We start from the raw sequence: 576,716 nt of genomic DNA, 5'->3' as shown, positions 1-576,716 counted from the left end.
ACTTGTACTTGCTGCAGGGTAAGAAATCATGCAAAGTGAATTACCATGGAGCTTTCAAGCATTTAGTAACCAAGACCTTACAAATTATTTTTCTATAATTTCAAAATAAGCTTGTTAAGTGAGGCCTAATCAGAACTAGTTCAAGACAGGTTATAAACAATAAATGGTTTAATGTTCTGTGGATCTTTATGCCATGCTATTAATTGTAAGTAGTTTCAGGCATGCCTTCAGAAAATTACTTGAAGATTTATATAAAAGATTGATATAGCAATAAATACTCAGCAATGGTTGTGTGTATATGCATAGATTAAGAAAATCTAAAGTGATAAGGTATTTTGTTATTTAACAGATTAAGTAGACAATCAGTGACTATCATTACAATAGTACTTTTGTAGAAAAGCAAACTACAATGTGCCAAGAAAGAAAATAAAACAATTTACTGGTAGGTTTTTCTTTCTCCTTAGAAGTGAGCATCTGTTTCTTCCCACAAATTTCTGGAGAAAAGCATACCATGTACAATAGCATAGGTTTTTTACGTGTTCTTAGATTTAAAAAAACAAACAAAAAAAACTATTGCTGTTATTTTGGAGAAATCAGTTCCTAACTTGTCTTTCAAGCTAGAAAGCAAAATCTACTGGTCATTTCTAGGAAGCTTCAGTGTTGTTTACAAATGAAGCTCTGCTGTTTTGTTTTGTTTTTACAATATCACTGCAGTTTTTGAGCTGTTCCCCTCTTTAAGTTAGGTAATGCTCACAACATGTACTAAAGCTTTTATGTACTCTGAAAACTCTTTGGTTTCATAAATAATTATTAAAAAGTAAAACTATTCAGATTAAATTAAGTACACTTAAAATTGGACTAGTTGACTACTAAACACATTGTTCCTTCACTGTGTGTATGTATTTGGCTCTTAGTACTGTATTAAGCATATTAACATTTACTGTAATTTTACTACTGAGATCAAATCAAAATACCAATTCCTCATACTTGAACTGAGTAGGGATTGAGGGGTTGTGACCTTCTTTATAAGCGTGACTTTGGGTTGGCTGCTTAGCTTTCATGAGAGCATAGTTATGATAGGAGAGAGAAAAAAAGGACTCAGAAGGTGAAACTACTGCAGAAAAAATGGTGTGTGACATGGTAATTAAACAGGAATCATAACATAAAGGCAAGACTGAAGTTATAAAACATAGTTAAAAAAAAATAATAGATATGATGACTGGATACAATGTACAGCCAGGAAAATAGGTGGTGTAAGACTTGAACTGGAAACATAATTAAAAAAAGAGAAATAATAGAAACAAAACAGAGGCAATCTGTATATCCGATAAAACCCTTGAATATTCTTGCTTATTAGGCTATATTTAAAAAAAATTAATAAACCAAGTTTTCAAGCAAACTTTAAATCAAATTTTTGGCAAAAAAAAAATTTGCTTGGCTCTTATGTTTAGTATTTTTTTGGAGCTTGGTAAATGCTGCCATTCTCTCTCACTTCTACAAGATATGGTTCCATCAATTTTTCAGGAGGTGTGCTCCTTGTTAACAATGCAAAACATGTTAGGATTATTCAGTTCAAGTGGATATTCGGAAGAGGTCTTCTAAAACAAACTAACATCTGTACTGGCAAAATGACAGATGGCTCTTATGTGGCATCTTCATGTTTGTATGAAAAGGAGCTGGTGGGACAGAACATTTGGCAGCTTTTGATCTTAATGCAGACTGTAAACTTGTACAACAGGAAATGAATCTGCCCATAGTGATGCTCTGACAAGTGAATGTGTGGGAAACCTGCTTAACTTAACAACTGTTTGAACAAAACTGGTGTGACAATCCCACGCTGATGTTTTATCTTATTTTTTAACATTGGAATGACGCTCATTTGTAATTAAAGCTTTTACTTTCTGCAGCTGTACTCAATAGCTTTTGGAAATCTTACAAGAATTTGTATACGCTTCAATTGTTAAGTTGCAAAATTTAGTCATTGTATCTTTGTGATAAAGGTGGGAACACAAAATAGAGTATCACACAATTTTAATCTGTGTAGCATCTGTTGTTTCTACTTAATACTATTTTTTATACATTTCTACCATTACTCTTCTGTTTATTCTATCTCAGAAAGCAATCTCCAACTATGACTGTTGCTGGCAGATCAATTTAAGATGGGGGCAAAATTACTTCTCAGAACACCCTGCTGATATTACTGTAATAAGGATACAGAATCAGTGGTTACAAACCAGAGAGTGAGAAAATGCAGCAAATCCACAAAAGGTTGTCAAGCCAGTGTGTATCTGAAATAATCCCTCAAAAGCTTTAGCTTTTGCATGCCATTTCAAGAAAATTCAGGTTGCTCTGAGCACTTAAACATATGTTGGTGCATGGTCTATGTGGTGTTGTCTTCTTGGTTGCCATTAAGCATCTTTCAGTGCTAAACATCTAGCAAAACAAAAAGATATGCTTATACTTTAGTGTTTTTATATAAGCACATTATCTGTGACTTTACCTATAATTTTTCTCTATTTTTTCTTTCACTATAGTGCTGGATAAAAATTCTTAAAAACTAAAAACTTTAGTAAAAATGAGAGTGTAGTATGTGTGACAGATTTTTTGAAAATATGACATCCGTTTTGTAAGTTCACAGAGCGTCAAAAAGCTTTGGACCTGGCGAGTAAATATAGATTGTCGAGTTCATTAATAATAATTACTATATATCAGAATGTATTGAAGTGAGGAGCAGAGTACATTAAACATGTAAATATGCTGAAACTGCTAGTGCAGTAGGATTTTCTGTGAAGAAAGTGTACTTTGTCTCAGCTTTACAAATGCTCGTTACGAAATATTCATATCAAAACCAATCCGTGTGCTTTACCTTATCACGATTGTCTTTAACTTACTTAGGTAACAAGATTTTAATATATCTCTAAAAATACATTTAAAAAGTAATTATTCAAACCATTCAATTTCAGGAACCTGTCTCAAGATAATTGAATAATTCACTACTAAATACTTCATCTAACTCTGCTGCTACATAAATCTCCAAATATTTCAATCCCTTTAGGCTCCAGTGCAGTTGGAAATTACTTATTGTACTGTAGCAGAATACATAATTCAATCGCAAATCACCAGTTACTGGGTTTTTCTGTCCATTTGACTTTTCACGTTTTCTATACTTGTAAGCAAAATACCTTGAAACCAAGGAAACTCGAGAAATGTGAGTAACGTTACTTAAAAGTACAGATATGCAATCAATATTAATACTACTTTTAAGTGTTTGAAGCTTTCTCTGCTTAAATATGATCAGATTGCTTGAAAGTAAGATTGAACAACACAGTGAGCCGCAGATTCTAAGTTACCACAACTCTTACCCACTTGGAAAGACGTGAATATGTGGATGAGTTTGAAAATGGTTCTTCAAGCTGCGTCTCTGAGATATTGCAAAGCTAAGGATATTCCTGGAATTAAAAAAAAAAAAAAAAAGGATGTCTCTCAGGAGGAGTACTGACTTCCATACTTTTATCCATTTTGTGCTCACTGTAAGGTAATGCCCAGTTTCTTTGGACGCTGCCGTTAATTTCAGGTTCATGGAGGACTGTATTTTGAGTTATGCTTTTCTATGTTCCTCTCCTTTCTTTGTTCTACTGTGTTTTGTTCCAAAGCACTTCTGGATGAAATGCAATTCAATTATTTTAATGCAATTTGAACACGGTTGTGTAAGCAGAATTTATTAAGTGAAGGAGATTGCACCGAAAGGAGGAGTTTGCCCAGGCTTGATTGAACACGCTCATGTCAAAGTTTGGATAACTAGGATGCTAATCAGAGAAAAATATGCACATTTATTGAACAGGCCTTTGTAAAATCAAATCAGAAGCATTTGCCATGGTAGAACCACTAACTTTCTTACATGACAGACTTATATATCTTGTTTTCAGAGAAGAAACAAACAAACAAAAAAATCACTTATGCAGAGCAGGAAGTGCAGAAATGTTTGGTAATTAGTGACCTGCAAGAGGCTAAACCAAAGTAGAAGAGAAGTTTATTAAATTCCCTTTTTCCACATTTTCCTCAAGAGTCCACAAGACTAAAAATAAGTCTAATTATTCATCAGTCTCTTACAGCATTTCTCATTCCAAAGTCAAGTCACTGAAGAAGTGTTAAGATAGCCCTGCTATCTGTACGCTACAGGAGTACCTTCTTGTCGGAGATGAATATGCTTTAGGAGGCAGAAGCTATGGTGCCAAAAAGAAAGAATTATTTGAAATAGCTACTGCTGGGAATTCTTTGAGAACCAGCGTCAAATGTTTAAAAAGTAAAAATAAAAATCACTGATGGAATCAGGAAAGGCTATAAAGATCCAGACAAAAGCAATATATGTTAATGTTAATGGGATTTCTTCTTAAGGGTGAAGTCAACTTAAGGGAGCCCAGCAATAAATATAGTAGTTCGTGTGCTTGCGTGCTGAAACTTGGGAAATAACCACCATGGCTTTTGTTAGAAATCTGATGATCGTGAGTTGCAAACAAATGCAGGACAGACACTGTAGCATAGACACGAAAAAATAGTATTGTATGCTTGTGTTAACTTAGCTATGTATTGTATCTCCTTATAAGTTGCAAGAGCAAGGTTAGAGGCAGTGAGACTATTAGGAGTGGCTTCTGCAAAATAACACCGATTACTGAGGACCCTAAGTTGTTCTACCAGTCTCTGATCAATTTTTTTACGCTGTTTGTGTTAGGCTGCTGAATAATCTCATTTGAGACCCTGATATGTTGTGAGGATTTATGCTTAGAATTAGGTGGTTGATTTCAATCTGTTAACTGAGCCTAACCTTCCATGCCACAGGAGCAAAAGGGGTAAGAATATAAAATATATATAATGTGAAGGTTAACCTATGGATCTGTTCAAAAATCTTTGCTGCTAAATATAAGATAGCAGGAATGATGGGGAATGTAATATTTGTACACCCATCTTTTTAATAGCTGGACTATTGACCATGATATTTGTTCTTGGTTTTACTGAGTCTTGTTGCGTGACCTTGTGCAAGCTACTTTAAGATTCTGTGTCTCAGCTTCCCCATCTGTCAAATGACACTTGTAAAACAATCTGAGATGCTGTGGTAGATGATGTCATAAGAATTAATAATACTCTGTTCAAAGAGTTAGAGGCATATAAACAGTGACAGTAAATGCTGGGCTGAAATAGCACGTGTGAAAATAGTTCTACGCAGTAGGATAGATAATTAATAGAGTATTTGTGTTTATATATATATATATATATATATATATATATATATGAGATGAAAGGAATTTATTTTATAACTTGAAATGTATGTTTTCAGGTGACTTGAAATTTTAGATTTGTAAAGCCATGTTCACTGAAAGCTTTACTCACTGAAATATTTGTTTTTTTTGGTTGTAATTTCCAGAATGTTGATTGAGCAATTTCACTTACAGTTTTCCACTAAAACTTTATTTTAATATTATAAAAATTAGGTATAGTATAATACGTAAGGAACTCTTCTGTTTCTGTTTTGAGATGCCAGTTTGTCCAAAGAAACACTGTGAAATGACTAACCCGGTGTATTTTTTAAAGTTTCTCATTTTTGTGCTAGAAGAAAAAGTTAATCGAGGAGGAGATTCTATGTCATGTCACAATATTGTTCAAGTGCTTGACTGTTCAGCTTTTCCTAGCTTAGACTCAATTTGAACTAATAAATATTAAGCTGATTTATTATTTTTTTTACCATCACTACACCATGAGACACTTTCCTGGAAAGAAGCTAGTTAACTCAGCCAAGTTATCACTTGATTATAGGACGGTCACAACTTGCTCTTTTGCTTAATGTATGAATTGAATCAGAAGTTCTCTGTGCTGTGTGTTCAGACACTTGAAGCAATATTTTCTCATGCTTACATTTATTGATGACATTCTTTTTATTATTATTATTATACTTCCTCCAATATTTCTGTAATTTTGATGTAAAAATATTTGACAGATGTAATTTCTAATGAAATCCTGAAGGTCACGGACTTCCATGAAAGTTTACTTAATTTCAGTATCCTGTGGATTTCTGTTCTCAGTATATTGTTATAGGCTGGTAATGATTTGTCTTCTGTACTTAACACTCCTAAATTCAAATTCTGATAGATATGTTAAATCTTACTTTAAAAGGGTGTATCAGGAGTTTATATTTCCCTTGAGAATATTTTTATGGAACGCCGTCAGAAATTCCTTGTTGAAATAACTACTGCCAACACTTTGCTTCTGGATGTCTGTTTTCTGTTGGTTTTGACAAAAAGAAGTTTCTCGCTCAGCTGAAAGTTGCTGATATGAAAATTATCATTGAAATAAGTTTGATGACTTCTTAAAGACTTTGTAATTAACCTATTTGTTGATCAGGAACCTACGATGATAACTGGCTATGTTTTGCTAAGTCATTTCCATTCACTACCAAAATAGTGACTAAAGAAGCCACTTTCTAGTAGCAGTAATGGATTAGAGGCACACTCACTGTCAGTTAAAGGTAGTGTTTTTTAAATTGTTTCATGCTAGCAACTTTCTTAAAATGTGATTTTAACTTATTTTTAATGTTTTGTTTCTGCTAATTTGTTGCACTTAGAGCATCTCGAGCTGTAGCTTCGCTTTCTGAAGTAATTTGGAAGTCAATTTCTCTTGTAAGAGAAAATAATTACTATATAGATGAGCATAATATTATTTAGAGTTAGTAGAAATAGAAAAACAGAAAAACAAGTAACTAACTAATTGTGAACCTATATTATTTCTCAGTGTTCAGAAGATAAAGTCACAAGCCTCTCAGCAAAGGCTTTGGATGTTTTCAGATCATTCTCACATAATATTTTGTTCTATTCTGGATATTGCAACCAAAAAGAGAAAAGTTCCTTACATCCTGAAATCATCTCCTCAGATGATTTCTCACAGTTCTGTAGAGTTTTCTACATCTTAATTGGATACATCAATGCCTTAGAAAATGCAAATACCAGCTATTTTTCTCAGTCTATTAGTCTGAAAATTCAAAAGTTCAAGCAGCACTGTAAGTACTCTGTGAAACGTTCTATAATTTAAGAAAACCCTTATGCCTCCTGTATTAATTTCCACCTCTATTTCTCAACATATTAGTGGAAAACTATTAACTTGTGGACTTTCTGATTGCTGTACTGATCAAAAAGGGAGGAGTATTTTTTGAAGTGTCTTTGAAGAATAATGACAGCAGATGAATGATGAAGCAATTGAATAACTTCAAACAGAATTATTTGATGACTGCTCTGAAAGCAGTGCCTCCTATTTTATTATCTTGGCTCACAATTTCAGAGGAGAGTGCTGGTGTGACGGCAGTAGGTTTTGAATCTTCTCACCAGTATTCTGTTGCCGTGCAAAGGATGGCAGCAGAGGGGCAGTCTGATAGAATGGTGCCTGACATGGAAGTGCATATGAAGCAAAGGTGTGAAACTGCATTCCTCCATGCCGGACAAAATGGCACCCATTAACATTCATCAATGCTTGCTGAACATTGATGGATACTTAACAGTGAATGTGAGCACAGTGATGCAGTGGACAGTGCATTTCAGCAGTGGCGATGACAGTGATATGAAAGACCAACTATGTTATGGAAGACCGTGTAGATTTTCATGAGCTCAGCATGCAGACTCTTGTTCACGTCTGGTGAAAATGCATAGCTAATGATGATGACTGTGTTGAGAAACAGTGTTTTGTAGCTGAGAATTTGCTCTCGGATAGTGTTATTGTGCTCTTTGTATCTGTTCTAGTTTCCATGGAAATAGAAAGAAGACATTACGTACAGATGTAATATGATTCTGATCTTTCTATTTATGACTGGTCAGCTTCCTTTTGAGGACTGCATGCTCTGAAGTGTAGCACTGATGTTTGGGTCCAAACTATAGTTGTGGATCTGGATGCACAGTATAAGTGAACTAATTCACAAAGAAAATTTTTGGAAATTTTAACGTTCCTGTTTTGTCTGTAGTGAGTTAAATAGAGATTCAAAGTTAATTTCATGTGTCTAATTTTTAATCTTGAGTTGAATATGTACTTATTCAAGTGTAGCTGAGGTACTATTGTGAATTTATATTATATATTACAATAACAATTGGTGTATGATTTCATAGAATTTAATGTGTGCGTATTTACTACCAAAAATTTGTAAGAGTTTGATGTTTTAACGAAAGCTGTGTTGTTTCCAGAATAAGAATCTAAATAGTAGTTTATGTGCATATGAGATGTTTTTAGTTTGGATCTATGAAACAAGAGTCATTGGTTCTTTCTGCTGTGGTACTGTGGGTTATAGGATTTTTTTCTGGTATTAGAGCTGAATGAATAAGCAGAAAAAAAAACAAAATGTGTTTCACTAGCAGGAAAGCAGTACTATTGAACAGAGAAGTTATTTTTTGTCATTCTGTTACCTATGCTGGTCAGAAATGTTATGGGATGTAACTACAGAGTTGCCTAGCAACAATGAATAAAATATTATTTCTTTTTAGTGTTATCTTTTTCATCAGAGATCTCGTGATGTTTACATGTGAAAAATAGTATTGGATATATTGAAAATAACGAGAGTGAAGTAACTGTTTAGATCAGAGGTGTCCATGACACAGATTTAACAGTTGCCTGCAGATTAATTATTCATGGTTTCAGAGTTTTTTTGTTTGTTTTGTGGGGGAGAGGGTTATTTATTTATGAGTTCTATTTAACAAAATAGAACTTAGCCTTTTTTCTTTCAGTTTTCTTGGGAAATAGTGGCACAAAACTGCTTTCATCTCCTGAATTCTGTAATGACCTTGGTAGTACTGATATGCTAATGTATTCAAATGAGACATTATGTTTCAAAACCCACTAGCGGAGATTAAAAAATGCCAATATACTAAAAATAGAAATATGTTTGGAATGGTGGATATAAATTTAACTATGTTCACTAACCTAGCAGTCAGATTCTGAAAATAAAGGTTTTGTCCAAGGCCAGCAGCTGTAAGGGAATGTTGTTGCCACATAGCTCTCAGCAATACCTGCCCTGATTTCTTTAGTAAAGAAGCACTGGGTAGGCTTTGTTGTAAAACATGAGAAGCCTGGGTCACGTTAGCCCCCATAGGCGGAGCTTTGCGGGAAATGGAAGTCTGTCATCAATGGCAAAGATGGACAGAGCAACAAAGATCAAATTTAGCATTCAAGGCTCTGCTGTCCGTACTTCTGCATAGCATGCAGAACACCTTCTGTGTTTTCCATCATCCATCATAGACGCAAGTTCAGTTGTGTTTAGACGAGGTAGTTCTTTATTATATGTTAACACATGGAATTAACTTTCAATTTCCTAGTATGCACTGTGCAAGACAATGCCACCAATAGCTAAATGCAAGTTGCAGACAAGCACCAGTGCATGAATGAAAAACTCGCTTACATCAAAATGTAAGTAGTCTCTTCAACTTGTGTCAGCTTCTCTAAATCAGCTCATTTATGAAACAGTATAGATAACAGATTTTTGAGTCATTCCTTCTGTAAGCTATCTCTAAATATTCCACTTGTTATGTTTATATATGCCAACTCTTGTACCACTCGCCTCTTGCTTAGGGGCTGATTGTATTCTTATAAATGTTAACAATAAATACTAATGTAACCATAAAGATTGTGAAGATCTCATTATCAAGGTCTTAAACATCTGGATTTCTTACTCATTTGCCCTTTATGTTATTACTATAGATGTTGAGGTTTTTGACTTTTCTTCATAGCAGGCCCTCATGATTTAAAGTCTATGTATAGGATGTAATAAAACTATGCTCTTTGGTAGCTGTGGTGAGGATGAAGATAGGAATTGAAAGAACAATAATTTGGGATATCTTGTTTACATCTTTCACACTTGGAATTTAATACAACTGAAGAGAATCAATTTGGTTTATTCATTCTTAAGGTATTTATTTTAATTTATTATGGATAAACCAAATAGATCTATGTTCTTTGGGATTATCTGCGTGTTAGATAAAAACATTAATTGATTTTTTTCATACAAAGTAATCAGCGGGTGCCCGAACTTGCATCAGAAACCATCTCATTACACAAACAGATCTCATTATCACAAAATATCTTAATCTTTCTTAACAAAATAAACGTATAGGAGATAAGTACTTCTTGAAGAAGTTGTGCTCTCTCCATCACTATCTATGTAGTCTGTCATTCACCAGGAACTGATTGGATCAATCATATTGATATGTCTAAAACTAAAACATATGGGTGTAACTGAGAAACAGGATTATTTGGATGTTTGTTTGTTGTCGTCAGAGATTTTTTTTTCTTCTTGCATATAAACACCAGATGACTGTACAAAAGTATGTACATACTTTTTAATTGCCTCTTGGCTTTGACAAGAAAATAAAGAGGAAAAAAAAATCAGTTTTCTCATTTCTGTTAAATCCATGTTGCCTCAGTACTTTTTAAGTGAAAAGCAGTAGATATTTCAGTGTACATGGTAGGAATCATAATTAATACTCAAATGGCATTATTGTAACTTTTACATCTCCACTTCAGTGCTTATGAGTCCTTCAGAGCCAGTAACCTCCCTGCAGTCTGATAGCTTGTCTTTAACCACTACCTGTTACCACCTTCTTGTTAAATAACACTATCCAGCTCTTTGAATTTTTTACTCCAGCATAACTAACATTTTTGTGCTATCCTGTCTAAGCTGATATTTCGATTCTTAAAATTTTATTCATAAATCACAGTTTTTCAAGAGACTTAATCTAATGCTATATCAATTTTTTGTTAATTTATACAGCATTTGTTACTTATTTCAGTTACCTCCCTGTATTTCACAGGAATAACAGTTTTCACTTGTTTTCACTGTAATGCTTTTATCTGTTTCTTGTGGTTTTTAAATACAACTACGCCAGCTGATTTTTGAAACTATCTGCCTAAACCGTATCTCTGAAGCACAACCTGGGGGCTGAGAAATCACAGTGGATTTACATACTTCATTCCCAAAGCCTCTCATCATTCTCAGATGCAGTATATTATATGAAACAAGATGACTTCAAAATATTTTACGTTCAGACTCTAGAGAGTTTTGTAGCTCTGTCTGTAAGCACCTGCATTTTGTGAAATCAGAAGCTAAGGTAAGTTAGAGATAATTCAGCTACTTTTACACAATACATAACTGCTTCTCCTATTTGCAGTGTAGGTCTGTCTCAGAGAAGATATACTCTAAAATCCTTTTGGAGTTGGTATATGCGGTAGTAGCCCTTGCTACTTTTAAATAAACTTTCAATTCCTGTGCTCTTAGCAGAGGAAGCAAGGAAGTAACTCTATCTTCTTCCCCTGGGCTCTACATTGCCTTGGCAGAAATGTTTGCCTGTCACCCAGAAACATGGCAGAGTATAAACCATTCTGACTGTTAAGCGTGTGTTGCAAAAGTTGTTTTCTCTAGTCTTTAAACACACATTCTTATGTTTCCAAAACAATCTGATTTTTTTTTTTCCAGTAGTATCAGATGTGAATAGCAAAGGAGAAACATTTTTAGATCAAATGGGAAGACTGCACAGAGAGAGAGAGAGAGAGAGAAAGCTGTGTGTGGTAGAAATACTAGAACTGTCAATTATGTGAGTGCTTGACTGGCAGTGGGGCACCAGCCAGTCCAAATGCCTAGGAAGCAAATTCTGCAGTAAACTGAAAAACAACTGGACAGAACTGGAATAAAGTGGGGCCAAAAAATGGCTGTTCAGTTGTTTTCTAATGAACACTTCATTGGTTAGCTTGATTCTGACAACAGAGATGAAGGCACCTTCTTCATCAAAGAGAACTTGGGTTAGCAGAGGTAAACCATCTTCATGTCAAGATTTGACCTTAGGTCTGCTGTTGGCTATGTATGCAAAAGCTAGGTAAAGCTTTTAAGTTCTGTTATGGATCTGAAATTGTCAGATGAGGTGGTAGAGTTACTAATACAAACAGCTTTCCGGAAATGGGAGGAATCCTCATTCAGTGGGAAGCTGCTCTTGTCAAGGCTGTACCTATAAAGCTAATGTTTAATCCTCTTTATAAGACAATTTTTCCTGTTTTTTTTTTTTTTTTTTTTTTTTTTTTTTTTTTTTTTACTTCTACTGAAGGAAGCAAAAGACCTTTTATAACATACTCTAGAGAGCAGACACTCTGTAATAATAATAATAATTATTATAATCTCCTTGCAGATACAAGGTTGATGCATTTTTTTGTAATCCGTTACACGCTGAGTTTTTTTTAATAGTAAGTTCTGTATGTATTTTCTACAGGAAACTACCATACTTTTTACCTCTTTCAGCTATTTTCATCTCTAATTGCATGAGGAATGAGGCACATTAGCCAGTTAGTCTTCACAAGAACATATGTACTAAGTGGGTGAATATAGCATTAAACATTTTAGAGTACTGTGCAACAATACAACACTTAGCTACTCTAAGTTAGATAGGAGCTCACGTTCCTTATGTTGATAAATTGTTTTTTCGGTTATGTTTTAAACCTGCTTTTTCACCTTTTCCAGTTATTACACAAGACAATGTTGTTAAAATGCCTAAAAGGTGTTAAAACCATACAAACCTTATGAGCAAGAAGGATCCTCATTCTCTTGAGTAGTCTCAGCCACCTTAATACAAATGTGATGAAATATTAATGAGGGGAGAGTACACAGGAATGCTGCTTGTAAACACTGCCTGAGCACTAGCAGCCAAAATTTTCAGCTTTATTTCATGTGCACTATTGTAGCATTGATTTTCAGCGGAATTGAAGAAAATATTTTTTTTCTGTGAAAGTGGAAATCTATGGAAGAGGTATGTTACCATTAATGGGGTGTGCTCCTTTGAAAGTGACATCGTTTATGTGTAGCAAACACAGAAATAGAAATTCTGCGAGAAGTACAGGGTGGCGAAGGCAAGGTAAAAGGCTATAGCTTTTCTGTTTGTGCCTCTGTATGTTGTGAGTGTATATACGTATATATATACATTCTGCAGTACACTAGTGACTGATCTCCAGTATTTGTGTTGCAGATCAGTATCTCCTTGAAAATAGGGTTATCTACTGTTAGGGATTTAACTGGGAAGAAATTTTACACTGATAGGAGAAGATGAATGAATTACAGCTTTTAGTTTTCAACTTAAATAATGACAAGTAGGCTCAACTTCTGAGTACGAAATTTTTATTAAGATTTTTATATGCTTAGATGGAGTAATTTTCTATGCTACTTTCAAATAATTATCATAATGTCATAATGCAGAAGATTTGTGCGTACCTGACAGCAGCAGGCTTTTTTGTATGCAGGCAGAATTGTAGTCCTTACAGTCTTGCTCATGGAGTTTGTATGAACAGCTCATATTACCCGAGGAGCAATAGCACGCATTCCGTTCACGAAGTGAGCTCCAAATCCCCAGTGAGTTTCCCTAGGAGAATAAGGCCTGTTAATTCAAGCAGTTTGACTACATGCCAGGAACTTTGATGTGAAATTCTGCCTCTGTGAAAATCCAGTGGGGATCTTGCTATTAACTTCAATAGATGCAGGATCAGGCAGAATATTCCTATGTGAATTTGGTGCCACATTTACTCGTGGAAGCAGTACTATTGTGATATGTATTTCATCCTTTCTCAAAGTGTATCAGAATAAATAAAAATACTGTAAGAAAGCATGACAGTGCTGCTTCACAATTGATATGTTTAAGGCAAGGCAAAATTAGATCTGCATCTGACCTAATGATGAAGGTACAAGAGCAACGTAACTTATTTTTCTTTTTCTTACCTGATTCTGCTTTTTATGTATGTGTTATCAAAATATTCTGTACGGCTATCTGAATTGTAAAGGTCTTGTTAGTCATGTGTAGTTTTCTACTTTCAGTAATAAAAATAATCCTCTGCATCTGTTGCAGTCACTCTGTAATATGCAAAAGGATTGAGAAGTTCCACATTTTCTTGTGTTTGCTCTGCAAAGCTTTATTTGAATGCAACTAATTAAATAATGTCTGCTGCGTTTCCTCTGCAGTGTCTTTGGCATATTGAAAGTTACACAGCGTGCCAAAGAAATACTGTTTTATACAGTATAATTATATACAAGTATCATTGACACTGTCAAGGCTGTAAAATATTTACTTAGCTTGTAAAATACTGAGCATTAAAAATTTGAAACACAAGTCTGAAAAAGAGGAAAAAATATTTAATCTGACAAGAAAGTGTCTTTCAAAAGGATCTAAAGCTTATTTGTTGGGAATAGGGGAGTGCAAATGATTTTTTCTTTTTTAAACACTGCATACTATAAAACAGTTTTGTTTCATTTTATTTAGATAAAGCTTACTTTTTCAAGTAGCATGACAATAACTCTCATTTTAACTGGTTCATAGATAGTCTGTTGTTGTTGTTTTTTGTTTTTGTTTTTTGTTTTCTGTTTTTTGCTGTTTTGTTTTGTTTTTACAAGTAGAATGTGTTTTTTTTTTTTACATCTTCTCTACCAATTCTCCATTGGGTTACAAATATATCAAACTTCATAGCCATGTTGCTTACTGAATCAAAATTGAAATTATGATGTGATATTCCAGAAATTTTCTCTACTAAATTCTTAACAGGCTGGCTTTGCCACTTGCAAAACTGGTTTTGCAGGCTCAATGGGTGTATGAAATTTGATCATAAGTATTAGAGTACTTTTTTTTTTTTTTTTTTTTTTTTTATGTTCAATGTTCTTTAAGCCTTGAATCTTTCTGGTTACTCACTCTCTAAGCGTCTTTTGAGAGAGCACAGGGCCAGAGGGACAAATGATGTAATTCCCAGATAATATCCGTAACAAAGTATTTTCAGTTTTCAAATAAAGGCAGGAAACCATGTTGCTCTGTAACTCACGCCTCCTATTTATTTCCATGGAAGCTACGACAGATACAAAGAGCACAAGAACTCTACTGGAGAGAGTAAATGCTCATAAAACAGGTGTGGTTTTTTTTGTTTGTTTTTTTTTTTTGTTGTTGTTGTTGTTGTTTTTGTTTTTTGTTTTTTTGTTTTGTAGCAGTCATCACCATTAGCTGTGCACTTCCACCAGCCCTGAACGAGAGCTTGCATGCCAAGTTAATAAATAAAAACTGCAAGGCTGTCTGGAACGTGGCTTGTCTTTCATGTCATTGTCATTGTCACCACTGGTGAAGTGTACTACTCACCACTTCACTTTGTTCACATTCAGTGTTTGATCTCTATAAATCAGGTTCAGCAGGTTTTAATGAACATCTGTGGGTGCCATGTTTTTCTGCAGGGAGGATCTGAATTCCACATCTTCACTTCATACACACTTCCATGTCAGGCATCATTCTGTCAGATATCTGTCTTTGCACTGTTATCTGTTCAACAGCAACAAAATATAATGGAAGATTTGTGGGAAGCTTCAGCCTCTACTGCCATACTACCAACATCTGATTCTGATGTTGTAGGCCACACAGTAAAATAGGAGGCAATACTCTTGGAGCAGTCTTCCTATTTTGGTTGATGTTTTCTTTTTTTATTTTTTGCTGTACCAAGTTCTGCTCTTTGATATATATTCTCATAATAGCTGAAATCCATTCCTAGTTCTGTCCATTTATGGGGAGAAGAGGAAGAAACAAACACTGTATTTATATGCAAACTAGCCAAGGGCAGAGCAAAAAAGGAAAAATACCATGCAGCAAAGCAAGTTAACTTCTCTATGGTTATAACCCAGGAAATAAATTAGGCCAGCTTAGGAGTTTCTCTTATTTTGAAACGATGGACCTTTGCACTAGCTAAGAATGTGATGACGTGGCATATGAACTTTAAAATCTGGTGGGATTTTTTTAATGCAATCTGGAGAAAGGAAGCTACCTGATTTTTGGAGGGAATCTGACTACCTAATCCAGAGAGAATTGGCTGTAGCTATTAAAATTCACTTTTAATAGTGTGAACCTCGTTGAAGTAATGTAGTTATTGTCTATTCTCGTGGGAAGCCATAATCCCTTACAGATGAGTTGATATTGGATACCATCTGGCTATCAATGTTTATTTGCAGAAATTTATTTTCCTATCAATCAGGCGACCTTATAACATTTTCATGAGAACTTTGTATGGTTAGGTCAAATTTATCCACAAATTAGATGGATATAAACTGAGTTTAAAGTTAAGTCTGAAGTTTTAGATATTTTTGATAGGCTTTATTGCTACCAGAATATGAGAATCCTTCACATTAACTCATTCCATGCTTAGTGTCAGCACTTCTTTTGCTCAGTCTTTCATAGGTGCTTCTTTAGCAAGCACTACACCTATTTATCGCTCAAACATTGCTGTCTGTGTGATTCAGGAGCTGCCTTCTGAGGGCTTAAATAAAATGTAGGAAGCATTCTTGGTAAAGTTAAGATGTGCTGTGTTGTGCTTGTTTGATGTAGAGACTCTGGAGGCCGTAAGTGTCTTGTCTTTTCCTATGTCACCTGTGCTGCAGTGTACTAAGCTGGAGTCTCCCCTGGGGAGCTGTAAGGGAATCCCCTGAGAAGCTTGAGAGAGTTCAGAGCTGCCTGGTTGAAAATGCTATGGTTTCATAGACAAAGCGAAGAAAACTGTATGCCACACTTTGAAGAGAAACTTCGACTTAGGTGTACTTCAATTATCACCTTTGTGCTCAAGCAGTTGTAGTCCATTAGTACTTTACAGAGTTAATGTATTTCTATTCAGGTTTTAGAAATACAGGTTCTATCATTTGTCTGAGAGGGAGTTTCCCTATTGTGTTTAGCAAGAAAAATGAATGTTCACAGTATGGTTTTATGTGGAAACTCTGTAGATGTGCACATGGAGGAGAGTTTCCTGCTACTAGAAGCAATGTTTTTATTTCTTTGACATTGACTGTATGCTCATTGCACTTTTATCTCTATCCAATGGCCCTCCACCACTATCTAGATTTTAAGGGCTTATTCTTCGTCATTAATTGTTTTCATGCTGAGCTGCTCACTGTTACAGATCTGTAAATAGCCTTTTGCTGCTGCTTGCTGCAAGTGGAGCCAAAAGATGTCACTGTGAGTAGGGTCTGAGTTCTCACACGGCACGTCTGCACAAAAGACGAACAGTTAAGTCTTTTATCCTTCATAATAGTGAGCATGACATGTTTTTCCTTTCTTCAAGTACTATATCACTTTCCTTCCTTAAATGTATTTTAACAGGACAGAGAAGAGGCTGGTGCTTACATGTGCCAATTGTTCAACCCAGGAACTTGGTGGTGAAAAGACCAGAAGTAACAGAACATGTAGTGTTTAGGCTTTCTAAAGTAGTCCATTTAAATTATACAGCATTTTTTGAATTACTAAGTAGGATGTATTAAAAGTGAATTATGTTTGTTGTTTTATTAGAATTCAAGACATCACATCTTCAAATGAATTCATGTGTAGAAATAATTTTCTCAGTATTGCTCCTGAATGAAGACGTTTATTGTGCAGGTTTTATTATTCCATTTCCATGGATGTTCCATTCTAGATTCAAATCAAAGATCATTTAATGGCTTCCAGGAAAGAATGTAGATCTGGAAAGTCATGTAGATCCAGCGTAAAGAACCAATAAGAAGGGATATGGAAGGATAGATTTACTTTTTGAACTTCATTTTAACTTGCAACATGGAATCTAAGTCTAATGGATTGCGAGAATAGTCGTTTTCTTCATGGCCACAAAATGTAGTTTACTTCGTTAAAATTATGGATCTGAAAAAATCGAAATGAATTGTAGAGCTGAGATGGTATCTAGGCTTTATCGTTGGGCTGAAATGTATTATGCTTACTTCTCTGAATTAGTTCCCATTGGAGAAAATAAAATTCTGAAAATAAGATTCTTGTAGATTATTTTTATCCAGATTCTTAAGAATATTTTACGTTTTCATTTAATTTCTGTTTTCAACTTCAAAACATAAAACAGCTCTTGTTATTTTTAACTCAACTTAAAAGTTCTTCTAAAACCTTTTATTTTTCATTTATTTTTCTGTACTTGCACCACAAAATAGAAATAATCATAGTTACACGAAAAAAATGAGTTATTAAAAGACAAAAACAAAAGAAAAATATATTTATGCTTCAGGGAATAAATCAATTCCTAGTTCTATAGTATTAGAGTAAAGCATTTCTGTAGTGGTCACTTGTATGCTTTGGATATCAGATTTAATAACTCAGTTCTTTTATTCATTATAATAACTCCTGCAAATCCACAGGATGATGAAGGAAAGTCTATCAAGTATAAAGGCTGACGAGAATTAATGTGAAAATATCCTTTGTTCTCACAACACTGGACAGGGTTCCTCATTAATAGCAACAGAACTCATCTGCATACACTGAATAGTTTAATTTTATTCTCTACATTTAATTGTTGCACCTGCAGACAGAAGTTAATATGTTGCATGGCATATAAACTTTGCAGAGTAGGAGATTCTCTGTAAATTGCTTTGCTATTGAATCCAATTTTCATCCCTTCTGGTGAGGAAAAAAAATTTTCTCACAAATGGATGGTTATATATTTTGAACACTTCACCTTTACCTCTAAGAAAAACCCTACTGAGGAGCTATTTTCTACTTATTTATTATTTTCTAAACAGTGCTCTTAGTTCTTTCTCAGATACTTCTACGCGTATCAGTGATAAATCAAAATTAGCAAGTGTTGCCAGTAGTGTGAGGGATAACATGAAGATGTCTTCAAACATGGTTGTGCGATATGTCATATCTCAACCTGGAATTCAAAGGAGTTCCACAGAGTGGTTTAAGTTCATGGCTGTGTGACTTCAAATATTCTCATACATGAGCAGCTTTTCCTTTGTTTCACAGGTCGGCCAGCGGGCAGGAAATCTGATTTGCCAATGCTGAGGAAATGGCATTTGACTAGGATTGGAACTGAGGAATATCTAGCTCCTTTGTCTTTTCTGGAAATATTCTTTCTAGCTAAATGTGCATCTCGTAACCATGATGATAATCTTACAGCCCTGAAGAAAAAAAAAATTATCTTACAGAAGAATTTCAGCCTGTAAAAACCTCCTATGTTTTACATGCCAAGGTACGAAGAGACTGGAGAATAAGCACTGGTAGGACCTGTCCTTGCTCAGTCAGTGGTTAAATGACCACAGTGAGTGGTTAAATAATACTGTGCTTTTAGTTATGGCACCCATAGTTACTCAGAGCAACCCCTAGGGAGTAGTTTATGGGACTACTTTTTGGAAACTATCAGGGAAAAGACAGCTGGCTTACGTGTTACTATATTATACATCGCTAAAATTGATTTCTAGATCTGCCTCAGCCATGCCTTGCTATGCCCATTACAGCATATCTCTCTTTAAAGCCCTTTTAAAGATTGTGTTGTAATCATTAGCTGTGGCTAATATCATGCTGTATTCTAAGAGAAGTTTAAGGATATTATTGCAAATTCATTCATCTCTGATTTTTTATTAATATTGTGGCAAAGTGGCTGCACATCACCTTTTTTTTTTTTTTTTTTTTTTTTTTTTTTTTTTGGAATGTTCTTGTGCATACCAAGAGTTAAAGGAATGAGGCTGAGTTAGACCAAAGCACTGAGACAGCAAATCAATTTTGGAAACAACAGACCTGTTTAAAGTGTGATGTTCCACTATTTTGGCTTTCATACAACTGTAGCTTGTTAAAAACAAACTGAAAATGGGTACCGAAGTGTCGTAGAGAAAATCAATATACAGATTATAATGCTATCCGTTATATTAATTTATATGCCCATAATCTAGTGGATTTATAATGTGCCAGTGTGTACAAGGAAGTATACATCAGCTGTTGTTCATGCTGACCAGAGCCTTATCATGTAATATTAATGAACTCAAAATCCCTTTTCCACTTTGAAAACCTTCGTTTTAGGTTTTTAAAGGAGTTTGGGGGCCAAAGCCAAGGTAGAGTAACCTTTTTTAGAATTTCTCCAAGTTGTTTTGATGAGATCTGAATATATAAAATAAAACCTCATTTTTTTCTGCATTAGTTTTGCGTTTTCCCAGTTTGAAACACGATTTTAGTGCATTTTGATTTGATTGTTGTGGAAACAATCACTGTACTCCCACACTGTCGTTAGCAGTACTTTTTTTCCTTTGTGATACCTAGAGAATTGAAATTGCATTCTTTCTTTTAGGTCTCCTGAGCTGAATCAAGTTCACAGTGAAATCAATGGAATTTGGAATAACTCTTTGTGCTCTGGTTATATTCATGGGGGAATTTTTTCACATGAGAATTTTTCCTCTGCTAAAGTAGAGCTGATCTTGGGCTGTAACTATCCCCTCAATATGACTTCAGCCATCTGGGAAACGATGCTTAATTAAAGAATTAACTGTACTTTAATACACAGAAATGTAAATGCATACATCTGAGAGAGAAATGTAGGCCACGCTTTTAGGGTGAAGATAATGAGTGGGGAAAAAAAATCATCTAAGGGAACGAAGGCATAATATTTTAGGACTGAGCAAAAAGGTAAATGAGTCCTAGGTTTAGAACTACTGAATGCAAACATTTATCTTTATCGAAGATGGGCAATAATGGAATGTTTCTAGTTCTGCCTGTTCATAGATAACGTGGCAGATTACAGAAAGAAAAGATTTCTTAAGAAACATAAATAAATTTTAAAATGAGGCCCAATTAATTTGTTTGATTTAACTTAATGGACATTTAATAGTAAACAAATTTGATCTTAGAGGATTTACTGATCTGGAAAGCAGGATAATTACCAACTGGGATAATTGCCAGCCCTTGCATTTCATGTTCAGAAATGATAGCTGAGACTTGATCCGGCATGATCCCAAGAAGAAACCAGCCTGTTGTGAAGTCAATCCTAAATTTTATAGAAGTATGTGGAGGAGTGCATCTGTTTTGTGTTGCTGTCAACTGGGTAATTCATGTTCACTGTGCTTGAACTTATATCCTGTTTGAAAACTCACTTGGAATCTCCAGAATGCCTAATCATTTCAAGATTTCACATCCAATATGGTCAAAATGGCTGTAAGTTTAGAAAAGGGAAAAGGCCACAACCACGCAGCTGAACTTTCAGTACTTACTTGCTGGTAATCTCACCTGTTAGTGCTTTTTTCTTTTTCTTTCTTTTTTTTTTTTTTTTTCTCTCCACATCCTTTCCTCAGGTATTTGCAGCTGTGTGAAAAGGACAGGCCTTTCACAGGATAGCCATGGAAGCCTTAAGTATCCTTTGTGAGCAGGTGCTGCATTTTGGCAGAAATTTAACAGTAGAGGTACCTAGGTACTGCTCCTAAAATGGCTGGGTGAATTCAAGAGTGCTTGGAGGTATGTAAAATTATTACTAGTTTGATGTTAAATCTTGCTATTGGGAATTTATTAAAATTTACTTAAATATGAAAGAACGAAATATGTATCTTCTTCTCTAGATATGTAAATTATGGTGCAGTTGTGGTGAGATATTAGCGTGATGTTGTTGAAGCAAAGCCTGTGCTTTTCCTTGGGAAAGCAAATGAGTGGAGTGTCAGTTATGAATAGCTTTTGGAAAAAAATAAATGGAAATTTTGCTGGAGGACTGGTTGGATGTGGCTCTGGGCAGCCTGGTCAGGTGGTTGGTGACCCTGCACGTAGTAGAGGGGTTGAAACTAGATGGTTATTGTGGTCCTTTTTAACTTAGGCAATTCTATGGTTCTGTGATATTATTCTATGATGCTTTTTATCGAAATAACTACTTTCCAAGAACGATTGAATGCCTGTCTGTTAGACATGAGTTTGGACGCTTTATTTAATTGTAACTGGTTAAAATGTGGCAACTTGGTGAAATGACCTTTTATGGAAACAGTGGTGTTAGACCATTATAATTTAAGTATTAGAAGTAACATTTTATTGCGCTTGTGTTTTCTGCATTATGAAAACATCTGAAGAGGAACAAAGACAGTTTGTTGTTTTAATCTGTATGTTTTTGGATGTAGAAATTTTTCCGTAACATAATTTAAAACATTGTATAAGGTGTAAAATTCTGAGACTTCATTGCTTTACGTTGTAATGGAAGAACAAGTAGAATGTAGAAGGCATTTTATGGAGTTTTGACAAAATAAGAGTTTCTGGGAAATCTGATCTTGGATGCCCAAGATTGCATTTGTTTTCATCTCAAGTAGAAGATATTCGCCTGAATTCCTTTTATAGACCTAGTTAAAATGGGTATTATAATTTTTGTTTAAAGTATTTTGTTATAATGTGTCAATTGTCTGTTTCTGTGTCACAAAGAATATCTATCATCTAGCAGTTACTCTCAAAGCTACATATAAGAGAAAAAGAAAAAAAAAATATGCAGGGGAGTGTAAGAGTTCATCCTTTCCATTTAATCTCATACTTATCAATGCTGTGTTATGTTAATGTCAAAATTCACAGTGGTAAAATACACAGTTGGTATTCCCACTGAAATAGGCAACACGTTTCTTTGGTATTTTCCTGGTATGAAAATTTTCTGTTAAGCTAGATGCAGTATCACCTTAAAACTCGTGCGAGCCGAATTGTGTCACTAGTTCTTTCTGAATATTATGTCAGTTCTCCATGTTGAATATTATTTTGTGCATTTGTGTTGTTCCTTTCTCTCTAAATCAGTGTTTTTGAAACTAGATGTAGCTTTTGAATGGCGGAGGAAGCTTTACTTATCTTGTTATCTGTGAGGCTTCATACTTTATTTAAAGGCTCTGTAGTGATCTGCTATTATTCTTTTCCTTTTTTTTTCCCTTTCTTTCTCCCTCCCCCATTCAAGCATTATTTTTCTCCATCTGTGAAGAGGACTTATTTAAAAACGTCAGTTCCCTACAGTTTTTAGTGTAGCCTGAGAAAAGAACAGTCTTGAAACAAAAAATCATGATTTTATTTGCTTTTTTTTTTCCAGGGTAAATGATTGTTCTGTTATATGGCTTTTAAAATTTCATTTGTTAGTGCATAATGAAGCAGAGTAATGTAGTGAACAAAATCTAGCAGTATAAATTAATTCATGTTCTACTGTGATGTGAGCATGCATTATGCATTTGGATTTTATTCTGCCTGTGGTTATTGTTGTTTGCGTGTGATAATATGAAAGGATTAGTACGTTTTTTTCCTTTATTTCCCTGCATTGTTCACATGCAAAAGATGGTAGCGTAAGTGCATTTGTTCTAAGATTATTTCATGCAGATAGTTATAACAATAGCGCTGGGTAAATAAATAAATATTGATTTAGCTTTAAATTAAAGGAGATTGACAATATGTATATATCAGTATCTTCTTTGTTTTGATAAGTAAAGAGAAAGCTGTATTACTTGGTTATTAAATCTGTAAGATATCCACTTGAGCCTTTATTTTAATGGTTAGTGGAACACTTTTTTTTTTTTTAACAGTACATAAACATAACTTTTCTGTGAGTTTTTGATTACATAAAATATAAAGCTCAGAGCTTAAGCTAAGTTTCTATTAATCTAGTGTATTTGAACCTTTTCTTTTAGATATTAAGGTAACTTCCTGATATCTTCTTCATACTAACATTCCAGTGGATCTTGGTGTCTGTGAGATCTTTACCAATCATTCTCACAAGGGTTTTACTATTAGAAATAGAGTTGAATTCAGCACGTGGGACATAAGGTTCCTAGGATATACTGGAACTTTTATTAAGTTATATTTCAAGAAAAGCAAGAACAAGCCAGAGAAGTTGGTGTATTTTTAAGCACTTTCCCAAAGAAAGTAACTCAATCGTGGTCTTTGTATTATAAGATACGGCACACGAACTCACAAACGTCATTGGTGTTTTTTGTCTGCTCAGAATTTCACCCATCAGTGTGTTATCAGGTGTCAGGCATGCTTTGTCATATAGAATTTGGTTAGTTCACACTGTAGAACTTTTGCTCCTTATTTCACAGCTGAGCTTGACATTCAGGATCTCTTGCTGTGTTGGATTATCTGGAGATAATGAATACTGCTCGTGTATGTGTATATTTTCACCTTAATTTAAAAAGTTTTGACATTCAAAAAATAACACATTAGTCATAGATTTCTAAAAATAAACAAGATTAATCAAAGATAGTTTGCCTTCTCACCTCTTCATTCAAAATATGTTTGCTTGTGATTCTTAGTTTGTAAGAAAAGTAGAATTATCTGTGTGGTGCGAAACCTTACGGACTTTGACTACAGCTGTTGTTATCATTATAGTTTGATAAGTAGTTTAAAATAAGAGTCTACTTCAACTGAAAGGAAAAAATGGTGAAAGAGAAATCATTAATTTATGTTAATAATTTATCTCTTTGATAATCAGACGGTTATTACTGAATGGAGAAGGAAGACTTTTGTCCCTGCTTTCTGCCAGTTCCTACAACAGACTCAGGGTGCAGAACCTTGTTGTGGTAGCTGTAAGTTAGTGGAGAGCTGGCAGAAGTGAGGCTGTGAGAGCTTAGAGAGGAACATTATGCCTGAGATATTACTTTACAGTATCATGTTAGTGGCTGAGAATGAAGTCTTACTAACTTTTACATTACTACAAAGATGAAAGTAGGGTAGTAATGATGGAAAAGTGCCATCGTGGTATAGTACAAAGAGTAGGGGATGTAATGTTGTGATTTCATAAGCACATTCACTTTGCGCATCATGGAGATGCTTTTTCTTGGCCGTGCAGCAAAGTTAACTAGTCAAGACTAAGTACAGTTAATCACCTTGTTCTAATTTTAGTACTGATCTGATTTAAGTATCCTTCATCGTGTCATGTGTAATAATGGAATAGCCATATACTAATGTGGAATGGCTGATCTTAGGAAGCAGTGGAATGTTTCTGCTGGGGAGATCCAGAGGGCACTCTATTAATTCTCTAAGGCAATTGGAAAGATTTTTTTGAATGACATTTCACCTCAAATACATCCTGCTTTCAAGATGAGTGATGCCTATATCATGTAATATTTACATCCATTCAGACTTTCCTTTAATGTATGAGAATTGATCCTTTCTTGAATCTTTGTATGTAATACCATGAGGTAAATGGAGATAAGACACTTAAAATTTAAGAGCCTGGCTGGAAAACAGTCCTTGATTCTTATCTTACAGTGGAATAATGTAAAATATATACAGTCTGTACAGTCATGCAGTGGTATCTATTGTATTAGGTAGATTACTGTATTATCTTTAACTTACACATTAAAGTACTGGATGGATTCTTCAAATTGGCATAGTACTGCTATCTTCATTTATACTAGCTCACACCAGCAAAGAGTAAACTCTAAAAGGAAGAAATGTTTCGGGTATGTCAGGCATATACTTACATGTAAGGCCTAACGTTATTTGTTACACTCCAGTAAGTGTACAACTCCAATTAAGTGCTGGTTTTAAAGTAAATTATGGTGAGCTGCTAAAATCCTTTGACATAAATTAGAAGTTGTTCTTAAAAGAGTGCTTAACTGAAAGATGAGATGCTATTACAGGCTAGAGCTGCTGTTATTAGCTGCTGATCTGATATTAGGGAAATACGTGGAAAGTATCAAGCGGGCAACAAATGCACCAAAATTTGTAGGCAGCAGCTGCAATTTCTGCATAGGAAGGAGGTGCAGCAGGAGGACACACAGATCTAGAAGGTGCTGGGTTACAAGGAACATGTCTTATTTTGGAAGAACAGTAGCATTCTGCTATTAGGCTGCATGAAATTCTCCAGGGTTTTGGAACTTTGTTCTTAACTGGGAGGAAAAAAAAAAAAAGAGAAATGTCTGACAGCTCAATTAAGAGAGCAGCTTTGAAAGTGGTGAGTGCTGAAGCTGGAGGATTAAGTGGTGGCTGAGAAAATAGTGCTTGGCACAGACCAAAGTATCTCTGACATGTCTCTTAATCAAATCTGTATCCCCTCCTTGGCTGTTAATGTAGTGTACTGTTCCTATAATTTCAAATACAAGGGCAAAGGGTCAGAATTTCTCCCGCTACTGGAAGACACAAGGTTACAGCCTCCCCTGTACTGCAAGTTGTCATCACTAGTTGTTTAAGCATAACTTCCAGCTGTTCTTCCTTCTGTGCATCGATGATTTCCTGCAAGGTCTATGAGCGTCATCCTCCCTGATGCAGTAAGCTTCTCACTTTTTCCTCTAACTTTTTACCAGTGACTCAACCTCAGCACCCCTCTCTCAGGTGAGGCTGCAATTGCTCCCCACCTGAGTCATGAGGTGCTCCTTTCAACTTCAGCCACAGCAGAGGCTGTCTGCGTAGAACCGTCTCGGTCATGGCCTCCAGTTAACAGGAAGACTTTCTTCAGGTGGGACATGGGTCATGTTCTGTGGTGTGTTAGCTAAAAGGCATAGCTCCATATAATTCAGTGATGCAGTTTGATGTGCAACACCATCTCTTGAACTGAGGAGACATAATTAGTATCACAGTGTGCAAATTGAATTTACCTCCCCAACATGACAGAGAAGTTATAGAATATCCTACAATGTTTTCATGTATTTCAGTTGGTATTCTTCAATAATTTCAATTAAGGCTGCAAATGAGCTGTGTAAGGAAAGTACAACAACGGAGATTACTGTGTGGTTGAAGTGCAAGTGTGTATGATTTTATAGGTCCTATTTAATGTCAACTGAGATGTATTTTCCAATTGGAATGAGAGAAAGCTATAGTGGAATGTACAGTGACAATTTCGGCTTGAATTTTCTGAAAGATAATCGTTGTGACTGCTCAGCCAAGGTCAATACATAACATTAAAAGTGGATACAATCCCACTTAGCTTTAGAAGTGAAACATACAATAAATTTCTGTCAAAACATTTCTGAATGGCCTTTCTAAAGTACTTTTAGGAATTTATTTGCAATGTTAATTGGAAAAAGTTGAGCTCCGTGATGTTCTCATAAACCTGGGTCAAGAGCCACAATTTAATATTTATGGTAATCTAATGAAAAACAGCAGTACAGAATCAAATGGAAAACACCAAGGCAGAATCATAAAACCTCGGTGATCTCTGACTTGAGATCTAAATTCAGTTTGCAAAGAAGTCTCCCTGATTTGCCTTTAGAAATAAACGTTACTTTCCATCCCTCTCTAATCCACGCAGTTAAATCCTTCCCTTTAGAATAAACAGGGCATAGTAACTGCAAACAGAATTTCTCTTGTACGAAAGGCCAAATTCTCTTCTTGCAAGTAGTTACAATTCCAGGGAAGTCATGAAGCATATCTCAGGAGCACTGCTAGTTAAAGATTAGTTTTAACTAACAAAACCTTAGGAATTTTACATCTAGTTCAATAAATAATAATAATGGACAGAAAGCTAGTGTTAACTTGTTGAGAAACAACTGAAAACTCCAAAATGTTCACGCTACCTAAAGAAAAAATGAGTTTCATAGGGATTCAAAAGGTGTATATTTTACTGGCTTTGGTTATTGTAGAACAGTGGTTATCTATCAGAAAAGGTTACTGGTTATCAGAAAAGGGAGCTATTTACACGATTCACTATGAAGACTCACATTAAAAGCACATTGGTGTGTAGTCATTGCATAGTTCTAATAGTGCATCTCATCACAATGTTCAGTTCCAGTTGCCAAGGGGGAAGAATAGATTAGAGCACACTTCTTTCTTGAAGGATATGTGCTTTAAAAACAGACTTAAATATTTGACATGCCTGCTTGTTCAGGCTGCAGACACTTTATGGTGTTTAACAGTGGCATGTACTGCATGTGGAAGCTTTGCTGGGGTTGCATTATTATACATATTTTTTTAACATAAAATAGGGATTTTTCTTGGAAAATTGAAATAAATTTTTTCTTTATTAAATGTTTCCAAGCATTTTAATTAAAAGAAACAGTAATTTGATTAATTTAGAAAATTGTGGGTTACATAACATCAAAATATGAGCTGGAACCAAAAGTGAAAGGCTGTTTGTACCATTATTTTTCGGTTTGGAGTTTAGACAAATTCAGGAGACGTTTTCATAAAATCTATTGTTTAACAGCAACAACAAAAAAAAGATGGTAACAACTGTAGAAAAGTACAGCAAACAAGGTGATGGACAAAACATTCAGTTACGGAACACCTGCATAAAGTTGTATTGAAGGAAGCCTGTATGTTTTGCAGTTAAGCAGCCTAAAGAAAAAGTGAAACCTAAGTGAGGATCTCACTGGCATTTAAGAGAATATCTGCATAGTAGGAGGTTAACTATGATGGCAGCTGAAACTTTGAATTTGGTCTTTGCTTGTTGTAGATAAAAGGTGAATAATGAAGAAATGTTGATTAACTATTTCCCCAGCTGCTCTCTAAGGGGATAACCAATGCCGGTGAAAAACAAACTTCCTGTGAGAAAAGATAACATTCGGAGAGTGTTTAGCTCGTGGCAAAACAAGCAATTAAAGAATTGGCTGGGAAAGTGCTGGGGTTAAGAGTGATAACTACCTCAGTAGCCAGAGGGATAGGAAAAGTGCTTCAGTGTCTTAAGGGAGGGCGTGATATGGCTTAATTGGCCCATTATGATCTCTTCTTCCTTGAACTGGAACCACACAGTGCTCTTCAAAGTTTTCCAGCTGTCACAATTACTGTTCTGGACAAAGTGAAATCCAAGGAGAAAGTGAAAGAAAGATGATGGAAACTAAATTTTGTAATATTGGGGAAAATCATAGATCTTTTATACTGGTGTTTGAATGGAATGTAGTAAAATGCAGTAGAACCAGTAATCAGACAGAGACAAGGAAATTCACAGGAGAGCTGTGATTTAATTAAGGAATGAGGCTGGATTCCCTAACCAAGAGATCAAGTCTAACAAATCTGATTGAATTTTTTTTCAAGCACGGTATTAAAGCATGCACATCATGTCAAAGTTTCTCTTATGGAAAATGCCTGTTTAATTTGGATGTGCATGAATTACCCTATAATTGTGTACAAGTGCTTGATTTTTTGTGTGCGTATTATAAAAGAGTAGACTACAAGAAAATTATTTTCTATTTAATTTACAGTAGCATGTAAGTCTAGAGAATTACCTTGCACTAGATCATTCCTCACACAAGTGAACTCAAATTGCAGTTCCTTCTCAATGGTTACTCTCAGTGAAGGGTACCTGTGGGTTAAAAAAAAAAAAAAAAAAAGCCATCAGAGACACCCTTACAGACCCTACAGTTTTCTGTCCAGTTCTGTTACTGTGGTGAATGGTCCCTACTCTAGAGGTCTTGAGTCTCCCTTTAATGGGGATTTCCATAATAAGAGCAAACTTAGCTTCACATCAAAGGTACAATGTCTTTGTTCATCTTCTCTTACAGGATGCATGAATAAAGTGTGTGTAAATGCTGTTTCTCTGGTATGGTGCCCTGGAGGCACCTCTGTAGCTCCTCTGTTCTGCTGGTGCTGTGGGGTCCCTCTTGTATGGCTCAGTGTACTCTCAAAAATTGTGGCTGATGGTGAAATACACACTTAATTCAGATCCACTATTCTTTGTCTCTGGTTTACAACTGCAGTTACCATTCAAATTTTAGCCTTCATAATTTATTGCTGAAAAGAGGAAGAAAAAAAAACAACTTTATGTCTATGTCTTCCCAACATCAGTCTGGCTCCTAACAGCAGAAAAATTATGGGTATAGTTCATTCACTGTAATGAAGTATTAATAACATCAAGTTTGGTATAATTTATTGTTCTTATTATTTTATATGAATTCATTTAATTCATTATTATGATGTTAAAGTATTTAAATAGAACAGTTTAAATTTGAGTAATTACTGCATTTAAGTATGATGTAATCAGATAAATATTTGTACAAACATTTTATCTGGGGAGGTGATGGGGAGAGAGAGTGAGTGGGGGAGGAATATACAGATACTAGAAGCAATGAGTGCTGGAAAAGTGGTCCAAAACCAGCTGGTTTGAATTCTAGCCATTTAATTATGGATTTTCTTCCAAAACAAGTTTATTCAAAACAAGGCAAAATCAAATCAAGAAACATGTAAAAATGTGACGTTTTGCCTGGAATTTGGGAGATATGCATTATGATTTTTCCTCTTTAATGGACTTGTTTAGACTTCTGTCATCTTTCCTAGTCTTTTCCCAGTTAAATGAAAATGGAAGTGTCTCTGGCAGAGACTACTGTGGAATTTGTGTTTATTTATGTAAACTGTTTTAATTAAGGCAATAAGAAATTACAGAAATATCAAGGAATTAATTCTGTCTGAAATACAAATGGATTTGAGCAGACATCAAAGAAAACCAAATTGAAATGTTAGTAAAAGTGTTTTTTATTTAGTAATGATATTTTATTTGTGTTAGGCTCTACAATAACACCTTGGAAAATAGAGTACCTGGAGGAAATAAGATTTGCACAAACACAGTTTTGAAGAGGGTTGTTTATTCAGAAAAGGGAAACTATGTAAATAACAGCACATGCTATAAGTTCTATTTGAAATTAATGAATTTTGTGAATGTATTTCATATCTATTGGTGTCTCCAACCAGTGTGGCTGTCCAGAGAGCAGGCTATAGAGTTGGAACAGTTCTAGAATCCCCCATCATGGCTTCCTTTCAGATCCAGCCATGACTGACTGGGTTTCAGTCCAGAAATGTGCCTTTCTGTGGAGTTAGCTGCTCTCTGCCAGCTGATATCTGGCCTGCTGTGATCTGCACAGAGATGGCAGAAGTTCAGAGTGCTGTATTTCTAATATGCTTCATGTGACTCATGCTTGAATTTCAATAATATCAATTAATATTAAATACCATAGAGAAGGATGCCTGTATGAGTGTATGAAACCAAATACACAGCTTGTTTTCTAAGTGGATGACCACTTTGTTTTCCTCTTTATGATCAAAACATGTCAGAATCTAGTCAGTATCTTTTGCTAGAATAGCCATATGTTTTTTTTCTGCAGTCATGTCAGGACCCATATGCTTGGTGGAGTTGGTTTTCTTTGCATGCACCGGAATTTTTTTATGACATTGTCTCTTTATTTGTCTGCAAATAACTTCTTCTTGGAGCTGACATGTGTGCAAATAAGCAATTATTTTCTAATTAAATATACGCTAAACTTGATGGGAAATGGTTTAACCTTTTTTTTTTATTTATTATTTTAAGTACATTTAAAAGAAACCAAATGAATTATTCGCTAGTTGAACATTTTTAGATTTATGAAGCTATGTCTTGCAGAGATATTTTTGTGCTTAACAGCTTGTGTACTGATTTAAAAAAAAAAAAAAAATCCATCAGGCAGCCATTGATGAGCCAGAAGATTGTGACATAAAACTGAATTTAGTAAAAAGTTCAAACAGGTAACTGAAATTTTGGACATCCAGTTCATTCAGCTGTTACAAAACAGTTTACCAAATACATGGAAATTTCATTTCTTAGAAAATTGTTCTAATACATAATTGCTCTGATAGTGTCACTTATTTTCTGATTTATGAATGTATAAAGCTAAAATTATGCATAATACCTGCTTACTGGTAATACTGTAGCTTTCCCAACAACTGCAGACAAACTTCTAGAAATGTACCTAAGCAAACTTTGCCACAGCAGTAGAAAAAGTCTGGAATTCTGCAGTTTCAATTGTGGACTGACAACGCCAATGTACAACTGGTAAAAGTATAGAGATAGAAGAGTAGTAGTAAATAGAAGTAAATCAAGTTTATCTAGTTTTATGTGGAACACCATCAAATTTATCTGCTTCTGCTTGCTACTGCAAGGAGACCAAATAAGTCAATTTGTCTGCTTGCTGAATTAAATAGCACATTACAGAATGCAAACTATGAAAATGAAAGAACGCATACGATGTTACCTCACTTGAGAGTTGGGGTCTGAGAAAGGCATTGCCAAATTTATTCTGATACGCTTTTCTTTTCTGATATATTCTTGATTGGTTTGTTTTTTATTAATCTTTTTTTTTTTTTTTTTAAGATAAATTGCCCTAAAACTAACTAACTAACTAAGCTAAATCCAATATTAGACTATTTAGATACCCGTTTCTGATTGGTGATTTTTAACCAGTCTTGTCATTAGTGTTATCATTTGTTTGTCTCTGCTAAGATGTCAGTCTTATGAGCCCTGCTTTCTTGTTGTATCCCAGAATGGCTTATGCTGAAATTTGAATGCGGGATTGGAAACAAGTAAACTGGTGGCCTTTGAATACATTCTTGTATTTTCACTTCCTTAAGAATATCCTTTACAGCAATGAATTTCAACTTAGCAGTTGAAAATTTGTAGTCTTGGATTTCTTTGCAGGATAGTTCTGATTTTCCAAATGCTTTAAATTCAATTTGTTAAGAAGTCACATCTGTTGTAGGCTTTTTCATGTTCCTTATAGGAAAATGGAATCCATTTACAGGAAAATCAATCTTGTGATTTCAAGACTAAAGTGATTTAGGGAAAATGCTGTTGAAAAGGGGTGCACTGGTCAATGAATCAACGTGATGATGCTGAACTGATTAGGAGTATGAAAAAGAATCAATCATATTAATCTTGATCAAGGAATTCATGAAGTCTAAGGATTTTTAATTACTACCTCTCAGGGGATTGATATAAAATAAGCATTAGCTGTTTATAATTGTCACAAGTATTCAATATCACCATTGTTATTGGAGTATTTTCCGCTTAAACATATGCTCATTGAGACTGATATTGTTAATTAACAGTGAGTTTTATTTGGGCAATTGAATTATAAAACGCAAGACTATTTTTGTCTCAGTTGTTTTTCCCTTCATTTTCTTTGTCTCTTTAAAACTTCATCCTTAAAACAGTAATGTTTTCTCAAGGCCAGGGATCAGAGTGAACTGTATTAACTGAAAGGAAAAAAGGCCTGTGTGTGAAACCAGGAAATTCTGATGAGAGATCTTTCTGTGATGCAAATGAAGTAAATATCTCTGAGCTAGCAGTCATACTCTGGAAAGGCTTTTAACAGCCATAGGGTACTTTTCCCACACCTTTGTTGTAATTATTCAACGGTATTATTCATCTAGTATGCTTCAGTAGATGCCTTCTTGGCATTCTTAGCAACTACACAGGTTACTTCTGGAACAACAAATATAAACTCACTCCAGGCTGTTGACAAACTTGGAAGTAAGGCTATGCAAATAGTTGACTGTCAGTTTGGCACACTAATAATACCTATAATAATAAAAATATTGGTTCCAGTTAACAAAAAAGCTTATGCACTTCATGCCAAAACAGCAGTTTGGGAATTAAATGGATCATTCTGTATAAAAGGAAAAGTGGGATGTTGTTATGTACTCAAAAGTAAGCTGAAATAAATAACGTGTTGTTCTCAAGAAGGAAGAGAAGAGGAAGTCTGGGAGTAGCATTTAATTTTAAATAGTCATACACTTGATGCAAAGCGGCATATAGGATACTGGCTTCAATGCTCATCTCTCAAAAGAGCGTCTTGCTACTTAGCTATGGTTTCAGCTACTCCTGAGCATTCTTCTGTGGATTCTCTTGCAGATATTGGACATAACTTCCAAATTTTTTTTTCTGGAAGCTGTTATGTTCCTGATGTTACATGTGAATGCCTTAATGAATAAATCCCTTTTCTTGCTTGATTTCTGACGGGAGAGCAGTAGAGGCACAACGAAGACAGACTCAAAACCCTGCAGGAGGAGGATGGAACTGATGTCAAGGTCACTTTCTGCAGTGCTTTTTTAGTTTTGTTTTTGATTTTTTTTTTTTGTTTTGCCTACTGATTGATGATGAAGTTTCAAAACCAAACGGATCTACCAGTTTTGTTTCCATTTTTTCCTTTTGATAAAAACCTGTCAGATTCATAATCTTTCCCAGAAGTTGATTAAAAACTGCCCAGATTTGCTTCTAATTCATTGCTTACTTATCTTCATTGGGAACTACCTACGCAAGTAATGCTTCTAAGTGGTAGTACTGGTAGAGTTTATAGCTAAATAACTATTTGCCAGGCACTAAGATAATTTAGCAGCTGTGATGTAAGAAATCTTTCATCATGGAGTTGTTATCACATTCAGTACATAATAATTATAGCCAGTGTCTTTTATGATCTGTGAAGTAAACTACTGAGAATAGCAATAAAAATAATGATAGAAAAGGCAACATCAAAAAACCCTGTCCTTTACACTGCTTTGCACTTCACATGTTCACCAGAAAGGCTAGTGAAATATTGCTAGTTCTAGCAGTTTGTAATTGTCAGATGACAGGAATGTTTGTTTTTTGGTCTTGTATCATGACATAGACAAAATGTCACGTTATCATGTTTAATACAGGGAAAATGCTTACTAGTTTACGTGTCTAAAAATGCAGATCTATATGGATCTATATATACTATAAGAAAAAAAAATTATGAAACTTTTTATTTAGAATCAAATATCATTTTTACTATAAGTAATGTTAAAGAAGATTAACAATATCTGTTAACTAATGAAATGCATTATTTTGAATTATCAGGATTAAGATAATAGGAAGAGATTGTTAGATTTTGCCATTCCCTACTGCCCTTAAAGACCTAGGGTTGGTAGCTAGTGTTGTCTGTTACAAGGGAAGATTATTTTATCATTTAATGAATAGATCTTCAATTTGCTAAGAGTGCTTTAGTTGATGTGGATGTCTCGGTCTAATTTCTCAAGTCCGGCTTTTAAAGGTGAATGGAATTGGCAACAGGATGGGTGTGTGGGGAGAAATGTTTTTTAGCCATACCAGAGGATGTAGAAATGAAGTCAGGACCCTTTTGATAATGCTTATGGACTTTGACTGTTAACCAGACATGAGATCATACCTTCAAGACACTGTCAGCAAACCCATCAAAAGTAATGGGATCACCTGGAATGAATTCAAGAACCAAGTATGGATCTGAAACACTCTTAGGAGATGGATTTGCCAGACAGCCTCTCAAGGGATTTTTGTGAGGAGTGGAAAGCTTGAAAGTAACTTTCAAAATGCTTTTTCTTTTCATTAATGAGACTTAAGGTACCTTTTGCACTAGTTACAATTCTGTTAATGTATTAAGACTCATCCTAGTCAGCTATTTATTAGTGGTTGCTCTAATGAATGTTGTGTTAGCTAAAATGAACACAGTAGGAAGTGAGGTGAAATAAAGCAGTCACTGATGTCTACTAGCAAACCTATTAGAAAGTACAGAACCTGGTGCCAAAAAACTTAAGATGAAGCTTGTAATGATTTATAGAGTTTAACGCATGAAGTACGTAACGTGAATATAGCACAGCAATCTAGGTTAAAAATCCCTAGTACAGATGGGGATTAGTACTTCAACAATAAAGATTTTCTTTTTTATTTTGTTTACATCAGAGAACATTGAACTGCATTAAGAGCTGTCGTTGACTCTGCTCCAAGGGCTGGGAGATATCCAGTTGACAGTCTGCATAAGCATAATTATACGAATTGGTACTATTGCATTGCTGTACAAAAATGGATTGGATAAAAGCAATGGTTGTGGCCTAGGGTTTTTCCAAACCTTTGTCATTATTGTACAGAAATACAAGTAGTTTTTGACTAGAGAGAGAGAGAGGCTCTTTAGATCAGTTCTTCTAACAGCATTATATGTTAACTGCATTTTTTACTTAAACAATACTTGGTTTCAGTCTCCAGTATGCTTTGTGTGAAAAATCTCTAACTGAAAAGAGTAACCTTTCTGAAGTGTGTTCTAAATACACTAATTAGATTCTTTCCTCTTCCCATATTTTTCCCTTAGCAATTCTAATGCTAAACTGTCCCTGTCTTCTTGGCCTTTACTATTTTTATGGTCTGTATTGAAGCCAAACATAATGATACATTTAGAATTTTAATGGGATATACACAAAATAAACTGCAGTTTAAACTTCACAGGAAGCAGTGCTCACTGCTTATACCTAATTAGGTGTCATTTCTTGTTTTGCATCGAGTTCCTCTTTACTTGTGTAACTGTGATAAAAATAATAGCAAGATCCTTTCTAACTTTGGTTTTCCACCTTTATAAATGGAAACAGAATCGCAGGTTATGTCAGGGAGGTTGTGGCTGTTCGTGGAAATACTGGATTAGTGACTAAATTTTTGGTGACTTGAGGGCTGTTGAATCTCTCATGCAAAAGCAGAAGGAACTTAAGATTGAAAATATGGCTTCAGAGAAATTTATTTCATACAACAGCTGCAGTTCTCTGTCACTTCAGAACATCCTGTTTGCTGCAGGTCAGCTTCCAAGTCTTACAAGGCAGTATTATTTACCACAGCTGTGTATCAACCACATCCTTCATAGCATCATGTGCATTTCAATGATATGTGAAGTGATAGAAAAAAAAATTAATTGAACTTGTGAAGACCAGTGTACTAATCTCTGTGGTTACAGCAGGGTACGTGTATCATGGAGATAGACAAGAATTAGTTCCTAAACTAATTATAAATTAATAGAGCAACCTTAGAGGTTAAATTTTTCTGCAGTGGGTATTTACTAAATATGCTTTATTAAATAGGTTAAGTGTTTCAATACATTTATTTACATAATTGTTCATACTGTGTGAAGAGTTTTTGAAAATTGGAGTTCTTTGTTTGAAATCCTTCACAAAATGACAAAAAGCTGTAGTTGTTTTATGCTGTTTATTTCCCTTCCCATCTTCCTCCAGCCCTCCCCAACCCCAGCTTCTGTTTGAAACTGTAAGCCTTGCAGCCTCCAAGACCCAAATAATGTCTGTCTCTACTCATAAATATCTACACCTGAAATTAATGCATTGAAAGTAGATATCTGTATTAGTTAATAAGTAATATTTTCATCAGAAATTTGAGATTAAGAAATTTAGTTAAAAGGGTTCTGAATCTGTGACTAAACGTGTTTCTTTTTGTAGTGTCAACATTTGCACTAATAGATGGGAAGACAAGGCTTAATTCTCCTTCCTTAAAATATGCAACTTTTGAATTTCTTAATTCTATCACATTGTGGGAAGAATGCTGTGTATCAGATCTACCATCTGGTTTATTACAGAGTAAGACCAAGCATCTTCTAAAATACCTGGAATATAGAGAGTATTAATTTTGAAAGATACTTTTCCCCAGGATATTCCTTGTTCCTGCCCGAGCCAGTCTCAAGCAAATTATGTTTCCTACAGGCTGGAAGTGACAGCTGTCTCTGGCAGAGTCTCTCTCCTCAAGGGCAGGTGGCTGCTGTGACTGCCCCACCATCTATGCTGGGCTGTAGGGTGTTTCCTAGTGCCAGCATGGGGGGGATGTCTTTGGAGAAACTTCATGAGGATTTAGGGGTTGATATTCTATTCCACATGAAGTGTCTTGGCATAAAATGGAAAGTAGTCTATACTATGCAACATATAGTACAGACTACTCTGAATGCTACATAGTTCCTTACTCTAGGCGACAGTAGAAAGAGGAACTGTCTGTATGTGAAATACGCAGTATTTAATAAACACTGAAATGCTTTTAGCTTTGAAAGAGACTGAAAGTGTTTCACATCTGTTCTTGCTTAACTAATTCAAAATTAAAACATAGAATTGATTTTAAATTATGTCAGTCATTCTGGTAGGAGCTTAACATTAGCATTATACAGAAGAAAATTATCCCAGGAAGTGTTTGTTGACACAGTCCATTTCAGATTGTAAATCTGAATTATAAATTCAGAATACTGTAATTATTTATTAGATGCTTTTAATATAAAATTTAATCCCTATTGCTATCCAGTACCCTTTTTGCACTTTATTCAGCCTAATGCATAACCATGTAATTGACCTGATATACCAGCAAGCTTTTAAAATCAAGATTACTGTAATAGTCCAAGAATCATGTGACTTCCAAATCTAGAATTGTATTATATTTCTTTTCCCCAAAGACTTTTGGCAAGGTATTGAAGTAATTATTTTCTGGCCATACATGTTGTTTACTGAATTGCTTTTGAACGAACTATTCAGATAATAATTTCATGTTCCCCATGGCCCAATTTGAACGTGGTGCTTGGTAAATAAGTAAGAGTTTATGTCAAAAACTAATTAATTTCTGGTCTTTATTTTCTTGTGTGTAATGTAAATATAAATTTTAAACTCACTTCAGAAAAGTTTGATTCATATCTTTCAGCTATCTTTACTTAATTATTTACCTGCTTCTGGTGTTAACAAACCTTACAAAATGTGTTTGTAAAACACTGTTAGCTAGGTGTAAAAGTACACTCGTCATAACAGTTGTTCCTCAGCAGCGTACTGGGCCTGAAGGTTCTGAACAGCTGTTAAAGTTCTCTTTGTTTCTATTGTATTGTCTAAGCACTGAGTATTTCTAAGAGTTTGATCATTCAAGTGTTGCATTTTGGAAATGAAGGTTTTCAGGTGCAAATTGATTTGGATCAACTGCAGTGTTGAAAATCTGCTATGAAGAATGGGAGGCCTCTAAAAGGTTATGGTGAGAAAAATATTTTATGACAATGCTGAGGCCCGTGAACAAAGCTAAATCCAGAGGGAGTAAACAATAGCAACTTGCACTTGTTCCTAATGAAATGAAAACACAGAGGTAAAGATGTTGGCTGCCTGGAAGTAAGAGCTTCTTCCTTTTGTTGCTGCAATTAAGACTTTGATAGCAGCTTTCCAGAAGAAAAAATCTTTGTGTTTTCCAAAACAATAAAAGTAGGCTGGGTAAATACAGACTAACCCAGATAACTGAGAGTTTAGCTATTGTGACAAATATGTTAATTATCAGCATAAGGAAGAGCAAAGCAATAATACCCCTTTATTGTCTCATAGCTGTGGGATCTGGGAAAGCTGCTTCAAGCAGTGGGAAGCTGCAGGCTACTTACTGGATCCAGGACCCAGGTCAAAAAATTTCAAACTTAATTATTAGGAATAGATTAAGTGGTATATTTTTCTGTAGTCTTATTCTGAAGCTAGTGCTAAGGATAACATTTAAGTGCCATGATAATTACAAACCTAACACCACTATTTTTTTCCTCTATTGAAGATACCAAATCCATATTTGTGTGAATCAATGAATCAGTGTGAGAATAAGTCTTATTAATGTTTGTTTTCTTTATATGCCCATTTCCTCTGTTCTTCTTAACTTCATCTTTCTCAAGAGGCACCATAACTGGCAGTCAGGGATGTATACGGAACATCAGTAGAAAAACAGCACTAAAAGAACTACACACTGAAGTCGGCAAATAATGACGAACAATAGTAGCAGTTTCATCTAAGGGAAGAGACCATGCCACAGTGTACCAATGTAAATGGGAACTATTTGAGAACTGTTGGTGATAGCTGGATGGTTGGACTGCATAATCTTGTAGGTCTTTTCCAACCTTGGTGTTTCTGTGATTCTGTGAAATCTCTGCAAAAAGTTACTAGGTTGTACTTTTTTCATAGTTCAGTTGATTTTAGTAGAGAATCCCACGATAATTCTAATTTTTTTCTAAATTTGGCTATTTTCCTTTTCCCCACTGATGTGATGGAATTCCAAGGTGTGTGTTTTAGGAAATAAGTTTTGTATTTGAACTGGTGGAGAGACTCAAATGGTCACATGGAAAATCACAAGCTAGGTGGAAGGCTCGCAAATAAGAAATGGTGATAAACAGTTGTACTCTAAGGAAACTTCTTCCTAGTAAGAGCAACCAGGGCATGGCACGCTGCAAAGGGATCAGCACTGGTGTGCAGATCACTGTTCTTGTTTTGTAGGACCATTTGTGTTTGGCCAGCAACTGAACAGCAAGCAGATCTTGGACAAAGTCCTTGCCGTTGGCTTTAATAATTGAAGCTTATTAAAGCTTTTTCCTTTCACCTAGTATCCTCTTTTCTGATGCCTTCTCTAAAACTGCTTTGTTGTCCTACCTTTTACTTCTTCCCACTTCCCTTCCTACTACTTTTTATTACACGCAGATTGGCAGCAGTTCCTATTGTGTTTCCAATCTTGTGAATTTACTACAAGCAAACATAGCTATTGGGGATTGAAATATTTTTAGAGCAAATTACAGTGCAGTATCAGGTGGTATTTTCTCGTATTGTAACATTAAGTAATACCAGGTTGGAAGGTGAGCTAGTGTGCTTAAAATACAGCAACATTATTCCTATTTGACAGCTACTATCTTTAAGTTTGATTTTAGGATGAACTTACTCACATGGGATTTTTTGAAGGAAAGCTGTAGAAAATCTTTTTGGTCAGGGAATGCCTCTTTCTATGCTTCTTGCTTTGTTTGTTTCTTTTCCAAAAGAAAACAATTATTTTAAAATTGCTAAGTATTTTCCTCATTAAAATAAAAATCTGATTATGTGCATATGAATGTATGCATTAAGCCAAGCATTTTATTTAAGATATAATATACTTTTGGAAGAATTGCAGATAATCAGTTCCTCAGCTGCAGGACTGGCAAGTCATTGTATTGACTGCATTATGAGCAAGAAAGGATAAGTCCTTGATGATTAATTCAGTGTCTCACTTCACAGATGTATTTGCAGGATTATGCATAAAGGCATAAATAGTATGTGAAGTCCAGCATATAGCAATATTTCTTTGCTTGGAACACCTAATTCCCCTGAGCACACAGACCCGTTTGCTGGCATTCTAGCACCAGTCAGATTTAAAAGGCTGGAGAGAAACTGCTGCTGGATTTGGGAACATCCACTTGTCACACATACACAGCTGTGTTGAGATTCTTACACAGCACACTCTCTCACTCTCAGCAGGACTTCTCATGTCTGTTGTTGGCTCTTCTGGCCACACGCTATCAGCCTCCCTCTTACTGGATGACTTGCATATGCTCTTGTTTCTGAAGTCCTTAGTATAGGCGTAATTTGAGCAATTTCAAGTGTTTCAATGTCGGTATTAGTGCTATGACTAACATAAGTGTTATCAAGCTCTAAGTGCAGAAATATGATATTCTCCGAATTTTTTCAGAGTCATGAGACATTTGTATGTATTTTTACCTTCCCTCAGTTCAGCCTTATTTTATTTTGGCTCTCACCCTTCCTTCTGAAATCTGTTTCCCTGCTTCTTGCTTAATCTTTTGTGGACTACTTCATGTTTTGCCCAGGCAAAGGCATGTAATTAAAAGTGTGTGGTTTCATTTTGTTATCTCATCTTTAACAGAAGCATCTATTATATTGTGTGTACTGTGACTACTATTAGAAGCATTTACGTGAGCTGTAAAATTGCATGGCTTTTTAGATGGATAATACATGTTTTCTTTCTCAACACACTTGTTTGTATTAGATGAGTGTTAAATTTAGGACAATGGTTTAGGAAATGCAGAGTGTGTGAGGATAGTTTAAAAGTCTTGGCTCTAAATGTTTAGAACTGTTGGTTGATGAAGGCAGTGAAGGCTTTCCAAATGTGGGCAGCCAATGTGAGAACTCTTTTTAGCAGAATATTCCAAGAAAATAAAACATTGAGGAAAGGCCAGGGAATTGTGCCTAACTTGCAGAAAGCATAGGTGGAACTGAAAGTAAAAGGATTTGTGTGATGAAAAGAATTTCTACACAAAGATTTATATATCAGGAAGGCAGTTTTTAATTTGACACAGCCAGAGATAAGAAGACTTTTCAAGAGGTTATTCATCCCTTTTTATATCATGCTACAGAATCATAAGAAGAGAACATGTCTGTGTTCTGGACAGAACGTTGATCCTACTGACAGGATAATTATATGTTGTATAACAATTAAGGATTATACTTTTCTTTTTTTTTTTTCAGCATGAAAATAATATACCTTATTTAGTGTGGTATTCCAGTACCTAAAGGGGGCCTATGAGCGAGATGGAGAGGGACCATAGTGACAGGACATGGAGTAGTGGCTTTAAATTATAAGAGGGTAGATTTAGATAAGGAAGAAATTATTTCCTCAGAGGACAACAAGGCACTGGAGCACGTTGCCCAGAGAAACTGTGGATGTCCCATCTTCGGAAGCATTAAAAACCAGGCAGGATGAGCCTTTGGGCAACCAGAGGTGGCAGGAGATGTTTCTGCAAATGGCAGGATGTTGGCACTGGGGGATCTTCAAAGTCACTTCCAACTCAAACCATTCAGTGAGGGCTGCTCCAAAAGTAATGCCTCCTATTTTACTATGTTGGCCCCCAGTATCGGAGATGGATGTTGTTAATGTGGCAGTAGAGGCTTAACTTTCCCACTAATTAATATACCATTACATTTCATTGCCGCGTGACAGATGGCAGCAGAGGGGCAGTGTGATAAAAGGTGTCTGCCATGGAGGTGTGTATGAACCAAAGGCATGGCATTGAATTGCTTTGTGCAGAAAAAATGGCACCCACTGACATTCATGCTTGCTGAATTTTTATGGGGACCAAACAGTGGACATGAGCACAGTGAGGCAGTGGGCAGTGCATTTCTGCTGGTGAGAAGCCATGTTCTAGATTGCCATTTTTATCAGCATGTCGTACCGATTCTTGCTTATTGCTGGTGAAAATTGCATGGCTGATGATGGTGGCTGTGTTGAAAAATAGTGTGTTTTAGCTGAGAATTTGCTCTATTAAATAGCATTAGTGTGCTTTTTGTATCTTGTAGCTTCCGTAAAGCAGATAGAAGGCATTATTTTCCAAGTTACTGATATATGATTTGTCCATTCATAATGTCAGAACCAAAACAGCAAGGTAGCACTTGAGCAGTTACTCTAGCATCAATTTCTGTTGACAGTCTTCATGTTAAAAAGTAATAAAGGAAATGTAAGTATTCCCACATACATCATATACGCTTTTTTGACCAGTAGAAAATATTACATAAATCCAACACAAAAGCCTTTCAATCCTAGCTTACTGTTGATTTATTGTTGCTTTAACTTCACAAGCAAATTACACACTTGCATCCTAGCTGCGTGATCTTTTACACATAGCAAATTAGATGATTATAAGCTTCCTCATACGATTGTTATCTTCACTTACTGTCATTCAGATTAATGAAGAATAATACAACTTTTTGCTGACTTGGATGGACTATTGCAAGTGCTGAAATATTCACTGCTGTGATTTAGGAAATTCAAATCATATTTGCACACATGTATAGTAAGAATGAGAGTAATTATGTGAAATGTTTGAAGACCTGTAGCTTTTCTTTATGATACTGCTACACATGAGAATTGTGTGCTGCACTTAGAACAGGCAGCTCAAGTTGATGCTAGGGATCGTTTACACTGCAGTGGGAGTGCAGCAAGGACTTCAAGGAATGAAAAAGCTATTTCCTCCTACCTTAAGGTATCTTTACATTGTTTTGTACAGTTATATTTTCAGACTTCAGACTTTTATTTTCCTCCCACCACGTTTCATCTCTAGATGTTACTCTTTGTTTCTTAGCTTTTTCCTTTTTTTTCACCTTCAGTTAGGAGATGACAAAATGAATGGAAGTATTTATTAATTATTTCTAGTCATGTCAAAAAAGAATAATATGAGTTGTGATCAAATCATGGCAATTTTTGAGTAAATACTGTATATCATGTTTTAAATGTGCATCTTTTGTCCATTAGATATAAATCATGGAGATTTAAGCATAGTAACTATTTTTAAATACTCTAAGGTCCTTGGCCTTTAGTAATTGCCCTAATAGCATCTTGGACTAGACACATTAAAACAAATGTATGCACAGTACCAAACAAAACACAAACACATTATTCCTCTTTCTGTAGATGATAAGCAGATCTTTAAATGACTCGTGATTTAGACGGTTTTGGGGATTAGAAGAGTCAAGAAGCTGGGAACTGAGAGAAAATTTAGGTGTGAATGGCTAAGAGATTTGCAGAACAATCCATAATTTCCCCTGGTTGGAGTACTTGGCTGCGTAATCTCTATGAGATTGATTTGAATTTCAGTCTTTTCTCACTAAAAAAAAAAAAAAAAAACACCAAAAAACCAGAATACTATTTTAAGAATTTTTCTCTGGGTATCACTGCCAAAGAGCAGCTAGGCTATTGAATAGGACTTGTTTCTATATTTCTGATGCATTTATTAATTTTTACAAAATAATCATCAAGCTCTTCTGTCATAGATCGTATACTTGTTTTGGTGGATGTTTTTACCAAGTGAGTTTTTCAATGTCTAAGTTTAACTGTCAATGGTAGTATGATTGCCCACCACCCTATTTTATCACACAGATGGTCCCACCTGATGATCCTGTTGCCCTTTTCCATTATTGCTGTGATCACGTCCTATTACTGTTTCAAATTATAATAAATAATAATAATAATAATAAATAAATAAAACGGGACAAAAAATGGAAAGAAGTTTCCTTATGATTTTTCATCAGTTTTACTTTTTTTCTCCATTTGGCCACAATAGTTCATGAAAATATTCCAACAGGAATGCGTGTTGATTATCGTACTGTATGGCTTTGATATAGTGGCTGTTGTGTGGTAACCTATGCATAGTTTAAATCTGCTTTCCTCAAATCTCTGAGATTGAAATTCTATTTTATTCAACTATTAGCATATATATCTACTGTTCCTTCTTCCTTTATTCAAAGTGATGCAACAGAAGGCTTGTTTCCAGAAGAAATATTATTTCACCTCCTCTTCTAGCATAATTTGTTGAACACAGGCTAGAAACAGAAAGTTTAAGAAGAAAATTGCTAGTGTAGTATCTTGTTGAAGTATCTTCTTCAACTGCAGGGTGGCACATTTTCAAAGGCACTTCTAAAAACAGCTTTTCACAAGATCAGCCTACTAAAGTAGGAAATGACAGTTATGCACAAATAGTAGTTCCCACTTTAAAGCACGCTCCTCTGTATTAAGAACTGGAATTATTTTTAATTAGAATATGTTTTTTAAAAGATCTGTTTAATTATTAGCATAATAGCTAATAGCACTTAATAACATTTAGGATTGCACTTAAGACTAAGAGCTAATGATAGAAATATCTGATTTGGTAAAGGAACTTTACTATTTCTATCTCCCACAGTGTATTGTTCTTAAATCCTAGTAGTGAGGAAATACTGAATGGTGTCTAAAACTGAGGGCATTTTAACGATGCCTGCTCTTTCTGTTTTGTCTGAAGGATTTCCAGCACATGAAGAGGTATAAGGAACTGTAAGACAGACGTAATCAAAGAACATTCCCTTTTGAAGTCTTAATTCGGTAAGTCATCTGATTTCAGTGTGAGTGAACTTAGGAAAGACTGAGGTTTGGATTATGCATTGAATCACGTGAAAAGATTTTAATAAGTAGGCATCACAAAGAAGAGTGCAGCAGTTGGTAAAGATACAGTCTTCCTTTGTATTTGAACGTGCATAACCCTTACTGTAACTACAGAAATGTGGGTGTGAATAGATTTATTATCCATCAAATCAATTGGTCTTTAGGTCCCTCTCATTGTCTCAAGTTCTTCAATATACATAGCAGCCTATGTATGCAGGTACTCCCTGTCCTGCTCAATTACATGAACGAAGTCAATACAGCTTGTCCAGCCTGCAACTGTACTGTATCTTCTGAAAAAAACCTTTTATTGGCACTTTTTATTTTTACTTGGATCTACTAACTGTTTCCATAATCTTGAATTGCCATGAAATAGGGTGGTAATCTTATTGAATGTCACATGCTTTCTCTATTTATTTAAATTATAAACTCTTTGGCATCCTTATTTTTTTCCAAGTAATACTACTTCTCGTTTGGAAGTAGTGAAGTAGTTTGTAAGTAGCAAAGTAGAGTGGGTTCAGTTCTCAGTTCCTGCACAGCAGTATCTGATTGAGATATTTTCAACGGGGATTTTTCACTAAACAAAGTACAGCTTCCAGCATTGTTTAACAAAGTCCTCTTTCTTCATCAATGCTACATTGTTTACTGAAAACTTAATTAGGATTTTTAGAGAAAAATTATGTAATTTGGTTATGACTGTCACAAAAGACCCACAACTTGAAAATGATTCTCATAAGTAATGAGGACGCTAACCTCACCTTCGAGCTTCTTGAAATTCATGGGTGTTGATTATCTTTAATCTTAAGTTAACATCATTCGAATGCTGTACTTAACAGCAGTGCCCTGTCATCTTTCAAATGTGTTATGAGTCAGTGGAAATTTCTCCTTGTTTTGGAAATTACAGTTTCTCATGCTGATGAGCGTCATTTAGCAATGATATCAAGTTAATGAAAAAGATTTTTGTCCTGAATTCAGGACCTTAAGCCAAATTAGTTTTTCACTTCTAGAGCAGAATCTAAGTTAAACATGTAGATAGCGCTTTGCCTCACCATCTCAGTTAGAGATTTAAGAGTTAGTTGTCCCTAACTGAACCCTATAACAGAGGCATGGTTTAACTCATTAGTTCTGCTGAGACATATGCTCCAATACATATTTTCTGTATTGGACACAGAAAATGGAATTTTACCTCCTATTTGATTTGGACATTCTATTTTAAGACTGTGTGTTGCTAGTGAGTTGTTTAGACGTAGTCAGAAACTGTGTAAATAACTCTTTGGCAAAGATATGTGTTGTCCCCAGATCCCTCAATGTCATCTTCGTTGCCAAATATGCATCTGTTTGTTGCTGAATTTCCCCTTTCTATTTTCTTCATTATATTATTCGTCTTCTATCAAAGACGTGCAGAATGGGCTAACAAAAAATGGTGATCTGATTGGATATGTCTTAACGAAGATATGGTAGGGTAAAAACTGTCATTTCAAAATTACAAAAATATTTTCATTTTAACTGTGGTCTCCTCTACAAGCTGAATAATCTGTTGGGTTTTTTTGTTTGTTTGTTTGTGTATTTGTTAGCAAAAGTCAGGTGCTCTATCTTGCATTTTGCTTACTGGATTATTAGATTAATCCGAGTTATTCATCTCTCTCTTTCTCTCTCTGTTTTTACTTCCTATGCCAATTTGTACAGCAAGAGTATTTTTAATGCTTTTGAATACGTTTTGGTGCATTTTAGCTGGTTATGCTTGTTTGCATGTTTGACCAGGAGAATCAGCAATACAATCGCTGCAATCAGTCCTCTGTAGGTGGCACTAGCAGACATGACAAACACCGCTAGCTCGCTGTTAAGTCGAGTGAAGCTGATATAGCGTTGCAGTTTCACTGCAATGGCATATGGCAGACAGTGTGCATTTCAGGTAGGCGAGCACTGACCTGTGTCTGTCTCACCACAGTCTTCAACATCTTCAGAATGCCAATTAAAATTGTTCTGGAAGTGGTGATAGCTGTTTGTTCAGCAGTAGGCATTTGCACAGCTGCATTATTATCTTCACTGTTAGATAACTGTCTAATTTGTTTTCTGTTTGTGTTCTGTAATATTCCAATTTTCTGATTAAATTTGGCTCTCTAGTTGTACTCACATAATGCCTTTATCTTTTACCTTTTCATCTATTCAGAACTTCCTTCTTGAGAATATCAGATTCCATGCAGGGGAAGGGGAAAGAAACTCTTCAAAATGACAGTGAGGATAAGCCAGTTCAATGTCAGCTCAGAGAACAAACCTGACGCATTTTTTCCTCTTTATGTTCTGTGGTCCTTCTTGACTTAAAGCCACAGAGAGGATTCTGTTTCAAAAATTTGGTCTGTCGCTACCTTTTTAGGTTGATATTGTCACACAGTTCTGTAGCAACAGCTAATCAACTGAAAGGCTGAGTAAATATTTCTCAAATACTACGTTGTAGTTCTTTTTCTCTAATTGTTATTGCTGCTTTAAAAAAAAAAAAATTGATATCACCTTTACTGGGTACAAGAGTTTACGACGCCAGCCTGAATCTGTGTAATCTGACTGTGCCCTTCCAAAAGGGAAACCATGTCAAACATTAAGTGCGTAGGTTCGTTAGGTGGTGTTGATTGGGGCAGCAACTGTAAAAACGTGAAGGTGGCTCACTGGCTGACCAGTTGGCCAAGTAGCTGTTTAAGGGGATGCTGAAATAATTCCCTTAACAAGATTGTTAAACCCACTTTGATTGTAAAGGATGACTATTGCATTTTACCTCCCTGAGGCCTTAACATGCTGAAGCAGGCAAGCTGTGCAGGTTTTCAGGAGGATACAGACTCCTAAAAATAAATTAATCATGCATTTTTTTTTTTTCTTCTGACAGGAACTAAAGTTGATAAACATTTTTGTGCACGATGTTGTCTTCTCTAATGTAATTTGACCGTAATTTTTACTTCTCATCAGATTATGTAAATAACGTTCAGAAATATGATATGTTGTCATTACAGGCTAGATAGTTTCTGCCAGTCATGTGCTCAGGAAGAAAGATAATCCCTCCGGAGTATGAGGCTAATGTTGGAGCAAAGTTTAGATGTCTTATTTTCATTGTGACCTTGGTATCTGAGGTAGTTAGGACCAGATCTTAAAATACTTAAAGCTCTCTAGTGGAAAACCATTCTAAAAACTCCTATGCAAAACCTGCTTTTATTAGTCTGTGTGTTTAGAGATGCAATTACTTTTAAAACTATGCCTTCATCTTTTTTTTCATGTACTTGTGTATTTTGCTCTTCTTGGGGACAATGTATTTTCATTCCGAGAAGTCTGGAAATGGATTTCTCATGAAAAAGTCTATTGACAAACCAAGTTTCTTGGTTTCAATTATCAGTGTTAGTCACTGGATTAAAAAAATGATTCTGCTTGTCTTCGCAGGAATCATCACCAAGTAGGGAAGTAGGGCAAGGCTGAGGAGGAATTGGGCACAGCAAGGTGCAGGGACAGTGACTGCCTCAGCAAATGGCTACGATCCTAGTTTTCCCCATACTGGCAGTGTCCAGCCTGGCTTTTGGAAGTACCCTCCCTGGTCCCATCATTCATGTCAGTAGCAGTTAATATCTCATGTTAGCTCACAAGGGATGTTGCTGAAAAGCCAGGGCTCTTTATTTTCAAGGCTGGCAGTTTTTTGGATCAGCTCCCATCTGGCTTACTGTTGGTTCACAGTACAAAGACTGTTTTGCCAGGAATGATCAATGATCTCCTGTGGGTTATCAATTGTGGTCATTGTTCCATCTTGATCATAGTTGATTTGTCATCATCCAGAGACTATGTGGACCACAAGGTATGTTGTCATAAATGATTTTCAGCAATTCCCTGTATCTGACATTTATATTCTCTTAATATGTTCTAGTGCTATTCCCGTGCTGTTCAGATATGAACACATAGGCAGCTGTTCTGTCATTCCCTTCACAATTTTTATTTTTTTATATGTTTGTTTTCATTTTAGTATTAACCCTGAACAATGTGAAAATAATGAAGTGAAGGAGGAATAACATTAACTTATTCCAACATCAGGTTTTCTACTTCTGCAAGGCAATACTTATGTTTTGTTGTGTCTGATGTTTTTTTGTCTGTGATAGAATACAAGATGGCTACTGTAATACTGACTTGTTATAGCAGGGTGATGTCTTCTGCATTATGTAGGCCGCTGCTGTACCTCAACTTCATTACCAGAACCTTTTCTCTCAGCGATCCTGGCGTACGTAAGACTAATCCTACTTGCATCTTCATGTTTACGTAGCAGGTACACTTGTATCAGGTGATGGATGCTTTTTTTGCCAGCTACTAGTGTAATTTCTTGAGCTTACAATTGTGAAATGCAATCTTTTATACTAGAATCTCTCAATTGAAAAGGCTTGGTATAGTTTGCAGGAGACCTGAAGAGTCATTTCCTTACTCCCTTTATACAAATGTGAAGTGTTTGTACTACGAATTATAATAAAGACAAGAATGGAAGAACAAAGTAGGTAAGTTATTTCTATACTTCTTACTCCTTACAATTTTCTTACATTGTACAAAGGATTGTAGTTAGAATAATGACAGCAGGCTGCTACGGTAAAGCTGAAGAATACTTCTGTTTAAGTGAGGTCCAAGACCCTCAATGAAGTTGGTGTTCAGTGCTCTGAAAGTGAGCTATAAGTATATACCTCAAGTAAATGTTTAATTGAGTGATAGTTAAGGGTCATTACTAACTTTGAGACTGTAGACTTAAGTATTTCAGATGACTGGCCAAATAGTGCTATTGTTTATTTCCCTTGAAACTATTAACATTTAATTCCATGTATTTTAGGACTGGGTTAATATCACTGCAAAGGATTTATGCTTAGGGCTGGATCATGTTGAGTCCAAATGAACGATCATTATTAAGAAAATGAGCTGCAGCTCCCTCTGTCAGGACTACGTCAAGCACAAGAGCAGTATAGTACAATACAACAATGGCAATAAGAAGCTTTCCTTGAGGTAACATCAGAATTGCATCCTTCCACCATTTTGTTTGTGTAGATGGTTAAGCGTAGCTCTGATAACAGAGCTTGCTTGTGGAGCAGTATTAGTGATAGGAAAGCTCATGTGCATCATCTGCCTTATGGCAGTTTGCCACACAAACACTACTTAAGCTGCTGTTCTTCGGAGCTCTTTTGGAGGTGCTCCTTAATGGCAGCAGCCTTACTTCCTTTCTCTATATGTGGTAGTGGGATAATAATGATCTCTACAATATGACTGCATTTTGATATTATACTTACTATTTCCCTATAATTTGAGGTTTTATTCCTCGAAACAGAATTAATGATGTAGGAACCATTAAGGTAGTAATGTTAGAAATAATATTTCTGGAAGTATGCAGAGAGTTCTTAACAGGCCCATTTTGAGTGTGGAAAGAAAGGACCTTCCTATGTGTCTGCTGTCTTGACGTGGGCCATGTGATGGGTGCATGTCTAGCACCAACAGATGTTGAAGAGAGGGATTCTGCAACCTGCCATAAATTCATGTTTACTAGAAGGCTGAATCAAGATGGCTTTCTTATTGTAAAAACACAAAGAAAACAAGGCAACAAAAAAAAGAAAGATCTAAAACAAGTTGGTAAGTTTGATACAAATAAAGTTTCCAGGATTCCATTTCGTTTTGGAGTAAGCTTAGCTCTAAGGCATAGTAAAGAAATATTGAATTTAAGTTTGATACCAATTGGAGTAATAAGATTGCTGGCTCCTGCGGGTTGTTTGGTCAGCAAATTGATCCTGGCTATGCTGCAAAGTTAGCTCACCTTAAGGTAGAGCTAGAGGGCTAGTACCTGCTTGTATGTAATGCTCTAGTGAACAGCAATGGAAAAGAAGCAGTAAAAATACTTGGCATTTGAACGCCATTTTGAAGTTGCACAGGTAGAGCTGTCGTCATTCTGAGTGTGCCATTGGAGGCAGCATGCTCAGTGTCTGTGCAAATACCATGGGAGCTGAGATTACTAAACAAGGGGTTAAAATGCTGCGCTAGGCATCTCTAACAGTGGGCAGTGAAGTGTTTTGTATGTTAATAGTCTTGTTTGGAGCTCTTCTGACAAAAAGAAAAAAAAAAAAGAAAGAAAAAAGGGGTAGAAGAGGATGAGAAAGGAAGAAAGCAGATGGTTCAGTGTACATGATAGTGAACACTATGAACAGACACACGAAGTCAGATATTAAAAAATATATAAAAAATACCAAAGTTAGGCTCTCTTAGATCTTTGGGCAGCCAACAAATTGACTTTTTCTTTTACCTCTGAAGTGCTGCTTACCCAGCAATTTCCATTAACTTCACTTAAAGCTGTGCAAAGTCACCAGGGCCCCATTGGCCCTGTGCTCAATGTGAACTCAGGTCCCTTGTCAGCAGTTTCAGTCAGCGTGGAACTGGCATACTTCAGTCAAGCCAGAATCAGGTAAATCCAACAACCCTTATTCATCTGTAGTTGCTTTCTTATATTTACTTTTCATTTGCCTACCTTAAAGTGTTAGAGGGGTGCAACTGAATCATAATAAAAAATTTGCAAAAGTACACCAGAATAAAGTAAACAAGTCATACAAATGTAGTAGAAAAAGAAGTGAGTAAGGAGAACTGAGAAAAGAATAAATCTTCAATGAATTCAGAGTGAAAAGGGTTTTCGCTAAGAATCTAAAGCAAGAAGATGAGCTGAGATGGCCAGCTGATTACGTGGGCAAGTTAGTGCTTAGTGTGATAAATGTTGTTTATGTACACACCAGCAGGATGTAAACTGCAATGGTTTTTTCTTCACTTAACATTTAGGAGTGGAGCTTTTGAATGATTGCTGATCTTAATGTACTGAGATTAATAGGGTTAATTTTTCTCAACCCACACCATTCATTAGGCCTCAATTAAAGAATAGCAATCTGTAACCTATCCAAGGATTAGAACAAGCTCCTTGGCAGTACCAAAAATTGTCTATCAGCAGCAGTAGATTTTCTTTAAATATTCACTAACAGTAGCAGTATATTCTAAGTGATTTGCATAAATAATGCTAAGATTATAAACACTATCTAATAATGCTATCTAATAGTTTTAAATAAGCATGCTTTTTTTTTTTCCTGTATACACCACTGGAAGCATGTGAGATCTCATGTGTGACTTCTTGCATATAATCTTTGTTCCTAATGGAACGTTTTCAACATGGCATTGAATTTCAGTTCTTAATAAAAATTACAGAATTCTTCATCTAATGTTAATCTGATCTTAACCTAGATCTTCTTGAAGAATCTCTCTGGTCTTTTTCTAGTGTTAGTTCCTTTATATTTCTTTTCTGACTCTACAGAGACTGAGTTAAGGGGATCATTCTGTCCAAATAACTCTAATATCTCATATTTGTATTTGGCAATACTTCCAAGTAGCTGTTTAATCTTAGCTGTATACTAGAATCTTATTTCTATTTGGAATAAACTATAGCTGGCTGTGTGACGCTTTTACTATGATTTATCATAGTGCATTTGGAGTTCTTATAAGAGCTTCCAATAAACTTTTTTTGTAACGTAAAATTAGCTTTCAAATAATCTCCTTTGCAACCAGTGTTAGCAGAATGAGTGTTCTGATACTTTATTTCCAGTGATTACAAATGATAGTCTAATATATGCTGTTGTTTTCTATTCAATTTCCTTGAATAGATGTTTGCATTTTTATGCAGGCATTTTTTATGAAGGCAAAACAGTAAAAAAAAAAAAAAATAAAAAAAAAAAGTTTTTTTTAAAAAAGTAAATAAAAATATTATAATATTGGAAAAACAACTGTATAGTAGGTCTTCAAAAATAATAAATTACTGATGTGTTCTTGGCAAAGCAGCATTTAGGTGAATTTGTAGGCAAAATTTGATGTGAAATGTTTGTGAAATTCCACAGGTATTACATAGGTTTATAATTGTATTGCATACTGTAGAAAGAATATACATAGAGAGCTTAGGGCCATTGTTTCTACACAACTATTTATCTTTATACAAATACTTATTTGTGGTGCATTGCTTTATTTTGTTGTATAAAAACATCACATGCTTGTCTGGTATTTGTCCATCATTCTTAGGTTTAAGTATAAAATGTAGAGTGTTGTCTACTTTCAGGTGTAAAACTTATATTACTGGATTAGTAAAAGTGACTGCTTACCTCTGTTTGGGATTATTGAATTCAGTCAAGTAAAGATTTTGAGAGCTTTTGCTCTGTCAAGTTTGGACAGTACTGTTGAAAAGCATAAATATATTCAAGACTGACCTCCAATTGTCTCTTTTCCTTTTTTTCCCCCTAGGTTTGTGTATGTTTTTGTGCTGGTTTTGTAAATGCCATGCTGATGCATAACTAGAATGTTTGAAATTTGAAACGTTTGGAATTTAGCGTATGTATGTAGGATGACAAAAGGTTACCTGAAAAATTGGTATACGGCTCAGCAGAGAAGTTATGACTCTTACTTGATTCCTTGGTTTGATTTTTGATTGTTTTTGCTTTAACATGAGATTACATTGATTTATAAGAACTTTTTTCCTTGTAGTTGTGCTCACTGAATTATCCGAACAAATAATAGTGTTCCTGACAGTACTGTGCTACTGGGAACTCAGCTGTTAGTAAAACATGCAATAAAGCTGCCTTCCAGCGTAGTCTGCCAGGGCTCAGTAGAAGATAAAAATCTACTCCTGAATTTGTGTCTCAACACAAACGTTCAAAATGGCAGAATGGCAGACTATTTTGAGAAAAATGGCTGAATCTTCTAAGTTATATATTCATTCTCTAAAATGAATTTTGATATAGTCTAAGTAGAAACCAGATTCTGTAGATTGAAACCAGATATACAACAACAACAACAACAACACCACACACACACACACACACACACACACACACACACACACACACACACACACCCCCTACGGTGTAAATACAGACACCTTGAACAGAACTTCTTGTCTTCCTGCTTCCTCTCTTTTATTTCTCCAGTTAGGCTTTTACTGATTATCAGATTTGTCTGTGGTAGTTGTTTTTGTGTTTTGGTTTTAAGCTTGTGCAGGAAACTCACTTACACATGTGTGTTTTTTTGCTTTTTGTTTTTTTTGTTTTTTTTAGAGAGATGAGGCCTTGTAATAGCTCATGTATTTCCTTTGGGAAAATAGAATCTACATGTCGTCTTTTCTACAAGTTATAATTGCTAAAACAGCTTGAAACTTGGATCTCTGAAATATCTGTGAGTAATGCTTGTATGATATTAAGAAGGCTCATTAATTAATTACTCTAATAAGCTGAAGGTGATTCATTAAATCTCTAGTTAATGCATTTTGTAAATACTGTGATTATACATGTGACTTCATTATTATAAAATGATTTGTTCCCCTGATATACTCTTCTAAGTGAGAAGTAGTTGCACAGCTGATCTTTTCAAGAGGAAAAGGTGAAATTAATGAATGAATCAGTCAGTCTTTCACCCTTCATTAACACTGAATTCATTTCTTAAAGAAATGAAAGATTGTCTTGAGTCGTTTAAAATGTGAATTACATTCCAAATGCGAGTAAGTCGTCATCTATTTAGAGAACAACAGATTAACAATGAAGTTTAAAAATGTATATACCCTTCACAAATGGCTAATGGTGCTGAATGGCAAGAATCTATCTTGACTCTGTAGTAAATACTGAAAACATGCACAGGTTAGTAAACTTGGTTATAACAAGGTAACAAGTGAAATAAAATGAAGTAAGTGAAATGCTGTCTTTGAAGTGAACGTTTTCTGTGTTACTAATGTGTAAATAGGGTATGGCATTTTTAATGAATTCATGGGACTAGAATTTCAACATTTCAGAAGGCAGTGGTAAATGAAGAAATGATGATCGTAGTTCTGACTGCAAAGTACTGGAAAATAAGGGTTCTCACCTGCATTCATAATAGATGTAGGAAGCATGCTTTTCCTTCAGAAAATATTTTTTAATATATTAAAATGTCTGAATAAATACTAGTCATCTCATACAGTAATCTTATAAATAGGATCAGATCACTGGTATGGCAGAGGGTCGTCTTATGTTCCTTTAAATGGCGACTGGTGACTCACTAGGTCATCCTTCTTTTGAATCAATTTTAAACCAGTGTTTCATAAAGTGCTAGTAGGATGCGTAGTGTGGGAAGTGCTCTTTCAGATGGGACCATATGTGGCCGTGGAAGTTTCCCCCATTCTCTCTTCAATAGTAAGATTCTGATGTTTGGAGTTCTGTTTAGCCGTGCTGAATTTCATTCCTCCTACTGCATCTAAAAATGACTCCTGTAGTTTTCATTTTCCTTGACTTGAACAAAACCAAGAACTTCAGTGTTTTATCATGTGAGGCCCTGAACTGAATTACATTCTTAATGAAACTGAAATCCACAATTTGGTCAACTACGATCTTCTATTTCTTTAAGAATATCAGAGGATGCTATTTTGAATTGTTCTTATTTTTTATTATTCTTATTGTATTATTATGTAGCTTATTATCACATGGGCTACATACTTTGCTGGCTTTTAGGGTTGTGGTTTTGTGTACGTATCAGATGGAAACGTGAGGAAGAGATCTTCTGCTAGAGTCAGTAGAGGAAGATGTTAGAGAAGATCAATAACAGTATGCAACAGTTCTGCAAAACCAAGGAGAAATCCTGAAATGTGAATTTCTGGGTGACATGATTGATTACAGTATTGCTTTCTGCTGAAAGCTTTGTAAGGCTGTGCCCTGTTTGCTCTTGTGTGTGAAATAGTGGGCCCTCAGTCCATGACTTGGGGTCCATTTGGTTATAGTTACAAAAAGATACCAGGTGTAAAGGAAGAAATCTAGCTTATATATGTATAATATATATACATATATAATACATATACATAGCTTATATATAAGGCAGTGCTTTCATTATGTAGGAATTACAACTTGTACTCGGTGATCCTCATGGGTTCCTTCCAACTCAGGATATTCTATGATTTTATTTTAAATGATAACAGGCTGTTTAAAAGGATATACATTTTTTACCCTGTAAGTTCTGTTGCTTTGATCAGATGGGGATTTTTCGATAGAAAGATGTTTCTATCTGTGTAATTTATGATTTTTTGTGTGAAAGAGAACATGAGGAATATACCGATATTCAGGTTTGTTTTTTAATTGGATCAAGTATGCCTATACAATTCCCCTAAGGCATCTGAGCAGATAAAAATGCTGTGTGTAAAGCCACACTCACCTGGTAAAAATTCAGCTATTCTGTGTAGCATTTCTTTTCAGTTCAACACCATCTGGCAGCTGCAAAGAGCTGAAAGAATAAAGAAAAAAAAGCCAGTTGTATCTGCAGGTAACATTCTTGCTACTTCACAACAACATCCAGAAACTCCTAGCCTAAATATTTTTCATGGCTAGCTTATTGACAATGGGTAGAATACATATAACATCTTTCACATTTGAATAATTCTGAGATCCTTGATTAGATAATGTAATCATGACAGTGAATAAATATGTCAGTCCTCTTTCTGAAGTGATTCAAATGTTAAAGTGATTAAAGAAAAGGTGCTAAGAAGGTGAAGTCTCTGGTGTGTTTTGTCTATATGCAGGCACTGAAAAAGTGAGCAGGCAGCTTTAGGGAAAAGACTTGGAAGAGGAATAAAACACTCAGAAAACCTGAATTTTTTCAGGAATATTTTAGGATCACATGTGGTTGGTTTTATGCTACTCCATCTGCTTCTGTATTAGAATAGCTAAAATAAGACGGGGAGAAAAACATCTTTAAATATTTATTGATCTTTTCAATTAAGTTTTTAATGGTTTGTAGATTGACCAATTTTTCTGAAAATTTTTATACTTCAATTATGCAAGCTCATGAGTTTACAGGTAAACATTTTGAATGGGAATTTGGAATATTGAATATATGAAATGGTGAAAATAATTACCAAAAAAAAAAGAAAAAAGAGAAAAGAATGTCATAGTTTTCTATATGGAGTTAAGTTGTTTGATTTTTATTTATTTATTTTTTCTTTCCTTTGCTTCAGGTTCAGTTGCTTAGTGCAGTAGTTGAGGTGATTGAGAGCATTGTGACAGAAGGTGAAGGAGACCTGGGAAAATATTAGGAGTATAGTGGGATGGGGGAAATGAAACTAGACTTCTAATAGCTGTGCTGTTTCCAGGTATGTAATAGAGGAGAACACGTGAAGGGAGCAATGTACAGGAGGTGAATCCAGGCAGCTTATGAATTTCTGTTCCAAACAAGACATACTTAACTCTGGGCTGATTAAAACAGACACCATTATTCCAGGTTATTGTGCAAAACAAGAAACTCTTATTAGGCCTTAAGTTTTTCATATTTCTGTCCTTAAAGCCTAGGAGTTGCAACATACACAGTGCAAGTGCTCTGCAAGATCTGTTCTGTAATCCAGCTCCACAAAGACACAGAACTATCAAGACTACACCAGGAGACAGGGCCTGCATGTTTTGGTGCACAGTACCAGGGTGCTGTCTGAGTCTCCTTCAGATCTTGTTTGGGATGTGGCTGTAGAAGCAGGCGTGAGAGTAAGATGGTGTTCTTGGAAATGCATTTGTCAACTGAAGGTCCTCAAATGGGGGCACTTGACAACTCTGGGAGCCTGAGAGTGACTTAAGCAGATGCAAGTGCTCACCCTGTGTTGTGTATATCCTCGTTCCAGGTATGAGGCTGTTCCAAACATAATGCCTCATATTTTATTATATTAGTCCACAATGTCACAGGCAGACACTGGTGGTATAGGAATAGTGGTTGAACCTCCCTTGCAATATTCTGTTGTATTTGGTTGTTGTGCAACAGATGACGGCAGAGAGACAGCCTGACAAAATGGCATCTAACATGGAAGTGCAGATGAAGCAAAAGTGTGTCATTGAATTCTTCCATGCTGAAAAAAATTTTACCCATTGACATTCAGTAACACTTACTGAACATTGATGGAGACCAAACAGTGGATGTGAGCACACTGAGGTGGTGGGTAGATGGGTTGGTGGTGTTTTTCAGCAGCGGTGACACGAAGACAAGCCATGTTCCATATGGTCTTATAGATTTTTATGAGCATGGCATGCAGTCACTTGTTCACTGCTGATGAAAATGCGTAGTTAATTGTGGTGACAATGTTGGGAAATAGTGTTTTGAAGCTGAGAATTTGTTCTATCAAATAGTGTTATTTTTCTCTTTATATTTATTGTTGTTTCCGTGGAAATAAATAGGAGACGTAACTTTTGGAGTGACCTGTGTAGTTTTCACCCCGGGGCTTCTTAACTAATAATGGGAAATTGGAGCAGTATAAACGTTGACAGAGAGACAGGGAATTGCCGGTGGTGTTAGAATTTTCTGCTAAGGCTCCGAGAGCTACATATAAGCAAAGATCATTAGGAAGACTTCCTAAGCAATGGATATTGCTCACTCTTACTACAATGATAATGCTTAATACCTTAATTTCTATTACTCTTACAATATTTTTCATGTTACGAAAAGACAAGAATGGCAACATTTGTCAAGGCTGGGGTATAGGAATTAAATTTTATTTGTAGAAGTATTATTTGACTGGAGAGCAGGAAGGAAGAAAGAACTGTATATATTTGCTGGTTAATTGTACCAATAAATGGACAGTAGAAGCTGGATGTGAACTTCGTGTCATCAGTGATCAGTGCCCAGGTGTGTGCTTTTATGCTGAATTAAACACAGTACTGGGAATGACTTTTTTTTTCCCAAGTCAACAATGCAGAGCCCTTCTTGAAGGGTGACTCATGGAGCAGCAGTAGGATACCCGATGTGCCTTGAACTCGTACAGTCTAGTTTACTTTACAGTATTTTGTTCACACGGTCATATTTATAATAATGTATTTTTCAGACTATCAGCGTCATGTCAGCTCACGAGAAGATGGAGTTTTAGATTAGTTATATAATTTAAATGATAACAATGTGGAATTCCTATGTGGTGGGTTCTTTTTTTTCCCCACGCCAGACATAAATGCCTAAAAAAACCTGTGCCTATAAATCTGTGGACAGAAGAGTGTTCCCTCCTTTTCTTTCTCCCTCTCTGTAAACATTAACATTCATTCTGTTGACTGTCAATAATTACTTGTGAGATTACAATTATTTCAGAGTGGATTTGCTTCTACTTTCAATGGGCATGCTTTCACTTTTGCACACACATTCTCTCTTGCTTTTTTCCCTTTCCTGTTCTGTCTGCCATAATATTATAGTTACTATAGTTTTTCTGAAAAGTAGTGGTTGGTGCTTGTAAGTAGTGGGATGACATTTTAAGCATAAGGGCTTAAAGCTGTGTAGTCTTTAATTCCTCTTTTTCACGCAGTTACAATAAATTCTCCCTTCCTCCCTCTCTCTCTGAAATTTAGATTACTTGGTTATGAATTATAGTTGATGCTGACCTAAAGCATTTAAGTGGATCGTAGTCTGATTTTCAGACTCCAATCTACAATTGTATGTATAAAAGTGCTGCCTGTATGTCTTAGCGCAGGCTCATAGTTGTACACAGACAAGAAAGACAACTGGGAACAAATGAGTACACAATATTTTACAAACCTTTGCCAATTAGCTGCTTGATCTGTCAGAGTGTCAGCATAGGATGTACTTCTCAGTAGCTGAGGGAACTAAATTGACAAAGATCAGTGTAAAGTAGCTTTTAAACTTGCCTGTTAAGTTCATTATAAAATCACTGTTGCAATTGATCTGTTTCACTTTAATTTATAACCTTGTGTGTCAACACACGCTGCTCTGAGGTATAACGGCCTCTTTGTGGCTGCTAATGGACCATGCCAAAGGCTAGCTTAATCATAGCGTTGCACGCTGCTTGTTGCCTAAATTTATTGTGTCATCCCAGCAGAGAGCAGGCCATACATGTAACTTCTTTGAAACGACTTCTAAGTTTCTAGATCACTGTGCAAAATGTCATGTAGGTATTTTCTTCTTTGTTTTACCTTTTATAAACAAAGCGGTTTTACGATGGCGTGGTTCTTTTAAGGATGTTTCCATCTCTGTCATTTGAATTTGATACTATCAGATCTTTGAAACGCGTATTTTTGTATGCAACAGTAGCTAGGGAAAATGTCCAATGAAATGAAATCATAATTGTGAATGTTCTCATAAATGTAACGTTATTCAGCAAGAAGAAAATAAAAGCAAAGTGTCAGGACACATTGTATCTTTTAATTGTATGCCCATCTTTGCCTAATGCGGTTTTATTACTCTGCCTTAATTGAAATGAAATGTTTATAACAGACATTTAACTAGAATTCAATGATTAAATAGACAAATTTAATTCCGCTGTTGTTTTTCTTAGGTAATCAATGTGATTTAATGACAGTCTAATTGAGTACTTTAATTTTGTGAAAAGAAAACTAAAAGAAAATTCACTTTTAAAATTAGAAGTAATAATGGAGGTACAGGATGATTCCTGGGGATTAATGACTCTCTGAGAAAGCTGAAGGCTCAAGGATTAGTTGTGGGCTTTTAACCTCAGGTGGTCATTAATTCTTCAAGTAATGCTCCATGCCCTGATCATTATTAGAATTCAATAGTGATGGAGTAGTGAATTTTAGCAATTAAAACTTCAGCTATGTTTTTTAAATGCAGGTTTTTTTTGTCTCACTTTATTATCTTCACACAAAGTAGAGCATGAATCAAATCATCAATAGTATCCAGTCAAACCCTTAGTGTTTCTGATAATTTGCATGCTTTGCAATTTGAGGTCATGTTATGTCCTCAGTGTGCTATGTGATTGCAGCTGATGAGCCGTGCATTGTTGTCCTATTAGCTGTGCCCCACACACATCTAACTATTAGGCTGGATGTGCACTCTACTAGGGAGACTTGAACTTGCACAGATGCTTGTTTTTGTCAATAATGATCATAGAATCATAGAATCACCAAGGTTGGAAAAGACCTAAAAGATCATCCAGTCCAACCGTTCACCTATTACCAATAGCTCCCACTAAACCACGTCCCTCAACACAACATCCAGTCTTTCTTTGAACACCCCCAGGGTCGACGACTCCACCACCTCCCTGGGCAGTCCATTCCAGTGCCTGACCACCCTTTCTGAAAAGTAATACTTCCTAATGTCCAGCTTGAATCTCCCCTGCAGTAGCTTGAAACCATTCCCTCTGGTCCTATCACTAATGACACGAGAGAAGAGGCCGACCCCCAGCTCACTACAGCCTCCCTTCAGGAAGTTATAGAGAGCAATGAGGTCTCCCCTGAGCCTCCTCTTCTCCAGGCTGAACATTCCCAGCTCCTTCAGCCTCTCCTCATATGGCCTGTGTTCCAGATCCAGGCCATATGAGGAGAGGTGCCACTGGTTTGACTGGCATCAAAATGACAGGGTAAGTAACGTGCTCTTGTCTTCAGCATCCTGAATGTTGATTTTGTAATCCTCCTGGGATTAACTTGCAGCTAGACTTTCCTGGATGAAGGAAGAGCAGCTGACGTCATCTTCCTGGACTCATGCAAAACATTTGATTCTGTCTCGCATGACGTCCTGTCACCAAATTGGAGAAAAATGGATTTGATGGATGAACCACTCTCTGAATAAGGAATTGGCTGAATGGTTGCACTCAGAGAGTTGTGGTTGATGACTCAGTGCTCAAATGGAGTCCAGTGCCAAGTGGCATTCCTCAGGGATTGGTGTTGGAGCAGTGCTGTTTAACATCTTTGTAGGCAAAACAGTGGGATCGAGTGCGCTCTCAGCAAATTTGCAGATGACACCCAGGTGAGTGGTACTGTTGACACACAGAGGGAAGGGTTGTCATCCTGAGGGATGTGGATAGGGTTGCAAGGTGGGCCCGTGCAAAGCTCATGAGATTCAACAAAGTTGTGTGCAAGGTCCTCTACCTGGATCAGAGCAATCTCAAGCCTAGATACAGGTTAGGCAGAGAATAGCTTGAGAGCACCCTGAAGGAGAAGGTTCTGGGAGTGTTGATTGATGAAAGATTGAACAAGAGCCAAAAACGTGCACTTGCAGACCAGAATGCCAACTGTATCCTAGGTTGCATCAAGAGAAGTGTCAGCAGCAGATTGAGGAAAGTGGTTCTGCCCCTCTACTCTCGTCAGACCCCACTAAGAGTACTCCGTCCAGTATAGGAGTCCATAACACAAGGAGGATATGGAGTTGTTGGAGCAGGTCCAGAGGAGGGCTATCTACCCTACGAGGACAGGCTAAAAGAACTGGAGCTCTTCAGCCTGGATAAGAGAAGGCTCCAAGAAGTCTTTGTGGTGACCTTCCAGTACCTGAAGGGGGCCTACAGGAAAGCTGTGGAGGGACTTTTTAGAAGGTCGTGCAGCGACAGGATGAGGGTAAGTGATTTTAAACTGGAAGAGGGCAAATTTAGACCAGATAATAGGTATAATTTCTGTACTGTGAGAGTGGTGAGACACTGGAACTGGTTGCCAGTGAGGTTGTGAATGCCACCTCCCTGGAAACATCCAAGGCCAGGCTGGATGGGGCTATGAGCAGCCTAATCTAGGGGGAGGTGACCCTGCCTATAGCAGGAGGAGATGAAACTAGATGAGCATAAAGATCCCTTCCAACCCAAACCATTCCATGATTTTGCTAGATCTTTTGAGGGATGTGTATGGATTCATTAGTCCAAGGGAGAAGCAAGAAAATTTCCTTCAAGCTAACACTATAATGTGTTAAAAACACTATGAAAAGCAAATACAACTAAATAGAATCAAGCTAAAGAGATTTGTAGTTCTTAAAATTGTCACGATAACCAAGCTAGCTAAGCGCAGTTAGCAAGAAATTCAACAAATGATCCATATGTCTCTTCTGCCATCTGACACTGTACTTTCTAATTCCTTTGGTATTCATAGATTCTCTTTGATGACAGACCAAGAGCATAGAAACCTATTTGTTTTCCTGCTGACATTTTTGAATCCCTGGCAAATGAGTGTATTCTCTAAGATTAAAATGTACATATACATATATTTATACATATGTATACAAATTAGAATTTTCTGCATTTTTCCAATCTGGAGTAGCCAAGAGTGCTAAAACTGTCTTCCAAATATTCCACAGTGTTGAAAATAGTTCTCTAAAAGCTTGTAGTAACATATCTTTGGTTTTGCATGGTTTTTTTTTGTTTTGTTTTTTTTTTTTTTTGTATGGCTTCAAGCAGCCAGTTTTGGTGATCTTTATTCAGTTCCATGAATGTTTAAAAAAAAAAAAAATGCATTTTACTGCTGTTAGATTATCTGATACCATCATGTTAGGCTAAATTTTCCTGTATGTAAGCACTGCATACATGCGTAAGATGTATTTGGTTCTTATACAGAGTTCACAAATGCCCGCAACTCTTGGCAACACACATGGTTTTCTCAAGTCAGTCAGTCAGCACGTGGTTCAGAAAGAACTGAAATGCTTCAAAATAGTTGCTGTTCCATGAACGCTTTTTGTTCTATGAGTCAAAGACAGATTAGCAGACAAAAGCAGCTAATCCCAAAATCAGCAGTTTATGCTTGACTGGAGCGCACAGAATAAAAGCACATAGAATTAAGTGGGTCTCACTACAGTTTTAAAGGCATGTCTGCAAAGAGGTGAGTAAGCCAGTCACGGTGAGCCACTTTCTGGAAGTGGCTTTAGGTGAGAAAAGGACTGAAAACTGCTGGCAGTATATCCTGATCAGTAAAGCCATGATTAAATTGCTAGTATAGACATAGGTAACATATATGATGCAGGTAGCGCCTTATAGCATGAAACGCAATGCGTTTGAAAACATGTGGCCTACAGATTGGACACACTAATGTTAAAATGTGTCACATTTATGTTTTTAAATAACTTCAAGTTTCGACTTCTTAGTTTCATTCGCATTAATGAAGGAGTAAGTTTAATAGAACAATTTTTTTCAAATTTATGTAAAACAATAAAAACTCTAGGGCAGCTTTGATTATATGTTAATTATAGCAGTTAAATGTTGACAGTATAATATATTCACCAATTATTCCACTAAATAATAAATCTCTTCTTGCTGCTCTCTGCTTGTCAAAATAACATTCTCTATTTTAAAACAGTCTCAGCTGAAATGTGCATTTGTGATTCTGATATCCCATAGCTGCTGCAAGGAGGAATGAATTGGATGCTTGCACTTTTTACCAGCCTTTTCATAAACAACATAAACACTAATGGCAGAGAAGCTAAATTTATGACGGCTGCTGTTAATTTTGTCTACATTGTCTACCCTTGCTCCTTGATTATTATCCCATTATTGATGATAATATTTGGAAGTTAGAAGTTTTGAAAAAAAATCTTTGTATTGAGGATTTAATAGAATTTTTATGATATTCCAGGATAGGTATTACTGGGAAAACAACTGCTGTGCTTTAGTGATCATTGTAATGATTCCAGAATTTTGGGCTTGGAGCTAAGGGGAAGAACTTCTTGAATGCAAATCTGTGGCAACAAAAGTATGGTTTAAAATGAAAAACAAGCTGAAATCCTGTTCTGATCCATCTTTGTTGTGCATTTTCTCAGATTTTTATTTCATATTCCTCAGTAATCCTACTGTGTTCCTACAGATTTTTATCTCACACTCCTGTAACGTTCATATGAGCAGCATGGAGGTACAACCAATTAGAGCAGAGATTTTATTTTTTCCTTTCAAGTCTGAGGATAATTTTTTCAGTCTCTCTACAATACATGACAAGATATTGAATTTCTTGTTTCTGGAGTTCAATAAAAGTACTGCCACTCATGCAGCCATTGCCTTAAAATGTACTAGTAGTCCTGCTGGTATACGAGAAGAAAGGTTTACGGATCACTCTTGATTTTTAAAGGTTAGAGTGTTAGTTTGCACTTCAAATGGCAGCCAGATATATGTCTATGTATTGGAAAACTATTGCAAAATACAAGAAAACAATAAACGTTTTTCAGTACAATTCCTTGCTGCTGTGACCCAAAGTTTTGAATTTCACAAGAATGGTCGTCTTACTATGTACAAATGAAATGTTATTTACCGAGATTTATTTCAATCACCAGAAACTCTTTATACATTCTTGCTGATCAATCACCCTTAGGTGATCTTTTTCTGTACAGATGATGTATTTGTTACGTTAGCCAAGCAGAGCAGTTGATAACCAATAATTATAGGAGGATAGAGAAAGGGAAGGAGTGGGAGTATTAGTAAGAGATCTGGGATTTCCAGCACTTTCAAACTTTTAAATATCAATACTGAAGACTGTCCTCTAAAAATAAAGGTTAAATAAGCCTCCATCACATTTGGCCATCTGAGCTTGTGCCAAGGCACAATGCGATTAAGATTTGTTGCAGAAATATTGACTGAAGGCACTCTCAGCAGATCCTTTTGTGGTGCTAGGGGATGGTTTGTGTAGCCGTGACTTTTGGTAGCTAGGTGAAAAGTAGATAATTTTTTCATCAAAAGCTTCAACAGTGACAGTTGGAGGAAGAGTAATTTCAAAGACTCTTTTACTGTAAACGTTTAAAAATAAGAAAGAAAAAATGAAATTTTAGAAAGATTTGGAGAAATAATTTCCTAAAATGTGGGGTGTATCTTAAATAATAGACTGGAAATAATACTGCGTGGCCTCCTACTTGCTTGATCTGCAGTTAATAATATTCACATCTAGTATACAAAAAAAAAAAAAAAAATCAATTCTAGATCTAAAATATGGCCTTTTATTTTCTATGCTTTTGTTTCTTAAATAATTGATGGTGACTCTCCTAATGAAATTCATTAATTAAGTTGAACAGAGGTCACTTTATAATAACTGATGGAATTTTTCTTTTTTTTTTTCTTTTTATTGCAGAATCAATATCAGACGTAGAAAGGAGAGGACAATGGAATTAAAATGTTCAAAAGTCCTTACAATGCTCCCAGATGCCAATAGCAGAGATGTATTGACATTAAAGCCTCAACAAAAAAGTGAGTTGCATTGCCAATGACTGTGTCTGGTAGTTATCAATTAAGACTCATAAATGCCAGTCCATAAGATTACAATCTGACTTTAAAGTATTGCTGGTGATATTAAGGCTGAAGAGATGTGTGTTTTTCCTCTTGCAGATAATGATTTTGGAAAGGGATGATTACAGAGTAGTGTGGATGATCTTATCTGATTTCAGTTTACCCTGTTGGGGTAGGTTGGTGGGGTGTAAGGATGTAACTTCATGCAACTTAATCTCTTACAAGGATTCAGGCAACAGCACTTAAATTCTGCTTTCTCTTTTTAAAACTCCAAGAATAAAAGATGTGACATAATGCTTAGTGTTCATAACTGCAGAAAGTAGTTTTTCCTAACCTTAAAGTTTCCTTCCCTGAGGCAGCTCAGCCTCTTCAATTTCCTTCTTTGTCCTGTGCAAGAATACTTCTGTGCCTCGTGCAAAAAGAGTTCTTTTATATTTGAACATTAAAAGTAATACTGAATTCAATGTGTAAGGCAAAAATTAAAGCCTTTGTCCATAATATTTTTTCCCTGTTGAGTGTTCAGTCATTGTGGAACCTATAAATGAATGGAAATCTTTATCAAAAAAACAGCTGACCTGTAGGATATTTTTATATGAATTTTTTAAAATTCACTCTGAAATAAGAGTAGATTTCATTGGAAGAGCTCCATGGAATTTGGATATAGTGAAATCCAAACGTGCCACCATTCCTATTAAATAATTAAACTATCTCAACTCTCTAAGAACCTATCTCAACTTGTAGTGAAAGGTGTACATTCCTCCTGTTCCTTCTTTATCTGTTGCCTCTATCTTCATTAAAATATGAATTAAGACTAATTATCTTCCTTCTTTATCTCCATTAAACCACTGTCACTGAAGACAAATTTTGTCCCATTTGTTGGTTTTTACATTATTCTACTTTTCTCTTAAATGAAATTTTCAGCTTCCAGATAGTTTTTCTGTTTTTTTTTAAATTGCTGTGATATTTTTGTGGAGAGAAGTTAAGGTTTTTCTCTTCTGCATACAGGCCTCTATTAATGACTCTGTTGTATAGGTGTGACACATTGTATTCACCCTACACAACAGTATTTGAAAGTCAGCAGCAGGAAAACATTAATACAAGGAAAAAAAAAAATTCTAAGGAGTTAAATGTTGGCAATTCTCTCTGATGTCAGAGATAGCTGTAAGAGAGAAGACGAATCCTCCTAAGCTCTTTTTCCCTATTTTTCCTATCCTTGATTTTTATTTTGGAGTGAGGTTGAGAGGGAACAGGGGGGAGCCTGGTGGTAGAAGCAGATGTTTCTGAAAAGATGCTTTTCTTCCATGGCCACCGCAAAAAAAGAAAAGTATATTTTTAGGTAAGTGAAACAGCAAGCATTTTTCACCGTGAGAACTACCCATAACTTCCTTTATTTTTGTACAGAAGGAACAGCAAGCTCAAATTTACAAAATGTTTGAGGAGTGCACTCAGCAGGGTACTGGCCTTTCTTGAAATCTGCCGTTAAGGTGCGTGGATATTGAGAAGAATTTTTTTGTTTCAGCCCTTATACAACGCAAACATTGCTGTTGTGCAGATCCTCTGATGAACCAAACAACTCAGTATCCGAAATTGTCTTCCTTCAAGGCTGTTTCCCTCATATCATTCTTTGGAAAGCAGTTGTGGATTTTACTTCCCATAGGCAGCTTTTCAGCTTCTGAAATGTTGTATGTACTGATGCTTATAACCTGAATATTGAGGGTCTGGCATATACTAGAGCAGTGACTTAGAAGCAATTCCACGTGATGACTCACCTTGGCTGCTTTTCTCTCTTTTCCAGGTATTACAAATATAGCTTCAGAAGAACTGTCACTAAGTACTCTGAGTAAACCTAGCTTTTAGTATTAAGTCTTAAAATGGTTAACAACTCATGTGGTGTACAATGAAAATAATCAGCTATTTTACTACAACTCACCATCCTTGTTGATTTGACAAAACATGAAACCAGAAGCAAAAGTTAATAATTTAATTAGACCACTAAACATCTGCTAAACCTTTATAATTCCAGAAATGTAATCATGTCATTAAAAAGCAATGGAATTTAATATTGAAAAAAATCTAAATGAAGATTGTTCTCTTTCACTTTTTCTACCTGCACAGCGTTAACAGAGTTTTTTTTCTCCTGTCACTGATCTCTTCCCAAGAAACAAAACATCTGTAAAATGCATGTTAGCGAGGTATTTCTTCTCATATTATATGTGGGACATAATTCATAATTTGTGTTTCCGGCAGCAGTGTAAATTCCTCTTGAATGGTAAAACGCAAATAGCAGTTTCACTGATCCATCTGTGTAAAGAGTTTTTGAAGCTACTGTGGTATAAACTATACTACTTAAGAAATTCTAGAATTGTTTGGATATTCATTTTAACTGTTTTGGGTTTTTTTGTTTCGTTTTTCTATTTTTTTTTTTTTTCCCCCATAAAAATGAGATAATTTAGAAAGGAAAACATACCGGTAGTTCTGCAAAGACAAAATTCAGTTGTTACTTTCCTTTAAATTTTCTTGCATAAATTAACTCGTGCCCTGAAAAGTTTGGGATTAATTTCCTTACCTTTAGAAGCACAAAGCCTAAATCTGTCTGGTTAAGTCAGTTGGGATTAAATGCCCAAAAAATGAATATCGCTCCAGCATCAGCACGCAGCAGTATGTAACTAATGCAAGAGAGCTTGGAACTGGGCTTGTGATTGAATTATGTTACAGGCTGTGCCAGATGAGATTGTTGAAAATCAAGCCTATAACATAATGAATATTTTACTGAGCCAAATATTTGTAATGTAAAAACAAGCTATTCTAGCTCTCGCAGCATAGGTACAAAATAAATATCTTGCAACCAAGCCTCTCTTTGAATAAATACAGCAGAATATGATTAAAATACAGTAATCAGTGGGTTATTTTGCTCTCATTAATTTTCCTTTTTCCATCATCATATTCTTCTAAGTATACCTTCAGGTTATTTTTAGCAAAATGTATTTTTAATTTCTTAGCATGCTTTCTTTAGCTTGCAATACACACTATTGTCTACGTTTATATGATTGCAGGAATTGATGTAACCCATCCATATGTTTATGTCATGTATCTACCCCATCTACCTCTGTGATCACAGAATCACAGTATGTCCCGTGTTGGAAGGGACCTCAAGGATCACGAAGCTCCAACCCCCCTGCCACATGCAGGGCCACCAACTTCCACATTTAATACCAGCCCAGGCTGCCCAGGGCCCCATCCAACCTGGCCTTGAACATCTCCAGGGATGGACGGGGCATCCACAGCCTCTCTGGGCAGCTGTTCCAGCTCCTCACTGCTCTCATAGTAAAGCAATGACAGATCGTTAAGCAGTGGTTCCTGTGCATATCTACTGACCTCACCTATCGATGACTCTGCAGTGGAAGAGATTCTTCCCAAAAATATTAAATTACTCTTTAGACTAGATTTTGCTTTCAAGCTAAAACATTGATCTTACTCACAAGAGTGAAGTAATTTGTATTCAGGCACATTTGTAGAATTAATATATAACATCTCAAACCAGATGTAACAGGATGAAAACATGGAATTTTGGGGGTCCAACTTTGAGTATGTATCAATCACAAAATTAACAGTTTTAAATATCAGTGATAAGGAAATTATTAGTTAATTTGTTCAAGCCCCATTCATTTTTTTTTTTTTGTACCTAATATCAAAGGCAATTTATAACATTATTTGTGTAACAAAACATATCTTCGGGACTTTAAAATTTGATTTGAAATCTTACATCTTGGCTTCGACCCAAAATGAGCTATGTGTTTTCCAGGATTTGGGAGGAAGAAGAAGAAAAAAAAAAAAAAAAAAAAAAGAGCTGCCATGTGAATTTTCTTTCAATTTAGTTTAACTTTTACATTTTGTCAAAAGAACTCTCAGTATAAAGCATTAAATTACAGAGAGTATCTTGATCACTTTCTGTGATCCAAGTACAGTGCTTTTCTCTGCAGTTTGCTGTTTCTTATTAGGGTAATGGAATGTGTTTTTTCTGCAATTTAATTAAAGTATAGTTGTTGTTTGTTTTTTTTTTAGATACAGCTGTTTGAATGCTAAATTAGAAGTATGATTCTGAAAAAAATGTTGTAAGCTCTGTATTTTGCTTCTGTATTTGTAACTGTGAGGTAGATTATATGTATATAACATACATAATTAACAGTTTTGTTACTCAATGAGTAATTGTCTTTGCAGTTATAACACTGCATCATTTCTTAAATCTAATATTATCTTTTAACTTTATGTTGTGTTTTAATTGCCTACTTTAATTGGCTATGCTTAATAGTAAAGAATTGCTGATTATTGTCTTAAATATTTTTAAATGTTATTGTAATGCTTGGGACTTGTTTAACTTGAATAAATTGTGGGGTCTTTTTTTCTCTTGTCATTCTTTTCTTTAAGAGCTCAGCACGTATATTGGTCAAATCTCCCTATGAATTCAAATCCCTGCTCTTACATAATGGCTATTAGACTTATTCAGATCATTGTTTGGAGGTAACCATGGTATCCACATATTAAAAAAGCATCAAATGACTTTTTTTTCATCTTCATTTAATTTTATTCCTTCTATGCTGGATCGTCCTAAAACCTCTATCCATATTTCTTACTTTCCTGGGGACCTCTGTGGTACCTGCAGGCAGTGATGCATACAAGTAAGTTTCAAAGGAGCTAGTCTATAAAGGAGATCGTTTTCCTGAATTTTACAAGTAACTGGGTAGTAGCTGTGTTTGGGGCATCTTTTCCTAGACCTGAAAAAGCTGTAAAGCTATTCACAGCAGGTGCTGTCACAGAGCAGTGGGACAATAGTGAACACCCTCCTATCTGATGTTAGACCCAGACTTTATCCTGCTTCTACTGTGCTTTTTCAGGTGATGTTTAAAGCCTGATTTGGCTAATTAGTGCCAACAAAACTGATTAAAGTTTCTTGTTGTTTAAATCTGTCAGCAGTATCAATGTCATGCATCTGCTTAGGCATGAGTAGTAGTGAATTGAAAGCTAAGAGTTAGACCTGCTCTCCAACCTGAACCACTTTAGCAACCCCCACCTGATGAGGAGCCTGTACTCTCATGGGGCTCAAGCCATGCCTCTGTACTGATCTGCTGCTTCTTCTCAATGCAAGAATTACTGCCTCAAAATAAAGCTGCTTGTCTTATGTCAAGAGAGGATCTCGTAAGCTCTCAGCAGTAGCTTAAGAACTTTAATCAGTGGCTCTGTACTGTGTTTTCCCGTGTTTTGCCTTGAGTACTTTTATATACATTCCTTAGTGAAATGGGGCTGGAACAGAGAAAGTTTCTGTTACTTTCTGACTGGCTTTGAAAGTTCTTGGATGTATCGGGACTGTTTCCCCAACCAAGGCAGAACCCAAGTTACACAAAAGAAAACTTTATTGGAGATTGGGTCTTATGGCTGGAGAAGCTATGCAGGAGCAACGATATCATATTTATTTGCTCTGCTCCACCTCCAGTTTGGATTTCCTCTGTGTTTGCTTGTCTCTGTTCCCCATTTCTTGTGCTGTAGTGGACTTAAACTTGCAGCAAATCCTGTTGTATCAGTTGCATTCAGATAGGATTTAGCTAGGTCACAGAGCCATTTTCACCTGGTCGATATGTAAGAATTACACTTGAGCTGCAATTCTCAACTTGTTGTAAAACCTCATAAGAAAAAGCCACGCTATAATGAACAGATACAAACAAAGCATTCTTTGTCTGATAGTGTTAAAATATTTCTTTAAATACATATGTATACAAGACAACTGTCATCGAAAGTTTTTCCTAAGACATTTTGTAATCTTTGAATTCAGTATTCATTCATCATTTAGGGAAAAAAAGTAATTCAGTAATTATTTTCAGTCAATATAGGTAGAGATTGAGAGCAAATATTAAGATCATATGAGAGGACAATTGCAGATGTTTTATTCTTATTTTTAAATTTTTCATAGTGCCTCTTATTGGTATTATGTCTGGTTCTTCTTCTCCACTTAAACTTTCAGCACCTTTGTTGTTTTGGCATCAATAACTGTCTCTGTCAGTGTACATAAGAGGTCTCTGATCTCTTATGCCACCTATGCAGATTCAGAATCCTGAGCCGAGACTTGCTCAAATCAGAGGGGGGTGTTCATACCAAGTCCTAGAAAAATCATGATGGGGAACAGCTGGTATATCTCAAATCTTGTAATGGAACTAGCGTGCTGGTACCTAACTTAACTTGTACTTGTTAATTATTAGTGATTAATTTTTAATTGCTACATTTCATAGTTCTTGGTTGATTATGCACCGAGGTAATGACTACTTGTGTCTTATTTTATGTTATTTGAAGGACATCATTCAATATAGCACCTATAGAGTTTTGTTAAAACATTTAGATTTAAATTTTCTGCAGCAAAGTCACATTTATTAAACATTCCATATGTTTATTGCTGTTCACAAAGATCAAATCTTGGGAAAATATTGCAGATCGAAAATATCTAGCTTCCTGCCTTAATTCCCATTATTCTATTGACTAGAGAACTAAAGATTACATGTATTATAAACTGTATTATCAGATAATCCATAACCAGATGCCATTTTAATGATAGGCATGTGCTTTTTGTGGTGTTCCTGGTAAAGCAGTATGAACAATTTAATCACTTCATTAAAAGATATGACATAACAAAGAAAGGAAAGCCCAGTGCTATTTAAAATTATCTTTAAAATGTATGGGATTTTTTGTTTTGTTTATTTGGTTTTGTTGTTGTTTTGCAATTTAATGTTCTGTAAGTTGAACAATAAACTCATGATAAGCAAAGGAAATGTTGACATTTTTGCAGATATGGGCAAGCAGTGTTACAAGTTGCTGTGTATCTCTAAAGAAACAGCAAGAATGATTTGTACCTTAGGATAGCGGACTTTAAATTTCTTTTAAAATAAGGAAGGTTTCACTGTTTCAGGTTGTGCCTGAGATGTTGGGGCTGGGAGATGTCACAAAAGGTATTTTCCCTTTTTTTCCTATTATTTCATTTGTTTGTGTGATATTTTGGTTTTTTTTTTTTTTTATTGCTTGTGTAACCTGACTGCATTAGTACCCTTGTGTTCTCAGAAGTGGATCTGGAGGATTCTTTCCTTTTTTACTGGAAGTCAGTGGGATCCTGTCATTAAGGTACTAGACTGCAAGTCAGGACTTTTCTGCTTGTGTCACAGACTTTTTGTGTGGGCCTAGCCTGAACAGAGCGTTTGATTCTCACTACTGCAGTATTCCGTCAGTCATTTCAAGTTTTGATTTATTCTTTCATTTTGTTTAAGAATACATATATTCATCATGTTTGAGATTGATGTAATACTAATGGATACCTGGACACAGTCCATTGGAACATTGAGTTTTGTATCTAAATTATTTCTCATATTAAGCTGAAAAATAGTTACGATTTGACAGAAAAAAAAAAAAAAAAAGGAAAACTCTTTGTCTTAAATGTGAATATTTGTGATTTGTCTAAAAGCATGTTAATTTTGGGAAACAAAGCTGGCATTTTCTGCCGTTTTAGAACTTAAAAATCAGTGAAAATCAGCTGCTGTCATCTTGACTTGAGCTGAGTTTGCTTTGTAACCTAAAGAGGCTGTAATTTTGCAAATAGGTAACACTTGTGGTCCTGTTTGTATCATTAATACTGTGCTGTATGTGTTATGAGCGTTGATGCTGCTAGATTTCTCATTGGCTCAGGTTGATGAAAGCTGTTTCAAGAAGTCTCTAACCCAGAGATTCCCATAACTATGATATCTTACATTCTGATTTATAGATTTATAAGCCTCTGTTGTTGATTTTTTTTCAGAGCTCTTCTCCAATGGTTCTCTATTTGTTGGTCTGGCAAATTCATTTAACTGAGAGTTCAAAATGCCAGAATATGGCTTAGCAATTCACTGAAGCCAGTAGAGTTGTTTTTTTTTTAATTTTTTTTTATTGCTCTCCTGCTGTGCTTGAAATTCACCCATTTGTATTTAAGTATGACAAGGTGCAACAAGAAGTAACCACTGTTTCTTTCTTTCTTTCTTTCTTTTTTTTTTCATGTATCTGGGACAAATTCATCAGCTTTTCATGAAGAAAGACTTGCACTATCCACAACAGAAATTGTGTCATGGAAGACTAACTCATTTAGTTCTTTGATTTTTGCATCTTATGCTCTCTGTGCTTGACTATTGATAAATACACTATTCTAACACCTTATTTATTTTTAGTTGAAAATAAAAGCTTGGTTTTCCTCCTTCTTCTCAATTTTTATTAATGTCAGACAAATTTACTGGATGATTGCTCCCTTAGCATGCTTATCATTGTAACCGTGAGATATAACCATCAGTGCAAACCAGAAGAGATCACCCAAGTTCAGCTGTTTGTTTGAAGGACACGTTAACCTTCAAAATCTGATTTCTTCTTTATTTGTTCATCCATGGAAACCCACGCATTTGTAATGATTTATGAAGGTTACTCAGAAATTAATGCCTCTTATTTTACTATGTTGGCCCCCGACATCGGAGGCGAATGCTGGTGGTATGGCAGTAGGGGTTTAACCTTTCTGCCGATATCCTGTTGCCATAAGACATGGTATATTGAGTCTCCTCTATTTCTATTTTTGTAGGGAAAATTGCAACCAAAGCATAAAGGTATCTGCATTTAATTGCTTTGTTTAAAACATATTTGTGAAAATCTCATGAGAGATTAGAAATTGTTTGTTATATCAAGTTTTTTTGGATTGTTTTTTGCTACATTGCTTCTTCATTAGTTAATTTGTTTTTTTTGTTTGTTTGTTTGTTTTTTTCTTTGTCTGTGTGCTTGCAAAGTATCACTTAAACTGCTGCATTCAGTTACAAGTATCCGGTCTGATTAGGGCTCTACCCACAGAATTTTCATGTGGTCTACAGGATGTTTCTGTTTCATGCGTGCAGTGCAGGATTAACTAAAGAGCATTTTATGTGTAGATCATCATAATCATTACTTTTCTAGTAGTAATTATTCTTACTGCTCCCTCCACTCTCTCCAGTAGTAGAGTACGATAACACTCTGTCTTCTATCAGTGTCAGCTTTCATCTCCTGTTTATCATTAGCCTGTATGTACTTTCATATGTACTTACATATGACTGATACACATTTCCCATGGGTTATGAGTACTTTACAGAACGTTTCTAAGACTACTCAGTCTGATCACAGCATATCTTCATACTGAGCACTCTTGCTGTTGTTGTCATCTGAGCTTAAAACTTTCAGGCTGAATATGTTCATTCGTGCTGTTGAGGTTCATTTCTACTTGTCTCTCTTGGAAGGCTAAATAGGTATACAAGCAAAAAGAAATGCAGTTAAATAAACAAATGCCTTTGAGGGTTTTTTTATATTTAAAAACAGTAGTCTTGATGGTGAGTTTGAAAGGTACTTTAACTATCCACCTCCCATCCAAGACTTTGAGAAATCTCCCATCTATCATTAATTATTATAATGATTCTTGAATCATGTTTCTCCCTCCACTTCATAGAGACAATTAGCACACCAAACAGTTGGCAATATAGTCTAACTTCAAGTAGAATGAAATGCTGACTGCAAGCAGACCCAGCCAGCAAGGAAGCTTTTAAAGCCTGCTTTGGCATCCTCTTCATGAGTAGTTTTGCAAATCTGCAGCACTGTATTGACTAATAACTAAAGTGAAAGAACTATTATTTGCAACGAATTTGAAGTTTTGAAAATTCCCATCTTCCATGTTAAAATATTTTGAGTGCTTCTGTGTATGTGAAATTTAATTAATTGGAGAAGTTAGATTTGCAACTTAAATCTCCTCTGAATATCAAATGAACAAGACTGCACCCTGGACCAGTGAAATTTATATTGCTTCCTTCAGCTTATCTGTTTGGATGAAAAAACATTATTCAACCTTTAGCTGAAATCACTTTGGCTGACTCTTGAAGGTAATCCCTTTACCATCTATTTTAATAAATCATTTTAATAGCCTTTATACAATCTGTGAAGAAATGAATTTTCCTGTTAAGAAAGAGCCCAAGCTAATTATATTAATAGACAAATTCAAAGTGGAGATTTATAAAAACAAAACTGCTAGGTTTTCTGTCCCTAGTAAAACTATCATTTAACCTTTTTAAAAGTGCACAAATAAATATTAGACCCTTATGAAAAGTATTTACACAAGGCAATGCACAAAATAAATATTTAGGGCTATGTTATTTTTTTCAAGGAATATATGTGCTCATCTGACTTGATGCAAAGCCCTGACTCCCCTCCTGGTAATCCAAGAAAAGATGTCTTTCCTTCAAAAGATATTTTGAGGATTACATTTTAACTATATTTTTGGGAAAAAAAAAGTTACTGACTAGAATATTTTCACATGATGTAATGCTTAATACTTTGATTTACTGTTTCATTCTCTCACCTGCTAAGAAAATATTCAGGTTTCCATGATATATCGTAATCTAGGAAAGACATCTCCAAGATTTCTCAATCAAACAGTTGTTTATATATCAATCGGCTCCAGACACAGCCCATATGTTTGCATCGGACCATAACATTTCTGCCCCTAGTTGCTCCACATTCTCCATTTCACAGAAGGTACAATCACTGGACTAATAGGGACAGAAGATGAAGCTACCACCAGCATATTAGGTTTTGAGTGGTATCAAAGTGACAAACCAGATTTTAAAATCATAATCATTGTAAATGTGTTCACTGTATTCTCATTTATTATGGTTTAACCAGTCTGATTATATCAAGGCATGTTCTTAAAATTGGGACAATTCATCATATACCATGATACGGTTACTAGCTCTTTTTTAACAAGATATAAAATCAAAAAATTATCTGATTTTGGAAATGAGTCTAAAACTATTACATTTCCTGGAGTATGTAGTGATTTCCTTTGAGCTGTTTGTGTGAAATTATTGATCGCTGTTTTATGAAGTACACCCAAGGAATATTCGGATGTCAGCTGGTCAGTCTATTTCCATATCCACTCAGAGGATAAGGAACCTGCAACGTTTTTATTAATCTCCAAACAACAAGAATCAGAGCTGCCAATGGAAGTGATGGACAGCCATTAACTGTTAAATGTGAAGTCAAATCAAATGTATATTTTCTAGAAGAAACCAAAACAGAATCCTGGGCATCTTGTTTGGTTAAATCTCCATCTTTCATTTAATGACTGTTAACTTGAAATGACGAATGCAATTTAAGGTAAGTTAAGATGTAATTTCTGACTGATTAAGAAAGAAAACCTTTAGATGAAAGCTAAATTTCAGAAGCCTGCATCTCATTTATATTTAACAAGTGTATCGAATCTCTTTATCTCAGTAGAATCATAGCTGCTGATGCATAGGAAATTCTTAAGTGTTGCTCATTTATTTGGTGGTAGGTAAAGCAAAATGTTTGCCTGCTCTCAAAACAAATAGCAGTATTTAAAAAAAATTGTGTTTGTCATTCAGTAGGACAGACTTTAAGCTTATAAAATGCATAATTAATTCTATTTTCCTTAAACTCCACATTCAGTTAGAAATTCCAGTAACAGCTTATATGATCTCTACAGAAAATGCTTTGGACCTTGTCCTCTGTTCATTTTTTTTTTATGATTGCAGGAAACATAGATATTGAAAAAGTTTCTAGCTTGGATCAAGAACCTTCACTAATGTGTTGTGATCATTTAACATTGTCATAGATGATGAAAAATATGTTTTCATTCTGGTTTTATAGGACGTCAGCATAATCTCTGTTCAAATTTAGCCATAATTTAGGGTCATAATTAAATGTGCCGTTACCAAATTTGTAGTTCAGGCAAAACTTTGCATTTACTGGCAAACTAATACAAGTGATTGGAAATCTCAGGGCAAAGTAGCAGCTAAACTATGATTGATCATTTTTATGAGCTGAGGTAAATGGAAGACCAATTACAATAGCTACTGCATAATTAAGGTGCAGAGTGTTGTTATGGGAAAAAGATGCATTTTGAGGCTTTCTGAATATGATTTTAATGACTATGCTTGGGTTAAAGGTTAAATGTGCTCCTTAATGTTTGTCAGCAAGCCTGTGAGTGTCATTAGCATAGTGGAAAATATTGAAGATCACCATTTTGCTTTTCCTTCAGTGAATGTGGTATAGTTCACATAGTTCTAATTGTTCTAATTTCTGTTACTTCAGTTTACTTGAATAATTATATACTCTCCTAAGATAATAGTTCATTTTAAAATAGAATTATAAATGAGTGTTCTGATTGGAAGTAGGTAGGGTGTTTTAAATGGTAATAGTTCAAAATATAAACATGAGTGAAGCTAATTCATAAATCCTCTTTTGGAGTAACACCTTTCTCTTCCTTCTATGACTGTGCTGAAAAACAGTTATGGCATATCGTGTCTTACTTTTCTCTTTAAAGTGGCTTTTCTTTTTTAGCCTAACATATAGAAAGTTATTTGCAGTTATTTTGGGTGTCCTTTGTAGGAGTATACTTCCATAAAGTGGAATCTCTGAATTGTGAGAGGACGGAATATGTATTGCATTTTCTATATTGAATCTTAATTTGTTCATCCATATGTATAGTCCCATCTGCTTAAATACGTTGCACTCAGAGCAGGGGTCCTCCTTCCTTCTTCCCCTCACTTTGAAAATAATTTGAACAGAGAAGCATAATCTGTTCTAAATAAATGCATTTCATTCATTCTTTTAATGCACCTGGACAGGGGAATCAATGCTCTACTAGAATTGGAATATTTTCTATGGTACAAGTCAGGATAATTCCATTGTCTGTAGCACCATACGGCAGTAGGGTTTGCATGTCTGCTGTCTGGGATTCAGTGTTAAATGTATAGCAGATGTTATAGCACCTGAAATCTCTCTCCCTAATCATCTTTGTAAACCAAAACATTAAGTCACTCCAGGAAGATAAATGGGAGGCTGTTTAAGAAACATATTGAATGATGAGCTCACTTGGTATCTCTTTTGCCTATACTATTCAAATCTGTTTACTGGGCTTCTTAGAGCAAGCAGGGTGGGTCATTTGTTTTGTAAGGTCTTCTGTTAATTACTCATGAAATTTTAATACAAGTGTATCAAGAACGTAGTGATGTAAGATTGCATTCATGGGAGTTTAGTACATTTAGATCTATTAGAATTTTGTGTTTGCACACCTGTAGAATTTCAGATAGGGGTTTTGAAGAAATTAATAAAAATTGCAAGTAACACCAGATGAATGTGTTTTGCCATGGAAACCTGAGAATTCTCTTAAAATCAATCTAAGTGAAATGAAATGTTTTGCCATTTTTATTCTGTGGTGATGCTATTGCTAAGACATGTCCTTTATGGCACGCTATTAAGATGGAATGAGAGAAACAGCAAAAGATTCATATGTTCATAAAGGTTGAGTGGATTAGTAAACTAATTTAAGTTGCTCATACATTAAAATGCAGCTGTAGAACTTAATGAATGCAAGTAGTTTTTGAACAAAAATTGCTGAGCAGCAGCAGTAGTCCAGGCTTATTTGACCATAGGATATTCTTAGAAAACACGCACAGTAGATTGTTTGTAGGATGAGGAAGTGTTGGAAATATTTTGTTTGTAACAAAATACTATTTTCAGAGAAAATATTTGCCTAACAGTAATCAGATTAAGACCTTGGGAATCTGAGAATTACCACCAGCATTGAATTGCATACACTAGAATTTTCAACATTTGATATAATATTTGTGCTATAAATTCTTTCCTGTTTTCCTTGTCTAAATCATTTTATTACCCCTTTTACTGAAAAAGGTGGTGAACTATAATGGTTTCTCCATTAGAGAGGGAAATAATGCGTAAATTTGCTAATTCCTCTTTCTCATTTTTTATTTTATTTTATTTTATTTTTTTCCCCTTGGAATTTGTCCTTCTGTAAATCTAAAGGTACATTGTAAACCTCATAGCATTTCATTTCTCTAGGTTACGGGCATGTTTCACTTTTGGTTAGACAGGTAAGATCAGAAGAATGGAACTTTCATATGGCATTTGTATAATGTGGTTTCTATTTCTGGATATACCAGATCTTATACAGGAAGCTGAAAATGGGCCTGGGGTATGGCAATGACTTATCTTCTTTCTTAAGGAAGGAAAGTAATTTGTTTTTTAGTAGGGATTATCATTTCTGATCGGTTTTCACACTTTTACTGCAGCTGGACCTTCAAAATTCAAGATTATTCTTGTTTTTCATAATAAATATGAATTCTTCATTTATCTTCAATTTCCAGAAAGCAAAAAATCATTTATTTTTTTTTTTTTTTTTTCCTTAGAGTTGAGATAACTGTTTTGAAAGATGTGGAAGGTACATTTTGATTACTTTCAAAATGCTCCCCGTCTTACTTTGTCACATTTTATCTTTAGAGAGTACATGGTTCCTGAATTTGTCTTCCTTTGAGTCTCGGGATAAGAATAGCACTCATGTCCTTCTAGCTCTTTAGAAACACATGCATACCTTGGGCTTTTTTAGCAAAACTTGAAGGTATGCACATCGCTATAGAAGTTTTTAACGATGATGTAGAAAACAAAATAATTCTCCAAAAATATACCATGAATACAGCCTAAAGCTCTGAAAACAAACCGAGAAACATGGTCAGAAAATAACAAAAGGTAGAGTTGTATATGCTTTCTGAAAAATATTTGCAATAATGAGAGAAATTATAATAGTTAAGATTACTACTGATAAATTTTTTTTATTAGGTCTGTAACTGAAAATCATAATTCCCCTTAGTCTGCTACTCTACCATGAGTTTACTATTATCAGAGGTAACTTTAAAAAGGCCTGAAGGTCATTAAAAGACAGAAGTTGTTTTCTTCTGTATTTTTAAAAGGAGGATGTTTTAGGAGCATACTTATAACTCTTTTATTTTCTGTCATAAACACAGAAATTAGAATAAAATTTAAACACTGGAGGATTTATTTTAAAAAATTGTATTTGTGGGGCTAGTATCACATGTTTTTGACAGGGTAATTTGTAAGGTTAAAGAACACAGACACGCAAACACACAAACTTGTTCACCCTAAGTCAGCTTTAAAAACATTTTATTCTCAGTCTATCAGCTTGAATATGGTTGTGATCTTTTATATCAACTTTAAGAAACTCTAATAAAACTTCCTGATAAAAGTCATCGTATTCACATATAGTAAAGTTAGCATTCACGTAAAGACTTTCCTAAATCCCTTTGCTCTTGTAACTGAAAGGTCATGCCTGGACAAGGATATGTTCTCTGAATAACTAGGAGCATTAATACGCATCACCAGAATAACAACAAGTGTAAGCTGCTGTTTTCTGAAAGCTCCAGTGACAAGCTGCTGCCTTGCATTCTAATAACGGTTCTACCAAAAAACAGCAGAGACACCTTGCCAAGTTATGGTGAGCCAAATGGCATACTTACCAATATTGAATCGCTGTTATCATGGTTATTTCTGTAACCAGACAATAAGGACAACCAGGTCGTCTGTTACCACCTGAGATTTCCCATTCTTTTCACATCTTTCACATCTGAATTCAAATTACGAGACTCTAGAGCTGAAGTTTTCTCCCTGATCCTGTCCTTAGTTCACATAGTCCCAGTCTTAAAACTATTTCCCAGGAGAACTGTCTGATAGTTTAGCTGCTCTCGAGGTGTTTAATACCTCTGACTCAGTCCAAATGAGCATGTAGTTTAAGAAAAATCTCCTCAAATTACTGACTTTGCCCTACCTCCGCCCTGGTTGGTTATTTCTATTCCTCCCCTTATAAGGTGCTTCCAGTAATCTAAAGAAAGAGAGCTATAGATCCAGGCACAGTGTAATCAAAGCCTATCCTATCGAGATTTTCTGCTAGTTGGCCTATAACAGGACAGAAATATGTCTTTTTTGTAACTAGCTGTTGCTCTGTAAATCTTCTAGGATGTAAGTAGTTTATTTAGAATGCTGTTATACAGTGTCACTTATTTCCCTTTCAAACCCAGCCCTGAGTGAAAGTGTTTGCAGAACCACTTGAAATGTTACAGTAGTAGACTGATGAAAGTTCTTTGGGACTAATGCCAAAGACATACAATAGTATGAAGGAATTAAAAATGTGAAAGTAGAAAATTACAGTGAAGTGAGGACACGTAAGAACTACATCCTTGTGGCGTCAGTCCTTTTATTTAGCCTCTCCAGATTCCTCTGTAGGACCATCCTACTCTCAGGCAGATTAATGCTTCCTCCTAACTTGGTGTTGTCTACAAACTTACTGAGGATGCTCTCAATTCTTTCATCCAGATTAATTAAGTTACTGAACAGGGCAGGGCCTAATACTGTCCCCTGGGGAACTCTGTGACCTGTTGCCAGCTGGATATAACTCCGTTCACCACCCCTCCCTGAGCCCAGCCATCCAAGCAGTTTTTTACTCAGCAACTTGTGTACCTGTGGAAGCCATGGACTGCCAGCTTCTCTGGGACCATTCTGTGGGTGTCGAATCCTTTGCTGAAGTCTAGGTAGGTTATTTCAATAGCCTTTCCTTCGTCCAGCAGGTTGGTTACCTGATCATAGAAGGAGATGTGTTTGGTAAGGCAGTACCTACCTTACAGGAACCCATGCTGGCTGGACCCGATTCCCTGCTTGTCCTGCATGTGCAGTGTGATTGCACCCAAGATGATCTGCTCCATAACTTTCCCTGGCACCAAGGTCAGAGTGATAGACCCATAGTTCCCTGGATCCTCCTTATGACCCTTCTTATAGATTGGAGCCATAATGACAGTCCTCTAGGATCTTTCCAGTTGCCCAGAACCCTTGTTAGATGATGGAACGTGTCTTGGCAATCATGACCATTAGCTCACTCAGCATTCTTGGGTGGAAACTTGTTGCCTTTCTCCTACACTGTCCTTGAATTGTATCTTTGAGAGTTTCAGAAACTGCACATTTTTACATTTGAATTCTAGTCTTTGTCAAGGAGGTCTTCCTTTATCAGCTACCAGTTTACGCAGCATCATACTTTCCTGTAGCCTCCCCAGTCCCAGTCACACAAGATGATTCTCTGATCTCATTCAGGATCTGTTTAAGTATGAACACTTGTGAATTTATTAGTGATACTTTCTTCCCTTTCTCTTTTCTCACTATTTTTTTCCTATTAATGAAAAATATCAACTGTTTGTGTGGACCAAAGCAATGCTCACTCTTCCTTTCTAAAGGGTTTTGTAGAATATTCATTTTATTTTAGCTATGCAGTGTCTAAAATAAAATTGCTGTAGTAAAGAAAAGACTACTAACTATTTTGCCCAACTAGGGAAATGGATTTAAATAGATTTTTTTCAGTGTTAATTGTAATCTAACTGGAATGACAGTGGATTTAGAACCAGGTAAAGAGCTGTCTGGTATGATTTCCTACGGGTGGATTGTTAATCAGCCTCAGTGGAGAACATTATCTTGAGTGGCATAAGTTTTAATGTGCTTTCTTTTTATTATTATTATTTTATTTCTGCAATAGAATACTTGGAACAACATATGTAATCATATGTAATATGTTCTTAGTTGAAGAGGCAATTGTTTGTAAAACAGAATATATTATGTTGAGTTTAATGATTCTACTAACCTAAATGAATTAGTATAATTTATAATTATACGTTTTTATTTACAAATATGTACAGCTAGATAATTGAATTATAATTATAGCAGAATTAGAATGGGAATACCAGAAGGTATTGAAGGCACCATGATTATTTAGAAAATATCAACATATAAATCACAATTCTCTGTGTTATATGCATACTATGCACATGTATATGTTTTTATTTTAGTTAAAGAAATATTTTAATAAGTCAGCATATTCCTTCAATGTTAAGGACTATTTTTAGAAAAGTATTTTATTTTTAAACAAAAAATTGTTAGAAAATGATAGGTAAGGTTTCAAATGATTCATGCTGTTTTAAAATGTTCATTAAGTGATTTAATCCTTACTGAAAACGTGTATTCATTTTAACAATTCTCAAGTAATTTGAGTAGAGTCGGAAGTTTGTGAAATGACGAATATGAATAGAAAAAGAATGATAGGGGCTTACTTCTGATGTCTTTAAAAATAATCAGTTATTAGTGTAATACTCATTCTTTCTTAATGGGGAAAAATGAATGGAAAGTTAGATTTTAATAGTTTTGTGAGGCATTCACTTGTTAACACCTTTTCTTTAATTGTCCAGCTTTCCCATTCCATCAAGCCACGCTTTCCCTTACTTTTGGCTTTTGTTTCTCCGAAATGCTTCATATCTTTCTATATTTGACTCAGTATTTTGTTTGGTTTCTCCACTGTTGTTGCTCAAATAAAATTGGCTATAAAAATTTCTATGCCAGGTTCTTGCAAAGCATCTGAATTGCCTGCAGTGATATCACCCAAGGCTGTTGTCTTGCTTGATTTTTATTAACCAAGCGGAGTTTGACTACATCAGCAATCGTACAGAAGCCCTCCAGGTAAGAGAGAACTGCTGTGAGGCACAAAAGTATTCATTAACTCTCCTCCTTTTCTGTTTTGTTCAACACTGGCTTAATGCTCACGTTCAATCATACCAATAGGGCTACACATCTGAGAGTATGCTCTGTTAGTTGATGTGATTGACAGGTTTTAAACTGACACCCAGGAGCTTGTGCAGTGCAGCCGATTTCTCCAAACTCAGCTTTAAAATAAGCATCCTTTGTAACATTCTGGTTCACAATGCTTTTCTGTCTCCTCTGTTCATACTCTTCAAACAAAATAAAGTTTATTCCTTTATGGGTATGAGAGCTATAGACCGGTAGAGATCTGACCTTAGTCAAGGCCCCTCCAAGTTGCTGTGATCTGTATTGTAAGATTACAGATATTTGTTTTTTTGAAGGTAAAGCAGAACAAGCTGTCCAGAGAGGCTGTGGATGCCCTGTCCCTGCAGGCGTTCAAGGCCAGGTTGGGTGAGGCCCTGGGCAGTCTGGTCTAGTATTAAATGTGGAGGTTGATGGCCCTGCCTGTGGCAGAGCATTGGGTCGTGTCCTTGAGATCCCTTCCAACTCAAGCCATCCTATGAAGACCTTTAATTCCTAATGCCAAATTACAAAATCATTGTCTTTAGAAATATTTGCTGGTTTGAAATTTTGCCTTTGCCCAGATTTGAGACTTTTTGCTCATGAATGTTCTGAGGATTTAATACGGACAACTGACCCTTTGATTCTTCAAGGGGTTATGGATACTTGTTCAGGAAGGTAGTTTTATCCTTGCCCCAGAATGATTGAATGCCAAAGGAAATGCCAGTGTGGTCTCCATGAGCAATTGTAATACAGGGGTTGAAAGGGAAAAAACCTGAGTTCTACACTTAAGATTTTGCATGAGAATACAGAAAGAGAAAATGAACAAAAGAAAAATTTATGAATAATTTTGGGACTTTAGACGTGGTTGCAAATAAAGATAGCTCAATGTTGCCAGAGGATATGGTGATGGCCTTTTCATCTTTCTTTAGTTTGAAGTTGGACTCACAGTCCAGTGGCTGAAGAGTTGCCATATGATTACGCGAGCGCTTATTTCAGCTCTGTGGTGCCTTCATAATTATTGCAGGTTGGCTATTAATCATGTCAGTTTTTTTTCTTTGGCAGGTGAATGATCTGGAAACTTAAGTTCATCTTTTTCGTTCTTTTTCTTTAAACTTAATATTTCCTTTTTTTCATCTGAGAAAAATATATATATATATATGATTCCTAAATACAGAACATGTAGAAAAAAATCACTTTTACAGTCCCAAATTTTCTTACTCCTAAGAATGAGAAGTACATTCAGATATAAATTTTATTTCTTTTTATTCCCACATTTATTTCTTTTTTTTTTGTTTTAATGCATTGTTTGGTTATAGTTATGGTCTCACTTTTATTTTTTTCTGTTTCCTTCCTTCTGGTTTGTGTTTTGAGGCTTGAGTTTGGTTTGGGTTTTGGTGTCTTCCTTACTAAAGAAAAACAAATACAAACATTGTACCAGTGTAATGATAATGGATTCATGAAGCATCAAAGTGTGGCATGCTGAATGTGTTAAAATTGATTCCTTGAGTTAAAAATAAATGCAGCTACTATTTCTGTAAGTGTGTGTATAAGTAAAATGGCACCCGTAAGAATATTAACATGAAGAGTGAGTTGGGGGAGCAAACAGTTACTGGCATGAGAGCTTTACAAATTATGGTAATTCTCATCTCATGTGCAAAGCCAATCAATGCATCGCTGGTAAAACTTTTTGCTACCTATCTGTTATTTGCAGGAATTCAGAACTTCCCTTATTTTGCAGAAACACTGAAAGCTGGATATCATTTTCACTTTATAGTGCTAAGTATACATACACATTATTTTCATTTGTACAGATTTAGTGTTTAATTCCAATAAATAAAACAACATAGCAAAAGTAATTCAGCGGATTCAGTTTCAAAATTTTGTTGAGGTGTTGCTGACATGATAAATAATTTTTAATATTGAAATGTTAAGTAGATTAAATACTAAACAATCATGAAATTTAAATTTGATCTTCTTAAGATTTTTAAAGTCCATATTATATTTGATAATGTTATTTTATGTGCACTAGTGAACTTAATTTTTAGTAGATGTATAACCATGTCTCCCTGTGTAATGACTTAGCATGATGCCCTCAGTGATGACATTTGGAGAATAGTTGCTTACACTGAATTTTCAGGTTTTCTCTCTGTTTACTTAGCTCTGACATGCTGATGGTTTTACAGAATCTCCTCTGGGAGCAGTATCACAATAATAAACATTTTTAAAACATGCACTAGTTGAATTTAACTGCTTCTAAAAGTAGTGCAAAGGTAGTAGAGCATTCTGTTTATTTTGCCCAAGAAGATGCTGAAATTAGAGCTAAATGATTGATTATAACATCGATAATGGAAAAGGAGCTGACCTCAGCTGCAAATAGGGGAAGAGCAGATGGTAGAGGCATATGTTATGCCCTCTTATGTTAGATAAACACAATAGCTGTCTCTCTCCCTTCAAACACCATTTATTTAGCAATAACCTTGACCATTTTCAATAATGGCTCAATCTGTCCAAGAAAAGAATTCACTCTGCTGCATACTACTAGAATCTTCCCTCCTACTGATGAACACTTTAACTTCTTTCTCATTTTCAGTGACTTCAGTGCAGCCTGTAGCTTTGTGTCTCTTAGATACATAGGGATTTCACTTCTTAACAGCTCAGTTTTCATTTTCATACACTTTACTGATTGACTGTATACCATGCAACTCCACAAACATACAGATGATACAGCGAACATCAGGGTTCAGATGTCAGTGTTTTGCAAACAACTCAAGCTTTCTAAAAATGGAATCATGTTGGTAGTATTAGAAAAGGATATAGCTATATGTCTCATACAGACTTTTTAACTTTGTGTGCTTAGTATAGTATTTTTTCACTCTACATACTCATACATTACAGGACTCAGATTTTTGGTAACAGCTGTTACCATCCTTGGATGTATTCAAAAACCATTTAGATGTGGTGCTCAGGGACATGATTTAGCAGAGGGTTGTTAGAGTTAGGTAGTATGGTTAGGTTGTGGTTGGACTCGATGATTTATAAGGTCTTTTCCAACCTGAGCAATTCTATGATTCTGTGATTCTACACTTACCTCTGCTCTGTCTGATCATTTACTTACAGATCTTAACCTACCTTCCTCATTTAACCACCTTTCAGTTGCTGCTGTGAGAATCCTTAACACCTAGATGAACTTCATTACATCTCTGAATCTTTAGAAATCAGCTAGGGAGGAAAATCAAAAGGAAAGAAAGAAAGCGAAGAGAACAGATGGAGAGGAAAATGTAAAGCAGTCATGTGTATGTAAGTCCCAGAAGCATTCATTCAGAAAAGCTGTAGCATGTGCATTTCCTTGAACAGTTCAGAGAGTTTAGTGTGTCTTTGTAACTGGTAGACATTTATTAGTTTTAGAAATGCTAAACTGTAACTGTATGATTTTTTTCTTTCTTAAGCAATTTATGAGTCTGTGGTTTCATTTATAGACAAAGGAAATAATAAAACAGCTGTCTTGAAACATTAAGGATTTTGAACTATTTGCCCAGTAAGAAACCAGATTCAGAGCAGATTAATACTTGCAGATCAAAATGGTGTGTGAAGGGTTTGGGAACCTCTGAGACACAATGACTTCAGAATGTGCTATGATGTAGGTCGATATCATCGGGGAGCATATCCAGGGCTTTGAATGTATATTTTTCACATGTTTCAGGAACATACCAGATCTTTAATGCTAAATGAAAAATGGTTGAAAGGGAACACTGCTTCCAAGGTAGGCTGTGCAAAGTAGCCAACATCCATGCTACTAGAGAAGGCTGTCTGCGTCTACAAATGCAGACCTTGGACCAGTATGATCTCGCTTTGGAAGCAGAACCTACACTGAACCTACACTGAATATATTTAGCATACCTTAATACTTGACTATGGTATTTTTTCGGAGATGGGACCATTAAAACTACCTAAATAGGTATGGGGACCAAAGTGGACAGTTAAGCAGTGTAAATGACAAAGGGTCCTATGTCCTATACGCTCCATTATTCACATTTGTTTACGAATATCAGTGGAGCCAAAGCACCTGTCCTTCAAGGACCAACATGATCCATGCTTCTTGCAGTCAGTAAATCAGATTTTTGTGAGTTATTCCAGGAAGCAAACTTAAAGGATTATTTGTATCACTGAATAGATAGGTCTTTCTTCTTCCAGGATCAAGTCTCCAATGAAGTTTCCATCAGTTCTGTCTTACAGCATATGAATATGGAAATACCATATTACAAAGAATTAGAGAAAGAATACAAAAGTCAAGAGTTACCAAATTAGCATAGAAGTAAGTGTATCGATAGTACTATCTTGATCTACTACTATACAATAAAAAATGTGTAGTTTTTGGCTTTCAAAACAAGATAAGATTACTGTAAGGCTGACAGTGCATTTCCTCCTTGCTGCCTAGAGAATAATTATTATTACTAATAGAAACTTGAGCAATCAAACAAAAAAAACCTGAAGTCATACAGTACCTGGAATAGATTTAATATCTATTTTCCGTGTTTTAGAATTTTTCAGCTGTATAATTTTCAGAGTACTAAAAATATATATTTTTTTCATCTAAGGAAATTCTCTCTACTTAAACACTGTTTTTTTTTTTTATTATTTTTTTTTATTTTTTTTTTTTTTTAAGATAAGCTAGATGTGTATGTCAGGATTTTAAAGACCTACCCAATTACATATATATCTGGTGTGGTATTGGAGGTTTTTGGTTTGTTTGGTTTTTTTTCTTGTGTTATACAATGGGCTTCAATTTCCGTGAAACATTTCACTTACTCTTTGTTTATAGATTATTAGCTCAATTGGTCTTTTGGAATCCTTGTTACTCAATTCTGTACTGTCTCTGTGTAGTTGATTGTAGTTGTTAATTGATCAATTCGTTTTGTTCAACCACAAAAGACATCTTTAAATCCTTAAAATTCCTGAAGATATTACAGCTCTCTGAATTTCTTAGGGATAATATGTTACTTAAATGGAGGAGAAAATTTCTTTAAATGTCTCTGTAGTAGTGAATCAGCTTATGAAGACTAGCGTATTTTTTCATGCTTTCATAAATGCTAATCAAATTATTAGGTTATCTGTATATGGTGTGCATGATATGGTTCTGTGGTGTATGAGACAAAGATTTCATAGTAGATATAAAAGGCTTTATATCTATCTTTAACAAGCAGAGAGATTTATGAGTGGGTCTGGATTCAGGATATTCAGGTATGCTGAAGCTGAATTTTCTTTTCAAGGATTCATCTTAGCATATACCAGGAGTAACCATAAGGAATCAAAAGTCCACCAGCCCCAAACAGTTTTTGAGTTTATAATTTCTTATCTGTTCATGCTTCAGAAAAACTGTGGTGAAATGAAGCTATCTTAGAAACACTCGTGCAACTCTTCAATTTATGGAAGTCATAGTGGAAGGATGTTGATTCAAAGGCCTTTTGTGTTTTCTCCCCTCAAGATAAAGATTTCCTAGTGGAGATTTGTCCTACTATTCTATCTCATCTGATATATCGGTTGTATAGGAGATTAAAAAGAATGCAAAATAAAGTTTAACAAACGCATCAGCTATTAAGCAATCTCCTTTGACTGCTATTTTGTAGTATTGAAATCACTGTGCATATATAACATAAATTGAAGATGGATAAGTCCTTACAGAAAGGTAACTACTTATAGTGCACATAAGTAGTTATTCCTAGGGCAGATGCTGCGCTCTACTAAGAACACCCTAATTATATAATAAGGCCTACATGTTTTTGATGTCATTCCTGAAATGGCACCATTTGTGTAAGATGTGTAATTTCAGAAATGGAGTGACAAATAAGCAGTTGGCTGATTACTAATACAGTAATTTTAGATGCTCTAATTGTGGTGAGTAATAGTCACCCATCTTCACCTCTTGCCAAAAATCTGTCTTTGGCAGTTAATTTAATTCCATTGATACCTTTTTTTTTTTTTTTTTTTTTTTTTTTTTTGTTACAGATCCAAGTAATCTCACTACAGAGCTTTTGATGCAAAGTAGTCTAGGTAGGATGTGACACAACATGGAGTAATGGCAAGGGAGACAATTCTCTGAATTGTCATCTCTGATGACAAAGAATGTCAATACATTGAGAATCTCCTTTTTATTCAGAAAGCTTTGTCTTCAAGTTATGTGTGTCTTTGCTTTTGCAGTGCTCTTAGTTTCTGTATTGCAGGATTTTGAGAGATCGGGCTTTTTTTAGATGAATTTTTCCTGTACCTTTGAACAATATGAACAATTTCAACAAATGTAAGAAAAGAGCAAGCAAGAGGTTCAACTATTAAAAAAAAAAAAAAAAAAAGGAAGAAAGAAAAAATATAGAACCTTGATGATGAAATCCAAAAGAAAGCAGGGGGAGCAGAAGAGGGGGAGAATGGAAGAGGTGGGATCCTGAAACTCATGGGGGGCTAGACAGAGACCATAAAAAAGATGATATTCCTGTTAACAGCATAGATGTGTGTGCTATGGGGGCCTTTTCATCTGCTGTCACAGAGAAGGGGACCATTGTGCTAATCTTAACATCAAGACTCCCTTGGAAGGTATACTTTGTTCTGCCACAAAAGATATTGTGTTCCAGATGATATTTAAAAATCATAATTCAAAACTGCGTCTTTTCTTTCCTTTGGCAGAGCAGAGCGTGCAAATAATTTTAGCAGGTGTTATTAGGTAGGGAGTAGAAGGAGCGTCAAAAATGCTGATAGGGATTTTCTCAGTTTGCCATTGCTGGGACCCTGCAGAGAGTAGGTAGTCTTAGTTAAAGCTGCAGCGTGCTTGCTTTTTATGGGAAATGTATCTCTTTTTTACTATTTCAGTTGTGAAATCTATTTACAGAAGAGGAATTTTCCATTCACCTTTCTTAAGACTATTTTATTTCGCTGCTCAAAATGGAAGGACAGTCTGCGGCTATGTATGGAAAATGAGTGTGATTCTTTACCAGGAATATAAATGAAACGTTTTCCTACTGGCTCACCATTTTCATTTTCTGTGTAGATCTAGAATGTTTGCTGATTGGACTATTTCCACACTAAGGGATATTATACTGTCACTTTTAGCTTGCTTTCATTTTGTTTTCTTTTACCTTAACACATTTTCCTAAAGTAGGCCACTCTGATAGATTGATGGTGGACTAATACTTTTATATCCTATGTTCTGAATTTTCCAGCTTTGAAAGCGCTCTGAAAAATATCATGCTTACAAGAAAACTGACATATTCAATTTATTCGTTTGTATTGTTTTTAGCAGTGTCTATTTTGAAAACGAACAGTAAAAAGTTGCTGAAACAGGAAAAGAAATCTGTATATGCATTAGAGTTGTTTTGCAAATTCATTATATTTTTGGGGAAGGGAAGAAGGACATTTGTTCTAAGTCTGCCTACACACTTTGATGGTATTACCATAAAGAAATAGGTAGCAATTGTGGAGTTAAGTTGTTGCTAGTGAAATTACATGCTGCTTTTTTTGTCAGCTGCTTTTCTTTTCTGGTGATCGCATTCCCATTCTGCTTTTCTGTGAGGCAAGGAAATGAATGCTTCTCCTCTTCTCTGTACCCCAGCCCCGACTTCTTCCCTCTATTTACTGGTTGTTATTGCTGAAACTAGTTCCCATTCCTCTGCGGCAAATCCATCTCCTGCTGTCTGTAGCTTAGTCAGAATATCTCTTAGTCAGAATAGGCACTTGACTAGGATTTCTGTGAAGATAATGAATTGTTCTCCACAAGCAGCATTTTGAATGCGAAGCTGTTGCGAGCACAGAGATTTGAGTTGCCTTCCTGACAGGATAAGAGAATACAGACAGTGATAAATTTTCTCGCCCTAAATTCACCGTGTGGCGTAATAACATTGTGCTGGGATGATTTCCTAGTATTTTGTCTGAGCAAGGGGTTAAACTGTTTGTAAATCTCTGCACTGCCCTCTGCACATTGCAAACTCCCTGACACTGCTGCCAGAAACCTGAGAGGTGCAGAGGAAACCGCAAGCTTCACTCCTGAAGTCAGGCTGTTGTGTGACACTGCCTGCCATGCTGTGACCAGGGCCATTTGTATGCTCTCAGATAAGGCAAGAACACAGTTCTGCTGCTCAACAGCCAGCAGTTGTTGAATCTGACAAGCAGGAACTAACTGTGCACTTGTAATCTTTGTGTCGCATCATTGTCATTTTTATTTTTAAAAAGCAAATTACGTAGCCTGTAGTAATTTTGCCGAGTGTCATTGGGACCACTGCTTTTGTAAATCTTACGAAGTTTTTAAACAAGCATCTGTCATGGAAGTATATATGAAATGAAGGTGTGGATTTGAATTCCTCTATGCAGAAAAAATGGCACTCATTGACATTCATCCACACTTGCTGAACGTTTTTGGAGACTAAACAGTGAACGTGAGCATGATGAGGCAGTGGGAGGTACATTTCAGCCATGGTGACAGGGATATGAAAAGCAAGCCAGATTCTGGATAGCCATGCAGATTCTTCTTACAAGTGTGATGTGCAGGCTCTTGTTCATCACTGGCAGAAATGCATAGCTAATGGCAATAACTGTGTTGAAAGAAACGTGTTTTGTAGCTGAGAGATTGCTCTATCAAATAGTGTTATTACGTTCTTTGTGTCTGTTTTGGTTTCCATGGGAATAAATAGGAAGCAATACTTTCAGAGTGATCAATGTTCCCCTCATATTTGCAGTGTTCGTATCTTCTGTGTGCTAAATAGTTAGCTTTTTGCCTATTCCTTCCATTACTATGAAAGTTCTTCCTGTGGAATCTAAGTTGATTTTCTCCCCTGATAAGTCACTGCTTAAGTGACACTGTTAGAGTGTGGATTTAAGTTACCACATCAGGAAACAGAAATGGAGCAAACTAGCCTTAAGCTACTTTGGTCTTTGGATCATTAAATCCCCATTCTGATATTGTTATTAGGGAACAGGCAAATAAGCCATGCTGAGCAACTCATTTACAAGCAGAAATAATCAAGTGTTAGAAAAAGCCTTTTTGTTTTTCCTTTACGTGGAAGGAAATTTTCTAGTGTCTCTTGTGAATTAAAACAAAAAAACAACTACATTAAAGACATGTTATTTTCGCATCCTACAGGAGGTTTTATAGATATTTGCTATTTCACTGGATGTTTTATGGTCTCAAATTTCACACTCCACGTTAGACTTCTGCACTATTAAAATCACTGTATTTCAGTCTTAAGTTCTTAAAATTCAGATGTATACACATTCCCATTTACTGAAGTAGAATTGGACCTTTTTTTTTTCTTTCAATATCTGTCCCTGTAGGATGGAATTATATAACGTTGTGTAGAATTACAGCACTGACTTCTCTAAAGCTAAGTATTCATCCCTTTTTCTATTAAAAATGGTTCGTTCTTCTTCCACATTATTTCACTTCTTGCTTTTTGTAACTAAGGAAACATTAATAAGACAATAATGAAATAGAAAAAACTAATTAAAACCATGAATGCTCACTAGTCCATATAGTTTTTTGCATTTTTAAAGTAAATGAAAAGGAAAAAAAAAAAAAACCCAAGTATTACTTTTGCTCTTTGTGATTGGTACAGCAGGCTATTCCGTATTTTTCTTGTTTTCTACAGAGCTGCAACATCACTGAGATAAATGTCCACGCATCCTGTTTCTAATGAAATGACTTTCAAAATTACCAGATTCCCAAAAATGACAAATTTACACTAAATAAGATGTATTCTAAATCAGTACTTCAGAATATTCACTGAAAATTACAGTCAGTAATATGTTTTTCTTTTTTTTTCTTTTTTTTCTTTTTTTTTCTTTTTTTCTTTTTTTTACAAAGTAGCCATATTTTTTTATTGAGAGTCAATATAAGTATTGCATTCATAATTTGGATATGGAAACCAAAAGGAAATCTTGTATGGAAGCCTGCCATTTGTGTTGGCATATACAGTTGTTTTTGAATATGTATTGAAAGTTTTTCATTTCTTGATTTGAGCTTTATTGATTGTTGGAAAGGTTTTATATTTTTATATTGCTTTTTGTTCTTTTTCTGGTATTTTAGTATTCTTACAGATAGCTTTTCAGTCATTGCTGGAAAATCATTTTGGAAAAATGCACTCAGGAAAATAATCAAAGCTACTTTCTCTATTTCTCTGTTTTTCTTAATGGAAGCTTATTTCAGCCATACTCTATTCACTTGCATTGGGCATTTATTTTTCAGGAATTGAAAAAAACAAAACAAAACAAAACAAACAAAAAAAAAAAAAAACAAAAAAAAACATTGGTCAAGTGTGTGCCAGTGAAGGGAAATGATTTGAAGGATAAAAACTTCAATGTTTTTGTTGATGAAAAGTGTAGTTGAGGTCTGGCCTCTGGGAAGGAATAAAAGAACACTGTCAGGGTATGCAGGAAAGTAATGAGGCAGGCTAAGGCCCACTTAGAATTAGGTCTGTCAAGACAAGTCAAAAAACAACAAGAAGGACCCACTGCTGAGTCAGGTGGGTGCCCCAGTAACTGAGGACACTGAGAAGGCAGTTACTGTATGCCTTCTTTGCATCAGTCTTTACTGTTAAAACTGTCCCTCGAAACCCCAGACCTGGAGATGAGAGAGACCCTGGGGAAAGGAAAATCTGCCCTTGGTTGAGGAGGTTCTGGTTAGAGATTGTCTAGGCAAACTTGATGCACACAAATCCACGGGCCCTGATTGGATGCACCCAGGTATGATGAGGGAACTGGCAGAAGGAATTGCCGAAACACTCTTCATCTGTGAAGGGTAATGGAGAATGAGAGAAGTGCCTGAAGAGTGGAGGAAAGCTAATGTCACTCCAGTCTTCAAAAAAGAGAAAAAGGAGGAGCCAGGAAACTATGGACAAGTTAGCCTCACCTCCATCCCTGGGAAGGTGATGAAACAGCTTATTCTGGATGTTATCTCCAAGCAAGTGGAAAAGGAGGAGATTATCCAGAGTAATCAACATGGATTCAGCAGAGGGAAATCATGTTTGACCAGTCTGGTAGCTTTTTATGATGTCGTGACTCGCTGGGTAGATGAGAAGAGAGCAGTGGATGATGTCTATAACCAAGGCTTTCGACACCATGGATGGCAGAAAGCACCAAATCCAGGCTAAATGGTGGATGGGATAGGACAGTCCAGCCAAGATTGGCCATGTACTCCCCAGTTTTCACGTTTGGTATGGGACCTCACATGATCATGCTGCAAGAGAAAGTTTGTCTTTTCCTCTGTCCTGCCTCTGGAAGTTCAAGTCTTGAGCTTAATCAGTATTGCAGTGTAGCAGTCAGAGTTGATGGTTTATCTGGATTCCAAGAAATCCAGAAGGATCACCACTTTCCTAATTCAGAATACAGTAGACATCACTTTTTCTGCCGAGGGCTGTGTTTTGTATAACTTCTTCTATGGGCAATTCACAAGTTGCCACTACATGCTCTGATGTTTTGACTCCAGATCGCAGTGGTGACACCATGTCTTGTCACTGGTAATGATGTTATTTAGTCAGGTGTCACCTTCAGCCTTGTATTTGTTCAATAGGACCTGAAAAACTTGCATATGGCATGTTTTCTGTTTCAGTGTAGGGGGTCATGGGACCCATATGGCATAAACTTTGCAATATTTCAGTTTCCAACACATTGAAGCCAATATTCAGCTCCGTACACAGTTCCCTGGTCATAATCTGCCGATTCATATGAATTAGCTGATTGAGGTGCTCTTCATTTTGAGGTATGACAGCTGTGCATGGACTTCCAGGACATGGCTCATCTTTCACGTCGCTGTCACCACTGTTGAAATACATCACCCACAGCCTCACTGTGCTCACATCCATTGTTTGGTCTCCGTAAATGTTCTGCAAGTGTGAAGAATGTCAATGGGTGCCATTTTTTTCTGCATGGAGGAATTCAATGACGCACCTTTTCTTCATACGCACTTCTGTGTCAGACACCGTTCTGTCAGACTGTTCCTCTGCTGCCATATGTCACATGGCAACAACATGTAATGGAATACTGGTGGGAAGGTTCAGCCTCTACTGCCATACTACCAACATCTGTCTCTGACATTATGGGCCAAACAGAGTAAAATAAGAGACGTTAATTTCAGAGCAGCCTTCATATAAAGTCATCTCCAGGTTTTTTCTCTTTTTGGCAGACCTACCAAAAGAGGTAAGAGTTGGTAGAAAGTCTCCAGTTATTCTCCAGAATTAAGATTTTCCTCACAATTTTGAACTACTTATTCATCTTGTAATACATTCAGAAATAGAGTTTTGAAGGAGAGTTAGATTCTCAGCTTTTTGCCTGCTGGAAGGAAGTTGCAACTTTACTAATTGGAATTGAGAAGTATGTCAGCTTGCGAAGTACATCTGAAATCTCTTGCATTGATGTACTTGTTTTTATTGGAACATATAGTTGCAGGCACAAGTACAACCACAAATTTCAGTCTGTAGTATGAAGCTGTGCTGATATTCTCTCAGTTTGGTTTATTTAAAATTCTCACATCATTAAGTTGCATTGAATTTGCCATTAAAAGTGACACTTCTCTCAGGACTCAATTCTGTTAGGAGCTGGCAGCAAAATCTTGGTGATTCAGATAATTTTATGCAAGAGAAATAGGCAGAGCCAGTTAGCGTGCATACGCTCTATTTAACTTTCTAATTTTTTTCATTCAATTTAAATTAAAACTACCCCACCCCTTTTAAACTTGAATGTCTTTTATTTGCAGTCTCCAGACCTTGCTGTCATAATTAGTACAACAGTTAGAAAAATGTACTAGTCATAACAGCCTTTCTGTGATTGAAGTTGGAGTTCATGTGAGTAACACTGGAAAGCTTTCTCCTTGGTATATATAAGAGTTTCAGGAGTATGAGTTGAGTTTGCAGTCAGGTACTCCTAATTTTCTTTCACCCGATTTTCTTATATGAGAGAAAAAACCAACAACTTAGAGAAATTTATTTCTAGACTTGCAGCACATTCTTAAGGTTGCTATTAGAAGATAGTACTGGAACTCCCCAAATACTTTAAACAAGTATAATGTATACCTGAGGCCAGGTATACCCAACCTAGATAAAATTCATTTTTCACACTCCCAGATCATGTGAAAGTTGATATTTGCATAAGGTCTTAACTTGTAATGTGGCTTCTGGGGGTCATGTACTTTGCAATCTGTAAGTTTAAAAAAGGGTAGGGTTCCTGTCTGATTGGAGTATATTTCTAAGGACAGAACAGTAAGCATTCTGTAAAATGAGTAATAGTGGTAGTCACATGCCTAATTCCATGTCATACTTAGTTTGTCATATTTGGGATAGTCTCCATCATGCCTTTGTTCACCCTGTCTGCAGCTAATACTTTCTTTTCTACCTCCAAGATAGATGCGCTTCCAGCAAGCCTTGTCATTTTAGACAACCATACAGATTCAGAACACAGCTGAAACTGTCAAATTTATAGATCTCAGCAAGAAAAATCCATAACCTATACATTGAGGAGAGTTTAGGCTCTAGTAGAAGATCTAGAAATGAGAGAAGAATTTCAGTACTGAGTTATTTAGCAGCCTATTGAAACTTCTTAGCAAGCTGTTGTATTAAATACTAGACTTACACATTTTTTTCTTCTTCAGTAAGTTATTTTGGTAATTTAATTTTAAGAACAGTGTATGATAAATTGTTTGGGCCAGAGCTAACGAAAGTCCACAGAATGTAGTCTGGCTTCACAGTACTATGAATAAAAATAAAATGCTTTGATATTTACTTGCTAGAAGTGGTTTTGCACCATTTAGGTTCCTGTCTCTTTGTCACTTAGTTTTGCACTTGTGTTTAACAAAGAATTTTTTGCTACCACAGCTCTACAGTCCTTGCGGTGATGTCCCCGAGAGAATGAATAGACTGTTTAATGCACTCTTGTCCTAGAATCAGGCAAACATCAAAGGCATTGTACGGTTCATTATTAAAAAAAATACACTTCAACAGAAGGGCTTAGAAATTAATGTTAGACTTTTAGTCTGTATATGATGCTGTTCAAGGATATATTCCAAATATTCTGAGAAAAACTCAGTCTCTTCTTAAATATATTTTTAAAAACTGTGTTCCTAATCTACTATTGATTTTATTAAGGAAGTAATATGTTATATAAATGCTGGACATCATACTATAAATAAGCTTTTAATGCATATAATAAATCTATCCTATGTATATATTAATCTCAGATACTATCACACTGTGTTCAATACCTGTACGTGCTTTTAAGTTCAGAAAATCTGTTCTCAAGACAGCGGGAGCTTGTTCTGATCTTAGATCCTCTATTGCATGTAATCCTCCACTTCTTGTTTAATCAGCTAATCTACGTGTGTGCAAACACAGTGGGCAACTTTTGAAGACGTGAGGTGAGAGCACAGCTACACCTCAGATTTTAATGGTAAGAAGGCAGCGGAAGGAAGGAAGGTCAGAATGCATTGCGTACTCTTAATTACATTTTTCAGACATATAATGATAAATCAAGATTGCTAATCTTTCAAATTTTGGTACTTGTTCACTGGCTTTTGTTATAGATTCCCTCAAGGACAAGAAAAGATAGTTTTTGATTCTTGCACAGAAAAAGCTTTTTCTTTTTGCAAAGAGAATCATATGAATCTACTCAAACTTTTTGTGTTGAAAACTAGTAAATTCAACATTTGTTTTTCCAGTCAGCAGCCAAACAGAAAACAAACTGTTACATTCAAAATAAAATTTTTGTGTGTGTCAATTTGTGACAACTTAATTATTTTGAAGGTTGTGCAGAGTACTTCGTACTACCAAGAACAAGATGTTCTCTCTCCTTTGGGAGTTATCAGAGCCCACTACAATATTTTGATAGTTTTAAGTTTTGAAAATACCATCATTTAGAAAGTGTGTAAATATATTTTGTAGAAAATGTCCTTCCACCTTTCTGTCTTATCACCGATTAAACTGACAGAAAGGAACAAATGCTGTCTGCTAACAACACATTTTTTATGTTTGTTCTCAATGCGATACATGAATTGGTCTTTTTCTCCAGCTGTCACATTTTATTAGCTCTTTCAGTTCACTTTGCTTGCGCAAGATCTTTTTCCCCTGTGGTTTTGACACAGTTTTGCTGCTGTTTTAAAATCACAGTAATCTGTGAACTTGTAGTAATTAGTAACAAGATGGTACCTGCAAAATATGATACCGGTTTATTATTGCAACAAATTACAAGAATGTGTTTTGGGTGTTTTAAAAAGTATGCTTCCCAGTTTGAACATGGACTTCAGAAAACTATTCTCAAGCTTGGCTTCTGCAATGGCGATTCCAGTTCATGTGACACTAAGGTAAAAGCAAACCAAATGGCAAGGAAAGAGGGGAAATGGGCAAAAGCCTTGTGTGTGCTAGAACTTCTCTGTTGCATTCTTTATGGGCAGGGGACGTATTGGAGAGGTGTCTGCCTGGGCAAGACATTTTATTATCTGTGTCCTGTGGTTGAATGGCTTTACACTGAGAATGCTGTATTATCTTCCATGCATGTTGTATTTTAACTTTTTGATTTGGATTATAATATTCAGGAAAGAAACTATCTTTCATTGTGTAAATGGAGAATGCGCAAGTTAGTTTCATAAAATAAATAATATGTATTTGAGTGAGCACCACAGTAGTTTTAATAAAGCTTTCTCTGAAATCCCCAGTGACCCCAAATTTCATCCGAAATTTGGTATTGTTCTTTCACCAGTCTGTCTAGGATTTTTCAGTGGTTTCTTCCAGTCACTGAATTTTACCATAAGTCTATTTAGCATTTTTTTCTAACACTGCTAGAAGTATATGACTAAGTAAGAATCTCTGCTGTCATTTAAATATGTTTTTCAGTGTCGTGCTGGGGAAGCAAAGCCTGAAAACCTGAGCTTTAGCATACCTAGGAGATAAAAAGCCAGGCTAATTCCAATTTTTGATGCCTGATTGCACAAGATCTCTTAAGACCCTGGGGTCTCCCCACTGCTGCTTGCATGACCTGATCATTCCCTGTGTACTCATAGTCCTGACTTTTGTCCCTTCCTGTCACTGCAGCTCAGTGCAGCTTACCTAATGCTATCTGAAGGGTTATTTTTCAACACTGACACTTTAAAGGAAGGCGAGAATACATGTGAAAACAAGACAAGGAGGCAGCAGAAGGCCTAACAGGGAGCACCCTGAGGGAATGAGGACAAGAAGTGGAAAAGGCAGAGCTGCAGACATGTGTCTTCACCATGTCACGGAGGTGGCGCGGGCATCAGTGATCCTGAAGGAGCTCAGCCCAACCGTGCATGGGCAGTAGCACTACCAGCCCGCAAGGAGCATGGCTGTGACACACACACACTTGTGCACTCTCCATAGGAGAAGTCCGTGTCAAACAGCCTGTCCACTGGCGCATCAGTCAGATGAGCTACAGAGCCTGCTTCAGGGGCTGGTCATGTGTGAGTACTTGGTTCTCCTTTACATGCGAGCAGAGAGGTTGTGGGTGGTAAAAGCCGCGTGTCAGATAAGCTACGGCTGATGGAAGTTACTTAATTCCGTAACTAACTTTTTTTGCTTTACGAAACTCTATGTCTGGGCAGGACTCAGGGTTATAGTTGTGGATGCATAATGGAGCCAACTAAGCTGGATATTACTAAGTTTTATTATGGATAAAGCTCCGTATCTATTTGATATTTTGCACTCTGATCATCCACGCTCTCCAGCCTTGCTGTTATCTACCCTTTTCCTATTCCCTATTGGATAGGAAAGCAAGAAAAATGTCCTTCAAAAAGAAGTCAAGAATGCGTTCCTGACTTTCTATGCTTAAATAGTTAGGAAAATACTGTTGAAGGCTTGTTACTCTGAAGTATGAAATTGTCCAGAGAAAAGGAGTTCATATTTTCATCTTCTTAAATGTTAACTGCCTCCAAAAGCACTGACTAATTTATGGCTGCTTTTATCCATTAAGGTTAAAAGCAGGAGGCTTTTGGCTATTCACTGGTATTCTTCTGTGATCAAGTAATGCTTTCCTTCCAGTAGGAGTAGTCTTCCCAAAGAAGAAGCTGCTTCTTCCCATGCCCCTCCCTTGGCTGATTCTCTCTTTAAGTCTTTTTTACCAGGAATATTTCTCCAGATCCACATTCTATTTATCAGAAGTTTAAAGCAATACAGACATCATCATTTTTCTTTTACAGAAGAGGCTCCAAAGCCTCCAACAGTAACTGTAACAGTACTGTTTTTTAATGGGGAAGAGTTTATTGAAGACCTTTTTTAAGCTAGTGGTAAGGGGCTACTGCTGCTCTTATGCACATTCACAGGCTACTTCTTGATCAGCATATTGCAGGGCTGTGTATTCATCCTTCCAGAAAGTTTTGCCTGACATCTGTATAGGACATCTAAGTCCAGAACTGAGAATTGTGAATATGTGCTTCTGCAGAGAACTGTAGCCAAATCTCTGCTTTTCTTAGTTGGAAATCTGAATCCTTCCTGGGCTTTCAAATTCCTATTTTAAGAAGGTATTTTTGCTCGTTTTTAAGTTCAAATATGCAATCTCCCAAAATTAACAGATCTCTCATTGCCGGAGAAGCATCACAGAAATACTTTATCATAAAGGTAAATGATTTTGGTCCTACCTCAAGTCCTTCATGAAATTAAGAGATTTTGCTGTTGGAAATGGTTATTTCACCATAAAAGCACTGCACATTCCCTCTGAAAACTACAAATATATGGAAATGCACGCCTGTACTCTGGAGGTGGAATTTCACCATTCTTACAGTGAATATCTTTGTCCCCTGACAGAACTGGCAGTTGTTTCACCTTGGAGCAATTACACAAGTGCCTGTGAAAATACCAGTTTTCACAAAGAGAGTCGCAAAGGGAAACCTGGAGGTGAAGGGGAAAACATTATTTTTCACATGATCATACTTCGCAAAGAAGATATATAAGATAATATATATCAACCATTGACTAAAAATGATAAATATATATTGCTGCATGTGTCTTCTCAATCTACTCTGGGTAACATTGTACTTTGGCTAAAAATATGGCTTTATATCTAACATTCCATCTGTGTTGTTGTAATAATGTAATTCAGAACGCAAAATCCTCAGTTTCACTGGCTCCCTTTATTTCTGTACAGAGGAGTATCAAGAAGGATGAATTGGAAAGCAGTTCTGTCCATATATGAAATATTCTTGGATAATGTCCTAATATGGAAATGGCTGTAGACCTGGTTCTACAAAGAATTGCTCCAGAATGCTCTAGGGTAGTAAATGGATTCAGACAACACTTCAAGGATTCTGATCATTCAAGATCAGGTTAAGAGTGCAGACTTTCTGGTACATGGTATTGCCGCATGTATATATTTGGTGAGATCAACTGAGTAATTTCTACAGGAAGGTGCCATGTGTTATATGGTAATGAGTATTTGTAGAAATCTGTATGGCCAGTTGCTGCATACAGATGTGTGATCCTGTTCCTTACCCAAACTTAAACACGTTAAATTGTCCTTATTCTCTTTATTTATGATTGTATTTCCCATCTAAGAATCCTAAGTTGTTTCCTATTCTGAATCTGCATTTCCCTTTAATAACTTCTTGTGTGTTGTTAAGATACTAAAACTTTATTAAGCTGTATCATCTTTCCTGTATGAAATGCCAATACTTAATTACCAGTACTTCTTGGATGTGCTTCAAGCTATGAGCTTTTATTTTTTTCCATCCAGCAGGTGAAAACATCTACATCGTATGAAAACTCTTGCTTTCTTCTACATTTAAGCAATAATCATATCATCGAAGCAGAAGTTGGTGACTAGAAGCGCATTTAAGGATGGATCCTGCCCTGCTGAAATTATATTGAAATTATGTTCGCTTTCTTATTCTTCTGAAAAATATAATTATGCAGGGATTTAGGCTATTGCTGACCTTTCTATAGTAAACAAGAACAGCATTTATGAGGCTTCCAAACTCCTAGATAAGACTTCTTATAATCCTGAAAAAAGCCATAGCAAGTATAAAGAGAAAAAGAAAATCCTGCTTTTAGTTCTCAATAAAACTGGAAAATAAGCAAGTCTTAAGGAAGGATCTTATGAAATACATTAACATATTTCACTGACTGTATTAATGCTGTCCTGAGTCATACTAATGGTGGTGGCTGGAGAGCATTCTCTGTCTTGCAGAAGCTTCTAATACTCTTCCAGGAAGTATCCGCTTGATAATTATTTATGCTCTAGAAATGTTTGAAGGTCTGGCCAAATAAGACAACTGACTGTGAGAAGGTGTGTGTGTGTAGTACAGTTTCACTTCAGGGCTTTGTGACCTGTACTAACAAAATTGAAAATGAGCGGTGAGGAGTCTTGCCCTTTCTATCCTGCAGCTGGGCCTTGGAGATATGAGGGAGTAACTTCTAAGATAGAAGGGAGCTGAGCTGTTAACAAAAAACTACTCTGTTTCTGCCAGTGGGTTAAGTTCTGTAATGAGCAACAAGCCATGGGTTTGCTCCTGTGTCAGCCCAGCTGTGAACGAAGTTACCTGGAGAGTAAGAACCTCCGGGTAAAAGCTTGGAAGTGGCAGAGCCGGGACAACCACAGGGCAGCCATTGCCAGCAGAACACCTTGCTATGAATGAAGCACTGGAACTTAATTCAAAATAGATGAAACTTTCCCTCTCATCAGGACAAATAGGGGTTTTTTCAGGTTACCCAGTTTCTTAGTTCTTTGTCTGAGACTGCAAAATCACTTCCTAAAAATCTATTCAAGATCTGTAACAGAAGTGGCACAAAGAAGGTGAAAAAAAGTTAATTCTGAGATGGAGGAAGATCTTGGACACCAGCAATTGCAGGCAAACAACTGTCAGGTGAAAACTTACAGTACAAATAGCAACAGGAATTTTTACATTTTATACCATTATGGCTTAATTATAAAACAAATCCTATGAAGTATTCTTGGTTGGACTGAACCCAGTGAGTGATCTAGACAAAGGAAAAGCATTAAATGCCTTCTGAAGAGTCTGAGTCTGCCAAACAATGGCTTTCAGTGTTAGATCAACTTGCCTGGTAGGTACTTGACACTGTTTAAAATGAAGTTAGCAGCATGCAAGAAGTGATTGTACAGATCTGATGTGTACAACACAAAACATGCAGGAAATATCTTTGCCTTTTGTAGTGCTCCGATAAGAGCACACCCAGAAAGAACTGTTCTTAGCACCATCGGAAGTTGAACTTGATGATCCTGAAGGTCTTTTCCAACCTGAGCAATTCTATGCGTGTTGGGAAAGCTCGTTTCACTGGAGGAACAGAGAAACTCTGTTAGTCACTGCCGAGTGCATTGGTTGATGAAGCATACTGGCTGCAGTAGGAGCCTCCAGAGTCTTGGTGTATTGCTGATGGGTAGCAATGTTTTCTGGATTATTTAAAGAGCAGTTAGTGAGGATGCTGTGGTTACAATTACAAGCCAAATTTCTACTTCTCTGAGGGGATGAAAGGTGTTTAAAAAAAAATATTAAAAAAAGGGAATTTTGTGTTGTTATACACAAGACACATGCGGTATGCAGTGTGGTCACTTCCTTCTGCTCAGTGCTGGTTCTCTGTGGGTAACTAAAATCTTCCTCTGCTAGCCTACAGGATCTTAGTCTGCTGTAACAGTAGTTGAGTCTGCAGTGTATGGGTTCTGTGTTCATATCAAGAGCACACCTGATATCTTTGATGAAGATGATCCCCATGAATCCTGATTGATGTAAATATTTACTTGTTTTGTTGAGAAATCTGCACTTATGAACTTCATTCATGGGCTACTGAAGTAATATTCACCATACTAGTCATTCTCATCTTCAGCTTGCTGCAGTTTCATTTGTCTTTCGTTAGCATTACTTAGAGTATTTATTGACGGTGTTGTTTTTAGGGTTAGTACTTCAAGCAAACACAGCAGGAATATTGATTTAACATACTACCCATTGAATGCTGAGATTTGGTTGACTAGGTATTACAACACCAACATTTTTATAGGGAAGAAACACCATTTTATGTACCACATGGTGAGAGAATGTTGCAATATATATTTTTTCAAATCTATTATCCATACAAAAAGGCACTAGTTCCAGACATTTGCTTCCACTTTTCCTTAAAACATATTATGCATCATATAATGCTATTGTAAAACTGTGTTTACAACCCCAGCAGTACAGATACCAAAATGTTAATTGCATAGACTCACCTGCCGTGAGCTGGACATGTGGTATGAGTGGATGATATGAGCCCTCAGCCCAACTGCAAAGTATTGGAAAGTATTTATACTGTTTTCAGCAACATTTCACTTAGGGATGGAGTGTTTTACTACTGGCAGGAGTTTTCAATGTATAAAGGGTAAGTTTTGTGAAGACAGCATTTTTCATAATTCCTATAGTCTACAACCTAGAAAATATCTAGGGCTAAAGCAACTAGTTTAGAGGGTACAAGAAATGCAAAATTAATGGAAGAAATTACTCATCCCTTTTTTGTCTCTCTTAGTCAGACATAGCCTATGCCTGTCGTAATCCATTATCCTATCAACGCTGATGAATAGCAACAGAATATCAGTTTTACTAAAAATCAGATATTTAAACTTCAGAGGAAACAAAATAAAAACGCATAGCCTAAAATTTCTGATTTGTATTCTGTTCCTCAGGAAACGCCAGGCGATGTAATTTAGCTTTGGAAAAATGGCACTAGGATTCAAACCTCACTCAGAACTCAGCTGATTAGTGAAATACTAACCATCCATCTACAAGGAGAATCTAATTAAAAGTTTAAAAGTACAATTTAGAAACAGTACATGGAGCGGCCTTTTTTATTTTCCTATGGACAATTTTAATTTGGCCATAAATAATGCGTTTAAATACTTTGTTCTGAAAGTACAACCATAGAGAGTTGTTCTGTTCTCCAGATACTTGTACTTAGCTCTGTAACAGAATATATTAGAAAAAAAAGATAGAATATTTCTAAGAATGTAGAAACATCTTCTTTGTAAGCAGTTCAGTTATTTCAGTGCTTTCATATGCACCTTTTCAGTCACTCAGCTTCCCTTTGATGAATTCCATAAAACTAACCAAATAAAAAATAAGCTAAATTAATATATTGGAGAAAGATTTTGGGTCTCTACATATTCACTCTTTGGGAACTAATTAAAATTGATTTTGCTACTCTTGGTTTTCAATGCAATTCTACAATATGATTGCTTTTTCTTATGATTATTTCGTGGTTCTGAATCAGGAGTCATGTAACTGGTGCCCAGAAGGTTTGATACTCACAGTTTTTGGTCATAAATATTTAGGTTTTCTAAGAGAGCTTAACTTGATTTATATATGTTGAAAAAAGATACGGTGTAGGCATCAATCTCTTTGATCGAGTAAGTTGTGTGATGCACTGCCCTAACAATCCAGTAAGCTGGTGTAAAACACTGCAAATAGAGTAATTTTCTTTGTTGGTGATTCCGAACATGAGAGAAAAATGAATTACAATAAGAATGCAAACCCTCTATATCCCAGTTTGCGATGCGGTAGTTGACCATCAAAACTGATGTTCATAGTTTTGGAAGAAAGAAGAAATTGTACTTCCTTCTGCTCTCAGTTTGAATTTGTTTCATTTTTGCTTGGTTTTTAATATTTTATTATCCAAGTATCTTCCTGATTGGTCAAGATTCTCTGAAAGGCCAAAGAAGGGTAACAAGGTTTGTGAAGGGCTTGGAGAATATGCCCTATGAGGAGCAGATGAAGGAGCTGAGGCTATTTAGTCTGGGGAAGAGGAGGCTGAGGAGAGACCTTATTGCTTTCTTCCAATACCTGAAAGGTGGTTTCTGCAAGAGCGGGGTTGGTCTCTTCTCACAGGTGACAGGATGAGGGGAAATGGCAAAGTTGCACCAGGGGAGGTTTAGGTTGGATATCAGGAAAACCTTCTTTACAGAAAGGGTTGTTAGGCACTGGAATAGGCTCCCCAGGGAGGTGGTTAAGTCACCATTCCTGGATGTGTTTAAAAACCGTTTGGATGTGGTGCTCAGGGACATGATTTAGCTGGGGGTTGTTAGAGGCAGGGTAGTATGGTTACGCTGTGGTTGGACTTGATGGTCTTTTAAGGTCTTTTCCAACCTGAGCAATTCTGTGATTCTATGATTAAAAAGAGGATTCTACAGTAGATTTAAATCTGAGCAAAATCCCTTGGTTTGTTGTTTGTTGTTGTGTTTTTTTTTTTGTTTTTAAATATGAGCATGGCCACTTGTGAACATGTAAATCAGAGTTTGTGTGGAAATCAAAATGTTGCTTATTGAGTAACTCTGGATTTTACTTGATTCACCTGACTAAATTGCAACCAATAAGAAAGTTCTCTTTAATTCAGTACACGATAAGAAACATTTGACTTTGAATTACTACACTGCCATACAGGTCACTTTTGAACATTGATTTTGAAAATACGTTATTCAATTTTGTTCTGTTTAGAATTAGTTCAATAGTTTGGATTTGTTGTATGTTTTTCTTTGTTTTGGGAGTCTTTGGTAAAGTAGATCCAGTTGCAAAGGCAAGTACCTCTTGCACAGTTTGCTTTCAAAGATGACTGCCAAACCAAAAATCTTACTCTAATAATGACTACAACTGCAATAGAGAAATTTATGTCATTAAATAGTGATTTTCCTTAACTTAATGGCTTTTACTGAAGGAAATAACATGTAATTAAGCACTGATTCAGTAACTGGTTCAGGAATGGAACCTGGCAGGGGAAAGAAAATTTCTGCCACCACTGCAAGAATGCCATGGTTAGGCGTGAAGCAGCAGGTCTGCTGACTTTATGGGAAATACCTTCTAGCCCCCCCTGAGCAAGGCGGCAGGAAGCAGGGATCCTCACAGTTTATACAATTTATTCTTCCTATATTTGGAATGGATAGACATAGCTGCTGAAGAGCAAGCAACACCAGTGTAAGAGAAAAACCTTCCCTCTTGGAGGACATGGCTGCAGGGCATGGTTTTGTGACAAAGAATGTGATTTTTTTTTTGTCATTTCAACACAATGGCAAGTACTGTCATAGGTAACAAAGACTTCATATGATGTGCAGAACAAGTCTGACTTAATAGCACTCTTTTCATTTACTGCATTTTGCTTCAGAACTTCCTTAGCTATTAGCACGTAGTAAAAGTTTGCCTTTCCTATAGGCATGTAACCCCAACAGTTTCCTTTTTAAAACTAAGTCAGTTCTCAGTTGCCAGGTGAAAAACATAAGTAAAAACATGCTCCTGTTGAAATACAAAGGAATTCTGCTATTGACCGTGGCTGGAGCTGAATTTCAGCCTTTGGTCATAGAAATGTAAAATCATAAAGTGGCTTGGGTTGGAAGGAACATTAAAGGTTATCTAGTTCTAGCCTCCCATCGTGGAAAGGGTTGCTAGTCTCCACATCTGGCACTAGATCAGGGTGGCATCACTTGATGATGCCATTAAGTTTTTTTACATTTATATTCCATCCTCACTTCTTGAATATTATGATTTCTACTAAAATGTAGCCATGTTGAAAAAGAAAGAATAAGTTTTTACATTTGCATAACTTTAATGATTGAACTAATTGAGCTTAATGTTTCCTTCAAAGTTCCCACTTTGGCTGGCATTGCTAGCAATGAAATTGCAAATATATATCTCAAAAGGAACATATTTTTAGTACGTTTCATGAGATTGGAAATGAGGCCTTAAGATGAAAAACACTTTTTCATCTTAGCGGTAATTCTTATCTCACTTTTGTATGTAAGCAATGTGCTATGGAGGATGTCAAATTGTGTATGTTGTTAGCTGTATTACAAATTTGCCTGCTTGATTTTTTTTTTCTTAATTCAATCAAAAGAAGCTTTTAGAATGAACAAGTAGGATATGAAGCAAGGACCAGACAAGAAACCATTCTGTACATTACCTCGTAAGAATTAACGGTGAGGCCGTTAATGGAGAAATAATTAAAATCATATCACTGATTTATCAAAAGGATACTTAATCATTAAAAGCTTCCTCATATTAGAACAGAAAGGCAACTTTATATTTAAGGACAGTTTATGCAAAACCAACAAATGAAGACAGTGACTTTATTGGACCAATGTTAATAGGATTTTTGTTCTTCATATACATATCTGTATATAATTTTGAGTTTATATGCAGCATATTTATTAGGAGCAGTTTCCATTTAAAAAGCTGTTTGTCTCAAGCAACTAGAGGAAGGTTTTTTGTGGGTGCCTATTGCACAGTAGGGCTGAGAAGCAGAGGCTGAATTTGAGTTGAATCCAGGGCTTGTTATCAAGGGTGTAGAAGTAATGATCTTTCCCTGCCTTCAGAGGGAGAGCATTAAGATTTGCAGTACGGTTCACTATTCCTCGTGTGAACACAGTAACATAAGGAAAATTTATACTGTGCATTGTTCTTGTCTCTTCCTCATGCTGAAATAACACATGCTATAGCACTTTCAGCACAGGACCTTTATATAGCTGAAAATGAAGATTTTGTAGAGTCACAGAATGTCCTGGTTTGAAAAGGACCACAATGACCATCCAGTTCCAACCCCCTGCTATGTGCAGGTCGCCAACCAGCAGACCAGGCTGCCCAGAGCCACATCCAGCCTGGCCTTGAATGCCTGCAGGGATGGGGCATCCACAGCCTCCTTGGGCAACCTGCTCCAAGTGCCTCACCACCCTCTGGGGGAAAAACTTCCTCCTCATATCTAACATCAACCTCCCCTGTCTCAGTTTAAAACCATTCCACTTTGTCCTATTACTATGAACCCATGTAAACAGTTGTACCCCCTCCTGTTTATACGCTCCCTTCGAGTACTGGAAGACCACAATGAAGTCTCCCTGCAGCCTTCTCTTCTCCAAGCTAAACAATCCCAGTTCCCTCAACCTTTCCTCACAGCAGAGCTGCTCCAGCCCTCGATCATCTCAGTGCCTTCCTCTGGACCCGCTCCAAGAGCTCCACATCCTTCCTGTGCTGGGGGCCCCAGGCCTGGATGCAGCACTGCAGATGGGGCCTCACAAGATCTGAGTAGAGGGGGGAAAATCGTTGTCATTTTATTCGGTCAGGAGATACAGGAATTCTGATCTTGCTTTGTGGTTGGATGTGTGGGATTTATGTGGCAAGACTTTGGTAGTGCATGGCTGCAGGGTGGGTGCTGTGAGCAGAGCGCCACAGCTGCTCCACGTCAGCTCAGAGTCAGCTCCAGCTGCTCCTGAGGGGACTCACCACTGCCAGAGCTGAGCCATGAGCATGGGTGCATTTCTGGGAGAGCAGATTCAAGGAAGGGAAAAACTGCTGTGCAATGGGAGCTAGGAGAGGGGAGTGAGAGAGCATTTGTGGTGAAGCTGAGATGCCCATTAGGGTAAAAGCATCCCATTGAGAGTATACAAGAATTTGCCCTTGAAAAAAAATTTTAAAGCTGTCTTATTTAGAGATTCCTCCACGTGTTCTCATGGAGTCCAACATTCATGCCAGCTGATGGTGGGAAACTTACTTTGATTTCTGGCTGCCACAACAGCCTGGTGGGTCATATACGCATCACTGGGACTTAAAAATAAGATTCAATGAAGTCATTCTGTACCGTATTGCTTTCAAATCCAGGCATATTTACACATGTGTATTTGTATTCAAAACTGAGCTGTGTGACTTTTGTATCACAGCTGATGGATGGATCCCATTATACCTAATCTGTTGAAGTCACAGAAGTTTGTTCCACAGCCAGAATATTCTGATTTTAACGTCTTCATCCTAAAATATGTGTCTACACTCACATATATGTCGATATTTGCATATAGAAATAGGTCGGTCACTCTGAAAGTAATGCTTATACTTATAATATTCTTGTTTCCATGGAAGCTACAGCCGATGCAAAAAGCACAGCGCTGTTTGATGGAGCAGATTCTCACCTTCAAAACAATATTTTTCAACATAGTCTCCACCATTAGTTATGCATTTTCACCAGCCATGAACAAGATCCTGCATGCCACACTCATGGCCACCTGGAACATGGCTTGTCTTTCACATCATTGTCACCGCTGTTGAAATGCACTACCCACTGCCTCACTGTGCTCACATCTACTGTCCGGTCTCCATAAACATTCAGCAAGTGTTTATTAATCTCAGTGGGTGCTATCTTTTCCATGTGAAGGAATTCAGTGACACACCTTTGCTTCATACACACTTCTTTGTCAGATGCCATTCTGTCAGACTGCCCCTTTGCTGCTGTCTGTCACAAGGAACAAAAGGTAATGGAATATCGGTGGAAAGGTTCAACCTCTACTGCCATACCACCAACATCCGTCTCTGACATTGTGGGCCAACATTATTAGTACCAAATCCCTGATTATTGAATGGTAGAGAATAACTACTATGAAAAGGACCGTGCATTGGTGTATTCATAGTACACCCAGGCAAAGACATACAGTATTATGACGCAGAATTACTAATGGGGATTTTAGAGTAATTAATGCTTCTTTAGTTGTCTACTGAACAAACAAATATTGACACATATAATGAAAGTAATTGGTACATACAATGTATGTTGGCACTTAGCTGGTTTTAAAGTTCATTTGTCTGCTATTTTTTTAAAACTCCAAGATTGGAAGTTGTGCTAAATTTTGCCAGTTCCACTGCTTTCAAAATCCTAACATTTTCAGACAACATTTTTTCTTTTTCTTATAAATCACAGCTTCTAATTGTATATAGAAAAATACCATGGAGGTATTTATCAATTGACATTCCATCTCTTGTTCCCTTTGAAATATTTATTTAGCAACTATCTTGCTGCAGGCATTGTTTCACTTCTTTTTGTCTTTTCCTAGTGTTTTTCCATTTGCAGTTAAATTGAAATACTCGACAGTGATAAAACCAGGATTCTCAACTGCTTTGCTTTCTGTAACTCCTCATAATCTTTTAGGCTTGGTATAGAAAACTTCTTCATACTTACACAGGAGTGCTGAGAAACAGTTTATTCTGACTCCTATGTGCAAAAATAACAGTAATATTAATAATAATTATAGAAAAGTGTTTTTTTCTATATTATTAAAGTCCACCAAGAGGTGAACTGCTTGGAAAATGTGACTTTAAAGATGAAAGATCTGGCTTATTTCTTCCTGATTAAGCTATGATATGGTGATATCCTGTGGGCTTTTCCTACTTAAAAGGGTCGTTGAAATGTAACTCTAAAGTGGAGTGCCACAAAAGTGTTTTCATGGAGTTTGACAGAGCAAGTTCTTTGTCTGCAAGGATAAGTAACTATAGTTCTTGATTTGTAACTTGTGCTGCCTTGGACTTTCAAGGCAGCTGTTAAAGCATTACCCATTAAGTCACTGAATCTCTTACATAGCAGAAATATGACATCCAAGATCATGTTAATAGCACTTAATACTTTTGATGTAATTCTCCTAGGCAATTGCTTTACATTTGATATCTATTAGGTCATATCAAGAGAAAAACCTGCTTAAAAGACATCTAAGAGTATGGAAATCTGGCCACCATGGGACAAATTGTGGCATAGGCCATATGGGATCAGCTCCAGTCAGAGATGGGAGATGGCTGGGTACAGCAAGAAAAGTATGGGTCAGCGTTATTTAGCATTGCTACTTGTGAACAATTCAAGGTTAAAGACATGAATTTCCAAACTTGCCCCAAAGGTATTCGAATGGCAATGTTTCAAACATGAGAAGTACTGCTCTGCACAAGAGCTTCACACAGGTAGAACACGATTCAGAATTCCTAACAAGAGCCCAAACAAAATGCTAGTAGTAGAAATACAGAAAGCATCATTACAGAGCTATACAAACCTTGTTTTGAATACAAGGAAATTGTAATAAAATAATTTACCCAGGACTTGAGAGCAAACCCATTCCTGCGGTGGTTCACTCTGCCTTGGTACTAGTCTGTATTACAATCAAACGTTCTAGTAAAAATAAATTTCTGAATGACTGTTAATAGAATGAGGTAATATTAATTCCAAGTTCATTTCTCTAGGATCTACTCGAGGTTAATTGCTGATAGCATTGTTTCTCCTGTCACTGTTTTTCCAAGTGTTAAAATGAGCAGTAATATTTGGCTTGATCTGATATTAATTTGGTCATTGTTGGCAGAGAAACCAATTATTTTGGATGCAATTTAATTCTTGAAAATGATGAGGAAGTCTTAATTTGCCTGTAGTCTTTATCAACTTTGGACTTCGCAAGAGTATAAAATTTATTTTAAGTTCTACTTTTTCTGTAACTGTTTTATTACTCTCTCTAATATAATTTCCTGTGCTTCTATAGCCCTCCTTTGTCTCTGATCACTCTAATAACATTACAAAATAATTGAAACCATTTATTTAAATATAAAGCCCCCCTTTTTTCTTTTTCCCCTTAATGTAACAACTGTGATAAATATACTGTTTATCTAAAGAGTATAACAATATTATTTACTTTCAGAAGTGATCAAGACTAAAAAAAAAGAACCATTTTAGTACATAATTATAATTTTAGAGAAGGTAAGAATTTAAAACTGGAGGTGCACTGTGGTGTTTCCCTCATAGATTTATAAACAGCATTAATTCCCCTTTGCGGCAAGTTCAGAAACTGAAATAGCTGGTAGTAATTCACTATCTGGATGCCTCAAACTCTTCTTAACTTTGACAATCTCTGTTGCTTTGTGTTCATTTCCAGGAGAAATTCAGAAAGAATGTGCTGGATGCTTTCCAGGGTTGAGCCTGTGTGGTAGAACTGCTGCTTGAGCATTGGTCAGCTGTAGGCACACATGGGAGAGGGAAGGGCCCCAACAAGCACACGCCTTTCTCCTAGGTATTCCAAGATCTGAAGCACACTATGTATTCCCATTCTGCCTGATTAATTGGAATAGAGTGTATTAAATGGGATGGAAAAAGTGTAAGTTTAGTGGGGGGGAGGGAGGGGGGGAAGAGACAGTGATTCATAATAATAAGTAATTTCAACTTTATTTGCTGATGACTGATTGCTTCATAAGCTTTCTCACTTGTTGCCGTCTTTATTTTGTACCAATTCCTGGAAAGATTTGATTTTTTATTTAGGGCTTTGTCCAGGACAGATTATGATATACTGTAAGATTTTTGTTGGCCTCAATATACTTTGGAACAAGTCATTTTGATGGCATTTTCCATACTTGCTTTCAGATCCTTCTGCATTTGCCAGCCTCAATTTATGTTCCTGACAAAAATTTCAGGAGTTACAATGATTTGGAGAGCAAAACACACAGTTCTGTTGTGTTGTGGTAGCTTCGGTGTATCACAAGGGCATTGTTAAGAATGGTTACTATATATCTCTGTTGAAATAATTATTAAATGGTGCTTAAGAGACTGATACAGTAACACTAAAATCAGAATAAAAAAACTACTTCGATTTTGCTCTTGCCAGACAGAATTTTACTCAGTGAAGTACTTAGATTTTATGGTCAGCTGAAAGCAGAGAATATCAAGAACTCCAATTGATAAGAAGCATCCTGGGCCTCTAGGATTTTGGTTACTTAGTAATCAATTCCTCCAAGGAATGCATTCAATTTAGTGATATTTCTTGATTGAAAACTATTTTGAAAGGTTTGGGATGCATTTTTTGTTAATGGTATCTCAGTTAATCATTATGAGCTGTGCCAAGAGTAATTTTTCTCATTTGTTGCAACTTGTGCTGTTCCTCCCCAGCTACCAGAAGCATTTCCAACATCCCATGTAGAAATACAGGGTGCAGTACTCTGGGCTGTATGCTAAACACAGGTATATAGCCCCAGTCTCTTTACAACATGTTAGATGAAAAAAAACTTCATCTGCATGCCTTGCCTAATAGCTATTTTAGCAATCACAGTGGGGAAAAGCGGTTTAGTTCTAAGCACTGGTTAGTGGGATAGGTGAAAAACTATTTATATGCTTCATACGAAGGAAGGAATAGACTGCAAACCAACCATTAGGAGCACACATGTTGTAGCTGAGTTGGGGATGAAAGCTAAGAGGAAGGATGAAACAACAATATTCCTATGTTCTACTTTGGGAACATACCCCAAGAGTGCAACATCCTTTGATGGAACCAGCCACAATCCCAGCATCCTTCATTTGTCTTAATCTGTTTTGTTTGCCACAAGGCAAGTGTCCAGATGAGATGGGTTTTTAATATCTCCAGAGAAGGAGACTGCACAACCAGAGCCTGTTACAGTGCTCTGTCACCCTTAAAGTAAAGAAGCACTTTCTCATGTTGCGATGAATCTTCCTGTGTTCTGCTTTGTGTTTGCTGCCCCTTGTCCTGTTGCTGGGCACCACTGAAAAGAGGCTGGCCCTATCCACTTGACTTTTGCCCATTAGATATTTATAAGCAGCGATAAGATGCCCTCTCAGCCTTCTCTACTTCAGGCTAAACAGCCCTACGTCACTCAGGCTTTCCTCACGCAGGAGATGCTCCAGGGCCTCAATCATCCTTGTGGCCCTCTGCTGGATTCCCTCCAGAAGTTCTTTGTCCTCTTTATTGAACTGGGGAGCCCAGAACTGGGCAGTATTCCAGATGTGGCCTCATCAGGGCAGGGTAGAGGGGGAGGATCACCTCCTTTAACCTCCTGGCCAGGTTCTATTTAATATGCCCCAGGATACCATTGGTCTTCTTGGCCACAAGGGCACACTGCTGGCTCATGATTCACTCATTGTCCACCATGACATCCAGGTTCTTCTCCACAGAGCTCCTTTGCAGCAGGTCAGCCCCTAACTTGCACTGATGTGTAGTTATTCCTCCCCAGGTGTAGAATTTGAGGAAATGTTTATGCGCCAATCACACCATAGGGTGAAGTAACTGTAGAGCTTGTATTGTTTGCAGCTTGAGATAAAATTTATATGGATTGACAATGAATGTCCTCAGATTGTATAAAGTTGGAGAAGAAAAACAAGCTTCTGCATGTGCATGTGGAATATTAACATACGCATTTCAAATGCATACTGTTGAGTGCTGACATGGATATGGGTCCAAAATGGTCTTATTTTCCTGTTTTGAAATTCTATTTCTTTTGTTGGCTCTTCTGAGGATAGTTATTCTGACATCTTCAGGACTGCTTCCACGATAACAGCTAAAGCAAACCTAACTCCTTGAACTTGTTTATTACATTTTGCTATTTAAAGAGGATGTCACTGGTTCTGCTGCACAAAGGCATATGTAAAGCCATGAGGAACAGAACCCTTGTCACATCACTGCTGACTGTGGCATGCCTACTGCAAAACCAAATTTAAATCCTGTGTGACAAAGCAGTATATGCATAAACAGCATATCCATTGTTTGTGTCACACCAGTCTTTAAGAATATATCACTTCTGACTTTACCATGGATAAACTGTTCAATTCCATCCTAGCCACCAACGTCCTTGGGGAGATACTAAGGATGTATTAGCATTCTATGAAGAAAAATAAATTATATGTTGTTCTCTGTTCATGATAGATGTATTTCCAGAAAAAATAAAAAAGTTGGGCTATGATATTGAGTGAGTAGGAAGAAATGCAAGTCAAATTTACAAAATACCTACGTAAATTAGAATAAATGTGCTGAACAGGTTCAGTTAACAAGAGTGGGCTGATTTGAAAAACTGATTATGATTTGAATATTAATTCCTGAGGACAGAAAAGTAATCTAGAATAATTTACAGTCTGTGTTTTTGTATACATCATAATAACTTAACTAACAGCTAAATTGTTACAGAATTCCATATATCACCTGGACTCAGGTGTCTGTCGAGGTGCATCATGTAGCTCTGTAACATTTGTGCATGTAAAAGAGCTTTTCTCCTTTTAAGTAATTAATTTATTTTAACTTATTTTAACTTTAATTTATTAAAACCTACTCCGTTTGAAATATGTTTTTCTTTTCTGTGGGGTTCCGTTGTGTCAAGGTCCATGGGCATTTTGTATTTTTAGACCAAAGAACTGTCTTTCTTCAAAGACAACAGTAGTCAATGGAAAAGTCTTCATTAATTTATCCAGAGAATATCTGCTTTTAAGTAATTCAGTTAATTGTGGCATACTGAAAGCGTTCCCCAACCAATTTGAAGAATAGTTTGTCAATCCCAATGGTATAGATAGGAAATGGTAAGAAAAGCTGACAAATCTTTGCTCATAATACAGGAAGTCTTTCAATATTAAAGAATGAAATGGCTGCATTTGAATCATCTTAATGGTATCATTAAGATGCCTTTCTGTTAGAGCCATTACAAATTAAAGGAGTTGACAGCTTGAAAATCTTAGTGAGGGAAGAAGTGCAGCGGAGATGGAACAGAACTGAAAGGCTTCAGAACTTGGTCATCTGAGTTTAAAGGGACTTAAAAGCTGTCTGTCTTGCGAGGGTTGTAAAATACTTTTCATGTGTTATATTCTCCCAAGATGCATGTACAAATGGCTTGAGAATGAATACAAAGAACATAGAGAATGTAACAAACAGCAATATGGTTGCAGAAGAGGCAAGAGCAGAAGGGTGTTTGTGCAGGAAATGCAATGCCCGGAGTAGGATAGTAGTCCACTTGGTGAGGAAGGTGAGGACTGGCGACCTTGCACATAGCAGGGGGTTGAAACTACATGATCATTGTGGTCCCTTTCAACCCAGGCCATTCTATGATTCTATGACTGTGCAAGACTGACCCTCACAACTGTCAGCACCTAGTTGTACATGTTCATAAGAAATCTCAGATTCTAAAAAATCAGCAACAAAGCCTCTGTGGATATCCAAGACATCCCTGTCTTGCTCATCTGATTGCTTTAGTAGGTGTCCACTTGAGTACTGTGCAGTGCTCTTGTGGTTGTCTCTAAATGCCTTCACCCAATCGTTTTCCTCTTAAACAATGGATAGAAATCTGTATATTCATTCTCTCCAGTGCCAAAGTGTTGTTGTTTAGTTGTTTTAAAGCAAGAAAAGGTCCGAAGGATGCACTTAGCTGATCAGCCGCTTCTGGAGATTTCCTAGTAGCTCTTAGCATAGGGCTGTCTTAAAGAAGCTGCCAAGCTGCAGCTGGATTACTTCAGGTGACAATAATCTAGATGTCTTCTTAATGTTCTTCTTGTATTATATCTTACTTGCTTTAGCATTCCTTCCAAACAAAAAAATCAAGCAGATAAATTTCAGCTGCAGTATCTTCATAGAATCATAGAATGGCCTGAGTTGAAAAGGACCACAATGCTCATCTGGTTTCAACCCCTGCTATGTGCAGGGTCACCAACCAGCAGCCCAGGCTGCCCAGAGCCACATCCAGCCTGGCCTTGAATGCCTGCAGGGATGGGGCATCCACAGCCTCCTTGGGCAACCTGTTCCAGTGCCTCACCACCCTCTGGGGGAAAAACTTCCTCCTAATATCTAACCTAAACCTCCCCTGGCTCAGTTTAAGATCATTCCCCCTTGTCCTATTGCTATCCACCTTCGTAAACAGCATCTTATCTTCTGTGTTTGTGTATAGACAGAAAAAAAAAAAAGTATTTCTCATTTTGTTTCCATTTTCTTCCTGTTCAATTATTCTGTATAAATATTAATACATTTCTACATGAGTGACTAAGGAAATTATACCAAAGTGTCATTACCAGGAAATGACGCCATGGTTTAACAGAAGAAGGGGTTAAAAACATTTGCACACATATGGTCTTATAAACCATTTTCTAAAATTTGGCAAACGGCATTAAGCTCACCCTTTGGTACCGCGCTGTTAACCCTTCAGTGACTACCCCAAGTATTTAAATGGTCTATCCAGAAAGTGAGATGGAAGCAAGCACTGTTGTTTGCAATGAACGTAACCCTCTGAAGTAGATGAAGGAGTTGGAGCAGCCTGAGCATCCGTACTTGTCTGGGAGCATCCTGGTAGCCGTGTGCCCGTGCCATCTCTCGCCCCGGCTGCCGAAGAGGGCTGTGCTTTTGTTGCAGGTGGCTGCTGCTGGTCTGTGTTTTCCTGGAGGGAATCCCTTTCACAAACAACAAACGCTGCTCATTGTTAGCCATCAGAGAGCATCAGCGTCAGAAAGCATCTCGTCCTGAGCCCCGGTCGTTGGCGAGGAATCCTCTCTGAAGGTGTCTCCACCTCCCTCCCTCCACGCGTCTTTTTGCCGTGCGGCACAGCGCAGTGGGTTACTGCCGCACCGCCGCCGGATGGGTTCAGGCGCTCCGCAGTTACCCTCTTTTTCTTTTCTCTTTTTCTCTTCTATCCCTTTCTCTTCATCCCTTTCCCAGGTTCCGCTAGCTGTAGCATCCACCCTCCCGAGGGCTTTGCCCGGATCATTTATTTATCTTGTGCGCATTAAGAAACCACCATTAGGCTCTGGTGGGAGGCGCCTTACTTGCTGAGCGCTCGCCTGCCTCCCCTGCGCCGCGAGAGGAATGCACAATTGAGCAGGAGCTGCAAGCTTGGCAGGGGCTGCTGTGTGCGTGCCTATCTGTTGGCCGGATCCGTGCTTTTGCCGACAGGGTCACTGGCGTCCGCCGCTGCAAGGGTTCATTTTTTCTTTATTTATTTGGCTGCGTGGATTTTATTATTATTATTTTCGTCGGGCATCCTCACCGGAGTTTTACTGCGGGCCGGACTTGAGCGCGGGCGCGGAGAAGCCGCGAGGAGCCTTGCCGAGCGGAGCCGAGCCGAGCCTCCTGCCCCGGGCCCCGCCCGCGGATCGGCCTCCCTGGCCCAGCGCCGGCCGCGGGTTGGCCGCGGGGCCGCGGAGTGGCGGGCGTCGCGCCGCCGCCTCCCCGCCGAGCAGCCGGGGGCTGCCGCTGCGCCGCGGCCGGGCAGAGGCGGGAGCCGAGCGGGCGGGGGAGGGAGCGAGAAGGCGAGAGAAGATCCCCCGGCCCCGAGGGGCGAGGAGAAGAAGGAGAGGCGAGAAGGAGCGTGGATGTGAAGGAATGTGCCCTCCCGCAGCCGGATCCGCGTGCTTGGGATAAAAAATCGTAATAATCGAGGAGGCTGATCGCCGCGACTTATTGCACGGGAAAAAAAAAAAAAAAAAAAAAAAAGGAAAAAAAAGAATAAAGGAGAGCAAAGCCTGGGAGTGAAGGGAGAAGAAGGAGAACGCCGAGGCTGACGCGGGCGGCGCAAGAGGAGGGCGCCCGGCGCGGCCGTCCCGCTGACTCTGCGGCCGCGGGAGGTGCGCGGGGCGGCGCGGGGGTCGCCTCGCCTCGCCTCGCCTCGCCATGCCGGCGGCGTGACCGAGCGCCGCGCTCCTCTCCGCCCCGCGCCGCTCCGCTCCCCTCCGCCCACCTCCGCCGCATGCCGCCGGCATCCGCGGCGCGCTGATGCCCCGGGGCCGCGGCGGCGCTGCGGACGGCCCCTAGGATGAGCGAGGGGGCTGCCGGCGCCGCGGCGCCCGGGGCGGCGGAGGCGGCGGCGGCGGGGGGCCCGGGCGGGGATGGGGCCGGGGGACCGCCGCGAGAGCTGCGCTGCAGCGACTGCATCGTCTGGAACCGGCAGCAGACGTGGCTGTGCGTGGTGCCCCTCTTCATAGGCTTCATCGGCCTGGGGCTCAGCCTCATGCTGCTCAAGTGGATCGTGGTGGGCTCCGTCAAGGAGTACGTCCCCACCGAGCTGATGGACGCCAAGGGCGTAGGGCAGGACCCCTTCTTCCTTTCCAAGCCTACCGCCCCCCCCCGCGGCTCGGAGACCACCGCCGCCGCCACGCCGCGGCCGCCCAGCCGCGTCAGCCCCCGCCTCACCACGATGAGCCGGGCCCCCCCGCGGCCCCCCGGCACCCGCGGCCCGGCGCGGGGCGGCCCCAGACCCACGGTCCCCCGGCACCCCGCCGCGCCCCACACGGCGCCGCCCGCCAGCGGCCCCCCCGGCACCGCCGGCCGCGCCGGTCGCCCGCCGCCCGCCGCCCCCAGCACCCCGCCGCTGCCCGCCTGGCCCACTGCGGCACACGCTACCTCCTCCTACAAGATCTACGTCCACGACTCGGCGCCCTCCTGGACCTTGTCTCCCTTCCAGGAATCTACCACCACTACGCCGGAGACCACCACGACCCCCAAAATCCGTAAGTGAAACGCGCCGGTCCGCGCCCTCGGGCACACACCCCGCCCGCCGCTCGGGTCACCGGCATCGGGCGCCGTCCATCCCGGGGCTGTCGCAGCCCGGGGGACGCGCGGTGCCCTGGGAGAGGCCGGGGAGCCGCTAAGTTCTCCCTCCCCTAGCTGTCTCCCGGCCGGTTCTCCGCTCGTGTGGCGGGCGTCGAGGCAGGAGCAGCCGTGGGAGGCGGCTGGAATTCACTGCGGTTCATTGGAAAGCTTCCCCTTCTAGTCTGGTGTGAGGGTGGCATTTAGGAGGTGTGGGAAGCGAGGGGACAGGATGGCCCGCCAGGAGGGGCAGCGACACTGCTGACAGTGAGCAATGGGAGCTCGGGGCGGGCTGCGTCTCTCTGCCGGTGCGGAGTTTCTCTGGCCTCCCAGCAGCCGGCTCACACCGAAGGAGCCGTCGGCCCCGGAGAGGTGCTGCCCCCGGCACGGAGTTGGGCTGCTGGGAGGAACCCCGCCGGAGAGTGGCACCGAGGCGCTCCCGAACGCTCACAGCAGCCCAGGGCTCCTTGGATCCAGCCAGTTACTGTGCCGTCTGCAGCCTCAGCCCGTGACTGGCTATTTTTCTTTAAGCGGAGGAGGGGGCTCGTTCCCCAGTTGCTCTTTGTGCCTGGTTCTTCCTGCCCTGCGAGGCACAAACCGAGGGATTTGGGTTCGGTCTGAAATTTCGTTTGGGTTGGGTGCATCAACTTTCAGCTTCTTGTAAAGGTTATTTAGGACTCCATGGCAGAGGAACTTCTGTGTGGTGCTATTTAGTGAAATGCTCAATTATACTGTATTAGAGTCTTCTATGCTTTCTCAGATGCAGCATAGGAAATGAGGAGCCTGTGTTCTCCATTAACTCTTAGTTGCTTTTTCTAGCAGTGTCAATTCGATCGCATGCACCACCTGGATTGCTTGTACAGCCAGCAGCTCCCCTTCTGCATACTAATGTATGCTTATTTCCAGTAGTGGATTTGGGTAGCTGGTCATTTAAACTTAATTTTGTCCATTACATCTGTTTTGCTGATGAACCCTGGGACAGAGAGCATCCATGCAGCAAACTGATTTTGTGAATTGGCAGAACAGGGAGAAGAGTGGTAAACTGGATGTGTACGTGTGGGTGGGCGTGCAGGTGGTGGATGGCTGGGAATGATTACGAATAAAGCTGCCACTAAATCAGAGCAGCAAACCAGGCAGTAACTTGCTTCCCCAGCATCTGCTACTGCAATTGAGAAAGAGCTGTCTCTCACAGGTGTGGCTGAGCCTGGTTGCTCTCTAGCTGCAATCAGAGGAGCTTTAGTGGTACCAGAGGGAAAATCTCTTGTGGATCTGAGCCTTAGCTGTCTCACTGAGGTATATGGAGCTGTATAGAACACTTGGGGAAAAAAAAAAAAAAAAAAAAAAAGCAAACAAGGAAACAAAACGTGTGAAGGGAGTGTGATTTGCAACCTGCGTCTCTGATCTCGACTCTTGTGTGCAGCAGTACCTTACTGGCATTTCAAACTGCAGTGACGTGTGTGCCTGAAATGCTGCTGGGCTTCCAGCCTGGGTGGGACCTGTCGGGATTTAAAAGCTGCCTTGAGATCTTTGCCCTTCTCGTTTTTGTATCTCTTCGGGTATGGAAGAGAAGTCCGCTGCAATTTTCTCCCATCTCTGCTGCCTCCTTACAAAAGGTATAGAAGGCAGTAAAATCCTTATTAATAAATTATTGTCACTGGCAGGACTCTTTTGCACAAAGGAAGAAAAAAGCCTTGAAATGTTCCTGGCACTTTTACAGTCCTGTAACTGTTCCTTGTTTCCAGGAGCCTGCTAATACCTTTTATAGCAGGGTGTTTCCCCTCATTAAGTACAGCTGGGTTATAGGATGAAATGCAAGAAGTGCAAATCCAGCAGAAATTGACCCTGTTTGGGCACATTGATAGCAGAGATTATCATTAATGGAAGATTAAATAGATTACATAAAAAAGGATTTGAATTTGTAGGGCATGTGGCATAATTTATTTATTTAAAGCCTACGGCTGTATTTCCCTGATACATATAAGCCTGTCCGAGGATACATGTGAAATTCTCTGAGGCTGCAGTATCTATCAGAGGGGAGAGGGAGAAGTCATGTCATCATCCTGCCAGGAAGTGCTGCCATGGTGTGACCCTACAGCAAATACCTGCATCTGCCACTGAGCTTGGATTGCCCTGACTAACAGCTCTTAGCAAGGAGGGGAATTCTTTTAAACAAGCACATCCTCGTTTTGTAACTTTAGCTGCATGGTCCTTATGTGGCCGTTGCTCTGGCGGCTGTTGAAATGGAAGTCATGGATCTGTTGTGTCGCGAATACAAATCTGACATGATAAATCTGATGCCCCAGCTTTCAAAGCAGTGCACAGCCCTGTGTGATCCGCCGGCTTGGCAAGGCACATATGGAGGCAGGGGTTATGGGTTATTTAGCTTTCGTGGCTTCTAAGAAAAGAAGCAGCTGTCGTTATTCATGTGGCAGTTCATTTAATTGCTTTGTGTTAAAATGGGCTCAAAATGTGACTTGAGGAAATGGAGAACAAATTGGGAGCTATTTCTTCAGAAAGCCGGATGATTGCCCACCTGAAGTCGATGCCGGTAAAGCCTTTTCTCTGTGTGTGTATTCAGCTGAGGAGATGTTGTGAAATCTCTCACTTTTTTGTGGGTGTGCATAATGACAATAATTCTTGGTTGTGTTTCACTCAAAGTCAAGCTATCTGTGAGCTGCTTTGCAAGTTCTTGTTGAAGATCCTTCGGGTTCTGACTAAGCAAAAGCCATTGACTCATCGGCTTTCTCTCTGTACTGTGTGCCTGTGTGTGTTTCTCATGTTCATGTACAGATTGTGGCTTTCTAGCCTCGTTTCCCAGCATTCAACATGAAAATCAATCATTGATTTAGGATAGCCTAACCCAGAGATGAGCAGAATCAGCCAACTGACTGGAACGCACCTCTGAGGTTTTATTGTTATCAAAGCATAGGTTTCATTTCGATGGAGTCATGACCTGATTTTTTCCACTATGCATTTTTTTCATGGTATTCTAGGTTTTTCAGTAATGTTATTATCTTTAAATTGAGATATTGTACTTATAGGTGTGTTCAGCTATGAAATAGCCCCGTGGTTTCTGTGGTGTTCCTGTGACAGAAAGCTAATGCAGAGGGCTGAGGTCAGGCAGGTGGGGCTCAACTAATGCGTTGTAACCAGGGAAAGAGATGTTACAGAAATCTTAATCAATAGATCTTGTGAAGTCCATTTGTGACCTCCTTTTGTGTCCAGACTGCAGCCTGAGTACACTTTGATTTCCTGCTAAAGATTTTCTAGTCCAGTCGTTTGTCCTAGTCATATCTCTGTCTGTTTGCTATGCACGGCATGGGTTCAAGTAACAAGCATCTGGCAGCTGAACTGCTACCAGCACTGACATTTTGGTGAAAGCTGTTTGTTTTATTTTGCACTGACTCAAATATCTTTTTCACATTAAAGATGACACTTAGATGGAACTGCGGGGTTTTCACCAACTGGAGGGTGTAGTGGGAGGTGCCAAGCTGTAGTAAAACCAGACCTACTCTTTCCAGAGCTCTGAAGCATCCTGCCAACGAATGACAAGTATCTGCGAGCGCTTTGCGTTCTGATCATGAGCTGTCATTGGAATCAAGGAGCGCACACGTGATGCTAGAACGCGTGCCTTTAGCACTGACTGAGATTAATATGGCACTTATTTATCAATCTGTGAAGCATCGAAGGCCGTGGAACAAAGAAAAATATATCGAACTGGGAACTCTGAAAGCTTTTCCTTGTCCTCGTTGCTACTTGCTTTCAGTTCCCATACTGTGAGTCAATGTACCACAGACGTGATTAGATTTGTGTTTCCTACCTTATATACTTGTCAGCAGGAAAGCTAATGCCAAGATACAAAATAACAAATAGAGAATATACCCTAAAGTGTAAGTATTTGTTATTTTATTTTTCATTTATTATGGTTATAACTTCTTTCCTCTGTTCAATTAGGTGGAATGACATTGGGCTTAATTTCACTTTTACATTTATAATCCCCATTATAGTTGGGAACTAGCACACTTATCATCGAGTTCATAAGGAATTTGAATGTTTACATAAAAGCTGCACTCACAGATATGTACATTGATTCCGTTCAGATATATTTCCCTTTTGTTGAAGTATTTGTTGGAATAGCATGACCTGGGAGAACTTACACAGCACTGGTATGATAAGAGGAAGGAATATGGCAGAAATGACACCATGGTGCCTTTTAATCCCTACGAAAAATCTTCTGGGGGCTGTAGAGATTCTCATTATGTTGATTTAAGCTGTGATCACTGGCAAAAGCAAAGCCTTGCAATTTATTGGGCATATTTTTTTTAGCAACTATACAAGGACATTATGTGATATATTATATGTTGACAACAGAATACCATTATTAAATTAAAGTATTGATTCATTACATAGTATTATGCTAAAGTAATGCCAGTGGTTTGTCTAAACCCACAGAAAATGGAAATTAAAAATTAAAGCAAAAGACCTGTCTCTGTCTACAGCACTGTGTCTAGTGTTGCAGTGCATTTATCATCTGACTCATTGCTTTGAAGCCTTCTGCAAAGCCCAGTAAATGCAAGGATTGCCGTGGATTTGGCTTTGACTTTATCGGTAAATTCTATAGCTCATGTGGCTTTCAGGAAGTATCTGCAGCATCCTTTTGTTTAACTTTGCTGATTTCTCCCATGATTTGTTTTGCAAGCACAAGAAAACATGCCTAGTGCAGTCATGTGGGGTGGCCTGGTCACAAAGAGAAATAAATGCATAAAAACTTGTGTCTTTTGCATGTCTCTGAGCTTGCAGAATTTTTTTTTGAAATTTATTATTTGTTATGGGTTGCACAAATCTGCATCTTCACTGCAGGCATGGGGAGAAAATACAAACAAGCATTTGGATGTTTGTACCATCCCTGTTTTCAAGGAGGTTCCAGACCTCAACGTTTCTGGCTTGGTCTCTGCTAAGCAAGGCAACTGCTTTGGATGCGGTGCTTGGCCTTGCAGCATGGGTTAGAGAAGAACCTGCACAAAAGTGGAAATGTATTTGATAATTGTAAGAGGGTTCCTTGTAGGTAACCGAACTGAAAGCCAAGTTGAAACACGTCTTTTTCATTTGAAAGTCTCTTTCAGGTTCTGTTGTCTGGAAGGGATTCGTTGTCACTTACTATTAAGCATAGGTATTGTTTTTGCATTACAAGATTAGACTAAATACAGTCAAAAAAAGAACAAGATATTTTGGGTCGTGGAGATTACATCTTACTCTAAGGGACTTGAGATCAATGTGATGGAGTTTAAAGAGTTGTTGAGCGAGGAGGTCGTGGTTTCTTATCAACTAGTTTCTGCAGTGGACATCCCTTAAACCTGCTTTCAACCTCCCCTTTCAGACCTTCTGCTAAGCTGTTCTTCTGTGTCAAGTACAGCTGTAGTGGAGACAAGTGGCTTGCTGTGGGGCTGACCCACCAGGCTTGCCAGGCCAGGGCTTTTCTGAGCAGAGCAGATGGAGGCAGGGGGAGGAAATGCACGCAGGTGAGTGAGTGGATTTAAGCAGGTATTTATTTTTTTCTCAAACAGGTGTCTGCCTCCCCTTAGGTCAAGAGACACTCAAGAGAAAGGAAGTGACTAAAGCAGCCCTGAGGAGAATTCTGATTGATTCATTTGTAAATTTCAATTTCTTTAGAACAGAAAAAATACTTAATTGGGTTAGTTGTTCCTGATGAAATTTGTTGATGTGAGGGAAAATACAGTGTGAAATGCTTACTACTGAATGTTTAGATGTTTGTTTCAGAAACTTTATCGATATGCTTTGGCTCCAAAGGTGCATGTACTCAGGCATTATTTCAAAAGATAGATGAGTAAAACCTATACAATTCTTCCAGCATTTCATCTTTTCTATGTGTATTCTGCCCTCCAGTGCAATGTTCTGTATTTCCAGAGCTGTGTTCCTCACACAGCACGTAAACAGGAGGATTCTGTGACTTTAATGCCTTTACAACATATAACCCCTTATTTATTTATTTATTTTTGCATTGTGTGCCTGATGACTGATTGCTGGCTGCAGGAGACAAGCTGTTCAGCTTCAAAGATAACTCCCTTCATACCGTGTTTAGCAACAGATCACCATAGAGCTTTTTAAGTCCAAAGTGATGTATGTTTTCTCCATAGAGTAATTTGAAATTTGTATGTTTGCAGGAAGGAAATGTTCAGGGAAAGCTTAGGTGGAACAGAAGAGGCTCACTGTCCAGATTTGGCTGCAATAGCACAGAATGAAGGTGTGTAACTGGGTAAGAAGACAAGGGGAAACCTTGGTCTGAAATACCTCAAGAAATTCCTGTTCCAGTCCCCGTAAAAGAAGTCAAACAACTTGTACTGCCTCTTCTTTTTGCTGTAGCATCTCCCATTAATTTCTTCTTTTTTTCATTTATGGCTTTGCTTTTCCTTTCTAAATTAGAATGAATCCCTGAGAAATCCAAAGGGCTCTACTGTCATGTCCCATTCTTCCCCTGACCCCAGCTTGTGCTTTATACCTATATGGGAGATGCACTTAAGTGATGTACTGACCATGTAGTAGGCCCTCTTTGTAGAAAAAGGATTTGATATTTTAATCTGCTAGAAGAGAGCTTTCAGTGAGGCATTCTGTGAGCAACTTTGCTAACAAAAAAATTGAGGAAAGTATATCTTGATAATATTCTGGGTAGATGATTTGCTGCATTAAGTAGTTCACAGTCTTTGTTTTTTATAATGGGATTATTATATGGCCCAGTTTTGGAAATCTGGAGGCCCAATTTAGGATATGCAAGTGATGTTTTAGTTAGACTTATGCATGTGCAGAATTGGGGTCAATAAATGAGAACATCAGTGTGATAAAATCTGTTACTGTGTGTTAGATTGCATTGTCAATGCTTACAAAACATGCTGTGCACATAGATGTACATCAGTTTGAAAATGCTGCTTTTTAAAAGTCTTCACTATTATTTAAGTGCGCTTATTGGAGTTGAGCTTCTGTTAATGCTTTTTCCTTTCTGTTTTTGTGTTTTCACTGTAACCGTGAAGCAGTGCACCATTATGCTGTGCATTCTCTGCATGAAACATGTCCTGTAGTAAAACCTTTGTGTTCTGGGGGATTGCAGCTGGTTAGCTGTAGGCTTTCAGGAGAAATGGCGGTCGTGAATTCTTTTCACGCCACTTTTAAATAGCACCCTGCTCTGAATTTTACTTATTTTTTTATATCATTCTGGAAAATAATACTTCTTGTCTCATGCACTGTTTTCCCCTCTCTCTGCTACCTCTCCGGGTAGCAATATGACAGGGATGAGTTTTTCCTGAAGCACATACGTTGTTTTCTGAAACACTAGAGATGCCATGCTGCATTGTATGGGAAAAGTATTTTTTTAAAAAACATGTTATTATCATCATGTTTTTCATTTCACAGAATCACTGCGGTTAAGTTCAAGATTCTAGTTCTCAGGAACTGGGCTTTGGTTGCTGGCAGTTACCAGCTAGAGGGGCTATAGCACTGTGAAACAGCAAACCACTAAATTAGTATTAATAACAAAGCGCTGCTTTTTCAGATTTGATTATTCTCATTGATGTCAGAACTCTTAAAGCAAACATTTTTTCTAAGATTGGGATAGTCTCTTGCACTGTCTGTGCTGGTCTGTTACTGCACTGACAAGGGCTTTTTGTTACATGGTAAGCAAGCGTTGTAGAGAACATACAGTCTAGCCTGCAATGCTTCTAAAGGTAAACAGGGTTTTAACAGAAACAAACTTGTATAAAATATGTTCAGTTATACTACACTATGCAATGCTGACGTTCTACTTACATCTCCTGTTTGAGTTGATGATAAAATAGCATTTTCAGTGGTGTGTTCCAAGTGGCTGACAGTTGTGGGTGGATAGTGATAGGACAAGGGGGAATGGTTTTAAACTGAGCCAGGGGAGGTTTAGGTTGGATATCAGGAGAAAGTTTTTCACACAGAGGGTGGTGAGGCACTGGAACAGGTTGCCCAAGGAGGCTGTGGATGCCCCATCCCTGCAGGCATTCAAGGCCAGGCTGGATGTGGCTCTGGGCAGCCTGGGCTGCTGGTTGGCGACCTGCACACAGCAGGGGAGTGGAAACTAGATGAGCATTTTCAACCCAGGCCATTCTATGATTCTGTGATTGTAACCATCCCACCTGCTCAGGGTTGAGCAATACTGGTAAATAATAAGAAACAAAAACCAGTTGTAGGGACTCAGTTTTTTCTCCCTGTGTGTTACAGTATAAGTGGTGAGAGGGCTATCATTGAAGTTTTACCAAGCTGTTCCAGAGGTTGTGACTTGGGAGCTGGTTTATTAATACTTTGAAAAAACAAACTATTGATCGTCTCCCAAAGTGCTGTGCTTTGTTGTTCTTCGTTGTTTGGTTTGTTTGTTTGAAGAGCAAAACTATGTGGAGAGAAAAATAACATTGTTGTTAAATCTGTCAGTGATTTTGCCAAAAAGAAACAGAGTTTTTGTTTGAAACATAGAGATGCACTGAACAGATGAACTGAAATGTTACAGTTCTTTTGCTGCCGTCTAATAGTTTCAAAGAAAAAAAAAAAAAAACCAAAAACATTTGCAGTGCTGGGGCTCAGTGGGCAGTGGGTTCAGAGACTTCACTGATGGTATTACTCTGATGGATGTCAGTGCTCCTGATTTAGGAGGGGAGATGTACTTCTGTAATTATTTCATAAATAGCCTGCTTTAGTGCATTAGCCTTCAGTCTGACCCAGCTACGTAAGGGACACAGTGCTGGAGTTCAATCTACTCAAAAAACTGTGCTTTTTCAGTAAAAGGTCAAAAAGTCATGTACAGTGCTTTTTTTTTTTTTAAGCAGCCTGAGTTTCTTCTGCTTTAGATTTCAGCCTTAATATTTTAACTTCCCTTTATGCAAGGCATTGTCATGTTTCACTGGGTCAGCTCTTTACTCTCAGGACTGTCTCAGTGTAATAGCATCAGCTGTAGCTCATTTCCATTAATCTAAAAACATTGGAGGCAGAAACATGCTGGTAAACTGTAGCATCTCTTAACAGGTGAAGTTGCTCCCTGTGAACATTGTTTATAGGTTTATAGCACATGCTTTTAAATAAGCTGATTATCTTAAAGCACTGTCGAAACGACCCAATCTTTGCCATTGAACTCAGATTAGATACTTGCATATCAGGTTTGCATTAGTGCACAAGGGCTTTTTCCCCACCACCTTTTTTTTAGTGCTATGACAGCAGGACACACCTTTGCTTCAACTAGTTACCTCTAGGGCTGTGAAGCTGGGGACCTTCACACTCAAGATGGTAATAAAAACAGAGAAAATGCAGCATTCAGAAATACAGAGCTGAGTCTGAGGGCTTTATCTCTGCACCAAGGAAGATGAATGTTTGTCCTTGGTGGCTGCATTTGCCTTGCCGTGGAGAAGGCTGGCTGGGAGCTGAAAGGGCTGCACTTCTGCTCAAGGAGCTCTTCTGCTGTTCTGGCAGCATTAACCACCCTGTCTTCTCTTCTGCAAAAGCACAGAGAGGGGGGAAAAAAGTGCTTCTAATAGCTTTTCAGAACAGGGCTACATTCATTACAGAGGCCTTTTCAGTCCTGAATGAAAATCAAGAATAGTAACTTAATATTTTAAATTGGTTTTAGATATATCTGCCTGCAAGATAGAGTTCTTGCAGGTTTTAGTTCCTGGATGGCTGAATTTAATCTGATATACGAAGCTGAAATTTTAACAAGTGATGTGTTTGAGAGGGAAGAAGAGTCAGCTATTGTCTTCTTAAATTTGGAGGGGGAGATTAGAGTCAGCTTGCATCCACTGAATTTCAGTAGTTGAGTAGACTACAAGTCTTGGCTAAACTTTGTGCTTACATACGTGAGGACAGCTCTCACCCATTGCCTTGGCAGGTGTAGAGGATCTGTAGCCAGCAGCAGCATTGCTGCTGGAAGCTGTGCCTATGAACGTGGTCGAACACGGTTTGAGGAGCTGCTGAGTAATGTTCCCCTTTGCTCATTTGTTCACAGAGGGTATTTTGGAAACATGGACTGTTACGTATGCAATTTTGATAATAACTGAAATACATTTACCTCTGATTCTGTCAGTGATCCTGACTGAAGAGTGATGTACCTGCAGAATATGAAGTGTTTTGGACAGAGAGCATAGCTAGAAGTCTCCCGTGAAGAGATTATTGTGGGGTAATCCTGCAGTGAGGATAAAGTACATGAGACGATGAAAAGAATCATCATCCTTGTGAACTGTTTTAGTTTTGCATACTCTGAGAATGGTGCAATTTCAAAAGCAGTGTGAGTTATATTAGGGAGCTTATTTTTTAATGACAATTGCATAAAGAAGATGCTGTAAGATTATATCTGATGAATTAAATACATTACATTTCAATTATTTAATTAGAGATTACTTTTCGACCGTCCCTTAACATCCTAATACTCTCTTAATATTTTTCAAGTTTTTAATCCTGTTTATTAATGCAACCTGTAGGACAGTATAGACTCGAAGCATATGTTTTCTTAGGAAATACTAAAAAATAAGTTTACTGTATTTTATGTAGTGAAATATAGTAACCGACATACAAAATGTGGTAATGAGCTAACAGTGGTCAAGGGCCTAACGATTTCTGGGACGCAGATTTTAACTGGGACGAGGGAAAAGCTGTAAGGTGACTGTTCTAAATATGATCTGATTCTGCAGAAATATATTCCACTTTTTTTTTGTGCGTGTGTCACCAGTTGTGGCTTTGAAGACTGGATAAAAGACTGAAATGCAGAATTTGAGTTGGGCTTTGAGGAAATGGTCTCTCATGTAACTGGGCTTTCAGTGGGAGCTGTGGGCTGCTCCAGCTGCTCTTCAGAAACCACCAAAAGAAGGAGGACAGATCACAGGCAAGCACTGGCCTAGATGCTTTATATTAGAACTAAGGTGGAAAGATTGTTCAAGAATGCAGAGTCCAAAACATAATGAAAATCTCCTAATTAACACCAGATTTTGGTTAAACTGCATTGACAAGAGGGTAATTTAAGACTTCAAAGGTGAGCTCAGCTCTGTGTGGGGATAATCAAAAGGAACAAAAGAAGTGAATAGGATGTTACCTGAAATATGTGATTTGCGATTTCAGTACTAGTTATGGAAAATAAATTGATATGAAAAGAAAACCCCAAACCAAGCAAAACTTGCAACAAAGTTCCTGAGGTTCAGCAGTACGTCATGTCTTTGTTAGTTGCTAATATAATTTCCTGCTTTATGGAACAAAATGACTTTTCTCCCTGGGTCCTGACAAAGTATATCCCGTAGTGCATAGATGGAGATAGCATTAAATCTCAAATTAACTGTACTGCACTGTTGTCTTTGAACTTCTGCCCTTCGTAACTGCAACTGAAATTTGCAAATTCACCTTGAATTTGGTGAATGTTTTCCCGCTACCACCAGAAAATCAGTTACTTGGACAGTGTGCTGCTCTTGTCATAGACAACTGCTATAGGATTACTTTATTTTCATCCTTTTGGCGTGCTTACCAGTTTGCACATCGTCCCCCAACGTTCTGCAAGACTTGGTGATGGATAAAAATGAATTACTACTTTTCTTCAGGCTCATGCTTTCTTACTTGAGAAATAAAGATGTGATGAAGAAAGCGAGAAATGAGAGATGTGTTACAGAGAATATGCACTTAATCTAAATGTCAGAAATATTGTGGATTATGTGTGTGATCATTTTCAGTAGTTCTTTAGTAGTTAGATCTGATACCTTCCTTTGTTATGCTGGTTTAAAGGGAAGCTTGTAGTTTTTGGGTTATTCAAAAGTATTTCTCCAAATATAGCCAAGGTACGTGCCTGAATAGCAGAAGTGTATCTGACAGTGGTGCAGGGCTGTGCACAAGGCACAAGCGAGTTATTCTAGTTAATAAATCCTGGCTTTTTGTCCTGCAGGGTGTTGAATCAGGTTTGAATTTGGGGCGCTCATTAGGCCAACAGCTGCCATTATGACAACCCCTTTAAACCTTTTCAGCTTGATTTTATAGGCAGTTGTCACCGGGAATTTTAGTAACGACTAAGATTTATATTGCTTTCGCATTACATTTTAAACCCGAAGCGTTATTGTTGCCATATCTCACATCAAAAGGAAGAAACACATTCAGTGCGGTGTAGTCTTCTATACATAGAGACAAAGTGCTCTCTGAGTAGGTGGGATCCTTAGCCAAATCCCAACCCAATGAGATAAGTGAGAATAAGTGGGCCTCAGCTAACATTTAAAATAAACACAAAGGAGTGCCTTGCTTACCCTAGTCTGTTGTTCTGCATATGCTCATAGTTGACTTCTATTAAAGGAAGCTGTGTTGATCTCTAAGAAAAATAAAAGAAAAAAAGGTTTGTTTTAGCAGTAGCAGATGTAATTATTAGCACGGATCTGGGATGGAGCTTGAGGTAGAATTTGAGTAGCTCAGCAGAAAATTGCCAGGTGCTGATTTTACCTTCTTTCTTCTTTACTCCCTTCCAAAGTTTGATTCTGATACAAAAAAAAAAAAAAAAGGTTTTTTTTTTTATTTTACTTGATACATTTTTCATGGCTTCCCCATATCTTCTTAGCTTTTAAGTGTAAATAGATAAATGAAAAACTTGCTGAATGTTGTCTTATTAGCTTATTTTTCCTCCTAGCTTGAAGGTTTAAAAATGACGTCCCTATGAACAAAAGATATTAAAGGCACGTTAGAAACTATTTGTCATCTCAAAATTCTCATGCTTTTTGTTTCAGTAGTTTAGAGATGGTTGTATTATCATTGTTTATTACTGAAGATTAATATTGTGTTTGCATGCAGACATATGACCCCAGCACAGTTGTTTCTATTGAAGGCTCACTTGTAACGAATTTCAAAGCTTATGTGAAATAATTTATGGCAGAGCTTGAAAATATGTTTTGGTAATAGCCTTTTTAATGCCTTTAGGACATTTAATTGCCATTAAGTGGCATAATCTGCTGCTTGGAATGGAGAGCTGGGAGTATTCTGGTTGCAAACACGATAATGAAATGAAAACAAGGAGGAGTAATAAATGAATAGTTCGGTACTATTAGCAACTTGCTTGGGTTCAGCATCCTATTTATGACCAGAGTCTATGGTGTGCATCACCTAAGGGGAGATATATTTTCCCCAGGCTATCCTGGGTCTGATCCTCACTGTGCTGAAATAGTCTTAGAGCAGCATTAATTTTGACAGTGGTGGTTTCAGCCTGTGGATCTTCATTTGTTATGGCTGAAGTCAGTGGCGTCTCTGTGTGTGGCTGGACACAGGGCACAGTAGACGGTCTGGCACAATCATGCAGGACTTGAATGTCCATTTTACTGAACAGTGGCATTTGTACAGAAGAATTTCTGGCAAGATTTCTGTATTCTGCATGACTCTCAATGCTTCTGTCAATCTTGATTTGTAATGTTTACATCATAATCTCATTAAATAAGCATCAGAACGCTAAAATCAGTTGGCAGTTTTGCATGCTTTGCTTTAAAAATAACGCAGAAGTTAAGGCTTTCCAAGTGTTATGTCCCTTTCCATATATATTAGTTGTGATCACGTGTCAGGGTGCTCAGCTGGTAGGCAGATGAGCAGTAGGGGAAACTAAAAGATTTGTGGTGGCCATCTGTTTGAAGCAGTTACCTTTCCAGTTTTCTTGGGGTTCACAAATAGAGCTTTGATGATGGTAATATATACTCTAGTATGAAACAGAGGGCTAATATAGGTAGTATCTACAGGTCCTGTGCAGTTTTGGTGTGTAGTATTTCTTTTTGACCGTCATGCTGTTGGTTTGGGTGGTTAGAATTTCTCTTCAGAAGTCTCCATCCTAGAAAAGCGTCTGTCCTTCAGAAAGGAAAGCTATATGGTTTTATAGCTTCCTACTGAAGCAGTGGAAGATAAACTGCATGAGACCTGAACTTCCAGAGGTTGCAAGGTCAATGATTAACGAGGGCTTACATGGAAAAAGACAGAGCATCTCAGACTCGTTATTGAACAGTTCAGAGCACATGAAATTGCTCCAAGTCTTTCTTTGTAACCGACTGAAACTTCACCAAGTGACCACCTTCCCATGGAGGCAGACGGTTGTTTAACTTGTGTGCACAGTCATTGTGAGATGCATCACTGAATGCGTGATTTTTAGATGGTTTTGTAAATGTGCTGAAGTTATAAAATTCATGTTGTATTTGGAGTCTTAATGTGAAATCAATGTATGACCATAGGAAGACTGGGTACTGCTTTTTTTTTGGTTTTTGTTTTGGGTGTGATTTTATAATAGGCAGGACATCTAATAGATCCTGCCATGGCTGTTTATCAAATCACATAGAAATTCCACTGATTGGTTCTGCAGAACCTTCTAAATAGAGACATATAACAGTTATTGACAAGTACTGCAGTATTTGGAGAATATATTCAGAATAAGCATACCACAAGCTCTCTTTCCTCATTTCAGCGTTTAATTTATGCTATTACACTTACTCTCTTCTGATGTAATGAAATGGTAAGTGCTGTTTTCAGTTTTCTGCCCTGAGTCTTCTGCTGTTGCTAAAATTTTCCAGAAATGCTCAGAGAAGATGGGACAGCAGAGGTAGGAAGAGAAGTCTTGTGCTCAGAGGCAATGAGAAAGACAGATTTAGAAGACTGACAGATTAGAAAAGCTAAAAATTATACGCATTATGAAGCTCAAGCATTCTTTCTCATAGGCCTGATTGATTATGATAAAAGAGCTGCCTGTAGGTAAATTATTGAAGAACTCAGAAGGAAATTACCCCAGGATGAAGTGCTACGCCCAGAGCTGGGTCTGGCAGCAATTCCTATTGTGCACTTCAACAAGATCCTATACTATTTCTCCCAGGGATTTTCCTCAGATGGGTGGCACTCCTGAAAAGAAAGAAGTAATATGAGCTAGAGAAGGAATTCCATATATCACGAGCCATTAGGGTGACTCTTCCATTTCTTCTACAGAAAGGCTTCCTAATTGGTTGAGCCTGTGTTACTGTCAGTGATACCATTGCATTCAGAGCTGAAAGAACATTTCTTTGTATCTACACAAGCCTCAAAAAACAGGAAATCTTGCCCAAAGTACCTTATTCACGATAGTGGATCTCACAATGTTTTTATTTCCTTTTAGTATCATTTCATCCAAAATGATAGTTTTCAACAAAACATGTATGATTGGACAGCCGTGTCTTTCAGAATTCCACCTAATAAGAGAAATTTAAATTCAGAGTTTCTTTGTGTAATTACTGGGAAAATCTAATGAGGGCATTGAGTCCTGCTTATTTCTTGCCTTGTACCATTTGTCTCCAGCCAGCTTTCATATCATTGCTGCTTGCTGCAGAGGTAAAAAGTACAGGTACAACTGAGAGACGTAGATACGATACTTGCTTACCATTAAGAAGATAGTTACTGTTCTGCATTTGGAATTTGATTCATATTGCATTTTTTAATAGGTCTTTCCTAGTCTGTAGAAATCTTCTGTGAGTCTCGGGGGGGAGAAATTTAAAGAGTGATGATGGGCTCTGGTAGAAATCTCGCTCTCTGTGAACTGTCATTTTCTGACTTTAAAATACATTTTTTTGGGAATATCCCGTTCAGTCTTGATGAAAGTGGAAGACACAATTGGGTACTTAATCTGGTTATGTGATGGTTGTCAGCTCTATTTTATTGTTGTCATTTTTTAATAGATTGTTCTGTTTTTTCACAAATGCCCTGGAAAGCACAATGAACTTTTAAAAGTAGTTTTTCTAGAACCTTTTCTTGATGCTTCTTTTTATGCAAGTGCTTCATTTTCTCTGTAAGTGGTTCCTGCTAGGAACGTAATGTCTGCAGGAAATGTTTCTCTGTCATGTTCTGTGGTAAAGATCAATGCAAAGAAGTCATTTATTTTATCTGTAGTATCCATTATTGATGCCTGATCTTTTAGTGGAACGTCTGATTCTTTCATAGGCTTCCTGTGAAATACACTTGAATGCCTTGTTTATTGCCTTTAGCTAATAGCTTTTAAAATTCTCCTGGTTTCCTGAGTTATTTGCTCGGGATAGATTTCATTTTTGAAAGGATGTGTTGTCATTTAGCTTCCTGTTTTCCTCTGTTACATTCTCTCTCAGTGAGAGGAGAGCATTCCATACTTGCACGGATTGGCTTGCAGTGTCATTTGAAATATTTATATTTTATGTTCTCATACTTCTCCTCTTCCGTTCCTTTCCCCTTCCTTTTTCTTTTTTTGAGACTCCTGAGTCTTTGACAAGGTCTATTTGTAATGCCCTTTGACTTCCTTTTTCTTCATGTTTTGAATCACCTCTGCTTTTTTGTTTTTCTCTGAGAACTGAGTTAAAACTGATGTCCCTTTTATTTTATTTTATTTTTTTATTTTCCTTCAGTTTCCTTGCTGTTCCAAGAAGGAGCTGTTGAAGGTCCTGATGTTTTTCAGAGGCAATCAGCTCCAGGTCAGGCGCGTTCAGGGATGAAACAGGGGAGCCCAGCTAAGGGAGACCCCAGGGCGAGGGGAGATCTGCACAGAGCTGATTCTATATTTTGCTGCTAGAAATAACAAAACAAGACTACCACTAACCTTTTGTTACAGTCTCTGATCTCCATGTGGCCACACTGGATTTGTTTTCTTCTGTATTTCAAATGAGGAATTTCCAAGTAATGCACTTTTCCGTGAGTCTTTCCTCACCTTATTTCACAAGAAAATATTTGAAGATTATTCTCAATGCAAACCAAATTAAAGTTTCTGTCTGATATTGTTTTCATGTGCTCATTGCTTTCAAATTATAATTTCTTGTATTATCTTTATACTTTGAGATCCTATTTTGTTAGACATGGAGATGAGACATTAGAGAATAATTCTCTGAAGTGTTTTCCTAAAGCAATTAGGATATGTATCTCTGTGTATCAAATATATATATCTATGTTTATCAAATTCTTGTGATTCCTCAAATTACGATTTTGATATGACTGTACTGCATAAATATGGAATTTTCCACTGCATTCCTCGGTGCTCAAGTCCATGCAGTCTGCTCTCCCAATAAGCGGGGGACTGGGACACAGAAAGTAACAGAAGGAAGAACTTCTTTACTCTCAGAGTGCCACGTTCCTGAAACAGGCTGCCCAGAGAGGTTGTGGAATCTACTTCTCCGGAGATATACAGCACCTGCCTGAATCTCTCCTTATGTGACCTGCTGTAGGAAAACTGCTTTAGCACGAGGGTTGGACTCGATGTTCTCTCAGGCCCTTCCAGCCCCTACAGTTCTGTGGTTCTGTGAAATCCTTACCCTCTGTGTTGTCTACCAGTTAACATCTGGCCGTGGATACTTCAGGGGCTTTGTTTTGCATCTCTCTGCCTGACTATGTGAGAGCTGTACTACCAATTATGTGTATGCTGAACTGTTGAACAAACAATATGCAGAGCAGTTTTACTCTTCTGATGAAGGATCAGTTTCACGTTGATTCCTTCATTCCGAATACAACATCCTCACTTGGAGAGGATGCCAAGGATATTTTGATACTGTTTCCCATTATTTACTACTTTTCACTTCTCTTCTGTTATAATATTTTGAGTTTGCAGCTGCTAAATTTATCCTCTAAGAACCAAATAGATCACTACGATAGCAGGCTAAATAGACCTATCTTTCCTCTGCATATGAGGTACTTTCTGTCTTGATTCAGATGCAACTGTCTTTTGACTATAAGTAGCATCTCTTAGTTATATGTACTGCTGCACTTTTACCTTGGAAATTTGTGTTTTAATGGGTTTATGTCTCTAATCTCTGCAAGAGATAAACTGTTTCTGTGGGTTTCCAGTTATTTAGTGACTTTTCTTAATTTCAGACCATTATCTAGTACTATTAAATTCTAACATATTAAAATTTGGTGAAGGGGGTATGTGTTCTGTATGACAGATATCTTCAAAAAATGTGATCCATCATTTTAAAAAGAATCAGTTTTTCATTTAAAAATAAGTTATCTTGGCTTTTTGATTATTTTCTGCTTCCCAAGGAACAAATAAAACTTCCCAGAGTATTTACTCTTTAGTATCTTCATCAATGACGTTGACAGTGGAATATAGTTCACCCTCTGAGAATGTGCAGATGACACCAAGCCGTGTGGTGGTGTAGTGGAATGCTAAGTCAAGGCCTGAAATAGTGATGGAGCACCTGGTGGGAAGGCAGGGCCAACCCAGGGGAGCTCAAGTGCATGCAATGCAGCTGAGTGACTGGAAGGGTGGAACCAGGGTCCACCCCTTCCCAGACTTCATTTGAGGGTTGGCAGTGGAGGTGAGGGCTTTTTTTGCTGGAGATCCCTGTGTACCTGAGGCCTTCCAAAGGTAAGCAGCTCTTTTCCTTCATTTCTGCATCTTTGGTTGCTGCGTTTGGGCTTGTTCTGATTTGCTGTAGCTAAAGATTTTGCCACCTGCTATTGCTGTGGTACTTTCTGTCCTATTATAGCATTACAGGTGTAGTCTACGTGCCTGAGGAGTGGGATGCCATTGAGAGAGATCTAGACAGGCTCAAGCTGCAGGCTTAGGAGAGCATCATGAGGTTGAATAAATCCAGTCCTCTTTTCCTAAAATGCTATTTTAATCCTAGTCTTAGCACCTTATTAACTTCTATCAACTTCATACTGCTTTAGCCATTCTCATTCTTGGTGAAATGATCAAGATTGTGACAGGGTGGAAAACTTAATGTGTTTTTTATTTTACTGCTTATCTGAAATGATGTGAGCACTGAAATTATGATGAATCATTCTCCACCCTTTTTCAATGCCCTTTTAAAACTTTATATACGTATAAGAGGAGATGATATTGCGAAGCAAAACTGAAGCATAATAGTTGCCTCTTAATTTTTATGAATTGTAAGATTTTTTTTTTTAAATTAGGATGTTCTGTATTCCTTTCTTCTTTCACAGCACAGAAAACACAGGAAGATCTAGACCTGACATTGACATTATCTGATTTATGCATTTTTTTACTGGATTTAAAAGTTGTATTGCATTGTATGATCTCTAATGGCTCACAGGTTGAATAATGTTAGGAAGCATTAAAGACCTGGTTTGATGTCAAGTTTAATGCTCTTCCTAAGAGCAATTTGTAGAGATTAGGATTTAGTGAGACATCACTGGAGGATTAGCAATTGCTTCTTAAGGCATTCTGAGTTGACAGCTAATGGATAGCTTTCCCCGATAGCTCTTTTATAGTCCAGTGCAGCTGGATAAAAATCAATGAGAAAGTGAACTTAATTTTGTTTATCCATTAATTTTGGTTTTAACAGATGAGTTCAACTGCCTTAGTAACTTGTTTAGTATGTTGTCCCCATCTATCACAATCTAGATAACCTCAATTAACGCACTGATTAATTCTCAAATTCTTCTTCAGTTGTTCCCTTCTTGACTGCTTGGTGTGAGGGAAACTGTTCGCAGCAGGTCCGAGAGGACAGAGCGTGTGTTCCTGAATGCCCACATAATAAGCAGATCGTGAAGAAACGTAGCTCCTTTCTCTTCAGGTTTCCTGCCCTTCGTGTGTATATGAGAACTGTAATTAAATTAGTTTCTGTATTTGCTTTTCTTAATTTGTTCTACTTTTTGTTGTAATTTAAATGTAAGACTAATAATCACCTCGAGCTCTATTACTAGCTGCGGACTCCAAAGTGCAATTCAGATGTCATCGTGGAAATACCAAGCAGGGTACAACATGGCTTAATTTTATAAGATTAGTGTATGTAAGTGGAAAAAGAACCAACAACTGTGCAACTGTGAATTTATGCAGGACTTTTTCTAAGAAAGCCAAAGCCCTTGTTTGGAATCTTCATGGCTTTCTGTATTTCTTAGCAGTGCTTCTGAGTAATGAGTTGCATCTAATTTAACTGTTCTACTTCTTAACTTTGACTGTCACATCTAGTGACAGTGGCTGTGGGGACAGTTCTTCCCTTTAAAAACTAGTGACACAGAATACAAATATAAACCGATACGTTAATTGAAATATTTTCAGTGTTTGTTTTTTTTTTTTCCTTTAGAAATAAGTATTTAGTTTTTTTTCTCAAGTATTCATGTACTTTTCCAAAGTTCTTACAGAAGACCACAAAATAATCATTTTCTACACTACAAAAACATTCTGGTTTATACTTGTAAAATTTAACTTTTAAGTAAAAATGATCGAGAGTTATACTTCATAACCAAACAAAAGCCTCTAGGCTTGCTCTCATTGCTAGAAGTGTTTCTCATCCTATTGTTTGATGTTCGTGCTGCTGTGATCCAGCTAGTAGTGCCACACCTTATTTAGACAAATTAGTGTAGAAACAGCTTGAGAATTTGCATTTATTTTTACAGGTCGTGTTTCTGTTTCATTTGTACATTTGTTTGTATCTTGATAGCGACTGTTCTTTGAAATCGATAGCACGCACTGGGCATTGTTGCTGTCTGGGTTTCAACACAGTAGTTGATGAAATGTTAATAACAGAAGAACATGTGTCCAGAGTTTCTTTTCAGGAACTGCCTTTAAATTTAGCCACAACGTCAGGACCGCATATTGCAGAAGAGCTAATGGGGGGCGGAGGTTCAGCTTCTGAGCAGGGGCAGGGCTGTGTGTGAGCGGTGCCACAGCTTGGGTGCTGCTGACGTACTTTGGCCTTGGGGAATTAAGGACACCAAATTCGTGCTGCACATAGCTTCTTATGCAGAATTTCTGCAGCTGATCATTAAAAATGCTTGTTAGTCTGAATCTTCTGCACTGCAAGTACTTTTAATTAGCCCATCCTTGTTGCCATAGAGCCGTATTTATTCAGCAGTCCTAATGCTGATCTGATGGATTGAAGCGAAAACTGCTGTGAAATCTTTTGTGGTGAGCATAGCACAGAATTGAAAAACATGCACAGTGATGCAAGGATGACACAACTAGGAAATTTCAGTGTAGCTGCAAGTCCTCACTGCTCTGCTTGATTTCCTTCTGCAGAAGAGAGTATGCATTAGTTAGGCAGACTGTAGAGATGGGTAGCCAGCCTCTGGCACCACGTAATGCAGCACTTTGACTTTCTGTTTCTTGTTGTGTTGGTGCTGAGATGTTTCAAGGGGGTGTAGGTGGTGCTGTATTGTTTGTTTGTGTTATTCTTGTTGATGTAATTTAATTCGCTTCCTTTAAAGAAAAGGACTTCCCTAGTTGTGGATGAAACTTTTGGTATGGGGCGATCCCTTATGGCGGCAGGCAGAGTGGAAGCATTAGCCAAGAGTGGAAGCTGAGACTCTAAATGCTCAAAGTGGAAACACTTTGCAGCCATGCATAGATATTGGATAGCGGGTTGTAGCACCCAGCCAAGCATTTGGTAATGTACAAACCTCATCTCCAACTGTTTCTAAAACAGATATGTAGAGAAATTTTTTGGTTTCTATTTCCAAGTTCAAATTTTCACTGATTGCTATTTGAGATCCTGTGAAATATATACAGCATATTTCATAAATCTATCCTAATTCAGCCAATATAATTTAGACTGTTTGTATTCTGCATCTGATTTTTACCTTTAATGTTTTTTTCCCCCCAGCAAATGGTGATACTTGAGTCATTATCTTTTTCTAATGCAACATAAGTAGAAACCATGCTTTTCCAAATAAATCAATCCCATAGGCCTTCATATTTTTCGTTTGGGTGGGCTTTGAATTCCACCTCAGCTAGTCGTATTTTGTGTATATCGTGTACCTTTCGCTAGGTAAGAAAAGGAAGATGCTGGCCATTTCTGAAAGTGCTTCAAAAAAGTCAGAAGCACTTAGGAAATACAAAACCATTATTCACCTCTTTGAAGTTCTCACTCCTTTCCAAATAACCCATCGCTGAAGGGTCACTCCAGTATAAAATTACAGCTTTCTATTCTAGCTGCCTTATCTGCTGTCATCTCAGTTTTAGAAGACCTCAGAAAAGATGTGACTCCTTCATCACCATTGTGAGAGATGTGTTCACAGGAAATAGTGAGCTGCTATACATCTTTCAAAGTCCAAGTCACCAAAGGTTTGTGTGTGGCTATCAATGGTGAGCAGTTGTCTCATGCAGTCTCCATTTCTGCTCTTGTAGGAAGAGCACAGTTTTGCTGCTTCTAGCACACGTGGGGCCCAGCAGGCTTGATGTTCTATCTTAGTGCAACCCCTCAGTATCAGTCATTGCCTGGAGATTAGTTTCAAGTCATTAGCCCAGGGAGGGCCAGCTATCGGTTCAGCTTTCCTATCACTTATGAGACGTGGTGAGCCATCCGTGCTACTCAAGGAATACTGTTTCTGGAGTTTTGTTATTTTTCCTGTATACAGAGTAAATATTAGTATTCTCTACGCAGTTTCACCTCTTTGTTTTTAGTAACTATCAGTCTCACATTGGTTATTTTTAAGATTATGTTGTTGTATAGGCAAAATAGGGGAGTTGGACTCGATGATCTCTGGAGGTCCCTTCCAAGCCCTACGACTCTGTGATTCTGTGATATACTACATATATGAGGACTTTATTTCATTATGTTCACGTTTAAGCCTATCGTGACTATTACAATTAGAAAGCATTAATTTGTATTTTTTAATAAGGGCTTTGATCCTGAGAATAATTACAAGCATTCAGTTACGACTATATGTTATCAATGTATATTATGTATGTTTATTAATATGCAGACAGAATACTTACATGCGAGTTACTGATGTATGAGTATTTGCATAATTAAATCCTAATTTTTGTCTGCTTTGGGATACACGCTAGTTATTGTTACCATATATGCAGTAATGTTTTGCAAAGGTACTGAATTTTCAGTAGTGATTTTGACACTTAGAAACCTTGGTTTCTAAAGAGAATATTTATCTTCCCAAGTGTGTGTAAATTGTTGAGGCGTTATGGAGTAAACCATCCCTTTCAACTTAAAAAGCTTGTAAAATTGAGTAATTGATTGCTGATATACATGCAGCCACACATTTTGCTTTCTTCCTTACTGAAGTGCAGCCTCCCCTGACAAAATACACTTGTATTTTAAGGTTATGCAAAACAGGATTTAACGATTGGGAAATACAGAACTTTAGTTAAACCTTCAAGGAGAGTTAGGTCAGTAATGCTATAGTCTTCTTCTTCTAAAAAGATTCCTTTTAATATTCCAGAATATCTGTGCTTTCGTGAGAGTAAAAAAAACATATACATCTAGTAGAAGTTGCCTGTCTAGTTGTGTTTTTTCTTTTCAATGTGTGTATATATATATATATTTTTGTTTGTTTGTTTTAATAAAAAGTAGAATATTTCTATGATTATCTCTACTCTCAAAACGTGAACAGATGTTTCTAGTGCATTCAGCAGTCTGTTCCCATGGAGCCTGGCTTCCTGAATTTGTCTTGTCAGGTTCTGGTGCAGCTCATGGACCAGATGGTTGCCTCTCTCCCATGCTATGGAAGATGCTTCTTCATCTATTGGTTCCTCTTTGTTCAGCCCTTTTGGGAATAACAAAAGGACCCTCGTGTTGTCACAGGTGATACTTCACATAAATACTTTAAGAAGTGTTTTATGCAGAATACTGCAGCTATCTTAGATTACATAGGAGCTCCTCATTCTTCTGTGCTACCAGCAATCTTAAGTAGCTGATCACTGAGCTAAAAGCAATTATGGTAATTTTGTTTGCTATGTAAAAGTACAGTGTAGTCAATGTTAGAGTAAACATGACAAACTTGCCAGTTTAATATATAAATATATAGATGTATCCGTGAAATTGAAAGCAGTTACAAGTAAATGGAGTGGGAGGTAATACTGAGACATAAGAATACCAATGATAATTGGTATCTGTGCAGGCCTGATTCATTAGATGCCAAAGAATGAAATCATGAAAGAGAACTTCTTTGGATCCAAAAAAAAAAAAAAAAAAAAGATTAAAAGGGAAGCTAATCAACAGAGAATAACGATGAAAAATAAATAGATAAAAATGGAAAAGCTGAGAGCACCACATGGTAGGAAATAGGCAATTGCTAAATGGTATTGAAGTACAACTAAAAAAAGAGTACTATGAATTACTGTAATTGTCTTTGCAGGTAATTTGGCAGCAGTGAAATTCTAAAAATTGTATGGTTCTGATGGTTTTATAGGTTTGGTTAAACAACTCTTGAAGTAAAGCTGAAGTAAAATTTTTTGCAAATAATACTTATTACTTTTGGAATCTCTATCATAGATGGATAATGAAATATTTCTGTTTTTCTGTTGTTTTTTTTTTTTTTTTTGCAAGTAACCAAATTATTTTTTTAGTAGCTCAATATCAAGTTGCACAATTTTGATCTGCAAACCAAGTAATTTATGTATCTGGATAAGGAGCTTTTTGAATTATTATTTCTGTTTTTTAGCATTTGAGGCATCCTGTGTGTACACAAAAAGCCTTGTGGATGACTACAGCCATGATGTTTATGTTTGGTACAGGTAAGGTCAAGTGACAGCAATACTGGTCAAAATCATGGCGAAGCTGATGAGGGGGCACAGCTGCTAAAAGCAGAGGGAATCTCGCCTAAGCTAAAACACTGAGAGAATCTCAAGTTGAGCTCGTGTGCATGTTTGCCTCTGCATCATTGGATTGATTTTGTCATGTAAAAGAAGGGGGGGGGGGGATCATCCTTTCAAGTGAGCAAGTGGTATACAAAATCCATGTCTGCATGTATCATGTAAAATCATGCTAAATAGACCATGAAATACAAAGCAGAACAATTGATCTCTGAATATCTTGGGGGAACATTCTCTGCATGGTGCTTGCTCCAGCCACAGGTCTTTGTATCTAATGAGGCAATGTTCAGATGAACGTTGTGTGGGTGTGTTTGAATTCTTCTCACGTATAGATATCCTCCAGGTTTGAGTCTTGACCTCTTTGCACATTTTCAGTTCTGATCCCGCTCAGACCTACTTAGCTAATGAGATATAAGATCATTGCCTGAGGTAGGAAGACTGGCACATCAGAATTCGCAGAGATGTTGTTTTACACTTGAGTGGAAGTAGCAGGGAAGGACTTGCCAAATATGCTGTGCTTTACAATTAATATTTTAAGTAGGTTTTGAAGATGTGTGTGCCTCTTTCTGCTCTTTGTAGCTCTATAGTGGAACGAGAAGTGGATTAATATATGTTTCCTTCGGTGAAATTAAAAATCTGCTATGTTGCAAGTCTTTCTTCGCTATTTTACAGCTCAGGATTTTTAATTCTGTGTAGTATTAAGGTGAATTATTCAGTCATAATCGGTTACTGAAGCTTTTGTGTCATTCCTTTATTTTGTGGCAGCATGTGGAAAAATGGTTAAAACCTACAGGACAACTTCTAGAATAAAATCTATGCTGATAATCTGGTATAGCTAGTTTCAATTGTGTTGGCACTTTCAGATTCTATTTTCCGTAAACAAAATGTCCACTAAGGAATTAGCTCTTCACTTGTAATCCATTGTATGTTTTTCTGCTTGTTTGTATCACAGGAAAGTGTACTGCTATACGGGTTTTGCTGATGACCTTTAATTTTGACTTTTGACATACTCCAAGTGGTAAAGTGTGAACGAAATCAAATCAGTGGCCTTTATAGTGGAAGGAGACACATGACACATAAAGCACCCATCCCCTAGTTCTCTCTTATCTCTCAAGGCGTTATTGCAGTGGTACAAAATAAGCAAGATATCCACGTAGTTTACCAAGCAGAGCCTTCTGTTTTTTTATGTAGATTGCTTTATAAGGGATGATTTGATAACGTGGTGCTTCCACTGACAGCGTGCTCTGCATGCAGTTGATCTGTGAGTTATCAGAGGAGCACAGGATAAGAGCGTGCTGCTACCTTATGGAGTGCTGCTCCTTGCAAATCCTGTCTGCAGCCATTAAGTCCTCCTGGTGGCAACACAGGTCCTTTTTGTGCTACATAACTGCCATGTGCATATGTTGCTGAAACAGAACATGATACATGTGTAATTTTATATAATAGAATCATGGAATCATAAAATAGCCTGGGTTGAACAGGACCACTATAGTTATCTAGTTCCAACCCCCTGCTATGTGCAGGTCGCCAACCAGCAGCTCAGGCTGCTCAGAGCCACATCCAGTCTGGCCTTGAATGCCTCCAGGGATGGGGCATCCACAGCCTCCTTGGGCAACCTGTTCCAGTGCCTCACCACCCTCTGGGGGAAAAACTTCCTCCTAATATCTCACCTAAGCCTCCCCTGGCTCAGTTTAAGACCATTCCCCTTTGTGCTATCACTATCAACTCATGTAAACAGCCGTTCCCCTTCCATTTATATGCTCCCTTAAAGTATTGGAAGGCCACAATGAGGTCTGGATTGTTTAGATTTAACGACCAGGAGCAAAATTCCCTCTAATTTAAATCTTCATTGTGTGTGCCTAACGTGGGAAATCAATATTAGCTTAAATACTCTGCAATCAGTCTGTGTAGACAAATATTCAGGGGAAATACAGAGAGCTGGATCAACCCTACTGTATGTGACTTGGTTGCCTCCTTGGGTACACATCTGCCTGGCGTGTTTGATATTTGACATCTTGTTGAAATTTCACAGGGTGATTCCTGTGCTTCAGTGATGAAGCTGAGCACTCAGAATGAATAATTGAGGTGTTTCAGCTCATAAGAATAATTTGTTTATTAGTTAGCACCTGAATTTACTACTCTCAAGGGAAATGTTGAAGAATAATAAAGGATTTTTATGTAGTTAGCAGAAGATGTTAGAAAGCCTGTTGCTTTCTTGTTGCAAAAATAAGTCAAGTAGGATGTGTTGCCATAGAACACTGCAACTGTGAGCAATGTGTTAAAAGTGGATTACTATTTTATACCTGCTTTTAAAATAAAACTTTGTCCATTTCTTTAAGTGCCCTCTTGGATTACGTTCATTCAGTAAAACGTGCCTTTCATGTACCACTACGAAATCACAGAGGGCAAAGCCCTGTCCTGTGTTGTGGAGGGCACCTTACGGTAAGCCCTTCCTGTGTGTAGTCCCACCTTGCTCCAACTAAGAGGCTGTTCCTGAATGGGAGCAATGAATTGCTCAAAACCACCTTAACACAGTGATGACTTTATCCCCGTGCTTCTGTTTTGCACTTTCCCTTGAGTTTGCTTTTGTACTTGGAGCTGTGTGTCCCATTAAGTAGGGTGTTTGGATATAGGAGTTGTTCAAAGTGGTTCTCAATAGGGTCTTTAAGACAAAATACCTTCTGTTTTGTATCTTTATTGTCACCCAAGTCTCAATCTAAGAATAGTTTGAAATAAAATCAGCAGATTATGTGCAGGCAGTTAGCTCCTCTGCCTATTGTGGAAACATGGGGTACGTGGGCTGGGGTTTCAGCCTTGGAACAAGGGTGAAGGCATGCTGCTTCTGATAGGTATTTGTGACAAGATATGTGTGATGTGGAGTTCGTATAATTAAAACATTGGGCATTCCACATTTTCCAGGTTCTACTTTTATGCATGTGCACTTTATCCAGAGGCTCACACAGAGGTTAGGTACTGAACTCACAAAATCTTCAGTATTGTATCCTCGACTACTTTCTTTCAGTTCTAGCTTTCTGATGCTTTCATCTGTCAGGTGATTCATTGGCTTAAATCATAATGTATGCAAGTATAAATGAGTCTGCAGATCTTTTGCCCAAACGATAATCCATGAAGGCCAGAAGATGCTTGCTTGCTTTTAGTCTGTACATTAAAGTAGTCTATTGCTATTAATGTATCTGACATGCTTAGACAGATGTCTAAGCAGAGATAGGAGTTGCTTCTATTGAGCTTTGCTGAGTAGAGGATGAGTGTGATGGTACTGATCTAATGCCCAGGATAAGTACCTTGTTTTTAACTCAGTTCCAAGATGTGTAATAGTAATAGACAAAATAATTATACTGTCATTAAGGGAATGAGCGACAAATTAGGTCACTAGGTGATAGTAAAAAAAAAAAAAAAAAAAAAAATGTAATCAACCATTACTAAGGTCTTTACTGTAAACACTTTGTGAGTAATATGGTTAATACAGTTATGCTACAATAGCTGTCACGTTCTTTTTTTATGTCTTAAATAAGATGTCACTTATTTGGTTTTGGGGAAAAAGAAGTATGGAATGAAATGAATTTTTAAATGTAGTCAAAGCTAAAATCAAACTGCTTTATTCTTTATCTCACTAAAGAGACCATTGTGCTTAGAAGATCAGTTTGATGTTACTTTGAAGACCGTGTTGATATGTCATATATTTGAATGAGTGAAGGTTGTTTTACATATTCTGCAGATCTCTTCATTTGTTCATGGAGCAACAGAAGTGAAAAAGCCGCAAGATGCGCCTTGTACAGCTCAAGTACGGTCAGCACGCTCTCTACACATTCTGTGGAGACTTTGTGAAACATGCAAGGCACTGCCCTGTACTTGGCAGGAGAAATTGGAAGCATGTATGTACCTCTGCTTTGCCATAGCATTAATTCTGGCTTGGTCAGAATTAAAAAGGATTCTCTCTGTAGGTCTGTCCAGCGCTAGGAGCGTTGTGTTTAAGTCAACAGCACATTAAAGCAAAGATGAGTTATTTTAGGAGATAAATTAAGAAATTGATCCATTGTAGCACTCACATAGATTTGTCTTTGTGTCTGCGTTTTCTGATTTACATTCAGTAGTGGTTCTGTGACAACTGAAATTTCCTGCCTCATGTTGCCAATTTCCAGTATTTCATTCTGATTTATCTGACACTTGGTATTTCTTTCATTGCTCCAAGACTCACTGTTTTACTTGAGAGTCTAGGCTTTCCTTCTTTCTGTCTCTTTTCTTTTTTTCCCATCCTGGAGTAAATTGTCTTGAGAGTAACGCTATTTATTTTTTTTCTATGAAGAAGTGAAATACCTACAGAACAGCTAAGCAATTTGAGATACGGGAACTTCAGATGAGGTTAACACAAAAATAAGAGAACTGAAGAATCTGTTAAGTTATTAGGGAGGACAACTGGTAAAAATAATAATAATAATAATTAGGTTAACAAAAAGTCATTTATCTATTTGTAGATTTAAAATCATGGTAATTCCAGCCTGGCCTCTGTTCTAGAGGGACCTGTAATCCTGTAGTTTTGTCTTACTGGATCAAAATGTGTCCTTTAAAAGCAGGTCTATAAAAGTTTTCAAAAGACAACTGCATCACCCAGCACATAAATTCCAGTAATGTCTGGGACATTTCTATTTTTCACTTGCTGGAGCACTTCCCATGTCAATCAGACCCTGATTGCAAAGGTTGCAAAGTTGCTTTTAGCCGCGTTACCTGTAATCTTGATTTAAAGACTTCATGTGATGAAGGTTGTGTAAATGTATAAAAAGTTGCACACTGAAGTTCATAAAAGCCTGCCTTTGCCTTATCTTAAATAGATCTGAAGATGTTATTCTAGCCATAGCTAAAAGTAGAAGATCTTTTGAAGCTCAGTGAAAATCCCCCTTGAGATGCTTCTTTTTGTTTCATATGCAATTATGAAAAAAAAAAAAGGTTAGTATATTTAATGAGTCATAAGGAACTTCTGTTTGATAATGATCCATTGTAATCATTCAGCAATCAAATTGTCCTGTTAAACCTTTGTTGTTAAAAAAACAAAAAACAACAACATTGCTAGCAATTTCATTATTTTATTTATTTATTGTATTTTTAAAGAAATGAAAACCTATTTCAGTGTTCTTCAATATTTTATAGTCATCATAATCTATGCCTATTAAATTACTTATTCCTTGTTAGTTTCAGAGATTTAGGGGATTAGGATTTCCATCAGGCTGGCTGGTAATCCTGGCCTTAGTGACCTGATCCAGTTAAACGTGCTCTGAGCAAGGGCTTGGAATGGAATACCTCCAGGGAAGCCCCTTTTAACCTGAGCTGGGCAATGATTCAGTCCTACAGAAAACTCTAATACGTAACACAGGAAGACCACGGAGAAATTAGTCGCCTGGAGGAGGGACTGTATGTTGGCCATTTGTGTGTTGTGCATGGCTGCTCTAGGTCATTGTTGGCTGGTAGTAGCTCAGAAAGCACGGACACAGACGTTAAAGACGTTTGGGAAAACACTCTTCAGTTTTGTTTGTTTTTTGAACAGCTGTTGACACGTACCTTTGCGTCTGCTTTAGCAATAATCTTATCTCTATGAGTGATTACAAGTGTAAAAAGTACACAGCTTGCTCAAGTGATTATTAGTGTGAAGTGGTTTGTAATTTCAAATAAGTATAATATTTATTTTCAATGACTGCTTTAACACATACACTTTTCTGTCAAGCTGTAGTGGATCTGGGATGTCAGCTCTAGAGTTCCAGTGGGAAAACACTGCTTTTGCGGCCATCAAGCATGTGTTTCAATAACAGCACCTCATTTTAACTTTGAACTTTTATTTATTTATTTATTTTTAATTACAGACGTGATTTTCAAGTAGCAGAAGAAAAATTGGAATCTTCATTTCAATAGAATCATAGAATGGCTTGCACTGGAAGGGACCTCAAAGATCATCAAGCTCCAAACCTCCTGTCACGTGCAGGGCCATCAACCTCTGTATCTAGTACTAGACCAGGCTGCCCAGGGCCCCATCCAACCTGGCCTTGAACACCTCCAGGGACAGGACATCGTCAATTTCCCTGTTCCAGCACCTCACCACTTTCTTGCTAAAGAACTTCCCCCTTATATCCAACCTAAATATTCTCTCCTTCAACTTATTTCCCCTTGTGCTGCCATTATCTACCCGTGTAAGGAGTTGACTCCCCTCCTGTTAGTAGGCTCCTTTTAGGTACTGGAAGGCCGCGATCAGAACCCGGCCTGATCTGACAGACACAAACCAACAGCAGCACAGCCTTTGGCAGAGGGGTGCAGGAATGGCTTACTACCAGAGTGAGTTTTAGGTCAGCCAACAGCCCGAGAAGCTCACAAACAGGATTTGTTTGCCTATTCTTAACCCACTGATTATCAATACAAAACTGTCAGTATGATACTTTTCTGTCGGAATGGCTCTCTGTGCTGTTCGGTCATACAAATGTGGTTTAAGCTCTGGGATGTTGTCTGAACCTGAAGGGTTTTCCCTTCTAACCTGACTCCTCTGAAGCTAGTTGGAGCTATTTACATAGCCATCCTCTGAGTTTGTTCTTTGGTGCTGATCTTCTGCCATTTCAGAATGGCTGTCTGTGCTTTCAAATGCAGTTTATCTCAATTCCAATCCTTGTAATTCTAATCCTTAAGCTGTGCAGATTTAATCGGATCCATATGATGGAGAATGGCTTTTTAAGAAAATTGACATTTTAATCACAGTATCATAACTAAGGGTTTTATATAATAAACCACAGCAACAGCTTGTCTGTTTTTCTTTGAAAGGATAAAAATCTGTTGCCTTTCACTCTCTGGTTGATAAGCTTATAATTATTGTACCAAGAAGGGTTTCTAATCAAATGAGGATGAAGTCCAGAAATGTGTAAAAGAAAATTATCTGTTTAACACTATATTCATAGAATCATAGAACGGCTTGGATTGGAAGGGACCTCAAAGATCATCCAGCTCCAATCCCCCTTCCTCAGGCAGGGCCACCAATCTTTGCATTGAATGCTAGAGGAGGCCGCCTAGGGTCCCATCCAACCTGGCCTTGAATGCCTTGTTCATATTCTTGTGTACTGATACATTTGGAAGAAGATCTATGACTAGACAGTGTTAGAATAGCATTCCTGAATCCTGCTTAAATGTCTACCCGCATTCTCACTGTATATTAGAAAAACATTTCGCAGTAATCTTTTGAGAAGTAAAAAGGAAACTGTATCAAAAATTGTCGGGGGGAAAAAGGTTAAAATCCAAACAACAAACTAATGTAGTACTCTTGAATGTACCCATGAATACTAGAATGCTTTCCCTGTTGCACTCTTGCAGAACTTTGTGCAGGCACAGCAATTTATTTAGCTATCTGGGGGGAGGAAGAATTTTTAGTTTTAAAGAACAGAAGACAAGAGAGGTACAGAGGAGAGACAATGCTGGAATTTTTGATGTGGAGTTTTGAGAAGTGGAAACATTCAAAGAAAGTTGGTGGATGTTTTTTCTATTGAGTTGTATACAAGCTATAAAATAGCTTTGGACAATTGCTCTATTAGGAGCCCAAAGTAATGCTGTTTTCCATATTTTGTGTTTTTTTTTCTTTTTTTTTTGATAGAATTGTTAAAACAAATAGCATGTTTGTTTTTATTTTTTTTTAAAAAAAAAGCAGGACTTAGAAAATATTGGAAAATGTGGCTTACATTTTTAACTATTATTCTTAATTAATCCTGTTTTTGTAGATCAGGTTTGAGGAATATATTCATGACCAAAGGAAATCTTTCCAAAGGAAATTTGCTGGTCATGATAATGAGCTCTTCTAGATCAAGATCCATCAATTTTAGTGGAGACTATTGACTGGAAAACTTGCAAGTTCTATTGGAGATTTCTCCCGACTAGCAGTTCTTCCTGTCTTAGCATGAGTTGTCATGCCCTCTAAAGAGCCGATCCTTTTTCTTTCCCTAGAGCTTTGGTACGCTCTCCATCAAGGGGCTATACTATTACCGCTGCAGTAAGCTGCTAACCTGGTGCATGTACTGCCTGTTCCTTCTCCTCCATGCTTTCCCCAGCTCTTGTAACCTTCCTGACTGAGCTGAGTTTCCAGAGACTGACTGCTGCTCATTCAGAAGAGGAACTGGTTTAGCAGTTAAATCAGGAGAGTGAGACAGTTTTGATTGCGTGGGTCTATGAAACAAAAAGCTGGGATTGGTAAGCGAATTGTGCCTCAAGTTATTTTCCTGCATTTCTGGCATGGACTGCTAGTGTCCTCTAAGGTATACCTATATCGTTGAGTTAATATGTGGAAAATCAAGATCTATTGCTTTTTAAGCTCTTCTAAACAATTTAATCCCACTTCACATACTACTTTACCTGTGAAATAACCAGGGAGACGTGTCACGCTTTTACATTCTTGCTTTCAAGTTTTTTTAGCTTGCTGTTTCAGTGCAGTTCCCTTTGTGAGATTTTTCTTTCTTTGTATTGCTTACCTTGGAGTAGCCTCCAGAACCCCAAGTAATAGGGCAGTAAATTGATGCAGTCTTCCTTGTGGCTGGCTGACATTTCAAGGGCTCAGAAGGCAAGCCTGGACAAAAACTAGTAAACAAGAATGAATTCCTTGTGTAAACACTTGAAGTAGGCTTCAGGCAGCATGGTGCTTCACTTCAGTGTGGCCTAAAGAGCCTACCTTAATTGGAAGCTCCCTTCATGTATGCACAGAGAGTCTGGACAGGGAATTGGTTCAGAATATTTAGCGCTCTACATATGTGTATCCTAATATGGACAAGTGGAAAGTGTTGAAGTATAATAGGAGGTTATGATGAAATGACCCATCTGGGGGCAGCAGCACAACGGATGTCAGGTCTAAGTAATGGAGGAGGCCCCTCAAATATTCATATTTTGGCACAGAGAAGAAGTGGTGTGACTGGAGCTCTAGGACAAAAGTGCCACAGAAGCAGAATTACTGAGCATTCCTAAGATTGCTTGACAGTAAGCCATTATGCAAACACAACACAAAGAGTGGAAATTCACTTCCAGGTATGTATTTTGATTTATGTGGGAATCAGAAGAAGGGGGGACCCTTCGTGTTGTGAATAATTTAACTGGTTTTGAGACATACTTAATGTCCTTGGGCCCCACTGTCATACACTGTAAGGGAATCGCTCAGAGAACTTGAAATAGCTTAAGGACAATTCTGAAAACTATTTTACTTGACAAAGATTCTGTAAGAGAAGTAGACTTGATCAGCAAAGAAAGAATTTTTCTTGTAATACTAAAATTGGATTGAATGAATGGATTTTGAAAAGTAAGCTATTTGATTCTTTGGGGTGCATTAAACAAAATGCAACTAAGAGCTTTTATGTATATGCTTTTTTAATGTAAATACTGGGTAAATTAAGAGCATTTCTTAATTTAAATTATTCAATCAGGCTACAGTATTTTACAGTATATATATATATATATACTGTAAAATATATACAGTATATATATACAGTATATATATATATATGAATGTATATGCATTCAGCACTGTAATATTCACCCCCAAGTGAAGCCAACATACCTTGTCCAGCATGTTTGTTATATCAGAAAAGTGTTTTGTTGTTCTTCAGTACATTCTTATTTCATAAACTAACAATCTTTGTTCATACTCTTATTCTGTCAGCCAGAGAGATGACACAGAAGAGCAAAAAGCAGCTTTTTCAGTAGTCAGCATTTATCTTGAAATAATTTGTCATGCATATAAAATGTGTCAATGGGATTTCATCATCAATGATGAAATGCATTTTGTTACTTTGCTTTCAAACAATTGGAAAAAAAAGATTACAGTGGTAATTTTAATGTGTTGTTGTGTTTAAGGTGTTCTGCAATAGGCAGAGATAATAAAATTGTTTCAAAATGCTATTAACGTTAATAGAAGGAATAAATTTCCATTTATAATAATAACTTCCATAAAATCTATTAAAAAAAAAAATTGTAATTGTTTCTGAAGCATTCAAAGTATCAGGAAAAACAGCTTCATTTACAAGTGGTACAAGTCCCAGAGATCAGGCTGAAAAAGGCTTTTCCAGTTACTATTAGTTATACAATTCTCAATGCCCCAAATGACTGTTTTTAGAGGTCCAAATATGGATGAAGAAAAACAGACTTTTTCAATAAAGATCTATTTCCATCCAGTGGATGCCTCTTTGAAATGCAAACAGATGGATAGCTCTATAATCTAGTAGAGAAGAGTAAATGCCAAACTGAGAATGAATCAGAATTTGCAGCAGAGAACAAGGGAGGAAGGTGACTAAACTACCCTCCCCAGCTCAGAGCTAACAGCAGAGATTTGCTGAGGGATCCTCATGTTGTTGCTGTCTGCTCACTGGAGAGCTGAGATGGACTGGCTTTGCTGCTGGCTGCGCAGCACAATGCTAGTGCTGCAGCATTTCTGTGCTAGGATGGAAATGTCACACAAGGTGAACAGAATTCTTAAGCTGGAGGTGTGATAAGCCTCCTTTATTTTTTGAAAGCTGAAAATAACCATATGGAGAAATGCTGGGTGTGTTTGTTATAAAATTAGATCATTTTCGATTTCATACATTAAAACTGTGAGTTAGGAACCTTAAAATGTTAGTTTCACAGAATCTTGTTAACGATTCTTATTTGGGAGTCTTAAACGAAGTTCTCCTTCACTTACTGGCAGTGTGAAGAGCCGTATGGGGTGTAGGTGAGATAATTGATGAAGTCAGCAAGTTCCTGCTGTCCTAAGCCTGCCGGCATCAGATTGGATTTAGATGAGAAGTATAATTTACCATGACTTGTAGTCCTTACCTGGGTCAGGGCAGGGTTGTTCTGGCATTGAAACCATGCTGACAAGGGGTGACAAGCTGGTGATGGTTGACTGAAAGAGTTTGGAGGAAAGGAGGAGAAATGGTCACACTACCAGATGCCTTTTCTGCATCCCCTGCTCAGCCCATGGTCTGGGAGCATCACCCTGCCTTTTCCTTTTGCAGCTTTAAGGCATTGGATGGACACTACAAACTTAAAAAATCATCCTTGCTCTGTGTCAAGAAGGGGAAGTTAACATTGGTGTGTCTATTTTACGAAGCAGAAGAATTTAAACTTTTGGGAGTCTTGTTTAACATATGGCTAAGTTCTCCCCTGAAGCTATTTGAACTCATTCTTGGAAAAATTGCTATTACTTGGGTATGTGCATATTGGTTTTTCGGGATGTGTAATAAGGCAAAGCTCTCCACTTTACTGGAGAGTTAAAATGAATCCATAAAGTTGTCTTATAAATTCTCTCTGTTTTGACTGGGTAGATATTTCACCTCTTTCCTGCAGGTAGTAAGCAGGAGAGAATAGGAATTGCCAATAAATCAAATTACAGAACATTGAAAATGTCAGAGTTGCAGTGTTCATTATGCTCATTCATGGAATATATGAGTCATTAAAATTCTGATATTGCTTCAGAAAGAGGGAGTTTGTAATGAGAGTAAAAAAAAGCCATTGCTTCCATTCCTCTTCCTGGCAATGATTGTTGTGGAAATTAAGGATAATATCAAAATGATTACCTGTTTCTCATGCAGTCTTATATTTTCAACCCTCCCTACCTGCAATGTGAGATACAACACACTTTGAAGTAGCACTAAAAAAAAAAAAAAAAAAAAAGCAAAAAAGAATTCAAATTTGTTTTGAGTTTTCTCATAATGCAACGTGTTTGAAGTTATTTTGTTCTTAGAATGAAGCAGTTCTTCATTTAAAGAAAAATATTTAAGTTTCTTGTATAGAATAGTTATTTTTTTCTCTTAATTCTCTAAGTATATGCTAGAGTTGAATTCTTTTAAAAAGATGCATATGAACACAGTTATCCTTTACTCTAAGTTCACAGTGCCAGATGAAAGTCATAGAATCATAGAATGGCCTGGGTTGCAAAGGACCACAATGACTATCTGGTTCCAACCCCCTGCTGTGTGCAGGTCACCAACCAGCAGCCCAGGCTGCCCAGAGCCACATCCAGCCTGGCCTTGAATGCTTGCAGGAATGGGGCATCCACAGCCTCCTTGGGCAACCTGTTCCAGTGCCTCACCACCCTCTGGGGGAAAAACTTCCTCCTAAAAAAATATATATATATAAAGAATTCCTTTGGCCCGTTTTTCTTTACCAAACAGTGTGGACCAACAGCACAAATAATTAACAGAATTTTGCTTTAATTAGTGACATGTAAGTGATGCTTGTGTTTCCTATATCATTTCATGAATGCAAGGCCTCTCTTTCATTGTCTGTGTCATCCTTTTGTGAGGCTCTTCCAGGTACTACTTGAAACCATGTAACTGCTGCTTTTTATCTGTTTTTCTTGGGGAAATGTGCCAGCTGTAACCAGGACAGATGAAACCCCTGTTTCTGACCTCAGCTGTCTGTGTCACAAAGCCTTTCCGTACTTCACTTGCATTATGCAACTTTGCAATATTCAGCTTGTTTCTGCAAGAAGTGAATAGGAATCAGCACACTTGTACAATGTTTGAGGCTACAAGCATGGCTGGCAAAATGCCTAAGCATTGTAAGCACTTTGGAGTGGTCTGTTCATGGCCAGTTTCTTGGTCTTTCTCGTGTTTGTGAAATAGCAGCTCTCTACCTCCCGTTTTACACGTTCAGTGGCAAGAAAATTGTTCATGTCCGTTTTGTGATCTTATCTGTGGCTTAAGCAGTCTAAAATCCTGGAGTCACATCTCTGGGAATATCTCAGTAGTCTCACTAGATAAGAATTAACACACAAATAGCTTTTTAAAATTGTACTGAAGCATATTTTATAATGTTTCTGGAGTGGTCTAATAAATTGCAAGGGCTTTCACTGTATTATTCGAACTATTGAACTATGTTTCTGCTGCATAGAGAGATCTGCATTTGGAACTCTCAACTCTGAAGTCATACTGTACTTGCTCCCTGTTGTATCAGGTAGTCCTTTGTAGAGTACACTTAATTAATAGTTTGAAAATAAGCATTGCAATTCCCCCGAGATGGTATTATGTTCAAAATACAATGTAGTTTGTTACAAGAACACTTAAACTAATAGAGTAAAAGCATGTAGTGGGTAATTTGAGGGCTTGAGGAGCCACTTACTTGCAGCCACAGAAGGAACGGTAGCCACTCCTCAGGAGTCCTGCTTCTGTAGGAACAATTACTAGTCAATGGCAAAGCCAGAAGTGCTGTTATTCCCTACACCTCTCCAGATACAATCAGTGCTACAGGTGGTGAAGTGCAAACTAATTGCAGCTGCAGTTTGGACTGTGATTGATTTTAACTAAGCATGGAAAATATAAATGAATTATGTTGAACAACAACATAGATGAATGTTAGAGGTTTTTCTTACTGAATAGGTTTCCAGTCATTGTAATTGAATGCATCAAATATCTTATTCTATGTAGGATTTTGTTTGCTTTTAGAATTGCAGGAAAAGCTTGTCTTTTTTGTTTGTTTAAACTAGCTAAAATTTTTAAATGGCCTTTTATTTGAGCAAACCAAAGCGTAACCAATAGAATTGATCTTTGATATTTTTTACATGAGAAAATAAGATGCTTGCACTTGGCTGTATTTGCAGATGGGCTGAGTGTTGCTCTTAAAATGGAATACATTCACTGGAGGCAATGACGTTTCTGTTTTCTGATCTGAAATTACTGGCCTGTCAGATAGGTTTCATTTAAGTTATCTTTAGCAAATTGGTAAAAGGATGATTTTTTTTTTATTTTTTTTTTAACATTAAGGTATGCAGGAAATATTTGCTATTCCCTATAAGGAATGAATAAAACTGTTTTGACCCAAAAATACACTTGTGGAGATGAGCAGGTGGGGAAAAAATGCGGTTTTGTACAGTGTATTCCTAAATACTGTAGGATCTGGTTAGGAAAATAAAATTGTTCATGGAAAAGATCAATTTAAATCTGACAACGTTAAAGCAGGTAAATTCAATCCATATAAAGCTTGCTGTTCATGTTAGTTTCCTGGACTTCCCAGATGTGAGAGTATGCGGTGTAACGTGACCTTGAAGATGCAATACAAGAACCCAGCCTGAAGAATGGCTACCTCACATCCTCAAATACTACTGTATGGCTGTCTAAATGATTTCCATTGTGTTCTTGGGCACGTTTGTGGTGGGGTGTTTTTGTGTGGTGTTTGTTTAATAATTGTATTAGAGTACTTTTGTTGAAGGCTTATTGGTAAAGATAATTATTTTGCAGAGGTGGTGGAAAATCCATTGGCAGTCTTACTTAGCAATTGCGTTGGAGCTGTTCCATATAGTACTGGAGTACTGACTTTGAGTTAATTTGGAATGTAAATATCCTCTGAGTAGTTTAGCTTGCTTTCACTGTCTAAGGAAGTCACTTGTTTTGTTACATGTAATGCACTAGAGTAGATGAGAAGGAGGAATGCTACGTTTGGTCATAAGAAGCAGAACATTTTTTTTTCGAAGAAAAATCTGTCTATTCTCTATCTGTAGTCTACTTGCTTTCTCTTAATAAAGTGCTAATCCTGATAAATTCTGCTGAATTAAATCTGGTAATTCTGTGATATGTTTTTTTCGGCCTAATAAGAAGTTCTTCAATTCTGTTTTGATTTCCAACTAAGGCTAGGCTTGATTTGTGAAGTGAGGGTAAGACTCAGTAGTTTATCCACTGTCCTTAGGCTGTTTACAAAGCATTTCTATTAAACATTCTTGTTATTTATTGTTGTTTTTTTAACTCCTTAAATTATCTGCTAGGCAGCTGGATATTAAATTAAAGAAGGTTTCTGTTTCCTCATTACAATTGATAAACTGTAGCACAGAGATGCTGACATCCAAGCCTTTCTAATAAAAATATGTTCAGGTCCTCTGGAGCAACGTATACAACATCCTAGACTGTTGCATTTCCAGGTGAAAATGTCTTATTTCACACTTGGTTCCAGAGTGGAACCTTTTTGATTAGTATCTCTTTGTCATCGGAGATTACCTGGGTTAATAATGTCTGCTGTCTTCTGAGTTTGTTACAGTTTATGGCTTTGAAATGGATTTTGTGATCTCCTTTGGTTTTGCCTTGTTACCTTCAAACAAAAAAAAAAAAAGAAATGCTTTAGATCACACATCATCCTTCTGTTTTCTTGTCTGTGTAATTTCAAAGGATATTCACAGTGTATAAGTTTATGAAAGTCCTTTATGCTTTTGAAATGGTACATCTTGCATAAATAATAATCAGTGGTTTCTGTTGCCTTTCCAAAGAGAAGTGATCAGCTGAGAGCAAAGAATAGAAGGAATCAGGAGCACCTGTGGCTTTATTTCATTCATACCTTAACTTCTTTATATAAGCTCACGTGTAATATATGTAAAAGTAAACTAGAATAAACTCCTTGATAGATTAGTAGGGAACTGGTATTTGTACCGCTAACGTGGAATTTTTATTCTTTCACTCCCAGTTTTTGTAACGTTTATATTAAATGTGTATTCTAGGCTGTGTTGATTGTCATGAAGTCATTTCTTTTCTGAAGAGACAAGTTTGGGTTCAATAGCTAATGCACACTATATGTGCAACTTGTTCTTTTGCAATGGTAGCCCTTGGAATGCTTCTACAGTCAGTGCTGGCATGAACTAGCAGCCCCAGCGGTGTAAATAGTGCCTGTTCATGTGCTTGTAGAAACTGATTTGGTGTTGGGTTTGTTGTGGTGGTGTTTTTTTTTTCCCCTACAAGTCTGAGATATCGTGCCTTAGGTCAGTTATACTCATTCTTAGACTCTTTGCTTCAGTTTTAAAGCTATGTTTTGAGTTTGCAGATTCTCTGAAGGATGTTCCCATGAGAAGTTGTCTGCTTACATTTTTTCTCAGATGAGGTAAAGGTCTGAATGAATCTCACAGATACTGGGATTTTCTTTTGCAAAAAGAAGTTTGCCCACTTAGTGGTAGGTTGTATTTGTGAATGTGAATTTATAATAGATTATCTGGAGTTTCAACACATCTAAGACGTAAGAGTAGGATTCATGCCTTTCTTTAAGGTTTGGCTCAATGAAAATGGCTACCACGCTGACAAACTCAATTGTTCACTCTGAGGGATTTGTTTCTGTTTGCCTAAGTGGTTAAGGAAACAGGAAAATGCTCTCAGAGTTAAAACTGAAAGCTACTTTCTTGAACAAAAAAACCACGGTGCTGAAAAATGAGGTGTTTTGTGGAGTTCCAAAAAAACATCCCTTGGACTGAAGGTGGCTTTCAGAGATAAGTTCTTGGGGCAGAAAGCTTCAATCACCTTTTGAAAACAAATCTTTAGTAATCTTTCTGCTTCTCAGTTCATATGCAGAGGAGATGTCTCTGTACATATAGCAAGATGAAGAAAAAAAAAGCAAGAAAGACCAAGAGAATTTTTTCTAACTTGAATTGATAAAGTTCTCAAAGAATCCCATAGCCTGCAAAAGCACAAAACAGATTTAAGCTGCAAGGAGGAAACAATTTCTCAGCCCAGCATTTTCAGCCTGGAAAGTGAGTATATATGTACCTTCAAAATTTTTTATTTGCTTCATTATTATCATCCGTAACATTCCGATGTTTGGTTTTGTGCCTTTCTTTTGTTTTAGTCAAAATGACTGCATTTAATCACTATGTAAGTACTTCACCATGAATGTCTGAATGCAAGATGCACAGTGTGAGAGCTGGTGATCAAACTGGTTTGCAGGTCCATACACAGGCGCTCATGAGTATTCTGCAGTTTCTTTTTTCCAGTTTCTGTCCCATTTTGTGGAGGCAGAATTATACCCTTGAAAGCTGATTATCATCTCTGTCCTATTTATTGCTTAACGCTTTTTGTGCTTTTGCAATTTGAGTACTTTATTTTGGGTTCTTGTTACGTAGTTAAAAAAAAATCAATTCCCTTTACTGTATTTTACAATGGGAGTGGATAGGAGCAGCTACGTGGAAATACTTCTAACTGTCATCCTACAGCAACATGTAATGCAATGTAAGCAGTTTTGCTGGGCTTATTCTCATTTAACATCTATTTTATTTTCTGCTTGAGAAAAGACTAGTATTCAAAACTGCCACGTTAGTTTAGAGCTGGATATGGAAGAACACAGATTACTGGTAGCTGGTGCAAGGCCTGTGTGACAGCTGACTTTATTTTTAGAATAGGCTAGCAAAATCCCTTCCTGGGTTGCTGCTTGTAAGGATGCTATCCTTGAAGCAGCTACAATGTAGGTTGCATTCCTACATTATTAATATTACAACTGGAATGAAAATCTGACAGGTATAATATGGGGGAAAAAAAATGAACAAACCCAAACCACCTCTATTTGCAGCTACCTTACTATTCCAAACCAGTAATGCTTTGTTTTTAACCTCTGTATACAGGTGTAGTTTAATGCATTGTTGCCATCCAGGCAGGTGAAAGTATTATCTGTTTTATCAGCAGTTCTTAATATATGGTATGATGTGCATCACTCACAGGACTTCACTGTTTAACTTCCCATTGTAAATCTTTTACTATCACTGGGAGATTAGTCACTAGTACTTGTCTCATATATCTGTTGCTCCTATCAGATACTTGCAGTAAAATTCATCTCAGAGTTTCCAAAATAAACAACTTCTGATGATCAGTAGCTTCTCGAGTATTCAAGATGCATCATAATACTTCAGACATTATCTTTCGCTTAGAGTTTTATTCTGGTAATATGTGGAACATGAGGAATAATTCCAGAAAGCATCAGAGGAGGTAGTGGGTTACTGACTCAGACAAACCATTAAGTACACTAAGTAGATCTACTGAGAATTACTATTTTAGGCCAGAAGTTTTAGTTTTTTGTGAAATCAAGTAACCTCTCGTATGTGATAATGCTATAGAAATGTGTTCTCATGAGCTGATTGGAAAATTGGATTCCTATTGGAATCAGGTGAATGTTTTCGTTGAAGTGCAATGACTAAACATTTGTATAAAATTGTAGAAGATATTAAAATGTCATTTTAAAATTCAGGTTGGGATTAAGTAAGCTGGCTGTTATCATTTTTATTTTTCATTAGGTGTGTGTATTCTCTGTAGTTAATGAATAGGATAGAAATTGGTGGGTTTGCTGGTACAGCTTTTGAGGTGTGTTTTGCAACGCTCAGGAGAACGTTAGTTGAAGTACTTGCGTGTTGGATGTTTCCCAGAGGCAGCATGGCAAAAAAAGAGAGTGATATAACTAGAATTAAATGCTTCCAGGTAGATTTTTTCCCATGCCTAACCTGCAGCTCAGTTGTCTAGAGTATAGTGGGAGGTGCTGAGAGGAGTATGAACAGTTAATGTTTCTTTCCATGGGCTTCTCCCCCAGCTCATTCTATCCTGCCCTGTTGGACTAGCTGTCCATTTTTGGTGGGAAAGCCTTTGTTTCAACTTACTGTCTTCCAGAAGAAGCTCAACTCTTGTATTCCTACATCAGTCTCCAGTGTAGGTTAGAGCTCAGCTACTGAGGTCATTTGGGCAGGAATCATTTCAGAGACACCATCCTGTCCTGATCTGAAGGACCAGTGTGGAAGTGATACTCCTTGTGTTTGGTCCAGGCCTCCAAATGCTGTGTGAGAGGGCAGTAGGGTCAGGGATACTGACTCTGAAGCCATACAGATTCTCCTGCAGGTATAGTCTTTCAGGCTTTTGGACCGTACTCTGCCATTCTGATTTGCATCTGTCCCCCAAAGCAATTACCCACTGTTACTTCTCTTTTTATGAGGGAAGTGTGCGCACTGAGTAACTTAATAGAGCTTGAGTGAGGTCATCTTCTCACCAAGTTCAGTTCCATCTGCATCTCGGCTTTCCTGATCCTTTATCCACATTCCTGGACAGCATCCCTGTATTCTTCCCAGGCCAGGTGTCCCTGCTTCCATGGTCTGTACGTTTCCTTCTTCTCCCTCAGTCTGACCGGCAGCTCCTTGCTCAGCTGCGCTGCTTTCCTACCTCCTCTGTTAGATTCCTTATGATTGGGATGGAGAGCTCTTGTGCTCTCAGAAAAGTGTTCAAAAAGAGCTGCCAGCTCTGTTGTCCCTAAGGACAGCTTCCCGGGGTCTCTCATCCAATAATTCTTAAAGCAACATGAAGTTCTCCCTCCTGAATTACTGACTGCTCTTTGCTGGGTCCGTGTTCCTTGGGATCATAAACTCAAGCAGGACATGGTTGCTACAGCCCAGACTGCCTCTGATCTAACCTCTTTAATATTCTCCTCAAATAATACGCTATATTTTCCAACAGCTAAATGATATATGAATTTGGGGCCAAGTCTATTACTGTATGTATTAGCCAGTCTTGCTTACTCCAGATTAGGAAGATTAATTACCTGTATTTCACAGAATATTTTTAAGATGTTGTCTGATGATAAACCAAGTTAGCATGGAATAGCATGATTCCATTTCTTTCCCTGAGTGAAACGAGCTGCAGGGAGGAGCTGAGGAGCAGTGCTAGTGGTGAGCTGGAGAAGTCACACCCAAGGACTTGGAGGTCAATCAGTCACGAGTATCATGTCTTCCATCATATAAAATATCTTCTGTGGATTTCTTTGTCAGGATTTCACTCTTATGGAGAATTGGATAGCTGTTGAAATATTATTTGCTTCTTTGAATGGTTTATAAGTTTATTTACAGCCAAATGAATAACTGTTGAATTTGTCAGACAAATTTCCAGCAATATCTATCCATTCATTAAGTGATGATGTACAGATATGTAAAAGTCTGCAGGATCTCCTCCTCCTTTTCTTTGTTCCTCTTTATCTAAATCCCAGCTTCAATATTTAACATCTTGGATGACATCTCCTTTTTGATGTGCTTTGTTTTTCAATTTTTATTTTTCATGTTTCTGCTCTTACTTCCTTAGTTGACGTTGTGTTACATGATTTTCAAAATAAACTTCTTGCATTGGTTCTATCTGTCAAGAAAAACCTATCTGAATGAAAAATGCTTTAAATGCCATAGTAAGTTAATCTGTTAGGCTGCATAAATTGGCTTTCACTTAAATGAAACATTTATTGTCACTTGAGTGTAGGTGCTCTGATGAGTCATCTTGTATGTAGGCATTGTGATGGCAGTGTTGATGCCTCACTGTGACAGTCTCAATGTAGATGTAATTATGCTAAAACTATTCAATAAGTAAAATCATTATATTAATCTGTGTGTTTTCCTTTCAGGTTCCCACAGAAGCATTTAAATCTGTTCTTTCTCATGTTCAGCTTTTTCTTACACCACGTATTTGAAGGGAGGGAGAAGTGCAGATATCACATGGAACCATTCAGAACTCCTGATTCATACTCAGCAGCTGTTTTTTACCTTCATGTGTTGCTTTTTCACAGAAGAATATCAGTAATTCAAGTGGAGTAACCATTGCTTCTCCATCAAACTCATACCTTCACTTGTCTGTCTGTCAATGATAGCAGCTTGGTTGCCATGCATACTATAGATATTTAAGTCAAGCCTCAAATAATCCAGTAATTCCTTATTAAAAACAACAACAACAAACAACAAACAACAAAAACCCTCAAGAACAGAAAATGGTCCCCCATATTATTTACATATTTTTTCTTCTTTTTTTTTTCTTTTTTTTTTCCCCCTTTATATCATATGAGGCATGCTTTCTGGATAGCAAATTGGCATTCATTAGAAGCATTAGCACAGTCTTATCTGAAGCTGTGCCAGGGAAAGTTTGGAATGGACAGCAGGAAGGTCTTATTGCAGAGTGAGGTCAGCAGTGGCACAGGCTGCCCAGGGGTCGTGGATTCCCCATCCTTGGAAGTATTTAAGAGGCTTTTTGATACAGTACCAAGGGATGTTGATTAGTGATTGGACACAGCAGCTGAGGTTGCTGGTTGACTTGTTGATCTTCAAGGTTTTACCTAGATATGATTATCATATAATGGAGCATTGAATGGCCTGGGTTGAAAAGGATCACAATGCTCATCCAGTTCCAACCCCCTGCTATGTGCAGAGTCACCAACCAGCAGCCCAGGCTGCCCAGAGCCACATCCAGCCTTGCCTTGAATGCCTCCAGGGATGGGGCATCCACAGCCTCTCTGGACAACCTATTCCAGGGCATCACCGCGCATGGTTGTATTCTGTATTCCATGGTTATACTCGATGATTTATTGGTATTAATGCACATATTCGCTTTTATATTATCATATGTGTTGCAAGCAAGAAATATATTTCATTTTTCCTTCCAAAAAGGGTATTTACTTTCTAGTTGGAGTAATACAAGTACATCGCAACTGTCTTTTGAAAAACAAACACATTGCAAGAACAGAAAGAAAATGTTTCTCTGCCAGCTTCAGTCATAAAGGCTTGATAGTTGTTTAGCTGAAGAGACAAAATGTAGATTGTTTTTCTACATTCTAAATTCTAAATATTTCTGACATTTTAAAACTGCTTTAAATTCTTCCTGTCTGATGGGAAATTTGTATTGTCAAAAGAATAAAATATGCGAACTAAAACAAAGGGAGCTTTTGTACAGAGATGTCTTAGAATGGTCTTTTTGCTCGAATACATGCTTAAATTTATAAAATGGACTTTGAATAAATTTGATAAAATTTGTATCATGGCTAAGAATAACCAAATATACGTTTTTTTGCAGCCTTCCCAGACCTGATCAGTAAATCCTATTCTTCAATTTTATAAGTAAATATATTATGCTTTCTATTAGAACTTATAACATTCCTTAGCATTCTACTGAAAACTTTGGACATAGACTGAGCTAGTTCTTATCTAAGATATATATTTAAGGTACTTAGGTACCTTATATTTCATACTTAAGTACAATGATACTTTTTTTGATGTATCAATATTTAACATATTTCTTAATTTTACTGTTTCAGTTCTTAGACTGTGAATTGACTTGCATTGTGTCAAAACTTAGATCTGTTTTATATCAAGATTATGACGAAGTCTTCCACTGCTTATTCTAAACACAGATTTGTTTTAGTTAATAGATAATTTAGTTACATATGTATTGATATATATTATGTAGTTTGAGTTAGATTACAAAATATCTCTCTAAAATGATTAAAATGGAAACACAAAGTATGTTGAATGAAATGAAGTTGTGCATCTCACCAGTATTCACCAAGTTGTGTGCTGTGGATAAACTGGAAGAACATATGTTTTTATTATATTAAGTACATAGGTTGCTGTGAAAGTAATGCCTCCTACATGGTAACTACAAGAGTTACCAAGAGCACAATAGTACTATTTGAGAGGGCTAACTCCTAGCTACAAAACGCTATTCATCATAATCACTACTGTTAGCTATAGGTATCCACCAGTGATGAACAGGAGCCTCCATGCCATGCTCCTAAAAATCTGCCTGGCGATCCAGAATGTGGCTCGACTTTCACGTCACTGCCACCACTGCAGAAATGCACCACCACCTCACTGTGCTCACATCCACTGTTTGATCTCCTTAAACATTCAGCAAGTATCAATGAATGTCAGTGGATGCAATTTTTTCCTGCATGGAGGAGTTGAATTCCACATCTTCACTTCATACACACTTCCATGTCAGGTGCCATTCTGTCACACGGCAACAACATGTAATGGAATATTGGTGGGAAGGTTCAACCTCTACTGCCATCCCACCAACATCCACCTTTGACATTGTGGGCCAACAGAATAGAATAGGAGATGTTTTTTTTGCAACAGCACTTGTATAATTTGTTGTTTGTAAGAATAATTTTGTTAATAATTGTTCATTGATTCGATTCAGAATACAGAACTTCAAAATAAAATTAGTTCCACTAACAATAAGGCTGTAGTCAAAAGCACTGTTAAGCCCTAATGTTGCAATCAGTTAATGTCTTTATGCATTTTGTTCAGAGTAAATACACTCTCTGAAATCCTGGCTGGCCTGAAATCAATGTTAGTTCAATTCATTTCATTAGTGGTTATTGACTCAAGTAGATTTATTCATCTGGTTGAGGGAGACATATGTTTATCTTCTTTGCCGAATAAACACTAATTCTGAAGGTTTTCCTTTTGTGAACCTCTTCATTTATCTGCGTGAAGAAGTTCAAATAGGAGGATCTTAATCTGTGCATGTCAGGTTATAAAGCTTATTTCAATCTTTCCGCATTTCAGACATCACTGAAGGCTATGGAAGCTGAAGGTGTTTAGTGCTTTTCTGAAGTTTTCAGTATGAAATACAGTTCTAAAAGAATAATTTAGCTGCTTCTCCTCACTGCAATATGGCTTTCAGGCTCTGAATGAGCTATGTGATGTGTGAATGTGCACTGAACATGGTTTAGCCCTAAAATAGAAACTGCGCTACCATAAATTTTTCTAAATTGAGAACATAATTTGTGAATTACTGAATAAGTCTAGAGCAGAGCATGGCTGGAGGGAGTCCACCACTGATGATGAAGAGCAATTATACTTTTAAAGGCTGAGTACACGGTACTACAGAAGCAGGAGTTAGTTCTTGCTCATGCTTTCCCTAGTTTTTAACATTTAAGGTTTGTCACCACATTCCTGTTTTTGTGGTGTATGTCTAGCTTTTGTTCCAGCCACGTTCATTGGCACTAACGGTGTAGCTTTATGTCTATGGCAATCCATTCAATCCAGGCTTCTTTACTGATTTAAGAACAAATCAATCAAGCTATCCTTAAATCTGTGTGGAAAATTAAGTAAGCCTCATCTCTCATGTGCATGGTCTAAGGGCATACCACTATTTTCACATCAGTGTCAATTACTTGTTTTGTGAACAGTCTGTGCTTTCCCCCAGACAGCAGCCGAGAAGCTGTTATTTGATAATCACTGTAACTCTGTCAAATAAAACATGGAAGTCGGGACTATAGCTTGACTTGAACTAAATAAGGAATGTCATTTGTTTTAAAAAAAAAAAAAAGCAAATAAGAAAAACGCACACAAAAAATGCCAATTCAAGAAGTGTAGATATTTGTTTTTTTACGATAGTATTTCATTAGGGCACAAACCAGTGGCATTTTTTTCAGCTGCACTCAGATGTTAACATGTATTTAAAGTCAAATATATTCAGAAATTTGTGGTATGGAAGTCAGTGTGATAGAAACGAAGTTGGTGTAGAGTGCATTGCATGTGTTCTTCCTATGCAGCTAAAGGGAATGTGTTTATTTCACTGCTTCTTGTTTGGAATATTCCTTTGGGCCTACGTGTTTGGAGTTAACTGTCTGGAATCCTGCTGTAATTCAGGTTTCCAAATAACAGTTTAATTTCCTGGTTACTCTAAACAAAAGGAAATAAAAATACTTCCTTTATCTTTTGAGGTGCAAATGGTAGCATGCTAATGCTTTTGGTCAGGCTTTTAGAACACAGAAATTAAGAGTCATTTTGCTGAATCCAGTTAAAAGGTATGATCACAGTGATCAGAGATATGGCAGCAAATGGTGCGAAATGAGAGGCTAAGGTTCATGTTGGGTACCTTGTACTTTTTAGTCCTCAGTATTTCAGAGCATTAGTAGTAAAATATCTCAAAGACTCACTTTGCAATTTGAAGAATATATATTTTTGAGAAATAAATCTAAAATGCAATACTTGCATTCTGAGCATTTGCTATTGATAAAAAAGTAACACTTAATCACGCCACCCACATATTAAGCTATCTTGCCTCTGTTTCCCAGAGTATCCACATGAGGAAGACAAATTTATATTGCTTTATTATGAAAGATAAAATACGCATAAACGCAGATCAGATATAAAATATGCAACTTGATGAGAAAGAGATGTTTTCATATTACATCAGAAATATTTTCAAATTTTCTGAAGCAGCTTTATTTTTTTAATATCACAGAATCATAGAATGGCCTGGGTTGAAAAAGACCACAATGCTCATCCAGTTCCAACCCCCTGCTGTGTGCAGGTCACCAACCAGCAGCCCAGGCTGCCCAGAGCCACATCCAGCCTTGCCTTGAATGCCTCCAGGGATGGGGCATCCACAGCCTCCTTGGGCAACCTGTTCCAGTGCCTCACCACCCTCTGGGGGAAAAACTTTCTCCTGATATCTATCTTAATATATACAGACACGTGGTTGGTTTTTTTTGTTTTTTTTTTTGTCAGTGGAATAATAATTTTTAAAGAGAATGATGTATAAATCAGGACTACAGACAAAGAGGGCTTAACTGAGCAGCTCTAAATGTTTCTAGCAAACATGGAGTTAGCTGTTTACTGGTGGCTGGCCATATGTTTTAACAGCTCTGAAGTGAGATGGCTGTGAGGCGATCTGATTGGATTTAGGTGGATGATTTCCACAGCTTTGAGGAGATGGAGTGAAGCACGAGATCTGCCCATGCCTTCCAACAGCAGAGCTGGCTCTGGGTGCTGGAGCTGGGCTGTGCTCCGCAGTGTGGGTGTGGGTTTTTATAGTCTGTCTGCAATTACAACGTGTAGATGATGGAAAGAGTGGGGTGATAAAATCGCTATAGTGATTTGAAATTGTACACATTGTACTGCATCCAAGATTAGTTCTGTGCCATCAAATAAAAGATCTCATCTAAGCTGCTTTAGTTAGCTTCGTGTTCAATAAGGATTGACTACAAATGCTCACACACATCCAGCCTCTGTCAGAGGCAGGGTAATCAAGATTTGCAAGCTTTTGGAACAAATAAATCCCTTATATTTATACAGACAGGTAGAAATCTGTATGAATATAGCTAGCGATTTCTTTGTCTCCTGACTAATCTAAATCACTACCTTTGCCTTGTCTGAATAACAGTGAGATGTCTGTGAGCTCTAAGGATTTCTTTGTACTGGGTTGTGAACATACAGGGAGGGATGCATTCAATTCAGTTGAGCTATAAGCAGTCAACAATTAGGACAAATATTCTAATAAGAAAAGCTTCCGTGTGGAAGTACTGAAAGTCTCATACTGAAATCAGTCACGCATACATTTTCTTTTGAAAGAAATTGTTGAAATCCTTGAAGAATTTTGATGCAGGATTATTATTAGTCTGGTTTTCAACACATGGAGAAAAATCTGAAAGCGGTGGGCAGAGCTATTTATGCTAGTATGAACGCATGCTAAGAAGTTTTCCTCCAAGGATGTGTCAGGTCAGGAAGGGAACAGAGCTGCCCCGTGCTCCATCTGCACTGGAGGAGGTGGTGACTGCCGCTCTGCAGGAGGGCTTGTTCCCATTTACAGCAGCACACGTTCTGTTATGAGATGGGTCTGGTTCTGCATGCATAAGAAAGGAGAAATGTTGTTGTGATCTTAAGCATTACTGATAGCATTAGAAAAACTAATAGATGGATTTATTTTTTTTTTTTGGCTGCATGAGCTTGAGGGTTTTAAACCACAAGCAGTTATGTGCACAATTTATTTTTTTTCCCCAAAGCCATTATATTCCATTTGAAAAATTCTCTGTGATTTGAAGGCTTTTATTATTTTTTCTGTCATTCCTTTTAAACTATAAATGCTAGCTTTTTGGGACAAAATATGCAGATTATAGAGCTTTTTGGATCATTTGTGTTAAAAAATTTCTGCTTTGTGATTCCTTTGGATACTGATAAACTTACTGATTTCAATGCATTTGTTTGCATCAGCTTGATGCCTTTTTTGTCTTTTTTTTTGTCTTTTTTTTTCAAGGTGCTTTTGATATATCTGTGGTCTGGCTGCATTTAATAAATGTTTGCCTTTGTTTTGACATTGATTCGAAGTGCTGCAAAATGAATTTAGAAGATATTCAGCTGAACGCAATTCTTTATACTTGTCAACAAACAAAAGAACGTCTTTTCTTCAATCCTTCAATCAAACCGAATTGAATGTGAAGTTGCAACAAACTTTTATATATGCTTTATTGTGTAGACTAAAAAGTCTTAGCATGGGCCACTGAGGAGGGCCACTCAGATGATCAGAAAGCTGGAGCACGTCTCCTATGAAGAAAGATTGAGGGAACTGGGCTTGTTTAGCATGGAGAAGAGAAGGTTCCATGGAAACCTCATTGTAGCCTTCCAGTATTTGAAGGGAGCCTATAAACAGGTGGGGGAACGGCTGATTATGAGGGTGGATAGTGATAGGACAAGGGGGAATGATTTTAAGCTGAGCCAGGGGAGGTTTAAGTTGGATATGAGGAGGAAGTTTTTCCCCCAGAGGGTGGTGAGGCACTGGAACAGGTTGCCCAAGGAGGCTGTGGATGCCCCATCCCTGGAGGCATTCAAGGCAAGGCTGGATGTGGCTCTGGGCAGCCTGGTCTGCTGGTTGGCGACCTGCACATAGCAGGGGAGTGGAACTGGATGAGCATTGTGCACCTTTGCAACCCTGGCCATTCTGTGCTTCATTCTGTGATGCCTTCTGCTAGTTGGTTCTGCTCATAGTCAGTTTTTTTCTCCTTTATAAAATTAGGTATGTCTATAAAGTCTTAATCATCAACAATTGCACTGAACGTTAGAAATGGAAGTCTGAATTTTCTTATCATGATAAGGATTGATGATTTTAACTCCTCTTGTGAGTAAATGCAGGTGTGAAGTTGGTCTGCTAGTCATAGCAGAATTTAATTTAATGATTTAAAGATCTAGTTACTAGGGATCAATCATACTTTATCACGTAAGCACCGTGTATAAGGATTAATCCTAAGAAAATATTACTGATGTTAAAATCCTAAAATATTATATATATATATAATATATATATATATGTATATATATATATGAATTAGAGATCGCTGCAAAGCAGCAAGACTGAAAGAAGAAATAATTTGAAGCTCATTTTGCTTGTGTTATGGAACTGTAGTATGAATAAAATTAATATAACAAAAAAACAAAAACAAATATTTCTTTTTGTCTGTTGTTTACCCTGCTGTTAAAAGAAAAAGTGCAAAACAAGAGCAAATACAGGTAACATTTAAACTTCTGGCAAAACTTCCCTGAAAGGTGTAGCAGTTGTGTGAGGTGCACAGCGAGAAGGGAGTGATGATCCAATAGAGCACACCATTTAGACAAAGCCTAGTTGTTAAAGATGACCTAGTGTAGTGGAAATGCTAAGTCATGGCCTGAAACAGTGATTGAGCACCTGGTAGAAAGGCAGGGCCAACCCAGGAGAGCTCAGGCGCATGCAGTGCAGCTCGGTGATAGGAAGGGTTGGAGACAGAATCCACCCCTTACAGACCTCATTTAAGGGTTGGCACCGCGTGCCAGAGATCTCTGTGTACCTGAGGTCTTCCAAAGGTAAGTAGTTCTCTATCTTCATTTCTGCATCTGTGGTTGCTGTGTTTGCACTGATTTTTTGTTGCTGTAGCCAAAAACTTTGTCACCCTGCTATTTTCATCCCATTATAGCGTTACACCTCGGAACTGTGAAATGAAGTTTTGACGTAACATCGGGAATTCAGTTCATCATCTTCATGTACCATAGAAAGCCTTCTTGTTTATAAATAATGAGATATAAAAAATCTTGGCAGATAATTATTATTTTGTGTTCTGTAAAAGGAGCAAATGTTGCTTTTGTGCTCAATTATTACAGCACTTACAGTCTTCTGAACAATGTAAAGCATGCGTTTAAAATTAATTAGTTTGCTTGTTAAGTACGTATCTCTCAGTCACTATGTGCTAATATCTAGCAAATTGTTTAAAGAAAAAAAAAACCTTAGTTTAGACAAGGCTAATTGTTACCAAAAACTCAGCGTTTTCTTAACATCATGCTGCATCTTAAGTAGAGAGCTCTAAGATGTTTGAAAATAGATGAAGGAACAGCTTTATAAGAGATGTGTGAAGAATGAGATTCAGAAGGGAGAAAAAAGCTGAAAGAAACACATAACAGCATTGTAATCTTAAGCTGCCAGAGAAGGCTTTGTGATCAAGTCAGGTGTCTTGTGGACGTCTTGAGAGCGTTATTAGCAGAATAGAATTACTGACTAAAGGACAAAGAGCATAAAGGTCATCAAAGCTAAGTTTCTGTAACACACCTGCATTTAAAAAGAGGTTCCAATTGTGGAAGAGGCGAGTTGGAAGCAGTGGAAGCACAAACCTGTCTGGTGATAGTTTGGGTAATGTTTGTGGTTAGTTTGAGCAGAAAGGAGGAAGAAAGCAGCGTGTGAGCTGCTGATCCATATTACATTTTTTTCTCCAAGTTCTCTTCAAATTGTAAGGAATATAATTTTTGTTTTGTGTGTTAGGTCTTTTTGAGTGAGATTTTCAGTATAAGGTGAGGAAAGAAACCCTGAATCATTAGCCATATACAGGGGCGTAGTGAAGGCATCCACATAAAAGAGAACTTTGCTAATGGTCTCAAGTACCGAAATAGTTGCTTTAATTTTTCTGTATCATTACAACTGCAGCAAATGAGTAATTTAACTGAAATGAAAAAAATCAGTGATACCATTGGTGTGCTCTAGTTGAGGTGCGCGTGACATTTTAAAGATGAAGTGTGGAGCTGAAGTTTTGTCCTTATCATAATAAAATGTACTGATTTTTTTCTTAGTTTAAACCTAATGGCTGCCTGAACTCAGGCATGTTATATCTTGTGAAAATTTATTTTATTTTTTTTTGAATGTCAAGCAGTTGCTTTAGTAGGCAATTTTGGCTTATCAGTTTCTCAGGGGTAGTGAGGCCATCCTGTGTTTTTTAACAGTGCTTTGCCAGTTCGTGTGTAGTATAGAGACAGCTAGTAGTATCAAAAACTGATGCTATTTTAACTCTTTTTTAAAAATAATAGCATTCTTGAATATCTTTGTGGCTGTTTGGTTTTGGTTTTACCTTTTTAGAAAGTTGGTATAAAACTGGTTTGTATAATATGATTGTCAAGTCAACGAAGTACTTCAGAAATCATCGCTATGTGACTCCTATGTAACCTAGGAGTTGTTGAGTACCAGGGGTTTTAAAGATCTGCTACAGGGATGTGATGATGGAGTTGGAATGATGTTGTAATTTTTTCATCTTCAAGAGATCAACTGTCTCATTTCATTTACAAAAGAAGCTCAAGAGTATATTAAGCAGAAGACTGGATTAGGTCATTTTAAGGGCTCATTTCACTATTTAAATTTAAAACGAAGTTAAATCAAGATGCAGATATTAAGAAACATTTACTTTTATCTTCTCTATGCTCTGGGGCTTATGTTGGGTTTTGGCTTTCACTCAACTAAAGCTGAACTTCTTGCTGGCTTTTGCAGGAAATTAATTAGGTGCCATCTGGGAATCACCCAATTAGCTCTTTGTAAAGCACTGCTACCTGGCCCTTCCCAAGCACATGGTGGAACACAGCAAGACAGCTTCAGGATAGCTTAATTCCTGTCTAAGCAAGACATAGGTGAGAAAGGAGGTTGTGTTTCACCTGTCCCAAGTTGCCTCTCTTTATGGTAGATAATCAAGTAATTGTCTATGTATCCATGAGTTCTATGTACTTCTAAATTACTTTTTAAAGGATTGCTATTGTGATAAAAAAGCATGAAGACAAGCATTCATCTTTGCGTCACTCTTTAGTTGTTAATATGTTTTATGGAGTTCAGTGATATCTTTATGATCCTGTTAATGTGTTTTATTGAGAGTTTTGTATTGAGTTAGCATGTTAAATTTGCAGTCTACGCATTGTAAATGTTACATGCCAAAGCTGATTCAATGTGTGCAATTCGGAAGTAATTTAAATCTTTACTCTCTGAAATTGTTTAAATCACGCACAGGAGTTTTTTTCACCCATTAAAATGACCACTGATTCCTGAAAGCTGCTAGCTGGTGTGGGTGGGAAGCACTTAGTGTTACTTCTTTTTTTAATTGTTTTGTTTTGTATTTCAGTGCACAAAGTACTGTTTTTTCTTTGACCTATCATGGGAGCAAATATAGCTAGGCTACATTTGTAACAGTGCATGTCAAATATAGGAGGCTACTATTTCAAGACAATAGAGTTGTGAACTATAGCAAGTGTGGCCTTTCAGACACACTGAAGAAGTAAGTTGGAACGTTTATACCTAGAGTCAGCCATGTAAAGGTTAACATTAGCATGTCAATGGCAGTGGTGATTGTATTTGATTGTTAATAGGAATTGAGTAAGAAAAGGCATTCTCACTTAAAGAGAATTTGCAGTTTTTCAGGGGATTTTATTCTACTAAAGAGTCAACTCTGGGGAAAAAACATCCCTGAAAATCAGAAAGAAAAATCAGCAATCTTAAACGTAGAGTTAGTGTGTGATCATTAGTGTGTGTGTGTGTGTAAATTGATATGTGAAGATTCTCCTTTGAATTTCAAATATGCTTTTCTTTCTTAAAAAGTGGAAGACTTTGAAATTAATTCGGACTTCAGAATTCATGTGATCTAGTCCTACTTTCCAAATGCAGAAGCAAACAATTTACCAAATCAACCTTATATTGTAAATGAAGTTTGTTTAATCAAATTCGTTCTTCCTTGATAAAAAAAAATATATATATATATATTTGTCAAAGTATATATAAACAAAAAATATCATGCTTCTAGCAAAACCAGACTCTGTAGACTGAGAAAGAATACTGACATGGAAAAAAAAAAAATTGGAAGCATTTGAGTTTTGCAATGGAAGTAGTTTGGTAGTTGGTGAAGTGTTTCCCTACGTAGTTATGATGTTGAGAATTACCTTGTCCTTACTTTGCAGAAACAAAAATACCAGTAAAAATAGGCTAAGATAATCTTTGTGGAGTAAGACACGCATGATAAGTACAAGAATAGTTTCTTCTCAGTGCTGCAGTTGTGTCTACTTAGAAGATATCAAGTACTCAGCAAAGCTACAGATGCCACGTTTTCACATTCAAAACTTCTTGTGAGTTCTCTTCAGTTGTCATGGGAGTAATTGGATTTTTGTTTTAAATTGCTAAACAAAATAAATTTTTGCTGTGAACGGCACAAAGGTTTGTTTTTTTTTTTTCTTTGTTTATTTTTAAAATGCCAGAACCATGATGAGTCTAAACCGCAGATGAAGGCTGACAGCAGAGTTGAGACATGTCTCACAGTTGTAGTGTGTAGCTTTGTGGATCTGGAGGCACTCTGCAGTGTCTTGGTGCGGGAGCTATTACTGGGAGCTTCATTTAAACCCGTTGGTTACTTCTAGGCAAGTTTTCATTATTAAATTCCTTATCTGCTGGAACAACTTGATTGGTCCAGTTGTTGTCTGCTGCAGTTAGAGATAGATCCCTCCCCACAGGGGCTGCCACACACTCCCTACGCAGCTAACAAAATGGACATTTGAGGAGGATGTGTCAGAGGTGGAGAGAGAAGTCTTTTCCAGCGAAGCATATGGTCTCTAGGTCTTCTCTGCATCAAATGTTTTGAGCAAAGTATCTGCGCTGGGTTTCTGCAGACTGCAAGATGCAATCTTCTGGCAAACCAGAAGGAAATCCCTTTCCCCTTGTCATTCTTGAAAAAGCGAAAATGGTGGAATAAAATGTGGTAAAAATTATAATTTTATCTGCTGCTATTCTTGAGTAGCACCAGGTTTCTTGCAACTTCTGGTAGAGAAAATGTGATGTGTTTTGGAGCCCAGAATATTGCATGATCCAAGCTTTTACTTCGGTTTCTGAAATAAATATATGTTCAGGAGGAAGAAGGGAGCAAAAATAGACTAGGTATCTCTGTAATTACTTTCACACCTTTCTGAAGATTTCTTTAGCGCAAGCAATTTGGCAGAGGTAGCAGGATAGGTGAAGAACCAGTAAATAGCTTCTGTTCCACCAGGCCAGACTCTTCTAGCTAGTAGAGTTGTTTGCAGATACAACTAACAAATGTACAGACAGAGTTTAACCTGATGTCATTTTATTGACCTGGAAACTCATTCTGGGAAAATTAGAACGTATTCCTTCTGTTTTGCATCTAGAGGTCTACTGAGCCCATTTCCAGAGAAGTTTTATGGGGCATGATGTGATAGACAGGATGAGCCTGTTCTAGTACTTGTAGCTTACATTCGAAAACCTACAGGATTTTATTTATTTATTTAAAGACAAAAATATCTATTTAGGCAGGACAAACATACACGGAGAGAAAGATTCTGAAGTACTTTATTTGGTTGAATGTAGAAGGAAGATTTCAGCTCTTGAGCAACTCATATGTGTAAAAAATGGGTAAGAACCATCAGGCAACTGTCCTTTACTCCTTTTAAAATCAGGCACTTAGATGTTGAAACTATCACTCAGAAGTGTGGTGTGGATTTGCAGTAACTTATAGATTACATTATAGGACCAAAAATCAGTAGTGAAATTGCTGGGGAGAGCATGTTATGATGTAATTTGAGATGCTATTTACCAAGATTTTAAACATGCTAATAAATTTACCCATGTCAGTGTAAACTCTTAAAGTATCTTAATTCAATAATACTGGTTATTTGTAGGTCAGTGATAGACTTGATCAATGTTGCAGCAGATTTATAAAACTAAGGTAGATTTAGCATATGTAATTTGACGTTCTTAATGGAAGTATTTATTTTCCACATTGTCAAGCAACTTCTTTAACAGTAATAATAAGAGAAACAGGGTTTCAGTATTTACTATTTTTTAATATATACATATTTTAATTTAGAAATCATTACCTTAACTGATTTCTCTAGGCAGCTACCACTAAAACTGCAGTATTCTAATTGAAGTATTAGCAGAATCCTTTTTATGGAAAGGAAAGGAGATAGCCTGAGGAGGGTAAATCACAATGCCTTATTTGCTAATTGTTAAGATTTTTTCTTGTTCTTGTACATAGGAACACAAATGATTATTTTCAGTTCATTAATGCATATCCAACAAGTAGGCAGACATGAGGGGTGCAGCAAAGTCATCTCATCTGTTATGTCTGACTCAGATTTTTCAAACCATGGGGTATTTTTATTGTTTAAAGGTCATTTTTTGAAAGCTCGTACAAAATTATTGTCACATCTGTTGACATTAATTGGAGCGGTGTAGTTTTATGTTCTGCAGTTAACTGTAGAGGTGGAAGTTGGTGTTAAATCTGTTGAATGTGGGCTTATTTCAGTAGGCAGTTCCAGGACAATAATTTGAAACATTTCAAAAAGTCACAAAGTCAGAGCAGTGGGCAGGTGCCATATATCACAATTGAAAACCAATAATTTTTATCTCCTGTATGACCATATTACTTCATATTGTGAGAAATGTAATAATCTTAATGGAAACTGCGTTCTTATTTGTGTGATCTAATTCAAACCATGTTGTATTGTTTTCTAATAAATTTACACGTTCAATGGGTAGAGCAGAAAATCATAGAATCGTGGAGTTGCTTGGGATGGAAGGAGGCTACGTATTTCCAATCCTTCCCATGAGCAGGGCCACCTTCCAGCAGACCAGGTTGCCCAAGGTCCCGAATAACCCAGCCTTGAACACCTCCAGGAATGGAGCATCACAGTTTCTCTGGTCAGCCTATTCCAGCACTTCATCACTCTCGTCAGAGAAGAGTTTCTTCCTTATGTCTAATCAAAATCTAGCCTCTATTATTGGGAGCCCCTACCCCTTCTCCTATCAGTCATGCCATTGAAAGAAGTCCCTCTCCAGTTTTTGTGCAGGCCTGTTTTAGATCTGAAAGGCCACAATGAGGTCTCATCATGGCCTTCACCTCTTCAGGGTGAACAGGCCTGGTTCCGTCAGCCTCAAAATGCTGGATTCATTTTACTCTGATAAAGAAAATCTTTGGATGAAATTAAAAACGGCTGGTTGTAAATGTCATCATTTATGAAGAATGCCAAAATCGTGTGTGTTGCTGACAAATGATGTTATTGGAAAATATTCTCACGACTTAAAGCAATTGAATTGCATTTTCGTGTTTTGCGTAGTTAATAGAGTAATTTCTTCTCTATAAAGAAGACTCATGATCGTTCTTTGTTCAGTCTTAGGAGGCAGCGCTAGAATCGAAGAGAACACTTATGAATGCTGTATCTGTGGTAATATTCTGATTGCTTTTGACAAGAGAAAGAAAAGGGATCTGAAAATGGGAGAAAGCAAACAAGTTAAACCTCAGACAAGAATGGCTATTCATGGTTCTGAATCTTTAAGGTGGTGATCTTGGTTCCACAGCAAGTGGCTTAGATATTTTGGATTCTGCTGAGCTTGTTCAGGTATTGAAAGGTGAGGCAACATGGGACCTTAAAGCAAACTGATTTGTGCCTCTTAAAAAGAAAAATCTCAAACTCAATAAGAAGTACTGTATAGAAGTCTGAAAAGAACAAAATTCATTGAAATGAACTAATTATTTTATACCGTGTATTTAATCATTAATGTACAACTCAATAGCAGGATCTCGTGGGAGATTGTGTTGTAACTGTTACTTTAAAAATGAGCAGTACCAGCAGTACCTGCATTGTAGGATCTGCAACCTAGAAGGTTTGCAAAACATGCCAGCAAGTCCCTGAGCAGCCTTATCTAACCTGACATTATCCCAGTTAGCGGAAGAGGACTAGATGACCTCTAAAGATCTCTTCCAGCCTAATTTATTCTATGATCCTGTGCTAATCCACTTTATCTCCACCTTCATCTTTCTTGACCATAGAAATTGTATTGAGTTGACTGTGGACACCAATAATTGTGTAACCTCTTCTTATCTTGATGGGTAACACACTGTGTTGTACCATTCTCTTTGAAAAAATAGAATGTGCTGTGAGATATTTTGAGAAATTTCCTGAGTCAAACAACCAAAGATAACCATGTCTTTCAAACTGGAGTTAAATATTAGGTGCTATATATAAATAGAAAGCAATGTTACATAAAAGCTGCACTGTTTGCTGGAGGTAATAGAAGATAATGTAATTTAAAGCTGCTTAATTTCTTAGCTATGTCTTTTAACATATTGACTGTTACTGATAGAGAAGCAAAATGTATTTATGTGGTGGATGCAAATGTGACCTTTGAGTGAGGCTTGTGTTTTGCGTTCTATCATTTAAAAAAAAAAAAAGAAAAAAGCAGCCTGTATCTTCTGTTTTCAGGACTGCCAGTGTCTCCTGAATCTGTTTGCTTATTTTTCCTTAGCACAGATTCCAAACACGTTACTCGTTGTCACAGTTACCATTTCAGTTGTTTACTGGGAGAGGCATGCTGATGTAATTACGGAGGAGGGAATGGACACTTTTAATCTATGGCGCTTTCTTCCTTAAGTCCTTCCAGTGGCTGTCCCAGCACAATGACAGCGCAGGCAACAGCAAGGAAAAATGTGATCCTATTATTTTTGTAGAGTGCTCTGAGGCATGGCATTAGAGAACAGCACTATTTCTGCGAAGCCTGAACATCTCCAGTATCACACCCTCATAAATTAGATCTGGCTTCATTTACTCTCTAAGTCAACTACAGCATCCTAGCTGGGAGCTCTTCAGAGAAATATTAAATTATGCTAACTTCGAATTTGACCCATCATAAATAATTAAGTAATGTAATTATTGAGGCTGTTTCCCTGGATGTGTTAACAGCAGGTTTAGCATTCAGGTTTATAAATCTATGTCTCTTCAAGATCCTTTCATCATTACACCCTCAGATACGATTTGCAGTGGCGCAAAAAGGATCTGATTTAAGTAAAGCAATAGTTTTCAATAAAATAAATTAAATTAATATTAATAATTACATACTGAAAACAGCCTACATGAAAGGCTAAAAATGTATCACATGAAGATAATCTCATTATGTTCTTTACTGAGAAGTTTTGTATTTCATTCTCCATAAAAGCATTAATTTTTGTGACTTAGAGCAAGACAGTCATTACCTGTTGTCAATTGGCATGGCAATAGCTACGAGGAACTTAGTACATTTATTTATACCATGGATTTTTTCTCTAATATTCATGTAGTGGTTTGGTGTGTGTTGTTCTATTTTTATTTTTTCCCCAGTTCCTTCCAGTTCTCTCTTTGGTTAGCAGACCAGTTGACTTGGTTTGACTTAATAAGGTGTTCAGAATGGAAAAGATGGAGATGCTAGTTTCTGCATATTTCAGATACTCTGCTTCCCATTTGTTGAACAGAAGTATTCAACTCTGTTTTGTTGAACACAGTGGTGTCAGTGCTAGTGGCCAATGCAAAGAACAGGGAACACACCCACATTTATACATGTCCTATTTCATTGTTCTTTTAAGTGTATAAGCAGGTGGTGGATGGCCCATCCCTGGAGACCAGGCTGGATGTGGCTCTGGGCAGCCTGGTCTGGTGGTTGGTGATCCTGCACATAGCAGTGGGGTTGAAACCAGATGATCATTGTGGTCCTTTTCAACCGAGGCCATGCTGTTATTCTGTGATATATAAAAATATATATTTTTTTCTTTGTCCTTACGTATATGTATATATCTTTGTAAAAACTCCTCTCAAGGCATGGCACCTTTCAATCTGGACAAGCTAGTTATGTTTAGAACTTAGAGCATTCTAATTTTGAAATTGAAACGCTTAGGCATCTTAGTGCTTGCAATCAAAGAGACATTGCTTGAACTGAGACTCTTTGGTCTGGGTTTCTTCACTCCATTGATCAGAGTGGGAGTTAAAATCTAACCAGTCCATTTGCTTTGTGCCATTGGAGTTGATTCTTGTGCAGTTGGTCAGGATGCTGAGAATCAGGAAGCACATAAACATGGATGCTACTACTTCATTTTTTATGTCTGCTGTAGTTTGGGGTCAGGAACATAACATTTCTTTATACCATTCTAATCGAAAGTGTGGCTATTGACATTTTAAGGTCCTTTCTGCTCTACAGGCTCCATTTACCTTCTCCTCACTCTCCCCTTCCACTCCTTTTCTGAAGGTGCTTGAGTGTGTCTTATAATCATAGGGCCGCTTTCACCTTTAGGAAGGGTGAACACTTTCAGGACAGATTTAATGTTTTCCCTTTATGGTGGTTTTGTGCATGGCGGGGAGGGAAGGGGTCGGGAGTGCAGCCAGTTGTGCGGAGTGCATCAGTCATACTTCTCAATTTTCTGACTGATAGTATTTGGCTGACTTCACACAGCATACGCAATGCAGTCTTGGAAGAGGGTGTGTGAGCAGGGGGAGCTGGTGTGAGAGGCGGCCTGCCCAGGCAGCAGCCACTCGGCTCTCCCTCAGTCTCTTATTCATAGAACAAATGTTCCTTGTTTGTGTGACGGCGCTAATTGAAAGAGCTGTTCCAACTTTAGGAGCTGCTTGTTTGCTTGTATTGCAGACAGTAACTTCTAACTTAATAAACACAACAGACAAATGTTCAGGAGCTGCAGCAGCAGTGTAACGCTGTGTTGTATGTTTTTTTTTTTTCTTTTTTTTCTTTTTTTTTGGAGTGGCGTTGTGAATCCAAGGCACAATCCCCATCTGCAGTCAATCTGTAAGCACTTACAAGAAGCAGTTCAGATTGCTTCTGGTCCCTGATCTTTTGTGCTGTTACTTTAAGTGAAAGATAGCCACGTCTAGATCATAGAAATATAATTCTGGTACATTCTGTGATGAGCTGTTGCAGTCATTAGTTTCCTAAATGGTTTTACGCTTTTCACATAACTCACAAAAAAGGAATGGAACTCCTATTAGCTGTCAGTTGTCTCCTAAAATTAAGCCATCTTAATGCAGTTATTTATGGATTTATTCCATTTAAAAGTTACAATTATGTGCAAGTATCCTAAGCTGGCCTGGATAATACATATCAGAGATGTTTAACTGTGACACAGGATAACAGCCATGTAGAAGTGTGGCCTGCAGGGTTAGCTGTGTGGGGGTTGCATGGCAAGTGGAGGAGAGCTTTGTGCTTTATTCATTTCTACGAGTCCTCTTTCAACACTGCATCGTTCTTTCATGCAGTCCTCAAGCATTGATCACCTGCTATCTGGCAGTATGAAATTCTCAATTCAAGTTACAGATTTAATCTGTAAAAGGAATTGTGGCCGAGGGTGTTTATGTTCAATACAGTTGGTTTATTTCAGATGGGAAGAGAAATCAAGGTGCTTGGATCTCTAAATGACTGATCGCTTCTTAGCAGTACTCTCAGGCACCGTGAGCATGATTTGACCCTAAACCAGGTTCAAGATTGATCTTATTAGCAGTATAGTTTTGCAAACAGGTAAATCATCTGACAACAGCAATGAAAACCAGAAAACTGATTTTTGTCAGTGTTACTGGAGCAGAAATTTCTGCTTCATTGTTTTACAGCACTTGACAATTTTCTTGTGCTACAGTGCACATTTGTAGTTATTAAATCTTACTAGAAGAGAATGTATCTTTGCTCTCCACTCCATGATAGCTGGGCAGGCGTTCTAAAAGTCTGGAATGGTGATACCATCTGGAAAGCAGTGTCAGGGTTAATACCGTTAGTAGCGTATCCTAGTCTTTGTCACTCCTTAATGATTTCAGTAGAAAATAGCATTCAAAATTAATTAGTTGATAGATAAAGAAAACAATATTGATATTGTTAACAGTAATAATAAAACCAGCTATGTATACTAATACCAGTTATACTAACTCACTCTCTCTGGAATTTTTGGTATCTAAACCATAGATCTTTATCCCATCCCCAGTCTCGTACTATTTAGTACTGATAACCCAAGTGAGCATAGATGTTCCAGATATAAATGTTTAATAACGATATTGCTATACCAAGTAATTTTCTATATGATTTGTGTGGATGCCAGTGTTTTCTGTTAGCTGTGCGTTTGTTTGAAACTTATTGGAAGTATCTGGCAACATGTGCTGTTTAATAAGTAATCCATCCCTACCAGCCAGATACTGTTTTGAAGAAGTATACTTTATAGTTTTTTATAATTGTTTTTTTTCTTTACCACAAATAGTTCTTGCTGATTGCATGAGAATTACTGCAGTGTGATCGCATGGAGGAGAGTTTTGTGATTTGTCATATATATATATATATATGATGTGATTCAAAGCAGCCTGTACTCATTTACTGAACTTGGAGAGCAGTTTCACTGATTTGGGTTCAGCCTGATCTAGTGTCAGGCTCAGAGAAGGACGGCTGCAGACTTTGTTTTTTTTGTTTTTGTTTTTTTTTTTGTTTTTGTTTTTTTTTGTTTTTGTTTTTTTTTGTTTTTGTTTTTTTTGTTTTTGTTTTTTTTGTTTTTGTTTTTTTGTTTTTGTTTTTTGTTTGTTTTTTGTTTTTGTTTTTGTTTTTTGTTTTTGTTTTTTGTTTTTGTTTTTTGTTTTTGTTTTTTGTTTTTGTTTTTTGTTTTTGTTTTTTGTTTTTGTTTTTTGTTTTTGTTGTTTTTTTGTTGTTTTTTGTTGTTTTTTTGTTGTTTTTTTTGTTGTTTTTTTTTGTTGTTTTTTTTTTGTTGTTTTTTTTTGTTGTTTTTTTTTGTGTTTTTTAATGATCCTTCTTTATGTCCAGCATCCTCTATTGTCCTGCCATGTGTAGCCATGTGGTATTCTCTGCTTCTCCCGTTGCAATGATCTCCTAGGAGCATTGGCCCTTACCTACCTTCCCCCTCCAAATAAATTAAACCTGTTGTGTTTGAATAGCAGAAGTAAGTCACGCAACTTAACTTTTTAGGAACTTGTAATTATTCTTGCAAGCACAGCAGAATCTCAGTGCAAGCGCGGATGATTTGAGAGGAATGATTAGTGTGCCAAAGGTGCGATGACAACCGAAAGGATGCAGTGAAATGTTCCAGCTTCCATTAGAAAATAATGACTTTCTTGGCTGAGTACAACTACTTTAATTAAATACCGCCAATTCCTAGTCATCAGTGAACCTATGAGCCATGAAATTTGATTGCCTCATCATAGACTGTTCTCTTACATGTTTCAGACCAAAATGGTTGTGCCTACCATTTCCAGTCAAAGATGGTGTACAGTTCTTCAAATACAACTGTAGTATTTTTGAAGCTGAAAAAAATTTTCAGAATAAGTTGCCAAGTGATGGACAAGAACCGGTAGTTAATCCTGCTGTTTTTCAAGTCAGCAATCTGATGTGCCAGCGGGAATCTTGCCGGGCTAAGATTTGTTGTCTGGTCAGCAATAGAAATGTAATTGCTTCTTTCTTGATTGGCTTCATCTCTTATTGATGGCTTTTACCATCAGGGAAGCTAAAGGGGAAAAAATCCTTAATGGAATAAAAATATTCTCAAAAATGAAAATTATTTGAATGGATTATATTCTAGTCTTATTAAAAGCATTTTGGAAACCACTTGTAATGGGTTCTGCTCTATTACTGATAGCAAAGCAAGTGGTACAGCTTTCCATGCACAGACTTGTAGCAAAAAATAATAAATAATGGATCCTGTAGTTGTACATTTTTACATGAGTATAATTTGTTAGCTAGAGATTCAGCCCTAGTTTTCTGTGGGTATATATACCCTCTAGCTGCTTGCAGAATCATTATCAGATTTAATTGATGTCTGGGCTATCATGGCAAATGTAAAATTATGAGAATTGCAAACTTCTACTTGCAAATCTTGAGTTGTTCAGAGCTCACACAGTTTGATAAGACAAATGGAGTACTTCCACACTAGTAGGTCATCACAAAAGTTTAGCAGAAAAGGGAAGTATGGGCAGCATTTATAATTGAACAGCTTTGGGCCTAATTCTATTCCCACCAAAATGGGAAAGGAAAACAACTACAGTTTGCTTACACAAAGAAAAATAGCAGCTGGGAAACAACATGACTTCAGGGATGTGGCAAAGGGAGGTGAATGTATTTTCGGCTTCTGTAATTTTTTTTGTTTTCCATCTCAGGTGAGTAACTGAACTAAGAATTCAGTGTTTTGGAATTCACTAAGTGTCAAAAGAAAAGAAAACACCTAGAATTTGGTATTTAAGTGCAAGATATGAAGTTCTTAACTAGAATAGTGTTTACAAAGGATCACAGCAAGTAATATGTTGAAACAGTTTCGGTCAGTCCTGATCAGGCTATTGGCTAGATAGAAATTGCATTGAGATATTCTTTCTTTGCAGTGCATATGTTATACCATTTTTCATTTTAAGATCTTGTGGCTTCATAGACTGGGATGATTGTCTTCTCCTTTTAAAAAGAATGTGAAACTGAGTTCTCTTAAATTCTCAGTCTTCCTGTCTCATATCCAGTTGATGGAAATTGCACCTGGAAAGCTGTCATGTCAGAAATTTGTGAGCAGCTGGAACAGTGGGCTCACCTTAAAGGCGTGAGATGATAGTACAGAAATGGGTGCTACAATTTTGTCTGTCTCTTTTAAGTATGGTTATAATAGTGTGCATTAATGTGAGCTTTTTAGCTGCGTTTAGAAATCTGGAGGACTTGCTAGCAGGGTTGCTCTGTTAGTAACGCCTCCTATTTTATTTATTTTATGTTGGTCCATAATGTTGGAAGTGGATGTTGGTGGTATGGTGGTAATTTTGAATTTTCCCATCAGTATTGCATTACTACTTGTTGCTGTGTGACAGAAGGCAGCAGAGGGGCAGTCTGACAGAATGGCATCTGACATGGGAGTGTGGATGAAGCACAGGTGTGTCACTCAATTCCTTCATGCAGGAAAAAAATGGCACCTGTTGTCATTCAGCAATTCTTCCTCAACTTTCAGGGAGACTAAATGGTGGATATGAGCACAGTGAGGTGATAAATGGTACGTTTCAGAGTAAAAAAATTATTATAGAGCAAGAAAAGGTTTTCCTCTAGAATGAACGATAAAGTCTATGTATTGGTTGCACATGCTTATATTGTATGTTATCATATTAAGTATGCTTTGGTAAATCTTGCTAAAATATTTATTTGTACCAGAAACCTCTTAAATTCTACAAGAAGTATGAGTAATAATGCTTACAATAATGACTATGATTTAAGAAATGGTAACATTCTGCAAGTGGCTGAGGAATATGAGCATCAAGATAATCTTGGTATGGTAATAAAACTATGGTATTAAAAAAATACTGACATAGTAATTACTAAAAATGGTGAGGAAAACAGGCAGAATAGTGAGGAAAATCCTTTTTTTTTTTTTTTTGAAAGATGAGAGGAATTTCTTCTTGAGAAATTAGAGTACTTGTTCTTAACACCATTTCAGACTTCTTTAAGGCTGGCTTTTTCATTTGAAATAGTCTTTTTTAAGTAATGATGAAAAAAAAAACAAAACAAACAAGCGACCTCAAAACAAAGTGAAATGCACAATCTATCATGTGTCTCTCAGTATATTCTATTTATTTGATCTTTTTAAAACTCAAATGCATGTTGTAATATGAAGGACTTGAACAGACAATCATCAGAGAAATATGAAGACGAAAGAAACGTTGGCTGCTTGTTTAGTTCCTGGTGGTTTATACTGTTTATATGCTTACAAGCGGGAGACTTGATACACAAGAAAGAATAATAAAGCATGTGTGTTATTTAAAAGTGAAGCAGGAAGTTTGTCATGAATGTTATCACTGGACTTAAATCCAGATGTTGAGGAGAACAGTTCCTTGAGAAAGAGTACCTGCTGAATTCTATCTTATTCTTCAGACAGAGCAAGTAGATTAATTAAACAAACATCTTTAGCTTTTTGTGTCCTTGAGGATTTTTTGAAGCTTTGTTTCTGTCACAGCACTGACAATGTCAATACAGAAAACTGAAAGTTGATTAATAAAACACTGATTGAATAGACCTGAAACTGAAGCTACACTACTCTTAGAATATCAAGTTCATAGAGCAAATTTTAAAAAATATTAGGTAAAATTAATGAATATTAGGAGTAATTCAGAAGACTCTGTAGGATAGTAGGAATTTCTTATTTTAATGTCTGTCTGTAGTCAGTCAGTTGAGGTTTCTTGACTTGGATTTGTGAGTTTCATTTTCCATGGCAAATGGTAAGTAAGCTTACTGCAGGAAGGCGGTGTTGACATGCAGGCTCAAATGGGGAGTTAGATTTCCTTCTAGATCAGTGTAAGCATTCCTTGAATACTTGAGATGCAGTCATGGTGGACAAGGGTATGATTTTCAGTCAGTCTCAGCTTCTGTCTTTCAAATTGTGACCTGAAATTTGCTGACACTGTCAGAAGTGCTAATTCTTTGTTTTCATTGCTCTAAGGATGTTTGTTCTTGTTGTTTCTGAGCTATGCCTTCTGAAACTGATAGGAAGAGCCATGAGATGCGAGTTGTCCATGACTGAGTAATCAGCCTTAACTGGACTAGTAGGGAAACTTTTCTCAGGGTTTTCATGTGGAGAATGACTTGGGGGTCCTGGTGGACGAGCAGCTATGCAGGAGCCGGCAGTGTGTGCTTGCAGCCTTGAAGGCCAACTATATCCTGGGCTGCATTAAAAAGAAAAAAACTGTGTTTGGTAAACAAGTTTACAAAGGAAAACAATTCTTTATTCCTGTAACATAAAGGTTTTAGCTCTGGAGTAGAAACTTGGTTATAGTCGCAGTAGGTGAAAGCATGGGAATGCCAACGAAGAGTTCTCCTAGAGCTCATTGAGCGGTTGTGGTGTGGTGTCAGGACCCTTCTTTGTTTTTGGCTCAAAGCTTTCTTTCCAAGGTATTTCTTGTGATAAGACTCAGACTTATCTAGGAGATGAGAGGTGGGTGTTGCTGTGTGGCAGTTGGCATCATTGTGTGGACAATAGTACATTTGAAAGCATTTCTTTGGCGCTTTTTGCCTCTGGAACAGAGTGCTCAGGTGTGTTTAATGGCAGAAGATCTGGCCTGTGACCAAGTAAGTCCAGCTTGGTATGGGAGAATTGGGGAATGAAAGCATTTTGTCCTGTGAAAGACAGGACATAGAGGAGGAGAAAAAGACTGATACTGATGTTTCACGTTATTCCTTAGGGGCAAAGAGTTGCTTCTGCCATGTATTTCAGAAGTTTCTTTTTGAAGCTCAGTGACAGTAGTAACTAAAAGAGTTTTTCCTCTGCAGTTCATACTCGCTTCGGAGCAGTCATTTCACTCACTGATAGTCCAGGACGTTCTGCTTACCAAATTTCTTACGTATGTCTTTGGAGAAGGGAGTGAGCCTCTAACTCATTGGTCATCAGCCTTGTGAAATAACTTGAAGAATTGAAGTGGTAAAATAATTTGGCCTTTGCAAGCCTTTTTCTGTGTTCATGTTCATTAGAACCATTTGGTCTTTTGGACATGTTTGCATTTTCCTATTTGCTTGCGTGGAGAAGTGGGAAGATGTCATTTGAGCTTACAGGGATTAGTGAGCTTTCACTGCATTCCTCACTACAAGTCAGCAAGGCAATCTGGGGGCGGCAGTAATTCACGTCTAAAATGTTGTCATAAGAATAATGTCAATAATCAGCATGAGTCAATTTGGGGTACCAGTTTTGGATCTGAAGCTGTTTTACTTGGCTGGCTAGGTGCTCAGTCCTGCAGTAAGAATTCCAAGTAAGCCTTCCTCAAACAGTTTTTGACCACGGCTACAGTCTGTGGCTGAATCCTAAGAAACTGCAAGTATCAAAGACAACCCATGCCACAGAGAACCCACGTGATCTGGCAGTTCATCAAGCCACGACAGCGACCCCAGCTTTGCCTGAAGGCATACCGTCAGGACAGGAACACCAGCTTCGGACAACCATGGAACAGTTCATTATTTTGTTTCACCATCTCCCTTCTCTTGGTGCTAGAAGTAGTAAGATCGGAGTGACATGTAACCATCTCTCCTTTCAAAGAGACATCAAGAGAGTCTCAGAGCAGTCCTCTCTAAAGCCCTGAATGCCGTGGAGAATTGATTGGTCTGAGTCAAATAAATATAGTCAGAACCAGTATTTCTCCCATGCACCTAGTGATAGGACAAGAAGGCCTTTAAGTTGTGCCAGGGGAGATTCAGGTTGGATGTTAGGAAATACTACTTCTCTAAGAGAGTGGTCAGGTGCTGGAATGGGCTGCCCAAGGAGGTGGTGGAGTCAGCAACCGTGGAGGTGTTCAAGAAACATTTACGTTTTGTACCTAGGGGCATGGATTAGCGGGTAATACTATGACAGGTGGATGGCGGGACTTCTTGGAGGTCTTATCCATCTTGCTGATTGTTTTGATTTCGGTTTCTACACTCCAGAATCCCACTGTCTCCTTCCCATGGTTCAACAGACGTTTGTTGATGGGGTCTAACGCCTCTCATGAACAAATGAGACATTTTGGAATGGGGGTTGATTTTTATTGATGTTATTGGTGATAGGGCTGGCACACGTAATGCCCATGCAGACCCAACGGTGTCACCATGAAGGGCTGCGGCATGTTCTGCGTTCAGAAAAGAACAGGCCTTGGTGGATTGCTGCCAAGGGCTGTTGCCAGCTCTGCAGATAGGACCCGGTTGATTATGTCCATCTGCAGCAGGACCAGGATGATGAAGAAAAGGTGCAGTAAGCCGAAGAACGCAGCCACAAGAAGAACAGTGCCACAACAAAGGGCCGCAGTGCGTTCTAGGGTCAGAACAGAGAGGGTTTTGGTGGACGGCTGCCAAGGGCAGTTGCCAGCTCCATAGATAGGACACAGTGGAGGATGTCCCTGTTCAGCACAACCAGGATGACGAAGACAAGCTGTAGCAGGCCCAAGAACAGCAGAAACTTCCTGCGCAACAAAAGAAGGTTCAGTCAGACCCAGGCCACATTTGTCTCAGCACTTTCCAAGCAAGCCCTCCAAACGTCCACATGGATCTGTGCCATACAGGGAGCAACCGAATCTGTCATAGCTACAAGCAGGGCTGCCAAAATCCCCCTCCCACCTGCTCTCCTCACCCAGTACACTAAGAAATACTGAAGCTTTCCATTCCCCTAAAAGTCAAAAGCTGCCTGATTGTCTCTGGATCTCAGGGCAACTCACCGCAGCCAGGTAGTGAGTGGACGTCTCTGTGCTGCCATCTGCTCATCCTAGAGGACAAGGCAAAGCAGGGACACGTGTTGGGGTGTGTGAAGGTTTGGTCACTCTGAAATCCTCCTTCGTCCCCACAAACAGAAGGAGGCCCATATCCTCTGCCATGGCCTTGAGGTGACCCTTCCCTCCCCAGGGCCACAGCGGAGCTTTCTGTCTTACCACTCGCACAGCCACCGTCTCTTGCATCAAGGAAGTGATGTGCTCTTCCTGACGTGTCACCTTCCTCCTGTTACAGACACTGGGAGTTTGGCATGTGAGAAGAGGCCTCGGCCGGCACCGGGACCTCTTTCCCCTCCCCCCGTGGTGGCCACAGGGACCTGAGGCAGCTGCCCGGCCTCTGCTGGAGCTACAGCGCAGGCCTGGCCTTCCCGAGCTCCAGCCGGCGGCACAGATGCCTGGGGGCTGCTGGCATCCCACCTCCCCTCTGCCTCAGATCTGGACTGTGCTGGGGCCTCACTTACGGAGCAGTGAGCCTTTTGGTGTTTTCCTGGGCCTTCTGGAGTTTCTTCATCTCCACTTCCACATCTTCTTTCAGTGCCTGGAGAAGGAAAGGGTACGGTCAAGAGCCCACCCAGTGCCTGCTCACTGGGGGCTTCCCCCATAAACGCCCTGCTCACCATTCTCTTCTTCCCGCCCTCCGTACCTTGCGGATTTTCTCCTTTTCACTGACTGCATCTGCCAGCTCTGCAGACCTCTTCTTACACTGTAAGGCAATCAGGACCAGTTATGTGGATGCATGGTGGGAAAGGGCATACCCTGCCCATTCCCAAGTCACAGCAAGGCTGGAGCAGGGCAGCGAACCCTGCGGTGCCCTGGCTCCATGGCCCAACAGCTCTGCCCTGCAGGATTTCTGCAGGCGGCTCACACACCTCTATCAGCTCCTGCAGCAGAGCAGCTGATTGAGCGCTGTCTTCCATTAGTAATTCCCATGAGTGCTCCTGAGCCATCACTTCACCTGCATGCACATTAGAAGGTAGAGCAGTGTGAGGGGCACGGTGAGGCACGGGTGATCCTATGGACAGTACCCTGCCCCAGCACACGGAAGCTCACGTGTACTCCTTTACGGCTGCGCTTCGGCACACCGGGAGTGCCACACGGGTACAGCTGCCGGCCCACAGGCATGCTCTCTCTGACCCGACGCAGGCACAGCAAGAAGGGGAGGCGAGGTCTGGCACCAGACAAGCCTCAAGGACTTTTGCCTACCGCTCAGTGCTTGCAGCCGCAGACGGATTCCAAACAGTCCTCAACCACGCTGTGGGCTAAGAAGGCGCCAGAGGCAATCTCTGCCTTCAGTCTGCTCTCCCAATCTCTCCCACCGTTGCTCAGCACCGAATGCTCTCTGCCCAGGGAGCAGCGCTTCTTATACTGTGCAGGGTGGTTGTGTCACAGTGCCCTCGCTGTGACACGTGCTGCCCTGTCCACAGGGAAGTGGCTGCTCGGCAGGTGGGCAGAGCATCAGGAGGAGATGGACACCAGGGAGGAGGAGAATGAATTAGGTATGTGAATTGGGGTTCTCAGTGGAGAGGAACATTATGAGCTTAAGAGTTGATTCAAAATAGCCTGTGTGTCTTCATTAAGGGCAGATTGTGCCCGACCAATCTGGTGGCTTTCTATGGTGGAGTGATGGCTTTGGTGGATGGGGGAAAGGCAATGCATGTCATGTGTCTGGGCTTGTGCAAAGCCTTTGACATGGTCCCTCAAGGCATTCTTCTCTCTAATCTGAAGAGGGATGGATTTGAAGGATGTCTGGTGGATTAGGAATTGGCTGGCTGGACGCAGCCAAAGGGTTGTGACCAATGGCTCTCTGGATGGAGGCCGGTCACAAGCGGTGTCCCTCAGGGGTCAGTCTTGGGACCGGTGCTCTTCAACATCTTCATCAGTGACACAGATGATGGCATCGAGTGCACCCTCAGCAAGTTTGCGGGTGACACCAAGCTGAGTGGTGCGGTCGATACATTGGAAGGAAGGGAAGCAAGTTAATCAAGGTCTATTTCAGTACAGGTTGCAGTGGATATGTGTTGACTTTCAGTTTTGACATAGGAAATGTCACAATTTAACTGCTGTCAGAATATTAGAAGCCTATATATTTTCCCATGTTGTATAATGAGCTGATATCAGTGTGAGACAAAGACTAGATATCACTGATATACCTAGTCTTATTTATGATCCCAACCAGTTTTGAAGCGCAATTGCCAGAGATGAAAACTAAATTGTTTTTACAATAAGAACTGTTTTATTTCAGGGAACGCAACACCAGTTGTTCTGTTCATAATTTACCATGTACGTCCCTGCATCTTCGTTTCATACCCTCATGAAATGAGTAATGAAGCAGTGGTTATTTTATAACTCCGTCTCTTTCCTCCTGACATTAAATATTAAAGCTACAAGCACTTTCTGAGAATTATGAGATAAGAAGCTTAGAATAAGAGTTGTTTCTTTGATAAACAAATGCTGTTGCACTAAATAGGAATTAAACAGACTCCTGTTGATTCCATTTATAAATTGTGGGGTCTTGGTAGAAAGGTGATTTGTTAATGCTGTGCTTTGTAAGAACCCTATAATACTTGAGTATTTTTTTTTTTTTTTTACTTTAAATTGCTGGAAGTAGTTATGTACTGGTAGTTTAACTAAGCTCTCTTTCCAAGTGAAAGATGCTGTGAGCAAGTAAGGAGAAAGCCGAAGAAAAGTTGTGATCATTAAATACTTCATATAAAAATGTTAAAAAAATCGTGTATAGCTATATTTTACCTTCCATTACTAAAAACGCAGTTCTTGCAGACCTGTTTTAAGTGTTGCAAGTCTACAATTTGTTATTTTCTTTCATGTGGAGGAGGATGATGAGAATGTCTGTTTTTTCTGGTATTTCCGGGGTACTTACATTGTCGGTGTTCTAAGTGTTTGTTAGGTCTTGGGGTTTATTTCAGCCAGGCAATACTGACTTCACTGGAAATGTCTTATCATATTCTCACTGCAGATCGGTCTCAAGATAACTGTCCTGAACCTAGATAAAAATCTTGCAGTTTACTGAACAGTGTTTCTGTTTTGAGGCTCATTGCATGCTATGAGGGGAAGATGATGAGTTTGTAAGGTCAGTGTGTTACACCAGGATGCCCATCAGCTGAGAACTGCTGTTACTTCAGCCAAGTGGTTGTCAAGATGCTTTTGGTCCAGTCATTACTTTGTTTTTAAGAAGTACACAAGAAAATTGCTATGGAGAGTAGAGAGCTGTTGGAGCTTGGTGTGACACTTCAAAAAGCAAATACATTGATTCTCTATTCCACCCAGTCATCTGTTGTCTGACTTTGTGTGCATAAAAGATACATTAATTTTGGACAGTGAGGTGGGTTGAGAACTGGCTGACTGGCGGAGCGCAGAGGGTCATCATTGGTGGTGCAGAGTCTGGCTGGAGACCTGTAACCAGTGGTGTCCCCCAGGGGTCTGTGCTGGGTCCGGTCTTGTTCAACATCATCATCAATGACCTTGATGAGGGGATAGTGGCCACCCTCAGCAAGTTTGCCGATGATACGAAGTTGGGAGGATTGGCTGACACGCCTGAAGGCTGTGCTGCCATTCAGCGAGACCTGGACAGGCTGGAGAGCTGGGCAGTAAGAAACCGGATGAGGATCAACAGAAGCAAGTGTAGGGTCTTACACCTAGGGAGGAATAATTGCATGCACCAATACAGGCTGGGGGATGAGCTGCTGGAGAGGAGCTCTGCAGAGAGGGACCTGGGCGTCCTGGTGGACGACAGGTTGGCCATGAGCCAGCAGTGTGCCCTCGTGGCCAAAAAGGCCAATGGCATTCTGGGGTGCATTAAGAAGAGCGTGTCCAGCAGGTCGAGAGAGGTGATCCTCCCCCTCTACTCTGCCCTGGTAAGGCCTCATCTGGAGTACTGTGTCCAGTTCTGGGCTCCCCAGTACAAAAAAGACAGGGATCTCTTGGAAAGAGTCCAGCGGAGGGCCACAAAGATGGTGAAGGGCCTGGAGCATCTCCCCTATGAAGAAAGGCTGAGTGAACTGGGTCTGTTTAGCCTTGAGAAAAGAAGACTGAGAGGGGACCTGATCCAGGTTTATAAATACCTGAGGTGTGGCGGCCATAGCGGTGAGGCCAGTCTCTTTTCAGTGGTACGTAGAGACAGGACGAGGGGAAACGGACATCAGCTGCAGCATAGGAAGTTTCGCACTAATGTGCGTAAGAACTTCTTCACGGTGAGGTGATGGAGCACTGGAACAGGCTGCCCAGGGAGGTTGTGGAGTCTCCTTCTCTGGAGATATTCAGGTCTCGCCTGGACGCCTACCTATGCGGCCTGGTGTAGGGAACCTGCTTTGGCAGGGGGGTTGGTCTCGATGATCTCTAGAGGTCCCTTCCAACCCCTACAATTCTGTGATTCTGTGATTCTGTGAATTCAAATGTCTACTATAAATGAGCAAATAAATGAGAGAGATATAATGAGGTCTTAGGTGTTGCTTCTGGGCTTCTTGTTTGGTTCCTCACTGTCTTGAGGTCATGAACATCTTCCCGTTGTTTTCTCTTTCTTTTCTGGATTTCATCAGCTCCCTGACTTTAGAAGCTCCTGGGCTGTGCTGGTTTGTATCCTGTCAACTGATGTCTATCACGTTATATCTTAGTTAATTTCTCTCTGCTTATTGCAGTGTCCAATTGCCACAATCAAATTTGTGTTATTTCTGGGTTCAGTTAAAAGAAAGAACAGATTATCTTTTAGTTGCTCTGTTGTTCCCTTCTCCTTGCTCAGCAGCTACGTGACCGAGTTGTTCCGGGAGCTGCACTATGTCTAAATAAAAATAATTCTTATTGAAATCAAGTATGCTGAAACTTGTGATATTCTGCAAATGCTTTTAGGGATCTTGAACACCACTATTTTGTTTTACTTTGGTTGTGTTTGGTGGTTTGTTTTTTTGGTTGTTAAATTTAATCACGTGCAAAATTTGTGATAAAGGAAACACACAAGATGAATGTGAAGTGAAAACTACATTTGGCATTTAGATGATTTATCTTCCTTTATGTAATCAGTGAAGTATATTGGATCAAATGATATATCCCATCACTTCATAATACAATTATAAGGGACTTTCAATGATATCCTTATATATTGTTATCTATGATCCAGTGTGATATGTACAAATATCTTTGAAAAAATTGAAAATGCTACCCATGAACATTTCCAGAAATTGTGGGGTTTGGTGGTAAATTCAGACAATGAGTTCTTCTGCTTTTTTTGAATGTTAGTGCTTGCTGGTGTTCATCTAGAAAACAATGGTAATAACTGCCTTCTGTTAGAAAGCATATGTGATTAGCAGAGAAAAGAGAAGTAAGAGTAGAGTAAGAGAAAATAGGAAGTCAACATCTGCCTAAGTGTTCATTAAAATGGTTTACTTGCAGAAAGTAGGGGTGTGAATGTATGTCTGTGACTGTGAAATTCCCATAATTGGAAACTTCAAACTAAGGAGGGGATGTAGCAAGGAGAAGAGTGAAGGGCGCTGAAAATTTTTATTTTTTTTTTTCTGGGCAGAAAGAAAACAAATAGACGATGCTGCTTACTGAAGTGTGATGTTGCACAGCAGTCAGTTCTGTGAAGATGCACTTTATTAGGAGAAAGGCAAGGGCAACATGCCTATCCTGGTGACAATGCAGTTGGTGCTCTGCATGCAGGCAGGGAAGGCAGCCCTGGCAGGTTGTTCAGCTGGTTTCACGCTCAGCCTGGCATATGCAGGATGAAATGCTTTACTTTCCTGCCTTTTAAACCTCATTGCAATGCTTTTATTGTTCTTTCATTACGATGTAAGCTGTCTTGAAGACGTAATTCTTTGTTGTGTATTGCTTCTCTGTGAAGAACAGATGTGAGTTTAAAAATAAGGAACTCACTGAAAGGGTGACATTCTAACTCAAGAAATTGTTTCTTTTGTCATTGTATTTTTTTTTTTTCCCTGCCACGTCAGAAATTTTCCTTAGTGCTTCCTTGCCAGAGGAGCATAAATTCGTAATTCAGCTAGCATGTCCCTTTAATTAAATAAGGATCTATTATAACAGTAGTAGTTTTCTTGTTTTCCCTTTTCCGCTGTGAAACCTGCAGCCTTCTCTCTCCTGTTAAGGAATGCTATGCAGATGCCATCTAGAAGTCTAGAACTAAAGACAGTAGGCTCTGTCCTACCTGACAGGCACGTCCATTGGTCTGCTGGGAATGCAGCAGCGTGCATGTTGGGAACCTCCTCTGAGAGGGGCTGTGGGCTCTGCTTGCACATAGCATGCAGTGCTTTCATTGGGCCGTGCCACGTGACTTCTCTTCTGTTAGTGCTGCTTTCATTTCTGTTTGGCAGGGAAATAAGTCTGAGTTGAGTGGTGGAAAAGTGGAGGGCTAATGATGGCTGTTGCTTTCAATTTACAGTACTAGCATGGAAAGAACTCGACGTTTTATGTGGTTATGGTAACAAAAATATGTCAAAATAACAAAGGTAAAGATATTTTCAAGAAAAGAATGTTTAAAAGTAGGTATTTTCTAGTACTGTCAAAGACTTTGGAGCAGAAACATGCTAATCTTATAAATATCAGACCAGTAGGGAGTTCTTTGGGCCTTTTTAAAACTTACTTTAAAAGTCAAATGTGTCTAGTCTTCCTTGATGCTAATCGTATGCAGCTACAGAGAGAAGAATTGATTTTTATTTCTTTTTTGTATTGATGTGGCTATTTCTGCTCAAGTTGTAGAGGCAGGACATGTTTCTTATTGATTTGGCCCTGAATTTCCCTGATTAGTGCTGAGCACAAATGACAGGGAGGGACTCTCAGAGCGAGTTGGGAGCAAGCAAGGCACCGAGCCCCACAGTGTTTGCAAGGGCTTCCTTGTTCCTTTTCAATATGAATTGTACACGGGGTTACATCACAGTGATTAGAACAGGAGTCAAATGTTACTGCGTGACCTGCACTAAGCATGCTCTCCTCTGAGTCTCTGCATAATGGCAAAGGAAGAGATTTGTACTGTAATACAGAGGGAGTTTGATGGGGCTGGAACTTTGAACTGGACTGGAAGGGCTTTGCATGTCCAGAGGATGTTGAGCTTGTTTCTTATTAGAAGGTCGAGTGAAAAGGAAATGAAGAAAAAAATGTGTTAGGAATAACACTTAAGGCCCATATAGGGCAGACTTGCCCAGTAACTTTGCGTGCTGTAGTGTCCAACATGAGGCTGAAGGCAGCTAGGTTTTCACATCATGAATGCTTCACTGATATTCACCCTGGGAAACAGGCTGTTGTAGTGCTGACGTTGGTTTGAACTTGAGTGTCCTGGAGACATGAAGATATCAAAAAGATACAGGACACCTTGCAGGATGGGGTGTTTTTCTCTGGAGAAATGCTAGATTGCATTAGGCCAGATTTTCTGTCACTGTAGTTGAATGACTTCAGTGCTGTGACCTGTCATGGCTCCTACTATGCTTTCACAGCAGAGAACTTGGTGCTTTGATATCTTCTGAGTTTTGTTTCATTCGTTTTTCAGACGTGAACTTGTTTTAATATATAAGCTTGCCTTTTTGAAGCTTTGGGTTGATGACAGCAGAAACATGAGTATGTCTTTCAAAAAGAACGAAATCTTAAATAAGATGCTGTGTCATTCTGTCAAGTGCAGCCTTCCAATGGCATGATTGTTCTTCAACTCACTCTTGATGCCAGAAGATGAACTTGTGGCTTTAAGCAGATCTAAGCCACGTTGTCAGCATGTTCCTTTGTGCTATCATCCTTAAAGAAAAAAATCTTTATTCCTTTGTTGTACTCAGTTCAAGTCAGAGAGATAAGACTGAAACATCTCTACTACGTGTGTAATTTAAAAATTGGAGAATATGGCTTACACAGTAATCAATAAAGTGTGAATATAAAATGGTCAGGACAACAACTGCGTGATACAGAGAAATAGCAACTTCTCATTCTCAGAGGCTTGGTTCAAGCTGAAATATAACAAATCAGAAATAAAATTACGCTATGGGGGCATAAGTACTACTGAATTAAAGAGCGAACACGCATAGTACCCCAGTGCAGTTGGGAAATACTAAGCACTACTCCCATCTCTGGCTTTCTGTTCAGATTAGCTATAGATTCGCAGGCTGGTGCTTGGTTGCTGGTCATCCTGTACCATTGGGACAAACCTAGTGCACAGCAGGAAGCACACGGTGTTAGTGAATTCCTCGTGATGCCCTCCGGAGGCAGCTGTTTCTTTTGAGGCACACTTAGTTCTGTGCACAGGTATGGAGGGTCTGGGCAGCTTCAGCTGGGCTCCAGCTGGTTTCAACTCGTGAGGCTGGAGCCCAGCCAGCGCCTTCTCTTCTGTTCTGGCAGGCATTGCTGCTCTGGGTGCCTTTTGAGGAACGTATTCTCTTAGAGTTGAAATAAATGAGCTGAATTTTCTGTTATTTTTCTAATAGGGTCTAATTTTCTTTGGGAGAAGCAAGCTGCAAATGGATTCAACACGCCATCGATCTAGCCTCCAGGAAATATATTAAACACGGATTCAGTGTGGCTGTGTGCTTTTACACGTGCCCGCTTGCTTCTCCAGAAAGCTTAGGTACAAGGGCAGGGTATGGCCCTGATATTCTAACTCAGTTCAGAGCCAAGGTTTTAATTACACCTCTGAAAGAACTATGAATCACCTTGTTGAAACATTGGTTAATACCTCAAATAATTAGGTGTGATAAATAGAGTAAGTTGGGCACTGCTGAGTAATTGCTTTGTTTCACCTGAGAGGATTTTGCATTCCAGCAGCAGGTTAGCAATTCCCATGCACGCTTTGTATATTTGCTTGTAAACACTTCTGGACTGGATGCAGTCAGCAGTGCCCTGCAGAGGAGCACCTGGGTTATGAGGGGTGATATAATGTCTCGGTCAAAGGAGAAATGTTCTGTTTGCATGCCATTGATTTCAACGTGAGCACTGGTATTGTTTAAATAAGGAGGTATTAAAATAAACTCTGATTTATCAGCAGCAGTGGAGCATGAATGCTCTCTGCAGCTTGCCAAAGTCATCTGATGGAATGCTGCAGAATTTTTCAGCTCAGTTCCACACACTGGAAGTGTTTCACCTGTGCGTGCTTAGAATTAGGCTGTGAAGAGGTGAGCCAAAAAGTACTGGATAAACAGTTTCAAAAATTGATGAAGAGAGTCTGGTACATTATCCTCTTGGAAGCAGGGGAGGAAACATCTGTGTGAAAGCCATGGTTCATATTATAAGGGCTGTCCTGGTGAACAAGGACAGGGGTTTAACCAAGTGATGGGGGCATGACAGTGTGTGAAGAAAATAATCTCTTCAGGGAGTTGCATTGTTAGGATAGGTTTCTTTAATACCCTCTGCAGCATCTGGCACAGAAGAATGTTTCTTAAGTTGTATCTCTTCCAAAGCAACGTGAGTTTTTAAGCTAAACTAGTAAGGCACCTGCTTCCTTCGAAGTCTGGATAAAACGTACCTCATGAGCATAAACACACTTCATGTCTGGCGGAGACTTATCAAACACTCTGATAGCTCCTTGTTCATTTTTCTGGAGATTTACATACAAAAGAAATAGGAAAGCAGTAAAAGTGCAGGACTGCTGACACCAGCATAGCCATACCATCACAAAGTGATGGAGAATGCATAATTTTGTTCCCAGTCACCTGAGCTGAAAGACATCATTAGTGAAAAATTCATTCATTTTTGGCACTGCTTCCAATGTCAAGCACTGCAAAAAGTATCACAGAAGATTCAATTTATGCCATGACAAATTAATTCCAAAACAGATCTTTGTGCCAAGTACGATTTGCTGTATTTCAAGATAAAGAGCAAAGAACTTCTGAAAGACTTGACAGAAGAGTTTAAGATCACCTTCTGTCCCCGTGTTTGAAATAAATTTGCAAACCAGTTGTTAAGTATTTTCATGTGTAGAAGCTCTGCTAGTAAGAATCATAGAATTATCAAGTAAATCGTGCTTGTTATGAGACTTCAGATGTTTCTGTCATGACAAATGTATCTGCCTTTTTTCTGTACCTCAGAGTAAAATGTGTTCTCTTGTATTTTGTGTGTTGATAGATTGAATTATTGTTTATTTTAACTTTTAGTTGCTTAGCCAAAAGAATATTTATAGGTATAGTTATCAGCACTGGAGGAAACAAAAATGTTTTATCAGTTTGGCATGTTTTCTTGAATTTTTCATTTCTTTAGCTGATTGCAGGTAATAGTTATTAATTAATCAGAAAAATGCAAGTAGAAGCACACTCTCGTAAGGTGTGTTTTACATGTTTCTATCATCCCAAGCTGTAATATATCAGCGTCCTACTTAAAGACACCTTCCCCCTGCGTGTTTCCTAGAGTAAAAAGCACTTGGTGCATCAAGAGAAGGTAAAGACTGCCCAAAACCTGGAGTGACGTAATATATATCATTGGGGAAATTGCTGTTTGCTTTCTATAAATCCATTTTTCCCTGCTGACTTTGTTGTTTCCTATTTGTGTGTGCTTGCTAATGGCAGGGCTGGCTACTATGAGTCTGGCATGCACCTGTTCTCCTCAGGGAAGGGAAGCTTTAGGAAGCCTGGCAAGGCTTCTGATATTGCGTGAAGTATTTAATTATTTGGGTTTGGTCTCATGAAAAGCTTAAAAGCTCAAGTTTTCTTCTAAGTAATCAATCTTTGATCCCTATTTGCCTTTAAGATTTTGATAGGCTTGTTTTCTCATTAGCTGTTTGCGTTTTATCTGAGTTGTTTGGGCCAGTGTAAACTTACAGAATGCTTCTCATTTTTTGTTCCTTTTTAAAAGATCAGTGATTTCAAAAGCAAGGAATATTGCTGGTTTTACGTAGGCTTTGCCTTTTTTATGAGTTCTGGCTGTCAAATTCTCTAGGTATTGTTCAGAACTACAAGCGCAAGGTTTTTCAGTGAAGTACCTTGGGTTTGTAATTTCTCCTGTGAAGAAGTGTTGAGGGAGTTGGGCTTGTTCAGCTTGAAAAGAGAAGGCTCTGGTGAGACCATTTTGTGGCCTTCCCCTTCCTGTTTTCCTGTCTGTACGTTCCCTTCTCATATTGGAATGGCTGTTTACAAGGGAGGATAATGACAGGACAAAGAGGAATGGTCTTAAACTGAGACAGGGGAGGTTTAGATTAGATATTAGGAGGAAGTTTTTCACCCAGAGGGTGGTGAGGCACTGGAACAGGTTGCCCAAGGAGGCTGTGGATGCCCCATCCCTGGAGGCATTCAAGGCCAGGCTGGATGTGGCTCTGGGCAGCCTGGGCTGCTGGTTGGCGACCTGCACATAGCAGGGGAGTGGAAACTAGATGAGCGCTGTGGTCCTTTTCAACCCAGGCCATTCTATGATTCTATGAAAATTGTTTGTCCCGTATATCAGTTGATGGTTTGCTTATTCCATCTACGAGGGCTTTTACTTTCAGGTAGAACAGAACCTGATACTGCCTCTTCTGGAGGAACTGTTCTCTGGGCAGACTTGATCTGGTGCTGGTGACTAAGTCACTCTTTACTGTCCTTCAGACAGAAAAACGTCATACAGGCCTGGTTTTTAGTATCTCACAGGGAAAGCAGGCTGAGTACAGCAGCCTGTAAGTAAGAACACATTTGATCTAGAAATGTGAATTTCACTGCTCAGCGAGGACAGCCAGATTAGAACACATATTGTGATGAATGCTTCATGTGCTTACTTTCTTCACTGTGTTTACAAATGCCAAGGGAATGGAAGAAGGCTTTTAGCTTACAGGCCGAAGCACCCTTGTTTGTTCGACTGTAGCAATGGAAGCAAAGGGTCCTGGTGTTTCAGTCCTTACATTTGTGCGCTGTGCCAACGTGCTACTTGAGCCTGCTGCTTTCTTTCATTTGGGATTGTCATCACTAACAGGCACATGCTCTGCTATCCCTTTAGATTTGGAAAGAGGTCTGAAATGTGGAACTTGGAGGTTTGAGAATCAGAAAACAAAACATTTGAGAGCACTAGCAAAATATCTGAAAGTAGCAAGCGCTGTGAGTGGTGATACCAGGCAGATGTAATGTGATTGACAGACAGAAAGCTGCTTTACCTCGTAAGGACACGTGTACAACAAATGCTATTGATATTCCATCAGGATCCACGTCATCTGCTAAAAAAAATGCATGCCATGACTTGAAACTGTAAGCTTACTAAACCTCAAACTGCAGGTCATCAGAAATCAGAGTTCCATTTGTTATGTATCCACAGTGGATTTCTGTAGCTAGTTTATGTGCTATTGTACAAAGGCAAACCACAGATTTGATAGAAAAACTAGTGAGGAGGTTACCTTTCTCCATCTTACACCCTTCATGAGATTTTGGTTTTGTGGTGTTGTAGTTTTCCCTTCCTTTTCAGCTGATTATAGTTCTTACATATCTCTCTTTCCAACACCTGCGCAGTGCAGTGCAGGTGTGCCTATTTACTCAGTTACTAACTTAAGGTTAAAAAAAAAAGGAGGGGTTGGGCAGAAAATCAAGCCTTGGCAGCAGAGGGGCAACTGGACTCAGCTTTCTACCTAGATGAGGGTGTTTTCCTGGGTTTCTACTTGAATAAATAAGGCTTTACGATCTTTTAGTTAATTTTTCAGTGTCTTTTAAAACATATTAGACAGATCTGGAGTGTTCTGTATATATTTAAATGAAAGTGAATTACTTCAGATTATTTCAGAAAGTTAATCTATTTCTTTTGTTATTAGTAATCAAGATGCCTGTAGTTTTGCGAACAATAATGCTGAAGTATGAAGTCATTTTAAGGATTTCTGGGGTAATTAAGGCATCTGCATGTGTTTGTGGAGCAAGAATTTCATGGAAAAAAAGAGCAAGAATGATTTATGGATAGAGATTTTATTTATTTATTTATTTGCAGCTTTGCTTTGATAATTTGGGAGGTACAGCTTGGAATGCTGCTGGAGCTTCATTTGCACAAAGAGTAATTTGAAAAAAATGATGGTGGTTGTGGATTTTATTTTTTTAGCAGGGTAAAATTTCTGTGAGTAGGTTACATCAGTTTCATTTATAGTCTGTGTCCACGTTCCTGTTTTTTCTCCCCCTAGTGGAAATGGTGTGGGCAAATAACTAGCTTGAAATAGATTGTTTGTGTCTTTATAAAGAGAACTAAGTGGAATATATTTTTCAGATGCTTCTGCTGAATACCAGCCCTGAAGCCTGTCTGCTTCAGTTGCCTCCCAGCCATGCCCATCTCATGGCTTGGCTTTCCATGCCACACGCAGCCGTTCCCTGAGCTGCTGCACTCTGCTCATGATTCAGACAGTCAAACTAGTTACTGTTCTGTTTTCTTCTCCACTGATCAGATTTCTCTGAGCAGTTACCCCCTTGCGGGAGTCTGTGTTTAAGTAGTACTCCCTCCTTTTTGTGCCCTACAGCCGTTCCAAGGGACGATGCTTCCGTTTTCCTCAGTTGTGTCCTTTCTTTATTTTTGCAGTCTAACATGTCTCATTCTCTCCAGAGATTTCATTTACAAACAACTGCAGTGACAAATAAGTAGGAAGTCTAAAGGCAATTCAGGCTTCCCTCCGCATGATGTTTATGTTCCTTAAGAGTTTTGGATAGGAAAGACCAAGAAAGATGCTGCAGGTTCTGTTTGTGTCTACCCCTGCTGGGATTGCCGAAGAAACTGGTGTACAGAAGCAACCCAACTTTCAGAAAATAGTGTCTGAATGAGTTCACTCATATCACAATCATATTTTAAAGAGAAGTTTACCTGTAGCCAATATACTGCTAAGCATAAAAGTGAAATGCCTTTCTTAGCTTTGGGACCTCAAAAATTGCATTAAAATTTGGGGACAAGGGGATGGTGTTGATTTCTTTTGTTCCTTAGCTCTCCATATACTTTAATACCTAGCATTGCAAGTGCCGCCTTTTTTTCCTCTATGATCCATTGTGACTACAGAACTGTACTGATAAAAACTGGCCATCAGATTTTATATATTCCTTTTATTCTGGGAAACAACCAAATGACTATACTAGAACTAGTTGTGGATTACTTCTTATTAAATAATACTACATTTGGAGTTACTTCAGTATGTAAGAACTATAATCAGCTTTAGAAATGAGACTAACAACAGGATCAAAACTATTCATCCCAATGTAGATACTAAAAAGTACTTATGATTTAATGAATGTAAAACTGGTACTCAAAATCCATTGCTTTTAAGGGCATGCTTAACATACTTTTTTTGTTTGGTGCTTTGATACTGTGAAATGGAGAGAGCTCTGATTGAGAAGCATCATGAAGCAATTAGTGGTTTTTTTTAACAACTGTGACAAAAGTCTGAGACAGTATGTGGAAATCTTTTCCAGTGATGGACATAGTCCAGAGTGGTTGTTCCTTGAGACAAGTGATATTTGTTTTCATAACAAGTAGTGGCATTTATCAAAACCTATTTACTTGCCTAGCTGTAAAAAACCATGACAGTTTGCACAGCATTGCATTACAGTACAGCAATCCAGTTACTAGGAGTACTTCAGCAAGTGCATGAACAGCTATGACAAGTGGCTTATTTGCTAAATGCAACGTGTTGTAAGCAGTTATAAACCAAACGGATGCGTTACAATATTGATTTCTATTAGTTTTACAGATCCTATTTTCTTCTTCAAGTACTCATATGCTTGTTAGACTGTCCCTGTACTGGTTTCCAGCCTTTTACTGGTTTAAACCATTTGATGTCATGGGATATGAAATTGTGAGAGATGTAGGAATTTCAGTCCTTTTATAACAATTTATGTTCGAAGTGGAAGGACTTGATACTGGATAGACGTTTTCAACTGGAATTAGTTCTCTGGAACTGGATTTCAGCCTTCTGCAATGAGCTCGTAATGTGTGTCTTCTAATGCTCTAAGGAACATTGAGACGATGTAGTCATGAGGGCCAAAAATACAGTATGTGAAGTGATAAGGCAGAAGGAATGACATGCAGTCTTTGTATGTATTAGAAGCGTGGTTCTGCCGTCTCCTGACTATACCTCCCAGTAATACCTGATCGGACTAGTGTAGTCTTGCAGTCTAACAATTAGACTTATTGATTAAATTTAATAGTTACTATTATTTTTACTGGGAAATAAGTAATTTTCAGTGTTAGTAACTGTGTTGAAATACGACCAATTTACTAAAGGTACTTTTTGAAAGGACTTAGTTTGGTCTCTTCTCACTGGAGAGCTCCATGCAGAAATGGTGTTACATGACCTATTGCACACAACTTACTAAGAATAGAGAAGAAGGCCATAATAGTAGGGCCTTGTTGTAGGGTATTATAGCATATTTCTGCTTTGAACAGCCATAGCCTGCCAAGAGGCCACCGTAACATCTAAGCATACAATTAACTGTAAGTGTGTGAGTAATCTCATCCTTTTTCAGTGAAGCATTTAAGCATGTGTTTATGGTTAATGATTAGGTCCAGATGAAAGCCGCAAGATGATCTATGATTGAAGTTAAACATATGTTTATGTGGTTTCTTGAAGAGGAACGAAATTATTGAAATGCTGTAGCACTGTGGGTCACCTCACAGTAATCTATTTTTCAGCTTTAACCATCAGATTCTCCAGTGGGGTAATATCAATTTTTTTTTAAGCATATGAGAGGTTAAACACATTAATCTGTGTTCACTTGTCTAGGTGTTTTGGTCTGGATTTTAGTAAAACTGTATGAGCTGTTTACCTAGAATAAATCACAAGTGCTGACGAGGAGGAATTTGACAAGTTTAAGTCCAGATCCTATAATCACAATCCAAGTCTGTAGTTGTGTAATAGCTATTATTATTCTTTCATAAGTTCCTAAGTTTTGTACTTTGTTTCCTTCTTTTACAAAACTTAATCAGATATGGTTTTAAAAAAATAATGTTAGAAACTTCAGTTGTTTTTTTTCCCTTCAGATGCCCAAAACAGATCAGGCTTTGTTAGTGCCAGCTTCTTGAATTGACTAGAAGGATAACAGGAGCAACGAATTTAGATGTAGACACTTGCATTTCGAAGCCTGAAAATTATACTACACAAATCCTACTGTGACAGAAGTTTTGCTAAAGCTCTATCTATCTTCGTGAGCCGACCCTTTTTTTCCTCCACAATATTTGCATGAAGAAGCTATATCGTATATCACTGTTACATCTATAGCCTTTTTCTGTTACGTTCTTCTGTTGTCAGCTTTCTACTGCTTCCGAAACAAGCTATTGGGATCAATACACTTTTGGTCTCACTTGCTACATTTATAAGTTTTAAAACAGACAAAACAAATGGCATGAAGTTGTAGGAAAAAAGTGAACTTTCTGTATCTTCAATCTGCTTGCATACTAAGTAGGCAAAATAAGCACAAGGTGAAGTTCTGCTTTGTTCCCTTATGCTTGGGCAGGAGGGAAATTTGTTGTCATGCTTCCGGTCCGGGTAGCACTGATATGTGTGATGTTAGACTTGATCTTGGAAAATTGTCTACACTTCATTAAACATATTGTCCTTTCTGTAGCATTCATAGCAAAGAGCATTGCAATCAATGGAAAGTGAAGAAAAAATAGAACAGTGTAAAACATAAAAATGTTTTTCTTATTCTTGGCATACATTTAGTGTTATCTGCACAATACGACGGGAACTGAAGAGAGGTGTAGACTGCAAACTATAGTGATTTCTGAAATCAGTTTATTAAAGGCTGAATCATAATTCCAACTCCATAAGGTAATGGTAATTTTTGGATTTTTTTCCTTTTCACTGATCTCTGCTTATAAATTGATGAAGAGGCAAAAGCAACAAACCCACCTCTTTCTTGATGCAAAATGTAAAACAGATCTTTGAAGGTTTTTTGCTGTTTGCTTTTTATTTTCAGTAACTGAACTAGAGAAGAGGGACTAGGGCTCCCTAATTTTGCTGTGGAATTACCCACTGGTAGAGCCTGAATATTTGTTGCCCCTTTCAGTTCACTTGTTCTGAGCTCATACCAGCCCTTCCCCAGTTCTAAACTAGCTGTAATCTGACGTGCTTGAGAGGCCATTTTTCTTTCTCTTAGGAGAGAAGAGGGGGTTCAGGAAAGCAGGGGGTGGAAATAGGAATTAAAAAAAGTGTACAGAGTGCTAAGTCAGTATTTTTATATTCTTTGTGCCAGAATATGAATAGGAAAGGAACCAGTAGCAGCTCATTTTCTCATCTGTGTAGCATTCCAGCTTGCTCTGCTGTTCTATTGAAGTGGAAAGAACATGCTGCCTAGTGTAGGTTTGATGGGAGATTTGTTTTCATTGTGCATCAGTTTAGGATATTAATTCTAACTGAATCATATTGTTTTCTAGCTGCATTTGCTGAATGCCACTTCTATGCTGCAATGCTTTTACTCTATTCATTTTAGGTAAAACTGCTTACATATTATTTGTGATATTTGTTTGGAGACAGTTGATGGAAAAGACATGTTAGATAAAACTAAATTATGTTACTGAGACTCAGTCTCAGTATTTATAAAAGGAGACGACAGAAAATTGACACTTCTTACAACCAGGATATCAGAGCCTACAGACATAGTGTGCAAATTATCACTGTTTCCTATCTCTTCTTTCTTTCTTAGGGAAAGCAAATTTATTGTTCTCTCAGGTCTTCATAAAGATTTCTTGTCAATATTTCTTAAACTTGCACTAAGTGCAAGAATAGGTTGGCTTGTTTTAGAAGCATGCCGTCTCCAGCCTACCTCCGGAGGGAGAAGTTAGGGCATGCTCATGGTGAGCAACAGCTCACTCCTGCAGGGCTGAGAAATGAGAAGATGTTGGGAATGGATATTGACCTATCAAGAGAATACCAGTAATAGAGACGACTAGCGCTTCACCCTGCTCTTCCAAGGACATGTACCCTCACAGTCTCAGCTTCTTTGCACACGTGGGCCCACAAGACTTGGGCTGCTGCTTTCTCGCTGAAGAAGCATTTGTGTTACCATCCTACCTGGGAACAGGCTACTCCATGTAATTCTACAGCACGCTACTGTGCGAAGTTGAGGAAGTTAGATGAGGACATGAAATAATTGATTTGCCAAATTATTAAGCGAAGAGGTTGTGCTGTTGCCTCAGTTAATAGTGGGATTCAATCTGTGATGTCTCTTTGTAGAAAAATGTTATTGTGACATCCCATTCAGCAGAGGTTGGTATGAAATTACTCCGTGACCATTTCAGAATGAATTTGAATGAGCAGGCTGAGCCTGTGCTGGATCAGCACTTTGCCTTGTACGTCTATATTGATTCTGATCCAGCTCTGTGAGCTTTTAAAGCTAGATATACTGTAGTGTCAAGCCACGAACTTCAAAAGCTGTCTTTGAGGGAGAGTAAAATGTGATAGATGCAGAAGAAAAATCATTCGTCAAAGTTGTTTTAGATTTAGTCTATGAATGGAAGAAATTCTGTAGTAGAGACTCCTATTGCTAGGGCTTCATCTGTTTGCAATTATTTCTGCTCATCCTCCCCACTACACGGCAGAGGTAAGCCCTAGTTAATTCTGTCAGGATTCCCTCTGTAGTTTATTCAAATCTGTCAGATCTGCAGCAGAGAACGTGTTGCGTATGAGCCAAACGGCATTCTTTCATTTTAGAAAAGATATCTGGGCTAGATAATGAGACAGACGTGGATAGAGGGGGAAAAAAGATGGATCTGAGGAAGAGCAGGGGCTCAAAGAAAGCAAATTGGTTGAATGGAATTGGGGTAAGAGTAGATAAAAGCAGAAACAAAGAGAGGAGTAAAGAGGAAAGGCTCAGTCTTTCAGTTCTGGCTTACCATTTTTTTTCTATCTACCTGTTCACCTATAAAGATCCATGAAAATAGAGAAGGCAACTTTTGAAAAGAGAGATCTTGCCGGTCATGACTGTTGATTCCACATCTTTAGTACATTATAACTATCATTATGCTCATACTTAGCTTCTCACTACTTCAGTTTGTTCTTTTCAGCTGTTGTTAGGATTGCATACCAAGGTGCTTATACACTTGTGTTTCTGTTTCAACAAATACTTTTATCAGTGTTTAGAGATTTTGGGTCAAGTAATAGCATGAAGCAAATCCTGTATTTTGTCTAATTTTTAATTAAGTATTTCATAATTTTAGAAAGAGGAATACAAGTTGTTTGAAAGTCTCATCTTCCATTATGAATCGGCTTCCTGCATTCTTTCATGGTAGAGAAATTTGGCGTTAAGAGTTAGTATTGTAACACTGAAGTATAGCATCAGCCATTTCAGTGCTCACCTGATGTTTCCCTCATTCATATCAAGAGGTCCATGTGAGCACCAAATGCTGGGAAATTGTTTCTGAAAAGCGAGGCGTGTTTGCTTAGTCTGTCAGAAGTGACAAAAAAGGGTTTCCTGAACTTTCTCAAAACAGTAATTTCAAAATGAGATTCCTCGGAGAACAAAACATCCATTTAATACGTCATTGTGTTTTCAGCAGGACGTGGTGTATTCCTATCAATTTACATTTTAAATTGCTCTGAAAGCATTAATTTATGAGCAAACATAGTAAGTACGAATGAAAAAACTATTCAGTTAATAAATGATACCATCTAGTTTCAATGGAGCCATGAATTTAAAATCTATGGCTTTAAAAAATCTATGAAGACTAATTGTTCTATGGATTTTGTAACCAATCCTGTTAGTGATGTTTAGTGTGCTATTTGAGATACTATTTGTGATATGTATGATGAATGAGGGTCACCTGTAAAAGTAACCCTTGTTACTTCGAATGAAATCATCCTGATTGAAAAGTAATGTGCCAAAATCCTACAGTTCATGAAAAAGGGTAAAATTTTAAAACATCTGAGAGCAAATTCATTGCTCTTTTTGTATGTATGCTTTAACTCTGCAAATATGTGCACTGATTAGAAATTAATGAAAATTAAGATGGAATTACAGCTATAGCCAAGCTGTTAGTATGAATTACCAATATGTGATTTTCTGGAATTCTGTTGCAACTCAAGTAAATGAGATTAAGAAAAATAAAATCATCAGAAAATATTATAATCATGTTACATATTAATGAGTTTTGTGCCTGGTTAATGCCTTTCTCTGTTGTGCTTTTTTCCTTTCTGAAATCCATGTTGTGTACTTGCAGTGTATGAATTGCTTGGTCATCTTTAATCCAGGTAACTTGTTTTATATACGCACAAATAAACATTAGTTACCGGATCTTACTAATGATCAGTGCAAATATATGAAGTGATATAACAGAAACGAAATTCCTTACCCCAGCAATCTCAGTGGCAGAATTTCTTGTGAGCACCTTCCAGCTTTACAGAGCGTGATAGGCACTTTACAAGTTGATCATCTTTAAGTCCTCGTACCTTGAGTTTTGTGCTGTTTCACTCTTGTGCTTCCGGCTCCTCTTAGCCCTGTGGTGGGTGGCATAGTCTGATTTGAACTGGCAAGTAGGAAGGAGGCTGTTCAGCAGCCTGTGCCAAAACTGGCCTTTCTGATCTGAGGCAAGTGAGACAATCTCTCACTATTTTGCTTTATCCTCTGTTTTCTACATCATTGCAGTGCTCAGAGAATTAATTCATTAGTATTTAAAATGTGTTTGCATTATCTGCGGTTTTCGGAAACTACGATGAAAGTGGAAATGATTATTTAAGAAGCAGCGTGAACTGCGTCGCATTTCCTTCAGCAATTTCCGAGTGATGTTTCCAGTCTCGGTATTGAATACAGCTTTGCCTGCAAGGTGGTCATGGCACAAAAACTATGCAAAACTTCTATGACGTTACACTTAATGCATTGTTAAGCTGTAGTTATCTTTCATTTTAAGGTGGTGAATAGAAACATGAGTCCACAGACAGAAGACACATACAACGCTTGCATAGCAAATTAAGGTCAGAATGTGAGTGTAGGAATGCTTTTTATTTTTGAGACCTGAGAAGATAGCCGTCAGGTGGCTCAGCATGGTTCAGCTGAATGCTTTATCTTGTGTAACAAGAACATCATACAAATATCAAAATATTTCTGGTTATAAAAATGTTTGAAGGCGAAAACAATCCCCAAAATTAATTTTAAAAATTCAGTATTAATGACCTAATGAAAACTATGATACTAATAATAGATCTTAAAAATGCGAACATTCTGCATGGCTCTGCACTACAGCCTCGATTTGAGACACTGAAATTGGGCTTACCCATTTGACTGTATTTATATATGTATATGTGTGTATATATATATATATATATACACACACACACACACATATATACATATATATATGTATGTATGTATTTTATGTATTTATGTATATATATATTATGTGTGTATATATATTTATGTATTTATAAAATTGTATATATTAAGTTTTAGTAGTCTGATACCTTTATCTTAATTTATTCTAAAATTGAGAGTTATCAACTCTATGAAGACATTTCTGGGTATTAGCTTTTATGGATGAGTAACTTTATGGATAATATTGTCGTATTGCATCCTTAACGCTTCAAGTTAACAGAATATTTCTTATAACTTAAAAATGAATTGATCCTGTTTTCTTAATGTATTGAATGATGTAATAACTCTGAAGTTCTCATATATTGTAATCTGTGTAATACAGTGATACGAAGTATGGAAAAGATCTAAGTATATTTTAATGTATTATGATGACTGAGACTAGGCAGGCCAGAGCAATAACTGTTTTATCTTTGAGTTTCATGTTGATTTACCCACAGTAAAAATCTTTTTGACATACTTGTTTCTGATAAGCGGTGTACTTAAGTTACTCTTAGGTGTGAATGTAAAGATGAAGAGTAGATGGACTTTGTTAATGGATTAATAAGAAAAACAACAAAAAATGATCCCTGTATGTTCATATGGGCACCTATGTGTAAGTACATAAATTTCCTTGGAATGTTGTGGATTTTTATGAATTCAAGTGCAAGTTTAAGTGCTTTGATGGGAGTGTTCTAGGTGGGTGTAAAATTGCATACCAAATCAACTACATTTGAGTCTGAATTTACAACTTCTATTGTTAATAATTTTTATTTAATTCAGTGAGGAGCACAGCTGTGGGCCAATGGCCCCAGACCCCCTGAGCAAAGCTGATTGCTCAGGTCTGCCCATTCATAGCAGGCGTAATTAATCAGTAAATGGCGTAGTTGGCTCTAGCTGGGTATTTGTTTCTTACGGGTTTGCTCCAAATTGGGCTTTTCTTTAGGGAGTTATTTCTAGCTCCAAAATTTGCTGGAGATAGTAACCATCAGGACACTTAGCTAAGTGCTGCTTCTTTCACTCAATGAAAGCTTTAATATAAACCTTTTTTTCTGGTGAAAGAGGGTTGAGCATACTTAACATCTCCCCTCATGCAGACAGAATTTAATTTCTGCCTCAGTGTGTCAGGATGTACCAGGCTGCTGTGAGAGAAGACTGTGTGTTCCAGTTAATTTTACTAAAATATTAGTATGCAAATGTTTCCTCGTTCTTCATGCTCTAACTGCTATGTGTAACCTTGGATCAGTCACCTACTCAAAATGCTTAAATTTAATGATGGATGCTTTTCTCCCCTCCTCACCTTGATAGCCAGCACGTTTTGCCTCACTAGACTATTACCTTGCCACCCAGGTGTGCCAGTTGTCTCTTTGGTTATTTGAGCATGTGCACAGGGAGGTGGACTACACAGGTGACATTAATAGCCTCTGTACAGATACTGGTGCCCTTTATTACCTCATAATGCTTATGCCAACTACTCATTGGCTTCAGCTGGGAGATGAGTGCTATGGAGCATATCTGTGAGGTGCCGGGGCCAGCAGTGCTGCTGGCTGCCTGCCGCTGCAGGAGAAAGGAAGAAGGGGCTTTTGGTTTCTCTGAAGTGTAAGTCCTAATTTTGATGGTCACAGGGTTGATCTGGAGGCCTGACCTGAGGGAGGGCTTTCAGTAGGCAGTACAGTCTTTGGATTTGGGGGGCATTTTTTTTTACCCTGAGGTGGAAATAGGGATGAAGTTACTAATGGAGAGAGAGCTGCTGCAGCAGACGTGGCAGAAGCCTACCTTGCAATTTGAACACGAAAGAAGAGCAGCCTGTGGATTGCCCTGTAAGTAAGTGCTATTCTGTGTTTTGGTGTTGTCATTTGTGCTCTTATTACAGCTGTGCTCATCCAGAGACCCACAGGCTATGTTTTATGACATTTTATTTATCTTTCATCCTTCCTTCCTTGCGGGTCTTTTATGCTCAAGTGAGGTCTGGATGAATTGCTGTGGTAATGGCAGAGTTGATTCCTTGCATGTAATGTGGCAAATGGGAATATGGTCCTGTGTCTGGAGGGGGTTACAATGCTAGAGAGCTGATAGCAGGGAAACACAGGTATCTGTGAAATTCACCTAATCCATTGCCATTTAAACCCTGTGGATTGTCACAAACAAATTATTTTCTCTGGTAGTAGCAACGAGAAGAGAACACAGTGGGAGTTTCTGTGCTGTATCTGAGTGGGTAAATCTGTTTGCTAATAATGACTTAAGTGTAATGAAGATAGTAACTTGATGTTGAGACTACTGCAGTAGTTTTAACTTGCATGGACAAGGGATCCTTCCAACTTCTATCCAGCCATGGTGTGCTTCAGTTTAAATACAAGAGATGTGGAGACGTGACATCACTGTCACCTTGTGAAGTCAGAAGTATATGGACCAGCTTCTGTGGCTACGGATAAAGCTGTTTGCTTCCCAGTGTAGCATTTTTAATGTATTTGAACTTCATGTAATTCACATGAAAGAGAGAACACTCTGTTGTGTGGATCAGATATAGAGTTTTGTCAACCGGTCAGGGAAAACATGTCAGTAGGTGCCATTTTTTTCTGCATGGAGGAGTTTTGTGCCACACCTTTTCTTCATAAGCACTTCCATGTCAGATGCCGTCTGTCACGAAGCAACAGAATGGAACAAAATGTTGGTGGGAAGGTTCAGCCTCTATTGCTATACCACCAGCACCTACTTCCGACACTGTGGACCAGCGTAATAAAATAGGAGACATTAGTTTTGAAGCTATCCTTGCATTTACGTTCACTTACTGTGAGCTGAATTTTTGTGTCCTCTATTTTTTCATGCTTTACCTCTAATTCTTTTTCTTGCAAAGTCAGGGAAAACAAGAAGTTGTGAAAGGGATAGAAGGGATCTAACTTGCATCAAAAGCTAGACTTTAGTTTGTACACTCCAGTCTTTAGCAAAGGTAGTTAAAAGCAGAGTAACTCTGGGCAATGCTCTTAAAAACATCTGAGTTTTAGTTTCTTCTTGACTTTAATCTGAGGTTAGCTAAATTAAATTACTGCTGGGAATAGGCTATGGAGCCTCTCTTACAAGAGAATGACTCTTTTAACTTCTGCTTTTACTGTTTGCATTGGCAGAAGGTACTGTTAGTTATGTATCCTTTTCCTGCTGTTCAGAGTTTACACACCAAATGTGAGTGTTCAGTGGTTTGTTTGTTTTTTTTCCTTTCCTATTTGGGCAAGTAAGAAAGTAGTTTCCTTGTTGCAGGTATGTGAAATTACAACAAAGATTTGTAGCAATCAGACAAGAGACAACAAAATGAATTGTTTTTCTGAAGTTCGTATTTTAACCAGCTTATAAGCTTATAAAATGAAAATGCAGATTCATATACAGTGGGTTTTATGAATATTCTACATTTGCAAACGCAGGTAATATTAAAGTAATATGAAAAAATAAAATTTCTTTTGGAGAGTAAAGATAATATCCTAACGAATCTGTCTAATATCCTGCATAGTGGTTGGTATATCACCATAACTATTAAACACAAATGAATGCCTTGAGCACCCATCTTCTGTATCCTGTATTTCGATAGATCTCATAGGCCTGTCTTGTTAAGTCTAATTAAAACTGAATTGCAGTAAAGAGAAACTTTTCAATAAGGAGATGAGGTTCAGTGCTAATAAGTACCTGTTAATTTTATCTCCTGTTTGTGATAGCAATTTAATCAAGCTGATGTAGTACCTACACTACTGAATGCATCCCATAGGAGGTATGTGCGTCTTTGGGAAGTGTGAGGAACTAGGAGTTGATTTGGCACTGACCTGCATGTTTACTGAACATGGATACTGTTTAACTTGATTCTGGAGACATATTAAGAACAAGTTGCTGGATGTAAATCTCATGTCAACTGTGATATAGATGGAAATCTGAGATACTCCCTTTATGAAATGAGTGACATTTTCTGCTTAAATGACAATTCGGATTAGAGTGACTTAGGAATGATTTGCTCTGGTAAGTGGAGATTAAGTGAACTGCTTAAGCGATGGCAGTGATGTAGGTGAGAAAAATCATCCATCTTTAATAAGTGTCATGTTAATTAAAGCAAATTACTATGTCTCATGTCACTAAAAATAAGTTTCTATAATCATTCTTAAATAGGTGTTGCCAATACCATATAAGTAGAGCAAGTAAGGCTTTTTCTTAAAAATCCATTTTTCATTAAATTAGTTTGGATCTTGAGTCATCCTGTTGAAGCTCATGTACACACTGTCTGTAGCCTTAATTAACATTCAGCTTTTTTTGCCGTATATTTTTGAGCTTCATTGATGCACCTGTGCTTTCCTTGTTAAAAATAATCCCTTTTATTTAAAATGGGTTTAAATATACCCTAAAGTGTAAGCACACAGAACGTGTATCTGGACATAAATGGCCAGTTACTAGGGACTGTAGAAGAGAGGAATTGCTTATTCCAGATCCAAAATAAAGAGAACAGTGTAATAGTAAATAAAGAACTGGAACTATGTGGGCTTCTACTCCCAGCCTCTAAATATTGATGTTTAGGATGTCCCAGTAGACAACGCAACTTAGGAAATATCAGCTAGGGATTTCCTGTTGAACTTTACAAGAACCTTTAACTTCATAGGAATTTCTTAAAATCTATAGGTCTGGTCTCCTGCAGTTCATTTTAGGCAGCCCCTGTGTTTTGCTGTTAACTGAGTGAACTGTATTATGCACAGTCTGTTTTATTAGTTAACATTGAACATACAACAAACAACTGAAAGATTGTGAGAAGAGAGGAATTTCTGCAACTTTGCTACCAGCTGGTTATCAGTAAGTGATCAGTTGTACAAGGGCTGCTCTGAAAGTAAGCTTTGTATTTTAGTATGTTGGCCCATTACTTAAGAGGTGGAAGTTGATAGCAGTTGAGGCTGAACTTTCCTAGCAATGCTCTGTTCCATTTTGCTGCCATGTAACAGATGGCAGCAGAAGGGCAGTCTGAGAGAATGGCATCTGACATGGAAGTGCATATGAAGTAAACGTGTCACTGAATTCCATCCCGAGAGAAAAAAGGCACCCAATAGCATTTGTTGTTGATACATGTTAAATGTTGATGGAAACCAGACAGTGGATGTGAGCACAGTGAGGTGGTGAATGGTGCGTTCCAGCAGTGGCGGCAGTGACAGTGGGTCACCTCTACTGGCAACTTCTAGCAAAGTTTTGTTGCTGGTTTTTGTTTTTGTTTTGTTTTGTTTTTTTTGACAAGTGTGGCATGCAGGCTCTTGTTTATCAGTGGTGAAAACGCTTAACTGATCGTGGTGACTATGCTGTAGGGTTGTGTTCTGTAGATGAGAATTTATCAAATAGCATTATTGTGTTCTTTGCATCTGTTTTAGTTTCTGTAGAAATAAATAGGAGGTGTTACTTTTGGAGCAACCAACATAATATATGAAGTATCAGGCACAGTAGTAGTAAAGTAAGCTTAAATATCTGCTATAAACACCATCTTGATGTAATAGAAAAGAAAGTGGTATTAACAGTATCTTAAGTTTAGTCACAAAAACATGTAAGTGTAAATGCAAGCAGATGTTGTCTTAAGGAAATAAGCAATACATAGAGTCTGTCTCAGATTTCACTAGATTTGAGCACTGAGCTCTCCTCTTCTGCAAAGTTCTTGAACAGGCTTTCAATTAACAGTCACGCTGTTCAGATATTTGTGCCTGTGATACTGTGTTGTTTATGAATCTAGCCCAGGAGAATGTGTTGGGTACTGGCTCATTAAAATACACCAGTGTATTCCAGGGATTAAATGCTAGGGTAAGTGGGAATTATTACTCAGTATATTCAGAAGTGTCTCAAACGTTTCAAGTCTTGTGGTAGTACTCAGTTTTATTGAGTTAATAACTAATTTTTTCTTTTTCGGTAATAAGTGAGGAGGTAATGGAACATTTCTGCACAGAGGTTCTTCATCTTATCAGTAGCAATGACTGGATGATTAGCTTATGTATTTTTTTAAGTGGCTTAATGTATTATTTTTTTTTTTTAGCAGTGCTGCATCTTATTTCTTAACTGAACTACTGGATTTAGAACTATGTGGAAGTTGAATCATTGGTTTCAGTTTCACATCTCAGTCCTCATTTAAACGATCAGAACTATTTATTAGCTTTAATGATTTTGAGCAAATTTTCATTTATGAAGATGACTTCTTTATTTAGAACTCTTACACAAAAGTTATAGCAGTATTTGATATCTAAGCAGTACAAGAAAATAGCTTTCATTTGATATTATTACCTAAAAACATACCTTCTGTAGGTGACACATTGAAATAAATCATAGCTTTACATACAAATGTTCCTAATCAAAACTGACAAGTCTTTTTTTTCAGTATATTCCATCACTATTCTTAATGAAAATAAACACCATAATAATTTTTGTTTTTAATAACTTTTTAACTTAAGGGAAGAAAAAGAATGGTTGTCATGTGGATGATGACCACGTGACAGTACTCAAGAGTAGTAGGCTGGAACCAAATGCAAACTTATTTGGCTCTTTTGGCAATTCCTTATTTCAGGTGTGCTCAGCCTCCTTTTCAAAGGAAGCTTCAAAACTGAGGAAGCTATGAGCATTGCTTAATGTGTGGAATAGATGTGCTGAAGGAGTTGAAAGCAAAGCTCTAGTATGGCATGATCTGCATCATAGAATAGAATCAGAGATTGGCCTGGGTTGAAAAGGACCACAATGACCACCTGGTTCCAACCCCCCTGCTTTGTGCAAGGTCACCAACCACCAGACCAGGCTGCCCGGAGCCACATGCAGCCTGGCCTTGAATGCCTCCAGGGATGGAGCCTCCTTGAGCAACCTGTTCCAGTGCCTCACCACTTCCCCCACTTAGTGTATGAATGTGTGAACGTATGACTAAATGTATGACTTGAGTAGCTGACTTCCACTATGGATATTAGCACGCAATTTCTGTTAGCACTTGTTACTCCTCTTGGTGGTGATGTTCAAGTTTCAGTTGTCAATGGATCAATAATAGAAACAAGACATACCTGAATCCTTAGTCTGTCATTCAAAGGAACTATCTAATATAAATTCTCTGTAGCTACTTCCTCTTTCCATATTGCTTCTGATCCTGTGTTCTCAGTGGTGGTTGACAGCACTTACCTCTCTGGAGCCTAATAGCTGAGATGATGTATCTACGAGTGCAGCACAGACAACAAAGAGCGTTTTCCGTAAAGCAGTTTAATAAAATATTTACAAGATTTGATACTGAAGTAAGCTAGTATGTGTGAACTGTACCATCACTTGTTGGTTAGAAGAGGCAGCCCACAAGCAGTTACAGACTCTCCTTCAGCATGAATTCAAAATAGTGCTTTATGGAGCAAGAATATTGCTACTTTATATGTAACATTTCATCTCAGCACGTACAAGAGAGCACTTGCGTGTTTTCAGTCAAACTTAGGAAAAAAGAATGTCAAGAATTGTAGCATTTATTAATGAGTGCGTGAGGGCTGCTCTGAAAGTCATGTCTCTTATTTTAGTGTTGATGTCAGTAGCAGGTATTGGTGGTATGGCAGTAGAGCTTGAACCCTCCTGCCAAAATTGCATTACTTTTTGTTGTTGTGTGACAGAAGGTGGTGGAGAGGCAGTCTGACACGGAAGTGTGTATGATGCAAAGGTGTGGAACTGAATTCCTGCATGTGGGGAAAAGATGGTACCCATTGACATTCACTGACTCTTGATGAACATTGATGGAGACCAAACAGTGGATGTGAGCATAGTGAGGCAGTACGTGACATGTTTAAGCAGTGGCGATAGTGGGCGTTTTCTTTCTTTTCTGTTCCCCTACGTTTGTCCTTAAGTTGTAGGAGTGTCAGTATATGCTCTGTTTCTTAGTGTACGATCCAACTGGCCAGTTTGTTGAGGTTCAGGTAAGGATTTTTCTTGTCACAGTATGACAAACCTGGTTTTATTCTAGTACGTTATCTAGTCTTTCATTGTTTGGGCAACAGGGTGCGAATCTGGACCCATGATACAATGTGCAGCCTATTTTGTATTGGAATGTGAGAGAATTTTGTTCAATTCTTTAAGTACAGGGACAGTGGTATAACAGCGCAAAGAGCAACTAACAAGTTCTTAGGCAGTTTTATTTTCAGCCATTGAGTAATAATACTACATGCACTTCGAAGTAGTTCCTGGACTATTCAGAGTAAAGACTCAAAGTTTTTAAAACTGAGGCTGAACTTAAAAGAAAAAATTACCCAAATACTTTCATGTATGAACTTTGTTACAGAAGAAAATGATGACTCAACTTTCATCAGCCTTCATCTGTATCACTTTTCCTCTAACACTGTAATCTTCTCAGGCAGGCTGTAAAACGCGTTGATCTTCATGTTAGCTCCACTGTGTTATGGAGTGAGGGTCAGCCATCTGGTTTGAAGAAGTTAATTGTTCCACTGCATGGAACTTCTCAGGCAGAATAATTGTGTAGATGACTATTCGCATTCTTCTCTCCTAAACTATTTTGAATCTGTGTAGAAGATATATGCAAATATCACATTTATTCATTATTTAGTATTGCCTACTTGCATTTTGAAGTTGGAAGAAGACCAATCTGCAACTCTTACAACCTGAGATATTGAAAAGCAAAAAGCATGGTAGTATAACGATGATAAAATGTGACTGCTGATCTACTATAGTGTAGTCAATTAGTACTGCAAGGACATCCTAATTGTTGTTTAACAGTCCAAGAGATCTAATTTTTCTCTACGAATCAGTGTTTTTCTCTTATGTGTTCTCACCTAATAAAAACCCATCTACATAAACTATGTAGATAAAAGTAGTTTGTGTGAATATGTATTGTGGAAGCAATGGCTTGAAATCAGAGTTTTCATATGTTCATTTCTGATGCTGCATTATCAGATCAAAACTAAGCTTTTTACGTTATTGCCAATTCTCTTTGTATGTGAAATTGAAAATTGGTGAGCAGGATGACGCAGTGTGAACTTTTTGTAAATCTGTGTATGTTTGTACTGTGTACGTGTCTACTGTGTGAGGTGTTTGAGGCCTTCTCAAATGATCAGGTACAGAGGAAGGGTAGTGAATCTATTAGTTTTCATGCACGTCCAGATTAATGAGACGTGAACTCTGTTCCACTACTAATGCACCTATATTTTTATACAGGTTTGGTATGGGTGTCTTGTATTATATGCACGTAAAAAATTAATGTAGTGTGACATCACACTGGAAAGTGAAGTTCTAGCACAATGAGTAATGCTGCTTGTTAATTTGAATTGCAGCACAACTGCTCTTTGTTGTGTTCCAAAACTATTTTTGTAAGCATCTATTTTTTCTTTGTATTCTGATAATGTTACCAACATTTCTGTTGTATTTATTTTCCTTACTGCTGTTATCTTGTTTAAAATCTTTCAATTCCCTAATGTAATCAACCTCATCATAATTTGTAGTCTGCATTTATGAGCATAGTTGGATTAATGCCACTTCATTCCCACTCCTCATTTGCTTAATGTTCGTCATTCTATCTGGCAGTTTTTCTTACTAGAATACGTCATCTTAGATTGAATAAAGCTTTTTTGCTTGGGGAGATAATGCAACTAAACCCTTAAAGCTATCTCTCTCAGAAAAGAATTCAGTGTTATCTTTTGAGATTTTTTCAGTCTTTGGTGTCTGAGGTTGTTACATAATCAGAAGTTCTTAAGCTAGGTTGTGATCTGTGGGGTTTTTTTTATTGTTTAGTTAGGTGGGAGGGTGCAGTTCTGTTTTGAGCTTGAGTATCAGGAGAAACTTACTATAGCAATTCCTAGTTCTCTGTATAGTGGCAAAGCTTATCCAGGACACTTTGTTGTTGTAGCACTAAATTTCAGGGAAACCAGTGGGACTATGAAAAGAAGGGAGGATCTTGGAACCTTTTCTGCCTTCTTTCAAAACGTAGAGTTAATACTCTTTGGCTAAAATACAGTATCAGGTGACTTGCAACTACAGAATGGTATCCTCGTGGAGATTGAATCAAAATTGTAATGGGTAAAAGTAACAAGAATGAATAAGATTTTGTGATGTCTGAGAAATCATATTTTCAAAATTCCTGTTCTCGTTTGGCTGTTAAGGAGATGGAAGCTTATTTGCAAGCATGACAAAGCTATAAAAGGCTTTTGCATCAGTTTTCAACTATTGGGTTTGAAGAATTTGGTACTGTAAGGGTGTGGGTGCACCAGTGGATGGATTTCTGTTTTGAGAAGTTTTCATCCATGCTTTGAAACACCCTGCATTTATTAAACATACCTTTTGGGAAAGGCAACCGTTACCTTATAAGTGAGCAGAACATGTCAATGCAAAATAAGTGTGAATAATTCCCTGCTGGAATGGTTATTCTCTAATTTGCCTCTAGCCATTCAGTGACTGAATATTTGTGGACCCAAATCATTTTCAGTTTAGTTAAGTCACTTAGAAAATAAAATAAAGAACTCCTGCAGAGATGGCAGAACTTACTTGTAGCTGCAGTGCTTTTGAATCCTGGTCACATTTGGCAGGAGGAAATTATATTCATTTTCCTTATCTTACACACAGCATGTGCCAGACGAATGAAGATAACACGTGTAAAGGTAATTCTTTCTAGTTTCGAAATGTGTGTGTTGTGTTGGAGGAATAGAGGAAGGGGGAGGCTGGGAATCAGGGAAATAATGCGTTGGCCTCTCTGAAACTTTCCTTTTCTTACTACTTTTGTTCCTCGTAGTGCCTCTACAGTTCGTGGCAATGACTGTCATTGGGTTCTTTCCCATAATGACTGTACTTCTCAGTTAAGGAAACCAGCTTCTTTGTCTCCCTCCGGAGCACGTGGTAGGAGTTAGGGAATTATTTCTTCAACTTTCCATCCTTGAGGTTAGTCTTTGGAAAAACTGTTGTGGCCAGACTCCAGATATGAGTAGTTAGTGTTAATTGCATACAGAACTGTGCTTTTTAAGTGGTACTGGAGAAGGATCCGCACTGATACTCATGTGTCAATACTTCTATTGGGAGATCTAGTTTAAGCTACCTTTTCCTATGTACTTACGCATTTAAAGGGTACTTTCCATTTCAGGTGGTTGCCTCTTAATAGCATACCAATTAAATGTGTTTGTGAACATATTTCTCAATGGCAGGATCATTCTAAACAGGCTCACCATGGAACTTTATTCTTGTCACTTAGCATTTGTTTTTTAAATAGGAAGCGTTGAGAGTTTCAACACTGTAAGTTACAGAGTGGCTGTTTAAGCTGTTGCACTTTGAATTTTACTTGTCTTCTGGGCAAGGCCAGGTGGACATAAACATGGCATCTAATAACAGTATGGGGAAGTGTGGGTCTACCTGGTATCTGGGCAGAGGCTGAGCAGCCAGAGTTGTGATTGCCTGAGTGATCTTGAGAGAATGGCTGGTGTGGGACGGAGAACGTGCTCAGCTGTTTCTTGGGGGATTGCTTCCCATGTGCCATGAGACAAGCATGGTATCGCATTGCATGGCTGAGGAACTGTGCCAAAGCACACAAACTATGTGGTTTTGCTTTATTCCCTTTGCTGCTGGAAAAATCACCTTGTACGAAAGAGACAGGCATAAATTGGAGGAATGCGTCTGCATGCTGTGGGAGATCCAACTAAACAGCCCTACCACTCAAAGTTGTGTAAGAAAACAGCACAGTGACCAACCTGAAGTGATGGCCGCAGTCATCCCGGAGCATAAGGAGGCAGATACAGATAGTTCTGTGTTCTTCCCCACTGGATCTCGTGTTCTCCCACATAATCCCTTTTTGGATTGAGGAAGGTTTTTAATGGTATATGCTATTTGCTTGGTTAGAAAGGAACTAGCAGCTTCTTACTGAGTATTCCTCTGTAGCTTGGCCCGTGCATTGGAGCTGATGAGTAGAGCTGTTGGTTATGAGTCTTGTGGTCTACGACATGTTACCCTAGGGCTTTGCTCATTTGACTTATGTGCTGCTTGAGGACTTGCCATGTAGGTACTCAGTTTTCTAAGTACTAAGCAGTACTAAGTGTTAAGTATTTTGAGTGTCTTTCTAACATGTTTCTTATGATTTTCTCATTCTTATGATGATAGACATGATTTTGTCTACTCTAAAAGTTGGTTATGGGAGGTATTGTTGAATATAAACATTGGAAGTGTTGTTACTTTACGAAGGTTATAATCAAGAAGCATGTTTTTCTGGTGAGGGTTTTTTTTCCTTTGTTGTATTGCTTGCAAGTTCATCATTACTTTTAATATATAAAACATTAACGGTAATTTGATACTTTAAAAACAGGTGTAGAGTGATTAAATGGTAAGATTTGAGCATTCATTATAATTATATTTTAATTGGTTTTATGATCTTAAAACAAATCTTACTGCTGTGTACGTGATTCAGAGATGGATGCTTGCAGTATTAGATAATGGCAGTTTTGGATCAAAGCTGCTGTGTCTTTCAATTATTCTGTGCAGTACTGTTGAATTTTCAATTACCTTAATAGTACATTAGTACAGCTGAGTGTGCTGATTTCTCAGGAAATAACCTGGTCCTATAGTTTCACGTAGCCTGCAGTGGCAGAGAGTTTATTTGTTCAAAGGAAGTAGAGCTAATGTTATTTAACTGACAAAAAGCTAATTCGTATTTGCACTGTAGCTCTCAAGAAATGTAGCCTGTAAAGTCATCAACTTTGTCGGCGGGTTCAGATAGATTTATGCTTCTGCATAACTACAAACAATTCTACATAGAACTTCAGAATCAAAGAAAGGGTGTAATGTGTAGTGTCAGATTTGGGGCTTTTCCACCTTGCTTGGTTAATTTGCAGGGACTTGTTCATTTTCTTGGATGAGGGAAGGACCAAACCCACCTTGGATTCCTTGCACTGAAAATATAGTTCTGGTGCTAAGTTAATTTCTTAAAACTGCTTCTAACATGTCCTGCTTTAGTAATGATTTCTCTCTTCTGTGCATGCTCTCCTGAGCTGCTCAGCACATTACAAAATGGAAAGTCTCTTTTTTTCTTCAGCTCTTTGTTGTTTTTAAAGCTTTCTGCCAGGGATGTCAATATGTTCCAGCTTTCATTCACTATAGTAAATTTGGTTGCAAGCAAAAAGAATCGATTTTCATCCAGACCACCTTAGCTTCAATCTTCTCGCAGTCCATAGCCTAAAGACTATAGCTAAGTGAAAATTTCACATTACATGCCTCATCAAAGCAGTATAAATACTTCAAGCCTCCAATTTTTGCAGTAAATATTAGGCAAAGTGTTTTCTGAGACCTTTTCCATGTCGTCTGTGATAAACTTTGGAGCAACTCTGGGTAAGATGTAATGTCCTTTTAGATAGGTTTGTTTTAATTCTCTTAAACAATCAAATATAAGTAAGAGGTAAAGGAAATTTTAAGGAACGATTGTACTTAATTTTCTGATGAGAACTCACTTCAGCGATTTTTTTTTTTATTTATTGTCAATCAAAAATATTCTTGATTTGCAGAATTAGTTTGTTATGCTCTTAATTTATAAAAGTAAATCTTACTATGAAGTGACCTGTTAAGCCTGTTCTGCTATGGAATAGTTTTTGCCTTCAGTATTATCACACCAACCATGTCTGCAAAACTGAGTTGCACTTGATGAGGCTTTGTACTTGTAAGAGGATGTAAGCTATCGCAGGCTTGCACCTTACTATGTTCCTTTTGAGTTCATAGCTCTAGATATGGCACCAGAGCCTCTTTTCTTGGTCATTGTAAGATGCAATGAGACAATATGGAATTTCTTGTTTTGATGTGATGGTTGAAAATAAATCCTTGCATGTATGGAATTTGAACGTGTAAAGAGAATTAGAAGCAAAATGTTTTCTGGGGGCTTTCTAACACAAAGTCCATAGCTTTAAAACAAATGAAAAAAAACAAAGTCAACAACTGCGAAAGGAATTAGTTAATTTAATTCCTCTTGCTAATAATCGGTGCCTGAAATTTCTGGTAAGAAATATAGAATTCTGTTTGTGAATGTTTTGAAATAGAGAGGAAAGAAAGGAGAACACAGGAAAACATAAGCAAAAATTTTCTCAAGTCTGTGTTTAAATTCTGTGGGCCTGAGGTGATCTTGGACCTCATTGTAAAAAAAAATCAGTTAATTTGCCATTGGTGTGAGCCATGCATTCCTTGCTGGTTTTGTGAACCAAATCAGATTCAGCTTAAGTATGATTAGAAATACTGCACTTTCTAACACAAGATGATGAGCTTTTTGTCTGTGTTCATGTATGCACTCACATGCACACACATGGACATCACGGTTTATGCGTTAGGATAGAATCATAGCCTGGTTCTGTGGGACTGTAGAGTGCCCAGTGTTACCTACCCCATTTTCAGGACCTTAGAAACACCAGAGCAGTCTGGGGTTTGTGCTAGGTGACTCATCACTCGTTGTTAGGTTAGGTACTCTGCGGTGTAACCTCCAGAAGTTTCCACAGGAGCCATTTACATTGCTCAGTGACTTCAAAGTAAGTGCAGAAACTAAAAGAAAAATTCAGCAGGGCATTTAGGGCAACTGACTAATGGGAACAGCTGATCTAAAAAACATTATCAGCTTGGTGGGCTGGAAGGGACCAATTAACCTGTTGTCAGTACAAACCGGATTGGAAAGGGTATAAAACCACCACCTACTTTTTTAACAAGTATAAGGCTGCCTATCCTGCCAAAACAGGCAATTTGTACCATGCTAAACTGTGTAATGTAGAATAGCTTAGGTATTTGTACAAAAAAAAAAAAAACAAAAAAAACTGACAAATCTTCATTTCTAAAAATGGTTCAGTCTTTGTATACTTAAAAATATATGCATTGCACATGTGTATATACAAATAGATGCTTAGCTGAATTGGGATATTTTATATACTTTCCCACATTGTAGTTACACCTCACAGGAAATGACTTCTGTCAAAATTATTCAGCATCTTCTCCCTTCCCCTCACCTTGTGTATGTGCAAGGTATTTATTAAATTCCTCTTGAAAGTAAGTAGTTTTCCCTCCCCCCCTCCTTGTGCTGGGGTTGTGCTTCATCTGCTCTTGCATTAGAGAAACTTTTTTTTTCTCAAATACTTTTTTCAAAGTTATGGATTTCAAATTCCATAGGGGTAGTGAAGGAACAAATCTGAATGGGTACTGAACTTCTGCTTTCCTCTGGTGCTCCTTCCTTACTGCCTTGGTTACATGTGCTTTAGTAGGTGATGCTGACATGAGAACTACTGCCATGCTAGCCCACTTCTTGACAGTCATTTTAAAAATTGATTCCTTTTAAATAATACTGTAGAGTTAGGCATCAAAGTGTTTGCACAAAATGTGTTGTTTCAAGATAAGTGCATAAAACAGTAAACCAGCAAATTTTGATCTCTGTACCTAGCAACATGCTAGAAATGGTGCTGGGTTTTGTTTTGTGTTTCTCTTTCTACTCTGTTTTGTACGATCTGAAAAGCTGCTGAAGGTGTGCTCTGTCCTAGCACATGAGATTTCAGGAAAGGACCTAAAACTGCATTCCTTGACTTGATTGCTGGTGTTTTATTTCTTTCCTTTTTCGTGAAGGAATTTACTTTCGAATGAGACTATAAAATATGCAGAATGCAGTACATCACATCCTAAGAGTTGGGAAACTTCAGAGACTAAGTAAGGGAGACATAGAGAAAAGCATGGATGGTGCTTATGTCTGCATGGGAGCCAGTGTATATATGAAATGAATGATGGTGCTAATCTGAGTTTGGATTATGGACATTTTGCTCTTACCTTGCTTGATATAAGCTTACTAGTGTATTATTTAAGCTGGTTTAAGGCCTCTCCTATGAGGAGGATGCAGAGACCAATTCTAAATGCCATTTATTGAGCTGCTGCTTTTGAAATTGAAGCCAGTTAGTGTTGTGTTTTCAAACTGTGAATAAGTATATGAATGAGTCTCTTTTGTTTCCTTCCATGGGCCACAGATTTTGAGTAGGAAAAGAGACTGATATTACTGTAATGGTATATCAGAAAATCTAGCACAGCTTTTATCGTTTAAGGCAGTGAGTTGGAAAACAAACAAACAAACAAAAAACTAAAAACCCCGAAGATTTGTGGTAAATATTTCTGCTACTAAACAAGCTGTTTTCTAGACTAAAAGGGCAATTAGTGATTGCTGAGAGAAAATGAGTCCGTTTGCCCAGGAATTTCTCATGTGAGTGATGTCTGGCAGCACAGCATCCTCACCCCACACCCTACTGCTGGCTTTCATCTGCAGCTGTCGTCCTATCCATGTCCTCAAGTACTGTAGCTTTTCATAAAGGAGAGATATAAACATGACTTTTTTGAGAATTTCTATCTTAGCTTAGAAATATTTGGGAGTAAATCATATATAATACAGGGTGTTTGTGGTGCTGTGGGATCATCTGTATCCCAGTTAATGCCTTTGTATGAGATTCTACAGTGCTTATTAAATTATAACTCCACTTAATTGGCTTTGCTATTTTACCCAGATGAGAGTATGCAGCAAAGGCAAATTAACTTTCTTTGAAATGTATCAGGATTGATATTGGAGGTAATCTAGGTATTATAAGTTGAGGCAAAAGAAAATATTTTGCTTATCTTGTTCCTCTTAAAATGAAAATCAGTAATGTAGAGTGAAATTTCCTCAACTTAAATATGTCATTAGCAACAAAAATCATATGATTTTTGTAATCAACTGAAAGGAGACTTACCTTCACCCTGATGAGGTTGAGTCTCTTCCAGCAAGTTGTTAGTAGGTAAAAATTGATCTGCAAGTAATTTATTGTATTTCATCCTTCTTTGGAACTAATTTCTCCCAGTGTCAGTGAGATTTCCATATATAATATCCATAAAAAACTATTCCCTAGACAAGAAGGGGACTAGAAGCATCGCATTCCTTGAAAAACTGAATAAATGTGATCACGTTTTGGTGCTACTTAATCTTCATTTTTATTCATCATGTTATTTTTACCACAAGTTCAGAGAGTAGAAATCCATAGGAAAGTACATATAGAATGATATGAATTGCTTGAAAGCAAATTTGTGGTCAGTGTTCATGACTAAGCGGAATAGTTGAACAGAAGATGTAATGACAAAGCTTTGTATAAGCACCAGTCCTCCAGACTTTTGTTGGCCATTTGTGATTTTGTCTCTGTAGTCAGGAGGCTGAAATGAGTTCATCCAGTTTTCCTGTAACTCTGTGAATAGATTTCATGTGTATGCCTGTAGAGAAAGGGGTGGATGAGAGACTTAGTAGTGCTGTATCCTGTACAATCGGAAGGGCCACAAACCATACCGAAATCTGTGCTTTGCTAAGACTTCTTGGCTCGATTATCCACAGCAGAGAAGTTTGAAAGGAGAATATGTGGTTATATAAGCAATGCAGTCAGCATTTAAACCCCAGAAGGCTTCTCTGAGCTGCTATAAACTGTCTCATTCTTATAATTCCTTTAAAGATGTTCAAGTGAATTGTTTAGGCCTTTTGTGAGAAAATTAGTTTTGGTTTTGATCGTACATCGCAAGATGTTTCTCTCCTCATGATTAATGAGATAAGCTGCTTGAATGACCACTTAATTTAGCAGTCTATTTTTAAGATTTAGAGAACCGCTTTGAGAGCGTTCATAAGGAAATCTGTTCACAGTATGAGGGAGGTATTTATAATTAAAGCAGTAGCTTGAGAAAGGCTACTCGCTGCTTAGGGATGTAATGTTGCAATACAAGTTGGTTGTGTGGGGAAAAAACATAGCTGTGTGATGTCACATGGCTTAATTTGCAGTGGCCTGTTGTAACTCAAACTGTTTGACAGTGGCAATAAGGGGGACTGCAGTCAATGTTGCAACACCAATGAGTGTCAACGCTATTTTTTTATTGACTGTTATTTTGAAGACTAAAGGAAGGAAAGTGAAACAGTCCTACTGTGCTGTGGGAGGAGTTTTTTCCTGGTATGGTTGTCTGGACATTATAACTGGATACTCTGATTGATACAGAATGCTTGTGTAACTTAAGAATTCTTCATTTTTGTAGTCTTAAATCTCTCCAGATTTTTATGCTCTTCTTCACTTGCTGAAATTTGTCATACCGTTATAAATTAGCTCTTTGAGCTTCTGTACTGTCTGAAATACGAATTTTAGAGTGAATTTTCCTCACAGTAGCTTTTGTGGCGGTGATGATGCCAGACTGATGGAAGGAAACAAAGTCCTCAAAATGCCAAGCTAGCTCTCCTGTTGCATCCTTTCATCATTTCCACCTGTAGGTCCAATAGGGCTGAACAAAACCTCAGATGTAGATGTGGATATGCTGTCCTCTCCATATTGATTTGTGCTGTGTCTTCACTGATGTATTATTTGTTCCCAAACTGGAGGTGTTTGAAGCCAGATTGGATGATGGGGCCCTGGGCAGCAGTACTTGGCAAGTCCCCAGAGCAGGAGAGCAGGAGCTGTATAATGTTTAAGGTTCTTTCCAACCTGTGTCCAGACTCGGAAGAGATACACATCCCTACATGACTGTAGGTCCCAAGAACTGGAACGCATTTATGAATGCCACTTTTTGCCAATTCTCTGTGAACTTTTTTTATGATTATTCAGGAGCGTTGATCACCATGCCTCTGGACTTCCACACTTTTTGTTTTTAATGTTTTTATACGTTATATAATGAATTTGACGAAACAAACAAACAAAAAACAAAAAACAAAACAAAAAAACCTGAGATGAAACAGCTCTGCTCATATGGATTGATGTGAGTTTTTCTGTCTTGATATCTCAGCAGTAAATGGGCCATACCCAGTATCGATAGCTGGATGCTTGGCTTTATGTGACATCTAAGAAAAATGCTAAGTGAAGTGTTGGCATTTTACCTTTCTTTTATTTGCACAAGCAGTGTATACAGCTTGCTGCTAAATACTGTTCAGGGAGGTACTGTCAAGCTGATATCTGCCTGTCATGGCAGAAAAAGGCCTGTCATATTCACACAGTGAATTAGTTACTGATCCTGCAACGTATTTGTGAATTTTTGGTTGTTTTACCACCACAACTGGGCATGCGATACTGAACAAATGCTTTCATATTATGCAGAACCTGAAACTACTGTTTTTGTTTCAGTGTGTTTTCGCTTTGAGTTAGTTTCTTTCAGTAGTATTTGACTCACAATAGGCTAATACTGTTGCCAAAAAATTCTGGCACAGAATGGAGGCAAAGCGGTAACTAGGTCTTCAAATGCAACTGTCAAAATAGTGCATTCCTAAAAACTGATTCCAAATACCTTGTTGGTATTCATCTCCTTTACTTAATAATGTGTAGTGGCTCTATCAACAGTTCCGTTTGCGTCTTCAAAGTAAGCAAAATGCAGTTGTCTCACTTTGCTTAATGTATCCTTTGAATTTGAATATTGTCTAATGATGTGTTCTTACTCTTACAAGATCCAGGCAAGTTAATTTGAAAAAATTCTCAAGCAGAGCAGTGAGTACTTGTAATTGCCCACCTGGTGTGCAAGATATGCTTTTATTTAATAGAAAACTTCAGAAGCTCAGTAAGTTTAATTAAAGTACGCAGAAGAATAAAAGTAACATTAAAAAGGCAGCAAAAGTGTGTGTGGGAGGCTGGAAGGGGGGTAGAAGAAAGAGAAGAAAAATAGGGAAAAGCTGAGAGTATCATGAACTTCCAGGAAAGCATTTCTCAGGTAAACTCTCAATAAACTCTCATAGATCAGGTGCAGGACTTGCTTTAGCTGTGGAGGAGTCCAAGGACATCATTCCTAAGTTTCCGGCCTCTCAGAATTAGCATGTGTGTACTCAAGCTTTTTGTTTGATATTGTGTAAAACATCTCCTTTGGCGTAAATGTTTCAAGGCAACGTGTCTAAATGATCCCATGGTGGGTCACTTAAAAAAACACAAAAAAGAGAAGTGAGGTTTTGTTTCATCTTCCTGAGTTCAGACAATGCTATGTCTTCAAGTCAGTGAGAGCTTCAGGTGTTAAGCATTTCTGAAGATGAATGACTAGGTTGGTGTTCATCTGCAAGATCTTGGTTTCGTTGGTGTTTAATGTTACGGCCTTTGTAAGGAAATGTAAAGGAATCAAGTCCACTTGGAAGACCTGTTGCAACAGGCATAATGATGGTAGCTGTTCGGATTAATGGTCGTTTTCAAATCTTATTTTCTTCACTTGTGAGCACAAGTTGCTCTTCAAATTGTGGTTATGTATGAAAACTGGGATTATGAATTATTTTACACGCACTGTTTCAAATCTTTTTATACGATGTTATACTTTTAAATCATAAGTAACACCTTTCATACTTCAGATTGCTATTGTCAAGAGTAAAAACTGTAAGAACGACCAGTAGTTTTTGTAGGGGTTGCTTTGACTTCTGAGTCAAACGTAGGAAAGGAAACATAAGATCAAGTGAGCTGGTGAGGTTAGCAAGCTGGGGGTGCTTGGGACTGAAGAGTGAGATGTTGAAGAATCTTAAAAATAATATTTTAAAAATCAATATTTTTTATCTATTTCTTGTAATCTATAGTGTTTTTATACAGTTCATCTATATGTAGCTATTACTTAATGCATGTATAAAATTACTGTAATTTTTGCTCTTATTTGCAGTGCAAATTAGTGGTCTTTGGTCTTTTTATTTCCACTTGGACTCCATTTTAATTAGCAGAGAAATGAAATTATGGAGAAATCCACGCTCAAAGTGAGAAAGGTCATTGTTTAATGTTAATTCGCAGAGCTCTAGTTTCAATCCCAGCTTGACTGGAAAATAGCTTTTCTGATTTCATCCCCCCACACGCAGCTATCACATAACTCTTAACTCATACAGGAGCAGCAGTGCTATAAAATAGCTGGAACAGTTTGGGTACAATTGTCAGCAAGGTGTAGCGTGTGCTAGAGATAGCAACTGCACTGCAGGTGTGGCTTTTACATCTCCTGTAATGTTACCCAGTGCTGTATTCTGTGAAGTTTCAAGTCTAACTATTTCTCTAAACGTTTGTCAAGTGGAATCATGCTTCTATTGTTTGGACAGTGCATATTGGTTTTATTTTTTAACACCCTGCTCCCCCAGATACAATTTGTTTCAGTGCTTTTTTTTTTTTTTTAATTTTGGTTGGTTGACTTTTTAAAATATTACTGTAATTTTCAAACTGCAGTAGCTGGCCAAATCTGGCCGCGAATATTCTCTGATAGATGTAATATCATGGGAATATAACATGGTATCTTAGATTTTCTGGTCTTTAGTTTTTTTTTTTTGCCAGTGAGTGACTTACAGTTGATTGTTACCATGACGGTGATGTTTTATGATGCTCTTTCAATCTTAGTGCATTGCTGTCTAGATGTATGAATGTCTGTCAACTAACTACTTAATAGTGAATTTTCTCAATAAATGTAAGACATTGAGTTGTATAGTAGGGGCTAAATTGGCTTGGTTTACTTTTAAGTTATAGCTGTCACTTGTTGGAAAAATAAATCATGTCCTTTTGGCAAAAGTGGTGTGTTTAAAAAGGAGAGGGTAGATCAGGTTTTTTTGCGTGCTTTTCTTTTTCATAAATCATAGAATGGCTTAGGTTGGAGGGTACCTTAAAAATCATCAAGTTCCAACCTCCTTCCATGGCCATAGTTGCCACATAATTGCTCAGGCTGCCTAGGATCCCATCCAACCTGCCCTTGAACACCTGTACGGATGGAGCTTCTCCAGGCAGCCTGTGCCAGGGCCTCACTGCCCTCTGAGTAAAGACTTTCTTCCTAATGTCTTGTGTAAATCTCCCCTTTTTTTTCTTTTTCTTTTTCTTTTTCTTTTTTTTAGTTTAAATCTTGTCCTCCTTGTCTTATCTTTAAAGATAAATAAATAATGTCAAGTATTTCTCTTGAGATTGTGTCAATTGCTGGACCACTCGCTCAGAGCAGTGGAAAAGGTGGATGTTAGTATTTGTTTGGGCTTAGGTTACTGCTCTGAATATTTACATAAGGATATTGTGTGTGTAAGCTGTTGGCAAATGCATTGACAATGTCTTCCAGACAAGGATATTTAAAAAATAAATAGTATTTAAATGTGTGTTATTGCTTGCTGTTGCAGAATGTTACACTAACAGCACTTTGAACTGCAGTGATTCAGCAAAGCAGTAAAAGCAACAGTGGCTACTTAGTAGAACATCCCTTGCTTTAAAAAAAAAAAAAAAAAATTTCCAGTGCTGCTTTTGAATCAGTCTCCCTGCTGTCTATAACCCACCCCCCCCACCTCCCTTTGCAGACCTCTGCCAGGTTGCTCCGTACTGTGTGACAAGCTAAGTGCAAATCTGTCATTGTGTTGTGTTGCCTGTGTATCTCGGTCCTCATCAGCACTGACCTTTGGAAGAGGCATATCTCCCAGACAGCACCATTTCTGCTGTGCTCGTGGGCTTCAGAGATGTGCAGTGGATAGCTTTGACAGCTCCAAGCTCCCATCGTTCATCACCTGCAGCCTGCTGTGTTTTGTGCCAGCTCGCCAGCAGTGACTTAAATGGCAGTGCTACTTTGGCATAGGTTTGCCTTTTGTGTTTCTTCAACGTCATTTTATGAATAGAATAAGGAATGTAACATTTACATAGATTAATCAGTAACCTACATAGGTTTTTTTTAAAATAGAAAAAATTGCCCAAAGAGGTTGTGGATGCCTCATCCCTTGAGGCATTCAAGGCCAGGCTGGATGTGGCTCTGGGCAGCCTCTGGTCTGCTGGTTGGTGACCTGCACATAGCAGGGGGTTGGAACTGGATGAGCATTGTGACCCAGGCCATCCTAGGATTCTGTGAAAAATAAACATAGAATTAAGAGAAAAATGCTTTGAGATCTTGGACAGTAGTGGACCATGACTATGTTTACTGTAGTTCAAGTTACGTAAGCTGTGTTTATAAATATTAAATCTCACTTTGTTTAAATTTATTTGGAAAAATAATGTAAATTTGGAATTTCTTTAATACTGGGGTAAGAGATAGTATCATAGCAGTGCTCAGTGCAGTAATGCTAGTGCCATTATGATGGGAAGATGGAACTGGGTTGTTTGAGCAGATACGTTTGTACTCGTGTAGGGGTCAGGGAACATCTGTTTTCTTGTTGTTTTTTTTCAATTGCAAAGTCATAAGGATGACTAGTTGCCCTTCAAGTGAAGAGAATACTTCTGTATTTTTCTGAGATTTTTCTTGTCTGTGCTATAGCTTTTACAGGAAGAAGCATTATGCTATTTATCCGAAGTATATTGGAATTAATAGTACTTCATGTATTGTGTCAGTGCATGTGATGTAGGATCCTGAACCTTCTGTAGATTTCCAGATCAAAAGCTATACTTACAGTAGTTTTTAGTTATGGTGAATAAATTCCAGCACACCGACACCTCAATTAGCAAAAGGAACCCACTACTATCAATTTTGAGCCACTATCCCAGTTTGACGCTGGTATTGGTAACAAAAAGATATTTATTTTGCAGGAAGCAATTGTAACCTTCAGCTTCTCAAGTTGTTGTTCCACTTACACATCTGTGCTCCTGAAGTACAGTTCAAAGTACAGTGTGCCTGTAGATTAGAGTGCACGTGTTACCTGCCTGTTTTCACTGCGCTGCTATTTAAAGCAAACCTTCTGTCCTGCTTAATTGCATCTTGTAGTGGAGTCCATGCTGAGAACTTTGTTTTACTATTGACATCTCTTGAATTTGCTCCTTGGCAAATCGTTCCATTGCTATTTGCACTATGATAATATTAAGTCTCCTTAAAGCTGTGTGATGGCAAATACAGATTAGTCTATAGTGTTGGATTTTATACATACATGTAGTATTGCCTCTTGAGGTTGATCTGTGGCTGCTGGACAGAGAGCAGAGACTTAGAATGGCTGCAAACAGAGCTGCATCCGAAAGCACCAGCCCTTGGATCTGCCCCTAGTCCTGCGGATGCTGCAGCAGCAAGCTGAAGTGAGCTGTCAGCTTGAAGCCCCTGGTGTAGATGCCCATTTTCTTTGAGGGTCATAAACTATCTCAAGGGTTTTCGGTAACTTCTTTTTTTTTTTTTCTACCAGCTCACATTATATCTCATGTCAGGAGAAATTACGCGTTGTTGCCTTACTGTGTCACTGAAAAAGGAATTGGACAAAACCCTAGCATTCGTGGTCTGGGATATTAATCAGAATGTAAAATCTTGTAGCTCAGATTGTTCAGTCATACAATCTACAGTTTTAGAGTTGGCTCTGAAAAACTCTTTATGCTAAGAACAGTTGCACTGAGAAGCTGTAATTCCTATAGGTGTAAGATTACTGTGTGCACACCAAAGCTTCACTTATATCCTACAAGTATTTACCAACTAGTTATAATTGCTATTTGCTTTTAGTATTACTCTAATCAGGATATTACTTAGTTGTTTCTTAAGAGAGGATTTGATTTCTCAGGTGGACAGCATATTCTAGAACAGGAGCCAGTACTAAAGTAATGGATTACAACAGGTATTATAGAAGTGCATTAGTGGATTATCTTGCTGACATGAAGTTGGGAAAGAGGCTACAGAAGGCAAGATCTGTCTTCTAGTTGTCTTTTTTACTGCTGTTTATGTAAAATCTGCAGAGATGCTCAGATGACTTGGAAATATGTACACTTCAAGTATAACAGAAGTACATTAAACCCAAGCCGGTCTTAAGGAATGAGGGAAATTGTAAGCCTTGAAGGTATAATTGTATAGATGATGAAACATAAGTGTGAAATACCAAGCTCTGCAAAGATATTTAAGGAAGCTATCTAAGTGCAGACTGGAAAAGAAATAAATGAACAAAGCATTGAACTTCTTCAATCAGGAAGAGATTTACTAGGAAGTGAGGAACCGGTGTGCTACAAAAAATCCTTCCTGGAAGCGGAGTGGCAAAAAGCAAGGAAACAAAAACAGCTCTGCAGGCCAAATGCAGCTCTGTGCTGTATGGGAATCCTTGGATTTCTCATTTCTTAGAAGAAAAAGGGTAATACTGATTTTTGAAAAGCCCAGCTGTGAATCTTGTCTTCATATATTTCAGAAAGGTTGTCAATGTTTTAACTTGACTTTGCATCTCTGTGGAATTACACGTGACTCTTGCCTGCCAAGACAGCACCACACGCTCTGTTTTAGATGTACCAGTTGCTCCTAGCAGTACAAAATAACCTGTATCATTTGTTCATCCACACGGAGCTTGTAATATAATTTCAATTTATATTCAGTATACCAGCAAGGTTATGTATGTGTTAAGAGAAATTATTTCATTTAATTGGTCGCTTTGTTGCTGCATAGTTTCATCAGTAAATATAGTGTTTTCTGAAAAAAATGGAGAGTGGAGGGAACCAAAAGGCTTCTATGCTTGCATAAGTGTGAGCATCTGAAGTACTCTTGGCTGGACCAAAAATATGTCGCATCAGTCTTTAACAGTTTCTCAATTCTGTTTTAATGGCAACATTTTTGCTTTCCTTTTCATTAAGACTGAAAGAGATTTGCTATGTGCATCGTGCTTATTTCAAGGATAAAATGTCTCTAAGACCCCAGCTGAATATGCTGTGCAGTACATAACTAAGGAATAAGAAGAAAAATGCATTTTTTGTAGTATATTAGCAAAAACGGTCAAGTTTTCTTTCTTATCTTTGTGGAGATAGCAATAGCAATAAAGAGGATCATGTCAAGGACTGCAGAAGTGGTGGGATGTTTACTCAGAGATGTTTGAGCGAAGTCACAGAAGATGAATACTGAGTTGTTCGATCACTGCGAAAGCTGTAGCTGTTGGAATAACTGCGGAACTGTAATTTCTAAGCAATTCCAAGAGGGCTGCTCTAAAAGTAATGCCTCCGATGTTATTATGTTGGCCCTCAACATCAGAGGCAGATGGTGGTATGGCAGTAGAGGCTGAGCCTTCCCACCCATATTCTCTTATATTTAGTTGTCGTGTGACAGATACCAGCAGAGGGGCAGCCTGATAGAATGACACCTGACATGCAAGTGCTCAAGAAGCAAAGGTGTGTCGTTGAATTCCTCCCTGTGGGGAAAAAGAAATGATACCATTGACCTTCGTTGACGTTTGCTGAATGTTTGAGGAGACCAAAGAGTGAGCGCTATGAGTGGTGGGTGGTGCTCTTCAGCAGTTGATGACAGCAATATTAAAGACAAGCCATGTTCCCAATGACTATGCAGATGAGGGAATCGATATGCATTCCCTTTCAAGATATTTTATGAAAGAAATATGCAGTCAAATCTTCTAAAACTTCCATCAAATAACACTAAAGTCTCCTTCCTCGGAAGCCTTATAATCAAATACTTAAGATCAACTTTTGCACGTTTAGCGCAGTATTTGCTGAGAATTCTTATTCAACTACTTCTGTAAACATAGTCATAAGCTTGAATTTGTGTCACTCTAACGCCTTTACAAACAATTAGACTAACTTTAACACTTTAGAAAGTTAAAATTAATAACTTTTTTTATAGTGCAAAGAATTGGTGAGTTTTTACCGTAGGGCCTGATGATCTGAATGAAGACCAGTAGAAGTAATTACTTAAATTTTCTAGCCATCAATTCTTTCAATACATTTCAAGTGTGTATAATTTCCTTGAATTATACACGAGAGGAAGGAAAATGGAAATTTGCTTTTTTTTTTTTTTTACCCTCAAAGGGATTAAATATCTGTACTCTGTAAGACCAGAAAAAAATTGAAGGATATTTTGAAATACGGAGGGCACTTGAATCTGAATAAACGTATGTAGGTTAGAAGGAGTAGTTTTCTGATGGATTTTTCTAATAGATGGAAATTACAAAGACCTCATTTAAAAGAAAAGGATAGGAAAACGAAGAAAGCAAGGTATCCTAATCAAATTGATAGAACAGATGTATTGAAGTGTTTCCAGATTATCATTGCTCAAGTTTGCTCCAGAAAGCAAAGCAAATAGATGTAAATCTTGGAAGTAATATTTCATTATTCATGAAGCTAGCAATGTTATTACTGTAAGGCATCCCTGCCACTTACACGTGCATTTCATCTGCTCTGCCCTGGGATTTTTGTTCTGACAAGGTAAGGGGATGAACTCATTGCAAACCATTGCTGAAAACGCTTAAATCTATGCTCTACGTCAAACTTACAAAAAAGGTTTTGATTATATAAATTTATTTTCAACTAAAATCACCATATTTTCCTATTCCTATGGTTATTTTATGTGCATTTAAATGAATAATGAACTAGAAACTGAGATCAGCTAGTCTGATCTAAGTGTCATTGCCTCACTAAGTAATCTGTTCCGTAAGTCTCCTTGCCATTATAAAGCTTTTTTCACCTGATGTCTACTACGGTATACCTGTTAATTCTTGAAAATCCTTTCATATTTATGAAAAAAATGTACATCTTAGTGATTAAATTGGCCTTTCAAGGATTTCATTCCAAAGTTGACTAAGTATTTCAATAGCAAAGTCTAAAACAAGCTTTCATTTTCCCTTCAGAGCTCTGGGGAATAGAAAGAGACAAACCAAGTGTGTGGGGAGGATATTTTGTTCTAAACTCATAACGCATTACTCACATGGAGGAAAGCAAGTGTAAGAGAGGAGCCCAAACTTTGACAGTTGTTTTTCACACTTAATTTAAATGATTATTTTAAATCATTGTCCAACCATTTGAAGTACTTCTTTAAACTTCAGGGTTTAACATCAATTTGTATTTCTAGCTTGAAAGAATAAATTTTATATCTAAAATGTTAGGATACTGTTGCGTGGCTGAATATCTGAAAGTATCTAGTGCTGTGCTTGATACTGCAGATTTGTGCTTCGGACTACTGAAGGACTGTTAATCTAAGCAGAATACTCTCCAGCTGTTTAGACTTCATTTTGAAGAAATAAGAATATAATACGTTAAATGGTGGAAGAAAATGCATTCAGTGCTTAGCAGAGAGCAGTGATGTTACTTGTAATCTTTCATACAGAAATCAGCGTTCATCAGTGAAACATGCGCTGATAAAGCAATAGGATGGAAAAATAGTACCAATGAAGGTTGAATGTTTTCAGGATAGGCTGATAGCTCACACACAGCTGTGGGTTACTGCTCTCAGAAAGGTTGGTCATTGCACAACATGCAGAGGATAGGAGCCAATAGAATGTAAAACTGCACTTTTAATGTTTAACGTAAGAATGTTTCTTAAGAGTTTGTCAGTTGGATCTGATTTAAGAGGACAATTATGCAGCTGTTCCCTACAGAAGAATATAGTTGATCTAAAAAGAACATATTAAGTAGAACGTTCAAATTAATAGAAGTATGCACCATTTCGTTCTGGCACGCTGAATTTTGATGTGTACTTCTTTGACCTCCACGCCATCAGTATGCATTGCTTTGTCCACAGTAAGCTTGTTTACCAACCCTGTGCAGCCAACATCCTGCATGTCTGTTTTGAATATTTGGTTTCCTTCTATGAGGAATGAATTCCTTGGTGTACTTAGAGTTATATAATGGTTCCGAAAGGCAGAGCTATGTTCAGACATATGCAGATTTAGTTGAAAGAGATAAGTGTATCATCGATGTGGATGCGCATCGTGTTTCTTGCTTCTCTATGGGTGAGGAAGGTGTGATGGTTCCTCCTCCCTGTAAGCATCAAAATGATGCTTGAATAGCTAGTGGAGCTACATGGATGCAGTGGACTTGAGGCTCTCTCGTAACTCCTGTCACAGCTCTTGTGTTTCAGCCTGTTTATCTGTCCTTGGTCTCGGTACAAAGGCTTTTATAAAGAACTGTGTGCTGCATTCTTTCATTAATATCTGAAGTGAAAACACCCATTCACTGAACCAGAAAGAATGGCTTAGTCAGAAGTGAATTAGAGACCAAGAGATGAAGGGCTGTTGTGAGAAGTTAATAGTTTGATTAAATAATAAAACCCGAGTCAGTTATCTGACATAATTGTCTCAGCCAGAGAGATTTTATCCTTTAGAAGAGATCTGCACGTAACTTCTTATTTTGCTCATTCAGAAAAGGACCTTGTCATAAGTGGCTGTGAAGTAAGAACTGCCAATAGCAGTTGGATGGATTCCTCAAAGTGTTTTCGCATTTTCACTGTGAAACAAACCATTTAAATCTTATTTAATAAGGAGGCTCTCTTTTCTGTGACTGTTTATTTCCCAAGTGTATTCTTTTCTTTAGTTTATTTGTTCGAGGTTTTGGACTATTCTTGTTTTTAATAGCTACCATGGTGACTTCATCTTGTATGGTCTTGCTCTGTCACATCTTGTAGTTAGAAATGAAAGAATTCTTCTAACTACAGCTGTGTTTTAGTGCTCCATGAAGAAATTGATTGCTTGGATTTGCTGTACGAAAAGACTGTTTGTCGTGTGATCACTACACCCCAGAGCAGCTGGTGGGCCCCAGCCATGGCTATTGCTGGAAACCCAGGGCTCTGGTGGGACACGTGCAGAGATTCAGGGAATACTTGCTGCCTTGGGCTGGGTCTAACCCTAACCCACTGCTGGGGCTGCAGTGCCCAGTGCCCCTCTCAAATTAGACTGGCTGATTAGTTTCCATAATGGCTTTTTTTGCTTAACTGCCATACACTAAGAGTTGCCTGTACAGACAAGCCATTGTGGCATTTTCACTTGTAGATCAATAGGCTGTGCAGACGAAGGCGGTCATTGCGTCCAGACATGTATTTAAGCAAGTTGTCTGTCTAGCATGGGTTATTTGCGTGTCAAAAAGAAGTTTTTCTGTTTATCAATTCTGTAATGAGGTAATGTGACTTAGCCAGCGTACTCATTTCTTGTTTATTTCCTTTGGTGTGCTGCATGTTGTTCAGTGAACTATTCTTGTTTTTATTTACCTGTATTTTCCTCTAAGTACAGTATGAGTCCTATTCTTGGTGTATCATTTTGTAAAATGTAATGGAACAGCCTCTCTTACATCATGGGATTTATTTATTTTGTTATACTTGGTGAAATGTCACACTATTTTGTTCTAGAATAATGATTTCTTCCTCTATGGATGCCAACTATTAGTCTGCTATTTTCAGTTACTGTTGTTTTCCCCAGGTTTTCGCAGAGGTTTGTAGAAAACATGAAATCCAAATTTCAAAATACGACTTTAAATGATGCTGCTGAATTGTTCCAAGTTTATTAACTCGACTGAACTACTTAATTCAACAGTAATTGGCCTTAAGAAATGTAAGTTGACACCATCATAAGATGACAATGATATAATTTGAAAGGTATCAGACTTTCTGACAAATGTTCCTTTCTTCTGATGTGTCAGGCTGTGCCACTACAATATAATTGAGTGATTGTCTTTTTTTTGGGGGGGAGGGGGGGAGAGGAGGAAGCAGAGATCTCTGCTCATAGCAGTGAGAGCTTGTAAGAAGAGATTTTGCATGTAACTTCCATTACACTACAGTAAGGTCAAGGCAGGCCGCGTCACCGGAGACCTTTGTGCACCAGAAGTGTTGCCTTGGTTTCAGAATGACCTGTGTTACTGAGCAAATAGCTGCTAGGTCTTACACCAGCTGCTGATTGTAGGTTTTCCTTTCTGCCTCATCAGCTGTTTGGCCATGTTCCCGAACAAACGGGGGTTGAATCGCAGTATCCATGTGCATGGATCACTGAGGATAGGCATTTGTAAAGGAAGATAAGAAGTAGTCTACTAGCTAGCCCTCAGCAGGAAAGCGTATTGCCTACAGGCTTATCTCTGTGAACATTTCAAAGCATGGAGGGAGAGCGAAGGGCCCAAATGCACAGTGGTGAATGATGGCAGAGTGGAGGCCTTTAATCACAGGAGATGTTTGGCGGAGGGGCGAGGGGCCTGTGAGGAAGGGGGCTGAAAAACACCTGGGCTAATATTTTGTAAAGAGGCTGGTATGTGCAGTGATGTGAGGGATTTGGACTGACCTAAAAATGAAGATGCTACTTGGATTTTGCAGGTGTGGAAGACAAATTGTTCTGTTCTTTTTAAATAGGTGTCTGATCTTCTGTCATTCTACTGTCTCTTCTCCGCAGGCAGCCAGTTCAGTATTGCCAAAAAGATGTCCAGTCACCAACAATATTTTTTGTGAATAGTATATTATCCTACCCTTGTATAATACATATACTATATGTATTACTACATGTGTATTAACAAGATTTCTAGGAAGCTTGTAACTCTTAGACTATCTATCTGTTTATTAAAGATTCTTTGGCTGTTTTTTAATACAAGTTTACAGGCAGATCAGCTTTTACTTTGTGATTGTGGCTGCGTTTTCAGGTACTTGTATGTGATTTCAGTTGAATTTCAGCTGGAGTTGTGAATCTTAGAACTCATTGAAGCGATGTGACTAATGCAATACGTTACAGTTTCACTTGGCACTCAACTGCAGAAAACAACAAGGATGCTTATTTATGGGCTTATTTAGTTTCACTGAGAAGAGGTCAGATAAGTGTCAAGAATTAAGTCAAAGGGAGTACGTGCGTGCATATGTATCTTGTTAAGAGTTACGGAGCTATTGCATCATCTGCTCTGTGCCATCAGTTGGGCTTTGAAGGCTATGCATCATGTCCTGGACTCTTCACTTGTCCAACACTTGTTCATGAGAGCTCTTGCTTCACGGCTCACAAGCCTCTAATTTATTTGGGAAAGAACAAATAATTTTTTACAGACCTGTGATATGTCTATTAGCTGCTAGTAATCCACATATTTCAGAGAATGTGTACTTAACACATCATGGTACCTCATCGTTATTGAAAGTAATTGTATATTTTCAATGAAATCATTCTTTAAAAGGTTAAGGATATAGATGTGTGGGTTTTCTATTTGAAAAGCATAAGTCTAGTTCCTTCTCTGTATTATTTTTGCAGTATAATGATGACAATCCTGTGGCGTGTAGAAAGGAAAAACTCTTAACAGATTTTGCAAATCTTTTCCTCCTAAAAGATGTCTCAGTGCTAAGAAGCTGGGTCCTTAAAATGAAGAAGCCAAAAAGGATAAAGCAAATATAATTGGGAATGAGACTAACGATTTAGCTTTTGTTTTCTGAATGTTAACGTAATTTTTCTTAATTTTAAGACAGTTATTCTTCTTCCAGTAGGTTAGTACATTACATTGAATGTAATGTGATCCAGTGGTTTTCCTTTGTCATTATAAATAAACGACTTCTTTTCAATAGTAATTTGGCATGTAAATAGTTTCAGAACTACAGTTAAAGCAAAATTATTTTGATTTTACTGTAGACTAAGGAGGGCAGGGTAGCCTAAAAAGTGAATGTTTGCAGCTGCTTGAGAAGAGGGTAGGGATTTTAATGACAAATTTGAGACATTTTGACTTTGTTCCTTATTTTAATCCATCCTGTTATGCTCTGTTTAACAGAGGGCACTGAGGTGCTGCATGATCAGAACCTTTATGTATATTATAAGCACCTGTGGACATGTAGAGGGTTGGCAGAGCACTGGTTACAGAGCAACAGATGCTGCTTTGCAGAATGGTCTTTGGCCACACGTGTGCAAGATTCAACGCAGCTCCAGTCGGTCATGCCCTGTCTTACTGACAGCCTCCAGGTCACTACTGCTGAAGGAAAAGCTGCCTTATGCTGCTGGCCAGCTAAACTTCTGACAAGAGTTATGGATTCCTGTAATGAATTTTTGGATTGCAGATATGATCTGCAAGTCTGGGTGGCTGAATCTTAATCTCTGATCTTGTCTGCAGACTAAATAGTAAGTGCAAAAGAGGCTTGGGGGGTTTCAGATCAATGTACTTGCTATTTAAGGAAAGCTGTCTTCATAATGCATGTCTAATATTGAGGAGCTACTCTGATTTTTACTGAGTAAATAGTATAGAATTATGTTTTAACCATGTATGCAACCTTGGAGCTGCAGCATTATTAAGTTCTTGCAATTAAACATGCAGCTGCAAGAGCTTTTGATCCTAAAAACCCTATTTTCATACTCAGTCAGTTGTAGTGATAGAGATTAACACCTAAATCCGCCCACCTAGTATCACAGACTGATACCAGAGTTTTCAGGACAAATATTATTCATTTCTTTCTGACAAAATATGTCTATTTTGAATTCAGTGGAAATGAACTTCAGCCAACAGAGCACTTTGTGAGAGCTGCCGTTGAGATACTGACTGACATGGAAATGTTCACATGATATGAACTGGCATTGTCTATTGTAAAGAATGTTATCTCAGTTGGCATCTAGCATGCATAGAATATGCTGTTTTTCTATTATATTTTCATGTGCTCCTTTTGTGGAAGAATGACAACATATCTGAATTACCCAAATACGATATCAAGATCCAAAAAACTTATTCTAAAATCTGACTCCAAAAGTAAAACTGGTCGGATGGAACTAAAAAAAAAAAAAAAAAAAAAAAAAACAGTTTTTTAAAAAGGATTGAGAAATTTTTGAGAATGCTTTCAGTTATTTATTTCTGCATCATAATTAGTTAGGATGTTATGTTAAACCAAGTACAAACAGGATACCTCTTGCCTGCAGACATGTAGTTCTGTTGCTGACAAATGCGACTGCCTCACATTTCATTACGTCTTGGGTGATATCAGTTTAATGTTCCCATGTCTTCAAAAATGATTTAACTTCTGGAACAGTGAGTTCTTAAAATACTACGCGTAACTTTTGTTTCTGAATATAAGAAGTTACAGTTGTTTTCTTGAAGAACGTGAAGCTGAAATATCTCTATTATATAATTGTTCCATAACAGTAAGAGCAAGCCTTACCAATTACTTGCCATTCAATCCCTAGTTACAGTGTAATTTATTAAGTGCAAGTCATACAAATGGCTTTGGCTCTCAAAAATGATGTTGACTTGGACAGCTAGAGCAACAGAGTATATAATACGCCACATATATTTCTGTACTCCAAACACTTCTACTTCAGGAAGACTATCAGAACTATAAATATCATTTACAGTATTGGTATGCCAGCTTACTAAGTAGTGAAGGAGCAGAGAACAGTGTAGCAGTTAAATTCCATATCATTCAAAATAAGTAACAATTATAAAACTAATAGATGATCTCATCAAATTATGAACATAATACTAGACAAATACCAGACTAAAGTTCTGGTTACAGTGGGGAGGATAAGCCATACTGTGGTTTAGATGCATTCTAAATGCCCTGATGCTTACAGTCTCAGAAAGGCAACTTCAGTATGTGACAGTTAAATGAAAAGCTATCCTAAGCTTTTATGTTATTGGTGATGTTTTCCCTCATTTCCAACCAAATGTATGAAGCAAACAAACAAATAAACAACAAAAAAAAAAAACATCACCAAAGAATGGAGTATCACACTGCAGCCTGGGATCCTATGTCTGATAATTGAAAACTAAGAGTCAGTTCTTGACAGCTATGTTCTGGGCATCACCCCACTGAGCTGCAGTTCTCCGTTTGCTCTGCAGCCTTGAATAAGCCACAAACCTTGCGTAGCTCCTCTTTCTAATATCCTTCAGATAAAAACTTTTAAAGAGGAGGGAAAGGTGGTTGTATGCTAAAATGGTTCTTGATTGTCATTGGAACTTGTAAATATGGAGTGTAAACAACTGGCATCTGAGAAATGCTGATTGAAATCAGCCTCGCTATCTTCTTACTGCAGATGAGAGCAGTAGTGAATGCAGCTAGTTTGCATATATAGCTTGCTTTCACAGCAGCTCATCACATGCTGCAGTAACCTGAGAACATTTTTGCACTTAGTTGTCCAGAGCTTCATGCTTCTGAGATTCTGTGCTGCCAGCAGGAGATGTAATTAGTGTAGGGCTCATTACAGTCACTGCAGTGTACACATGCAGAGCCAGAGGCATCATCTGTAGGTTGGATTCAGCTCCTGGAACCCTTTAATCTGTCCCACAGTCACACCGTGAGTCTTCAAACCAGTGAACAAAAAATGCTGTAGATCCCTCAGTATAATTTGAATAGCTAAATCTGCTGGCTGCAAATTGATGAAGAGATGCCAATGCCAAGGAGATGGAATGGTAGTTAAGAACAATCTAAATGTGAATACCAATGTGATGTTGAAATAATCTGTCTTTCAAAAACTTCTCTAAATATTGATTGCTCTGAGGCCAGAACATCATGACTAGCTGATTTTATGAATATTGACATGGAGTTTTCATCACCCTCGCTGCGCAACCACTGGTAACACACTGGAAAGACAATCTTGTTCCCCAGTTGCAGAGACCTCTTAGGGCTGACGTATCTGTGCTGAAGATAGACCAAGGAAAGTAAGGATGTGGCCCAATATCTCTAACAATTTCAGGAGTTCTGCCTTTCAGAGGGGACAAATTGCAGCTCATATTCATGTAACTGCCATAGAGTAATTCTGTAAACCAATTTAAGGGGTACTTCTATTTGCAACTACTTAACAAATCAAACTGCACAAGAGCAAACTGATTAGATGAATCACCCGCTGTACAGATGCACTGGAATAGACTGCCATGTGATTTTATTTTTAAAATAAGAGGGTATAAATGCGCAAACCAAAGTCATAACCTCAGTGTCAGATGTGCAAGGCATCTGCTTGCATGCAGACATTTTTTTCAGGCGGTGGATAGCTTTCAAAACACGTTTCTCAGCTTGAGTGGATGCTTGGGGTGCTTGTGGTGTGGGTTTCTGAGAACTGCATGCCCTGCAGTTTGGGCTAACAGAGGACAGAGTGCACATCTGCCTGCTGGTATCCAAGCGCTGAGTAGCGTTCTGTAGCTGGGAATACTGCAAGAGCCTGCCCTAAGGTGATGCATGCCTACATCCTGGTTTCCAGGCCATTCGTCTGAAACTTCATCTTAAGCATATGCAGTGAATGGTGCTATTTGTGCAGGTAGCCTAATTTTGTGCATGGTACTTTACTGATAGGACTGTAAGGGTTCCAAGACTAGGTAGAGTTAGTTGCTTTTTGTAGCTCACTGACATCTCTACACATCTTGAATTAGGTATGTTGTAATTAATCAGAAACTTAAATCAAGACCAGACTGATGAACAGAAATGTCTGAATGCTCAACAGTGGGGACATTACTTGGTGTATATATAGCAGAAGAAAATCTCAACTAAGTAATGTCTATAGTATACACGTTTATACACCTGTGTGTATGTATATATATACACACATGTGCATTTAAATCTATGTTTATAGTAAGTAAGTATGTATGTATAGTATGTTTATATAATGTAAGAACAGATGACCTGAAGATGCTAAGGAGTTAAACAGGGGTTCTACTTTGTCTGGAGGAGGTAGCATGCCAGATGGCATAGAAGAAGAGCAAGAAAACATTCCTTTTCTGTTTAGTATGAAGGAATTAGGTGTTTGAGGTTTTCTTATTTTGTTTCACCCCAGTCTTCTATTAACGTAAACTGTTGCCTGTGTTCTGGTTAAGTTCTTTATTTTTGCCTTGAGCTAGGTGGTAGGTTTTGTGGGTATGCGGGGTGATTTGTTGGGCTTTTGCATTTGCTTGATCTGAATTGCAAAGCACTTGTTAGTCAGGTGGTTGGCAGAGTTGCTTTGCAGTGTTATAAAACTTGGACCTCAGTGCACTGCATTTCCAGAATGAAGACAGATCTCCTCATCTCAGGTGCATTACAGGCAGCATAAATAGAGGTCAGAAAAAGCAGAACATCTCAGTTTTCAGTTGGGCATCAAAAAGGCATTCTGATGTGAAGCAATTTTCTGGACTGTGTGCTGAAACCCCACTGGTCACTGTGCAAGTGTCCCTGGTGGGTTTGTTCTTGTGTTTGTTGATGGCTGCTTTTAAATTACAAATATTTGTATACAAATATTTGGCAGAGTACCTATATTAATTAACATTGACCTGTACTTGGAATTCATTTTTTATTGTATCCAATATGCAAATATTTACAGCTTGTGTTCCACACAGGTGAAAATGTCTGACCAGCCATCCACAAATGCAAACCAGGTGGGTGTGGGATGTCATGCTTTTCAATAAGGGATAATTCACATGTTCTGCCTGAACTTTACTGAAAGCAATAAAAGGAAAAAAATAATGTTTATGCTGAGAACGTATTCTGCTCTTTAAGAGAAATAAGTGATAATTATTGCTATAAAGTATTCTGCAGAATAAATGCTTGATTTGTTCTAAGATATGCACATCACCACCATTGCAGAGTTGTTTCAGGAAGCATTTTTTTTTTTCAAAATATTGATTTATGTTATTTTATAAAATATATATTTTTGAAAAGAGGGACAAAAAATAAGTAGAAATATCTCTCACAATATTGCAAAATCTGTTTTCTTGAATATATTGCATTAAGGACATGAGTTCCCATTAAAATAAAACAGAATTTCAAAGCAATTTCCTAACAGAACTCTGTTCCTCAGTTATTATTTCAGCTAGTTGCTTTTCCAGATGCTTCTAAGTGGGTGGCTGGGAGCCTTATTAAGTGATCTAAATATGCTGGCATGGCTTTTGCAATCATGAAGGATGCACGTGCAGACTGTCTCTTGAAACAGCTGATATTTAGTAGGTGTCTTCTGGTTTTTGTTACTGATGTTGGCTAGTTATTATTTTAAATGCCATTTTTTCACTAGGCTACATTAAAAGAAGAATGGTATCTGAAGGCAGGCAGGTCAGTGATGTGATGTTCTTTGTTGGCTTTCTTTGCTCCTGTTGCACCGCAATGCTGCACAGCCTGCTCTTTATTCGGTTTGGGTGGGATGATGGCTAGTTTATCTCTAAGATCCTTTATAATTTTAATGTTTGTGAATATGTTCTCAGGTTTGGGATGAGAATGTAGTTATTTATCAGGATGTTTCAGAGATCTCTCACAGTTACTTCTGCTTCTGACTCCACCTAAGTCTCATGAAGGACTGGTGCCTGGGAGCCCATTCTCATTTACTAATATTTTAATCAAAATTGAATTTGTGAGGCAGGGGATAGTGAATGGTTCAGCTATTCCTGGTTTTCTTCCAGCTCTGCTGTAAACTCTGTGTCATATCCAGTGAATCACTTTGTTTTGCTGCGGCTCACTCACTCATGTTTCCGTTCAAGGTTAATAATGATGCTTCTCTTCTCTTGATTTTGATTCGTATTACCATTATTTCAGGACGAGGTCTGTCTCCATGCTTTTTCGTGAGGTGAAAAGTTCTTTTTTTTTTTTGTGATTTCCTGCTTATAGTGCCAGGCTCGGAGTGCTCTAGGCAGGTGTTTGGCTGCAGCCTCCAGTTCACAAGTGATGCAGTTTGATGAAAAGGGCCACTTGTCAAACACTGTCCTTCCAAAGCAGGCTTTTTTTTTTTCCTATCCTCACTTATTGTGGGATTTGTTATCACGTGCTTTTTTTTTTTTTTTTTTAAGGCTTTAATTCTGTTTTTTTCATTTGTTTTCTTCCTCTGTTGTGCATGAAAAATGACTTGCGCCAAGATGAGTTTTGAGTTTGTAGAGACAAAAGACTCTATAAAGGAAAAACTTAGAGAATAAATCCTACTTTTGCCATTTTGAAGGCTTTTCATAAAACAAAAGGTAAAAAGAGAATCACAGAATCACAGAATCTCAGAATTGTAGGGGTTGGAAGGGACCTCTAGAGATCATCGAGACCAACCCCCCTGCCAAAGCAGGTTCCCTACACCAGGTCGCACAGGTAGGCGTCCAGGAGAGACCTGAATATCTCCAGAGAAGGAGACTCCACAACCTCCCTGGGCAGCCTGTTCCAGTGCTCCGTCATCTCACCGTGAAGAAGTTCTTACGCACATTCGTGCGAAACTTCCTGTGCTGCAGCTGATGTCCGTTTCCCCTCGTCCTGTCTCCACGTACCACTGAAAAGAGACTGGCCTCACCGCTATGGCCGCCACACCTCAGGTATTTATAAACCTGGATCAGGTCCCCTCTCAGTCTTCTTTTCTCAAGGCTGAATAGACCCAGTTCACTTAGCCTTTCTTCATAGGGGAGATGCTCCAGGCCCTTCACCATCTTTGTGGCCCTCCGCTGGACTCTTTCCAAGAGATCCCTGTCTTTTTTGTACTGGGGAGCCCAGAACTGGACACAGTACTCCAGATGAGGCCTTACCAGGGCAGAGTAGAGGGGGAGGATCACCTCCCTCGACCTGCTGGACACGCTCTTCTTAATGCACCCCAGAATGCCATTGGCCTTTTTGGCCACGAGGGCACACTGCTGGCTCATGGCCAACCTGTCGTCCACCAGGACGCCCAGGTCCCTCTCCGCAGAGCTCCTCTCCAGCAGCTCATCCCCCAGCCTGTATTGGTGCATGCAATTATTCCTCCCTAGGTGTAAGACCCTACACTTGCTTTTGTTGAACCTCATCCGGTTTCTTACTGCCCAAAGAGGATGGAGATGGAAGAAAAAAAAAAAAAGAAAAAAAAAAAAGCCAAAAAGTGATTTTCATTTTATGTTCACTCCACTCCCTTGATGGGGCTGTGATATATCAGTCCATGAGTTCAGAGAGCTCTCATCAGAAGAGAGGTATGTTCCTGACTTAGTTTTCAATTGAGTATCTAGCTGAACTTGCATCCAGTGGATGCAAAAAGAAATTCTTTAGCAATATCTTTACTGAGGCTTGATTCCTCTTGTTAAATTAAAGCCAAGTTAGCATGTTAGCTGCTATCAGCTAAAATCAGTTAAAAACATTACTAGAATATGAATGCTTTGATTATAGCAAATAAACCTAGGGAATATCCTGTCTAACTGGCTATCATAAATAGTGGCTCTCTAAATGTTTCTAACATTGCAAGGATCATTAACGCTATTCTGAAGCCTTTGGCATACCATGTTTGTTGTGATTGGAAATAATGAAGTAGCTTTTTGTTGTTTTTTTTCTATTATGTGTATTTAAGTGAACATCTGTGGTTCTTGAAATGCTAATGCTGCTAGAGGTGCCCAAAGCTAAATACGCACTGTGCCTCTCCACGGTTGGAAGTGTTGGGTCTGGCTATGTTTATACTATTCTAAGAATGTATATACCTGATTTTGTTTGTCCACTTGTTTCCTTACTGAAACTCTCAGGAGAGGGTTGTATGTTACAGTACAAAGTACCAGCTGAAGGAGACAAGACTTTAGTCTTTTATATTTTCTCCTTTCCACATACGAAGATGAAAAGATGTGCCAAAGTTGTTTACTGGGAATCTATCCCGTAAATCTGATCCTACACAACTTCTGTGTTCATAAAAAAGGAAGCCAAAGTGTTTATGTGTGAACATATGCATGCATACGCATGGAAAGCTGATTTGATTAGAAAGCAAGTGGGTGATGAATTTGATCTGGAACAGGTTGCCCAAGAAGGTTGTGGATGCCCCATCCCTGCAGGCATTCAAGGCCAGGCTGGATGTGGCTCTGGGCAGCCTGGGCTGCTGGTTGGCGACCTGCACACAGCAGGGGGTTGGAACGAGATGATCATAGTGGTCCTTGTCAACCCAGGCTGTTCTATGACTTGATAAACAAGTTGTAAATTTATTTATCAAGCACAGATCCTGCAAGTGATGACTGGAGGTTCCTTCTGATGGCACTCGTGTGTGTCTGTAAATGATCAAGCATAGAGCGTCCTCCAGTTTAAACTTGCACTTCTGCAAACTAGCGGTGTATAATGCTATCTGTTCCAGTGATACTATTGGGCAGTAGTGATATTATATGTATAGATTTCTGTATAATGTGATCTGAGGAGGAGACTCAAAAAAAAAAAAAAAAAAAGCCATAATTAGTTAGATTTTGTATAAGATACTTGCAGTTCAGAATGGATTTGGGAAGGGCATGGGTGTCTCAGTAAGTTCAGTTTGAAGGCAGTCTGGAAGCAAGTAAGGTCACTTGTATGTGTGTAGCAAATAAGAATGGTGATTTTAATTTTCTTTCTTCACTGATATGTCATCAATAGCATATGATACTAAAAGCATAGATGTTTGAAATGACTGCTGGCTTAATTATTCAATTATAGATTGTTTAATAAAAGCCAGAGACTGAAGGACAGAGAGATGGTGAGGGGATAGGATTTATCTGAGTAGTTCTGTACACGTAGTGAAGCTCTGCAAGGTACTCTGCTACGTTCATGGATTTCTTGTTGTTGGATGCTTTTTTTGTGTGCATTTTCTTCTTTTTTCTTTGAAATCTAGGGAGACAAAACTTAGGAGTCAATGATAACGTCCTGCATTTTATGAAGTACTTTGCCATAGCCCTGGCACTTGACAAACAATATCAATTTTTTTCTCGTGGCAATACAGCAAACACCAATGTGTAGAGGATGAGAATTCCAGATGCATTTTTAAGGCAGATTCTGTCCTGGTTTTTGCTGTCTTTTGATTTTTAGAATAGCCTAGAATGCTAAGATCTCAACTCTTGCAAACTCTCGCTCTTTAAAATGTGTCCCAGATAAAAAAAAATTGGTTAAAAAACACTGATCTTCAGATTTCTGCACTCATTTCAAGGAATGTTTGAAGTAAACAGCTTTTGAAATAATGCCGTAATATGAATAGCTTCCTGATTTGGCCCTAGTTTGTTCATCCATCTAATTCTGTGAAGAGATGGGAGGCTCCTGCACGTACATAATCCCTCCAGCACTGGAGGAAGGGGGATAGAGAACAGTGAAATGAGAGTTGCTGGAGTTGTAAGCAGTGTGGGGGTGGACAGAGTGGTGCTTCAGTTCCTAATTACAATTCATTAAAAATTAAGCTTTGCTCTGAGAGCAAGAGATGTGATGAGTCCTTTCTGACTTCTAAAATAGGGCAGGAAGAATTTGCACACAGAAGCGAATCTTTGTAAGACTGAAGTTGAGATTTTCTTTAAATATTGTGAATATGGCTGCAGCTGCTGGAAGGCTGAAGTTCAGCCAAATTCCATCAGTGTATGAGCTTTCAGCTGCTTGCCCGTTTGGGGAGATCTTGCATCTGCTTGAAAATACCACAATGAAGTGTGAGCCTAGAGAAATCTGCAGAACGTAATGTTGTGGTGTTGCACGCAGAAGGGCACTGTGGTTCTGAGCTGGAAAGCAGTACTCAAAGCAAGGTTCCTCAGAAGATAGTCTCAGGCTGGACATGCAGTTCATAGAATCATAGAATGGGCTGGGTTGAAAAGTACCATAATGATCATCTAGTTTCAAAACCCTGCCGCGGGCAGGGTCGCCAGTAGCGAGTGGAAAAGTACACAGTCAATTGTCTGCTACATAACATCACTGATAGATTTATTTCAGAAATTATCATTAGCAAAATTAACGAGCCATGTTAAGTAAATTATGATAATGAGAAAGTGAGTACATACAGATGAGTTGGCTAGTCTTGTCAATAAGGGCATGGCAGGGCATATCGCTCCTTCGTGTTTGCAGAATTCCCACCACTCATCTGGAGCTACATGACTTGCAGACACCTGTGTATGGTGTCTTGCTGTACTCTCAAGCTGCTAGCTTGCACAAATTCTGTATGTAATGAATGTACCAAGTTGGGTAGCAAAGACTGGATGTGATTACTTTGTTTGGAAAGTCCTAATCATCCAGTAGGAAGGAAATTAACAAGCAGTAACTGTTGTCTGGATATTGGATGGTACTAAGGCAATAGCAAAAGAAAATGCATGAACATCCTGAATTACAACGAAACACATTCAAACAGAGGGGGGAAAAAAAGGAAGAACATAGAGTAGTTGGCAAATGGAAAGATGCGAGCTGCCAAAAGGGAAGTAAAACAGTATTTTTACCATCTCAGTTGTTTTATTTTTATTAATAGATACGTATTTTTAGTCACCAGATGCCTGCTGGGTTGTTAATGCTAACTGGATAATCTGAAGACTATTCTGGCTTGTTCCAATTTAGCCCATCTTCCAGCACCTTACAGAGGCTGTTGCAGCACAACGGAAGTGAGCTTGAAAGACAAAAATTCTAACTGCCTCCTTTCCTACATTTGAACATATGTGCATCTTGTACATGCCATATGTGCATCTTGTACATGCCATGTAAAATCTTGTACATGCCTGTACATACTGTTTAAGGAGGATGGCATGGGATCTGTTGAACAGCTTTGATACTAATGAAGCCTTTTCTTAACCAGAAGATGGCTAATTTTATCCAACAGGCAATCGAAGCCAAAATTTTTCATTGACTTAATATTTCAGAGAAATTTGGATTGTGTGCTTTGATTTCCCTGTCTACCAGGGTTTCTTAATTTTTTCTCAAGTTTTAATTAGGTCCAAACCATTGCACATCATCTGCTGTTTTTGTTTGTGTCCTAAATTCACTGATACCTGAAAGAAATTAAACACCGAGGCAATGCAAAAGGCATTCCTATAACAAATAAGTACAGATTCAAATTGAAATGATTTGGAATTTTAGTTGGAGTACTTTCTACCCAGACTTAACTGTTTGGATATTTTGTTTTTACGAGTCTGTGTGTATATATTTCCAAGTAAGGTTAGTAATATTGATCGTATATCAGATTGGTTTTGTTGGTAAGTGTATTTGGAGAGAGTGGTGGTACACTCACTGGAGTTTAAGTGGCAGCTTCTGCTTGTGGAATTACGTTGTATGTTGATACAAAAAGGTAAAATCTGTAGATCAATATTGGATTCTTAAATATATACCTGGTATTTCAGTGCTTAATGAAATAGCATTTCCTGATTCATACTTCTACAGTCTTGAGGCAATCCAAGTTACGTTTCTGCTATGATTTAAACAAAGATCTTTATTTTCTTCTTTAAATTTCAGTATTTCCTGAGCAGACTTATCTTGCCCGTCTACATGGACGTACTTTGAGCATTCTGCCTTTTCTGTTAGATTTCTTCCTCGTTTTCTCTTCTGACCTATTTGATGTTGCTTTTCAAAGTTATAAATGTGAAAAAGTCATGCACTGTCATCCTTTTTTTTTCTCTTTTTCCTGTGCCTCTGATTCCACCCTCATTTATGTTGGCCTTGGTCAGAAGTTGCACAAGTGAATCTATCTTTGCCGTGTTAAGATTTACATTTGCAAACAGTTGGGCAAATGCTCTGTAGGGGAAATTATCTTCACATTTCCTTGAGAAGAGCTGAGAAGCAAATGTATCTTCGTTAGCGCAGGCATTTATCTTGCTTTGCCCATGGGTGCTTTAAAATTGAAAATGTATGGGCTGTGTAATAAACAGCGGTGAAGGACTACTGTCTGAGCACGCTCTCTGATACTTAAAGCCTCAAATAATTTAGTGTGTCTGTATTGGAGAATTTCATGCTCTCCCGTGACCTGAGCAACATTACGTGAGAGTTGCTTAGAAAACAACATGGCTGGAGAAGGAGGGAGGAGAAATGCTGTGTTCCCCAAGTGTTTGTGTCGGGACTTTTTGCCACGAACTGAAGATGGGATGCTGCTGGAGGAACTGATTAGCGTTAGGGTTCATCTCCTTTGAACTTCTGACAAAGATTACTGCAGTGTTTTGAAGCCATCTTCTTTTATCAGCTGATTTATCTTTTAGTTGTCCTTTTCCTCACTTCCAAGACTAGCAGTTGTGCTCTCCAGAGGGGATATTACTAGGATTTTTGCTACTGCTGCCAAAAGTGTTCTGGCACAAAATTGTTGTCTGAGTCAGCTTTGTAACATGACAAATTCTGAGACAGCTGCAGCAGTGCTATGTTAGCTGCCTACTGGGCAGCTTCAGAACAGACGATAAATCTCCTACTAGTTATGAAATGTCATTAAAATAGCTCAACACAATGGTTGGCTGTGAAATATTGTGCTTATTTTTCTGGTTAACGGGTTGAAGGATGTACAAGTGATATAAGTGAGAACAGTTATTTGTTAGTGACTGTGTGTGCTGTCTGTATTTTAGCCCTAAATAAGAATTGGACCCATCAAAAGGGGATGATGCACTTTTTGTTACCTTTTATTACTCAGTTATATATTAATTGCTTTTACTGCAGGCTCATATTCCATTGATCACAGCTATCGCTTCTGCATGTTTCTCTCCAATTCTGTTGAACTAGAGCAGTGAATATGATGAGTTTTCTGATTGAGAGATTGTAAAATGATGTCAGGTTGCCAATGGAGATGTTCAGTGTTGCATTTACAAAACTGGACATGTGTTGCTGTAGTCTTACAATTCTGGGGGCATTATTAATGCTACAGACTATAACTTGTAGTTTAATTGGCCTTTTCTTTACCAAACCAATATCTTCAGTTAAACAGAGCCTGCAGTCCTACTTTCTGTCTCACTGCGTTCCGTTCCTGTGCCCCAGCCTACATTTAATTTGCACAGGAGTGGAAATGAAGTTGTCAGTGCCATCTTGCAGCTACTCTCCTCCCCCTTAGTTTAGCTGTATCAGACACCAACGGTGCTGATTTGTTGAACTTCAAGCTGTTTTGTTGGCAAGCTGACTGCTTTGCAACCACCAGACTGGGACAGTGAGACACAAAATGTGTGTGATACTGCCCAAGGTAGGAGATACAGTTTCAACTGTATACTGAATTAATCCGAGTAGCAAAAGGGAGATGCATCTTCAGCTTGAAATTCCTTGCTCTCTATGAGCTAACAAGGCTAAATGCTTGGATTGGCACTTAATCCATCGGTGTGAGAAAACTAAGGAAGATGTTTCCTACATAAAGGTTATTTTCTTGCAAAGATGCTTTTATTGATAGATGCTTGCTACAGTTGTGTATAGTTTGTATTGTCTGAACGAATTAATTACAGAGTGGAGAGGACTGAAGGATGAGACTGGATCTTAATACTTCTTAGAGGGAGAGAAGAAGCTGTTGTAAACTTAATTCCTAATGTGAGCTAGGAGAAACTAAAGCATTTCACAAAATAATAGATGAAATAGTAAGTATTTGCAGCATGGAAATGTGTTTTTCCTGTGTTAAACATCATTTTTCCTTTTTTTTTTTTTTTTTTTTTAATATGAAAGTAATGAAAGTAATGGTCAGTTTGTTCTATCTCACTATTTGCATGTAATTTCTATATTTCAGGATTTCTGTAGCACTGGAGTTCATACTGTTAGAAACTCACTATGAAGAACCTTTATTTTCTGAACCTTTCTTTTATGCAGCTTTGGAGGCAGTTATTAAGTACTTAATTTCCTCCCCTCTATTACACTTATTTATCAGACAAATGAATATTTTTATTATAGTTTAAAAAAAAAAAGGGGGGGGGGAGGAGGAGTCAGAACGTAAAGCCTGCAAAATTCCTTTAGCTGTTAATGAATAGAAAAATAATTGTAGTTGCAGTAGTCCCCATGTAAATATTTTTTATTCACGCTTTAATGGGGACTTGGTAATGGGGCATGGTGAAGGTGTGTCGATAGTTGGACTAGATCATCTTAGAGATGTTTTCCAACCTTAATGGTTCTGTGATTCTGCACGCTGTCCAGGCTGACTAGTGTATCTACTAAGTTAAGTCATACCAAATCAAGCAGATTATAAACTCATGGAGAGTATCTTTAGTGTATAACACTGTTGTATTATGCCTACCCACAGTTACAACTCTCTTGCTCAGAGCTGGCTAAGATCAGTTAAAATTACTTAATTGAGCAGAGAATAGAAGATGGAACGCCCACAAGAAATTACGATTTGCAATTGTTCTGGCAGCAATAATTGGTGGTGGGATTTTATACTAGCACCAAATAGAGTTGTTCTGTTATGTTAACTATGAATGCTTGGAAGTGAGGCATTTACAGGTGCTGTAATGGTAACCAAAGCTCAGCGGCATTTTTCCCTCTTTTCTGTGTATGTTTATATGATGCTATAACCCCCGTGTGTATATAATAAAAATGTTGGAAAGTATTAGAAAATAAGTAGAATGCTTCTATTCATTCTTTAGGTCACTGAATGTGCACAGACTCTTCCTAGTGTTTCAGTGCTTCATGTGCTTCTGATGCTGGTGTCTCCAAAGGAGCTAACAATGTGGAAGATGCCGAGAGGAGAGGTGAAGGGATGGTTTATGAATTTGTTATCTCTGCTGAAAGATAGACAAGAGTTTCTTCTTGATTGTAGCAGGCAATTAGTTCTTGTATTAATTGAGTTTCAGATACTTTATCTTCTCAGTAGCTTTATATAAAAAAAGCTGTGTTTGTGTTTTGGTCACCTGCCAGTCAGCCTTGCTGTGAACCACCTGCATTCAAGGAGGAACATAGTGATATTAACTCCTAATGTAACATTAAAATTAATAGATTATATAGTGGATTTTAACTAGTAATTCTGTGTTTCTGTAAATTGCATCTTTTTGAAACTTGCTCATCAGGTACTGAATCTATTTGATATGAGACTTGTGCTTCTTTGCTCATGATGGCTGTACTGACAGCCTATAAAATTAGACCTTTACAGCAAATTGGGTGTGTAGAGCACGCTTTCAAATGTTACTTGATATATAGCACTGTGGCTTATGGAGATGGGGGGAAGACACTAGTTCTGAGTGTAATTTGCAGTTTACCTTATTGTCCACCATATGTTGGTGGCTGATTATGAGCCAGCAATGTCCCCAGGTATCCAAGAAGGCCAGTGGCATCCTGGCTTGTATCAGGAATGGAGTGGTGAGCAGGACTACAGGGAAGTTATCCTGCCCTGTACTCGGCATTGGTGAGGCCTCACCTCGAGTGCTGTGTTCAGTTTTGGGCACCTCAGTACAGAAAGGACACTGAGCTGGAGCAGGTCTGAAGAAGGGCAATGAGGCTTGTGAAGGGCTTGGAGAGTATGGCCTATGAGGAGAGACTGAAGGAACTGGGGCTGGGGAAAGGGAAGCTGAGGGGAGACCTTATTGCTCTCATAGAATATCTGAAGAGTGCTTACAGCAGAGCGGGGTTGGTCTCTTCTCACTGGTGACAAGTGAAAGAATGAGGGGAAATGGCCTCAAGTTGTGCCAGGAGAGGCACATGCTTTACAGAAAGGGTTGTTAAGCACTGGAATAGGCTTCCCAGAGAGGTGGTTGAGTCACCATCCCTGGGTGTGTTTAAAATCTGTTTGGATGTGGTGCTCAGGGACATGATTTAGCAGAGGGATGTTAGAGTTAGGGTTGTATGGTTAGGTTGTGCTTGGATTTGATGGTCTTTTAAAGTCTTTTCCAACCGGAGCAATTCTATCGTTCTACTTCTCTACAGAAATAGCTTGCTTTACAGTTGTAACCTTCGTGTCATTTCTTCCCTTAACTCCTTTGTTCCTAGCTAGCAAGATAGATATTTGTATGTAGGTGTTTATAGATAAATGTGTGTGTATATATGTATTTGTATTGGTTTATTCCACTAATATTCTCTACTCTAAGTTTAAGAACACGAGCCAAATAGTTTCGTCTATTTTAAGCTCCTTTTGAACCAACTTCAATGCATTGCAGAGTTGAGCAGAAGAAACTGTCACAGATAATAAGCAATGACTTAGGTTTGAATCACAGAAATGGAATGTATTTTTGTTTACTTTAAGTCAAGATGACATAATTGTACAGGTGTTGTGCCACTAGGTGCAGTGCCCCCTAACGTTCCTAACAGAACTCAGTCCTAACCGGAATACTCCAGTGTCAGTTTGAGAAGATGTGGTTACCCACTTGATGAGAAGCTCATAGCATGTCTCTTTTTCATCACGGTTCCTGGCATTTGGCTACATTGAAACACTGGGCAATTACTTACCAAAGTTGAAATTAATTTACCTTTCTATCTTATTTGCATTGGGAAGCTGTGTGCTATAGAACTGAGCAGTTCTATAGTGCTGACAGTAAAGTCAAGAGGATTCACAGCACATGCACTCCTCTCAGTACCACATCATAGTCAGGCAGCAATGCAAGATTTTTCAGGCAAGCATAACTTGAGATCTCTTGTACACACTAACAGACCAGGGACTCCTGCAAAGACACTTTAATTTCTCAGGCTTGTCTTCTATCTGTTCTAGAAAAATAAATTAAAAGAATAAAGAAGAAATAAGATTACATGTGTATATATATAATATTATTGAAAATGAAGACATGGGTTTCTTTATGAAAGGAAATTCTGAGAAGAACATCAGTGTTTCATAGCATGACTTTGCATCTCTGCACCACAAAAATGTCAAAATGACGAATGTGATTGTGAATAATTTCAGGTTGTCTACCTTGGAATAACGCACAAGTTCGGAGTTAAAATTGCATTTCTTATTTCCTTCACTTCTATTCAGTGCGTTATTTGACTTATTTGAATTCCTTGGAGGAAAATGTAAGACAAACAACTAATAGCTTCTTGATAATTAATATTTTCACATTGCAAAGTTGATTTTTTTTTTCCCTCTATAACTAGTAAAATCATTTCTATTATATATCTATTTTTAGTCTACAGTACTTTATCATTTTCTAGAAATGATTCATAAAATATCAAATATATCACTGGGTGATTCCCGTACAGCTTTAAGGGAATTGTAAATGATCCAAATGAATTATAAAATCACACAGTGCTGTGTTTCCAGAAGAACTTTCTGGTTCTATAGTGTATTAAGACTTGCAAATACTCATTATTGCAGATATTTCCTAGAAGGAAAGGAAGTTTTCTTTTAGTGTGGGTAATGTTAGCTGTATCTCTATGGGATGTAGTTTGCCATTACTTCACAACAGTGTCACCTACCCGGCTGCTATCTGTGACGTGATCACTGAGTAAGGATTAAAGGCATTGGAGAGGCCTGAATGGTTGAAAGACAACTCATATTGATCAGTGAATACCTGTTCAAGTATTCTTCGCTTTTAGGTTAAGAAATCTTGAAAGCAGAATTTGCATTATGCCAGTTGTCTACAAGAGTATTGCGTCCTGTTGTACTCAGCAGTAAAATCCCCTTTGCTCTTCTAAGCAATGGTTTGGGCATAACCCCAGACCTGAACACAGTATCTGATTTTCATAGCATTTTGGAAAGGTCTTTAAGGTCATTACCATCATTAAAAATGAAGCATTAAAAAAAAAAAAGTTGCCATTCTTAATTTCAGATATATTTATCTGAAAAACACTTCATTTCTACTGAGAAACCATCTCATACATCAGTGAAACTTTCTATATCGATTGTGTAGCATTTAGTTTGGGTTTTCTTACTTGTTCCCAGGGCATTGCCCTATCTGTCATTAGCTGGACATAAGAGAACCAAAAAAAAAGTTTCAATGAGAGCAATGGGGTACTGCAGCAGAATACCTGCTGTTAAAATCAAAGCTAAGTTGAAACCAGATGGTCATTGTGGTCCTTTTCAATCCAGGCCATTCTATGATTCTATAATCTCAGGTCTCTGTTGTCTCTTTCTCCTCTGGTCCTTGCTTCACCAACACAAGAGGGAGCAGATACTTGTGATGTAAGGAAAAGGAATACTTGGGACACTAATTCATATAATTTTCTTTTTGCTGTGTGTAATAATGGTTGCAACCCCACTTTTAAACTTGATTGGGTTATTTAGATCACTGAACTTCTTTTACATTTCCTTTTAAAATTTCCATTTCAGTATACCAAATTTGAAAGTACAAAGTTCTGAAGGACTTAAATTATTTACAAAGATCTCCAGCTGAATCCAGGTAAAAGTAGCAGTCCTCCCTAAGCAATGACATTTGAATTCTGTTGAGATGACTTGAAACTGAGAACGAAAAATAAAGGAAAATGATTTTTATTTAAGGTGACTTATTTCTCCTCATTTTTGGTACTGTTCTTGATATATTATGATTAAGCTTTGCTACAAACCAACATCCTCTTCAGTACCCAAACTAAGACTAAAATATTTCATCACAAACATTCTCATGCACTTTTCCTGTAGATTTCATACACAAGGTTTCATTTTTTTATCCATTGCAGAGCACAGATGTCATGTTGCAGCTTGCTTCCTTATAGCTTCTTTTAGTTTACACAGAACTGTTCCGTTTGCTTGCTTTTTTTCAAAGTTTTGATTACATCAATGCATCAACTATATTTTGCATTTCAGAAAAAGTCTTGTTTTCATTTGTCCTCTTGCTTTTATACTGGCCTGCAAGTCATTGAATTTAACTGCATTTCAGATGCTCTATTTAAGATAGAGTTGATCCATGTCCCTTTTTGGTGCAGCAGTGGTGTTCAGGCTTCTGTTTCCTCTGATGTTGCCAGTTCAGCTAGGCAGGTTTGAGAGGCAGCTGGGGTGAAAGGAAAGAGCAGCAGTGCAGGGGATCTGTAGGCACAATTTCTGCTACCCCACTTATTCACATTGTGAATTTAATTCAGGTCAATTAATGAGAAGCTCTACAAAGGCCACCTGAATACATGGCTGACTGGCAGAAGCACTTTGTGCCTAGAGCTCCCATCATAGTCGTCATGACTCAATTTAGAAAATAACTCCTTGCATTGAACGCTAAAGCCTTTTAGAGCTTTAGTTACTTGTGTTGCTGCGTCACCTGGCCACTGAACTTTGGAGAAACCCTTTTGTGTCCTATGGGCTCTTTCCTGATTTGTCTTGCATTTATTCAGCTCTCAATAATTTCAGTTTGAGCAGTACAAGGGAACAGGAGTGATGTGCAGTTCTGCACGTACGTACAGAAATGTCATCGTATTCAGGATTCGATTTTTAAATTCTGGTTAGAAGTGGCCAAGTAAACATGTTCTGCTTTATTTCCTTTTTTTTTTGAGTTTCAGATGCAAAATATATATAATGAGGTGGGCATTTTCACAGATGTTTTCTTGGCTTGTCTTTTTCCAAGTTGAGAAAGCCGAGAGATAGTTCAGTATGTAAGAGGTTTGCATCCAGCAAGCAGCTCTCTAGAGCGCAGAATATTTTGCTAATAGCACAGTAGTAACTTGAAAGTCCTTTAATAGGTAGATAGCTCTGAGAGTTATGCCTCCTAGTCTTCCTATCAGAGCTAAGCAGATGCAAAAATATCAATAACAGCGTTAGGGCAAATTCTTAGCTACAAGATTAGCTACAAAATACTATTTTTCAAGTTAGTTACAGAATCACAGAATTGTAAGGATTGGAAGGGACCTCTTGGAGGTCACTTAGTCCAACTCCCCTACAGAAGGTAGTACAAGAAAGTGTCCAGATGGGTTTTGAATATTTCTTTGAATATCTCAAAAGAAGGATATTCCAGAACCTCTCCGTGCAGCCTGTTCCAGTGCTCTGGCACTCTCACAGTTTAATAAGCAAATTGTTCATAGTGTTTCAGTGGAACTTCCTGTGTTCCCGTTTGTGCCCATTTCCCCTCGTTCTATATGATTCTGTATTTTCTGGCAGTTCAGTCTCTACTGCCATACCACCAATAGCCATCTCTGATGTGGTAGGCCAACGTAATAAATAAGGAGGCTTTACTTTCAGCAATTTTAAGTACTTTATAGTTTAGTTTAATGATATAAACATATGTTGTCAGTAGGAGCTCTTTTTTTAATAGGTTTTGTTTTCTGTAACTGGAGTTGTGTGATAGGAAGAAATGCAATTTTTTTTGCTTTCTTTTTGGTAGTGCATTTAAAAATGTGATCCTTGAATTAAATTAAGCACCTCACTTTTTTTTTTTTTTGTAGTATTAGTCAACAGCTCATAGAAATTATCAGTTACAGATCAATAACAATTTGCTAGTCTAGTTGATATTGAATGTATAAAGCTGACAATACATAATAGTAACTCAAAACAAGCAGAGTTTTACAAGTAGTTTTTCCAGCATGTAACCTCTAGCACAGAACCTGTATTTGGTCATAAATAGTCATCTCTAATGCACTAGGTTGCTGCTTTAGCCACATAAGTGAATGTTAATATGAGGCTTGCATGTCTGTCCACTGTTAACTTCAGAAAGGTTAAGCAGAATCTTTTTTACCTTGTTTTTCTAGGTTTTGGTTTTTTTTTTTGTCACTTTGTGGCAGCTACACCTGTGTATGTGGAAGAGCAGTTTAAGAGGAGATCAATGCTGTATGGATGTATTTTTTTTTTCATATTGTCAAAAAGTTATTTGTTGTTTGAGCTGTGTTCAGTAACATCTGTTTCTAAATCCAGAATGTGGCAAACTCAATGTGATGAGTGGGAATGCTTGCTCCTACTACAGACTACCTAGAAATAGCTGCCATGTATGTTACTGTTTTCCAGGGTATTTTAAGTCTCACGCTCTCTCTTTTCCTGCATTTGTCCTATTTAATTACAGGTTTATTAATATCAGAGCACGATACTGAAAACAATGACTCTAGTAGCCTTGAATGGGGGGGGTGGTATTTATAGTATCTATATTATGCCTTGTAGAGCATTCAGTAGATTAGCTGTAATGAGTCACCCTGTGCTGATATAAACATGGTGGAATAAATTAATGAGAGAACATAAAAATACCAAGTTGCTAGCACATCTTTATATAATAACACAATATAACAATATCTGAAAACTTTCTAATGACATTGTCTTAAGCACTCCCAAATGACTTTTTTTTCTTCCAACTACTCAAGGGATCTTCAAGTCTTACTTTGAAACCTGAAATCTTGTTCATTTCATATCAGAGACGTGACAGCAGTATGTCCATATCTGGAGTAGGAGAGTAGCAGATAAAGCTTTGCAGATAAAATGAGATAGTAAAAATAGAGCAAAAGCATCTAAGCATTCTTTATTCCCTTTTAGTTAGAAACATTCCAGCAGAAATCAATGTCCCCTGCTGCTTTTAGATGAAACACCTGGACACTTAGCAATTAAAAAAAAAAAAGAAATAGTGGTAGGATGGGGGAAGGAAGACTTTAGGGAGTTATGGATTTTTGGCATTTAAATACGAAATTTAAGGACATCTGAATGCTTAACAGAGGCTCCCTTTTGATGCCTATAGATGTTTGAGTCTGGCACCCATGTGCAAAGACTATGAATGAATTAAGCATTCACAAAATTATTTCATCTTAAGTTTTATAGCTGATAAAAAGAGAGCCCTTGAAAGAGATTCTGATTTGACAGTAAAATAGTGGATACTTCGCAAGCTCCTAAAGGTCAAACAAAACAAGAAGCAAAACAGAATAAAATCTATAAGAAAAGGAATTCAGAAAACTAGGTTGTCTCTACAGCGTTATCAATTGTTTTGTTCCTTACGTAGTTATGTTTAGAGCAAGTTCTTGGATGAATTTTTTCAGTATTGAATGAAGCCACATATATATGTTAAAAAAACAAAGTGTGACTAGGAATGCAATGTGAAACGAAAGCAGCAGCAGAATTTTAAGCTTTCTGAAAACTTCAGTTGCATTTCATAGATTTAATCTTGAGTAATACTGAATAGAGAAGTGAAAAAAGTTATACAGTACCAAGCCTCTGAAGAGCATGTTTAATCTAAAATTTGAAAATGCTGACCTTGACGAGGCAATTGTGAGTGGAAGAGGATCTTCCTTCTCAGCACACAGCAGTGAAGTAGGATGAGCACATCCCTACTGCGGAGATGTGCTGTGGGGTACTGCATGCCTCCTTGTTCTTCCTGTTGGCCTTCGGGGACGTCTCAGATTGCTTTGGTCTGTGTAACATGACTACCCTCGTAAGGGTATCTGCATGGGTAGTTTTTTCAGGGCGAGCTGACAAACCTAAGTGATCGGTTCTCTGAAGCATATGGAGCTAAAATGCTGCTCATCAAACACTTCTAGTTACCTTTGATAATCAGCATAATTAGCACAAGTGCTAATACTATCGTCATTTTTCTGTATTTAAAAGGAGTGGAAATAGATTACTGTTGTGTATGTGCGTGTATGAATTTATTACACAGATTTTCAGTGACAATGCAAATGTTCTTGCATGAAACTGACCTGAAAAGATGACTGGATGTTTGTTTCAACCTAAAGTTACTGTTGTTATACAGAACCTGATCTTCTTTTGAAATGTCAGCAGACATTCTTGTCTCTGTTTGCATTTACGTACGTCTCTTAGTTTCCAAAATTCAATCTGATACATTTCACTACAGGGCTTGCTTGCGTCCATTAAGGAAGAGTAGTTTTTTATAGCCTGTACCTTTTTCATAAGTTCCACTACTCTGCATTTCTGAAAGATGCTGACATTTATCATCTTCAGCAAAGTAACAGGGAGTGTAGCAGGACCTCTCATTCTAAATCTGTGTAATTATCAGAAGGGATAATGTTAATTATTTTTTTTCAAAGAACTTTGAACTAAAATAATTTCTCTTGGGGACGATGGATTATTAAAAGTGTTTTATTAATCTTTCTCTGCTTAGAATGGGTGAAAGGGAAACCTTTTAGCGCTGCTTTCCCTAAAATACTCTCAGAATTAATGGTTACACTGCAAGCTTCTTGGGGTGGAGAGATCTTTATGAAGTATCATTCTTTATTGTTTGTAGTTCATTCTTCTGAGGATGAAACAGAATCGATTAATTATTTTTAATGCACATTTGCTTACTTAGATATACCTGCGAAATCATACATATTGATGTCTACTAGTAATTCAGTGCTTTATTCTTCCACTTTGTTATTTACTTAGTGGTTATTTTTGTTTTCAGTTATAAGGAAAATACGTTGCTGTAATTTTCAGTTTGCAGTATCCCATGTGCGTCAAACACAGTCTCATTCCTCTGGCAGTAAAAGAACATTCCTGATTGTCTTTGATATGCTAAATTGTTCTCTTATAACTTCAGACTACATTAGTAGTCTACAGACTACAAGTAGGTCCTGCTCCTTCTCCCAGCTAAGTGAGTAAGAATTTAGGTTTTGAGAATGAGGATTCTGTATGAAGGATATTGCCTACTTTTAAAGTTATGCTTCGTTAGAAAATGCTGGGTTTATTGGAGAGAATTGAAGTGTTGTCTGTCAGACATCTTTCCTCCGACAGGTTTGGTGTCTTTATTTATCCAACTGGGTTGGAAGGGTAAAATAAATACATTAGAAGGCATGATGGCGTACTCTGATACGCTGATAGACTGTTCCAGATCTCATCATCTAACCATGCATTGCAAATTTACTTGTAACAGACTGTTCTGTAATTGACTTTTCTGAATTTTGTTGGGGGGGAAGACGGAGAGAAGGTGGCACCTACAGAAGATATACCTGAAATGAAATTATCTGTGGAGCCTTGCTTTTTTTTTTTTTTTTTTTTTTTTTTAATTCTAGGCCAGTTTTTGTGATAGGTGAATCAAAATAGCATTGTTTTTACCTTAGATTTTTCTTTCATTGCATGCGTTTGTGAGAGAGAGAGAGGGAGGTTTTCTTGTCAAGAAAAAAATACGTATTTTATTTAAAGCTGTATTGAGTTATATTAATATGAAAATAAACCTTATCTATTCTTCTGGTTTCAATAAAAAAGTAATAGTGGATGAAGGTGTATTAATTTGTTCAACAGCATTGACAGCTACCATTGTTTAAAGATGTGAGATCTGAGGAAAAAATGTGTAATTTAAACTTTCAGATGGCATGCTCTGAAAATTGGAAGTGGTTGGGAATTATACTGAATTTTGCTTTGGTTCCTCTTTTTCTGTCCGTATTTCCAAATGTAAGATTCGTTGTGTGACTCTTTTAAGAAACTTTATTGCTAAGAACATTGTTGTCACATTGAAGTTTGCTTGCCTTATGTTGTTGCTGTATCTTAATTATTTAGACTGTCTTGATCAGTAGAAGTTATTGAGATTACTTGTATTGAACATAAAAAGATTCAGTTTAAAAATATTTAGCCTTAAGGCATTTCTTTTCTCGTGTTTTTTTTTCTGTGTAGATACTACAACGTATTCCACTGAGCGATCTGAGCACTTTAAGCCATGCAAAGACAAGGATCTTGCATACTGTCTCAATGAAGGAGAATGCTTTGTGATTGAAACCTTAACAGGATCACATAAACACTGCCGGTGAGTAATTTGCTAAGTCGTTCATTTACAGAAATAAAATGTTTAATAATAGTCTGAGGAGACAGCACTGGAAAAGAATATAAGGATTTAGTCTTAGAATTTGCTGTTGATTGTCTCTCTCGCCATTGTGGTGGGTTTTTGTTGATTTACTTTTTTGCTACTGTGTAATATTTATAGATTTTTATTTTTTTTTTTTAAAAAAAGGTCATGAAAAACCAAGAGTTGAATTAATTTTATAGATACAAATAGTACTTGGTGTTCTGTTGATGTAAGCAAGTAAGAAGTATTGGGTGGTTTGTTTTTTTCTTTAAGCATAGAATAGTCCTCTGTTCCTGTAAATACCAGAAGTGTCTTTTACTTTGGATACTCAGAGTACAAATTAGTAATTGCTGTATGCACAGCTGTGGTCTTTAAGAGATGGAAAGAGTTGTTCACTTAGTAGTTTTAAGAATATGGTTTTCTTAAGTCAAATTAAGGCTGTCTGAACCTGATGGGTAGCTGTTCAGCAGTTTTTTGCTGATGAGCTTATATTAATATCAGTGAGATTCTTGAGTGTGTGTCTGAGTATCAGAAATGAAAACTGGATTGCCAGGTTACTCTAGATCTGGTGGCCAGTGAAATGGACTGGTTTAAAGAAGGTTGGGATTTTTAATGTTTCTTAAAAATAAGAAAAAAGGATCAGAACTATTCCAAGTCATTTAAGTAGAAGTGATCCACAATGAAATCCTGTATTTCTGATACTTTATTCTACTTTTAATTAATTGTAGTGTAACAGATGCATTTAAATGTATGCCTGAATTCTAAACTGGTGGTCCAAATACTTTGTGTGTGTGTGTGTGTGTGTGTGTGTGTGTGTGTGTATGTGTGTGTGATATAAATAATATCAAGTGCTTAAAATGTTCAGAAGCTTTACTGAATCATTTTGGACATAAGCAGAAGGTTGGTCAGGTAGGAGAAGAGAATCACAAAATGATTTGCACCTAGTATGAAAGATTTATGCTTGTCTGCTGACAAACATAAAGATGATTTCTAAAAATTTATTTTTGTAAATTCTGTTCTATTTTTCCCATTCAGTTGTATATGCTTAAGTGGTGATTTCCCCTCTGTTTTCTGTTTTATTATGCCATGTTTATTTAATTATTGTATCTTTAACTATAGAGAAATGATGACTTTTCAATTTGCATCAAAGAAATTTACAGGTATTGTTTTTTTTTTTCAAAGCAGATGTGTATTTCCTTCTTATAAACGATGAAGTATGAACAAGTAAACTACACCACTCAAATGTTTGTGTTTTTAAATGAAAAATTTAAATTGAACAATCCAATATACGTACATATATATATATATATATATATATATATCTGAGACCAGGAAGTAATGAATAGAAGAAAGCATTAGTCTGATAAACTCATTAAGTAATTTTTGTGTACTAGGTAATTTTTACTAAACTGTATGGATTAGACTGGCATATCTGCAAGAGTAGGTCTCATAAAAAGTCTGTCTTACTCTTGTTTGACTTGGAAGTTTTTTTTTCCCCATTGTTTGCCTTTGCCAAACTGTTGTTAATTTGCTGTGATTCTAATGCTGCCTTCTGTCTAATGGCTAGAGGCTTTCCCTCTGGACTTATCGCCTTAAGTAGGCCAGAATGCTGAGTTTTTTGTTCTCTCCAGTGGAGTGAGATTTTTTCATCATCATCTTCTGTGTTGTTTTTCCATAGGGAAATAGAGGTATCCTCTGTGAATTTATTAGTTCTGGTGTGTAGTAGACTTGCATTGCTTCTACAAGTTACCAACACTGGTGCAGTCTCTGAGAATTAAACATCGTTATTATGCAGGATACTTTGAAGCATCCAACATGAAAAGATATGGAAATAAAAATTAGTATAGCAAAATAGGACACATCTTAAATTTTAAAAGGTTATAATGCTTTCCTTAAAGGTGCGTGAACATGTGAACAGCTTGTCTGAAATCTCTTTTATGGTACTGATGTATGTCACTAATCACTTTTAGACCAATTTACTTAGAATCAGATTTTCACAATGCTCAGTTTGTAGATAAACCATTTAATTTGACTTTCAAATCCTGTATCTAGTTCAGTAACAGACTGTCTCTCAGAACTGGGGCTGTAGTGAGCAAGGGGTTTTCTATCTGCAGCTTAGAACTGTGCTCTGAAATAGCAGCTGGAGCATGCTCATTTAAAAAAAAAAAAAACAAAAAAACCCTTTGTTAGTGTACTGGATTTGTTCTCAAGCTCCAGGGGAAAAAAAATAGTAATTTTCCCTGAGAATGTAAGGGTTATGGAATTCCCTTCGCAATTAAAAGCATCATTTGAATACAGAATTATGAGAACTGAGAGTGTGAAATGATACTTTGTTCTAAAAATCAAGTGGTATTGTATATTCTCGTTAAAAGTTGTATTTCTGCATCTGTTCTGGAAGAGGACACTGATTTACTGAAAAGGGAATTTGCCATGTGGAACAGCTGCAGGCAGAAGACCTTGATGTAGCAAAAAACTTGAGTCGTGTTGAAAGAGTATTAGTAGACGATGCGCTTAAGCAGCTGTACAGTCATTGCTGTGTATGTGTGTAAGGACACACATGAATTATTGTTAAAGCAAAATACAGGGATGTAAAATGGCAGCTGGGTAGCAAATGAGATATCCTGGCTGCACTTTGGGCTATTTTAAATATGTGACTCCAGTATTTATTTCTGTCAATGGTTTAATACAAGTTCATTTTAAGGATAGAGTAGGTTAACAGTAAGGAGACTGGATATTTAGCTTCTCCGTGCATTGAAATTTCTTTACTGTTGCCTTCTTAAGAATTTAAATGGGTGGTGAGGGTGTTTTTTGTGACTACTGACACACACAGAGATGCATCAAGCAGACTGTCAATACCTATATGTAGGTATTTAACTGGATATTACATAAATGTCTTTACCAGAAGAAACAAAAATTCTTTATGTAAGTTTAATTCAAAGACTGTCTCTCTTTTGCTTCATGTTTTTTGATGTTTTTCCCTCCCATTCCTGAGTTAAGCCTTCTACCATTTCATGTCTCTTCATTCCTTTCTGATTATCCATCGGATAATGGTACTAATGGTTCCCACTGGAAATAGATTCAAGGATGAAGGCTGTAAGTTTTTGAGGGAAGGAGGATGCCATTAAGCCATTACATTTTTGTATAGGTATCACATTACGTTACGATTGCATCACTTGCTTATGCAGCAGCACTGTTAGAACTCTTGGTTGTCTTTAGCAGCGCAGTTGTTTCTGTTAGCTCAAGTGAAACATCCTCTTTGCCCGATGCCTCATGGCTGTGCTCTTTGCCAAAGATTGAGCCTGTGAGATGTCAGGAGGCAGAACCTCTTGCCAGCAAGTCTTTCATGTTAGCTGTACATCCCAGGGGCTCAGGTGCATTGATATAGTCCAGACTTGGGTAGTGAAAAGCAGATGAGTTAATGCCTGTATTGCTGTATAATTTCAGATTTGTTCTTAATATTTTGAAACTACTTTTCTTCATTGGAATACCTCATGCCTTTCTGGTCTAGTTTTAAATACTTGTTTTTTTTCCAATAATAATAAAAACGCACTAGTGCACTAATGGTGCACTCTTTTTCAAGCTCCTTATCCTTGAAAATTAGGACTATAGTTTGCACAGTTTTGCTGCTGTGTACCTCCTTTATTCTTTTAAATTTGCTTAGATGTGAACTGTAAAGAAGTCTGGTATCTAAACCTGAGAATGAAATGGTAGATGTAAACCCAAGAGGTCTGTGCAACTAATACTTGTTTCCTGGGATACTTTTTTGTCATTACCCAGTCTCATATGGTTTTAACCATTTGATCTAGAATCGTATGTAATTGACATGTAAAATCAGAGCTCACTTAATTAGAACTAGCTAATCAGGATTCAAGTGTTAAAAAATAAACAAATTAAAAGCTCAAGAATTTGTTAACATCGTTCCCTGGTGAAATAGTACAAGAACATATTATGTGATAGACACACTAAATACAGTTGTATTCAACACCTGATTCATGCTTTCATAATTGAATATTCAGAAGATAGAGGCTCTTGAGAAAGCTTCCTGTCGAAGTACTATAATTATTGATTAACAACCTCAACACTCCATTATAGTGCTTTTTATTTACTAATTTTTCCCTAGATTATTGCTTTTGACAGATGCTTACCTTCTTCAATCTCCTCTAACTTGTGCTGCAGAAATTACTTCCATCTTGAAATATATTTGCAAATTGAAGTCTTACGAAGTTGAGTCACTCTCAAATACGTGAAAGGCTGTGTTTTAATGCTACATAAAATTAATAGTCCATTTTGACCTGCTTGGAAAGTTTCTTCAAATAAATATTCTTTATGAAATTGTGATGCAAGAAGAAATACTCCTAAATTTATATCAGCGAAGAGGAATGATAAACTGGAATACCTTTTACATCCATTGCTTTGTATTTCGGGAATGAAAATGCATTTTCAGCTATCATAAAGGATGGGAAATCAAAGATGATGGCTGAGCCTGCCTGTTTTTCTTTTTGTTGCTTTTTTTTTAAAGCTACGTGTTCCTAATTCTCAGATAATAACTGTCAGGCTTTGTCAATTTATTTTTTTTTAAGTATTGGAGTTCCCCATATGTAGTTTTTATTAGGACTATTAGTAGTAGAAGTTAAAGAGAAGATATTTCTATGAACTTAGAGTATATTTGTCACTTCCTGAAGCTATGGAAAATGAAGAGACCTGATTAAACCCCCTTTGATTTTGGCAAGACCCCTTCAGTAGGTTGTAGGATGTGCTCATCTATAGCCTTGAATTTTGATAGATAGAAAAATGGAATTGTCAGTTCAGCAGCTGAGCCGGCTTCGTCGTTTAGCTGCTAATGATTCTTGGTTCTCTTCATTTGGAAACAAGGTGGGAGACAGTAGAGACTATGCTGCAGTGGCAGATAAAGGCCTCATTAGCAAGCGCACTTAATACTGATAGAGCCTTAATTATTATCACTACGTTTGTTTGTGCTTACATGTTTCTGAAAATATATCTTGTGCCACTTACCAGACATCTAGATAATACAGCTTATCTCCAATAGCAGAGATTACTCAAGTCCGTTATGTTTGAAGCACAAACTTCCTTGAAGAAACTTGGTTTGTATATGTAAGAAACTCTCTGGACTGCCTCCTTTTTTTTTTTTTTTTTTTTTTTTTTTTTAATTTAAAGGAAAATGAAGTCATGTGACTCTAGGGAAGGCTATTACGAAACGAGATGAAGAGGTAAACTCTGAAAATTGGAAAAATTCAAACAAATGGTAAAAGCCTGCCCCTGCAAGGGAATATTTCATCAACTTATTAGTGTTGTTATCTCCCCTCCCACTCCCCCGTTGCTTTTCAAACTCTGTGAATGGAGAGAGGAATGCACTGTTTCCATAGCGCATACAAAAAAGCATTCATTGAAAAGAAAACCTTAAAAATGTGGGTGCAAATATCTATGGGTATATTGGATCTGTCTTGAATCTAAAATATGTGAATATTCTGCCATCAAACCCTGCTTCTAAATTACATTGGAAATGAGTTAGGGTTGTGGTGTTTTGTTATGCCTCCCTAAGGCAGGAAGAAATTTCTTCAGTGCCTAATGCAGAAATCTGAAATCTCTCATTTAAATTCTCATCCTTACCAGTGTCTTAAATGCATGGGAAGCAAGAGCATTTCCAAACTAATGCTTTCTGCAGACATTTTCCCAGAAGGTCTGTTGGAAGATAACTTACTAGGAGAACAAATAAACCCTGGACAATTAATTGAGTCATTTAAATAGAAACAAGTATCAACGGTATCAAAATGCTATCTACCAGAAATGTAATCCACCAGTACTTTGGCTTAATCTAGCTGAGAAGAAACAAACAAAAATAGCCCTATCTGCCATTCTTCACTCTGCAAAGAAAACCCTTCTTACTACCTAAGTAGGAATGGGAGAAGTGAGGGAAAGATGTGTGGGTTTTGTACTGTTACAGAAGCTGAGGTATGTAGAGTAGATGTGAGAGGTAAATGTAAATGAAGTGCTGCATTCAGTTGATGGTCAAGAGGTAAATATACTGATTCATGTACTTTTTACCTCTTACTGGTATTGTACGGAATTGGTCATTTGAGTGTGAAAATAAAATGCCTTGGATTGATACAGAGTGGGGTGATACAGGCAGGGGTGAACTCCTCAAGCAACCTGGAAGTGGTATCTACTAAGAAACAGTGTAATCAGAGGTATCTTGAAGAGGTAGCAATGAACAATATTTTTTTTGCTCTGTTTTTGCATTCAACCACTTTGTTAGATAGCAAACAAAAGATTTGACAATAATTATGCTATTTAAGTAAGCTTGTCAAGCTGTGTGTAACAGCTTAAGTCTTACTTGAATCAGTATATGAATTTGAGGTCAAACACCTGAATGCTTGAGAGGGCTGTCGTGTGCCATTGAAATCCTGTTAGCTAAATTATTAAAATAGAGGAAGCATATGTGACGATGGGAAGCAAAATACAGACTTATCCAGAGGTTAAGCCCCTGCTATAAATGACTGAGAGCATATGAAAATGTGGTTCAAAAAATTCAGCTAAAAATCTTCTGCCTTATTTTGAGATCTGAATTATTATGTTGGACCTCATTGGAGTGTATTGTCAGTAAACACTTAGGAAAGAATTTGAGGCTGTCAGCAAGCTCAATGAAAAATGGAAGAGGGGAAAGTGTCACTGCCTTCCAGCACTGTTTCTGTTTACACTTCCAAAGCTGCAACTCGTGGAAGCAGTACAGATATTTTGAAGTTGAAAATAACTGTCTGTAAATTGCTTCACAATTTCTGCAGCTGGCATTTTGGTCATCTGAAGTATTGGAGAGTCTTTAGATTCTTGCTGTTCATAATAATTCAGGCTTGTGATGTCACTTACTGGCACTGCTATGATGGAGAACGGAGAGATCTGAGAAGTATAGCTCCTTCAAAACTATAACGGGATACTATTTCAATAAAGAAGGGAGACATTTAATGGTATTTCTTCCCTTAAGACCTGATGCTGTTTGATCAAGTTAAATTCACAGACAGCAAACGCATGCAGATCATCTTTGTTCAGAAAAGTTTCAATTGTCTTTCAGATCATAGAATCATAGAATGCCCTGGTTGAAAAGGACCATAACAATCATCCGGTTCCAACCCCCTGCTGTGTGCAGGTCGCCAACCAGCAGCCCAGGCTGCCCAGAGCCACATCCAGCCTGGCCTTGAATGCCTCCAGGGATGGGGCATCCGCAGCCTCCTTGGGCAACCTGTTCCAGTGCCTCACCACCCTCTGGGGGAAAAACTTTCTCCTGATATCCAACCTAAACCTCCCCTGTCTCAGTTTAAGACCATTCCCCCTTGTCCTATCACTATCCACCCCCATAAACAGTCATACCCTCTCCTATTTATAATCTCCCTTCAAATATAGGAAGGAATAAAAGAATAAGGAATATGTAAGATATAAATGTCTGGTACAGTCCAGGGCAGAAATTTGTAGCAAGAAGATAGCTATTGGCCTGATAGACACTGCAAACGTATGAAGTGAAGTATTTAAAGGCTTTTGCATCTTGAGAGAAACACAACATAAAATACAAGATATTGCAGAAAACCAACTTCTGGTGGGTGATATTTGGTGTTATGGATGTTGGAAAAGGAAGATTAATTCCAGACTTTGGTATGATTGCACTTAAGATGACCTTGTAGTTTATACTAAACCATGTAATTATTGGAATAGGAAAGAGCATGACTTCTAAATGGAGTGTGTAGTTATCTGGAGCTAAGATTCTGGTCACCTCTGAAAGTTAATGTTATTAACTGATCTTCCATGTACTTATTTTTATCCTGGACAGATTTCAGTAGGAATACTAGAGCTGAACGATAGTTGAAATTTCCATTTTGCATCGTATTAAAATATGTTTTGGATAATTAGCGTGAACAAACTGGTAAATGCTACACCTGCCTGCATTTTAATTTCCCAGCACTTCTCAGCTCTGCTCAGTCATGGTAATCTCAGTTATAAATTCCTGTGCATAATAGATTAGATGGAGCCATTTGTTCTTTCCTCATCACTTTGTGTTCTTAATTTCCCACACAAACAGTTGCCAGGATAATTAGACTTAAATTGATTACCTGGAAAACCAGAAAGTGGATATTAAAGCTGTCCAACATGAAGGCAAATAGTTAGTAGCATTTTTACGGGCATAGGGACTTTGGGCATAATGTAGAAACTTTGTACTTTGAATTGTAGAAAATACCATAACTAAGAACATATTCCACATTCTTGGTTCTTGATATTGGAGGGTGGAGTCAGATGTTTTTTAATTATCTAGCTGTTTCATTTCTCTGCAAGTTCTTTCTACTATGTTGTGTTTTGTTTGGTTTTTTTTTTCCCCTCTGCTTATTATTTTAAAATTCAAAATGGACCTGTGGAAAATTGAGAAGTGGAAGGTTGTGATCTTAGCCTCTTTCAACTAAAAAACAAGCAACAACAACAAAAAAACTACAAAACACGAACAAAAAACCCACAAGGCTCTTTGTTTCTTTCATTTTTAAACCATAGCTATGTTCTTGTAGAAGGGAATAGGAAAAGGAAAAGAAGTACATTCAGTACTAAGAAGTAAAAGAAGTACGAAGTTTTAAGTATTTGTTTATGATGTAAAATTTATTTCTGACTTGCCAAGACTTGAATGTCTTGCAGATCTAGTTCTTTGAGGAAGAAGTTGTATTTTACTACTGACTAATGGAGAAATGACGAGATGTATTAAAAGTTTTTGCTGTCTTTATGGCTCATCTGAGTGGGATGGATCCCTTTCCTCCCATCTCAGACTTGCTCAGAGTCCAAATGTAAGCTCCTGTTTTATTATGGGCTTACTTTAATCATGGATTTTGATGCTGTGGTACATTATTAATGTCCATGTGCATTAAAACCAAGGAAGAACTGAGGGATTGTGAAGACGAGTGATATGAGTACAATTATATAGTAGACATCATTGTATTTCTTCTAAGCATCTTTGGTGTTAAAATTGTAGATGTAGTATTAATAAGGGCAATACCATACTGTTAGAATCACTTCGTTTAAAATAAACCGATGGCATAAATAAAAATGCAATCTTTGTAACGCATATTAGAGGAATAAAAACAACCAAATCTGTCTTTTACAATGTACATTTGCAATGCCGTACCATTATTAGTTGGATTTTTCCCTTTAGGTATCTTACAGTGTCATAGAAAACTAGACTCAAAAACGATCTGGAGGTGTTATTTGTGTGACTTCGAGGCAGGTAACTTCTGACGGATGCTTGTCTGACCTGCTCTCAAAGACCACATAATTTATAATGCTCCTAGGCAATAGTTTTTAGCTATCTTTTGGCTTTTCATGGGAAGGATTTTTTTAATGTTTTGTTCTGAATTTTCTTTAACATACTGCTTGTGGTTTATGAATATAGTGAGTTAGGTCATGTGCTGTGCTTTGCGACTGAGCAAGTTAAAATAAAAAATTACAAGCAGGTCAATATTTATGAAAGCTTACGTGTTGTCAGAGAATCCTTGTGCTATGAGGTCATTAATTTGTCTGCTGAATAAGTTTCAACCGAGCTTTAATTCTGACCAGAACCATAATATTTTATTTAACATGTATGTTTTAATAGTCTGTGGAGTATAGCAAGCAAATGAATTTAAATTATGCATTCTTTTTATTAGAGATGATTGTTTAACATGAAATGTAGTTTTAATGTGCTGCTTTCAAGTTGAGGTAGGTATTACGAGTATACTAGTAAGTGCTTCCAAAGGAAGTGCTAGGTATTGATTGGTCATTAATCACCCCATTCTGCTAGAAAAATGATTGAGCGTGAACAAAAACTGGGACTTGCTGAGTGACAGCAGTCCTAGCTTTCAAAGAAATGCAAATAGGAAATAGAGTATTTCTGCACAGATTACTGCATTTTTAATTATAGTCTTCTGCCTGCACTAGATCTGAAAGAAAATTTGTCCTACCCTCATCAGGATCCTGCTGTATATTGCTTTCTGAATACTACTGTGTCTGAATATCATAATATCTGTTATCATCCTTGCAAGGACCTGAGAATGTTCTAGTTCCTTCCTTGAAAGAAGAGAACCCACGTGGTTTAGTAAGGCTAAAGATTTTGGAGTGGAACTTGGTGCTGATTTTGCACTGAATTCATGCTGCGCTTCTGCCCTTCTTTTTGTTCTTTTTCTGCTCTCTACGTATCTATGAGTATTTTCCAGTAGTGTTCAGATAAAAAAAAAAAAAGGTTCCGGTGTTTCGAGTCTACTACCATTTTAGAACTCCTGGAGAGCAATCTTATGTGCCTTTTCATAGAATAGAATCATGGAATCATAGAATTGCTCAGGTCAGAAAAGACTTAAAGATCAAGTCCAACCACAACCTAACCATACTGCCCAACTCTAACAACCCTCTGCTAAATCATGTCCCTGAGCACCACATCCAAACGGTTTTTAAACACATCCAGGAATGGAGACTCAACCACCTCCCTGGGGAACCTATTCCAGTGCTTAACAACCCTTTCTGTAAAGATTATTTCATCCTAAATTTCTTGTATTGACTGAAGCTCATTATAGGTCTCATGGGGATGACCAAGTCTTAAAAATGATTTTTTTTTGTTATCTTTTTTTGGTTTTGTTTTTGGTTTTCAACTAAAAATTCATTTCAGTCATTTACTCCTGCCAAAACTTTTAGAGAAGTTAGGCAACTTTACCAGTGAAGGCTGTGATAGCTGCTGATGAGCAGGGTTAAGACGACCATATGCTGATCAGCTTTGAGGACTCCAGAGGAGAAAAATGGAGAATGAGAATTTTGATGAGTTTGTTTCCCATGTTGTCCGTATACTGAATATGGAATAAGCCAGCAACAATTAAAGGAGGCTAAGTGCCTAAATATGGAGGTTTGTATTCAAGCACTAGTTTTTTCTGTGCTGAGTGAAATCATGTAAGTAAAAGTTGTCTATAAGTATGTGGTGCTACTTTCATGCTAAACTGCTTTAGCATCAACTCGTTTACCAAAAAAATAATGCTAAGTCATTTGAACTTATTTTACTGTATCGTCCCGAGTCTCCATAATCTTTGTCCTATTAGAACAATGGTCTGCTTGCTTTATAAATAATTTAGCAAGTTTGCAGTAACTTTCAAGCTATATCCAGTAAATCAGTTAATGGTACTGATCAGAACTGTAGAATCATAGGATGACTTGGGAAGGGACTTAAAAGATGAAGTTCCAACCCCCAAGCCACAATCAGAGTGCTAGATCAAATGCAAGATCTGATTGTCCAGGGCTCCATCCTGCCTGGCCTTGAACACCTCCAGCGACTAGGCATCCACAGTCTCTGTGTTCCAGCACCTCACCACTCTCTCAGTAAAAATCTTTGCCCTGACATCTAAATCTCTCTTACTTCATTTTAAAAACATTTGCCCTTATCCTATCACTATCTACCTATGTGAAAAAGTTCATTTCACTCCTGTTTATGAGTTCCCTCTGAATACTGAAAAGCTCCAGTGAGGTCTCTCCCCAGCCTTCTCTTCCCCAGCCTGAAGAAGTTCATTTTCTTCAGCCTGTCTTCACAGGAGAGGTGTTCTAGCCCGTGGATCATCTTCATGGCCTCTCTCTGGACCCCGTTCAAATCTCGACATCATTCCTCTCTTGCGGGCTTCAGACACAAACGCAGTACTGCAGCTGAGGCCTCATGAGGTCAGAGCAGAGGGGGTCAGTCATCTTCATCACCCTTCTAGCCACCCCTCTTCTTATGGAACTTGTGATACCATTGGCTTTCCTGGATGCAAGCATGCAGTGCTGGCTCACGTTAAGATTTTCATCTGCCAGGACCTTTAAGTCCTTCTCAGCAGAACTGCTCTCGGAGTTCTTCTCCCAGTCTGTATACACATCTGGGATTACTCTGACCCAAGTGCAAAACCTTGTACTTTGCTTTTTTGAACCTTATCAGGTTCACACCTTTTGAGTTAATCAAGGTCCCTTTGGATGGCATCCCTTCCTTCTGGCCTATCAATTGCTCAGCTTGGTGTCATCAGCAAACTTGTTGAGGGTTCGTTCAATACCATTTTCTATGTCTTTGATGCTGTTAAAGAGTCCCAAGTTAGCCAGTCCCAAGAAGAACATGACATTGCAGCTGGTCTGGCAGACCATGTATTAATGATACTTAACTAGTGATAAAGAACAGATTTACTAAAATGGGCACAAAAAGAAGCATTATCTCCATACTGTAGTGTTGTTTCAAATTATATGCAACACTAGGGGGGAAAAAGAGGGATAGTACTGGAGAAAAAGATGCTTGGGGTTTTCTCTTTTCTTGGTTACTTTGACTTTTTTGATCATTCTGTTCAGGAAAGATAAGCTTCTGTTGTAGTTATCTGTAGAGCTGATAGCAAAACAATTTAAGAAATAACCCAAGTGTTGAGTTATCACTGTATTTTTGAGTGGGGCAGAGAGGTAAGCTCATGTATGTTGGAATATTAGGATTGCCTGCTTTTCTGGGACCAGGAGCACCTATGTGTTTTTCTGTGTGGATTTCTTTTTCTTTCTTTTTTTTTTTTTTTTTATTAAATTCCTTCTTACCTCACATTCCTCTTTCTCTTACATAGAGAGCTATAGAGGCTTAAAGTTGCTTTTTCAATGTGTCTCCTTCCTGACAAAGGCTCCTAGATTCTTCGCCTATGGATTTGAACTGGTTTCATCCATGAGCAAGCAAAATGCTTTGTCTGAGCCCTGCTATAGCCTGGGGAGTGATTTTTGTCAGTGGCTTCCTTGCACGTATACTGGAGAAGATGTTCTCCCAGGTTCTATGTGATGTAGTTTTTGCTAACAGGAATTTATAGGGAGAGAGAAACCTACCGGTGAAGAACGCCACATACTTGAGGAAAATGGCTTCTTTCATCAACACACCCTGTTGAAAACTAAAATAAAAAGTTAAAAACAGAGGCTGGGAAAAAGGTAGATGCTTAAAGTTGAAAATGTGTTATTACTACAGGATTTTTGTGTGGTGACTTCATTGCTTACTCTTTTAGAGCAAACAGGGTTTATATGTTACTTGTGATGATTAGAAAAAAAAAAAAAAGGGTATGCAAGAATGGCAAGGAACATAAATCTGTTCTACAATGCCGTAAAATTAGCATGTTGTTTCTCAGAAGAGTGAGTCCATAATGGAATGCTCTCATACCCAAGAATAATTCACAGGGGATTTGTTTGAGATGTGCTGCTCTTCCCAAAGCTATAAACCAAGGCAGCCTCTCAGGCAGTAAAGGATGTTTTGTTACAGAGGGTAGAAAGCAAGCATCAGAACTGTCTGGAGAGGTGAATTAAAAGGCCAAGTGAGGTTACTCCAAGCCAGTGTTAGAGAACGTGCTGTAAAATCATTTGTAAGATAGTTAAGTTATTCAGCTCTCTGCATTACTTGCGAAGGGTTAGTCTTTTAATCTAGCTTGTCAGCTAGCCTAGGGAATGAATCTGAATAAATATAGAGCTATTGATTACTGATACTTTATTGCTGCTGCTTTCAAAGCAGAAGGCTTCAGTGATGGATTTATCTGGGAAATCCGTGACAAGCGAGCCCTTGTAATTAATCCTCTACATACTGTTGTAATATGCCATACTTGGCTCAATAGGAATGTGTTTGTCTGGGAAAAAAAGATAGTAACCAAGTGCCAGTATGAGAAATTTCTGGTGTTGAATCTGCCAAGCCTTTCAGGCAAAATGCTGCTTTGGGTCACACTGATGTCAATCATCTCCTAGGGCAAAGACCAAGCTTAATCTCAGTAATAATGTTGAACATTTAGCCCTGTGGGGCTTTCTTGCTTTTCAAGTTAGATTTCAAAAAACGTAGTCATGATCAGTGATACGCAGTTGTTGTCCCAGCTGGCTTCTATGGAAAAGGATGGCTTAATCATAAGGAAACACAGCTATGTGGGCTCGTAGGTATTTTTTCACTACCTGCATGCATGAAAAAGTGTTCACAAGTCAAATGCTGCTAAATATTAATTTAAACTTCTTATTAGTAAGAATTAATTTTTTTTCAAGATTTCAAGTGTGAATTACGTGTTCATATCTAGGATTCTCTTTAACATTGTATTCTGTGTTTTTGATGATTGAGCAGGTAAGTAAAAATCTGCTTTACCCTGGCCCCCTTGCGTCTCAGTATTTTATAGTTAGTAGTATGTGGATGCATGTTTACTGTATATTAATCCTGAATTCAGTGCTCTCTGTGTTTGAATGGAAGTGATTTATACTACAATGGAAAAATCTAGTACACTGCACTATGAAGACTTTTATTTCTACCTCTGTTTTGCAAGTAGTGCTCTGTCGAATATTCCAGAATGCAAGAAAATAGATGAGATAGCACTGATATATGCAGCGTGTTAGTCAAAAACAGACTGTATGAATTTTTAATGAAATGCAAAGTTAATTCATTATGCATGATGGATAACTACAATGTTTGTAGGATGAAGTTTCTAGTAAATCTTATTATCTGCTGGATTTCAGGCATCAAAATAATCCTGTTGTTCTCCAGAGACTTTTTGTTGTATTTTCTCTCCTGGTTTAGTTTGATTTGTTAGTGTTGTGAACATACATCAAATAAAAAAATGCTGCATGTTGACAGAAATGGAATTTGTGAATTTATTTTGAGGTGGTAGAATGATTCAAAATGTTGTTACTTGGGTTAGAGAAGACCGAAATGTTGCTTCACTTAAGGATGTCTTTGCTAATTTTTTTCCTAGCTCTCAAGGATTTTACACAACACTAACACACTGTCAAGGCATGAGAAGGCTGACATAAAAAAATAAAGCTTGCGTTCTGACACAGATTATTAGGTAGGGATTATATGGCATAATCATTTACTGATTTCCTTAATTATCAAGTTATGCTGGAGGTCAGCTGCTTACCTTTTTCTCCTTCACAGGGATAATGTTTAAGTTCCATAAGAAAATAGTTGGAAGCCAAAACAAAGTGAAAAATTTTATACTAATGCTTGATAATATATGCCCAAGGCAGAAAATATCACTAATAAGAAGAGTCAGCCACAGTTGTTCATTCGTAAGTGACAAATTAAAGATGTAAATAGCAGTAGTTTGGAAAACTCTTTTTTGGCAGAGAAGTAGAGTAAGTACAGGCCCTACTTTTTTAAAAAGATGATGATGCCAAGCCTTGCACATAAAAATACAGTGTGCATAGGTGTGAGTTTACAAGTGTACAGGGCTGCTCAGGGAGTTGGCCTTTCTTGATACAGAAAAGCTATTTGAGCTAGGTTAGAAGCGTGCCTAATGCATTACTGTTGTCTTTTCATCCTGAGTCAAATTTGTTAAGTTTAGCCATTGTGACCTTACCCCTTAATAAAGGATTTAAGCGTTTTGTGGAGGACAAGGAGGCTGGCCTTAATTTTTTTTTAGATTCATACTTACAGAAGATGTGTTTGTTGGCATCGCTTATTCTAACAGTGACAATAAATATCTTTGTCTATAAGGACTGAATATTGAAGTTCAGTTCTCCTCTTAATTTATACTTAGCTGGAATAACAGAAAGGTCTTATAAACAGATGAGATTTGTGGTTATGATTCAAAAAATAATTAGGCTGTTGAGCGTACATAGGTAATGGAAATACTGCATTATCTTATATAAGGGTAATGAAGTACTAGACTTACATTATTTTTCTTGAAAATTTTTGAAGTTAAATGTATGTAGTTGATATTTTTATACATTTTCCGTTGGATTTGTTGGAGTTGAAATTACAGCATTCTTTGCTGTGACAGGGTGCCATGCTCTTCTGTCTAAAACCAGAGAATCAGTCTTGTTAGAAGGAACAATACTGTAGACTAAACGTATTTCTTCAATAGATGCACAGAAGTAATTTGGGGCTGACATTTTGTCTCCTCTCTTGGTATTTAGATGTAAATATGGGGCTTTGATTCCCTTCTTGGGGAAGCTAGCACTTGCTGTAGGGAAGTCTTGATCTCGTGGGACTACAGATCAAGAAAACAGTGTTTCAGCCTGAAATTCCCAGATGTACCTTCACCAGCCGCTACATTTGTGCTATACCAGTACCAAATATATTTTGTATTGTTGCCTCTCACACACACAACTCGAATGATTTTGTAAATTGAGATTAGTAAATGCTTTTAAATTTAAGTATGCCTCAGTCTTTTCTCTGTCAGATTGAAGTTACCTCACATACTTTTGACAGTCAGGCTGCTGTTGTGTAGCTGAATCTGATAAACCACTATCATTCAGGTCTGTTTTGAGATGAACTCACTGCTGGTTAGTAAGGAATGATGCAGTGCTGGCCTGGTTCGGGAGCTGTCTGCTCCCTGCTGTTGGATGAGCTGCTACTGGTGGACTGCATTGCAGTTTCTGTTGCTTTCTCTAATGTTACCTAATGTAACTGGTGTCTTAAATGCTATTTAATTGCAATAGTAGCTAAATAAATAACAAGAAGTGGCTTTTAATGGACTGAAATGTCTACATGCGTATGTATCATTTGTTTAATTTTTTGCTTGCTATCTTATCTCAGACTTCGATATTTTGGGAGTTGTTTCTTCAGCGTGCTCCCATTTCTGTCACTTCATTTTCCTTGCCTTACAAACCCATCTTTTGCGCACAACAAGGTCAACTGTAAGTCTTCATGACTGAATCTTGCATTGTTTCTTGTCTTCAGATTTCACAGATACTCTTACAGTTACTGTCGTCTTTCAGCTCCTGCCAGAATGGAATTCTTTGTGATTGCTTTTTTTCATTTTAGATACATTCAGGCAAGAGCAGCATACTTCGCATAAATAGATTTTGTTCAAAAACAAACACCGAATCAATTTTATGCTTTTTCAATTGTCTGTTCAGGATCTGGTCTCAGAAATATACAAATGAAAAGCGGAAAATGGCTTCCTTGTTTATTCAAGTGGAAAGTTAGGTTTGATCAAGTTAGTAACAGTCTTGTGTGGCTTATTCAGTTGGGGGTGGGTTTCTGTGTGCAAGAGTCTGTATGTTTCCTACATTTTAATCGATGTCAGTCTATAAAAAATACCATTTTCATCCTGTGAATTTATTGTGCATCATTGCTGATTGGTGCCTGCTCATCAATATTGAGAGAATTTATATGTTATCTATGAAGTTTCATTCTGTTTAGTCATGCTTGGATTTTTTTGCATTAGGAGTTTAGTCAGAAATAGAAAACTTGATAGGCAAAATTCATCATTTCTGGATGAGAGAGTGCCATTTGATTTTCTAATTCATCTTTCATCTTTTTCTATAGAATACATAAGATATGTATTTCCCTCCCCTTCTTTTTTTTTTTTTTTTTTTTTGAAGTTCTGATTGAAGTGGAACTTTCTGTTAGTAATAGATGAAATTACTTAGATGAGGAAACAAACTTGCTCTAACTTGTACTTTGAAAGAACTTCTCTTTCTATTGACTCAATAAAAAATATAACAAAGATTGATCTTTGGTGAGAAATGATGTAAAATTTTAAGGAAAAATATAAGTCTTGGAATTGCTTTTTTTTTTTTTCCCCCAGATATGTTAGCATTATTTTTCTTAATGAAAGCATCATCTTCAAAGTATTTCAAATTCACCCACAAATGATTTCACAAAACTGTGTTCAATTATATTAGTTAGCAAAATGTTGATTTATCCAAATCTTTCTTCTGTCTGTAAACAGTATTTCATTGACAGCTACTAGATGAAAAGAGTTAAAGACAATATAAATGGTTTGTGAGGTTTTTTCTTTGATTCAACAGAAATCTGTGGAAAACTGAGCTTGTTTCCAGTTTTCAGATTAATTGATCCCCTTTCTACTGTGATCCCCTTTCTACTGTGATCCCCTTTCTACTGTGATCCCCTTTCTACTGTGATCCCCTTTCTACTGTGATCCCCTTTCTACTGTGATCCCCTTTCTACTGTGTGTTAGGCTCCATCTGTGTCCAGTTCTGGGCCCCCAGTATAAGGAAGACAGCTGTTGGAGAGGGTCCTTGAGGAGGGCCACAAAGGTGAACAAAGGGCTGGAGCTTGATGATCCTTGAGGTCCCTTCCAACCCAAGCTATTCTGTGGTTCTATGAGTTTGGAGCCATAATTAACTGAAGCAAAAGTCATTAAATGCAATAACAAATGAGGTTTATATCCAGTTTTTTTGTTCTTTTTCATTTGCTTGGGTAGCAGAAAGATATGAACTCACTTTCTACAATTGTAAATGAGTTTTGTAAATCTGTATGTGTGTATACACACTTCTTTTTCAAGCATTTCTTTGTCATCAGGTGTAAAAAGTAGGTGATTTATTTCTTCAGATTTTTGGAGGATACTTAATACCTGTATGTATCACTGAATTGAAAGCCCTTTGAACAGTAAAAATCTCCATGCAATAACCAAATTTCAGGACTCAGGATAAGTTTCTTGGGAAAAGTGATAGGTGGTGTGATCAGTTGGAAACATATCTACTAGGCTACCTACATTAGTCAGATAAACTGACTAAAATGAATATATCGTTTCCTGCTGTCTATTTGATATCAATTTGATAGAAGAAAACATTTTGCTAAGAAAATATGAGATGAAGTTTCCAGTCATACAATTTCTCATTTTTATGTGGCAAGTGTCTTAGTATCTTACTTTCTTTAACAATAGTAAAGGCGCTAAAATAACTTCTCTTAAAGATTTTTGTTTGTGGAAAAGCAATGTTTGTGTGCATGTAGTATCTGTTTAGTTCATAAATGCTCATGGTAGCTTCTTCTGACATCGCCCATTTCAGATAGAAACTCTGCAGACAGTTGTATGTTCATGCTGTTTATGTTCATGCTCTAGTTTTAGTGGGTGCTTTTCTTCCAGTCATTTGCCATATGGATCTCTGCAATTCCCTGTCAGCTGTTAAGGGATTCTTCTTTTAATCTTGGTGCGTTCAGCCTGAACTCAGTATATGCTCCGAAAAATCAAAGCCTTGTCAATTATCAGGCTATCAAAGTGTATATGTTTTGCAACATTTTTCATACTAGATGCAGGTTTTGTTTTTCAATAAAATTAGCAACTCAGGTAATTAAGCTGACATTAGATCAAGTAATTGAGCTCAGAGACTGGAGTTAAAAGCTGAAAGTTTGTTAGCCTAATTGTAACAAATTCTTGATCTGACATGAAAGGTTAACAGCAGCTAAAAGCTTGGGAAAGGAAAAGAAAAAGAAACAAACAAAAAAAACAATACCAATCAATAGGGAAACCCTCAAAAAAGAATTGAATTATTTTCTGGGCTTAAGTGTATGAAACAAACAGGGCACACACAGGAGGAGGAATTAAAATTTTGGCTTAGTATTTGAGAACTTTTGCAATGAAAGAAGCCCCAACTGTACAAGATTTAATTAGAAGCTAACGATCTGGTGCTGCTGGGAGGCTGAAGGGAGCAGAACTGGGAACAGCTTGTTTGAAATGACCTTGATGTTGGTGTTTCATATAAGCTGTTAAATGTATCCGAAGAGCCACCAGGAAATCGATAAAATAGAACATTGCGTTTCCACTATGGAAGTGTGGGATGTAAATTCTCATTTTAATTTTCAATCAATAGAGAAACAGCTATCCCTGCAGCAGTAAAGCATGACCTGTGCACAGATGTACATTGCAGGACAAATTTAAGACAGTAGATAGCCATGCATCTCTTATAGGCGTTATCAAGAATAACAAAACAGGGTACTTTGATATGTATAGTTGGTGCTTATCTGCTTGCTAAATGAAGAAGCTTTTCTCATTATTTATCAAGATTTACGAAGCTAATTCAAGGCTGCTCTGAACTGTTTGCAGGTCTGCTCAATTGAAGGAAGTGCCTAGTCTGTCCACACAGCTATCTGAGTGGGGTGAATGTTACCAAAAGCTATTACTGTGTGATGGGCTCTGTGGCTATTAGAATGAGTTAAGTAGGCTGTTTCTTTTGGAAAGGTAAACTTGTTATAGTGGAATCTGATTGCTTTTCATTTCAGGTAAATGAACTTGGAAATTGAGTACCTCTGATAAGCTTCAAAACACATTTTTTAGAGTAGATAAGCTTACAGATGTGCAGCACACAGTTGGAAGAGTTTTAGTTATTTACATCAATGTGCCTCTCCAAACACATTGCTTTGGTATATGGTTTTGGCTAGAAGTAATTCGATAGCTAAAATACAACTACAGAGACCTGAAACTGTGGAGGATTTCTGCATGTGCTGTAAAATTAAAATGAATATAGTAGAATACCTGTTACACTGAGAAATTACCTTATTTTTTATTAATGGCCATAGAGGCATTTTTCATTGAGAGAAAAAAGAAATATATATGTATTCTTTTTCTATAGAAGGTTCCTTAGTGACAAGGCCCTGACAGTGAAAGCAGGCTTGTGAACTCCAGCAAAAAGTTATCTGAAAAAAGGGCGAGTTGATTGCGTAGGAGAGGAAAAATTGCTATTGTTAATAGATAAAGCAGTTGGGGGTTAAGGAGAGGATGTAGCCTATGGGAACATATTTAGTATTGGTACTCAGGAAAGCAGTGTTTCACTTCGACACGTGAAGCAGCTTAGTTAATTGATTCGTCATTAAAACTGCATTAAAAAGCTAGTGGCAATTGGAACAGTAAATTGCAATGTGAGCTCTATTGTACTGTGGTAATTCAATTTTCAGATTTTGTCTCTGTTAAATTTAGAACTGGAGTTCTAGGGGTTTAGAAAAGTCAACAACAAGAATGTGATGGTTTTTTGATTTCTTTATTGTAAACTAACGAAGTCTCCATATGGTTGACATACCATTCTAAGACGAACTTTACTATTTGTAGGTTAAAAAAACAATCACTCATATAACCATTGGTGGGGATTTTGAATAATGGACATTTATTCAGATAAGAGATTTTGCATCAGAGCAAGTCATTATGTTGATTTTTCTCTAAATATGCTGAGCAAGAAACCCAACCTGAACAATTCAGGAAAGTAACTGTAACTATTAAAACAACATCAGGATACAGGATAAGCTCTATTGGAGCTATCTATTTTCTTCAGCAATTTGCTTCATTTTGTTTCCATGGTCTGGTTTTTCATTACTGTAGTCTGAGTGTTTTTTTTTTACTTAAATTGAATGTAATCGAAGGAACGAAGGCTAATAGATAAATTACTGGTCTTGCCTGGATCTTTGTAATTTACAGTACATTTACACCTTCAAAATATGAGATGTCAAAGATTGTAGAGGAGCGTAGTTCTTCATGCTCCTCTGAAAGTATAGTTGTGGGTTTTCTATGCTGACAAGTCTTCGTAAATGAAGCTCTGCAGGGCAGAAGGTAGCAGAGTGGGCTTTTCTCATTGGTTCACACTCCCATTCTTGCCAAGCCTCAGCAACTCTTAAATTCCTCAATGGTCAGTTCAGGCTCTCCAAAGAGAAGTTAGCCAGCCGTGAATTCTTTATCTGCTTTGTTTCTTGATGCTGAAGCTAATCCCAAATGCGTAGTTAAGTCATCCAACTCTTTGTTGCAGAACACTGTGGCACTGAAATTTTAGATGGCCTCCAAATGCATTTGACCAGAAAGAAAAATCTATTGATGGAGGGTTCAGCACAAAAAAAAAAAAAAAAAAAAAAAAAAAAAAGCCCTTTCTCTGGCTCAGGAAGTATCACTGTAATCTTTTGTAGACATCTGTTATTGGCTGGAATGCTTGCTGGGCTCGATAGATACTGTTCAGCAATTCTTGTATTTGCTGTGATACACATGGTTCCCCGCAAAAGCAGCGTTTTGTTACAGAATTGTTAAGTGCATTAGTTCAAATATCTTCTCCATCTTCACAGTTTGACTAAGGATACTTTCTTGAAAGCCAAGAGCGTGAAGTTCCTCTGTACTGCGCTCATGGTGCAGGAGCCGCTGCTGCCACTGGAGCGGTGATCTCATGGAGGATGACGCCCTGTGCTTTAAATGAGCTATGAGTGTCCTGTCGCTCGTTTGTTGTCGTATCTGGCCTTTGGGAGGAGTGTGCCTGAGTATGTGGGGAACTGCAGAGAACGATGCTAAGTTAATCAAGAGAGAGCATCTGAAGGATTCCTGTGTGCTTTCCTAATAGCTGCAATTATTCTAGGTTGGGTGGAACAGGAAAAGGTACAGTTGTGTTTGTTTAAAAGATTGCGATTGCCGTTTTAGTCATGTTTCTGAATATCTGTTTCTTAAAATGAAATTTTTTGGTATCCTGCACCATTCTTGGAAAAGGAACCTGAAATTTGGGGAGCAGGAGAAAAATGTGTTTCCTAGCAGAGATACATTCACAGCAGCACATACAGCCAGACTGAGTCCAAATACTTGAAGAGCTGGCTGGAGAAAATATGTTCTATGGAAGTTTCAGTTAAGCCAGAATAAATTTAAGGGGATTGGATACAATGTCCAGTGCCTAACCAGGATTAGTGGAAGAGGAACAGAGGTGACCAAAGTCTATCACACTTGCAATGGCTTTAGCTTTGACTAATGTCCTATGTTACCAGATTCAATGATAAAATTTTTACTCTGTGATGTATTCAGTAGTTTTCCTGTTGAATCAGAGAAAAAGCTTTTGTGGAACCTATGAAGTGCGAGAGGTACTCAGACAGATGAAATGAGATTTGGGCTGGGTGTTTGACCGTAGAAGGGCAACTTTGTGAAATGGAGCAGAGGAAGAAGGAGCTTGGAGAAATCTATCAGTCTGTTTTACACCATAAGGTTGTTTATGTCTTAGAAAGTAGCTTTTCCATATGAAATTTTCATTGAATTCCAGTTTTGAATGAACTTAGAATGTAAGTAAATAGAAGTTATTGCCTTTTATCTTGTTTTTGTGCAACTCTACCTAACTGAGGAGTTAGTTTGTTTTCTGAGACACAAATCTGTCCAAATAAAACAAATCAGTCACAGATTTGCTGAGCAGTTTAATGTATACTCTTCCTGACTTTGTAATGAAGCTTGAAGCCAAGCGACAAAGATGCACGTGGCTTCATTTTCAGGTTTTGTATCACAGAGTTCTAGCTGGAGTGGGATCTTAGAGTTACAACTAACATTTCCTTCCATCTGCAGTTCATTTTCATCATGTTCATTTTCAAAAATACTGTATTTGCATAGCAGAATACATCTGATGATTTTACATCATAAGAGGTGATTTCTATCACATTAATAGTGCGTGATAATCCCAGCAGGCATTTTGTCATTATAGTTCTCCCACTTTACTTTGCTTGGCAAAAATTGTTGCTTCTTTTCTGAAGACGCTATTGGGAAAACAAAGACAAAAAGTTAATGGTGAAATGAGTTGAAAATTATATGGAGAAAATTGCAACCCCAGAAATGCAGTTGATTTTTTTTTTTAAGAAGAAAATACTGATTTTATGGTCAAATTTGAGATAGGTGTACTGGAGAAGTATTCTTATTTGTCTACATGTAGGTTGGGCTTTGGTTGTGTGGGAGATTTGGTCTTTCATAAATTATAATGTTAAATTATCATTTCAACTCTTAGAAAATGAATTGGAAATGATGAAAACAGTCTCCTTTTCAATTATATTGAGTGTTCTACTAGTTTTGTACATAAACTTTTTTTTTTGTAGTTAGAGAAAAAGAAAACGGTAATGTACTATAAAATCAAGATGTAATGTTTGTAATTAGATTTTGCCAACTTCCAAAGTCTTTGTATGACTAAAAAAATTACTACGTCTTCATAAAAGTAGCTCCAAAATAGTTTAATTTCCAACACAATTTTTAGAATTGTTCAAAGTAAATTCTAGCATAAGATCTGAATGGTTTTTCTTAAATCTTGATTTGCAATTGGGAAAGATTAGATTTGTCTATCAATAATATGTGCATGTACTTACCAAGGAGTACGTGTGTTCTTAGACACACACACACACACACACACACACACACACACACATGCTCTTTTTCTGAGCTGTGTTTGATGTAGGTACTTTCTCTCTACAGGAATAGCAGTCACTTGATTTAATTTCATTTTTAATTCCTTCCTCTGTCTCAAGTTTCCATCAAGTCAGCGTGTGTTTTCCAACTAAGTGGTTTCCCTGCTTTCCTATGAATTTCCCTTGAAGGGAAAAATGTCCAAATAATACACATTGCTGTTTGTCTACTATATCCATGATGACATAGGTCTCTTTGGAGGGATTATTTAGATAAATCTAAGACTTTTTGTTTTTTTAAGCAGGAAAAATTGGTTGTCTTTGTGTGCATGCATGGATATATTGTTTTTATTATTACTTCCTCAGCATATCTACAGTCAAATTTATTATCACTGTTGGTTTTTTTGGTCACTTTGAAGTTGATCAGTTCTTCACATTCTAAAAATGCCTTTGTGAAATGCATGGTATTTGGGGGTGAACTCTGTCAGACTTCTTATGTCTGTCCAAAGTTTCTAACTTTCTTTAAAAGAAATCTTGTGGTATTTTCCTTTGTTCACCACAATAGATGAAACAAACTTAAGTAGTGTGTCTACAAATAATGTTGACTGGCAAAAATTAGGAAAGATAACTAATTCTGGAAGCTTGTTCATAGTTTTGAATATGCTACAAGCAAACATTAGATGATTTTACTACCCCTATGTTCTTCAGTCAAGAATCTTTGTTCCTACCTGTTTTACCTTTCATTATCTCACCTGCTCAAATAATTTCTCTGGTTCAGTGCACTTAGTTCCATACAAACGTATGCCTATGATGCTATGAAGTTTCCAACCCCCTTATTCTATTAATCTTCATTAATAAGGTGAATTGCAGTGAGTCTGCTACAGTGAAGAGTGTCTGAGGGACAAGAATTCAATCTTAGTATAGAGAACACTGCAGTAAATTAAACGTGTTCCATTCATTAAGTGCTTAAACAGCTACTAATAACGTTTCAAGTCCTTTGGGAATTTTCTTTGTGAGCTCATGGATATGATGAACTTAGAAAAGGAAGCATTTCAGGCTTGGTCGTTTTTTGTTGTTGTTTGTTTGTTTGTTTTCAAGAAGAAAAAGCGATAAAGTTGGAAATTAGATACCGGTGAATATAGCTTTGCTCCATTGTTTCAGGAATGAAGTAGGCAAAAAAACCTGAATACAGTAATTGGGTTTAGCAATAACTATAATGTTCCTTTTAGAAATACTTTATCAAACAATGCTGATTTCCCTCCTTGTTGAATACACACCCCTGCAAAGAGATGAAGTTTATCCATTTACATAAATTCCAATGTTTCTACATGAAAGTAATGGATCTGTCCAGTAGTGTATATTATTTTCATAGAGAAGGTGAAAACGCAGTAACAGATTTCAGGCCATAAGAAGATATTAGAATGTGAGTGCACGTGTGTGTGTTCACAGAGAGTTCTTACTTTATGAGGCCAGAACACGCTATGCTATTCTTTGGGGGAAAGAGAAGGGTTCTCATGAGGATGTAGTGATGTTGGAAAGCAAATGAACAAAGCACTCTCCTATTGGGTGCTCAGAGTAGGGGACAGGACAAAGTCAAGTCTGTCCTTGTGGTAGTCTTTATTTTAGAAAGGATGTCTGTGCTAAGGAGAAGTACACATATGAAAGAAGCATCAAGAGCTGTCTAAAGTGTTTTACAACTTTTCCGTTGCAGTGGAGGCTTTTCTCTGCTGCCTGTGATGACCTTGGCACCGTGTATGCTCAACTCTGCCCTGTCTTCTGCAGCTGAATGAGCTGGTTTTGTCTGAGATGGGAATCTGGGGGATGCTGATGGAAGGGGATGGATGCTGATTTTCTATGAGCCTAAGTTTAAATTTGTAACATTAAATCACACTTCGATCTAAATTATGGTTTGGGGATTCCTGATTCCAGGTTCCTATGTCTATAAAACTTCCCAACTCCATTTATTTAACGACCCTACCTGAATCTGCTAAGAAAACACAGATAAGCCTTTTAAATAGACAGATTGTTATCAGTCTTGTTTCTTTAGATACCCATCAGATAATCTGACTCAAATGCTCTGAGCGGATAACATTGGATTTGACCACTGCGTTTTCAATCTGTAATCCAGGTCTTTGTCAGTTAAGTGAGTTAGCTGCATAGCATTTAAACTGATTTTAGCAATTAGGTTTTTAAGCTATGATTTCAGGTTGAAAGGATCCTGGATAAGCTTCTTGGTTATGATAAATTATTCATAAACAAAATGGGACATAATTCGTACTAGTAAATAATTATTAACTAATTTCAAATCTAAAGCTTAAAAAAGGAAAGAAATGAAGTCTTGCTCATGAGTTTCCCATTAAAAATAAAATGAAGAATAGATACAGATTTTCAAATTAATGTTTTACTGATTGAAGAAAAGAACAGCAAAAGAGAACATAAAGGTGTATGAATTGCTGTGCTGCAGATGAGTGGAGTATTTGGATAATATGACAGTAATTTCAAATGGCAGTATTTTAAAATGGAGCCAGTGCCTGAAGTAACATATTGCTGATTATTTTAAGCTTCTGTTACTGCAGTATTTTTTGGCTCAGTATTATTTGATGTAAGATGTTGAACTCTTTACGTATTGTATATTTGTCAATGTGTGTTTGTATTTGAAGCTGTATATGCTATAAAGTGAAAATGGGAAAACTTAGTTCAGACTTATGAAATAATATGCAGGTGTTTTTTCTGATGTAGTGCAATCTATGAGCAAAATAGTTTTTGAGACAGACTTCATCAAAGTGGGATAATTTCATCCAGAGATAATACGACTTGGTTTGATGAGAAGGAAAAAGAAAAAAACCTAATTTTTTCCCCCCCTCTCTCTTTCCTTGGAGAACAAGGCTGTAGATAAATCACTTTTCCTTTATTTAGATACATGTTTACTTTCTTGTTTCTTTTTCTTAGCAGCCAGAGACATTGACTATTGAGTAGCACATACAACTTCTGGGTTTTACTTGTTGCTTCTGCAGTAATCTAATCTTTTATTACTAATTTAACCCCCTCACTATTACTCTGCTTCTTATTTAAGCAATACCAGGATTTAAAAAAAAAAAAAAGCAAACAGAGATGCTTCTTTGTTTGAGAACAGATGGTATTTCTTAGAGTTCAAACTGTTCCTAATCTCAAATGCATTTGAAAAAATTCAGTTCTGTAATCCACAAATTAATTACTTACCTAAGATATCTTGGTAAGGTAAGCTCAGCTGGTACTTACAGGGTGAGTATTGAAGGAAAAGTTGGAACCAATTTTATTGTATCTCTAAATTTTCTCACTGACATCACTGGAATTACTTAATTTTCTTAAGGATCCTTAAGTATCCTTACATGCTTAACTACTTGACTGTCCGTGCTCTAGGAAGGGTTCTGACCGAGTTTCTTTCTTTGGAACATTGAAGAGATGATTGTTATGGCTGGCAGAGTCCAGTGCACTGATGCTCCTTACGTGGAAAAGATGATTTTTGGAGAGCTCTACGCAGCTGCTCAGTACATTGGCTCTATGCTAAATAAATATATATTTTGCAGACAAGTGTGCTTATTGTTCACATCCAGCATAATCCTTTCATAGTAAAGTATTTTAAGATACCGTAGCACTTTGATTACTTGATCAGATTAGATTTGATTACTTTCCTTTACTTACATGGTGGCAGAAATAGTGGGATAGATGAGAGTCAAGGGTTGAGGAAGGATGCAGGTCTGTAACTTCTTGCCAGTTTGCTACTCTGATGCACAAAATGGCCAGAGCAGCTGAATATTTCTAGAAAAAATCAGTGTCAGGTGTAATATTCACTAACAAGATGAAAGGCTGAGAGCAACTGCCTAACAGATACCAATTACCACGTACTACTCAGTCTTTTTTTGAAAGAACAAAGTGGAGGGTGTTAATAAAAATCTCTGAATTCCTGTCCTGTTCTGTCTGAAATGATTTGGGTCTATTCGACCTGGTGAAACTCCTTGAAAAGAAAATCAGAAAGGTGTAACAATTGCCAGGGGCATACAGCCTCTGCTTCTTCTGCTGTTCACACATCTTAGCTCTTGCTCTGGAAAGACAGCTGTGTTGGGCAGGACCTGAGAAAGCAACCTTTGAAGAGACCACGTTCAGTAATGGGAACTGTATCTCTGCTTTTAGTGACAATATCATTCCGTACAAAGAAGTAACACTTTCATTAGCCAGGATGTAGGTTTAAATGCATTGCAAAACATTTCTTATAAGATGAATCATGCTCTCGCAGTGGCTGTTCCAGGTATACATGTCATTAAACTTAATGTTAAATGAACATGATTGTATGATTTCCAATTTTGATCTAATCATTTCTGGTAATTGCAACTTTCTTAATGTGATTTTAATGTGTAATCTTGTTTCTTCCAAGTGTTTACTGAGTGCTCCCTAAAAGCTGTATGAGGAGTGTTATTTACGAACTAAGATTTGCATTCTTTGTCCCTGAATTATTTCAATTCAGTTAGGCATTGACCTCTGCAGTCTATGATGCAACCAGGAATAAGGCCTTTTAGCATGTGAAGTACAACACATATTTAACATTCTTTTCTCCTATTCCGTTTTATTGTCTAGTTTATTGTTGACTATCCTATGTATGGCAATTCACTTGGTTGTTACTACATGTAGTATTGAGTCTGTGCTTCTTCCATTAAGGCAAAAGATACTAATTTTCAAATGCTTCTGAAGCTGAAAGCTTCATTTGAAAACTCCAATCTGGAAAGCTTTTCTCTCGCATTATACACGGCCATCACATCAATATGTTACTGCTGTGCACCGTGTGCCATCAGAACAGCCCTGTGTGTTCCCTTGTCAATGCACCTGGTAACTCCCACTCTGTAATGGGGTCGTGTCTGAAGGCCGGCAGTTTGGTTACATCTCTCCAATACCGCTGTGCCACCTCCTAGCATATGTGCTGCACGCTGGATGAGAGAATCAAATAACATAGTTTACAAGGGCCGAGCTTCAATCTGTTATGTAGAGGAGCAGGAGGATTCCTGACTTATTTTTCAGGCAAATTCTATTAAATTGATGTAAATACACATAGTTCAGAAACTAGCTGCGAGCTTCCTCTGGTTAGCAGACATTCAGGGTTATAGAACAGCTAGTTTCCAGTTGTCATTTTTGGTGCAAAGCCCGATGTGGTCTTCTGTGTGTTAGTCCTAAAACTGTCTTTTTTTTCTGTGTGTTTTGGGGCTGCGAGCCAGTCTGCTGTGTGTCTAGGCAGTGTCTTTTGCTGCCTATTAATTGCCTCTGTTGCGTAGGTGCCTGCCTGCCTTTCAGTGCACGTAAAAAATGAGAGAAGAAATGATAGGGTAGATGCCTTGTGTTTTCCACTGTGCATAAATAGTGCTAAGTTTCAAGGGAATCAGCCCTGAAAGAACCCATCCTCTCACCAGGAGCTAGAGTGTGGATTTTTAGTCGGAGATGAGCGTTGTCCAGCAGTTTGGCACCTAGTGCTTTCATCTACAGAAGGGATGATGGGGCTTTTATCCCAAGACATGGATCAGAATTACTGTTAGCAGGAGGAATCAATTCTCTTAGGTGCTAGATTTCAGCTGCATAGACTGTAGGATTGCATTTTAATTTAGACCTATGTTCCATTGTAAAAAGATAAAGGCTCCTTCAGAACATACTGTTAGGACTCAGCCTTGAAGGTCTCTGTTATAATTTGAACATTTATTCACTTATCTCGTGAACAAAAAGTTTCTGTTCTAATTCCAGTAATCCCCCATGTGCTCCCAGCACAACCAGATTCATTGCTGAGAGCACACAGCTCAACCCCTGAATTTCAGTTGTATTGATTTCTTCTGCTTGATTAAGGCACAGCTCAGCACCCTGCTTCATTAGCACTGAGCCAGCATTCGCCACTTCCTTTGCTCATCTTCCACGAGCTGCCATCCCCTGCCTTCAGTCTGAATTACTGATGACACCCAGCTGAAAGGTTGGAAAGGGACCCAAGCAGAAATGCTACTTGAGCCTTCTCATTCCCTTACAAAGCTTCATCCCAGCAGTACGGCTTTTATGTGGTATTTGTGATTTGATTGTGAGAAGTTTCTGATGCTGCAGTACTAGAAATAATAGCTCTTCTTTATTGCCTGCAGATTATTTAATTTGCAAGAGTGAACCTTGCCTTCTGCATTTCCTGTTTAATTGTGACTGTCAGAAGACTTAGCGTCACCTTGGGCTATGCATGCGTGGGGTTTGAACTGCTGTCAGAGCTAGTCAGGGCTCCAGGTCATGGTTCGTTGAGTATATATTGGCTAAACTCCGTCTCTCAGGCAACTTGGGTGTTTAGATAGACTACAACTTCATTGCTTTTTTTTTTTTTTTTTTGCCCTGATCTTTTGAGTCCTTCTAGGTGAGTTCAAATAAATCAACAAATAAAAGGAGGAAACAAATTATATCCATGTTAGTTACTTAACAAATTATATTAAATTTGCAGTGGAGCCAGCAGACCCTTCATAAGAGTCAAGAGTATGGAAAAGTACAGGAATGGGGGAAAGGAAATATGATGAACTTGCGGATGATAATGAGAGCCCACTTCACTTCTTACTGTCTCCATCACACGGGGCTTGATCACAGTCATTTTGAAAACATCTGAAGTGACTCCCTCCTTTGGAGGCTGTGGTTGAGATGCTGTGGAGGATTATGTGAGAATGCAAAAGGGCTTAAAGTTGGCGTAGTTAGATTGAAATTGCATAACCCAGAACTGGAGTAGAGCCTCTCACAGTTGCGTTAGATGCATAAGCAGAAGCCACGCATGTTACACTGCTATTTCTCGTGGGTAGAGTGGCCTATGTGGTCATATTCTTATTCAAACCCACATACAGCGTTGGGTGATGGTTGTCTGCTTTGAATTCCTACTACCTCAAAAGTATCCTGTTGAAATCTTGCTAAACATACATCTAACTCAAAGCTATAATCCTTTCTTTTCAAGGAAAGGACATGTTAAGCAATACAGGAGAAGTTACCTCTTATTGATGTATTTTCTGTTTTGTTCCCAAAATTGAATCAGTTTTTCTCCGACGAGCCACGTGACAAGGATATTTCTGCTGTTTGTTACAGCCTTTTACTTCGTAATGGATTAAAATCAGGTTCCTTCATAGTGGTGTTGGTGGAATTAAGCGTGCCTCACAGGTAGCTGTCTGACCCACTGAGGTGAGCACATTCATCTGCTGAAACCAGCAAGGCTGATGGACATTTGATTTCATTTGGGACACCATTAGCTTATCCTATGTTGGTAAAAATAAATCAAGTGTGATTTGCTTGCCTTGAGGCTTCTGTTTTTCTTAGCTTTAGCATTCCCAGTCACTGTGGGGATTTGTATTTTGTTTTACAGTATGAATAACACGGTTTGATTTGTTGTACGGCTCCGCGTGGATATTGCTTACAGAGAGGAAAGAAGTAGGCTGTGAGGAAGCGTAAGGTGATAGTCAGCACATGCAGACTTCTCCAGCGTGCAGGCTGTTCCAATGAATAAGGTTGAAAAGGTTGATTTGCTTCTTTCAAATGGCTTAACGGGTACTGTTTGGGCACTTGCTTTCACAGACGTCGTCTTTGTAAGCTCTTCAGTGATTAATTTTGTCGCAATTGTCCATTCACAGGCAGAACTATACAATCTGAAATTTTTGTCATTTCTCTGGCCTGAAAGCTATCTTCATGCTATTTAAAGAATAGTAAGAGCATGTAGGCAATATTATGTGTTAGTCCCACATATTTTCCACGTTTTTTATAGGTGACGACTTTGGTAATACGTTTTATTGCCTACTCCTGCTTCTTGAGCGGAGTTGAAAATAATTTTGGTTAAGCCGTAGAAGAGTCGCATTGACTCACATTGTGTATATGCAGTTGCAGTCCTAACTTGACTTTTGTTTAAAAATTTTAAGAAAACACAGTTTTGCAAACCCAGTATGTTGTTGGCCAGGTTCTTAATTGTTCTACATCTGTAGAATATCTCTAAGTGAAATTTCCACTAAGTGGTATGCTTCAGAAACTTGCATCTTGCTGCAGTCACGTGATCTGAAAATAAATATATGCGTTTACTGTACAATATTAAGAAAAAAGTGTCTGCTTATTCTTTGACATCTGTATACTGCCGCTTGATATGCAGCTTGATAAAGTATTGTGCAGATGTGATGTGACGCAATTAAGCATTTTATGTATTTATGTTTTGATGAGTGTAGTCTTCCAGGTTTGGATGTTACCTTTTAATAAAACCTACCAAGAAATAGAGCCCATCGGCTTCCAAAATGTTTTAACGTCTAGATTGCCTAAGTATGTTACTACTATACTAAGAAAAAAAAAGTAAGGTAGGGTCTATATGTATTTGAAAGCTTTGTGAGATGTTATTCTTTTATAGCTTCGAGGGTTAAAGATGACCCATGGCCATCCAAAGCCTCTAACCAACCTGAAGTAATGATATCTTGTTCATAAATTTTATCTGGAATTGTAGATGCATGCAGCAGTATGCCCTTTGACCGTGTTTACTGTGGAGAACTTGAGTTACCATCCCTTTAAGTTTATGGAAGGGGTAATATTACTGGTTTGGGATTTTTTCAATTATTTATTTAAAGAAAGTTGAGATACCTAAGATTCTTCGTAATGGCACCTAAATATAACTAAACCAAAGAAAATGAGCAGTAACTCTTCTCCTTTACCATAGTAATTTCAATTATCTTGGCTGCTTCATTTTTCCTCCGTGCTTTTTGACATTTATTAGTGTTTTACATATTTCATTCTTTAGACTGACCTTTTTTTGATTACTGAACAACAACTTTTAGCAATTTAATTTTCTCAATATGAAAATGCAGATCGTGAGTACTGTCAAAAAGATTTTCTGTTCATCTCAGCAAAGCTATGTGCTTGGTTGCACCTCCTGGGCTATGCTGCATGGATTATAAGACAGCCTTCGGGTTGGGATCAGGTCCTGCTCCGCTGAAAGGGAATCATTTATAAACCAGGTCATTAAGAAAGAGAATTTAAACCGAAATATAATGGGGAAAAGAAGTCTTTATGAAGAAATCTGGTTTTGTGCAGTAGGTGGTCTTTGATATTAAAAACCAGCAGTGCAGGTCTGTGGATGTCATTCAGAAAGTGAATGTCATTAGCCAGAGTATAGTAGAAATTCTCTCCATTTCTAAGCAATCTCGTAATATGAAGTGACCCTTTTTTGATCCTTTTAGTGAAACATCAGTTTGCTTTTGTTGTTGTCTTCCAATTAAAATTTTCAATAATTCGTTGCTTATAAAGAATTATATAAATAAGTAATACTGTTACTTTGGAGAGAGTGTATTGTTTGTAGTAGTGCGAGTTTCACTTGGCAAAATGATGCCAGCTAAACCCCTTTGTGAAAAAAATATGTGAACAGACAAATTGCTGTGGCAACCTGAGGAGAAAGAGTGCTTAAAGTCTATTTCCTCATCAGCTTTTCGCAAGTACCTTTTGTCCAGAGGGGAAAAAGAAAAGGTAAAATGGAATAGCGTTTCGATCCGTGAATAGGAATTATCTACTTATATATTACTTACTAAAAGGTGTGTTAAGAAAATTGAATGCCCAAGATGTAGAATTATTTGATGCTGAAATATATGTATTAGCAGAACTTTTTTGCTTTTACATTTTTTCTTCTTACAATCCCTTACTCAAGGTTGCTGATGGACTAACAAGTCAGTTCACTTTTATCAACCAGACTTAACGGAAAGGAGTGGCTGTGTTTTAGAAGCTCCAAAGTAAAGCTATGAGAATCTTTTCCTTCCTAAAGTAAACTCTAAAGGCAGAATTGAAGACCACGAGCATGTTTGTTAGTTTAAAACAAAGCCCTGGAAAATATGGATCTTTAATGGAAGTATAGCCAAAATCTTGTACCATATGTACTGGAGCAGAGATTGTCAGAAGTTTGACTAATCACTTTTTCTCTGAGATAAATTATTTTTAGTGTAAATTCTTCACTATTTTTGGAATTCACATTTGATGGGAATATTTCTTTCTTGGCAGTAGAAAGCCTGACTCGAAACACTAGTTCATCAGATTTACTGTATATGCACATTTTGTATGTGCATATATATAAAAAAATGTATGTGCAGTACAGCTTATGTATACAATGAAGGCTTGAGGTTTTTTTTTAACTTCTTTCCTTATGCATTGTAGAGGAAGGGCTAGGAGAATGGGAAATGTTGAACTGAAAAATATGGATGGAACATCAGGGAATAAAGACATGAGGTGTATAATATGATAGATTACTGACCTTTGGGCTTGTATTTGTTACTCCTGTATCTACCACGCTATTTCCATATGCTGCTGGCAAAAGCGCTTAAAGGACACTACAGTTATAACAACAGTGAACTTCTTGAGTGATTGACTGTAAAGGCAGGACTCAGGACTTTGTCAATCAGCTGCTAGTCTTTAAAGGGGGACTTTGGGATTGTTTGGGAGCAACTTGGTTGCACTGACCTCTCCTGGCATTCAGTACTGCCTTGTCCAGGCTTCCTTCAAAGCAAGCATGACGTAAGATTTAAGTTGGTAAGTTGGTGTCTCAGGGCCTCATTGTCTTGAGTTTTGGTGACTGAGAGACAGAGATTGCACAGCAGGGTCTGGATGCCCTCTCGTAATGTTCTGCCACTGTGTGAGAGTCGAGCTTTTTCTTACGAGAAATATCTGAAAGGAGCTGTGTATCCCATGTACGGGAAAATGAGGTCTCTCAGTGTAAAGCGAATGAAGTGTTCTGAATTTTACGGTTTGTAATATTTAAGTTTTGACTTAAAATACTGCAAAGTTGTTCAGTCTAACTACTAAGCTGTTGAGTGTATCATCTTTTAAAATTGCTTTCAATAAATTAGTATCCCACATACGGGTTAATATAGCAGAGCTTAAGAAACAGAATAAAGCAGAGCTCTGTTGATCAGGGAAGGAACTGCTTAGGTAAGCCTCAAGGGGATTGTATGCTTGAGATGATAAACAGAAACAATTGTTGACTTGCTTGTCAGGATTTGAGATTTTCCTCTTACAGAAGCTTGTGTCAGCAGTGTTAAATCCAGAGGCCCTTCAGAAAATGTAGAATAAATACCTGAGACATAGATAGCCAGAATTTAGGCCATCTGAGAGGTTACCCTGAGGTAAATGGAAAGTAAAAATGTCATTTGATAAAAGAATTCTTCTTGCACACAAGAAAGAGTGAAAGTGTTCTCCTACAGGTGCATTCTTTTTTCTTCCCCTTGGAAAAACAATGAACAGAATATAGTGTCAAAATCTGTATTTAAGTTGAGGTAATTCAAGTGAGAGGGTGTGGCAAGGTAAATCTCGAATGCTATGTGAAGTAGTGTTGTAATTGTTTTTTCTGCATGTGGAAGAAAATGCTGTTGTGTATCACCTTAGTTAGCTGCATGTGACTTAACATAACCAAAGGGGTAGCAACTTAAAATCTTGTTAATGAGCACAGAAGTGCTTGGTCCTGTTTAAATGCTTTATTATACCTGTAGAATACATATATAAATATTCTATATTACTATATAGAATATATATGATATTATATATATACACATATATAATAGATATATATATGATATATGACATTATATATATTGTAGATATATAAAATATGTAATGAAGTAAGAATAGTGCGCTGTGTTAGGTAAAGCATAGATTTCATAGGTAAGGAACAAACTATTTGAAGAATTACTCCTTTGCTTCACGTGGGGCCCAGATAACGTTTTTGATATTAATTAAGGATGATGTCTGGTTCGGACATAAAAAAAAAAAAAAAAAAAATTCACTGGGTATTTATCCATAGACAAACTTTACAAGTCCATTCTAATATTACTATGTTTACTTAATTTGTCAAAATGATCAGAAATATGTTTGGTAAATAAAATAAGAATTAACCATTACCATCAAGAAAATTCCAAGTTCTTAGAAACAAGGTGGACTTTTGTGCTTGTCATGTACTTCAGGTACAAAGCCCTGATTTCATGTGGAAGTTTAATTGGAATGTGTATGAGGATAATATCATACACCTTTTTGGGCAGCATCTGGAATTTCAAGTGCTTGAATAGTCACTTAATCTCTCCGGAACTTGTCAAAACTATTCACTGCATCACTACTCTAGAATTGCTTTGTATTTCGTCTTCTTTCTATTTTCTGTTCAGGTTTTGAACCCTGTACGCCATTTATGGGGTTAACTCACCATATACTGCTGCATTTTTGGACACATGACAGTTTTTGTTTTAGTGATTTGCTACAAATCTTTATTACAGATGCTTTAAATTCTGCTGGATTTGGCAAATAGATTTTCCCATTCTTTTCCTGATTGAATGTTTTCAGAAACTTATTGCCAGAAGGTACAGGTCATGTGAATTTGTTGACAAATTTCACGTGCTCTCCCAGATGAAACTGCCTTGGCATAATAGATTCCATATGGCCTTATAGCGTGTTAATATAAGAAGAACATTTGACAAACCCAGCCATAAGTAATCTAACCATTATTATAGTTATGATTCAAAGTTCATTAAAAGAAAAGTGATTCATTGAAATACAACAAAGCAAACCATCTAAAAAAAAAAAAAAAAAAAAAAAACATCTGGTCACATTTATGATGAGTCAGTGCAGAAGGAGTCACACTGACAGAGATCAGTTAGAAGTCATACTCATTTTGTCCTGATGGTAGTAGACAGTCTTCATAGGAAAAAAATAAATGAAAATTGCCCATTTTTTTCCCCCCTTTTCTCTACTGTGTAATTTGTCACTTGAGCTTTTCTTAGTATTATCATTATACAGCAAGATTATATTAGTAAGCTTTTGTATTTTCCCAGCAGGCCCATGCATGTCACACTTTTCATTTTACATTTTAATATTTTAATCTTTAACTTGGTGAAATACTAAGATACGTCTTACCCAAATATCACGAGTCAGTTTTAATTGTCTTTGAAAAGTGCCAGATTTGTACCTGTGCCTCAAAGTTGTAGTTCGTATCTCTTCAAAACTGCAGGAGAGCTGGGAAGTGAAAGGACTCTTCTAACAACTAAGATCAACTGAAAGTATTTAGGGTTATGCAAAATAGATTCTATTACCTCCACACTAAAAACTTTCTCCTGTTTCCTGCAGCCATACTTACATATAAATCTCCCTTCCCTGAGAAGCAGCTGAATAATCAGACAAGCTGAGGTGTGTGCGTGTGTTGTTTTTTTTCTAAATCAGTAACACTTATAAGAAGAATCTGGCTTTGTTCTTGATTTTTAACCCTATGAATGCTAAGAAGAGTTTTGTTAATAGCTTCAGCTCACTTTTTATCTTCAGCTTAAGGAAGCCTGTTTAGGAATAATTGTAGGCTTAATAGTGTCAACTCTTGTTTTAATCCCTCGGTGTCCTCTGTTTGACAAGCACATCTAGTATGGTGGTGTGGTGGTGGCGTTCATTTTCTTTACTGAGGCACTCATGTAAATGAATGTCATCCACTCAGAATTTTGCATCAGTTTTTGCTTTTAGTGTGTTGAGTTCATTTAAGATTTGGAGCTTGTTTTTCTGTTTTTTGCTTTTCTTCTCATCTTTTTGGCAATTAGATACAAATAAATGGTGATTAAATATGCTTTTGTTGTATCTAATACTGGTTTTTGAGAGTATATTTGGATCAAAATAAATGAGATGTAAAAATCAGAATGTTGGAAATTAATGTTTCAAGTCTATTGAATTGGAATATTAAAGCTAATCATTATATAATAACAATCTTACAGTAATGACTACTGAGCATAAGATGAGACCAATGAAAAGCTCTGTTGGTTACTGAATCCAAATCATTGAAGTATTTCTATAAAAAGTAAGGGAAAGATTAACAGTTAGTAATATGAAAAGTACCGGGCAATAAATAAATTCTTAGTGAGCTTCTTATTCTCAGCAAAAATGTTGTTTCCTAAGTAACCTGTCTATAATGCTCTAATAGAATGGAGTATTTAATCAGTAAACTTTCCCAATGCTTCGTCTACAAATGTAGGTAGCTGTTACTTACTTGAACTCAGGGAAATTTTTGTCCAGAATCCTGGAAATAAAATTCAATTCAGTTTGTATATAGTTACCTGATTGAAAATGTTGTATGTTCTGGCTTATGGGGAAAGAGAACTTGAGGTGTGTGAACAGGTTGGAGATGGAGCAGTAGCATCTGCCTATCTAGCAGCACTTTGGCTTGTCAGCAGTGGTGGTCAGCAGCCAGGTGGCTGGAAGATCAAATAGATCTGTAATTCATCAGCTCTTCATCTTTTTTGGGGTGTTTTTCACTTGTGTTTTATTCTGGCCTGAGAGGACTCTTGCAGCTAGAAAAATGTCGGGACAGCACTCTATAAGCACGTAACTGAAGACTGCTGAAAGGGGAGAATCTGTAGCCAAAAGCTGTAGAACATCTTCCATTCTGTGTTCAGGGGTCCCTGAAGCGAGGAGCTCAGTCTTGAAAGATTTCAGAAGTTAGAGATATTGCTGACTTCTTAATTTTTACAAAAAGTTAAGTTGTGATTTTTTTCATTTACTCCTTTCAGTTTTGGAAGGTTTGAGTCCTTTCATCACTGAGATCTTGGCTTGGGGCAGCTGTTTCATTTTCATTTGCACTGCACTGAAGTAGCGAACAGTTTAATGGAAGCTGTCCTATAAATTTAAATTTGTAAAATATTCTTTTGGTGATATCTTCTTCCAGATTTTTCATTGTTTACATAACAATATGCTTTCAATATTCTATTCAGATGGTACTTGGAGTAAAAAATTATTTTCTTATTAATGTACATTCAGCTAGCAAAAAGTATTTGTATTTTAGTAACAATATTTATCCTATTTGAAATTTTACTTTATTTATTGGGTAAGAAATATGTTGGTTAGGTAGTCTTATCACTGGGCAAGTCCTTTTTTGCACTAGTGCTGTGAATATTGTTTTCACATAGGAGTTCTTAGGCTTTAGACCACTGTTCAGTATCTGTTTAGTCTTGGGTACTTAAATGAGCACAGTGGACAAGCAGACAGGTCTCTGGGATGCAGTAGGAGGAAGATAACCAACATGCTTCACTAACATTGGTTTTTATTATACATGTTAAAATGTATGGTTCTTATAAATCCCAGTGACTTTAGATGTAAGGAGCCTTTGTTGTGTTGATTTTTTTTATTTTTATTTTTTCCCCTAAAGCAGCTTTACCTTCACATCTTAAAAATAACAAAACCCTTTCACATGTAAAACTTTTCTTTCTCATCTAAAGCATTTTTACTTTTGCCTCATTGTGGCCTTCCAGTACTTGAAGGGAGCTTCTAAGCAGGATGGGGGACTCTTATTTCCATGCTCTGTTAGTGACAGAAGGGCAAATGGCTTAAAACTACGAGAAGGGAGATACTAGGTTAGAAGTCAGGAAGCAGTTCTTTCCTCAGAGGATGATGAGGAACTGCTGCCCAGAGAAGCTGTGGTTGCCCCATCCCTGGAAGTGTTCAAGTCCAGGCTGGATGGGGCCCTGCACGCCTCATCTGTTGCATGGCAACTCTGTCCATGGCAGAGGGGTTGGAACTGGTTGGTCTTCAAGGTGCCCTTCAACCCAAGCCATTGTATCATTGTAAAAGTCACTTTGAAAGTGATATGCATATAATGCAAGTTACAAGCAGTAGAATAGTGATTTAGACTTCCAGATACATTTAGTTTTTCAAAGACATCACACTTGACATAATAATACAAATGATTGATGTGGTATTTGGGCTGATTTGTCAAATGGCTTTGAATGTGTGAGTTCAGTAATAGTTTCATGCTAGTATTACATTTATACTAAGACAAGCATGCAAAACTAATAGTTAGTTTCATATTTCTTGTGAAAGCTAAAGCATCCTTTTGAATGTTGTAAGCATACAAGTATGATGGAAGGAGATGATGTCCTATGTAGGACGTTTGCCTACCTCTATGCCTGAACGTGCTGTGAATGCTGTTTAATACTAGCATCTTGATGGCATGTTACGTATGGAATTCTACATGGAATTAAAGAAGAGAGCAGTGTAATGGGGGGAGCAGTGGGAGTTACCAAGAATGAACTTCATTCTAAATACTGTTTTTCACTCTTAAGTAGTCATAATTCTTTTGAAATGAATATAATTCTGTTAAACAGCATTCACCTCATTCACATGAGTAGCCCTGTTTTCTCTAGCAAAAAATTTGGATTATTAGGCAGCTCTTTTTTTTTTTTTTAAGTTATATTTTCTTTGTCCTTTCATATTTGAAGGCATAAAGTAGAAACACTGTTCTGTCATTTAAAAAACATATATAATCAGTATTCAGTATCAGGCTTCAGAAGAATGTTCTTCATTTAGGGCCTGACTTGCAGCTTGCTAATGATGAGAATTACTGAGGCTTAGCAGGAAAATTAGGTTTTCTGTGTTCTTATTCTTCTCCTTTGTAGCTGTTGTTTACACTTTGTTGTTGTTTAATCACTGGTTTATAGTTTTGTCACTGAAAACCTTATCTTCTCCAATATGGATGAAGTTAAAACATGCTTTGTTATTTTAGTCTTGGACTTTTCTTCCAAGTTTTGTGATGAGGATATAATCTGGTTTCAGCTGAAATACTGATATTTTTCATAAAAATGGAATAATGTTTGTTTTTATATTATCTGGGCTATTTATTAGCACCTCAGACATTTCAGGAAGATGAATCTTTTCAAGATGCATTTTCAAGTAGCGTAATGGTAATATTATCTGTGGGCAAGGGGTACACAATGAAGTTGAAAATTTTCTGCTTACAAAACCCAGGCCATTCTTTTACCTGGAATTCACAGATCATCTCTCTTTGCAGGAGTCTGTGAAAAGCTTTACTTGGGTTTTGCCCCTTGTCTTGAGATGCATTTGTGGGAGTATTTGCGTAGAGAACCAGTTTTATTTCTAACACAGGGACAAACCTGACAGCCTGCCATGCTCTGTTGCTCAGTGACTGGGAAAATCTATGTTTGTGGCTGGTGCATGACTATGTAAAAAACAGTGAGAACTATCTTTTATTCTCTATTTACAGCTTTGCTGTTTGTTTTTTTTTTTGTTTGTTTGTTTTGTTTGTTCGTTTTCCTCCAAGAAAATGGGATAATGATACTGGTATTATTCTATAAAATAATATGAATTTAAAACAAATAAGAGTAACCCCATAGCCAGGAAAGAGCAGCTGTAGAAGAAAGAATCCTGGCCATTGTCAGATGAATTGAGATGAAAATGGTCAAGAATTGGGCCACAGAAAGGATCTGCCCTTAGGTGTAGTAGCAAATAAAACCAGCACAGGCAGTGCTCCAACTTGAATGACTGGCTGATTTCTTACAGCAGCAATTGCCCTTCTGGTGTTTTCTGCCGATGACCTGTCTGAATAGATGTTCTTCCACAGGTGGTTGTGGTTGGGGGCATTGATGCTGGGAAGAGGATTACAGGAAGAGCACAGCTGTTCCTTCATTGCTCAGTCTGTGTTCATACAGAAGGATGGACACGGAGCTGCAAGCTGGCAGCGTGTCACCACTGCACACAATGGCAGTTCATGTCTTTCCTCAGCAGAACTTCTCCGTAACAGAAGTGTCCACTCATTCTGCTTGTCACACACCTTGCCGTGGTCTCTCAGTCCAGCCATCGCCCTACACTCACCCTCCCCTTCAGCTTTGGCATAGGCAGGGCCTAGTATTGATCTGTCAAGTCCATTTGTGGATGCGTGTGGCTCGCTGCTGTCACTGCTATAGGGCCTGGCATTTGTTGCAAAGAAAATATTCTCCGTTGTAGCTTATGTAATAAAAATATTTCTTGTATTACTCTAGTTCTGAGGTAGTTTTGTTGACATGATTATTTTTATCAGTCTTCTGTGTTTCTGCAGTAAGTTCATTTGCTGGCTGCTTTCAAGGTGTGTGTTCCTTGCTGGTAAGCGGTGTTTCCACCTGTCATGTGCTTGATAATGTTAGGTAAAGAAAAGAGCAAAAAAATGAGAAAAGTTGTTTCATCTTTTGTGAAATATTTTTCAGAATGCAATTTTCTAGTTCATAAAATGTGAAATGCTTGAGGCATGTGCAGACAGATGGGATGGGATCTTTGTGCCTCTGAATCAAGCTTGTGCAAGATAGGATTTTAGGGAGGCATGTTTCTATGTTCCTTCATTCTTCTGCCCAAAACAAATATTGTGCATTATAAAAGTAAATCAACAACAACAGAATTGTTCTGAATTTAGATTTTTCCTATTTATTTTGCCTTGTTTCTGTAAAAGCTAACTTTTTATTTTGCAGTTGTTTCTAAAGACCATGGGGTTTTTTGCTGTAAAAACTGGAAGAGAAGTCTGTATGGAACATTAATTGGCAACACTATGCTATCTTGATTGTCCTCATACACTCCTTCTCCTCAACATCCTCCCCAGTTAGTCTGTAAAACCTGGGTGAAGATGATACACCCAGAGAGAAAAGAAATAATGTCTAATAAACGAGTTAAAAGATCTGTATGTAATAATAGCTGATACATCCTTTTGTGTCTTAGTGTGCGGAGAACTGAAATAAACAGCACCCAAAAAAACAGAACGGAATGTGATGAGACAGATGTTACTTTTGAAAATCAGAAGAACATCTGTAATGTGTTTTTTTTCTAAGTAATACTTCAGCCGTCATGACAAAATAATTTCAAATAATTTGGAGTAACTTCTAGAATTAACTTTCTACTTATGCTTCTACACATGCAAAAAAAAAATCAGCCTCCTAAAATGAATTGCCAGTAAAATTCTATGTTTAGGCTGTGCAATGGTGTAGTGTTCTTAAAAAATAAGAGGCAAGTGTTTTATCAAGCTGACCAATTATCATTGTGGTCCAACTTGCATGTAGCTCTTTAATTTCCTCTATTTACACAAACGGGTGCCGTACATGTACTATGGACTATGATTTGATAAGCAGCATAGAATTGGTGGCTGCAGCAAATGAAGCCAAAGGTCCCTGTAACCCAGAGTTCTGTTTGCAGTGATTCTAAAAAAATGACTGCAGAAGTATCTGTGATTCTTCCTAATGATTTTCCAGCCCTTTTCGGATTGAGCACTTTGGGGCTGAATGTATTCCTGTGTATTTATTAAGTTTTAACAAGCTTCTCTTACTCAAATGTGTTGAGTCTCCCTTAATATTGGATGTAATGTAACCTTACCTTCCTAAACACCATTAGCAAGGAGGCTGACAGCTCAACTGTTTGTTGGCTGATGAGTCACCTCATCGGGTTTTGAAGCTGCTTCCTGTTAGTTTCATCTGATGCCTCCTTCTCCTTATTATGGACAACAGAGTGGAGAATCAATTTTCATCACCTTGACCTTGATGTTGTGTTTTTATAGCCACTTGTTATTTCTCTGCTCAGTTATCTCTTTCTGGAAAGGGATTGAATGTTTTTGTCGTGCTTGGAGATTTCTTGCACAAAAGCTATTCTGTTATTTTAGCCCGCCTTAAGTTTCCCTTCTCTGAATCTTTTCCAGTTTAACCATGAGTCCTTTTGTGTCCTTTTTGTGATGGGAGTCACAACAGCACGCAGCATCGATGTTCACAGAGCAGAGATTTATATATCAGCAAAATGATCACTGCTCTCCTCAAATTTTGAACTTCTGCTTTGTTTCTTAATCCCTACCAGTAGATCAGTTTGGATTCTTTTTACCTTTTACACCCATTTCTGCTTCTATAGGGATTTTTTCAGTCATTAACCATTAGGTAAAGGATCATGAAAATGACAGGAATCAGTTAAGTTGACTGAAATGTTTCTTCCAGAAAACATCCCACTTTAATTTGACATTTTCAATGAAAGAAAAATCTGGTGATTAGAATGTTTAGGACTTACATTGCATATCACGCAATTATCCTCCTATCTAGACTGGGCTTCTCATATCTTAGTCTTTGAAACTGATCAGTATCTTTTCATGTTAGTTGAGTTCTATGTCATATATTCCAAGCAAACCAAACAACCAATCAAAAGAAATAGTCATATGTATAAAAAACAAATGGTGTGTTGTTTTGTTTTGTTTTGTTTTGTTTTGTTTTTGTAGAGTTTACTTATGGTCCATACAGCTGTTCCCAAACATAGCCATGTGGATCTTCATGTCCATGGAAAACTGTTTTGTAAGACTGAGATCCTGATTTGCATGTGAAAACACAGTGATTACTGTCTGAATGCTGCAATCAGAAGTGCAAGCAGGGTGTGCCACCGTGTCTGTCCTATATCATTTCTATTTAGAAAAGTAAGGTGCTGTGCATTTGTACTTCTCAGGCAAAAAATATAAAGAGATACTGAAATTATTTGTTAAAATTGTTAGGCAAAATAATTAGCTAGGCAGGTTCTAAGAAATATCTGTTAAGCTTTGATGAACCCAGCTTAGGAGTAGTTCGTAATTTTAATGACAGATAATTTTATTAAGTGTGTGGCGTAAGTTAAACGGTACTGTGTAGATTGGAGAAGTAGATGAGGAGGTGGGTTCCAGAGAAGTCAAGAAGCAGCTGAATTTTACTATGCCTAGTGAGTCTGAACAGCACTATTTTGGTGAGATTATGTGAGGGCTGCTATGAGAGGAATGTCTGCTATGATATTATGTTAGCCCATGACATCAGAGGAGGGTGTTCGTAGTATGGCAGTAGAGGTTGAACTTTCCCACCAAGATTCCATTACACGTTGTTGCTGTGTGACAGATGGCAGCAGAGGGGCACTCTGGCAGAATGGCATCTGACATGCAAATGTGGATGAAGCAAAGGTGTGGAGCTGAATTCCTCAATGCAGTTAAAATACCTCTCATTGACATTCATGGACACTTGGTGAACGTTTATGGAAACCAAGGGATGGATGTGAGCACAGTGATTTGGTAGGTGGTGCCTTTCAGCAGTGGATCACCTTCACTGATGCAAATTTTTGTGTGTGGCATGCAGGCTCTTGTTCATCACTGGCAGAAATGCATAGCTAATGGTGATTATCTTGAAAAATGGTGTTTCGTAGCTGAGAATTTGCTCTGTCAGGTAGCATTGTTGTGCTCTTTATACCTGTTGCAGTTTCTGTGGAGATTGGTAGTAGACAATACTTTCAGAGCGTTCTAGGTATGAATGACACTTGTTTTCTTACTGTTAAGCACATGACTCCACTGAGGTCAACGGACTTGGATGAGACTTTGTAAAATAAGCGTTTGGGCCCTTTCATTCTGTAGCCTCACGTGGAACACTGAATAATATTTAAGGCTAAATTTACAGTTGTTGCCAAAGATTATCAGAGTTACTTTATTGATATATTTTATTTTGTAATTGTTTTCCCTCTTATTTTCTTTAATTATTTCCCCCCCCCCCCGCTGAATATTGAAGTCATTCAGGAGTACAATGTTTTGTTTTGTTTTTCTTGGATGTATTCATCTACAGTGTGGGTTGCTATTTGTACAGTGTAGTAAATCAAAACTCTGGAGAATTTTTCAAAAGGAATATGTGAAGTTAAGTTGGAAGCGTAAGGAGAATATTTCTACAGTTGTCCTGCAGGGTTACAGGTTCAGTGCAAGATTAAGTATGCATTCTTTGTATTGTTACCTGCTCTGGAAGCAAGAAAAAAAATGTTAATGGAAATGAGAAATAAAAATGATTTTATTTTTTTTTTTTAATTTCTATTCTTGTTTTCCTAGTTGTTGTTCTTGAAAAGGTAGTACTCTAAGGTATATATCTATGTAGAATACCATTCCTGACTGGTAGTGAGTTTTACCACTAACTCCACTTAGGGATTAATTAAATATTTTCCTAGTTAATTATACCTCTTTTTTAGGCATCGTGTTATAGGGATTATTTCTGCAGGCAAACTCTAGGCAATAATCAGGGCTTAGTTGTTGTGATAAAGTTGCAGAGGTGTCTGTGTCATCATTCAGAGAAATCTTCAGGATCACTGAACTTCTTGAAGAGGAGAGAGTAAAGAAGAGCAAGGATTCAGTATAAAATCATGTTTGCTGTACATTTTTATTGTAAGAAATAAGAGAAGAGGAGGAGATTAAGTCAATATTGCTTGGGTTGCTCAAAAAAAAAACAAACCAATCAACTGGTTTTTTAAAAATGATTGATGAGTTTAAGGCTTCCTCAAAGAAGAAAATTGGCTACGATTAAAAATGTGAATGAAAAATGTGAGGAAGATGCAGTTACAATAAAAATGTATTTCGTAAGAATGAAGAATGTTGTATAGTTAACTTCTGACATTCATCATTTATGGAGGTTGTGGAATTTCTGTCCTGCTCCTCCCATTCATTGAGGATAATATGCTAATGGTTTCTACTAGCAACTTGGTTTTTTGTTTACTTTGCCTCAAGTTGGCTTTCTCTCTGTCCCTTCCTGCCAGATCTCTCCCTTTCTTCGCTGTTCCTTTGGATAAACAGCCAGCAAACAGCACAGTTTACTGCTTAACTCAACTGTGTTCATGTTCAGCATCCAACCGTTCGTGTTCCAGCTCTGTATGTCAGGGACAAAATAAATGGTTCTCTACACCTCTACTGAATCAAAGTGACACAGCAGCTCTGGTTCTTCTCTGAGCTTCCCTTTTGCCAGTCTCATGCCAGCAAGTAAGCATATACTTGTAAGATATACGCCACCATCTTAGTCAAGAAACTGAAAAGAAAGTTTATTGACAGGACTTCCTTCTGACTAAGTGATCTGTGTTCTCATCAGCTGTCTAATTTTGTTTAACTCTGCTCAACTTGTGTAAATATTCTAACAGTTCGAAGAAGTCTCGTTGCTATGTCTTATGCTTTTTGCCCTGTTAAAATGGTTTCTATTGCTGTTGTGAATTTATTATGTAGGTCTCTGGGATGAGAAGGGGAAAGAAAACCAGGACATTTGAGACCTTAAAATAACCTGCTTAAAAAAAAACTTTTCCTATGGAAAAATTTCACTATTCTGATCTGACCTACATAGGGTAGAAGCAGGAGTCCTGGCCTAATGGAGGATAAAAAATAAAATAGAAGAAAAATAATCAGTTACTGCAAGCATGACATGGGCAGATAAATTGGTTTTTCAGTGCAGCTTCAGATTAGGTTTTTGAGTTGATTACTGAAATATATCAGGCAATACTATAAAATGACATTTGATAAACAGACGTTTTCTTGATGTTAAATGACAAATAGAGAACTTCATGGATACTATAGAATTTTGTGACTCTTCAAAATAATGTCTGTCTTTGTGAGAGATTTTATGAGTCCATCCCTAAGTGAATAATGAGGCTTCTACATACAAATGTATACTTGATTATTATTTTTTTTTCCACTTATTTCATCCCTTAAGGGAGAAGACCTTTACCCCCATTCCTCTGCATTAGTTGATATTTTCTATTCTCAACTATGAAACCAGTTCAGCATGTGTGAGGAAATGGGCTTTGTAAATTCAAAGCCCCTTTTTTGATAATTTGGTGGGAGGAGTTGTCTGCACGTGTGCCGACAGGACAGGCGTTATCTCCATTAAAACATAAAAATACTCGTGTGCATGAAAAGAATAAAGGAGAGGAGACCATAGCTCTATTTCAACTGTTAGAAGAAGGCTGCCTATATCAATGACATCAAGAAAGGGACTGCAGTTAAAGAATCACAGAATGGTTTGGGTTAGAAGTGTCATCAAGATGATATAGTTCCAAGCCCCCTGCCACGGGCAGGGACACCTTGCAGTAGACCTGATTGCCCAAAATTACTTCAACCCTGAACAATAACTGCAGTGATAAACTATTGCTACAGCAACTATTTTCTTAAAAATTAACTCTTGTAATGCAATATAATGAAGCTGAAATGCTCAGAATGGTCAGATGGGGATGAACGTCTTAAACTTCTATGCAAATACTGATGCTGGACACTTTGTGTCACTTGCCCTAGGGGTGCTGCCCTTCTGCTGGAAGATGCTTAAACAGGATCAGGGCAAATGAGAGCCGCCCACTCCACACTGCCTAAATGTGGGTGTGTGCGAAGCACATATAGGTGTGGCTGTAATATATAATATTCTCATTTAGAAACAGTAGATAACAATAATTGTGGAATACTTTAAAACTTTCCATACGTATTTGTATGTGGTCTTCCTGTGTCTGTTACTTGAGCACTGTTTTTTTTGTCAAGGTTAGTGTTTACTACTCTGTATGAACTAAATGATTTACGTTCTCTCTCTATATATTAAAAAATGTTTATATATTTATGTACACACGTATATATGCAATAGTACACAAATGGGTTTAGGATGCCACAGGGAAAAATAAATCTACAAATACACAGGGGTAGATGCTTCCACTTTTTTTTTCTCTTGAACTTGCAAAAACTAGAATACAAATTTCTACTTTATTCAAGTGTTGCAGTGAGCTTGAGTAAATAAAATTGTTCCTGGGTGAATGAGGCAAGCCTTTTAATCTTCTCATGGTTGTTAATCAAAATATAGAAATTAACAGTGCTTGTTATAACAGTTCTTGAAATAAGTACTGCATATATTTATAATTTAAAGGTGCACAGAGCTTGCTTAATCATTCATTAATGTGTATTATAGTAAATTATATAGAAAAACAATTGCTTTATGTCAGAATGGTGTTGAAAATTAAGAGCATTTTAAACTGGGAAATCATTTCCTTAAGCAGCAGAAAAAAGATTTTACATAGGTTGCTCTGTAAATAATACCTCTTATTTAACACAGTTACAAGGAGTAAAATAACACCATTTGATAGAACAAATTCTCAGCTACAAAACTAATTTTTTGAACACAATCACCACCATTAGCAGCTACATAGCATTGTCGCCTGCTATGAACATGAGCCTGCATGCCATGTTCATAAAGATCTGCACCAGTGGAGATAACCTGTTGTTATGGTAGTATCATTGCTAGGACATATTGCTCATATAGTCCATCTCTATGCATCCAGTCAGATCTAAGTCAAAAGGTGGTTAAGAGACATACTTTGTCTTTCTATGTAAAATTGAAAGCAGGAATATATATACTTTTTTTTTTCGAAGAAGTTTACTTCTAACAAAGCTTTCTGGAAACTTCTGGTTAGTTGATTAAAAGAATTAGTTAATCTTTTACTGCTGTGTTGCAGTATGATTCCTTTTAAATCACAAAACATGGGTAACAGTATGAAAAATCAGTGAATGCTTTATTCTTCTTCAGCTGTCATGCTTCTCTGAGTCAAATGTGATTCCTGCATAATTGCGTACCTGATCATGTACAACCACACAGAGTTAATGTTAATCCTTCCTTTTAGATTCAGCTGATCTGAGCTAATAAACGTGCTCTTGTCCCTTCCCAAGATTAGATCCATCTTTTCAGTTGATAGACATACGTATGTCCAAAGAACTGATTTATTTATTTATTTATTTATTTTAACTCACTGACCGTTGTCTGGGTGTTCTTAATCAGCTTTTCCTTTCAGCTGAAGAAAGCATTTTCTTTTTTCTATGGAGAGAGAGAGAGAGGGGGGGGGGGTGTTGACGTTTTGGATGAAAAATTCTCCTCTTCCTTTTAAGTTAAAGGTACGTCTTGGTATGAAAGTAATTCTTGTAATTGCAGTGCGTGAAGATACTTCTCCCACGTCCAAAAAGGACTTACTGTGTGTTCGAAGTGACCAGACTAATAGCTGAATAGAGATAGAATGCACTGGGAATCACAGAATCACAGAATCACAGAATTGTAGGGGTTGGAAGGGACCTCTAGAGATCATCGAGACCAACCCCCCTGCCAAAGCAGGTTCCCTACACCAGGTCGCACAGGTAGGCGTCCAGGCGAGACTTGAATATCTCCAGAGAAGGAGACTCCACAACCTCCCTGGGCAGCCTGTTCCAGTGCTCCGTCACCTCACCGTGAAGAAGTTCTTACGCACATTCGTGCGAAACTTCCTGTGCTGCAGCTGATGTCCGTTTCCCCTCGTCCTGTCTCCACGTACCACTGAAAAGAGACTGGCCTCACCGCTATGGCCGCCACACCTCAGGTATTTATAAACCTGGATCAGGTCCCCTCTCAGTCTTCTTTTCTCAAGGCTAAACAGACCCAGTTCACTTAGCCTTTCTTCATAGGGGAGATGCTCCAGGCCCTTCACCATCTTTGTGGCCCTCCGCTGGACTCTTTCCAAGAGATCCTTGTCTTTTTTGTACTGGGGAGCCCAGAACTGGACACAGTACTCCAGATGAGGCCTTACCAGGGCAGAGTAGAGGGGGAGGATCACCTCCCTCGACCTGCTGGACACGCTCTTCTTAATGCACCCCAGAATGCCATTGGCCTTTTTGGCCACGAGGGCACACTGCTGGCTCATGGCCAACCTGTCGTCCACCAGGACGCCCAGGTCCCTCTCCGCAGAGCTCCTCTCCAGCAGCTCATCCCCCAGCCTGTATTGGTGCATGCAATTATTCCTCCCTAGGTGTAAGACCCTACACTTGCTTGTGTTGAACCTCATCCGGTTTCTTACTGCCCAGCTCTCCAGCCTGTCCAGGTCTCGCTGAATGGCAGCACAGCCTTCAGGCGTGTCAGCCAATCCTCCCAACTTCGTATCATCAGCAAACTTGCTGAGGGTGGCCACTATCCCCTCATCAAGGTCATTGATGAAGATGTTGAACAAGACCGGACCCAGCACAGACCCCTGGCGGACACCACTGGTCACAGGTCTCCAGCCAGACTCTGCACCACCAATGATGACCCTCTGCGCTCTGCCAGTCAGCCAGTTCTCAACCCACCTCACTGTCCACTCGTCTATCCCACACTTCCTCAGCTTTGTTATAAGGATGTCGTGGGAGACAGTATCAAATGCCTTTCTAAAATCAAGGTAGATTACATCTACCTCTCTTCCCCCATCCACCCAGCATGTGACAGCGTCATAGAAGGCCACCAAGTTGGTCGAGCACGACCTCCCCTTGGTGAACCCATGCTGACTACTCCTGATAACCTCCTTTTCTCCCAGTTGTCTGGAGATGGTATCCAGCACAAGCTGTTCCATCACCTTTCCAGGGACAGAGGTGAGGCTGACAGGCCTATAATTACCCGGATCTTCCTTCTTGCCCTTTTTGAAGTCCGGAGTGACATTGGCTATTCTCCAGTCTTCAGGGACCTCCCCTGTTGTCCAAGACCTCTCAAAAATGATGGAGAGCGGTTCGGCAATGACCTCCGCCAGCTCCCTCAGCACACGTGGATGCACCCCATCAGGTCCCATGGACTTGTGGAACTTAGTGCTGCCTAGGCGCTCACGCACGTCCTCTTTCCTGACTAAAGGGAAGTCTTCCATTCCCCAGACCCTCTCACTAACCTCCAGGGTGTGGGATTCCTGCGGGAGAGCCTTTTCACTGAAGACAGAAGTAAAGAAGGCATTCAGTATCTCTGCCTTCTCAGCATCCCCCGTTACGAGGACCCCCCCCTCACTTAGTAAGGGGCCCACATTCTCTCTAGTTTTCCTTTTGCTGTTAACATACTTGAGGAAGCTACCGAGACAGATTTTTGTATTTCCCTTCCTTGATGCTACTGACTGTGTTGGTTTTGGCAACAGATGACAATAACTGTTTATTTACAGGGTCATGTAGGTAGTTTTTCTTTGTTGAAGAAAGAACAGAAATAATTGTTTTCACTACTAACAGTGATACTTGGCTAAAGCTGCTTTTCAGCTCTCATGTTTGTGCTAATACATTAGTTGTTTATCACACATCAGGTCTTAGGTCCATCTGGAGTAGTAGTCACCAAAATAATTGGAGCCATTGGTTTCGGCCTGTACTTCTGGGATGGTACAAAATGGTAGAAACAAGGTGGAAAATCTGATCTGAAACTAAAATCTGATCTCACAATGACTTATCTTCTCTGAATAAAGAGACAGAAACTGCATGCAGAGAGCTGTTTGTGGATCAAAGCAGTCTGAGTCCTTCAGAACTTAGCAAGCAATTCCGCATCTTCTTGACCGCTATTGCAAAGCACGCAGTTCATCAGCTGTTGCTACATGCTCTATTCCTATACGTAGGTAGGAGTATTCCTTTATTTTATGCTGTTGGCTTTTGGTTCGTATGGTAGAGAAGGAATAGAAGATTTTTGTAGATAAAAGAATTACTGATTCAGTTCTTCAAAAAACGATTTACTGTGTGTTAAGCAGTGCGGAGATTTGCTGTTACGTAGGCAGTGCAAGATCTTCATCAACTCTTTTGCTTATGATAATGGTACAAAACAATATAGGATACAATATGCAAATCCTCAGTCTGGTCTCCTGTTGAGGATATTATTTGCATTTTCAATGATACGCAGAAAAATGTTAATCTTTTTATATGCCTTTGACGTGTTTTGACAGGTATAATCCTGATCTCATCCAGTATGCTTCGTGCTGTGGTTAAGGAAACTATTAATTTTCTTCCTATCCATGTGTGCCCATAGCATAAATTTGGAAACTTTCTGAAGTATTTGTGTTGTTATGAAATCTCATTTTAAAAATATATGGAGATAGGTGTGGTATCAGCAGATGGTAAATTGACCAGTCAGGGACAGTAAAAGTGAAGAGTTTGTTTTAATTACACCATTATTTGACTAGAGGATTGCTGTAAAAAGCAAGTTGTGTCCCCACCTTTCATCTCAGAGCCTTGCTATTTGATAGAGCAAATTCTCAGCTACAAAATATCATTATTCAACATAGTCTCTATTAGCTATGCATTTTTACCAGCAAAGAGCAGGAGCCTGCTTGCCACGTTTGTTAAAATCTGTATCATTGGAGGTGACCCATTGTCATTGTTGCCACTGTTCTGTCACAGCACCCAGCGCTTCACTGTGTTCACGTCCACTCTTTGGTCACGTAAACATTCAACAAGCATTGATGAATGTCGGTGTGTGCCACGTTTTCCACGTGGAGGAAGTCAGTTCCACACCTTTGCTTCCGTGTCAGATGCCATTCTGTCAGACTGCTCTTCTGCTACTATCTTTCACATGGCAACAGAACAAAACAGAATATGGGTGTAAGTTTTAATCTTTACTGCCAAACCACCAACATCTATCTCTAATGTCGTGGGCCAACGAATTAGGAGGCAGCGTTTTCAGAGCAGCCCTCATACAGCTTCAGTCAAGTATAAGAGAAAGATGGAAGAGAAGGCTTTTGTTCTCTTCGTGATTGCTCGTAATCTGTTATTTTCATACCAAGTTGTTGCAGTCTAGGAAATAACTTCACAAAGTTTGTGACATCCTGTACCTCAGCTTCTGCACTCTAAGCAATAACCAAATGTTGCAAAAAACATAAAACTGCAAGATGAGCGTTTAATTGATGGTATCTGTACAATACTGTGAACCTTAAACCCTCCCATGCTGACAAATTGTAAGTCCAGTAGAGTTTACATTATCTATTACATGTATCACTTCTCAGGTAACTCCTGTACGTAAATTGATTCAGTAGAAGTAAGAATTTAGCTGGGCTTTATCCCTTTATCCATCATACATATCGATCGCTTCAAGTGTGAAAATATTTCTGTAGATCCAGTAATTATACCTAATTCATATCACTTCAGCTGTTTTTCCAGTCTGTTCTCATGGGACATGTGGAAAAAAGATAGCTCAAGTCTGCTGATCACAGCTTGAATTGAATTATAGTCTTACTGAAAGTTCCAGTAACATTGAGTGCACCTCAGTATATTATCTTTTCTTTTCCTGTTGTCTTAGGAAAGAAATGTATAGTTACAAAAAAGGGTTTCCAAGGTTTTATTCTTCCTTTTTCATCTTAGTGTTTGTTCTTAAATTGTGTGACATGATCACAGCTATGCAGCCATCCAGAGTTGGAATTGATTGTCTGCCTGTGAAATACAAACTAACTCGAGGGAAGAAGCCATCAGTCATTTTTATTACAACTAGTAGATGAAGTTAGATGAAATTAGTAGAAAACTGGCATTTAAGGGCAGGTGGGGATTATTCTTTAAAAAAAAATAAATGAATGTAGTTTGGGAGCTTGTTGGAGAGAAAGAAAACATTTTAACAAGTTAATGAAGCATCCCAAATGTCATATATTTCCATTTTTCCATTGGTAAGCATCCAATGCAGTGGGTGATGTTTGTGCTAATTTTGATACACACAAATTCTACATGTGTATTTTAACAGCCTAAGTGAAGCTTAACGTTTTCTAATGATGCCAGTGCGGAAGGAACTGTAAATATTTTTAGTTACAGAATAATTTTGATAGGTTGGAAGTAGAGTCTACTGAAATGTGAAAATGGGAAAACAAACTCTTACACGTTAGAAGTAAAGCTGAATAGTTAAGTGGTTTGACTTTTCTGTCTTACTCCCCTAAATAATCTGACAGTTTGAAAATCAAGATAGCAAGGTTGTCCCACTCTACTTTGTTTTTAGCTGGATTATGGTGTCCAGATTTCAGCTGCCTTGAGAAAAGTCTGGCAAGTTGAATAGATTCCATTGAAGAGAAAAAAAAAAAAAAAAAGCTGATATTTAAATAAAGTAATGTATAAGGAGACATGAATGGAATACATCTGGTTTTTGTTACGAAAAGAGAACTCTATAGCCTATGAAGACAAATTCAAAGTAAGGTAAAACAGTCTTCTGAAGTAATTGCTGGTACTTTGAGGACTAGCTTAGTTCTTTGCTTTGAAAAATATGTAAATAAATTCCTATGTTGGAGATTTTAAGATACTTAATTGTCAGATATGGCATTGATATGATTGACCTCTAAAGATCTTTTTCCAGTCGTAGTTCCTGTAAAAGCAGTATATTATACAGCGTCTTTCTTATAATTTAAGTAACAAGTTCCTTTTCTTGCCTTTAGTTTCTCTTATAATTTATCTCCAGTAACATAAAATTTCCATTAACTATGGTTGTGAACAACACATAATTCAAATATTACTTGACATTAGCATTGACTTTAATCCGAGCCACTTGATAAGTAATAGCACTGGTGTTTTAGTTTTTTGTTGGTGGATTTTTTCCCTATTCTTTTAGTTCTAAGATTGTTCCCACATTGTGATTCCAGGAATATAATTACAAAAGAACAATGTCTTAAATGATGTTCTGTTCAATTTGTGAAATATATTTTATCACAATGATTATATTTATCCAGCATTTTTCATAATACACTGTTGAACTTGCTATTTTGTGGATATTAATATTTTAATCAGCATATAAAATAATTGAATATGTCATAGTCTCACAATTGTATTGTTGAATCAGGCAGGCCTCTAGAGGGAACAGTCTGACAGCTCATGATCATCACATTTGTAACCAATTAGAAGTACTCAGTGCAGCAGTTTAAGGGGTATCACCTTAACCAGCTAACACTGTACTGCAGGACATCATAGTTACATCCACTATCAGTCAAAAATAAGATAGATAAATCTGCTAACTGCAACAGCTAATAAACCGTAGGAGTCCCTCATCATGGAAAAGCAGGCCAACCCATGGCAATCTGCTACAGAGAAGGTTTATAGTAAATGTTAAGGCTCACACAAAACATCTGAGTACTGTGCTGTTTGGCTACTCACTCCTGCTTATAAGCTCCCTTTAAGTACTAGAAGGTCACAGTGAGGTCCCCCAGGGTCTTCTCCAGGCTGAAGAAGCCCAGGAAGCATCATATGAAGTATTATATAAATTCTTTGGGATGTGCATGATTCAGTTGCAAAAAAATAAAATAAAAAATAGCTGTGTAATAAAAAAAATTTGAATAGACTCAAATACAGGAAGACCATAACATAGGTTTCTGGATTGGTGAATGGGACTCAAACCTACTGTGTCCTAGAGCTGGTGTGGGAGAGGCTGGACATTACTTTCTCCTTTTTGTTTTGTCATTACAACTACAGACGTGAAAGATTTAAATTACGGTCTGGTGGAATGAGAACAGTTTTTGAAATCTCATAGGCTTTCTTGTGCGCCCTATTTTCATGTGGGTTTCATTCTTTTTTCCAGTAGCTTCACTGCCAATAGAGACTTACTTTTGTTGAGAATTTTCAATGATGAGTAAAGTGAACTTTCACAGAACAGTGCATGGTGTTCCATTCTGAGCTCAGTAACAAATATAAGCTTTTATTTTTCCTTGACGGCTGTTGTCTGTGTATGGCAAATCTGCATTCTTTTGTAAATGCTCTTATAAATTTAAATGGAAAATATTTTTCATTTAATAGAATATGAATGTGTTAATGGCTTTTATTGAATAGATGTAACTATCTCCAACATCATACTAAGGGCTTCAAGAATGTAGTGGTTCTATTAATTTAGTTAATTCCTCTGCTGTTTCTGAGCTATTTCTTTTTCTATCGTTTTAAAATATCTTGCAGCTGACCTACTTGACCTTTCTCATCTGCTTACCACTCAAAACTAAATCTGTTCAGTAGAGCTCTTGAAGTATCCAGACTGAAGACTCCAACCATCTCACACTGGCAAGATATGGTGCTCTCTTTTCATAATTGGTATCTCAGGAAGAAATAGACCTCTTGAAGACCTATTTCACAGAAGAATTGCGATGAGTGTTCTTAGCACTTTAGATAACGATGATCATAAGGATTAGGAATCCTCCAATACAGGATCTTTATGAAATCCGAGCAGCTCTGCAGGACTCGCAGAAAAACTTCATACAAAACCCTTTCCCTATATTTTTGTCAAAACTCTCCTGTTTTATTGTGTGTTGCATCAATTGCTACCCTTCGTTCCCTGCAGTTTCACAAGCTTTCTTTTGTGCTTCTCTCAGCTATCAAAATCTTAACGACTTACTGCGATGTACTGCAGTGACCTTACAATGAGTGGTATAATATACTTATATGGGTAAAATTGTATGATTTATGGGCTCTTTCAAGGCTGGCCTATATGTCACAGGAAACTTAGCTATGCGTTTGTGACTTACTAGTTTTTATGACTGCATGAAAGCAGTCCTGAATTTTAGCCCGGTGTATAATGACTAAAATAGTTGATTTTTTTTAGATAAAAAATATCGTTTTTAGAAACCTTTACTTAAAACATAGCAGACATCGCTTGTAGAAGATGCTCGTTTATTTATTTTGGAATAAGTCTGCTCTTGAGTCCGGATTTTATTTTTCCTTAGGTCTAAGCTAAGGAATCAGTTATGTTCTTTGTTCTTCTGGTTCGCAAGGCAGCCATAGCACATTCTGCAAATGCTGCATGTATCTGATTTCTGATGAGCTAATGTCTTTAGCTAGTAGGAGTGCTGTAAAAATAAAACTCACATACTATTCAAGAATGCTAACACAGGCTTTGGGGAAACGGACTTCAAACACTAAAAGTAGGGCCCTTAAAGAGAAATGTTGTTGGAAATCAGACACTCAGCACAACTGAGGTGTTTTGTGTTGTCCAGATTTCACTCCAAATACTGAGGAAGCGTCTGTTTCTATTTGCTAGTAAGAACTGCTGTTGGCATACATTTTCCTTCTGTTTTGACTTCAGTACGGCCAGAAAATTATAATCACTGCAGTGCAACAGCTCCTAATGGATTGTGGCAGCATTTGTGTGTCAGTATCTAACTTTGTCTTTGGATTGACAGCAAGAGCCTTGGGATCACAGGGTTGCATACAGTGGCCCTGCCAAGGATTATGGAATGGGGTCTTGAAGATGTTGCTTGCAATTTGCATTAGCACTTTATCCTCTTGCAAAATGCTCCCAAGGATCAAAATAGTCTGTCACAGTCATGTTTAAATATATAGTGTATTTGAAGTGTTAATTTTGAAATTTTATCAATAAGTCTTTGTGGATACTTCCTGAAATCTACTTTTAATGAAAGATAACTTCCTTAATAAGGAGCAAGTTTGAATTATTTAGTGGAGCTTGTTGTAGAATTTAACACACGGTGCTTGTTTTAGTATGTATGTGAGATACATTAATTTTTACACTTCAATTCGCTGTCATTTAAAATAAACTCCCTAACCTCCAATTTACTTTACACTGTGTTTAAATTACTATTCAAGCTATACTTTGACTAATCAGGTTAACGGATTTAAAAATGAGCTTTAAAGATGACAGGTAGGTGGAACAGAAATATCAGACTGCTATTTAAACCAAAATACAAATACTTGAAAAGAAAAAAGGCCAGAATATGTAAGTCAAATTTGTAGTAATCTGACAGTTCGAGAGTTTCTACTACATATCTTTAATACGAGTTCTGTAAAATGTTGTCTTTCTCTGTGTTCTACAAAAAGGAACAGGCAAAATGAAACGTAATTACACATCTGCATGTAATAATTCTAGCCATTCATAATGGTAGAAGGTGACTGCTGCTTATTGCTGGAAGAAGATTTGGAAAAACATTCCAGATTCTATTATATTTCGATTCTGATTAGGTATATCTTTGTAGACACAGTACAGTGACTCCATGAAAACGAAGGAGAAAAGAAGTCCTCCTACTTGTGCGTGGCTTAGAGTGCTTCTGAATAACAATTTAGAGTCCTTTACAATTTGATATACCTGTAGTAATTACATGAAGATTTGGAAATCTGTGACTCCAGATGTTAATGGTTTGAAGGTGATGCTACATATTGTAGTACCTTCTTAAAGTTCTGGGTAATTACCCAACCCTTGAAAGTTCTAATTGATTAATATATTATTCATTATTTTTGCTGGCAGAGCTACTTTCTCCATCTTAATGTCATAGCAATTTTAGGAATGTATCTAGAAGAACTCTCCCTGTCTGATACACTAAATGCATAATATGTACAACTGCACTGAAATTAGGTCTCTCATGATACAGAAGAGCTTTAGCTTGATACTTATCGATCCTGTGAATATCAGTATGGAGAACTTAACTCCTATCAGCACTTCAGTATGCTTTCAGTGCCCTGATATGCCTTTTCTTTGGTTCAGGACAAAAATGCACAGGAACCACTACGTCATTTATTCTAAGCTCAGAGAGCAAAGTCTCAGAAGAACTGCAAGCTCAGCATTTTTATAGACTTGTTTTCTGTTTATTTGGACAACACCTTGACAACAGAATCCACCCTTACCAAAACTGAAAACAAGATGATGGTTAACTAGGTTACTAAGTTCATATACATTAGTTTTCACTGCACTTATTCACAGGAAACTTCTGTATAGCTGAGCAAGTGAACTTAGTCAAATGGTGCTAGTGAAGATGAAGAAACTTGCAGATTTTGAAAAGTATGTTCACTTTACAGAGAAGTGCCTATTTGGATTTTTAAAAGTGGTTCAGACAATCAGTTCTAATCCCTGTGGCCAACTTCACTACCTGTGAAAATGCCTCTGGTACATTTCTGGTCTGATCCTCAGAGGCACAGTCTGCCTGAGCACTGCTAGAACCTAAACCACGGTTTACTATCTGAACTACTGGACAACAACTTTCCTCTTGAGACTTTAAAAAATGAGAACTTCAATTTGTGTTGCTTTTGTTCCAGAACTGTGCATTTCTGTGCACTTCACAGGGTGCAAGAGCCCCACACAGGTGAAGACATCTGCCCTTTAATTTCTGCAAGCATCAGGATGTAGTGGGGACTGAAGCTCTTCTTTGGTTTGAAGTGCCTGACTCATCTACTGTCTTTTTGGATGTTGGATGGAGAGTTGTCAGCCCTCAGGAGAGCAGAAAAACAGTAAAGCAGAAGTTGAGGGAGGAATAACCGTGTGGTTCAGCCATTCAGTTATATATAGTATACAATACAAATGTGAATCTAGATATATTATTTAATACTGGAGTGCCCTTAGGGAGTTGAATATCATATGAAAGCCTTATTTTCATGGATACAGTGTTCATTCAACAGAAACATTAAATCTCCAGAGAGCGTAATCCTGTTGACAGTTGCATTTTTACACTCGCAAACTGAACAGCCTTTCTGTCTCTTTGGTACCCTATAAGGAGCTGGACCCTGGAGTCTCAACCTTTTAGAGACGCAAAAAGTGCACATAGTATAGTAAGTACTAGAGGTATTCTGCACATACGATTCTCCTTGCTTTTCTCCTTCTTGCAAAATAGAAATAATAGGAATACGAATTTTTGAAGCTGTGTGGTTGTTTCCACTTCCAAGGTCCAGTCCAGTGTATCTTTTTGTGTTTGTGGAACATGGCAGATGCTTAAATAGAAAGTACAGCCAAACTTATCCTGTGAAGAGTAGTTTTAGAGAAGCTTAGGTAATCTTACAATGACCCTTACATCCTTACTTCTGAGTAATACATCTAGACTTTATGGCAGTGTGTTTTACTGTTTTACTTCTAAGTTGTTTCCTTTGCATTAGGTTTTGCTAGTGAGTTATTTGTATTGCTTTTCAGTCTCTGTGGGTATTTACTTGGTGCTGCATATTACAAGAAGAAAAACAGAAATAGTCCTGAATTAACTGCTGTCAAAGGTTATGGCTACCGTTATAAATCATATGGTTTCCTGTAGCTCAGGAACACACTCAGGCACACTCATTGTCCGAGTGTGATTATCTTTGCAGTGAACCTGAAGGGTGACCTGTTTGTTCTGAATTACAGCAACTTTCTTAGAAGTCAGACCCAGAACAATGAAGTGAGAATATGCATGAGTAATTTGCAGTCATCTAATGAAATACTGCCATGGGAAATGAAATAGTTCAACATATGCTGAAACCCCTGCTATCATTCTTGATGTATTATTTTTCCCTTTCCTTCTCTTTTTCGGAGTCATGTTGACCTAAGAAATTGGCAGACTTCTATGTATTATGACAAAATACTAATGCTGGAGTAGGTGTTTGGTTGCAGTAATTTGAAATGAAAGCAGTACATATTCCATGTATCAGAAACCTGAGTTTAATGCCTAGGGATTTTGTACCTAAAATTAATAAGCATTGATAAAATAAGCAGTGTAGATCATGAAGCGTATGTTTCTCCAGACAGCTGCAAAATGTTCTTAAACTGATTTGCTTATTTCTGTAAAGTTTCTTTGACGTTTATTACTGTATTGGAAACGCGACTTCATTACCATTATCAGGCTTAGGAAAAATATGCGGTGATTTACTGTAAAACCATTTGCTTTTTTTGGTAGTAGGAAACAGATACAATTGATGTATAGACATGACAAAAATGCATAAAACCATGCGAAGGGTTGATGTCTTAGCTAAAGATTGGGTACAGTGAGACACCTCTGAAGTGTTCTATTGTGACATCCTGTATTTGTTCAGAGAAAGTAATCTGAAAAAGTCACGTTTTTAATAGAAGTAGTACTGTGTTCTATAGAATCAAAACCCACTGATGTCAACCAGGTTGATGGACTTGCCAATATGCTTTGATATAAGCAAATGCTTAAGCAGGCTTCTGTGTATTTTAAATGGGCAGTTGAACAGTGATTCCTGTTTCCAAAATAATAGGTAGAAGAAAGGAGGAACTATAATCTGAGTGGTCCTTCAGCTTATAGGAAATGCAGCAATTTTTGTAGAATATCTGTTGTAAATAAACTGAGTTAAAGAATTGCTTACAGTGCATACAATGAGTTTACTAAGATATAAGTATTTATTTACAGGAAGCTTGGTACCGTGACTCTGCACACTTACTTTCTAACGTGCTGCTTTCTCCTAGTGAAGATCAAAAATGATCTTTTTTCTAATTCACTGTTTTCAAGATATTAAATACAGACTCAATTAGTTAAAATTCCTTGTTTTGATGAATTTTTCAAATCGGAACCTTTATTTCTGGTTGGAACAATTCTCTATATTTATTCATAGGAAAGATCTGTATTCTTCAGAGAGGTCGTCTTTTCATAAAATGTCAGGGAAGCAGCATGACTGCTGTTTCATTCAGCAAGTTTCTTTGAGCTCTTTTGGGGAGGCTTTTCTTGGTTATTTCATCTTGGTTATGACTGTACAGATCATTCTCCTCTGTTGCCTTACCATAGCTGAGCATTAGAGCCTGCAGACCAATTTTGTTTTTTTCTTAAAAGAATAGTTTTTGCTACTGATGTGGAAAAATGGGAACATTGCAGTGTTGTTGTCTAATGACTAACAAGTTATAAATAAAAACATGCACAAAAAAAAAATAACAAACGTAACAAACAAGCCCCACAAAATGCTATTTATAAAGTTGGAGGTGATAAGAGGGTGAGAGAGAGATTGTTCTTTCCTCTGGCTTAACTCTACTTTGTCTGTTGCTGTCTTTGTAGAGAAATTAGTCTGTCTATAGTATATAGGAGTATAATGATTTCCTTGGCCTTGACCATTTTTTCTGTTGAGTGGGGAAAAAAAATCACTTTTGTAAGGTTATGGTTGCTGCCTTTTTAATGTGTTATGGCTGGTGTCTTGTCTGAGAGTTTTTGGAATTCATTGAGGAAAATAGAATGGGAAAATACACATTTAAAGACCTAATAAATAGTATAAATATTTTTCAGAGAATACTTGAAAAAGTTGTCCAATCTACATACTTACATTACAAATAGGTCAAGTAATACATTTTTTTTTTTTTTTTTTTCTGAACGTGCTTTCATTTTGCTGTGATTTAATACTTAGAAATATATGCATAGGTCATCTCAGGTAATACTGTTACCGTCTTTGGCACTGTAAGTAGGAATGCTTTTGGACAACCACAGGTTGTCTTGAGGATACCGGAGAACCTACTTTTACGCTTACTTCATTATAGGACATCATTAAAATCCTCTGTCAAGATTAGATCCAATCTTCAATTCCCTTCCTCAACAAGTAGGATGATTTGCAATCAGAAAAAAAAAAAAACCAACAACAACAACAAAAAACCAGCAATATCAGTTCTGAACACTGTTATGTTTCAGGAGTCAGATACTCCACTGCAGTGTTGACTGTTTCCATGAATTCTCAATAATGCATACAATGGCCTTATACCTACTACCTTCCTGTGTTAAGTAGAAAGGATGCTGTCATAAGAGACAAAAAGCATTATTTGAAACATTTTTAAGAGTGGAAGGGAGCGGAAAATCACAGTTAATACTTAGCCAGTCTTTCCTAGGGCTTCTAGGAGAAAAGAAATATTTACAGTCCCATCAATATGACCTTCATACAACAAACTAGCTGTAAACTGGAAAGAACTTCATGCTTTTCAATCAGATTTGTTACAAAACTGATTCATTCATTTCTAAACCAGTTCACCTGGAACAGATGTGAGACAAATTGGAAAGCGTTTCTAAGCAAATAATAAAGGAAACTCCTATCGCATTGGAGACTGGTTAAGAAGTAACAATATAGGAAAGAATATAACTCAGTTAAGGATATGTTGGTCAAAAGCACAGATCCTGTTTTTTTTAAAAAAAAACAGGAAAAATAAGATTGAAAATAGATGTAGGTGAAGTCATAAATGTTTGCTTGACTATAAGTATATGAGGAGGAATACAGGATTGATATTAGGCTAGGGCTGTGCAAAGTGGAGAGGATGAGAAACAACAAGAAAAAATAAACCTGTTGTCACTGTTAAGAGTTGATAGGAAGATAATAGACAAATGAGTACAGTGAGAGAGAGAGAGTGCCTAAAATCAACTGTCAGTTGGGAGAATGAAGAACAAAAAGGATTGAGTTTATCCTCAGTAATGAAGGGTAGAAGCCAGAAAGAAGAAGAAACGTCATGAGAAATACAGCAAGGAGGAAGAGGACCTACTCAGACAGTAGTCTTATACACTTCTTATGCAGTTTTTCCTCTCGGTTTGTTCAGAGTTGGAGAACAAAGAGGAGAGACTATGCCTTCGACTGGAAGGGAAGACAAGCAAGTGCCAGTATAATTTGCTTTGGGAACAAAAGGAGGCTGTTCATTATTTCACTTCATTTGTAGTCAGTTAACTTTGCTGTACCGTTTTTGAAACAGAGGAGTAGAAGGACTGCAACAGAGCATTAAAGGAAGAATGAAATACATTGAATATGAGCTCCCTTTGACACTATAATAGTATTTAATTGACGTTAAATAGCTCCATTGGAACCATTATGAATACGATATGAATACAAATGTATGAAACGTTTCCATCATAATGAATCAACAGCTCCTACAGATGAAGTTACATCATTGGATCCATTAAGGGCTTCACTTCTGCAAGTGAATTTACTGCTTATGAAGGTGCCACGATGACATTTCTGAAGACCGAGGTCTTACTATGTGAAGCTTGTTCTGCTAGCAGGAAATGTACTGGAGAAGCTGATACAACATGGCTAGATTCTAGTAGAGACTGCTAACACTATGCAGCCACGTTGTTCCAGCTTCTTTGTGCTTTCTTCAGTAATAAGATTTCTCTTATTCATGCAGAAGTCTGTTAGGTTTTGGATGCGACATTTTCAGAGGATAGATAACCATGGTGTTCTTAAGGTTGCTTTCTTCCCAGCCTACCAATGATTTTAGAACCTCAGACTCTTTTCATCTAGTAATGCTGAACGTATCACAAGAACTGTTGCACACTGTGCATAAGAAAGAATGGATCAGATCGTTTTCTTAAGAGCTCAAGTCTTTCTGAAATGCAGCGAAACCTGTATGGAAACAAGAAGAGGCTTTATTGAGCAAGCTTCTTGGTGTTTAACATCTCTGTGATTCACAATTAATTGCAAATACTGGAAGACGCTGCATGTCTTGGCTAAGCACGTTCCTGTGTGTGGCTTTTTCTCTTTTTTTCCTCCATAATTTATTCACCAATAGGCTAACGTGTGGTACAGCAGATTAAGGTATTAGATCTGTTATTTTTGTCTAAGTGTTTCCCTTCTAACAAGCAGATAGAGCCATACCTGTCTGTGTGTGTGTGTGTGTGTGTGTGTGCTGGGAACCACAGACATGGATGCATTACTTCAGATGGCGCCTTACAAAGGCAGAGTAGAAGGGGACAATCCCTTCCCTTGCCTTGCTGGCCACCCCACTTTTGATGTAACCCTGGCAACTGTTTGCCTTCCAAACTTAAAACACACACTGCTGGCTCATGACCAGCTTTTCATCCATCAGGACCTCCAAAGCCTCCTCTGCACGGCTGTTCTCAGTGGGTTTCTTCTTCCAGTATTTTAGCTGTAGCAAACAACTGCTATGAACATTGACTTTTTTCCCAAACATCATGGAAATGGTGGTGATTAAGCTGGCAAAGCCTTCATCCGAGGCCTTCAATTAGTCTTCTGGGCTGCCATAGTCTGTGAAGAAATGCTGGAGATTATTTCATTTTTCAAACCTTGGAAAAAGTGCAGGGAAGATGATATTTTCATTAATTGTTGAGGAGTTTGTTCACTGTGGCAAGACTGGATGCCAGAATTTTAGATGATGACAGTTGATATTTGCAAGTTTATACCTTTTTATGTGATATTCTTTACGGGGTAAAGAAAAATTATATACTGCTGAATAAAGCAGTACTGTGAAAGAGAAATATGTATGGCATTTGCAAAACAGCCCATTGTTTCTGAAGGACTTTGAGTCTTTTCAGTACCAACATTTTCTCTACTCAAAGTATCAATAGAGAAAAAAATAATTATCTTCATTAAAAGGAGATATTCCGTCTTGCTGAGTCATGTGCAACTTTACCAGTCTAACTCTTCTGCATTTGTGAAAACAGAGCCCTGTGCCTGACATATATTGCTGGCAGGTGCTGGATCTCAGGGGTTTGTAGAATTCTCCTTCCAGCGTAAAGAAGTAGAGGCAGAAGAAGTTATATGAAGTACAAGGACTCTTATTCAGCAATGCCACACAGGGGAAATGTTCCGTTCTTTACAATTCTTTATAAAGCCTAATGGCACAGTGAAAAATGGAAACATTTGAAAAATTAAATGATTGCCTTCTGAAAATTTTTCTTGACTCAGTAAAGACATCTTACTGAGAGCTGAAAATATCAGAGCTACAGTAAAAATGCTGATATTGTTAACTTCCACTAGAGTTGCATAACCGAAAAGCCGTCTCTTACAGAACCCAGCTTACTTGCTCATAAAAAAGGACAACAAAATCAGAAGGCCTGTGCTGTAGTTCTTCTGCATGTTTGCATGTCTCTGTTTTAGCTTTAGAGATACATAAAAAAATTGATTTAAAAAATTGGTAAATCACAATACAGGTTGCCGATACAAAGTGCTTTGGTGAACAATATTTGAGAAATTAGATTTCTAGATCTGCAGTAAAAGGTCTCTTGAACAAAGAATGAAAATGTTTCATGAGAAACAAGTCCTTAATATCTGCACTTGATGATGGTAGGGCTCCATATCATATACAAGTTAGATGCTTGTATATCTGAAAAAAATTTAATACATATGATGTTATGAACTCTGTTTACTGCTTAGTTTGGAAATGTATATATATACATTTTTGTTTCTGCTCAAAAATATGAGTTCAGATATTCCAGTTTAGATCACTGCTTTTAAAAGGGTAGCATCCATTGCCTAAAGAATACCTAAAATTCCTTGTTGAAGACGGTGTTTTCAGGAAGGAAGAAAGCCTTAGCTCTCAAATTGGTGGGCAGGTTGGAATAGGGGATGGAAGAAAAGCGTTGTTGCACCTTTCCTTAATATTAATACCAAATTAACAGGATTCTGCTGAGGGGGGGGAAAAAAAGAAAGGTATGTTTTAGAGTAGAAAAAAGACTGAAAGCTTTCAAACCGGGAGATGAAGTTCTTGCTATGAGTAGCATGCTTTCAGTACATAGGTAAGAGCCGTGCCGATCTCAAATGCTAGGGTTCAGATAAAGTGCAGCATTTGAGCTTGCAATTCTTTAGGATTCACAACAGAAATGGGAATATTTTTTTTCTTTTGAAACTGTAATTATTTATTAATAAATATAAAACCAAGGCTATCAAAGACATCTTGCAATACTATCATTTTCACTCTGCTACTCTACGTTAGATGAACGCTAATTTTACAGGCAGTCCAGTCTATACATGGTTATAACATAAAAGCCATATTTCTAAACCCAAATATCACAGATTCTACATTATGTTTTGCTTCTTGTGGGTGTTCTTGAATTGTGCATTTTCAATGTAAATATTTTCAGTATTATGATAAGTTATTAGTGTCCTTCTGTATGCTTCGAAGAGTACACAGTCAAAATGTCTACTTAGTGTGCCTTGCTTATTGCTCACTGGAGCACCACTGGCTGTGATGTTGCAGAGAATGGACTGGTTGTGCAGTCCCATTAGGCCTCTTCCTTTCAGTGTTGTGCAATGTCATTGTTTCTGGGTACAATTTAAGGCAATGAACTTCATCTGTAAAGTCTACCTTTGCTGCACTTGGCATGTTGAAAGAAAGAGTTGCTGCCAATAACATCCAGTGAATTAAAAGATGTAAGGACTGACAGTGGAATTTTCTAAGTAGAGATCTGTCAGCTCTGGAATTCATTCCTCTATTTGTCCAATGTTTCCTGACCTTAAGGACGTGATGAGAGGTTTGTTTATTCATTCTAGCGTTTATCTAATGAATTAGGATATGGTAAGCCTGGGGTCTCTCTGAATGACACTTCATTCAGATTTGTAACATTTGAGTTGCTTATTGTTGGTACTCTTTCAGAAACACTGTTAAATTTGAAAAAATGTACATAGACTGATCATAGAGCGTTAATCCTTTACATGTGGACAGGATGATGTTTACTTCATGGATGATGTTTACTTCATCCATATACCTGCAACAACTCTGAGGAAGTTCAGTAAAAATTGTCATCTTTGGTAACAAAAACCTGTTCCTATCGCATTGCTTAATTTCACCCTGTATCCATGGAAACTTCTGACACTTTGTATGTTTATCTGTGAGTGCTGCAGAAATGCAGCTTTCAGAGGGAAAAGCTTTGGCCACTTGACCTGGTAGAGAACAGACAAGTGAATTGTCTGCATTTTGCTTGCTCTAGGAGCTCTACTCCTGTATGCAGCTGCAAATGCGGGCACTTGATTTTGCCCTACAAATGAGGGAAAGAAAGGGTAGTCTTTCACGCTTCTACTTGTGTGTGGGAACTGTTGAGTCATGGCCTGAACCACTGATTGATCACCTGGGGAAAGTATCAGGTCAGCCTTGGGAGCACAGGTGAAGGCAATTCAGCTGTGTGACTGCAAGGGGTGGAGCCTGGCTGTGTCTCTCTTAGACCCCATTTAAGGGCTGACTGCCACTGGGGAAGGATTTCTTCCTGGAGATCCCTTTTCGGTGAAGCTTTCTCCTGCAAACCTAGAGTCTTATGATATGAGTGAGCAATCTTCCCTTCCTTTATAGCACCTCTTTATTGTGCCGGTCCTTTCATCACGCTTTTGTTGTAATCTCTCCCATTGTATTGATCTGTTCAGTTACTACAGTCTGCCAGTTTGTCTTCTCTGCCACCTTCCACAGCCTTTCCTCAGTGCCCTTTATTACTGTCAGCAATAATGAGGATTTATTTTTCTATGCCATCTCTTTAGTAATGGAGTTTTGGAAAACAATAACGTGATAATACAGGGAATCAGCTCTGAAGCAGGGAAAGCGAAAGTTGTCCTGGCATCTTCATGTTAAGATACTAAATACACATTTAAACAGTGAATACCAAGCTAAGGCTGTCAGAACAGATTTTTTCTTGCGTTTTGAACATGTGTGCACAGTTGTCTTGTGGCATGTTGGGTTCTGAATGGAAACCTTGATCCAGTTCAGAAATGTTAAGTCTTGATAGACCAGAACAAGTGCAAAAGAAAAACAAAACAACAACAACAAAAAAAAACCAAACGACAGAAAAAAAAACCTAGGTGATTTGTAGATTATATGCAATTTTGAATATTTGGCAGATCCTCTAGGAAGCTTTACACTGAACTTTTGTTGCCTTGCCTTGTTGGCTCCTTGGGACAGGAATATGAGCTTGTGTCCTAGGAAGTATTCTAGCACATGATTTAATACATAATGTTCTTATCAGGTCTTCATTGTTGCTTATCTGATTTAATTTGAAAACAGGAAAAACAGACCTGGGGTGGGCCAAAAACTGAGAAAATTAGCTTTAGAAGACTACATTGCAATAGTAAAGCCTTTTCCATGAGAATTATTTATGCACATTTTAGTTGCAAAAGTTTAAATTAGTCTTAAGTGGTCCAGCAAAAGAAAAACCAACCAACCAAATGGTACGCTGTAGGTTCTTTAATGTGATGAAGAACTGCCACTGGATGCCACTGTTGAGTTTCAGAGCAAGGCACCGGACTGAGTTTCTATGGCAGCTAGAATTTGTAGCTGGGAATGAATGCGCAGATAGTAGTTGTGCAACTGAAATAAATTACTTTTACAGTTTTAGGGCTTGTGAAAGAGAACCACAACCACGATTTCATTCTCATGTTTCACTAGCTGTTATCGTATCTGATGGTAGATCATTGTGACAGGTCTGCCATGCCTCTTTTCCCTGCGTCCTTGGCTTGCTGCTCTGAGCAGGAACTAGGCTAAATGACTAAATGAGAGAGGACTATAAACTCACTTCAATGTTATGAAGCATTTTATTGCTTACTGCAGGTATTTTGGCAAACACACCTAGTCTGCCTGCAAGTCTTTTTAACTAACATGTTTAGAAGGTTGCAGTGGGGCTGAAGTTCTAGTTTTGAGCTACTGTGGGTTCCATCTTACAAACCAAAATAAATCTTGATTGAACAGTCTCTTTGTGGTATGGCTTTTAACTCATTACTAGGTCTGTTGTGCAGCTGTGTGCATTTGCTAAATGATGATGTGCAAAGGTAGAAAATGGATCACCATCTATAGGTTTCCTTCAAGTTTTATTCATTTCTGGTAAAAAGGAAGACTTTGTATTTCTTTACAAGAATGTCCTCTGCAGTGTGGTTTTTGTGGGTTTTTTTTTAATACTATTTGTTCTCTAGGCAAATAAATGAACAGTAAAGCAGAGTATATAATCAGCTACCCAGTTCAAATTACCTAGAGGCCTTTTGATTAAATATATAGATTTTGCTGATTATTTTAAGACCATCACATGAAGAATAGCAATGGCTTTGCACAGAATTCTATTTTCCTTGATCTTTCTCTTATTTTTTTATTGTTACTGGGGAAAAAAAAAATAAGCTAAAAAAAAAACAAAACCACATCCTCAAAGTACTCTTTTGTTATCATGACATTTGAATACATTCCCTTTATATTTATTCCAGATCTGTATTTTTATTTGCTCTGTACTTGTATTAAATAACTGTGGTGCTCTGATTAATTAATTGATTGGTCTGTAAAGCAGTTCAGCATCCTTAGGTGAAAGTTGCTATGGAATTTGCAGCTCTAGTTGATCATTTCAAGGAAAATCTTGTAGGAAAGAAGCAGAAATGAAGTAGTAAATCACAATATCATTTGCGTAACACTTACTGCCAAGATTTTAAAGAATGTTGATCAAATATAGTTGATTGTGCTTTGTCCTGCTGTGAGTTTTCTAGTGTCGTTTCTTTTCAATCAAGTGCCCCACTTAATCTCTAGCAAGAGTTTTCTCTGATTACCAACCTGCTAAGTTAAAAAAACATGGTGTTACTGTGTTAAATTTTTAGTACTAATGATTTCGTTGGTGCTGCAGTGCTTCTATCAAAGCGAGTCTGGGACTTGAGCTTCAGAGTATTCTTTTAAGTTATAGGGTCTGACATTCAATATTCAAATTTTCTAAGGATCATTCTTTTGTTGTCATTTACAACTAGCTTAGTGAAATGACTAAAGTTGATCCGCGTCCATGTATTTTAACAGGGTAGAATTCTTGTTTTTAACTTGGTAAATTTATGTCTCCTGTGTCAATCATGAATTGGCTTATCTGCTGTGAGATTTTGTCAAAGTGGTTGAAGGTACATATCTTTCTTCCAAATTAAAAATGTAACAAAATAAGAAATTCACGTCCTGTTTTCTGAATGATGTGTTTTTCCTCTCAGCTCTGTTTGGTTGAACATGTGAGGTCTTCAAATGAGAAATCAAGTAAATGTTAAAGAAAACTCATAGGGAAATCTAGCACTTTTAGTTGGTATCTGTAATTAATGAGTACTTTAAGGGATCTCTATCTGCAGCAGCAGTAATAGAGTGGAAGGCAGAGCAAGTAAAACTGAACTATGTGCTATATTTCCTGCTAACGTGATGGTGGAAGGTGCAGTTTTCTGGTCTCACAATAGTCGTTGACTGTTGTGGCAGAAACAAGGAAAATAAACCCTATGTAAAAGTGTAGTTTTAGAATGTTTTACTGCCATACTGGAGGAAATGAATCTCATTTGGACACTTCTGCATTTCTGCTACAAAAGTATTCCTTTTGTTAAGCTTCAGGGTTGGTCTCAAATGCACTCCTTTAGATTTCGTGAACCATAGGCTGGTATTATTCTGCTCAATAAACCTTTCTTGTCTATAAGCTGGTGCAATCACTGACTTTCCCTCAAATACATTTCCCAGTAGCTAAAATTAGGTTATGCGAGGAAACTGTTTGTTTCTCCTTGTTTTGGACGGAAGTTGCAGGAGTGATTGGGTACCTCTATGGGTACTTCTATCCTTAAAGAGGCGATGTGAAGTCAAGTCTGCACTTCATCAGCTGCATAGTACCAGACCATTTCCTGCCAATTTTTTTTCCATTTTCTCCCTAATAAAAAAGAAAGAAATCAGTTATAATAATGACAATGAACAGAAAAAGCACATAATATAAAAAGTTATAGTAATAAAATAATTTAGTAGTAATCTGAGGTACATGCTGAACTTCATGTGGCATTTGCTTTGTAGAACTATAGTGGCTTAAAACAGTTGCATTAAATTTCAGTATTGAAAATATATTTTGTAAATATACAAGAGGGAGAGAAGCTTAAATGGTGCGAGAGCTGTCTATTTCAGCTAGTTACAAAATCATTATAATTCTTGAACTATTAGAGCAAAACACCCGAGGCTTTTTAGGAGTCTTTCGATTTTCCCTTTTGTCAGCTTTGTATAGTTACGTATCTGCTCTCCTATAAATGATGCTTAAATTCAAGGTAAGTCTTAAATGAAGAACACTTTCATCAGTATTATTGCATAAGGAGATGTGCTTAAATTGAGTTTTTCCTCTGGAACAACATACGGAAAACTCAAGATGTAATTATTTCCCTTGCCCTGCAGAGGCTCTGAAGAAGTAACGTTTGGGTCCTTTGTGATCTCGAACAAATTCTTTGAGATGAGGTAGTTACTTGAGATAGACGACCTTTCCATCTTATGTCTGAATTTACTTTCAGTGCTGTTTGTAAGACAATGGCTGAATCCAGTGTAGGGATAATTTCAGAGCTGACAACTAACACAAAGGTGCAAGTTCAAATGCTGAAAGTTCCCAGAAACTAGAAGTTCAGGGGTTGAATTGTTTCCTTAAGGCAAGTGGTTCTGTATGTGTATTTATATATATATACCTAAAACAAATTATCTCTCACTGATGGCTTTTGACAAACAGAAGATAAAGTACTGAGCTGCAGAGTTTGTAAAGGTTTTAGGGCTGCTTTTTTCACAGTTCCTGACTCTTATTTGAGGTACATACGGACTGCATTTTCAGCTATGTGCAAGACAGATGCCAGATGATGCTTTAGGATTGCTGCAGGGAGATGGAAGGAGCAATGGTAATTACTGAAGTCATTTTAATTACTGTTATTTCGGGTGAGGGGATCTGTGCCATGTTACCATTGGTCTTTTTTTTTTTTTTTTTTTTTTGGCCCCTCCTGTCTCTAAGTGCCTTCTGCTTGCTTGCTCTAGATCACAGTTTAGGACTTTGTTAATAGGATGCAACTTGTTGAGGAAAACAGACTTCTTGGGCAGGGTGAGATTCATCTTGAAAGCAGTGACTACATTGGATGGCTGTGAATCACAGCCGTGCTTTTCTGTTAGCGCTGCTGCCTCGGCAAGCATGAGATGGAAAGAGTTAAAGCAGATTTGAAAACGGTGTAGTAGCGGGCAGGAGATCATGAGAAACACTTCAGTCAGGAGACATGGGCTTTGTCAGGTCTCTCCTCAGACCACTGTGGTCTGCACTCAGCTGCAGTTACCTGTGTGGTCTGTCATGGCTGGACTTCTGCACCTCCTGGCTCTGCTGAATCCTCCAGTTGCCATTGGAGTAAAAAGCATAGTAAATATACATTTTTTTAACTTAGTATTCAGAGTATCTCTCGCCACTGAGTTACTAAGTTAGAATCTGGTATTGTGCCTGAAACAAGTGGTGTATGGCAGTGGTGGAGAAGGAACTGAAATCTGAGCCTATTAACAGCTCAGTTACAGAAGTTGATATAGGTCAAATTACCAATTGTTTTGTGATGGATTGAATGTTCTAAGGATAAATCATTTCCAAAATAAGGAAGTAGTAGCTTAAACTGGACATTATGGTATCTAGATGCATTTTAACATCCCCCCTCCCCTCCCTTTTCGCTTACTTTTTAATGTGTCTAAACTCCAGAGCGCTTGATGAATGTATAGCTGTGTTATTAGCAGCTGACTGCCAACAAGCAAACTGTGAGCAATAAAAATGGTTGCCACTGTCAGGGACAGCCCCACAGAGATGAATTCATCAGGAACCTGAATGCAGGTTCAGTCACTTGAAACACACTCTACGGGTTTTGCCTGAACCAACCAACAAAAAGGAACCTGCCTAATTGAAGATTTACTTTGTTTTTTCATCATGTACTTTGCCTTTTCATTTCATAACAATCAGTCCCTTCTGAACTCAACAACAGTGCAATTGAGGCTGAGATTTTAATGAAATTGCTCCCAGCAAAATTTTCACTTTTATTTAGCACTGCGGATAGTTCAGGGTCTTAGCTGTGTACAGTTGCACTCAGACATAAAAGTCTTACCAAATGAAGCATTTGTCTTTCAGCTTGACAGTTCTCATCTTTTTGTTTGTGGAACTAGCCAGGTAGTTCTTTGCATGTGTGTTTCTTGTGCTGTAAACATGTGATGCATGCATTGTTAATAGATGCATGTGTTGCTGCATTAACAAACTGTTCGGGCTTATTTGCATTTGGATAACAGTAGCAGTTGACTCATTCTGTGCATTCTTTTTCTGAGTGAAAACTAGAACTTGAATAATCACTGTTTCAGTGTTGTCCTTTGAGCAGAGTTGGATTTCATCTACTGTGTTTTAACTCAACTCACTTATCCCTGTTAGCATGATAGAAGCATGAATCACAGAATCACAGAATTGTAGGGGTTGGAAGGGACCTCTAGAGATCATCGAGACCAACCCCCCTGCCAAAGCAGGTTCCCTACACCAGGTCGCACAGGCAGGCGTCCAGGCGAGACTTGAATATCTCCAGAGAAGTAGACTCCACAACCTCCCTGGGCAGCCTGTTCCAGTGCTCCGTCACCCTCACCGTGAAGAAGTTCTTACGCACATTCGTGCGAAACTTCCTATGCTGCAGCTTATGTCCGTTTCCCCTCGTCCTGTCTCCACGTACCACTGAAAAGAGACTGGCCTCACCGCTATGGCCGCCACACCTCAGGTATTTATAAACCTGGATCAGGTCCCCTCTCAGTCTTCTTTTCTCAAGGCTAAACAGACCCAGTTTACTTAGCCTTTCTTCATAGGGGAGATGCTCCAGGCCCTTCACCATCTTTGTGGCCCTCCGCTGGACTCTTTCCAAGAGATCCCTGTCTTTTTTGTACTGGGGAGCCCAGAACTGGACACAGTATTCCAGATGAGGCCTTACCAGGGCAGAGTAGAGGGGGAGGATCACCTCCCTCGACCTGCTGAACACGCTCTTCTTAATGCACCCCAGAATGCCATTGGCCTTTTTGGCCACGAGGGCACACTGCTGGCTCATGGCCAACCTGTCGTCCACCAGGACGCCCAGGTCCCTCTCTGCAGAGCTCCTCTCCAGCAGCTCATCCCCCAGCCTGTATTGGTGCATGCAATTATTCCTCCCTAGGTGTAAGACCCTACACTTGCTTCTGTTGATCCTCATCCGGTTTCTTACTGCCCAGCTCTCCAGCCTGTCCAGGTCTCGCTGAATGGCAGCACAGCCTTCAGGCGTGTCAGCCAATCCTCCCAACTTCGTATCATCAGCAAACTTGCTGAGGGTGGCCACTATCCCCTCATCAAGGTCATTGATGAAGATGTTGAACAAGACCGGACCCAGCACAGACCCCTGGGGGACACCACTGCTTACAGGTCTCCAGCCAGACTCTGCACCACCAACGACGACCCTCTGCGCTCTGCCAGTCAGCCAGTTCTCAACCCACCTCACTGTCCACTCGTCTATCCCACACTTCCTCAGCTTTGTTATAAGGATGTCGTGGGAGACAGTATCAAACGCCTTTCTAAAATCAAGGTAGATTACATCTACCGCTCTTCCCCCATCCACCCAGCATGTGACAGCATCATAGAAGGCCACCAAGTTGGTCGAGCACGACCTCCTCTTGGTGAACCCATGCTGACTACTCCTGATAACCTCCTTTTCTCCCAGTTGTCTGGAGATGGTATCCAGCACAAGCTGTTCCATCACCTTTCCAGGGACGGAGGTGAGGCTGACAGGCCTATAATTACCCGGATCTTCCTTCTTGCCCTTTTTGAAGACCGGAGTGACATTGGCTATTCTCCAGTCTTCAGGGACCTCCCCTGTTGTCCAAGACCTCTCAAAAATGATGGAGAGCGGTTCGGCAATGACCTCCGCCAGCTCCCTCAGCACACGTGGATGCACCCCATCAGGTCCCATGGACTTGTGGACCTTAGTGCTGCCTAGGCGCTCACGCACGTCCTCTTTCCTGACTAAAGGGAAGTCTTCCATTCCCCAGACCCTCTCACTAACCTCCAGGGTGTGGGATTCCTGCGGGAGAGCCTTTTCACTGAAGACAGAAGTAAAGAAGGCATTCAGTATCTCTGCCTTCTCAGCATCCCCCGTTACGAGGACCCCCCTCTCACTTAGTAAGGGGCCCACATTCTCCCTAGTTTTCCTTTTGCTATTAACATACTTGAAGAAGCCTTTTTTATTATCCTTTATCACTTTAGCCAGATTCAATTCCAGATGGGCTTTAGCCTTCCTCGTTGCATCCCTGCAGGCCCTGACTACATTCCTATATTCTTCCCAAGAGATCAGACCCTTTTTCCACATTTCATGGACCTTCTTCTTTCCTTTGAGCTTGCGCATGAGCTCCTTGCTCATCCACAAAGGTCTCCTGCCACCTTTTCCCGATTTCTTGTTCACAGGGACGCACCGATCCTGAGCTTGGAAGAAGAGCTGTTTAAATGCTGACCAGCTCTCAGAGGCCCCCTTACCTTCTAACACCCGAGCCCACGGGATAGCTCCAAGTAGGTCCCGGAAGAGATCGAAGTTGGCTCTCCTAAAGTCCAGGGTAGCAATCCTACTTATTGCTTTGCTTCTTCCGCTCAGGAAATCTGTACTAAAAGGTTTCTAGTTGATCTCCACACATTTTCAGTTGAAAACGTTTTCTTTTGTTCCTGTTGAATCAACTGTTTAACATTTTTATGAGAAAAAAATGTTCTACTTTCAGAAAATTAAGCTGCTCTACATGAATCCATTCCAATGACCTCGTTGAGCAAAGAGAAACTCACCAGTGTGGCTGTAGATGAGTCTTGATTTAGTCAACAATAATGTAGCAGGAGGTGAATAAAATCAATAATGATATCTGATGTAAATCACAGAAGTAGAGCTGATTTTTTTTTTATCAAGTTGGAAAAAATATGTGGTAAGGCAGGAACATCATAATCTGGAAAACCAGCATGTATTTACTTTGTCATGTAATCATCTCTTATATTGGTTGATTTCTAACTTTGCTTACAGCGGTACTGACTATACGATGTCCTATTACAAATTACTTTCATGGAATAAAGTGTGCATGTTGCTTGTGCAGTACTTTTTCTTGAGACTCACAGCAAGATCAGCTTCTGGGATGTGTAATAAATTGGTCTTCCATTGAAGCTCACCCAAAGAGCAGGTTGCTGCAGGGAGCCTTCAGTGCATAAAGAATCCATGCAGAACTCAATCCACAGGATCCCCCCGGTCTCTCCTGCCGCACAGAGGTGAGTCCAGAACAGAGTCACTGTTCTGGAACGTGTGCCAAGCAGCCCCAAGCTGAATTCATGCCTGTGCTGCGTGCCAGTCACCACTGTCACTTGAAATTATCTGGAAAGATGATTATTTTGCCAAATTCTCTGTCTGATTATTTCGTGCTTGTTTCTGCAACAGACAGGCAAGAAGTAACCAGCTAATTAAATCAGTCATGGTTGACACAAAGCAGATTTTTTTATGTCCACTTTCCATGAATTATGTGTGATCATCAGTCTCACTGCAAGCAGGAGGCAGATGTGCTTCCAGTTGTGTATTGTACTAGAAAAGCACATAACTTTGCTCAGGAACACAAAATGGAGGGAGAATGAGATACTGCAGTTATTGCTGAATGAAAAATGGATCTTGGTATCAGAAACATCGATAATGACAGCAAATTTGCCTTTGCTTTCCTGGGCTTCCCTGCCTTGCAGCTGAGCTACAGCTCTGAGAGAGTTCTGAACTCTGTGCTTTTCACTTTGATTCATTTATAATCAGCTTTATTTTGACTGTTAATAGGTAGTATTTTCATTTCAGTTCTAGAACCATTGGATTGATCTTCGTAGAAAATTTTGAGGGGATAGGTGATTTCTTACCTTCATAAGGGTTTCTTGCTGAGAGATACCTCTCATAATTGTTTTTGTGTTGATTTTTTCAAAACTTTTACTGTTTGTTCTTTCATGTAGGTAACATTTCATTTTTAACAGCCCTAATGAAAGCATCTAGTGGGTGTTTCATAATTATTTTTTTCTTTACCAAATATACTAAGCGTAATAAGAATGAGGGAAAAAAAGATATTTTTCAAGTCTTATACCTATTCTTCTGATTTTTCGCGAGGAAAAGAAGATCTAAGATGAATTAATTTCTGTGGGACATACTTTATTTTGCTGTATTTATACAGTGCATGTTGGTACCATTGTAGTCACGGTACTGTAATTGTCATCTGGAATATTTAATCAAGTATATATTATTGGCTTGCTTTGGGTTTTTTTTGTTTGTTTATTCAGTATAAAGGAAGGACTTGTCAGAAGCCAGGCTGTTGTTTTCATTTTATTTATTTTAGAGGGGTTTTGAGCTCTGCTGTTTGTAGTGGGTAAGATGGGAAATGTGTTCCTTCACTGATCTTAAACTCTGCATTTTGAAATTTAGATTTCTGGCCTCTGGAAACTTGATTTAAACTTAAAAGTTTAAAACAGATTTTTCTTATTGCTATAAGAACTGACTAGCTTAAAGTATATATCTGAAAAAGACATCTCTTTCTAAACACGTTAGTGTCCATATTTTTTTTTCCTTTGTGCATTTTCTTTAAGATTTTCCCAAGTAATTATATTCATAGGTACGAAAATGTGCAGACTGAAGAAAATATTGTGCTTCAATGTCTGTATGTTACTGACAGTGTTATTCAGACAAGAATATTTATGTGCCCTTCCTGATCAGGCTAGTTTCTCCCAGAAATCTGGTAACAGCTGCAGTGATTCTGAAGGCAGAACACAGCTATGAATTCCTGCAGGGAGTCTTTCCTTACTTCTGGAGTATTTAGAGAGGACAACCAAATGTCCACTCTGAAATTTCGTTCTTCCTCACATCATCTTCTGTGTGAGCTTTAAGTCTGTGCACTTTTTTAGCCCAGCCTGATCTTTTTGGAAGAAGAATTTAGTTGTGTTTTCCTATAATGTGCTTCCATAAACATTCAATTCACAGAATAGAAAGATAAAATGAGTAAAACTTACTCGTGAAGTGCAGCATATAGTCTGAGAGCTGTGACGAACCTAATTGTACATTGCTGAAATATTTGCTTTATTTTCAGTGAACTTGGATTATATCACCAAATGTGCCATCTATAGGAACTTTAATAACAGCCATTAAATTAGCAATGTGTTTTATTGATATGATAAAGTAATAAGCTATCAAAAATGAGGGGAAAAAAAAAAAGGGAAAACTATCAAGTAATTACACCAAACTTATTATAGCCAAATGTCTGTTGTTTCAGATTTAAAATGAGACTTGTGGATAATCTGAAGTACTGTGGGTCTGTGTTGCCAATTAAGAAACATGGTTTTTTTTTTCTTTTTTTTTCTTTTTTTTTTACACTTTTAGGAGCTCAAAGAAATTATCTTTTGGGGGGAAAAAAATAAAAACCCCAACAACTCAAATAGTAAAAGCAATAGGGACATGGAGGTGATCCTCAGGGTAGTCAAAGACTGACATAAAATTTCCATTATTTGTCAACAAATCTGAGTGTCTGCTTTCTGTCAGAAGGCTACAAGGCTATTCATTTTAACGTTCTTTCTGCCAGATGTAATCATCTCATTTTCTCATAAATTAACTGTGATTAGCTCCCTATCACTGGCCTTAGACAAATAAATCAAATTCATTTCTGTAAAGATGTCTCCAGATCCTTTGTGGTTTGATTTTGATGTTCATTTAATAATGTTTAGAGATGTTGCTTGCAATTTTATTTTACAAATTATGAGAAACGTTTTGTATAAATAATGAAAGTGACAGTGTGACATTTCCCACTCTCTTATACCTTTTTTCTTAATATGTAAATCTATTGTTCTTCTGTGAAATAGCACAAGTCTTCTTTAGAGTGTTTACAGCCACTTTGTGGACTTGTAAGCAAAAGGTATACTAACACTTTGCACAAATCAGATAATCTTTGTCTTCTTCAGTGTTTGTGATATTGGAAAAATACATATCATGTGTACATCTGAATATATATTTATGTGCACATAAAAAAAAACTGACAGCTAGCTGTAAATTCTCTTTGAATTGAAAGGAGGAGAAAGGTATTGCTTTTGCCGTGGATGAAAGACCAATTTGATATTAACTGCTCAGCCTATTCTAGGACTACGGTATAATGGTTGTCACATTAGAGCATGCAAAGCTGTACTGTAATCCAGATGAGTCTTGGGTGACTGGGGCCTCAGATGAGATACTAGGGAAATACTGAAATAGGTTCTTATCTGGTCACAGGGTTTCAGTCTTCCATGATGGCAGTTTGAGTTGCAGTCAGTCTTCGTGAGAATTAACCTGTAGTCATGGAAAACTAGCACAGTAATATAAGACTAATGAAATTTTGTCCAAACAAGCTTGGTACTTTTTTTCATGCAGCACAAGGATTTTTTTTTATTGAAAATAGCAATTTTAAAATGCCCAGAGACAAGTATGAGTAGAACATTTCATCTTCTTTCTCTTGTTGATGGTAGAATTTAGGGCATAAATACCAGATGTTTTCCTATGTGAATGGAGTTGATATTAGGTACATTATTTATTTCTAAGCCCTGCGTATTTATAAGGAAACTGCGTTGATATAATGTCTTATTCTTGACACTGGAGTAGTTGTAATTTCTGTAAATTGTAAAGTGATTGGTTGGTATCCCACTGACCATCAGTACGTGTATATATATATTACATAAGCTCTAGGTTGCTCTGGAAAGTTATGCCTCCTATTTATTTTTGTGGAAACAAAAAGCATGATGACTCTACTCGATTGAGCAAATTCTCAGCTGAAGAAAACCGTTTTTCATCTTAGTCACTACCATCAACGATGCATTTTCAGCTCAAATTCAAAAGAATGTTGCACTCATAAAAATATGCACTGGTGGTGACCTGTTATTGCAACTCCTGAAACGCACTGCCCACCACCTCGCTATGCTTACATTCATTTTTTGGTCACCATAAACGTTCACCCACTGTTGATAAATGTCAGTAGGTGCCATTTTTCCTGCATAAAGGAATTCAGTTCCACATCTCTGCTTCATATGAGGTGCCATTTTGTCAGACTGCTCCTGTGCTGCCATGTGTCACAAAGCAACAGCCTGTAATGGAATATTTGTGGGAAGGTTTAGTCTCTACTGCCATACCACCAATATCTGCCTCTGAAGTCATAGGCCAACATCATAAAGTAGGAGGCATTGCTTTCAGAGAAGCCCTTGTATTTTTTTGTGAGATAAAAAGCTACCAAGTAAATGACTATTCATCACAGTATCAAATTTTAAATGCAGTTTTTTTATCTCAAAGATTTAGAACTTTACCACAACTTTTTATTAATGTAATCTTCTTTTAGATATTTCCAAGCATCCTGACTCTTGCCAACAGGATTTAAAAAAAAAAAAAAAAGAAAAAGTTGAGTGAAATGAACAGTGACGTACAAGTACTGTAGGGTTCACCAGGGAGAAAAAGAGTATATATCAACTAGGACAGCCTTGTTTATTGGCTGAAATCTGAGGCCTTTTAATCTGAGATGTTGCTGTTCACTTGCACTGAGTTCTGGGTTTGCTGTTAAGGCAAAATGTTTGTGTTTCATATCAGTTATTAACGCTCTATAATGGATTCAACATGAATTTAAAGATTATTTTGCTTAATTGAAGAAAGATAATGGCACCTGTAGTTTCTCAGTCTCTTCATGGATTTGGACTCTGTGCTGTCCTGTTAGTTACAGTTTTCCTGTTTGTTGGGTTTTGCTAAATTTGAGGTCAAACTTCCTACTAATTATTTTGTTAGCACACAAAGACTGAGTTTGTATTGCCTTCTTCTATCGCATCCCTTGAAATATATGGAAGCATATTGAATTAATGGCAAGGTTCATCCTTCATGTTATGTATCAGTGCTGTTGTTCTGCATTAAAGAGTATGGAGGTACAGACATTGCAGAGTGAGTTGCCCTCTTGCCACACTTAGGGTGTTTTCTTTCTTTGTTTTCTTTCAAGTCTAGTTGGGCAATTGGAAATGGCTTTTGTCCTTTTGAAATGGTGACTCACAACACTTAGCTTTGTGGGCCAGCATAATAAAATAGAAGACATTGCTTTTAGAGTGGCCCTCATGTGTGTGGTAATTATTGAGGCAATTAAAACGTCTCAGAGCTTAAAGCTATATAACTAAATATCATAGGTGTGGGGAATCTCTGGAATAGATGAAAGCTCTGTTTAAGCAGCATAATCAGAAGACAGCTACTAAAAGAAAGCAAAACAACCAAAAATAAGTCTCCCCAGCGAGGCACTTATTTTCTTTCTCTTGTGCTGTCCAAACATAACGTTAGGGTTTGAATAATCCATAAAATCATCTTATTTGCAATTGTCATATTATGTGACATTTTTAGTACAAGAATGTATTTAATTTCATATATTACCTGGAAAAAGTCCTGAATTTTTTTCTCAGGTGAAACTGAGAAACACATAAAAACATTTATTGCAGACTTTTTACTCAAAAAGAATTTGAAAATAGGAAAATCCCTCAAAAAAGACAGTTTTGGAAAACGGGAATGAACAACCAAGTGTGTTTTCTTCATAGGCAAGTGCTGTTATTTAGCAGCACAGCATTTTCCACCACGATTCCAGATCAGCACTGAGATGGGAAGGAGAGAATCTTATTCTGTCTGAAGTGTTCATTTTCTGGTCGTTATTTCACAAGAGGCCGCTGTACTGATGTTGGAAACCAACTGAACAGAGAATTAATTTAAATCAGGATGAAAAAATCATTCCAATTGTTCTATCAGTAAATTTTTTTGAAAGAGGAAGGTGTCCTTGGTGTTGTGTTTGTTTGTTTTTTTTTCCTCCCCTGGTCAATAGTGTTATCTTTGGCCTGAATACCCATTTGTGTACATCCACACTGAATCTCAAAAGGAATAACAACCAGCAAATTGTTCAGTGCAGTACAGTTTTTTTTGGGGGGAGGGGGATTAAGCTGTCTGTGATGAGACATTTTGTTGTCTTCATTTCAGGTTTTAGTTTATGTTTTTGACTAGGAATCCGAATACAAACTTGCATTACTTGAAATGTTTGGGCAGCTAGTTTGTTTCCCAGGTGCGTTCACGATGTGATTGCCTGGAGCTGATCCAGATGCTTCCCAGCCCATTACACAGCCAGCACTGGAGTGTGCTTCAGGCACAGGTTTCTTTGTAAGAATAACTGTATTATAAAAGTCAGCCAGCTGTGCAGCCCTTGGACTGCTGCTCCTGAAAATCATTTGGGAGGCTTTGTTCATGCTTTCTGCCTTGATTCTAGATATTAATATTTTCAACTTTTTTACTATTTTTGTGTGTATTGAACGTTGTGACGAATTGGAGCTCATTTCTAAACATAAGGATTTATGACGAAGATCGGGTGACACTGATTCTTGAAACCCTAATATCCCGTAATGCCAGGACCATGAAGTTAATTGCATGTGACATCTTAATTTAATGTAACATGAGCAAATGTTTCTGTTGCCGAAGGGTTCAAAAAGTGATGCAAAGCATTCTCAAATAAAATGTAGTAACCTATGACATAGATTATTTACTGTTGTTATTCTAAAAGAAAAGCTAGGAACTTGTAAGGAAATAGTTATGAATAACAGTCCCAGATTGTCAGAGTCCTCATTTGTGACTTGAGCTGTACTGAAGCTTCATTATTCACCTCAGTGCTGTGGAAGCTCTCTGAACCAGGGGGAGGATCCTTCCTGTGAGCACAGACGTGTGCGATGCCTTTCTCAAGATGACTGAATGTCGGACCTTTCGTCATCAAGTGTTGAGAATTGGAGATTTTTTTCAGATATGTATTTTAATGGGATGCTTTGTGTGTGTGTGTGCGTGCGCGTTAGGAGATCAGGAGAGCATTTATAATTGACAAATGCTGTGTAATTTGGGGGAGATTAGCTACTCAGCATCAACTTTCTCATAATTCCAAGTATTTGACCTCTGAAAACCAGGACTGTTATTCAGATGCCTAAAGAGATGGTATTTTTTCTGGTGCTTTAGATTAACACTTTTGAAGGTATTGTTTTGGGACCTTCAGTGGCATTAGAAGACATTTATGTAATTCCTGTAGGCTCTTCCGCAAAGGAAGTGTATTCAAGGAATAATGACAAATTCAGGTAAGCCACTGATTATCCAAATAATTATTTAAAAATATATATTTTTTCAGTGAAATATATGTATTTTCAGTGTTGGAGCAGGATTAAAAAAAAAAATAGAATTTTTATGAATGTCTTGGAAAAAAATCATCTCGTCTTACTATACATACTTACTAGTATGAAGTTACTTGTTGTGTAATCCAACAGCTGCTCAGAGTTTTAAAATAGTTTAAAATGACAGCAGACTTCTTTTGCTAGAGCATCCACGAGTGTACTGAAGTGCCAAAGCGCCGCATGATCCATGTTAACACTACATAAGTGCATAAAATGCAGACAATTAGGAAAATGCAGAGGGAGATGAAATAGACAGCAACATATTTCATGTATGTTTTATTTATAGATGTGAAACCTGTGTTTACTGAGCGCTGAAGTTAATGCATATGCAGACAAACAGACTGTTGAAGTGCAAACGCCTAGTGAAGAGGAGAAATAAAAACAGCCGTGAACTTCTTGTTCTCTCTGCAATTGCATTTTGCATTTTATGCTTGTTCCTTGGCTTGTGGAAGGACCGTGACTGATATGAAGGAGGAAGGGAGTCTGGTGCTGCCCTGCAGCATTCAAAGAAATCTAATGTCATTGCTGAGTCTTGGGTGCTGTAAGTACTTAGCCTCACAACACGGCATAGAGGCTGTGGCTAAAGATATTAAAATAGGATGAAAGCTCAGGTGAATCCATCTCAATCTTTGCATTTTTATTGGATTCTGAATACCTAAGTGAGGACAAAATAAATGGCAAAAATGATCGTACAGTTGGGAAATAAATTCATTCTGGGACTTGGAAAAGCCTCTGAGGCAACAGTGTCGCTGCAAAGACAGACAATAAAAGAGAAGATTTGCACATAGGATTTAATTATATCTCTCCTTTTGCTTGAGTGCTGCTCGGCCAGGCCCCTCAAGTGCCCACATCTTGTGGGCTCTGTTCTGTTCAGAGAGAGTAGTGAGATCGAAGATCCCATTGCAGTTGTGAGTCCCTGCTATCTCTTATATTTTATTCTTCATTCCTAGAGAGAGGTGTCCATTTTATCTTCAGGCTTTTTAAATTAGCTACAGTTGTCTTGGTGTGCGGAGTCTCTGCCTCTTGGGAAGGTCTCGGACTGCAGGCAGGAGAGCTCTGAGAGTGAGAAACTTGTTTCACTGGAGGCATCTTAATTCTGAGTATACGCAGCTTAGCTGGGCATGTTTTCTCTCTGCTGTTGCAAGGAAGTTTTATCATCACAGCAGATGGCCAGAAATCTTGAAACATTGATTTAATTAGCCAAAATCCTACCGCCAGATGGCGTTTTTGTGATTATGGGATGCTTTAGAGATAATGTTGTCCTTTTAAAATCGAGTTAGGAAAATGTTGAGTCATGCATGCAGGGGTTAATTCAACATCTGTGGTGTGCTGAGAGAGGGAAAAGTAGGTGCTGAACTGGTAAGGGTATTGGAGTGACTGGAGTAGAGGGTCTTCAATGCTGGTGTTCCTACTCCTGAGGATGGTCGAGGTTGTGCTGGGGGCTGCGTGGCAACAACAGCAGTTGCAGAGGCTGGAGGTCAGTGTGGGTTTTAGAAATGTTGGAACTGTGGTATGGAGTTGTGTGTAAAGATTCAGTGCTTTATGCCTTTAGTCCAGCTGTAATTAGATGAGTGGTATGATATCAGATAAAAACCAGGGTGTTATGACATCCGTTCTACTGAAAACCTCTAAATGGTAAAAGAATGGGCTGTTGGAAAGATAAGGAGCAGCAGAAAGGCAACTTGAATAAATTCTCTTCTTGATGTATCGCAAGAGAGTTTTGGATACTAGTTGGACGTTAACCTAATGGGGAAAAAATCATGATCCTCTAATTTGCAACAAAAGATTTGTGACTAATTCTTATTTCAGTTTCCACCTTCTCTGAGAAACCTTTGTCCTGTTTACATATTTTTCTGAAGGAATTTTTAAGACATGGATAAGCTCAGTTACATATAGCGAACTGAGAATGTTTTCTTCGCTTTGAATCTTTGAATTCTTATTTGAATCTAATTAGAACTTCAGTTTTTAAGTCGTCTGAAATCTATAACTCCGTATACTTGGTCAGCTGGAACACAGAGAAGTTCTGAGTGATCTTTGAAATAAGTTTCATTGGAGGAAAGCCGTTGACAAGGATTGTTGGCAAATAGATGAGAATGTTGTTTTATAAATGTTTGTGTTACATTGCTTTTGGAAGGTTCTTTCCAATAGTGTGCATCAGTACAGATAGAGTAGCAAGGCTTGAAAACAGTATCTTGTTTTTTATAACCAACTGTTCTGCTGTAAAGTGCTTTCTGCAATCCTTTGCTTTGCTTCTGAATCTAATTTAGTTTTGGCTTCCTCTTTCTTTGTTTCCCTGTGGTACAATTTACTGTATCAATCAAAATAGGATAAAAAGGTCAAAAGTCTTCAAATGTTTTCATTAAGAAAGGGAGAAAAATGAAACTAATATAATCAGCTCACACTTGGTATTTGTTTCATGACCTTTATTCTTTGGATTATAGCTGTAAGTGAGATGAATTGCCTTTAAAGGAAAGATGATCAGACCAGATCTCAAACTTAAGAGCGTGAGGAGGGGAAAACTGTGTTTATGTATAGACTCTAGATTTTTCTTTAGCAAGTAAAGGAGCCTGTACGATTGATTTCCATGATTCACTTGAGCACTGCATTTAGAAAGCTGAGTGTGTTGTTTTCAGATAGGGAAATTTATTTTTCTTTGGTTTGTCATAATACTGAATGATTATCTGAACAATTACACTGGGCTTTTGGAAGTATGTTGGGCTTCAGGTGAATTTTTCTTCACTAGAAAGCATTGCGGTCATGAAGGTTTTTGCTTTCTTTATATCTTTCTGTTCTTTTGTTGTTGTTTGTTCTTGCTCTGTTGAATTACAAGAGAGCTCTTGTGATTCTCAGAAATAATTACTTTCAATTAGCACATAATCATTAAGGCAGGCAGGCAACTTTCATGTCATCTTCTCCAGCCTCTTCTCAAACAGGGCCGGCAGCAGCTGGTGGCTCACGGCTTTGTCCAGTTGGGTTTTGAATACCTCCAGTGATGGAGACTATATTTTACAGTGATCTTCACTGTAATACAGGGAGGAGTTTAAAGTGGAATCTCCTGTATATCAGTTTGTTTCTTGTTCTTTTACTGAGCCTCACTGAGAAGATCCTGTTTCTGCCGCCTTCCTTCTTCATTCATCCCCCCCAGGGCCTTGCACACATCAGTAACATCCCCCTTGAGCTTCATCTTTGAGTTAAACAACCCAGCTATCTCAGACTCTCCTCATGTGTCAGATGTGCCAATCCTTTGATCAGAGATGCTTCTGTAAGACTCATTGACTTGGTCCATGAAATTTTGTATGTGAATTCTTCCAGCTGAGCAGAAATCACTTTTGGGAGTTGAAAGCCTGGATTGACTTCGACTGTATGGGTGATTAGAAGGCTCCAGATGCATTACTTTTGAGGCAGGCTGTTAAACATGTGAAATGAAATTGGAATTAACCGGTCTCTAAGAAATAAGGAGGAAAAAAATAAAAGATTTCTAAAATTTCTATTAGGGATTCTGCTTTCTGAAGAGTAAGAAGCAGTGAAAAGTAAAGGCAGAAAGCTGGAGGAAAAGTAGAAGAGACAACAGCCTTGGTCTTCCAAAATTAAACTCAAGTAAGTTGCTGGAGGCAGCAGTTTTTGTGCCCATTCTACCGGTTGCTCCTTTCATTGATTCTCTTCTGTGGTACTGTGGGACTCAGGTTATTAACAGTGAGAGATATGCAAGACTCTGCTAATTACTAGGAACTTTTTTCCTGACTCTGGTGGAATTTGAAGTAAAGTAATAGAAAAACGTTCTTCGGGATTGATGGGTTTAATTTTCCCTGATATGACCCTTGAGATAGAAGCCTTTATATTAAGTTTTACATCTTTGCAGGTCTAGTTTTATTTTTTTTAAGTAAGGCGTAATGTCACATCTTCTATCTGGGAAAAGTTACTTATGACACCAGGAACATGATTCTGTAGATTATGCAGATGAACAGTTTTTTTTTCTTTTGAAAATGGTGTTCATGATTACTATAAAACTATGAGACTCCTGACGAGAATTGTTTGAAAATAGAAAGTATCCTTCTGACTTTCAAATTTAATTTAGGTATGCTTTGAAATGCATTAAACATATTCTAAAATTAATGTTAGTGTCTTCTGTGTTAGAAGCCAACATTGTTTTAGGGTAAGGGACAGGGTTGGGCTTATTTGAGTCTTTAACTTGTAGTTTAGCTCTTTAATATGAATAATAAGTAAGTGAATAGTTTTCAGGTAATATGACTTAGAACAAACTTAAAGACTTTTTTGGCTCGTATTAGATAGTTAACCTGACACTTTAAAATACTGAGATTTGTTGCTATCTTACATATAGTGTATCTAGATTTGTTCATGTTTCATGCCAAATCTAGAGGAGCATTAGGACTAAGATTTTTAGAACTGTTCCAATAGCACTGTCTCTAAAAAGCTCATCAAGCATACAAAAGGAAATTATGGATGCCTGCGTTTTTCATGTTATTTTTAATACTTCAAATGATGAACCCTTGTACTACCTTGATGTTGGTAACACTGCTGTATCAATCTCAATTGCATTTTTTTAAATTCCATGGGAATGTTTAATGATTGTTCATTACAAATAGAATAAGAGAGAAAGCAGTTTTAAGTGCAACTGATGTTTCTTTCCTTTGTGAACCTTGAACTTAAGCTCCTGTGAGATAAATTAAGAATATTTTAAGCTACCAGTCTATAGCTTTCCGTGCTTGCTTTAAGCTGGTTATCTTTTCAGTTACTTTAAAACATTGTACACAGACATCTTTTGAGAAGTGTTCTTCCACACTAAGCAACTGGGAGGAATGTACTTGCCTGGAAAACTGCATTTTTGTAGTGCAAGTTAACATCATAAGGCGTTGTTATGTTCTGAATCTTCGTAGAAACAGAACAGTTGAAAAGTATGTTTATTGTTTTACTGTATTTCAAAACTTAAGTATTGCTTTGTGTGTGGAATGTACAGTAGACCATCTTCAATGGGATAGATTCAAAATTGAAGTTACTTGCAGTTCAGATGAGTTGAAGGGATCCTTTAGCACAGTAGTACTCTATTATTATATAAACAGCATTTGAACGAGCAAGAATAAAGTTGCACTTTAAGAATGGAACTTCAAGTTTCCAGTATTTTTATATAATTGAGCAAGGTCTTCCAAGATAGAAGGTTGAGAATGAGGTGAGTTACCATGGTGGTGGTTGTGCTGACAGTGAAGTACACATGGTTTGTTTTGTATGAATGTACCGTGGGCTACATCTTCATCTTGATAAAGACCAGGTCAAGTGCAGAACTGGCTTGTTTTCAGAATATTTTTGGGGAATCCGTAGAAGTACAGCTGACCCTTATACCTGCAGCAGTGCTGGAATGTACTGTTGGCAGCCATGCTGATGGGCTGTTCTGCTCACCAGACAGCCCCTGAGCCTGCTCTACTTGGCTGCCTGCTGCTGCTGGAGCGTGTGCAGGTGGAAAAGTGCACGCGTGTCATAGGGACCAGGCTTCCTCCAGCAGCTCCCTTTTGCTGAATATCTGCGTTCATCATCCAGCCTCAGAGGATGAATTTAGACAAGACTTGCTCCCTTCCTATTGCTCTGCCCTTCAGATGGGGAGGAACCTCTTCATCACTGTTGAAATAAAGGGTACTTCTATATGGACTTTACTTATCCTCAGTATAGGTAGCGACTGTGCTGTTTCTGCTTTCTGCAGTTAGAGAAGAGGGCCACGTGGTAACACCATTAGTGCCAAGCTGAAGGTCATGCAGCAGGCAGGGTGGTTCCTGGTTCAGAGCTGTGCCGCAGACGTTCTCTGCTTTTTCCCCATAATGGCTTTCTATTTGGTCTTTAGTACTTATTTTCTTTGGAACATGAATGAATAAGGTCAGAATAACCTGTTCTTCTCTCTTTTTATGTGTTTGTGATGAGAAAAATTTGGTAACATTGTGTAGAGGCAGTTTAAGTTGCACCTCTTCTCTTTCACTTGAATTCATAAGGGAATTGTCAGAATCACAACTGAGTTCAGTTGATTTATGATTAGGAGTTCAAGAGAAGCAAATGTATTTTCAAATTTCATAGGGACATCCTGTCAGAGACTAATTCTAATCTACAAAATGATCATAAATGGAACTTAATGACTTTCCTGATTATCACCCTCAGCTGCCATTATTTTGAAAATGGAATCGAGCAAGCGTCAAGTATGTATGACTGGGGTTTTCTGGCAGCAAGCACATCAGATCCATGCTACCTGTTGGAGTTAGCGCTACGTAGATATATTCCTTTTCTCAGTGATTTGTTGTTGCCTTTGGCTGCGAAGAGCAGAGCGTGGGTGAATTTTCTTTCAATTTCTTAGTTTTACAAACAGCACTGACAAAAGACCCAAGTTGTCAGCTTGAAGTGAAGTGTAGCATGTTTTCTGTGAAATACCTTTTTCATGTAGCTTCTACATATTTGTTTGAATTGAGGCACTTGACATACCTTAAGTGTAAGGTTTTGGCATTGAACAGAGTTGAACTGCCCAGAATAACATGATCCTCTCAGCAGCACCAACTTACTACTGACACAAATCTTGCAAGCTCTTCTCCCCTCTCTCTAATCATATTTCCATTTCTCCTGCATGGAAGTCAATAGGTTAAAATGCACTGGTTATCCTACTTTCTGCTCATGAGTAGCCAAGCAATATCATGCTCTGGATTCATGCATCAGCACACAGTGGGCAGTAATAGCTGTGTCAGATAGAGAACTGGTTTGGTTTGCATGTTGGGCCACTGTTGGAATGGGCACAGAGTGGCACAGACTTGCTGCTGATTGCCATATACTCTTCATTTTGTATAGCTAACCTAATCGAAGGTAATGTATTGTTCCATACAATTCTTCAAGAGAATTTATAGCTTGGGTTCATCAGCATGACTCCAACCATTTCAGTTATTTTTGTGTTAATTAAAACTTCTCAGGAAACCGGAACTATTATTTTTAAGTGTGAGCTGAGAACTGTATCCTGATTTATTCTTTTTAGTTTTCTGACATCCACAGGCTTTGTGTGATTCAGTTCTTTACTCTGAAAGAAACCTATATTTTAGAAGCTTGTAATTTTTTTCCTATATAGAAATTAACTTCATTGAAGTATACAATATTTTTGCAGAAACACTTGGTTTGGTGTAAGCATACCCTCCACAACTGATGGGCAGTGAAATAGCAAAAGATTTCACAAGAATTAATGAAGTAATATTTTTTATAGATTCTTGAACAGAACTGCAAAAATCATAACTTGAGCTGGGTTCATAGCACAGAATTGCATTCCTGTTTATAGTTAATAAATTGACAGTTCTCATTTTCCATTGGAGAAGTTTGATTTTTCTGCAAACACGAAAGAATGTCACTAACAGGTCAAGCACTGTCAATAGTCAAATGCTATTGCTCGTAATTAGTACACCACCTATTGTCTGAAACAGATTGATCCAAACTTTGCTAAATTGTTAATACACCAATACATTGTCAGAGAAACTTAATAAGCTTGCATTAACGATTTGAGGACAAAAATTGTAGAATATGAGTACTTTTTAAAGGTTTGGGCTCTTTTAACCCACAGGAAATTAAGAAGAATTCTGGTTAAGAAGCGGAACAAATGGGAATTCTTTTTTGCCTTGTTCTCATAAAAGGTTGTGTAAAACATATGGGGTTTTGTGTGGTTGGCACTGTTTTGTTAGGCATATAATTTCAGCTTCAATTAACTTTCTTGCTTATTTGTTGTAGTGAGGGTCTTGTCTTGCTCATTTGAATTGTATTTTATGTGGGTAATGATGTGTCTGCTTTTTTTTAGTTTTGAGTGGCTCTGATCCTATAGCGGGCTTTGTGCTTTTTCAACACTAGCTGTTACAGACCTTTTATTTTGGCACCAAGCTGATAGGAAAGAGCGGAATAAACTTCTGACCTTGGGCTAGATTCTTCATAGCACCTTTTGCAGTTTTAAGCTAGTGGATTGCCAGCTGATGTTGCTGCTATAATGTCAATGAAGCTACTGCTTCCTACCTTCTGTAGGTGTAAAACTTACTAGGTTTGGTCAGTTGACCCCAGTGGTTTTTGCTGACTGGTAAGCTATTTATCCACAAGCAGGAGAGCTCTAGCTGCTAGTTTTATGCTAAATCTACGTAGTGATATAAACTGATACATAATGGCTGTGCAATAGGTACAGTTGTCTCTTTGTATGAAATTCTACTACTTGAGACTTGTTAGTAGCTTTCTGCATAATGGCTGGCAACTTCAAATGTTTGGAGTTCCTCAGTCAGCAACTTTAAATACCTCCAGAAAATGTGTTACTTAAATTTTAACAGTGCACGTTTTCTGGGTTCTAAATTATACTTAATATGCTAAGAAAGAATTATTTTCAAATATGTTTTTCTATTTGATCTTTGCTAGGCAATTTCATTGCATGTCAAATTATTCTGATCTATAAAATGAGATGTGTGCTGATGAGATTAAATAAAGTAGCAGAGGCATTTTTATTTCCTGCTGCGAAGTGAGAGGGCATTGTTTGTGTAGACCATCTGTCAGTAGTTTATGGATATTTTAACTGACACCTCCTGAATGGCTTTGATTATTTCCAAACCAGGTAGCAACTTCTGCCAGAATTGAAAGTCTATAGAAAGTTGGTCTGAATCTGTGTCTGAAGAGACTAGAGTGTATGCATCTCAGATCAGAAGAATTACTGCTGATACAGTCCATCTCAGGGCCTTCTAACTGCTTTGGGCTAGCAAGCAAATGACATTTTGCATTGCAGTTCATTTAGAGGTGGGATCCAATTTAAGTTCTTTAAGTCCTTTATTCAGAGAATGGTGAGGTGCTGGAACAGCTGCCCAGAGAGGCTGTGGATGCCCTGTCCATCCCTGGAGGTGTTCAAGGCCAGGTTGGATGGGGCCCTGGGCAGCCTGGGCTGGTATTAAATGTAGAAGTTGGTCGCCCTGCCTGTGGCAGGGGGTTGGAGATTCATGATCCTTGAGGTCTCTTCCAACCCAGGACATTGTATGATTCAATTCCAAGACAGCAGGAGAAGTTAAAGTGAGGTAGTGCTTCTCATGAGGAGCCCGTGTCTCAAAGCAAGGGCAGGCTGTCTATGAGGCTATTTTGTCTCAAAGGAGTGGTGGTGGGGGATTCAGCAGGTCTGCCCCAGTTGCCGATCCACTCTAATGTTCTGTGACCCAAGACTCTAAAGATCATCGTTACCTATTTCGTTGCTGGCAGTCTAGGCAGATTAGGGGCTTTTAGTCTTCCAGACTCAGAAGCCTGAATCTTCAAGACTACAAGAATTTTTTTTTTCTAAACTATTCAAGGAAGATCATGAATACATGTTTTGTGGTGTTTTTTCACTAGAAACATTCTTCGTATAAAGTCACGCATTAATAAATCCCTCTAGTTCTCCATTTGTTAAACCCATGTTATATCTGAGATTTTGTTTGTTAAATTTGAGAAGAGAAAGAGAGAAAATAGTGTCAAAGACTCCTTAACTTAAATCATGGGTATAGGAAAAGAAACTTAATTTGCCTTTACTGCTTAATTATTTCTGACCTGCTCAACACAGTAGATTTGTAGGTTTCCTTTTCCTGTACATGAGCTCTTTTTATTATAGTAGTCAACAAAGCAAAGTGAATACCTTACTGAACTACTTTACTTGCTTTGAGCATCTGGCAGAAACAGTCTGTCCCTCTGGATAAGCATGATGATCTCAAGCTATGTAGGAGAGGAGTTTGTAATGTTATTGCATATACATTACTGGACAAGCATCTGATTTTCCTTACATATTTCAAAATTTGTCTGAAATATAAATTAAAATCTTTTATTGAAACTTGACATAAGTTATCTGAATCTGCAAGGCTGGACTGAAAATCTTGTATGATTTTTTTCAAGATCATCAAAAGATCCTCTGTAGTATTAGCATGGCTTGAAACATTTCAGGAATCCTATTTATCTTGAGTATATTTGGCTCTATTTTTGAATTAGGAATTATGCAAAAAAACGAAATGTAAAACATATTTGAAAGTTTTCAAAACGAAAGTCTATGTCTGCTGCTTCTGTTAAGTAGCTGGAAACAAAAACTTCCATTAGTGAGCATGTAGTGTGTCTGAGGAGAGAGAAGTGGGGGAAAAAAATTCCAACAAACGTTATTCTACTTACTAATGAGTTTGCATCTTTCTTTAGTATTGACTCCCTTATTGTTATAGTTGTTTTTAAAAATGCCATGAATGCCATGATTGCATCTATATGTATAATATCTTTTAGTCCTTTTTTTATTGATTTTGGACATTTTTGTTATTTTACCTGTGTTCAGTCCTTAAAATTTCTTTTGAGAAGGACTTTTGAAGGACTTCTATGAAGATGGTAATCTTGATCAGATGTAATGTAAAGCAAAGGTCTCATTTTCTTTTGTTTTTCAACTATTGATGTGGCTTTCATCTATGCCTTAGCTTCATGAGGCTTTTGAATACAATATGAAAACACTTTCCATTTATTCAAAAGCTTTCTCATCACTGATGAATGCCATACATAATGAAAGAATATATTCATTTATCATCTATAGTGAATTATTTATCACACAGCAGAGGTATACTGGGGGAAGAACCTAATCAAGTCTTTTCAATTTTTGTTTGGTTAAATCCAGAATAGCAGGCAAGTAATTGCTCAGTTAGTTGGTAAAGCAGTTTGTTTATTAGGTGATATTCTGAGACAGTTCCTAATGCTTTGTGGTTCATGGATCCAAGTTTTTTAAGGAGAAAGGATGGTGCAGTGTGAACTAGGACAGCGTGTGTTGGACTGCGTGTACTGAATTAAATTTGAATGATACAGAACAGAACTAAAATCTTTCTTGAAAAAGTAAAAGAGAATTATACATTACATTTTTGAAATGCTCTTACACCTAGAGTTGCTTCTGAAAGCTCCTGCTAAACTTTTGCTCATATCTGCTGAAGTTAACCAACATTTGCAGACCCTTGACTTCAAAGTTAAGATTGGCACTCAGGACACAGTTTACGCAGTACAGACTAAGTTTCCTTTTTTTTTTTTTTAATCAGTAATAGAAGGTAACAAAAGATAAAAATTCAAAAATTTTGAAAAATTGATTAAAATGAAAAACATTAAGCTGATTCAAATTTCTCTTTGTGAAATTTTCTCTTCCTGATGTTGATGCTTGGTTATATATTTCAAGTAGTATATTTATGATCTGGACTTGTGTTGCCTGTTGGTGCTGCCTGTCTAGCCCAGAGTGAGAATGTAGTATAAGAGTGTAAGCACTGTTTATGTGGATTTAGAAGCATAAGTAAACTTTTGTTGAGCATTAGTACTTGTTGACCTCGTAACATTTGATTTTTACTAACAAATAGCTCCAAAAATTTAAGCTGATACTAAATATATATTTTTAATTTGGTATAAGCACTGAAATTTCTCCTGGAGCCATAGTTTAAACAGATTTAGCATAAGGTGAGTATGACCTTGGCCTTGTCAACCATGACTGCATAATCTTGCTTATCTTCCAGCTCCATTCTAAATTTCATTATGAGTACTAGAAGCAGCACAGTGCTTTAAAAAGTTTTTTGCATTTTCTATCACTTTGTTTCATATGCAAGTTATGCATCTGTTGCTCCTTTCATCTTCCTTGGAATTCTTCAATAGCTAAATATTTGGCAGTGCTTCAGAACAGTGCTTCGATTTCCTTAGCAAATGGATTATTTTCGGCCTGGTAAATTCTGGTCAGTCTTGGCCATTGTATATCTTGGATGGCTGTTTCTGCCTAGACCTGTCTGTGGTGCCTATTTCTGTCCATATCTTTTGTAGCAAAGTAATGCAATCCTATCAGATTTGAATTTTTCTCCGATACAGCAGACAACCACTCTGTATGGATGGAAAGAGATTTCATTTCTGCAGATTTTGGAATAAGCTAGATGATCCTTAGGATGTCTGTTTTCCAGTCATGTCAGTATGTTCTGGTTCATCTCCAGCTGAAGGGAAACAAAGGATTTGAAAACTAGAATATTTTGTTGTTTTCTGGTGGGGAATGATGTTTAGAGGACAAAAGAGGAAGTCATCTCCTGAAATCAGTGAATTCAGCTTAGCTCAAACCTGAGTAGTGGAGCAGCATGAGTAGACTTCTGTGAATCTCAGTGCTTTCTATGTGCGTAACTATGCAGTGTTTGAAATGTGTCTACAATAAAAAAAAACTACAAAACTGTTTCTCATTCCTGAATCTGTTTGCTGGAACTAAACTGCAGTCATTTGCAAAGTTGACTCTTCAAACTGTGCTGTGTGTGTTGTATGACTTCTATCTAGATGTGTCCTATGGAAAAAAAAAAAAAAAAAAGAGAAAAAATATTTCTGAAGAGTTTCACTATCCTTAGTGAGAGGAGGTAATTCTCACTCATGTGAAAAGCCGAAAACCTGTGCGTTCACTGACCATCAATTTGTGTGGGTATGCTGCAAGTAAATTTTGATACAAATTATCTGTCAAACAATACATGTGAATTTCAGGATAAAGGAGCTAACCTGAATTTTAAGTGAACTCTCAAGTCTACAACCACAACACAACAATTCTGCATGGGATATGTGCGTTGATTAATTGTATTAACTTTTTTTTTCCTGTGTAAGGGAACACTTTCAAAATTCAAAACCTCGTCTGCTAAGAAGAGTAGGAAATCACTAGTTCAGATACTGCCATAGGCCTGGAGAACTTGAATGGCTTTTCTGATACATCTTGCCAATTTTTTTTCTTTTTCTGAACTACTCTTTATGAAATAGAAAGAAAACCACCCAGAGAAAGAGAGAAATGGTAATTTGTTACTTTCTGCATGACCTTGAACGAGGCATTTAAATGAAATCCACATAACTCCTTTTTAAATGCTAAAAGCCTCATTTATTTCAATGGTTAATACAGAGGAGTTAGAGAATTCCAATTTTACTAAAGTATCCCCATTTTGCTTCTCCAAGGCTAAAGGAACCTGAAAGACCGAAGTCAACAAATTAGTTGAAAGTTGTATTATGTAAGTCTAGGCAATGACATGGGTTTTTGTAGGTATGACCTTTAAATCTCTATGCCATTTGCAACAAGTGCATAATAGTACTTCTTTTTTCAGAGAGCTGCACTGACAATTTCTAGCCTGAAAAATACCATGATTTTTACGAAGTTTTATTCAATTTCCCTATTGAAGTTAGAGTTTTTTAACTAGCCTGGCTTTAGGTCAAATGATATAGGAAAACTTTTTCACTCTTCTCTGGATACCTATTGAATATAATTTTCTTCATGGTTACTTGCTCTACTTACTTTTAACGATTGCAAGATTTTTAAAGAAAATTGACAGGATGGTGATTTTTTTTCCAAAGTTCTTAATGTCCATTCTTTGAGATTTGTATGATATATTTTCACAGAAGTCAACTTTTTTTTTAATAAAAATGAAAGAGAAAAAGAGATACATGCCTTGACTTAATCACAAAATAAATTACAAAGTCGTTTGGTTTTGGTGGTTTTTTTTGTTTTTTTTTTTGTTGTTGTTGTTTGTTTGTTTGTTTTAAACTCAAATCTGTACTTGAAACCTTTACTATACAGAAGGTTTCTTCTCTGTTGTGTTGTAGATTTTACACAAAAAAAAAATTCTCAAGAATGCAGTTGCACACTTCAAACTAAAAGTTTGAAGCAGGGAACTGAATTTGTGTTGCTGCATGATTCACAGTATGAACGTGAAACTTGAGTGTATAGTAGGAATGGAAAAACATATCTAAGTGCAAAACATCAATAGTAAGAAAGAATAATTTAAGTACATAATGCTATTTGTATGTAAACCGTGCTTTGTTTTTCACTAGTGGAAACCCCTGAGGAAAAACTGCCATTTTATAAGAGTTTTAAAATCCAGCATTTTTGTTTTGGGAAGACATTAAGCTTTATTCAGATGCATATGCTGGGGTGTTAAATAGATCAAAAGAATTAATGAAATGCCACTTAGCTGTGTTGCTATTACAGGCTGTTGTAACTGGTTTTGTACTAGGTGCTGCCACCCTTCCTCCTCTTCTTCTTTCCTTCTGTGCCCCCTGCTGCACTTGTTACTGAGACCTGACCACTGGCAGCCTAAGCTCCTACAGCCTCACTCCCACCTTCACTTTGCAATTAAGAAAAGCCATGGCTTTTCCTTTAACAGATTGCTTGTAAGTTATTACACGAACCTTTCATGAAACAGTTTTGAAAGGTCATAGTATCTTGGAAAAGTCTTTCCATTGTGAAACTACAGAAACAGATTAGCAAAGAGGAAAATGTCATCTCTCTCAGCAGTGCTCCCTGTCTGCAGCAGTTTCTGGGAGAAGTCTGCAGTAATGCTTAGTTCATTTGGAATTAAAACATTCCTTCTACGATTATATTTTAGTATGAACACTGTTGGGTGTAAATAATACCTGATAAAACTATTAACTTTCCAAGGATTAATACACAACTATTTTACTTGTCTGTACATGATTAGAGATGTCTCAGAAGCAGAGGTGTCTCTCTTCACTCTTTTGAGTTTTTTATTTTTCATTATCATTATTTTTCCTTGTATTTTTTTGAGAATAAATGGTTATCTCTATTTTTATTTTTATCTTTATTTTTTCAGGAAGAATACAAGGACATAGCATGTATAGGGTAGCTGGACCCAGCTGATATCTATTTGTAGTCAAGTGAGCAGTCCAGCTTGGCTGGCTTGATCTCCTTCTGTGATGTGAAGACCCCACATGGGTCTTCAGCATTTAGCAAAGTATTGGATGCTGTTTTCCACAGCATTCTCTTGGAGAGGCTGGCTGCTTATGGCTGGGTTGGGAATACTGATGGTGGGTTGAGCAATGTCAGAGTTGTTGTGGATGGTGTTGGATGTGATTGGCAGCTGGCAACAGATGGTCTTCCATGGAGCTTGAGATTAGGACTGGCTGTGTTTGAGATTGTGTTGGTAGTCTTGGTGGGGAGTGGTCTTAGCATACACTGGGTGGGTATCTGACCAGTGCCAGGTTGGGCAGGAGTGTTCATCTGCTTGGGTTTGGAGAGCTGTTTAGAGGGATCCAATGGGCTGGATCAGAGGGTCACAGTTGTGTGGTATGGAGAGGGTCAGCTGGATATTTAGGCTAGGAAAGACCACAATAATCAAATAGGAAGCATTGCTTTTGGAGCAATGCTCATACAAATTTCTGTTGTTTACTGTGAAGGTCATTCCAGCTGGAAGCAGAGAAGCTGAACTTTAGCTTGCTTGCACAACAGAGAAATTATTTTTCATTGTTTGTAGCATATTCCACACATGGCTTTGATACAACCCAATGGCCCATGGAACGTCATGACTTGCAGTATATATTTGTTACATAGCTGACACTCTAATCCAGGATAGAGTGTGATGTATGCTGTGTGTGTGAATAAGTATGTGATCAAAATTTATTGACCACTCGAACATCTCTTTATTATGATCTCTGAACCCTCTCTGAGAGAATAAATAGAAGATGCTGTTATGTATGGTTTCTAGTCATTTATATTTTGGTTCAGTGGCTATTAACTGGTGTGATGAGAAAATAATTTCCTTGCTTTTTGATTTGTAAGTCAAAATGTGCGTAAGTAGAGCAAGGACCAAAAGACCTTACCTTGAGGAGTGAAAAACGTTACTGTATGTAGCTTTCCACGGAAAGGAGGTTGTGAGTGACTACGTAAGTGCAATGCACAGTAAAGCTTAACCTTAAAAAAACACCATCTTTGAGAAATAATATTACCAAGTGCAAGATGTGTAGAACACAACATTAAGTAATCCTGTCTGAATTTAGCAGCTATCACTTAAGCATGTTCTGTATTTCAGGATTTTTAGCAGCTTCATATTGGCTTTACTTAGGATTTTTTTCGTACCACTTTTAAATCATAACAATTATTGCTGATAATTTTGTTCTCAAGTGTAGATAAATAAAATTATATTGGTGAAAATCAGAGTAAAAAATAGTGGATTCCTCACTCGGATTTAATTTGCGATGAAACAGTAATTCTATTTATGGAGACTTTCACCGTGGTCTGCACTTGAGCATATGTCCAATTCTGTTAATAGAACACAGCACTTTAGGAGCTACATGTGTTCTGTTATTGAGTTGGAGCTCACACTGCAGTTCCAACTCATAGGTGAAAGTTGCAATCTCACGTGCAGGTCGGAGCTTTCACTTGACTATGAGCAATATCTCATCCTACTGTTTCTTTCTTTCTTCTCTGAAGGCATTGCTAATAAACCCTTGCTTGTCATATAACTAAGTGATCATTTGTACAGTCAGCTGTATCTAAGTATTTATCAAGGTTTTCCTGATTGCTCACAGCTTTTTTTTTTTAATACAACCACAAATATAAATGCAATGATTTGCACCGTGTGGCAATATTTAACGACTTCAGTTGGGCTTTTCTATATACTTCTGAATGTGACAAAAAAAAACTGTTGTTGCAGTATAGTTGTAAGACGGGGTTTCTTTGTTTTGTTGGTTTTAGTTTTTTTCCTTCAGAGGTGTGATGCCAATTAACAGCATGTTGACTTATCAGGTGCTGTGAGTACAACCATCACATTTCCCAGTGTAGAATGGATGGCTGATACTTCAGAGGAGATTATAGGGTGCCACAACATCAGCTTTTATTGTATTTCAACGTTATAACTGTCAAATGTACATTTTAAAAGGCTTCAATTTGACAAGACTGCTTTACAAAGATATGAAATTCGTGATGTTGACAAAGCAGTTATTCTTATTACTTGTTGTCTTATGGATTTCAAAAATCATTTGATAATAAAGCTAGGGAACTTAGTTTTTATTTTTATTGACACATTGTTTAAAACACAAGTTATGTATGGCTGGCTATAGTACTTTGCTTAGTGTAACATTACATTTTTATATTAAAGTATCTTATTTATTCCTTATCAGCCACCTCTGTACTCAATTTTGAAAATAACAAAACTAAATGCTTGTTTTGGCATGTTCATCCAAGTGTACAGGTAAGTGAAAATGCTACTTTAGACTCATCCAAGTCAGTCAACCAGTTGATTACCATATGCTTCAGTTTCACACTGAAGTAGCAACAGTGTATGTATAGTCAAGATAGAAATAATAGTTTGATGAGATAGCCAATTCATTTTTAAGAGAAGAAACACAGCACCATTATTATTTCCAGATTGAATACATAGTAGCAGCAGTGCACAGTCGGATTCCAGAGATGCTGAGTTATACAAGGCAGGAGGTGTACAATGAGGGGACAGTGATATATTCCATTCCAACCCACAGCTCTTATAAAGTTAGGAAATGAAAGCCATAGAAGTTAATCTAACTTGATCCTATACCTGGGCAATACTTTACCAGTTTTATACCACGCCGTTTGCAAGGCCATCAACTTTATATGCATCTGTAGTATTTGCAGCTGATAAATTCTAACTCTTATGAACAGCATTCAGTGGAAATGAGAATATTCAAAGCCTCATTTGCCAGATAGAACAAATATTTTCCTGAAGTATAAGACCGATGTTTGGCCCCTGACAGTTGGTAGGATTGGAGTAGTGACGTTCAGTTTGTTGCATGCCCTGGCAGCAAACTCTTCTCCTTCAACTCTGGCATGAGCAATTAATTAACCAGGGATGTCTGGTAGCTGAAATAAATGGTCCAGACTCTTACTCAATGGTGAAATGAGATAGCAAAGTTTGTTTTGTTATAAAGAGTGTGGAACAATATGGAAGGAAGGCAGCAGACTCCTGTCTCTGCTAGCTCTGATGACTGTTGGAGGGGAGGGAAGGGGCTAATCCTGCTGGTATGAGGGTACTGATAGCACTGTTCTGCATTGCCCTGCCTGGTAGTGTGCATCACGCTAGTGTGCGTTAAGTTCAGCTCCTGCAGGTGTTACTGCTCTGTGATTGCTGCATTGGACTAGGTGATGAATGATCTGTATGACTTGCAAACCAACAGTTTGGTTGCAAGTCTGAATAGGGTAGTAAGTGGGACTGGCACAAATATCTGTTAAAATGTTAATAGAAAATGCTAGTGCAAAGAAAAGAATATTGCCACCCTTGAATGCTCTTCTTAAGCTTGGAAATGAGCTCTACCAAACCTCCACAAGAACGTGAAGATGAGTTTCTGTTCCATGTGAGGCAACGTCAGGTATTTCATAATTGGATGCAAAAAAGTGCATGCAGCAGTGTCTGAGTTTATTATGACCTCTTGAGCTTTTTCTGACTAATGGACATCTTTTAAGTGAATATATTGCATGGAAAAAAAAAGACAAATATGCAAATATCTTCAGAGCATTTTTTCCTTGACTGGTAAATTGTGACCACTGCCATAGGATCTGATTTTGTTTTTTTCCGGTCTGCTTTACAGATAGACAATTACCAATGAGAAACCGATCTCCAAAGTACCACTGGGAAGAAAGCAAAAAGCTTTTAAGAGAAAAAGGCACAAAGCAAGATTTGACATAAAATCAATATTTTTTAATCTTCCTCTTACTGTAGATTTTTGTGTCTGATGGGAATTCTTATAATTTATAGATTTCTTCACAAATATGCTTTCTAATCCCTGTATCAATTATGGTGAAGATGCACTTCTCAGGTATCAATTTATTAATCAAAAAGCATTTTAATAGGCAACTTTCTGAGGAAATCTGAGTAGAAATGTTGTGAAGGAAGAATTAACTTCTGTTCCTGACGTTATCACAGAATTCAAGTTACAGTTGTCAATCCTAATGAGGACAGTGATTCTGATTTGAGCATATTGTTTGGGTGATGCTCAGGAACTTGGTGAGATACGGAGTCCCTGTTGCTATCATTTGTAATTAAACTGCCCATCACTTCTCTTTGTGAAACTGCTTAGTGAATAAATAATTAAAGGCCTGATTTCAGTGTGCTTAGTTGAAATGAAAGGGATTGTTCTAAGAACAGCCCAAATGTATTAAATGGAGTTTTTTTAAGTAAGGATTCAAGATAAATAATGGTATTAGAATTCTAGTCAAAGCAAATTTGGTTTTATTAAGACAGTGGGATATTCTAGTTTATACGATTTGAATTGTATTTCTGTGGATATCTAAGAAAGTTCACTTAGGAGCAATGCCTTGTCTATCAAGCGTAAACTCGTTATCTCTTAAATACAGTTGGAATTTGTCTTAAAATAAATGTCTGGATAAGTGTTCCCTATGTTCCCTACTTACTGAAACATCCAAAGATGAATGCATTGCAAATCTCATGGTTTTGTGCAGTACAGAAACTTTATAAAACTTTGTTTTATCTAATAAGTTTATTTGATCTGCAAATGTCTATTTGAGTGAAGATGTTTTTTAGCTGTTTAACTGTTGTTTAATTTAATATTTAAAAGAAGAATTGCACTTAACTGACACTTCTTTCAATAGTTTCTACAATAACCAGAAATAATTGTGGGGAAATCCTTAAAATAATTATTATTTTGTGTGGTCCTTGTCTGTTTCAGAAACTTGCTTCTATAATAATTTAAATAACTCCAAATATGCACGTCCCTCACAACATTGACAGGGAAAAATTCTTTTGAGTTGCTGCCTTGAAATTAACCTTCTACTATCGCATGCGTATGTTTGTCATTTATCCCCTTTTTCTCAGGTGCAAAGAGGGCTACCAAGGAGTCCGCTGTGACCAATTTTTGCCGAAAACCGACTCAATCTTGTCAGATCCAAGTACGTCAAATGTTTTTCTTACATATTTACTCTGTTCTGGAGGCTACTCTTGCTGCACGAGATGACCCTTTGCCTGTTGTCACAAAAATGTATTATGGACCTTTGTAGTTGCGTGCAGGGATCTCTATTGCATTTGTTGATTAAAACAGAAGTACACGTCCCCCAGTCTCTGTGCTAATAAAGCATGTTGCACTGCAGCAGAACAGGCCATTAGGAAACTTGATTCCTTACGATTTGGATTAGTGCTATCCCTTTTGAAGCCAAAGTATTCATGGTTCTCCACTTTTGACTTGAGAACGAGTAAAACTATGTGACATAAAAATAGATGAATTCAGGCTGCAGAGTGGTCCCTTCAGAGAAAAGAAGTGCTTGTTGTCCAGAGCCTCAGAGATTATAATGTCTACGCAATATCTTCTTTATTATTTATTATTTCTCCTTCAGTTTACACAAAACCATATTTTTCATTATATGAGTGACCTTGCTCTGTGTTTACGGAGTAAAGATGTGCTGCTTTCAGTTATTAATGTGGAACAGAACTTTCTATCACACCTGTCAGTGTGTGCTAGAATACCTATGCGTATGTTCTGTTCATCTGTCCCACTTTATAAATTCTATTGACTGTTAAAAATACGTGAAAAAAATATTAGCCAAGATAAAAATTTTTAGAAGAAAATCCATTTACTGATGAACATTATTCGTATTAATTTTTCAGGTGAAGTGACATACTGCAAAGGGTCATACCCAATGTGTCATTTTTATTCTTATTTCTGGAAACTCTAATGTATTTAAGTCTTCTGCTTTTGGGGTACGCTTTAAAATGTCATTTGGATTGTTTTGTCTGTGCTTTTTGAAGAACAATGCTTGTTCTTCTAAGTCTTTTTTGTGCTTTCTCTTTATTTTCTTGTCCTTTTTAATGTGAAAGCCTGTTGCCAAAGATACCTGTTGTTTTGTACTTCTGTGTGTTGTATAGCTCCCATTATAGTTGGCTTAGTATCTGGTTTTGCTTTTCCTTTTGCTTGACCTTTAACTGTGAAGTGCAGAGTCTATAATGAATAGGCAGATATTTATCTCTGCCAAGTCTTGTGTGAATGTGTAAAATAGCAGTTGTATATACTCTAGGAAAAAGGTACTTTGCATCCCAAAAACTAGGGGAAAGGAAACTGAACTAGTGAAAGGGCATAGTGGTACCTACCTGATTGTTTTTAACAATGGACTTAGGTGATATTCTCTCAAGGGCAGAGGTGTATAGTATTTCACTAAATTTATTTAGGTGATAAATAAAGCCCAGAAAGAGACCCCTGTATTAAGATGCATCTAACAAGGCCAAAAGCCCTGCGGGATTTGCATGCTGCTGATAGTACTTTTGTTTTTTATTTGCAGCATTCTTCTAGTTGCACAAATTTGTTTGTCTTAACATGGGAGACGCTCCAGTTTATTTCTGTGTTTCCATAAAATCATAAAATTATTCAGCTACCTGTTTCTGCCCAGTATGAAGCTAAAATTCTACTGAAATGCCCTTTCTTTTAGTTTTATTCATTAAGGCTCATATTTAGAAATATATTATTAAGGTTCTCTACGAATAGAAGACCTTGACTACATTGACATAGGTCTGGATGCTCCTATGGCCCAATAAGTGCTCTTCTGCCAAAATAAAGAAGGTAAATGTGAATTAGGTATTTTCCAAGTTGGTTTTGAAATGCACCTTGTACTTAGTCTTCATTTCCATTCAAAAGAGAAGAAGTTGCAGCTCAGCTCCATTTCTGTGTTCAAATACAGTGTTGGTATGTATACACATCTGTACTTGTTCTATGCATAATGCTTGTGAAAGACAGATTTTATTCATTTTCCTTTGCAGCTGGACAGTGATAACATCAGTATTTTATTCAGGAGTTAAATCAGTCAAGTATTTATCTCCCTTCTAGTGAGAAGAAATGAATATCACATTGAAAATTAGTTTTCAGTATCAGTAATAATTATAGTTTGTGTAATCTGAAAACCGTAAAACGTATTTGACGCTCTTTTGGCAGTCAAGTGCAACATGATTATTTCCAAAGACTCTGGTGTTGATTCACAAAAATTTAGTTTTGCAGTTGAATGTTTGTTCAGATCAGAAAGGTAACTGCTAAAGGATGCTAAATTGTGAATTGAGAGGTGGCTTCCGAAAGCAGCCATTTCTTTAAACACAAGGCTCAGTTCCAAAAGCTGGACACTTAAATGAGTGCTCTTGTGTTGGGACAGTGCAAAGCCAACACTGGTGTCAATCAAGTTTTATAAGCAACTCTAGCTCACGAGTCTTGTAAGTATTACCTAGGGTTTTTTGTAGTAAGGTTTTCTAAGCTCCCGTAGTACATCTGATATTAATTATCTTCACTGAAGATTGAATGTATGAAAGGTTGAAGCTATATGTTTTTAAACTTTCCTTGCCTGTGATAGTGCAACTTAAGTTTTCAGAACATTCATTCGTTACTAAATGGGAAGTAAATTTGAGCCACACTCAGAAAATAACTATCAAGTCAAATTTATCATTATAATATTTATATGCTCAATAGTATATTTTTGTAGTAGTCCTCTAAGACAAACCTATCTTGTTCTGTGTGGCTTCTGTCTGAAGTTCCACAATGTGATATGGCTCTGCAGTGCTTTCCTTCTAATACCAGGCCAAATGCAGCTTCTTACCTCATTTATGGCTATATTAGGCACATCTTCACTGTACAGCACAGATAAGGTTCAATTCAGGTAATAGTTTATATGCATTATTGCATGCTATATCATGTGCATTTTGCCTAGCTAGAGTGAACAGCTGCTACATTTAAGAGGCTGTTGTTGGGAATCCTCTTGAAACCACTGATGGTGTTTCAGAATTCACGAAGCAATTTCAGTGACTCAGTAAGGAGTCACTTCTTGCAGGAGTACCTTCTTGCAGTCATATCTGCCACCTGCTACCCATTTTCAGGTCAAAGTTAGGATCAAACTGATAAGAAATCAGATTTAAGATGGAAAGATAGCAATGCCAAAACATGGTAAATGCAAGACCTTCTAGAGGACCTTCAGTCATGGGAGCCATCGCAGATGCTATAAGTTTGCTCTTTCACTTCATTTAATTTCTCTTCTATTAGCTAGTTTTTCTGAATGTAAGTGAAAAAGCAAAAATTGAATTTACATATAAAAACAAAATATATTGGTTAATCTTGGAACATGTGTGAAACCACATAAAAGCATGGGAGCAGCAAGAAATCTAATAAAATGAATGATGTGGCCAAAAAAGGGAAAAGGGCTGCCTGTTGCATGACAGTGCAACTCGTGCTCAGTGTCACTATCAAGAGGAGAGAAGCCATCAGTCTTTGTAAAACAGGGCAGTAAAAGCCTATCAATTATTGTTCAATCTTCCCCTCCCTCATGTATGGAGGGATGGCTAACGTGAGATAGCACTCACGTACTGAAATGAAAGGAGTATATTTGAAATATTGCTTCAGCTTTCTCCATTTGAGCTAACTCCTCTTACATGTATGGTTCATGGCAATGGTTACCACTTAGGTTTTCAACATTATAAATGAAGCTTTTATTTAACTTTACGTACAAGTCATTTTTCAGGCATGTGTAGTCCTGTGTGTATCTGTAGGATTGGAAACTTCTATACAGCCTAAATTGTACAAATGTACTCACATACTATCCTTTATAGTGTTCTGGAGTAGACCTGCCTGGCCCAAGGAGTCTTGAAAGGTAAGTTGTACCTAGGCTGCAGATATTCTATTTAATTCATTTTTACTTTGAGGCGAAATGTAACCTCTACAGCTTTAACTTCTCTCTGCATCTATTCTAAAGTGTAGAGGAAAGCAATCAAGAAAGCAGTTTGTCATATAGGCATTATTTGATGGTGGATATTTTTTCACCAAATTCTGTTGAACTCAATTCTCAAGTAATTTATCCCTAATAGTTTCAAAAGCTATTTTGCCATGCAAAGGAAAATGTATTTCAGTTTTATAATGTGCAGTATTAATTTCATATGAGACATAATAACACTTGAGTTTTCCCTTTTGACCTTAAAAGCATAAATGAAGAGGAATCCCATCCTGTCGTTTTTCAAAATAAATGCGTTATTTTCTAGAAATAGGAAAATAGGATGGAAAACTTTAAGGTTATTAAGCCATGCTTCTGCTACTGCAGACAATGTGATCATGTAATTCTTTCTGCAGTTTGATCAGACTTCATTTTTTAACAACTTAAAACTAGTGTGAGTGGGTCACTAGTAACAGGTTTTTGTATAGTCCCTTCTCTGAGAATTTCAGATTCCAGACAAAATTTGTTCGCAGCCAGGATTTTTTTGTTGTTGTTAAAATGTGCACTTTCTTTCTATCCTGATATTTTTTTGTCCATCAGTTTCCACCAACACAGTCACATTATGCTTTGGGTTTGTCTGTCCAGATTTTCTAATGTCAGAAGTCTCGTTCCTGTAGACTTAGCTTTAACTTGTGGCAACCCTTACTTGTGCCAACATGACACAAATCATGTTGGTGGTTTTTTTTTTTGAATCTCATAAAAGACAAACCTGCAAGCTGTATGTCTGGACTATGCAGATATTTGTCCTTAGATTACTTCTTTATGTAGTAAAGGATCAAAAACCCTCTCCTATAAGACTCTGGGGCTATAAATAAGTAGAGAAACTTCTAGGTAGTTAAAAATGAAACTGTTTCCCTAGGAATGTCTTCATGGCCTCAAGACATGAACACTCCTTGCTTTATTCCTCCAAAGTCCTAGTGACTTTTCTGTTTTTTTATTGATAGAAATGCATTTTTTTCTTTAGAACTCCTGGGTCATGTCTAAATGGGAAGTTTTAGAGCTTACACGTGTGCCTATGGTTTCAGCAGTATGCCAGCCCACTGCCCTGGATAATCCCATTTGAGAAGCTTTAGTGGTTACGTTAGTCTTAAAGCTGTGCATTTCAGTCTGATTTTAGGTGCCTTTTTCCCCTCTGGTTTTCTATTTGTAAGATCATAGGATAATTTAATTTGAAAGAGAAGTCTGGAGTTCTCAGCAGAGCTCAGGAGGCTCAGCCTCCTGCTTTGAGCATATCTAGCTTTGTAGGTTCTGCTAAACTGCTGCGCTGGACACAGTGAAAGCAGTCTTCAGAGGAACTGTTACTTAATAGAGGACATCTGTAAAATATTTAAAGAAATTCTTTCTTTTCAAGTTGTATGGATAAAATAAGTGAAACTTTTGAGTCTCTTACTGAAGGATTTTTTTTAGAACCTGAACAATTTGTCAACTTTACATAATGTTTGTGATTTTTGTCAATATTCTTCTCAAATGTTTTTCTTCCTCTTTTGATTTCTGGAAGACATAGGGGTAAATAAAATTTTTGTCTTAGAAAGCATTTGAAGGTAGGGAGTAGCAGTTAGGAGTAGAAGACAAGCTAAGGACAATATGAGGACCTGCCTTGCCAGAGGCAGATATCTAAATACTATGGAGAGCAATCCTTCTAAAATGGATTAATCATTCAGCTTCTTTAATCTTAGAGGGTTTTTTGAAATACATATCTATACCTGAGTTCTGTCTTAGCTTTGTCTCAAAAAAAATAATAATAAAAAATTAAATGGAGAGTTTTTAAGGCCTTCTGCAATACTTATTCTAGAAGTTGTCATCTGTTTATTAAAAATGCTTTGTGTTAAAAAAAAAATCATACAGAACAAGCAGCTACAGGCCAACTTTCCGTTCTAATAGCAGTAGTTTTACGCACTTACGCCAATCAAAGTGAAGAGTGACATCAACAGCATGTTCACTATAAAAATCATTGTTACTTGGGAATATTAAGCTTTTGCCAAGACAAATAGTCAAAAGGTGATATTTTTTTGCCTTGTAAAATCAGATTTTAAGATGTGTGGCAGCAATGATTGGGTCAAGTCCGTGGCAGTCAAAGATTTGATTAAGATCTTTTAGTGCCTATCAAGTTAGCAAGACGTTTCTTTTAACCACTGTTTATTTTTTAAATTAAATAGAGAATTCCGCCGGTTTAAATACATTGTGAATAACGTTAATTAGTATTGATGCATTAAAAACTGAAAGGAAGGAATTGCTGTTATAGAAATAGCAATAAAGGGGAAGAGAGACTTGAATAACTTGAAAAATTTTCATGAATTTTTCTATAGACATGAAAAGATGCATCATATTGTAGTGCGGTCTGGGGAACATGAAACCTGAGGAAGGGTGAATTCAGAAAGAAAAGACATCTCTGAGAAAGCAGGGACGTGCCTCTCCATCTCTTTGGTCAAATGAGGGTAGAGACCTCAGAGTACACACTGTAGAAGGAGGATTTCTTAATTTGAGTTCTGTTGACACTGTAAAATTTTCTTGTGTGCAAATAGTATCAGTTTTGTGTTTTTCTTGTTTTTTGTTTGTTTATTTTTTGTTTTGAAGTAGGAACGTAAGCTTTATTCTGCAGGAAAGACTGAAATGTTCAAAATAGAGGTGCAAGATGGACTCAGCCTTAGTAAAATAATTTGCCATTAATTGATGGAAGCACAAAGTCGTTCTTTGTCAGAGCACATCAGAAAGTTAAAGCAAAAGAGATTAAGTGAAATCACAAGTTTGCTGCTGTTTCAGTGAGCACACAATGTGTGCTCAAAATCATGATCAGTTTTGACAATGTAATTTTCATACTATCTTCAAAACCCAAATTAAAATGCATAAGAAACAGCTAGAATTAATATTCGTTTCTACAAATGTACAAAGTGGTATGCAGAATGTGCAGTAGAAATGGTTTTTAGTGGGTTTACTATTGCTACTACAGAATAGATTTTAAAAATCTGTGTTTTATGTTCTTCCCCTGGATGTCTTGTCTGAAAAGATTCAAGGGGGTTACATTGGCTTTCAGTTTCATAATGTAGTTTTAGAAGAGTTGTCAGCCTTTGCTAAATTTATAGTTTTGTTTAATAATATAAAAATAAGAAATCGCATGGGTTTGTTTGGAAAAGTAGAAAATATGTCTGAATTTGACTAGAATCCTTTTATTAGTTTTGAAGGATCATCAGTTCTTCATTCTCTGTTCATGTCTCTTCTTGGAAGGCAAGAATGTTTAGCATCTGATTACTCAAAATTATTTTCAGAAACTTTCTTTTAAAGTAGTCGTAGTTAAAGTATGACTATTTTTGGCATGCCTTTTACAACATTGGTGTTCTGTTCTTAACTTGTAAAGACTATGTCAGTAGAAATCTGTGGAGAAGTGATGGTATCAGGTAGATGAAATATAATTGACAGTGGGGGAAAAAACCTCAGGAATCTTTTCCTACTACTGGTAGTAGTTTCCTAGTAGTAATTGCCTACTGTTACTTCAAAAAACTGCTTCTATGTGAAATGTTGATAATGAAATTGAAAACATTATTATTTGATCTTGGAGTAAATCCCAAATTGAGATGCTGAGCATTGCAAATCAGAGTCCACAAGAAGTTTTAATCAGTGTATTTTCCTGTATGACGCAGATTATAGAAATCAAGGAGGAAATTACAGGCGCCCCATGTAGAGAAACTTAAAGGCTGCCTTTCCCAAGTTACCATTCATCTGTGATATTTGGAACTTGCATCTAGTTAAAGAATTTCTAGGTCTTTGTGTAGTGCTTCTCACATGTGTATTTTAAGGAGTTTTACCATGTGATGGCAGCAACGGTAGATTATGGCTTCTTATACAACAGTCCCAGCAGATGGCTGTGAATAGAGGTTACGTTCTTATATAAAGGACAGAGCTGTGAATCGTGCTCTCCCACTGGCGAGCCTGCTCCTCCGCGAGCGCTGGGTTCATCTTGGTGCGTGAAGGAGAAGGTGGCGCGGCACATATGCTAAACAAGCACCTTCTGAAGTGACAAGACTCCAAGCCGTCAGCTTCTCCTGCCTGCTGTTCTTACAAACACGCTATGGTTGCCTAAATCAGCTTTTGGCTGTCCCATGTCTGAAGAACCGTAAGTATATATAGCATGAAGTACATATTCTGGGATGTTCTGGAACCATCTTATTTAGCCCATGGGTCTGAGCAGCTAGCTTTTTTCTGACTTGCATGCTCTTCATACCAGCAAGATGTTCCTTCCAGTGTCAACCTCTGATCATCTCAAACAGACATCTCTGATTTTGCCTGTATGGACAGGGCAGTCAGTAGATTAGCTTGTGAAATCGCTTTTGCAGGCCTTGTAAGGCAAAAATTCAGCAGTGCAACAACCATAGCTCTTTACACTTAGGGAGAGAAGCATGAACGAAGGTGTTCGTTGTGAGATGGCACACAGGATTATTGCATAAAACGTGTCAGTGATTTAAACAAAAAACGCTCATTTCCTCAGGTTTCCCTTTCTCTAAATTAGCTACTTGACTGTCCAAATAGCTTTTTGCTGTTTCACTTTATTTCATTGCTTTAGTCCTGTTTCTGATGTTAAATCTTCAGGTTCGATTGAGATGGTATAGATTGCATAAAGATGCCCTCTTGCAGAAGATAGTAAGAACTCATGGAGAACAGAGATGTATTTTTCTCACTGACAACTACTCACATGCCTTTAAATACTCCCATTTGTATGAAATCGAACTTTGAACTGAGTGTTCTGGCTCTCCTTATTAGTGGTTCTGTGTTAAAGGGATTCTAGAAAAGAGAGCAACAATGAGTGTGTGGATAAATCACAAAGTTGTGGGGTGGCTGATACACTGGCCTGACTACTGGTTTAGTCACATTGCATAGGTGTAAGTAATAAGTGTCAGGAAGATGAGGTCTGCCCTGATTCTTACAGACTGAACAGTCTATAACATGCTTATCACTTCGAGATTAAAAGCATTAAAGGGCTCATACCTAAGAATTTAAGCATCTCAAAGCATTTGGGTTGAGTTTCCAGATAAACTTCCCAAACTCAAACGTACCTTGTAAGAGTCTCCATGCTCCTAACTGAACTTCACTGTTTGCATTACATCTGTACTCCGCTGCAAAGGTGTTCATTAAGGCAATTATTGTTGTTATGTTAGACTTTGCACTTCACTTGAAGCTTCTATCAGCATTCAGACAGCTTATTTGAACAATCTTGGCTCATTAAAGAAAACTTCGAGTAAGTGTATCATGCAATATTAATGCAGTAAGTGCTTTGCCTTGCTGTGAATACATGATGCTTTGGGGGTCGAGTGTATGTATGTCTCTTTCCAGGATGATGGTAATCTTGCTGAGTACACTAGGGGTCAATGTTATTATCAGTTTGATTACCCCATTTATGTAGTTATCTTTCTTTTATGAAGAAAGATATTTCTCAGCTTCTTGAAGGCATTTTGAGGCTCATTTTCTGAGGCTTTCCGCAGCAATCATTTTTGACAACAAAGGACAGACAACAGCTGTTCTGGGTACAGTTTTACTCTGTGAAACCAGAAGTTTATGAAGCTATTTTTCCATGGATCAGAAAGTTCAAGAAGGTAAAAATCTCAGTTTTGCTAAAGCTGCTAAATGTTTTATTAATTAATCCTTTGAGGTTCCATCATCTTATTCTGACTTCCATGTCTGACTACTCTTAGGCTATAGATTTTTTTCTGTTGACCATTAAGGGCTTGAAATTGTCTACCATGAAGATGTGTTCCGACAATCATTTTCATTGGTAATCTCGATCATGAAAATGATTTTTTTAAAGACAAGAAGAGATCTATATTGTCCTTAGAGGGAAGCAAAGAGCAGATTAGAAAAGGCAGCTCTTGGTGGGCTGCTTGGAATGGGGGATTTGTTTTCTTCCCAGAGCTTTGCGCTTACAGGCTTGTGAGTCTGCTCTCAGTGCAAGTGCCTATTTGCTGTGGGGAAAAACGGAGTCTGATTGTTTGCTGCCATCATCAGTCACAAATGAAGAGGCCTGGCAAACAGAAAGTTTCTCTTGTTACTTCCATAAGCAACCTAAATATCACCTTTGACAGTCTAGCTCTGAATGGTCTTGTACTGATCCAGTGACCAACTGAATATAATAGCTGAACTCTACATGCTGTTGTTCATTTGGTTGTTGTATAGTAGTTCTGACCATTGTTCTTGTTTCCCTCTCCTTCTGCATACTCCTATTTTGGCATCTCAATTGGGTTATCATAAAAAAGAGAAGATTTGATGTACAACAAGTTTTGTTTAAGAATATTCACTCTTGTCCTATTTGTTTTGTTTTTTACTGTCTAGTTTCTTTGTTTTTATTCTTTCCTCTTACCTTTCATTAGGACATATCTACTTGACATCCTTCCCTGATTTAAGGGGCTCTTTTCCTTTAGCATCTGAATTACATCTGTTAGCGACTCTTTGCTCTCCAATAATCTCTACACCTACTCAGCATTTGCCCCATGCCTGTGCTGTGATTCCTCCCACGTGGCTCCGCCAGTGGCCTGCTCTCCCCTCTGAGACCAAGGTTTGGCTTTCACTGTTTATTCCATCCCTATCTTTCAGGTGAATGTCAAGGTCACAAACTGCTTCTCATGTGCAAGTCTGCTCCATCTCATTTTGGCTTCTCTTTCTTCCTTTTTATTTTTGCCATGTAGTGGAATTTAAAATACATAATTTCCAGCTTAGTGTCCAAAATGTTCTCTGCACTTTTACAATGAACATATGCCCATATTCCATTTTCTTATTTAGGGAGTTGACTCCAGTTATCTCTGAAGGTACGGAAAGAGGTTACTACCTGATGCTTATCAGGAGAAAATATCCACTGCGTGGGTTGTTTGTGAAAGGCAATGTTTAAATTTAACCTGTTTTTTTGTTGTTGTTGTTATTGTTAGTTTTTCTTTATGCTTTTATTTATTAAATAGAGTTTTATCTGAAGAAAGATTGCATTTGCAGTATTGAGGCTTTTTCTGTGCCTCAACAGTACTTTCACAGGGAAAGCTTTTTCAAGCTTAGGGAAAAAAAGTTCTGGTTTTGCACAGAAAAGGGGGTCCCAAGTTAGGCAAGAATGGCATATTTACCTGTTATGGGCAAAACTCATGTTCAAGACCTTGCTCCGTATGACCTGATTTTCCTCTCTTCCAGATGAATGCCTAAATCACACCACAGAGATCTGAGTGGGTCAATGTCTTGTTTTGTTTCCTTTTCTGGAACAAAAAGCTTAAGCTTTTTTTATGGTTTCTCGACTGTTTCTAGTGATGAACTGTTAAACCTAAAATCTGTGATATGTTTAAACACCTATTTTTATAGTACCATCCTACCCTAGAGATGGCACAAGATGATTTTGCCTTAATGCACTGAAAAGATACGAAACACATTTGAAGCATCTGAATGAATTGTGTTTAACTGAAAAAACTCAGAAAGTTTATAACTTCCTTGATAGATGATGTGCCAAATTTTATTCCCTTGACTTAGTAAGTCCTTCTAAAAAGACGTTTGCTATGCAGCAGAGCAGCTCTAGTGTATTATCTGTCTGCTGCTGCTGGCAGAGAAGTTCCCTCTGAGTGGCTCTGGCTGCATCTGAACCGCAGCCCAGGCATGGAGCGAACAGTGGCATTTTTTAGGGCGCTCCTGTGGATGTGGAGATGAACAGTAACCAATACATATGTGTATGTTATTAACTTTGGGTTTTATGTTTTTGTTAATGTGAAGGCTTGAAGTATTCCAGTCTGGTTTGGTTCCTGTTGGAAGTTTATCTTCTATTAATGTCATATAAATTTGCTGTCTCTATGAGTTTACCTTCCAAGTTTTAAGCAAACTTTAAGGTTAGGTTTAGTTCAGAGTTCAGTAAACAAAGGCTTAAGTGCTTTAAAAGCCTGAAGATGTTTTTTCCTTATTCTTCATGCTTCTACAGATAGGATGACTTGCTTCAGAAGAAAGTTGTGAAACTTAAGTTGTATATATAGATGTTTGAACAACTCCAAATGAAAAAGCTACACACCAATGCATTATTACCATTGTCAGAAAATCAGTATTTATTTTCTAACCATTGGAACACAAGCCAGAAACAAACTGTTTAAATCTAGTATAGTAGTATTGAATATCTTAAGACGAAGGTGGTAGGAATATGCGATTATGTGTTTAAGGCAAAGTTAATCAGCTGTTGTTTTTTTTTTTCTTTTTGTGGTCAGAATATGCCATTTAACATCATCTAGAATTTTGCATATTATGAATCCACTTGTTCCATTCCCGAGTAATCTTGTAAATGTTGCTGGAAGACTTAAAAACAGATGGCAGATTAAATTACATTTTTGTTCAGGTTGAGTCTACTTAGCAAGTTTCTGCAATTGATGGTGGGGGGTTATAGTGCAATATTCTGTGATAACTGCCTGCTGGTGTTATGAACTAAAGTCAGTTCCCCATGGTTGCATTGAGGCAGGCCTCCTACCATTCCTTTCTAATGTGGAACTCAATTGGTCTGGCAAATAAAAATGGTCTTGAAGCTTAGTGATGGAAGTAATTAAATGCAGCTAATTACTCTCAGCCTCAGATTTTACATGGGTCGAGGTTGGCTGGCTGAGTGAGCTTGGTAAGGTGACAGTCTGGGAACAAGCTTCTACTCTCTGTGTATCTGATGCTGTTCTGATCTGTACACAATCTACTTACACTGACAGATCACTGCCTTCTTGTTCTTCTGAAGTAGGGAGGATTTAAGCTGTTAAGTAGGAGCATTTGGCGGAGGGTGACCTTAGAAGTTTACTTTAAAAGGAAGAATTTAAATCCTCAAACTCAGAGCCACAAAGGTTATGATGTCGGTTTGTAAGAGAAGATGAGGCCTGCTCCAAAAGTAGTGCTTTCTATTTCATTAAATTGGTCCATGGTATCAGAGATGGTTATTGGCAGTATGGGAGTAGAGGCTGAACCTTCCCACCATCATTCTGCTCCATTTTGTTTACACAAAATGACAGATGGCAGCAGAGGGGCAGTCTGACGGAATGGCGTCTGGTGTACAAGTGCATATGAAGCAAAAGTGTGGAACAGAATTCTTCCATACAGGAAAAAAAAACATTTGAAACGCGCATAAGGTTTATGGGGACCAAAGAGTGGATGTGAGCACAGTGAGGCAGTGGGTGGTGCATTTCAGCAGTGGTGAAAGCAATGGTGAAGACAAGCCGCTTTCCTCTCAACCATGCAAATCTGTACGAGTGCAGTATGCGTGGTTTAGTTCATCACTGGTAAAAATACATAGCCATTGGTGGTGACTGTATGGAGAAAATGTTTTGTTGCTGAAAAGTAGCTTTATTAATTAGTTCTATCACGCTCCATGTATCTATTTTTTTTTCCTTGCAAGTAAGTGGGAAGCGTTGCTTTCAGAATGACCAACTTAAAAACTTATTACTGATCAAACATGTAAAGTCATTTCTGTTATCAGAGGATCATCAAAAATGGGACAATGCTAACGTAGGGAGAAATCTATCTGTATTATAGCTTCAAAGTCTAGTGCAGCAGTGTAAACTGACTTTCACGTGGCCACAGACATAAGCTGGAAGTACATGGTATAGCCCATGTCAGCTCTACTGGTATGTCCTGTCAGACCTTGATTGCTCAGTTTATTCTCTGTTCAAACTAAACAAGGAAATAACTGTTTATTGAATAGACAGCAGAGACCATATGACAGACAGCAAGCTAGTAAATGAGCAATGACAGATATTCTCTGAAAAATCAATGTTTTTTTGACATGGTACGTTTCCACTGAGGGTAAATAAAATTAGCCGAGCAGACCTAGTATCAGTCTCATCCATGTTTTGTTCCTTATAGCTATGAAATTTGCAGCCATGAGTAATTCAGGTTGAATGCCTGTAGAGCTGAGCATAGCAGGACTCCTGTACGGTACTATAACAACAATCTGTTTTCTGTTTTCAGGATGTATTCTTTAAAGACAAAAGGGAATGCCACATGAAAAAAAAGAAAAATCATTAGCTGACAACACATATTAAAACACTGCATAACTAGGAAACTTTCAGCTCCTGAACTCTGTGTATAAGCCAGTATTTGCTATTGAATTTATTTTAACAGAAAACGGTTTTCCTGCTCTTAACTAAAAAAAAAATAGGATTTGTGGCACATTCGCAACAGTTGATAGCTGCTATTTCTTTGACTAAGTGTTGATGTTACTATGCAGATTTGTAAGCAGAGGAATAGGTTGGGCCCATTTGAAATAAGGACTCTGATGTTTTCTCAACTACCTACAATTGCAATAGTTTTAAATGTAGAAGTGCATCTGTATGGGGAATTCCAGGAGCTTGTGGAGATTGTGAAAATGCATCAGTTCTATCTTGTTTTATAAACTCTCTGTGCCTTTGAAAGTACATTCAGAGAAGTCCTCTTTTTTCTCTGGGACTTCTAGATTGCTCAACCCTGCATCAGTCAGAAGCTTCTTTTTCTAGAAGATGTTGGGAAAGCCGCAGAGATTCATGGTTTTTAGTACCACCCCACAGTTGTCTGACTTGAAATGCCTCTAAGTTCCCTTTGTATTTAATAGGGGAAGTGTAATTTCCTACTTCACCAGAGGTTAATTAGCATACAGTAAAATAGTTCAAAAAATAATTGTTATAATGTGACATTTAGAGGCTCTTTTTACTACAAAACTTCGACAGATCAAACCGACGCAGACTCAAAGTTATAGCTGCTCTATATATGGCTGCTTCATGCTGAGGGGGAATTATTCAGTATCAACTGAGGCAGATCTGCACCAGGAACAGGGACATGGACCCTTCTGGATGGGGAAAAACCTCAAGTCCAGAGATGCACAGCCCAGCTGGCAGCATCATGACCTTTACTGCAGAATATAGCACATAAAATGGTAAATACTTCAGTATTTTTTTTTCCTTTTTCACCTCTTAACTGTTGCCATGAGTGGAAACGAAAAGGGGAAGGAAAAAGAAAAAAGAGGAAAATAATTAAAAAAGATTGTTACTCTGCTAGAGCTAGACCTTGCTTCAATTTTAATTTAAGATACTTCAGGTATGTCTCAATTCTAAATTGAATGACACAATAACAGCAACCTGCTTCTTGGATCATTACTGCTCATTAATGTACTTGTGAAATTAAAGGTTTTTTTCCTAAAAGTTAGCAGGTTCTTAGTAGCTAACTACTCTCATTCTTGTGTAGTTCTTGGTGTCCTGATACTCTGGTAATCCTCCCCAGGGTTGTCAAGATTATAGAATCATTTTATTTGGAAAAGATCCATAAGTTCTTCAAATCAAACTATGATTAAGGTCAGACAATATGGATGAGATTTAAACACATAATTCTAGTGAGTGGCTGGTCTTTTGTGGTTGTGTTGTTTGTTGCTCTTTTTTTTTTTTTAATATATTGTCAAATCCTTTGTCGCACAAGCTAAGAGACTTGCTGAAATTAATTCCTAATGAGCTTCTGCATATCCAAAATAAGAAAACTAAAAAGAATGCTGCATCTTACAACTTCCTAATTGAGTTTGTCCTGGAAGTGAGAATAATTTAAGCTTGAACTTGAGAATTAGTGAAATGTGAAGTAGTCTCCAGGTATAAGAAGAGGCTTGATCGTCCCTTCTTTTCAGTCCTGGATCAAGTGGTTCAGAACAGCTGGGCTACAGGACTTTTTCCATCTTGATCTTTCAGATCAAGCATAGAAGTGTTGACATTAAGAGAAATGGTAGCTTTCACCGTGCGTTGCTTTGGATAACGCTGTTTTTCATCAGCTGTCAAGTTGCCTGCTAGAGCTGCAGTCCCTACCATTGCTTCATTAGAATTACTCCAAGGATTCTCTAGTTGGATTAGTCTGTAGATCATCTGCACATTTTTCACTGGAGCAACTTGTGTGTTTTATCTTAGCATCAGCTACGAATCAGCTTTGGGGAGAAAATCAAATTTGGATAATTTTGACATATTTTGCTTAATATCTTAATGCTGAAAACCATTTGAAGTTGATTGGCAATAGAGAATTTGAATAAGCTTGTAATGAGTGGAAGAAAGTGCACATAGAAAATTTATGGTACGTGCCTTCTGTGCCATCTGCTATGGGCTTTTGCTGCTTCTTCATAGTTAGTTTCTCATTACAATACAGTGCTATCCTTTAAACCAAACTTTGGGAAGAAAAATATGGAAACAATTCATGCTAGAAAATCCTTCAGTGCATATAGATATTAAAGCTGACAAGTAGTTTGGTGAGCAGGATGGCAGATGGTCTGTGTCTAAGCGGAAGAAAGAGCAACACCAAAGGAAATAATATTGCCAAGTATGATAGTGAAGTTGAAAAAGCATTAAAACGTACTTTGGTGTTACCTAAGAAATAGCTCAGGAGTAGAGAAGTAGGAAAATAAGAGATAGTCATCGTGAATTCCTGCTCTAAGTATATCTCTTTTTATTCTTTATGCAAGTACCCTTACCAGAAGATTATAATGAATGGAGTAGGTGTGGATAAATATTTGAGGAGGAGAAGCTTGGCTCGGAAAAGATGAAAACAAATCAAGGGGAATACCAGATAGGTGCTACATTTTAAACTGAGTTTTGTGGGATTTAATTGTTTAAGAGAGCTCAGGGTATGGATGGAAGGGCAGGAAGAAAGGATGGGAAGCCACTTTCAGAGCGGTGGATGTGAGCAGGTGCAGGTTCAGTCCCAGGGAGCCCCGCTGCTGATGCTGTCCTGCACTCAGATCTGGGTTCTGGGTCAGGTTTGCAAAAGCAGGACTCTGGGTTTCTGTGAAAGTCTTCTCTGAGCATCTTAAATTGCTGGCCATAGAAAGATAGAAGAGAAAGGAAAATTAGATGCATCTGCTTTGATCAATGCGGGATGAACGTTGTTCCCTGTGTTTTGACCATAGGGTGCCTAAATAACTGTCTGCTTGTCTGTGGTGCTTGGTTTGTTCAAAATGCTTTTTCCCTAGAATCGTTCATGAGAGGCTTTTGATATGGGTTTACAAAGATGAATACAGTCCGGAGTTCTTCTCTAGGTCTTCTCTAGGTTATTTTTTTACTTCAGTGGTTTTGATTGATAAGGACTGAAAAAGAACAGCATAAAGTTGTCGAGTTCCAATAGGGAATACTGTGGTTCTTTTTTTTGGTCTCTTATTCACGAAAAAGGCGTACATGGAATTTGTATTGTTGTCATTTGTACAGACTGGTATTTATAACAGAAAAAGATGCAAAAAAAACGCGTTGTCACAAGAAGTGATGTGACTGGGAAAAAAGCAGCCTGTACTCAGAACAACAATTGATGTGTAGATAAGATGCAGTTGTTTTGTGAGCGAAGCGGGATGTGCGCAGAACCTGACATTGCCACAATATTGTTCCTCTAACACAAAATGATTGATGAGGTTGCTACATTTTTATTGGTAGCAATGCAAAAGGATGACTGTTCTTTTCTGCTTTAACAGATTCATTGGCTTAAAAAATAAATTCAGTAGTATCTTTTGGTCAAAGAGAAAAGTAATACATTATCCGTGTCAGTCCAAGACTATGAAATGCATTAAGTGTTTATTGAAGAAGCAGCCTGACTGGCTGAAGAATTTTATTTGTTTTACATTTATCTGTATACTTGTATCAGTTGTCCAGCAGTTCGACTGACTGATGCAGATTGTGTTTAGTATACATCCAAGTGTGTTGTTTATTATGCGCTCCCATTATTATCCATAAATCTCTTAAGCCTTAGGTGCTAGGAACTGCACCATTATCTGAATGTAAAACAAACAAATAAATAAATAAATAATGTCTGCTGTGTAAGAGTACATCTCTTACACAAAAGGCAGCAAGTACATTCAGTGCTATTTAGGATCCTGTACCTTAAATGGTTTTTTTGAAATAATACTTAGGCTCTGTGAAAATGAACTCCTTAGTGCCTTTGAAATGCCTGAGTAAGTGGATGGTTTAATAAAACTCTTATAGTTACCATTAGGGTCTGGATGTTTTCTTCTTCTGTATTGCAAATTGTATTTGTACTGCATTCTTCAGTTTGGCTAATCTGATAACTGGTCAGGGTACTTGAGAACAGATATTTAACTGTATAATTGATTGTGGGTAGGAAGGTAACTGATAGGTGAGATGGCAACTGTTAGTGTCTGATTCCCTTTGCTGCACTTGGCTGTCACAAGGAGAGAGCTGTTACTGGGAGTCCTTAGATGTCTGCAGGGCTGTGAAGAAACAGCTGCCCTCAGCAACTATGCGGAATGTATTTAGAATCTGTCCCTAAATTCAATGTGTACCTTGTGAATATTCTTGAGTGCAGCTCTTACAGATGTGGTGCAGTGCAGATCTCCGCAACCCGTTCCACGAGGCATGTGAAAAGGAAAATAATGAAAATTTTTATGGGAAGCCACTGTAGAGGCTAAATTGATACCCAGCTGGTTGGATGTTGGGTGCTGAATTGTAAAATGCTATACCAAATTAAAAAAAAAAAAAAAAAAAAGCTGTGCTGCAACTTGTGCAAGGTTTTATGAAGTTTTAATTTGCTCATGAGAAATCTTTTTATTTGATATGGGGCTGTGTGACTTCACAATTATTTCTGCAGCACACTACGTATTATGCTGGTCATGTGCTTGAGTGAGAAAATACCCAAGCAGATTCTAAATGAATTAGGTCAGGTTTGGGAAGCAGTTTAGCTGTTGCAGCACAGAGCTTGGTAAAAGCCAATTAATCTGCCTGCTTGCCTAAGAAGTGATCTGCCTGCCCCTCTCCCTAAAGAAGAAAAGCAATTTTGTCCATCCTCAACACAGTAACTCCTATGGGTCCCTTCTTCAATACCATGTGTTTCAGTCACAGCCCCAGTTTTCTCCCACCTGTTCTTACTGCATTGATCTTATCTGTTTTGAGTGGGTGACAAATTTAATGCCAAAAGCACAAAGTTCAAGGTAAAGAAGGACCTCTTGGGTCTTCAGACTATCTTCAAAGGTATATCAAGTGTACATACATAGTAGCATAATAAAGCTGAAGAGCTTGCATCACCATAATATTGCTTCAGGAAAATAACTGAATTTTGCTGTCTTTAATAAGCTTCTCTATTAGTGACTTAAACTTCTCTAATGAGATTTTTTTAATGATTGTCTTGTTACATGTTCAGTTTTATTTCCCTTATGTTTGCAGTGTCCTTTCTAATCTTTATTTTTCTCATCCTCCTTGTAAGTCTCCTTTCTGCATCATCTGATAGAGCATATGCTTCATGTACGTTATATGTATTAATAGCCCTAATTTTGACCAAAGGAGTTACTCACAACTGAAAATCTTGTGAAGTTAGCATTAAGGAAGATGAGCTGGTGATATCCAGTATATTTGATATAGCTAGGCTTACAAAAGAATGAGTGAATTCTGAACAGGACACACCAAATAATAGGAATTTTACTATGTGTAGTAAAACCTTTCCAGTCTTTTACAGGGAAATGCCTTTCCAATGGATTTTTCTTACGCTCATACTTGCTTTTTTTTCCACCTCTCACAGTCTTCGTTTGATCCTCTCTTACTACTTCTCTCTATTGCCAAAACTTCAAATTTCACTGAATTTCTTGGAAAAAAAAGTTTGTCGCTTTTGGGGCAGGCAAAAAAAAAGGCTGAGGAGAATATCCATCCATTATTGCCACCAAGGCTGAGGTACTCAATGCCTATTTTGCTTATTTGTAGTCAGAACAGTTTTCCTCAGGGTACTCAGGTCCTTGAGCCAGAATACGGAGATGGGAAGCAAAATAAACATCATATAATTCAGGAGGAAAGAATGATCTGCTACTCAAGCTGAACTATCACAGGGAATCTAGCAGATTCCTCAGTATCATCAGCAATCCTGGTCAATTGGAGAAGTCCCAGGTGAATGGAGGCTTGTCAACATGACTCCGACCTGAAGGGGGAATCCAGGGAGCTACAAACTTGTCAGCCTGACCGTAGTACTGGTGAAGGTTATGGGGCAGATCATCTTGAGAGCAGTCACACAGACTGTGTGGGACAGCCATGGAATCCAGCCTAGCCAACTGTTGTTAGTGGAGGGAAGGTCCTGCTTGACCAACCTGATCTCCTCCTGTGATCAAGTGACCTGCCTGGTGGATGAGGGAAAGGCTCTTGATGCAGTTAACCTTGTCTTTAGCAAAGTCTTCCATTCTATCTTTCACTCAATTCTCCTCAATAAGCAGGCAGTTCATGGCTTAGGTGGATTCTTTGATGGGCAAAAAACTTATTTGAGTGGTTCAATCCAGCTTGCAACTGGTCAGAGGTGGCATTCCCTCTGTGAAGGCAGTGCTGGGGTCTGTTCTGTTTAGTATCTTTATTGATGATCTGTATGAAGGCATTCAGTGCCCCCTTGCTAAGTTCGCAGGTGATGTCAAGTTGAGAGGAAGTGTCGATCTGCCTGAGGGTGGGAAGGCCCTACAGAGAGATCTGGTTAGGCTGGATTGATTGACTGAATCCAATTCAGGGAGGTTGAAACTGGATGATCATTGTGGTCCCGTTCATCCCAGGCAATTCTATGATTCAGTTGTCCGATGTTCAACAAGGCTGAGTGCTGGGTCCTGCACTTAGGTCACAGCAACCCTGTGCAATACTGCAGGCTTGAGATAGAGTGGCTGGAAATCTATGTGGCAGAAAATGATTTGGGGATGCTGATTGACAGTCAGCTGAACACAGGCCAACAGTGGCCAGGGATGCCAATGATATCCACCATGTGCCTCAAGTACACTGTTCAGTTTTGGGTGCCTCGCAACAAGAAAGACATTGAGGCCTTGGAGCATGTCCAAAGAAGAGCAACAAAGCTGTGAAGGGTCTAGAGTGCAAGTCTTGTGAGTAGCAGCCAAGGTAATGGCCTGTTGTGCCAGGTGAGCTCCAGACAGAACGTAAGGAAAAAGTTGTTCTTAGAAAAAGTGTTGATGCATTGGAACAGGCTGCTTAGGGGAGTAGTGAAGTTGCTGTCCCTGGCACTGTTTAAGAAACATGTAGACGTGGATTTGAAGTACATGGTTTAGTGGGCAGGTGGTGATGGTTGGACTAGATAATCTTAGAGGTCTTTTCCAACCTTAATGATTGTATGATTCATGTGCACAGTATGCTTTCCTCTGATTTGGGCGGAATCTTTAGTCTTGTCTAATTGATCTTGGGTTCCTCTTAGCAAAGAATGCAGTCCTAACCTGTAGGTTTGTTTTTCCTTATGCACCATTAATTCAGGCTATAATAGAATGCTGTTTAAAATTGATAGATTAAATAAAGTCACTAAGTTTTACAGTTATGCTCAGATGGGCAAAATATTTCCCATTGCTAAATATGTGTCGCTGCTGATAGATTTCCTTAATCCACTTTGAACAGCTGTAGAAAATTATTATTTTTTTCTAATATGTACTTTATGCTTGCAAATGCTCTTGAAAAATCACTGAGAGCTCTGAGGAAGTTGCGATTGTAATAATTGTAAACAATTGTATAAAATTATGCTGTCATGCTGTCTGTTACAATTAAACTCATAAGATTTTGAATGCAGCATACAAATCCATGCAGTAAACTGAAGAGAATAGGTCCTTAACAGTTCTATTAAGAGGCAAATTGCATTTCTTCATAGCATAACTTGAGAAAAAATATAAGTAGTCAGCCTCTTTTTCTAAGATTAAAACACACTATCATACACAATTTAACAGTAAGCTGGAATCTAAAATACCACTCAGATTTTACCTTACTATCACAAGCAGAAGATAATCTTTTTCAATTATATTAAGCACTAGCTGGCAGTGAATATCTGGCATGTACAAAAGGGACTAACCTAATCCGCTTGTACTGGGACATTCTTCTGCTGGCTATAAAGTGCCTTCTGCTTTTACTGACTATAATCAGTTATTTGGAATAGCAACAGGACAAAAGCATAGCATCTGTTTTTGTGGCTTTATGATTATTCTTTAATTATGCAAAGGAGTGGTTTAATTAAAGAACAGAACATCCTGTTGGTGTTTTGCAACAAATGAACTTTTCCGGACCTTAAAAAAATACCACATTTCTTGTGTTAGCAAATGTGAAAATGTGAGGTCCAGTTTCAGAGTATTTTTTTTGTTCTCAAGTAAATAGTAGAAGATGAAAGGGAGAGAGCAGGGAGGTAGAGCAGAATTGGAACAGTCCGTTTCTCTCTCCCAGATTTTCAGTATGAATTCATTACAAAGTACTGCATCTAAAATTCAAATGATTTCCAGGTGGAATCATTTTATGAGCTGTCAGCTCATCTAAGCACAAGGAATGCTGACACTTCAGATTTCCATCATTTTGGTTATGCAATCTTTGGGCAGTCATATGAGTAACCTGGCCAGACCACATGCACTGCAGGGCACTTAGTGACCTGTGAAGAATGTCATCATCATTTCAGGTTAATTAACGATAGCCAGAGGCTCATATCAGACATATTAGTTGTGTCAGATAAAAGTGCTACAAAGAGAATAAAAATAAATGGATTGGATTTTCAGCTCTTTAATATTAGTTTCTCATGCACAAAATGGAAGTTGTAATGTGGTGGGTCTGCACTGTAATGCCTGTGGCACACCTCCTGTATTCCAAAGCTGTTGCTGTTGTAACACCTTCAGTGTTCAGTTCCTTGGTGATGTGACTCTCAATTGTCTTGAAAGCCTCAGTGTACCCATCAAAACAGCTGAAGCCTTCTGACTTCATGATAGATCTTGCACCTCAATTAATCTATCTGTAACATTTAAAGAAATAACAATCTGACAATGGTACCGTTGGCTTTACAAAACATAGATGTATTTCTAAACTGTGGAAGAGCAAATGCAAGTCAACTTTTTCCTACTTTCAAATGACAGTGAAGTAGTTGATAAGGTCTTACATCATGTAGTAACTCTGTGGTGCTCTCAAATGCTTAGAATATGATCATGTTGAAAAGGTGCGGGTTGTTCCTTGTAGTTTAGTGCAAATTATTCTTCATCTTAACGTGCTTTGCATATAATGACCATAGATACAGAAAGCCAAAGATAGCAAAACCAGAGAAAAACAATGAAGAGATGCATAGTCATAACAGGCAGAAAAAAGTTATCATTAACTAGCTGAGTTTATACTAATTTATATAATTCAACACAGTAGAGTGTGATTTTTTTTTTTTTTTTTGTTATTATGGCTGATTTTTCATTGTTATGGTGGAGATATCACATAGGAGTATCCAATTAGGCAAAGTATTGTTTTGATGACTCTCTGTGTGCTTCATAGATAGGGAATACCTCCACTCTCCCCTCTCCCAGTTTTCCAGTGATCCAAAGGTGAGAACGGGGAGGAATAGTCTCTAGTTTGCTCAGCAAAGAAACATTTATCCTCAAAATTGCTATTTCTTAAGAAAATGTTTATTAACAGTATAACTGATTTCTTTTGTTTTGCATGGTTATTTTGCCCCGGAGAGTGTTTAATTTTGTTGAAGTCAGCCTAATGAACTGTAAGAAAATGGAAACATGCAATTGTAGAGCAACTGATGAGCTTCATCACAGTGACAGTGACTTCAATCCACCCAGGCAGGCTAGAGCTGTGTGCATTTTTTAATGGCGTTTGTAATGTCTGTCTCCAGAACTTATGTTAATACTTAATGTGCAACTCAACCATATTGAAAATGCTTTCCAAAACTAAGGTTGATGTTGCAGGCATCAACTTGTGCTAATTCTTCAAGTATTTCTTCTTCATGCACTATAGCAAATCATAAGCAAGCATTTTATGTTTCATATTTAATTGTTCTACATGCATTTAAGCTCAGTTAAATGAGATGCTAAAGTGGAACAGAAGTCAGTGAGATACCAAAATTAGTATTCATGTTGTTCAAACAATCTAAACAGCATTAACATCAATAATAAATAAGTGAAATAAACTGTAACCGTATTATGATGGTCTTGTGTAGCAGTATGTGGAACCTACACAAACGATACAGGAAAGCATCACATATGACTTCATTTATTACATAGATCACTCTGAAAGTGATGCCTCCTATTTATTTCAGTGGAAACTACAGCAGATACAGAGAATACAATAATGCTGGTTGATAGAGCAAATCCTCAGCTACAAAAACATTGTTTTTCAACATAGCCATCGCCATTAGCTAAGCATTTTTGCCTGCAGTGAACAAGAGTCTGTGTGCTCTGCTTGTAAAAATTTGCACCTGCAGAGGCGACCTTTTGCCACTGCTGAAATTGCAAATCCTCACACAAATATGATAGGAATTTCCTCTAGTAAAAATGTTATTTCCATTTAATAATTCTAGATAAAATTCTCCTAGTGGGACAGTAATCTCCTTTCTTGGCAGTTGGGATTTAAGGAAAATCTTCAGACTCATGATGAGACTTTTCTTACATCTGGACCAGTAGTGGAGTCAGCACAATTCCAGCCTGCTCAGTCCTTTATTTGTGTGTTGGAATAAAATTAGTAATTTTGAATCAAATCTCCACTCTCTGGCAGAGTCTGACTCAAAGGCAATGGTCAGAGCTTTTTACCTCTGTTATCTTTCTATATGGATTTGCTTTATCTCTGGAAATTGTGGCAACACCATTAGGTACACAGCATTTTTTCTGTTTTTTTCACATGGCTGTGCTTTATAACAGTGTGTGAGGTTTCCATGTACGAAGTGATGACAGTGAGGAGGGTTCATTTTTTTTAAGAAGTATTTGAAACACATTGAATGAAAGTAACACTGATACAGTTCATTAATTGATGTTCAAGTATCTGTCTGGAAATTAGGGCTGTTCAGAATGATGGTCTGGGAAATATGTCAGTGAAGTTGTTGGCTCTATAAATACCTTGAGTAGTAAAATAAAAGCAAAAGATAAGAATGGTTGAAACTTCAAGATATATTGGCACAAGAATGAATGAGTTTAAACTGGTGCAGAACACATTTAGTCTGAAAATGGAAAATTTGTACATGTTAGAAATGTTAGACTCTCTGTGCCTTGGAACTTGAGAAATGTTGGAGATCTTAGCTGGTCAGCATAATGGTGTAATGAGATAAGTTATTTGTCTATTTAAATGTCTTAAGATATATAGATAAAAAATGGTATCTTGGCATGAGTCAGAGTCGCTGCCTTTTTTTCCTGCGGTGATGGCTGGACCTCAGTGAAAGCGTTCAATATGAGGATCCAGACTAAAGCTTTTCGTGTCCTGCTGGGTTTCTTTTTATACAACTGATTGTCAAAAGCAGAGACAGTCATCTCAGCAAAGTGAATGTCTCATAGCAAATCTAAGTGTCTGCAAGCCATGCTGATCCAGCACATGCAATGATAGAAATGTAACAGCAGAATCAGCTGCAATACCACAAGATTTTCTTAAACCTTGATATTCATTCTTGTGCTCTAATAACTGCAGTAAATTCATGCAGGTATTCCTCAAGTTGATTTAATGTGCAAACATAAGGAGATACATAGAGATATGAATGCTTTGAAGAGTATTCCTGCCCAGGTATTTATTTACTCTGTGTAAGTGTAGGGCATTGTCCACTCCCACCTGAATTCTGGTTGCAAGGGGGTGTGTGCAGAGCTGTGGTTTCCTTGCTGCCAGCTGCCTGAGGAGCACTGCAAGAGCTGCTGAGTTGTTCTGTGTTTTGAGCTATGATGGGGGAGATGGAGAGAAGCTTGGGAAGGGTAACATGCCTTCCTCGTGTTGATGGATCGTGAAAGTTGAATAGCCCACAGAGAAGTAGAAAGCCTCAGTGTGATCTCACAGTTTTTCTCTGAGCAAAGTCCTACTGATTTAACAGTTTGACAAAACGAAACTAAGCAGACAAAAAATCATTTAATTTTTATTTTGTTTGGATTTTCTGGACTCTCCTACATAATTCATTTACCTAAGTTCCCAGTTTGAACTGGAAAAGAATTTGTCAAGGTGATTTATGCCCTAATGAGGCCTAATGGTCTTGCAATGGAAACACTGAATTATTTGGTATTGTTCACATCTAACTGAATGTGCAAGTATTTTAATTCTTTCACGAAACAGTAATTCAAAAGACTTTTGATGAGGGAATCTTCTGTGAGGTGTGCTGGGAGCTGCTAGATTCTTTGAGCCTTCTGAATGTTTGTATTATGGAAAAGAAACAAGATAAAAAGAAAACTGGTGTGCTTCTGATCATCTGTGATCTTGATGAGGTAACCTGCCAAGGGCAGGGCATATGGCTTTTCCAATCTTTCTTGATGACTTTCTGCTGCATTCTTCTTTCAAGTCTCTTCAAAAATGGGCACCACGTTCCTCACATAGCTTTTAAGTCACATATACAAAGGTCACACAACAAATTCTCTTCCTTCCTCTATCTTTCTGATACGCTGCTCCACGAGATAGAAGCCACCAGCATTAAAACATCAGCACCTGGGACATTTCTGCCGGCTTCTGCTCATGTCCAGTGTGTGCATAACCAATTAATCCCTTTTAATGGCTCTGACAGAGTGATTACATTCCGTTAGTTAAAATATTTTGGTGTGTGGGGCCCTTTGGCACTAATCTTACGTAGCATTCTTAAGAATTGCTGTGGGTCACCATGCTTAGGTGAGAGCAACTTCAGTTTTTCTTCTCTCATTTGTAGGTAACTTCAGATTCTGAGAACATCCCATGGTTTTGTTCCAATGTACTGCTGCCTTTTGCTTTGCTTTATTGCTATTGATACCTTCTAACAACCTTTTTCATTACTTCCCTGGGCTCCTTCAAATCTCCTGTATATTAATCATCCCTAACATTAACAATTTTTAGCCAGCTTTGGCTATATGTTTAAAAAAAAAAAGTCAAAAAGATGCTGAATCACTTAGTTATCAGCATTTAAAATATTTGGTTGCTCTGAAATGACAGTGAAACAAAATAGAAAACTCTGAAATGCCACTTTAAACAGCCTTTGTACTCCATTTAGTAGGCTCCTTTGTCACTTAGTAGCATGAAATTTATACTAGTAAGGAATTTCAAGACCTGTGGTATTTAATCACAGGAGCAATTAAAATGTTTTTCAGATTGCTACCTACGTATCAGATGCCATAAATTCGTGTCACATATCCAAAATTAATCTTTCGTTTTTTAATTAAACTGACTTTCACAAGACGGCTCAGTCTGAGGGAGATCTGATGGACCTTGTTCATTATGCTGCTATATGTTTGCTTTCATTATTAATTAATCACATCCAAGCAGAATAGATTTCCATAAGCTTTACATAAACAAGGCAGCTTAGGCACAGAAAGAAGCGTTGGTTCTATTTGCACGTAGTACTTTGGCCTGCAGGAAAAGTGGATATAATATTGATTGTTATTTTACTATTTGATATTAAAGGTGGGTTCATGAGCACATGTTGTGAGGATGTTGGGAGGGTGCTCGACCTGACATCCACAAAGTTATGTGGCATAATTAGGACAGTTAGAGCTCCAGGTAAGATGTATTTCCTTGGTGTTTTAGTAATATGTCTCAACTCTGTACTACTTAAAACTACAAAGAACTCATCTCAGTTCAAAACCTGAGATTCAGGAATAGATCTCTGCTTACTGCAGAGCTGTTGTCTACATTAGTGTGCTCTTCCAGCTGCTTGGCTTAGTATTGATTAGCTCAAACAATTTACAGATGCCAGTAAAGGCTTATTTGAATGGGGCATCAGCCTCAGAGATGGGGTACAGGGAAGGTTCACTGGGGGGACTTCGGAGAGTGCTTGGAGGATAATGCTGAAGTGTGCCGGTCCTTTGGGGAGCCTTCCTTCCATCTGAAAGCAGCAGGATCCTACAACTAACAATAATGACTTGAAGTGTCTGTGTGAATTCTCACCAGCTTTAAATAAAAGGTAGCTGCAGAAATCTTTTTCTATATAAATTTTCAGATAATATGACACACCCTTACATCTATCTATGAAGCCACTTAGTTTTCTCTGGATTGTTATCCTTCTAATGGTTAGTACCAAAAAAGAAGTAAATGTAGTAAAAGCAGCATGCCCGCTGGCCAACCACGCAACAGTTGTGGGTTTGTTTTTTAAGAAGCTATTAGCTGAACTGTAAAACAAATAGAGGGGGAGTTAATATCAAAAAAGGAAAGACGTGCCCAGATTTGGCATCGTTCCCTTGCTGCTCATCTTTTGTGCAGGCATGGAAGAGATGTGCAGTAATTGCAGCATTTTTGTCAACTGCCATTTTTATTTCCTCCATTGACTCACAAGAGATGTTGGACAAATGCTGTGTTTTATGATAAAATTCACTGCAGTAAGGTCTTAAAAGCTTTCAGGTTTACAGTCCTGTAAAATTTGATGAAATAAACGAAGAATGCTTATTTTTTTTCTGTACTAAATAGGGGAGATGTACAGAAGTGAATATTGAGCAACCCTGTTACGTACATAGATTGTTCCCTTGCAGCTGGATCCATGGTGTGAGGGGTTTTCCATTCCTGGTTTCTTAGAGGATAGAACTCACAGTGACATTTAGAAGAAAATGGGAGTTCTTGGTGTTGATAAATTCATGTTTCAGAAAGATGACTCAGGGGACTCCTGAGACACAGGAGACAAAAACAGCCCAATAGGCAGCAAAAGCCAGGAACACTGGTAAAATTTTGATTAAAACCTATGTGTTTTTATCATCATCCAAGCATGAAACACAGAACTGCTGGAAATTAGGCTTAGTAATGCTGCTGTATGAAGCAGCCTCTTCCATGAAGTGCGAGGCTCACACAGCAAGTGCACATAGTAATCAGAGTGAGTTCGAATAATTCTTGTGGTCCATTCTGAATTACTTAAAGTAATAGGAGTGTCGCTTTTGTACAGCTAGTATGGTTACATTGAATGCCTGAAGATATGTATCTTCCCAAATTAGAGTAGATGAAAACCAGCATCTTTCTAAAAGGTCTAAGTATCCCTCATATTTAATTGAGCCTCCTGAATCCTCCTATGCAAAAATGTGAGCAATTATCTAGGCATATGTAAATAAGTATGGATATAAATAAATATGGAAATTTTCCTGTCATCAGAACAGTTATGTATATTTCAGTCATTAAATTCAGGCAATATTTTAAACGTCTTGGTGTAAATAGCTGTACTCTGAAGCGGCTGGCTGTGTTCAGGTTTTGGATGTGTTGGTTGTTGTTTTTTTTTTACTGCGGTAGAACCAAATTACTTGGTGCATTAGGGAATAAGGCTATATTTTCCACAAATTGATGTACGTTTCTTGTCCTGAAGTTGAAGAAAGTAATTAGGTTTTAAGAAATTGACAAAAACTTCCAAAATTTGCTGTGCCTTTGGAGAGCAGTAAACACAATTGCATCTGAACATTTTGTTGTAGTTGTGAAGTGAAGGACAGCTTAATGATCTGTAGAATGAATAAAGTTACATTTAACATGAGAAATGTTTATTAAATGTCATATGTTCATAAGATGAGGGAGCTATTAGTAATTCCTCTAATGATTCTGTGAGGCCTATATTCTCAAATATCCATTTGGAAATAACAGGGGAGAAATCCCGATAGTCATTTCTAGGAAACTTGTAGATTTATTTCACCTTAAAAGATATTTTATGTCATTTATTGAACTAGAAGAGGATTTTTTTTCCCAGAGAACACTGCAGTCAAATGAAATCTTTTAAGCTTGTGACAAGATAAGTAATCTAGTTCAAACACAGTTCCAAAATGTTTTCTAGACCATATGTTCTGGAAGTACTACTGTTTCTGTTTGTTTTGACAAAAATATGATTCCCGTCTTGTTAGTAGCTTGATGCGGGCTTCTCATGATGTGACTGGGAAGGACCAGCTTCTACAGTGTAGGCACTGTCATTTTGAAAGGAGTGTCTATAATACCAGCGGCTACTGAAATGCAGCAGAAGTGCCTAATTACTGAGAGCATTTTACAGATGCTCAATGGAAATTAATAGAATCAAATCAGTTCACCAGCATACCTGTGTGTGAAGGCAAGCCCACCTGTGCAAGTATTGAGCAGAGGTGTGAGAGATGGACAAGGAGTGCAGGCAGAGCAGATTACGATTCTGTGGGAACCATTGGGCTAATGACATAGGGAAGGGTAGGAGAGCAAATTGCTCTCCTATCATCATTTTCTTGATGGTTCCTCAGTAACTACCCTCAGGTAGTAACTATCTGTGAGGTGATTGTGACCGCAGGATGAGTGCTGTCATTGTTGGAGAAAGGGAGCAGGATGCTTTAGAAGCCCAAGACAGTATTTCAGAATTGTAGAAGTAGGTCAGATAGCTACTTCAGTGTTTTGACTTGGTGTAGTTCTGTTCTTTTTTTTTTTTTTTTTTTTTTTTTCAGTTCTAGTACTAGTACAGACTTTTTTTGATCTACCAAAACTGCAGGATATAGTGAAATATTGATTTATTTATTTTTTTTTAAGCATAATCGTTGGTTATATCGGTTACTCATGGTCAACAAGACACAATGTGTTGTTCGGTGTTTACTGCATTTGCACTAGATTTGGTGAGAAGACTTGATTACAGATTTGTCACATTAGCTTACAGTTTTCAGCTTAGCTTAAAAAATAACCTTGTCACCGTGAGTCACTATATAGGCAGCTTCATTTCCGTTTGATGTAGTTACTAAATTCAACTGAAATAGCATTAGATTTTTTGTAAATGAAATTGGAAAACATCTCTGAGTTGGACTAGAGCAGAAGCTGTATGTGTGCATACTGTCTGAATTGTTAAAGTTCTTGTATGTGTTGAGCAGTTCTGTTGGTTGAGTGTTAAGTATACCAGTCAATACAATACGTACATAGTAGCAGTACTTAACAGTTACTCACTGTCTTTTCATTGGTGAATCTAATGACTTACTCAGAGACAAAAGAAGGATTGCTATATTTAACGGATACCTAACACCAAGCATTTTGGCCTGCATATACTAAAATTCTTAAACATACGCTTCAGACATAAGTTTAATGCAGTAAATTCAATAGACTATTCATAAATATAAAATTAAGGATGTGCTTATTTGGTGCACTTATAGCTACAGTGAAAAGAATTCTAGAATTAAAAGCTGTACTGATTTACAAAACTATAGATGTCAGTGCAGATTGTCTACATTAATCAATGAGACTAAAGTTATTCATTAAAATCCAGAGTTGTGCGTTAAAGAGAAGTAACTTTTTCTGTTAGCTGTAGAGACTGTAATTTGATGTCTTTAAAATGACAGAGAACAGGCAGTGTAATCCTCTGTGAGCCTGCATGCTGCAGTTCAGGCTTCTAACTTGTCTTCAACCTGTGAAGATGGAACCATCGTTGGTATTTTTTTTCAGAAGTCAGAAGCAGCCTTTCAACCTTCATGATGTAAAACTGTCAGGAGCATTTGTCTGTCATTCACAGGGAGAATAAATCAATAGTTTATTCAATTATTCAGCCCTATGTATTATTTATATAAGAATGGGTTTTGCTGGATGTTTTTCAAATGCTTCTTTGTTATGGAATTGATAGTGGGTGGGAGTTTCTATCTGGAGGCTGCACTAACCTCTGCAGAGTCAGAGATTCAGACAGATATTCAAAAGAAATCTTTTTTTTTTTTCTTCCTTGCTCTTTTTTCCTTTGGGGGGGAAAAAAAAAGAGGAAAAAGCAATTAACCTCAGGATATCGTCTTTAGCGTTCAGTTTCGTGGACTGAGGATTTTAATTTGGTTTAAAATACAATTAACCCTATCTGTACAAATTCAGAATATCAGTATTTTATCCTTGTTCACACTGAGAACTACCAGTCTGTGAAGCCTTTACATAAATTACTTTTTTTTCTAAGGAGTGTGTATATGTGGAATTTTCACTATGTCTTGATGTAGTTGGAACAACTGGCTGATATATTCTGTAAATTTACTATTAAGTCAGCGAACATGTAGTGAACTGCCCGGCTATTGCTGGGGAAATTTGCATTTGTTCTTCAGACAGTCTGATTGATCTTAAACTCTGTCTTCTACCCTTTAACTAAATAATCTGAATTAAGAATAGTTGAGCAGTCCAATGTAGTTTGCAGCGTATTCTTGTGTTGCATTTTTTTGTTCAAGACAATAAACTACCAAGGACAATTGGACAAACCTGAATAAATGAGTTTATTGGAAACAATAAACTTCATTTGCAGGGGAAAGTACTTTGCGCTAATTCGTATTGAAGTCAGCCTATTTTTTTAGAGCAAATTTAAATGTCTATAATGGTTTACAGTGAATGTTTTAATTTTGAATATTTTTCTCTTACAGATAAGAGACTTCTAGGTGTTGGGTTTATATTTCTTTTCATAATTTAAGTTAGAATGCACCAGGGAGGTGATTGTCTCCCTCTACTCCTCTTGTGAGGCGCCATCTGGAATACTGCGTCCAAATCTGGAGCTCCCAGTACAGAAAAGACAGGGAGCTGTTGGAGAGGGTTCAGAGGAGAGCCGCAGAGATGATCAGGGGGCTGGAGCACCTCCTCTGTGAGGACAGGCTGAGGGAGCTGGGCTTGTCCAGCCTGGGGAAAAAAAGGCTGCAGGGTGACCTCATTGCAGCCTTTCAGTACCTAAAGGGAGCCTGCAAACAGGAGGGGAGTCAACTCTTCAAAGGGGTAGATAACTGCAGGACGAGGGGAAATGATTTTAAGTTGAGGGAGGGAGATTGAGGTTGTATGCCAGGGGGAAATTCCTTACAGAAAGAGTTGCTGGAACAGCTGCCAGAGAGGGGGTGCCCCATCCCTGGAGGTGTTCAAGGCCAGGTTGGATGGGGCCCTGGGCAGTCTGGTATTAAAAGGGGAGGTTGGCGGCCCTGCCTGTGGCAGGGGGTTGGAGATTCATGATCCGTGAGGTCCCTCCCAACCCTGGCTGTTCTGTGATTCTGTGAATTCACATGAAATAGTGGAACCATTTTTGGACCAGGAGAAATAGCTCCACATTAAAATGGCAAAGAAAAAAGCCCTGGCTAACTGTAATCCAGACCCAAAGCTGCACATTACATGTGAAGCTTTAATAAATTGATCTGTTAGCAGGTACAAGTTTATCTTCTCTTGTGCTTTTTATCAAGGATTCCCACGTGTGGATGTATTCATCAAGTATAAATTGGAATGCCTTTAGTATTAGCAAGAAATTCACTAAGTACAAGGACCATAAGGCTCTGTAGTTTTCCTACATCAACAACTAAATGCAGATATATTCGTAAGTATAAAAGGAAATAGTCTCCCTGTCTATTACTTCCTCAGAGCATAACAATACAAGAAAGGAAAGAAATCACAATAACAAAATACAGTCACATTATTTGGTTAATGAACCCATTTGGGGAGCAGACCCCACATTGCAGTACACTAATACATTAATATCAATCATACACATTTTTGTTGTACTGAGTCCTTGAAGAAGCTGCATCACCTGATGGTGAATTGGCTTGACACTCTCAGTCTATAAGGAAATGTTTGGAGGCAGTTTATCACACTTATGTTGTGGCTGTATAGGAGTGCAGCAGACTTCTGCTCAGTGGAGCCACATAGGGGGGTGGGATTCTGCATTTTGGTGCTCGGCTTTGCCTTAGTTCAGCACCGCAGCCTGCTTTCTTCCCTGATGCCTGGCTGTGTGGGCCCTGCCCATCTCTTACACCTGTCTGCTGAGAGGGTCTTACCCCCCCCAACAGCAGGGGAGAAGTCTGTTTCCAAAAATGGCCCTTGGAATTATAGGATAATAACAACAGACTGTTAACAAAAAAAAAAAAAAAAAAAAAAAAACAACAAAGAAAGAGAAAAAGAAAACAACAAACAAGCCAAAACAAAAACCATGTGAGCATACAGATGCATTTGGGTAGTGCTTGTGTTGTGTTGGAAATGTGGGGCAGTACTGTTCCCAGTGGTGCTTGAACACTTGCAGTCAGTGTGACATGCACCAGCCCCAACTGCACACCATGGATGACCTTCTGATCATGGATTTGGGTGCAGAGGCGCCCTGGTGTCAAGGCTTTCCCCAGAACCTGCAAGTGACCATGAGCACACAACAGCACTGAGCATTGGAATTAGTTATTTGTTTTCTGCTTCAAGGATTCTGCTTACAGAACTTGCAGAGCTGTGCTTATTAAGTGGACAGCTTAGATTCTGCTGTAAGGACTTATCCCGTTAGACATCCTTTCATCATCATCATCTCTATATATCAACTTTATCTGCAATATATGTTACGTTGGTTGTTCAAGTTGCTTTCCAGACAATGAGATATGTAAAATAAATAACCTGACAAATGTCCCCCTCTCTCCCACTGCTTTAAAGAAGCCTATGGATTAGGCTTGTTTCTCCCTACACATAAACCACTCCAGAAGTGTGGATTCCTTTCTATAATTTTTAAAAGGAATTTTATATACACTTTTTGAGATTACTGCCTTTTAACCGTGTTGGTGATCTCCGTGAAGGAGACTGCAGGCTGCAAATTGGAAACTGCTGTATAGAGCGCATGTGTAGCCCAGTTGGGAAAGAAGAGTTTTATCAGGTATTCTACATAGGTATAAAAAGACAATAAAGCTTAATTTTCATATATGGATATCCTTAGCTTCCTGGAGACTGGATTATGGTGTTTTGATCTCCATTATCCTTTTTTAAAAGTAAGCAGTTATCTTACCAAAAGATGCAAGAATGTGAATTCTTGCAGGCAGATAGTATTTGTGGATTTTATAGGTAGAGGAAATGAGATGAAGAAAAGCAAGGTACAGATCTCTGCAACTATAGCACATTGAGTGCACTTCTCTTATTTCTGATCTTATGTTCTTCAAGAAGTTGCGTTTCTGCATCAGTTGTATTAGGGATATTAGTATGCGATGTTAGTATGTGATTGTAAGAATACAGGTGAGAACACTGTAATGTGGAATGGATGTATGATTTTAACTTTATTTACCAAGTTACATACTTACATTGCATATATGTATGGCTTTAATTTTATGTTAATGTTATTTGTATGTAATACATATTTGCATGTCTTCAATACCAGTAAAAGAAGACTCATTTGGGTGTTGCTTGACTTGGGAAAGGCATCTGTTCTGACTCCAAGCCGACAAGATGTTGATACCACACAGCATTACCTTACATTCTTTTCTTTTGAGATGCATTTTGGGTTTTTTCCATGTACATATAGAGCTTAGGAATTGTGTTATAAATTTGCGTATCAAGTGAATAAGTCAAGCCAATGTCCAGTGCCGTTTCCTGGAAGGATTGGAAGGTCACAAAAGGCAAATGACTCCCAGTGCTTTCAGAAGAAACTGCAGTATCTCACATGCTCATCTTCGGTGCCAGATATGACAATTCAAATTGCAGTGTTTGGATTTACTGTTGTGTTTATGTTGGAGAATCTTCTTCTGGCCTTACTGTATAGTTCTTAAGTGACTTTTTGAAAGTAACTGTTGGATGAGTTAACATCCAAGTGTTCTGTGCAGCTTTACGCACTTCCGAAGAGATTATAGTCTGGCTCGACCTTGCCTAGGAAAAATAATATATTAACCTTCTCTGTCTTAAGAAAATGTGACTGTAAATTCAAAGGAACACTAAAAATAATTAATATATTTTGCTTTTAATACATTTTAAAGGAAGACATCACATTTCCCTCAAGAAGTCCTTATTTGCTTTTTATAATCCAAATGATGACTTCCTCTAGGAAAGTAATATGTTTCAAGTTTAGCACAGAATAGAATTGTGTTTAGCACCCTTTCAGAGTGTCTGGTTTTCTTCAGTATCAGTTTGGACTTGGACCCACTGGAGAGTCGCTTTTAAGTTTTTCCCTGTCCCTGCAGAATGACTTGTCTTATTCTTTAACCAAATAGCAATTGAAAACACACTCCCTACCAGCTTAATAAACTTAAATCTACTTTGCTCTGTAACATCTCTAGGCAACAGAATCATACTGTAATTAATCACTTGAAAAGAGGTCCTGAGGTGTTTTGAGCTCCATATGGTAAATTCAGTCCATGCCCAAAATAAACTGAAGATTTGCTTGTTTTAAGTTTCTTGAAATTATTGCTGTGTACCAGTCAGATGGCCAAATAGGTGACGTATCTGCTACCTCCTAAAGTCAGATCTCTGTTACGGAACAGGTTGCTGCAGTGCTATCACATTGGATGGAAGAGCAGCCGCTGTGCTGTAATGAGAGCTGCAAAACTCAGTGAAAGCCTTTCGTTTCTTTGTTTAGTTTTTGATGATCTTAAGAGAAACTGAAAGCAAGAACTTGACTCTACCATCTTTAGTCAGATAGTAAGAGTTTTCAGGAGCAAGAGAGAATGCATTTCTGCAATTAGCCGGTTTGAGGCAGTTCAGTAAGTACAGTAATAATGAGAGTGAATGTTTGCATCCTTCCCCAGACACATTTACCTTATGTAGCAGGTCCACACACTAGAGTTCTGTCTTAGGATTGCTCTTTTTTGACTAATACTCATAGAGTGGGTCCCTGAACTGGTATTAAGTTCTGCAGCACTGCCATAAAATATCAGATGGTACAAATGGTGACAGAGAGAGTATTTACTTTTCAGTCTAACATATCCCTTTCTTCTCTTTTTTTTTTTTTTTCTTTTACACGCTTTCTTGGGTACAGCAGACCATTTAGGAATTGAATTCATGGGTAAGTTTTGACTTCTCTTTTTTTCACTTTTTAACATTTATCTTGATTAATCATCATCCCAAACCATATGGAATTTAGTGGAAAGTCTCCCATGAGCTCCATCAATGGATCTTGGATTAGGCTTTAATAGCAAGCCATCTTATGTTTACTGATTACGTTGGAAATTATGTCAATATTTTATTTTTCTCTTACTGTTAGAAGATTATAAACTACATGATGATGATGTTTTTCTGTTTTACTGGTGCTTAATGAAACAGTCTGTAAAAATGATATGGCTGTATCATGACATTTTTAATGAGATTTAGGAAAAAATTTAATGCATGTGTTTGTGTAAAGGAGAGTAAATTTTTAAACAGAGTGATTTTTTATTTTCAGAATAATGTTGACAACAGTGTTGAAGTGTAACTACGGTTAATGTTAAACATTTCACTAGCATTTAGCAGAGGAGTTGCAAGGATATTTTTAAGGAAGACAGCAAATAATTTAACTTCAATTTACTAGAAAGCTTAAGCAGGCTTGAGTAAATTATTTTGATTTTGAATAACTGCTTTCCGAAAAGAAAAGGTGATTTTCTATTGACTCTGCAGCTGCAGTGTAGCACATTCATAGCCTGAGGGACTGATAGGTTGAATAGGTCAGTGCTTCACCTTTCAACTGGTGATCTTTAGAGAGCACGGGTTATTTCTTCTAGGGAGCTGAGATCTGTCCTTAGCAGGGCTAGTGATCTGGTGTATTATCTGTGTGAAAAAACAGCTTGCATAAACCATTGCATATGATTGAAAGCAAATAATAAGCTGGTGAATTCATATGGAAGGAAAAAAAAAAAACCTTTGTCTCTTTTGCCTGTTTTGAATATTATTCTTTTTTTATTTAAAAAAACAAAAATATTATTATCTAATGATTTTAAGTGATGACATGGGAATTCTTTTGGCAAGTGAGGAATCACTCATCATTGTACCATTGTTGTGTTGAGTATTAATGACATAGCAGGTTGCTTAGCAAGAGGACAGGTATCAGGTGGAAGGATGTTTTCCTTCTGCTTTCGGACTTCTGTGGCACATCTACAGACCTGCCTCCAAATCTGGGCTCCCTAGGTAAGGACAGAGGTTTACAATCTGAACTCAGTGCAGTGAAGGATCACCAAGATGGTCTGGGGCTGGAGCTCATGGCATGCAGGGAAGTGCTGAGTGCACTCAGTTTCTCAGAGGAAGGCAAGGTGAAATCTCCCTTCCACTTAAAACTCCATGATGGCTGCTTACAGAGAAAACAGGATTGGACTCTGTGGAGGTGCAGAGAGAAAATACAAGAGGCAGTGGGCACAAAATTCTCATTACTTATTATGAGTAAGTACTTCTTGAAAACAAGAGTGGTCAGCCATTGGAACAGATTCACTATAAATACTAGGGAGCTTCCATTGCTGGGGATTTTTAATATTTCGCTGAAGGGGACCTTGAGCACCCTGATGCCACTGCACAGTGGGCTCTGCTGTGAGCACCCAGTTGGACAGGGTGACTCCAGTGCTCCCTTTCAGCCTGAGTCATTCTGTGTGTTCTACAGGTTTGGTGTTTCATTTGGGTTTATATGAAACTAAAAGTACTGGTGGAAATTAACGCAAGTGTTTTCATACACTTAGTTGACAAGAAAACGTTTTGCATTGAAGATTCTGCATATATTCCAATTTTGCTGAATCTGTAAGCAGCAATTGTGAAGAATATGAATCAAACTGTAAGCATATATATAAAGAAAGAGGGTAAGAGACATTTATAGGAGCTTTGTAAGAAGGAGAGTGCTCTGCAGGAGGCAAAGCCAAAACATTTTATCTTTATTTTGAGATCTTAGTTTTTTTTCTTAAAACATCTTTTTTTAAGACTTGAAATAGAGCCAAGCCCTGAAGTCTTGGCTCTGAGTTGTCTTCTCATATGAGTAGCTTTTTGATTGTCTTATTTAATATTGGAACAGATCCTAATCGTATAGAAATTAATGAAGTTGTATGTCTCTAGAATGGAAATATTATGACAGAAATCTAAGATGTGACAGAAGTCTAAGGTGTTATTCTGTGGGCTAGGAAAAAGCAAGACCGAGATTCATACATGAAAGTGAAATGCTTGAGATTCTTAAAGGCTTCCATTTTTTTTTATTTTTTTTTATTTTTAGGAACTGCTTAGAAAGTGTATGCAAATACAAAATCATTACTTCACATGTAGAAAATTACAAATTTATGTATACGGAGACATCTGGTGATGATATACTGATCCTATTCAGGTCACTTGGGCTGAGCCTTTCCCATGAGTTTACTTCTCTACTATATAATATAATATCAGTAACAGGGATAAGTATTTTCCAGTTATGAAAAATAAGTGTATGGGTGATGCAGTTTAGCATTGATTGTATGGGATCCCAGAGCACGCTTTCTAGTGTTCTCTTTGCATTTGTGACTTCAGTTGCTTTAGGAATTACATTTCCATCACCATCGACTGGAAATTTTGCCTTTGAAGTTACTCTGTTCTTTGAGTAAAATAGCGTTATTTTGAGTAGCACAACATTTTCATTCTTGAAGCAGAGTTTCTGAGTTTCACTTTCTTCTTACAAGTAGTAAGGGAAAGTAAGGGAAAATACCACTGCACTTTGTCTTGGAATCATCATGTAATTAGGTGAAGTGAAGAGTATATGAAAAGTTAGTTTCAATCTCTACCCTGGGTTGAGAATTGTTTTAGTTGCTTTTTCATAATTTGTTTACAAGAGTGGAAGCTACGTAGGCCTGGCTTCCCTGGGAAGGCTGGGCTCTTTCCCGAATAAAGTTAGAAGCTCTTGAAGAGATGAACAACCATCTGTGGTGCTGCCCTGGTGTACAGATAAATGAACCATCTGGCTTAGCTGGCATTCTCTAAGGAAAGCAGATGAGCAAAGCCATTTTTTATTTGCCATAAACAGAAGAACCCAGAGTTTCTGGCGGATACGTACCTGCCCAATCCTTTTACTGTCCTATTACACATCTGCTGTCCATGAGCTTGTGTGTCCTTTTGGGCCTGCTGTATGCCTTCTCCCTCAAGCTCTGGTGGCAATCAGTTGCAGAAGTCAGCGTGCACTGTTTTGATATCTCCTGAAACCCACCTCTTGCCAGAGTCTTTGGTCATCCTTACAAGTTCTCACAGGCTGTGTGAGCAGGAGTTGTGCATTCAGTTTATTCACCACACGGACTGCTTTGTTTTTCTCCATTGCCTTCTCACCTTCCCGTGTCCTCTTTTGGATGTTATCTAGTTTATGTTCTGTATGCTTCTGTGCATTCCCAGACATGAATACCTAGTACTTCAGTATCTTTTCCAGCCTTGGTTTGCAGTGTCTGTTTTTTCATATGGATGGCAGAGATAAATGCAGACGTATTAATGTGGCATGTATGTTTTAAAACGTTGTATAACAACAGATATACACTTCTGACATATGCGTGTGCAACTGCTGTTAATTAAATGAAAGTTATGTACGTGTTCAAGGGACGTTATGTCCTTAAAAACGCACATTTAAGAATTGTGGTCAGGATGGCCAAGCTTTATGCAATTTCTAAGAATATGGAGACAATCTATATTGCTTAGTGCCTCGAATGAGAACAGTCATTTTTGTCAGGATTTCTGCATTTGCATTACTCAGCTCTCTGGGGGATCTCTTTTGGTAGTGTGCAGCACAGAGACTGTTTTTTTCCTTGGAAAAGACTACAAAGTTCCCTTTCTCCTGGCCTGTGCTCCTCAGCTGCATGGGTGCACATTTCCATAGGGCTCCCAGAGCATCTCACCAGTGGTGACGCAGTGTCACGTATATTTCCAACACATGGGTAAGTAGACATTATCATGATATTCCTATAAATGAACTGAAAATCTGTTTGTACTGTTTTGTGTCCATTGTGTCTGGCTGTTGGTAATGAAGCGAGTTTGCAACAAATAGGGAAGGCTGAAAGAAGAAGTTTTTAATGAATGGTAAAACAATCTGATTTGTTCTAGATAGTAGAGTGACTGCAGATTGGTATCTGTTTTCTTGATCTTCAGAGCTGAATGTTAGCTTTGTTGTTTTTTGTCATTTTGTCTGATGGAAATATTGATGGTGAAGCCATGTGTCTGTGGGAGCCAGTAAGGCTGGTAGGGTTCCTTCAGTGTGATGCTGGCTTGGGAAGACAGACCTTGTTTGTGCATGTCCCAGCTGCAGAGTAAAATCACTGCTCTAACTCCCAAGTAAAAGAGATGCAGAAGCCAGAGGGTGACCTTAAGAAATAAATATTATGGGCTCAATCAGTCGGCACCCAAGACAAGGAGTCATCAGTTCAACTTGTTTCTTACAGCAGGAATGAGTGGAGTAAGGATGTCTTATGTCAAGGGATGAAGTGCAAAAGTAAGTTTTAGAATAACCTGCTATGATATGAACAAACATGACCTCTGAAGCTGAAACGATATCTGCTGTATCTGAAACTACTGCAGCAGTTCACCTTACCTTTCAGAAGCTTTATCTTTTGTTTTGTAACAGTAATGTGCAGTAGATACAGTTAAAAAAAAAAAAATACAAAACAGTCTGAGGCAAGTACAACAGGTAGGCTGCTACAGTTTGATGAAAATACAGTCATGACATTAGATTAAGCAGAGCAATAAAGTAACCCAGGAACTAAAATATTAATAGAATTATTCTCTATACATCTCCTTGCAATGACTACGGTGTGAAAGGTGTTTGGTTTTTTGTGTTCTTAATGTCGGAAAGAAAGTGCCTGCTTTGTTTTCACTCTGCTGATTCTTACCCTGTCCTCGTTGTGATAGGATGCTTGTATGCCTCAAACTGTGGGAACACGTGATAAACAGACTCTGGGAGCTTTTGTCATGCGTTTTTATTTTTGCTAATCACAAAAGATGCTTTGCTAATCGTTGGCAATATGAGCAAGACTAAGAAATAGGAACAAAACTATTTTTACTGTTGAAGAAGAAATAAAAAGGCAAAGTTCATTAGTTTCTGCACAGCTCACAAATGTGTAGCTGGTGAGAGATCCTCTAAAACTCAACGTCTTGTAGCAGCAAACACACAGAAGATAAATACCAGTGGATGTCTTCAGCTTTGCTTCTTATTTAGCAACTCTTGTCTGTTACAAAACCTTGTAACACTCTGTTTTCACTGGAAGAGAGAAGGAACGCTCACTTATGTGAGCAAAGAATATATGTATTCTAAAGAACACGGTTAAAAACTAGAATTTAGCTTTTCCTGTACTCCTTTTCCTTTGTATGTATTTATTTTTTAATGTAAAGCAGGTCAATTCTCTTATGGTAATGCGGGGCACTGGCTGTTTTATGCTTCTGGTTACACGTAATGTATTATTAGGTATTGTGATTACTATCATCTCCTGGTAATCTCAAAGTGGATTTGTCTGCTGATTATATCATTCCTTAAGCATTTAATGTATTTCATCATATCCCTGTATTCATTTAATAAATTCCTGAAGCTCTAAGAGACTGTATTGAGATATTATTTGTTGTCGTAGTCCCTTTGTTACTAATCCTGCCCAAACTTTTCTTTACTTTTTTTCTGAATTTTGCAAGGGCTTCAGCTTTGGACCCTAGCATTCCTGTTTAGTTTGTGAAATACCTGCCTCTTCTAAGCACACTGCAAAATAACAGCAGTATTCCGTGACATTAAACGGCTATGGATCTTCACAGGATTATTTTAGCTGGGAGGAGCAGTCATTTATCAACTCTAGAGAAAAGACCACCAGAAGAGTGAATTGAACAGAAGCAACTGAGGTGTGTGTGCTATGAGATTAATGGAGAAAGCAGAGGTTCCTCAGGCAGGCGGAAGCTCTGCCACTGGCTGCGCCTTCTTAGGAAAGCATATCTTTGAAATGAAACCTAAACGTATCTGGTGAACATGCTGAAGGATCTCTTTCGACACTTAGACTCACATCTGCAGATCTGGTTGGTTTTGTTTCAGCCAGAGGAAGAGGCTTATCCCTGAGCGGTTGTGACCTAGCTACCATCTGCATTTACCACACCAGTAGCTGTACTGCTCTCTTTCTATGCCATTTTGCCAGTTTACGTACATTTGCTATGTCAGAAATGGATTGGGTTGGATTAATTTGCATTAGAAGGTAAGACTAAGATATACCAAACAAGTAGTTTATTTTTACTGCATTGATCTGTAACACTTTCTGAGCACTTTCCCTATGAAAATGGTCATTTTATCAACTATGTGGGTAAAATAATGACAATTTATATTATTCTGACCAACCTCTTTGATTGCTGGAATTTTCTTCTAACTAGCTATTAAACTACTTGTGATGGAACTTACGGAAACTCTCAGTCAGTCCATCTGTATATTGATAGTATAGTAAGCTCACAGTTGTAGAAAGCTGGAATTGGTCATGGTTTCTCTGTTTGTTGATCTGGGGCTGGGCTGGGAGGAGGTGGTGCTTGTGCTAAGCACAGTGTAAGACTCTGTAAATTGATTGTATGTCATCAGTAATGCAACATATAATTTTTAGTCTGTCACTTCCCATGCAAGTGTGTGTGGTCTACAACTAGAACTAGACATGTTCTATGTGTGGTATACAACTAGAATGTCAAAATGTTATCTGAGGACTAAAAAAGAGAAATAGTGAAACCTTCAGAGAGATTTTGTACAAGCTTCCAGGTAAGTGGCTGCATAACTCCTGTTGCCAGGTACAAACCACTTCTGTGTGAGGCTGTGCCCTATTGTCACTTCAGAAAAAGGGAATTGTGCTGTAAGGCTGGATTTCAAACGAGGACACAGCGTCTCATCTGCGTGCAGAGGTTTTTTGCATTATTATGTCAATAATGTATACAAATTATGCATATATTCTGATTTGGGGCTGGGTGTGTCCCCTGGGTTTCTGCGTGGGTGGTGTCTCTCAAAGATGAATGCTTTTTATCATGAAATATAGGTAATTGGATGGCCCCGGTTGAACAACAGCTGTGTATTTAAATGTGACCTTATATCTAGTCAGTCTTGTAACCTGCGTTTTCAATATGGTATTTAGGAGGTATTTGAGGAATTGTTCAAATGGGCACCACAGAAGTGTATTAACACAAGAAGTTGACTTGTAATGTTGAGATTTTGCTCTTGGCCTTGCTTGGTCTGTGGTGATTTAACCAGCTGTAACCACGTGCAGACAGTGACTTGTATGTATTGTGTGCTGCTTTGTGTTTCTTGCTGAGCAAGGATGTGGGAACAGACTTCAGTTTTATAAGTACACCATGTAAGTGCCTGGGAGAGCTTGAAGTCTGTTGTTACACTACTAGGATGTGGCTTTTATTAGTTGTTTACTGTGTATAGTGTTATTTTGCTACAGGAGAAGAGGCTCCATAATGCCAGAGCTGTGCCGTGTTTATGCAGCCGCAGTGAATCACTGTTACTTTAGCCTTTGCTGCTTTGAGGTGTCACGTAGGTGCCTAATCTCATCCAGAAAAAGATGCAAGGATTCGGAAAGTGTAAGGTGAATATCACAATAAATGTTCTATGACAGTGGTGCACTTGTAATATATATTGCAGTTGCATAGAAAAATCGATGTTTCTGATGGTGAACTAAATCTTTGTGTCCTCTGTGCCTAGAATGAGCAGAGACAGCATCCTGCCTGTAGTTGAAGGAAGAAGAGGAGAAGGGTAAGCAGCGTGGAAAAAATGATATGTACTATGTCGAGCACTAAATTATTTTTTCATATATTCCCTTTTCTTTTCTTTTGCAGGAGCTGTATGATATTGACATATGAAGATATGCAAAGCCATTATTCCTGCTCTGGCCGATTGTTTTAATAAAATTACTTCCATAATAACTGAAAATTGTCTCACGATCCCATTTTTTCATCAGCTTACCTCCATTTTGAAACCAGCCCGTATCACTATTTACTTCTGACTACATAGCTCTGTGGTTATCTTGGGAACAAGCCTGACCAGCAGAAGAAGAGGGGGAAAAAATAGTGTGTGCACGTGTTGTTCTTGTGTGCTTGAGTCTCAGCAGAAGTTTTTTTAATTACAAACTGTTGCATGCAGGGGACAGACAATGGTTTGTGTTCACCCGTGCAAACTTTTCATCTTTGGATGGTAAAATCGATCACAGTGAAGTGTTTTGATTTAGTATGGATTCAGAATTTTCAGTGTCCTTTTAGTTACTCATTGTGGCTATAGTTACCATATCACTTACTGAACAATTCTCACATAAATTAATATGATCCTTTCTATTTTAAGTGAATTACGTTCTACTCCATGCGTGACATTAGTGAGTAAATGATTGTGTTAAGTAATACCATGTTTCTGTATGGTTATTCTTTCAGGTCCTTCAGTAATTTTGTATTTCACATTCGAGTACAAAAGGAAAATAATTGTCTGGTAAAGGAGGGGCACAACAGATGTATGCAGTATTGAAGTTTTCAGCAAGATTAACAAAAATTTTAGTCTTCTCTATCTGACAGTGAAACAAAAAAATAAAAATCCACACAAAATAACAGAAGAGGTAGGCAGGATGAATAGTCTAATAAGTTTGTAGAGGAGAAGGGACAGAAGTTGCTTTGCAATTAAGAGCATGAATACTTCTATTAGTAATTTCCCACTCACTGCTGTTAATGACTAGCAGCATTGGTTTCCTTCTGTCATTCAAATGATGGCGTTGTCTCCAAAAATACAAGTCACTAAAGGAATACAGAGTGAAGCTCACTGCAGACTTGGAAGGCTGCCTGCCTAAGCCTGGCCTCTTCTGCACAGTGCCTGGCGAGGTGTGCTCACAGCCCCTGTACATTCGCCTCCGTTGGTTGTGGCACAGCAACAAACTTGAGTGCTGTAAAGACCTAAGTACCTCTGTGCGATCCAGTAGTATGTAAAATGGATGCCTACAAGGACTTCAGGTGTTCTCCAAGTTGGAGCTGGCTGGGAATTCTGAGAATGGCAGTGTTGAACTCTGAACTCAGAGTTACTTTTGTCTTGCCATTTCCAGTCAAAACCACATGGAAACCAGTGGATATTCCAATATAATTGCTAAGGCGCTTGAAAGCAACATGTCAGGTGTGTGACTGCATTCACACAGAAGTCAGCTGCTGCTTTTCGTGATCGCCTACAACTGGAAAACACATAACTCTCTCACCAGTGTTGACGAAACTTAGCATCTGCAGGTAACTCTGTCCATGTGCAAAGCTGGGAGCACCCATACCTTTTCTCTTTTGTACCTGCCTAATTTTTCTTTTTCCTTTCTATGCTTCACTAGCCTTTCTTTTTCCGTTAGTTTCCGCTTAACTGATTCTGTGTGCGCTATGTTGCTTTTGCAGGAATAACAGAATCAGTTTTAAGTATCACAACTCCTCTTTGTTTTAATGGAGAGCGTGACCTTCACTGAAGTTTTACTCTTGGTTAGTTGTAATGTAAGTGATAGAGCATTTGAAAAATAGGAGTTGCAACATGCACTGACTTGCCTAGCTCATAAAATGGGAATGCTGACAAAATCGATACAGCAGTGTTAATTCAGCAGCTGTAGAAACACAGAAGAACGTATTTATAATATACACTGCTATGGGATACTAATGAAAATATACCAGCTATTTCTTTCTGTATTCACTCAACCCTGCTCTCAACGCTGTTATTTAAGCAGTTTAGATTTGCTTTCAGGGTAATAAGATTATTTTTCTAATGAGTAAAGTTGAGATGTCCCTCATGATGTGTTGCTCTGGATGCGGCTCTGGGCAGCCTGCTCTAGTGCTTGGTGACCCTGATCATGGCAGGGAGATTGAAACTACATCATCTTTGAGGTCCTTTTCAACGCAAGCCATTCTATGATTCTTTCAGTTTGTAGTGTCAAGTCTATGTACTTCATATAAAGCACTTGAAATTTTGTTACATTCAACTGATAGGGAAGAACTTTTAAATTGTTTGGCTCTAAGTAGTTGTATGTGCTGCAGTGCTAGAATTTATTGAATCTCGTTTAATAACTTGCCTCCGTGAGAACAGCACTATGATTCCAGCCACCTTACTTGTAGGATTTTTTTATGCTCCTGTAGTTTGGGCAGTGCAATCAGGAAATAAACAAGAAAGTGTCCGTGGTTTACTGCATTCATTTGATGAACGATGAGGATAAAAATCACCAAAATGAGTAGATTTGTTCTTTTGGCTATTTATTCTTGTAAATCTTTGTGGTGTGCTTTTGAATTTTCTCACCTGCTGGAAAGATAGTACCAGAGCACACGATTCTTCCAGTTAGTAATGATTCTTGCTCTTTAATAAGATGCCTGACTGATAGCGGAGCAAGGCTGAGTTTATGTATAAATCCTGTAGACACAGATCAAACCGTTTTAGATTAATTTACTCTGAGTGACTCACAGGGGATCTGGAGACAAACAGTGGCAATAGTTGTCTGAACAGCAGTGCTGTTTCTTAGAAGCTAGAATAGCTATCTGGTGTTTTCCCTGGGATTAGATATTTTAAGCTACGTGATCTAAATGTCATACTCAATATTTTGCTGCCACGGAACAAAGTTATCTCATGGAAATATCAACAGGATGAGCAGATGCATATTTTATTGCTTATTAGCAGATTGCTGAATACTGGCGATTTGCAAGAGCTGTGCTGGAAGGGCAGTATCTTATTTCTCAGTATTGGCTCAAAGTTGCTTAATTCACTGATAACTGGTGTAGCTAGAGGACGTCTGAAAGACAGTTGAAATGCAATCTGTGTTATTGATGCTGCTTTTCACAGCTTTTAGGACAGGTGTTGTTCTGCTAGAGGGGTGAATAATGTATGCTGTTGGCTTGCAGTTTCAAGTGACATTTTCCAATATCTTTTAGGACTTGGTAGCATCCCTGTATCAGCTATTTTCATTGTCTCATTGCCTGAACGCCTTTGTGGATTGAATTTAGCATCTGGAGGCCATGAATCAGTTCAGTAATCACCCACTTCAGTCTCCTCATTCATGTGCAGTGGGGATCTAATAGTTCTCTTACAAAGAAAATTCAGAATCACCTTTAAGTTTGCAACTGTATTTCTTACTGTGACAGACTGCCTTGAGAGTTTAGGATTGAAATAGGATCCAAATACTTAGCTGCACGTCTTGCCTCTGTCCCTGGATTCTGCTGAGGCTCATTTTTCATCACAAGCATGCAGCATAAACAAGGGCATACTCTGCTCCTTTTTGGACACTGTGAAGAATGTTTTATGGAAGGAGTTTGCTTTTTAATAAGTCCATTCCAGTCCTCAAAATATGCTCAATTTCATTGACAAATAGAGAGTTTCTCTTGAAATGTGTAGTTTCTTCTCTCAATAAATAAAGACAATACATGTGTACATTATTCATTTCATTTGGAATTATTTCCTCTTTAATGCATCCCATGACGTAACATTGTTTTCTCTCATTCTGCTATTCTTATTCTTCTTGCTATATCAAGGTGTGTACAGTCAGTCAGTTCATTTATCCTTTTGTTACCTCTTATAGTTTGCTTGCTATGTTTGATATCTTCATCTTACCCTTCATTCTTTTGCTGTTGGTGTTTTTAAAAATATTGGTGCATCTATTGATAGCACAACTATGCTGATAGACATGCTTGCAAGGTCTTTTGCTGTTCAGTGAATCTGTCCCTTGCTGTCGTTACTGTTGTGTCACTGCTCTTAAGGGAATTCCTTAATTACTGTTTAATCTTTTATGTGTTTTTCTTTTTTCATTATTTGGCACACCCCTGCTGCAGCAATCAATTATTCCCTGATTATTTTGATATTGCTATTACTTGTGCTGATGTGTTATCCTTTTCTGTTTAATTGCCCTACAGATAAAAAGAAATCTTCCTTATATCTAATTAAAATCTCACATTTTGATCTATTATCTCTGTAGAAATTTTCTGGAATTATGTATTTGCTGCATTTTAGACGTTAAGTAATTGCTTCCTGGTACTCAGTTCTTCGCTGCTTTATGCTCTTACAAGGCCGGAGGGCAGTGAGACACAGGCACAGACTGCCCGGGGAAGATGTGGATGCCCCATCCCTGAAGGTGTTCAGGGCCGGATTGCATGGGGCCCCAGGCAGCCTGATCTATTGTTTGATCTAGGAGTTAACAGCCCTGCCCATGGCAGGCAGGGAGTTGGAACTGGGTGATTTTTACTAAGACCTTTCAAGGTCTTAGTTTTGGTAATCCTTCTTTTCTTGCCCTTCAAATCATACTTATTTCTACCTACTATTCTACTTCTCTATTTACTACTAGAGAAATCAAATGATATAATAAAAATCTAAAATAAAGCTCTCTTTGCAGCTTGTTAATTATCCAGTCAGTAATTATATGAAAGCAAGTTCTGAAATTAATGAGCTGCGATACGTTGTTTTTAGGCTAGATCATCATAACTGAAAAGCTAGGAAGTTATTCTAGTTTCGACATCTTTGCTCACATAGTATAGATTTGTTATCTTGAGAATCTCTCAACTATTACCCAATTTCATCTAAGTTTGTGCATAGGCAAGAATTGAAAGAATTAAGTGGAAGTGGCAAGGCAGGCACAATAGAATAGTATAATTGAGCTCTCTAGTGGACACAAAAATTAATTAAAGCAGTTAAACCATCTTGACAATGTGTTTACAGAAATAGTATATGTAATCTGGTGTGTTTCCTGATGTAAGACAATTTATCATTTTTCAAGCACAAATTATCAGAAAGAGTAGGATTCAACACTGTTTCATCTGCACATTTTAAAGATGTTTTGAGTCTGGCACAACAGGATTGGAAAGTGTTCATTTGAAAGGGTTTCAGCATTACAGGCTCATCTTCCATGTCTTAGTAAAAGGTTTATGAATTTTAGAGGATGCCACCAAAATAGGGTTGAAAAGGTGCTCAAAGCACAGGCCCACTTTTAAGCTAGCACACGCTATCCCTTAATTGCTTTCATTGATGGACGCGTGCTTTTGCAATAGCCTGAATCGGGAGCACAGACATAAAAGGTGGATTAATGTTCCTGATTGATTCCTATCCTCAGTATTGAAAATCTACGTGTTCTTTTTTTCTCTTATGCTTTTTCTTTTCCGCTATTTTCTATATTTAAATTGCTTTAATTGTATTTTATATTCCAAGTATGTGAGCACTTGTGTTTTTTAATAACCTTTAAAGAAATAATGGTAGAAATACTATTTAATATATCTTCTTTATCTCATCCTTTTGTTTTAATGAATATTTACAAAACCAGTGTCTGCAGTATTTTTCAAATGTTTTGCCTAAGATATTTTATGACATCATTCTTTCAGACTAAGATGCATCTATTCCATTTTTATGGTGAATGGTGGCAGTGAACAAGCAACTCAATAAATCCAGGTGAAGTTAATAGAGTATTCTTTCTCTTCTGCTGTTTCTATGACAACGCTATCAGCAAAAGAAAAGACTAATGATCTCCCTTTAGGGACAACTTCTCCTCTCCTACATTATCTATTGGCCAAACTTCTGTTGAGAATGTTTTTAATAAATTAAGATGCTTAAAATGTGTATAAAAAGACAACTTGATGGATTATTAATTAGGACTATCATTTCAATATGTATTTTGGCTACAGCCCACAAGTGCTATTCACTTTTCAAATGAAACAGAAGACATAGATGTGCGCTGTAACCTAAGAAACAAACAAGAGGGGACATAAAGTATGTCAAGATGGATAAGAAAGCAGGACATAACCTAGCTCATTTAGACTGTTGATCAGGCTCCCAGTGTGAGAATGTTGCAAGATTCTGGGTTGCCTTGTACATAAGGCACCGAAGCTGATGAAGGGTCTGGAGTGCAAGTTTTATGAGGAGTGGATGAGGGAACTGAGGTTATTTAGTTTGGGGAAGAGGATGCTCAGGGAGACTTGGTTGTCCTCTACAACTTCCAGACAGGAGATTGCAGTGAGGTTGAGTTTGGCCTCTTTTCCCAGGTAACAGCAACAGTACGAGAGGTAATGTCCTCAAATTGTGCCAGGGGAGGTTCAAGTGGAACATATAGAAAAATCTCTTCTCAGAAAGAGTGGTTATGCAATGGGCGCAGGCTGCCCAAGGAGGTGGTGGAGTCACCGTTTTTGAAGCTGTTCAAGAAATGTGGAGATGTGGCACTGAGGGACGTGGTCAGTGGGCATGGCGGGGATGGGCTGGTGATTGGACTAGATGATATTAGAAGTCTTTTCAAACCCCAATGATTCTATGATTCTATCTGCTTATTCTTTGCAGCAGGCACAGTAATGATATAGTCAAGCTGAATGGAATGTAGAAGTGTGGGACTTGGCTGATCCAGCTCTAGCCACTTTAAAGTTTCTGACATGAACTAATTATCTGGACTTGCTGGGAAGTGAACAGCACTTACACATGGTTTTCAATCCATTTAAGGATAGGCTGGATTGCTGCCTGGACATCTTGGTATAATGAAGCATTCACGTGACCAAAATGCTAATAGAGGTAACATAGCATATATCAGTTTATGAGAGTAATAGTTTGCAGCAAGATTAAGTGGATTGTGAGGGAGTAGTCTACTTCTGATGATTAGTTTGGAAGGAGATTGGGAAGTACCTGAGGCAGAAGAAATCAGTGAGGGTATTAAGTCATTATTAGGTGAATGAAAATGAAAGATGAACAAGATAAGAACAATTGGTTGACAGAATGACTCAGTTGTTTCAAGTCTTCCTTATTTTACTACTTATTTTTGAAGTCTTTAGACATGAAGTTGTTACGGAGGGAAGAGTTGATCTACATTTTTGTGAGTGGCGTGGAGGTGTTTTAACATTGTGACATGGAGTGTCAGAAAAATGGGAGAGACTTAGACAAAAAGTGCAAACAGCAGGGCATGTGGTACCTGTGGTGGTAACAATGAGGGAAGTGTATCCTTAGTCTGTGTAGATTCTTCAGGTTGTCTTAGAAATGGGAAATGATGTGTGAAGCTAAGAACAGAAAGGAATTATGCATGTAATTGAAGTAATGATTTTTTTTTTTAATTTCTGAACATGAAATGTATAAGGCACGTGCCCATGGAAGGGAACATATTTGTTTTTAGCTTGAGATAAGAAGACATTGGTTGTAAGCTTGAGGTATTGCTAGCAGAAGTGAAATAGGTCATGAGATCAAACTATAGTAGCTGAAATGTAATGAAATATGGCAGATGCAAATCTTGACTTTGAAAATTCTGTAAGATCATCTCATCTATGCTCATTCTGCTGTTCTGTGTTGGTCCTATTTTACAACCCCAGTAACAACGTCGTATTTAACTTTCCATTCATTTGCTGTCTTGTTTGCACTAAAGACAGTTCTGTAATTTGTGTATGGCTTTTGCAGCTGATGATGTGGGCAGCTCAGCATTATACTGATAAAACAAGAAGGTTAATGCAACTGTCAGGGAATTATCAGAAATGCTAGCAGCAGTCCATTATCAAAAGCACACTGTAACATAATGAAACATTTACCCTTTGGGGCAAATTTCCACATATTTATACCATGAATGCTGGTTTACGGAAGCTACACATATCTTTTGTAGAACATCGTGCAATCGAACAGATCAGTAGTTTGATTTTTAACACTGTGAAGTACCTTAGCGCTGTGGATTACCTATTGTAAACATGAGCTTTTAGTATGCTTGTATCTATTGTAACATATTAATTTATGAAGATAAAAGAGCAATAGTGCAAAAGAATGACCAGATTGAATTAGTTTTCTCAGTAATTGTGTGTTTACTCAGAGAAGGAAATATGGAAAAAATTCACTGCAAAGAAACAGTGTCTAAATTAAACTAGAAGTAAATGTATAAAATAAACACACTAAGCTTTTGTCATGCAGAGCGCTGCGGTGTCCAATCCATTTGTCGGAAGGTGTAGAGTTGTTGAAATGGGATTTGACACTTACTGAGATCTGTTTAAAAAGTTGAAAACAATTAGGACTGAACGTCTTCTACTATTTCCTTTCCCAAAGAACACACTGTGCTAATGCAGCAGATTGCAACACTGTATTGTTGTAAAGCAAGTACTTATGGGTACTAATTTAGAAGTATCACCTTCCATGTCATGATCACTGGTGCAGATGAGTTTGCTGAAGCTTTTTCATTAATAAATGCGTAGCAAGAATTTACTATGTGGCTTCCTTTGTCTATAAGGTTTGAAGCACTTGTAAGTTGAATTGATATTAAACTGTTGATGATACTGAGATATTTCATTTTGTTGGTAGGAGTAAGAAACTTATGGGGGATAAGAAAAGTTTGTTCTGTTGTTAGTTAGAAATATTTGATGGTGAAAAATACTCTGCTGTCTTAAATCATATCTGACCTGTCTGGTTGAGAGGGGAATGGCATGCAGAGGATGGGTGAAAGGCCAGAGTAATTCCCTACACAGCAGAGGGCTGCCAGCTAGCAGTCAGTGCTTCCATCAGGCTTAATGAAGAGGTGAGCTGTGTAATAGCACAGACAAAGAATAAAACAATTGCAAGTGGGTGAGAATTCATTGAAAGAAGGATGGCAATAAAGGGATGAGGAATTCTGACCACAGTTAGGTTTGATTTCTAAAGCTAGAAGTGATCAATCTGTTTTACTGTGTTCTTCGATATGAACATGAGATTTCTCTTTAGCAGTACAGGATGGTTGCAAACTGATTTGATGCTATTTGTGTAGTGAACAGAAGTCAATACGGAATAATATGCTCTGAGTTGCAAGTGACTGAATAATCTCTGAAATTATTACAAGCAACTTAAAAAATCTTTTTATTTCAGATTACAGAGCAGATTAGAACTTACACTTCTAATGAGAATAATTTTCAACAAGTAATTATAGTTCACGTGAATAACCTGACATACGTATCTTTTATCATTGTACCCATCAAGAGAGATTACTTTTATGCTAGTGATGAACTGAAAAATATAATCTGCAAATTATCCATTTTGTGAAAATTTCTTAAGTGACTGAACGTAGAGGTATGTGACTATACCAAACGGGAAAAAATATGAGGGTTATTCATAACAGAATCTCAGGGAAATCTGTTCTATAATGAAAAGTTGCATGAACTAAAATATGTCTCCAAAAATAAAGTAAAGTTAATAATGGCAAATTACTGAACTCATGAATTTTTATGTCTCTAGAAATTACCAGAATATCTGTTTAATATATTGATTCCTGTTCTACTTTCTTGGAATCCCTTATAGTTTTCTGTTTTCCAATTCTAGCTTCTATTTTTTTCTAAAGCATTTAGACACACATTCACTTACACTCACATTTTTTCTTTCGTGTTATACACCTATTGAAGAATTACTCTATCATCGTTCTACCTAAACTACTGATCCAGTTGTGCTGGATTTTGTCCTGTTTTGTCCATACAAATTAGAGCAATTTATGTAAGTACATTATTTTTTTTTTTTTCCTAAACGATGCTCTTAAAAGGGACTTCCATGTTGTGAATGTTCTGCTGCTTCTATTTCAGTTCTCTGAACAGAAACAGAGACTCACTTTTGTTCTTTTACTACTAGGAAATATTGCGAAGAATAATGGTTTCTTGCTCATAACTTCATGATTAATCAATCTTGGTTAATAGCTTGTTGTTACAAAGAAAAAGTAAATGAGTTCCACAGGGGGTAACAGTTTATGTAGTTACTTCTTTTAATGTTGAATTAGAAGACCTCAGTTCCTGCAGTGCTACAGGATCCATAGTCTGTTCCAAAAGGAAATAGGATCAGCATGTGAGTTAGCTGAGTGATGCAATTGCATGTCAGGTGCCATTCCGTCAGAGTGCCCCTCTGCTGCCATAATAGCCACATGGCAACAACATGTAATGGAATATTGGTGGGCAGGTCCAACCTCTACTGCCATACCACCAAAATCCGCCTCTGACATTGTGGGCCAACATAACAAAAAATAGGAGGTATTAATTTCGGAGCAACCATCGTGTGTTATGTCTGAATACCCTCTTCTTTGCTGCTGTGGTCCTTTATGCCTCCTGCTAAATTACTGCTTTGTTGGGAGGGTGCAATTAGCATCTAAAAAACAACCGTGTCTGTTGGATTGCTTTTCTAGGTTGTTTGATCAGCATGCAGCACAATGGATCAGTGGTCGTAAAGTGCTGTAATCTTTCCTCTTGGCCAGTGTTACTGATGTAGGCAGGGAAGGTAAAGTCAGGAACAAAGGCTAAGTCCAGAACTGGTTCAATAAAACAGGAATAAACCAGTGCTGGTGCTGGTGAGGAGATGGTGGAGCTGGGCTGAAAGAGGCAGCAGTGAAGAGGATTTGTTTACTGTTGTTACCCTAAAAGCCATCTAGAATGAAGGCTCTCGTATCAAAAATGATGCCAGAAGTTTTGCTCAGATAAAATTTAGTGTTGGAGTAAATCTGTCTTTTAGTCAGAAAATCAGTGTCAGTCTGGAGAAAAACACCAATAAAATGCCTTTAACTGAATAATTGAGAGACAAATGAAAGTTTTTGTAGTTTGGAAGGTGGCTTGTTACAAATTGAACTACTTAGTTTTGCAAGCTTCTCTTTTTCCTAAGATATATGTTTCTTCTGGCTATTCTGCAGGTGATCTAAGAGCATGTGGTTCACAGCAGCTTGTGGTTTTGTACATTGCATAGAAAATATGCTGTTGCTGGATTTTGTGTTAGAATTTGTTTTCCGTTTCATATGATAGTATTTTTTATTAGTACATATTTTTGTAGGTGTTTCTGTGAGTGAAAGCCAACTCAACATAGTTTTTTCCTTTTTTAATTTCCATGACCTTTTGCATTCTTTCATGTAGATTTCCAGTCTGCGAGGATAAAACTGGATACCCCCCAGTGTCTAAGACTTTTTAAATAAATTCTTATTTACATTATTTTATTTGCTTAGCCCATTGATAATTATGCTGAGCATCTACCAGAAGGATACGTATGTGTTTAACGTACTAGGTTATTGCATAATATAGTACAAAGTTGTAAATTCAGTCCTCTTTTAAGGGGAAGTGTAAACCTAATCACTGCTCTCCTTGTCTGCTACAGAAAACAGTTCTGTAGATCACACTTCTGATCTGCCTGTTTCTACATGTGCACTGACCCAAAGCTCCTTAACACGGTCATATTTCTCAGCATTGAATTAGAGTTGTTTTTCAAATGGAACATATACAGCATATAAGAAAAACAAAGTACTGCAAAAGTTGTTATAATGAAGTGCGAATAACGATTGTCTACTTAGCATGTGTGACTTGGGAGGCAGGAAGGAATCAAAGCATCAAAAGAAACAAATTCAGGCATGTGTATTTAGTAAGAGCCTTTATTAAGGGGATGAGATTTGCTTATAGGAAGTGCCGTGAAACTTCTCTGTAGAGAATAGCGCTGCAAAACATACAGCTTGCCTTTAACGGGAAGATTTTGCTATTGACGCTGGGAGCTCAACTGGTAAATACTCCTTTCAACAGAGCTTTGCTCATTTACTCCCTTTGAAGACCTATCCCTCTTATTTTAATTAAAAAGAAACAGACAAAATCTAATCATGCAGAGCCTGCTCCATACCAACTGTGGGATTACTGCAGCCGCTTGGAGTTAAATGACTCCTTCATGCTCAGTGTATAAGAGCTGAGCAACTGCGACATGCGACCAGATCTTCTGCAGCACGCTCTGAAAGGCAATGTCATGGGAAGAGCATCTGAGAAGACTGTGAAAAGGGAGCAAAAGAAGCAATTACAGCATTCATTTTTTCCCTTTTATTGTCTGAGTCATGTCAGTTGTTAGTGAGCAACATTTAATTAAACCGTTATCAACTTAACTTTGGTGTATTTCATAATCTCACCCTGGGCATTGTCTTTTTATTAGGAAAAGGCTTAAGTGACTATGAAATATAATGAAAAGCCATGGAGAGGGGTAGCACAGAGCAAAGCTGCTAATCCACTGGAGACCTCTGTGGGAAACTTTCATTTTTCAGTGATACGGTAGAGCTTTGAAGGTTATCGGGACCTTTTATCTTCTATCCAGTTTTCTCTGAACCAAAGGCATATCTATGCCAAGCACATCCCAGCGAATAACTTCTGAGATTGAAGTGGAAAGACTACTTTATTACTGCTTTTCCTCAAATGTTTTATATTTACGCAGTTGTTTATTTGCATGTTCCTATGTGTAGGAGCTTAAGTGGGAATCTAAAACACTAAGCACAATGTAAGTCTAGTTACTGCTCAGAATGTTTATTGTACAAACTGGTAGGTGCTATTCAGACCATGTGTTTTTGACCCAGCAAACACACAGATTGATATTTTTCTCAGCCTCTAACTAAAATAAAATTTCAGGACTGATCCAGTCCTAAATGGGCGTAGTGTTTTCCTCTCAGGTTTGTTATTTTTACACAAGAATCTCTTAAACCAATCAGCCAGGAAACACAATTCCTGATATCAGCTCTAAGACACCAACTGTATGTAATTCTTACATACGGTTTCTCTACGGAATTGTTGATTCGCTTTGTAAATGGAATGCTGTAGTAATACTGCCCTACCTCTCTAAACTGTTTAAAGCCTGTTGCTGCATGTGAAGAGCATCAAAATCCTTAGAAGGCAGGCAAAGTCCGGCTGTACCGTTCTGCTCTAATTCTTTGGTGTGTGTTTCATTGTCACCACTTACTGTCACTCACAGGATTATTGCTGCTTGGATCAAGGGATTGGAAAGAACGCGTGTCACAGCTAATAATCTGCTTCCATCTAAGATATTAACAGGTTGTGAATTGGATGTAATTAGGCATCTGTTTTTGGCATGGTCTTTGATGTGTGACTCTATAAATTGCTACTACTGGATCCCTTGGCTTGGGGGAGAGCACGCATCTGATTGATGTATCACATTTTCTGCTGTTAGAGCTGTGGCATAAAGGTGCGCCTGCAGTTCACATCTAACTCGGCTTCTTGCTTTCAATTGAGATTTAAGGCATTCGTTTGAAATGGAAATACGAGTTAGCATTTGTTTTACTATTTATTGTATTAGTCAGATCACATCATTTGAAAGGATGGAACAACTCTAATGAGCAGTTATTTCTATACCTCATAGTGGGTTGCGTGAGGAGCATGGTAAGCATTGAAGATTTGGCTGCCAATAGAAATGCCGTGATTTGGTGAACATCTTTGTGATTAGCCTTCACTTGAAAGTGAAGGAAAGGATGCTGAGACTGAGGCTAAATACAGCAACGCAACGTGACTTATTCTGTTTTCTGTACCTAGATCCTGTCTGCTAATGCTGTTAGGACAGGCAAGTCAGACAAATGTCTCATTTCCCAGACAGCGTTATAGAAGTTTAACTTGGGTGTTTTTGTTTTATCAGGTAAACCCTATAAATTCTATCCAGTACATCAGTAGTCAGTTTTCATGTATAAATAAGGCAGCATCACTTCTGGGTTCATATCTGAATCCAGAATACGGTTGTATTTCAAGTTCTGCACAGTTGTGCTACTGCTTTCTCAAAAACTCCTCTCTTTTTTCTCTTTTTCCTAAACATACATTGATCCGTACTGGTAATCTGCATAGTTAGAGGGCATAGAGGCTTGAAAGGATATGAAGAAGTAGTCCAGAATCATGTCCAACAGCTGTTACTCAACTGAAATCATTAGTATAAAGCCACCATCGCTGAACTGTGAACTGATATTTCTCTTCATAGTTAATTCCTCCTAACTATCCAGATTGAGGTAGCAACATTGATGATGGGCATCATCATGAAAGGAGCTTATTCCTGGGATATTTTAATGGAGGAAATCTTCACATGCCTTGAAAGTATTTGCCTGCATGAGACATAAACCAGCACTTGCCAGATATTATCACTGGAGGAGATGTTGAGACAAACTTTTTTTTTTTTTCTGTACCAAGGAAGACAGTAGATGGGGAGGGAGTAGGTATGTAGCAGGAAGAATTCTAACTCTTTTCTTTAATAGCCACAAGGTTTTATGTGGGCACTCCTTCCTCTTCTGTCTCCCCAAACGGAATGACTGTGTTCTGCAGTCTTCAAAGCATGGGTTTTCTATGGTCCAGTAAATCATCTCTGAGTTGCCTAACAGGGATCCCATGGGATCTCTGGTCTTAGGTTTTTGTGAACTGAATGTTTACTGTCTGTTTACTCGTAGGAATTAAATGAAAACAAGTGAAGATTTTCTTCAAATGTTCGTAATTTCAGGAAGTTCTTGTGCAGGCTCCCAAGCAGTGAGAGTTTATTGAGGTGAACAGTGAATCAGTAGAACTAAGCTATGTAATTCTTTATTAAGTGAAAAGTGTGGAGATAAATTTAGTTAACAAACCTGCTCTTTTTTAAATATTGAAGAAGTCATTAAAAAAAAAACATATCCAAGTTTGAAAGAATGCTAAAAATAATAGGAATGGGATGCACATCATAACATTTACTACACTCCATTGTGATGAATTAAAACAATTAGAGTAAGAGTTAACAAGTATCTCTAAATATTTGTAAAACTCACTTTTCTGTGAAATACATGAAAAAATTTTTAGTCTTAGTCTCTTCAACTCATATATTGGAATTAGGAGCTCATTTTTATTTTTCAGTTAATAGAAAGAAAAGCAATACAGTGCAAGTAGTCTGCCATGCATTGCACTGCATGGTAAACCAAGTAAACTGATAAACTGCAGCTCCTAAATAGCTTTGCATGCTCATTAGTGATAATTACTGTTCATTAGTGGAAATAGTTGTAATCAATGTGTTAATGTCAAAAGAAATAACAACAAAACCTAGTGTTCCCAGCATGGCATTTGTCTAAAATTCTGCTCCCTTGGCAGTTGACATAAATAGCCTCGTGTTTGATGATGTGGTAGTACTTGCTTCAATTTAAGATGAAAATATTTTTCTTCATACTGTTGCTTGTATCACATGGCCACAAATTTCTGGAATGTTTGCTTTGCATGCTGCACATTTCTCTGGAGAGTACTTTTTGGGGGGTAAGAATGCGAAAGAGTAGTCTAGTGAACAATGCTTAGTAATTATATTTTCTTTCGTATTATTTACTTAATCGTTTCCCATAGACTTGAATTAGAATCATAGAATAGAGCAGATTGGAAAAGACCTTCAAGATCAAGTCCAACCAAAACTAAACCCTACCACTCCAACTCTAACAACCTACCACTAAATCGTGTCCCTGCGTTCCAACAGAGAAAGTTTCATATGGTACGGTTTGGCTGGGAAGGTAAAATTTATTGGGATTGGATTTGTTCAAAGGCTTTTTCTCCATTGGTTCGCTCCATGTTGTATGGGCTGCAAATAGCAGAGGTATTGCAGATGGGCTGTTTGAGTAACACTAAAGGCTTTTGCCTCATTTCATATCTGTATGTTTTTGAATACTAAAAAGCCTTTTAGTTTGTTTTTTTCTTTTTTTCTTTTTTTTTTTTTTAATTATTAAGGAGTTTGATTTTATTGCCTGTTATGTCTGTAGCCTTTAATTCTGTGATATGAAAAGAGGGCTTTGTAACTGCATGGAATGAGCAGCTGGCATTGTTTCTTTTCTTTAAAGAGATTTATGAGATTACAGAGTACTTCAGCCACTGGAGTTTTTAACAGGAAGCATGACATAAACCAGTCACTTTAAGGGCAAAATTTTGATTCTGTGTTAAAATATCTCGTAAACAAAAGTTATCCATGACATAAAATTAAAAAGAAAAAGGGATAAGTATGGGCCATTTTAGAATTGTACATCTTGCAGTTTGCGTGTGTCCTGAAATTCATTTTATATAAAAATGATCCAACTTTGCTGCAAATCATTTAAAGATTTTTGCATGAATGCTTAAACAGAAAGCTAATTAGAAAATGATTCCCAGAAGCTTCAGAAATGACTTATTACATTAGAAGTTATTACAACTTTTTATTAAACATTGCAGCTTTTTTATTAAACATATTTTGTAATGGACAGTAGATTATTAGATAGAAATCAGACATTTGGATTAAGCAGAAATTAATTCAAATGTGAGATATTCTTCATGTTTCTCTTAAGAGCAGTATCTCTGTAACCTAGCAGGTATAGTTCTTATTGCCCTGCCAGAAATAGAAATATATACGTGTGTAGTTCATTCTAATTAGTTGAACTGTTATATTAGTACGCTATATTTGTTTACAAATAAACAGCAAGCCAGGTGAGAGAAGTCTGGATAAAAGTTAGGGAGTTTCAATAGTAGGCATATATTTCATATAGAAAGGTGGAAATGGCTTTGGTATAAGAAGTTACGTTATTCCTGAAAGAGTTACATTGCTCCTTGGGGAAATATTATAGCAAGGTGTCTTTTGATTTCTAAACTAGGTAGATAGGATGTTTTAGGATGAGGGCTTTCAGAAGACATAAAAGAGAGTCGGGTTATATTCTCTGGGGTACCTTCAAAACTTAATTTTATTGACAGTTTGCCTTTAGAGATATTTATAATTTAGGAGGTAAGCAAGTGTGACGTTAACCAAACAGGACAAGGTACATAAAGCTACCACGTTGTACCAATGTATGCCTTTAAAATGCATATGATAGAAAGTTTGGTTTAGAGTTTCTTTAGGGGGAAAAAAAAAAAGAGCTGGGCTTTTTAAAAACTTATTTATTTCTTTCTTGTAAAGAGAGACATCTGGCATCATCCTTTATTTTGTTTCTATTAAACCCAAGAGGCTTTCCAAAGCAGAGACAGGAAGCAATGCAGGTGGGAAGAAGTAAAAATTTAGGCAATCATTAAAATATTCATTTTTTTATTATTATTCCTCAGTATAAGTTGTTGAATTGAGAAGTGCCCACTTCAAGATATTAAACGATTTTTGTTTTGTCTTGCTTATATTGCTGGAGGAAAATGTTACATAAATTTACTGTTGATCTCACTGCTGTTGGAGTTCCTCGTAATATCAACTACAATCAATATAATGGCATAATAATACCATATTAAATTATGAGGCTACAAAAAATATCATTTACTACTCTTTGGTGTGCCAAATAATAACGTGTAGGCAGTACTACAGGTTTTCACCTTAAATGCAGCGTGTTCACATATTCAGAGGTTAAGAGTTATGCAAAATTTATTGAACGATAGTACTATGCAAGAAGTGTGAAACACTGAGTTGGGTTGCAGCTAGGAAAGTTTGTTTGCTAAGGAATTATTTATTTTCTCTGTTGCACAGATACAGATGTGATTTGCATACATGATTTATTTCATGAAACACGTGTTTTTCACTTTTGGGACAGCAAGAAAGAAAATCCCACATTCTGACAAACATTATGATTAAAACTCAGCCCAACACTTTTTCTGTGTCTTCTTCAACTAGGAAAGTGAAAACTTAGGTCTAGTTTAAAATGGTTACCTGTGGAGGCTTATTGGACATTTGACTTTGCTCAGAAAATTTGCTACTTCATTTCTGAATTGAACTTCCATCGCTGGTACTTGAGTCACCTGAAGTGGTGACATTATTAGCTGTGATCTCATACTGCCAGAGGAGATCACATGCAGAGAACCAAGAGTTGAGAGAGACTGACAGAGAAAGAGGGCTCTGTGTTTGTGTGTATGTGTATAAGGTAACGTGTATATACATATGTACAAGGGCTGCTCCACAAGTAGTATTTCCTGTGTTATGTTGGTCCACAGTGTCAGAGGCAGATGTTGGTGGAATGGAAGTGGAAGTTGAACCTTCCCACCAATATTCCATTATACCTTGCTGTTGTACGACACATGGCAGCAGAGGGGTGGTTTGACAGAATGGCATCTGACATGGAAGTCAGTATGAAAGAAAGGTGTGCCATGAAATTCCTTCATGTGGAAAAAGAGGCACCCATTGACATTCACTGACACATGCTCAATGTTACTGGAGACAAACAATGAGGCAGTGTATGTGTAATATATGAAACTATTAATGCATAACAAAAAAAACTGGTGTTTTGCTTGAATTCTATAGCTCCAACCTTTTTAAAGCCAAGCTGACATATCTCCAGGTCATATGCATATCTGTGTGATATTCAATGTCTCTTCATTCATAGCAAATTAATTATGTAGTTTAAGGAGTCATTGAAGTATTTGCAGTATTGCTGGACACAGTTTAAAAAAAAAAAAAGTGGTAAAGATTATAACCTTTCAGTGCAGAAATTACTCAGTATGTGAGTACTGTGATTTTGTCAATGAGATAGCTAATAATAAAACATGGAACAGGATGTTCAGATGAGAGCAGGTATGCAATATGTTCAGTGAGCATCCTGGCCACTGTTTCGAAATGTGATTGCAGAAGATTCAAAAGCCTTCCTCTTGTAAATTATCTGCTTTTTTTTTTTTTTTTTTTACAATACAGTTTATCCTTTGAAAATTTTTTTAATGAGCTGAAATTTGGCATTACCTAATAGAATTGTGATCAATGAAGGCTTTGCTACATTGGGACACATAGCTGGTGGTTTACTTCCTTTTCTGCATTTTTTGAGATCTTATTCCACATTATTGGAACATTTGATGTTCCATATGCCAATTAAGAGTATCTGGAAATGGATTATTTGTTCAATAAGAACTAATTAGGACAAAACACAAGCAAAAAGCTCTCATCTGTGAATGACAAATCTTGTTCCAGCCAATGTGAAGTAATGTCAGGTTATACATAATCTGATTTCTCTCTAGTTTTACACCAGTGTGACTGTTCTTAGTGAAATTTCGTTTGTATATTACAATGTAGACCAGAATCAGTCCCACTGTTTCTAGCTAGTTTCGCTCTACTCTGTGCTGTTGATGGATTTCCCGTATTAACTCATCTGAAGTATCGCTTCAAGATTTCCAACTCGAAAAGGAGCCTTAACAAGATGGAAATATTCAGAAGGGTATAATCAAAGCTGCAAGTGAGAAGAGATGGGGTTTAAGGAAACTTGGCCTGTGAGGAAGTTGAGTGTTCTTGAATGTTATTCCCAACTATTAACTTGTTATTCATCGAATTTCATCTTAAAACTTTCGTGTCTCTGCCTGCAGCTCTTACAAGTTTGTTCTAGTTTATATTCTGGTCATAGCTGTAAGGTCCACTGGTCTGAATTACCTAATCGCATTTAAACCTGATTCCTCTAAACATCTTCTTCTCTTAAAACTCTTTTCTATTTACAGGTATTAGACACGTCTACACTAGCCTGCAGTACACCTGTATTTTCAATATAGTGTTAGTCTTGTTCAAATGAGTCAAATGTAGATAGGAAAACAAGACACAACCTGGGCTTTATTTGCTCGCTTTGCATCCAAAATGCTAAATTCAGGCTTCATCAGCGACTTCATTGTGGCTATTAATGATGTAGCAGTCACTGTTCCCACCAGCTACTGAAGCACTACTGACAGACAGGTGCCCTCAGAATGCCCAGTGAGTCAGGCCTGAGAGCTAGCTGTGGAAGAGGCAAGCATACAGTAATTTCTGATAGTTGAAACACTGCAAGGAAAAGAAGTGTAGGACATATAATTCCACATCTGATGTGTTTCTAACCTTGGTCAAGAGCTAATAATTCAGTAAATGTTTGAAGTTAATTAACAGACATACGTGGAAGCTTGGCGGTATCTGTTGGGCATCATGCTTCCCTGGCAACTGTGTTTTAATCAACGGATTTGCAGGCTGTAGCAATTTATCAAATGTTAGCTATGTCAGATTATTTGGGCAAACAGTACCTTAACTTTGTTACCTGCTAATCTTATGTTTTCCTGTGGAATATCTCCATCTTAATTGAAACATAATCTGAAAACATGAGAAGTAATTGGCACTTGTGAACCTGCTGCTGATGACAAAGCTGAAAGGAGACAAAATGAGAAGCGTGGAAACGAGACCATTTGTCTTGCTCTTCACAAGCTTTCCATGTTGAACAGTTTTTTTCATTACTGGGAGATAGTGTTAGAGAAAAAGACAGATGAACTGAGATTTGATCTCTCCTTTAATCACATGAACTGAGAATATTTCAAGGCCTAACCTTTTCCATGACAATTTATTTAACTCATTTCTCTTAGTTCATAATTAGCATTTCCACATGTTAATTCTGCGTTCTCTGGCAGTATTGTCAAAATTCCAAATTGATGATGGCAATATGTTGTCAAGTTGATGAATGGTGTTTTCTGATTCTGCTTTAGAGCAGAAGTTAGAGGTATGCCATTAAGATGATGGTGAAGATAGGCCTTATGAAGGAATCTCCTCTCTAGAAGGAAAGCAGGTGAGAGCTGTCAAAGTGGTTCTTACTCTTCATATCCAGCTGGCAACTCTCATCTCAAATGCAGCCCATTTTGTCTTGTCTTTCTGCCATGAACTGCTGCCTCCATTTTCTCAATAACTTCCTCTAGATCTGAGATAATTTGCTTTTTTTTTTTAATTTATTTTTTTTTAATTTAATATCTGACTATAAACTGATAGCACGTCATTCTGAAAATACGCTATTGCTGAATCTAATGCCTTATTATGTAAACTGAAAGAACTAGCATTGCACTTTGTAGGGTTTTGGATCACCATGCATCTGTTTGAAGTGGCAGGTTTGTGGATTTTTTTTCTGACACTTCATGTACTTCATTCTTGAAGAAAGATCAGCATATGTCATGGATTTTGAAATGCAAAATCTATTAGCAAAAAATCTGTTTATGTGCATCCTTGCCTTCAAGCATATGTTTGCATCATTTTGGGCTATGACAGGTGTTGAAAATGTGTCTGAATACATTCATATATGGAGGTGGGACTATATATTGTTTTTTGTGCTTATCCATTTCAGGAGGCCAGTAAAAGGAGTTAGAAGAATAAGGAAAACTGTGTTTTTAACTATTTTAAGAATTTTCTTTGATCTGTAAGCACAACTAGGATGTCTAATAGATGTTTTGGAATATGGCAGTTGCTAAAGATTTTAATCCACTTCGTCAGTCCTGAAGCAAAGGCATCTGAAAAGGCTTGCACTGCAGCAGTCCCAGCAGTCGTGTACATGGATGAGCTGGCACTGAAGCAATTTGGTTTTGGCAGCCTGCTGCCTACCTACAGCTACTGCCAAGTTCACAAACTAGATCCCTTACCAGGGGTGAGCACACAGAGCGAGTCTGCTAGACGTTTCGTGGGCTGAGGGCTTAACCGTGTCTTAACGCTGCTACTCGCATTAATAGACATTAAGCATCTGCCATTGCTCTGTATGAACAACTGGATGTATTATCCCTCTCATTGGCAAAATGCCTCTGGAGGATTAAAGGAAGAGTATAGCTGCTTACAGGCACCATACTGACTTTTCTCCCTCTGCCAACGTAGGCTGGGTTGCTCTCTGATTACTTGTAGGGTTTTATCCTGCCTCACGTGTTGTAGTCATTACAGTGATCAAACACGCATGTGCTGTGATGTGAGCCTGACAGGAATGTTTTGTAACAAGACCAGGGGGATGCCAGTGCACCCGGGCAGCGCACACAGCCAGGTCCCTTCCTTGTTTCCCCTGGCTCAAGTGTAGCTAGGGAAAATCAATAGAACAAGTAGCGTCTGCATGAGTAAACAGTCCCTTAATCCTTCATGCACTGGGGGGCTTCAGCTGGGATGGTTTCAAGAGGAGCACCTATGGTAACAGTGCTGCGAGGGATACTTGTTCAACACCATCTGGCAATCTCTCTCCTGGTTGTTTCATCCATTTCTGGTCACTTGACTTGGAAGGAGGAGCCAGGTCAAAAAGCTGTGGCTTGAAACAAAAAGAGAAAAAATATGTAGACTTGTGCCTGCCAAGTCTTGTTCGTAAAATGCTGTACTTGGGCAGCGATGCAGTACCCTGTGTCATATCTTTCTGCAGCCAAGTCCTTGTGCTCAGTGCTCTGACCCTTCAGAGCCTTCCCAAGTAGAAGACCACATTTCTACTCAGATATTTCAGGTTTCAGGTTACTAACAATTTTCTCTAGTTCTCATGTCACTGCTTTTCCATAGATTAAAAAAAAAAAAAAAAAAAATCACCCTGGTTTAAACAGCAGTAGTCAAAATAGAGACAGCATTTAATTATAATATTGCTTGACTTACCGTGAGTTTCTGATAATGTAACCATCAACAGTAACTGTTAAATATACTTTTGCAGCTCTGATGTTAGCTTGAGATTTGAATGAAATGTTCAATATTGGTAAGTGAGCAAGATACAGAATATGTAAGCTTTACCTGTGGGAGAAATTCCAATGATTGGGCTTCGCTGGTAACAGCAATGCAAGATCTGAGATATAATGAAATACGTGCTGGGAAATGCAGACGTTATTACATTAGATGTTAGGTATACCTATGGTCTTAAATAAGAAAACCCTCATCACCTAAGGAATTACTAAGCCAGAATTAAACAATATTATTGCATTATAAGATTATAATAATATTTTTATCTAACAGTTATCTCCAAACTATGGAGTTATGCATACAGTGACTTAGAGTGCAGCAGTTAAGCATCTGATCTGATGCCTATTGCACTTGGGATAGTCCCAACTTGGGTTAATCTCAGTATACATGTATGTGTATTAACTCATGCAAGAGTCTAGTATCTAAATGTCCTTCCTTTTAATTTCTCCATTTATTAACATGAAGAATGGCTGAACCAAGACCTCAGGAAGCTGCAAAGCACAGCTGAGCCCTTGAGGAAATGGACTTTGTAGAAACAGAAGGTCCCATTACAAGAGGAGTGAATACTGAGTGGAAATTTTGCTGAAAGATTTTTCATGCTGATTTCGAAAAAAAAAAGTTGATAGAAACAATATTTTGAAAGAGCAAAATTGTTTTTTATTAAAAGATATTTAAAAAAAAAAAGTAAGAAAAAATGAAAGCTGATAAAATCAGAGAGGAAAGATATGCAAGAAGCAGCCAAAAATTGACATACAAGAGAGTGAATCACTGTGGAGCCAGGATAGCGTACTATTACTACTCTTACCTCCCAGTTTAGGATGATCATAAAGAATAGTAGCATTTACACAGACAATCAGAGAAAGCGAAGGAATAATTATCTACGAGAAATCTGTGTGGTCCTGAAAGATCTCTAGGACTTGGCAAATAACTAACAGCATGTAAGAATATATATATATGAAAAAAAAAAAGTAAGAATTGAAAAATAAAAGCCAAATATACCTGAATCTTTCTGGAAAGAAAGTATTCGTAACATTATACAGCGTTTAAGCTGCTGTGATTTACACTTGAAAGCTTTTTACGTATTTGTGAAAAGTTAGAAGCGTTTTTATGTGCAGCGCAGGAAATGTTGCAAGTTCCTTTGTTTAATGGAAGACCATTGACTATCGTTCAGATTTTGTAATTTATTGTGCATATGTGAATTTCCTTACCCAAATTTCAAATGATTTCAAAACTATATGGTAGTATGAGATACCAGAATTTGATATTATAAGATGTGAGACTGATCAACAGTGTTATAAACTCAAAGGAAGCTGGAACAGTGCAGAGTATATTCTTGGTTGGTGTTTGGCTGTGAAATTAAATCATTTTTTTGCATATTGTTGTTCTGTGGTTAGTTTGCCATCACTGAGACTGGTCTGATGGTGATTGACCTCATTTAAACGATGGAGATACTTAAAGCTGTGGTTCTCAGTAAGCAAAAATGACATAAGATTTGATTGTATGTCTTCAAGCCTTAGCTACCAGCTAAAATGCTGAAGATGCTAAAACACAAATATTTTTAACTCTTAGTTCGATAGCAGTTCAGTAGAACTGTTCAGTACTAGCAACGAGCATGTACACAGCGGCTGATGAGACTTATGTAATAAATTTTGTTAATAAATGAATAATCTTAACAATCTTAGAAGTGGGATGAAAATAGATCAGAGTAGACTTGTGTTGTCCTGGTTGTGAGTTGTCAATACAGAAAAAACTCCTAACCAAACATTTTCTGAAAGAAATGGAAAAGCTACTTCTCAACTCCTAGCTGCCCACAGAGCTACTTTAAGCAAATATTTAATATGTTTATTATATTGAAATTACTTAACTGAGGCTTTCAACGTTTGCTAGATTTAAACACTTTTTATAGCTGATAAAAACTATAGTTGCTTGCAGATAAAAGGAAATTATTATTTTCTTAGGAAGCTAAAGTTAAAATTAATTTACCTTCAGAATTTGAAAACTTGCTGTTTAAAACTACTTATCAAATACTCACATCATAACAAGTAACAATTACTAAGAATGCTAGCGTGTTCAATCCTATTGCAAAATATTTTAGACATTCTTACTTAACATTAGCCTATCTCATTTTTTTTTGCTTTGTTTTTGAAAACAGAATGAGACAAAAGGTGGAGTGTGATTTCATTTTGTAGCTTGTGTTTTATTTTGTTTTCTAAGAGTGGGTTTGATAGACCTATTTTTTCATGAGATTTTGGTTTATTAATTTTATGAGACTTGACCTTTCACTAAGCAACCTAAAATAACTGAGAGTTCAGGGTTAGAATCATCTGCCTTTGAATCCCTTTTTCATGATGAGTTTTTAACATTCTGCTTAATTCATTACTTCAGTTTGTAATATTCCATGCAAAACCACTGCTAATGCAGTATTAATAGTGTAGAAGCAAGTACTCAAAAATAGGTCGTTCAGAGCGGTTGAGCAGTTGTCCTTTCCTTCTCTGTCCTCTGTATACACAGAAAATAATCCCACTAGGATTAAATGTCAATAGTCAAACGTGTAATGTCATGCAATTGTAATAGATAATGAACTACATCTATTTCACTTGGCTTTTGATAAGGTACTTTTGCTTTAGACATTCCACAGGCACAAGAAAATGTATTTTCTTAATCTTTGTTACTGCTGGCATCATGGAACGGTTCTTCCCAAGAGAGATTAAGTATTACAACTATGAAATGCTTTATGAACTTCAGCCAGCAGAAGTTATCTTGATCCAATTCTAGCCTGAAATGTGAATCCGTGCAATTAACCTTGACATTGCCCTTTCTGTAAGTGATATGGTGTACAAACTTCTGTTCCTTACTTGAGAACTGAAGTGTTCTGAAGCCCTTCCAGAAGAGAAATTCTACCCAGACATAAATCGAAGGAAGAAAACTCAATGACTAAGAAAGGTATCTGAGAACTTGAATAAAGCATAGCATTTTATGTGAACTAGCACATATGCTCTTAATGAAATTGGAGCAGAGTTATCTGGGACAGGTTTTTCTATTTTTTATGTATTTTCATAGGCTTTGTTCCTTTAGAGTTTAAGATGTTTATCAAAGTTTGTCGTGTTAATCTGTGAAATAGGAGAAGGAAGTACTATCCTCGTGGTTATGGAAGATGTAAGGTTCTGGAATTACCCAAGGTCAAAGAAATTTGTGAACTGCTGCTTGTCGTATTTTAACTGCTAAATCATTCTGCCTTAGTACAAGCCACAGCATATGGCAGTGTGCCTGTATGGCAGGTTTTTGCAAGTGAAAGAAGAGGGAAAACTCTTGGGAGAGCTGAAAGTCTGATGCTGAGGCAATCACAGATTGTTTTGTGAAACTTGCAGTCTTGTTTTATCTTCTTCATGAATTAAATTTAGAACGCCTTATATAGTTCAGTATTTGTCACATATGAATCTAAGTCTATTGGGAAATATGCTCTTAACTAATTATTTGCCTTTTCATTTGCGATAATCCATACGTCACTGGAAATCTCAATGTGCGTTGAGTTTCCATGTAGTCCTCTTTTGTTGTACAGAAGACTTCTACACGGTCCCCTGAGGATACAGGACACCAGTAACTTTCTAAGTAGCAAATGATGCTAGTAAGGTATATGAAAGTTACTATTTGTGTTTTGTTATAAGTTTCACTAGGCCATATGCCCAGTGCAGTTCTTTATACTTGGAATAACTTTCTAAGTTACTTCAATGAACTCGGAAAATATACAATAAAACCAGAGGATCAAGTGATTATGGTTGGTGTTGTGGATTAGGCTAACATAGCCTACGTTAGTCTGTTTTTGTTAGCTGACCTTTTTTTTTTTTTTCTCAGTCGTATGGATAGAAATACATATAGTTCTTTGTCAAGGAACCCATACCCATATTCTTCATTTTATAGCAAAGTTACAAACTTACTTACACAACCAAAGCACTATGTTCTTCAGAAATAACAATCATGAGAAAAATGTCTATCCTACATTTTTTTATCCTCTGAAGTCTTATGTGCATGCTTCAGCAGGTCTTTCCACATGCATAAAGCAGACAGATGACAGCCTTTAAGAGTAAATTTTAAAGAGCAAGAGAATCAAAAAGGAACACAACACCTGGAATACGACGTGCTTTTTTCAGTGACAGGTTAAATTTGACTGTAATGTGATCACTAGAAGAAACATTGCTTCCATGGATCACAAATAGTCAAATCAATTTACTATTTTACTGTTCAGCTGGTTGTATGCTTGTTGGTATACGTGTAATTTGAATGCTCAATGGAAATTTTGTTCTGCAGTCTTAGCTGGATTATCCAAGAATATCAATTTAAGCTTATAGTTTGGGTTTTTAGCTGCAACGTTTTCTTGTCTGTTAGTTAAAAGAGGGATCTCTCCCTAGAGCATTTATTCCAATAAAACATAATCGAGCTAATCTCTTTCAGAAGGAATGTATGAATATTTGTGAGTAGAGCGAGACATCTAATAATTTGAATCACTATTTAGATTACCATGTGTAGTTTTTACAGTATGTGAGTACATGTGTGTATATGTAGGCTGATGTGCATCTACAGCTGAGAAGTAATCTTTGGTTCTCTTTTTTGCACATTCACTGGTGTTCTGTTCTGTGAGAGCAAGAGCACTCAACAGCACTTGCTGAAGCTCTCTGGCTTATAGTGTGTTGGTTTTAAGGACCCTCATTTGCACACCTCAGCTACTGAGAGCTCAATTGTACTGTACAAGTTCATGGTGGACTTAAAGCATGTCAACAATGAGGAGACCTTCAAAGTTTGCAGGGAGATTCAGATTAAATTTCCGTCAAAAGGAATGGCTTTGATTTGTTTTTAAAGGAAAAATAAGAAGGATGTGGAAGACTCAAGAATAGAAAAATACTAAACTGATTATATTTTAAGGTGTTTGAAATGGAAAATGATGGAGTCCAATACATAAACACAGATTTCAAGGATATAAAAAATGAACAAAGGTGTCTAAGAAATGGAGTAAAGCTAATCAATAACTAGTTCTTTAAATATGCGCCATACGGAATAAACAGAAAGTAAAGAAAGCATTGATCAGTATATCTTGAAAGCTAGTGACATGACAGGGATTATACAGTCTACACAAAAGACTTAAATCTTCACGTAGTGGTTTGGGCAAGATAATATTGTCCAGTCTCTGAAGTGCTTTTATCTTGGTAAAATGTATTCTAAAGCATCTTTAACAAGATAGTGATAGCTATTCAGAACTGACGAAAGACCATAGCCATATGAAACACAATTTCCCAACAAAATAAATAGTTTTTAATGGACACCTAGGTTGACAGAAAAGCAAAAGTAGGCCTTTTTTTCACAAGACTTACATCTGTTTCTTTTAACCGAATAGATTTTTTTAATTATATGCAATGTCTGAGTGAAATTATTGTTCGTAAGTATGTATGTTTGTTTTATTTGTGATCTTAGGCAGAATGTGCTGAAATTGGTATTGAGTCAGAATAAATTGACAGTTGTGAAGCTGAATCATTCCTTAACTATTTGCAGTGTGTCCACCTTGACAAAGAGATTTGAAATGCATAAGATCAGTCCTTTGAGCATTGTAGTGGAAATGGAATGTGGATAACTCTGTATTTATGCACAGTAGTGAAAAACAAGGAACAAGAAGCCCCAAATCTGTAGTTGGTTGCCATAGGAATTTACTGTCTAGATCCAAATTATATTCATGCTGTAAGGAATGGAACTAGGGCTCTGATGAAATCTATTTTATTGTCATATTACCAATATTTTCTAATGAATTACGTTTCCGGTTATATTTCAGACTTCCTAAGTTATTATATTTGCTTCTTTTTATGTTTAAAACAGTACCATAACAGTGCAATATCTAGAATTTCAAAACTAAATGAGGAAGAAAAGTCAACGGGAGCTGAGGATGTTTTGCATCTTAGAAATGAGTTCTGAATCACTGTAGTATTCTTTGAGTGAGCAAGTAAAGAAGTAACTAAGAAATGTTTGCTACTTGTAATTTTATTTGAAACAGATAGGGAAATTGGACTTTTGCTAGAGACAAATGGCTCTTGAAAAATCCAAATGTTTAGTAATGGCACTGGAGTAGTCTGTGTATTTTTTTGCTTTGTTAATAAATAATTAGTACTGATGAGGTCACTGTACATAGCATTTAGTCATTGCAATAAAGCAGTATAGTATTTAACTGAAGTTCCAGTTAGATTATGATTTTTCCAGTATTTGCTCAGTTTAATCTTGTTCTGTGCCTTGCACACATAGAATGTGGAGTTGCTGTAAACCCACTTAACGCATGAGTCTGGTATCCATGTTCACAGAGGTTCTGCACTGAAGATCTCTGACCTATAAAGGAAATGTAGCTTTGCCAGTGTACTGAGCTTGTACTGTGCTTTGATAATCCTACATGTTGGTTTTCTACCTCAAATTTATCAATGAAAAGATTATTTTATGTGCTATATGTTTTGGAAAACTGACCCTAAAACAACAATCTTATAACAGTTTGTACTATAGAAATGGTTGAATTAAGGAAAATATTTAAGGAGCTCTTGATAAATTCAGTGTGTGAAACTCCATTTGCCTATCAGCTTCTGTCTGCTGTCATGAATAAGAGCTTTCTCTTGTTTTCCTTTTTTTTTTTTTTAATTCATTCTGTTCCTGCTTTGAAATCAATTGGTAGGTGATGAGATTTATTAACAAAATTACTTCAGAAAATTACAGATTTCCATGGTGCATTGAGGCATAATAGTCTTTGGAATCCAAAGTTGGTTGAATTAATTTTTTCACTGACTTATATTTTACATAAGAATAACCATGCAATCAAAAAAAAATAATAATAATAATAAAAAAAAAGAAACCTGACATTTTTCTGGTAGATAAAAATGAGCTCCTGAGTCTTGTGGGACTTTGGGAGAGCTCTGATGGATTTTGCCTTAAGCCAGTTAAGCTCCATGGTTGCAGGGCTCTTTATTCTATTGGCAGTGGAAGCATGATCTCTAAAAAGTGAGAAAAGGGCGTGTAGGGCAGAGAAAATGTTAAACTTCCCCGATTTTTATGCTTACGTATCTTTGAATGTGTTTGGCAACCGTTTTGTAAAACTTTCCTAGGAGACCATAGCTCTGTGAGATGAGAGGTTCAGAGAAGCATCCATTCTGTTGAGTAACTGGACGACTCAGAACTACAAAATCTCACGTATTTGTCCATCCCTAGTGAAACCATGTTGTACAGAAATCCACTTTTTACAAGTACTGTTTTCTGATGCCTTCATAATTCTCAATTTTGCTGTTCACAGAGAGCGAAGAAATTTACCAGCGCCAGGTGCTGTCTATTTCCTGTATCGTCTTTGGCATAGTCGTAGTGGGCATGCTTTGCGCAGCATTCTACTTCAAAACAAAGTAAGAGCCTTTGTCTGGTGTGTTTGTTTTTTAGCTTATGTCCTTTTTATGGCTTTCCAGTTATTCAATTTCTCCCCTCCATTTGAAGCTGTTGTTATTTCCAGGCAGGTTAGAACAGTTCTCCATGGCTAGAATATCTAAGTGAAAAAAACAAAACAAAAAAACCATACACACAAAACAACAACCACCTAAGAAGTATTGCATGTCCTTTTTGTTTTCCAGTACCAGGAAAGAAGAGACTGTGTCCCTCGTATTCCTTTCTCTGGACAATAATTGGCATTAATCACTTCCTTATTTTGAAAAACCTTTTTTAAATTTTCTTTCTACGTTTTGTTTTCCTTAATGTCCCTCTTTTTTCTGTATGCTGGGAATAAAGGCAAAAGTTAGCTATGTATGAACAGTCAAGTTCTTTGTGGATAACTGCAGCCATTAGCTGCCAGTTGTAAACTGATGATGTGAGCTGCATAACTGAGTGTTTCTAATGCACAAGAATGTGGAACTATACAACTAAGGTGGAATCATCTGTACTAAGCTTTTTCCAAGCAAAATACTTTCCATTTTATTTTTCTTTATCTCCCCCACTGGACATTAATATTTATAGTGTGTGTAATTTGACTTGGACAAACCTCATGGCAATTATGGGATGTGCTTGTTAACACCACTGCATTTATAAATATGTTCTGTATGGCCATCATCCCTCATTGCTGTTCAAACTGGAGCTATTGAGAGAACATGCATCAATATAAATAGTACCTACTTGAGGTTAGCCATGGTGGCTGAGTGTCAAGAATGTGGAGGTTTCTACCGTTTAGAAGTTTGGATGCTTATCTGAATGCACACACACACAGACTGTAAATTTATTTTAATGGGAAGGAAATTTGATGAAAACTACTTTCTATAAGAAAAAAATAATGTTTTGACATTTCTCGCAGGGAAAGGAGAAATGCACACTGGAAAAGCCACCAGACCTTTTTATTTTTTCCCCTTTCTGCACAAATTTCAGCACTACTATGCACATGATTTGAGTGAAGACTTGAGCTGGTTCTTTTTTTTCTAACCCCCCTTATCTGTTCTTATGACTTGAGGGATTCCATTTAAACTGTTCTTTCGAGCTAGAGTCTGACAGGCACATAAACCAAGGGGATTCTGTGGTGGGGCAGCTATTTTTAAAAATAATGAGTAGAAATAATGCATCAAAGTTGCACTCACAGGACTGCAGTGGTTCCCGTCTCAGGTTTCTATTTTATTATTGGTTTTAACTGATACTGAAGAGTTACTGGGAAGAGTTGAAGTGTACTTATGCCAGATTCTGGAATCTGAAATTTGAGGAGTATTGAGAAAATGAGCACCTTCAGTTCTGTCAAGAGGTCCTTTCAAACATAGGAAGCACAGCAGTGTTAGCATACTAATCCCTAAGACCCTGACTGTGGTCCCATCTTGCAAACTGTCCAAAAAATTAAGTCATTTCACTGCTTTGTCCCTACCTTCATGGGAAGTTAGCATGCCTGTTAGTTGTTGTCATGGATTCGGTTATCTAGACCAGGCAGGTGAGATAGTAGAGTTTGCCCCGTCTAAGGCAGGAGGTGGGAATGCTGTGGCTATGCAGAAATAGCTGGAGATGACAGAAGCTATAGAAGTTAAGTAACATTGCAATTTCTCTTGCCTTTCAAATTGATTTCTTAAATGTGTTCACTGCTTGTGAGGTTTTTTCCCCTTTTGTTATTAGCACCATTCCCACAAAAGCCTGGAAAAAGTCAGTAACTATTTATCAGTCTGCATGCTGTTTTTCTGCTAATGCCTTGACTCAAACTTCAGCAGGTGACTATGGTTGCATACCAGGCTCACCTCAGTACAGGTCAGCCTGGGAAACTCCCTTTAAAAGCATGATTCCAAATCATTGGAGACTAAGGAAAACATATTTGTTCATTCCTCTTGACCTGAACACCCATGTGAAGCTCCTGGCCCACATAAGAGTGCCTAAACTGGGTTGCATAGAGGCTGCATAAAACACTATTGTATCTGTGACGCTGGCCAGTGTCTCAAGGGTATAAAAGCAAAGTTAAGGCTGAAGCAGCAAAGTTAAAATGAATCAACCATGATGTGTGTTAGCACAACAGATTTTCAGGATCTTTTCATCCTGCAGACGTGTCTCCATCATGCCTGCAGGTTATCCAAGCATTTCTCCTGTCTGGGAAATCATCTTCTTGTTTAACTTTTATCAAATATTATTAACATCTAGGAAAACTGAATGGTGCACAGTCTGGCAGGGGTAAGGAAGTTTATTTGAAGAAGCAGACCCTGACTTCTTTATTCTGATGTTTGTATAACACCTGCTGCTAGATGTACGTGATTTGCTATGCACCATTGTATTAAAAATCCTTTTTTAAAATATATTCTCTCTGGGGAAGTTAGAACCTTATAACTAACTGCTATACCTTCCAATTTTTCATTTCAGAATAGTAAAGAAATTACTCTTAAGTGTTAACAACAGAGGGGAGACCACAGTAAAAAGCAATGGGCTTTTCTTTATGGCTTAGGATTTTATAGATGACCAGTGACTTTCTTTTTTTGCCAAGATAATACTTTATTGCAGAATATCTGTGAAGTATAGCACAGAAGGCTCATTTGTTTTGAAGACTAAAACTATGAAATAAATATATGAAGCAGTAACTTTGAATTATTAATTTCAAGTTTTATAATCCCGCATCCTATTTTTTGGCAAAATAAATACGCATAAACTTAACATCAGCATTAGGTTGCATGAACGTTAAAGAGAAACTAATTATTAAATTGTTTTTCTCAGTATATTACCTTATAGAATCTCAGTTGTAATGTTAAAAATCACTCACAGCCTGCTAAATTTTGGCTCAGCACCAACTGCTGTACAGAAGCTGTGCATAGCACAGCAAAGCAGGGCTGCTGCTGCTGGCTGGTCCTTGACCTTGCTGGGTGGGCTCCAGGGTCTTTGTGGGATTGCTGCATGCAGTGCATCTGCTGGGGAGAATAAGGTAGAAAGGAAAGAATTAAACTAGTACTGGGGACTTATTTCTCATTTAGAACTCCAACAGTGTATCTTTCTAAAAGATCAGTCTCCGATTAAAGGCCTCAAATATATTCTGCTGACTATATTTGCTTAACTGAGCTTTATCTGCTGGCAGAGGATAAAACACTTCCTTAAAATAGAGTTTTCTGTCTGAAATCCACAATAATGTGTAGAACTTGAGAACTCAGTTAGTCAATATAATATGGCAGAAAGAGAAAGCTGTTTTTAATCATATAGTTATCTCTTGAATATTGCAAATGACTTGTCTTAGAGGCATTTCAGCTGTGACATAGTGGATCATAGTGTAATATGTCAAAAATAGCCTCAGATACACTATCGATGCTTTTTTCCAGATTAAAGCATGTAAGCAAAAGCTGATGTATGCAAAATAGTAGGTGAAGTCTAATGAGGTGCTAGCAGAAATGTTTGATTTTGTCACACATTTTATAACAAATAGAGACAAATGCCTGCTGTGTTTGCCAAAATCTCTGTTCCAAATCTGAGCAAAATGCTTTTTTAATATCCAGGCCTACTTGCAAGCTATTGTTAAATATGTTAATCTTTCTTTCAAATTTTTGTGCTAAAACAGCCAGCATGCTATTGTAGTAATCTGAGAATAGAAGACATTTTTGAGAGAAGAGCTCTTTTCTTCCTTTGTTCAGCTTGTCCAGAAAATGACCACTGCATTGAAATATTAGACACTGGTGAATTAACGCAGCTGGTTATTCCAAAGTGGTGAAGTTTGGGAAGAAAAAGGACCCCTAGTTATGTAAACATCATGGCTATAGTAGGAGTTGAAACTAGCTCGCTCTTACATGAATTTTATTTCTCTCTGCAGGAAACAAACAAAGCAAATTCATGAACAGCTGAAAGAAACACAGAATAGGAAAACCTACAGCCTAAATGCTTCCAGCATGATGGCAAAGTCAGAGTGTATGGCACAAAGCCGAGTCCAGCTGCAAAATGTAAGTAATCCTGCCAGCTACAACATTTAATAGGCTGGCTGCATTCCTGCCGCTTATGGCAGAACATCACCATGTTGCTATTAGCATCTGAGCAATGGGAACAAGAATTCTCTCATCTTACATAAAGTTTTTTTTTTTATCAGGACAGTTAATGGAAAGCACCAAGCAGGGATTTTTTTAAGAAAAGTTATTTCAATGAGCCCTGGAGCATTTTGCTCCTGCAGTAGAGTTTGCTGAGCCCCCTAGTTCTGTATTCAACACTGAAAGTGTCTATCTGAGCATTTCCCTGTACCTTAGCTCGTAAGTATGGTTTATAGGTGAAGTGGGGGACTTAAATCTTGAGTGATTTTGAATCTTTCAATACAGCACGTTAATGAATCTGGGGGAAAAAATGTAGAGATGAGACACAGTTAATTCAGAGTAAATTCAGAACCTAGACCTAAACTTATGCATACTAACTAGTGCCCGAGGTAGGCAGTTCAGATGGTCTCATTTGCCTGGGTTTTGAGTTAAACAAAGGGACTTCTGATAGTAGAAAGCAATCTATTCAAACTAAATTTGAAATGTATTTAGTCATGTTCTGAATATAGTTATACTTGAGTTAATAGAATCCCACGGTGATGAAATATGTAGTTAATTTTAAACAAGGAAATGGAAGACAACTGATATATTTAGTCCTTGATGCACATTATTTTCTAATGCATGCTGTTTTCTTCCTCCGTTCATACACATTTGAAACAACTGAAAATAATGCTGTTAGCAAGGCCAAAATTGGAGTATAACAGGAAACAGTAAAAGATGTATCGAATCCTTTCTAAATGATTAATTCTTATAAACAAATGAAAATCTCAACTGTGAGTGTAAGAAATATCGAGCAAAGTGTCATTGTCGTTTCAAGGAACTACTCTGTTTGCCAGATTACATCAAAATAATGGGAGTCAAGCAGAAGTGAGCTCTCAAGCCCTCTTAGCCCCAGATGCCTCTGTTCCTCATTTACATCAAATGAAAGCCCTTTTAAGCAGTCTGGAGTGAGCTGAACCTCTGTGCTGTGACAGAAGAGCGCGAGTTAGAGCACCGCTTGTGCTCACCAGAGGTTTTGTTTTTTAGGAGCCCGTTGTGATGGTTGTTACGTTTTGTGATTCAGATAAAATTCACTGTATCAGAGGGGAAGTTAGCTTCAATAAATGGACACTGACAGTTTAGGAGGCCTTCTATAGTTCCTTGTTTAAAATTAATTTAATTCGGCCATATTTTACTTCTTGCCCTTAAAACAAGCTGTTAGTGTTGCTGCCTTGTGATGGTGACAACGAATGTTAAATTTGCGAAAAGCTTTTGTGATTCTTTAGTTCTAACATGCATACTGGCTCGTGGTTAACACTCTTTTTCTCCTCTCTGTAATCCGGTGCAATATTTTCTCAACCTGTCATCACAAAGAACTATTTGGTGTCCTCTCAGCATCTGACGAACACATCCTCAAGCTTTAAGTCATTTTCTTTTGCCATAACAATAGCTATAATGACTGAGCAGCCATTTGTGCATTCCAAATATTAGAGATTTAAAGCCATGATTATTCTTTATTTTAGGCCAGATTTGTTTTTCAGCTTTTAATGCTGTTCAAACTAGAGCTCTCAGTGCTGGTAATTAACACACCATTTTCTAGTTCCTGTAGCAACTAGCAGGGAGCAGTTTTATCCTTGCTATTAGTGCATTTTTCCTCTGGGAACAAAAATACTAAGAAAGAAATGCAGAATGACCTTGTGCAGGATGTAATGTAACTGTGCAGGACAAGAATGGTTTCTATTGTTAGAAAGATTTTAGTGCAGGAATGCAAGTAGGCAGTTCATTAAATATTTACAGATCTTGGCAGATTGGAGAAAAGGAAAACAGGGTAGGGGGAGGAATTGATGAGAGAGCAGAAAAGGACTTGGAAATGGTATTGCTTAGGAGTGGCTGAGTGTCTCCGCATCAGAGCCCAGGAATCTGCCCTGTGTGTATCTGCAGGGTGAGGCAGAGACCAGGTGCTGGTGGGCAGCTTCCTAGGACTCACTTCTGTGGAGGTGCAGCAGTCACTCTGGAGGTGATTTCTATGAGGTTCCTGTCCGCAGCACCCCATGGATTTGAGGAGAAATCTTGGCTCTACTTATTTCCAGGGACGAATACAGAAACTTGAGAAAATGAAGGTTGTTGTTTTCAGGGGTTTTGCTTTATGAAATCCTAGCAGCCTCATTATTCCTAATCCATGTGCTCCTCTTACATGAGAAATCTGTCTTGCTTATGTTCTGTCCTCCTTGTTTTCCCTGAAACTTCTCCCTTATTTTTCTACTTCCTATTCATAATAGACCTAGTGATGCTTTCTTTTTTTTTTTTTTTTTTACCCTGCCTTCTATTCTCTGTACTAGTTCAAACCTGAAAATAGCTGCATAACGTTCATTATCCTTTCTTTATTCCTTATCCTTTCTTCCTAAGAAGAAAGGTTGAGGAAACTGGGCTTGTTTAGCATGGAGAAGAGAAGGCTTTGGGGAGATCTCATTGTGGCCTTCCAGTACTTGAAGGCAGCGTATAAACAGGAGGAGGAACAGAGGAACGGCTGTTTATGAGGGTAGATAGTGATAGGACAAGGGGGAATGGTTTTAAACTGAGCCAAGGGAGGTTTAGGTTAGATATTAGGAGGAAGTTCTTCACACAGAGGGTGATGAGGCACTGGAACAGGTTGCCCAAGGAGGCTGCGGATGCCCCATCCCTGCAGGCATTCAAGGCCAGGCTGGATGTGGCTCTGGGCAGCCTGGGCTGCAGGTTGGCGACCTGCACATAGCAGGGGGTTGGAACTGGATGGTTATTCTATGAATCTGTGATTATCCTTGATGACAGTTGTAATGTCTATTCCTAAAGAGCCCTTGCATTTGAATGCAGAGGTTGCTGCATTTACTAATGGATGCACAGATATTTCCAAACGTTGCACTGCTCTAGGAAGAAGCTTTACATGTAGCAGGTAGTGTTTCAAGTGTTTTGGGGCTTTAAAGAACTCGATCAATCTCAGTGAAGTGCTGTCACTTCCTTATTTCTTCTTTCCCATTTTACCTTTCATTGGACTTCAGCAAAAGAATTAATTGTTGTTATTTAGTTTGAAAGTCAATTTTGAATCTCTTTAAATGAGAGGATCTATGTAAATGCATCAGAATTGCTGTTAAAAGCAGGGGAAAAAAATAACCTACCACATTTCATTTTTTGAACAAATTATTAAAATGTATTATAAATTTATATTTTATTCTGGTTTGACTCTATTTTTGCAAGTGTTTGGGTTGCTGCAAAAGGGAACGCAAAAAAAAAAACTTTAGGCCTTTGTCCCTGTGACACCTCACCTCAATGCCAATTTAAGCTTCTTTACAATAAAAACCATGCACAATGCTAAAAGCTCTGAATGCTTGATCTTAAAACATTTCTCCCGATCTGTCCTAAGATATGGGCTGCCTTGTTTGGCAATCCTCATTTGAAAAGGTAGTATTTGAAAAATGAATTGGAAGTGGACCTTCCTCCAGGTTCGTTAAACATTCATATGGTGGAAGGGTTGCTCTTTCTCTTTTTAAGGAAATTGGATCAGCTATTCAAGTCAAACAACTGAATAGTCAGGGGAAAAAAAAAATGGAGCCGGGTGGCTATAAAAAGGAGACTTTTTGGAACTGCCTTACTTTAAGAAGATGCAATCTTTTGTTTTATTTTGCCCATTTTCTGATCAGTACAGTAAAAACAGGTGAGGAAGAGTGGTGGCCATGTCTTGGCATAGTATAGGTCAAGCACCATGAGTAGTGTTAAAGCCTTTGTGATAGCTGCTAGGTGGCCTCTGCTTCTATGAGGTGTAGATGTGGCTTTGTGCTCCTTCTCATTATCCTTTTATTGAAAGCATTCCAGAAAGTCTTTGAGGAACAGAAAGTATATGAACAGGTAAAGGTCTGCAGCAACTGTACTTCAGGAGCTCTGGTAAACACTAGGAGCATACTATTCAGATTTTTGGACCCCCTAAAAAGTATCCTAAATGAATGATGCCAGCATACGGTGCTATAAAAATGTTGGGAAAGAATAGGCCCATCTGGTACACAACAGAACACAAGCTTGCTGATAGAGTCAGGGTCCAGGTTGAGTGCTGTGACTCAGCCAAGCATGAACCATATACAGGTCGTGCCATCTTCTAGCAGCATAGTTAGTCCTTTTTAGTGAGGAGAGCTACTGCAATCACATTCATATCCAACAGCTGGCATTGGGATACTGCCCAAATAATTCAGTGTAAGCATAAACAAAGTAGAAAGCGTCTGAGGAGTTTGGGTTTGCTATTCTATCAATATTAACCAGCTTGAACTACTCGTGAAAAGATTTAGCTCTTTGCACAGCTAACCAACGGCTCTTCAGCGTGAATGTGTGCAAACTCACCTTCCTTGGCTAGCACCAGGGTTGAGGAAGAATGCAAGGAGTTTAAGAGGCTTAAGCCAAAATGTAGATATCTCCCTGCCACTGGATATATTACAGGGAATAAAGCTTTCTGTTTGTATCAACAGCAGAAATATTTTGAAGCATCGTATGCTTTCCTTCCTGCATTTGAATCTATTACATCTCTTCTACTTCCTTTCTCAGTTCAGTTTTGATTCTGTGAATTCCTACTGCTCAGAGCTGGTAATTGCATTCACCTGGACTCTCAGTATCGATTCCATTGTACAATAAAGGAGACAAATTAGATAAACAACATGGTATTCCGTAAGCAGGATTCATAAACAACGGTTTGAATGGAGCTATTAGTCTGTTAGTATTTCTCTGCAATTTCCTTCAAGGATACTCCTTTTACCAAATAATTTGACAGCAATGTGCAATTTGTTGCTAGGTTGGCAGGGAGCTTGAATTTGGATAACTATTTCCACATTTTGCTTGGCAAAAGTTCAGGCTCCTGTCTCCTACATTCTTTTTGTAGTTACCCCATTTTCTGTACACCATTTTTCTTCTTTACGAATGCAGATGTACTGATAATCTTGCAGTAGGCCTTCAGTCAGGAAGAAGGTTATGTGCAAGTTCTTAATGGAGGATTTTTGAGTTACACAGGAGATTTAAAATTTACTTTACCAGGTGCATGAAGCTTGGGACTTCCTAGTATTACCTATGTCTTCCCAAAGAGATTATATCACTTCGAGAGATATTTAATGAATGTGGTCCACAAGACTGCAGCAAATGGTTACATGTCATCATACGCAAGCAAGGATGCTCAGCTGCCCCTCTTAGGCAAACACTCTCTGCGCCCTACACACCACCTACAGGCAGGAGGACATGTCCCAGTTCCACTTCTGTATCTCTGCAGATCACCAGGCTTGGTGTCTCCTGGTGTTTACTGCCTCCTTTCTACACCTTGATTACAGAGTTTCTTTAAATTCTCTTAGCTTTAGAAGACCAGCAAGAAAAGCAGCAGAAGAGTTGCCATTCCTTTTGTGATTCTGACAGTTGGCACGGTTGTTTAAAATAGCCTTTTTCATCCTTATGGCATTTAATACCTTCTCCCGTGATACTAAGTGGATCTATTAATTCCCCATCACATCCCCTCTGAGGTGCCTAATACGCTTTTCATGCTGTAGCGTGTGGTTTCACTTCTCACTACACTTGTTTCCAACAGCTTGTAATCACAAGCTTCTGATTTCTGATATTATAACAAGACGACAAAATTTATTTTTGTGACTGTTGATGCTTGTTGATACCATATAGTAAATAAACCTAATCACTGTGATAGAAATGCAATTAATATATGTTGAATGCCAGACAAAAGTATTTAGCTCTTTTCAAAGATGAGCGTGTTTTTACCTGAGTTGTGATGTGATTTATCAGCTAAGATCAGGAGCAGATTTACCAATTCAATAACTTGTCACATCTTTGGAAGAAGTGCCATAATAGAGAAACTTGAGCTTGCTGGCCTCTGTCTAGAGTGCTGGCAGCAGAGCACAGGGAGTAGCTGTGAAGATGCTCAGTATTCCAGCTGATAGGCTGATGGGGCAAGGCCAGCCCTTCCAGAAGTGGCTTTTGTTCTTCACCTCTCTGAATGTAATGCAAATCTGATACTCTGCCTTCCCAGTCCTTTTTGAAATGGCAACCTCATATCACTTCTCTTCCAATGCAGATGCAAATCTGAACTTTATTTTTTTTGTTACTATTTGAGAGATATCCATTAAGGAGAAGGAGCTGGAGGGAGTTGTTTTGTTTTGCTTAATCATAGGACAACAGTGTCTGGCTATTCTATAGCATGTATGAGACGTTTGTCACCTGTGGATCCTAAATTTAAGAAAGAATAATCCAAAACATAGAGCAGGGAAATGACTCACAATGATACAGCAGGTCAGTGGCGGAGGGTGACTTCTTGCAGACTCATTTAGCATTAGCAAGTGTAGTGGGTGAGATTTTATTGTCAAAGAGTTGGAGTAATTGCACATAACAGATGATTTTCTCTGCAAAACCATGAAGAAATGAAAATTTGCAAAACGCTTTATTTTCAAATGCTTTCATTATTCTTTATTTTATTTAGCCATATACATCAACGTTTCTTTTACATCAGCTCAAAGAAACACGCATAATTAACCAAAAATATAATAAAACCATTAAAAAACAAAACAGAAACATCAGATACAGATGAGATTTCAGGGATGCTTTCAACCCCCCAGAGCAGTACAGTACTCTGATAGTGCTTCACAGCTTATCCCCTGCAGTGGCTTAGTGTCTGGCAGCTCACAGCAAGCAGAGGGCTCTGTGGGTTGCAGCTTGGGTGACAGCTGGGGGCAGTAGGGCTGGTTCCACTGGGGCACAGCTGGGTGGCAATCCCCCATCCCACCCTGGGAGCTCTGCTTGATGCTACTGTAAACTTCTCCCAGGATTCTGATTTTTTCTCCAAAGATTGTCTCAGAGAAAGAATGTGACGTTTATGGTTAAGCTAGAAAGGAGTAAACCCAACTGTGTTTAATTCTATGAATGATGTGCAACATCTAAATAAAATTGATTCCGCTGATTGTTCACATTCTCTGTATATTTGCACCCTCAGTTGAAATTGTGATATCTTATCAGTGTAATTGACATTGTTGTGATAATTAGTGAGCGATGGATCTGGAAATGTCATGAAATAAATGTTGGATTAAGAAGAAAGAACCAACCTGAGCCTGGGCACTAAATATTTGGGATTGCAGTGGGCAGCTCATGGGGGACCCTGTTCTTCCTCAGCTGTGGTGAGCAAAGATGCTCTTGTGTGTGTGATCCCACCCAGCCCACATTCACTTTAACCTTAGATGTGGCAAGAGGCATACCTCATCCCAGTTTAATCTCTGTGATTCACTTCATGCTCGTGGTCCTTTAAAGCCATTTGGATCTTCAATTTAATATCATGAACAAACATGAAAAAGGACAGAAATACCTTCCTAGTGCTTACAACTCATTCTTCCCATAGCTCAAATTGATTTATTCAGGTCAGAAATCAGTGTCATTGCTGCAGCTGGCAGAAGAAACATTAAAGTTTAAAACTGTCACAAACATGAGCACCTTAAAAGACATGCTTCCATCTGAATGCTTCATCTACAGTAGTGACAAATGACAGCTAAGATCATTGTAACTAGAAGAAAACCGAGTGGAATATGTTTCTTCTTATTATTTCAGTTGTTTTGTGTGCAATAACATTTTGCATATTGCCACTTTCACAGCTTTGCCTTCAGAAGCCCTGAAGCAGTGATTTTGGCCCCTTTCCTGTGGGTATTTCACACAACAGGAAGAGATGGAAGAGATAACTTAGGAGAAAAATTGGAAGATCTTTTGGTTTTTTTTAATCAGCAGAAAATTGGTCACAAGTAGTTCAAGACATTCTGTGAACATGCTCTGAAACTAGTCAGAAGAGAGTAGTCTTTCAGACTTTCCTTTTTAGTTTTGCTAAACTCTTAGGAAATGTAGATAATTATAACAAAGGGAATTAGGAAATAACTTCTCCTTTTTAAGGAGTTCTCACCTGGCCTTTTGTTAGACAACAAAATAATTATGGGGAAGAACTGTACCATGACAGAAATCTTACTGTCTCCTTCGCAAATGATTATGCTGTTGTATAATAGCAAGGCATTTATTTTACCACTGTATTTTATTCACGTACATTGTATTTTTTTCCTAAAATATTTAATCATGTAATAGATCCCACAGTACCAACTTGCTGTAAAGCTACCTAGTACTAAAAGTACAAATTCAATGAATAGAGAAAAGGACTGAAGAAGAATAGACCAATTGGGTTTAGTGCAGTTCATCTCAGCATAGCGTCAGAAATGTTATCTTTCTCTTCTGTTTCTTTTTCTGCTCTTTTTCATAAGTCCTCATAGCTCTGAGGTACTGTCCAATAGCTGCTAACATTGATTCTTCTTTCAAACCAAAATGCACCCTTCTTATGCTTTGACTTCCAGGCTCTATTCAGGGACGGAGTGGGTTTTTTTTTTGCTGAATTTCCAGCTGAATCTCAAAGCAAGAAGAGGAAAACCCATTCCTGTTCACATCCGGTGTCTGCTTTACAGACCTTTTTGTCACGCTGTGCACCCAGAGATTGCCCTGCACGCACAACTGTCACAAGAAGAATTATGCTTACACTGATACTACTAGCACAGATACTCCCAGGTCAGAAGTTTCAGGTGCAGAAGGGTTGTCTGGCTCTACAGATAGGATTCAAATGTTTTTCTTACTTATCTGTTGATACAAAAGCTATTCAGTGTGGTTTTCCTAGTTATGCATATTGATGAAGGGAGTGTTTGACTGAAATCACCAAAGGACACAAAAAGGTGCTTAACACTGTCTGTGATGTGTTTTGTGACCTCAGGCACTGCATGGACAGTCACAAAAGCAGGGTTTTACTCAAAGGTGTCTGCGTTGCCTTTTGTTTTGGGCAGATCAGTCAGTAATTTTGCTGCCAATGTGGACATTGGATTTCTGATGTGCAGAAGGTAATGGGGACAACAAACCTTGGCGCTCTTCACTTGTGTAAACAGCAGTGAATGGATGTATTCCTGATTTTAATTTTTAAATTAAAGCACTTCTTATCAATTTCAGTTCTCACTGAATAACATCAGCAATGTATTTTGAATTTTATATATTAATTAATTTATTCTCTGTGCTACAGTACTCCAAAACAGATAGGCATCCTGGGCCTGCTCTGGACAAAGTCATGGAGTCCAGCTTTTCAGGTCCTCAGTCTTTCCCAGAGGCTTTGTCTCCTGACAGAGGAACTCAGCCCATCAAGCAGCACAGGTGAGCAAACAGCCATCAGGGGGAAGGGGTGGTGGAAACTGAGGGATGTTGCTAGGGGGGTGACACATGGGTAGGAGGATTGGGCAAGAATGCTGGGAGATATGGAGGACCATAGTGTGCTAGCAGAGGATTGCATGAGGTGATAACTTAACTTCTGTGGTGTTTTGTGTAAAGCCAAGAGGACATTTGTTGGAGTCATGTTCCTTCTCTTTCGTTTGGAAGATTGGCTAAACCAACAATAGTGTGCCATATAAACCAGGAAGGGATATTTGAATCCTACTTACATTAATCTTACTTAAACCTTTAATTTGGAATGAAAAAGTAATGCCAACTATTACATCAGATGCTTTTCTTTGGGTTTATTCCTTATTCTATGCAGATTTTCAATACGTGCATAATAGTTTTACTAAGTGTAGATGAACTATGTTGCCCAGAATGATTCCTGCTTGAAGTTCTGTGGATATTTTAATCCCAATTTAATCAAAAGGTGAAGCTTAGAAAAAATATGGTGATATTCACTTGCCCTTTATGGCATAATTGCAACAGCCCAATTTGAAATTGTTTAGGTGCTGAATTATTACGTTATTAAGCTTTAAAGTGTGGAAATAAGGACTGAATATTTCTTGCTTACAAGGAGTTCTTGAAACAAGAACTGAATGACACTAAACTCCCTGTCTTCCATACGGAAATGACAGAATAAGCCACATTGAAGTTCTAGTAAATTAATGCAGAATTCCACAGCACTCACTTGAACACATTCATGCACCAAAACCTCTCTTTAGAAAGGGGAAAAAAAACTAGATTATTTCAGGTGTCAAGTGTTGGGCTGCATTAAGAGTCTACCTCAGAACTGTTTTAAGACAGCTTGATTTATAACAAATTCTTTTTCATAGTTTTATAACTTAAGATTTATTATACAAGGGCCTCGCTTTATGAAAAATGCATCAGACTTTAACATGCCAATTACTTATAAGACTGTATTTGATTTATGCATCGTGACAGCTTCGTAAGTCACTCAGTTTCTGTACTTTCTAAATGCTGTGCAGTATGAAGTTTTTTTTGTCCATTTCATTTGGTGTCTTTTTGTAATGTCCATCTAATTAATCACAGTCTAGGTACAATTAGCCCTCGTTTCTGTACGTCAAATATAGATTAGAAAAATGAAGCTTACTTTTTTTTTTTTTTTTTTTAAACAAGGATGCATTTTGCTCTAAGCATGCCCTCATTTCATTACATTGAGATGCAGTGACGCAGGTCTAAAGTGGTCCTAGCTGAAGTTCTCGTCTCCCTAAAATGAACAGTTAGGCAAAAATAGAGTGGTGCCTTGTCTTCAAAACACGACATGGACCTGGAAATATTAGAGCAGCTCTGCAGGATCCCATTTTATGCAATTGTTAAACTGTCTATTCTTTTTCTGTTCTAGACATGCTTTCTCTATTTGCATTTTCAAGGGCATTAGTGGCTGGCGATTATTTCATAAAATCAGTAGCTCTCTGCTCAACAGTTTCTAAAAAAAAAAAAAAAGAAATTTGTCCTGGCGTTTGGACTATCAGAGCAGGAAATCATTCTGGCTTGCTGAAATTTGGCTGACAGAGAAGAGATCGCCTGGTTATTTCACTAAGATTACTGGATAATAAGTTTTCTCACTCTGCCAACCTCAGCTGAATGCAATTGATATAAAGATGACAGATTTTAATCACCACTGAGTCTTACTCCTGAAATATTTCCTCTTTATTACTTGCCATTATTATTATAGAAGTATTTAATATTTTTTGTTCCCATATGTAGAATAATCCTTAGTTATAACTGGAAAGTAACAAGATGTTTAGTGAGTACACTTATTGTAAAGTTTTAATGCTCAAAAATTCATCTCGGATTATCTGTTGTTTAAGAAAGAAAGCCCTTACTGTCTTTGTACACATAGTAACAAATTATGATTTTGTTAGCTATTGGACTGATCCCTTTGCATTGGAGTTTTCTTGGTAGTTAGACATGCTGACTTTCTGTCTTTGATTCATTCATCTTTTATTTCAGTGGGATTCATTTCAGAGAATGCTGTGATGATAGCCAAATGCAGAGGCTGGAAGCACGAACCAATTGTATTGCTTTGCAAAAGTGCCAAAATAGGATAAAATTACTCTAAACTTTAAAATAATTTGCAGTTGCATTTTTAAACTCTATTAAAAAGAAATAGGTAAAAACAATTTTTTTGACTTAGCATTTTGACCCTTATGCTCTTGGTATAATTGATTCAGTTTAAATTAAATGAAAGAGTAAATCTAAGTTGTTCTGCAAAGAAAATTAATGAATTTTAGAAATCAGATACTGATAAAGTAACACAACTAAGAGGAAGCCCTGGAAAAAGGAGAAAGTATAAAGAATCTGGTATTTTCCCAAGGAAAGAACATAGTCTTCTGGAGAAGTTTACTTGAAAGAAATGGCTTAAAGGGATGAATTGGAGGAAGAGAAACAAACTGAATCACAGGGAACAAGAAGTCATTCTTGAAGTGAACGTTTTCAGAAAGCATTGAGAGTTAAGGATTACCGGTGATAGCAAAATCAAGTGTTCTTGCAGGGTAATAAGAATACTGTACCCGAAGAAGCAAAGCTGATGGAGGGACAGAGAGAATATATGAAGCAAGTAGGGAAATCCTGGATGAATGTATTTTATTTTTCATTAAGGATGATTGTTTGGAGATGAAGGCAGAACAGGAATGGAACAGAATGTATGAAAATGAACATTACAACAGTCAAAATAGAAGTGAAATGCAGAAATCAATGTTCTTGAGTGGAAAAATACTAAAGAAACTACTTCAAAGATAGGGTAAGCATAGATACTGCTCTAGATGTGAGGTAAAGAATTAATCGGGTAACCTTGAGGAGTAGAGTGACGTGATTCAGCAGTACTAAACACAAGCCCAGTCATTTGAGAACTAATAACAAAAGCTTCTCCCACGAGCTGAAAAACAAATGAGGAACAAAAGGTTCAGCGCGTACCACTCGGTGAAAGGGTAACCAAGTTGCAAAGTGATGCAAACATGCAAAAGAAAAGTACGATGACAGGAAGCGTTAGTGAAGACATTGCCATCAGAAAGTCAGGAATTTTAAAATGGCTTCATGAGGTATTGTTTCATTGCATGTGAATGTAGCATGAGGAATCACCAGTATTTTCTTGCGTGGAAAAAATGGCCTCCTGCTTAATATGGGCTCAAATTGCATTGATGCGCTAATACAGTAATACAGTAAGGGATGAATCATCTGTGTTCCATGGAAAGGATTAGTTTGTCTCATTTAGTGTAGTAAATGAAGACTGACAACTGCTTATAAACACATCAGAGAAAAGATAAGGAGAATTAAGACCTGCTAGAAATGAACAAATACGATGGTACAGTGGTGATACAAATAGATGTCTACTCATCATAACGAATTTAAACTCTGAGTTATCAACGTAGAACAACTTTCTGGAGTAGTCATTTTAGGACAGAGGCTGATCCGTGCTGTACAGGAAGCATAGAATGAGGTCATGGTGGCTGGCTGAACTCAGTGCCACCTACACACCTTTGATATCTCGGTTCCTTTTTCCTGTTGCATGTACCTAACAGGTGGACCAGGGATAGTGACCCCAGGCTACACATAGTAATTGTGCAGAATTACAAAGCTCCAGCAAGTGCTATTCCTGAGTACACGAATAACAGCGTTTCTACTAAGAACTCAGGAATAGTTATGCTTGCACATGGGGACTAGCAGCTGGAGAGCTGCTCCTTCATGTGAAAAGAAAAAAAGAAGCCTGCAAGAAGGTCTCACTCCATCACCTGAACTGAGGATCTGACCAGCTCCAACCATTTATAAACACAAGCTGGAAAACACAGGTCGTTGTGACCTTGCGGGTTGGTTGTTCTCCTATTTAATCTTTGGTGTTTTGTTACACTGTTGGTTTTTGCAAAGGCAGGAGAAAAAAGTGATTCTTAAATGCCTGGAATGTAGGACGCTACGGGAATTTAAATCAAATAAATAAAACGCTATTAAAATTCTCAGCTTATGCCACCATTTTTTAGCTAATACACTCCTTGCAGTCTTTAATCACACGCAGCTTTGCTGAAGTCCCAAAGATGACGTTAGCTCTCTCCTTTGAGGGACCCTCTATAACAAGGATGCCAATAGAGGCTTGTGCTTTTTGTGTAATCTCGTTCTTATTAACAACCTGACAAAAGGACTTTGTGATACAGTACTATGCCTTCCTATGGCATTTATTGAGAGACGCTTATGTTCTCAAGCTTAACAGATCCTTTTTATTACAACTGAAAATTGGTTGAAAGTCTGAATAGTTCATCTGAACACATGTTAGCAGAAGATTGTACCATTGCCTAAAAATGTGGCTCCCAGGGAGCTTCAGAAGATGCTGTTTATCTGGCAGCTATCTCTGTCTTTGGGGTATATATTTATTATTCCTGTATAGCAAGGACAAGCAGTATGGCTTCCAGCTTTAGCTAGCAGTTTGCATCTTGTTATCCGTAGGTAATATTATAGGTAATGTAATATGCCACTCTGTATAGATTTTGTAGGTACAGAGCCAGAGTATTTGCAACAATTTTTAGAATTTCCTTTTCTTCCTCCATATATTTTGCTCTTCATGAATTACAGTCATGTATCCCAGTTTGAGATTTTTTTTTAAACAAAACTGTTGGAACAGCAAGTGTGTGGATGAAGGCAGCTTAATAATACTAGAGATGAGCTTGCATTTAGTACAAGATATACAAAACTGAAGCTGGTGTAAAAAAATAATAATAATAATAATAATAATTAAAAAAGAAAAAAAAGAACATTTGATGTTTTATCATCTTTCTCTTGAATATCTAATTCAGAGCATGACAGCAGGGGGCATCTTAAAAACACAGAGAAATGTGAAGGCACAGATGGAAGGAATGTAAGAGGTACAAAAGAAGAGGATGATGGAAATGGAAGTGATGTGATAGTACTATCACCAGAAGGGAAGTGAGACTGAAGAGGCAAGGAAAAAAAAAAGGGGAAGAGTAAATAAAGTGATGATGCACACAACTGTGCTTATAGTTCCATTGTTCTCATTAAACAAGAAGGAATTCACATCTGAAGTTTTAACATTTTAATCATATTCCTCTTGATAGTCCTTTTCATGTTTCCATTAACAAAGGTACTTTTGAATGTGTTCATTATGAGATGTACGATCAATTTTGTTTAGTAATTAACTGAAAAAATAGTGCAGGATGATTTCCAGAGTTACTGTAAATTCACTGCAAGTCATCTCCTCTCCAGGAACAGTTAACCTCACTGGAGAGCTGGATACGTGCCTTGAGAAGGGAATATTCCACCTCCTGAGAGTCTTTGCTTTTACTCAGTTACTCAACCCAAAGAAAATTTTCACACAAAGCATTTTACAAGGATGAGTCCCAAGTTCTTCATTAACCTTAGAGATTCTTGAGCTATTTATTTCAAACCATTAATTCATCAGAACTACACTTCTCCCTAGTTTATGAATTACCTGTGTGACACTTCAAACCTGTTCTGGTTTTTGTTATTCTTGAGTAATCAAGTGATAGATTTTGGAGACATTGTTTACTCTAGCTTTCCTTATTGTTCTGCTTTATTGAACAGCTTAGTTACATGGATTATCTCTTTTACTCAGTTAGACTGGGGAACAGAACAAGAAAGAAACTATAATGGTGACTAAAGAAGGGGAAATTACCTGGAGAAATTGGAAAGGCACTGTTGTCTGCAGAGAGGGAAGCACATCATGCGAGCTATAGAGCAGAGGCCTGTGAGGGATGCAGCTGCAAGCTAACAAAGCCCAGCTCCCTCAGTCTTTCTTTGTAGGAGGGGTGCTCCAGCCCCCTGAGCATCCTTGTTGCCCTCCTCTGTACCTGCTCCAACAGCTCTGCATCTTTCCTGTGCGGGGGACCCCTGACCTGGACGCAGTACTCCAGATGGGGCCTCACAAGGGCAGAGAAGAGGGGAACAATCACCTCCCTCTCACTGCTGGCTACATCTCTGTTGATACAACCCAGAAATACTGTTGGCCTTTTGGGCTACAAGCAAAGCAACTGCTACTAAACATTGCCTTTCTATTTTCAAATATCTGCAGTAAATGCGAAGTTTGTTAAGTTAATCAGTTTGTTGACTTCCTTAGTACATTGATGAATGTACTGCAATCAGTAATAACAAAAAGCCAAAAATTTCATTATCCTTTGTGAATTATTCATTCAGCTGCACCTCTTAAGATTCCCTGATTTAATAATCCAAGTTTCCTGAGCAGAAATTACCAATTGCTTTGTGATATGGTAACAGTATTTTAAAGAACACGAGCTATATCTCACAACTTGAATTCGGTCCTCCAGAATGAAAGGCCAGAACTTCAGTCTAACTTGTTTTCGTTCCCAGAGGTTTTGTTTGTTTGTTTGTTTGTTGTTTTTTTTGTTTGTTTGTTTTTGCAGTCTTAATAGCTGAGGAAAATCTATTTAAGGGAGCATCAAAAATCTTTATGGGAGTGCTATTGCTATGAGTTATCTGTCTTTTCAATTAAAAAGCACCAGGCATGCGCAAGTGTGGAAGAGAACAGTACAGAAACCAAAAAGGAACGTGAGCAATAGAGTAGAGATTGTTGGATTTCTTTCTACTATTTTGAGTTCGGAGAGAAAGGATAGGTTTTAACAAAATGTGTTCTCCAGGAGAATTTGTCTAAGATATTTGATCCAAGCAAGAATTTCTTTGGGAGTAGGTGTGGCCCCAACTGTAAGTAAAGTTTGCATTAAGTATAAAATGAGGATTGCTGTTAACTCATGTTATGAAAAATGAAGTAAGTTTAGGTTAAGTCATTTGCATAGCTGAATTATATCGGAAGTTCTAATTATTCACCTAACTAACAATAATAATTCTTACAATGCATTCACAAAACCTATACTAAAACTTCATTAAGGATGTGACATAATATTAAATAATACATATGCATTTCTGAGCCCCAGGAGATGTTAAGAGAAATAAGGAGTAGCTGGAAAATGAATAGCCAGTCATGCCATGCAGTATAAATGGGTTATATTTTGACATAATTTTGCGTTCCCTTATTTTTGTGTTAGCAAAACCTGGATTTGTGGTTCATAGAAGAAATACTGTGTGAATTCTAAATACCTTTTAATTCCTGCACTAAATAAAAAGAAAGCTGTTTTTACAAAACACTACAAAAACATTGTTTACAAAAGTATTTTTCTATCATACCATAAAAAGAAAGAATTCTATTTATCACATATGTAAAACAAGAAAACAATCAATGTATATAAAAAAAAATAAAAGCAATATAAAAGGAAGTCCTGTCAGAAATGGAAGAGACTTGTGTCATAGGTGGTTTCTTCAACCTAGAGTTCATAAGCTTCATTAATATATTTTTTTTCCTATTTAATTTTGCATTGCCAACGAGGAGGACTCCTGGGCTGATACACAATATAATGGGCTTTTAAACTTAAGATCTGATTTTGATCTCAATCTGATGGACTTTTGCTGTTTATTTCCACTATTGGAGGCTCCATCTCCTCATAGGATTATGGTACACAGCAAGGAATAAAAGAAGCATCCTTCATCAAGGATAAGAAAACATTTAAGACGCCAGTCAATTATTTTCATTCTTAGAAGGGATGTGATCTGTTAGATATGGCATAAACAGCAGCTAGCTGTGGATTATAGCAGTATATATCCTTAGAGAGTTTCTGCTGACATGGTAGACTGCCACAGCAAAGTTTATAGAAACAGTAATCCATGCATTATTAATTTTGAATCTTCACTTTGCAGAAGTTTACCCTTTTGCTGTGATAACAGTTACTGTACCCTTGATTTGTTGTTTCTAGAAGTCTCTCTTCATGCTGCAGTCCAGGACAGAAAAGTGGGATGCTACACAGAAATGCCTTTCGGAGGACTCCTCCCTTACCTCGGGGTAGGTTCAATGGGATTACAGGACCAGCGTATCAACAGCTAGAAGAGTCCAGGATCACAGAGCAGGACACAATACCTTGTCATGGGTAAGTAATGAAATATCCACAATAGGCCAGCACTGCTTGGAGGAGTAATTCTAGGTGATGTTTGCACAGCACTTCTTTCTTCCATCAGCACTGGACAAATAAGAGGAAATAATTCAGAAGTCCAGCTTTCATGTTTTTTAATGCAATCTTTGTAGATTGCATGTTTGCTGTAGATGGAAAACTGTAACCCGGTTCATGTGAGTTTGTCTTTGAACACATATAAAGAACCTGATGTTTTTCATCTTCTAATTCACCTCCAGCTGTACATAAGGTCTGAATTTCAGAAGAGCTCCCAAGCACCTACAGCAGCCTTTGAAGTCTTTTGCAATTGCCAAGTTGTTTTGCATAATATTTACATATCCCTATAGATTTCCAGAGGCTTCCCAGAATCGCTGCAAACACACTACGTGTAACACCAGGAGGAATACCTGTAGGGTTGCTCTGGTCTCATTTAAAGATGCCTGAGTCCCAGCTTAGCTCAGACTGAAGCAGGCATGCATCAGTCCACAGCCAGGCATCCCAGGAGGGAATGTGACTTTGCTCACTAGTCTCTTGTAGCTGAATCTGCCTAATGAAGCTGGCTACAGTACTTAGGGGAGGCAGACTGAGAGTGGGGTTTGCCTAGGACAGGAGAGAACAAAGCAGAAAGAGAGTCAGCTTTCTGTAGGCCTCTGTTCAAAAGTTCAGGTTTGTCTCATGCTTCTTTTGTTGATGCAGTTTGCTTTTTCTAGCGAAGAACCCGTTTGTTATTTCTTACAGTCCAGGATACTGTTGTTCTTTCCTATGATAATATAGACCTTAAGAAAGTTGTGACAAAATGGCAGTTTTGTATCAGGCAGGATGCTGCTTCCCTGCCATGTGGCAGTGCCTTGAACCACAGGTGTGGAAGAAAGCTGCAGCCTCTCTATCTTGAGGAGTAGAAAACAGAGCAAGGCTGTGTGGCTAGTTGTATTTGCTCTCCTCTAGGAAATCAGTATGTGGTATTACAAGTATCGTCTTGTATTGGTCTGTATCTGGCCTGTTGACATTCTGCAAAAGGTTGATTTTTTTTCACCGTGTTGCGACCTCTTCTGGCCTCAGTCCCTAAAGCACCTCGTCCTTACTTTCTGTACCATGTCTGTACCACTCGACTTGCTTCGTTCTGCCTCTGTCAGTGGGACATGTCCTCAGAAAGAGGCCTGCAAACACACTGGCAAGTGCTGTTGTGTTGTAGTACCAGCAGCAGTGTGATATCAACATCCTTAAGCCAGTCCCCATGAGAACGAATTACAACCGTGTGAACATGAGGCATGAAAATTATAGCAACTCTTTGATCTTGTTTTATTGAAGTGTTTTGATGATGGATAGTATATTTTTATGAAAATGTAGTCTTTAAAGAACGTAACAAAGCTTTTTGCAAGGGATGCAGTAATGAAGTACTGTAACTAAACTAAAATATAACAACTATAGCAACTAAAATTTAAGTGGACATCTGATTTCCGAACCAAAATACAAAGATAGTGCATCCTAGTGAATCCTAGTTCAAGTGGAAGTCTTCTAACCAGGAACCCTTTTTCCCCAAATCTTTCTATTACCATCTGTTTGAGATTTTTGGTGCTCTCAGTAGATATCAGCCCAACTGGAAGGTACTGAGAGAAGTTGGGGTTCTTTTGCTGCTTCAGGAAAACACCAGCTCTCAATATTTGCAATTCAGGCATTCATAGACTTCGAGTCAAATATGATTGTTTCATCAGTCCGCTACCCAGAGTAGCAGAAAAACTTTCCTGAAATGAAGGGCTTGAAGTAAACAAATATCTCCATGACAGTCACATCTCAGAGTCCAACAGAGCATTTTGGGGTGTCACGGGCATGCGTGCAATGAGACAGACAGTACTTCGGTCCCATGCTGTCAGTGACAGCTATTTGCATTGCTTGGTATCAGCTGCTGGAGGCAGTACCTTATACCTGCAAATGCGTATTTATACAGATACAAACGTATTTGCAGACGCCCAGCGTGTCAGGTATTTAGGTAGACACATAGGTAGGTATGCATGCTTCCAAGGCTGAGCTGAAGCCTGCTAATGTCACTGTTGAGACTCTCATTCATCTTAATGGACTTGGCCATCAAGCTCCTACAGTGAACATCTCCAGCAATGGGGCTCATAGAAAAGCTCTTTGCGCTACACTGAATGAAACCCATTATATATTTTAAGTCCTTAGTCCTGCCTGTCTTGCTTTAAATCTGTTTTAAGGGACAGCGTAATTATGCTTCATTCAGTTTCATTCATTGACACACTCTTGAGAACTGTGTAACAGGTGGTTGCTGTTGCAGATTTATGAATGTTTGAGGGCTTTTTTGCTTGATTTCAGTAGAAGAGTGGGCAGAGCTGCACTTTTGAAGTACATGCACAATTGAATTTATTCAGACAAAATAATTTTTTCAGATGAAAATAATACAAATACCTTTCTTAAGGGATATTTTAGTTCTGGGAAACAATTACAGGAAACAATTATTATTATTCTGCACTTAGAGGTGCTTATTGACTGAAATCTCATTCTGTTGTAACCAGCAACAGTTTGGCATCAAAAGTAGAAGCAGGGATCTGTTTGTAGTGAACTAAAAGCCGGCTCTCACATGGCTCAGAAGTCATATCCCTGCTAGTTCAGTACATTGCCTGTTACACACAGTACATGTGCTTTAATTCAACCTGTCTTTTTTTGAAAGCTGTGTAAGCACAGGGCAGAAACATGTACTTCTGGCATAATATCGTTGTGTTTATCTGCACTTCAAAAAAACAAAAAAAAACAACAATAAAAACCAGCTAGGAAATATGCCAGGCATTGAGTTACATGTTATTGTTACTGCCAATTAGTTTTTAAAATACCAAGAATATTGAATCCTTTTTATGGAATTGGCAAATGTTACTGTTATCTCACTAAACTCATTGGATAATTCCATCTTTTCTTGGTTTCGCTCATATATCATCCATATAATACATCCATTGCATGTGAAATTCATTAAAAACATTCACTCCCTTTGTTTTCAGGGTGCAACCCAGAATATATTTAGGGCCTGAATTACCAAAAAGGGGAATAATGCAGCTGATGAGATCCCTCCAGCTATAGTCGTTTGAACAATTATATATTAAGCAAATGCAAAGGAAACAAGAATGGGCACAACAGGTCTGCACTCTTTTGTTTTCCTTTATTATTAATTTCTTTTTTCAGTTGTCCTCCCTCTGGAATAATTTTGCTAATCAGTTTTTCATTCATACGGATTCTCAAAAACTGTTCAAAAAAGGCCCTCAGTAGATGGCCATAAGTGTGTCTAAGCACAGAACAGAAGTAATTAACCAAAAGCCGACCCTTCCTGTTTCAGAGTGAAGCGTAAATGCAGCTGTATAGCTTGTGCAAGAAATGCTGTTTCATATTCCTAAAAGCCACTTGCTTTATTGTTCCCCTGGGTCCCACTTCCCAAAGCAGTATCTTATTCCATCAGATAGCTGCAAAGCTCACAGTGCCTGCTCCTTATTGCAGAGCTCCCAGCTGTGCTTTGTGGTCTTCTGGAGATGCTGCTGCAGAGTTTCAGTGTAGCAACACACAGTGCTGCATGCGTGCGTGTGTCCAGGTTCATATCTAGCAGTTATGCAAACACAGCCACCATAGATGAGCTAACTACGAGTCAGCAGTGCTCTCCTGGAAATGAGCCTAGAGATATTTCCTCCTCTTTTGTCTGTCTGACAGCTCACCAGTGGATGGGGCCAAATGAAATCTGTCCACTTAATTAGCTTTGTATGCTTTTATCAGGCTATGGCTGTTTTGAACACTTTAATTGCTGTTCCCAAGTTCTCCTTCTGTTAATGTCAGAAGAAGCAAGGCACATGTAAATAGAGTACCCCGGAGGAAGTCCAGTAGGTTTAAGCAGCTTTCAGAAAATATCCTTCCTGTCTGAGCTCAAACATTTGCTCTGTACCAGACGTAGATATCGCTTTTCATGATCAACAGTAAAACATGTTAGGTTTCTCATTGGCTTGCCCCATCAAATAGCCATAAGAACACAAAGCTGATGATGCATAAAATACTGATGAAGCATGGAGGTGATGCCTATGGTTCTTGTTAGTCACAAGTAATAGAAATACTGCATTTTTAGTAATACTTCTGGAATGGGAAACATCTTCTTGAGCATTGTTTCCTTTATACTTAGTTTATTTTCCATTTCTGGTTTTCAAATATATCAGTGAAAACATTTTCTGATAAGAGCAATGAATTTGGCTTTGAATCAAAATGGAAATGTTGATAAAAAATTCACTGAAGTTGTCTCACAATAAATGAAATCATGCTATAATATACGTAACTGGAGGATAAAGGATTTTTCTTGTAGAATAGGTGAATAACATTTTCATGAGCACAAGGCATTATTTCCAGATGAGGTCTAAGAAACCAAACCATGTCAGCATTGGATGATTACAAAAAACGACATGTTTGTCAGAGTTACAGTGCACGTAGACACTCTGCATATTTGAAAGGGGGCACAGATGATTGTTTCCATGCAATTAAAGACCATAATTTTGTTTCAATTTCTCTTCTTCTTCAGTGTTTTCCTGGAATAACGATTTGATATTGAGAGTTCTGATGTTCAAGAAAGCATCAATCCATTTCTCCGGTTAGAAATGAAAGAATCAGATTTTGAATTTGATTTATAGGAAGGGAAAAAAAAAAAAAATCAGATTTGAAGAATCTTTGGAGTTGGAAGGAGACCCTTAAGGGCTGTCAAGTCCAACTCCCCTGGAGTGAGCACGGACACCTACAGCTCCATCAGCTTGCTCAGAGCCTGATCCAGCCTGACCTTGAATGTCTCCAGGGCTTCTACCACCTCTCTGGGCAACCCATGCTAGTGCTTCACCACCCATACTGTAAAAACCTTCCTTATATCCAGTACAGTGTAACTCCTGAAAGCGTGTAAAAAGTTATTGTTATTTTTCTCATGTACTGGTGGGGAAAATGGGACAGAGGGAAAAGCAGTGGCAATAAAACCCAGATCTCCAGAGCCTGCTGTTTTCCCCAGGGCCACACTAGCACTAAGTGCTCCGAGTGTGACTCGAAACAGCCACGTATCCTTGCAGCACAGCTCTCTGACTCTCATACAGCATTCCTTCTGCTGGTCACATCTGGCTGCTCAGTGTGCAACAAAAATTCTTTCTTATTCCTTTCAGGTATTCATCTAGTGGTTTAAAAACTTCTCAGAATACTTCAATAAATATGCAACTGCCTTCAAGAGAGACAACCCCTTATTTTAATAACGTGGATCAGAAGGACTTGGTCGGATACTCATCTTCAAGGGCCAACTCAGTTCCCATCATCCCATCTGTGGGCTTGGACGAAGCCTGCATGCAAATGCAAAATGTTTCTGAAGTAACAGGCATCAAATGGTGCAAAAACTCCTATTCAGCTGAACTTGTCAATGTGAGTTCCCCTGTCAGTAATTGTCTTATAGCAGAACAACACGAAGTGAAAATATTGCTAGAAACTGTGCAGGAGCAGATTCGGATTCTGACCGATGCGAGGAGGTCGGAGGACTTCGAACTGACGAGCGTAGACGCGGAGAGCAGCGCGAGCGAGAACACCGCGTTCCTGCCTATGAGCCCCGTGGCCAAGGCAGATCGAGAGGCACAATTTGTCTTAAAAAGTGAAACACAAAGAGACTCAGCGTTGACCAAGTGACTTTGTGTGGGGGTCGCAGGAGGGGGAATAACAGATCTGTGCATTCGATGCTTTGCTAAACAGGAAAGGAGGAAATTAAATACAAATTATTTATATGCATTAATTTAAGAGCATCTACTTAGAAAAAACCAAATAGTCAATCGCCCTCATATCATAGTGTTTTTTAACAAAATATTTTTTTAAAGGAAAGAAATGTTCCGGGAGGGATAAGGCGTACATCAGGTGCTTTCTAGGCAGGATTATACGTACAGTTTCAGTTCTAGAGTATTTTAACACTGTCCTGTTTGGCTGTAAGAAGGCTTAGGCTATGCATCCTATTTTCAATAAAGGCCAAGACCGTTCTAAGAACCATTCTTGGTTTCAGGGCAGCACTGCAGTGAATGCTGGCCAGGGGTGCAAGTTCGAAAACCCTAGCACAGACCCAGTCCCCCCTGCTCTCAGTTCTAGGTTCATCCTGAGGGAGGAGACACACAAACATCTCATTCTTGGCACTAACTGTGGAATGACCGTAAATCCTTAATTGAGCCAGATGCTTGACTCTCTACCTTACTTGAGTGTGTCAGTCAGCTTGAGAAGTTCAGTGGAAACTTTTAGCTTTGGGTCAGGCCAAGCCTGGAGAGGGATTGAGGCCTGTGGAGGTGCAGTGGCCCTGTGGCTGCTCCATCTTCTAAGCTTTGTCCATCAGAGCTTCTTGGTTGGGGGAAGAAGAAGAACAACGGAAACTCAAAGTGCAGAAGCACGCGCTATGGCAGGTTTGGGTTGGTTTAGTTTTTAAGAGTGGGAATGTAAACTCTGCTGTTCTTTACCGATCCCTAAACATTTCTAAACTGATAAACTTTGAAGGCATTTGTACGCTCTCAAGGAGCACTTCTGAGTATATGTGTATTTTTTTTTAAAACTTATTTTTATTATGGGTTATTCAGAAATAAGTCTGGGAGATCCAACACAATCTGAGGCCAGCCGGTAGGTGTCCATACTGCCCTAATTTGATCCCGCTCTCAGTTCTCTAGTCACTTTAACGAATTATGGCTTTGGCTTGTGAACTTTAAAACTCCAACCCTGCAGGTAGCTCAGTATGGGCATACTCAGGAGCATGCATGCAGTTGATTCTGATGGGGCTATACGTGAGCAGGTGGTTCCAGCAAATCAATCCCTGCTGCCTTAGAGAAGGCCTTAGAGAAGAAATGTCGGTTCCTGATTACAGTATCCCAATCATATTATAAGCTTTTTTTTTTTTTTTTGCATTTGCTTTCTTTTGAGTCTCTCTTCCTCCCAATAAATTGTAACATAATATGCCAATAATGCAATGATTTGGGTTCAGTGGCTCACGTGTTACTGTTTTCATTGTTATTAAAATATCTGCTTATCTGTGGGGAAAAAGAATATAAACTATGATAAATAATTACTAAATAGCCTTCCCTGATAATGTCAGAAGATTGATTTAAAAAATTAACCGTATATACAGAATGTATTAAAATATTATTTGCAGCAAATTAATTGTTAAATTTATTAGATGTGCCCCAGACTTTCCAGTTCACAAGTCTCAAGACTTCCAAAAATAGCACAATCGGTCACACAGTGCTGTTGTATGTTTAGTCAGAATAAAGCAATATTTTAACCTCTGTCAAGTAAATTTGAAAAAGAAAATGCTGAAAATGTATGCCATTTATTTTGTGCCTAGCTGAGGCATTAAAAAAAATCCTCTTCACAAATCTTTATTCATCAAGTCTTACTTTGGTTTTCTTGTCTTTTTTCTTTTAACTTTTTGCGTTGTTTTTTTTTATTATTATTTTTGTTTTGTGTGTGTGTGTTTGTGTGTTGTTTAGTTTTGGCTCTTTTTTTTTTTTTTTAAGATGATGAAATTGTCTCGTTTACAGAACTTTCTATGGCTGTAATCTTTGCTGTGTGTTTTCAATAAAAGTCTGTTTGAGGGCAAATTATGCTTTATGCCCAGGATGGAGCATGCCTCACTCAGACTCCTTTCTAAAAAGCTGTAGAGCTCTTCTCATAGCAGGAGGATAAAGCTGTAGGCTGGGATCCCCACAAGGAGTGGTCCCTCCATGCCTTGTTTCTGCACTGCATAGTGGCTGTGCACAATCTCACTGGGCTGAGCTGCCTGTGCTGGCATGGCACAAAACCCGCACCAGACAAAGATGGGAAGTTGAACTATGTGCTAAGTGGGGCTCAGCTTCACATCTGCTCAGTTGTGTGACTTTTCTGTTAACACCATTTGTATCTTGCCAGCTCAGGACATAAGCCAAGTGAGTGTGCATCTACCCATAAGTGAACACACCTGTAATTTAAAAAATGGCTTCTACATAAAGCTCTGATTCAATAATTTGTGAAGCATGCTCACAATTATTTGTTAATTATTTGTTAATTAATTTCATTGAGAAATGGTATCTCTGCAGTAAAATGCATAATCTTTCATAAACTGCTCTGTCAACACCAAATCTTTTCAATCCAGTTGTAAGGCCTACTTGCCCCCAGTCCTACCAAACTGTGCAAACTCTCTTCTGGCGATGTATTGGAAACACACTGCAGGATTTCTGTTGAAGAAAGAACTATATCATAAGCAATGCCTTTAATGAGACAATGTGTTCACTGAGCACCCCCAAAAGACCCAGAAAAAGGGCAAGAGCAATGTACTTTAATACAATGAAATGTTTGACTGAATGGTTGATGGAGACCTGAAATGGTGAGGATACCTTCAGTTCATGTTAGAGATGCGATCTTGTATTCAGCAAAGGATGTGTGACTGTTATATGTTAACTGTTCTATTCAGTTTTCAGCATGTTTGAATAGAGAGACGTTAATATTAACCATATGACAGACTAGTGTATTATTTGTTAAGAGTTAACACTTCAGATCCTATTGAAACTGCCGTTGTTTACAGAGGAAAAGAAAATGATTTTCAAACATTGAAACAGGTGAACTTAAAGTGATTTGTGTGTTTCTCTAACGCAGTTATTTTCCCCATGGACCCTCCTATTTTACAGTGAATGGGACAACATTTTCTCTGAGGTCTCGCAATTAGGTATGTAGAGGACACAAAATATTCCATAAAGTTGCACTGAGCCAGCTGAAATGGTAGGCCAAATTCTGTTTTGTTTCTGAATCTAATGATCCCATTGAACTCAGTGGATCAGAAGGGATGTGTCAGTGTGAAAACACAGTTTCTTCCTAAAATGGCATCTATTCCTGCCCTTGGAATGAGACCGAAATCTCCTTAAAAGAGGCTCTGAACTCTGTCATTTACCTGTAACATAATTAAAGTTAACATCAGTCTTGTAAAGTTTGAGTGTTGTCTGGTATGAATATTCACATGCAGAGAGCATTAAGCTCAAGTAAACTGAGATAACAGCTAGTTAGATGAAGCTGAACTTTCTCTGAACTTAAAGGAGAAACACTGCATCTCTTCAGCATAATGCTGTGGAGCAGAATTGGGAGTGCAATACATATCTCTTTTGTTTTTGTGGGTTTTTTTCATTTTGCTTCTGAATAGAATTTCAGCCCAAACAACCCCAAAAAGCAGTAGAATGATCCCAATATTTGAAGTAGGAAATGTGAGTGAGTATGGGCACATCTCACGGTGTTAGCCACTAAAAAACTTCAATTCATCCACTATCCAAAGCTGAAAGTTAATTCTTGAAGGATGATGTTTTAATGAACAAACATTCCAGTGAAGAAAGAGCTCTTCAACTTGCTTTTGGCATCTAGTCACCTGCCAGGCTCTCAGTTGATGTTCTCAGTGCAATAATGATATACTAGCAGAGGATCACATCTCAAATCTTTTCTACTCTATATCCAATAGAGTGTCACAAATGTTAGTAGTCTATTGCAAGATGTAAGGGCCACTACTCTGATGTATGGAGCTATCTTTATTCTGCTTATGAAAATTATAGCAGTATGCAAAGCCCTGTCTAGAATACGGTGTGAGGTTCGTAAGATGAGTGCCCGGTGTGCCAGGTCCATCCTTTTACAAGGGCTGAGTATCACTGACTGGGCTCCAGAAGCGGTTAGCTTAGCACCACTTAAAGGTGCTGATTCAAATATTATTCATCAAAATCTTCTGAAGCTTCTTGCTTACGTTTTATAAAAACAGTGAGACTGTGGCAGGTGCTAACACGTACCTGCTCCTGAATCAAAATTCAAACAGATAGTTTACGTAGATTTATCTTGTAGGGAGGGACAGAAGTTGGGATTCCTCTTTCCAATTCATGCCCAGCTACCCTCAGTCTACTTATGGACATTACTTGAACTCTTTTAAGAAATTATATGAATAAATACCAAAGAAGAACTCTGTCAGAGTACTAGCTGCAGCAAATGAAATTAAAGCTTGAAGGAGCAAACCCAGAATAAAATCTTATTTTTATGACATAAATATACATTTCCTTTCAATGAAGTGTAGTTTCCCTGCAAACTTTTTTTCACTTGGGAAAACAATGAGTTTATATGAATGATTTGTTATCTTGGCATCAATTTAAAATCTTCAAGGAGATTGGGAAAAAGTAAATACTATAAAGTATAACATAGTTCTGTATCTTGCTGGAAATATAAGAGGGTGCAGACATTTTTCCTTTTATACTGTATTGTCACTGTAAGTTGACAGTAAGGTTATGATCCCTTTGTTCTGATGTCTATTCACATGAAAACAACCAGGATGCTCCATTTTCAGGTTTTAGCTTTCTTAGCTCTTCCAAATCACAATTATCAAACTGAATTTTTGTATTTTATGTAGCAAAGTTCATATATGAGATAAAAATTACATGGCTATTATAACTTTGTTCTTACTGTGAGGGGGAAACAGCCATCCTCAGTGTATGCTGCACAGCATAAAGATGCTTTCCTCTTAGTGGTAAAACTCATATAAGCTGTTTATCTTTGGAACTGCTAAAAAAAAAATAAAAAAAAAACCTACTTCAATTTATTAATTGACCACGTTAGTAGTATTTGAGGAAAGGATAACTACCAGAAATTCCTAAACTTTTAGTAATTTTCTTTTCCATTGAATCCAATGTTTTGATTTATTGTTACCATAGCAGTTTCTTCAGTGACTCCTAAAGAGACCAAATGGTGAGGCTGCACTGATGGGATGCTTATTCTTATTTTCTTGAAAAGATTTAGCTCCATCCTCTTTGAACAGCAGTCCTATAAAAAGGGAGTGGTCTCCGGATATTCCATATAGCTGTTCTTCTGAAATTTTTCCCAAATGACGAACAAACTAAAATCACAACAGCACAATCTACAGATTGGTTGGGATTGGGGTTTTGTTTTGTTTTGATTTGATTTTCTACGAAGGAACTATTATATTTTATAGATATAATGAAGAGCTTTTTATTGATGACTGAAGAATGTAAATTAAGTATAGCATACATGTAAATGGCATGGAAATTCTCCATCTGTAGTATATTTTAGTAAGAAATTCAAAAAGTACCATGTTCTCTAGCACCACCAGGAGCAGACCCACATGCAGCTTATATTTCTTTTTTACTTAACACCGCCCATGTCTGTAACACACCGTTGTGGTGACCAGGTATCTTGTCCTTTTTCCTTGCTCTTGCAATGCAAGTTACACTTCTGTGCTGTCTGGTAGCCTCAGACATCACTGGACTGGCAGTAGTTTATTATTTTTATTCATGTTCAATTTTACTTTACCCTCAGAATCAAGAATATAACTTGTAACCTAACTTTTGGGACAGTAGGGAGATCTGATGAGTAAATTTAAGATCCAAACTTTCAAAATCATATATGCATCCATTTGCCTACTGTGAGTAGTCCTAGAAAGGGAGTGTCCTAGGAAGCAGGATTTGTGCAGGGTGCACTGTGGGGTGCTTCCCTGCCCTTCCACACAGCTATCTGTTCTCAGCAGTTCCAGTCACAGAGCCTGCAATTCTCTTCAGGTTTCCTTGTCCATACATTAAATCCCACTGCTTGTATGCATATGACTCAAGGTACTACTGCTTGTCTAACCTGGATATAAAGGTGGCCAAAAGCAAACAAGAAAAGAACAGAGACAGTTTGGGCAAAGCCAGCATTTTCTTTTTCCCATTGTCTCCTTGATAAGTTAATTTTGAAATACAGAGCATTTTGTTTCAAACCCACTGGTGTTTTCCCATGAATTAACCTCTTGACCACTTGTGTTGCCTATGAAGTGGCATGATGCTGTAATTTGTGGACAGTACTTGTTCTGGGATGAGGAGTAGTGTCAGTCAGAGCAAAGCCTCCGACTCCTGCAAAGAACCAAAGACCAGAAGCCATCTGAAGTGACACTTCAACTATGGCTTTGAGCTGCTCATTCATACTAAAGTAGGCTAAGAAAGCTAAGACCCCTGTCATGCATTACACTAAATAATGTAAATAATACCAGCATTTATAAAGCAATCAGAAGAGTAATGAATAGCACACACTGTTCTAAGTACATCGTGTTTTGAAGGAATATAGAGCATGATTTCTTAGTTGTGAAAATATTTGGAAATGAAGAATACAGATTACAGGACAAGAATACCAAAAAAAAAAAAAAAAAAAAAGTATTAAGAATAGTTAATACCCTACTGCTTCCAAATAGATAGAGAACCTCTCCTTGTGTGGCACAGCTTTTCCGACAGAAGGAGGAACGGATTTTGAGTTGCACCAGGATACAACATCTGAGGAGCTCACCTCACTTTCATTTCTTTCTGAGATCTCTCTCCTGTAAGTGAAATTATAGTCATCATTTTTTTTTTAGTAAGAGATTTCCAAAGTTTGAAATTCTTTCAAGTGTAGAATTTTAGAGTCTTCTGAGGACTTGATTTGAACTGACCTGTTATTCACAATCTAAGCAGAAACTTTTCTACGCATTAGGATAATTTCAATAGTATTAAAGCAGTTTGATTCCAACTAACGTTATTTTTTATACTTCATTCTATATTCTCTTTGATTATTACAAAAGTGAAGTTGTTTCTGAAGTTGTCTTTGAGTTGTCCTCATAGACCAGGTTTTAGTGAAGTAACTGGTTCTGATCCTGTCAACTTCAGTTCTGAGCTTAGCTTGAAATGTTCCTGTTACAGAACAGATCTGGGTTTTGCAGTCCAGCATCATGTATGTGTACCGGCAAAAAATCTGCTTATGCTTTCTGCAGCAATCTTATACATTAGAATTCAAGTGTGGATGGTCTGAGAGGGCTGCCAGGTTGATCTTTCATATTATCCCTTTTGTTTGCCTTTTAAATATAATCTTCGATACTGCTTCTCTGTATTTTGTGTAGAGAAATGAAGGTAAATTCAGCCTGTCTGTATTTTCATCTCAGCTAACTGTAGCAGCTTTTCTTCCAAAGCTGCTCAGGAGACTAATTCTTTAAAATTCTGACTTCAGAGAAAGAATTGATACCCCTACAGGTGAGGATTATTCTGAGCAGGTTTTGTATCTATGTGTGCTTATCTAGCCTTTCTTTCATCCTAATAAACTTACTTTCTGCCAAGTAAAATGCTGAAAACATTTAAAACATTATAAACAGCAAAGCAAAGCTAAGGCAAGAGGTGTGCTCTGCCTTCTCTGCAGAGGGTGTAGGGGCTGAAGTAAGGGCTAACTACCGAAAACCTTCCTGCTAGTATTTTCACACGTGGGTGATGCCAAAATGGCTCAGATATAGCTGCAGATAATACTATGTATGTAAACTTGTTCAATGGTTTGTAGTATCTCAAAATAGATTTTTCCAGCACCTAGGGATAGCAGTTCAGGTTCATTCAAACAGCAGTTGTTAACAGGCAGCAGTGGCACCACAGTGCTGGTGTTACGTGAAGTCCTGCGTCGTTTGCTGGCAGAAACAGCAGCGCAGTCCTTGCCCCAGCCCTATAGGCAGTGCTCTGTGCCAAGCCCAGGGCACCACAGCACCCTGCATGCTGCACCCCTGGTAAGGTAAGGAGTAAAAGCTGCCTTTCACAGTGTAGAAGGTTTCCTAGGCTAAGCAAGAACATCTGTCCCAGATGGAGACAAAAGGGTGACTTGGGAAAAAGTATAAATCATATAAATTTTTAAAGAAAAAATGTCTTTTTAACTTCATACAGATTAGCCACAACGTTGGGTTTCATTTCAGTTTCTCCACTAAGTAGAAGCAGTTCTGTGTTTATACTCATATAAAACTATTTCTAGGTGGCTTCAGAGAAGAAGAACTCATCACTGTGCAAACACTGTGCTCCAAGAAGGTACCACAACTTCTGGGCAGCTTTCCTTCTTTGCAGGGAGGAGGATCTGGTTGCAGCTCTTTGCTTTCATTGGTAGCTCACTGCTGGCAGTGCCCTGCACGGCTCACTTGCTGTCTGCAGCTGCAGTCCTGAGCAACTAACCGTACTGAGAGCATTTAGAGATGGAATGAAGGTAATGGAGACATGGTTTGCTGTTCACTGTGAATATCCAGCTTGGGTAGTTGGAATAACTGCAAGGGAAGAAATGCCTTTGCAAATCTTGTGCCTGATACACTGTCTAAATAGTATTTCAGCCCTCACTGTTTAGTGAGCAAGGACATTAAAATGCCCACAAATGAAAGTGGAATGATTGATTCCCAGAAATAGTTTAACAGTCACAAATGCAGTTTTTCAGACTTCTTGCTGAACACTAGCCAAGTAATAAGGTTTCATTTAAATGGATGAACTTTTATTGTAGACTTATACCTGATTTCCTGCTTTCCTTGATAGTCCACCAGATCTTTTTCACGTCACGTGAATTTTTCTTTACCTTAAAACTGATCTGTAGATATGCATGGAACAGCAGCTAGCGTGGACATGGAGTCTGAGCATTCTTCGTACTTAGGGTGAGTCTTATGAAACCTTTTCCGCAGCCAAAAGTCTTGAGCCATTCACTGACGTAAGACAACAAAAATATCAGCAAAATTGGTTCTGTTGTCAATAAAATCACTGATGAACACTTGACTTCGATTTGGGGCGTCTGAATAGTATATACATATGTAACACTACATACACAAACTTTTTTAGAAAATAAATGATCCAGCTTAACGTTAGTTCATCTAAATAGATGGAGAGAGTATCCACTTAACCACATAGCCTAAACACAATGAAGATGGGGAAAAAGCTATCTATTTTTAACTGTGTTTATTTTTTCACCGGTAAAAATAAAATGAGAAGAAGAATAATCATAGTGCCTATGACAAAGATTGTGTTTCAAGGAGTGTGCAATGTATACCACTATTATTTTGACTGCAAATGAAAACTGCTTTTAAACTGACTGATTCAAGAGAAATTACCGTAGCAAAACTGTCACACAGCATTCCAGGAAATGTTTTGGTTCAGTCTGTTTGGCGTCCGTTTTTGTGGAGCTGTACATTCTTGTCCATGGTTTTAAAGGATAAAAAAAAAAGAACTGATTTCAGAATCAATGTGTATTTTGACTCATTTTTATGTTTCTGATGCCCAGACTGGTTTATGCTTGTGTGTAAGCAAAGGTGAGTGGTGTCATTTTCCCTCCTAGTGTCACAAGTGAGTTTTGTTGTGCATTATGATGTACTCATAGTAAGTCTCTTTTCCTTACTGAAGCAGTATTTTCTTGCTGTCATCAGTGATCCATACTCACAAGCAGAGTTCCCATTTGTTAGAAAAGCCACAGAGAGACACAAGACCGATCTGTCTGAAGATGAAATCTTTTTGATCTCAGCCTTGCTGGCAAGAGGACCAGTTGGGATTAGCAAGGTTGAGGTGGTGAGACCCAGGAGTCCCTCACATCTCTGCACCTACATGTATGTAGAGCTCAGGTCTTCAGTTATTGAAGTCTTAACTTTCCAGTTTCACCTACAAGTCTCTCAGCTTTAGGCACCCAAAATGGAGCAGGTAGAAGGTATCAAAACAACATATTCACAGGGAGAATCAGCTGAGAAAAGAGCCAGAGTTGGCAGTATCTTTAGCTCTGGAGTCCAAGCAAAAAAAAATAGAAATAAAAATAAAAAGGATGTTCTTTGCAAAATTACTTTTCATCTTGACACAGCGGCACACAAGATAAAGAAAAGAGAATCTTAAAGCAGCTCATTTTTGGAAGGCAGAAGGTGGACATCTCCGGCCAGGTCTGCAGAAGAGTGGCAGCAGACAAACTCTTCTTTCCTCTTGGCCAGCGAGCAGCTTGGTCTCTCAAAACGGTGGTCAGCGTCCCCCTGACAGGAAGCCAGGTTTGTGGAACATCCCAGAAGTGACTGTGAGGATGTGGCAAAACGTCAAACGTTCACCGTCCAGCCAGGGTGGTGGCACCACCCGCATTGTACAGACGGCTATATTTCAGATTACACTGTCACGCACACCCCTGGTGGTTTGTGCTGAACTGCTTGGTGTTGAGAGTACTCATCATCCAAAACCCAAAGGGACTTACTTTGTTCAGAGTAAGTTCCTTCAAAAATTCCCCCTCCTAGTACTTGCCAGGTAGCTTTAGGGCAAAGCCTAGAGCTGCTTTGCTCCCTGCAGCTGCCAACTCCCCTAGCCTTGTGCTATACACCATAGCTCTCCCACTGAGAGCCACTGGGAGAGCTGCAGCATGGCCATAGCCCTCTAGGGTATGGGGACATAAGGCCATGTCTTGATTCTCTGCCACTCAGGCTCACTTCATGCCCCACCACATAGCTCCTAGACACCATTTTGCAGGGCCCTTATTTCCTTGCTAGTTCTTAGGACTTTCCTCTCTTTTTTTTTTTTTTTTAATGTCTCAGAATATCTGTCTGGATCTGCCATTTGGCTTTAGCTAATGCATTTTGTTTTACTTCAAGTCTCTCTTACTTTAAAGGTGTTAGTTAGTTCAAATGCTTTTGAACACATTGACTTAAAGAATAGCAGGAAAATGCTATATTTGCAAATCTGCTCTTCCAAGTGCCCCATTTCCTTGGGTACAGGTACTGGGATGCTGAATCCCGTTGGTCTAAAAGGTTTTTCCTCTTTCCTAGGGCTAAGGAGAAAGCAATGTTTCCTAAGGTAAGGCTCCTACACCAACACACATGCCTGGTCTGACAGAAAAACAACCAGGTGATTTTTTTGTTGTTTGTTTGCTTTAATATTCTCCCTCTGCCTTCAGTGGTGGATATTATCTCTGTTATTTAGTTGTTCTATGGCGTAGTAACCAACTTGATTAGATTGGAAAGGAGTTAGCATGTTAAAGTATGATGGTCCTCGCTTTATCTCTCTCTTTTCAAAGTAAATACTTTAACTGATTATTTCAGAAATGTATCTATTTATTAAGAATCTCTTTTTTTTCCTTTTACTCAAGAGTAAATTGCAAGTTATTTGTCTGCCACTTTTCAAAACTGAAAAATCTGACGTTTCTGTAGAACAGGTTATAGGTAGGCCTGCAAGCAGTCAGGCCAATCTGTCTGCATGAAATGGTCTGCATGAAGAGGATCTGTGCTAATTTTGAAGCGTGCAACTGGAAATGTAAGAAATAGAAAGGTAAAGACAGCAGCTCATGAAATTCCCATTAAGAGTCATGTTTGATACTTGCTTAAAATTTCACATGCTTCTGAAATTGTATTTGTGGATGTTAATGATACATTAATTACAACTGTTTTGTGAACCAAACAGTATACAACATGAGAAATTCCTGTGATGATCTGTATCCTAATAATTCACACTACTTTGCATAGAATAAGGTGTATGGGAACTGTTGAGCCATGGCCTGAACCACTGATTGAGCACCTGTGGAAAGGACCCAGTCAGCCCTGGGATCTCAGGTGAAGGCAATTCAGCTGAGTGACTGAAAGGGGTGGAGACTGGCTGCACCTGTTTTAGACCCCATTTAAGGGCTGACAGCCACTGGGGAAGGATCTCTTTCTGAAAGTCCCTTGTTGGTGAAGCTTTTCCCTGCAAATCTAGAATTTTCTGATAGGAGTGAGCAGTCTTCTTCCTTTCCTTTATTGTACCTTTCTATTGTGCCAGTGCTTTTGTCATCGTACCTTTGTTTTAATGCCTTTCCTATTCTACTGATTTGTCCTATTGCTGTTTAAGGGTAGGTAATAGCAGATAGAATTGCCTTTGACCAGTTCTCAGGTCACTCAAAAAATATATTGTTCAGAGTCTAGTGACAAAAGAAAGAATGGCTTATACCTTTCCAAATATCAGAGCCCACTGGAAACTCCCAGAAGAGTTAATTTTGAAGTGGAGATTTTTCCCTTCGGCTGCCAGCCCTTAAATTAGCTTAGGTTAATTGCTTTCACCTGTGCTCCTAGGGCTGGCCCTGCCCCTTGACCAGATGCTCAATCACAGGTTCAGACTGTGATCTAAAGATTCCCATGCATTTAGGCAGTTATCTGCAGAACAACTTTCATTAAGCAATTTAAATCCTTTAATTCATCCTCCTCACTGATTCTTAGCAAGATGCAATAAGTTTTCTCTTAGGCTACATTTCAAGTTATGTCTACTGCTAATGTCAAACACTGAAGTTAATTGTCAGCAAAATCCTTATGGAAATACTATTGGTGCCATGTAAAATAAGAATGTCTTATTTGAACACTTGTTTTGCCAGGAGTTGGTGAGAGTTTGCATATAGGTGAAGTATTCAGTTACTTAAAAATGCCCTCCCGTGCCAGCAGAGCTGAAGAAGCAAAGCTAACTGTGAAGCTATACTGTTTCAAGGGTGGTACTTCTCCCTCAAATTAAGGTGTACTTAATAATTTTGTAATAGTTGAATACTGCTTTTGTCTTTGTGTGCTGGATGTTTTCTTGAGTAGAAGAATGGCTTCTTATTCTCCAGTAGTGTGGTGAGATATAAAATTGTATGTGGGCAGGCAGCAAAAGAACAACCTGTCATGAAACTTTCACGTCATTCTCCTCTGGTGAGTTTGTGGCTATTTTAATTTCCATTGTTATTCACAAGCACTGTTACAGTAATATTTACACAGGCATGAAGATGCAAGTGAGTCTCATAAATCAGGAGGTTTTTGTTGTTTGCAGCAATGGAAGAGTGGAGGAAGCCTAAGTCAGAGGAAAAGGTAGGTCTCACCTAAGCTCAGGACAGACTTCAGGAAATCTGTATGCTAGTTCTTACTGCAGTCTTCAAGAGTAAACTCGTGGTCAATCTCCTCCACATTCAGATGGAGCCAGTTCAATCCAGGTGAGCATGGAAGAGATACTTGGAAAACCAGGTGAAGGAATATAGTCTGAAAACGAAATGCTTTGTCTTTTTTTTTTTTTTTTTTTTTTGCCCATTATCAACCATGAAAAAATGGTGGCTACAAGCAGAAATGTTGTACAGTATAATTACATGAAAGCAAAAACAGAGAGGGTTTTGCGGATAAAACCTGTGATATTTGGTTCCAAACTGTGTCTCTTAACTAATCAACCTGACAGGTGTCTTGAATTAGATGTGGTGGATCGAGTACATTGACTATTCCATTTTAAAGGTGATATTCTCTAGCAGAGCTTATTTATAAGGAATTAAGGTAGCTAGAAGAGAGTTAAGCAGTTAGAGAGATTTGCTATCTCCTTACAAAATCAGGCTGGAGGAAGGCAAGTGGGGTTAACTTTAGAGGCTAACTTAAGAAAAAACTTCCAACTTTTTAAGACTAGTTTCCTATAGCCTAGGGTGGTAGTTAACTGTGCTGACAGATAAATGCTTTACAGTCAGGTTGATTATTGCAAGCGTATGTTTGCCTGTCTTGTTCCAATTCGTCTCAGCTGTAACAGTCTCTTCTCACTATTTGTCTTCAATCAGAGAGCTCTCAAATGCAGTAGACTTGGGGTGGAGGAAATAAAGCTTCCTTGCAGCAGCTAATACAAGGCCCTATAGCTGCATTATTTCTCCCTCCCTCCTATTGGCTTCTTATAGAAAGCCTCTAGTTGTCCTTCTCAAGGTTTCTCCTATGGTACCTCATGCTCTAGCTATTTTTTTTTTTCTGTGTGTCACAGTTGATAGTTTGCTGCTGTTCTTCTAAAAATAGTATTGCTATTTCAGACTGTCTGTTACACCAGGGATAACAGAAATCAGTTGAGATTCTTTATTTTTTAAGAAGTCATTATGGTATTGGTCAAGTCCCCTGGAAATTCGGAGAGCCTGCAGTTGCTTCTGATAGCCAGCAAGCTGCATTGGATGCAGGTGTCGGCAGGGGAGACAGGAGCTTTGTGGGCACCATCCTGGGAGTTACTGGGACACGGGGACCAGCCTACTGAAAAAGTGTGAAATCACTTTTTTGACCTTCAGCAGTGAGAATGTTCTCCTCTGAGTCAATGCTCTTAGGGAGTTGATGTTGTTACAGCAATATGCTATAGACAAACATCATGGTTATTGATGGCAGTTGTCCTCTTTACAGCCAGCGGCATAAGGGATATGTGAAGTTGATGAGCATAACAGGTGACCACAGTGGATGGATACTCAGCGATTTAGGAGCTAGACTAGCCCTATGTCTAGCAGGGACATGGGAAGAAAGGAAGATCTTGCTTTTCTGTTTGATCTGTTCTTGCTCTGCATTCTTTCGACAGCACTGCAGAGAGTAAGTGCCTTTTGGTAACTGCTGTTTTTTAGCAACCTGTATTTTACCATTTGTTGTAACAATTTCATGACTTAGCTTCCATAGCATGTGTCTTGCTTTGGGAGCTTGCTGTGTTTGAGTTGAATAGTGTTTATAGATTTATTAGTGATAATTGTAGACCAGCAAGATAAGATTTTTTTTTATTTCAAGTTAAATGGATCTTTTATTCCTACCTAGTTAGTTGAGCCAATATAGATTAAGTCCTCTAATGTAGCTTTTCCCCTCTACAAGTTTGATGGATTCATCATTCTTAGAAAGCTATCAGTAATTATTATTACTATACTGGGCTATTAATTTCTTTCCTCAAGAAGTTATTATTTTTATGTGGCTGCAATAGCCTGAAGTAATTACAATCCCAGTGTTACTTGAGGCTGTGGGGTTTATTGCTCTCCTGAAATATATTGCTTCTGCTTACATTTTCCAAATACTGGGAAGGAATAACAGCGAGGAGAGGGAATTTCAGTGAGTACCATCAAAACAATAGCTGAGGATACCCTAACAAGCCAGTATTCCTTTTTACCTGTATAATCACACTGGGTTTTTCCCATGTCTATTTGAAAAGAAGAAAGGGGTCACTATTAGTACACTGTTATGATCTCTACCATCTAAAAGAAACCTATAAGCCATTTACTGTGTCTGGTTGATGCTAGAAAAAATGAGATGATGAAGGATTTACTGCATGTGTGAAGTCAGTAAGGCTTCCTAGAGTTCAGAATTCACAATGTCAAAGGCTGATTTTTTTCTTGTTTTTATTAGAATTGAAAGTTAAGTTACAATTGCATGTAAGAAGTTGTGTTACTGAAGATTGGAAACTGTTACAGAAATACTTGCTATTGTCTAATAATTTGCTTCTGAGGCTTATAAAGAAGACTACTTCATGACACATATGAGAGGGAAAATAAGAAGTGGAGAAAGGCATTTCTTACCTGAAAGATTTATGAAAGATGTAACATGAAATGAAGGAGAGAATTTCATGATTTATGGGCTAAATATCACTTTAATCAAGGAGATTCTTCAAGTAGCCTGTTTAATCATTGTCATCAACTTCATCAGAATGATTGAAATCATCATTAGTTCAGCAACTGATTATCAAGAGCTGAATGTTGTCTTTCAACTGATGCTGAAACTTCTCATTAGAGAAGTGTTAGAGGTGTTTTACAGTACCTGTGCATAATCTGCCCTGGCATTTTTGCTGAGTTTTGCTAAAGTGAGTGTGTTTTTTCCATAGATTAATGCAAAATATAATTCAAAACCAATTACTGTTTTTTACTAGGAGTATCTAACTGTTTAGGTATAGAGCTTATGATAAAAGCAGAGCATGCAGAAATCTGTTTGGTGCTTCTTAGGCTTTGTAACTGGGGGCAAAATATAATTGTTTAAACACAATTATAATACATATTTATCCCACTTGTCTCTAGGGTAAGTCTCAACTGACTCAGCTGAACCTAATAGAACTACAGTTGTGCCAGAAGTAAGGCGAAGTGGAAGATCAGACAGCCTACTCTCATTCCATTTGTTTCTGATTACAGGCTCTCCCAATTCTTATAGATAAACCAAGACTGAATAAAAAGTTGATATATTAGCCAAGAATTCATGTTTCAATAATCTGCTTGTGATTTTAGGGGACTGCTGTTTGACCACAATGTCCCTCTTGTTGCAGGCAGAAAAAACATTGAACCCAAAAGAGAATAAGTGGGAAAGCTGAGAGGACCCATTTGATTTTGGGAACACAAAAACCCTAATTAAACTTTGCAACTAAGGGACATCTCTGGTATAAAATAATCAGCAGAAGGGATTGAAGTTCCTAAAAGATAACCAAAAAAAATTAAGCATGTATTGTTTGTTTTTTTTATTTCATTTGAGTTGATAGGCTGATCTCAGGTCAGACAGATATCAAGATAAAAAAAAAAAAAGGTAGTGTGTAGTGTGTTTGGAAGTTATGTATGAGGATACCTGTCTTAAATAGGAAAATAAATTGATTAGAAACATGACTAATAAGGAGCACGCTCCAGTGGTATATTCCCTCTAGCTAACTTGGAGTGGCTTGCAAGACACAAACAGCAGCAAAGCCTTAAAGCTTAAGACTTATAAAAGTAATTTTTGAGAAGAAACTAGCCATAAACTAACACAGAATTGAGGAATATACTCAGGATTCAGCTGCTAGCAGACAAATCAGCAAACCATTTCTCAAGTCTCTTGAATCATCCAGGTCTTACTTACGATTCTTGATAGGGGTTAGTTGTTGTTCTGAGAAGTTTAGAACAGAAGCCAAACAAATTGTCCTGAAATTTCAGGCATTGAAGAAAAAGAAAAAGCTCTTAGCTGAATGAGGATCTGCAATCCGGGCATGGAGATTTATTGCACAAAATTCATAAGTCTTATCTGTGTTCAGAAGGATTTTGGGGAAAGGAAGCCAAGCATGTTTTTGACATTTTGTAGTAAGCACCATGGGAAGGACAATCATTCTAAGCAGCTTCCCTCCCAAAGAAGCAGCAAATGGAAGTTTAAAAAAAAAAAAAAAAAAAAAAAAAGGTCCCCTAGCGATGCAGAAAGAAATGCACGGCGGGACCAGGATTTTAATTTGGTTTCTGAATGTCCAAAGAAACATGAGTTTGAAACTAAAGAAAACATTTTAATTATCTTCATGGTTTGCAAACTGAATTTAATGATGTGCTGTCTGAGGAAGAAGTGACATGGAAAGGAGAATCTGTGAACGTGAGGGAAGTAAGCATGAAGAATTTACAAATGTTCCTGGTCTGAGGAACAAGAAATGCCTCCTTGCTTTGCTTGTCATATTGGGGATCATTACTTATTCTGCCATCTTGAAACCCCAAGCAGTCTCTCACACAGACAGTGTGGCATGTACAAATTTAACCATCTTCTCATTTGGGAATAGGAGTACTCATGTTAATCCTGCTATGAAATCGATTCATACAGTGTACTTATTTAAGATTTATTTTGCAAGATCTCCTGCTGCCCTTGTTTACCCCTGCAAGATGATTCGGCAACACTCCCTCCTCTCTGCACCCTGAAAGGAGATGCAAGCCAACAAAACGCTGTATCAGCAATGCCTGTTTCCAGCCCTGTGTGGCTGCTCTGTGTCCACCGTGTACCTTGGTTCTGGGGTGATCCCGCTGCTAAAACAGCTGCTTCTGTGGCTGGCAGCAGAGCTGCTCTTTCATTACATAATTGTGAATCAGACTTGTTATTTCTCGTGTATAAGAATACGAATCAAACTTTAATGTCCTTGTTTGGCCAGATAATCTTTAATATCCAAGAAGTATTCCTGCTCTATCTGCTACTTAAAAATGAATACTGAAGTTTTATTGTTATTACTCTGTTTCTGTAGCTTTTTTTTATCCTACAGCTTACTTTTCCTTCCTAATCTGCAGATGGGCTTTTGGACCAACACAGAATCACAGAATGGACAGGGTTGGAAGGGACCTTAGGGATCATGAATCTGCAACCCCTCTGCCACATGCAGGGCCACCAACATCCCCATTTAATACCAGACCAGGCTGCCCAGGGCCCCATCCAGCCTGGCCTTGAACACCTCCAGGGATGGGGCATCCACAGCCTCTCTGGGGAGCCCGTTCCAGCACCTCACCACTCTCTTGGTCAAGAACTTCCCCCTGACATCTGACTTAAATTTTCCCTCCCTCAACTTAAAACCATTTCCCCTTGTCCTGCTGTTATCAACACCTCCCTCCCAGTGGGAGATAGCTCTCTGTGCTGTCCAGCAGCATTTGGTACGTTTATAAGGCCTTTTGTGATAATACTGTTATTTTCAGATTGTTATGGAGTGTCTGTGTGCTTGGTAGCTCCTGCAGCCAGACACAGCACTGGGAGAGAGAAGGAACGGGCTGCAGAACGGCCATGCTTGGGAGCAGAAGCAAGGCTTAGCAGGCTCTGCACTGATAGACTATGCTGAGGGAGTGGCTGCTCCAGTCTTAAAGCAGGGATTCCAAGCTCCTGCCTCCCTACACGAGGACAGTCAAGCCTTCTACGTGTAGCAAATAACCATAGCAGCAGACTGCTGGAATGCCAGAAGCAGCAGCAAAGCACATCTGACTGCTCCTGATGGCTTGTCAATGGTAACTAATGGTAGGTGTGTTCTGAGGGTCAGTGCATCTCTGATAGAGCTGCACTGTCACCAGTACCTGTGCTGGTGGATGTTCAACCAGGGGCTGAACACAGCTGATCTCTCCATGCGGACCAGGACCAATGTCCTATGTGCGTTATTAAAACAATAACAAGGAGGGAGCTTACCGTAGATTCAAGAGATTCACAGCTCTTAATTCTCTTCCAGTTTGTGATATTACAGTACATTCCCCATATTAGTGATCCTAGGTGGCATTGAGCATGTACAAATATGGGAGAGGTCATCTCGCTGTGAAGTGTACAGCTTTCCATATAAAGGAAATGTGTGGTTAAAATAACAACAACAAAAAACGTTACTTTAACTTCTGCACTTGTTCATGTTTTCACGGTGTTTAAGCGTATCTGATACTCTTAACAGTTTTAGTTTATCTAGTTTGGTGGTCAAAATGATCCAGACAGAAAGGAATATGCTATTTCCTATCACATTCTAAACTGTATCAACCTAGTGAGTTTGTCAGTGTCAAATTTGAAGCTGAAATCATAAATACTTGCTGTATCTAAAATACAAATACCGTAGCTCAGCCTGTTGGTGGACTGGGCTCAGATTAACCTCCCAAACAACATGGCAGAGTTTTGGGAGTTTATGTACGTGCTATACTGTAGATTTCTTTGAAGATATAGAGTGTGTATTTCTATAGGTTTTTGCAGAAAGAAAAGGTGCCTTTGTTTAAAAATATATAATAAAAAATGTAGAAGTTGTTAACATTACTGAAACATCTGTAAGCAAAACTACTATTAATTACAATAGAAGTAAATTCCTTGAAATGAGAGAGGAGGAGTGGTAGTCCTAAAAACGCATATACAGCTTTGTGCTGTAAGCGTAAACAAATAATATGTGGAAAGTTATGAAAAGCTGTGATCTGGTTTTGATCATTTTTAGCGACATTTGTGCTAAGTGCTTCCATCTTCCTTTTAAGTAAATAATCGTCCCTTAAAGATAAGTCTATGCAGAAAATAGACTTTCAGAAGTCTTTCAGAAAATAAGTCTGAGGGACATCAGGAAGCCACAGTAACATTAACTCTTCTGTCACTTTTGATGCTATTAAACTTTTCTTCAAAGCTTTTGTAATTTCCCTGGGCAACATCTTCCCTTCATTTCAAATTCTAATCCTGTATTGCCCTGCTGTGAGTGAAGAAAATTACTTAATTTGGTTTCTTCACTGTTAGCATGCAGACTAGATTACCATTTCCCATTTTGCCTGTAGTTCTGAGAGTGTCTGAAGGCTTTCTCAAATTTCATCTTTTCCCTCTCAGTGTGGGATGCCTCTGTCTCCAGGAAGCATTGTTTAGGTTTGTTTCTTGTGACTCCCTTTGGTCAAGGAGGACTCCTACGCACAGACAATCCATCTGTATCTTAACATGTAGCCATGAATTCCCAAAAAAAGTAATTCCAAACTAACATATGTGGAATTCATACTGTCCATCAAGGCCCCCTGTGGGACTTTAAGATCAGAAATAATGCTTACTTCATTTTTTATGTGGTTATTGCTGGCCAGCTAATTCAAGGTGATCAATGTATTAGACATCTAAAAGGTTTAAGGGTTTTTCACAATCATTGTATGGTAAAATGAAGCTCTGAGAAATACTTTTTTCTCCAATTATCTGATGTTTAGTACGCATAGGTGTAGGCATAGTAAATGTAAAAAAAATAGTGTTTTTCCAGATAAAGTAACCCTGGGGAGAATCAGAAGCAACAACAGTAGTAGATGCTCTACTTATTTTATAAGTGTTCATATCTTTCACCAATGGCATTTTATATAGTAATTACTCAATATGTATGTATGTGCTTCCCTTCCTTGGAACAGGAAGAGCAACTGCTCATATCATAACCATACCATGAATGGTTATGAACATACTTGCTTCCTTTGCTTTGCTTTGGACATTGATATTCTAGCTACTTGTCTTATCTGTCCAGTTAATGACCTAAAGAATAAATCAAATGTACCCCACTTCCACAAATTCTGCTGCAAGGCTGAGAGAAACTTTGGGTTACTTAACTCAACCAACAATTAAGTTTCCAGTTTAATGACATGGTAGTTAGAAGAAAGTTCTAGTAAATAAGCAGTTACTAGCAGATTGTTTAATCAAACAACTTGCCTCTTGATCACATCGGAGGGAACAAGGTCCTTGCACAACTTCAAATAAATCAATTGAGTTTTCCAAATCATGTGCATGTCATAGTGCTGAGGATAATTTTTTTCCCTCTGAAAATACTTTTGCAGTCTGTTTTGGTTATATATTCCCTACTGATTTCCTCTAAACAGCCAAAAACCTGTGAAAATATTACTTTTCCCAAGAAATACAAACTGCTGTTAGTTCTGCAAAATATGTGGACTTTTTATAGAACTGTGAGGTGACATCATACCATGAAACATTGCAGCTCAGGTATGGATGCAAACAAGTTATCTGACTGCAGAGGAGGTTAGCAGAGAAAGAGTGATGAAGTTATTAAAACTGCCAGTGATGTACAGGTTTGGTTTGCATGGCTGAAGATCCTCCCACCCTCACCTCTCCTCTTAGGAAGCTCTCTATCTGGAGGGTAGTATTTAGCACCTGCTGGAGAAACTGTACAAGAGGAGTTTAGATATCAAGAGAAAAACAAACACAGGCAAAAAAAAAGGGGCATGGAAAGAAAGAAAAAAAGTAAGAACATGCATGTGAGAGCTTATATGCAAGGAGAAAAAACAGGTAGTTGATTTCTTCTACAATTGTTAAATAATTTCAGCAGTTTGGTAAATGATAGTAAGACAGTCACTTGTTTTCCTACCAAAAGTGGTAGGAAAGAGTACTGGGAGTGGTTATAATGTTTTAATTTATTCTTAATTAAATCTTAGTGCATTCGATTTCACTTTCAGATTTTCTTCTGTTAAGGGTGCTTTGCAATTCAAGTTTATTGTTCATGCTTGTGTTGTCATTTATGCATTTAATTTATATGCTTGCCAACAAAAACGGAACTAAAAAAAAATAATGCTGGCATTGCTTTTAAGAAAGCCCTTGTAATATGTTTATTTTTACAATCCCAGATACTGTTGACTGGCTTCAGAATTGAAGCTCAGGATGAAATTTTAGAGCTATGTTCTTCTCTGGTGATTACAACACTGTCAAGATACAGGTATCTTGGTTGTTGTTTTTTCTCTGGACAGTCAGCTGAAGAACACAACAGGAATGGTGAATGTACTACTAGATTTGCTTTTGTGAGCACTCTTCTATGTATGTATCTGTACATACGTATGTTTTAGGTTGTTAATTAAGTAGTGACGTGTGAAAGAAAGGCTAAGTTCAAGCACAGATTATTTCAGTTCAATTTAGCTGTTTCTAATCACCTTCTTAATCACCTTCTTTGCCTTTTGTACTCATAGTGTTGAAATAAAATTCACAGTTTTCTTTGGGGGGGGGAAGGGAGATAAATAGAAAATAAAATATAAAATATCAAAATTAGTAATTAAAGCATTTAATTTTGGCAGACATCTACCAGAAAGCAAGCTATAAACAGAAAGGATGTTTGTTATTCAGCTATGAAGAGTTTCATGATTATCTTCTTGGAAGCCTGCTGTCAGAATTTGTGCTTGATTGTAATTTTCTGTTATTGACTCTGCATTTATGTACCAAAACTCACCTGAGTTTTGAAATCCATTTTACTTATAAGTACTTGGGAATGTGTGAGGCAATGTACCTTATCATTAGAATCATAGAGTGATGGAATTGCTCAGGTTGGAAAAGACCTTAAAGATCATCAAGTCCAACTGCAACCTGACCATACTACCGAACTCTAACAACCTGCAGTGTGTCCAGATAAACCAGGGTAAATACAGCAAAAACACATTTTAGCTGTGAATGGTAAGGTGAGTGAGAAATGGGTTGGACCAATGAGCTCAAAGGGCAGTGAGCAATGGCACAGGTTATTGTAGAAGTGGAATAATAACTTTGATGTTTCTGGCTCAAACAGAATGACCTGTATCACTCCAAGTAAGAGAAAATTGCTGTCAACAGGGCAAGGCAGATGGCAAGTGAACATTGTGAACTTAGCCAGTTCATGGCAGGATGCGTGTACCCCCATTAGCTTTGGTATAGTTGCTGATAAAAACCGGAGTTAAAAATAACATTCTGAGAAAGCTGTGTAAGATAACTAAGGGTATTTTATAATAGGCAGAAACATAGTAGAGGAAACTCATATTTATACTCTTATTTAAAATTGTATTAGCATAGTCTGAAATATCTTTCTTCTCTAGGACTGGAGCAAACGTCTGTGAGAATGGATGAATTGCAATAATACTCAGGTGGCCTCTTAGGCAAAGTTAGCTTCATCTGATTTTCTTCTATCTAATATAGAACTATGGACTTTAATTTGCCTCCATCTGCTGTCCATAATTCTTACAAAGAATGCACGTTGTGGAATAATCTGCAGAACTAAAAATTTCAGGCAGAGAGACAGATCTGTTCATTTGGAGTTTTTCATTGTGTTTTTTTAATCACTGCACTACGTTGTGGTTATAAGGAAAAATATCATTTTAAGGATTAAATAACAACTCGGTTCTTTAAAGCTTTCCTCTCTGTGCTTTTTCAGGAAATACTGAATGCCATTCATGGCCACATCCTACAATCTGCATCCCAGTTCCCTTCAAGAAAAAAGGACTTCTGCTAAATAAATGTGAATATTTAACTGTTGACTTCACTTGTTTGCTCCTTTCCACTGTGTAGGTTTGCATTTTAAATTTAAATTAAATATAATTAATTCAAAATAATGGCTTTAATTAAAATTTATTTTAAAAGGGAAACATCCCATTTTATATCAGTTATTGTCTTTCAAATACTGCAGTGACAGAAACACAGCTGCAAGTTAAGCTGTGGCGAACTGAGCTGGGGCAAAAACAAAAGTAAGGTGAATTCTTGGGGTCTCCCAGCACAGCACACCTCCAGCAGTGTACGCTTTTGGTGATATAATTGCTTCCTTCTGTGTCCCAAGTGGTCATAGGCATATCTTGACTTTCTGGCTAAACACAGCTAACCCTTGTGGCTTCCAAGTCCCTGGATCAGCACTGTAGACCAGGAGGTCATCATAAACTTGTCAATGGTACTGAAAATACGTACCTTGTAAACTCTCAGTAAACTCAACTTCAATATACAGCATGATGCTTATTGTTTTCTTTAATTGATTGCTTTTTTTTTTTTTTAAAAAAAAAAAGGCACTACTCTCTCTCAGGGCTGATATTCTTCTGTGGTTGGTTGTTTGTTTGTTTGTTTATTAATGAAGACAAACAATGTTATTTGGTATACATCAACTAAATGGAGGAAAAATCACCTGGGGAAACCTTCTCAGACTCTGGCCAGAGGCCAATTTCAAACATTCTCTGTTTGCAAATTTGTTGCACCAAATCAAAGAAACACGAGGCAGAACATCCAGAAGCATAATAAATTAACCTCTGTGAAATTCTATCAGGAGTGTCTGTGCAACAGGGAAATGAAAAGGCAAGGAAGTTTGCTTCCCTTTGAAGATTTTCTAGAGCATATATTAATGATGGGCAGCTACAGCTTCTTTCCAGATAAACCAGTGAGTGTTCAGATTCAAGACTAAGATAGAGCTAGGCAGAAATAAGATTACTTGCATTAACAATTTTCTGTAAATACTCCCCTGGGACATGAAGCAGTATTTGATGTGAGTGATGACAATGTTAGCATGAAGACTACATAAATAAGACTACAACATAAAGACTGCTATAATAAAATGGAGCAACCCAGATGACTGAAACCCTCAAAACAGGTAAGGCACCTGCACAGCAAAAACGGGGCTCAAAATACTTGCACATATTTATAGAGGAGCTTTTGGATTATGTATTTATTTATATGTTTTTATCTATGCGTATTAAAAATGAATAGCACGCTAAGAGCTTCTTTTCTCCTCCTTGTAGCGAACGTGCTTAGCAATAGGCTGTTTTTAACTGCTGAAAGAATTTGTCAAATACAGTTATCAGGGAAGAGTACAACTAAGTGGATATCAAAGCTATGTTTGCAGGAATTGGGCTTCAGAATACTTCTGAATGGAAGATGCTTGTTGAGTTTCTTTACATGTCGTTTCATGTTTATTTTCTTTATGAATCTTCCAGCTGTGGTACTTGTCTGTTTAAAAGAAGAATACTTAGTAGTTTCTTCTTTAAATCAGCACATAGCAGCTGTATTTCTTTATTTTGTTTGTTTACTTTTGTCTATTTGGTTGAAAAGAAAGACAGGAAAGTGAAACAAGGCATAAAAATGAAAGTCTGTCAAACTGAAAACCTCCCGAACATAATAAACTTTGTTGACTAGATAATTCTCTTTGATACTCTTGCTTTTCATATTTGTAATCATTCTCATTTAAGACAGCGTTACTTACGTTATGAGGAAATTGCCTTGATACAGTTAAACTGAAAGAAGCATTACATTCGTGTTGACAAACAGGTTTGAAAGCATGTCAAAAATACTTTCAATGCCATTGGAAAAGCAAATGCATTTCTTTCAAGTGTCTGAAGACTAAATTTCATTAATATTCAGGTTAAGGCTGGGATGATATCAAGAAGTGCATATTAATATTCTTTTTGCATGGCACGTGTAGCACATACTGAAGGTAGCCTATCTTGTTAGTCTTTGAGGATTTCAGTATTATCTGTAGTTCAACTATTGATACCACTGTAGACAAGAGTGTTTTAATACCTACATGTAAACCATAAGAATGATGGTTCCTGGTTGATGACCTAAGCATTTATTAAGCACAAAGAGGAAAAGAAGTGCAATGGACTATTTTACAGTTTTGGCATGCTCAGTGGCCTATGATTCAAACAGGTATCATATAAGCTAAAAGTAATTAAATGTCATTGCTTGAATTCAAGAGGAATGATCTACGGAATTCAAATTAATGAGGCACCCTGAAGAGCTTTCAGCTGTCCTCACAGGTTGTCATCATTCCTAATGACAAATTGATTATACAGGTAGGTTGGGAGAGTTTAAGCAGAAAAAGCTGTATTGCATTTGCAGTAGATGGTGTGCTAATTGACAAGGGTGCTTGATTTCTTGTTTTTGGAGTCACAGCCAGAACATCTCTAGATTGTGTTACTGAAATGCTGTTAAGATTATATCAGAGAAACCTCATCACATTTGCTTTAATGCTGGAAATAGGAGCTTTGTGTTATGTCCATAGTTTTTTAGTGTAAAGTTTCCTTGTGGGATTGGTAAATTATACTGCTGTCATACACTTAACAATGTTGCCTGCATAACTGGGGGTCTGTCAGCCCCTCTGGACACTTGAGTTGACTCCAGTGGAGTCTGGCTGGGTGTATGGGGTTGCTGAATCACAGCCTGAACCTCTGATTGATCACCTGAGGCGAGCAGTGAGTCAGCCACGGGAGTACAGATGAAGGCAATTCACCTGTGCTGCAGGAAGGGATGAAGCCTGACTCCACCTCTCCTAGACCCATTTAAGAGCTGACTGCCAGTAGGGAAGGATCTTTTCTGGAGATTTACTCCACCAGAGTTTCCCACATGAGTCCTGGATAGAGTGAGTGTCCTTCTTTCTTATTCTAGTATAATAATTACGTCAGCCAAACTTCTGGATATACTATGTCATCTGTATATTCAGTGATTGTACAATTGTACAACTATGTCATCTGTATATTCATTGATTGTACACTGGGGCTATGGACAAGTCATGGAGGGGAATGGATCTCCTCAATGCAGGGGTGTTCTGGAAGTGCTCAATAAGCAGAGAGCAGAAGGTTTCTCTACTGATAATTTAGAGTGAATTAACAGTAAGACTTGTACAGATGAGCTAAAAACCTGCTGTTGTGTTCAATAGTTTGTGAATTATATTCTTTTTCTTTAGAAAAAAAAATCTAACTCAGCCCCTAAATGTCTGCATGCATCACCTTGCACAGGCATCAAATCCTGTTCCGCTCTAAAATTTAAGTGAGATTTGCTGAGGTTCAAAGCTGAAGTGATATGACTCATTCCTCCACCAGGCAGAAATGCCACTGTGTATTTTGTGGTGTCAGTACAGTGATGTAGTTGAAGAGGATACGTGACAGAGCAGGAGGCAGAATCTATTGCTCACACTTCAAGATGTAAATCAGTCAAAGATAACTTCGGGTAAGAAAGAAACCATTTCTCTGTGTATTTAATGCCTAGCTATAAATTTATGAAGGCTCTAACTTCCTCTCATACAGCAATACTGACTAATGTGTCTTTCCTATCTACAAGTGGGTATTTGTCAGTTTCCTCTGCCCATAGTACATACATTCACTATCCTGATTGCAGGTGAGGACTTCAATCCTCTTTGGAATTTTTTAAGTACAGATTGATTTCAAAGGTTTCCAGAGGATGATGTAGCTGTAAAAAGAGCCCTAGCATATAGCATGCCAGGAAGCCATGGAGCATTGTTTATAAGAAAAAGTAATCTGAAATTTTATGTTAAGAGAAAACAAAATTATAATATGGAGATTTGACTCCTCATAGGCCATTAAAATGGTTACCATGATGAAAAGAACTATTCATAGTTAGAACTAAGAGCAGGTCAGTTCCTTACCACCACTGTGCAACCATGATTAAAAGCCAATCCATCTCTCTTCTCTTTTAGGCTTTGAAGGAATGTTCTGGAGGCCACACAAACTGTATGCAAAACCTTATGTGCCTCTCGGACAGAAGCTGCACTAAGAGAAACTTCAGAAATGTCTAATTACAGCAGTGCAAATCACTGGGGCTTGCATATGATACCATACTAAAATGTATTTTGTGTTGGTTCGCTTTCAAGACAAGGTAACAACTTCACAGGCAACTGGATTTTTACATCAATTACTTTACAATCGATAATGCTTCAGCATAGCCTTGATAAGGAGAAATTTGCACCTTCTGCTTCCAAGCACTCAATAAAACCTCTCCTGGTAAGCAGAGGAGAGGCCAATTATTAGTCATCCTTAAAGCCCTGATGTTTCTCCTGCAGGTAGCTTGTAAAGAGTATACAAAGGCGATTTAATTTTAGTGTCCCATAACAAATTTATAATAAGCTATCTACTTCTGTAATAATTCACTGTTCTAATTCTATTAACTGTGTTCAGATGTTAAAAAAAAAAATCTCGTAGGGATATTTCCCCTTGCATTTAGTATTTAGTTCTGCTAAGGCTGAGAGAGACAGAAGTAATTGCTGAGCTAAATCCCATTGTCTGGTCTGACCTGTAAGTCTGGAGGTAAGGAACTGGTGCAACCACTACTCCTGAGCCCTGTGAAGCTGCATAGTGTGAGTTACGCTAAAAGCCTGGGCAAAGTTGGTTAAAATTAGGGAAGGGTATTTCTTTTCTTTCCCTCTGTGGAATTGACATTAACTGTAAAGAAAAGGATGAGGAAAAGGTTCTTAGGGAAAACAGGTGAAAGCTTCATATTTTCATGTCTCTCAAAAAACTGAGACACCCAATGTTCACTACAAGCATCCGGTTTGGAAGTTGGGATATTGAGGCGTGATTAATATCTACATACGTGTACAAATCTCCAGAAAATGAGTTAAACATTTAGAACCCAAGCATGGAATTGAAAATAGCATCTTACCTTGTGTGAAGTTTCTTCCAGCAGAAAATTAAACAGTAGCATGAAATCTTGGAAGCAAGCTCAGGAATCTGGAAGGAGGCTTTACAATCCTGCAACTGTAGCTTGGTAGGATGCATTGCTATGGTTTAGATCCCTTAGTTTGTGATGGGACCAGAATAGCACTGTGCAAAGCATTAACATATTGTTATTTGGGGGGACGGGGTGTTATACTGGTGTGTTTTCTGGAGATCTCTCATTCTTGTTCTTCCCTGATTTGACTGGGGGTAGAGCTGACAAGTACACGGCCTAAGGTGATGTGGTTTCCTCTGAAAAGCCTGGTCCTTTCTGGGATTTCTGAAAGCTGTCTAACTCTCATGCTGTTTATATCCATAAACTGCAACTTCATGATAGGGTGAACATTTGCAGTGTAGTATAGCTGCAAGGAGAAAGAAATTGCTGCTTGCTTCATCAGTCCTGTAGGTGTTTCTTTGTTGTTATTATTTTTTAATTATTATTTTTAAAAAAGCAATAAAGATACAGCTCTGACTGTAGGATTTATTAATCAACATATTAGTTACATTCCATATGCCTCATGCATCTTTTAGGGGTTATTTTTTTCCATCGGCTTTTCATGCTTAACTCAAACATTAACAAATAATAGTAAAATTTAATGAATTAGCACTGTGCTCCTTGCTGGGGCTCCTTGGCTAATGTAAATACCTGCTGAAGGTATGCAAACTGAGAGGGAAAAGCCTAAGCAGATATTGGAAGATATTCAGTAGCTGTTACTGAAGGCAACAGAGAAAATCTTTGTTGATGGGCCACGCAACGTTTCCCTTGGAAAATGGCCTTGGAAAAACTTGATGTGTTAAATATAACTTATTTGTAACTAGGCAGTAAGGGCAACAAGTTCTGTAACCAGTAACCACTAAGAATATCCAAAACCTGCTTAACTCTGTAGTTATAGGACTTCTGTGTCTGCGAAGCACCTACTAATGTGATTGAGTTGCTCTCCCTGTATAAGAGATTGCCCAAGCACATTTAAACTCGCTGTGTGTAAGCGGTTTCCTCTCCAAGAGGATGGCTCTGTCCAACAGGACAAAACATTGTCCTTGGTTTGTCTGGGAAGCACAAAGTTGCTAAGTATCTGCATCAGAGGTCACCAGGCTCCAACCTGCTGGAATTCAAGGAGCATTTGGGCAAGGCTCTCAGACATAGGGTTTGAATTTTGGGTGGTCCTATGTGCAAGTTGTGGAGGTAAGAGATGGACTCATTGATCCTTGTGGGTCCCTTCGATCTGAGGACACTTACAATCCAGGCTTCTGCCACATGGCTCTGGCCCTTGTTCCAGACTTCCTCCTGTACATGTGCCCTAGCTGAATTCTTCCCTTAATTAACGTTAAGCTATTATTAACATTAAGCTACACTTTGATCTGTTGTTTTGAGATATAAAGCATTGTTTAATCAATGGATAAACAGATGGTGTGCGTGTGTGTGTGTGTGTATATATATATATCCAGGAGCTTGGCTAATATAATTTATATTGGAGGAAATAAAAGAAAGTCACTCACCCTGTCCTGGGCTCACGAGATGAACTCCTGATGGAGCAGATCTCCAGAGAGATCCTTCCCCACTGGCAGTCAGCTCCAAAATGGGTCTAGGAGAGGTGCAGCCAGGCTCCAGCCCTTCCTGCAGCACAGGTGAATTGCCTTCATCTGTACTCCCGTGGCTGACTCATTGCTCGCCTCAGGTGATCAATCAAAGGTTCAGGCTGTGATTCAGCAGCCCCATACAAGCATTCATAATTTCTTTCCAATATATCTTTAGCTTGGCCCACAGTTACACCTTATGCCATTAAACTGATCTCATAACAACATCGTATCAACAAAAAAGCAATTTTGTTGGTGAGAGTTTGTACCACAGCCTGCTTTTTTGTTTCAGCCCTTTTATCTTGAAATGTCTTGAAATGGACATGGTCCTGAACTCCTTCAACTCCTTGTGACTGCATAGACACTGTGGTCTTTATTTCTAGCAAGGTTTATGACAAGCATGATAATTTTCTGGTTTTCTTAGGAATAACTCTTGCATTTGGTCTAATGTTATTCATAGATGGCATGTTTACATTCTTACTACATCCTGATTTCTTATAAATGTGTAAGGAGTCTGGATCACAAGTTACTCTGCACATACAAGTGAACTAAAACTAAAACTCATAAGGAAAACTCAAAAACTGCCATGATTGCTCCTCTGCCAGAGCATATCTTGGAACGTTGGAAAGCAGTTGGGACCCTTGCCGACTCTATGGATAGAGGCATCAGGCCCCACCTGCTTGTGCTGCAGGTAGTGCTCCTTTGGAGTCATGGTGCATGTAGGCATGCTCATAATGAAAGCACAGCGATTCCCTGCTGGGAATGAGTAGGAAGGTGCACTAGTCGAGATATGCACTATCTGCTGTGTAAAGCAGCACCTTTCTTGGCCAATCACGTTGGCAGGATGGGGCTGCCAAGGCAATGTTCAGGCTTAATGAATGATTTCTCACTAATGGTTCTTACACAGTATTTGTGGTTCTAGTTATCCCGTGAGTGCTTCTCTTCTGTAAGAGAAAGAAGCTGACTTTATGTAGATAAAATTGATGTGGATAATACATCTGCAGATGAGAAGTACGCATGCTCTGAATGCCAAGCAATATTTTCCTCTCTGGAGGAAGTTAAGATGTGGCTTCATTAAAATGCTGTCCTGTGTGTTCGTCATTATGCAGAAGAGCTGTCAAAAACTAGCTAGCAGGGAGTTTGCAAGAAAATAACTAAACCTCACCCTGCCCCTTGTTTCCAGAACATAAAAACTTTCAGGAAATGTTCACTTAGAGAATATCAGCAAACAGTCTCCAAAATGAAATATGCTCCCAATGCCCTAAAGCCAAGATACTGAGCTTGCTGCCAGCTTCCCTCCTTTTTAAAGTTACTTTCAGTTTCATCAAACCTGGTTCAGTATCTAGTTTTCTATTATCCAGAAGTCATATCAACAGAGTAACATTATTTTTTCCTATTGCTAAAATTCTTTCCCTACTGCCATTTCCACAGTAGATACAGCGGCTACTGTGACTACTAAACGCGTAGAACGGCCCTACAGTTCAAATATGACTCATGGTATGTTAATTTACTGATACAGAAAGCTAAAAAGAGAGGGAAGGAAAGATAATACTTTGTTTTAATGTTGTTTTCAAATGGTTTGAAGTTAAATAACGCAAATAGCGCATGATTAAAAATACGTTTAAAGTGTTTTTTAATCAGTAAGCTACCTGCATCAAGAGAATCTAAACTCTTAATAAACATTTTTCTTTTTTGCAATCGCTTTTTCTATGTCCTTCTGCTTTTCTATGTCCTTCTGCTGTACTGTTTATTCTTGAATTTGGGGTAGTTGGGAAATCTGCAACAGTTTACTAACAATCTTGGCAGATCCTAAGTTAAACAGAAATTCAGCTGGTGTTATTGGAATATGGTTTTTTTGTTTGTTTGTTTGTTTTGTGAGTTTTAAAAAAATATATTTTCTTTTTGTTAAAGAGAATATGAAAGCACTTCATTTTCCTCCAAAGAGTATAAAAGGAGATACAAAATGGTGAAAAGGACACACTGAATTCCCAGTGGAAGTCCTGCTAGCTTAAGCACTTGCCTTTATCACAGCATTGCTGTCACACACAATGAGATCTTGACTCCAAGAATTGAAGGGAGTTTTCCTTAGTTTGTAAAATATGGATTCTTTTATCAAGTGCTTCTGCACATCTAAAAATACAGTACAATGTGCCTAGTCCTCTGCTCATTACCTGTACATGATTTTTGTAGCTGACAGACGTTTGTCTGCTGGGTTTCTTTTTCCTAGAGATGTTTCAATGCCTTTTCTTTTTCATTTGCTGTGTATCACTGGACAAAGCTTGCATTCAGTGGCTTCCCTTTTGTTATTTCCAGAAAGCCTACTAGCACTGTGTGTGAGAATCATTAGAGAGTTGATCTAGGACTATTCAGACAAAGGATAAATCATACGAAGTCTTCTCCAGCTTCCGATGCTGCTATTTCATTCCCAGTTCAGGGAGATGAGCAAACCTAGCCTGCTTGGCTCTGTTTTACTCTTGCTCATATTTCCTTATGGTTTTTTGTGTTACAAATAATAGAACTGCTTATATGAAAGGGTGTATTTTCACATCAATAGAAGTCCCATGTTCGGACTACTAAAAAAATGGCTTTGATACAGCTTTTTCTCTTGCTTTCTGGTCAGAAGGCTAGGATGTTAAATTTCTAAATCGGATTTCCAGCTAAAATACAAATATTTCTCATTGGTGTCCTTGGAAGTTTGTGTGTTTTTGAAGATGTGGATGATGGATGCTTCTGCTGTGCTTTACTGTGAGTCATTACACGATGCCCTAATTTTTCTTCCTAAATTTTTGTGGCTGTAACAAATAAGGTGCCTGAGAGGAAAGGTAGAAAAAGGATAGAATATGACCTTCCTATTAGTTATCCTTCTGATGGAATAGCACTCCTGCAAGGGCATGTTTCTGTTTGCACTTCTTGCTACTTTTTTAACTGTAACAAAGTACAGACCTGTCATCTGCAGGCTTCTGTAAGTAAGCCCAAAAGTAAAAACCTTGAGAGTGAAGAAACAGCAAGCTGTCAAGATAGAGATTTCAATTTCTTTCAAGATTAATGTGAGTATTATTTCCTTTCAGATAAAACATTTTTGAAATATCCAAAAATCAGACTCTACACTGGCTACACTCTTCCATAGGCCAATATCCCTTAAAGAGCTCCAGGACTCTTGTGGTCTTCTCCTTCACGGCATGGGGTGGCTCCTGCCATGTGGACCCAGCTCCTCTGCAGCCCTTGCCTCTGTTCTCCCATTTGGGCATAAGTTCCCTGAGGATATGATCAAAAATGTATAGAGTCAATAGCTAGTCTCACCCTCAGTTCAGAGTTTTCTCTACTTCTCCAGACTATATTTTGCATGTCCTACTCGCAGGTAACTTTTTCAAAGTAATGATCCAAAACCAGCAGGTTATGGCTTGCCTAGCTATGTGCTGGTATCCATGCTTTAAACTAAATGTTTCTCAAACAGACAACCACATCTAGCCGTGACTCCTCTGGGGAGATGTCAGCAACATAGGAGAAATGTTTAACTCTGCTGATGATTCCAGTCAGAGCACTTGGACCTGTAGCATCCTGCAGGGCTCCCACTGCAGCAGGTTTGAGAACAACAGAGGGATATAATCTCTCTGATAACTCTGCTCCCTGGGGGACAAATGCTGCATGTTTGACTGGCATGCATTGCCCTGAGCAGAGAGCAGTGTCCTAGAGGTGCTGAGTCAAGGTCCCCGTGGCAGTAATAAATCCCACTCACTAAATCTCTTCAGTGATGTGGCAGGGAAGATTTACCGTTTGTCTTCATCTATTTTTGACATAAATACCAGGGTGGGACAGGGGAGTACAGTTTAATTAAAAACAAACTAACATCATTTTGGACAGTCTTTTCCATGATGAATCCTTTCTTTACAGAAACGTTTGGAATGTAGTTATCAAATATGAGAAGTTTAAAAAATAATCTGTGTATGAGAGGCTGCCTGCTGAACAGTAAATGGGTAGTAGTAGAAGTCACGGACTCACAGATGTGAAACAATAATTTTGCTTTGTTCATGTCTAACTACATAATTAATTCTGAATTCTTACTCCACTGTAACCTTGTTGTATAAGAACTTGGTTCTGACTTTTCTGTGATATTGCATTGCAGTGTTTTAATGCAGTCGCAGCAGAAGTTTCTCTTACAAGTGTCTCTGGTAGACTTCCAGAAGTAGTGGAGATCATGAAGGATGGCAGGGTGTTGACCACAAGAGGCTTCTTAGAGTTATGTTTTGCCTTTTCAGCATAGTGAAGCCTTGCATTGCTGCTCATTGCCATCATTGTGACATTACACAAGAACAGCTGTATGTAGCTGGTAGCTGCTGTCTTTATAAGAATATGATGAAGCACAGATTTGCCATTAACTTTGTACCTTTTTACTCTTTATATTTTATCTTGCAAGTATTTCACATCCAGATGGACTCTCTCTCTTTTTATAGTAGCTTACTTCCTTTTCTCAATAGAGTTCAGTTCATTATGATTTTACAGAACACTGCGTAAGAGTTACAATTGCTATGCATACATTCAAAATTCATTTATGCGCTTACAGTGAAATGCTTTATGGATAGCCGAGGTTGTAAATTCTTGATTGGTTAATCAAATTCTTTTTTGCTCACTTAATAACTGATAAATCATTGCTCCTTCAATAACAGACACTGGAAATACATCGTTAAACTGGCTATTCCTGTGTTCCTTGCTTTTCCTGATAAACTGAGAACAGTGATTTCTCAGCAATGACTGCCCGTTTCCACTTTGTATCTGTTCTCTCCTCTCTTCCTATCTTCTTATTTTTACAGGCTTAATCCTAGTATGGATAAATGTATCTACCTTTCCTCAAAAATGTGTTATATAAGAAGGTTTTTGTCAATGTTTGCATTTGTTTTGAAGACAGAATTGGCCAAATATTGGCCACCAGATGTTTTGCTTTATTTTAAGCTATTACATGGCACTTCACATGTGTTCATCTTCTTGAATTTACTCAGTTCTCATGCCATTTCTTGACATGTTAAAATCCTATTTAGCTCAGCTAAATAGAAGGGATCACGTTTCTTATGACTTTTCTATTTTATTCAGCTGTAGGAAGACTAAAAACTTGGCAGTTGCATTCCTCCTTCTTAATTCAGACTTCTTTTTTCTTAAAGTCAGTTTGCTTCACTCCTAAAAATTTTACCAAGCAACTGGAAACTCTTGAGCTTGTCGTGTTGACAAAAAGCGTGCAAACTCCTCTTCTTGCTTTTAAATCATTCTTTTCATTACTTTAATATAAGGATAATTCAGAAGATTAGCTATACCTGTGACTGATGATCTGTGGGAATTTAATCATTATTGAGTAGGCACCTCTGGTGTGCTTTTATTAACATGTAAGGAAGAAACAAAATGAACTGTAAGCTACCAGTCTGAACTTTGTTGGTTGCACGTTCTCAATACTAAATGGTCTTTGTCATCCAAGGATCTAATTCAGCAGATGAGTAATTTCACATGCCAGTGAGCTTGTTAAAACTTGGAGTTGTGGTTAAATAATTTGGCCACATACATGTTTTTAGAATGCAGTGAAACTATTAGCCTGTAGAAGACGCTGACAGAGCAAAGATAACAGCAGTAGCAGTGTACCAGTGAGATGGTAACTGAACTAGTCAATGTGCCACAGACTGCACATTAAACAGCTCGTTTCTGAGTTATGATCAAGGATGGCAGCAAGTATGGCACTCGGTGTTCTTTCTCTTGAATTTAATGAGTAAACTAACAGCTACAGAACAAAATTATAAAATTTTAGGGTTGAAAAGCAAAAATGACAAACAGAAGTTCTTAAGTATGGGTTAGGTTTGTATTGCAAGCTCAAGTGTTGACTTGTAATCAGGCTATGTAATCTCTCTTAAAACAGCCCAATAACCTGAAAATGGGCAGATCTCCTGAAATGGGAGCTTAGCCAAAGAGCGTCCCACCATGATTTCACTGCTGTGGACATGGAGCTATGCATCCTTTATTTACTTAGGTGACGGGGATTTGAACAGCCCATACATGTCCTGCAGACTGGGCTTTGGAAAATCTGGGGCAGGATTCTTCTCAATAAACCCTGTAGGGCAAGAGAAGAACCTATGTATCCTTCATGGCAGGTGTCCCTTCCTCCTGGAAAAGTCAGGGGTTTTAAAAAGAATAGGATAATTATTTAAAATTCCTTTAGTCTCCTTTTCACTTTCAACCCTCTTTCTGCCCCAACATGATGCCTTGCTGTTTTCAACGTCTCTGGGAGAAAATTATTTTCTTTCAGACACACTTTGTATTTCTGCAGATTGGATCACATGGGAAAATACTCTAGTGCTACTTTGGGGGACTAATTGCATAGAGTAATTAGTGAGCCCTCATCCCTCACGATCATTTTTGCATGAAAAATTCCCTGATGTAAAAGTTGATCACATATAAGCTTGCTTAAACAACTGCAGAACAAGTAATTCTCTGGAAGTTGATATTTCTCTCACGTGCCCCAAAAGCTTTAAGGTGTTGCCCAATGGCTCGGCATGGAGCTGAGGAGCAGCATCCTGTAGGAATGCTTGGAACACCATGCTCAGCACTGGAGCCAGTTTCAGTGTTTTGAACACCATTTGTTTGGGTGAAATCCTTGATCTCTTCCATTTTAAAGCACAAATTGTGGAGTGACACTCTATTATTGTGCTCTGATGCTTGGCAAAACTTAAATCTACAGGTTTGAGATAGGTTTCCAATGAAAGAAGAAGAGGCTAAAGGGATGTATGTGTGGCTCCATTAAGAATCCTTGCCTCAGGCTTTTTTTTCCCTACTTCAGAAATTCAAATGGATAAAGCAATCTGTTGGCTGTAAAGGGAACTATATAGGTAGCTGCACAAACGTGGGAGAATGAGAATTTAAAATAGGAAATGTTGGATGGTTGTGTAAATGATAGCCTATGGATGGGGCGTTGCCAAATATATTAGCAAGATAGATGAAGCAGTCTGACAGTGTTGTTAAAGCCAACAATGGAGTGGCTGCATGGAGCAATCAATATCTTCTCTTACTGCAGTTTCCCATGTCAGTTGAAGAAAATGTTTTAATAGAAATCCAGTATATGTCTCTGAAATAAAGAAGATGTTTAAACTTCTAATGGTAATAAATGTAGTTTTCTCTTTGAAAGTGTGCGTGCGTCAGGTGATTTTTTTTTTTTTTTTTTTTTTTGCTTCTCCTTAGGAAATGTAAAGCCGTATGTAAGGATTGGAACACCAGAGGAGTGATAGGAAGGTGACAGGTGGATTGGCTATTAACTGCAGCTGCTCAGCTGAGGCAGAAGAGTGTTCCGGAGGACTACTGCAGGCTGCAGAAATGTGTGTGAGCAGCCCGACATGGGGGTGAACTGTGGGCAGTAAGTAAAAAGTTACAAATATAACCCTCCTCTCCAACTACAGAGGGCAGAACCGTAACCATGAATGTATCTGAAAGCTAGGAAATCTTGTTTGTAAGTGAATATTACCTAGTAAAGGCTTAATAACTATTTTCCTGATCTATGTGTTTCCAGAGATGGAAGGCAGACGTTTCAATGGCTCTACTAATAGTACCTGTGCAGATTCTGTAGCAGATCTTTAGGTGAAAAGAGTGCACATTTGGTTTGGATTTTGGGTTTGGATCTTAGGTGGGGAACAAAAAAACGACTATTTCAGCTGTAAAACAGGGATGATAGCTAACCACTGCCCTGCTGGAGACCTCAGAATATTAAATAATCTTTATCTGGGTGTTGTCATCAGAGATGCTTGATGGCTAGAGGTTTGGTCATTGCTGAGCCACTTTTCAGGGCTGTCAAATACATTTTATGACGTTTGCATTTGATTTTGATTGATGTGGTTTCCTGTGTCTGCTGCAGCATTGCATTGTTCCACAAAGAGCTTTCCAATACAATTTCTTCCTGTTAGAAGTGAGGTAGGAGAAGAGAATTGGTTTCCTTTAAATTTTGACTCTTGACCATTACCGGCAGTTGTCATTGATATTGTACCAATCAAAAGTGGCTTAGGACACAAGTTCAGTTGTTGTGATCTGACCAGAAAATAATAGGACGCTCTCCCCAACCTGAAACTTAACACAGATTTATTTAACTTCCGACTTACTTCTGCATTTATTTAAAAACACTTTCCAAATTAATCCAAATACCTAGAAATCTGAAAGGTGAGATAAATTAAGAGAAGATCAACGCTGCTTTCATTTGCCAAAGCTGTGAAGAAATAGCATACTTTTGTTTACAGACAGAGTTTGCTTTTCCTATGCCAGAAAGCACTGCCTAGCAGCTCCTTGCATCAGGCATGTGAGCCTGTGTCCAGAGAGCTCTGCAGGAGAACTCTGGAGTTGAGGCTTTAGCTTGAAGCTGCATTGATCCAACTGTACCAAGCATGTAAGAGAAATGATGGTAAATTCTTTCCCCAGACAGAACAATGCCATTTACTTCAAGATGTGATCTTCAGAAATCTATCATTTTTGTACTTTTCAGTAAATTATTGCTGGTCCAAATGAAATTGGGAAAAACTGACTGGCATGAAAGCAGTGTTTCTAAGTCAATTTCTGCCTGGATTTCTCTGTTAATATCAATGCAGATTTCATGCATATGTTTTGTTAGAAGGTTTTTCATTGAGAACAAGTGTCAAAATTTGCTAATATGTTGAATTCAGAGGACGCATGTTTGCATGCACAGCATTTGTAGATCTATCCTTTTTCTCTGCTCTCTCTACCTCTACTAATAAGCACTTATGAGCTGCTTGTTAGTGTGATAGTCTGGCACATTTTACATCAAACAAGAACAATTTTGTTTTGTTTATTGAGTCCCTTTATCTTCTCTTTCATTACTTGTAAACATATCATGCTTCTGCTGTTTCAGTTGGAAGTCTGATCACAGATAGTATCCAGATATTGGACTCTATGCGATGTGCTACGATTTTGCTGTAGGGCACGGTATTTTCACAAGCTTTTTTACCCAGTTTTTCATCCTGATTGCTTGTGGTCACCTGGCTGCCCTCTGGTTTTATGACACCCAGCCCGAGCCATTGCATTCACTTACACCTCTTCAGACAAAACATGTGCCATGGGAAATGTATGTGTGCAGCCTCCGTGCTGAAAGGACTGCCAAAGTTCAGGCAAAGCAACCTTTCAGCAAATGATCACGACCTATTAATGTGGTTGGTGGACAAATGTATTTAAGAGAAAAATCCCACATGTATTTAGTAGCTGCTGTAAACATGTTTGTTTTGTGACTGAGAAACCATGGCTTCAATTTACCTTGAGTTTCTTCCTGCCATCTCCTATACTTTGGCTGCTGGTGGTTTGCAGCTGCTCTTTTGACCATAAAAAGAAAGTCCTTTAATATAGCAATGAAAACATGAAATTGTGGAAGTTTGAATACAATTCTCCTGGCGATGGTTGGAATTCAGAGAAAAACTGACCAAGGATTAATGAGAATTTCTTGCCTTTATGTTACTGCTTGTTTTGGCCTTTGGCTCAAAACTGTGCAGTAATGGACTAGTAAACATTTAAAAAAAAAAAAAAATTGAGATAAATTAAAAATTATCCTTATTCTCTTTACTGTCAAATTTGGTCATTCTGTGTTTTGTTTTTCTGAAGTTCATGACCTTACTTGCCTGAGATGATCGTGACTAATCGCCAATGATTAATTTTAGTTTTTCCTGCTTACTAGTTATGGACTATGAAAGCTGGAGAAATGACATCCTGTCTGCAGTGTTTTACAATTCCCAGATAAGCACTTTCAAGTCTACTGAAAAGCACAGGTTCTTCTAATCAGCTCTTGCTCTTTGCTCTCTGTGCTATGTTACCAAACCAGAATTTTAACTTGAATTCCAAGATTTGAAAAATAGGATCTGCGGAGGAGTTAACAGGACAAATTGTTATCCAAGAAGATACTTTTTAAAGCCGATCTTCATGTCGTTTTCTTAGAAAAAGCAAAACATTTGCAAGGTATTCTTTAATTGTTTAAATTGAGGATAAATGAGTAATAAAAGCATGAATCATAAAGGCCTGAACATAGCAAAGAAATATCTCCTTAATTTTGAAGAAGGAAGAGACATTTTATATATAAAAAAAAAAAAAAGAGTTGGTGCAGAATGCAGTTTGAGTTGTGTTCATGTCCTTCTCCGTTTGGAGATGGTTCAGAAAGTATGCTTTGGTTATCAATTGTAAGTACAGTTCAGACTTTACAAAATTAACTTAGAAAAAAGTTTAAACATTGTCACATCCCACCCTTTACAAATGTGCAGCTAAAATGTTGGACACCTGTCTCTAATTATATGAATATCTTACCTGACATTTAGATGTCAGATGAAGTTATTTTGTATGAACCTGTTTGCTAACTTAGGAGTCTTGGCCTGAACCACTGATTGATCACCTGGAGAAAGGACCCAGTCAGCCCTGGGAGCACAGGTGAAGGCAATTCAGCTGTGTGACCGGAAGGGGTGGAACCTGGCTGCACCTCTCTTAGACATCATTTAAGGGCTGGCTGCTACTGAGGTAGGATTTCTTTCTGAAGATCCTTCCTTGGTGGAGTTGCTCCCTGTGAACCTGTAGTCTCCTGATAGGGGTAAGCAATCTTTTTCCCTTCCTTTATAGTGCCTTTCTATCATGCTGATCTTTCTGTCATTGCGCTTCTGGTGAAACACCTTTTCCCATCATGTTTATCTGTTCAATTGCTATGGAACTAAAATATTATCTAATATTTTCTCAAGTGTAATGCTTTGCACGACATCTCTTGTAGAAAGTGCTGATACAAAGTTTAAGGATTTTTCTTTGTCATTAGTTGTTTCGACTGGATGTGTCTATTATAACTGGTATGTAAAACTCTTAAGGTATTTGGAGTTTCTTATGTCTTAAGTAAGAAGAATTTGAGATATGTCGTTTTCTATCCAGTGTTTAGGATAAGTGAGACAAACTTCATTTCTCCTGCTTGCTCTGAAGGTATGTTACTTGGTTAAAACTATAGTGAAGGAAGAAGAGGACTTAATGTATACAGAATGAATTTTCTGCCTGTGGTGAAGCACAGTGATGATGACTTTGGTTAGGCAGGTATCAGGAAACCTTTCTTATCGGAACATGAGACCTAGTTTAATTTTGATAGAGACTTTGATAGAAAATCAATATTACTATGAGAAATAAAAGAATAAAGATTTCCAAGGACCAACTGAGCAGTATTACTTCTGCTTAGCATTGGTTATTTAAAAATGAGCCCTGTTTTACTTCTCATAAGAATGCTCTACTACGATTTTTTAAGTCAGATTTAGCAACAATAATGAATTTCACTGCTACAGTATGGCATTTAGGTTGAAACTGAGTGTTTACCTACACTTTAATTACATAAAACAATTATAATTAAATTCACTTCAAACAGTAGGTGAACAATGAAATAAATTCCTCCATATAGTAACATTAAATAAATAGACAATATTCTTTTTTCTCAGGGCCAGATAACAATGAACCAATTATTCTTCACAGCTTTCCAAGAGGGCTTCTCATTGTATAGAGAGGCTTAACATCTGGATCAATGCTTGCATGGTTTTTAATGAAGTCCTTTAGCTCTTAGAAATTATTGAAAAAGCATCTCCTGTGGAAAACAAAGATTAGTTTAGCTGGATGCCATGCTGAGCAACTGATGTTTTTCTTGGCTGGCTCAACATAAAACTGCTTCCATTCTCTGGATCTGCAGGTTTTAGTCCAGTAAACAAAGATTGCTTTCTTGTAATTCAGTATGCACTGTAGTTTGCTGGCTTTCTTCAAGGGTAACTAAACTAGGACAAATTCTCTCCGTTGCCATTGCTTCTCCACTTTGTACTGGTTTCATATAGGAAAGTTAAATGTACTTCCAGAGAAATCTTCCCATATGTACACTGTAGAGTTAATCAAGAAACCCTACTTCTCTTGCCAGTAAACTTCCATGGGTTAAGATTTGCCAGTATGAAGGTTAAGCTGCACGAGAGGGTTGTTGACAAAGCACTGAGAGCGCGTATTTAGAGGACCTGCCTTCAGTGGTTTTCCGCATTGCTGTCAGGTATGCAATCAGCGCAGAGTTAAAAAGAGCAAGGAGGGGCTAGCTTTAAAAGTTTGAGTTGTTTTTTATGTGCTTCTCACATGTCCTGAGATTGCCAGCGGCAGAGGGACTGCAGCAGCTTTGCTGTGAGCATAGAACGTGCAGTGACTTGTGTGGTGCCCGCTATTTCTCAAAATGTGTGCACAATATGATTCCAAAGGACTGTGTCAAATCAAGTTACATACCTGGAAGAGCAATTTCTTGCTCCTCAGAGGAAAGCATATGAGCAGCCTGACAGTCCCAGGTTTTATTCCTAAATCACTTCAGTAAAAGCTCAGAGCTTTTGCAAGTGTTTTTAATTCTTGGTGCTTTCATCCAGCCAATGGTTTGCCACATACGCAGTTCTCTGTACTAGAGACTTCTGTGTTGTTGAGTGCTTGCTCCCACAATGGTCAGGCTCAATACATTTCTGTCTGTGAATAACTGATTTTCAGCTGGAGGACTAAATGATATGAGAAAAGCAATCAAGGTAACATATCACTCTGATACAGAGAATCAATGCGTTCCAAAAAAATGTTCTGTCCTGGGACCTATACTTAGTGGGGTAACTCAGAGTATTCTGCAAGTGCTAAGCAATCTGTGTTTTTCCTCTGAATATGAGCAAGAGTTCTATGTCTGAATGACTTATTTATTTATTTGTAACAATCTCGTTTAAAATTTGTGCATGCAAGCAGAGACACTGAAAATGGTACTTTGGCTAAAGGCTTCCCAGCAGTTATACCCACATTGATGAGCAGCATGGCACCATGCTTCCCAGTGGAGTGGCTGAGGAAGTGAAATTACATCTGACAGGCCCATTTCTATATTACTACAGTTCTTGGCTAAAGGCAAAATTGATTAAAAAGACAGAAGCCTTAAGAAGTAAGGAGCTGTGGCTATGTTTCTATGCTGAAGCCTTAACATTAATCTAGTCCTCCCATTGCTTACAGGGAGAGAAAAGATAATTCTGTAGCACCTTCAATCTGTGTTTATAAATAAAAGTATCGATGAAATACAACTGTTCAGTGCATGAGGTTTATGTGTTTGTATGTTGAGTTGAGTGCAGCTAGGAAGTGATGGAAGAAAAATATTTAATAAACATTTGAGAATGGTGTACTTGAAGGTAAATTATTGGAATTAATACAGCTGCTCTGGAGAAAAAATACTGTGCTAGAAAAATACTCAAATGTGATTATTGTCTACAAATATGTAAACACATCTAACAGATAAGTTCATGGAGCCTGGCAGATATGTATACAAAAACAAAACGTCTACTTGGCATGCATGAGCTAATTCAGAAGTGCTGGAGGTGGAGAAAGCACAAGTGATAAATGAAAGATTCCACTTTACCTTTGATATCCATCTCGTTTGTTTGTTTCTGTTCAGTACTTTCTATGCTTTGCACTGAGGCTGTGTTTTTTTTGTTTTTTTTTTTTTTTTTTTTTTTTTTTGCAAATTATCCAAACTGACCAAGAACACTGACTGATAAAGATGCCAAGTAGGACTTGCAGTGCAAATATGCTTTTTCCTTACCTATAAAACAATATTAAGTGGTGAGGGGGAATAAGTACTTCTTATGTTTGGGGTGGAAATGAACACAATAGAAAACTTTTCACATAAGGAATTCTAATAATAGACAAAAGATCCTGTAAAGAAACTAAGAACATTTTGAAAAAGGATGAAGCTGCAGAAACAACAAAACAAGACATTCATCAAAATTAATAATCCAAGTGTTTCTCTATCTCTCAATCTATGAGGTCAGTCAATCTTTTAAATTACACTTTTTATTTTTTGAAGTTTGAGTCCTGTAGCAAGTATCTAAATGAAACTCGTTAATATTTCATGGGTTGCACATCTTCTAATCTGTTTTTATTTCATAATCTGTTTTTATTTCATTTTTATGAAAATTACCCTTCAAATTGGTTTTCTTCACCTGGAAAGACCCATATCTTTTGCATTATAATTATTTAATTATGTCAATTTATGTATAGCTATAATTAGTAAAAATTCCTGCTTGGATTTCCAAAGGAGTTAGAATGGCATCTAAAGGATGCTCCCTATCCTTCATAGAAGGGGTTTTGCAATGGTCTCTTGAAATGTTCTTGACGAATGACTTGAAGATGATTTCAGTTTTGCTTTGGTTTCTCAGGTTTATCTGAGTTCTAGAGGAACAGCGGTTGCAAACAATTCAGAAATTAATTGCCACAGCATCCTCTCCTTCCCCTCACCTTTCCTGGGCTCTTTCTCCAGAGCTGGTGTTCTCCAGGGAAACAAGCAGGATGGTGTAATGAGAGAAGTGGCACGTGGCACTGATTCATGGTGGGAAGTTGTGGAAACTAAACCGCCTTTACTAAACAATTTTGAGTTGTTATACTTTTGATCTTGTGACACCCAGCGATGAAATCAGGCTATGGAGGCCAGCCCAAGGTGCTCCAGACTTGGCAGCCTTTGCTTACTACTTGTTTTAATGCTGACTGTTTTCCAGTGAGAGGGCTTGGGGAAGGAGATAAGATCCTTTTGATTTTTATGTTCTCAGAAGTGTTATTGTTAGCTATCATGGATATCTCCAGTTCCCTGTGTTATCTCTGATAGACTGAGAACCAGGCAAATGACCAAAATTCAAGCAACCAATTATTTATCATGAAATTCTTGACAATCCAACTAATAACAGGTAAACCAGTGAGCGCTGATTAAGCAAAGTAGTTGAGCAACAATACCAAGACTCTGATGCTGTATTTCTGTCCCCAGTGCCTTCAGTTTTGGATATTTCCCAGTATCCAAAGTCAAGGCAACCAGTCTTGAGACTCCCCTGATGCAAAAAGCCTGGAGCAAGGAACGACCTTCTCTCTTCCACAGGCTTTGCTGTGTACTCTTCTTTGCTGGACAAACCCAGCCTGGCCTATGGACTTGCCACCTCTTCTCAAGGGGCACAGTCCATCTGTTGAAGCTGGCCCAGCTGGTGCAGATTCACCCTTCCATGTTCAAGCCACAAAGCTTTTAACTTTCTACTGTAAATTTAGCAGCCTTGTGGTATGCCTGGGGTGATTTTCACAGGAATCCTGGCTGGCAATCTCTAAGGAACCTCCTGTTTCTAGTCCTGATTATGTCCATCAAATAGGAAAGATTTTATACATGAGTTAAACTACCCGAAGGGAGCAAAAATCCAGAGCAAGAGTGAGCCCTTAGTTAGACCTGAGGACATCTGTGATAAGGGTGGGAGTCTGGTCGCTAAAGGAGAAAAAAGCATGGGAAGCTGAAGAAGGAGATGGGCAGCCCAGAAACACAGGCTGGTACACACTCACAAAACCAAATGTAGCTTTCAGCAGCTTTTGTCCTGCTTTGTCCAAATATATTTTTCTCTGGGGAAAAGCTTTTCATACATCTTCTAGCATACCTGCAGCATACATTTTACCAGGCTGATCTCCACTTGATTCAGACAGCATTTTGCTCTTACTGCTCTGACTTCTGGTTCAATTAGATGCTTCGCTCCCCCACACTAGCTCTAAATTATTGGAGTTTTTTAGTGTGTCCTGGAATCCTTGTGAAATCAGAATTTCAGATCAGGTGTTCTGTTATATTCAGAAGCTGGAAATGTTCTGAATCTATTTGACATATTTTAGTACTTTTTCTTCTGTTAGGAACTTAGAAATACAGAACTCTGTGAAAATGAATGAAAAACTCTGCTTATGTGAAGCTGGTAGAGATGTGCACGTTCAGATCATGTTTAGAGAAAGGATTAACATGAAGATGAAGTTTTATTATTCTTCATTTCTCCTGGTCTTTCCTGCTTCCCTGTAATGGATTTTCACTTATTTGATGATGGACCAGACTTCTCTGTATCATTGAGATCTCCACACGTTTGGAAGGGGAGGGAATGGTAAGACTTGCATGAAGTTTATTTGCGATTTTCTTTCCGTTACAATTTAGATGTGAAAATCTTTGGAAATGAGAATATTGTGGTCATTTTTCTAGATGCAGGTCCATAAACCAATGAGTATTTCTAAGTATGGGGGTGTGTGTGTGTATATATAATACACAGAGGAGAATTATACATTGTTAGTAGCTGGATCAGAAGTAGCTGCAGGTAATACAAATGATTTTCTTTGTGTAAGAATATAAATGAGGAAAATTTTCCCAGCTGAGAAAGTTTCTGCTGTGTGTTTTTGTCGTCGTCACTCTTATCAGAGAAAAACTGCCAAGAATTTTAATACACCCTATATTCGTTAGTGGTTTATAATGAATCTGTGATTCTACAACATGCCCACAAATCCCAATTTCTGTGTATATTTGTCTATTTTAGTGCTCTTCCTTAAAGCTCTACTTGGTCAAATGTATATTCATCATGCGTCTGTCTTTACTTGCTGGCAACTAAGCTAATAATATGCAGGGTGCTCTGTGTTGCACTGGAGTTTGAATGTGTGTAAGTTTGTACATTTATTTTCCATTAAAAGTGGAAAAATAATTAAGTTTACAATAGCGCTTTCTAGTTAGCTTACTTATTTCTATTCTGGATGTATTTCATTATTATCAATAACCTTGCATCAGTGTTACCTTGGAAATGGAGAATGAGTTTTGGCACGGCTGTAGGAATCGAAGTTTTGTATCCTAGCCAACTGCCCTCTTGCAATCACTGCTTGCTAGGTATCAGTGAACAGTTCAGATAGGCTGCATTACTTGGCCAGTTTTCTTGCATGAAATATCCTTGTCTTTGAGCAACACGTTTCATATACTTTTGTGGTAGTAACTCTTGCAAAAGTACGATGAATTCTACGGGTAAAAGCATCATCAGTGGATTTCTGGGGAGGGGGAGAACATGAAAAGGGCCTAAACTTATATTCAAATCCTCAGTAGTTCTTTTCTCTTTAAAATTAATTTTTTACTAATTCATAAGCTATATTTCTTCAAACCAATACCTAAGTTTTAATGGAACTCGGTATTGGTTAGGCGTAAGGCATGTGCTCAGATGCTTTTTAATATTTCTGCTTTTTAATATGGAGAGGTCGGACCATCAGCAGAGCTTAAGGCAATGCAGTTCTATCAGCTGCGGGCATTGTAAGAAGCCAGTTAAGTCATTTTACCGTAACATTACAATTTATTTAATTTTGAAATGCTAATTAACTTGGTGGGGGGAGAGGGAAGAAGAGGTTCTAGAATCATCTAATAACTTCATTTGTAATGCAGAGATTAGTTAAAAAATTAACTTTTCTAAAGAAACTCAGTTTTCTGTAATACAGATAGTGCAGTCCACAATGAATGTTGTAAGCTTGGAAATCATAATTAAAAAAAATAAAATAAAATCCTGCTGCATCAATTGAATCCAGCAAAAAAAAAAAAATCTTGTTCTTTCTACTTCATACATTATCAGCTAACATCAGAAATTACTGGACTAGTTTGTTAACGTAGCAAAAGGTAGAAAAGAACATGCTTTAGTCTTCCACAGAAATATTGACTGTGCTGACAATCCTGCTCCTGTATTGTGCTGCTGTATAACTGAAAATAGACAAACAAATCAAGGATGCACAGCAGAAAAAGGTACTGCTTTTTTGTATAGCCATCCTCTGGATTTAATTTCCCCCCAACAAGTGCATTATGGTTGTAATTAGAAAGAGAGAAGAGTAAGGAAGAAATGATTACTGAAATGGAGGTTTATGAATCTATCTTTTGGCATTTTGAATAAGAGGATTTATTTTTCTAATGTACTCAGTTCTTAGTGTTTTTCTCTAGTCAATGTTTTTAAGTTTGCTCTCATTTTTTAATCACTTCTTAAAGATCAAAAATGGCTTCTACAACATAGACTTTCAGCATGGGTTAGACCTTTTCTTCCTTGTATGGTATGTGCTATGTGTAGACAGCAAGTGTATCAAAGAGTTGAGTGTTAGCGTGATATAGGTAGCAAATAGGCAGTTTTGTTTTTACGATGAACTTCACAACTGGCAAGTTTCTCCAAGAGATAACTAAATCCTTTATTTTTCCATTTATTTTCACATAAACGGAATGTAAAACTCAATTTGTAATAGCACCATCTGGAGACCTAGTAATGCTACAGCCCCTAAATCTGCACCCATGAGTTTGAAAACACAACCAGTGTAGTTCGTTATTCGCTGCAGAACAGAGTGGCTACCTATAGTATGTCCAGACCTTTGCACAGGGTTTGCGTATACAAAATTATCATTAATGCCTTTTCTTAATTCTGCTTCAGAGCTCTATGTACATCTCTCAGTGGATTAACCTTTTAAAAACTATCTAAAAAAAAAAAAATCATGACTGTTAATCTTTAGACATTATGACATGGAATTTTCGGATCTTATCAATTTGCAGTGTTTGTGATATCTACTGTTTGCCTGTCCATCCATGCAGCCTAGGAATGCCAACTTCCATCTGCCCTCGCACTAGTGCTGAGCTTTTTCCCTTCGAAAACAGGAAAAAAAAAATAGTACAACAGTGTAACATGATGGAAGGCAAAACCAGTAATTTTCATGGTAAGCATTCGTTGGCTGAGGTAAACCAGCACTGCTTTTGTAAGAAGGATTTTTCATCCTTTCTTTCTCCCTCACTTAAAAAGATTTTGATCAAGAATGTTGGTTTAAAAAATGAACAATCTCATGCCTCAGTACATGTATTAGTATTAAATCTTCTCTATTCATGCTGTCTCTGTAAAGGTTTTCATTTAAATGAAAAAAATGGATGACTCAACATGACGTTTCATCTCAAAACAAAATTATTGATGCTTGTGAAACTGCAGTAGGATTGTTGTAATGTATATCACTATTTCTCCTCCTGTTCTAGTAATGGCTGCACCATTCACAATGTATTTAGATAAATACATAATTTATGATGTATAAATTTGTATGATTGGAGTGCCTTGGATATTATTGCTTATAAAATTGTTGGTGACTGAAACCGAACACAGTGTGGTGTTTGATGCTTGTCTCTGAACTCTCTACCTAAGAAGAACAAGATGGCTTGGATTTCTGTGTCACTATCCAATTCATGCCACCTCTCTACCACCTGTCCATGGTACCACCAGGTAGTCATAACCTGCAGATGAGTTTTGCCTGGAGAACTTCTCCAGGAACCCCAATGTGAGAGCAGTGGGTTGAAGAAATGGATGATAAACGCTGACGCACTTAGGGAGGGGAAGCATTAATTGCTTTGTCTACAGAAACAGACCTTAGGGATTAAGACACCTCAGAGTTAAGTTTATTCCACATAGTTGCCAATTTTTACTCTCTATCTTTAGTGTTGTCTGTGAAGTGTTATCCTCTTGAAAGAGCATGCATTTGCTGGAATAATCACAGTTTTTCCTCTCCTCTGTTAGCTATTAATAGTGATAAATTTTAATTGCATATGTAAATAAAAACACTATGTACTCATTAGTTTAAATATGTTTTTCATTAGGCAAATGAAATGCTCATTGCATATGATGTAAAACTAAAAGCAGGAGAATGTTAACAGCGTGGAGCAGTTTGGAAAGTATATTGACGCTATTTCTTTTTAATGATAAAATAAATATTGATTGAAGGGTTTATGGGCAATTTTTTCATTTTTGGCATTTTGCTTTTGGAACTGAAAAATCCAAATAATTTAGCAGAGACATAGGTATATCATCAAGGCCAACGCACTTAAATTGCTGCTAAAACAGAGATGACACCATAAATATTTGTTACTATAGGTAGCGTTGATTATTTTCGAAATGGTTACTGCAATGTGGCTAGGTAGTTTCAGTTTCCATATAGAAAGATTCTGATACCTCTCAAACTCTGATAACTTTGAACATATTGGCCCTGAATTACATTGCTTCTTAATCATTAATTTTCAAATTCTTTGAACTCAACACTCCAAATACATTTTCCTCTATTTTTAGGGTCTGTGCAATTATAGTCAAGAGGATATAATTTGTCAGTTCAGTAATCCACAATTTCAAGATTGAAATATATTTATCTATCCATTAGGTTACAATTTGATTCCTTTCTACCAGTAATGTATCAAGAATTCTTTAACTAGTTTACTTGTAAGCTGTCTTCGCCATCACTTTCCACAGTTCTGCTCAGTAGGGAAAGATAGAAATCTTACTACAGAGATGTTTTGCAAATCAATTTCATTTTATACAACAGCCTAGCTTCTTAACGCTTCAGCCATGCCGAAAAGTTACAGATGCATCTTTCTAACGTTATGGTTCAGAACAGACTAATAATCTCTTTTGGTGTTGGAAAATACTGCATTGCTGGTGTGGTTATCCACTGAGGTCTGTTAGTCGGTTTTAGAGTAGATATATATAAAAATATCTGAACAGATAATGTTTCCCGATTAATATACGAACATAAAATATTTTTTCCCTCAAAAACTCACAGCAACCAATACACTTCCTTCTTGTCTGCTTTCACAGGAGAGATAAGGAAACAGCCACTTCTAGAGATAAGCTTGAATATTTCTGTTTCCCCTATAGTTACTCAGTTGCAGTTCTATCAGATTTTTGCATCAGAGTATGGTAAAATATTCATATGCAAGATGAAGTGAAAAAAATAAGACAGGCTAGAGGGCAGTCTCAAAATTAACAGAAAACCAAAGCCTTGGCAGACAACCTAAAAATAGTTATTTATCTGTCTTCTAGATTTTTCATTTCCCAAACTAAATTGTTGCTTGCGGTATCAGTTTCCAAAAAAATAGCAGCAAATAGGCATTCCACTTTGTATGCAAACCTTTTGCTCTCGACATGGCTGAGAACAAAGTCATGGACTGTAGGCCAGGGGAGACTACTGTGATACCAAATTTGACTTTCTTGTAGGAGAGACCAGAGTGTTTTAACTGCCAACATCCTGACAAAGTTCATGGGTCCTGGCTAATCTGGAGCAAAACTCTGAGGATCACATTCAGTCTGGTCTCGGGTGAGAGAGCGCAGAAAACTTCCCATCTCTTGCATATTTTGCCCTTAAACCTCTGTTTTTCTTATTTGCCGTATTACTAATAAACACAGTATTAGTGTGTAAGTACTGTTTACTAGATGCTCATGCTTATGCAAAGTAGAAGTGATTTACTGCAGTGCTAGCTTGTTGTGTATCTATGCCCCAATAGATCAGTGCAGTCACTGTCAAAGAATTTGAGCATAACAGCACTGTATAACTGTCATATACAGACTAAGGTCTGGAAAGCAAGCATGTCTTGACCTTCATTTGTGCTCTAAATATTGTCTTTACTATTCAGAATGGTTCTTATTCATCTATAATCCATGTAGCGTTTCTCCAGTTGTCAGCATTCATGGAAAGTGGTTAGCTTTTATAAATGATTGCTCTGAGCTGCAGTCTGACTCCTTTGATTCTCATCCATCATCAGATCCTCTTTAGCGATTTCTCATGAGGGTCCCCTCCTTCTTACCGCAGAATTTCTTTATGCAGGAGGAGGTGCACTTCAAAGATGCATTAAATCTTGTATATGTGCTTCTGTACATGCTGACACAATTCACTGTAGCCTTTGACAGCTCCTTCAGATTCTTCAAGAAGCTTATGGCAGAGGTGAGAAAATTGAAGCTATGTAATGCTTTAATCTATAGTATCCTCTGTAATATTTAAATTGTAGATGCATCCAGTCTTTCTTTAATGGTAAAATGTAACATGTTACACAGTTAGGTAAGGGAACTCAATTTCTGAATAACTCTTCCAGAACATCAAATTTTATTCACCTGCAAATTTCTTATCTGATGAAACTTAGCTCAGTAGGAATGTGTCCAGGAGAAAATAAGCATCAACTTGTTCTCTCTCCTCATTTCTTTTCCTTTAGTTTTTGTGATTTCTAGTTCTTCCGTTACAGGTAACGTATAGCCTAACTTCTGGAATAGATTTGCTGACACTTTGAATATCACTGGGATTTCTGGATTTGAATGAGATTAACCTATACATGGAAACCCCTTCTTTTTTACTGTTGTCTAGTAGGGATCTACTTCCGTGTGTTTTGGATCACTTCAGCCAAGCTAGATCAGCAGTTAGACAATTGTCCATTTTATACAATGCACAACATCAATAGGAGGTTTTTGCAGTACAGTCAACTTTCCAAAATCAAATTTGCAACGAGGCAATTGGAGTGCTTTATAATAGGGAAGAGTTAAAAACATAAGCCGCAGCAGACACTAAGGAATGGAGAGGCTGAGAGAGGTCTGCAACACGTACATTCGCAAATTAAGATAACTATCAGTCATTAAAAAGATAACACCCTATTGTCTCAAACTTCAGTACATTAAACAATGGTATTCTACCTTCTCCCTTTGTCAACTGTAGTATTCTCGCAGTGAACTGCCTTTCGACATAAATGACGGCAACTCTCTGCTTTGCTTTTTGTTTTATGTTTTCCGAGATTCCTAGTTACAACAAAAGCATCTCACAAAGTATTTTGAGCTGGAAAAGATTTTCATCTCTTGTTACAGGATAAATCAAACAGTTTCAGGATAATTTGCTGGCTTCCATTTTCTCTTCAAGTAAATGCGTATCTATCATGCGACTGTAGTACGAATTTTGAGTTATAAAGGGTCATTCAGCAGCTAATATAGAGTTGTGAGAGGTGAAATGGAAAAAAGGTTTCTGTATGAAGACTGTTCCCTAGGTACACTCCAAGATAAACAAAGATATAATGTAATTTAGGTTTTTGTTATTGTTGTTACCTAGTTAAAAACAGCACCTTACCACCATATTCGACTGACTTGGATCACTTTGTGCATAGATAATCTATTTTGTCTTTTTATACGAGCAACTAAGGAGCATGGAATTTAGAATGGTAAATTGACTTGAAGCTGGTAGCATCCACTGCAGGGGCTATTAAAAATATAAAAAGTCAATTACAAATGAGGCTTTGTTCTCTCTCTTGTGCATCTCTTCTGCTCACCAGAGATCAAGCAAGGCATTTGCCATGTAAAGAAATGCGGAAGATAGGATTCTCTAGAGAGAAGATCAACGTCCTTTTGAGGTAAACGTCCTTTGTGTTTTGGGAGCTCCTCTTGCTTTGGAGGAAGTTTATCCATATGAACATAAAATACACCTTCCTGAGTGAGTGTTGGTGTTATGTTTAGCTCAATGTATGTCTGACTGCTAGGCATGTGAATATACATCTTGATCTGTGAAAATACAGAAAATATATTCCTGAGCAACTTGTGCAGGATGCCTAGTGATTTCTTGACAGTGTTATGAGATCAGTCTCAACGTGTTTTGAGCCACTTTTTTTGGATGAGCACAGCAGATGTATATAAGCCATGATTCAAAGCAGATGGAAAATGACACGTGGATGACTGTAATTAATTTTTGAAGATGTGCTCTGTTCTGTGCTTAACTGGGAGTGCATTGTGGTGCCAGTGAGATCTGACAAACTCCCGAATGCTTTGCCAAGCCCTTGTGTTCAGGTCTTTGCAAATTCAAATGCTGCACTGCCTCTGGAAATACAGATACATACAAAATGAAATGCAGTTCAACTATGTCCACACAACTGATCAGGTTATTAAATTGGGATTTTATAATTGTCTCATTACGTGTGGATATTTTTACTTAGGAAAGGAGCTCCCCAAAGCGAGAACCTATGGATTATGAACAAGACATGAGATGATTCAGACAGAGTAACTATCAAATGGAGAAGGAGCTGTTCAACACTTTCATATCTAGTTCCAGTTATTAGCTCGTGAGCACAACACGGTACCATACTGTGACTTGGGATACGAAGGCAAGTTACAGAAATAAGCAAATAAACAACATGTTGTTTCTCATGCTCTTCAGTGCATTGGACTGTTAACTTTGATGTAAGACAGTGGATCTCAACTTGCAGTATGTCTATGGAGTTCCTAAGTGCTAGACAGAAAGTAAATAAAGATGTTGCTTCTTATGATATGTATGTTTAGGTACCAAGACAAATATTTACTCTATCAACCAGGGAACTCTGTTTAAAAGATCATCTTCAAGCATGAATTACTTCATTGTGAAAGCAAACCTCCTCTCCACCATGGCACTGTTAGTACTGTTATTTCTCACGTGGACTCAGACACAGCAAAACTCTTAAGCAAGCACATACCAGCATTTATTTCTAGTTGTGAATTTTTAGTATTCAGAGATATTCTGCTTTCTGTGAGCCTTGTCATTATCATTAACAATGTGCTTAAGCACTTGATTACTTTGCTCCTCCTCCAAACACTGCAGAGCTCAGTAGGAAAAGTTGCAGATTGCTCTGAGTGATCCTAGACTACATGCATAACATCTAACGTTACCTGAGCATTTTTATTTCAAGAACCTATAGTTTGCAGCCTAATATTTTCAAAGAACACATTCCTACTTCAGAATGCATTCAAGTGTGTTTATTGTTCCTATTGAATTTGATTATTTTGGAACGTTTGTGCTTCAGACAGAGAAATGTACAGTGGAGATATGATGAATGCTTTTGAGTCTGTGCCCAAAGCATTTCATGAATCATGAATGCTTCTACTTCCTCCTGAATGCTTTATTTTCTGTATAGGCTGCCATATCATATAAAAGAGAAACTTGTTAGTAAGCCTCATCTACAAAGGGTGCTCTGAAAGTAGTGCCTCCTATTTTATTATTTTGGCACAATATCAGAGCTGGATGTTTGGTGAACGATAGCAAAGATTGAACCTTCCTGCCAACATTCTATTATCTTTTATTGCCACTTGACAGATGGCAGCAGAAGGGCAGTCTGTCAAAATGGCATCTGACATGGAAGTGTGTATGATGCAAAACTATGGAACTGAACTCCTCTGTTCAGAAAAAAAAATTGACCTTCATTGACACTCAGTAAACATTTCACAGAATCCAGACTTGTACGGGTTGGAAGGGACCTCTAGAGATCATCGAGACCAACCCCCCTGCCAAAGCAGGCTCCCTACACCAGGTCGACCAGATAGGCGTCCAGGCGAGACTTGAATATCTCCAGAGAAGGAGACTCCACAACCTCCCTGGGCAGCCTGTTCCAGTGCTCCGTCACCTCACCGTGAAGAAGTTCTTACGCACATTCGTGCGAAACTTCCTGTGCTGCAGCTGATGTCCGTTTCCCCTCGTCCTGTCTCCACGTACCACTGAAAAGAGACTGGCCTCACCGCTATGGCCGCCACACCTCAGGTATTTATAAACCTGGATCAGGTCCCCTCTCAGTCTTCTTTTCTCAAGGCTAAACAGACCCAGTTCACTTAGCCTTTCTTCATAGGGGAGATGCTCCAGGCCCTTCACCATCTTTGTGGCCCTCCGCTGGACTCTTTCCAAGAGATCCTTGTCTTTTTTGTACTGGGGGGCCCAGAACTGGACACAGTACTCCAGATGAGGCCTTACCAGGGCAGAGTAGAGGGGGAGGATCACCTCCCTCGACCTGCTGGACACGCTCTTCTTAATGCACCCCAGAATGCCATTGGCCTTCTTGGCCACGAGGGCACACTGCTGGCTCACGGCCAACCTGTCGTCCACCAGGACGCCCAGGTCCCTCTCCGCAGAGCTCCTCTCCAGCAGCTCATCCCCCAGCCTGTATTGGTGCATGCAATTATTCCTCCCTAGGTGTAAGACCCTACACTTGCTTGTGTTGAACCTCATCCGGTTTCTTACTGCCCAGCTCTCCAGCCTGTCCAGGTCTCGCTGAATGGCAGCACAGCCTTCAGGCGTGTCAGCCAATCCTCCCAACTTCGTATCATCAACAAACTTGCTGAGGGTGGAACAGTAGATGTGATCACAGAGAGGTGGTGTGTGGTGAGTTTTAGCAGTGGTGGCAGCGACGTTTAAGACAAGCCACATTCTGGATGGCCGTGCAGAATTTAAATGCATGCTCTTGTTCATCATTGGTGAAAATGCATAGCTGATGGTGGTAACTGTTGAAAAGTAGCGTTTCATAGGTGAGAATTTGCTCTATCAAATATTGTTATTGTACTCTTTGTATCTGTTGTGGTTTCCACGGAAATAAATAAGAGGTACATACTTAGCGTAGCTATGCATTTTCACCAGCAATACCATAAACCTGCACACCACTCCCATAAAAATCTGCACCACCTCTAAATTTGAGTATTTGAAATGAAGGCACAAACATCAGGTTTTAAACAAGTGTTTTGTCTTAGAGCAATGGGTTCCAGACTTAGGACATCTGGACTCTAACAGCTGGTTTATTTTTGCCACTGCCTCCAGTAACTGCTTTTGAAAAAGCACTCTTTCTTCTGCATGCTGTAGACATTCCACAGCACGTTTTTGCAAGAACTCAAAGATACAGCTTTTTCTCCTTAGGTTCAAGGTGTAATTCATAGAGGTTTAAGATGTCTTCTGTCCAGGCAGAAGCAGTGAATGTACAGAATTGCTTCATTTCCAGGCATAAACCTAAGTTTTATCATCCTTCCCTCTCTTCTTCTCCATTTCTCTACCGGTCACGTCACCCAAGAAACAAAGATGTATGCCAGGCAGACATTATAACTATCTCTGCTAACATCTGTTACAGACCAATTTCAATGCTATTGCTACTTCCCTTCTTATTCTGTATGTATGAGCGGGTATTAATATCTCCAAGGAAGGCAAATGCATGAATCAATGTGCCTGAATTAAATAGGGTTGAATGGATGAAGCATGCATATGAAAGAACGAGTACTGTGTTTGTATAGTCAGGCTTTGTGTGGAACATGGAGAGTGGCGGGGACAAGGTGTAGCGGGACAGAAGAAGACTGGCCTCAGGGTGGGTGGGAGGCTGCCTCCCTTAAAAATAAGGCTGGAGAAGTGATGGAAGTAGATGGATGCAAATACACTACGCTGAACTTGCAGGAGAGAAGCAGGACTATATTTGGTGATAGAAAATGGTGATTTAATGAAGCTTAATGTGAATAAGACTAATAAGCTAATTAACAAGATTCAAGATGGCTGAATACATTTGATTATTTACTGTATAGAGGGCAGGGTAAACACACTCATAAGAAACCTTCTCATTTAGTCATGAGGATCAGGGTGGGTCCCCTTAATTTCTAAACACCTTGAGCCCTGGAGATAAGGAACCTCAATGCAACTGGATCCACTCCTAATCCCAGGCTTGGTCAGTGGCTTATGTCTAAGGGTTTATATGCGCACAATCAATCTAAAATATAATCTTAGCGAAGGTAACAAAGCTTAAAACAAACTATCAGTCATTTACTGAGGATCTATCTTGTATTGGCAAGAGCATCTTGATGTCAAGATGAAAGGGATCTCCACAGAGGTATAACCTTGAGAGCTGTCTTTGCTTGAGGGGCAATCCTGTCATGCAGTCCACTGCCATGCAGGAGACCTCGAGGGGTTCTTTGGCTGCTCACTACTTGTGGGTAAGATGATTGACTCATAATCACAGGCTTTTAGCGTGTGCTCAGTGGATCCTCAGCTGTTGAACTAGGTGTTGACAGTCATTTCCTTCAGACTCCCAGTTTGAGACAGATTTATGATCATTAGTCTGTCTTAGTGAGAGCGTTATTAGTACAACTGTTCATAGTCTTTCTGTGTAAGGCAGAAGGAGGAAGCAGAGGGAAGAAGCTCATGGGGGGAAACCGCTGTTGTGGATAGGCCCTAGACTTGCACACCTCTTTTGTGCTCTGCTGCTGTATAAGTATGGGAGGAAGGAACAGAGAAAAAGCTGCCCTGATCATTCAGAAGCCCTGAATTGTCTGTTCTATGAGAAAATCTGGGCAGAGGGTGGAGGTACTGTCAGAAGCTGTTTCTGATAACTGAAGCTTAGTAGATGTTGTTTGTGTTGCTGCTGCCTTATGAGCCACTCACATTTTTCTTGCAAGAGGCTGTGCACAAGTGCTCACCTGGGGAAGCCTCCAGCTGTGTTTGTTCTGATATATCCTTCACCCCTTGGCCCTCTCAGCTCAGTTCTCCCTCATGTCCATACAGCAGCCCACTGTGCATTAGTGAGTAGTAAATGCTGTCAGGGCCACACCAACACCTCTGGCAGTACCTGCAACTTGCTCTCTGTTTTTCTGTAGCTCGAGTCAGATGTATTGCTGTCAGCCACTTCTATCTCGCTTGTCCTAAAGGCACAGTCCCTCAGGAGAAGTTTTGTGAAAGTAGCAGGGGGATAGATGCCAATAGTATGTTTGTTAGAGAAAAGAGTGGTTTGACCGGCATGGGTGCAGCTGACAGATATATTTTGTACTGCTCAGATTCGGACCTTGCACTGTAGAACATAGCAGTAGTTAAAAACTTTTCTATCCATCCATTTCCAGTCTTATTTCTTATATTCAATTGCTGAGCGTGAATGGAGCTGGCCCAAGAGGTAGGTCTGCTTTGTACTACATAATGTTCTGAAGACTGACGTCACTGATATTTTGCTTTGTGATCACACTGAGCATTTTTGAAGAGGAAAATATGTACAGGAAGCTCTCCAAGGTCAATATAACAGAGTAAATAGCCAGATGCTATTTCCACGTGAATTACAAGGGTGAGCAGCCAACATCCCTTAGTCATGTAAATTATGAAAATTCTGAGAACTACAGTACACACAAGAAATCTATGGCTGCTGAATCATTTTCTCTGGTTCAAAAATGACCATATCTTACCCCTTTGTTCCCAATTTTATTTGCATTCAATTATTGTGCTCCATCCTGATAGACGTAGGGATGGGAGAAAAGATCTTTTCTTTAGGATATTGTTCTTTTATCATCAAAAAGGCATTCAGCAGACTTGACATTGTTTTCAAGATTTGGGAAAAATAATACAAAACCAGTATTGAGCTATTTCTCTTAAACTATCTGTAGTTAAAGTGATTATTAAACCCCAGGACAGGCTTAAGGATGATCCAGATGAATATTGTTTTCATCGAGCTATAGGTCTTTGGTGAATTCATCTGCTTTTTCACTGTTGCCTTAGGGTTGACTAGCGAAAAGCATACCATCAAGTGAAATTGCAATTATTTTGCTCCAATTCCTTTAAAGTTCAGTTTCTATCTGTTACTGCTTGTAGGTATCTGATGTAAGCAAGATTACTTGCTTTCTGAACGCTCTCTTGCACTTGGAAAGCTAGAGATATACAGTATATCCGAATAATAAGAAAAAAACTCAAGATGAAAATACACTGCCTTTTCTAATACAATAAATTAGGGCAATGTATACAACAATGATTAATTTGAAAGATGTTTGGAAATGTGAATAAATGCTCCTTGTTAGTGGATGCTTCTGGCCATCACAGGTGAATGCAATGATCCAGGTGCTAACTGCTCTTAGAAGGGACTTAAGGGACTGGAAACAAACTGGCAATTGCTACAGTGCAGAAAACAAACAGTATGCTTGCAATATATCTTAAACTTGTTCTCAAAGCCATTGGCTGCTGCTGGAAACACGCAGCTGGCCCTGCAGAGCTGTATGTAAATGTGTGCAGTAAAAGCTAAGAGTAGAGGCTGCATGGTTCTGCTCCTTGAGAGAGAGGATTTAAGGACTGTTGCCCTGACAATCCTGCAGAGGCAAATGAAATTTTGGGGCTGCTGCAATTCCCAGAGAACCTCCATTGCTCCTCCTTGCCTCAGCAAGGAGAACAAGCAGCCATCTTGCTGAGAATGGCTGTTCTTTGCTCTTTGTGAGCCTTTGATGCATTATCTCTTCTGGGAATCAGGACATGCCCAGGAGAGGTAATGCAGAGCGTCCCAGCACCGATGGCTGTGGTCAACACCGACAAAACAATTACAGAAACAACTGAGAAGATAAGCAGAACACAGGATGTGTGTGGAGCACAAGGATTAACCACCAATACATAGAGGCTGTGTATGAAGAGTGAGGGTATTGCAGATGGCATTTTTTTTCCAAAATCCATCCCCAGCAAAACTTGAAGGAGACAGTGTATTGGAATGGTCCTTTTAGAGCTTTTTCTGTCCATGGAAAAGTCCCACACACCAGGTGAGGTGCCAGGTAGGTTCTGTGGCTCAGGCTTAGACTACTAGAAACTGGTACCAGGGCATAGTTTTGGCTTTGAGAATGTGACAACTGCTTTTAACTATTCCAGAAGGTATGCTTCAGAAGGTGTGATTCATCAGAGAGGAAGTCAAATGACAACAGGAAGAGGGGAATATAGGGCATAACACTTAGTGAAACAATTTACAGTATCAGATTATTAACATCAGGACAATGTGAGTGGAAAATAGAACTAAATTAGAGTAATTAAGGTTAATGTGCCCTTTGCACTAGCGTGAATAATTATCTAATCCACAGGTCAGAATCAGTGTCTTTGGATCCTTCTGCTATTTTTATATTTAACTCGTGTAAGAAGATAATAGTAGAAACAAACCAGCACTGCATCTAGAGGAGGTTCATTGCTTAGACAGACATAATCATTTAAGCTAATTCTACCCCATTCACTGTTATTTCAGCTTGGTGACTATTACACTGGTCAGCCTATCTGCTTTCCTTGTGGTGACAGTATTCCTATTTTTTCTGCTTTCATCTGCTAACAGTCTTTTCTCACTCTTACACAGCTTCTCTCAGTAATGTTGTCAGCAAGATGATGCCTGGTCCCAATTAGAAATTCAATCAATATTCACATAATGAGGGTTCTAGCAAAACCATGTCATTTAGTTCAAAGACATGGATATATTACTGTAGCTTTTCAGGATTCAAGTAATTTAGGGCATCACAGTCCAAAACCCCTCTCCCTCCCCCCTCCAAAAAAAAAAACAAAACAAAACAAAACAAAAAAAACCTGAAAGGCTTAGAGGTAGTTAATTGTTTCCATGATAACTTCCTAAATAAGCTTTGGATTCTAATTGTTATTCTGTTTATTTGGAAGCAGAGCAGAATCACTATGGATAAAATTTACTTACAGCTCATAGCAGTTCAGGGAGCTTACGCTTTGCTGCTTGTCCTTATAGAGTTACTTAAATTTTGTCCGTTTCAGCTTTGAACTGTGTCCAAGAGCAAGATGTAGCCTGAGTAGATTTAAAAGATGGCAGCCTGTTACATAGCAATGATTTGATTGTGACAACTTTGGAAATTGCATTTTTGCATTTCTGTATCTCAGTAGAACCCTTATAAATGTATTGTGGGAAAGAAGTGGTCCTCGATGAGTAATGCTTTCTTCTGTCCATAAAATGTAGTGATTAAGTTCTGTTATTCAAAAATAGGCTCTGACTGTGAGCACACCTTTACCTTCTCCCAGCACAGGGTGCAGTCCCCTCAAAACCTTTTGGGAACTCAGCCCTTCTTACATGCTGCCTATCAATGTCACTGTCATAAGAGAAAACTCATATATGGATCTGCGGAGTGCCATTAAGCTAACTTAAGTTTCCTTCCATCAAGCTGCCATGTGTGGAAGAGTAGGGATACATTTTAGCAGGGTCCCTAGTCAGTATTGTAACAAATGTGTTAATTAGGAGCTGGAAGAAAAGTTGCTTTTTCCAAATCCTGTCACAATGATCATATCTGTATTCCAGATATGAACATGAGAGAATGAGTTCAGCCTGTGGAGCTGCATAAGTTGGCTGGATTTAAGCAGCCTTAATTCTACAGGCAGAGCTGGAGACGACAAACTGTACGTAGATAGAAGTGTATAACTCTCAGCCACCACACCTTCATTAGCTGCAGATCCATATCAGCCTAAATCTTTTGCATTTTCTCAGCAGCTATAACTCCTTTCCTTACCTACTCCATAGTAGTAATGAATATGCAGGGGCCATGAAATGAAATGATGCTTCTTCAGATGACATTCCAAGCCTTCTCACAAGTAAATTACTAGTTTAGATCAGCTTTATCCCTCCTGTAGGCTGGAAATCTCTGAAGTCAGAGTCATAACTGTTAAGTTATTATGCCTTAAATGTGAAGATACCCCACATGTGAATGTGTAAGCAGTACAGAATGAATTAACAATTTATTACAAAGAAACATAAGGACAATTTGCCTAACTGTGAGCTTGGTGTTTCTAATGACAGCTGGTATGTAGGCATTTTCCAGAATTATTCAAAGTTTCACTATGCAAGGGAACTCCAACATGTAGGTGTCCAAAAAGGGGAACAAAGAAGCTCAGAGAAGTGACAGACTTTTGTACATGGCCAGGAGTCACTATGCCATAAAATAAACCCCACCCCTACTATCCACAGCCCAGGCCACAAAACGGGATGATGTTTATCTTGGTGAGACTAAGGGAATCACCAAGCATGGAGCATTATCTTATTTTGTTTGACGGCTTCAGGCTGACTCTAGATGTCTCCCATGTTGGTGTATGGATATAAACACTGCAAGGACATGATTCACCCAGTTCCAAGTATTAAATCAGAAGAGATCAAGGGAATTAACCTGTTTCTCTTCCAAGATCTCAAATTATGAAACAGAAAAGCCTTAAAATAGGGTTTGTCTCTTTGATCTTCATCCAAGTAAAACAGTCACATCCTTTTATTTCAAAATAGCCCCTGTTTCGAAATTTAAGTTGAACAACATAACTTTATGACATAAAGCGGTCATAAGGACGGTTCAGATTGCTTCAGGATGCTTTTGCAGACTTAATTCTGTACATCTTTTTCCTACATTTGTGCAAAGAGAACTCATTCAAACTGTCCTTTTCTATTTCTGGTTTAGAACAGTACAAATTTCTTTTAAAGTATCAACTATCCACATGATGAAAAAGGGATGTGCAATTGAAATTTTCCTTTTCCCTCCCATCTGAAAAGTCTGTGCAAGGTGCAAGTATTTTGCATTGCTTCTGTTCTATGAAAATCTGGTATCTGGAGTTATCGTTCAGAGAATTGTAAGGACTTCATTTGCTTAATTTATGAGAAGAGCAGAGAAAAACCTGCTGAGGATAAAACAAAAGAGAATGTGGTGTGATCTCAAGCAGTGCTGTTAGATCAGTCAGAACATTATTTGTTGTATTTTATTGTCTTCTCTTCTATTCCCTTGTTGTTAACAACAACTACACCCGTCTGTTTGCTGTGTTGGAAGGATAGTGTTTTCAAGGTTAGCACAAGAGTAATCAAACACTCAGTAATGGTGTGAATATTCATATCAATACACATTATGAACAAGTAGATAGAGGAAAATATGCAATTTAAATATAGACTGCAGCAGGAAATGGGGCATGAAACAGTAATTAGAAGTTGAAAATTACATGTTATTTACATAGGTAAATACACTGCAGGGGTTATGCGTGTAATCTTTTCTGTTAGCATTTGTTTGTGATTTAACCCTGGTTTAAAAAGAGGGTGGCTTTTTTCTTTATTTTCATAACAAACAAACCAAAAATGACAAAAGTGAAATGCTTGCTTTGTACTAGAAAATCCACATTGTCTGCAGAATTGCTGATTTTTGGTGTAAGCCACATTTCACAGCAATTGTACATCAAGATAGAGCTATACTGCAGAAGCTAGTGGTACCAATTCTCTAGCCAGATAAGCTTTCTCCCCAAACTTGATATCATTCATTCCTATTTGGACTTCTGGAAGACTGTGTATGCTGGCAACAAATTCCCAAGCTCTCACTGTCCAGGCCAGAGATGGTTAAACTGCAGTGGAACACCTCCCCTATGAATGGGACTCCTTCGCTGTGAAGACAGGCTGAAAGTCCTGACAACTTCATTCTGGAGGAGAGAAAGCTCTGGGGAGACCTGATAGCAGCCTTGCAGTATCTAAAAGGGGACGCTTTGTCAGGATCTGTTGTGAAAGGACAAGATGAAATGGTTTCAAACTTAAATGGAAGATTTAGATTGGATATTAAAAAATATATATATTTTATTTTACAAGGGTGGTGAAGCACTGAAACAAGCTGCTCGGAGATGTGATGGAAGCTCTGTCCCTGGGGGCACTCAAGGTAAGGCTGGACCAGGCTCTGAGCAACCTGTAGACGTCCCTGTTCATTGCAAGGGAGTTGGACTAGATGATCTATAAAAGTTCTTTTCATCTCAAACAGTTCTGTGATTCTATACTCTTAAATTTCTTGCAAGAAGAAAGGAAAGGACAAAAGCATCATCATTTTCCTTCATTCAGGAAACATCTAGATCTAGATTAACTTTGCTGCTTTTACTTTCAGAAATAGGACTGTGATTGCAGTCTAGTTAGTTCAGTATTAGGGTGCATTGTGATCAAAGGCCAAAACACCAAACCATCTCATCTGGCTGATGTTCTCCCCGTGTCACCTCCTCTTTTCTTTCTCGCTGTCATTTGCTTGTGCCCTTCTCCTTTAGCCAAGAAAAAGAGAGAAAAAATGATCAACTATTTTTCCTCCTTTTTTTCCTTTTGGCCAGCAGAATTTCTCCCTTTCCATGACCAGCTGCCATGAGCATGGAGTTAGTTGTACTTTGGGCTTCCTAGGGAAAGTGGAGAGCAAAGAATTAATGAGCTGAAGAGGGATGGAAGCAGATGTCTTGCTCCTAAAGGCTCATTAATTCCTTGGTCTTCCTTTCATGGGTCATTTTTATTTGGGTGCCCTTACTGTGCTTGACTGTGCAAGCAAGAGAAACAACTTCCAAGTGCATTATGTTATTTATTGGTGCAGACGTGCAGTGGACAGTAGGACTGCTGTGCCACAGGGCTGTGCAACTGTTCTCATGACTCAATACGAGCAAGCAGATGAAGAAGACTCTACAATTTCATTGGATAAGCTGACCTTTTGATGTTGCTGATTTGCCATCTTCCTTTTCAATATTTAGATTTTATGTCTTTTCAGTATTTTCCTCTTGAATCCCTGGTCTTAAACTAACCCCACTTTGACAAATATTGTTGAGTATATTCTTTTACTTTCCTCACATGTACAGTTTAGTTCCCACACCCAAACAGCATTTTCCATTAAAATGCTGTCACAGTGACATAATTTATTGTTCAAAACAAAACTGGGACTTGCAGTCTGGTAACTTCTTGGCCAAAAGGTTACAAGGTGTTACATCCTCCAACCCCACAGAGATTAGCTATCTCCAAGCCATAAAGAATTCCAATATAGAGCTCTGAGACAAGCAAGCCATGCCATAGCACAGCAGTATTTTCTAGAAGTTTGTGTGTGGGCTCCTGACCCAGCACTTAGCAAATTCCGAGAATCACAAGAGGTACTGCTCTGCTGCATGTGCTGTCCTTTACCAAGGAGGGAAACTGAACCTTATGGCAGAGACTGGCTGGCTTCCTAGAGGCCAGGTGTCTCAAACTTGGTATTCCAGGCAAATTCAGGCTGACCAGTCACAAACTGACAATCTTAAAGTTCACCTGGCAAGATATGGATTAATCTCTGCTCTTTCTAAATCCAATTAAGCCCTCAGTTTAGAAATGAGCATAAGGTAACCTTTGTCCTTTGTTATCTTTTTTGATTCCTGTTTACTTTTCATTAGTAGATAAGTACTTGTGGATATAAGGAAAAAAGCCCAAGAACTGTTCTGATTTTTTTTTTTTTTTAATTCAGGCTTTAATATGCACAGACTCTGTGTGCAAATGTGTATCTATGCTTTGCAGAGTCTCTGTGTATTGCTCAGCATTCACCACCTCTACTTGTGGAGGAGGCTGCACATTGGTCCTTATTCTTTGCAGAAAGTCTATTACGTTCCATGAAGTACCTTGAGACTTTGTAGAATTAAAGAATGAGTGAGATAAAGATTATTTATTATTCATCATTCCAAATACATTTGTTCATACATTTTAAAGCTGGGAACTCTTTGTGATAAGAGACAGCTGCATAGCTAAGACACCACAAGCATGCAAATTATTTTTCAGATCTGAGAAGAGGTGGTGAGACCAACTGTGCCATTTTTCCCCAGCTGTATTAGATGAGCTAATGAAAGCTATTACTTCTCCCTATAAAACACAACAAAGCAAGACCCTCCACCCTACACACCCCAATTTGCTGATAATGATCACACTATATAACAGCACAAACATACAAAAAAGAATGTGAAAGATGTGAAAATCACCACCTTTGTGTGAGAAAGACAACAAGGCTACCTTAAGCATCTCTTATTCCTGTGTGCTCAGCTTCTCCAACAAAAATTACTTAAGGCAGCAAGAGGCAATTCAATGAAAGAGATAAAAGCAGTGCTAGTTGACTTACAGGAACTAGACGTTTTGTAAAACTAAATAGAACAGAGTAGAGTGGATGTCCATGACTGAAACGGCCATGACAAGGCAATCTCTTGGTATGTCAGACTTCTTTGACAGACTTCTCTGTGGAAATCTGATCGAAACTCCCTCATATCAGCTTCTGGGTTTTCTCGGGGAATGGAAATTAAGACTGCAGTAACTTTCCTACATCTGTTCAGATAGATTTCAGTTCTTGTTTTTTTCCCCATTAAGGAAGCAAAAAGGAATGAACAACTCCCAGTGCTTTTGGATCCAGTTTGCAATTGCTAAATATTTCACAGGAAGCAATTTTTAGGAGGGATAATGCCTTTAACTTGGGCTCAAATCGCATCAGTGCCTATGGCATTTCAGAACCATCAAAGACCAGGTTGCTACAGAGCAAGCCATATATATTGCAGTTGCTTCTATGGATTTGGAAACAAAGGTATTCCATTCCACCTTATTGTTTTGCTGTTAATAGGAGCCTTTGGGGAGGGGAAAAGGTCATTTCTCTTTTTCCTGCTAAAAGATTTTTTTTCTGAAGAAGTCAGTTTGCTTCAAGATGGAAAATTTTCCTCTTTTTCTCAAGAATCTGAATTCATATTCAAAATGGAAAGACTTACAATGATCAGCTGGAAAGATATATTTTTATATTAAGGATCACTATAAATGTAATCGTTGGTTTGTTTATGAAAGATGTATGTGACTTTGAATCACAGACATAAACAAGACAAAAAATTGTTCCACACCTTGCTACACTCAGCAATGTGTAGTTATTTGGTACAGTCCACTTTCTGTAAATAGCTTCTAGGAAAGGAAGAAATTCTGAAGTGTTATGTGAATAAATTAAGCTGTTTTAGATAAAACACAAGCATAAGCTTAAGATGTTTCTGAACCAAGAAGCAGCTATTCACATAGGATATCTGTGACTACAAACTGCTCCTTTTTCAGGGCAAATAAGCATCAAATCAAATTTCTGAAGTCAACTAGCTTTATAGCCTTCCTGAAATCCTGTCATTCATTGTTGTCATTGGCCACTGACATCATCTTGAAGCATCCAGAGAAAGATATCCTTTATTCCTTTCTTGAGTCAATTCTCTCAGCTTTTCTTTTCTTCTATGTTAAAGCTTAAGATATTTGTACAAGCCGTAAAAGAGGATCTATTTTAATTTGTTATTTCTCATCTCATTTTCCTTTAAGATATTCCATTTTTTTTCTTTGCCGATTTTTAGCTTTCAATAGCAACTAGCTGTATTTTAAGTATTAACTAAAATATTTCCAGCTTGCATTCCCTAAATGCGCAGGCTTCCACTCTGTCAGGCACTTTCATATGCCAGATATTCTGGCATGAAATCTTAAAATCCTCAGTGCAGGCAACTGATTTTGCCTTTTCTCTGCTTGCTGTCTAAGATAGGGACGGTAACTGCCTATAACTTCTGACTGCTGTTTCAAATGATTAATTCATTCCTCACACTCAACACACTACATATTATGACGAACCTTTACCTACAGAAAAACAATATCTCTAGGTATTTGTTTTGAAGATTTGATTTATATAAATGACATTTTACATGTAAATATACAGCCAGCCATTTCACTGCCTGCCAAGAGGCATTGAAGCTAAACACAAAGAAGCTCCACTTTATCTAAAATGTCATGTTCTCTGGTGCACCTAGCACAAAGGTTATCACACACATCAGAAAGTAAACAAATATTATTTGGGAAATAATTAGCTTTGCCAGATTTGTGATCTTTTTCTTCCATTGTTACAGTAAGTTATGTGAAGAAATTTGACTGCTAGAAGAATCCTGCAGTTTTGGTTGCCTGGCTTGTGATATGAAAATAGTGATCCTCCCCTCTTCACCTCAAACTCCAGTGGGAATCACGAGACATGCCTTGGAAATGCTGATCTCTGGTTTAAAGGTTTCCAAATAATCTTGCCTGTATTACTACGTTAGGATTTTATGAAGAACAAAGCACCTCCCAGGTCTCTTTCCTGAGTCTAGACTTGCACTCAGAGCCCTCCACAGTGAAATAATTTTTAACTTGAATTGTCTCTGACTGAATGTGTTTTTCTTTAGGTAAAGCATGAGTGGCAAACACTGTAGAGTTCCTGTTGTTTTCTCCTTTTGTTCAGAGGCTATCTGTATTGTGATCTACAATTGAAAGATCTGATCTGTTATTTCAGTAAGTTTCTACTGAGAGTCTCTGATGTGTCCACTGTTCACTCTACAATGGCGAAACTTTCCCAGGAATTTTCTCCAGTACCGAGAACCACACGTATTAACACAGGCATTCCTGATAATGCTTATTTCTTGTATCTATTTATTGATTGGACAAACTAACAACTAAGTCTGGAGAAGCTGTGAATTCCCTGCTCTGAATGAGAAATTCGAGTCACAATGATTGCAGAAGTCCTTCCTTTTGCAGAAAACTGCAGTCACCGCCTCTGTCGCCGGGCAAAGTTCTGTCCTGTTCTTCTATATAATATATGGATTCAGGCAATTCTCCAATTTTGCTAATTTTTTTCCACCATTTTTTTCCTTCTCTTTTCTGTTTAAATAATCAAAATCTGTGTTATTAATCCCGCCTCTAACAAAGCATCCTTGACATCTGTAATATTATCGTGAGTACAGAAAAGCCACTACCACGGAACAGCTATCTTACAGAGTGTCATTGTCTGCAGCTCAGAAGACACTTTGTCTTCCATCCTAGACTGCTGAATGGGGAGGCAAAGTGAGGGTCTAATGTCAGACAATATATGTATAAATTATATTTTGTCATGTAAGAAATGAAGCAAAAAAAAGTAGCTTTCCAATGACATGCACAAATTTTCAGCTGAGACCTCAGTCAATGACTTTTTTTTCTTTGCATGTACACATGCTATACACAATGAGGCAAAGAAAAAAGAGGACTGCAGTTTGTCTAAGACAACTTTAATTTTCACTATAATACCTAGCAAGAATAGAGGAGTAAAATGCAGGGTTTATTTTCTTTTTCCCTGCACACTGAGCCTTTTATTCAAAGTATCATAACGAAAAAAAGATATAAAAGAAACATAAAAAGGAAATGTTCTTTCAATTTCAATCACAATGAAATTGATGGTAACGTTTCACTGCCAGTGCTAAATTTCTCCAGCCTTAGACTCCGAAGAAAACTTTTCCAAAACCAAAGAGCACATACATCTGCCATAAATGAGGGGGAGATATAACAGCTGCTATTGTTCAAACTGTTACTTTATTTTTCTATTGATGTGCCTGAGCATCTGTGTTTCTCTGCCCTTTGGTTTTGCCTGTGAGCTTAGTACCAAAAACAGCACTTGCTTTCCTCTTAATTATTTATTTCCTAGACAGTGTTGCAGTGCTTATAAGAGGTAGCCTGCTTGAGCAACTTCTAAGTAAAAACAAACTTAAGGAACAAATATAAACTGTAGTCATAGAATCATAGAATCACTGTGGTTGGAAAAGACCTTTAAGATCATCTAGTCCCTAGATTGCTCCTCTGGTGGATGCTGAGTCAGTTCTTGCAAGTGCTGGTCTTTCCCAGGAGCAGCAGGAGTTCTCTGGTATCTCAGTCAAAACCTACTTCTTTCCTGCCGCTGTTTCTCATAGCAGAAGGAAACCAAGAAGACTGGCTTCATCCCTATCGGGGCAAAGACATTTGAGAATGACGTATGAAATGCTGCAGTAAAGGAACAATGGAGGGCGATGAGGCATTGGAACAGGTTGCCCAGAGGTGCCCTGTCCATGGAGACTTTCAAGGCAAAGCTGGATCAGGCTCTGGGCAACTTGATCTATCTGTGGATTTTCCTGTTTGTTGCAGGGGAGTTGGATTCATACATGTTATTGTGATCATTCATGTAAATCTGATTCTGTTGCTAAATGTGCATGTTTGATATTATACATTTTAAGGCATGCCATATGCTTGTGAACCTGAACTCTTGACTGGATTCTGAGCATAGGTACATAAGATTGTTTTTGGGCAAGAGCTTCCCTGTTCTTTTCATGTATTAACTATCACAGAATTATCCAAAAGAGATTCAGATTACCTGGCAATAGACAGTCTTCTTCTTTAACGGTCTCCATACTGTCATCCACGTATTCCTAAGAGAATACGAATGCTAACCCACCGCCTGGCAATGCCTTCCATCACCTCAGTCCTTGGAATTTGAGTTTTGCAACATTCAATTATATTGCATCAAGCAACATAAACAGAATATATCTCCACAGGTGAAACATGAGAGGCTATGGGATTTCAGGAATTGTGTTCTAGAATCACCTACTGAGTAGACCTAGCTTGTATTTTAACAGCCTAGTTAGTTGTTTTGGCATAACATTTAGGTGTGAAATCATTACTATGGATAATTCAGCCATGGTTTTGTACCTTGTGTTTTTTTCTATTCACACTCCCCATTAACAAAGGAAACCTGGTGAGTAGAGTGCTGCAGGAATACTAAATTCAAATGCTGATAAAATAAAAATTTATATACTAAATATTTCTAAGAGGGATTTATTATTCTTAAAGTACAATATAATAACAGCATTTGTTGATTCTAACTTTGTTATTACAGTTTTTTTTTTGCTCTATTTGTTAAAATATGCTTGCGTAAAATGTATTTCTTATACAAAACAAATCTGTGCAACTCCACCAGGCTTATTATTATGATATAGCAGGGAAAGTAATATAAAGTTCAGTTTGTTCAGAAGCTGGGTAGTATCAAAACTCTCACTGTATCCATTTAACTCATCATTTAAGAGACGAATTCTGCTTGCTTTAATTTTCCACCAGATTCCTGCTCTTTGCTCATGACCTCTCGTATTATCCTCTAACTGCACTCACTGGGTAGCTAGTTGTGCAGCATCTTTTTTTTTTTTTTAATATATACATCTTTCTCATTCATTGTGCAGCCTCAGTCCCTTATTTACTGCACCGCTCTGACTCTTTATGGATGGAAGATTTACTCATGTCCTCTGAGGCTTCTGTTTGTGGTTCTTAGAATGGGATCTGGGCAGTTAACATACACTGATGTCTTTATCTTCACAACACCTCCGTGAGATATTCTTTTTCCAGTTCTACATATGAGGGACAGAAGCATAGATAAAAGATGAAATACTAAAATATACAGTTCATTTATTTTGTTAATATCTCTGTGGTAACTTTGGAGTCACCACCTGAACCACTGATTGAGCACCTGGGGAAAGGATCCGGTCAGACCTGGGAGCACAGGTGAGGTCAGTTCAGCTGTGTGAATGGAAGGGATGGAGCCTGGCTGCACCTCTCTTAGACCTCATTTAAGGGCTGACTGGTAGCCCGGGAAAATCTCTGGGTGGAGATTCTTTTCTTGTGGAGTTTTTCCTGGAAGCCTTGATTTTAGGAGACGTGTGAGCGCTTTCAATTTTGGAATGCCTTTCCATTATGGTAGTCCTTTTTTCATTACACCTTTTGTATTGCCATTATATCGTGTTGATCTTTATGTTTGTTACAGTATCTGATTTACAGGGTATAAGTTAGCTTTTTATATTAATGTGTGTATTCAGTGGAAAGTTCTGAGCGGCTTTTTTTCTAGTATTCTTTCTGTAAAGCAGCTTCGGGTACTTCTAATGCAGAGAGAGAAAGTGAGATGCACTTTAATGATCATTTGTGAGAAGCATCGTTTTTATTTATGTGTTTAATGGCACATGCGAGTTTTCTGGCAGAGTTAAAATGCAGTTCTCCAGAACAGCTGCCGTCTCTTTAAACCATGAGGCCACTTTCTCTTTTCTGTGTCTTCCTTTCTCTATTTGAGGATGGTCAACTTTTGTAGCAAGTGCAACGTTAGTTATAGCTGCCATTACACCCTTCTGGCAACAACGTACAGGACATAGGAACAAAATATGAGTAGGTAATTAAATATTTCTTGGAAATGCATACACAACAGGTCAGAAATGAAGGTAATGTTTGGCTTGTTTTCAAATGAAAACAGCTCTCCCATCGCACAGTAGGGCAATAAAAACACCAAGTCCACAGAGAAATGAAGAGATTTGACCTAGTCTTTGATTCCACAGAGGTATTAAATTTCTCAGGTGAGATTTTCAGCTCTTCTTATGCTCGCTTAATTATGAGCTTTTTCCCCAGTATCTTTGTGGTAAATGACAGAATTTATTTATTTTTTTTCTGAATGTATGTAAGATTATGGGAAACTTGACTCAAGGTCATCAAGTGCTGTTAATTAGTTCCCATAATGTTAGGGAAGATCACTAGAGACTTGCTGGTATTGGAGGTTCAAGGTAAGTTATAGAGGGGGGAAAAAAGAAACCTAGCCTCGGCATTAGTGATTTTGTATCTTGTCTTTGATACATCCATCCAAGATACAATAGATGATCTGAAGTCTAGTTGTTTTAGTCAAACAAGTCAACCTCTTTTCCTGTGAGTTAATTAGCAGTCTGGGGGCTTAGTAAGTCTTGTTTGTAGATTCTGTATTTTTTTTCTTTTGTGTGTGTGAAATTTTGATGATTATGTTTATGTGGACTTGGTAGTCAAACATTTCTCATGACTTCATCCTGCTACAACTGGGACTTTTCTCTCATGAATGTGGTTATCAGCTGATTATTGGCACAAAAGTGAGGGGGGAAAAGATCCCCATTATTTATTTGGCTTAATTCAATGAGTAGCAAAATACCACCTAGTGTGTTTTTGAAAAGATTACTGTAAAGCCAGTATTTAAGTAATATTAGTTGGTGTGAAGTAATTCTCTGTATATTTTTGCTTAATTAATGGGAGCAACTGTTTACTGGGGGGGGGTTGGGAAGTGGAGAGAGGAGAAGGTAGGGTGAGATTGAGATGTAGATTTAAAAATACATATCCATCATTTTAAAACTCTGGTAAAACACATCAAGATACCGCGCCCTCTCTTTCTAGGCTGTTAAAAGTGTGAAAGCATGGAATCAGCCCTAGGGCAGATGTTTCCTTCTTTGGAATTAAAAAAAAAAAAAAAAAAAAAAAGTGAAAATTAGCATGTCAGCTTTGCTTACAAACTTACAAGTGTTCATGGTGTTTTGTAACAGTTGTACTTAAAGCATTCAAGTCTTGAGATCCATGTGGAGCCACCCAGTTACCCAACTAGCACGGTGTGAATGCTTGTTAGAATTGTTTCATGGGTGTTTTGCTTAGTGTACCCTTATATTATTTATTTACTGTCTTCAACAAACAAAAGAACTTTACCATTACTCCATCATTGCACAGAGAACGTATATTTCTGGCCTGTTTTTAAGAGCTTCATGTCAGAGAAGGAGGCATCTTCCTTTCAAGACTTCAAAATAGAGAGACCATTACAATGCACTTTGCTTCATCAGCTCACTACGCACATGCAAACAGAAATGAGACAGGAAAGAACAGGAAGGTCAAACTTGCATAAACACATTATTGTACATGTTAACTGCCAGGAGAAAGAGCAAAATGCATCTGAACTGAATACATTATGCAGAACAGACAGGAGATGCTATTCTGGCAAAGTCAAATTTTGCTTTCATGCAGACTCCCATGTGATCAAACTTAAAGTACAGTTTTCTTTCAGTAATGTAAGAAGCATAAGTTACAGTGGAGTATTATGAATCTCCCACGATATTTCTAACAACAAAGGCAGAAGGAGCTTGACAATTTTTTTATTTTTTAATACTTAAAGTTTAGGGATTTCAAACAAGAATTGTTTCCACTTTTATCTGTGAATACCTATATTTCTTAGCACTATCGTTCCAGTAAAGCACAACGTCTTTTCAAGAATGCCACTTACTGCTGTAGGGAAATCCACCAGAAGTTAACCTCCTTATTTTGGTTTTCAGATGTACTGAGTATCTGAATCCAAAATAAAATCATGTTAGGAAGCAAGTCAACTCATTTTTTTGTGAAAAAGCTATTTGAAACCTTTGTGGGAGAAAGATACTTTTAATGAGTAAATAGAGAAATGCAATTATAATCCATTTAATCCCCCAAGTGATTTCAATCAATCCAGCGTTTGGTATGCATCAAAGATCCCATCCTCTCTGAGCACGAGCCCTGGGTGCGATGGACTACTGCTGATCCTGCTGCATCCTGTATCAGTGCTCCCTAATTCTCCTTGTGAAATGCGCTCAAATTTGGTTTCGCCTCCAAGAAAATCCTCTTCATTTATGCAGATTAAGACTGTACCTGCGGGAAAAGTGCTTGAGCTTCTGTGTGATGCAGAGAAGCAGCAGTCTGCAGATGTATAATCTTAGCTTTGTTTGCAGGACATCTCCACCTCTTCCCTGACAGGAATCAATGGCTGGGGACAAAGTTATGTTGTCTCATGTGATCAGATTTGTAGTGGGGAAAAGGTCTTGATCTCTTTAATATCAGTACCTGAAGAAGATGAGAAACTACTAGACATCTAGCTCACTTAAAGAAATATTTAATTCTGTAAAATAACTGTTTCCCTTTATTTCAAATTTTTACTTCGTATTCTTTGCTTCTCATTTGAGAGTGTATTTTCATTTATGTCTTACTAGATTTCTCTTCAGTTAGACCCTCTGGGACTGTTTCATTCTAGCATTTCTGGAAATGTAAATATGTAGCCCATATCATTAATCTGATTAAGACAGGTACAAGTTCATAATATTAAGTATGACAATGCAGAACAGGATAAAATTGATAACATAATTACTATTAATATGATTACACTTTCAGTAGTTGGTCTGTCACATTTTCTAACTTTTCATCTTCTCTGAGACAAAGTTTTTCATTAGATTTGATCTACTGCTGTGAGAGGTAGTTTACTCTTTCTTTAGGAGTAACAAGGGATTGACAAATGAAGTGGATAGAATTATTTGCAGAGAAGTATGCCTCTTACTTCTCTGTGACTCCTTTGAATTCAAGCAGGTAAAGACAGCTCAGCTAGTACAGCTGTTCATCTTCCCAGAGGATTGAAGGGTCGAGGCCTCCATTTATTTTTCAGCAGACTGATTTTACTGAAGAATCATGATAAAGTACAGTCTTGTGAGCACTGTCAGGAAAAGGAACCATGAAATAGCGTTTAATCTCCAGAAGAGTCCCAGGAATGATGTTGAAGACCCATTTCCTTCTGTTTCGCTACCAGGCTACTACCAGTGACATTTTATGACTATACTTGAGTGGCGCTTGGATCTGAGCACAAAAGAGAAAGAAATAATGGTCTAAGAATTTCTAAGTGAGAATTGTGTTAATTGAATTCAGGGTGAAGAAAACATGTTTATTTTTGAGGGGATAAAAACAGCCTTCTGGGACTTTACATAGGCTCATTTTAGTCTGATACGGTTCTCCAGGGCAGCTATTGTGTTTTGAATTGAAATTGGGCTGTATGAGATCCCACCACTTCTCCTTTTGTCTACTCAAAGCTAGTGAGCGTGGAGAAGCTGTGAGCCGTGAGAGACAGAACATAAGGAAAATGTTGAGCCCAGTTGTCTGCAGGAGTTCCAGCACGTATGCTACTGTGAATAATCTGTAGATGATGCTTTTTTATCTGGGTTTTCATACTGCTTCTCAGATACCACTGACCTGAACTAATGCAAGCAGATATTTCCAGACCTAAATCGAGATCCTTCGGAGTGGTAATTCAAGGTTGAACATGTTGACGTAAATTAAGAAAGACTTAATTCATAAGATGTGTATCTGTATGAAGTCTCATATGTATCTAACCCAGGGATTTCTTGATCTCTAGGTTAGAGGAGTGCATCTGGAAACTAGAATTCTGAGCTTTCTAATACTGTCTCAGTATAACGTGTGTGTTGCCTTTGTGCTTGGTTTACTCATCCATCATTTGAATCCATACTAATAATAATTTACATTTTCAGAGGTCCTTTTATTTATTTACTACTTATTTGGTTTTATTAGATTCTTAAGGGTTCCCCATGTTTATGTTTGTGTTTGTCCATGTGCATGCTACCCAGTCTTGCTCTGCTAAAATGTATTCTAACTGTATGAGGATGCAACTACATTTCATGAAATGAGAGAGGACTACATATCAAAGGAAATTATGGTGAGTGAAACAGGTTTTCTTCATAGATTTTTATTTTCTCACTATAAAAGAAAAACAAGTGTTTGTACAGGCTCTCTGGGAAGTAAGTGAAAGAAAAATCATTACCTCTCTTAGTCTGTACGACACCTTGAAGAAGCTTGCAGGAAACACTTCAGTCTATCAGAAACAATTAACGGTTTCAAAGCTCCCCTAAGATCTCAGTGAAGAAAACGTAGTATGCAGTTACCATTCCAAAACTCAGTCCTACAGGTTAGCCCCCTGAAAGTCTAGGCTACACCACAGGCAGTGTGGATAAACATAGCAGACAAGATTTTTCGGTGATGTTTTTCCATTTTCACTGAAAAAAATAGGAATAAAGAAGAACCTTAGGCTTAAAAAAGAGGGCCATACACTCAATCAGATTACAGCACTGAACCAGGAGTCCTGATCCAGCTTTGAACACCTACGTTATGTAAAACTTACATGACTGATTGGATTATACCTAGGAAGCAACTTGAATGAGCATCCCCTGCACAAGGCACTTATCCTAGAAAACAGTGAGACAGGACGTAAAAAAGAACCTGAAGCTCGATGACTCTTACGAAGAACAGAAACATAGGAAAGCAACTATTCAGGAACAGACAAACTGTTCTGCATCCTTTTTCAGTTACACTGTGCTATAGTTAACAGCTGATGGGAAAGTTTTCTGAGAGAAACAAGTGTGGATTACAAGAGAGTAGAAGCATTTCATGAAGCATTTAATGATAAAAATGATCAACGGGCTTCCTAATGAAACGCCTCGTGCAAAATACTAGAAATCCTTTGAAGTCTGGTGGTTATTCGCTCTTTTCAAATTATGTCAATTAGTTTTGCCACTGATTCTATTTTAAAAGAGTCTATAGGTCCAAAATCACATATTTGGAGATACTTTTGTGGTACATGATATTTTTAGTCCCTCAAATATGGAGAAGTAACAAACAAATCTTTATGATACATATCAATTATCCTCTAGGAATGTGAAAAAATATTACAAAACAATAGTTTATTAAGAGTTGCTCCAGCAAAACATCTGTTAAAAATATCAAGCAATTTTCTCTTATCCATCTTGTCACTGTAACAGGGTACAAGAAAGCTGAAGGGCCTCTCTCCTTTATTCTGCGTGAGAGGGCTGTGCTATTAGGCACACTGGGCCATCCCTGTTCTTGAGGTAGGCAGGTCCCAGAGTTAGTCCTTATTTCTTGTGTTCAGTGTGGGTAACTCAATAATGGTGCTTGAATGCAGCAGATGCATACAATTAAGTTACTTAACTGAAATGAGGTTGTTCAAAGTAACGTTGTGGAAAGGACAGCGTAGAAGGAGTTAGTACTATTTTGTCCCCATTCAAGGACATCTTGGTCACCACTGACCTGCCTATTAATTGTTAGGTTTCTGCTGTGCTGGCGTATCTGCAGGAGCCGTGGCAGAAGTCTGAATCACACTGTTTATGCAGTTTTAATCTCAGGCCTCCAGGTTTCTGCTAATGTACTCTTGGGAGACTAGCAAGAATTTTTCTGATCTTGATACCCTGTTTGGCTTTGGGGTATTATCTCTGTGCTACCCTCTGCAGCACTGGAGTTTAGCTCCAGCAACAGGTAGCATTTTGGCAAGTTACGCACACTGTAATCTGTGCTTGATACATTGTTTTCCACAGGAGAGAAGATCTGACTTGTGTAGGGAATGCATTAGTAAGCCAACAGAAAGAGTAAAAAGCATGAAATTCAGATGCATTTTGCTGGTGTTTTGCTAATCCACTTAGCATAAAGCCAAGCAGAGATATGGAGCCAGGTGGGAATTTTCTCTGTATCAGATCATGAGCAGGTATTAAGGTTTGTTTTCTACACTCCGCTATGGAGTGAGTCATGATCTTCCAGCAGTCTCGCGTGGGAGCTTTATTTAGAAAAGCTGCTGCTCTTGCAGGGATGTTGTTAGCCCCTCTGTTATTACTTCTCTATCCATCTGCATGAAATTGCAGCACATCTCTGTAGGCTTTCTAATGGGCACCAGGTTATATTTTTCTCTCCTCAGCTGTGTGGTAGCAGCCAGCCCAGCCTACAGCAGTAGTTTCAATGGCCAACCATGGAACCAGTATGCTGCAGGCTGCACACCTCTGTCTGTGTCCAGGCCATGCCTGCAGTGAGCAAACGTTTTAGATTTAAATCAGAGAAGGGCAACCTATGCCATCACACATCTGATGGCTGAGGCAGGTAGAGCAGCAAAACGTGAGATTTTGTGCAGTGTAATGAGTAGAACACTGCAGGGCTCAACAAGACTACATGATTTTTGTGGCTGGAAGGAATGCATGAAGATTGGGAAAAGGATACAAAGAGGAACTCCTCTGGCACACATCCCTAAGTATTTTCCTCATAATGCCGTGAATGTGCTCCATGCTTCATTGTGATTTACACTTCAGCTCGAGAGAAGCTGCGAAGGAACAAAGGCAAGATAGGACAAGAATGTGCACAACACCACCACAGGCCAGGATTTGGTGTGCAGGCACAGCCACCAGCAGTGCACAGCACGCAGTATTAACAGGCTGTTTATGGGCAGAAGTGCTGCCTACCACTCCCGCCCTGAGAGTTACGGTGATTTTGACAGGGTAATTCCTATGTGCAGTGGTCTTCATGGAATCGTAGGGGTTGGGAGGGACCTCCAGAGATAATTGAGTTAAATCTGCTAAAGCATGTTCTCTACAGTAGGTTGTACTGGAAAGTATCCAGACATCTTTTGAGTATCTCCAGCATTTCTGGGCAAGCTGCTCCAATGTTCTGTCATCCTCACAGTAAGGTCCTTTGGTATGTCTGTACAGGACTTCCTGGGTTTCAGTTTGTTCCTGGTCACCACTGAACAATTCTGGCCCCATCTACCACTGAAAGGTACTTTCTCAGACTTCTCTTCTCCCAGGTCTCAGCCTTGCCTCAAAAAGGAGATGTTCCTGTCCCGTAATCATCTTTGCGGTACTCTGCTAGACTCTCTCCAGAAGTTCTCTCGAGAGTGCATCCCATCAGGGACTATGTATTTATGTGTGTCAAATTTGGCTAGATGCTATCTGATCATATCCTTCTCAACCAAGTGAATATCTTCCATTCCCCAGACTTTCTTCCAGGATTCCTGAGGGGCAGCCTTAGTAGTAAAGACTGAAGTAAAGAAGGTGTTAAGTATCATCACCTTCTCAGTATCCCGTTATCGAGGCACCGATCTCATTTGGTAGCAGACCGTCGTGTTTCCTAGTCTTCCCTTTGCCTATTGACATACTTACTTAAAAAAGCCTTTCTTACAGGGAGGGCTGGCAGTTGTCAGCCTGAGGAGAAGTCATATTTACCAGCAGGGGTAGGTTGCTTTCATTTTCCCAGCAAGAATTAGGGTCTGTGACGCCTCGCTCATGGCTGCTAAAGGTAGCCTCTGGCTGCAGGTGCTGGCAGCAGCAAGCTTCTTTGCTCTGCTTGACTGTCTTCTAACTGCCTCCTAGCACCAGTTCCAGGTGTGGGTTCTTTTATTTTGTTAGATGGTGGAAGGAGCTTTTCTTTGTGTTGTTCTTGCTTTATTTCTTTAGCTTTTATCTTAACGTATGACTGCTTCAAGAACGTTTTCAGATTTTGAATACGAAAGTAACATCTGCTTTGTTTTCAATGCTAGCGTGCACTGCAAATGCAAATACAGTTTGTGTTTTAACAAAGGATTCTAGGATTGTACTATTGAAAGTTGCCTACATCCCAATTACCCCAATGTCCGAATTTGATGGATCTTGCCTCAGCTGAATAAGAAACAGAAATTGACTAAACATTTCAGTCTTAAACTTACTCCTCAGGATGACTTCCATTTCTAACTGTGTGAGCTAATGTGCACATAGTGGTTTCTTATCGTATTTCAGTTCTCTAGGCAATGCATAAAATCTCTTTATAGGTCCCCAGTACAGATTGTATCAGTCATGAACTACTGCTGACACCAAGCCCTTCACATATGCTGAAAACTGACTGAAGAGCTCTGATGAGAAGCAGTGTGGAAGGGAGCTGCTGACCTGGGGGTGTTAGGAGTATCTTCAGCATCTCATTAGCATGTGTATGTGAGGGGGAGAAGGGCTTCTGAGGCCCACACACTCACAAAACAGCGATACTCATACCAGCAGTTCTTGTTTGCTTTGCTTCTAAGACTTAATTAGTATGCCTGCTCTGGTTTGGTGTTGACTTTCTTTGGTTGCTTTAAGTCTCTGCTCCTTGTTGTATTATTTACCTGATTTCAGATAAATTGTGCAGTCTTTCTACAACTGTTCTGTGTCACCACGATACACCTGATTCAGTGTCTTTGAGAATACGAAGAATTAAGTGTTGAGGGACTTGCTTTTGATAATGTTGCTTTATTCTAACTGTAGCAATTAATAAGGTGTTCATACGGTTGTTTGCCTTTATTTCTAGTTTTCTTATCAGTCTCCTAGGATCTCCTCTACGAATGTTTGATGAACTCATTTAAGTTTTGGCTTTGGGACTGCTACCTGGAATGTAGTTCTCAAAAACCAGCCTTGTGGAAGAGGTTCCATTTTTTTTTGAAGCAGATGCAGGACTTCACTGAAGAGATTTGCTTAATGTATTCATTTATGCACAGTTTTTTTTAACTACTTTTCAAATGATAATCTAAAATAAATAGCTCAATATGTAGGATAAGATCAGTTTCATAAGTAAGAGAAAACAAAATACTTGGATTCTAATTGGGATGTCTGAAAAGTAAAAAAACAAAAACAAACAAACAAAAAAAAACAACAACAACAACAACAACAAAAAACCTACCACCAACAAGAAAAAAAGCAGAAGAACATGACAGCAGGACCAATCAGATCTACTATTTTAGAAGCTGGGATGAGGCTTTTAGTTTGCTTGAAAATAATGACCAAAGCTGGATGGAACTTTACTTTTCAAGATTTTTTTTCACTAAAAATTTTCATGAAGTAACGTTATTCTTTTATCAAAGCATCTGTCATGCAATTTACCTGAAATAAAAAGAAACCTGCCCTCCCTGTAAGTCTGCCATCTAAATTTGTGTGCATGTGAAAAGTTTCCATATTCGTTGTAAGGACAAAAGATACGGTTCTTCAGAGGTCAAATAACTACTCCTCCTTCATTACAACTATTTCCGTTCTGAATCTTCTGCAGAATAATGGCAAAAGTAAGGAGGGCGATTGAATTGCCATTAGTGAGGTCTTAACTCATTTTATGGTGTGTTGTGGCATTGCAGTATTGCTTTAGGAAGTTTCGGAGAAGAGAATGCTTTGACAGTAAGTGTTGTAGTGCTAGAGGGTGATGTTATAGGCATTCAGCCATCAGCTTACTGCTTCTTGTGAATGGTCTCCTGACAAAGTATCACTTCTCCTTTTTGAATGAATGAGCTTTCAAAAGAATCTGCTAAGACTGCGAAAAGTAGCTTCACTGATTCACTGAAAGGCAAGTAAGTAATGGAGGGCAGAAGCTAGTGAACAAGCAGGGGGAGGATCAGTTTGATGCAGTGTTGGTTCATACTATCTTTACGTTATGTTCTTTTCTGCAACAAAAACAATATTTAACTTCGATCTTGGTTTTTCCTTTACAAATCGTGTTGAATATGCTATAGCCACTGAGATGGTGTGCAATCAACAGTTTAAATAATGAAAATCTTTCCAGGCATGTTCAGAAACCAAGGTATTGTGATCTGTTAGCTGTGAACTTGCTTGAAAAATCTATAAATGACAGTCTCTATAAATGACAGTCTCTATACACAATCCTGGCTGCTTGGAGGTCTCAAAGGATGAATTATCATCTGGCCGCATAGGGAAGTATCTGGCTCTTAACACAGTTGGTCAGAGACGTTTTCTTACGCATTAAAGAATCATTCTACATGTAAACAGTATTTGTTCCCGATGATACATGCAGACAATCTGGGCTGTGGATTTTTCCAGAGTTTCCAGGTTTGAGTGTATCTGATTGCGGGGATCCACATGGCATTTGTATAATAGAATGTGAAGAACCAGAGCAATCAAAGTAAATATCTCTGAGTTAATTTTCTAATGCTACAGAACTAGTTATGGGATGAAGTAGGTGCTCAATATAACCTGATACAGTTGTTCCACCCTGTTCACTTTCTTTTAGACAAATTCCCTCTCTTTTACTTTGGTTTTAAGTATAGCGCTTAGGCTTTTGAGAGGAAAATTACCTGAATGTTTTTTTATTTGGAGAAGTGCAAAGTTAGTCTGTATTGTCCTCCAAAGCACTCACGCTTCACCCATCTGCTTCTAAGACCCTGGAGAGTGATCCACATGAAAATCAGCATTGCAAGCAGTGAAATATGTTTATGCTTTCAAATAAATAATGAGTTATCCATTGACTATAAGTCAACGTAATAGGAAACATGTCTGATTGATAAGTTTATTATTGCAGAGGCTTGAGAGCTGTTCTCAGACTCTGCTGCAAGAGATGCTGTTATTTCAGCCAGAGGGATCAAGCTAAAGACTAGAAGAGCCACAACCTTATTCCTGAAGCTCCAGAAAGCCTCTGAAGAGAGTTAAGTATTTTCAGTTACAGTCCCACAGTCACTTCTTCATGGCTGTGCTACAAGTACCTGTACGGACAAGGGCGGCTAAGTCTCTCCAGCACCATGCTTAAATGCATGAAGAACATTACTTCTGTTGCGCAAATTTAGATATATTAAATTGACTGCAGTGTGCCAGGTGAAACAGGATGAGATATCTGGACCTAAATAGTACACAGCTCATTTGCTCTCATCTCTGATAAACTAACCAATCACCTGCTTATTTGTGTTAGAGGGCTTGCCTAAGTCACTGCTCAGCATTGCTAACACATGTTTGGCAGGCATGCGATGCTTCCCAACTTCCTTTTTCTCATAATTTTCCCATTGCTTTTGGACTAGACAGAACTATTCTTAATATTTTAAAATTGATGTAGATATACTGTTCATAAGTTTGTTGTCTTTTTCAGTTTTATTGTGTCAGAAGATAAGCAACTCTTTTTGTTGAATAATTAGGGAAATGGTTGGTAATGTACATGAATTTGAAAAATCCAGATTGGAGATTGATAAGAATAGCACCATCAGGTGTCCATCTACTGCTTATAATTTTCTGGAAACTTATTTCCTGCTTATTGCATTTCTTTCTGCATCTATGAGTAACTCTGTATATTTTCAAAGCATCTTCCTACAGATTCTAACCTGTGTAGCTGTGCTCAGATGCGTTTGGTAGGAGATGGGAAAGAATGACAGCAGGATGGGTAATTGTTGATAGAACAGCTGTGTCAGAGAAGGGCAGTCTTAACAGTTCTAATGGAAACAAAATACTTCAGAGTTCTTTGAACTGACAAATTTTTCACTAGCTGTACAAGTTCAGGGTGAGAATAAAATTTACGGGCAAGAATATAAATGGAGAAGTGAATTTTTTTTTTTTTTTGTTATGGAACTTGGTATTGTTCTATGTAATTCGTGGCCATAAGGTGAACTTATAGTCTCTACCATTGCACAACAAATTCAATAACCTGGAACTGGCAGACGGCATAAAACAGGAGTGCTGGCCTCTTACTGAGAGCGGGCAAGTTGTATTGCTGAAGTTTGAGATGCTTTTCTAGCTGTTCTGAAGGAACAAAAGAGAATTTCATGTTTGGAATAGAGTGAAAAATGTCAAGTGATTTTTTTTTTATTATTTTTTTTCTTTCACTTTAAATGAAATATAACCTTACCACCTACACAGTGGTCTCCAGAGACTTAGGTTCCAAAGGCTCTGAATCTGTTTAGCTTCTGTGTGCTCAGAGTAAGCTGAACAGTTGGGAAAGGAAAATGTAGCAAGATGTTGAAAGCCAACAGTATTCGGCTTCTGCCCAGTGTAAGTGCATCCCTGCTCTGTCTTCTAACCTTTCCTTTTAGCTTTCAACAGCTTAAGGGTAGTGCAGCTTGGCAGGAATGACCATTATTTTTGCTTTGGCCCTTCCTCTCACAAGGTGCTTTTTTCTTTTAGTAAATAGCTAACATCTGAGAGCAATCTTTGAGCCCTTTAATCAGCCTCTTTTTTTCTGTGATGCACTGTGCTGGCTTTCTTATCAAGATCTATTATATTCTGCATATCAATGAGTCTTTGGTGTATGGCATATATGTTATTTAAAACTCCTTTTGCCTGTACACACAGTAAGGTTTTGGTATCTGCCTAAGGGGGATGCCTCTGAGGAACGCAATGTTCCTTATTTAATAGTTATTTCTCATAGACTTCAAGATTTATAGGTTAGATTCTGCATGCCACCCATGAGCCAAACCTGTTTCAGTTGTTCAGTGTTGTCCCTTCAAATGTATTTGAATTTGTCCTCAGCTACTTTGTTCCTGTAAGCAGTGGAGATTTAAGTCCTAATCTTTTCTTAAAGGCATATTAAGAAAAGGAATACAAGGCCATCTTGCTTACGCTGGGTAATGATGGTGGCATAAGCCAGGTATGTGCTGGTTTATAGCAAACTGAGATCAGGAAAAATATATAGAGTGTAAACCCTTGTGTGCAAATGAAGCAGGTGGGAAAATGGCAACTCTGAACCAGGAAACTGCAGCAAGTTGCTTATTTTTACATGGTACAGGCACAAAAAATACTGCCAACACCAGCCATTTGCCTCCTGTAAATAGAGGCAAAGTATGAGATTAAAGCTGGCCATCAAGCCTAGTAAGGAAATATCGAAGCATCTGTCAAATATTTGATTCTTACAGATCTGAACTTTGCTCACCCTGGCGCTGCTAGAGGAGCATCTGATGAAGCAGAGCTGAGCCTGAAGCAGCGTTAGGCAGTGCTGTGCTCCAGGAAGGGCACTGCTGAGGCAGCTGCTCCTCAGCCTCTCTGGGAACAAGGCTTCTTTCTTCTAGATAAGCTGGTAGGGCAGCATGCTGACCTGCAGCTAATGCACAGTCATAGGGCCAGTTTAGTGTTCAAAGCAGCAAAAGTGTCTTGGCATTTTTTCAGGTGGTTTATCAACATTGTATTCTTAGAGTTTAGGTGCCTAATACTAAAATGATGAAGGAGCATAGCTGAAAGTAAATGTGGTTTGGTAGTTTCCATGACAGTTCTCATTTTGAGAGTGAACACTGTGATGACTATTTGGGAAATTTTGGTAGCTTATTTCTGCTGTACGCAAATCTGAAACATAGCCCAAAATTTGCATCGTGATATGAAAGTGAAAAATTCTGAGACAATCTATGTTTTCTACTTTATTTCTCTTCCAAATCATGGCACTTTTGACATGAAGTCACATGTTAAATCCTACCTTGAGGGTTTTATGTTGTATTGACAGAAAATGAAAGCAGTTATGTCCTTATAAGATTAGAGCTCAATCAGCCACAAATATTTCTAATATCAGTGTTGGGAGCGTCATTCACAATCCCTGCTACACCTTATCCTGTCTTTAAAAAGGAGATTAAATTTTTTTCCCATGAAGTTGTACTGGAAATTAATTGCATAATGTTAAATGTATGCACTGCTTTGAAAATTATGGCATATAGGGCATGAATGTTATTATCATGTAATTATTATTGATATACTGAGTTCTAATTAAAGGACCTATTTGGAGACAAAAACAGGTACTGTGTAATTCACCATTTCTAGTGGCATGAGTGCTGCACAGTCATAAGCCCGATATCACGTGGTGAAGCAGCAGCTCTAGGAATTGCTGCTTGTTTATTAAATTACTATATCCTACTGTTAATTAGTAGAATTTAGCATTAGCTCTAAGGAAGTTATCTCTGTAAGTAGAACAAGACGTACAGAGTTTAGGACAAATGATAGATGTCCTACACATCTTTGGGCAGTTTTGTGATTGATTAGTAGTCTCAGGAAGTATTTTGAGTTGTATCTTGTGACCACGGAAATAAATGGTGCTGACTTGTGTGTTGCTGTCTTTTATCATAAATGTCGCATGTTTACTATATGTCTGAAATTAAAGGAACTTATTTAAAGAGAAGCTTCTTGGTAACTGGGTATATGTGTACTTTTAGGGTAGGAAATGCTCTGATTGCCAATCATGTATTCAGAGTGACTACCCAGGCTGGGGATGAAGGCTGTGATGAAGGAAGAGGATACTGTAAGACTAAGCTGTGGAATCAGAGGAGTTCTGCGTACTCAGTCTTTAAATTAGAGTATCAGAGCTGTTCAAGCTGGGCATAAAAAAGCATGCCTGTTGAAAATCCAGCTTGAACATCTGCCTTCCTCAAAGCATTCCACTGAGTTTTCATTTGCTAAAAATTTCCTCTTCGGGAATGTGCAGCCTTGTTGTTGGATTGCAATCTGAAAGTCTTCTAGAAACTTCAGACGAATCAGCCTCTAAACCAGAAGAAAAGAATATTTTGGCTTGGTGCCACCTTTTTAATACTGTCTTTAACTGGACACTCAGTGAAGACCATAATAAATATTACACATAACTCCCGTAGTAGTGATTAATGAGGTCAATCTTTGCATTTGTTGTAAATGACGTGCTCGTAGCTCTGTGATACCTTGCTTTTAAATTACTTCTAACCTCTTTAGTCAAGTTTTGCCTTAATAGTATATATTGCTAAATGATGTCTTTTTAGTACACTGTGTGATTAGTGTAGGCATCCGTGCTGGAAGAATAGATGCAGATGAAAATTTTCTCAGCAAGAGGAGCAAGTTGTTTGTGTAGTACGTGATAGCTGAATTTTGCCATCTGTAGATGGGCTAAGATAACAGTATTAAAAAAGAGATTATTAAACATATGAACTTGTTGTTTGTGGATCTTAACAGAGTTATCAGGCTGCTTATTTCTGTCAACATTTCTGGGCATCTGTTCATGAATAGGAGCTTCTGAGGATATGGTTGTTTGAGACCTATAGGAAGTACAGGTACTTTCAGGGTTAGGCACCATCTGATTTTTGGGAAGGTTGCCTCCTTTTCAGACAAGGCATCTTGAGATTTTGCCATTACTGCACTTAACATTTTATGAATGTGGCATTTGTACCATCCTTATTGGTGATGGAAGACATTGATTTGTCATTTTCTGTTTTTTGCTGTAATAGTTTTAATGAGTCAGAGCAAGGTTTTTTTCTTCATCCACTCTTATTACCACAAATAATAAGTCAATAAAGACCGTGCAGGACAGCAGCAATTCCAAATAGCATTCATTTTATCAACTCTGATGTGCTATGAATGCTTCTACAATGACAAGGCATTGAATGTTTTCCTGCAAATGTAGCACTGAGCTTTTCTGTAATGATAATGGAAGCTTTGTTCAGGCTCTAAATCATAGCATCATGTGTCCATTGCAGTTAATGGGAGTATAAATTCCTTTATTTTTTTGTCTACTCTAGTGTGAAACTGTTGGATTAGTAGAAGGAAAAGTACAAAGTATAATGGAATAGTGGGAATTTAAGTGCATTTATATAATATTAGTGTGGTATGTCATGGTTGTCAGCTGAACTAACTGCTTTGATGGGAGGTAACAGGACAGTAAGTTTGAAAATACTTCTAAATAAACTTGTTCTAGCACAGTTTAAGTTACGCTTGACTTTCACAGAGCTATATTTTTGTTGTCACATATTGCGTATTATAATGCTTTGTTTTTCCGTAGTGCTTTTCATAAAAGAACAATTTAGCAATTAACTACACACTGTTCATACCCACAAGGGAATGAAATGGACCAATAGGAGATTGCCTAACCTTCTCTTGCCTAACCTTAGCCTTTCCCCTCATACCTATTGGCATTGTAACCCAGAACAACATTCCAGTCTTGAGTAAACTTTGGTACTACATGTTGATTAATAGCTAGTGATTTTGGCAGTGTGATTTATATGCTCAAAGAAATCTAATCAATTAGTTTTTAAGGGAAGGCTGGATGCTTACAAGAAGTATTGGATGACACCATAGCTCCGGGACTTGATATTCACTACAAGTAAGAAACAGATAAAATTATGGTGATTTAGTGTTGTGCTACAGTGTAGTTAGATCCATGACACTATGAATTAACAATGCCTTCAACTTCAGTAGTGCTGCAATTAAGAAATGATTATAGCCTATAAATACATTATTTGACTGTCTTACCTAGTATATACACAATACAGAATTTGGAAATTGCATCTCTGCTGGGGACTTAACCAAATCCAGTCCCCACGAGGTGGAGTATATGCGGGGGCTTATTCATTCAGCCTTGTTCATATCCAAAGACACGTTATGACTGTGATAGCTGTCTGGATACTGGAAAGGAAATGATTCACTCTTTATTTCCACTTGACATTACACAAGAATTTGCAATTAGAAGGCTACTGTTAAAAGGCTATCTAAGAAGACCCGAATGTGATCATACAATCTTATCATAGAATAACAGAATCACAGAATGGCCTAAGATGAAAAGGACCACAATGATTATCTAGTTACAACCCCCCTTCTGTGTGCATGGTCACCAACCAGCAGCTCAGGCTGCACACATCCAGCCTGTCCTTGAATGCCTGCAGGGCTGGGGCATCCACAACCTCCTTGGGCAACCTGTTCCAGTGTCACCACCCTCTGTGTGAAAAACTTCCTCCTGATATCCAACCTAAACCTTTCCTGTCTCAGTTTAAAACCATTCCCCCTTGTCCTATCACTATCCACCTTCATAAAGAGCCATTCCTCCTCCTGTTTATACGTTCCCTTCAAGTACTGGAAGGCCACAACTAGGTCTCATCAGAGCCTTCTCTTGTCCAAGCTAAACAAGTCCAGGTCCCTCAACCTTTCCTCATAGGAGAGGTGCTCCACACCTCTGATCATCTTAGAGGTGTGTCTTGCTGTTGGGGAAACAAAAAAAAAAAAACCAAAAAAAACCCAAAAAAACAAAAACAAACAAAAAATTGTGGAATATTGTCCCATTTTTCAGGATAGCTCTAATTCATCACTGATTCATCATTACTTCCATGGTAAATCTGTTAGGCTTTAATGCCTAGAACTGAAATATTTCTGTGACCTCAGCACAGTACTGAATATTGCTGAATGTGAATTTATTGCACTAATTCTTGAATGATCTCTTAAGTGATCACACTAACCTAACAAAGTGATTAGATTGTTCTGGCGTGTTTGTGTTAGGAAATTTTGAACCAGAAAGCTTACTAAAAGAGCTCATTTAACTTGTAGGTTATTACATTTAATCACTCAGTACACGATACCCTCTTACAAATAATAGTTCAGTTCTTTCACTATGCAGCTGTTTATAAAGATGTAGCATTAAGTACAATATTTGCAAAAATATTCTTTAGAATAATATTTACATGATTATTTTTTTTCTTTTTTTCATTCAACCAAGCTATTTTGGCAGATTTGCATCTGGATCATTATCATACGAGTCACTTTTCTGTGCTTGCTTGCAGAATTTTTATTTAATGGAATCATTGAAATTCTATTTAATTTTATTCTTATTTTATTCAGGTTTTTATGCAGTATTTCCAACCAATCTATTCTTTGACCATTGGCAATAGACAGCTGTGTATTAGTGTAGACAGCAAGCTAAGAAATTTTGTCCTGTTCTTAAGGACATTTTGCTCTATTTGTGTCACAGGTTAGAAAACGGTTTGGAGAGCCCTAATATTCATTCAGTTTATTTACTAGACACCAGTATTAGTGATTTAACTGACTTATGGAATAAGCTTCATATACAAGATAAATCTAGACATTTCACTTGATGAGTGACTCTAAAGCGTGCCTTGGTCTTACTGAGATCCAGTATAGGCTTTCTCTTCTATTTTATTAGTCAGGCTGATGACATTTGAAACATAAGACTATATCAAAGGGCAAAGATTCAAAATTACCCTCTTTACATAGTTCAGTGTTGTTAAAATGTTGATGAAGGTTTCTATTTTTCCCTTCCTAATGGTGACTGTGGGAAGATGGTTGCAAATTTTCGTCGCTAGTTGTGTTTCAAAGCTAGTGAGGAGTTCAGAGAGCCAACAGTTCCTTGTTAAATTGTTTATGCATCTGTAGAAGGCAGCTGCAGAAAAATCTGACAGTGATGGTTGTTAACTTTTTTTTCTCTGTTTTGCTGAGCAGTACCAGGCCTATAGCAGATACTAAAATATGGATGTAACTGCAGTTCTTCCTTTTAGCTTTAAATCTTATTTTCTAGGGATCCAGATTGGTAACAGATTGTCAAGAAAGACATAGTAATACAAAAAGAAACTATCCAGCCTTGCCATTCCTTGCAATTTTCATTAGTTGACTTTTTCTTTATTTAGTAATAAATCTTGGAAGGAAAATTTGACTCGAAGTTTACTGTTATTTGAAGATTTGGTTCACACTGATATTGTTGGCACAGGTCTGTGCTTATTCTTGCATGCTGCCTTTTTTTGTAGCTCGATAGCCTCTTATTCTTTACTACATGCAAATTTCAGGGAAAAAAAAAAACATTAATATTTAATCATTTAATTCAACAGTGTATTCAGGAAAAGAAGTCAAAAACAGTTTGTAGACTGTATACAAATATGCACAGTCTACTGTGGAGGTCCTCACCAGGAGATGGAATCTTTCTCTGGCAAGTTTTGTGGAAATAAATAGGATCTGGCACCTGAAGTCTTAGCAGTCTAAACGAAGAGTATAACTAGATGTGCATTGATGGGAAAACACATTGATAAGTGAACCAAGCTAGAGCTGATAAAGGATGAATATCAACACTGTAGTACAATGTAGGTCACTTTCTGTGACTGCTTATGTTGACTTGCAGAAGAAGCTACAAGGGATGTGGGGAACGAAGGCCTCCTAGTTGCCAGAGATCTTTCTGAGATCTGAGTAGAAGTGACTAATTTTCTATGAGTTGTAGTAATGCATAACTAATTTGATATGGACTGTAAAGCCAGCATGTCTGAAAAGAAATTGAGTATGTTTTCTCATGGTTTAGACATCTTCATTATCCATGTTTCCCACAGTGTTTGTTTTTCTAAATAAAAAAAATAAAATAATAAAAAAAAAAACAACTGCTGCATGAGTGGATCACTTGCTGAAGAGAACATGTAACTAAAATAAATGGTTGAAATAGTGCAGACCAAGACCTGGTTTCAATTTGGACTGTTTGGACCGGAAAAGAATTCATCCTTCATGGGTACTTTGTTCAGAAAATAGCCCAATGAGGGCACTGTGAAAGTTTCAGCTAGAAAAAAAATGCAAAATTAACTTAATCTTCTGTACTTTCTTTGACACAAGGTAAGACATCAATTCTTGTGAGACCAAAAAATAGGTGTTCCAAGTTGTTCAGCCTACCTAGAACAGAGAAACAGTTCTAATTGGTTTTTGACTGAATCAATCATCTACAAAGTTGACATCTGCAACAGTGTTAAATCGTAAGGGAGCTGTGACAACAACAGAGGGGAGACTTAGGAATATCATGCAGATTGTAGGAACATAAAAGCTACTGACTCACTGGCTCTGTTTTCAATGATAAATTACCTGTAGGGGAACTGTTAGGTCACAACTTGAACTGGTGATTGAGCACCTGGTGAAGGGATGTGGCTGGCCTGGGAAGCACAGGCAAATGATTAGCACCTGTGCTCTGCACTTGACCAGAAGTGGTAGACCTCAGGTCTCACAGGAGGACCAGCCACCGAGGTGAGAGTATCTCTTGAACTTTGTGTGGTTTCTGAGAATGAGTGTTGCATAGCCAGAGGTCCCCTTCACCAGCTGGGTGAGTTCAGCCCTTTTCTCTGTGTATGACTGTTGACCTACCTGGGAATACTTTTCCTATTATTGTCAAGAAGTTATTACAAGCAATTTTGCTTCTTTGGGAGCAGAAAAATATACAGTCAATAATGTACCAATAACAAACTTTCCTGTAACTTACTGAAAAATCACTGGACCTAGAGCATGCAGATTGATGCTGTGTATTTTGGTGCCAACTTTGAGTCTCCTATCTGTTATGCTGGTCTTTCAGAGCAAGTGTGTCATGTTGAGCTCTAAAGAACAACTGGATCTCATAATTTTACACAGCTGTACTGAAAGTCAGGGATATACAAAAACATTATTGTTTGGAGGGTAAGTTTAATGAAGCATTACATCTTTGTTTTAGTAATCATTTAAAGGTATACCTTAATTTTTACTTTTGTACTTGCTGTACGGAACTATTGGAATTGCACTGTAGTATTTTCATTAAAAATCTTGTTCACATCTTATGTAGTTATACCTAGCCTAATATTACATGACTGTACCACGTGAAGTTGCCAGAACAGTCTTGGACTCTAGCATGGTCTTTCCATCCTAAATGACTTGTTATATGATGTGTACTAGTTTGGTATGAGTCATAACATTTCTAGGAAAATAAAGGAATATTGAGTCAAGAATTTTTTTATTTTTTTTTTTTTTCCCCTCTGCAGGTAGTTCAGTATTCTTGCTCCTTTTTTTGGCAGATATAAAACTGTCATCTCTCTCGTTGGTCTCAGCTGCTTTGCTGTTTCTCTCACCCCTTATATTTCTGCAATACTAAGCTGCCTCCCACAGCTGAGCTGTGAAATCCTTTTTTTCTGCACCTCAGTCATTATTTTGCTCCAGCTTAATCTTTATGATACTTGGATGGTTTTCTTCCACTTACTAATGTTTTCTTTGCATGACTGTTGGAGGTTTTTTTTTTTTTTTTAAAGAAGTTAAATGGTCCATTTTCTTTTCACAAAACAGGTGAAAACCCTAATGTTTCATCTTTCAGTGTCTTAAATTGTCATCTTTTATCTTGAAGACTAATTTTTGGGGTGTTTGCATGACATTTTATCTAACAAATAATGATGCAGGTGGGATTAGCCATATAATTATTCACTACATACTTTACTATGCCTGTAATACTGTTATCAGAATATTTTGATTGGAACATTTTATACCCTATGAAGGATCTGGAAGCTAAAGAATTCCTTATGTTGGCTGGTGTTAACAAATGTATATGTTCTTTGTAATAAACTTTTTCTGTGCAGTTATATATAGAAAAGTTTCACAATATTTAGATACATTAGGAAGACTTAATAGGTGACTCTAGCAGACGTATGTGTTTTCTGGACTATTGTTTAGGGGAAGTACTTCCAAGTGCTACACAATTCAAGACCTGCTAGTGCATTTGGGACTTGCATCTTCCTGTTCTTCTACTACAGATCAATTAATTGTAGTTGTGGAAAAATGAGATGAGTCTCCAATAATTTATTTACCTCAAGTTGCTTGGCAGATATTAAAAATGAAACAGCTCTTGAAAGATTTCACCTGGGTTTTATATTTAAAATGTGAAATATAAAGAAACTGATATGCAAAATATGTAGTAGAAATACTTGCATGGAGAATAAAGGGATGTTACTATAGTCTGAAAAAAAAATCAATTCACTGAACAGATATCAATGCTTGTTATGGAAACTCTAGTGTCTATTTTTAGAATCAAATTCTAAAGAAATAATATCAGAATATGGCCGTAAAGGAGCTTCTATGTAGTGTACAGATGTACTAAAAATGTAAAAATGTTCTAGTGAAAACTGTGCTTTTGTGTTTGTATTGGACTTCCTCATGAGTCTTGTTGGACTGGGGATGTTCTGATTTTTTTTTTTTTTTAAAGAGATGTCTGTTAATTATGTTATTATTTCTGAAGGTTAGGGTAGAGGAAAGGTGACAAGTCAAAGAACAATCATTAGCTTGGATACCTGTATATTGTGTTTCTCTTGTGTTGGAGTAATTCTTACTCCAGATTATTTGTCCTTACCAGCAAAGAAATTCTTTGGGATGCACAAAACATAGCACAGTCTAAACAAACTGTGTTAGATTATTCTTATTCTTCTGAACTGCTGCTTGTTATAAGAGAACTTGAAAGTAGAACTTCCTTCAGTCTGATGTGAACATTAAATGTAGTTGGTAGTGGAAAATTTAATACTGAACAAGAATCGTAACTGAAAAGAAAGCATGAAGGAAAGCAATTCCTAAAACGAATATAGAAGATGGACTGGTGACCAAGTGACATTGTAGACGACAAGCTGAGACTCCTTAATCTGTACTTTGGTCAAAATTCACCAGCATAATTGAAAGAAAACGCATAAAAAGGTTATTGGAAGATTAACAGCACCTGTAAACAACACAAGGAGATATTTTGCTGCCTTCTATTCAGAGCTCTTAAATCAAACTCTACTGTTATTTCATAGACTCTTATGAATCGAAGTTATATATTATGCTTTATAGGATGCTGTCAATTCTGGCTCTGTTGGCTTCTGTGCTTTTAAATAGTTGCTGGTTTCAATTCTTTCTTATGTTTTTTTTTTTTGTTTTTTTTTTTCTCCTAAGCTAGTTCAGGACAGGATGATGCTGACATCTAAGTTAAGTCTGCTCTGGATCTCCCAGTGTGCTGGGAATGGAGAGGCCACATGTTGTTCACGTCTTGTTTGCTTTCATTGAAACATTTCAATTTCACAATTGGAGAGAAAATATCTAGGTGTTTCAGCTCGAAGAAGATACTGTTAGTGGAAAGGGTCGATATGATTACAGAATCATAGAATAGCTGGGGTTGGAAGGGACCTCACGAACCATGAAGCTCCAGCCCCCTGCCACAGTCAGGGCCACCAACGTCCCCATTTAATACCAGACCAGGCTGCCCAGGACCCATCCAATCTGGCCTTGAACACCTCCAGGGATGGACGGGGCAGCTCTCTGGGCAGCTGTTCCAGCACCTCACCACTCTCATAGTAAAGAACTTCCCCCTGACATCCAACCTAAATCTCCCCTCCTTCAACTTAAAACCATTTCCTCTTGTCCTGCTGTTATCTACCCTTTCAAAGAGTTGATTTCCCTCCTGTTTGTAGGCTCCCTTTAGGTACTGAAAGGCTGCAATGAGGTCACCCCGCAGCCTTCTTTTCTCCAGGCTGAACGAGCACAGCTCCCTCAGCCTATCTTCATATGGGAGGTGCTCCAGTCCCCTGTTTATCTTTGTGGCTCTCCACTGGACCCTCTCCAACAGGTCCCTGTGTTTCTTGTACTGGGGGTTCCAGACCTGGACACAGTACTCCAGATGGGGCCTCACAAGAGCAGAGTAGAGGGGGACAATTGCCTCCCTGTCCCTGCTGGCCACCCCTCTTATGATGGAGCCCAGGGTGCCATTTGCTTTCTGAACTGGAAGGGCACACTGCTGGCTCCTGTTAAGTTTTTCATCCATCGAGACCCCCCAGGTCCTTCTCTGTGGGGCTGCTCTTAAGGACCGGTCCTTCCAGTCTGTATGGATGCCTGGGATTCCTCTGGCCCAAGTGCAAAATGATATTTGTATATGATAAAGATTCTGAATATTTAATAACTTTACTATTAACCTGTACAGGTTTCTTGATAGGAATAAAAATGCCATAAAGTTGATGCTCTTTATTAACTAGCAAAAGCTTTCCAAAGCCTTTTTTCCTAGCATCTGAAGACGACATTCCATGTTAACTTAGTCTTTGGCTACTGCATTGTAAAAGCATTTTTATATAGACTGTTTCAGAAGAAATCTGTAGAAGGAGGCAATATATCAGAATGTCTTTGGTAATATTCCTGTAGAGTTATTGCTATGTATTATTCTGTTTCAAGTATCTGTGGGTTATATTTGAGAAAATAAGGTTTACTAGTTTTGCTTAAAAAAGAAATAATAGTGTTTTTGTAATCTGTAAGAACAGTTTCATGGCATCAGTTGAATTACTCTGTTTACTTTAAGTCTCTAGAAATAAATAACATCAATATATTAGTTATTGAATATTTTTTTTGAGAGAGAATTGCTGGCTAGATAGTCATTTAATAAGCTACCTACTGTGATTAGGACATATTTTCCTTTTCCTATTTGAATAGTCTTTTTCATCGTATTTGTCACAAAGTAACTTCCATGGTTTATCTATACTCTAATTAGAAACACAGTTGAACAGAACTTACTGGGTCTAACTAAATTTCAGAAGATGGCACGAAGGATAAAGTTCAAGTTACAAGTGGATGTTTTATAGATAACTTTATGAGCAGAAGCATTTCTTTGGTGGTTGTTTTTTTTTTTTTTTTGGCATGAAAATATTTTATATGAACCATAAAGGCTATAAAGTCATGTAGAACATGTGGGAGGACAGGCTTATGAAGGTCTTGTCAACTCTATGTCTTAAAGTATCCTCTTACTCAGTAAATGTAGGAAAAATATGTGATTTCATAAGTCTCTTACAGTGTAAACTGCCTGACATAGAAGTCACCGCAAAATGATGCGCAACCACTCTTCTGATTGGTATGCAGAAGTAGTTCCTGGGGGCTTCGGAATGAAAGACTTCACAATCCAAATCAAAGTCAATCTCTGAATCTTAGCTTCAGAACTGACATGCTTGTAAATGCATTCGATCTGTTGAAATTTAAGTAGGAACAAGTAAAAGGTTTTGCTACAGTGTCTGTCATGAATGCAGAGAATAAATTCTAGCATTGCGTTTTCATCTTTCAAAATTTGAATGGAAGGTGCTTTCTGCCTACAACTTCTGTATGTCAAAATATTACTAAAAAATTAATAAATTATATAGAGAGCTTGTGCCAGTTGTCTTTCTCTATTATTTCATATCTGTCAGTTCTGTGCTGTTTAGAGAAATTAAGAAGACAGAGGGAAAACTTAGATTTTGTCAATACTCTCAAAGGAAGTGATTGGCACAGCCACGCAAATATGCCTGTCCTTACACGATGCTGCCATGGGAAGGGAAAAGGTAAATACCAAAGCCAGTGTCCTTTATTTATGAGGCTTTGACTTCAAAATGCTTTTTGCATACAAAAAGTGCACAGAGCACTCAATGAGATGGTTAGGTCAGCTGCGTACGTGTACAAATAGTTCCCTGTGTATTCATGTGTACGCAAGATAAGTAACCTAGCTGTGTTATTATTTTTTGACATCTGTATTTTAAACCTTTTTAAAACTCATTTTTTCTCAAGGATTTTTAATTAGTTTTTTTAACTTATTTTTCTGTTGACGTTTCTCCTGTTAAAAGGTAGTTCTGGTGTTCGCTTGAAGATCAAGTTCAATTCCCGTGGATATCGTTAAGTAGGATAGTGGAGCATAGCTGTTGTGCTCACATTTCTTGAGCAATTCTTTGCCTAAGAGTCTTCACTGGCTTTGCACGTATTTGTACAGGCTAGCCTTGGGACTTGCAGTACGGCAAGGCTAAGGAGAAAGGGAGTTGTCTTTGTTGGTTTTGGTCATCAGTAGGCGAAGGGGTCGAGAACGTGAATTCTGGATGTCCTAAAGGAAATAGTAAGGAAGATACAATGTGGGATCACCAGTAGTAACATGGAAAAAATGAATTAGAGTTTGTGATTCTGCTGAGGGAGAACATGATTGGTAAAATTGAACTTGGTGCTCTTGTGGATTTTGGCTTTTTTTCATTATGGACTCTCAGTTACTCTGATGCAGTAACATCAGTTACTGTCTAGAATCACTGAAAGTAAAATGCGCTAATAAGTCTCCGAATACCCTTACCTACCTAAATTACCATAACGTTGCCTTCAAGCTTACTTCAGAAGTTATTAAAAAACCTATATTGTACTGCTACTGCTTTATCTTCCTAATGATAATTACATTTTTTTTTTTTGTAATGTGTCTTCCATTCAGCAATGTCATCAAAAGGCACTTTGTGCAGTGCAGGGAAAGTATTACCTTCTTGTTATGTTTGGAGACAGTAAACAGGAGCAAATTTTTTAGCATTCTGCATTTTAATCATTGGCATTTTCTCCCATGGCTTTGTGAGGAATATAGTCTGTTCAGACAGAACTAGTATATAAAGGAAGACAGCAAGGAGAGAGAGCTTGTATATTATGCTTTACTCAGCTCAGTGTTCAACGAGATTCCAAAGGGTTAGTAATCTGTATTCACATTGAAACTAATCAAAATGAAAGAGAATGGGAACAGGCTAAAACCTGTAATATTTATCTTTTTCTATTTCATAATTCAAAATGAATCTTGCAGCTGAGCATACTAATGATTTGCTGTTTATTGATACTTAGCAGACATGCCAGCAAAGTATTCTGATCTTGTAACAAGCAATAGCAAAGTATTATGAAACAATCATGATATAGGGCAGTATCTGTTAAAAAAGATGACCTGATTTCATGTAGCTCTAGTTATATGTGTATGGAGTTTGGAACTGCTGTAATCTCCTTTTTTAATCAAATTTATTAAACTTTGTTTATGTTTCTGAAGCCATAAGGCCTTTATTTCTGTTGTCCCTCAAGCTTGAATGAATGGTATAGCTTTCAAATATATCCCAAAAGGAAAAATGTAGGTAATTATGCAGCTTTATTTTTCTTGGAGAAAAACCTTGCTATTGAGGTTGAGAGCTTTCATTGAACCTAATAAATCTAGAATAAAAAAATGAGCAACATAATGTGATGAAAAGAAATACTTTGTGTGCCACAACTGGATCTGGACTGAAACCTTTGTCTACTTTCGATGTGATGAGTTGCTCTATATGTTTAGAAAAAATTGGCAGTAACTGCAGAAAATGGAGTTTGTAAAACACAACTGCAACGTTCATTTCTGGAAGAAGAGTGAAATGATCTGGAATTGAGTACGTTAAAAACAGAATTCATATGCATTGTAGAAATAGTTACAGGTAATTAAAATGTGCAGACTTTTCTAATATCTCAGATATTCTGTTACAGATAAATAGGTTCACGTGAGAATGGTGAAGACTGTGACAACAGTCGTGTTGTTGGATATCTGAAAAATCAGAGCTTTGTTCACTAGTATGACCATCAATATTTTGTTGATTTTATTCCTGAGGGATTCAGCTTTTCAAGGCCCTCATTCTGTTAGTGATCTCATTTTTTTTTTCATATTTCTTTATTTTAATGTTGTGTTCAGTGTATCTCTTATTATCTGGATGTCTGAGTCTGAGGAGTTGCAGCAGTAGATGGGAATCCTTCCAGTACTTCAATAGAGCGTATAAATAGAAGGGGGAACTGCTCTTTATGACGGTGGATAGTGATAAGACGAGGGAATGGTTTTAAACTGAGACAGAGGAGGTTTAGGTTGGATATCAGGAGGAAGTTTTTCACACAGAGGGTGGTGAGGAGGCACTGGAACAGGTTGCCCAAGGAGGCTGTGGATGCCCCATCCCTGCAGGCATTCAAGGCCAGGCTGGATGTGGCTCTGGGCAGCCTGGGCTGCTGGTTGGCGACTCAGTACATAGCAGAGGGACTGAAACTAGATGATCGTTGTGGTCCTTTTCAACACAGACTATTCTGATTCTATGAATTTTATTTATCAAGTGATAGTGATAGATTCAAAAACTGGTTATTGACTTGAATTTAGTTACTCAGAGATACATTTCTATGTCGCAAGTCCCCTTCTGAGTGGGGAAAAAAAAAAAAAAAAGAAAAAAGTTTAGGACAGTTTTTTTCTCAGATAATATCTTTGTTTTCTTTAATTAGTGTTATGCTTATAATTTCCCAGTGGATATCTTTGACAACATCTGGAATATGTGTGTTTTTGATAGAAGGAATCTGAGAATGTTATTCTAAACTTTGAGAAGGTACTATCTGTCTCTAAGGGACTAATTATGGGCTTTCCTCTATAGATAGCTTAATACTGCAATCGAGAGGAGACATCTTTCAGGTAAGCTGGTGAATTTTTTTTTTTCCATTGTGAGTGTGCACTTGTGTTCATTTCACCACTGAAAGGCCAAAATACTCTTACATGTGCCATTGCATGTCTTACTGCAACCATTTTCTCACCCACTGCACAATACTGGTAATTTATTTTGTAAAGAGAAGACTCTACACCAATACAAAATAGCACAAAGAAATTATGAAACTAAACGTAGTGGTTTATCCAGGTATGTTTACCATTCTTTGTTAGTGTTTTTTTTTTTTTTTTTTTTTTTTTTTTGCGTTCATTTGCCTAAGTAGTTTTTCTTATTAAAAAAAAAAAAAAAAAAAAAAAACAAAGAAAAAAAACACAAGTTTTTATAAAGGGTGAGTTGAACAGAGGTTTCCTTTCCTTCCCGTATTCTTATCTGAAGGAATCTCCCACTCCATGCTTCTTAAGCTGATATGTATTTTTGCATGCAGCTACATAGGAGAAAAAAAAAAAAACTTTGAATCTACCAGTAGTGGTTATTTGGTTATCAGCTAAAGATTGAAGTGAAATGGGTAAGAAACAGTTCCTTTTTTTTCCCTTACCTCTCCAGCAGAAAGGCAGTATTCTCCTGTTGGGGTAAGGTGAAACTAAATGAAACATGATAACAAAGAGCAGTCACAACTCTTCTTTCATTGCTGAAGAGCAATTCAATGTTACAGAAATAAGAATCATTTAAGAATTGGTGTAAAAGCTGTGACCACACTTGAACTGGAATAAGGGCAGAGGAGGAGACTGAGACGTCCCTTTTTCTTTTCATAAGGTTTGCTTTCAAATGCTGTTACGCAAACTGAGAGTCCTTTAATAAGCGAATTGTGCTTCTGCCCTATAACCAGAATTTGTACACTAAATCGTAGACTAAAAATGAAAAAATAAAAACATAAGAGTTCCCAGTTCCCTAGCGAAGTGTTACAGCCCCAACTGAATAAGAGATATAGTAAAGGAATTGTGGTGAGAACACTAACGAGCTCAGAACATCTTTACGGTTCAGCTCAGCCCTAGCTCAATGCTGTCGTAGGATGTGCGTCATTGGACAAACATTTTGAAAACCTTAGTATTTGAAATTAGATTGTGTTTTTCCAAAGCATTTGTGTTGGATTTGGAATGAGATGACGACACCTTGAATGTTGTTTAACAACTCTAGCTCAAGTGCTGCAGACTTAAGGAATTGCTGTGCAGAATTGATATGGAGTATATTTTGCTCTGTAGTGCACGTTACTGGTTTACAGCAAAACATTTGCTGTATACACTTTTGTTTGTTACACTTTTGTTTGCCCTTAATGCTTTGTGTTCATCAGATATACACATTTCTTTGAGTCCTTCTGAAGTAAGTGAACGACAGAGTAGCATTTAGCAAGGTTTGTTTGCTGATCTTATGACTTAAAACCTCTTTAAATTGTGGTTTTGTATTGGGGGAGGAATGGGAATCGCTGAAATGACAGCGCTCAGCATGAAACTCCTGGGAGACAGGATTTACAATCCTGACCTGAATGCATGCAAACTCTTTAAGTTCTGGATTGCCAAAATGCTATGTTGTCAGTGTGAAATAGCACGGTGCTATCAGTATGCCAGCAGCAATGAAGATGTACTGCATGCGGCTCATGAATACCAAGCTCCCATGCACAGCCGAGATAGAAATTTCACATGCATCAGTCATGTTTGCTGTTGTAGCTATCTCCTTGTTCCATATGTAAACATTTCAGACTGAGCTTCTAATGGTCAAATTGTATAAAATAAATTAACATGGGAGGAAAACTCCTACAGAATTTAATATGGTATTCAATGCAAACCCTTATTGATGGATTCAAAATGACGTGGCTAAAGGATTCGGTAATTAAAAACCCACTTAGCTACTTGATTCTCATTTACTTTTGTATTTCTCTCTTTCCTGTCTATCACTGTATGCCAAAGTCATTTAATATGGTAGAATTGATGGTTTGTACTGACTGCTTACATCTGTCCAGATAAACATGCTCCAGACGGTTTTCAGGTGGTATGGTCAGCTGGCATGGAAAAACCCATGTCTATGTTAGGAAACTCTTTAGCCAGCCAGCACCAGGATTGAGTGGGCAGCTTTCAAGCTGCCACTTTGTTTCTTGGGACAGTCCTTGTCATCTGATGTTTCCAGAACCAGACAGTTGTTCAGAGGAGTGTCATTTGTTCCGTGCCAGAACTGCTCAAGACTTAAAGATGTGTAACGCTGTAGAGGTTTCAGTATGCCTTAACAATATGGTCTCTTTTCTGGCACAGCTAAATTTGCTATGTAAATGTGCCTTTGGATACAATTCATTTTATCTTACCTATATTAGGTTCTTAATTTGTTTTATAGTCTAAGATGCTGGACTACAACTGGTAGAGAAATCAGAGCACATCTTCCTAATACTAACCTCTCTAAGTTGCTCACTTGGTATATAAATGTGCATACGGCAGAACTGTGCTCAAGAAAATGACGTGAACCCTTTTAATTATCTGTTCTTTAGAGAAGATGTCTTTAGCAAGAAGGCTAAATATGAGTTCAAAGAAATGTCTGAATAGAACTGTAATTTGTGGGTCTAGAAACAGTGTTGAAAACTGCATGCATACAAGGTCAGTTAGAGAAAGGCACAAAGGTAAAACAAAACAAGCAGCAGAACTGCAGAGTGCTGTGCGAGGAGGCTGTAATGAAAAGAAAGCTAAAGGTGTGATGGATCCTGAAGGACAAACAGCAGTGGGAAAACATGAACACAAGGTTGTACCGAGTGTTGTTAAAGGCAGGCTGAAGTAAATGGAAGTGGGCAGACGAGCTCTAACAAGAAAAATTTGGAGTAATCAGAGCTGTTTCAGTAAAACTTAGTCGCTAAGGACTGACTCCCACCAATTAAAGAAAAAAATTGTACTTGGAAGACTTCTGAAAAGACATTCTCATCTGAGCCTCCACTATGTAGCAAGTACTTTGTAATTAAATTCTGGTCTGTTGGATTTATATTCTGACAGAGATCAGAATCCTCGCCTGATCACATA

General features: G+C 37.9%; 2 protein-coding genes across 4 annotated transcripts; one reads left to right on the top strand and one right to left on the bottom strand.

Annotated features, from left to right (window-relative positions):
• The first annotated feature begins 119,697 nt into the window (after positions 1-119,697).
• NRG3 (neuregulin 3) lies at positions 119,698-477,441 on the top strand. Of its 3 annotated transcripts, none has more exons than XM_085229477.1 (9): positions 119,698-121,398; positions 270,163-270,292; positions 373,478-373,551; positions 409,846-409,869; positions 447,125-447,227; positions 451,109-451,235; positions 460,384-460,511; positions 468,377-468,547; positions 473,740-477,441. In XM_085229477.1, the coding sequence occupies exons 1-9, from the start codon at positions 120,705-120,707 to the stop codon at positions 474,245-474,247; spliced, it is 1,959 nt and encodes a 652-aa protein (XP_085085603.1). In that variant the 5' UTR covers positions 119,698-120,704; the 3' UTR covers positions 474,248-477,441. The 3 variants fall into 3 exon arrangements, with proteins under 3 accessions (XP_085085603.1, XP_085085602.1, XP_085085604.1); XM_085229476.1 differs by having other exon boundaries at positions 409,843-409,869; XM_085229478.1 differs by lacking the exon at positions 409,846-409,869.
• On the bottom strand, positions 192,135-236,281 carry LOC146543825 (uncharacterized). The gene is made up of 7 exons (XM_085229089.1): positions 236,077-236,281; positions 193,449-193,591; positions 193,223-193,282; positions 193,041-193,117; positions 192,739-192,817; positions 192,529-192,575; positions 192,135-192,276 (listed from the first exon to the last, which is right to left on the bottom strand). The coding sequence occupies exons 1-7, from the start codon at positions 236,279-236,281 to the stop codon at positions 192,135-192,137; spliced, it is 753 nt and encodes a 250-aa protein (XP_085085215.1).
• Positions 477,442-576,716: the final 99,275 nt, after the last annotated feature.

The sequence above is a fragment of the Meleagris gallopavo genome, chromosome 8, assembly GCF_905368555.1.
Source record: "Meleagris gallopavo chromosome 8, MGAL_WU_HG_1.1, whole genome shotgun sequence".
NCBI lineage: Eukaryota > Metazoa > Chordata > Aves > Galliformes > Phasianidae > Meleagris > Meleagris gallopavo.
The sequence above is the reverse complement of the archived record's forward strand: the minus strand, read 5'-3'. Positions and strand labels throughout refer to the sequence as shown.

What these genes read in the sequence shown, in the direction of transcription:
- LOC146543825 (XM_085229089.1), bottom strand. Translation starts at nt 236,281, where the DNA reads ATGACGTTGAAGAAACACAAAAGGCAAACCTATGCCAAAGTAGCACTG. An exon ending in TGCTGCAGGAGCTGATAGAG is followed by an intron (nt 193,283 to 193,448) that starts GTGTGTGAGCCG and finishes ATTGCCTTACAG; the next exon opens with TGTAAGAAGAGGTCTGCAGA. An exon ending in AAAAGGAGAAAATCCGCAAG is followed by an intron (nt 193,118 to 193,222) that starts GTACGGAGGGCG and finishes TTCCTTCTCCAG; the next exon opens with GCACTGAAAGAAGATGTGGA.
- NRG3 (XM_085229476.1), top strand. Translation starts at nt 120,705, where the DNA reads ATGAGCGAGGGGGCTGCCGGCGCCGCGGCGCCCGGGGCGGCGGAGGCG. An exon ending in TTTAGGAATTGAATTCATGG is followed by an intron (nt 409,870 to 447,124) that starts GTAAGTTTTGAC and finishes TGCTGTTCACAG; the next exon opens with AGAGCGAAGAAATTTACCAG. An exon ending in GACACAATACCTTGTCATGG is followed by an intron (nt 468,548 to 473,739) that starts GTAAGTAATGAA and finishes TATTCCTTTCAG; the next exon opens with GTATTCATCTAGTGGTTTAA.